This window comes from Homo sapiens, chromosome 7 (genome assembly GCF_000001405.40).
Source record: "Homo sapiens chromosome 7, GRCh38.p14 Primary Assembly".
NCBI lineage: Eukaryota > Metazoa > Chordata > Mammalia > Primates > Hominidae > Homo > Homo sapiens.
Genome location: NC_000007.14, coordinates 50,952,799 through 51,529,514, shown reverse-complemented (window position 1 = coordinate 51,529,514; position 576,716 = coordinate 50,952,799). Strand labels below are relative to the sequence as shown.

The 576,716-nt window shown below is 43.5% G+C and overlaps 1 protein-coding gene, 3 long non-coding RNA genes and 5 pseudogenes across 27 annotated transcripts, besides 41 other annotated features; 7 read left to right on the top strand and 2 right to left on the bottom strand.

Moving 5' to 3' along the window:
• Positions 11,637-11,806: an enhancer, noted in NCBI's record as "experimental_99621 CRE fragment used in MPRA reporter constructs". NCBI's record gives its function as "activates a minimal promoter by MPRAs in K562 erythroleukemia cells, with activity observed for both the introgressed and non-introgressed 7:51585491 variant alleles {active_cell/tissue: K562}" and the evidence as "EXISTENCE:reporter gene assay evidence [ECO:0000049][PMID:34662402]".
• Positions 47,749-48,043: an enhancer, noted in NCBI's record as "tiled region #3025; HepG2 Activating DNase matched - State 8:EnhW". NCBI's record gives its function as "activates a minimal TATA promoter and a strong SV40 promoter by Sharpr-MPRA in HepG2 cells {active_cell/tissue: HepG2}" and the evidence as "EXISTENCE:reporter gene assay evidence [ECO:0000049][PMID:27701403]".
• Positions 51,091-51,260: an enhancer, noted in NCBI's record as "experimental_99614 CRE fragment used in MPRA reporter constructs". NCBI's record gives its function as "activates a minimal promoter by MPRAs in K562 erythroleukemia cells, with activity observed for both the introgressed and non-introgressed 7:51546037 variant alleles {active_cell/tissue: K562}" and the evidence as "EXISTENCE:reporter gene assay evidence [ECO:0000049][PMID:34662402]".
• Positions 58,012-58,609: an enhancer, noted in NCBI's record as "H3K4me1 hESC enhancer chr7:51538603-51539200 (GRCh37/hg19 assembly coordinates)". NCBI's record gives its function as "activates a minimal SCP1, AML or CMV promoter by ChIP-STARR-seq in naive H9 embryonic stem cells {active_cell/tissue: H9 hESC(naive)}" and the evidence as "EXISTENCE:reporter gene assay evidence [ECO:0000049][PMID:30033119]".
• Positions 82,960-83,478: an enhancer, noted in NCBI's record as "H3K4me1 hESC enhancer chr7:51513734-51514252 (GRCh37/hg19 assembly coordinates)". NCBI's record gives its function as "activates a minimal SCP1, AML or CMV promoter by ChIP-STARR-seq in naive H9 embryonic stem cells {active_cell/tissue: H9 hESC(naive)}" and the evidence as "EXISTENCE:reporter gene assay evidence [ECO:0000049][PMID:30033119]".
• LOC102723533 (uncharacterized) lies at positions 126,530-134,438 on the top strand. Of its 2 annotated transcripts, none has more exons than XR_428146.3 (3): positions 126,530-126,987; positions 127,830-127,914; positions 133,539-133,582. It is a non-coding gene; the product is annotated as an uncharacterized LOC102723533 (long non-coding RNA). The 2 variants fall into 2 exon arrangements; XR_927259.2 differs by lacking the exon at positions 133,539-133,582 and adding an exon at positions 134,400-134,438 and having other exon boundaries at positions 126,782-126,987.
• A 1,820-nt stretch (positions 134,439-136,258) lies between these two features.
• LOC107986794 (uncharacterized) lies at positions 136,259-137,137 on the top strand. The gene is made up of 3 exons (NR_157843.1): positions 136,259-136,406; positions 136,634-136,691; positions 136,783-137,137. It is a non-coding gene; the product is annotated as an uncharacterized LOC107986794 (long non-coding RNA).
• Positions 137,138-137,477: 340 nt separating this feature from the next.
• LOC107986795 (putative uncharacterized protein FLJ92257) lies at positions 137,478-137,997 on the top strand (annotated as a pseudogene).
• On the top strand, positions 139,895-141,961 carry LOC100133177 (uncharacterized; annotated as a pseudogene).
• Positions 142,191-143,433, top strand: LOC101928675 (putative uncharacterized protein FLJ44672; annotated as a pseudogene).
• Positions 145,141-145,295: a silencer, noted in NCBI's record as "fragment chr7:51451917-51452071 (GRCh37/hg19 assembly coordinates)". NCBI's record gives its function as "represses an EF-1alpha promoter that drives an FKBP-Casp9 reporter gene in an ReSE screen in phorbol 12-myristate 13-acetate-treated (for megakaryocytic differentiation) K562 erythroleukemia cells {active_cell/tissue: K562(+PMA)}" and the evidence as "EXISTENCE:reporter gene assay evidence [ECO:0000049][PMID:32094911]".
• On the bottom strand, positions 145,426-147,270 carry CICP17 (capicua transcriptional repressor pseudogene 17; annotated as a pseudogene).
• Positions 169,690-169,906: a silencer, noted in NCBI's record as "fragment chr7:51427306-51427522 (GRCh37/hg19 assembly coordinates)". NCBI's record gives its function as "represses an EF-1alpha promoter that drives an FKBP-Casp9 reporter gene in an ReSE screen in K562 erythroleukemia cells {active_cell/tissue: K562}" and the evidence as "EXISTENCE:reporter gene assay evidence [ECO:0000049][PMID:32094911]".
• Positions 200,749-201,043: an enhancer, noted in NCBI's record as "tiled region #3180; HepG2 Activating DNase matched - State 8:EnhW". NCBI's record gives its function as "activates a minimal TATA promoter and a strong SV40 promoter by Sharpr-MPRA in HepG2 cells {active_cell/tissue: HepG2}" and the evidence as "EXISTENCE:reporter gene assay evidence [ECO:0000049][PMID:27701403]".
• Positions 201,037-201,902: an enhancer, noted in NCBI's record as "OCT4-NANOG-H3K27ac-H3K4me1 hESC enhancer chr7:51395310-51396175 (GRCh37/hg19 assembly coordinates)". NCBI's record gives its function as "activates a minimal SCP1, AML or CMV promoter by ChIP-STARR-seq in naive and primed H9 embryonic stem cells {active_cell/tissue: H9 hESC(naive and primed)}" and the evidence as "EXISTENCE:reporter gene assay evidence [ECO:0000049][PMID:30033119]".
• Positions 201,903-202,769: an enhancer, noted in NCBI's record as "OCT4-NANOG-H3K27ac-H3K4me1 hESC enhancer chr7:51394443-51395309 (GRCh37/hg19 assembly coordinates)". NCBI's record gives its function as "activates a minimal SCP1, AML or CMV promoter by ChIP-STARR-seq in naive and primed H9 embryonic stem cells {active_cell/tissue: H9 hESC(naive and primed)}" and the evidence as "EXISTENCE:reporter gene assay evidence [ECO:0000049][PMID:30033119]".
• Positions 203,547-204,746: an enhancer, noted in NCBI's record as "MED14-independent group 3 enhancer chr7:51392466-51393665 (GRCh37/hg19 assembly coordinates)". NCBI's record gives its function as "activates an origin of replication core promoter dependent on BRD2, BRD4, P300/CBP and CDK7 cofactors, and independent of MED14, by STARR-seq in HCT116 cells {active_cell/tissue: HCT116}" and the evidence as "EXISTENCE:reporter gene assay evidence [ECO:0000049][PMID:35650434]".
• LOC124901633 (uncharacterized) lies at positions 211,183-212,531 on the bottom strand. Its single transcript, XR_007060324.1, has 2 exons — positions 212,291-212,531; positions 211,183-211,468 (listed from the first exon to the last, which is right to left on the bottom strand). It is a non-coding gene; the product is annotated as an uncharacterized LOC124901633 (long non-coding RNA).
• Positions 211,262-211,854: an enhancer, noted in NCBI's record as "H3K4me1 hESC enhancer chr7:51385358-51385950 (GRCh37/hg19 assembly coordinates)". NCBI's record gives its function as "activates a minimal SCP1, AML or CMV promoter by ChIP-STARR-seq in naive and primed H9 embryonic stem cells {active_cell/tissue: H9 hESC(naive and primed)}" and the evidence as "EXISTENCE:reporter gene assay evidence [ECO:0000049][PMID:30033119]".
• Positions 211,855-212,448: an enhancer, noted in NCBI's record as "H3K27ac-H3K4me1 hESC enhancer chr7:51384764-51385357 (GRCh37/hg19 assembly coordinates)". NCBI's record gives its function as "activates a minimal SCP1, AML or CMV promoter by ChIP-STARR-seq in naive H9 embryonic stem cells {active_cell/tissue: H9 hESC(naive)}" and the evidence as "EXISTENCE:reporter gene assay evidence [ECO:0000049][PMID:30033119]".
• On the top strand, positions 212,706-513,303 carry COBL (cordon-bleu WH2 repeat protein). 23 transcript variants are annotated; one of them, XM_011515236.1, is made up of 16 exons: positions 212,706-212,922; positions 309,571-309,774; positions 335,926-336,136; positions 338,437-338,665; positions 341,557-341,601; positions 345,316-345,413; positions 356,985-357,059; positions 393,184-393,357; positions 444,211-444,349; positions 446,287-446,457; positions 485,823-486,132; positions 498,606-498,703; positions 499,924-501,803; positions 502,850-502,969; positions 504,284-504,406; positions 511,947-513,303. In XM_011515236.1, the coding sequence occupies exons 1-16, from the start codon at positions 212,882-212,884 to the stop codon at positions 511,962-511,964; spliced, it is 3,936 nt and encodes a 1,311-aa protein (XP_011513538.1). In that variant the 5' UTR covers positions 212,706-212,881; the 3' UTR covers positions 511,965-513,303. The 23 variants fall into 23 exon arrangements, with proteins under 23 accessions (XP_011513538.1, XP_011513536.1, XP_047276032.1 ...); XM_011515234.1 differs by having other exon boundaries at positions 504,143-504,406; XM_047420076.1 differs by lacking the exon at positions 341,557-341,601.
• Positions 225,672-226,171: an enhancer, noted in NCBI's record as "H3K4me1 hESC enhancer chr7:51371041-51371540 (GRCh37/hg19 assembly coordinates)". NCBI's record gives its function as "activates a minimal SCP1, AML or CMV promoter by ChIP-STARR-seq in primed H9 embryonic stem cells {active_cell/tissue: H9 hESC(primed)}" and the evidence as "EXISTENCE:reporter gene assay evidence [ECO:0000049][PMID:30033119]".
• Positions 253,414-254,410: an enhancer, noted in NCBI's record as "H3K4me1 hESC enhancer chr7:51342802-51343798 (GRCh37/hg19 assembly coordinates)". NCBI's record gives its function as "activates a minimal SCP1, AML or CMV promoter by ChIP-STARR-seq in naive H9 embryonic stem cells {active_cell/tissue: H9 hESC(naive)}" and the evidence as "EXISTENCE:reporter gene assay evidence [ECO:0000049][PMID:30033119]".
• Positions 254,846-255,345: an enhancer, noted in NCBI's record as "H3K4me1 hESC enhancer chr7:51341867-51342366 (GRCh37/hg19 assembly coordinates)". NCBI's record gives its function as "activates a minimal SCP1, AML or CMV promoter by ChIP-STARR-seq in primed H9 embryonic stem cells {active_cell/tissue: H9 hESC(primed)}" and the evidence as "EXISTENCE:reporter gene assay evidence [ECO:0000049][PMID:30033119]".
• Positions 255,346-255,847: an enhancer, noted in NCBI's record as "H3K4me1 hESC enhancer chr7:51341365-51341866 (GRCh37/hg19 assembly coordinates)". NCBI's record gives its function as "activates a minimal SCP1, AML or CMV promoter by ChIP-STARR-seq in primed H9 embryonic stem cells {active_cell/tissue: H9 hESC(primed)}" and the evidence as "EXISTENCE:reporter gene assay evidence [ECO:0000049][PMID:30033119]".
• Positions 265,938-266,753: an enhancer, noted in NCBI's record as "H3K4me1 hESC enhancer chr7:51330459-51331274 (GRCh37/hg19 assembly coordinates)". NCBI's record gives its function as "activates a minimal SCP1, AML or CMV promoter by ChIP-STARR-seq in primed H9 embryonic stem cells {active_cell/tissue: H9 hESC(primed)}" and the evidence as "EXISTENCE:reporter gene assay evidence [ECO:0000049][PMID:30033119]".
• Positions 269,271-270,095, top strand: RPL7L1P2 (RPL7L1 pseudogene 2; annotated as a pseudogene).
• Positions 285,197-285,697: an enhancer, noted in NCBI's record as "H3K4me1 hESC enhancer chr7:51311515-51312015 (GRCh37/hg19 assembly coordinates)". NCBI's record gives its function as "activates a minimal SCP1, AML or CMV promoter by ChIP-STARR-seq in primed H9 embryonic stem cells {active_cell/tissue: H9 hESC(primed)}" and the evidence as "EXISTENCE:reporter gene assay evidence [ECO:0000049][PMID:30033119]".
• Positions 291,368-291,908: an enhancer, noted in NCBI's record as "H3K4me1 hESC enhancer chr7:51305304-51305844 (GRCh37/hg19 assembly coordinates)". NCBI's record gives its function as "activates a minimal SCP1, AML or CMV promoter by ChIP-STARR-seq in naive H9 embryonic stem cells {active_cell/tissue: H9 hESC(naive)}" and the evidence as "EXISTENCE:reporter gene assay evidence [ECO:0000049][PMID:30033119]".
• Positions 295,142-295,661: an enhancer, noted in NCBI's record as "H3K4me1 hESC enhancer chr7:51301551-51302070 (GRCh37/hg19 assembly coordinates)". NCBI's record gives its function as "activates a minimal SCP1, AML or CMV promoter by ChIP-STARR-seq in primed H9 embryonic stem cells {active_cell/tissue: H9 hESC(primed)}" and the evidence as "EXISTENCE:reporter gene assay evidence [ECO:0000049][PMID:30033119]".
• Positions 299,588-299,721: a silencer, noted in NCBI's record as "fragment chr7:51297491-51297624 (GRCh37/hg19 assembly coordinates)". NCBI's record gives its function as "represses an EF-1alpha promoter that drives an FKBP-Casp9 reporter gene in an ReSE screen in HepG2 liver carcinoma cells {active_cell/tissue: HepG2}" and the evidence as "EXISTENCE:reporter gene assay evidence [ECO:0000049][PMID:32094911]".
• Positions 299,853-300,726: an enhancer, noted in NCBI's record as "H3K4me1 hESC enhancer chr7:51296486-51297359 (GRCh37/hg19 assembly coordinates)". NCBI's record gives its function as "activates a minimal SCP1, AML or CMV promoter by ChIP-STARR-seq in primed H9 embryonic stem cells {active_cell/tissue: H9 hESC(primed)}" and the evidence as "EXISTENCE:reporter gene assay evidence [ECO:0000049][PMID:30033119]".
• Positions 302,263-303,462: an enhancer, noted in NCBI's record as "BRD4-independent group 4 enhancer chr7:51293750-51294949 (GRCh37/hg19 assembly coordinates)". NCBI's record gives its function as "activates an origin of replication core promoter dependent on BRD2, P300/CBP, MED14 and CDK7 cofactors, and independent of BRD4, by STARR-seq in HCT116 cells {active_cell/tissue: HCT116}" and the evidence as "EXISTENCE:reporter gene assay evidence [ECO:0000049][PMID:35650434]".
• Positions 303,627-304,335: an enhancer, noted in NCBI's record as "NANOG-H3K27ac-H3K4me1 hESC enhancer chr7:51292877-51293585 (GRCh37/hg19 assembly coordinates)". NCBI's record gives its function as "activates a minimal SCP1, AML or CMV promoter by ChIP-STARR-seq in primed H9 embryonic stem cells {active_cell/tissue: H9 hESC(primed)}" and the evidence as "EXISTENCE:reporter gene assay evidence [ECO:0000049][PMID:30033119]".
• Positions 304,336-305,044: an enhancer, noted in NCBI's record as "H3K27ac-H3K4me1 hESC enhancer chr7:51292168-51292876 (GRCh37/hg19 assembly coordinates)". NCBI's record gives its function as "activates a minimal SCP1, AML or CMV promoter by ChIP-STARR-seq in primed H9 embryonic stem cells {active_cell/tissue: H9 hESC(primed)}" and the evidence as "EXISTENCE:reporter gene assay evidence [ECO:0000049][PMID:30033119]".
• Positions 315,332-315,831: an enhancer, noted in NCBI's record as "H3K4me1 hESC enhancer chr7:51281381-51281880 (GRCh37/hg19 assembly coordinates)". NCBI's record gives its function as "activates a minimal SCP1, AML or CMV promoter by ChIP-STARR-seq in primed H9 embryonic stem cells {active_cell/tissue: H9 hESC(primed)}" and the evidence as "EXISTENCE:reporter gene assay evidence [ECO:0000049][PMID:30033119]".
• Positions 340,535-341,140: an enhancer, noted in NCBI's record as "H3K27ac-H3K4me1 hESC enhancer chr7:51256072-51256677 (GRCh37/hg19 assembly coordinates)". NCBI's record gives its function as "activates a minimal SCP1, AML or CMV promoter by ChIP-STARR-seq in primed H9 embryonic stem cells {active_cell/tissue: H9 hESC(primed)}" and the evidence as "EXISTENCE:reporter gene assay evidence [ECO:0000049][PMID:30033119]".
• Positions 341,141-341,747: an enhancer, noted in NCBI's record as "H3K27ac-H3K4me1 hESC enhancer chr7:51255465-51256071 (GRCh37/hg19 assembly coordinates)". NCBI's record gives its function as "activates a minimal SCP1, AML or CMV promoter by ChIP-STARR-seq in primed H9 embryonic stem cells {active_cell/tissue: H9 hESC(primed)}" and the evidence as "EXISTENCE:reporter gene assay evidence [ECO:0000049][PMID:30033119]".
• Positions 352,576-353,191: an enhancer, noted in NCBI's record as "NANOG-H3K27ac hESC enhancer chr7:51244021-51244636 (GRCh37/hg19 assembly coordinates)". NCBI's record gives its function as "activates a minimal SCP1, AML or CMV promoter by ChIP-STARR-seq in naive H9 embryonic stem cells {active_cell/tissue: H9 hESC(naive)}" and the evidence as "EXISTENCE:reporter gene assay evidence [ECO:0000049][PMID:30033119]".
• Positions 353,192-353,807: an enhancer, noted in NCBI's record as "OCT4-NANOG-H3K27ac hESC enhancer chr7:51243405-51244020 (GRCh37/hg19 assembly coordinates)". NCBI's record gives its function as "activates a minimal SCP1, AML or CMV promoter by ChIP-STARR-seq in naive H9 embryonic stem cells {active_cell/tissue: H9 hESC(naive)}" and the evidence as "EXISTENCE:reporter gene assay evidence [ECO:0000049][PMID:30033119]".
• Positions 353,808-354,423: an enhancer, noted in NCBI's record as "OCT4-NANOG-H3K27ac hESC enhancer chr7:51242789-51243404 (GRCh37/hg19 assembly coordinates)". NCBI's record gives its function as "activates a minimal SCP1, AML or CMV promoter by ChIP-STARR-seq in naive H9 embryonic stem cells {active_cell/tissue: H9 hESC(naive)}" and the evidence as "EXISTENCE:reporter gene assay evidence [ECO:0000049][PMID:30033119]".
• Positions 360,692-361,891: an enhancer, noted in NCBI's record as "MED14-independent group 3 enhancer chr7:51235321-51236520 (GRCh37/hg19 assembly coordinates)". NCBI's record gives its function as "activates an origin of replication core promoter dependent on BRD2, BRD4, P300/CBP and CDK7 cofactors, and independent of MED14, by STARR-seq in HCT116 cells {active_cell/tissue: HCT116}" and the evidence as "EXISTENCE:reporter gene assay evidence [ECO:0000049][PMID:35650434]".
• Positions 368,189-368,483: an enhancer, noted in NCBI's record as "tiled region #13396; K562 Activating DNase matched - State 12:CtcfO". NCBI's record gives its function as "activates a minimal TATA promoter and a strong SV40 promoter by Sharpr-MPRA in K562 cells {active_cell/tissue: K562}" and the evidence as "EXISTENCE:reporter gene assay evidence [ECO:0000049][PMID:27701403]".
• Positions 398,735-398,956: a silencer, noted in NCBI's record as "fragment chr7:51198256-51198477 (GRCh37/hg19 assembly coordinates)". NCBI's record gives its function as "represses an EF-1alpha promoter that drives an FKBP-Casp9 reporter gene in an ReSE screen in HepG2 liver carcinoma cells {active_cell/tissue: HepG2}" and the evidence as "EXISTENCE:reporter gene assay evidence [ECO:0000049][PMID:32094911]".
• Positions 417,810-418,311: an enhancer, noted in NCBI's record as "H3K27ac hESC enhancer chr7:51178901-51179402 (GRCh37/hg19 assembly coordinates)". NCBI's record gives its function as "activates a minimal SCP1, AML or CMV promoter by ChIP-STARR-seq in naive H9 embryonic stem cells {active_cell/tissue: H9 hESC(naive)}" and the evidence as "EXISTENCE:reporter gene assay evidence [ECO:0000049][PMID:30033119]".
• Positions 466,266-466,771: an enhancer, noted in NCBI's record as "H3K27ac-H3K4me1 hESC enhancer chr7:51130441-51130946 (GRCh37/hg19 assembly coordinates)". NCBI's record gives its function as "activates a minimal SCP1, AML or CMV promoter by ChIP-STARR-seq in naive H9 embryonic stem cells {active_cell/tissue: H9 hESC(naive)}" and the evidence as "EXISTENCE:reporter gene assay evidence [ECO:0000049][PMID:30033119]".
• Positions 516,133-516,633: an enhancer, noted in NCBI's record as "H3K4me1 hESC enhancer chr7:51080579-51081079 (GRCh37/hg19 assembly coordinates)". NCBI's record gives its function as "activates a minimal SCP1, AML or CMV promoter by ChIP-STARR-seq in primed H9 embryonic stem cells {active_cell/tissue: H9 hESC(primed)}" and the evidence as "EXISTENCE:reporter gene assay evidence [ECO:0000049][PMID:30033119]".
• Positions 516,634-517,134: an enhancer, noted in NCBI's record as "H3K4me1 hESC enhancer chr7:51080078-51080578 (GRCh37/hg19 assembly coordinates)". NCBI's record gives its function as "activates a minimal SCP1, AML or CMV promoter by ChIP-STARR-seq in primed H9 embryonic stem cells {active_cell/tissue: H9 hESC(primed)}" and the evidence as "EXISTENCE:reporter gene assay evidence [ECO:0000049][PMID:30033119]".
• Positions 519,334-519,835: an enhancer, noted in NCBI's record as "H3K4me1 hESC enhancer chr7:51077377-51077878 (GRCh37/hg19 assembly coordinates)". NCBI's record gives its function as "activates a minimal SCP1, AML or CMV promoter by ChIP-STARR-seq in naive H9 embryonic stem cells {active_cell/tissue: H9 hESC(naive)}" and the evidence as "EXISTENCE:reporter gene assay evidence [ECO:0000049][PMID:30033119]".
• Positions 565,882-566,397: an enhancer, noted in NCBI's record as "H3K4me1 hESC enhancer chr7:51030815-51031330 (GRCh37/hg19 assembly coordinates)". NCBI's record gives its function as "activates a minimal SCP1, AML or CMV promoter by ChIP-STARR-seq in naive and primed H9 embryonic stem cells {active_cell/tissue: H9 hESC(naive and primed)}" and the evidence as "EXISTENCE:reporter gene assay evidence [ECO:0000049][PMID:30033119]".

The window sequence follows — 576,716 nt, the reverse complement described above, 5'->3', positions numbered from 1 at the left end:
GTTTCTAGGAAGAACATGGACCTTGCCTATGCTACCTATGCTGTGCTCAGAGTGGAGCTCAGCCTCTCTCCCCACTACAAGTCCCCGGTGCAGTGGTCTCTACACTGATCGCTATGGACCCCCTAAATAAAGTCTGCCTTACCATCTTTAGCTAGTGTCATGAGTAATTTTTTTTTTTACACCACTTTAAGTGTTTAGCTTTTTATTGCCTTCTCTTGGGGGATAGTCATAAAAAGAAACAATTCAAAAATTTTTCTTCTTTTATGCTGTAATTTCTGCTAATCAAGCTAGCTCTCCAGTGAACTCATCTACCACACATCAAGCTCTGTAGAATGGGGTTGTGAAGGATAAAGGGCAGGCGGGTAAAACGTGTCAGGGGCCCCTTGCAATTTACCCCCATTCTGATGGTCAAGGAAGGCAAACAGCCTATGCTGGAGAGGGTTCTAGCCCAAGACCTCTGGCCTGGGGGCAGCAGCCAAGTGAACTCCGGACCAGCAGGGGCTGAAAGCAGTGGAGGAGCTGCAGGAAAGAGCAACAGTGCCCGGGAGATGAGTGAGGAGGTGCTATGGAACCTAGTGCTGAAGGAACGCTGCACTGTGGAAGGTGAAGGGTGGATCACATACCAGTTAATATCTCGTGGAATTGGTGTTTCAAAGAAAGTACGTTGGGAAACACCTGCAAACTCACTTATTAGGGCCTTTACAAAAGTGAGGTAGGATACAAAAATCTCTTTCTTCTACTTGGTGTTAGAAACTCAAGGTCAAAGTAGAGACATAATATTTCCTACTCCTTCTGCTCATTCTCTCCTTTTCCCCCTAGTTTCCTCCTTCGGCAAAAAGAAGTAATTAGTTCATCTTTGTGAATTATAAAGCCAGTGAGATTTTCAGCATCTGGATATGACACATTTCTGATGTAAACCTGGGACTGTCCTCCTATTGTTGTCCTCACCATGAGGTTCTGTCTCAAGACATTCGCTTGAAGACCTCTTCCTCTCAGCATCAAACACAAAGGCTATGGCCTCAGTCCTGACTCCTCATGTATTCAATGAATGCTCTTTGCTTTAAAACAACCGTCTTATCATGGCCTACTCTCCTTCCATTCTTATCCTATGCGCCCGTGGATCTTAACCTTGGCTCTGCCTCCCAGCGATAAAAACACACCACTTCCTCTCCTAGATGACTCTGCTATAAAAACTCCATCTTCCTCCAACAAGCAGGATACTAGTTCCCCATGAACTAAACTCACAGGATCCCCACATGAGCAGACCCCACAACACATGCCAGTTGTAGGAGCCCACACTGGGACTGGGATTGGGCCAGAACCCCCCAGCCCAACCCCTCTTGAGAGAAGGCCTTTCCAGAAAGCTAGAACTGAGCCCATCGTGCATTGGCAACACCTAGATTTCCCAAATGTTCTCTACTGTGCCCTGTACAAAAAGAGATGGTTCACTTCAAACCAATATTGACCCACTCATTAATTTGTCCAGCAGATACTTATAGCATGCCTTCTGGTGTCAGGCCCTGGGCATACAGCAGTGAATAAAGGAGTGAACCCTGTCCACAGGGAGTGAACAGTCAAATAGGGAGGCACAGTGCCATGAGCCAAGGCTGACTGCAGTAGTCCATCTGGTGACAAATTTTTTGATAAAGAAGGCTAAAATCAAATATGCAAATGAAGCATCATGGTTATAATTAATTACAAATAACCTCTACTGAGAAAAAGGTACAGCTTGTTTTAGTTAACAGCCCTAGGTTCAAAGGCTGACTTCCGCAACATAGAGTGACAATCAGGTTTTTTACAAAAATCAGACACAGTTATCCCTCATTCAAAAAAACTGCTATAAACAGAAATAAGTCTTTACAATATATTTTCAAGTAATAAAAAATTAAAGAAAATTACCATATCTAAACCATTATGGTAATAATTGACTTAAGCAAAAAGCATTAACTGAAATTAAATCAAAATGAATGGGTAAAAGTTCAATGAGGAGAAGTATGTTTATATAATCTCAAAATACTTTTACCAATTAATTATATTTTTAGCTTTATTTTTTATTAAGGTGAAATAATACATATGAAATTTACCAGTTTTACCATTTTAAGTGCACAGTTCAGTGGTAATAAATACATTTACATTCTTTTTTTTCCCCTTCATCCACCCCCACCTCTCCACCCTCCCCAGCCTTGGATAACTACCAATCTACTCTCTATCTTCATGAGATCCACTTTTTAAGCTCCTACATATGAGTGAGAACATGCGATATTTGTCTTTTTGTTCTTGGCTTATTTCACTTAACATAATGACCTCCAGTTTCATTAATGTTGCTGCAAATGACAAGATTCCATTCTTTTTATGACTGAATAGTACTCCACTGTGTATATGCCACATTTTCCTTATCTATTCGTCTGTTGGTAGGCACTTAGGTTGATTTTGTACTTTGGCTATTGTGAACAGTGCTCCAATGAACATGAGAGCAGTTGTCTTTTCCATAGGTTAATTTCCTTTCTGTTGGGAATATATCCAGCAATGGGATTCCAGGATCATATGGTAGCTCTATTTTTAGTTTTTGGAGGAACCTCCAAACTGTTCTCCATAGTGGCTGCACTAATTTACATTCCCACCAACAGTATACGAGCCTTCCCCTTTCTCCATATCCTCTCCAGCATCTGCTATTGCCTGTCTTTTTGATAAAAACCATTTTAACTGGGATGATATCTCATTATCTCATTGTGGTTTTGATTTGCATTTCTAAGATGGGTAGTGATGTTAAGCATTTTTTAATATACCTGTTGGCCTCTCGTGTGTCTTCTGTTGAGCAATGTTCAGATCTTTTGCCCATTTTAAAATAGGATTATTATTGTTGTTGTTATTTTTGAGTTGTTTGAGCTCTTTATATATTCTGGTTATTCATTCCTTTTCAGCTAGATAGTTTGCAAATATTTTCTCCCATTCTGTATGTTGTCTCTTCACTTTGTTGATTACTGTGCAGCAGCTTTTCAGATTGATGTCATCCCATTTGTCTATTTTTGCTTTAGTTACCAGTGCTTTTAAGGTCTTACACAAAAAATCTGCCCAGATTAATGTCCTGGAGCATTTCCCTGATATTTTCTTTCAATACTTTCATATATTCAGATCTTAGATTTATGTCTTTAAACCATTTTTATCTGATATTTGTATATGGTGAGAGATGTGGGTCTAGTTTCAGTCTTCTGGATGTAGTTATCCAGTTTTCCCAGCACCATTTACTGTCCTTTCCCCATTGTATTTTCTTTGTGTCTTTGTTGAAGATGAGTTGGCTGTAAATGTGTGGATTTAAATCTTGGCTCTTTATGCTGTTCCATTGGTCTATGTATCTGTTTGTATGGCAGTACCATGCTGTTTGACTTTTCAGTATATTTTGAAGTCAGGTAGCATGATGCCTCCAGTTTCTTTGCTTTGAATTGCTTTGAATATCAGGGGTATTTTTTGGCTCCACATAAATTTTAGAATGTTTTTGCTGTTTCTGCAAAAAATATTGATATTTTCATAGGGATTGCATTAAATCTATAAATTGCTTTGAGTAGTATTGTCATTTTAACAATATTATTTCTTCCCATTTGTAAGCATGGACTATCTTTTCATTTCTTGTGTCTTCTTCGATTTCTTTTATCAGCGTTTTACAGTTTTCTTTGTATTGACCTTTCACTTTTTGCTTTAATTTCTAGGTATTTTGCATTTTTGAATTTACTATAAATGAGATTGCTTTGCTGATTTCTTTTTCAGATCGTTGGTATAATAAACACTACTGATTTCATATGGTGATTTTACATTCTACAACTTTACAGAATTTGTTTGTCAGTTCTAACAGCTTTTTGGTGGAGTCTTTAGGTTTTTCTAGGCATAAAATCATGCAGTCTGTGAATAACGATAATTTGACTTCTTCCTTTCCAATTAGGATGCACTTTATTTTTTTCTCTTGACTAATTGCTTTGGCCAGAAATTCCAGCGTCATGTTGAATAAAAGTGGTGAAAGCAGGCATCCTTGTCCTCTTGCAAGCCTTCAGTTTTTCCCCATTCAGTATGATGTTAGCTGTGGGTTTGTCATATATGGCCTTTTTTATTTTGAGGTATGCTCCTTTTATGCCCATTTTGATGAGAGTTTTATCATAAAGCTATGTTGAATTTTATCAAATGATTTTTAGGCATCTATTGAAATAATCATATGATTTTTGTTCTTGTTTCTGTTAATGTATCACGTTGATGAATTTGCATATGTTGAACCATTCTTGCATCCCTCGGATAAATCCCACTTGATTATAGGTAATCATATTTTTAATGTGTTGTTGAATTTGGTTTGCTAGTATTCTGTTCAGGATTTTTGCATCTATGTTTATCAGTAATGTTAGCCTATACTTTTCCTTTTTTGTTGTGTTCTTATCTTGTTTTCATATCAGTGTAATGCTGGCCTCATGGAATGAGTTTGAATGTATTTTTTCCTCTTCAATTTTTTGAAGAATTTGAGGAGAAATGGTATTAGTAATTCTTTAAATGTTTGGTAGAATTTAGTAGTGAAGTCATCCGGTCCAGGGCTCTTCTTTGATGAGAGACTGTGTTATGGCTTTGATCTCATTACTTATTATCAGTTTTACCACTTAATTATTAATAAAAAAACAATAGTGACTTTAGAGTGGGGAGATGGGAGCAAAATTAACATCACAAGTATTGGAACTAACCAACTTCATGTGCTTCTCGATATTGAGAAGAACACAACATGGCTTACGAAATAATCCTGCCCAAACTTGCATTATCTGAGACATCAGACAAACCCAAACTGAGAGGATGCCCTAGAACATAACTGACCTGTAATGTTAATGATATAAAAGACAAAGGGCCAAGAGTCTTTTCCAGATAACATAAGGCTAAAGAAACATGATTATAAAACGCAATGTGTGCAGCAGGACGGGACCCTGGACCAGAAGCTAAATGGCTATGAAAGACATTTCTGGAAACTAGGAAATTGAAATAGGGATTGTGATTTTGATCATCAATTGTGTCAAGGTTAAAATTCCTGAGTTTGATAACTATGTTGTGGTTATGATAGAAAATGTCCCTGTTCTTAGAAAATACACGCTGAAGAATCACAAAGTAAATGATAGAATATATGCAATCGACACTAAAATGGGATAGAAAAAATTTGATATATGACGGGAGAAAGAAAAGAAATATGGCAAAATATTAACAATGGTGAATCTGTATGAAAAATATATAAGAGTTCTTTATTCATTCTTGCAACTTGTCTACAATCAAAATTATTTCAAAATTAAAAAGGGAAAAAATATTGTATGTCAACACACTACAGAATTGAAAAATAAAATTCAGTGTTTTTTTCTTTCCATTCTAAGTCTCAGTTTCTTCATAAGCACAATGGGAAAATAATAATACCCCTCTCATAGGCTGCTAAGGAACATTAAATAAAATGTGAAAACATCAATTACAGAACCTCACACATAATAATGGGCATTCAATGAATGCAAGTTCACTCTAAAATGTCGAGTAATTATCCCCAAAAAATAAATACAGGAAAACTGGTGGAGTACATGCTCCTTACCCTTTGTTTCTAAAAATAAATAGTATTGTGCACTGAAACTGTGCTAATTGAAGTGAGTTATATACCTATTTGCTTTCCCTTGGTTAAGATGTTTTCTAACTTTCTTCAATTTTATTCTATGTGCAAATATGTTTTTGTGCCTAATGTTGACTCTACAAAGTGTTCAGTATGTGAGCAGCCTCCAAATTAAAATTTTTAAAAAAACAGATACATGTGCTGGGCTTGACACTTAATAATACCTGAATGAAAGCAGCAGCAGCAACCTAAACACCAGTGTCCTCACTAGATTTGGGTACCAATGTCTGGATAACATTTTTCACCTGGAAGGATTGAGAAAATTAAATGGAAAATGAGATGTAATTTTTTCAAATTTGAAGGAGATCAAGTTCAACAAACACTAGCATTAACATGAGCCAATACAGGCGGAAGGAGTAAATGGGAAAGAAAATTACCTTAGAGATTTTTGAATCCAGTGCTCTGAGAGTAACAACCATTTGCCTTATATGTGTGAGACACAGTGGATGCCCATCCTGTAAGTTACATATTATTATTCCCATTTTCTAGATGAGGAAAGTAAGGTCAAAGAGTAACATATTTGCTCAAATCGCTGTTCACTTAAATGGAGATCTCCTGGATCCTAGGACAGTTTTCTTTTCTGGCCTCCAGATGAAGCCACTAAAGGCAACATTGTATTTGCCTCTGAGCTCACACAGTCCCATCTCCTCCCACTGTGTCCCTTACCCCTCCCATGATGCTTTTTTATGCATATATTTCTGCTCCAAGGGAAAAGCAGAGGTTAGGAAGAATTATGGATCTATCTGATCCAGGTTGCTTTATTTACCCCCAGCAGCATCTCTAAGTTTTCCTGGAGGCAAGGACCCAATGTAGTAAAAACAAGACTACAATGGAATTAGGAAATTCGAATTTAGCCCCAGCTGGTCCACCACACAGGGTTGCTTAATTCCTTTGACTTTGTTCCCACTGAGGCATTGAGAAATTGAATCCTATCATTAAGTCCTCCAGCTCAGCACTCCTGAGAGATACACACTAGGGATCAGTCATACTAAGGATCCCCCAAATGCATGGTTCTGAGAAACCCTCTGAGAGCAGAGAAAACAAAAAGAGGATGGTCCTGGACCACGTGATCATGAAACAGACTAGAATGCCAGAGTCCAGCACGGGGCCCCTGAAGATTTCTCAGTCATTAGGGAGGCATTATCAGTTCTCATGAGACGTGGGGCTCTCAGCAGTGGACAGCAAGAGCTAGGTGTAAAACAGATGGAGAATAGAAAATTAGTCCATGGAAAATATTGATTTGAATGTTTTTCTCTTTGTTAACGTTCAGTTTTTACCTATTTTTAGAGCTTAAAAAAACTTCAAAAACATTCAGGTGGATAAAGAACATGGTAGACACACATCTGTCTTCCTGAACAACACAATCTGCACAGCGTGTTGCAGGTGTGCAAGAGCTTGATTAGACATGGGCGTACATGGTACTCCCAACAGGGAGAAAGGATTTCCTTTCATGAGACAGCTCAGGTTAGAAGATCATGCTCCAGGCCACCCAGCTAGCAAAACAAAGCCAGTTTTCTGAGTCTATGTCTATTGCTTTCTCCACTCTTCCATACTCCCTGGTTCTCTTGAAAGTACTTTTAACAAGTCAAACTCAGTATCATTCCAACATAATTTGTCCCCAAGGTTGCCTTTACATTAAATTGAGACACACCTTGGGTTGCGGTTTAAACACAGCGGGATGCTGTGGGGCTGCACACAGGCACAACAGTCCCTCCCACCCCAGGGAGGTTGGCAGGCTCTGCTGAGACGCCTTGTCTCCTCTCCCTCCCATGACACCTTACATGGAAAACCTGATTACTTCTATCCTCCTGTTCATTTAAATCCCCTGTGGCATCAAAGATTTATTTTTTTTTTACTGACAATGATTGCCCTTTCCATGGTAAAGTAGCAGCCAGGAGGGAGGCAGCCCCATGTGTGTGCTCCTCGTGACTAATTAGCCACTAGCAGAAGAGAGCAGCCCCACACAAGTGACTGATTTCAATGTGTTCCTCAAATGTGATTGAATGCAGAAGCGCATCTTTGAAATATCCATCTTGTTGTCAAAATGGTAATCATAACACAGGGCTGCTTTATTACACAGAACTAGAGTCAGGCAGTTACAGACGCAGCCAATGATGGGCTCTACAGATGCTCTCTAAAAATAAAAAGTAAAAGTCCACCTGCCAGCCCCACTTACAGCCTGTTTCTAAATGTTCCTACAGTCTTCTCAAGACAAGTGGAAAAAACTTTCTGAAGCAGTTAGGCGACTCTGATTCTCAAACTCAGCTCCCAAATTCCAGATCCAGTGGTAAATTTGATAGTCATTTTCCTGACACTAACACCACCTCTATCACCAACTCAAAGCATCAGGGAGTAAATGTTTAGAAGTTTTAGTTAAACAGAACTTAGTATTTCCCAATAGATGGAGAAAAGGCAGCTTGGTTCAATAGGCCAGTGTCAGTGGAAGTCAACTAAGCAGCTGCTGTGCAGCAACGTTTGCCCATCACGTTCATGCCCTTTCCTCAGGGCTCTCTTAGCCCTGGAAAACCACAGCTGCCCTGTGAACTGCAGTGACCTAGCTGAAGGTCAGGACCTTAGCAGGAAGGACCTGAGGGTGGAGAGCAGTGTGGCACGCTTTGGGCACGTGCCTCACACAGAAGGTGCCCCAAGCATGCGAGTGAGGAGGTTAGCAGGGTCACTCACAGCAGTGGCTCAGGCAGAGCACGTCCACTCATCCAGCAATGGGATTTTTATCCAAAGGAAGGGGCACTCCTTAATCACCTGCCCAGCTCCAGAGATACAAAGGCTCCAAGGGAATATACAAGCTCATGGTCAGCCCAAAATTGAAAGGAATACAAATGAAAAGCAAGGCAGGGGGATGACCAAGGAGGCAGCTGGTGATGTTGTACTAGGAATGGAGACAGATGAGCCTGGGTTTGGCCTGTAATCAATGTGCTGAATTTTACATAAGAGAAAGCTGCTTTTATACAAAGGGCTATGAGCTATGAGAATGGCTCTGTCCTATGTGGTAGCCAACCTCCAAGAGCCTCCCCATCATCCCCACCTCCTGGCATTCAAAATCTTATGCAGCCCCTCCCACAATCGAGTATGGCAGAAGTGATCTCATGCCACGGATTATAAAGACACGCCCTGCAGCTTCCATCTTGAGCAAACCTTTGCTTGCCTGATGCTCTCTCTGGAACCACCTGCTCTGGGAAAGGCCATGTTGTGAGCAGCCCCTTGGAAAGATCCACAGGGTAAAAACAGAAGCCTCCTGCCCACAGCCACGTGAATGTGTCCTCCAGCCCCAACCAATGTCCAGAGACTGCAGTGCCACCTGACAGCTAACCTGCAGCCTCATGAGAGACCCAGAGCTAAAGCCATGCAGCCAAGCCACCTCTGGATTCCTGACCCTCAGAGTGTGTGTGAGATAATACATGCATTGTTGTCTCCTGCCGAGTTTCAGGGTAATTGTTGCACAGCGATAGGTAACCAATACAGCTGACAAGGAAGTGACAACTCTACCAATGAAAACAACCCAGCAGAGTGTGGCTGAGTCGGCAGTGTGGAGGAGATGCTTGTAATGAATCTTTAAAAGATTTCATTGAACAGGACTGGAGGGAACAGCATCAGAGATGCCTCCCCGTATTAGTCTGCTGGGGCTGCCATAGCAAAGTACCATAGACTGTGAGGCTTAAACCACAGAAATGTACTTTCTCCCAGTTCTGGAGGCTGGAAGTCTGAGATTGTGGTGCTGCACAGCCCTCCTTCTGAGAGGAGGCTGAGAGGGAAGGACATGCTCCAGGCCTCTCCTGGGCTTGTAGATGGTGTGTTCTTCCTGTGTGTTCACATCGTCTTCCATATGTGCATATCTGTGTGCAAATTTCCCCTTGTAAGGACAACAGTCCTATTGGATTGAGGCCCAACTTAATAACCTCATTTTAACTTGATTACCTCTATAAAGACCCTGTCTCTATGTAAGGTCGCATTCATAGGTACTTGGGGGTAGGGCTTCAACACAGGAATTTTGCGGAACACAATTCATCTCCTAACACATCCTCATTCTGTATCCTCCAAAGCACCTGCCTCATTACTGGGTGAGAAACAGGAGGCCCAGTAAGCAGGAAGCATTTTTTAGGAAGAGAACTCACATCCAGTGTTTTTTTTAGATGGAGTTTCACTCTTGTCACCCAGGCTAGAGCACAGTGGTATGATCTCAGCTCACTGTAACCTCCGCCTCCCAGGTTCAAACAATTCTTCTGCCTCCCAAGTAGCTGGGATTACAGGCATTCACCACAATGCCCAGCTAATCTTTGTATTTTTAGTAGAGATGGGGTTTCACCATGTTGGCTAGGCTGGTCTTGAACTCCTGACCTCAGGTGATCTACCCACCTTGGCCTCCCAAAGTGCTGGGATTACAGGCATGAGCCACTGGGCCCATCCGAGAACCTCCATCCAGTGTTTTAAATCCACAGCTCAAAGCCACCATGCCCAAAAAGGGCCTGCACAGGTGTTCTTTGTGACTTTGCCCAGCAAGAGGGAAAAACAGTAAAAATGAAGACATTCTTTCTATTATTATTTCTCCACAGTTGCTTTTTAAACTAATGCCCTGTCAGCCACATAGAGGTGACATTCAAAACTGAAGTCAGTGCTAGGGAGTGATCTATATGTATATGAAGCCGTTTTCCTGTTGTTGGTTAAAATGAAATCTGTAATACCCTTTCTTGTATCATTATTGCTCTTCTAAATGTGTACCCAGAGGCTATTCTGTGATGGCCACCTACAAAATTTAGAGCAAATGTGTTTCTGTAGCTGTCACAATTATTCAAATGTAAGAGAAATGTACACTTTCCTGAAAGATTAAATTTGAAGTAGTTTTGTTTTAGTATTCAAAATTCACCTTTGAATGGCTATAAAAGATACAAGTCTTTCCTTTCCCTAATGTCTAAGAGAAGTATGAAACTCTTTAATGCCTATCATGATTAGCTTTCTCTGCAGGTTGCCAGGATACGCTGGGAGTGTGTGCTTTACTGCCAGTGGTAAATGACCGTGTCCACCAATACTTGAGATTTAATATGCAGAGCTAGAGATGGCATAAGAAAGACGACGACTCTGTCATTTTTCTGCATCCTTCCTACTGATGTGACTGCCAATGTGGGACTGGAGTTAGAGGACAGTGAGATTAGTTTCAAGCACTTTTAAGGAGCATGTAAACTGTTTCTTTATAAGAGGATATGATTATTAACATAAATCTCAGAATAAATGATGTAGACCCTTCAAAAAGCACAAGATTTGAAGTAACAAGTAAAACTCTAGTACGAATCAGAAAACACATACTAGCAAAAAAAAAAAATGACTTATTGTAAACATAACTTATCCTAGCCGGGTTTCCAAAACCTAGACTAGAACTTGGGAACAAGTGAGAATTAAGTCCCTTCTGGTTCTGGTATCTACTGGATGCTGAAACCTCTCTCCAACACCCCTGAGCCCTGCCTTCATCCTCTGTAAGACAGACATTTAAATTTTGTGTAAAAGGCATGTGTTGAGAACTAGAAATAAAACAATAAATGGCCATCTATCATTAAAGAAATTATAGATCACAGAGATAAACATAAATTCAAACATAAATTTAATAAATACTAAGTCAAATCTTGTTGTAGGCATTGGAATACATGAGGGGACAAAATGAAGGTCTTATGAAGCTCATAGATGAATGCAATACAGGATGAGCAATGGGAAAGGCTCCAGAAGACCAGAGGATGGGCCCTGAAATGAGACTGGGAGCTGGAGATAGCCAGGCCATTTCTTCCTTTAATACATTGTACCATGCCTGAGTGCCTCATATATGTCCGAAATTCTGCCAAGTACCAGTGATACAGTGAGGAGTAAGAAAGGCCCTGTTTCTGCCTTCTGGAATTTAAATTCCAGTTGAGAATACAGACAATTCAACAAGCAATTAAAACAAAGTACGATCACAATTAACTTTAGTTCTCATGTGAGAAGTCATGATTATGATAATTAAATTACATGACGAAGTGCCTAGCACAGAGTTGGCACTCAAAAAATGCTTGGTATTTTTACAAACTAAACAGTTTACTTGTATGCAGAGAGAAGTTATAAACAATAGTACATTGTAATGATTTCAGGAGCAAAGAAGGTTAACACAGGAAGTTTTGATGGATCATATAACCTTGAATTAAGTACTAGGTCCTTGTTCCCCATCTCTGTGGACTCCTATTTGTCCAGCCCAGACTAATTTTTCTCTCCTAATTTCACTGTCTAGGAGAGCTCATTAAGAGATTTACCTGATCAGACTAAATGTTTCTTTCCTTAATCCATCTCATTACACTTCCAACACCCCTGGTACTGGCCTAAACATTTGAATTTCATAGCTCCATTAATGCAAATAGAATCTCGTCAAGGTCTAAAGATTCCTAGGAGAGCCGGCATTGAATGTGTTCATTTGAATGCATAAGATAGCAGCATCCCCTTGCATATTTCCCTTGTTTACAATGATTCCTTCAGTCAGAGGTGAGATCATCAGTGCTATGCAAAGTGAATGAATACATTTCAGATTCTCTAAGTGAGTGAATGAACCCAGATCTCTTTATTCAACTTCAGACACATCCAATAAAGTGTTCGTGATAAGATGAAGTAGGCATTGAGCAGCGACCTGTACAGAATTATTAACATTCAAAAGCAATTGATACTTATGACAAAATGAAGAAGAACCATGAAAGACAAAAAAAAAAGAAAGAAAGAAGGAGAGGTCACTGTCAAAGTATGCAACCAGTAAGAAACCGTTGCTGCTCTCTCAGAGGACCAGGAGAAAACCTGACTGGAAGACCAAATGTGAATTTGAAGCCTTACCTCAGTTCTACCAGCTAAGAGACATTGATGAAGTCAATAAACTGTCTTTGCCTACCTTCTCCATCTGAAAACAGGGATAATAATCTTCACCTCAGAGCTGCACTGAGGACTCAGACAACAGCAGAATAGAGGAATGATTTACATAGTACTTGGAAAATAGATAATGTACAAAGAACCAGAGATACAATAGGGATTAATTTCTTCAAAAGTCTATGTATACACACTTAAACACTCACACAAACACATACAAGGAATCAGGAAAGAGTTGATTTCTTTCTTATTCAAACTAAAATAAGAGATTTTCTAAAGGCTAAAAAACGCCCAACTCATTATTTGGCTATTATGAGATTGCTATCAGAATTTAAAAAGGATAGTACAAGAGAATATAATTAGAAATCACTCTCATTAAGGAAAATAAGCAATATTATATAAAAATACCTAGAAATTATTTTCCACAGGGTACTAAGAATGCATAATGACCAAGTAGGACTTTTCTGAAAAACACAAAGATGTTGCAACCTCAAAAATCAATTTTTTTCTTTTCTTTTCTTTTTTCTTTTTCTTTCTTTTTTTTTTTTTTTGAGACAGCCTCACTCTGTTGCCCAGGCTGGAGTGCAGTAGCACGATCTCAGCTCACTGCAACCACCACCTCCTGGGTTCAAGAAATTCTCCTGCCTCCGCCTCCCAAGTAGCTGGGATTACAAGCATGCGCCAACATACCTGGCTAATTTTTGCATTTTTAGTAGAGACGGGGTTTCACCATTTGAGCCAGGGTGGTCTTGAACTCCTGATCTTAAGTGATCTGCCCACCTCAGCTTCCCAAAGTTCTGTGATTACAGGCATGAGCAACCACGCCTGGCCAGAAATCAATTTTAAATAATTTAAAATAATTTTAATAATTAAAATAGTAAATCAATTTTCATAGAACAATAAAAAAATGACCATTTTGAAATAGTAAAATTGAATATTTATGATTAAAAATACACTTAGCAAGCTGGAATAAAAGGGATTTTCATACTCTGATAAACAATAGCTTACAGCAATCCAGAGCAAACATGATAACTAATGCAGAAACAAAACAAGAAACAAAAACAAATTACCACCTCCTTTTAACATTGTACTGAAGATCCTAGCCAGTGCCACAAGAAAAATTTCTTTAAAAATTAGGAAAAATGAAATAAATAAAAGTCTCTGTTCAAACAATATATTGCAAATAGTATGGCATTTCCAATAGTGTCAGTAATGATTTTATTAAAACTTTTTTATTACAAAATAAAACTGCGAGGAGAGACATCAGCAAGATGGCTGGCTAGAGGTGTGTAATGTTCACCCCTACAACAAAAAAAAGGACCAGAACAACAACAACAACAATAAACTACATTTCAACTAGAGTGCCTAAAGAAGACACTGGAATACAGCAAAGGATGACAGAAACCCTGTGAAGCATGGAAACTAGAGTGGCCCCATAAAGAGAGGAGTGATGTTTTCTGCCTCTGCAAAACCATATTCCCAGCCAGGATCAGCTCAGAGCCAGCAGGGACTTCTCACTGTGGGAGAAAGGTAAGCAAGGGATTCCCAGAAGCCCCCATTAGCACTACAGACTCCTGCAGTCCTTGCTGCAGGAGAGTTCACAATTCTCACGGGCCCTGAGTCTAGCTTACAGGTCTGCCTGGAGTCCACATGGCTGCATTGCTCTAAAGAAGGAACCCACGTGAACCAAGCTGCTTCAGAATAGCACTTCATGAACCGAACTGCTTCAAAACAGCACCATCTTGAGATGGAAGTCACTACAAGACTGCATTCTGCTGCAGGGGCCATCTGGAGGCAGGATGGGCCCTGCTGTTACTCCACCATGCTCACACAACTGGCTGCCACACCACAAACCTGGCTACTCAAAGCCTAGACCCAGCAGACCAGCCATGTCACTAGCACCCAAGCCCAAGTGGATCTCTGCAACCCAAAGAACAGGAAATTCTTCACAGCAGGGAGGCTGCCCCTGTGACTAGCAGAATCACCATATTGTGTACCTCCTTAGGGACTGATGCCTCCTCAGTGAACTCACTCCCAATACTGCCAACCCTGCAACTGGCAGAACCACTGTGCTTTGTGCTTGCCCTCCAAGGCCTGAGGACCAGCTCACCCAGCAGCACCACAACCAGCAAAGCCATGCCACTGGCTCCACAAATACTTACAGCCTAAGCCACTGAGGCACTCAGAGAGACTGCTGATACTGATTACAGCTGAAGAAATTATGTGAAGACTACAATAATGCACCTACCTAGAATCAAAGCCAAAGTATACTACCCAACCAACATTCAAGGACCCATCTACAGAAAAAAAGTCTTTCCTTACAAAAGCTGCTCCACAAAATTGGAAGAGTCAACTGTCCCACCGAGATGCAAAGATATCAGTATAAGAACACAAGAAACATGAAAAAGCATGACACCTTCAAAGGAAAACAATAATTGTCCAGTAACAGACCCTCTCAAAAAAGAAAATCTGTGAAATGCCTGACAAGAAATGAAAAATAATGCTCTTAAGAAAACTCAATGAAATATAATACATATAAAAAGCTCAAAAAATCAGAAAAGCAACTCGTGACTTTTAATAAGAAATTTGACAAAGATGAATATTACAAAAAATAAACCAAACAAAAATCTTGGGGCTGAAGAATTCAATGAGTGGAATTAAAAAATATAACTGAGTGTTTCAACAACAGACTACATCAAGCAAAATGAAGAATTTTTGAACTTGAAGTTTTTTTGTTGTTTTTTTTTTTTATTTCAGAGGGAGTTTCCCTCTTGTCGCCCAGGATGTAGTGCAATGGTACGATTTTGGCTCACTGTAACCTCCACCTCCTGGGTTCAAGTGATTCTCCTGCCTTAGCCTCCAGAGTAGCTGGGATTACAGGCGCCCACCACCACACCCGTTAATTTTTGTATTTTTAGTAGAGACAGGGTTTCACCATATTGGCCAGGCTGGTCCTCCTGACCTCAGGTGATCCGCCCACCTTGGCCTCCCAAAGTGCTGGGATTACAGGCGTGAGCCACCACACCTGGCTAGGTCTTTTGAAACAACTTAATCAGACAAGAAATAAGAAAAAAAAGAATAAAGAAAGTCTATGGGACTGATGGGGCACCATAAAGTAAACAAATGTTTGCATTATGGGACTATTAGAGAAGAAGCAAGAAAAAAAACATATATGACAAACACATAGTAAACATTATACTGATCAGAGAAAAACAGAAAGCTTTTGTTCTAAGATCTGGAACAAGACAAGGATGCTCACTGTTACCATTTCCACTCAACATAGTACTGGAAGTTCTAGCCAGATGGATCTGGTAAGAGAAAGAAATAAAAGGCCTCCAGATTGAAAAAGAGAAAGTCAAATTGTCTCTCTCTGCAGATGACATGATTATATACATAGAAAACCCTAAGGTCTACACACACACACACACACACACACACACACAAACTGTTAGTACTAATAAACTGTAAAGTTGCAGGATACAAAATAAACATACAAAAATCAGTAGTGTTTCTATATGCCAATAGCAAGCTGTTTGAAAAAGACATCAAGAAAGCAATTCCAGTTACAATAACTACAAATGATAAAATACTGAGGAATAAATTTAGCTGAGAAGGTAAAAGATCTTCACAATAAAAGCTATAAAACATTGATAAAATAAATTGAGGAGCACACAAATAAATGGAATGATATTTACATTTGTGGATTGAAAGAATTAACATTGTTTAAATGTTCACATTACACAAAGCAATTGACAGATTGAATGAAATCTGTATGAAAATATCAATGACATTCTTAACAGAAATAGAAGAAGACAATCCTAAAATATATTTGGAACCTGAAACATTCCTGAAAGCCAAAGCAATCTTCAGCAAAAAGAACAAAGCTGGAAGCATCACACTACCAGACCTCAAAATTTATGACAAAGATGTAGTAAACAAAATAACATGGTATTAGCATAAAAGTAGACACATAGGCCAACAGTACCTAATAAAAACCCAGAAATAAATCCATGCACTTACACTCGATTGTTTTTTACAAAGGCACCAAGAACACATATTGAGGGAAAAAAATAGTCTCTTCAATAAAGGGTGCTGGAAAACCTATATATCCATGTGCAAAAAAAAAACTAGATACCTATCTCTCACCATATGCCAAAATGAATTCAAAATGGATTAAAAATGTAAATGTAAGCCTCAAAATTATAAAATTACTAGAAGAAAACATAGGGGAGGCCGGGCACAGTGGTTCACGCCTGCAATCCCAGCACTTTGGGAGGCCGAGGCATGTGGATCATCTGAGGTCAGGAGTTCAAGACCAGCCTGACCAACATGGTGAAACCCCCTCTCTACTAAAAATATGCAAATTAGCCAGGCGTGGTGGCTCACGCCTGTAATCCCAGCTACTTGGGAGGCTGAGGCAGGAGAATTGCTTGAACCCGGGAGGTGGAGGCTGCAGTGAGATGAGATTGTGCCACTGCACTCCAGCCTAGGTGACACAGTAAGACTCCATCTCAAAAAAAAAAAAAAAGAGAAAGAAAGAAAAGAAAAAGAAAACATAGGGGAAATGCTTCCTAACATTGATCTGTGCATGAACCATTTGGATAGGAGCTCAAAAGCATGAGCAGCAAAAGCAAATACAGACAAATGAATTACATCAAACTAAAATGCTTTTTTACAACAAAGGAAGTAACAAAGTGAAAAGACAACCTACAGCTTAGGAGGAAATATTTGCAAACAGTGCATCTGACAAGGGGTCAATATCCAGAATAATAAGGCACTCAAACAATGCAATAACAAAAAAGCAATAATCCAATTAAAAAATGGTCAAAAGATTGAAATAGATTTTTCTCAACATAAGACATACAAAGAGGAGGAGACAGAGCAAGAGGACCAAATAGAAGCCTCCACCAATCATCCTCACCACAAGAACACCAAATTTGACAACTATCTACACACAAAAAAGCACCTTCATAAGAACTAAAAACCAGGTAAGCAATCACAGAACCTAGTTTTAACCTTGTATCACTAAAAGAGGCACTGAAGAGGGTAGGAAACAGTCTTGCATTGCTGACACCACCCCTCCCTCATCCCCCAACAGCGGCTACATGGTACATAGAAAGAATCTGTGAAATTGGGGGACGGAGAGTGCAGCAATTGTGTGGCATTGCATTGGAATGCAGTGCTGCAAACAGCAGGCAAAACACAGCCAACACCCATGGAGGAAGCATTTAGACCAGCCTTAGCTAGAGGAGAATCACCCATCCCAGTGGTTGGAACTTGAGTTTCAGCAAGCCTTCCCACTTTGGACTAATGTACTTTGGGGTCCTAAATAAATTTTGAAAGGCAGTCTAAGCCAAAAGGACTGCAAATCCTAAGCAAGTTCTGGTGCTGTGCTGAACTTGCAACCAGTGGACATGGGGAGCACATGACCTAGTGAAACACCAGCCAGGGTGGCTAAGGGAGTGACTTCCCCCAACCCCAAGCAACACATCTCACAGTTCCTAAAGAAGCTCGTTCCTTCCGATTGAGGGGAGGAAAGGAGAAAGAAAAGAATACTTTGTTTTGCAAAGTGAATACTATTTGAGCCACAGTAGGATAGGGTACCAGGCAGATTCATGGAGCCCCATTTCCAGGCTCTAATACCCAGATGACATTTCTAGACACACTCTGGGCCGGAAGGGAACCTGCTGCCTTGAAGGGAAGGACTTAGCACTGGCGAATTCATCACCTGCTGACTAAAGAGCCCTTGGGCCTTGAGTAATCCACAGCAGTATCCAGGTAGTACATGCTATGGGCCTTGGGTAAGACTCTGGGACATGCTGGCTTAGGTTGTGACCCAGGATATTCACAACTATGATGGCTATGAGAGACCCCTTCTATTTGAAAAAAGGAGAGGGAAAATAAAGGGGACTTTGTCTTGCAGCTTAGGTACCAGCTCAGCCACAGTGTAGAAGAGTACCAAGCAGGCTCTTAGGGTCTCTGATTCCAGGCCTTGGCTCTTGGACAGCATTTCTGGACCTTCCCTGGGCCATAAGGAAACCCACTTTCTTGAATAATAAAAATCCAGGCCTGGCAGCATTCACAAGCTGACTGAAGAGACTTTGAGCCTTAAGTGAACAGCAGCGACAGTCTGACAGTACTCTTCCTAGGCCTGTGGTGGTGGCCATGGGGATAGGCCCCTCTGCCTGTGTAAAGGGGAGGGAAGAGTGGGAAGGACTGTGTCTCATGATTTGAGTGCCAACTCAGCCTCTGCCAATCTAGATTCTAAGGTTTCTAAGGTATATTTCTAAGGTTTTTGACTCTAGTACCTGGCTCCCAGGTGGCATCTCCTAATCCACCTGGGGCCTGGGGGAACTCACCACCCTAAATGGAAGGAAGCAAACATGGCTGGCTTTACCACCTGCTTAAGATCTTGTAGAGCCCCAAGGTCTTGAGTAAACATAGGTGGTAGCCAGGTAGTAATTTGAACATACCTTGAGCAAGACCCAGTGCTGTGCTGGCTTAAACCTGACCCAGTGCAATTCCAGTGATGGTGGCCACAGGGGTTCTTGTGTCGTCTTACCCCAAGCTCCAGGTGGCTCAGCACAGAAGGAGAGACTTCATTTGTTTGGGAGAAAGTAAAGGAAGAGAACAGGCAGAGACTGGTAATCCAGAAAATTTTTCTAGATCTTATCTGAGATCACCAATATAGTACCTCTGTGAATCTGCAAGATTCACAGCATGACTGGGTCTTGCATGCCCCTTAATGCAGATATGGCTTAGATCACAGCACCCAAGTCCTTTCAAACACCTGCAAAGCCTTCCAAACAAGAACAGGTGCAAATAAGCCCAGACTCTGACGACTACAATAAATACCTAATTCGTCAATGCCCAGACACTGACAAATATCAACAAGCATCGGTACCATCCAGGAAAACATGACCTTACCAAAAGAACTAAGTAAGGCACCAGGAACCAATACTGGAGAAAGAGAGATACATATGTGATTGTCAGACAGAGAATTCAAAATGGCTATGTTAAGGAAACTCAAACAAGTTCAAGATAACACAAAGAGTTCTCTGAATTCTAGCAGATAAATTTAACAAAGAGATTGGAACAATTAAAAAGAATCAAGCAGAAGTTCTGCAGTTAAAGAATGCAATTGGCATACTGAAAAATCTTTTGAAAGCAGAGTCTTTAAAAATCGGAGTCTTTTAAAAGCAGAATTGATTAAGCAAAAGAAAGAATTAGTGAGTTTGAAGACAGGCTATTAGAAAATACAGTCAAGAGGAGACAAGAGAAAAAATAAAATAAAATGAAGGACACCTACAAGGTCTAGAAAATAGCCTCAAAAGGGCAAATCTAAAAGGTTTTGGCCTATAAGAGGAGGTAGAGAGAGAGATAGGGGTAGAAAGTTTTTTCAAAGGGATAATAACAAAGAACTTTCCAAACCTAAAGAAAGATATCAATCCAAGTACAAGAAGGTTGTAGAACACTAAGCAGATTTAAGCCAAAGAAGACTACCTCAAGGCATTTAATAATCAAACTCCCAAAGGCCAAAGATAAAGAAAGGATTCTAAAAGCAGCAAGAGAGAAGAAACAAATAACATTCAATGGACTACAATATGTTTAGAAGCAGACTTTTCAGTGGAAACCTTACAGACAAGAAGAGTGGCATAACATATTTAAAGTGCTGAAGGAAAAACCTTGTACCCTAGAATAGTATATCTGGTGAAATATCCTTCAAACATGAAGGAGAAATGAAGACTTTATAGGCAAACAAAAGCTGAAGAATTTCATCAACACTGAACCTGACCCACAAGAAATGTTAAAGGGAGTACTTCGATCAAAAAGAAAAGAAACTTAATGAGCTGTAAGAAATCATCTGAAAGTATAAAAGTCACTGGTAATAGCGAGTACACAGAACAACACAGAATATCATAACACAGCAAGTGTGGTGTATAAACTGCTATTATCTTATGTAGGAAGACTAAAAGATGAACCACTCAAAAGTAGTAACGACAACAATTTTTAAAGACATAGTACAATAAGACATAAAGAGAAACAATAAAAAGATAAAAAGCAGTGGGATAAAGTTGAGGTGTAGAGTTTTCATTAGGTTTTTTTTTGGTTGTTTTTTAGTTTGTTTATGCAAACAGTGTTAACTTGTCAGCTTAAAATAATGGGTTATGGGATAATATTTGCAAGACACATGGTAATCTCAAATCAAAAAACCTACAATAGGTACATACACACAAAAAAGTGAGAAATTAAATTATACCATTGGAGAAAATCACCTTCAGTAAGACAGAAAGGAAGGAAAGAAGAAAAAAAGATCTTAAAACAACCAGAAAACAAATTTCAAAATGGCAGGAGTAAGTCCTTATCAGTTACAACATTGAATGTAAGTGTACTAAACTCTCCATTCAAAAGACATAGACTGGCTGAATAAATTTAAAAACCAAGACCCAATAATGTGTTGCATACAAAAAAACACACTTTACCTATAAAGACACATGTAGACTGAAAATAAAGGAATGGCAAAAGATATTCCATTCAAACAGAAACCAAAAAAGAGTAGAAGTAACTATACTTACATAAAAAAATAGATTTTAAGACAAAAACTATGAAAAGAGATAAAGAAAGTCATTATATAATGATACAAGGGTCAATTCAGCAAGAGGATATAACAGTTTAAATCTATATGCACCCAACATTGGAGCACTCAGATATATGAAGCAAATATTATTAGACTAGAAAAGAGAGATATACCCTAATACAATAATAGCTGACAACTTCAATAACCCACTTTCTACATTAGACAGATCTTCCAGACAGAAAATCAATAAAGAAACTTTGGATTTAAGCTTTACTGTAGACCAAATGGATCTAATAGAGAGTTACAGAACATTTCATCCAACAGCTGCAAACTATACATTCTTCTCCTTAGCATACAGATCATTCTCAAAGATAGACCATATGTTAGGCTCAAAAGCAAGTCTTAAAACATAAAAAGATCAAAATAATATCAAGTAACTTCTATGACCACAATGAAATGAAACTAGAAATCAGTATCAAGAGGAATTTTGGAAACTACACAAGCAGATAGAAATCAAATAATATGTTCATGAATGACTAGTGGATCAATGAAGAGATTAAGAAGGAAATAGAAAACTTTCTTGAAACAAACAGTAATAACATACCAAAATCTATAGGATTCAGCAAAAGCAGTACTAACAGGGAAGTTTATAGCTATAAGTGCCTACATCAAAAAATAAGAAAAACTTCAAATAAACAACAAAATGATGCATCTAAAAGAATTTAACAAGCAAGAGAAAACCAAATTCAAAATTAGTAGAAAACAATAAATAATAAAGATCAGAGCAGAAATAAATGAAATTGAAAAAAGAAATCAATATAAAAGACCAATGAAATAAAAAGTTTGATTTTAAAAAGATAAATAAAATTGACAAATCTTTAGCCAGGCTAAGCTAAATGGGATATCTCATTTACCCTGATTATTATATATGTTTATTATGTATTATGTATTATATTTATTATTATATGTATTACATATATTTATAGGGTATATGGGATATTTTTATATCAATGTAATTATTATACATTTTATAATTATGCATTCTATGCCTGTATCAAAATATGTCATATCCATATACCCTATAAATATATATACCTACTATGTACCCACAGAAATTAAACATTTTTTAAATTATAAATAAAATCAGTTAAATTAACTTTAAATATTTAAGAAAAGAAGATATACAAACAGCCAACAGGTACATGAAAAAATATTCATCACTAATCATTAGAGAAATGAAAATCAAAACCACAATTAGAATGGTTATTACTAAAAAGATAAAAAAAAACTTTGGGAGGCTAATGTGGGCAGATCACTTGAAGTCAGGAGTTCAAGACCAACCTGGCCAATATAGTGAAATCCCATCTCCACATTTATACAAAAGTTAGCTGGGTGTGGTGGCACATGCCTGTAATCCCAGTTACTCAGGAGGCTGAGTCAGGAGAATTGCTTGAACATGAAAGGCAGAGGTTGCAGTGAGCAGAGACTGAGCCACTGCTCTCCAGCTTGGGCAACAGAGCAAGACTCCATCTCAAAAAATAATAATAATAATAATAAAGATAAAATAAAATAAAAATAAAAAGACAAAACATAAACATTGGTACGGATGTGGAAAAATTGATAACCTTACACACTGTTGGAGCAATGTAAATTAGTACTGCCATCATAAAAAACAGTCTGAACATTTCTCAAAATATTAAAAATAGATTTACTACATGATTCAGCAATTTCACTGCTGATCATTTATCTAAAGAAAATGAAATCGGTATGTAAAAAAAGATGTCTGCACTCTCATATTTACCACAGCACGATTAACAATAGCCAAGATGTGGAGTCAACCTAATTGTTCATCACTGGACAAATGGATAAAGAAAATGCATTATGTATACACAAGGGAATACTACTCAGCCATAAAAGAGAATAAAATTCTGTTATTTGTGGCAACATGAATGAACCTGGAGAACATTATGCTAAGTGAAATAAGCCAGGCACAGAAAAACAAAAACCACATGATCTCCCCAACTTGTGGAATCTATAAAAGCTAATCTCATAGAAGTACAGAGTAGAATACTGGTTACCAGAGACCTGGGAGTGTAGGGGGAAGCAGAGGATGGAGAAAGATTGATCAATGAGTACAAAATTACAGTTAACATGCGATGAATAACTTCTGATGTTCTGTATTACTGTAGGGTAACGATAGTAAACAATATTACAGTGTATATTTCAAAATATCTAGAAGAGAGGATTCTGAATGTTCTTGCCACAAATAAATAATAAATGTTTGAGGTGATGAATATGCTAAATATAATAATTTCATCATTACACAATGTATACATATATCAAAACATCATTGTGTACTCCACAAATTTGTACAATTACTATGTGTCAGTTAAAAACAACATTTATTTAATAAATAAAATATCCTTGGATGTAAGATTTACATAAAAATAGCAGCAGTATCCCTGTACAGAAAACAATAATTAAACATAACAAAATTGTAAAATACCAATAATTTCACAATAGCAACAGGAAGCATAAATCATTTGGAATAAATGTTTTTAAAGATGTTCAGATATTTCATTTTTAAAATTGCAAATCATTTTTGAATAAAAAATAAAAACCTGTACAAATGTAGATATATCTTTATAGCCATCAATATAATTATAGAGATAGACATAGATACAGACATAGACACACATAGAATAGAGGTGGGTACAGATATAGACAGATATTCATATAGATATTATTAGTGAAAACACTGAATATAATGAAGAAATAAAATATTTCCCCAATTTATCTATAAATTAATTGCAATTGTGGTCGTAATCCAATGAAGTAATTTTTGGAATTTGACCAGCTGAAATTTATAAGGAGTAAAGAGCCAGGATTACTGAGACAATTTAGACGAATAAGCACAATAAGAAAGTAGTATTTTTCTTAGACGATATTGTCTTAGCCTGTTTGTGTTGCTGTAATAAAATACCTTAGACTAGATAATTTATAAACAAAATTTTACATTCTGACAGTTCTGGAGGCTGTGAAGTCCAAGATCAAGGAGCCAACAGATTTGGTGTCTAATGAGTGCTTCCTGCTTCAAAGATGATGCCTTGTTGCTGCATCCGCCCATGGCAGAAAGCAGAAGGACCAAACGCCTGTCTGGTTCTCTCCAGCCTTTTTATAAGGCACTAATCCCATTCAAGATTGGGGAGCCCTAATCACTTCCTAAAAGCCCCACCGTTTAATACTGTTGCATTGGGGATTAAGTTTCATCATGAATTTTGAAAACATTCAAATATTCAAACTGTAAGGAGAAAAAAATGAAAAATATCTTTAAGACTTCAAGTACATAAAGATTTCTTAAACAAGACACAGAAAACACAAACCATTTTTTTAAAATGGTAAATGTGACTATTTTAAATTTTAAAACTTCTGTTTAGCAAAAGACAAATATGAGCAGTTTTTAAAAGCCACAAACAGGTTTAAAAAATGTTTAGATATATATATAAGTGGAATAACTAGTATGATGGATAGATAAATCACTATATAAAATTATATCAAGAAGAAAAACTGAATAAAAAATCGAACAAATGATATTAATATATAATAACAAAAGAAGAGTGCCAAATAGTAAATAAATATGAAAAGACACTCAAATTCAGGCAATGTAAATTGAAAGAATAAGGTACTATTTCAGCCAGGCACAGTGACTCATGCCTGTAAACCCAGTATTTTGGGAGGCTGAGGCGGGCAGATCCCCTGAGGTCAGGAGTTTGAGACCAGCCTGGCCAACATGATGAAACCCTGTCTCTACTAAAAATACAAAAATTAGCCAGGAGTGGTGGCGCGGGCCTGTAATGCCAGCTACTGGAGAGGCTGTGATTATTTTGAGCCAATTTTGAGTGATCTAACAAAGTTGAATATGCATAGGACTTCTACTTTATCATACCACTTCTGATGCTTCTGATGCTAAAATACCTTTCACTGATATGCATAAGGCAATATAAAGAATGATATGTAGCCTTTAAAAAATAGAAATAATCCAAATATCTCTCAATAATGGACTGGATAAATTCATTTTTGTCCATTCATACAATAAAATACTATACAGAAATTACATTGAATAAAATAGGGCTATGGTTACCAACATGCATAAATCACAAAAACATAATGAGCAAAAAAGAACAAGTTGCAGAAGCATATGTACAATATGCGTATTATTCATCCTAGAAAATATGTAAAACTATAATGCGTATTGTTCATGGATACATATATATGAAGCAATGCAATATATATGCGCATCAGAAAGTTTGGCTCTGCTATGGCCAATTAGCTCCTACTGGAGAAAAATGTTCTGATGATAACAGCCATATAATCTTTGAAAAAATATTTAAAAACAACTAACTAGAGGGACTAGATATTAAATAAAAGCAGGCGGAATCTAGAGTAGACACTTGAAAAAAAATGGAAAAGGGTCATTGCTTTTGTTTTTAGAGTTTTTAGCCTCAGGTAGGCTCAAGACTGTGCCATGAAATGTGGCTAACTCTCCAAAGGAAGGAAAAGCTACAGTCTTGCTAGCTAAAAGAACCACAGGGTATGGTTTCAGGCAACTATAGCTAATAGAAAAAATGAGAGTGGAAATCTTGGAAAAGAAAAATCCAGAGAGGGAAAACTTTATATCTAACAACTATTTGAACGAATGCTGATATGGTTTGGATCTGTGTTCCCAACAAATCTCATGTTGAATTGTAATCCCCAGTGTTAAATGTAGGGCCTGGTGGGAGGTGATGGGATCATGGTGGTGGAATTCTCATGAATGGGTTAGCACCATCCCCTCGGTGCAATTCTCTTGATAGTGACTGGGTATGATATCCGGTTGTTGAAAATTGTGTAGCGCCTCCCCACTCTCTCTCTCCCTCCTGTTCCAGCCATGTGAAGATGCCTGTTCCTGCTTTGCCTTCTGCCATGATTGAAAGTTTCCTGAGGCCTCCCCAGAAGCCAAGCAGATGCCAGCATCATGCTTCCTGCACAGCCTGTGAATCATGAGCCCATTAAACCTCTTTTGTTTACAAATTGCCCAGCCTCAGGTATTTCTTTATAGCAATGTGAGAACGGACTAATACAACTGCTGACTTCTCCTCAGAGAAATCATGAAAGTCAAAAGACAGTGCAACAACTCTTTTAAAGAGCTGATATTAGCAACCAAAGGGGGATATCATGAGGCCTTAGACTGAATTTGGAATAAAACCCAAAGCAAATCTGATCCTGTAAGTATTTAGAAAAATACTCTTTTTCTAAAGAACACAACAGTGAGGGTCTCTCACTTCTTCTGCTAGTATTACATGGTCAAGGAAAAACTAACAAACACTCAAAACAAAACAAAAAGGAAGGACAAAATCAAGCACAAATGTCTACTTTGTTTTTAAAAAGGGTAGAGATTAGGAAGATATAAGAACAAGTAAAAAATGACAGATTGGGAATATTGATTAAAAGGAGAATCTACACTACAGAAGGAGAGAAATGTACTGTAATCACTAATGAAAGTAAATGAGTTCTTAGTAAACTAAGGAAGAAAAAAAAAATGCATGCCAGCCAGAATTCTATGTGAAGTGGAAAAAAAAAAGAGAAAGAGAGAGACTGACAAATGGATAGAGGGTGGAGGGATATTAAAGGTAGTGGAGTGAAATGTTAATTGAGGAAAACAGGTGCTGGACATAAAAATGTGTACTTCTAACTTTCCCATATGTTTGAATTTCTTCATAATAGAATTTTTAAAATAAAACAATGATAGAAATAGAGATCGAAATTCTAGAGTGTTTACACTCTAACTACATAAATGAAAGCAGCAAGAACAAAACTGCTTTTACAATATTGTGGAGATTGTCTATAGGACTTCCCAGGGATTCCCTTCCCAGAGTGACTTTATTATTAGCCCAATAAAAATATTCTTGTCCATTGTCCCTAAGTGTGTTTTAAGCATTATGTACACCTGCGGTGTGGCTAAATTTTCAAACTGAATACAATTTTGTTCCAGTAATTACCTCTCCATGTTTCTGACCTTTTGGTGACTTAGCCCAGTAAAGGTCACCATCTGGAGCTGAGAAAAGAACCTGCCACATAGGAAGCTGCTAAGCAAATAACAAGTGAATAGGAGAGTGAGAGCAAGAATGATGATTTAACCATTCTACCATGGAAATCAGGAGGCAGAGAAAGGATTGCAACACGGAGTTAAATATAGTGCTCAAATCATAAGAATCACATGAAACCAACTTTCTTTTTTGGCCACAGACCTCAGTAATTATAGATCCTATAGTGGAGACAGTGGTATCTCAGGGACCTAAAAGCTACAATGTTCTTCATTTATCTGCACCTCCCTAGGTTTACGTAATTTCTCTTCTCTCTTGGTTTATTGTTTTTCCTTGCACACTTCTGATCCTTCCCTTAGCTCTTCCTAGGAATTCTCTTCTCCTCCACTTTCTCCCTAACATTTCTTATGCGCCCATCATCCACCTCCCCTCTCCCTTCTCCTCTCTCCTCTGCCTAGTACACTGCCTTCCCTCACCCTCCTTTTAACCTCCTCTGTTGTGCATCCTCTCCTTTTCACCTTGCTCATGAAATAATAATGAGAATGACAAATTGAAAATAGTGAAGGTCTCTAAGGAATTCACAATTCCGCCGAGTACACAGATATACGAGCAGGTTTGAAATACTGATGACTGAACCTTCATGTGAGCTTGACAGAAACCTTCTATTAACCAAACACAGAGAAAGGGCAGGAACCCGCAAGGTAATTTTTAATTACAGGTACTTTATCAAACTCCTTTTTTGAGATGACTCATTCTATGCCGGAGGGAATTAAATGAAAAAGGAAGGCAAAGCACAGTCACACATTAACCCCAGATTTGTTTCAGAAAAACTAGTCAGAGCTGTACATTTATAATCTGCTGGTACCAATGCTAACCATGAATGAGTGGCTGCGCAGTCTCTGGGGCCCAAACTAAAGAAACAAAAAGTAAGGATGCACTTAATATGAAGCATGCTATGAGCCTGGTGGGAAATGTGATGTCTTCTAGATATTGCTCATGTTGTATGTGGGAATCTGGACTATAGGGAGAGTCAACTACAAACCTCAACCACAGGTTTCCCTAAAGGGATTCCTCTGTCTGCAAGAATTTCTGTCCCAGTCAATGTGAAATGATGGGTACTGCTTTGAGAGAGATGATTAGAGGTTGAAGGGTGGGTTAGTGTGAACCTCAATGCTAGCCGCCACCACCACCATTACCAAGGAGGAGGTGGTAACTTGGAAGACAATGTAGAAAAGTGGTTAAGAGCAAAGACAATAGGGACAGGAGAAAAGCCAAATTTAGGGGGAGTGCTGCCTTATCCTTTAGCAGCCAGATAATCTCAGGCTACTTATTCTGTTTGTTCATTCATTTATTTTTAGCAAAGGTGTACATATAAATGTGTATGTGTATATGAGTACATCCATATATGTGCATGTACATACATGAATATGTGTGTGCACGTGCATATGTCAAACAGGTTCCTGTCCATTATCACTGAAGACCAAAGGTAAACACTTCAATTCCTTTAACAGATTATGCTAATATTTATATTTTCTGGTATTGTTTGCAACCAAATTTCTGGGGTTTCTTTCAGTGCATATACTGCTATTTTTTGGTTTCTGTCTCAAATATTGTTACTGGATTCCACTAAGCAGATGAGGATTTAAATCTCTAACATTCCACCCCAGAAACCCTAACATAGCGTACCTTCCCCTAGTCCCCTAGTACAGTTATATCAGAAGCTGTAGTTAGCTCTGTATTTGTTGTTCACTTCCCTATGAGTACATCATTAGTCACAGCTGAGCCACGAAGTATTATTACATTTATTTTCCGGGGTCAACATTGCATTTTCCCTAGAGTAAGTAATCCCCTCTCCCAAACTTCCCCCTTCTTTCTCGCCTTCTCTCTCAGGGAAGAAAGAAGTTTTTTAATTTTTGTCTACCTTTAAGGCATCCCCAAAATCTCACACATGAGGATAAGTCCCCTCTCAATACACCCAAGCACATCAAATCCTCCTGGATGTGACAAAGCTACCGTCCTAGGGCTTCCTTCACCACCGTGCTGAGGATTTCCTTTCCGTGGGGTGCCTGCTATGAAGTGAATGTTTGCGTCCTCCCTAAAATATGTATATTGAACCCTGACCCATCAGTGTGGCTGTATTTGAAGTAAGGAAACAGTTAATGTTTGATGAGGTCATAAGGGTGAAATTTGACCCTATAGGTGCAATGTCCATAGAAGAGGACACCAGTGACCACAAGCCAGAGGGAGAGCCCTCACCATGAGCTCACCCTCCTTGATTTCAATCTGAAATTTCCAACCTGGAGAATGGTGAAAAGGTAAATTGTTGTTGTGTCAGCCACCCAGTCTAAGGTACTTTGTTACAGCAGCCCTGGCAGATGAATACACCCTCATCTATTTCTCCACAGCCTATGCCTTCCTCACTACTGCTCACACCCCTAATAATGGGGTGGAACACGTTGGCTAGGAGCTTCTTGAGAAGAGAGGAAAGCTAAAATGTTGAGATTTATAGACCTGGAAATATCCTTAATCTACTCCCACACTTGGTTGAACATCAGATGGGGTATGAAACTCTAATTTTTAAGTCACTTTCCCTGAGAACATTGATGACATTTCTCATTGTTCCTAGTGCATATTTCTGCTAGCTTCCCAGGCCATTCTGGAGGAGTATGGTCTCATTTCTACTTTGACTCTGTGAAAGTAACCTGCATGTCTGTTAGTGAGAACATTAATGTGTGTGTGTCTGGAGGTTTTTACAATCATTTTGTCCCCATTATTCTGAAATTTCACCATTTGCTACTTAGTAAAGATCTATTTTTATCCACTTTGCTGGACATTCAAGCAGAGTATTCAACCTAGATACTCATGTATTTCAGCTTGGGAAATTTATTGAGTCATCTTTAAAATGAGTAGCTTTCTATTTTCTCTGCCCTTCCTTTTTGGAACCTTATTATTTGGATGTTGGATCTCCAGGACTGACACTCTTATTGTTTTTATTTTTTCTTTCCTGTGTGATATCTCTGTCCTTTAGTTCTACTTTTGGGGACAAAAGTCTATCTTCAATTCTATTGTCTAATTCTTATATTTAATTTTTCATTGTGATACATTTTAATTTCTGGAAGTTTTGTTTGGGTTCTCTGTTTTTTTAATAACCTCCTGTTCATGTGTCATAGATGGCATGTGCTCTCTTATCTGTCTGAGGATTTTAAATACTTGTTTAAGTTTTCCATTTCCTGCATGTTTTCTGTATACTCCAAATTAGGTTCATTTGTTTTGTTATATTTGCTATTTATCTGTTTTTTAAATTTGTCTGTCTTTCAAATTAGAGGTTTACTAAAAATATCTTGACATCTCTGGCTGCCTGCTTATATTTATGGGAGAGGGTAAAAACTTCATTCAAAGCCCCCCTCTGTGAGGGTATAGCCCTCTTTATTCACCAAAGAAAGGCCTGATGTGACCGCTTTAGGAATCACCTTCCTAGCCAGCATCTACAGGATTTTCTCATTGGTTGACCAATTTTTCAGAAGAGGACTTCTCCAATCTTCTCCAGTCCTCTTCCTTATAAATCTGGATTCTAATATTTTTCATAGTCTGGGACCATCACATTGGTCCCTGTAGATTTCCACTTGGTTCTCTGTTGTTCCAGAGCAGTACCTCTCCCATCAGCTGTGCCTGGGGACTCTATTCCCGAATTCCTCTGATTTAGCCTTTACAGCAAAAGTCCAGTGTTCTGCCAAGGTTAGCGAGAGGCAGTTGCTGGGATCCTCAGGGTATGAGTAGGGTTCCAGGAGTTTAAACATCTATTATACATGATTCAGAAAATCATTTCAGCCCCGTCTCTAGCTCTAGTCTTTCAAGTCCTTGTTTCCTCCACAGTCCTGAACTCTGGGTTGTGAAAATGGGCTAGCTTGCTGCTGGGCATCCCCCATCACTGACTCACTTTCCAATGTCTGCAAACTGCTAGGTTTGTTTCCTCTCACCCTTTACTACTACCTTAAAAATGTTACTGCTAAGGCCGGGTGCAGTGGCTCACACCTGTAATCCCAGCACTTTGGGAGGCCAAGGAAGGTGGATCATCTGAGGTCAAGAGTTCGAGACCAGCCTGACCAATATGGAGAAACCCCGTCTCTACTAAAACTACAAAAATTAGCCGGGCTTGGTGACACACGCCTGTAATCCCAGCCACTCAGGAGGCTGAGGCAGGAGAATCTCTTGAACCTGGGAGGCAGAGGTTGCAGTTAGCTGAGATCGCACCATTGCACTCCAGCTTGCGCAATAAGAGCGAAACTTCATCTCAAAAAAATATATATATCTATATCTATATCGATATCTATATCTATATCTATCTATCTATAGATATAGATAGATAGATAGATAGATAGATAGATAGATAGATTACTACTATTGCCTTCTCACCCATACTCTTGGACCATAAGTATATAGCATTTAAAAAGTAATTTACCATCACTGCGGTGATACTTTAGGAGGAAACTGTTAAACACATGGGTTCACTCTCTGTTCTGAAACCACTTCCTAGATATATGCCCTTAGTCAAGTTATTGCTTTACTGTAACTCAGTTTCCTTATTTCTAAAATGGGGATAATAATAGTATTCAACTGTGTAAGTTTATTTTGAGGATTCAGTAGATAATACCTATGAAGAGCTTGAACAGGAAATTACATAACCAGCAGCAGTACCCAGATACTACATCAAGGGACTTACGTGAGCCTCTGAGACTTGCTGGCTTCAGGTGAGACTCAGCAGATTACCAGCTGTGGTGGCTATGGGGCAAAACTCCTTCTACTCAAGAAAAGCAGAGGGAAAAATAAAGGGGACTTTATCTTACAACTTAGGTACCAGCAGGGCCAGGGGTGGGTAGAGCACCAAGTGGGCTTTTAGGGTCCTTGATTCCATGACTTGACTCTTGGATGGCATTTCTGGACTTTCCCTGGGCCAGAGGGAAGCCCACTGCCCTGAAGGGTGAGTCCCAGGCCAAGCAGCATTCACCACAAGCTGACTTAAGAGCCTTTGGGCCATAAGGGAACATCAGTGGTAATCTGGCAGTACTTCTCATGGCCTAGGGTGGTGGTGGCTATGCGGTGAGGCTCCTCTGCCTTTGGAAAGGGGAGAGAAGAGTGGGAAGAACTGCATCTTATGGTTTGAGCACCACATTAGCTGCAGCACAATAGAACACCAAGTAGACATCTAAGGTTTTTGACTCTAGTCCCTGACTCCTAGATGGCACCTCAGGACCCAGAGCCTGGGGGACCTCACTGTCCTGAAAGGAAGGACATAGACCTGGATGGCTTTGCCACCAGCTGATTGTACAGCCCCAGGGCCTTGAGTAAGCATAGGCAGTAGCCAGGGAGTGGTTACAGCAAACCTTGGACAAGACCCAGTGCTGGCTTCAGGTCTGACCCAGCACAGTCATAGCAGTGGTGGCTACAGGTGTGCTTGTGTCACTAAAGCCCCAGGTTTAGGTGGCTCAGAGAAAAGAGAGAGGAACTCTGTTTGTTTGGGAGAAAGTAAGGGAAGAGAACAAGAGTCTCTGCCTGGTAACCTGGAGAGTTCCCCAGGATCTCCAAGACCATTAAGGTAGTACCTCTACAAGTCTGCAACCACAGTGTTACTGGGTGTGAGGTGCTCCCCTAAAGCAGATAGATGTTAGGTCACAACACTCAAGTTCTTTCAAATATCTGGAAAACCTCCCAAGAAGGATAGGTACAAAAAGGCCCAAACTGTGAAGACTATAAGAAATACCTAACTCTTCAATGCCCAGACACCAAAGAACATCTACTAGCATTAACAACATCCAGGAAAACATGACCTCCATAAATAAATTATATAAGGCACCAGAGACCAATCCTGAAGAAACAGAGACATGGGACCTTTCAGAGAATTCAAAATCACCGTGTTAAGAAAACTCAAAAGAAATTCAAGATAACGTAGAGAAGGAATTCAGAATTCTATGAGATATATTTAACAAAGAGATTGAAATAAAAGGAATAAAGCAAAAATTCTGGAGCTGAAGAAGGCAATTGGCATACTAACGAATGCATCAGATTCCTTTACTAGCAGAATTGATCAAACAGAAGAAAGAATTAATGACCTTGAAGACAGGCTATTTGAATATACACAGTAAGGAGACAAAAGAAAAAAGAATTAAAAACAATGAAGCATGTCTACGGGATCTATAAAATAGCCACAAAATGGCAAATTTAAGAGTTATTGGCCTCAAAGAGGAGACACAGAAAGAGATAGGGGTAGAAAGTTTATTGAAAGGGATAACAGAGAAATTCCCAAACCTACAGAAAGACATCAATATCCAAGTACAAGAAGGTTATAAAACATCAAACAGATTTAAGCCAAAGAAGACTACCTCAAGATATTTAATAATCAAAATCCCAAAGGTCAAGGATAAAGAAAGGCTCCTAAAAGCAGCAAGAGAAAAGAAACAAACAACATACAATGGAGCTCCAATATGTCTAGCAGTGGGCTTTTCAGTGGAAACCTTACAGGCCAGGAGACTGAGGCATGACATATTTAAAGTGCTGAAGGAAAAAGCTTTTACCCTAGAATATTATAGTACATCTGGCAAAAATATATCCTTCAAACATGAAAGAGAAATAAAGACTTTCCCGGAGAAGCAAAAACTAAGGAATTTCATCAACACCGGGCCTGTCCTACAAGAAATGCTAAGGGGAGTACTTCAATCAGAAAGAAAAGGATGTTAATGAGCAATAAGAAAATCATCTGAAGATACAAAAACCACAGATAATAGTAAGTACACAGAAAAACACAGAATATGGTAGTGCTGTAACTGTGGTGTGTAAACTACTCTTATCCTAAGCAGAAAGGCTAGATGATGAATGAGTCAAAAATATACATATGTAACTAACCTGCACATTGTGCACATGTACCCTAAAACTTAAAGTATAATAATAAAAAAAAGAAAAAAAATAATAACTACAATTTTCAAGACATAGTACAATAAGATATAAATGAAAAAAAAACAAAAAGTTAAAAAGCAGGAGGACAAAGTGAAGATGTAGAGTTTTTATTAGTTTTCTTTTTGCTTGTTTGTTTGTGCAAACAGTGTGACATTGTTATCAGGTTAAAATAATGGGTTATAAAACAGTATTTGCAAACCACATGGCAACCGCAAACCAAAAAACATACAATGTATACACAAAAAATAAAAAGCAAGAAACTAAATCATGGCACCAGAGAAAATCACCTTTGCTAAAGGAAGACAGGGAGGAAAGAATAAAGAAAAAGTCACCACAAGACAACATAAAACAAATAATAAAATGGTAGGAGTAAGTCCTTACTTATCAATAGTAACATTGAATATATATTGATTAAACTCTCCATTCAAAAGGCATAGACTGGCTAAATGGATGAAAAAATAAGACCCATGTACCTGTTGCCTACAAGAAATATGCTTACCCTATAAAGACACACATAGACTGAAAATAAAAGGATAGAAAAAGCTATGTCATGCCTAAAGGAAACCAAAAGAGCAAGAGTAACTATACTTAGATCCAACAAAATATATTACAAGACAAAAACTAAAAGAGAAAAAGAAGGTCATCATATAATGATAAAGGGTCAACTGAGCAAAAGAATATAACAATTTTAAGTATATATGCACCCAAAACCAGAGCACCAGATATATAAAGCAAATATTATTAAAACTAAAGAGAGAGATAGGCCCCAATACAATAATAGTTGAAGACTTCAACACCCCACTTTCAGCATTAGACAGATCTTCCAGACAGAAAATCAACAAAGAAGCATCAGACTTAATCTGCACTACAGAACAAATGGATCTAATATATAGTTACAGAACATTTCATCCAACAGCTGCAAACTACACATTCTTTTCCTAAGCACATGGATCGTTCTCAAGAATAGGCCATATGTTAGGCTCAAAAGCAAGTCTTAAAACATAAAAAATTGAAATAATATCAAGCATCTTCTCTGACCACAATGGAACAAACTAGAAATTAATAAAAGAGGAATTTTGGAAACAATACAAACACATGGAAATTAAATGATATGCTCCTGGGCCAGGCGCAGTGGCTCATACCTGTGATCCCAGCACCTTGAGAGGCCGAGATGGGCGGATCACCTGTGGTCAGGAGTTTGAGACCAGCCTGGCCAACATGGTGAAACCCCATCTCTACTAAAATACAAAAATTAGCCTGTTGTGGTGGCGCATGCCTGTAATTCCAGCTACTCAGGAGGCTGAGACGTGAAAATCACTTCAACCCGGGAGGTAGAGGTTGCAGTGAGCTTAGATGGTGCCACTGCACTCCAACCTGGGTGACAGAGTAAGACTCTGTTTAAAAAAAAAAAAAAAAAAGCCTCCTGAATGACAAGCGGGTCAATGAAAAAATTAAGCGGAAATTGAAAAAATTTCTTGAAATATATAATAATGGAAACACAACAAGCCAAAAACTATGGAATAAGGCAAAAGCAATACAAGAGAGAAGCTTATAACTGTAAGTGCCTACATCGAAAAAGAGAAAAAACTCAAATAAACAATCTAATGATGCATCTTAAAGAACTAGAAAAGCAAGAGCAAACCAAACCCAAAATTAGTAGAAAAAAAGAAATAATAAAGATTGGAGCAGAAATAAATGAAAATGAAATGATAAAACAGGGAGAAAACGAAATGTTGCTTTTTTGAAAAGTTAAACAAAATTAACAAACCTTTAGCCAGACTAACTAAGAAAAAAAGAGAAAAATACAAATAAATAAAATCAGAAATGAAAAAAGATACATTAAAACTGATACTGCAGAAATCCAAACGATGATTAGTGGCTACCATGAGCAACTACATGCCAAAAAATTGGAAAAATCTGGAAGAAATTCACAAATTCCTAGACACATAAAACCTACCAAGACCTAACCAAGAAAAAATCCAAAACATGAACAGACCAATAATTAGTACAGAGCTTGAAGCTGTAATAAAATATCTCCCTCTAAAGAAAAGCCTGGGACCCTATGGCTTCACTGTTAAATTCTACCAAACATTTAAACAAGAACTAATACCAATCCTACCCAAACTATTCCAAAAAATAGAGGAGGAGAGAATACTTCCAAACTCATTCTATGAGGCTTGTTACCCAAACCAGAAAAAGACACATCAAAAAAAGAAAACTCTAGGCCAATATCTTCGATGAATATGGATGCAAAAATCCTCAGCAAAATACTAGCAAACTGAATTCAACAATACATTAGAAAGATCATTCATCATAACCAAGTGGGATTTTTCCCTGGGATGCAAGGATGGTTCAACATATGCAAATCAATCAATGTGATACATCATATCAACAGAATGAAGGATGAAAACCATATAATCATTTCAATTGAAGTGGAAAAAGCATTTGATAGACTTTGATATCCCTCCATGATAAAAAACCCTCAAAAAACTGGGGATAGAAGGAACATACCTCAATAAAAGCCATATAAAATAGACCCACAGCTAGTATCATACTGAATGGGGTAAAACCAAAAGCCTTTCCTCTAAGATCTGGAACATGACAGGATGCCCACTGTCACCACTGTTATTCAATATAGTGCTAGAAATCCTGGCTAGAGCAATCATAAAAAAGAAAGATATAAAGGGCATTCAAATTGGAAAGAAGAAGGCAAATTATCCTTGTTTGCAGATGATATAATCTTATATTTGGAACAATCTAAAGACTCCACAAGAAAACTATTAGAACTGATAAGTAAATTCAGTAAAGTTGCAAGATACAAAATCAATATACAACATTCAGTAGCATTTATATGCCAACAGTGCACAACATGAAAAAGAAATAAAAAAGTAATCCCATTTACAATAGCCACACATAAAATTAAAGACCTAGGAATTAACCAAAGAAATGAAAAATCTCTATAATGAAAATATAAAACACTGATGAAATAAACTGAAGAGGACACTGAAAAATGGAAAAATATCCCATGGTCATGGATTGGAAGAATCAATACTGTTAAAATGTTCATATTACCCCAAACAAGCTACAGATTCAATGCAATCTCTTTCAAAATACCAATGTCATTCTTCACAGAAATAGAAAAAACAATCCTAAAGTTTATTTGGAATCAGAAAAGGCCCAGAATAGTCAAAGCTATCCTAAGCAAAAAGAACAAAATTGGAGGAATCACATTACCTGACTTCAAATTATACTACAGAGCTACAGTAACCAAAACAATACGGCACTGGTATAAAAACAGACACATCAACCAAGGGAACAGATTAGAGAACCCAGAAACAAGCCCACATACCTACAGTGAACTTATTTTCAACAAAGGTGCCAAGAACATACACTGGGGAAAAGACTGTCTCTTCGATAAATGGTGCTTGGAAAACTGGATATCAATATGCAGAGGAATGTAGACCCCTATGTCTCACCAAATACAAAAATCAAACCAAAATAGATTAAATACTTAAATTTAAGGCCTCAAGCTATAAAACTAGTACAAGAAAACATTGGGGAAATCTCCAGGACATTTGTCTGGGCAAAAATTTCTTGAGCAATACTCCACAAGCACAAGCAACCAAAGCAAAAATGGACACATGATATCACATCAAGTTAAAAAGCTTCTGCACAGCAAAGGAAACAATCCACAAAGTGAGGAGAAAACCCACAGAATGGAGAAAATATTTGCAAACTACCCATCTGACAAAGGATTCATAACCAGAATATATAATGATCTCAAACAACTCTAAATGAAAAAATCTAATAATCTGATCCAAAAATGGGCAAAAGATGTGAATAGACATTCCTTAAAAGAAGACATACAAATGACAAACAGGCATATGAAAAAGTGCTCAATATCACTGATCATCAGAGAAATGCAAATCAAAACTACCGTGAGATATCATCTCACCCTAGTTAAAATGGCTTTTATCCAAAAGACAGGAAATAACAAATGCTGGCGAGGATGTGGAGAAAAGGAAATTCTTGTACAGTGTTGGTGGGAATGTAAATTAGTAAACCCGCTATGGAGAACAGGTTGGAGTCTCCTCAAAAAAACTACAAATAGAGCTACCATATGATCCAGCAATCCCATTGCTTGGTATACGCCCAAAAGAAAGGAAATCAGTATATCAAAGAGATACTTGCACTCCTATGTTCGTTGCAGCACTGTTTACAATAGCCAAGATTTGGAAGCAACCTAAGTGTTCATCAACAGATGAATGGATAAAGAAAATATGGTACATATACGCAATGGAGTATTATTCAGCCATAAAAATGAATGAGATACTGTCATTTGCAACAATATGGATGGAACTGGAGAACATTATGTTAAGTCAAATTAGCCAAGCACAAAAAGACATACATCACATGTTCTCACTTATTTGTGGGATCTAAAAATAAAAACAAGCTCATGAACATAGAGAGTAGAAGAATGGTGACCAGAGGCTGAGCAGAGTAGTGGCGGGGGTGGGGGGCTCTGGTGGGCAAGGTGGAGATGGTTAATGGGTACAAAAAAATAGTTGAAGAATGAATAAGACCTACTATTTGATAGCACAACAGGATGACTATAGACAATAATAACTTAATTGTACATTTTTAAATAACTTGAAGAGCATAATTGGACTGTTTGCAAACCAAAGAATAAATGCTTGAGGGAATGTATACCCCGTTTTCCATGATGTGCTTATTTCAAATTGCCTGGCAGTATCAAAACATCTCATGTACCCAATAAATACATACAACTACTATGTACCCACAACAATTTAAAATAAAAATAAAAATTTTAAAAAGAGCATGATTTTGATGGCACACAACGTGGGTTCAAATCTTAATTGCATTATTTACTAGCAAAGTGAATTTATGTAAGTTATTTACTAGTTCATGCCTCCACTTCTTCATGTGTGAAACAGAGAACACAACAGCTCCTACTTCAGTGAGTACTTGTGAGGGTTGCATGAGATAATCTGCAAAGTACTTAGAACTTAGCAAGCTCTCAATAAAAATTAGGTTACAGTGTCATTTTATTTTAGTGATCATAAATGTATTTCTAAAAGCTTATATAGTTTTCACTGAAAACAAGCTCATGAACATAGAGCTGAAAACTCATTTTTTCTTGCTTATCTTCCCTAGAAAGTTCATATCATGTCACAAGCAGAGCTGTAGAAATATAACTGAGGTGGTTTTGGAGGAAATACAGCATTTTCAGGAGACCAAATATTTTTCTCTGCAAATGTGCTAAACAATAGTCAATGGTGTTCATAAAATAACTTCACAGTGATAAATGTGAATGGTCCCATTGTAAACGTTGCATTGAGTGAAAATGTTGGCAGGAGTGGTGGGACTTGGGAACTCTTTCTAAGTTTTTCTTTATCATAAGAGTAAGTTTAGAAAGTTGGACAAGCAGGTAGGTAATTGCATGAATAAATAAGATTCCCAAAGATCCTTGGACTCAGAGACACCAAGATAATCCATGAGCATAACTGAAAAATGAGGCAAAGAGATGCAGGAAGAAGAGATGGAGAAGACATGGCACAATAACAAGAGTGCAGAAAACATCCAATTACAAAAGTGATTGTCAAAGTTCATTCCCAGGAGCACAGTGTTGTCTGAGCTGCTCAGAAGTATCCCGCCCCATAGAACGCAATAGCAACATCCTTCTCACATAAAGTCATCATCACTCAGTTAACCAAACTTTTCTTAAGTTTTTGTTGTTGCTGTTGTTTGTGTTTTGTTTTTTGTTTTTGTTTTTGCTTTTGTTTTTGTTTTTTGAGATGGAGTCTTACTCTGTTGCCCAGGCTGGAGTGCAGTGGTGCTATCTCGGCTCACTGCAACCTCCGCCTCCCGGGTTCAAGGGATTTTCCTGCCTCAGCCTCCCAAGTAGCTGGGATTACAGGCACCTGCCACCATGCCCAGCTAATTTTTGAATTTTTAGTAGAGACAGGGTTTCACCATGTTGAAACCAGACTGGTGCTGAACTCCTGACCTCAAGTGATCCACCCACTTTGGCCTCCCAAAGTGCTGGGATTACAGGCATGAGCCATTGCACCCTGCCAATTTAAGTATTTCCTCCACTACAATATTAAAACTTTTTGTACCTATTCCTGCCTCTAGACCCTTGCCTTCCTGAGTTTTGCAGCAGTTCAGCTCTGAGACCAGCTCTTCCTCCTGCAGCCCAGGGCTAGAATCTTGGTAATGCCTTTGTTTCCAGTTCCCCTTAGATTCCATTGCACCCAAGTGCTGAACCCTGCCTTACTCAATCATCTCTTAGCTGACTTTGTCATATTTTAAGCCAATGGCTTTCAATTCTAATGTTTTTCCTTATTTCTTATTATAAAAATAATACAATGTCATTGCTGAAAATCTGCAAAATACAGAGAAGCACAAAAAAGAAAACGTTTGAATCACCTCCAGGGAGAGCTACAGTAAATATTATCTAATTTTCCAGTAATTTTCTGTATATTTTTGTAGAAATGAGATCATGTAGTGTGAATATACCATGTAATAAACATTTTTTTTCTGTTCTCACTCTTCTGCCACAGAGCTTCATGGTAGACTATTATGGATTCTAACTTTTATATATGTGCAAGATGTACTTACTGGATCCCTCTATGTGATAATTTAGTATGTTTCAGATATTTCACCATTACAGATCATGCTAAAAATACTCCTTTATCTCCTTTAATGTATCCATCATTCTCTGCCACATACTTTAAAAAGAGAGTCAACATCCTCTGCTTCGGAAGGCAGAGAATTGTATTGTTAGGAATATTTTTGTAAAAGAATTTGGGAGAGTTGTTAGTATAAATGAATAATGTTTTTAAAGATGTTGGAAGTAGAGTAAGTGTCAGCTTGTTTTTGTGCTGCTATAACAGAATAGTATAGATTGGTTAATTAATAATGTACATATGTTTACTTGGCTTATGGTTCTGAGGCTGGGAAGTCCAAGATCAAGGGGCCCCATCTAGCGAGGGCCTTTCTGCTGCATCACAAACATGACAGAAGGCATCATATGGTGAGAGAGGGAACCCATCCTTTTATAAGGAGCCCACTCCCACAATAATGGCATTAATCCATTCATGAAGGCAAAGCCCTCATGACCTAATCACCTCTTAAAGGTCCCACCTCTCAACACTGTTGCAATGGGGATTGAGTTTCCAACATATGAACTTTGGGAGAGGTGTTCAAACCATAGCAGCAAGCTTTATTCATTTACTTCTGTATCTCTTAAATGAACTGTCTCATTCCTCCAAAATGTTAAGAAATATGAGAAACTCTTTACAATAGCCAATATAGATGCAATTAGTAACAGCTATTAGGTAACTTTTCTTTCCCTCTGCACTGGCTATTGCTTGTACCCCCCAGAAAAAGCCAGGGAACAAGAGAGGGTCAATACAGACAGAAGAACATACAGACAGCTGGAGGGGAAAGGCCGTTTATTCCAACTTCCCTCATTATTCATAGAATGAGACTGAGGTTCAAAGAGAGAAAGTGACTTCCCCGAGATCAAGAGGGAATCCCAGCAGAAACAGGAGCTTCAGACTCCAGTGTCCTGAATAAAATCTTTCCTTCTCTATAATGCTGGCTTTGTCAAAGCCACATCCACTGCTCACTCCGCAGAAAGACCATCAGCATGAGTTGTGCATGAAGTCAGGGGAAGTTTATTAGACCTACAGCAGTGGGGAAGAATACCAGCTTGCCTGAGTCTTAAAGGTGTTGGAAGGAGAAGAGGGATTTTGACAGGGTCTGGGAGACTGGCCTCAAGGGGTCTTTCAAGGTGGAGGACAGATTGTAAATGAGTGCTGTTCATGATTTAGGATTGGGGAACACAGCAAGGTGAGCATTTTAAGCCCTTCTTTATAAGTAAACTACTCCTTGATAAGCAAAGGAGTAGTTTGCTGACTAGACTTGAGAGAATAGCTATTGTCCAGATGAGCAAATTCTTTTCCCGTAGAAATTGGTTTACAGGAAGTTCCTAAGGCAAACATTGAATTATTGGTTGGTGTATAGACTGATGTTCTTGGAAAATAATTTCCTGCTACAAATAGTTATGTCATGATGTCATACAGGGTGGTCTTGGTTCCCAGTCCTGAGATTTCAGGTTTGTGAATGCGGGCATTCCATCACTTCATGAAGGACCCGGCAGCAGGGATCCAGGCTGGCCATGTGGCCACCTGAGGAAAGGGGGCTACCTTTGACTGAGGGGTCTGGCCCAGATAACCGAGGAATGGTCACAAAAACAGGGTGTCATAAGAACCTGGTGAAGTTTCAGCTACCTACAGGAACTTCTGCTGAATCAAAGAATAGAACCATAGAAAGCATGGGAATCCGCCTGCTCTGAGCTGAGCTGCCCTTCAGCAATTCTTCAGATATGGATCAGACACGTCCTGGCCATACTTCATCTAACCTCTTAAATCCAACCTCCATTAATTAAAAAAAATTGACTAAGTGTCCACTCAATGCCAAGGAACAAGCTAAGCATTAAGATGTGTCTTACATACACAAAGTATGTTTATTGCAGCACTATTCGCAATAGCAAAGACTTGGAACCAACCCAAATGCTCATCAATGATATACTAGATAAAGAAAACGTGGCACATATACACCATGGAATACTATGCAGCCATAAAAAGGATGAGTTCATGTCATTTGCAGGGACATGGATGAAGCTGGAAACCATCATTCTCAGCAAACTAACAGAAAACCAAACACCACATGTTCTCACTCGTAAGTGGGAGTGGAACAATGAGAACATATGGACACAGGGAGGGGAACATCACACACCGGGGCCTACTGGGGGGTGGGGGGCAAGAGGAGGGAAAGCATTAGAAGAAATACCTAATGTAGATGATGGGTTGATGGGTGTGGCAAACCACCATGGCATATGTATACCTATGTAACAAACCTGCCCATTCTGCACATGTATCCAAGAACATAAAGTATAATTAAAAAAAAAAAAAAAAGATGTGTCTTAGAAGGTGTGTGATCTAGTGAAGGATACAGCACAATATAGAAAAAGCTCCATTTAATGGAGTAAAGTGGTTAGAAAAAGTCTCACAGGCAGGGCGCGGTGGCTCACGCCTGTAATCCCACCACTTTGGGAGGCTGAGGCCAGCGGATCACGAGGTCAGGAGATTGAGACCATCTGACTAACACGGTGAAACCCCGTCTCTACTAAAAATACAAAAAATTAGCCGGGTGTGGTGGCGGGCACCTGTAGTCCCAGCTACTGGGGAGGCTGAGACAGGAGAATGGCATAAACCCCAGAGGCAGAGCTTGCAGTGAGCTGAGATCGCGCCACTGCAGTCCAGCCTGGGCAACAGAGCAAGACTCCGTCTCAGAAAAAAAAAAAAGAAAGAAAGAAAAGAAAAAGCCTCACAAAGATGACATTCACACTGGGTCATAAAGGATGATGGATTCTGCAGGTGAAGACGGGAAGGAAGGGCATTTCACCAGAAGCATATGCAAGTGATCTTGAGAAATGGGGTCTTATGAGGACATGGGAGAGTACAGGCTCCGTGGCCAGGAGCAGAGCAAGACACGGTGGGAAGGGCAGGGAGGGGCTGTATCCTTGAGGGACTTTTATGCCATTCTAAGGAACTGACTCCTTAAGGAGATGTGAAATAGTGAAGATTCATCTATGAAGATTTGATCTTGGTCTTATTCAGATATTTCTGGCACCTTGGTGGAGGACAGGTTGAAGCAGGGGACAGAGAGCTGCCCACTGACCCGGGAGCCTGCAAGCGTGGCAGGAGAAGGGGCCTGTAATGGATAAGAGAGGCAGCATGACCACCCCAAACCCCCAGCCTCACTGCTTTGACTCATTTTGCTGGCACCACGGGAAGACCACCGTAGTCCCCCCTTATCTGAGGTTTCATTTTCCACGGTTTCAGTTTCCTGCAGTCAACCTCAGTTCCATAATGTTAAATGGAAAATGCCAGAAATAAGCAATTCACAAGTTTTAAATGGTACGCCATTCTGGGTAGTGTGATGGAATCTGGCACGGTCCCCTCCACCCAGCACAGGAAGTGAGTCCTCCCTTTGTGCAGCGTATCCACGCTGTAGATCCTACAGGCCCCTTAGTCACTTAGGAGCGGCTCAGATATCAGATCCACTGCCTGAAAATCAGTACTGCAGTGCTTGTGTTTAAGTAGCCCCTATTTTACTTATCAATGGCCCCAAAGCATGAGAGTGGTGATGCTGGCAATTCAGATAATTCAGATGCAGCCAGTTCAGATGGCTTCTCAAAAAGAAGCCATAAAGTGCTTCCTTTAATAGAAAACGTTAGCTGGGCACGGTGGCTCACACCTGTAATCCCAGCACTTTGGGAGGCCGAGGCGGGTAGATCACCTGAGGTCAGGAGTTCGAGACCACCCTGGCCAATATGGTGAAAGCCCCTCTCTACTAAAAATACAAAAAAAAAAAAAATTAGCCCGGCGTGGTGGCGGGCACCTGTAATCCCAGCTACTCAGGAGGCTGAGGCGGGAGAATTGCTTGAACCCAGGAGGGCGGAGGTTGCATTGAGCCGACCACGAAACTGCACTCCAGCCTGGGTGACGAGCACAAAACTCCATCTCAGAAAAAAAGGGGAAAAGATAAAAGTCCTCAACTTAACAAGGGAAGAAAAGAATTATATGCTGAGGTTGCGAAGATCTACTGTAATAATGACTCTTCCATCCACAAAATTGTGAAGAAGGCAAAAGAAATTCATGCTAGTTTTGCTGTCACACCTCTAACTGCAAAAGTTACAGCGATGGTGTGTAATAAGTGCTTTGTTAAGATGCAAAAGGCATTAAATTTGTGGGTAGAAGATATGAACAGAAACACGTTCCTACTGATGGCAATGCATTTCACCAGAAAACACTGAGCCTACAGGAAAATTTCAGTAAGGGATCTCTTGAAACAAGTGACAACACACCATTTACCGCAGATTCAGGGACACAGAAGGTCAATGGGAGCCTAATGCCACATCACAATGCCTGCATACTTTATCTCATCACATAGGCATTGTATCATTTCACATCATCACAAGTGGAAAAGGGGTGTGTATATAGGACAATAAGATATTTTGAGAGAGAGAGAGAGAGAAACCACATTCACATAACTCATTAGAGTATTTGTTATCATTGTTCTATTTTATTATTTGTTTTGCTGTTAATCTCTTACTGTGCCTAATTTTTTAAATTAAACTTTATCGTATGTATGTATAGAAAAAAAAACATATATAGAGTTATCCGCTGTTTCAGGCATCCACTAGGGCAGTGGTCCTTAACCTTTTTGGCACCAGTGACCGGTTTCATGGAAGATAATTTTTCCACAGACCTGCAGTGCGAATGGTTCCAGGATGATTAAAAAGCATTACGCATTCATTGTGTACTTTATTTCTATTATTATTACGTACTCACCGTAACGTAGAATCAGTGGGAACCCTGAACTTGTTTTCCTACAACTAGACGGTTCCATCTTGGGGTGATAGGAGAAGGTGACAGATCATCAAGCATTAGATTCTCATAAGGATCACACAACCTAGATCCCTCGCATGCGCAGCTCACAGGTTTGCGCCTCTGTAAGAATCTAATGCCACCACTGATCTGGCAGGAGGTCGAGCTCAGGCTGTCATGCTCGCTGGCCGGCCACTCACCTGCTGTGTGGCTTGATTCCTAACAGGCCACAGACCAGTACCAGTCCGTCGCCTGGGGGTTGGGAACCCCTGCACTAGGGGAGTCTTGGAATGTATCCTGAGGATAGAGGGGAATTACTCTATATTAAAAGACCAAGTCCCAACTCAGAGGAAGGGAAAGATTGACCTTTTAAAAATTCCCCTCAGCATGATAAGTGGAAAAATTAAGAATCAAAACAAACTTTTTCTTAAGTAATTTGTTTTTATTCTCAGTGAACAAGTGAACTGTTTATAGTTCCCTACAGAATCACTCACCAAATTAGCATTTAGGTCAACCTGGCCTTGGATAAAGATATTTCAAAAGGAGATTTGTATCTTGGTAATAGACAATGGTCCTTTGCATTCAAAGCTGGGAGCCATTAGTAATTGTTGAGGTTTAACTCTGGGAATGCATTCAGTGCATCTTCCAATCAGCGTGAGTTCTACTCAGACTCCAGACTCAGCAGGGTGGCGGGAAGTATTGAGAAATTTTAGAGAACAGAGGTACTTAAACACAATTAAGGCAGCTGGTCTGAGCAGCACACCTCAGGGAGAAAGTTGACATGTAATCTTGCCTTTGTGTCTGCTGGCTCCTTTAATTGTGCTTCTGAATATGTGACATGCTTTTCCCACTTTCCACTTGTGACTGGGCTCTAATAAGTTCACAAGAAGACATTTAAGACTGCCATCATCGGCCAGGCTCAGTGGCTCATGCCTGTAATCCCAGCACTTTAGGAGGCCGAGGAGGGTGGATCATGAGGTCAGGAGATCAAGACCATCCTGGCCAACATGATGAAGCCCTGTCTCTACTAAAAATACAAAAGAATTAGCTGGGCACCGTGGCGTGTGCCTGTAGTCCCAGCTACTCGGGAGGCTGAGGCAGGAGAATCACTTGAACCCGGGAGGTGGAGGTTGCAGTGAGCCAAGACAGCGAGAGCGCCACTGCACTCCAGCCTGGTGACAGAACGAGACTGCATCTCCAAAAAAAAAAAAAGGAAAAAAAAAAAAGATTGCCATCATCTTGAAACTGTGCTGGATATTCACAAAGACACATTTGTAGATGTGCATCTTAAGAAATCTAGTATGAGCCTGATGTCTTCTACTAATTAGGAATCTGTTCTAATCAATGGCAGTGATAGGAAGCCTTATAGGATGTCCAGGTACATCAGATACTTCCACTGCCAATGGGAAGTTGCTATGCATCACAAAATGTGAAGGATCCACAAGGAGAAGACATACCCAGCCAAGATGCCTGGGGACATATATATTCCCAGTGAAGGTGGGATCATGTTTATAGCCTCAGACCTTCCATTTGTGATAAAAAGTGACCAGCTGAGTGCAGTTAGAGTAATGGAGCTGCTGTAGCAGAACTGAGAACTACGATATTGGGGTAAGGTGGAGGAAAGGTGATTAAACTGTATAATCTTTTATACAGTTTTTACTCCTAGAGACCAGCCTTGATTTGTTCATAACTTCACCCTTTGCTACTTCTGGGAATTATGAGGTCTATGACTTCTCCTCTAGCCCATGATTAGTTCATTACCTGAGACACAAGGGAGATCATACTACTAAGGGGGGTTGGTGAGAGGTTCTGGGGTGGGTGTGGTGGCTTTGAAGTCAGACAGGCCTGGATTTTAATCCTTCCTGATAAAAGAATTAATTTTAACTCTGGGAATTTTACTGAACACATGCCAGCCTCAGTCTACTCACCTACAAAATGGGAATAATAATATCTACTTTACAGCAGTCTTATAAAAATTGGTTGTATTGCATGTAAAGTATCTCAAAAATAGTAAGAATTATATTTATTATATTTATTGTATTAGTTCTGGGCCAAAGAGGTTAGCTGAACAATCTGGAGAAATCAATTCATGGCTACTGTTTTTTGAAATGATTTTTTAAAATCTCTTTATAACTATCCGGCACTCTCAAAAACAATGCAATGAATTTCAGCATATGTAAAAGGTTTCTTTGCAGAACACTCTGTGGTCATTTCCCCACCGAGATGACTCATTTTTTTCTCTGGCCAGTATGTGATACAACTCAAAGTCCAGTGGACAAATGTGCATGGCCAGGGTGGCTTCCGGAGTGCTCCATGCTGCATATACTCTGCAGAGTTGCTACCAAATGTCAGTGTGAACACACAAGGGTATAAGTTCCACAAGTCAGAAAAGAAAATGAAACTATAAATCATAGACTCTAGGGTAAAATTATTGAAATTGCTATGCCCTCAGCACATGGGAAATGGTCAACCATTGTGATAATGAATAGGTCCACCTGAAATCCCAGAGCAGGAAGGAGGTTTTATCTCAAAGGAAATATATTCAGTTCTGCCTCTTGGCTTTCCAAATAGCATTCTATTGGAAATGTGCAAATAAACTTTTAGAAATTAGGCATTTGATGACTTAATTTAAATCAAGCTATAAGGTTCACATCCATTAGCTTCAATTCATCTTGAGAAATCTGAATTTAGAAACCCATAGCTGCAGCCTTCTCTGGCATACAAATAATTCAAATTTACATCTTTTTGCACAGCTATAGCTGTATATATTTTCTGCCTATCACCAAGGAGAAGACACAGAGCTACAACTGAAGGGCAGTTGCTTCTAACACTGGCACTGGACCGCAAGTCAGATCACCTGACAGCCACAATGCATTCCAAGTCATAAAGTTCGCAAAGCACTTGCGTGTCTCGGCATGTGGTGTAGATGGACCTTTTGTGGCTAGTGCTCACAAGGGCGAACTGGTCCCCAGAAAGTTCAATGTCTTCTCCAAGGTCACTAGAAACAGGAAACAAAGAAATGCATGCCTATAGCAAGGTGAATCCTGAAACTTGAAATAAGAGATGGCCAAGGCTAAATAGTGAGATGGGATTAAAAAATCCAAGGTGGTGACAGAGCTCTTTGCAACTGAAGTTAAATTCAACAGCCTCACTCCACAGATGGAAGTGGCTGCATGTAGGAAACCTCCCCAGAGAGATCTCAGGTCTAGAACCAAGTGGATCCGACAGCAAACCCACACTTTCCACCACACTGAAACCCCAGGAGCAACACATCCTCCTCCACACTCAACTTTCATTTGCGACCGGGAAACAGAAAGGAAAATAGCAATGTCCTTTCAACAATCTCAATAATGAGCTATCCGAGCAGCCATTTTAGAAATGACTGTATTAATTGGGCTTAATTAATCACCCTCTGGGTTATCTACAGATAGGAGAATGGAGCTTTCCAAGGAGGTCAGAGGGTATCTGCAGTTTAGAGGTTTTGCCAAGAAAAAAAAAATCAGAGTTTTTTTTCTTAATTACCAAAATTACTGTAATTCACAGAATAATCTGAAACAGCTGGTCATCTGTTTAGGAGACAATTTCACATCATCACATAAAATAAATGAGTGCCAGGATCACTGCATTTGCCTATTCTTGACTGCATTAACTCACAGTTGGAACAAACAGTATCAATAATAGATTAGCATCTATGTATGAGCTACAGCCTTCCTTTGCCATTTTGTGCACTTCACAGCATGAAATTTTTACGAACTTTTATCCAGCAAAATAGAAAAGTCATTTCAGAACCTTACATATGAAGATACCTAATTCTTCCTACAACTGAGAGAGAAGACAATTAGCAATTCTCGCTTTCTTTATATCAAGGTAGGGATGATTTTAAAATCTCAAATCAAGGGCAATTGTGAGCTTTTATTAAAAAAAGATCCTTCATCCTGCAACTTCTGAGACTCTCAGACACTTCTCACACTTAGAGTAAGTAAGATGAGAATCATCACAAGTAAGATGAGAATGCGTCTTGGAGAGCAGCTGTGAGAGAGAAGATGAGCCTGTTGCACAAAGGGGACACCTGTTTTGCAGTTTGACAGTGTTTACTTGGGGATTATAAAACAATCATAACTGTCTTAAATTTGCATGTGCCTTATAGCTTCAAAAATTGCCAGAATACAAAGAAAACTGGATTCATATACAATAACAGTGGGCAATGCAATACATTTTTTGTAACTGATAGAATGAGGAGAAATAAATGTAAGGACGTTACTCAAGGATACTAAATATCTGATTCATATGAGTAAAACACTGTCATTTAGGAGATCAACGAGGTCTAAAACAATATCTGGACAGAGGGCTTTGTTTATAATACTAGTAGAAAATGTAAAGAAATAGACTAGAAATTTCTGCCAACAGGCAGTCAGTGTGACCTCAGTCTGGCTGAGATGGAGCACGGGAATTGCAGTTACAAATCTCTCGCCAAGATGAACATGATGTGCAGATGTGAAGCCTGTGTCACACAGGCCCTGGAGAGGTTGCAAGAAACGGGGAAAGAGGCAGAGCGGTCAGGAACTGAGGGTTTGGCAACCCAAGGGAGTATTGGGGTGCTCGTAGGTGAAAATGTTTTCGATGTGATCCCAAGGTGAAGAACAGGACTGAAATATAGAACAGCTTATCCACTCACCTTCTCCCTCCAGAATACACCCGCCCAGCCCTGGCTCCTCGACAGGTCATTTCCTACATGTGGCACAGCCGCCAGGGAACCAGCTCCCACTCTGAACAGAGAGGGTTTTACTAAAATTTTCTCTTGTTCAGGTACTGTCAGAATGGCTACAGTGATCACTGTGTTTATACGTGGCCCCATCAAATAACAAAAAATGTGTATTGCAAATATTAATACTAACTCAATGAAAAGTGCACTCTTACCTGACTTAGGTGATCCATCCCGCTGAGCCACTGCCTAACTGTGACATAATGGGGTCATTAAGTGGCTGCCATGAATAGCTGTGGCTACCTTAGCTGTGGAGACAAAGAACTGCTTGAAATCTAAGCTTGGATAGTCATGGAAACAGCCCCTGGGTTCCCCATAGAATCACAGCTAGGATGGCTGCAAGGTGGAATGACCAGCCTCAGCAAATAAAAACCCAGGGGCCGGGCGCGGTGGCTCACGCCTGTAATCCCAACGTTTTGGGAGGCTGAGGCCGGCGGATCATGAGGACAGGACATCGAGACCATCCTGGCTAACACGGTGAAACCCCGTCTCTACTAAAAATACAAAACGATTAGCCGGGTGTGGTGGCGGGCGCCTGTAGTCCCAGCTACTCTGGAGGCTGAGGCAAGAGAATGGCGTGAACCCGGGAGGCGGAGCTTGCAGTGAGCCGAGATCGCGCCACTGTACTCCAACCTGGGCTACAGAGCGAGACTCCGTCTCAAAAAAAAAAAAAACCCAGGAGACTCCGGTCAACTTGAATTTCAGTAAAGAACAAATCATATTTACTGTAAGTATGGCTGAAGTAGTCACGGAGCCAGGTGCAAGCACACAGTGGTATGCGGACATCACACACTGGTATTTCACCTGGCCACCCTACTCCTAGGGAAAGTATTTGAAAACTAAGAACTTTCACCCCCCACCCCATGCCCTGACGGTCCCTGCACCACACCAGCCTATCTGCGAATACTAGCAGCCGTGGAAGGGTCAGCATGGTCACATGTCTTCCACAGGACCCTCACTCCCGCATCACACCTGACAGCCAACTGCTCATGTCTCTCAGCAGCGGCTGCCAGCCTCGGCTGTCTAGCGCGGCACATGGCGCCTGCAGGGCCTGTGACCAGCAAGCATGCACGCACCTATCTTTGTATTCCTTTCCGGTTCCGTTTTAGCCAGCAAACCTCAAATATTGAAGGGGGAAAAAAAGCCTGCTAGGGACAGCTGACGCTGAGAGGAGAAGCAGAGGCTAAGCTATCTGACTTTCCATTCTGAAGGCCCGCGTGGCGGGGGCCAAGCCGCTGAAGACAGGAGAGCGGCATTCCACATGCACCATCTCCGCCTCCTCAGAGAGCCTGCAGGCTCACACACGCACACACACACACTAGCACACGCACAACACCACACACACACTCACACACCCACAAACACACACCCACACACGCCCACACACACACACACACCCGCAAACACACACCCAGATGCGCCCTCACACACACCCACGTGCACCTACACACACCCACACACTCACCCACACACACATACACACACATGCACCTACCTATACGCACACATGCTTCGCACCATTCACATGCTTACTCACACATTCACACACCCACACCATTCACACACCCACACAAACTCACACACCCCCACACACACCCACACAGTCTCACACACCCACACTCACACACACCCATACTCTCACACACACCCTCACACGACCACCCACACCATTCACATGCTTACACATTCACACGTCCACACACCATTCACACATCCACACACATACCACACACCATTCACACACACACACACCATTCACACACTCGCTCCCATATTCACATACCTACACACCATTCACACACCCACACACGTACCATACACACCATTCATGAACTCACACACACATCCATACATCATACACACCGACACACACAAATACACACTCATTCTCACGCAATCACACACCATACACATTTACTTTCTCACACACTATACACATTCACACATACACGATACACACACTTTACACAAATTTACTCAAAATACACACACTTGCACACGAATACTGTCACACACATTCACACACACTGACACACTGTCACACAAACGCACACACTATAACACAACACAAACTCAGTTTCACATTCTCTCACACAAGTGATTATCTTGGTAGTGCTATGACGTGGGCGTCACAGGGCCCTCAGCTCTTTTTTCAAGGCAAATAGCTATATCATATATTGTCAAAAGTTGTCTCTTTTTTTTTTAACATTCCGTCAATATACTGATGACTCTGGGGTTCACTGCGACATATCTAAAGTCTTAAGAAGGAAAAAGCAACCTAGCTTGGGCTGAGAAAACGGTGCGTCCCCCAACAATCCTTTATGACTTCCTTTGATAACACGCGGGAGTCGCGCCCTCCTCTGCCTCCAGCCTTCCTGGCCTGCGGGGACCCACAGCCTCTCCTCCACCGCAGCTCCCAGGGCCTCTCCCCCTTACCTCCTTTCTTCCCAAGGTAATGACTTCTTTATTATAACTGGCCTCGAGTCTTTTGTTCAAGTATGTATGGCATACTCATGATCTTTTAAGAAGCCAGTTCTCTTTTTAAAGTACGCTCTGGATAAGCTAAGAGTTCTTCCAGGAGATCTTTAAATAAAGCAGCAGGTGATGATGGAGGCATCAACCGAGAGGCGGCCCCTTCGCTCCCTGTGGGAGCCATCCCAGGGCCGATGGCTAGCAACTTGTCAACCCAGAAGGAAATGAGAATTTGCAGAGAGGAGGGCGAACTTTGCAGCGGAAGCACTGGACTGATTAGTTTTATGAGCTGACCTTTAAAGGAGGGCCTCGTTAACTAAGGATACTTTTCACTCAGCCCCTGTGCCAGCTGCTCTGAACTCCATGACCTGATTCCATCTCCTGGGGGAGCAGGGGCCTGAGTGCTAATGGAGCCGACCGCGGTGTGAACGTCGATCTGGCCTCCTGGGGAAGCACTTTAGAAAGGGCCCCTTGGCGGTTAGGGCTTAAAATAAGCACATGGTAAAATCAGAGCCCGGGTTTCTCTGGGGTCTCAGAAAGGACTCCGCGCTCAGACTCCAGGCCCCTATGGGGCAGAGCACCCCCAGGACTGATCCAGACCCAGCATCCAATCCCGAGAGAGGCCTGCAGACCTGGCGTCAAGCCTCCAGCAACCCTGCTGTGGACATCCTAACCCACCCTCAGACCCAGGGTTCAACCCAACATGGTGCCTCTGGCCTAGTGAGAGATACACATTTCACCGGAGTTTTAAAGCGTACCTGAGAGTGTAAATGAGAAAAAAAATGAAAAGATTCCCAGTTACAGCCCTCTTCACGCAAACATCCCTGAGTTTTAATAAATCGCTAAGTTGAATGTTCACACAATTCTCCGATTTTCTCTGTATTCTTTCTTGGCCACTCTAGACATTGAGTCACTTGTGTCCTTGTGAGTCTCTTCCTTCTCTTCTCTAGTGTGGTGGTTTGCAAAGTGCAGTTTCTGGACCATGGCCTGTTAGCCATGCAAATTATCTGCCTCATCCCAGACCTCCTTGATCCAGATCTCTGGGAGTTGAGTGCAGAAATCAGTTTGGGGGCTTTCCAGGACATTCAGGGGTACTTCCCTAGGAGACCCACTGTTACAAGAAGACCTGTGCTCCCCACTCTCATCCCCAGACAACATCAGGCACCATCATAGAGGCACTGTGTCCCTCAATACCACTGGCCCATCCCCAGGCTAGCCCATTGTGTCCCCTCTAGAACGTGGCCTGTGCTGCTCCTCAGAGGGGGTTGCTGTGGGGAGAACTCTGTGAGCCCTTGTCCAATGGAGAGCAGCACCATGCTAGCTCAAGGACTTTGGCAACTCCTTTCCCTCTCTGATAATCAGCTCCTCAGCTGTCCAATGGTGATAATAGGGCCGTCCTCACTGGATTAACATGAAGAGTCACCAAAGTAATACAAGCAAATCACATTGCATATAGTAGAGGCCCAATAAATAATCATTATTTCCTTCCACCTAAAAGAAATACCCATCTACTCTTCTATCTTAATTGTACTATGCATCATTTAACACCTGTTGTTAATGCTATTTTCTCACTTATTGTTAAAGAAAAATTTATCCAAACACTTGGTAAAAAATGGTATGGCAGACTTTATTCAGGGGGTGCATGGTGATCAGTGTAGGGACCACTGCAACGAGGGCTTGCTGTGGGGAGAGAGGCTGGGCTCAACTCTGAGCACAGCATGGGTGAGGGGATTTGCAGCCTAGAAGTAGGCAGTGGGCGGTGATGGAAAATTACTAAGAGGAAATCACAGGGACAAGGGGAATGTTGTTAGACCCACTCAATGAGACTTGTGCTGAGGTCAAGCCAGGGTGACGAGACACAGAGGGTGGTCAGATCCCAAGGGTGGGACTCTATTGATTAAGGACTCAGCAAGATTCTTGCTCAAGCTGGATTCCACAAGGAAAGAGAGGGAAACACAAGGTCAGACCTAGTCTAAAAGGACGCGGAGGAGCCTGATAAAGTTCTGGTCAAAGAGTGCCTCTTTGTCACCATAAAGATCTTCTAATACTCCAAAGGGAAGTGATCTCTCCCCTTTTTGAGCCCACTGCCAGATTTCTTAGCTCCTATGACATCCGGATTGCTTTGTTTCATTGTGATGAATAGAATTCTCTTATTTCACTATGGAACTGCAGTTGCTCCACAACGGGCATCAGTACACCTTACTCATCTCTTATCCACCCTAGTACCAGCACAAAGCCCACATGTGTCTTTAACACCTACTGGGATGTGACATCTGTATCACAATGGGATGTCCAGGCCAACATCTGATGCCTGCTTCCATTGCCCTCATTCTGTTCTACAGCAAGGAGAAGACCACACAGCTTCTCACACGAGACTATTTTCCGTGCCCTCCCCAAGATGGGGGAGAAGTCGTCTAGTGGGCTCCCACAGCTGTACTGAGTACTGCACTGCTGCAGGCTAAGTTGTGTTCTCAAAAATTTGTATGTTGAAGTCCTAACCCCAGCGCCTCAGAATGGGACTGTATTTGGAGATGGGGCTTTAAAGAGGTGATTACGTTAAATTGAGGTCTTTATAGTGAGTCCTAACCTGAACGGTGTCCTTATAAGAGATTAGGACACAGATACACACACAAGGGAAGACCATGTAAGGACACAGGGAGAAGACAGCATCTACAGGCCCAGGACAGAGGCCTCAGGAGGAACCAGCCCTGCCCACACCTTGATCTTGGAATTCCAGCCCCCGGAACTATAAGACAATGAATATCTGTTGCTTGAGCTGCCTAGGTGTGGTGTTTGCCATGCTGGCCCCAGGACACCAACAAGCCTGACCAGGTGCTCAGTGGTGCTCTTTCTCCCACCCCTGGCCAAACGCAGGAGACACAGGCCACGAGAGCTCACATCTTCCCGAGGGGAGGTGCAAGGTGAAGAGGTGGGCCTCACTCCTTTGCAAGGCATCTATGACTCCTCATCTTAATCTGATAGGAAGGATGAGGAAGAAGCTGAGAGCAAAACCACCTCTCTGGAGTGCTGGCAGTTGGCTCTGCACCCCAGGACCCTGGCATGGAAGAGGGACCACCAGACTGGCCAGGGACAGCTTCCACCAGCCCTGACTGGCCTCCTTTCCCTTCAGCTCTCAGAGCCCATTTGGCCTCAGGAATTCCTTCCTCCTTCCAGAAGTGGATGCATCATCACAGAAGCTCCAGGAGTGCTGACACTTGGCGCTCCATGGGGCCCCTGAGCTGGTGAGGGCACCCTTCACAAGTGTGCATATGAAGTGTGCCAACAAGATGCTCTTTTTTCTGATATCAAATACTTCTATATTCGATGGGTAAAAGCACACTTCACTAGCTCGGTGAGGCACTCCATGTCCTTTCCACTTCCTCCAGTTCCTTCTAGGGGTCCTGCCCCCTGGCTTTCTCAGACCATCTCCCTTCTCTCATCCCTGCAACTCCAAGGGGACTTTAGGCCACCTGCTATGGGAAGGCTGAGGCTGCTGGTTCCATTCCCCAGTCGCCCCTCGGCAGTGCTCAGGCTCACGTGACACCCCAGGCTCCAGTGCTAGCCCCTGAGAAAGAGGAAGTCCTCACCAGCTTGCTCTGGCTCTCATACAGACCCTCATGCAGCCTCGCCTTGTTCTCCCTCTGGGAGATGTCACTAACACACCTTTCAGGGCTCACCCACCTTAGTGGACATGCTCCTGGTGGAGGCTGGGCACGCACATTGTTCCTGGATAGAAGGGGCGGCCTACATTCCATCACCCTATCCCATGCACTCTTCTTTAGAACTGTGTGTCTGTCTCAACCTCATCTTTCCTGCCTTCTGTTCAGGGAGACTCTGTCACTGCTACTTTAACTGGGCCCCTAGTGAGCCACCCTCATGTCCCCACTTTGGACAAACCTTGGCATATATCATTCCAGGAGGAGGAGACCCTCAGCTGCGATGAAGAATGCCCCCATGTCACTCCTGTTGTCTGTAGCCCTTCCCTAGGCTTGCAATCAAGTTTGGAGGGGGTGGGAGGTCGATTTCACAAATGCTAAGGGAGAATACAGCTTCAGAAATAATCCTGCCAGTGAGACCCGGCCTTGCTGCCCTGGGTGCTGGTAAGAAACTGAAATGAACCACAAGGGCTTATGCTCAGAATCAAAAACTACCCCACATTTACCAATATTTTAATTCATGATGTTTATTTTCTCAGAATGGGAGAAAAACAAAGAATACATCTCATCTCTATACTTTAACCCACCTTTTTGGTCTATAGATCTTGAAAAGGTAACTTTTTTTTTTTTTTGAGATGTATTATATATCACTACCAACTAAGGCATAGATCCTCCTCCCAGCACAGGGGCCCTCCTTTTCTAGCCTAAGCAGTGTTTCCAGAAAAGACTTGACTGTCCTGTTCTTGAGTTTTCCACTTGAGAACACCGTGCCACTGGCTCTCAGATTGACCTGTCAGCCCCATTAGGATTCAGAGGTGTCTGAGCGTGTCCTTTCCCTCCCGCCCTTCCAAGCCCTCATCCCGAGTCCTGCCTCCTGCCGCGCCTGCATTCCTTGTTGCTAGCACTGGTAACTTTACTCGAGATCAGTCTTTTCCTCCTGTCTAAAGATGCCTGCTCCGCTTGCCTTCCTGCCCGTGTCTCCTCCACATCGTTTTTTGGACCTTTCCCCCGTGCAGATGCAGATGCCCACAACTGTCTCCAGGGAGAGGCACTGAACTTCCCAGGAGCTGTGTCTCCCTTACCACACGTGGGACATCAGACCCGCGAGGTGCCCGGCAAAGTGAATTCAACGCCCAACGCTGCTGCTGCGTCCAAGACAATTCACGTGGTCAACGCTGCTGCAAAGAGATTTTTGTTGCTGCTGTTCTACAGAATTCTCAAGTCGTTAGTTTCTAGCTAGGAAAGAAAGATTTCTGGAGCACTCTACGTTGGGTGAGGTAGAGATAGCAGCTCCTCCGCATGTCACCTTTGGTAGTGAAACAGGTGATCCTCCTGACTCACGCAAACCCAGGCTCTGTGTTCCCCGAGAGACAGACCCCACCGCCCAGGGAAGAGCAAAGCCTGTCAGCCCAGGGCGACTCACTGACACTGTGGAAAACAGTGCAACCCTCTCCCCACCACAGGAAGGGAGCCCTGGGCGGTTCTCCTCAAACATGGCGCCAAGGGGAGCCCGTTACCTGCCATGGGAGCTGGGGCAGAAGCAGCACTGACGGCCGCGGAAGGCTGTACCAGAAAGGCCCTCAGCCTAGATGTGCACAGCTCCCGCTCAGAACCGCAGGCAGCCCTGCGCCTCCGCCCCCAATCTGCGCCTGTGAGGGAGGGGAAGGAGGGGCAGGAGTCGAAGGAGAGAGCCTCCTCTGCCAGCATCCACGCTCGGTTGCCAGGTTACTGCTTGCTGGTCTCCATGTCGCCTGGGGTTGCGTTCCCGGCTTACAAATCCAGGGATTCTCTAAAAAGAAGAAAAGGAAGAAACGTTTTTACAAGATTTGATTGTCATGTTATTGAGCTTTACCATTTAAGAAACAAGTGTCATTGGTTTTCAAATTAAGCCTAAGTTGTCTCATTAGGATTCAGCTGTGTCTGGGCATAACCACGAGGCTATTTACAAGAGATTTTATATATACTCACATTGCATACACACACACAGAGGAGGGAGATGTACACACATGCATATGTATCTCTGTGTGTATATACATACGTGTACATATATGAAATATACAATGCATTTGCCTAAAAACAATGGGGGGAGAAACATACAGCCTGAGAAGTCCCTGGGAAAGAGCCACAGAATAGAAAAAAGCAGAGCCCTGTGGGTGCCCTGCACACTCAGAAGTCTGGCCTCCTCCTCAGCCCCCTCTCTCAGTTCTTTTACTACCCTGAAAGACAATGTCCATTTGATTCGTTTTTGGTTTATCTTCATACAGTACATAGGCCTCCCGTCTAGCCCACTGGCACAGGCATTTGCCCTTTGACCAACCCCATCCTCCTTCTCGGGAGTTATCTCAAATAGGCCAAGTAAGCACCAGCCTGTGCACAAAGCTGGACATCATAGCATAGTGAGGCAAATGGCTGGAGCCAACCCTCACATCCATTGCCAGGGGATTACATGGGGCCATGCCCACCCCCATGCAGCCCCATGCAGTTATAAGCAGGAAGAGCGCCCTCGCCACGTACATCTGGAGTGTGGTTTTCCAGTCTGTGCTGTAAAGGAAAAGGAGAGTGCAGACTGGTGCGTATAGCAGGCTGCCCTCTGTGTTAACGATGTAAAAATCCACATGAATGTGTTTGTATACACTATGCATTATATATCACATGTACTATAATATACATGTGTACACTTTATAAACTTAAAAACAGTATAAAGATAAACCAAAAACGAATCAAATGGACATTGTCTTTCAGGGTAGTAAAAGAACTGAGAGAGGGGGCTGAGAAGGAAGCCAGACTTCTGAGTGTGCCTTGTTTTAGTTTTGACTTTAGAACCGTGTAAATATTTTACAAACACAAACCAAAATAAACTAAACATATTTTCTAAAAATCCCTAAAAGTTGTAAAACTATCCAAAACAAATAGAAGCTAACCATAATTCATGTTAGTGGTACGACCATACAGAGCAGAATTATCTCGAGGGGCTTGAAAATGCATTATTTTGACTCTGCAACCTCAGTGGAATGTAGCATAAGAGTAAGAAGAACTCCACAGACAACCCTTAAACTACAGTCACCAGCTTTATTGTTGTAGTATTGGTGGTGTGTTTATATTTATACAAATAAATGCATATATGTAGCAGGACAAAGCAAATAATTATATCAATTTTCATTAAAAACAATATTCAAATAGAAGCAGATTCAAGGATAAAATCAAATAATTCAAGCATCATCCTGGCAATGCCAGGTTTGAATTGGAAATATTAGGATCAACCCCTGTTTTATGTTTCTCCCCTATATATTTGTTAGCTTTTGGAAAGGACTGAAAACAATGACAATCCAGCATTCATGAGCAGCCCCTGATATCCAAATTGTCCATAAACACATTTCCCATCCACAGAGATCAAGGGCCAGGGAGAAATGGGTGGGGCAGGAAATGTAGAAAAAGAACCTGCGAGATTTTGTTGTACCAGAAAGCAAAGAAATTGTCAAATACTACTGGGATCATATCCAAAGGGGTGAGATGTCATCTTGAAGGGGCTCAAAAGAAACAGCTTGAGTCTTCCAAATGAATAATAATTATAATGTATCTAAATACATCAGTTACATAAAAGTCATACTCAAAAAACCAAAAATGCACCAAAATACAAATATAAAAACAAACAAAAATGCTTGTTTCTCATTGGAGATCGCTGGAGCATTGATTATTATGTAAACAGAATCAAGCAACTATCTCATCTGCCTTGGACAAACTGCTTTTCTTTTTGTTTGGTGGGGGCGGGATGGAATTTCACTCTTGTTGCCCAGGCTGGAGTGCAATGGTGCAATCTCAACTCACCACAGCCTCCACCTCCCGGATTCAAGCAATTCTCCTGCCTCAGCCTCCCGAGTAGCTGGGATTACAGGTATGCGCCACCATGCTCAGCTAATTTTGTATTTTTAGTAGAGATGAGGTTTCTCCATGTTGGTCAGGCTGGTCCTGAGCTCCCAACCTCAGGTGATCTGCCCACCTCAGCCTCCCAAGGTGCAGGGATTACAGGTGTGAGCCACCGCACCAAGCCAACAAACTGTTTTTCATGACAAAAAATTGTTGAAGGAAATAATTTTAGAGAAGAATCCACATCATAAATTCAGGCTGAAATTTAGAATTTGAAGGCTCACCATTCTGAAATCACTCGTGACATGATGGGTCTAGGTGGTAGCCATCCATGACTGCTTAAACTATCATGTAAAAGGGAGATGGGGAACTTTAGTTTGCATAATCACACTGACACCACCTGAACCCACTGACTTGTGTCATCATTGGTAAAATGGACAAGCAAGCCATGTGTCTTTCAGTGGGACAGGGACACGGCATATCCCATGTTCCTGTGCTGATGGGATAGGGACACAGCCTAGTGAAACTTTCTTGCCAAAACAAGAAAAAACAATCAGCATCTGAGCAAGCCTCTAGGTCCGACTACAGATTTACAAGAAATAAAGGGTTCCAATGAGCACATGAACTGTGAAGGGTGGACCTAGTTTGGATCCTGATTTAAATAAATAAAACATGAAAAAACTTTTATGTGACAGGGAAAGAAAACTGAACACAGGGTGGGCATGAAATCATATTAAGAAATTGTTATCAATATCACTAGAAGTGATCACAGTATTGAGAATAAAGCTTGTCTATTACAGAGTCCTACTAAAGTATTTACTGGTTAAATGATATATATCTGGGATGTTCTAGCAAAAATAATAGGGGACATCTGAAAGAAAAACGACAAATGGTTGGTACTGATTGCAGTTGGATATGATTGAAATTTTCTGAAATAAAAATTAAACCAAAAGAACTGATGAGGCAGCTTGAGGGAAACAGGCCTCTCACTGACATTCCCTCTGGCAGACATGCTGGAGTTGGGGCTGAGGCCTTCAGCTCAGGGGCTGAAGGTCTGGGGAACAGAAATGATGCCTTCCTCACCATCTCTGATGTTAGAGACTGCCCAAAGTGGGAAGATGGACAGGTTGTGTTGCCATCTTGGAAATTCCTTTTGGAGCACTTAAAGCATATAACAAAACCAGTGGCCTTAGCAGCAGACTAGGCAGGAAGACATCTGGGGCTGAAAAAAACAGGCAAAAAGAGACCACAGACAGAACTTGGGCAGGAAGACAAACCTGGGGTGACGTCAGACATGTTCTGTGGTAGCATGAAGGTGGTGGTAACCACAGCACAGATGCTAGGAAACTTGGTGTGTGTTAGGGTTTTATGCCTGTGTCCCCCCAGATTCATTTGTTGAAACCTGATCTCCAATGTGGTGGTCTTAGGAGGTGGGGCCTCTGGGAGGTGATTAGATGATAAAGACATCATGATGGGACTAATGTCCTTATCCAGGAGGCCCGAGGGAGCTCATTCACCCCTTCCAACATGAGAGGATGCAGCCAGAAGGCACTGTCTTTGAGGCACAGGCCCTCAGCAGACACCAAGTCTGCTGTCATTTTGAACTTGGACTTCTCAGCCTCCAGAACTGTGAGCAATAAATCTCTATGGTTTGTAAATTACCCAGTCTAAGGTGTTTTGTCATAGCAGCCCAAACAAACTAAGTTCAGACTCATTCTGATGGAAGTTTCTAAGGAAGGTGTACAAGAAGAGGTGGAGTTCACACGAAGCGGAAGATTGAAGAAGCAGAGAAATGCGGCCAAGGAAAATCTGAAGTATGGAGAGGATATTAAAACATGTCCCATGGGGCCTGCCTTCAAATGACAAGAAAGGCACTAGGGACTCACATAAGGAGCATTCTCAGAACTAAGCCTGTGTCAGGCGCTCCAGCATATGAATCCCCAAAGTACCCTACTGGGAGAAACACGTGAGGGTCTTCTACTTCCTTTTCCCTTTTTCACGAAAGGCAGACTTCCAGCATCTGATGCCCTGTCTGCAGAGGCTGCGGAGTGCTTCAGTTTTGAAGTGCTCCCTACAAAGGGGCTCTAAGGTTGCTTTTATTCTGCCATGGGATCCAGCATTCCATGTGGTCATGCTCCTCTTTAGGATAGCCTGGTGCACAGGGAGCTGGGCTCATGCATGCTCAGGGATGCCCACCCCATTCCCCCAACACCAGCATCCTAATAACAGAGATTCATATTACATTGCTTCATTGATACAAGCTTTATAGGATGGAACCAAGGTCCTGGCTGCCAAGAGGCCCTCCAGTAAGTATATACATGAGCCATGCAGGGATAGACCCCTAAAAGCTAACTGAGAGCTTCTTAACCCAAACCCACTATGTTACCACGCCAGTAGGAGCAGCCCCTCCTCCTCTGCAGCTCCTCCTGACTTGATAGACAACCCTGCATATGCCTTGCTGTGGAAATTAGCTTGAAAGGGAAACCTCTAGGCCTCTACTCAAATCCCACCTGCTCCAGAGACCAAAGGCAAACCCCAGAAATGACTTATACCCTAAGACAATATGATTTTGCCATTGGATGTCTGTAAAAACCCATGACCTAGATGTGAAACTGGAATCTGAAGGCATTAGACCAGGGAAGGAGTTATGCAATTTTAGATTAAGATAAATGCATTTATAGTTATGGATTTGTTTGATATTTCAAACTTCAAGTCTGAGCTCCAGCAGCTGGTGCAGACAAGATGCTAATTGCTTGCTAGGTTGGTCAACTAAAATTTGAACTGAAGGACAGTCATACGAAATAAGATGAGATACTAGAGATTCTTTAATGTAATATAAAAGATGAAATCCAAGCATTTGGGAGACAGAAATGTTGGAGTATTTTTCATCATATCTGAGCATTTATTTTTCTCCAACTCTGCAACATAAAGAAAAGCATCAGAGAGGCCTCTCAGTACCAGTGTTTCTGAGGAACAGTGATGATGATCCCCCAGCAGTCAGGGATAAAAGTGGCAGACATCCCATTAGTGGACTGTCTGGTATTAGTGGTGATTACATATTCTTTGGGTAACAAGCTTAGAAACTAGAGACAAGAAATCATTGTTACTGGAATAGGCAGCAGAGCTGGGGTGCAACTCAAAAGGGACTGATCCTAGGGAGTGCTGGGGAAGGGAGTGAGGTTTAATCGAATAGAGTTCCTAGAGCTGAAACAGGTGAGGAACTTAAGACTAAACCTGAAATCTCCCTTGATGTACATGGCAAGCTTGTTAAACAGAGACTGAAGCACCCATGGCCTTCCATCATCCTGCATCTTGTTCTGTTCATAGACTATCTTAATTATGGCAGATGAGGCTGCAGTAATAACATAAACCCCCAAATTTCAGTGCTTTAACAAAATAAGGGAGGGATGAATGTTCAAATATTATAAATCCACTCTAGCATCTCTTTCTCTCTAACATTTGGATTCCTTCGCTCAAATAACATCAAATGAGAGTGTCCTGGTTGGTGGGCAGCTCTCCTTCATGCCATAATTCAGCATTCTTCTATCTTTTGCCTCTACCATTCTCCAGGGCCTTGTCATTTTCATCCAGCTGCCAGGAGGAGAATAAGTGCATAGCGTAGGTGTCATGCTTCTCGGAAGCCTTGGTTTGGGATTACTACACAGCATTAGTCGAAATAAGTTGCATGGCCTGAAGATATATTCCCTTGCTGGCCAACCACTTCCTCGTTAGCACTGTAATGAATGTAAGGGGTGAAAAAATATTGGTCAACAGCTCCCCAACTCTGTTAGAGAGGCCCAGAGCCCCTTGGAAGGGAGGGCTGGCAAGGCTGAGGAAGCATGTGGAGTTCTTCCTGTGCAACATATATTGCAAATATTCTCCCAAGCCTTTCCCAAAGGAATCTCATTTATTTTCCAAAGTATCTAAGTGCTGTGAGAAGGGAAATAACTAGACTAATGAGAGATTGTTGGAAACTGGCTCTGAACTGATGCAACCACTAGGGACCCATATCCCTGTGGTTCATCCAATAGAACAGGGCTTTCTGTGTATCTTATGTTGACCTTTTTCATCATGAAAGGGGTAGGAATTGCTGTTCCTCTCATAACCAAGAAACATGAGTCTAGCTTTTAGGAGGTGATGATGGGAGTACACTGTGCACACTCTTCTTTTTATCCCCCACTCAACCCCCATTTCTGCAGCTCTGAGCTCTGCTGGTTTAGGCATTTTGGCACTCAGAGCAAAAATGTTTCAACCAGGTGATGGAAAAATGCTTCTACTGAATCGAAGGCTGAGACCATTGTAGGCGGTTTAGGTCCCTTGTGACAGTAGGAAGAAAAAGATACAAAAGAGAGCCTACACTGTCGACTGGAGTAATTGGGCTTGATCGTTAATGGGGATATGAGGATATATAAAGTGGAGAAGGGAAAGTGCATCTGGATCTGAGAGGTCCTGTATATTTTCCTAGTACTACAAAGGTGGACACCCAATGTTAACACTCAAAGAAAACTATAGCAATATTGTAGTTCCATGACTATCAAGGCACCAAACCCTTCAGAAAGCAAAGGGATCACCCCACCATAAGGAGCTCTAACCAGTCAAGACACTGCTGAGGGCAATGGAAACATGGGCTGTGCCAGAAAGAGGTTATCATGCTGACCATGGCTTATGGCAGGTGCAGAAGCAAGGATGTCTGTGCCCACCTCATCTTACCTCTTGCTTGGCCACACACTTATTCACAGCTGTAAGTGGGGTTGGTTTTGCCCTCTCCCATGTCTCTATCATGTATATAAATCATTTTGCCACTGTTATCTTTACTCATTAGTCTATAGGTACAAAATATCAAGCCAATTTCAGGATACCACCATAGAGGACAATCCTTGCTGAGTTTCCATGACATAACCCACTTCTCTCCATCTCCATCCCCTTGTGTATGCTCAACTCTCCTTCTTTGTCTTTTTTACAACACTTCCTTGGATTGGCATTTTGGGGTATCTAAAATGTCTCCTTACCTTTTGATCCAAAATTCATGAAAATCAGCCCTATGGTTTGAATTTAGTGAATCCCCCAACCCAAAATTCAAAAGTTGAAATCTAACCTGCATTGCAATAGTGTTATGAGCTGAGGTCTTTAGGAAGTGATTAGTGGCCCCTTATGAAAGAGTTGGACAAGAGCAGCCTTGCTCCTTCCACCATGTGAAGACACATAGAAGGCACCATCTTGGAAGCAGAAAGCAGCCTTACCAGACATCAAATCTGCCTGCATCTTGATCTTGGACTTCCCAACCTCCAGAATTGTGAGCCATAAATTTCTATTATTTGTAAATTACCCAGTCTCAGGTAAGTTTTTATGGAAGCCCAAACAGATTAAGACAATCTATCTGCACTTCATAATGACAATTCCTTAATTTCCAATCCTACCCCAGTCCTCAATAATCAGAGTTCCCTCCAGATCATTCTACTGAAATGACTTTCACTGATGCCTCTAATTAAGAAGTGCAGTAGAGACTTTTCTGGATCTGTTCCTTGGCACAGATTTTTTTGTCATATTTAACACTGTTGATTATTCCCACCTGAAACCTCTCAACTCCATTCACTTATGTCTAGGAACACAGGTGACGCTGTGACCTGGGCTCTTCCAGTTCTCTTTGTACTTTGTTAAGTTTTTCATTTAGGAAATATTTATTGGGCCCTGCACTATATTGCTGGGAAATGAGAGAGAGCTTTCTGAAAGGAGTGACAAGTAAGCTAACAGCCAAATGAGGAGTGAGAATTAATCTGGAAAGGAATGAGGGGAAGAGCATAGAAGACATTTCAGACAGAAAGAAGGGCTTTCTTAACCACAATAGTAAAATTTTTTTAAAAAAATAAGAAAGAAAGGCATACTCAGGATATTACAACTAGTAGAGACAAGGTGGAGCATCTACTTTGAGGCAGGAAATGATAAAACACGAGTTCAGATATAAACCATGAAGGGTTTTTCCATGCCATTCTCCAAAAATATGGATTTCATAGAGAGGGCAATGGATGTTCATGGAAGGTTTGTTAGCAGAGGAACAGCAAAGGATTGCACTTCAGGAAGATCACGCTTGTGGAACTGTAGGAACAGACAGCCTGAAGACCACGACAGGGAGCACAGTGGAAACCCATGCTGGTAATCTAGGTGGAAGATGCTGGTGGCTGGAATTTCCACAAGAAAGATGCAGAAAAGTAGACATACTGGAGCCACAGAATGTTTTATAGCACACAACGTTCATCACTTGAAATAGCTATAAATGATTGATTAAATGGAGAATACACTTAGTATTATATGACAGGTGCCAGTTACAGCATCAAATAATGAGAGGTAACACTGACAGACAACACTATCTATAAGGACAGAAAGCTTCCATACCAGCCACACAGCTGCTTTGAGTGGACTTGTTCTTCTTTTACCCTGATAAGAGTGGGTGAAAAGCCTCTGCTAACGATGATGCTGGTGGTGTCAGGAAACGAGAAGCCTTTCTCTTGCTCAAAAGCGAGATGGAATCAAATGCCACTAATTCAGGGACATTCTGTTTCTATTGATATGCCTACAACAATTGAAAATGCACTTATTAAAGAAATCTACAAGAGGTGCAGAAGCAAGGACAATTGTGCCTACCTCATCCTATCTCCTGCTTGGCCACACACTTACATCTGTCAGTGCGTTTGATTTTGCCCTCTCCCATGTCACTGTCTTTTATATAAATCACGTTGCTACTGTTAGCTTTATTCATTAGTCTATAGGTACAAAATATCAAGCCAAGTTCAGGATAAAACCAGAGGAAGATTATAGTAGAAACATCTGTCCTTACATTCTCAAAAGATTTAGCCCTGAATCATCTTTTCCCCTGGAGCCTTTTGTTTTTGAAATAGGAGTTCTGAGAAATGTCATAACTTTAATCTTTTTATAGAGTAGTGGTTCTGAACCAGGGGCTATTTCACTCCCAACAAAGGACATTGACAATTTCTGGAGACATTTTTGGTTGTCACAACTAGGGAGTAGGTGCTACTGGCATCTAGAAACTTACGTTCTAAATATTCTACAATGCATGTAACAGTCTTCCATAACAAAAAAGTATTTGGCCCCAAAATGTTGACAGTGCTGACCCTGCACTTAAGCCTAGATTCCCTTCTGAGTTTCAGATTATAAACTGAGGCAAAAACAGCTCTACCTTAAGGAAATTATCCCCATTTCACAGATAAAGGAACTAAGATTCAAAAATCATTACTTAATTCATCCAGGGTTTCAAAGCTGGTAAATTCTGGAGTTGATACACAGTTGAGAGATAGCTGCCCCACTACAAAACGTGGTCTCCCACATCCTTCTCCACAGTAGAGAAAGGGGCAGTGTCAGCTGTAAGCCTCTCCTAGATCAGATCAATGCCATTGTTATCTAGGATAAAGTAGCTCCATACAACTATTTTATTTTATTTTATTTTATTTTATTTTATTTTATTTTTTCTCAGATGGAGTCTCGCTCTGTTGCCCAGGCTGGAGTGCGGTGGCGTGATCTCAGCTCTCTGCAACCTCCACCTCCTGGGTCCAAGCAATTATCTGCCTCATCCTCCCAAGCAGCTGGGATTACAGGCGCCCACCACCACAGCTGGCTAATTTTTGCATTTTTAGTAGAGACAGATTTCACCATCTTGGCCAGGCTGGTCTTGAACTCCTCACCTCGTGATCTACCCACCTCAGCCTCCCGAAGTGCTGGGATTACAGGTGTGAGCCATCATGCCCAGCCTATTTATTTTAATATTTGTTAAGTTATAGCAATTTAGTTTGGATCTCAGATTCTTTTTCCCAGCTTTTCAAACTAGCAAATACTTTTAGTTTCAGATTCAAGTCCTATGATGTATGTCAGGAAATCCAGGCTTCATCCATAAGAGCAACCACAAGGCTCACGTCTTCTTCCCTTACCTGTTCACATTGCTTTGTGGCTCTGGGAGGAGCAGTCATCTTTTAGAGGTCAGCTCTTGCGGCAGCGTGCTGGGTCTCGAGCCCAGATAATAACACCTTTCTGCATACATCTTTTTATTATGAACTTATCTTTTTATTCCACCTAGTGCTGCCTGCCAGCTTGCTTCAAATCTCCTTTAGAAACAAGCATCCCAGTATTCCTTCGCAGCGTTAGTACTATAAACAAGCTGCAGTTTGCAGGCACACAATGCACTCTCAGTGAGTCTGTTCCTTTATTATTCCACGGCTGCATTTCCTAAACGGTGTTCCTTGAAATGCTCTTTAGGGAGAGATTAATAAATGTGGCAGGAAGGAAACGGAGGGGGGAGGCTGCAGTCCAAAAGTTTGACAAATGCTGCATATGAAAACTCTTCATGGAAATTCAAAAAGCATACTTGCCAACAACAGTTTCTGAGAAGCCAAAGGGAAGGATAGATAAGCCTCTTTAGCTTCATCTTACCCAGACTTTCCCAGGCTTCTTTGATTATCAAACCCATTTTTCATAACACATATTAGCCAGCAGGCCATTGTTTCATACAGCATCAGAAACGCTACCCTGAGATGGAAGAAATTAAGGTGCGGTTATGCCCATGTTACAAATGAGAAAATTGAGGCTCGAAGAAGCCACATGACCAAACTCAGTGTCACACAATAAATGCAACTTGGCACCAAGGCTGAACTCAGGGTTTATGAATCCAAAATTCTCTCTCCTCTGTACCACAGTATTTTCATTATCATGCCTCACTTTTGCAAAATTTTCATACGTGAGGAATTTCCACAAAACAGCACACTACTAGGCCATGCCTGGTCCACTCACAAAAGCCTTAAGCCTTCCACTCACACAACTGGAGACCTTTGACAGGCTCTCAGTCACCCAGGATAGTGGGATCCATCTTGGTTCATTCTTTAGGACTCATCCTGAAACAGAGAAGTGGATTGAAGAATCACTGGCTTCATATTCTGGGGCTCAACATTAAGTTAGCAGGGCTGTTGGCCAGGCCATGGACTTGTTTCCCAGTTGTGACAACTGGTCTTCTGTCATATTCCTAACTCAGGGCTCTTGCTTAGTGCCTGGTAAAGACCCCTGCACTAATTCCGCATCCAAACGCCCCTGGTGCTGCAGAGAGGTACTGCCTTGCTCTTTCTGGGAATCCTGTTCTAGAGCTGGGATATTGTTCAAGCCCTCAAGGACTTCCTATGTTAATGGCATGGCACGGCAAGTCCATTGTTGCTCACCCCAAGGTATTTTCAGCCATCCTCTGCCTGTTTGCAGAAGCAACCACCATTAGCTCAAGGAGGCTGATAGCCCCGTGCTGTTCATTACCACACTCTTCAGCTAAACATTCCTTCTGCTTCCTCCGGAATTATCTATTTCCCGACTCCCCTATGAAAAACAAACCCAGTGCCTGCTCAAAAAAAAAAAAAAAATCCATTCATCTTTTCAGTGAATGAAGCACATGGCACCCAGAAATAGTCATTCATTTAACAACTGCTGAGTGCCTCCTATGTCTCAGAGCTGGGTGCTAGAGTCCAGCTTAGGACAGCACAAAGCTCCTGCCCCTGTGAATTAATACATAACGCAAGGTCAGGTAGATACACATGCCAGACAGGAAGCCCAAGCAGGGTGAGGACCGAGAGAGTAGCCAGGATGGAGGGCCATCGGATAGTCAGGCAAGGTGGGACGATGGGACGCTGGGACAGGATCTGAATGAACAGACGCAGACTGGGGGAAGAGAGTTCCAGTCAGACAAAACACTAGCTGCAAAGATGCTGAGGTAGCAGGAACAGCAAGTAAGCCGCTGTGGTGAAGCCATGCCCTGGAACCAGAGAGTGCAGACAGGACGTCAGAAACACAGCTGGAGCCTGGGGCCTCCTGAGAGGGCAGGGGAGCCATGCTTTAGAAACACAAGTGTAATCCCAGCACTTCGGGAGGCCAAGGTGGGCAGATCACTTGAGGCCAGGAGTTCAAGACCAGCCTGGCCAACATGGTGAAACCCCATCTCTACTAAAAATACAAAAATTAGCTCGGTGTGGTGGCAGTCACCTGTAATCCCAGCTACTCGGGAGGCTGAGGCAGGAGAATCATTTGAACCTGGGAGGTGGAGATAGCAGTGAGCGGAGATCACACCATTGCACTCCAGTTGGATGACAAGAGCAAAACTCTGTCACCAAAAAAAAAAAAAAAAGAAAGAGAAAAAAAGAAAAAGAAACACAAGCAAATGGCAGATGCGGTGTTGTTCAAAGGCCACTTTGGAATGGATGGGCAGCCTGAGAGAGGAGACCTGTCCAAAGTCCAGGCAAGAGAAGAGAGTGGCTCGAATGAGGGAGACACTGGTAGAGAAAATGAGTTGTCAGACCCAGGAAAATGACTCAGGTACAAAAGGCAGGACTTCCAATCAAAAAGGATAGACAGATGTCTGAGGCCACCATGCCTGGACTCTGAAGGAGTGTGCCCAGGGTGGGGAGTTCAGATATGGGCATGCTACAAGTGGGGGCCTGTAGAAGAGGAGGTTTCTTTCCTCACCTGCCTGAGATTCAGGGCAGAGGCTCCTCTAACAAAAGACAGAGGAACAAGAGAAAAGCATGCATGTGGATTTGATGTCAGTTTTACATGACATGGAGCTTTCAGAAATGAAGACTCAAAGAAACAGGAGAATCTGTGTGTTTTTTATGCATTCTTTATGCTAGGTTTGAGGAAGAAGTGGATAGCTTTGGACAAGTATGACTGGATAAATACTCATACCATTAGTATGAGCCAATGGCAATGAACTGGCTGGTGGAGGAGACTTAGCAAGGCCTGTGTGCTCAGAGTCCCCTCTGTGTGCTTGTGTCCTCAAACATAAGAACATCCTTTCCTCCAGGGATAGGGAAGCCATGTCTCATGTGAGGCTCTGGTGGCCTGCTTCAGGGGAAGGCCAGAGCATCTGTCCTAGGTGTTATGACCTCTTCAGGGGAGAAGGGTGGGGAAAGGTCAGAGTGACATTCCTGCTTCTGCCATTGTTTTCAAATTCCTTCAGCTTAGAATGCTCAACTGGACCTATTAGACATCCAGGTGGAAATAAGAAATATGTAAATACGGAGTTTAGGGTGGGAGTCGGGGCAAGAGACAAAATTTGGAGGCCCCCAGTGGGAGATGGGATGGAGATTGCATAAGAGTGACTGAAGATTAAGAAGAGAACTGAGAAACAGGCCCTGAGGCCCTCGACCTTCTCAGTATTTAAGGGAGATCTGGAACATAAGGAACCAATCAAGGAGTTGGAAACAGAGTGGTCAGAGAAGTCAGAAGAAATCTCATGGGGAGCCAAGCAAAGAAAATGAACCCAAGGCTGAGGAGGACCGTGAAGGAATTGCTGGATGAGGGTCCTGAGCTTTGCTGGCATCCTGGGCAATAGTGCGATGGAAACAGAGCAAGAGTGGAGAGGATTTGAGATAGGATAGAGCTCAGAAAGGAAATGCAGAAAAGTTTTTTCTGGGAATTGCAGAAACTGAAGGGAAGCAAAAAAAAACAAAAAAAAATAAAGAGAGAGAGAGACTTTCTAGCTTGTTTTGTGCCTCAGTGAAAAGGGAAAAGAGAGGGGATATTAGCACAGTCAAATTTGCCATTAGGCCGGAGGATTTGGGACCCAGCGCATCAGGGCAGTTGTTGCCATAGACAAGGAGGCACATGTATGTTCCCCGTAACCACAGGGAGCAAAAAGAGGGCTCAGTCTTAGGGTGGACAGACTCGATGGTGCAGAAATGAACAGGCCCTCTTCCAATCAACTTCATTCTCTCAGTGAAATAAGGAGTGAGGCTACTGAGTGAGGAGGGGTGAGCATGACGAAGTGGACAAGAAAACAGGTGTGAAGCAATAGAGCAGATCAGAGGTCAATGGAGGAGGGTCACCTGCCCAGCAGAGCTGGACTTACTGACCAGTTTGGAAGAGAGAGAACTAGGCACGTGCCTCTTCATGATCTCATAAGCATTTTTACCCTAAAGACAAGCAACAGGGAAAGATCTTAAGGCCAAAACATTTGAATATGCGGCAGTGAATATAAACCCTCTTTGGACACATTTCAAATAGGTGCCAGCAGAGAAAATAGAAAGAAAACAAGAACAGCAAATATTTGACATCTCAAAAGACAACCTAATCCTCTTTCCATCGTAATAGCCACCTACTTATGCTGCATTCCTCTTTCTTTTTCAGACCTTTTGCAAAAGAAGACAAAAAGTCAGGCATTCTGTTACATTATGACCAGAGCCATTCAAAGAGATTAGGGCACTAAGATTACAAGACATTACCAACATTGAAAAATTTGCATTTGCACCAAATGAATAAAAGTCATTTCATTCTGTCCTAGCCTCATTAAAAAAAAAAAAAAAAGATGGGCTTGGTTAAGAGGGAACTTCAATTGCCAAGGGAATAATAACCTCAGATTTACAGAATAAATAACATTTTAGTTCATGCTCCAATTCATAATATCAAGATCACCAATGTGTACCCTTCCTCTCTTCCCAGGAGCTTAAAGTGCTTCCACACGTGGTCTAATTTATCAGTATAATAAGGCAGGAGTGGATATTTTAAAGTCTGTTTTGCAGATGGTGAAGGCATAATGTAAAAGCATTGGTATTGTTCAAGGTCATATAATTCCTCAGCACAGCTTCAACTAGACATAAATTTCTGCTACAGTGGAATTTTGAATGAAAAACAAAAACAAAATAAAATGATTCTTTAGTTTGTAACCAACCTTTCACTAGCCCTCTACAATAGACATTTCCTTTGTGTTTCTACCTAGGTAATTATTTATATTTATAAGGTAATTTTATTTTCTTATCAATCATAGTTCTTATACACATTTAAGAACTTCCTTGAAGTGATATTCCAACGTCATGGAGAAAAATTGGTTATGATATGTTGGAAAGAATTAGGTTCCCAATTTAAAAAGCAATTATTCTCATTGACATCTTATTTGGCAGGAAGCCAGGAGATGGAGCCCTGGGCTGTGTAAATAGTCACAGTAATGACAGGCAGACACGGAGAGCTCTATGCCAGGAGGCAGCAGCACGCTGAGTCCCCAACCCAGGCTGCAACAGCCAGTGGGAGGTCAAACGAGCTTCATCTCCATGTCCCAGGCCCCTCACCCTCAAATGAAACTTGCCTTCGGATCAGGTGTGGTCAAATCCTCTGATTTTTCGAGGGAAATAGCAAGTTAGGATTATGAAATGTAATCTCCAAATGTTTTAGTGTTGTCAGTTACATCCATTCTTTTTCAGCCCTTTATGTGGACCAAACCAAGCACGTATATAGGTCCAATCTCATCAGCCCCAGTTTGCAAACTCTGATCAATTCCCAACTCTGACAGTCTTTGATTCTTGGTGGTGGTGGAGGTTTTGTTCTAAGAATCCTATGCCAGGGAAATGAGCTGTTGCCTCACCCTTGTGTGACCTGCTTAGTTCTGGGACAACACTTGAACACAGATAAAACCACGGAGTCCCAGTCATTGTCCCTACCAGTGAGGCCAAGCTGCTCATGTTACTGGCCACACTGCTGCCTGGATTCCAGTTAGCATCATGGTTCCCTCGGCTGGCTCTGCCCCTTACTCCTAGGGAGGAAAGAACCATTCTAACAAGCAGCTCCTTTCATAATAAATATACTTCCTTTCTTTGTGGATTTAGTTAGGCCCCCTGTAGCCAGGGCCAAACTATCTCCTTTTCAGTGGTTTACTACACACTTCAACTCTGTCCCAAATCCATGTCACTTCAACTACAGAAATGCAAAAGGCAGGGAACTTATGCAGGAAACAAGAGTGGCCAAAGGCAGAAGATGGCACCATGGCAACCCTAACCTGCAACCATGTTCTGCCTCATGTTGTCAGGCAGATGGCAGTAGTCAGACATTCATCTTTTCAATGTAGATTCAGAGTAGACCATCCCTCTTAGGTTCATTTCTGCCAACGGCCAGCTGGGCACGACTCCACGCACCTCTGTGGGTTCCCTGATTTTCTTGAGTTTTCCATCATGCAACCAGGGCCAGCTTCCTGGGTCCCACACTCTGTTTAAAGCTCTGCCCTCATTATCTTCAAATTCCTAATAATTTTACCTTAGAACTTATGTTTTGTCTAAGTGAAATATGATGGGAAAATAAGATGTGCCCAAGAGCAGAAGAGATATGTAAAAGAGAGGGAAACTTTTATATTTTAATATCTTTAAAAGAAAAATAAATTCTGTTTTCTCTACACTCACAGCTCTTCTGACACCAAATATGTGGGTTTCCCACACACTGCAATTCTTCAATATCAGCAGACACTAATGGGGTGTCCTATGACCTAATTTAATTCTAGCACTACCTGGAGTTAGCGCAGACCCCACAACTTCAGGGCTCAGCCCCACACGACTGCCCCCACATCAATGCCCATCCCAAATCCAGGACTCCCTTCTGACTTCTGACTGATGGGCTGCAAATCAGGGGTTCCATGACTGCCTCCTCAAGTTTACTAACTTGTCAGCTATTCTAGCTCACAGGACTCAGGAAAACAGTTTACTTCCTATTACTAGTTTATTATAAAGGATGAGACTCAGGGATAGTCAGATGGAAGAGATGTGCAGGGCAAGGGCTGGGGGAGTGGGGGCAGCGTGCTGCTTTCATGCACTCTCTGGGCACACCACCCTCCCAGCACCAGGGTGTGTTCACCAATACGGAAACTCTCTGAACCCCATTGTTTGGGGGGGGGTTTATAGCTTTTCCATAATATAGGCATGACTGATGAAAGCACTGGCCATTGGGGACGGAGCTCTATCTCAGCTGCTGCCCCTGCTGGGACGCTGGGTACAGGGCTAACAGTTCCAAGCCTCTAAGCCCAGGGTTGGTTCTGGCCACCAGCCCCCAAGTGCAGGAGCCCCCTTGTTAGTACACACTCACATAGGGCTGAAAGGAGCTTTGTAGGAGTAATGACAGAAGTTCCTCTCACACCCAGCATTCAGGGAATTCCCAGGGTTTTCGAAGCAAACCAGGAGCAGAAACCAAGTGTGTGTGTTCATACCTTCACAGCACTTGCTCCCTTCCCTCTGAACAGGAGGCCCCACCACATTTGCCTCTTTGCATAGGTCCCCGCAGTTAGGTGACTAGGCCTGCCTGCAGGAATTGCCTTGTGACTGCGGCCTACATGGGAGGAGACTGTCAGGAGGAAGACAGCTCTCCCCCGTGAACACAGACTGAAACTTTTGGCCTTGTCCACTGACAACTTTAATTTACATCATCCTAACTGCAATGTCAAGACCCTGCTCCAGGCCATTTTAAGCCCAGGCTCCCTTAGAGTTTTCTTCCATCCCACCTCAGAAGGTCCCTGTGCAAGCTCTGGTAATGGTGACACCTCTACCCTTGCCTCTCCCCCTCTCACTTGGGGTCTTCTGTCTCTGCACTGACCAGCAAAATTATACCACACAGAGAAAAAGGATGCAGGAGAGAGGGCTGGATGGGGAGCCACTGGGGGGAGGAGGAGGCTTTGTAGTTGGGTGACACTCAGCAGATGTCTGAAGCTGCCTCCTTTTTGAGCCCAAGTTCCAAGTCAACCAATGTTGACACCTCTCAGAATGAGTCAAAATAAACCTTTTTTTCCATACAAACCCCTCAGGAACCTGCTAATGACACTTTCATGTGGTTTTGAGAGGGCTATTTCAAGGAATTTGGAGTGATTAAACTTGATTTCCTCCAGAACGCCCCTGCCCTGTACTCTGTGTTCAGAGTGGCCTGAATTATTTTTATTTCCTTTGTATCTCTCATAAGTTCTGTCTGTGGAAACAAATATAAGTGGACAGCATTCGTGGGCGGAGGAGGCCTGGGGGGGCAGCTATTTGGTTGTCTCTATTTTCATTATCCATAGCCAAGACTGACTCACCATTGGTTAAAATAAATAAATAAATAAATCCAGTTCAACTATTGCAAAAAAGAAAAAGAAAAAAAAAAAAAGCAAAATCCTGGAAGTAACCCCTGTCACTACAGGCACAGCCACTGAGACCAGGAGTGCTCGTCCTGCAGTACATGGACCTACAAGCAGGCCTCATGAGAGACCCTCAGGAGTCTCAGGACCCCTAAATGTGTTTGTTCAATTTCTCGTGTATGCACACATATGCACTGTTATAGAATCAAATGTTCATTGAATATCAAAAATGTGCCAGGCACTGATCTGTGCATTTTCCACACAGAAAATAAAGTATGGCCTTAAGCCCTAGTAAATTTCAACAGACTCAGCTGGGAGGTAGAGAGAGCTGGCACAGGAAGTTGTTACCACTTGCAAAGCCAAGTTATCCTCAGGAGTATTCTGACTCCTGGAGGTGTTTCAAGAAGACTCAAATCTGCTGCCTGTGGTAGTGGGAAAGTTAGATAAGCTGTCTTAGGCTGCTTCCCCATCAGTAAAGTGGGGATATTAACACATTTGCAAGAACTGCTGTGAAAATTTAATGAGATAATATGTGCAAAGGAATAGCCATGGTCAGGACCACCAGGACCTTGACAAAAGATAGCACCTCTGCCCTCTCTGGAGCCGCTTTCCTAGTTAGACAATCCTCACTGCCTGTATTGTCCACACTCCCGAGCTTTCCAATTTCCAGCAATTCTAGCAGCACGACCCTGCAGCCCAGAGATAAGATGTGATGGAATTACCTCTGCTAGTCTGATCTTTGGTCCCAATTTGATGTATAACCAATGCAGACGGCCCTTTTATCAAGGTTAGGGATTCTATGCACACCTCTGCAGCATTCCACAGCTGCGAGAGCAGAGCATACATCTCCCTTCTCCTCTCATAGCCTAGCTTGAGTCCATTGTGCCAGCCAGCGGGGACCCTGCACTGAGCCACTCAGCAATTAGCCAGCCCCCTGCTGGTCATCCCACCTGCCTGCCCACAGGGCTGCGAAGCACTCTTGTCCTAAATACGAGGCTCTCAGTCCCTGGGCCACAGAGAACAGCAGCAGCCTCCCATGGGCAGTGTCTGGCTGGAGCTGTTCTGTGCAGCCGCACTGCATTAGTGGGAGCAAGGGTTCCTCCAGGTGGGAGGTACATGCAAATGGGGCAATGGGAAAACCGTGAGGAATGAAAGCCTGAGATCAGCCCCAGACTCATGTAAGCCGGGAGTTTCCCCTTATGCTCCATTTAAGCAGGGCTACTCACCAAGAACATGGGCAGAGCCCCTTTGTCTAAAACCCTGGTTTTAGTGTCACAATGCCTGGAAAGCTGTTGGAAATACAGAATCATGGGCCCCATCCAGCCCTCCTGAATCAGAAGCCCAGGCTGGAGGCCCAGAAATCTTTGAACAGGTCCTCTCGGGTGTGAGCATTTGAGGCTCAAGCTTGAGGTTGGCGGGCTCAGGAATCTTTCCCTTCTCACCTGCCCATGCCCTGGTCTCCCTCCAGGATCTGTCCCATTATTATCTGTTTGTCTGAGGCCTTCTGGACCTCCCCATCCTCACTACACTCAGAGAAATCAACCCTTCAGAGCTCCCCCTTCAGAGCTTCATAGACCTTTTTATACTGAATTTGTGGCCCTTTTCCCAAATGGCTTACAGCCTGCTTCAGTGTTTCCCACCAACACGTGGGGAGAACCACCAAGAGCCAGCACCTGGGAGAGCGTTCCAGGAGGTAGCTCACACAGTCCTCGCGCTCCACAGCCCCAGTGAGCACTGTCCTCTGGAGATTCATCTCACACACTAGAAACCAGAAGTTCAAAGAAGTCCGAGTGCCTGGGCAGGGCCAGCTCGCAGTATGTGGCAGAGTGAGACCCAGTCTGTCGTTCACCACCTGTGCCCCTTCAGGGCGGGAACATGTCTCCTTTCTCCCAGTATTCCCAGTGCTGCACCAAGACCTGGCACAAGGAAGCCTGTGTGTTAAATGGGATTGGATCACACCCCATATTAAACCCACAGATGATCCCAAGTTAGACCAGTACCTTCAAGTCATCAAGACTAATTCTTGGCTGGGTGCGGTGGCTCATGCCTGTAATCCCAGCACTTTTGGAGGCCGAGGTGGGCAGATCACTTGAGGTCAGGAGTCCGAGACCAGCCTGGCCAACATGGTGAAACCCCGTCTCAACTAAAATTACAAAAATTAGCCATGTGTGGTGGCACGTGCCTATAATCCTAGCTACTTGGGAGGCTCAGGCAGGAGAATTGCTTGAACCCAGGAGGCGGAGGTTGCAGTGAGCCAAAATTGTGCCACTGCACTCCAGCCTGGGTGAAACAGCAAGACTCTGTCTCAAAAAAAAAAAAAAAAGACTAATTCTTAAATTCTTAGCCACCACTGGCTGTTGCACGAGGCTCCCGTCTTCCCACACACAAGGCCTGGCCTCCTGTGATGCCCAGCATTGCCAGTGCTCTGATAAGGTGAGCCACCTAATTCTCTCCCCACCCTCTGTTTCCTTTGAACTAAACATGCATCCGCTCTGGCACGCTGTTGTGAGTACATGCACACTCTTTATCAGACACACTCGGTCCTGGGTCACATTCTGCAGCTCTAGGAATTAGAGGGTCTTCTAGCCCTCCTCTGACCTCCTGCCTCCTACACTTCCAAACTGAGCTTTCCCCCATCGCCCTTAAATGGATCATTGCTCTTTTGAGGCTATGGCTTGTCCCTAACAAAAGTGGCAACCTCTGAAGCCAGGTCCTTGGCTACATTCTTTGTACGCTCCACTTTCCCAGTTGGCATAGGGCAGATTGCATGGCTGCTCTCTGGCATGGCGACCCACATGCCAGCCTACTGGATCACAGATCATTTTTTAGGATGCTGCCATGTAACATTACTGACCATGAGTTCTACCCACTTCATTCGTTCACTCATTTACTCAATGAACATAGAGTGCTTTTCATGCATGTGATGGTTCAGTTCAAACTCCCACTGTGTAACATCTCCTCTTTGGACTTATTGTTATTAATCAGTCAATGGGGCCAAATTTATTTCACTTATGTTTACTATAAAAACTTCCTGAATCAGATCCTTAACTGGTTATCTCAGAAAAGAAAGAAAAAGAGAGAGATTATTTGAGAATGGAATGTGTAAAACCAATGTTGAAATCAATCAGTTGTAGTTACCATTTTAAATAATCCCACATAATCTAAGTATAAGTGTTGGCCAGGGTTCATAAGGTCCTCTATGCACCTCTGTTGGGAGAGCAGGGGGCAGAGGGACTTATAATTCTTTTTTATTTTTATTTTTGAGATGAAGTCTCACTCACTCTGTCACCCAGGCTGGAGTACAGTGATGTGATCTTGGCTCACTGCAACCTCTGCCTCCTGGGTTCAAGCAATTCTCCTGCCTCAGCCTCCCGAATAGCTGGGATTACAGGTGCCAGCGAGCACACCTGGCTGATTTTTGTTATTTTTAGTAGAGACGGGATTTCAACATGTTGTTCAGGCTGGTTTGAACTACTGACCTCAGGCGATCCACCCGCCTCGGCCTCCCAAAGTGCTGGGATTACAGGCGTGAGTCACCGTGCCCAGCCAGATTTATGATTCTTAGTTTAGTCTGGAGGATGGCGGCCTTGCTGGTGTGAGATGCAGTGCACGGATTTCGTGATCAAGGTGACGGACACAGGCCAAGCCCTTTCCCAGGAACTCATCCCTGTTCCCAACTCAGACTTTTCTGAAGCCCCAAAGTGGAAACAGTGAGAAAATGTGCCATTCCACCCCAATTCCTCTGAACTCCTTCCACACAGTATTGTCTTCCCTCTTATAATATGCCTTACAAGGAGAGTAGGCTGCTACACAGGCTGCTGCGTTGGGCCTCTCCATTTCTTGGCACCAGGCTGAGCCCGGGAAGGTGCTCAAGGTTTGCCTCACTGTGTAGTCTCAGGAACAAGACAGTATCTTCCTCTTGACCTCCTTAGTCTTCCCACCACCACACTGTGCCGTTGTGTTTGGTTTTGAATCATCAAATATCTTCAACCTCACTTGAGCACATTCAGAATCTCTTAAATGGGGCTGGGCGCGGTGGCTCATGCCTGTAATCCCAACACTTTGGGAGGCCGAGGCGGGCAGATCACGATGTCAGGAGTTCGAGAATAGCCTGGCCAACATGGCGAAACCCCGTCTCTACTAAAAATACAAAAATTAGCCTGGTGTGGTGGCGGGCGCCTGTAATCCCAGCTACTTGGGCTGAGGCAGGAGAGTCGCTTGAACCCGGGAGGCAGAGGTTGCAGTGGGCTGAGATTGTGCCACTGCACTCCAGCCTGGGCGACAAGAGCAAGACTCTGTCTCAAAAAAAAAAAAAAAAAAAAAAAAAAAAACCTCTTAAATGGTACATTCACCATACGTATTATTTAACTTAACGGGTTATTTCCACTTTATTGCAATAAATGTCTCTGCCGATGAGTACAACCCATTGACAATGAGAAATCATTAAAAGCATTTAAGCAAAGAAATGATTACATTTGCATTCCACAAAGCTCTCTGTGGCTACAGCGTGGAGAATGGATTGGAGGAAGGTGTCAGGATGGGTGTGAGAAGGCTGATCAGATGGCGAAGGTGGGAGCTTATGATGATATAGAGTGACGTCCCTGGGATAGAATGGAAAAGTATTTAGAAAGTAGACTCTACAGGACTTGGTTTCTGATTAGAGGTGGTGGCGAGGGTCAAGGAGATGCTGGCTAGGACTTCCAGACAGAATGTGCCTTAAACCTGATCTAGAGGTGCCCTTCCTGAGTCCTGTGCCTTGCAGAACTCCGGCCTCCACTGCCTGTGTTCCCCCACCAAGGGGTGAGGAATGCACAGAACCAAGGGGGTATGAGCATTTGAAATCCAGATTCTTATTCTGTGCCACACTCTGTGTGTCTTGGATCTTGTATTTCCCTTCCCAAATGTCTCTGAGTCCATTTCCAGAGCCTGTGGGGGGCTTCTGTTCTGGTCTGTCCTCCTGAGGGTGGACGTGTTCCCTGGTGTGAGTGCCCCTATGTTGCAGGACTTTTCCTTAGTTCAGTTAAATATAGGGTTCTTTTTCCCACAGCCATGAAAATTCAGGCTCGCAGACAATTTGAATGATAAGACAGGGTTTTATTGGGTGAAAATAAAGAAAAGGGGAAAACAGGAACTCTCGCAAGGCCAGAGTCCCTGCTAGAGCACTTCCCGCCTGGCCATTCGAATCCCAGGTTCCACACAGGAAGAGGAGGGGCCAGGCTTCTCCCTGCTGCAAAGGTGGTGAACTTCCTGAGGCTCCACCTCAGTGGGCAGGCTGGTTGGAGTTTCTCCAGGGGTCTCCCTTCCACCTGGCTGTCTCATTACACTCTCTAAAGAAGTACATCTAACTGCCATTAGAATAAGGATAAGGACAAAGGCCGATCTTAACTGCTTCCTCTGACAGAGAGCTCTGTTTTGGGGAAACAGCAGTCAGATCTCCCTCAAAGGCCTATCTAAGGGCTCCCAGAAGAAGGGGCCATCGTCAGAGGCTCCAGTTGCATGACCATTGGGAGTGTGATGGCCTGAAGGCAAGAACAGACAAACTAAGTTATTAGAAAACATGTATCAAAACAAAACAAGGAATGGGGTAAGGAGAGCTCAAAAATTCCAAGGCCTTTTACCAGTTTGCATGGGGAGAGGGAGGCTAAAAGCCTGACCCGTTAAAAAAGCTTTACCCGTTTTGCCAGCCTGTTGGGCTTCTTGGTTCCCTTCCCCTGAGTCCAATCCTAAACCAACCAGTTTAAGGTTTGGGAAATTAACTCTTTCCAGTTTGGATGATGCATCTGAGGGGAGTGTCTCATAGTACGGAGACACAATTACCTATCAGTGAAGAGAGAACCATGGAGAAGAAAGGAAAAAAGAAGGCTCCTTTTAAAGGAGTCCCAGTCACATAGTGTTCTCAAAACCCAAAAAGCAGTTTGTAACCTCAAAACACTTAGCAAACCTTGCATCTGACCTGCATAGTTTAGTTCATCTATTTACATTTTAATGACCCCTGCATTTTACCCATAATCTTTAAGGCTGTTTTTATTTCTCAAAGATTAGAGTCAGGTGAACTGAAAGGTACCACAGCTTTTAACTTCCTTTAAAAAAAAAGTACTTGATCCAAGGGTTTGTCTTTCTTTAGGCCAAATTAATTAGAGCTCGTTTTACAGACATCACACACAGTACACAACAGGCAGAAGAAAACCCAGTTGCTGTGTGGGGCCCTTTAAGAGACAGGGCTAGGAAAACATGCAGATACCCAACCTGAGAGGGTTCATTCCCTAAGGCAGGATTGCTAAACAAAGCCTTGCCTCCGAGTTACAAGCCATGCCCTCAGGATAAAAAACAGGATGGAGGCTTAATTTCACAATAAAAACTTTGCAGAAAATATGAACGGTGAGAGTTGTGGGGTCTGGCCGCGTAAAAATGTCTTCTAAAAGGAAAAAAAAAATTAAAGGCTAACTGCTGACGGGATGGAGAAGAGGAAAGAAAAAAGGTTTAAAATACTGGAGGAAGAACTCTTATTCTTATACAACTGGTTCTTCCACCAGGAGAAAAGCTTAATTACTGTCTGATGGAGTAAAGCCCCTTGGCTGGGGAAGGGGAAGGCTCCAGTAGTGCAAGGCGGAAAAGCCAGCCAGCTGGTTGTGTGGGACCCTTGGGCTATGCATCCCAGCCCCAGCAGGGAGGGGAGAGCAGTCAGGGACGCATCCCAGCTCCGGCAGGGAGGGGAGAGCAGTGGCGGACGCATCCCAGCCCTGGCAGGAAGGGGAGAGCGGCGGGGAGCTGCTGCTCACCGGTCGGTCCTGAAAAAGGAAGGAAAAGGCCATGAAAAGGCCCCAGAGCGACAGGGCATGATGGGGGCATGGTTTCCCTCACCCTCAGAAGTCCGAGAATGGACAAGCTTAGAAGCAACAGTGAGAGGTTTTGAGTTCCCATTTCACTCACTGGTTCTTGAGTATCACATTGGGCATCAAAAGCGTTGCAGGACTTTTCCTTAGTTCAAGCTAAAGGCAGGGTTCTTCCCACAGCCACGGAAATTCAGACTCGCAGACGAGTTGAATGGTAACCCAGGGTTTTATTGGGTGAAAATAATGAAAAGGGGGAAGCAGGAACTCTCTCCAGGCCAGAGTCCCTGCTAGAGCGTTTCCCACCCAGCCATTCGAATCCCAGGTTCCACACAGGAAGAGGAGGGGCCAGGCTCCTCCCTGCTGCTAACGTGGTGAACTTCCCCGGGCTCCACTTCAGTGGGCAGGCTAGATGGAGTTTCTCCAGGGAACCCCTCCCACCTGACTGTTTCACCTGGGCCTTAGAGTTGCCCAAAGAATGGTTGATTTCAGGGGCTGGGGCAAGAGCTTGGATTTCCAAACTGTGTTGTTCACACAAAGGTTCACGAGTCCCCTCACCATCTGGGATGGAGCCAGGGACACTCCATCAGGGATGAAGTGAAGGGAGATGGTCCAGTCAAGGGTCAAGGCAGCTGATGAGCCAGCCTTGAGACCTTGCATGTCATCATTAAGGTGCATCTACAGAAGAGGATAGAACATGCATTTTATTTTATTTTATTTTATTTTATTTTATTTTATTTTATTTATTTAGGTGCTACAAGTGTGGTGAAGTTAAATGGATATAGTGTGTGTGGTGGTAAAGTCAGGGCTTTTGATTGTAGCCGTTAAGTAATTTTTCATCCCTCACTCCCGTTCCCATTGTTCTGAATTTCTATGGTATTCCACGCTCTATGTCCATGTGTACAGGTGGTTCAGCTCCCACTTGCCAGTGAGAACATGAGAACGTGGCTTAGTTCCCACTTGTAAGTAAAAACATGTGGTATTTGACTTTCTCTTTCTGTTATTTCACTTAAGATAATGGCCTCTAGTTCCATCATTTTCTTTAACAATTGTTTAGCCTAATTTATAAGTGTCAATATTTTGGACATATGGGTTGGGGGCCTCCCTTTGTACTCTTGCTTTGGGCCCTGCAATTATTAGGTTTTCTGGCTTAAGCAGTTGAATAATGTCAGCTGCTGAGTTGGAGCTATCTACTAAGATACAGAGACAAAAAGGAGAAGAGGGAGGTTGATTCCAAGCCTTTTCAGCTGTAATTGGATACCCTGCCATTGGAGGGATCACTGTACCGTAAGATTTTTGCTGGGCTGTGTTGCAAGGACTGCTGAGAAGTAATTTCCTGCTGCAGTATACTGGACCATAGCATCTGGCAAGTGCTGATGTATAAATGTCCTCCTCCTTCTGCAATGCCCTGGCTTCTTGTCTTCAGGGTGACTCCTATTCATTAAGACCCAGCAAGCCTCACCTTTTTCTCACCAATCTTTCCCTAATTATTCAGGCAGAGTTAACTACTTTTCTACCTAAATTCCAAACAAGCTGTTTCAACGTCTACCATAGTACTTTTCATTCCACATGGTTTTATATTCCAGCTTAGATTGGGAGCTTTTTAAAAGCAAGCACGCTTTAAGACCTTGTATCTATAACATCTAACATAGATCCTGGCATATATAACTCAACCTACACTTACTCACAGAATAAATCATTAAGATTATTTTTACTAGTATGCTAACCCAGTAGATAACATAGACAGATTCCTAGAAAGCCTTCTTATACCAACACCGATATGAGAAGAAAGAAATTCTGAATACACTTCTAGCAAGTAAATAGATTGATTTAGTAATTTAAAAACTTTTTACACAAAAAAGCTCAGGCACAAATGGCTTCATTGGTGAATTCTACCAAATATTTAAGGGATAATTTATACCAATCCTTCGCAAACTCTTCCAAAACACAGAAGAGGGGAACACTTCCCTGTCCATCATATGGGGCAATAGTACTCTGATGTCAAAGCCAGACAAAATATAACAAGAAAAGTACAGAGCAACCTCCCTTATGAATATAGAAAGTCTTCAAATTATTGTATACAAAAATCTTCAAATTACTAGCAAACTAAATCCAGCAATATATTAAAAAAAGAGATAGGCCATGTGTGATGGTTAATACTGAGTGTCAACTTGATTGGATTGAAGGATGCAAAGTATTGATCCTGGGTGTGTCTGTGGGGGTGTTGCCAAAGGAGATAAACATTTGAGTCAGTGGTCTGGGGAAAGCAGACCCACCCTTAATCTGGTGGGCACAATCTAATCAGCTGCCAGCCAATATAAAGCAGGCAGAAAAATGTGAAAAGGTGAGTCTGACCTAGCCTCCCAGCCTACATCTTTCTCCTGTGCTGGATGCTTCCTGCCCTCAAACGTTGGACTCCAAGTTCTCTAGTTTTGATACTTGGACTGGCTCTCTTTGCTCCTCAAGCTTGCAGCAGCCTAATGTGGGAACTTGTGATGATGTAAGTTAATACATGTAATAATATATACATATGTAAAAGGGAGTTTATTAAGTATAGGATATATATATATATACACACACACATATCCTATTAGTTTTGTCCCTCTAGGGAATCCTGACTAATATACCATGCCTAAATGAGATATTAAACTAAGTTTAGTCTATAGCTGCCTCCTTGTAAGTTTAGCCTAAAGGTTTCTCTGTACATAGTGGACTGTAACCTAACTGGAGGTGTAAACAGACTGTAGCCTACTCTTGTAGCAATCGCCAAGTTTCAGCCAATCGAAGGCAGCCAACTGTTCAAACCATGTTTGAACAAGGCAAATGCCAAGCTGTAACCAATGAGACTCTTTCTGTACCTCAATTCTGTTTTCTGTACATCACTTTCCTTTTTCTGTCTATAAATCCTCTCTGACCATGTGGCAGTGCTGGATCCTTTCTGAACCTATTCTGGTTGGGGGGCTGCCAATTCCAGAATCATTCTTTGCTCAATTAAACTCTATTAAATTTAACTTTCTAAAGTTTTCTTCTGACAGAGATTTATGCCAGGATGCGAAGTTTAGCATACGAAAACTAATCAATGTTATATGCCATTGGAGTAGGATAAATGACAAAAAAAACAAAACAAAGCAAAACAAAAAACACATGATCACCTCAATAGACAGTGAGAAAGCATCTGACAAAATCCAGCACCTTTTCCTAATAAAAATACTTAACAAACTAGTAATAGAACAAAATTTCCTCAACCTGATAAAGAACATCTGTGAAAAACCTACAGCTAATGTTATGCAAAATGGTGAAAGAGAATGCATTTCCTGTAAGATCAGAAAGAAGACAAGTACGTTGACTCTCACAACTTCTATTCAACACTGTCCTGGAGGTTATAGCCAGGCCAATCAGTCAAAAAAAAAAAAATGAAAATCATCTAGAGTGAGAAGAAAAGAGTAAAGCTAAAACCAGCCCAATTGTCCCATAAAACTGATGTTTATGGTTCCTTTTGAATAAACATAGAAATTGCCCCTCCCAGTATTAAAACTTGACAGAGTTACATTTATCTTATCTGAGTTCCTTTCTCAGGAAACCAGCCATGAGGCCTCCCAATTAGTATCAAGGATCTGAAACTTACAAGATTACAACACCTAGACAATGAGATACCAAACCCTTCACCCTTTATGATTGCCTAACTGACCACCTGCTTAACTCCTCTTCCTTACCCCTCCCTAATTCTTATTTTCCTGCATGAAGTTACATTTCTTCCCTGCTATATAAACCCCTGATTTTAGTTGGTCAGGGAGATGTCATTGAGACTGGACTCCCATCTCCTCAGCCGCAGCACCCAATTAAAACCTTCTTCCTTGGCAATACTCATGGTCTCAGTGGTTGGCCTTCTGTGCAGGGAGCAGCAGGACCTAGAGTGAATCCCTGGTATTTCAGTAACAAAACAGTATTTTCAGATGATATCTCCAAACTTCTATTTGTATATATAAAATTCTGTGAAATTGAAACCAAAACAATTAGACAGGTCCAGCAAAATGGCAGGATACAAGGTCAATGTAAAAATATCAAGTGTATTTCTGTATACTAGCAATAAACAATCTGAAAATGAAATTAAGAAAATAAAATAGGCTGGGTGCAGTGGCTCATGCCTGTAATCCCAGCACTTTAGGAGGCCGAGGTGGGTGGATCACCTGAGGTTGGGAGTTTGAGACAAGCCTGACCAACATGTAGAAACCCCGTCTCTACTAAAAAACACAAAATTAGCAGGATGTGGTGGTGCATGCCTGTAATCTCAGCTACTTGGGAGGTTGAGGCAGGAGAATCACTTGAACCTGGGAGGTGGAGGTTGTGGTGAGCCGAGATCAATGCCATTGCACTCCAGGCTGGGCAACAAGAGTGAAACTCCATCTCAAAAAAAAAAAAAAAAGAAAAGAAAAGAAAATGCTTATAAACATAACAAAAGAGGTGTAAGATATTCACTGAAAACTAAAAAACACTGTTTAAAGAAGATTTAAATTAATGGAAGGATATCCCAAGTTTGTGAATAGAAGACAATATTTTCAAGATAGCTATGCTTCTCAAATTAATCTACAGATTCAGTGCTCTCCAAATTAACATTTCAGCTAGGATTTCATTTGAAATTTACAAGCTGACCCAAAAATTCATATGGAAATGTGAGGGACCAAAAAATAGCCAAAACAGTCTTGAAGGATAAAATTAAATAACTCATACTTCTCAATTTCAGAACTTATTACAAAGCTATAGTAATCAAGACTGTGTGCTACTAGCATAAGGATAGGCATATAGATCAATAGAATAGAACTGAGAATCCAGAAATAAATCCTTACATTTATAGTCAGTTGATCATCATGATGCCAAGACAATTCACTGGAGGAAAGGACGCTTGTTTTAACAAATAGTGTTGAGACAACTGGATATCCATATGCAGAAGAATGAAGTTTAACTATTTTTTTACACCACACGCAAACATTAACTCTAAATAGATCATATACCAAAATGTAAGAACTTTTCTTTTTTACAATTAAAACTCCTAAAAAAATATAGAAGTAAATCTTTGTGATTTTCATCTGGACAATGGTTTCTTAGATACTACATGAAAAGCATAGCAACAAAAGAAAAATAGAGAAATGGAATATCTTAACAAAGTTAAAATTTTTTGTGCTCAAAGAACACAATTAAGAATGTGAAAAGGCTGGGAGTGGTGACTCTCACCTGTAATCCCAGCACTTTGGGAGGCTGAGGCGGGCGGATCATGAGGTCAGGAGATCAAGACCATCCTGGCCAACATGGTGAAACCCCGTTTCTACTAAAAATACAAAAATTAGCCGGGCGTGGTGGCACATGCCTGTAATCCCAGCTACTCGGGAGGCTGAGGCATAAGAATTGCTTGAACCAGGGAATCAGAGGTTGCAGTGAGCTGAGATCACACCACTGCACTCCAGCCTGTTGACAGAGTGAGACTCAAAAAAAAAAAAAAAAAATGAAAAGACAGCCCACAGACTATGAGTAAATATTTGCAAATTATACATCTGACAAAGTACACGAGTCAAGAATATATAACAAATTTTTACAACTAAATAATAAAATGACAACCTAGTTAAAAAATTGAGCAGAGGATTTGAGTGGGCATTATTACAAAGAAAATATTCAAAAGGTCACTAAGCACATGAAAAGGTTGAAAAGGTGATCATTATCATTAGTCACTTGGGAAATGCAAGTCAAAAGTACAATAAGATATTATCACATGCACTAGGATGGCTAAAAATACAAAAGACAGAAAATAACAAAGGCTGACAAAAATGTGGAGAAATCAGAACCCTGGTACATTGCTGGTGGGAATGTAAAATGGTGCAGCAACTTTGGAAAATAGTTTGGCAGTTCCTCAAAATGTTAGAGTTACAATACGACTGAGCAATTTTACTCATAGAGAAGAGAAATGAAAAAATGTCACACAGCAACTTGCACATGAACTGTCATAGTAGCATTATTCATAACAGCCACAATGGAGAAACAACTCAAATGTCCATCAACCAACGCATGCATAAACAAAATGGGATCTATTCATACAATGAAATATAATTTAATAATAAAAAAGAAGGAAGTACTGATATATGTTGCAACATGGGTGAATACTGAAAACATCATGCTAAATAATATAAAACATTATGCTAATGAAGCCAGTCATGAAAGACCACATATTTTATGATTCCGTTTATATGGAATGTCCAAAAGAGGCCAGTCTGTAGAGACAGCAAGTAGATGAGCAGCTGCCTAAGGCTGGGATGGGAATAGAGGTGCAGGCAGAATGTATATTAGTTTGCTAGGGCTGCCATAATGAAGTTTCACAAACTGAGTGGTTTAAACAACAGAAATTTATCATCCCCAAGTTCTGAAGCCTGGAAGTCTGAGACCGAGCTGTGGGCAGAATTGATTCCTTCTGAGAGCTGTGAGGGAGAATCTGTTCCACACCTCTCTCCTAGCTTCTGGTGGTTGCTGACAATCTCTGGCATTCATTGCTCCCGTCTCCGCTTTCATCTTCACACAGTCTTCTTGTATGTGTCTGTGTCGAAATTTCCCCTTTGTATAAGGTCACCAGTCATATTGGATTAGGGCCACTCTAATGACCTCATCTTAGCTAATTACAACAGCAGTGGTCCTGAATTAGTCCATTCTTACATTGCTGTAAAGAAATACCCAAGGCTGGATAATTTATAAGAAAAGAAGTTTAATAGGCTCATGGCTCTGCAGGCCATACAGGGAGCATAGGGACATCTGCTTCTGGGAAGGCCTCAGAAAGCCTCCAATCATGGCACAAGGCAAAGGGGGAACAGGCATGTCACATGATGAAAGCAGGAACAAGAAAGCGAGAGAGAGTGCCGCAAAGTTTTAAAAAACCAGGTCTCCGAGAATTCACTCACTATTCTGAGGGCAGCACTGAGGGGATGGTGCAAAATGTTCATGAGAAATCCACCCCCATGACCCAGTCACCTCTCACCAGGCCGCATCTCCAACACTGGAGATTACATTTTAACATGAGATTTGGGCAGGGCAACATCCAAACTATATCAGACCATATTTCCAAATAAGGTCACAATCTAATTTACTGGGATTTAGGATTGCCACATGTAAATTTTAGAAAGATGTAATTCAACCCATAACAGAGAGTGAAAGCTGATGTTTACGGGGTCTCACTGTGCAGCGAATGAAACGTTCTAAAATTAGATAGGTTGTACAACTCAGGATATACTAAAGACCACTGAACTGTACACTTTAAATCAGCAGTCTATGGTGTATGTTTTAAGTATCAATAAAGCAGTTAATAATTAGTTTTTTTAGTGCCCCAGGGTGCTTTTACTTCTATTGTGTGATGAACTTAGCAGGATTTTTTAAAAAAATTTTATTATTTTTAAATTTTTAACTGACAAAAATTGTTTATATTTATATTTTACAAGATGATGTTTTCCAAGAGATATACCTTGTGATACACATTTGCCTTGATTAAAAGAAAAATCAAGCTAATTACCATATGCACTAACTCACATACTTAGAATTTTGTTTTTGTGGTGAGAGCACTTAAAATGTGCTCTCTTAGTGACTTTCAAGTATGCAATACATTGTTATTAACTGCAGTCATAATGTAGTGTAATAGATCTCTTGAACTTATTCTCACTGTCTAACTGAAATTTTGTGTCCTTTGACCAACATCTCCTCAATTCTCCCTCAATTCCCTCAACTCTTGTCACCATGATTCTACTCTCTGCTTCTGTGATTGTGACTTTTTAAGACTCTATAAATAAAATTATGCAAGATCTGTCTTTCTGGCTGGCTTATTTCACTTAACATAATAGATGAATCTGTCAATTTTCACTTAACAGGTTTATCTATGTTGTGTTGCAAATGACAGGATTCTTCTTTTTAAAGGCTGAATAGTATTCCATTGTGTACATATACCACATTTTCTTTATTCATTCATCTGCTGATGGCCACTTAGGTTAATCTCATATACTGGCCATTGTGAATGATGCTGCAATGAATATGGAGATGCAGATCCCTCTCTCCTACGTACTGGTTTGATTTCCTTTGACTATATACTCAGTAGTGGGATTGCTGCATCATAAGGTAGTTCTACTTTTAGTGTTTTTCTTCTATTCCACACAGTACTGGAAGTCCTAGCCAGAGAAATTAGGCAGGAAAAAAAAAAAGAAAAAAAAAGAAAAAGAAAAAGGAAATAAAAGACATTTAAATATCCAAATTGGAAAATAAAAGAAGTTAAATTGTCTCTGTTTGCAGATGACATAATCTTATATATGGAAAACACCAAAAATTGTTAAACTAATAAGCAAATTTAGTAAAGTTATAGGATACAAATCAGCATATTACAATTAGTAGTGTTTCTATGCATTAGCAACAAACTATCCAGAAAAGAAATTTTAAAAATTCAATTTACAATAGCTGGAAAAATAATACTTAAAAATAAATTTAATCAAGGTGGTGCAAGACCTGAACACTAAACATTTTTTATAAAACAGTGTTGAAGGAAATTGAAGAGAACATAAATACATAGAAAGATATTCTGTGTTCCTGGGTTAAAATAATCAACAATTTATTTCAATTATATCAAAATCTCAATGATTTTTTTTCCGCAGAAATAGAAAAAAAAATTCAAAAATTTGTATGGAACTACGAAAGACCCTGAATAGCCAAAGCAAACTTAAGTAAATAGAAAAAATCTGGATGCATCATATTTCTGGATTTCAAAATAGACTACAAAGCTGTAATAATCAAAACAGCATGGCTCTGACCAATGGAACAGAATAGAAAAGCTAGAACTAAATCTACACATTTATGGTCAATTGATTTTTGACAAAGATGCCAAAAACCCATAACTGGGAAAGGACTGTCTCTTCCATAAATGGTATTGAGAAAACTGAATATACATCTCTGGAAGAATGGAATTCAATCTTTATCTCATGCCATATACAAAAATCAACTCAAAATGATTACAGACTTAAACATAAGACCTGAAACTCTAAAACTGTTGGAAGAAAACATAGGGGAAACGCTTTATAACATTTGTTTGGGCAATGACTTTTTTGGATATGACCCCCAAAACATGGCCATCAAAAGCAAAAACAGACAAATGGGATGTGCATCAAAATAAAAAGTTTCTGCACAGCAAAGAAAGCAATCAACAAAATGAAGAGACAACCTACAGCATGGGAGAAAATATTTGCAAATCATGTGACCCATAAGGGGCTCATATCCACAATATATAAGGAACCCAACACAATAGTAAGAAAACAAATAACCCAGTTTAAAAATTGGGCAAAGGTTCTGAATAGACATTTCTCAAAAGGATACACACAAATGGCCAATAGGTATATGAAAAAAAGCTCAACATCACTAATTATTATTATTATTAGAGATAGAGTTTTGCTCTTGTTGCCCAGGCTAGAATGCAATGGCATGATCTTGGCTCACTGCAACCTCTGCCTCCCAGGTTCAAGTGATTCTCCTGCCTCAGCCTCCCAAGTAGCTGGGATTACAGGTGTACACCACCACACCCAGTTAATTTTTGTATTATTAGTAGAGACGGGGTTTCACCATGTTGGCGAGACTGGTCTCAAACTCCTGACCTCAGGTGATCCACCTGCCTCAGCCTCCCAAAGTGCTGAGATTACAGGCATGAGCCACTACACCCGGCCCAACATCACTAATTATTAGGGAAATGCAAATCAAAACCACGGTGAGACATCACTGCACACCTGTTAAAATGGTTGTTATCAAGAGACAAAAGATAAGTGTTGGAGAGGATGTGGAGAAAAGCAAAAACTTTTACATTTCTACACTGCTGGTAGAAATGTAAATCAGCACAGCCATTAGAGAAAACATTATTATGGAGGTTCCTCAAACACTAGAAAGGGTTTTAAAGATTGTGAAGTTCACCTTCAATGAAGAATTTGACATTTATTGGAAATTTATAGCTCTTTCCTTGTTTTAAAAACACTCCTAAACATCAAGTTTTGAGATATACTAAACATGAAACTTGGATCTTGGAATGAGTAATTTCTCCTTCCAAAATGAGCTTTTGTAGTTATGATTTCTAAGAATTCACAATACTGTCTTAATTCCAAGAATATGCTATGAGCCAGAACAGAATATCAAAGCTATTCATACAAGTGGTTTAAACATAGGGATATAAACTCTGCATCAAAGGAATATGACTTAAAAATTCTGAATTGAACATACTGTTGTTAACTTTAGACCATATATAGAAGAGTGAAATGCTTATTAAAAATGTTTTTTTTTCAAGCAGCACAAAAATATGCTCCCTCCTTAGCCCTGACACTCACATTTTAACCTCTCATATCTGTGGATTCCACTGCCTGCTGACACATGGGTTTGAAGACACTGTCCCAGGGTGTTAGAGACTGGAATGAGAGGTGAGTGATGTCCCAAAGGGAAAAGGGCCAGGGATGAGAGGTCTGCAAGGAATTCGCCTGGTGAGAAACTGCTTCTCCAGTGGTCTTTTGTACCCTCCACGTTAGCTCACTTCGCTGGTCATGACTGAAGCTGGTTAGTGTGCATGACTCCTCCTTTTATGTGAGTTCAAATGTTTGCTGAGGGCTCACTATGATGGAATCTATATGGGGTATGGAGGTGAAAATGGAAAGGAAGGGCAAGAAATTAAAAACACTTACTCTGGTTAATTTTGGTTCTTTTCTCATTTAACTCTTTATAATTATTTCCTTATCCTTCCCAGTTTACAGGTGAGGATGCAGAAGCTCAGAGAATTTAAGTACCTTGCTTGAGGTCAAACAAATTCTAGTGGGTCCAGGGTTTGAATTCTGTATGTTTGAAATCAAAGCTGAAACTAGTAGGGGTGGGAAGAGAGAGAGGGGAGAGAGGAGAGAGGAGAGAGGAGAGAGAGGAGAGAGAGAGAGAGAGAGAGATCTGTAATTAAGAGAGGAAGATGATCAAGAGCCAGTAAAGTTTGAGAAACCTTGTGCGTTTCAGGAGAATGTTGGTCAATATTGTCCAGGAAGACCAGCAGTTGGAAGACAATCTTGGCTCATCAAAGACCTTTGAAAGTGCAATTGTCAGGATTTCCGTCAAGGGGTTAGATGGAAGTCAGATAGCGAAAAATTAAAGAATGGACATATAGAAATAAGTAGGCAGTAGGGGTTACTTCCTAACACTTTTTTTTCTTCACTGTAGCAATGGAGAAAATGAGTTAGAAACTCGGGAGGAAAATGAGGACCTGAGAACGAAAAAAGTGCTGACAAATTTCTATGGCATGAGAAAAGAGGCAATAGGAAGGGAAAAGAGGAGAAAGGTACAAGTAGAGGTGCCCTCCACTACTCAGAGTGGGTTAATGGGCAGAATCGTCCCCCAGCCCAATGGCTCCCTCCCCAGAGCTCCACCCTTCAGGAGGAGCTTGCAGTGCAGCCCAGGAAAGAAAGGGGAGAGTGAGGGGGCATGGTCATCCCTCCCGGCCAGGTCCTGAAGGGACACAGCATTCTGCTCATTGACGACTGGATACAGGGCTCCCTGACGGCCCCTGGGTGCAAGGACAGGCCGAATGTAGCCTGCCTCTGTGCCCAGGAAGAGGAGGCGGGCTTGGTGGGCTTCGCCAAGGCAGAAATGCGGAGAGACTGGGACACAGGGGAGCAGAGGAGCAGCAATAGTGGCGAGAGTGGAGGGTGGTGCCAACAGGAGGCTGTGATTCCAGGAGAGGGGCTGGACAGGGTCAAATGTGGAAGCAAAGGTATTGGGCTGATGAGGAGGAGTTGGGCTGATAAGGAGGGCCACTTCTAAGACTGAAGAAAAGGGAGAGGAGCTACAGGTGTCAAGAAACTTTAAGCAGGAAAGAAAGGAATTTGGGCATTTATGACAAATGACTCCCACAAATGAGATCAATTCATGAGCGTGTTAGTAGTAGAATGTTTCATACATGAGAAATACTACATTAAAAGGAGGAAATGGAGAAGAGTACATTTAAGGATGGTAACCTAGCGGGAAACACAGTATGAGAATGGGAGTTGATGTCAAGTGTCCTCCATTCCCGTCTCAGCACTTCTGCTATGTGGTTTTAGGAAAGCTGTTCTCCTCTAAGCCTGAGTTTTCCCATCTGTGAAGGGGGACAATGGCCAGTGTCACACACTGTGCTGTGTCTGGAGCCAGGGAGGTCATGGGGCCAATGGCAGGTGGAGTGGCCTCAGGTAGGTTACTGAGCCTCCTTGGCCTTAGCGTCTCCTTCTGCTCACAGGGGTCAGTTCACCTCCCTGCTAAGCGGGGGCATCAGGGCAACGTTAGGTGAGGTGACACCTGCAGTGAGAATCAGCACTCAGCTCACATCAGATCCCTTTCCTAGGAGAGAACAGTAAACCCAACCAGCTTTTCTGAGGAATGAACACTGTGCTGCCATTGAAATAAGGGTGAGAGATATTTTCTACCACATTTTACTTTAGTCAAAGTGAAGGCGTGCACGTGCGCACACACACACACTTACAAAGATTTTTCTTTCTTTCTTTTTTTTTTTTTGAGATGGAGTTTCACTCTTGTTGCCCAGGCTGGAGTGCAATGGCGCGATCTCGGCTCACTGCAACCTCCGCCTTCTGGGTTCAAGTGATTCTCCTGTCTCAGCCTCCCGAGTAGCTGGTATTACAGGCATGTGCCACACGCCCAGCTAATTTTGTATTTTTGGTAGAGACGGGGTTTTGCCCTGTTGGTCAAACTGGTCTCAAACTTCTGACCTCAGGTGATCCACCCACCTCAGCCTCCCAAAGTGCTGGGATTACAGGCATGAGCCACCCATGCCCAGCCTACAATATTTTACTTTAGCCAAAGTGAACACACATACACACACATTTACAAAGATTTCTGATCTCAACCTGATATATTCATTTATCTACCCTGGAATTCTTTTGTTCATTGTCTTCATGAGTGAACTGTCTGACTTGAAAGTGTTTGGTGAAGGCAAATGGGTCCTTTAACCACTCTGTTCATTTAAATTATTATTTAAGGACTAGACAGGTGTTTCATCATGGGAACTCTTTAGTATGTGCTTCTTGTCAGCCTCAGGAATCAAAGTGATTTTAGCATTATGGAATATGTTAAAGTAAACTTAATTCTTGTTGCAAATCATGAACTTTTTATATATCAGTGAAAAGGGACTTACGTGCTGAGATATCCAGTGTATCACCCAAGACCCACCTGTATAACTTTGGATGAGTAAGGTAATTTTAATGGCCTTCTATTCCAGTGGGCTTCCTCTCTAAAGAGAGGCTGAGCAAGAACACTCCAACAAGTAACACTTCATCATATGATGCATTTTGCAAACAAGGAAAAAAAATATATCTATATATAGTGGTTTTCAAAAAAAAGGAGAAAAATAAATAACAAGTGGACTGACTTAAAATCAAAGTTGATTAGAAGAGTCCTAGGTTATTGTTATCTGTTTATTTCTTTAAAATATTGACCATATATTTAAAAAACTAATTGAAGAGTTCATTTAATTCAGTATTTCTTCAACTTTCTGTCATTCATATATTCCCTTCATGTTTCTGCCATATCTGAATATTGCTTATGCTAATTTTTGTTGATATTCTTTAAATAGATGCACACTTTTTACTTAAATTATTTATTTGATAAGAAAGATTTTAGCACTACTATGAATGTGAATCCATCATTGCTTGTCATAAATAAACAATCTGTGAGGTGTGAACCTACATGTTTCAATGACCAAGTGTTGTTGACCATTCTCCTCAGTTATGGTTGTTGCCTTGGAGTCAGGAGCCCGAGGTGGCTCTCTGTGCCCTGGAGAGGGATGGCTGGAGAGGTGGGGACACCCGTTCCCACTAAACCAAGTCTTTCTCTTTGGCATCATCAAAGATCAAGCCGAGGAACAAGGGGCCTGGTGAATCCCATCACAAGAAAGACACCAGCCTGCCTGTGCTCACCAGGAGAGTTGATTTAACTTGCTGTCCCAGGGTGCACATCATGGGTGAAGCTTGGAGCATCTCCATATGGGGGACGCCAGGGGGCCTTTTGTAAGGACTGGCTTGTGTGCGTGGCTTTAGGTGGGCCTTGCAATGTGGGAAATGCTTAGGTAGGTTGGGCAAGTTGGGGAATGCATTAACTGCAGGAATGGTCCCTTTGTAGCCAGAAGAATCTTGGCTATGGGCAGTAGCTGTGGTATGGGGACCAAGATCTCACCTAATGACCATATGTGTCACAGGGCCCATCACTGGCTTCTCAGAATTAACTTGTTAGGTATTTTATTTGATGTATGTCTAAGCATCTCCTAAAATCATCTTTTTATTCCTCAGTTATGGCATATTCCACATGTGGTGCACCTCCCAGTTTTCAAAGCATGGATCTGTTCTAACATCGGCTGACACATACATTTTCCTCCTTAACATTCCCCAAGTGCAGTTGTTTGCCTTTGCCTTAAACATTTCAGTGAAAGGAAATGCAGTGCTGGAAAAAGCCGTCACCACGCTGCTGAAGGTCTCCCAGCCCTGGAAGCCTTTTCAAGCGGTGCTTCTAGCTCTTTGCCTCCTGCAGTTTTTGTTCTTGTTCTTCTAGTTCTCTCCTCTGCAGTTATGCCGGGGGTTACTGACATGACCGTTTCTCGGCTCCCAGGACGTTACACACTTTATTAAAAAATATGAGTGATCACGAGGTCAAGAGATTGAGACCATCCTGGCCAACATGGTGAAATCCCATCTCTACTAAAAATACAAAAATTAGCTGAGCATGGTGGCGTGCACCTGTAGTCCCAGCTACTTGGGAGGCTGAGGCAGGAGAATTGCTTGAACCTGGGAGGCGGAGGTGGCAGTGAGTCGAGATTGCACCACTGCACTCCATCCTGGTGACAGAGCGAGACTCCATCTCAAATATATATATATATATATGTAGTGAGTTGGCCCTTAGAACCGCCCCCATCCCCCAGCTTCTCCCTGGCTGCTCTGAATGATTCCTCAATGTTTCTATGTAGATCCTGTCACTGTTGCCTCCCCAGTCTACATGCAAGTGTTGCGCCCTCTTGGCATCCTGTGTGCACTCAAATCAGAGAGACAGGATGGACAGGTAGTGAGTGAACCACCATCTCACGGTTACTTTGTGAAGTTTCAGGGAAGGTCTTGTCTTTCAGCCATGCTAAATATTGCCAGTATTCAGGAGTTGATTCTGTAATTGGCAGCTGTTGTTAGCCCTCAGATGTGTGTCACCCACAGTGTGTTCTGCTCCCCCAGCTGCAGCTGACCAAACACACCTGGAAGCTCTCATGCATCAATCAGCCTCCTTGGTGCATTTCTCTAGTATCCAACTCATTTACCTGTTGAGAAATTATATCCCTAAAAATCAGCACTCTTGGTTGTTTGAATCTTTGTTAAAAAAAAGTGTGCTTTTGTGAATATGGAATCCAAAATTAATACAGATGCTTGTCGACTTACCCTGGGGTTACGTCTAGATAAATTCATTTTCACTGAAAATATTGCAAATTGAAAGTATATTTTTGGACTTACAATATTTTCAACTTACGATGGGTTTACCTGAACCCCATTCTAAGTTAAGAGGCGTACAGAATGTTTATGTTTTTGTACCATCCTGAAGTAAAAAAATCTTAAGTCCAACCGTCCTAAACTGGGGACCATCTATTATGTAATCGTAAAGCTGGTGGATCCCAGTAAAGGGCTCCCAGCGATGCGATGGGTTACTACTGCCACCTGCTGGTAGAACATTTCTTTGTCGATGCAAAAATAATTCTGGAGTTAGTGGTAACATTCTGCGTCTTGAGGGGAGCTTGGATTGCGCATGCAAATACATTTGTCAGCTTACAGATACAATTCTTCCTAGAAACCAAGATGCCACCAACAATGAAGACGGCGCCTATTTGGGGATTGACTTGTTGGTTAATATATGAGAATTTCCTTGAGGTGAGGTCTCCAGTCATGTAGTTTCTGGCTCCCTTTGGATCAGCTTTAGATAGGAACAAAACAAATGTACAATAAAAAGAATCAGAGCAGTAGTTGCATCTTGGGTGAGGGTCAGGAATTTATCTGAAGGGATCCTGAGAGAGTTTTCTTGGGGTGACAGTAATGTCTTTATCATAACCAGGCTTGGGTAGCAGGGTGTGAGCATTTATTGAAATCCACTTATTTAATGGCTTACTTAAGATTTGTGCACTTCATTGTATGTGAACATTATCCCCCAAATTAAAAAAAAAAAAAAAACCATAAACAAACACTGAAGTCAAGTTAATGACATGTGGAAATAAATTGGTGTTTGTATCTTTGAAATGCATCAAAAATAATCGGATGGGTTGATGAAGCGGTGGAGGAATGATAGATGGGGGGGTAATTAATAAAGTATAGTGAAACCTTAATTGTACAATTGAGATGGGGAATATATGAAAGTTCACTGGGAAATGCTTTATACTTTTCTACATGTTTGAACAGTTTCATAATAAAATATGAGGAAACAAATAATTTCTTATCAAATGATGGGCACTTAGAACTAGCTTATATCATTAGTTTTATAATCACTCTCTGAGATAAATAGCAATATTGTTTTAAAATATATTAGGAAATGAGTTTCAGAATTTTTTTCTGTTTTTGAGATGGAGTTTCACTCTTGTTGCCCAAGCCGGAGTGCAGTGGCGTGATCTTGGCTCACTGCAATCTCTGCCTCCTGGGTTCAAGCGATTCTCCTGCCTCAGCCTCCTGACTAGCTGGGATTACAGGCGCCCGCCACCACGACTGGCTAATTTTTTTGTATTTTTAGTAGAGATGGGGTTTCTCCATGTTGGGCAGGCTGGTCTCGAACTCCTGACCTCAGGTGATCCACCTGCCTCAGTCTCCCAAAGTGCTGGGATTACAGGTGTGAGCCACCGCGCCTGGCAGAGTTTCAGAATATTTAAGGAAGTAGATTGAGCTTATACAGTTAATAGGCAGTAGAATTCACATTCACACCCATATTATCTAGGTCCAAGTTTAATGGTCTCTCTGTAAATGCCTTGCTTTTTACAAATTAAAAAACAAAGCATCTTTTGAGAATTAAGGAGAGGGTGGTGGGGCAAATTTGTCCTACCAATTGAAAAAATCAGCCTTAAGTTGCTGATGCTGAGTCAGGAGTACAGTTTGCCTTCAGAAAGAACAGCTTATCATTGAACAAGGCACTAGCATTTGAGAACTTCCAGAACATCCCTAGATTTGCCCCGTATCCGCAGCCTCCACCTCATTTCAGTATAGGAACAAGTCGCCCCTGGCACTTGATTTTATCTCCAACTTGTTTCAATATATGGAACTGCACTAATTCTCAATGTTAAGAAATTTAATATTAGTTTTAAATCCTATAGAGACCAGAAGCATATTCTTACTGCTTTCCAGACACTGCTATGCAGTCTGTCAAAATGTATCACCATGTGTTTTGATGTTATAAAATGATGACATCAAAAATAATGGCCTAAGAGGTAAGTGACCCACGTTTCTGTTCAAGTTACAAAATTGTTGGCTGAAATTGCGTGTGCATCATGCAAAGTGACTTTGCCTTGCTTGCATCCGCAAAAGGAAAGGGTGCCTCGGTGATCTGTCTCATGTCTGATTTGTCCTCTACTTCACAAGCATCATTCAATGGGCCCACGCTCTCTGGATCCAGCTGGGGTAGTTGTCACTGCGATAGGCCCTGTCGTAGCACTGGTACCTCTCTCCCCTCTGATACCATGTGGTACCAGAAAGATCTTTTGTTTCCTGGATCACCCTGGTGTAGGCCAATGGAGTGGTGGCATCAGGTCAGAACGTCCGGATGCTGCCTCCACCCATTTCTGTCCATCCTGCATTTACACCTTCCTCCCCATGGAGTAGTTTCCAACACCTGGGCCCCAAAGATGCTTCTTCCTACAATTTCCTTCACTACCATGGGATACAGGAGACATTTCTGTAGCCTGCAAGTGTCTCTAGCCACTGGGTGTCACTGCTGACCCACAGAAATCCTGGAAAAGCAGCTTCAACATGGAAAATATCATGGTTATGTTTTCAAAAGTGTTTTGCTCAGAAATAATCACTTGTTCAACAAAAATATCTTTTCCAAAACACCAGGATGGAAAGTCTGAGGGGGTGAAGAAGTTCTGGTGGACTTGTGTGCATCAGTGGCTGATGGCTGCCCCCAGGCTGTGGATCTTCATAAGGATGCTGTTAATCAGACATGACTTTAAAAAAGATTAGTATGCTTTTTATTTGAGTAGGTAAACATATTGAGAACTGAAGTGATTTTTCACCCTTAGTAAACATTGTACTGGACCTGCTTAACTCTGAAAGCTAAAAAATAATGAGCTTAAGTAATGAAAAGTAAAAGAAAATTATTCCAAATGATATGTACTAATAATCTTTAAATAATGAATTACTTAAATTATTCATTATCTGTTTTCTGTAACCTGCTGTGAACAGCATAGCCCCATTCCAGGTGGTAATTGTCCATATAGTTCATGATGCCTGGGGTGAGTTAACCCAAAGGAAATGGGAGAGAGGATGGAACTGATGTTTCAGAAATGGCAACATTCTTAAAGAATCCACTTAACTAAAGATTAGAATGCGCACAGATCCAAATTGAATATTCACATTCTTAGATGCATATTTTATCTCTTTGGTTCCATTGTGTTCACTTTACACCATATTTTCCTGAAATAATATATGAGAAAATACCCACATTTATTAAAAATAAAAGAACGTCTTGCTTATACAGCATAAATTCTGAAAATCTGATCAAAAGTCAATGCATTTGCTGTCTAGACTTGAATGTGGACAATATTAGCAGAAGTGTAAAAAGAATACTCAACCTGAAGAACAAAGCGTTTAAAAGAAGATACAGAGGATTATGCAGAACCCAGAGGAAAGAAAACCCTCTTGCCTTATTATTCTCATTCTATTATTTTCAGATAAGGAAAAAAAGACTGTAAATCAATAAATCTGTAATGAATACATGCACAGAGGCAGAAGGCATCCATGAGTTTGCACAGCATCCTCTCACGAGGGCCCAGAGAAGGCATCCTCCCAGGTCTCAGGGTCAGAATCAGCCACAGTTTTCATTTTGTAATTCCTGGAATCCTATAGCTGATTGCTTCCCTTTTTGCACCAAACAAAAAAAAAAAAACAGATATTTTCTGGAAGACGAGAACCAAGCATTTGTGGCCCACTCACAGAAACAGCCCCTGTTAAGCATTCAATTTTTTTTTTTTTTTTGAGACGGAGTCTCGCTTTGTTGCCCAGGCTGGAGTGCAGTGGCGCAATCTCCGCTCACTGCAAGCTCCACCTCCTGTTTTCACGCCATTCTCCTGCCTCAGCCTCCCGAGTAGCTGGGACTACAGGCACCCACTACCACACCCGGCTAATTTTTGTATTTTTAGTAGAGACGGGGTTTCACCATGTTGACCAGGCTGGTCTTGAACTCCTGACCTAAGGTGATCCACCTGCCTCGGTCTCCCAAAGTGCTGGGATTACAGGCATGAGCTACTGTGCCCGGCCTAAGCATTCAATTCTATTGTCTTGCTCTCCTTTTTTTAATCCCACTTTTACTCCTATTTTTATTTTATCTTAGAAAATAAGTTCTTGGAAACTGTGCCGCCTAATGACTATATGTGTTAATTTATACACCTCACCTCAATTCTTTTCTGAACTAAGGTGAAAGGTGAGATATATAAATAAGAACATAAAAGTAAAAGAGTAAAGATGCAAATTCAGTCCGTAGTCAGTGAGTACAACACAGTTGAAAGGCGCTGAAAGCGTTCTGAAACGCTTCCATCTTTCCTGCAAGAGCAAAGTGGCAGCTTTTGCAGGGTGCCTATGGGCTGTTTCTTCTGTAGCTCAGGCGAGGAAGCTCTTTGGAGAGAACAGAGCAAAGGGTGTGGAGGTCTGTTTGTATGATGGGGACAATGTTCCCTCTGACTGGGTGATACCATGTCTTGCCCTGAAGCAGGGGGAGACGAATGGCATCTTCCATCCAAATGGCACAGAGCGAGCGGACTGCGAACTCACTGTGTGAGAATTGGCGGAGCGACCACGTGAGGACGTGCAGCTGGGGCAGTGTGGCCAGTGACTTCAGTTGCCCTTCCGTCAGGCCACCTTGAGAGTGCTTTGGTAGAACTTAGACCTGTCCTGAGGAAGCCTGTGGGTAGTTTTGATGATACTGTCACTTTGCACACTGTAACATGCAAAACTCGCAGCACGCCCTGGGAAGCAGGCAGGCATGGAGAGCCTAAGTAACGGGAAGGAGAGCAACCGGCTGCACCGGGGTGGAGGTTGTTTAGGAGACAGGCTGGCAGCCATCAGGCACTTTGCCCTTTATTTCTGTCAGATGCTGCTGAAAAGAAGGCAAGGGGTCAACGTTGAGCGTGGATGCAGAAAAGAGCCCAGGGATCAGGCTGAGCCCAGAATGCTGGAACCGTAACAGAATAGGAAACAGCATGTACACAACAAAGTCCCAAACCATCTCCATATGATGATCCTGCTATTACAGGAGCAAAACTCTTGTTAAATCAGGAAGAGGGCAGGGTGTGGTGGCTCCCGCCTGTAATCTTAGCACTGTGGGAGGCCAAGGCAGGCAGATCACCTGAAGTCAGGAGTTTGAGACCAGCCTGGCCAACACGGTGAAACTCCATCTCTACCAAAAAAAAAAATGCCAAAAAATTAGCTGGGTATGGTCGTGTGTGCCTGTAATACCAGCTACTCGGGAGGCTGAGGCAAGAGAATCGCTTGAACCCAGGAGGTGGAGATTGTGCCATTGCACTCCAGCCTGGGTGACAGAGTGAGACCTTTTCTCAAAAAAAAAAAAGAAAAAAAATCAGAAAGAGACATCAGGTAAATTCAGAGAGGTTTTGTAAGCCCGTTGCAAGATAAATTCAAAAAAAAAAAAAGAAAGAAAGAAAAAAAAAAACAACACTCCAGCTACCCCAAAGGGTAAAGGAGTAGACATCAAGTGACTGCACCAAGAACTTGGGACAGGACTGAGGCTTGGCATGTCTCTATGTGTCATTCCTCACTGGCTGCCTTGGCCTCCCAAAGTGCAAGGATTACAGGCATGAGTTGCCCTGCCCAGCCAATATATTATATTCTTGAAAAAATGTAAAGAGAGCTAGTGTTATGTGTTCTTACCACAAAAATAATAACTGTGTTAGATGATGCATTTAATTAGCTGGATTTGGGTGGGCACAGTGGCTCATGCCTGTAATCCCAGCACTTTGGGAGGCTGAGGCAGGCGAATCACCTGAGGTCAGGAGTTTGAGACCAGCCTGGCCAACGTGATGAAACCCGTCTCCACTAAAAATACCAAAATTAGCTGGGCATAGTGGTGCATGTCTGTAATCCCAGCTACTCAGGAGGCTGAGGCACAAGAATTGCTTGAATCCAGGAGGCGGAGGTTGCAGTGAGCCAAGATCAGGCCATTGCACTCCAGCCTGGGCAACAGAGCTACACTCTTTCTCAAAATTCATAATAATCATAATCATAAGCTAGATATACCCATTTCACAATATATGTGTACTCCAAAACAATATTGTACATAATAAAAATGTACAATGTCATCTGTCAATTAAAAATTGTCATTTAAAAATAAATATTTTTGGCTGGGCATGGTGGCTCACACCTGTAATCCCAGCACTTTGGGAGGCCGAGGCGGGCGGATCACAAGGTCAGGAGATCGAGACCATCCTGGCGAACACAGTGAAACCCTGTCTCTACTAAAAATACAAAAAAAATTAGCTGGTTGTGGTGGCGGGCGCCTGTAGTCCCAGCCACTCAGGAGGCTGAGGCAGGAGAATGGCGTGAACCCGGGAGGCGGAGCTTGCAGTGAGCTGAGATCGCGCTACTGCACTCCAGCCTGGGCGACAGAGCAAGAGTCCATCTCAAAAAAACTGAAAAATTAAAACATAAATAAATATTTTTACCTGTCAATTAAAAATAAATAAATATATGTCAATTAAAATAAGCATTTATCTGTCAATTAAAATAAAAAAATATTTTCACCAACCTGATGCTAAAAAGAAAAAAATAAGTCAATAAATAAATAAAACTTTTCTAGATAAGCTGCACACCAGCACTCTTAGAAACATCTTTGATACATGTGTCCTAACAGAATGTATTACAATAGCTAAGAGTAGTTAATATCCCTTCCCTGAATTCACACATTCTGAATTACTTGCACAACTTACCAAGTTAGACACGTGTTTAAGATATGTGTTTTAAGTCTACTAGATGGAGTTTGAGTGATGAACACTTCTATTTACTGAAATAAAACTGTTGTAAATCAAGCATATAACTCATACCCTTAGAAACAGTCCTGGTAAGTGTGTCTTAAAAGAATGTATTAAATGAACTTAAGAATGGTGAACGCTTCTAATCAATGAAAAAAATTATTTTGAGTCATGCAGGCAAGGACTTGTGTTAGAAACTTATTTTGTACATGTGTCATACCACAGTAGTATTAAGTGCCTCAAACACATCTTTAAGCTGAAATTACACAGTTCTTAATCATGTGCACAACCAGCACTCCTAGAAGAAAGTTTACATGTGTCATAATGGAATGTAATAGATTGAGTTTTGAGTGTTGAGCGCTTCTTTTCAGTGACCCTGTTGTTCTGAATCACTACACAGCTAGAAACTTAGAAACATCTTTTGTATACTTATCTTAAAAGAGTATTAGATAGACATAAAAGTGAACACTTCCATAAAATAAAAATATTCTCAATTGAATACAACTAACACTCTTAGAGATATATTTTATACATTTGTCATAAGAGCATATTACGATATAAAAATGGTAAATATTCCCATTCACTGAAGCAACGCTGTTCTCAATCATACATGCAACACTCCTAGTAAAGTCCTTTACATATGAGTGTTACTAAGTGTTTTATGTGGAGTTAAGAGTGATTAACACATTCATTGAAATAACACTTTCAGAATCACATGTGCAACTAGAACTCACGAGAGTACTTTTCATATATGTGATTTAACATATATAATAAATTTTAAGATTTAAGAGTGGTGAATACATTGAAATCAAAGTGTGCTGAATCACTTGTGCAACTCGCATTCTTAGAAATATGGTTTGTGGATATGCCTTAACAGAGCACATTTATACAGAATTGATGAGCATTTCATTCCCTGAAATAACAGTGTCCTGAATCAGTCATGCAACTAGCAGTCTTAGAAATGTATTTTGCACATGTGCCTAGCAGAGTATATTAGATGACATAAAAGTGGAGAGACCTTCCATTCACACAAAATAACATTGTCCTGAATAATATATAAAATAGAATTCTTAGAAACATCTCATGTCTTCACAGAGTGTATTAAATACAGTTGAGTGATGAAAACATCTATCCATTGAATTAACATTGTTCTTAATCATTTACACAAGTAGTACTCTTACAAATAGCTTTTACACGTGAATCTTAATAGAGTGTGTTAGATGGAGTCAACAGAGTTGAATATGTTCATTCATTGGATTGATACTGTTCTGAACCATGCACACAATGAGTACTCCCAGAAATGCCTTTATACATGTGTCTGCCAGGATGTATTAGAAAGAGATGAGCAGCAAACTAAACCATTCACTGAAATGACACTTTCATCTATCATGCATAAATTAGCAATCTTAGAAACATCTTTCATACATGGGTCTTAATGGGGAATTTCAGATGGAGTTAAGAGTGGTGAACACTTTCATTCACTCAAAATTGTTCTGATTCATGCATCCAATTAACAATTATAGAAACATCTTTTATACATGTGTTTTGGCAAGGTATAAAAATGAAGTTAAGAGTGGTAATAACAATTCTCAAACACCACACAAATAGCTCCTTTACAAACATATTTTATACATGTGTCTCACTACAGTGTATTAAATGGAGAATGGAGTTGAGCAGTGAACACTTTCATTGAAATAATACTGGAGCACATGTGAAGCTAGCACTCTTATAAAGATCTTCTTTATATGTGCTCTATGAAAGTGTATTACATGGGCATAAAAGTGGTGAGCGCCTCCATTAACTGAAATACTGATTGGAGTAGCAAGCACAACTATCAATTGTAGAAACATTTTTACACACTTGTCTTAAAGGAGTATGCACATATTAGGTGAAGTTAAGAATAAAGAACTTTCATTAACTGAAATAATACTTTTTTGAGTCACATACATGAACTCTTGGAAACGTCTTTTATACATGTGACCTAAGAGATTTTATAAATGATGTTATGAGTGGTGAACTGCTCCATTCACTGAAATTACACTATTCTGAATCAACTGTGCAACTTGCATTCTGAGAATATCATTTATACTTATGTTTGAACAAAGTATACAAATGGAGTTAAAAATGATGAAATAGTAAGAAAACAAAAACCTGTCTGAATCATGGAAAGAACCAGCACTCCTAGAAACACCTTTTATATATGTGCATTAACAGAGTGTTGGCCATTGAAGGGCTAAACTCTGTTCACTGAAATAATGATGTTCTGAATCACATGTTCAACTTCCATCCTAAAAAACATCTTTTGTAGGTATCTTCTCAGAGTGCATTAAGTGAAGTTAAGAGGGCTGAAAACTTTCGTTCACTGAAATAAGATTGTTTTGAATCACATGCACAGCTACCACTCCTAGAAACTTTTTTCGGCCAGGGATGGTGGCTCACTCCTGTAATTCCAACACTTTGGGAGGCTGATGTGGGAGGATCGCTTGAGCCCAGGAGTTCGAGACCAGCTGGACAATATAGTGAGATCCGGTCTCTATGAAAAATAAATAAATAATATAAAGAAACTTTTTTATACATGTTGATTAATTAAATGTAATAAATATTGAATTAAAAATATTGAACACTTCCATTTGCTGAAATACTGTTGTGAATTGAGCTTGCAAAAAACACTCTTACAAACATATTTCATACATGGATCTTAACAGAGTGTATTAGAATTGTGGGTAAACACTCCATTTACTGAAATAACACTGTTCTGAAAGATACACTCAACCAGCACTTTTTAGAAACATCTTTTATTATATAGTGTTAAGAGTGTTGAACACACCCAGTGACTGAAATAACACTATTCTCAATCACCTGTCCAACTTACATTCTTAGAAATAGCTTCAATACATTGTTTTAAGAGTGTTTTAGATGAAGTTAAGAGTAGTGCACCCTTCCATTTACTAAAATAATACTATTTTCAGTTATAGTTGCAACTGGTACTATTAGAACAGTTTTTACATGTGTCTTAACAAGGTGTGTTAGATGGAGTGATGAGTGGTAAACATTTCCATTCACTGTTGTGAATCACGTAAACAAGTACCCATCTGAGAAACAACTGTCATAGAAGTGTCTTAGACAAAGGCACCAAGAAGACACAATGGGTAAAGTTTAGTCTCTTTCATATCTAGTGTTGGGAAAACTGGATATCCACATGCAAAAGGATGAAAATGGACCCTTATCTTACACCAAGAGCAAAAGTCAACTCAAAACAGATTAAAGACCTAAACATAAGACTTGAATCTGTAAAACACCTAGGAGAAAACATAGGAAAGAAGCTGATACATATTGGCCTTGGCAATGATTTTTCTGATAGGACAGGCAATGAAAGCAAGAACAAACAAGTAGGACTACATCACACTGAAAAGCTTCTACAGAGCAAAGGAAATAATCAATAAAATGGAAAGGCAATCTACAGATTAGGAGAAAATATTTGTGAACCACATATCTGATAACAGGTTACTATCCAAAAATTTAAGAAAATCAATAGCAAAAAGAAAAAAACAAAAACCCAATTAAAAAATAGGCCAAGTACCAGAATAAACAAACATTTCCCAAAAGAAGACATAAAAAGTGGCCAACAGGTATATGAAAATGTGTTCAATATCATTAATCATCAGGCAAATGCAAAGCCTATTATCAAAAAGTCAATAGATAACAAGTTGGCAAGGTATAGAGAAACAAAAACCCTTTTGCACTGTTAATGAGAATGTAAATTGGTGTAGCCATTATGGAAAACAATACAAAGATTGCTGAAAAAAATTAAACTACCATATGACCCAGCAATCCCTCTTCTGGGTATATACCCAGAGGAAATGAAATCAACACCTTGTAGAGAGATCTGCACTCCAAGGTTCATTTCAGAATTATTCATAATAGCCCAGATATGTAAATAATCTAATTGCCAAGAAATAAATAGATGAAAAATTGCGGAGGTTGTGTGTATATCTATATACAAAATTGAATATTATTCAGCCTTAGAAAAGGAGATCCAGCCATTTTTGACAACACGGATAAACCTAAAGGACATTGTACTGAGTGAAATAAGCTAGGCACAGAAAGAAAAACACTACATAACCTCTCTTGTATGTGGAATCTAAAAAAAAAATAATAAAAGTTGAATACACAGAAGCGGAGTGTAGTACTGTGATTATCAGAGGCAGGAAAGGGGAAAGGGAAATGGGGAGATTAAGTTAAAAGTATAAAGTAACAGTTAAGTGGGATGAATAAATCTACAGATGTAAAATATAGCATGAGGACTACAGTTAATATTGTTTACTGGAAATTTGTGAAGAGAGTAGATTATGTGTGCTCTTAACCACAAAAAATGGTAACTACGTGAAATCATGGATATGTTAATAGATTTGACTGCAGTAATCATTTCACTGTGTATATGTATATCAAAACATATTGTCCACTTTAAATATATACAATGAAAATATGTTTCAAAAATAAAATATAAGTGCTATACAATAGAATGTATTAGATGGAGAGTGGTGCACACTTCCATTCACCAAAATAACCATTGACTCACATATGCAACTAACACTGTTAGACATATCTTTTATACATGTGTCGTAACTGTTTACAAGATTGAGTTAAGAACAGTGAACATCATTGTTCTGAATCACTGGACAACTTATATTCTTACAAATGAGGTAGATCAACAGGACTTGTTTTCTGAGCACTGGTAATGACCCTACTGATTAAAACAGGATGCGGTAAAAAAAAAAAAAAAAAAAAAAGGAAGAAAAGAGAGAAAGAGAGAGAAAACTGGTACCTGGTGACAAAAGTGACCACTCATTGTCCTCACCCCTCATTAGCATGGGCAACAACCCAGAACTTACTCTATATGGCTCTGGGTACTCCCCTGTCCCTTTTCTAAAAAATTCTGAATAACCCACCCCTTAATTAGCATCTAATTAAGAGTGGGTATAAATATAGCTAGCTGGCAGCCCATGGGGGCTGTGGCTGTGGCTGCTGCTCTGGGCTGCTGTGCCTATGAGAGGTCAATTTGCTGTACACTATTGCTGTAATACATTTGCTTTCTTTCATTGTTAGTGTGCTCTTGAATTCTTTCCTGAGCAAAGCCAAGGACCTTCCCAGGCTAAGCCCTAATTTTGGGGTGCACCTGCATCAGAAACCTCTTTTATACATATGTCAAGAGAATACATTGCATGGGCCGGGTGCCTTGGCTCATGCCTGTAATCCCAGCACTTTGGGAGGCTGAGGCGGGTGGATCACGAGGTCAAGAGATTGAGACCATCCTGGCTAACATGGCGAAACCACGTCTCTACTAAAAATACAAAAAATTAGCTGGGCGTGGTGGCGGGCGCCTGTGGTCCCAGCTACTCGGGAGGCTGAGGCAGGAGAATGGCGTGAACCTAGGAGGTGGAGCTTGTAGTGAGCCGAGATCACACCACTGCACTCCAGCCTGGGCGACAGAGTGAGACTCCGTCTCAAAAAAAAGAAAAAAAAAAAAAGAATACATTGCATAGAGTGCTGAAAATTTCTGTTCACTAAAATAACACTGTTCTGAATCACCTGAACTACTTGCATTCTCTTAAAACATCTTTTATATATCTGTTTATCAGAAGAAGAAACTTCATGAGAGATGCCAAGCCAGAACCACCCACATAAGCTATTTCCTAATTCTTCATCCACAGAGTCTTGGAGGAAACTGAGGACGAGAGAAGTTCTAATGCTTGCCAAGTGGATTCATCTAAGGAGAATCAAGTTTCTTACAGAAAGACAGAGGCAAGGAAATATTTACTAGCAAAGTGAAACAGACTCTCCTGTCCTGGCGTAGAGAAAAGACTTTCCATTAGGAGTAGAGAGAAAATTCAATCTAGCTGTGAATCTCCTCTTTGCATGTTCATGGGAAATAAAATCTGTTTTGCCCTGGGACAGCCCTCCCCACACCCTGAAGTGAATTTCCAAAATTAGGGCAGGACATTTTCCTTATGATAGCTATTCAAAAATTATCCAGGAATGGGGTGCCTCTGCTCCCTCCCAGCCAAGGGTACAAAGATATTTTCTCAGACTGAAGGCCCTAGGGCCTATTGCTCAACATCTCATGTCAGTGTCAGTATTAGATGCTGCAGGAGAATGAGCTTAAGTCTAGCCCACTCCACTTTTCTTCCAAATTCCTCCAGTTGCTCTCCCCAAATTCATTTCCTGTCTCCCTCACCACTGAGAGCTTAGATTCCTAAAGAAAAATGTATGCAAGCCTGGGGGAACGGTATCTACCAGTTCTTGGAAACATGTTTTATTCTACATAAACATAAAGGTCAACTATAACCCCCAGAGTAAAGGGAGTCAGACTCAGAAAATAAACACTTTGTTCCCTTTCTAGTATGTTAACAGCTTTGGATTGTTGACTGCCCCCAAAAGTCACCAGAACTAAGTTTATTCAACTTAATGCTGTAAGAGAGAACTCCATCTTAACCTATTATGAGGAGTGGAAAGCCAGGAGAAGACATTTATTCATAGTGTTTTAGGGTCTGAGTTGTGTGATTTTGTGATGGGTATTTCAAGACTGAAATGTATTGGTAAAGCAAAGCCAGGGTCATGACATTAGTCTTATAAATAAGCTGTTTGGGGTGGTAGGTAAGCTGTTTTAGTCGGTTTACAATATTATTTCTGAAAGCAGTGATTCCTAGAGCAAATAGCTAAGTTATTTTTACTTGTTTTCAGTATTCTTTAAGCCAGGAAAGTATGCCTAGTCTCAGAATTGTTTAACATAAAGACACAGAATTACGTTGGTTTCAATCCTCATGACATCGAGGGAAAAAAACCCAAATTAATATCTCAGAAAGTTATCCTGCCACTGAAGTATTAGCAAAAGTCCTTCCCATTCCATCTAGCCTTTCCATAAATGAAACTTCTACCACTTTCAGCTTCAAATTTCTACAAATACATTTCTACAAAATGAACATGCTAAGGCCTTTTAGTCAATATACTGAAGTCAATAGAAACTGTTTCAATGATTCTCTAAAATATTATACTAAAGAGAAAAAACTATGTTCGAAGCAGAAGCCAGATAGATATTTAACTTCTTCCAGCTGTGGTTTCCTTAGTTAGTCGAAATAATATTATCATTATTGTGGGCATTAAAGACATAATGCATATGTATTCAGAATAATTTTGGGTGATTTCAAAGTAATGTATTTTTTACTTCAGAAATTATTAGTTACAAATCGTTCCCACAACTCACAGATATTAAGTGATATCAGAAAGAGAGTTTCTTCTATAATGAAACAAAAAATCCCTCATCCATTGTGACGGCTCTCCAAGGAGGCTTGCTGCCCCATGGTAAAAGAAGTTATGACTTGAAAGAAGAAAATGAATCCCATATTTTCTAGAATAAGGGGTTATAAAGAGATCAGGATGAGAGATAAGAGGTTAGGCACCAGGGTTCTCATTTATCCTCTTCTATTGTGGTTGTTAAAGCTTCTAGAAACATCCTGATGAGAATGGGAGAGTTCAAGAACTCCAGGGCTAATGGCTGTCTTTCTTGGGTGCACGAGTGACAAAGATTTCCTCCTTTACCAAATTTTAGTTAAGCTCCTCTGAGCCTTCTTGACTAAGCCTCTACTTTGGTCTGTCTTTAATAAGAATCCTGCTAATTCAGTTTAGTGAGAATCCTTCACCCTTGATATCTGATCAAGTTCTTCACTTCTCACCCTTGATGTCTAAATCCTTAGCCTGCCTTTAGCAAGAATCCCTCTGCCCTCTCCTCTTAGTAATTTTGCATCCACTGATGGCTTCATTGTGCTTGTTGGCTGTAACTTCCAACTCCTGTCTTTATTGTATTTGGAGTTGAGCTCAATTTCTCTTCTTTATTGCTAAGTCATGACCCCTCTTACAATAGTTTTGAATAAATCTCCCTTACCATTTTTAACAGTGTCTGAATAATTTTTCTTGAATATGAAGGGCACAAAAAGCTAAGAAAATTCTAGATGCAGCCATTTCTGCAATAGTGTGGAATAATGATGGACCAGCAGCAGTAGAAAGTGTTCAACCTCATGAGCCTAAAGAGAGTTTCCCATTCCTGTGTCTTGTGTGTGGTGTACTGGGGTTCCAGAAGCTCTCACTTGTCCTTTTAAGGACACAGGAAGAACCATACATACCCCATAGTAACCAGTCCAGGGCCACCATGGACCAGTCACTCTATAGCAGAGATGGTAATGGTTCAGAAATCTTGGCTCAGATTTAAGAGACCAACATATCCCATCCCCCCTGAAATGAAAAGACAGGAATTGCTTTGTTTATGTGCATATGTTTTGTTCATGTCTGTATCTCCAACTTATTTTTTTGTTTTTAATACAATTTATTTAATTGTAGGTTTATATAATTATATAATGGCCAGATTTAACAATTGGCTTGCACAATTCCTGAAATTTTAACAATCACTTCTTATGAACCTAAATAGACCAGCTCCAGCACAGCAATAGTAGTGATTTGAACCAGGGGATGTGAACTATACATGCCCTAAGAAGTAGGATATCGCCTCTATATTCTGAATAATTAATAGGGCTTGGTATTCTTTTGACATCTCAGACAGCACTGCAGTAGGTACCATGGTCTATAGTTCTGGTTGTATATAAAAATCTCAGCCAGCCCAGGTTACAAACAATTGTTTAGCTAACATAATAATATCTTTCATCGTGAAGTATCTTTTTAACCTCAAGATTTAGTATTAGGCACATAAGTGTTTAAGAAAATCTGAATCATGGAATTAATAATTTTTGTTAAAAAAATCTATATTTTGACCTAACATTGTAACTATATGTCAGTATTTCATATATATTAATGTATTAGTACTATAATCCAAATTAAAAACTAAAATTTTAGTAGCTGATGAAGATTTAGAATTTTAAGCTGAAATATTATGACATTTATATTTAATATTATAATATATAAGAACTTAAATTTCTCATATCTATAAGCTTAATTTACTCAATTTATAAAAATGCTTATCTACTTTGGAATATTTGTTATATTAGACAATTGCAAAACAGTATTTTAAAAGGAAGTCAAATATATTATAAATCCAATATAAAATATTAGAGTTTAATTAAGTTTTAAACTGAGATCATATAGTAAAGTCCCCTTAAAACCTTGTATTGAAATACAAAAATAGAATATGAATTTTTAAAACTAAATTTAGAAGTACAAAGAAGGCCAGGCAGGGTGACTCATGCCTATAATTCCAGTACTTTGGGAGGCCGAGGTGGGAGAATTACTTGAGCCCAGGAGTTCATAACCAGCCTGTGCAACATAACAAGACCATGTCTCTAAAACATACCCCATCCCCCCTTGAATTGAAAGGGAAAGAATTTTAAAATTTAGCTTGACATGGTAGTGCATACCTGTAGTCCCAGCTATTTGGGAGTCTGAGGTGGGAGGATCACTTGAGCCAGGGAGGTCAAGGCTGCAGTGAAACATGTTTGAGCCACTGCACTCAGCCTGGGTGACCAAGCAAGGCCCTGTCTCACACACACACAAAAAGTACAAAAAAACCTAGATATTTAAGTATACTGAATGTCAAGTTTTTAAAAGCAAATGCACTTCTGAGCATACAAGTCAATCTCAGCCGGGCACGGTGGCTCATGCCTGTAATCCCAGCACTTTGGGAGGCCGAGGCGGGTGGATCATAAGGTCAGGCGTTCAAGACCAGCCTGGCCAATATGGTGAAACCCCATCTCTACTAAAAATACAAAAATTAGCCAGGCGTGGTGGCACGTGCCTGTAGTCCCAGCTACTCAGGAGGCTGAGGCAGAGGTCGCAGTGAGCCAAGATTGCACCACTGCACTCCAGCCTGGGCAACAGAGCAAGACTACATCTCAGAAAAAAAAAAAATGTCAATCTCAAAAAACATCTCATTGGCAAACTGTTTTTCTAGGTTACTTGTGTTTGGAGATGAATGTCAATATAACATTCTGACACAAGCATGTAATTTTATTCCAGTAATATGCTTTTGAGAACACAATGTGAGTAGAAATGAAAGGCGAAGGTGGAATTCATAAAGTATAAGGCAAACCTTTAGAGCTGAGATTGGATGCAGCAAGATAATAGACATCTGGTTGAAGTACAGCAAGTTTTAGAGAGGGTTTTGAAACATTTTCAAGTAATTGTCATCACTTAGTCATTGGAAGCTTTCAGATAAAAATTAAAATTTCCAACATTTTATGAAAAATTTCATGATCAGACAATACTGAATTTGCATTTCTATATATTGACAATCAGCTGGAGATGAGAAACGCTGGCCTCCAGAAAAGAGGCCACCCTCTCTATGCACTTCACCTTGCTACTTCACTTAGTTGGTGTCTCAGACATTTGAATGTGAACTCAATTCATAGAGTCAGATGAAACTTTCAGGAGACATGTCTATTTTCAAATTCTGTTTACAAAAGCTGGTTTTATTACTTTTTTTTTAGTTTTTTGCCTTTTTATTTCAGGTATTAAGTCCTTTTTAAATTTCAACTTTTATTGTAGATTAAAGGGTACATGTGCAGGTTTGTTGCATGGGTAGATTATGTGACACTGAGGTTTGGGGTCCCAGTGATCCCATCTCCCAGGCCATAAGCTCAGTACCCAACAGGTGGTTCTTCAGCACATGCTTCCCTCCCTCCTTCCCTCATCTAGTGATCCCTAGTGTCTATTGTTACCACCTTTATGATCATGTGTCTTCAGTGTTTAGCTCCCACCTGTGAGAACATGTGTTATTTGGTTTTCTGTTCTTGTGTTAGGTCACTTAGGATAATGGCCGCCAGCTCCATCCATGTTGCTGCAAAGGGCATGCATGATTCCATTCCTTTTTATGGCTGTGTAGTATTCCATGGTGTATGTGTACCACATATCCTTTATCCAGTCCACTGTTGATGGACACTTAGGTTGTTTCTATGTCCTTGCTATTGTGAGTAGTGCTGCAATGAACATACAGGTGCATTTGTCTTGATGATAGAATGAATTATTTTCCTTTGGGTATATACCCAGTAGTGGGATTGCAGCACTGAATGGTGGTTCTGTTTTAAGGTATTTGGGAAATCTCCAAACAGCTTTGCACAGTGGCTGAACTAGCTTGCATTTCCACCAAAAGTAGATAAGCATTCTCTTTTCTCTGCAGCCTCACCGACAGCTGTTATTTTTTGACTTTTTAAATAATTGCCATTCTAACTGGTGTGAGATAGTACCTCATCTTGGTTTTGATTTGTATGTCTCTGATGATTAGTAATGTTGAGCATGTTTTTATGTTTGTTTTGGCCATGTGTATGTCTCCTTTCGAAAAGTGTTCATGTCCTTTGCTCATTCCTTAATTGGTTTTTTTTTCTCATTGATTTAAGTTCCTTGTAAATTCTGGATATTACACCTTAGATGCATAGTTTGCAAGTATTTTCTCCCATTTTGTAGGCTGTCTGTTTACTCTGTTGGTAATTTCTTTTGCTGTGCAAAAGCTCTTTAGTTTAATTAGGCCCCAATTATCAATTTTTGGTTTTGTCGTAATTGCTCTGGGGGACTTAGCATAAATGATTTGCCAAAGCCCATGTCTAGAAGGGTATTTCCTAGGTTTTCTTCTAGGATTTTTATAGTTTGTAATCGTCGATTTAAATCTTTAATCCATCTTGAGTTCATTTTTGAGTATGGTGAGAGGTAGTGGTCCAGTTTTATTTTTCTGCATATGGCTAGGCAGATATTCCACCACCATTCTTTGAATAGAGTCTCCTTTCCCTGCTGCTTATTTGTGTTGGTTTTGTCAGATGGTTGTAGGTGTGCAGGTTGATTTCTGGGTTCTCCATTCTGTTCCACTGTCTGTTTTTATACTAGTATCATGCTGTTTTGATTACGGTAGCTGTATACTGTAGTAGAGTTTGAAGTCAAGCAATATGATGCCTATGGCTTTTTTTCTTTTTTCTTATAATTGCTTTGGCTATTCGGGCTCTGTTTTTGGTTCCAAATGAATTTTAGAATAGGTTTTTCTTATTCTGTGAAAAATGATGTTGGTATTTTAATAAGAATTGCATTGAACTTGTAAATTGCTTTGGGCAGTATGGCCATTTTAACTATATTGATCATTCTAATCCATGAGCATGGAACATTTTTCCATTTATTTATTTGTATAGTCTCTGATTTCTTTCAGCAGTGCTTTGTAGTTCTCCTTGTAGAGATCTTTCACTTCCTTGGTTAGATGAATTCATAGGCATTTCATTTCCTTTGTGGCTATTGTAAATGGGATTGTGTTCTTGATTTGGTTCTCAGGTAGAATGTTATTGATGTATAAAAATGCTATTGATTTTTGTACATTGATTTTGTACCCTGAACTTTACTGAATTTGTTTATCATTTCCAGGAGCCTTTTGGCAGAGTCTTTAGGGTTTTCTTGGTGTAGAATAATATTGGCAAAGAGAGAGTTTGGACTCCTTCTTTTCCTATTCATATGCATTTTCTTTCTTTCTCTTGCCTGATTTATCTGGCCAGGACTTCCAATACTATGTTGAATAGGAGTGGTGAGAGTGGGAATCCTTGTCTTCTTCCAGTTCTCAAAGGGAATGTTTCCAGCTTTTGCCCATTCGGTATGATGTTGGTTGTGGGTTTGTCATAGATGGCTCTTATAATTTTGAGGTATATTCCTTCAATATTATATGTTGAACTCTCAGCATAATATGTTGAGAGTTTTTATCATGAAGGGATGTTGGATTTTACCAAAGGCTTTTTTCTGCATCTATTGAGATGACCTTATGGTTTTTGTCTTTAGTTCTGCTTAGTGATGAATCACATTGGTTGATTTGCATATTTTGAACCAAACTTGTATCCTAGAAATAAAGTATGCTTGATCATTGTGGTTTAACTTTTTGATGTGCTGCTGGATTTTGTTTGCTAGTATTTTGTTGAGGATTTTTTCATCTATGTTTATCAAGGATATTGGCCTGAAGTTTTTCGTTTTCATTGTGTCTCTGCTAGATTTTTGTATCAGGATGATGCTGGCTTCTTAGAATGAGTTAAGGAGAAGCCCCTCCTCCTTGATTTTCTGGAAAAGTTTCAATAGAACTGGTATCAGTTCTTCTTTGTACATCCGGTAGAATTCGGATGTGCGTGGCCGGGTGCAGTGGCTGACGCCTGTGAGCACTTTTGGAGGCCGAGGCAGGTGGATCACTTGAGGTCAGGAGTTGAAGACCAGCCTGACCAACATAGTGAAACCCCATCTCCACTGAAAATACAAAAATAATTAGCCGGGCGTAGTGGCACATGCCTGTAATCCCAGGTAATTGGGAGGCTGATGCAGGAGAATCACTTGAACCCAGGAGGTGGAAGTTGCAGTGAATCGAGATCATGCCATTGCACTCCAGCCTGGGCAACATAATGAGAACTCATGTCTAAAAGAATTTTTTTAAAAAGTCCGGGCGCGGTGGCTCACATTTGTAATCCCAGCACTTTGGGAGGTGGAGGCGGGTGGATCCCGAGGTCAGATGTTCAAGACCAGCCTGGCCAAGATGGTGAAACCCCATCTCCACTAAAAATACAAAAATTAGCCAGGTGTGGTGGTGGATGTAATCCCAGCTACTCGGGAGGCTGAGGCAGAGAATCATTTGAACCTGAAAGGCAGACATTGCAGTGAGCTGAGATCGTGCTGTTGCACTTCAGCCTGGGCGACCGAGACTCCGTCTCCAAAAAAAAAAATTAGCCAGGTGTTGTGGCATGCAGCTGTAGTTTCAGTTCCTAGGGAAGCTGAGGTGGGAGAATTGTTTAAGCCTGGGAGGTTGAAGTTGCTGTGAGCTATGATTGCACCACTGTACTCCAGCCTGGGCAATAGAGCAAGACCTTGTTTCAAAAAGAAAGAAAGAAATGAGCATGGTGGGAATGGGGACAGATGGCAATGTTAAGTAGAGTGGTCAGGGTTGGCCTCATAAGTGAATATTGAGCAAAAGTTTGAAGCAGATGATGGAGCTGGCCAAAGTGCTGAGGGAAAAGCATTGTAGGCTGAGTCAACAGGATAAAGGTATTAGGAGGAAATTCCCTGGTGTGTCTGAGGCTCTGGAAGGAGGCCAGTGGAGCAAAGAGATAGAGGGAGCGAAGTCGGTGAGGAGGCCAGGGAGTTGCTGGGCTGGGATCGGTACAGATCATGTAAGCCCTGGGACACTGTTGCTGGGGCTTTGGCTTTTACTCTGACTAAAATGGGAACCACCGAGGGCTTCTGAGCCGAGAGGCGACATGATCTGTCTCCTGATTTAAAAGCACGCCCTGGCTGCCAAGTTGAGAAGACTATGGGAAGATTTGGGTAGAAGCACGGGGGCCAAGCTGTGGCAACATCCCGGTGGGAGAGGATAGTGATCCTTACTGGGTGCACGGTGGTGGTGAGAGATGGTCAGAGCCTGGATACATGTTGAAGTCAGTCAGTAGGATTTCCTGACAGACTGGATGTGAGCTGTGAGAGAAGGCAGGGGTCAAGGTTGAGTTTGATTCTAACTGAATTATTAAGTAATTTCAAAAAACACTACTGCCTTTCCCAATCCTACCAAGTAAAGGATGCTAGATAAAAGAAATCTCAAGTCAGGCCAGGTGCAGTCGCTCACACCTATAGTTCCAACAGTTTGAGAGGCAGAGATGGGAGTATGTTTTAAGGCCATGAGTTTGAGAGCAGCCTGGGCAACACAGCAAGACCGCTCTACAAAAATAAAAGAAATATATTTAATAAAATAAATATAGCCAGGCATGATGGTGTGTACCTGTGGCCCCAGTTACTCAGGAGGCTGAGATGGGAAGATCTCTTGATTCTAGGAGTTTGAGGCCAGCTTGGGCAACATATCAAGACTTCTCTCTCTACAAAAATTGAAAAAAAAAAAAAAAAAAAAAAAGCCTGACATGGTGGTACTTGCCTGTTTCCCAGGTATTGGGGTGGCTGAGGCAGGAGCATCTCTTGAGCCCAGTTGGTCAAGGCTGCAGTGAGCTATGATTATACCACTGCACTCCATCCTGGGTGACAGAGTGGGACCCTGTCTCAAAATATAAATACAAATACAAATGAAATGAATTCTCAAGTCAGACCAGTCCCTTCTAGGCTATGTAGGCCTTGCAACCACATAGCTGCGTGATCGGGTTTGTGTGGCTGTGGATGAGGAGACCCCTGCCAATTGTTATTAGCTATATAATCAGTTTATTTTTCAATATAGTAATCAAATATATTTCATCATATTTGATGGTCTCAAATATGTGTGGGTTTTGGAATTCCCCTTGGAACAGGTTGTAACATCTTATTGGCTCCATCATTCCATAATTTTTTTAATCTGATCAGTTTTTAATAAGGTCAGAATTGATATTAGACTACCTAATCAGTTTTTAATGAGAAAATGAAATTGTGTTGTTTGCACTTTATCCAAGATTGGTGTCATATTGGCTAAATCTAATCAATACTTGAACAAATGCAAAATTAGAGCTTCTTTATCATGAAACACTATGTCATTCTTTAAGAAGATGCCTTTTTTTTTTTTTTTTTTTTTTTAAGATAGAGTCTTGCTCTTGTCGCCCAGGCTGGAGTGCAGTGGTGCGATTTTGGCTCACTGCAACCCTTGCCTTCTGGGTTCAAGCAATTCTCCTGCCTTAGCCTCCCGAGTAGCTGGGATTACAGGTGCCCGCCACCCAGATGATTTTTGTATTTTTAGTAGAGATGGGGTTTCACCATGTTGGCCAGGCTCACCTCGAACTCCTGAACTCAAGTGATCTGCCTGCCTCAGCCTCCCAAAGTGCAGGGATTACAGACATGAGCCACCACTCTGGGCCTCCATTTCTTTTTTGTAGTCTTTAATAAACAGCTGCTATGATTGCAGATTTGCTATTTAGGCACTTAGGAATTTTTCACTAGAAGGCATGTAAAGAAAGACCACGGGCCTTTGTAATGAATTTAGCATTCATTCTTTGACTACGTGACTGTCCACAGAGCTATAACTTTACTAATGAATTTTTTAGAAGCCACTTAGCTAGCAACTGAGCCTAATCAGCCACTCACCCTCGTTATTCAGTGCTCTTTTATTATTGTCTATTTCTCCTCCAACTTGGCTACACTCACAAAGTGATAAAAACTTGCATTTGTTTTCTTTCCTTTTCAGAGACAGGGTCTTGCTCTGTTGCTCAGGCTGCAGTACAGTGACATGATCATGGTTCACTGAGCCTCAAACTCCTGAGCTCAAGCGGTTCTCCCACTTCAGTCTCCCAAGTAGCTGGGACTACAGACGTGTGCCACCATGTCCAGCTAATTTTTTCATTTTTTATCATAGAGACAGGATCTTGCCAGGTTGCTCAGACTGGGCTCAAAACTCCTGACTTCAAGTGATCCTCCTGCCTCAGCCTCCCAAAGTGCTGGGATTACAGGCCGGCATGACCACCTGTGCCCAGCCCCCTATTATTATTATTTTAAATAATAGCTTTATTAAAATATGATTCACATACCATTCACTTTATTTATTGAAATCTGCAATTCAGTAGGTTTTAGAATATTCACAGAGCTGTGCATCGATCACCACAGTCACTTTTAGAACCTTTCATTACCCTTTAGAGAAATCCATATCCATACCCCTTAGCCACTACCTCCTACTCCCCCAACCTGCCTTGGCCCCCAGCCTTAGGCAGCCATGATTTATTTTTTGTCACTATAGATTTGCCTAATCTGGACAAATAGAATTGTACAATATGTGATCTTTTGTGGCTTTTTTTCCCTCTTAGCACAGTGTTTTCAAAGTGCCTTTATGTCATAGTGTGTATCAATATTTCATTCCTTCTATGGCAATATTCCATGGTAGAGACACACTGCATTTTGTTTATCTGTTCATCAGTTGGTGGACATTTGGGTTGTTACCATGTATTGGCCATTATGAATAATGCTGCTATGAAGACTGTTGTACAAGTTTTTGTGTGGACATATATTTTTATTTCTCTGGGATATATGCCTAGGAGTGAAATTGTCACATTATATGATGACTGTACATTTAGGCTTTTGAGAAACTGCCACACTGTTTTCTAAAGTGGCTACACTAGTTGGGTGCAATGGCTCACACCTATAATCCCAGCTACTCAGGAGGCTCAGTTGGGAAGAATTGAGCCCGTGAATTCAAGACCAGCCTGGGCAAGATAGTGAAACCCTGTCTTGATTTAAAAAAAAAAAAATCCAATTAAAATAAAAAGAACAGAACTACCCAAAGTGTTTACACGATTTAATGTTCCCACCAGTAATGTATGTGGGTTCCAACTCCTCCACATCTTCACTGACATTTTTTTTTTCTAGATAGGGGCTTGCTCTGTCTCTCAGGCTGCAGCACAGTGACGCTATCACAGTTCATTGCAGCCTTGACCTCCCAGGCACAAGTGATTCTCTCTTCTCAGCCTCCTGAGTAGCTGAAAATTACAGGTGTATGCCACCATGCTTGGCTAATTTTTATAGATGGGATTTTACCATGTTGCCCAGGCTGGTCTCATACTCCTGGCCTCAAGTGATCTGCCCACCTCAGCCTCCCAAAGTTCTGGAATTACAGGCTGAGCCACCATGCCCAGCCTTCACCAACATTTGTCATTATGGTTTTTTTTTTCTTTATACCTTAAAGCAGTATAAGAACGAGTGTCTTCAATTATAGGAAACAATATAATCCCAGGGCACTGGGAAGCTAAGACAGGAAGATGTCTTGATGCCAGGAGTTTTTTTTTGTTTTGTTTTGTTTTGTTTTTTTTTTTTTTTAAGACAGAGTCTCACTCTGTTGCCCAGGGTGGAGTGCAGTGGTGCGATCTTGGCCCACTGCAACCTCTGCCTCAGCCTCCTGAGTAGCTGAGACTACAGGTACATGCCACTACTGCCCGGCTTATTTTTATATTTTTAATAGAGTCAGAGTTTCACCATGTCGGCCAGGCTGGTCTCGAACTCCTGACTTCAGGTGATTTGCCTGCCTCAGCCTCCCAAAGTGCTGGGATAGCAAGCATGAGCCACCATGCCCAGCCTGATGCCAGGAGTTTTAGACCAGCCTGGGCAACCTAGCAAGACCTTGTCTCTACAGAATATTTAAAAATTAGCCAAATGTGGGGGTACCTGCCTATAGTCTCTCTCCCTCTCTCTATTTTTTTTTTTTTTTTTTTTTTTACTTTTTGAGACATGGTCTGGCTCTGTCACCCAGGCTGAAGTGTAGTGGTGTGATCATGGCTCACTGCAGCCTGAAACTCCTGGGATCAAGTGATCAATCCTCCCACCTCATCCTACCAAGAAGTAGGGACCACAGGTGTATGCCACCCAGGTCTTGCTATGTTGCCCAGGCTGGTCTTGAGCTCCTGGCCTCAAGCAGTCCTCTCACCTTGGCCCCCTACAGTGCAAGGATTACAGGTATAAGCCACCATGCCTGGCCCCTACCCTGCCTATTGAGAACCAAAAGAAGGAGCCAAATTCTCCTTAGCTCAACTGGAGCCATTTTCTAATTGCTTCATCAGCAAGGTGCTGGTTATGGGTGTCCAGGCCTCCCAAGCAGCACAGAAATGAGGTGAGGGAGTTTTCCTGCTGCTTCACTCTGTGAGGAGTTGGAGGATGATGTTTACTCATTTGCAGAGAGAGATGCCTTGTAGCCACCTTAGGATGGAGGGGACCCTGATTCCAATGTCCTTTTTTTCTTTAGAAACAGGACCTTGCCCTGTCACTCAGGATGGAGTTCAGTGGTCCAATCATGGCTCATTGTAGCCTCAAACTCCCAGGCTCAAGCAATCCTACCACGTCAGCCTTCCCAGTAGCTGGTAAGCACTATGACACTCGGTGAATTTTGTTTTTATTTTTTTGTAGAGATGGGGCCGCACTATGTTGCCATGGCTGACCTTGAACTCCTGCACTCAAGGGATTTTCCTGACTCGGCCTCCCAAAGTATTGGTATTACAGGCATGAGTCATTGTGCCCACTGTCTCTGGTTCTTAACCTTCTGCCTCCCTCTTCCACTTTTAAAGAATGCTTGTAATTACATGGGCTCTCCTAGATACTCCAGGATAATCTTGTTTTAAGGTCAGCTGATGAGCAACATTAATTTTATCTGCACTCTTAATTCTCCCTTCCTATGTAATTGTGCTGTGTAACATAGGACATGAGCAATTAGTTGGCAGGGTGGGGGGTTATTACTTTGGCCACCACAGTAACTTGTGCCAGGTACTGAGCTAAGCACTGGTGAATTAAGCATGAATAACACACACTCCCTAATCTCCATCCATTCATGGGAGGAGCATCTCACCTGCCATGCTCCTGAGAATCTGGGGAGTCAAGGAAGTCTTCCATGAGGAGGTGATGCCAAAGCAGACAAGTGACAGAGGAGCTGAAGCTAGCCAGGAAGAGAGTAGAGGTTTAAGGGGAAGCGTATTATAAGCAGAGGATATCACCCACTTCAGAGACTCCCAGAGGAGAAAGAGTGTGCATTCAGGGGGCAGATGAGGCTCAGTTGGACTCCATAGCAGGTGAAATGGAGAGGGGCAAGCAGTGAGGCTGCCTTGCAAGGCAGGGCAGAGCAGGGGCTGTTAAGGAGTTTGGACTTAATCCCCGAGGCAAGGAGAAGTGATGTAAATGGGGAAGTAACATGATGAGATTCATGGATTAGAGACATGGCTCAGGCTTCTGTAGAGAAGGAACCAGGGAGAGCAGATGGCTCAATGGGTGTGCAGGAGACCTCTCACTGAGTTGAGGGAGAGGTTTTTAAAACAAGAAGTTTGAGTAATTTAAATGATGGTGGGAAGGTGCTAAAAGTGGGGGATAGGTTAAAGATACAGGAAAGTGGGAGGAAGAACTGACAAGTGAGGTTCCAGAGAGGGCAGGAGAAGAGGAGATTCCCTTAGGGGGATTAACACTTTCTTTTCTTTTTCTTTCTAAGACAGGGTCTCACTCTGTCACCCAGGCTGGAGTGCAGTGGCATGATCTTGGATCACTGTAGTGTAGACTTCCCAGCCTCAAGGGATCCTCCCACCCCAGACTCCCAAGTAGCTGGAATTACAGGTGTGCACCACCACCACACCTAGCTAATATTTTTCTCTTTTTTTGGTAGACATATAGTCTCACTGTGTTGCGCTGACAGGTCTCCAACTCCTGGCCTCAAGTGATCCTCCTGCCTAGGCTTCCCAAATTGCTGGGATTACAGGCATGAGCCATAGTGCCTGGCCTCTGCTAGTTCTGTATTCTCTAGAGTTGTCTTTACTTTGTGCTAGAGTGTCCCTCATTATGCTGATCCTCTGCTAAAATTAATACTTTTTTTTTTGAGATGGAGTTTCACTCTTGTTGCCCAGGCTGGATTGCCCAGGCTGGAGTGCAGTGGCGCTATCTTGGCTCACCGCAACCTCCGCCTGCTGGGTTCAAATGATTCTCCTGCCTCAGCCTCCCGAGTAGCTGGGATTACAGGCATGTGCCACCATGCCCAGCTAATTTTGTATTTTTAGTAGAGATGGGGTTTCTCCATGTTGGTCAGGCTGGTCTTGAACTCCTGACCTCAGGTGATCCGCCTGCCTTGGCCTCCCAAAGTGCTGGGATTACAGGCATGAGCCATGGTGCCTGGCCAAAATTAATACTTTCTATATTAAATTTACATATATATATATATTTTTCTTTTTGATACCAGGTCTCACGCTGTCACTCAGGCTGGAGTACAGTGGCACAACTTCTGCTCACTGCAGCCTCCACCTGCCAGGCTCAAGCAAGTCTCCTGACTTAGCCTCCCGAGTAGCTGGGATTACAGGTAAGTGCCGCCACACCGAGCTAATTTTTGTGTTTTTTGTAGAGATGGGGTTTCACCATGTTTCCCAGACTAGTCTCAAACTCCTGAGCTCAAAGCAATTCACCCACCTTGGCCTCCCAAAGTGCTGGGATTACAGGTGTGAGCCACCTTGCTCATTCTAGTTTAAACTTTTGAGTGGTTTGTTTCTCCTGATTGGACTCCTACAAATACAGAATTGATGGTAGGAAGCGTACCAGGAGATAGACCCACATAGATGGGATTTGGGAATAGGTTTCGTTATCCAAGGAGCAGTGCTGAGCTCCTTGCTAATGGGATATGGGATGCTGGTGATTTCCAGGAAGTGACCTCACAATGACTCAAGCTACCACTTACTGTTGATTGTGATGAAATACCAGGTGAAGGCCGGGTGCGGCGGCTCACCCCTGTAATCCCAGCACTTTGGGAGGCCAAGGCGAGTGGATCACGAGGTCAGAAGATCGAGACCATCCTGGCTAACACGGTGAAACCCCGTCTCTACTAAAAATACAAAAAATTAGCTGGGCATGGTGGCAGGCACCTATAGTCCCAGCTACTTGGGAGGCTGAGGCAGGAGAATGGCGGGAAGCTGGGAGGCAGAGCTTGCAGTGAGCCGAGATCGTGCCACTGCACTCCAGCCTGGGCGACAGAGTGAGACTCCATCTCAAAAAAAAAAAAAAAAAGAAATACCAGGTGAAGCATATGCCCTGCAAGCTTAGGGGTGCTACAGTTGACCACTGCAGCAGTAAAGATGACTGAAGAATGGCATGGGATGGATCCTTTCGAATGCACTTGAGCAGCAGTCTCCAAACACAGGGCCACAGAGCCAGAGGTGAGCAGCAGGCGAGTGAAGGGAAACTTCATCTGTATTTCTAGCCCCTCCCATCGCTTGCATGACCACCTGAGCTCCATGTCCTGTCAGATCAGCAGCAGCATTAGATTCTCATAGGAGCACGAAACCTGTTGTGAAGTGAGCATGCGAGGGATCTAGGTTGTGCGCTCCTTACGAGAATCTAATGCCTGATGTTCTGTCACTGTCTCCCATCACCCCAGATGGACAGTCTAGTTGCAGGAAAACAAGCTCAGAGATCCCACTGATTCTACATTATAGTGAGTTGTAGAATTACTTCATTATATATTACAATGTAATAGTAATGGAAATAAAGTGCACAATATTTGTAATGCACTTGAATCATCCTGAAATTATTCCCTCCACTCCCAGTCTGTGGAAAAATTGTCTTCCGCACATTCACTCTGTTTTTTAGTAGAGACAAGGTCTTAATATATTGCCCAGACTGATCTCAAACTCCTGGCCTCAAGTAATATACCTCTCTCAGCCTCCCAAAGTGCTGAGATTACAGGCATAAGCCACCACCCTCAACCAAGACCGTTTCTTAAACCAAATAAAAATTAAGTGAGATTACTTGAGCCCAGGTGGTTGAGGCTGCAGTGAGCCCTGATTGCACCACTGCACTCCAGCCTAGGTGACAGAAAATTAAAAATCAAATAAAAATAATGTCTCAAAAAATAAAGTACAGATTAACCCTTTATGACATTCCCAGTAACTTTCCTTCTAAGTGTTCCCACAAGTCTTTGAATTTTGTTTAATTTTCACATACCATTTAAGACGTTTAAGAACTTATGTCTCTTTGTGTCATCCCTTTATTTCGGAAGAATGTATTTGTCACTTCCAGCTGAATCTACCATGAAAGACTTCTGAATCCAGGAAAAGAGACTGACTGGGTAACATGTTATTCAGGTACAAAAAGACTTGGACTGTAACTCAAAAATGATCAAATAATAGTGCATGCATCAAGTGCAATGGGAAGCTCTTCCAGAGGCTGAGAGAAGTTTCCAGTTAAGGTGACACTGAAGCCAAGTCCTGAAAGATGAGGAAGAGTTGTATGAGAGTGGGGAGGGAAGGGGGAGGTGGAGGGATGGGGAATGGGCTGGAATGGGATGGAGTGAGCTGCCCAGGCAGGGAAACCAGCACTGCACAGACCTGGACAATGAAGATGGCACATTTTGTTCAGGGAATGGTGAATTAAGTGTGGCAGGAATGCTTTGTGGAGACAGTAATTTGCTTGTATGGAATTTTGCCTGAGAGATCTCACTACAGTTTCTAATTTTTTGATGTTGTCATCCATCACTGTCCTTGTCAAATAGTTTGGAATAGGTATAATTATCACAATAACACCAAGCATAATATTTCATTAATTCTCACAGAATCACAGGTAGGTGCCACAGTTATCCCCATTTTATGAATGAAGTGATGAAGACTTAGCAATAATGAGTGATTTGCCCAAGCTCACCTGGATATTAAGACTGAGTCGAATGTTGGGTCTGGTCTGACTTTAATGCTTGCTTTGTTCATGAGCACCACGTATTGCCTCTCCTATGCAGTTAAGCAGGTAGACAGGTGAAAGAAAAGCCCGTGTTTGTCTCTGCTCACACACTTCTGACTGAATGTATGTATGGAGTTTTACACCAAATTCTCCAGTGCTCTGAATATTAACTGGGTATCCCATGATTTTATTCTGACACTGCCTGGAGTTAGCACAGACCCCACAAGTTAGGGGCTCAGTCCCACGAGACCATCCTCACTTCAGATGCCAATGGCAAGTCCTAGGTTGTCACCTGTACTTTTGACCAACCTGTTACAAATCAGGGGTTCCCATAACTCTATTCTTGGGTTTAATTATTTGCTAGAACAGTTTACAGAACTCAGAAAAACAGTTTATTTTCTTTTTTTCTGAGAGAGAGGGTCTTATATTTTTGCCCAGGCTGGTGTGCAATGGTGCAGTCATAGCTCACTGCAGCCTTGACTGCCTGGGCTCCAGTGGTTCTCCCACCTCATCCTCCCTAGTAGCTGAGACTACATGCCTGCACCACCACATCTGGCTTATTTATTTTTTGTATAGATGGGGTCTTGTTGTGTTGCCCAGGCTGGCCACAAATTCCTGGTCTCAAGTGATCCTCCCACCTCTGCCTCTTAAAGTGCTAGGATTACAGATGTGAGCCACCGCGTCTGGCCAGTTCATTTCCTATTACTGGTTCATTGCAAAGGATACATTTCAGAAACAGCCAATGAAAGAGACGTACATGCTGGATGCAGTGGCTCATGCCTGTAATCTCAGAACTTTGGGAGGCCAAGTGGGAGCATCGCTTAAACTGAGGAGTTTGAGACCAGCCTCGGCAACATGGTGAAAACCTGTCTCTACAGAAAATAAAAAAAAATAATAACCGGGTGTGGTGGTGTGCACCTAGAGTTCCAACTACTAGGGATGCTGAGGTGAGAGGACACCTTGAGCTGGGGACTGGGGAGGCTTAGGTTACAGTGAGCTGAGATTGTGCCACTCCACTCTAGCTTGGACAAAAGAGCCAGACCCTATCTCAAAAAAAAAGAAAGATGCCCAAGGCAAGGTAAGTTAGGAGGAGCACAGAGCTCCCATGCCCTCTGTTGAACATGCCACCCTCCCAGCATCTCCTGTGTTCAGCAACCCCGGAAGCTCCACAAACCCTGTTCAGGGTGTTTATGGAGGCTTTATTATGCAAGCATGATTGATAAAATCTTTGGCCATTGGTGATTAAGGCAGTCTCCAGCCCCTCTTCCTCCTGGAGTTCAGTGCATGAGGCTGAAAGTTCCAAGCGTCTAATCATGTGGATGCTTCCATTGGCAATCAGCCCTCCTCCTGAAGAAATCTAGGAGCTTGCAGTCACCCAGTCATCTCAACAACATCCCCAAATGCATTCTTACCATGCTGGAGATCCCAAAGTTCTTAGAGGCTCTTGTGTTAGAAACCTGGGACCAAGACCAAATATTAAAACAAAAGATGTTCCTGTCACATCTATCACTGAGGTCTTTGTAAGAGCTTTAGAAGCTCTGTGCCAGGAACCAGGGACAGAGATTAAATATATATTTCTTTTATTTTTTTTTTTGAGACAGAATCTCCCTGTGTCATCCAGGCTGGAGTGCAGTGATGGTATCATAGCTCACTATAGCTTTGGCCTTCTGAGATCAAGTGATCCTCCCATCTCAACCTCCCAAGTAGCTAGGACTACACATGCATGTCACCTGTGCCGGCTCATTTTTGTAGAGTCGGAGTTTCACCATGTTGGCCAGATGGGGTCTTCTTTTGTTGCCCAGGCTGGCCACAAATTCCTGGGCTCAAGTGATCCTCCCACCTCGTCCTTGTAGAGATGAGATTTAGTTATGTGGTCCAGGCTGATCTCAAACTCCTGGGCTAAATCGATTGTCTCACCTCATCCTCTCAAGTAGCTGGGACTACAGGCACATACCCCCATGTCGGGCTAATATTTATTTTTATTTTTTTCTAGAGGTGGGGGTCTCACTGTGTTGTTCATTCTAGTTTCAAACTTCGGGCCTCAAGTGTTCCTCCTGCCTTGACCTCCCAAAGTGTTGGGATTCTGGGTGGGAGCCCCCATGCCCAGCAGTCACAAGGGTCTTTATAAAAGAAAGAGAGTAGGAGATTCAGAATTGGAGCAGGAGATGTGGTGATGAAAGCAGAGGTAAGAGAGGGAGATTTGAAGATGCTTCACTTCTGGCTTTGAAGATGGAGTCAGGGGCCATGATCCAAGGAATGGGGGTGGCTTCTAGAAGCTGGAAAAGCCAAGGGAACACTTTAGAGTCTCTAGAAGGAATGCAGCCCTGCTGACACCTTGACTTTAGCCTTACTAGACCTAGTTTGGGTTTCTGGCCCCTAGAACTGTAAGATGGTAGATTTGTGGTGTTTTAAGCCACTAAATGTAGGAAACTGCAAACTATGTTGCAGCAGCAAGAAGAAATGAACATAAAGCCAGTCATGATGGCTCATGCCGGTAGTCCCAGCACTTTAGGAATTTAGACAGGAGGATCACTTGAGGCCAGGAGTTCAAGACCAGTCTGGGCAACATAGTAAGACCTTGTCTCTACAAAAAATGAAAAAATTGGCCAGGCGTGGTGGCTCACACCTGTAATTCCAGCACTCTGGGGGGCCGAAGTGGGCAGATTACCTGAGGTCAGGAGTTCGAGACCAGCATGGCCAACATTGCGAAACCCCGGCTCTACTAAAAATACAAAAATTAGCTGGGCGTGGTGGCATGCACCTGTAATCCCAGCTACTTGGAAGGCTGAGGCAGGAGAATCACTTGAATCTGGGAGGTGGAGGTTGCAGTGAGCCGGGATCGCACCATTACACTACAGCCTGGGCAAGAAGAGTGAAACTCTGTCTCAAAATAAAATAAAATACTAAAAAATTTAGCCAGGCATGATGGCATGAACCTGGAGTCCCAGCTACTTGGGAGGCTGAGGTGGGAGGATCGCTTGAGCCTGGAAATTTGAGGTTGCAGTGAGCTGTGATTGCGCCACTGCACTCCAGCCTTGGTGACAGTGAGATCTTGAAAAAAGAAAGAAGAAAGTAAAGAAAGAAGAAATGAGCATGGTGGGCATGGGGACAGATGGCAGTGTTAAATAGAATGGTCAGGGGTGGCCTCCTAAGTGAAAATTGAGTAAAGACTTGAAGGAGGGGAAGGAGCTGGCCAAGGTGCTGAGGGAAGAGGATCGCAGGCAGAAACAATAGAATAAAGTGTCTGAGGTGTGTCTGAGACTCTGGAAGGAGGCCCATGGAGCAGACGGGGAGGAGAGAATTAGGGGAGGGGGCCAGGGAGTTGCTGGGTGGGGATCAGTACAGATCACATAAGCCCTGGGAGGTTATTGCTGGGGCTTTGGCTTTTACTCTGACTCAGATGGGAACTGCGGGAAGGTTCTGAGCAGAGAAGCGACATGATCTGTCTCCCGATTTAAAAGAATTCTCTGGCTGCTGAGTTGAGAAAGACTGTGGGAAGATGTGGGTAGAAGCTTGGGGGCCAAGCTTTGGCAACATCCAGGCGGGAGATGATGGTGGTCCTGACCAGGGCCATGGTGGTGTTGAGAGATGGCCAGAGGGGAGAAGTAGGGGAGGAGGCCAGGGAGTTACTGGGTGGGGATCTTTAGTACATGTCGAAGACAGTCAACAGGATTTCCTGACAGACTGGATATGGGGTGTGAGAGAAGGCAGGGGTCAAGGTTGAATTTGACTGTTACTGAAATTATTAAGTAATTTTAAAAAACACTACTGCCTTTCCCAATCCTACCAAGTATGGGATGCTAGATTAAAGAAATCTCTTCAGGCTCATTGCAGTGGCTCATGCCTGTAGTCCCAGCTGTTTGGTAACCAGAGGTGGGAGTATCTTTTAAGGGCAGGTGTTCAAGACCAGCCTGGACAACACAGCTGGATCTGCTCTTTACAAAAATATTTTTCAAAATTAAGTAAATGTAGCTAGGCATGGTGATGTGTACTTGTAGTTTCAGCTACTCAGGAGGCTGAAGTGGGCAGATCTCTTGAGGTCAGGAGTTTGAGGCCAGCTTGAGCAACATAGCAAGACCCCTCACTCTACAAAAAAATTAAAAAAATAACCAGGCATGGTGGCACTCAACTGTACTACCAGCTGCTGGGGAGCTGAGGCAGGAAGATGGCTTGAGCCCGAGGTCGAGGCTGCAGTGAGCTGTAAGTGCACAGCTGCACTCCAGTCTGGGTGACAGAGCAGGACCTGTCTCACAATACAAATAAAAATACAAGTAAAATAATGAAATCTCAAGTCAGAGCCTTTTGGTTCTGCAGCCCTTGCAACCCCTCAGCCGTGCAGTGGGGTTTGCATCACTGGGAATGAGGAGACCCCTGCCCGGTGTTGTTGCCTGACTAATCAGTGTTTTAAAACATATATTAATCGGGGTGGGCGCGGTGGCTCACACCTGTAATCCCAGCACTTAGGGAGACCCAGGCGGGTGGATCACCTGAGGTCAAGAGTTCAAGACCAGCCTTCTCTACTAAGAAAACTCCTTCTCTACTAAGAAAATACAATAATTAGCCGGACATGGTAGTGGGTGCCTGTAATCCCAGCTACTTGGGAGGCTGAGGTAGGAGAATCACTTGAAACTCTGCAGGGCGGAGGTTGCAATGAGCTGAGATTGTGCCACTTCACTCCAGCCTGGGAGAAAGAACAAGACTTTGTATCAAAGAAAAAAAAAGTATTATATCAACATGTAATGGTTTCATTATTAATATGTAATGAATATTAAATATTTTTAAAATCTTGTATTATATTAACATGTAATGGCTTTATTAATATGTGATGAATAATATTTTTAAAATTTTGTCTTATTTTCTAGTTTTAATACAATTATTTACAGAAAGAAATAGTATTAGAGATCTTCAATAAAGTTAAAAAATGTAAAGGGATGTTAGACCCCAAAAGATTGAGAATTTCTAGTTTAGAAATATTCAGAGTAAGCCACATACAACTTGCTACTTGAACTATTTTTTTTCTTTGTTTTTTTTATTTTAGGAGATGGGGTCTCACCCTGTCACCCAGGCTTGAGTACAGTAGTGCTATCACAGCTCACTGCAGCCTTGAACTCCTGGGCTAAGGATCCTCCTACCTGAGCCTCCTGAGTAGCTGGGACTGTAGGTATACATGACGATACTTGGCTAATTTTTAAATTGTTTTGTAGACATGGGGTCTCACTTTGTTAGCCAGGCTGGTGTCAAACTCATGGCCTCAAGTGACCCTTCCACCCCTGCCTCCCATCCTAGAGGTATGTGCCACCACAAGGAACACTTGTTCAATTTTCTAAAAAAAAAATTTCTAAAGTAAGGCTGTGGGATGATGGCAGGAAGATAAAAGAAAAACAGAAGAATAAGTTAAAATGACTTATTCACACATATTCTTTTGACAGTAAGAACTTTTAGTATATACTTTCCTTACAAACAAACAAAAGGCAGATAAACAATGTTGTATAGGAACTTCAACACACACTGTACAATATTCCCACTTTGCTGACATAAGTTATGGAAATTTCATGGTTTACTTGAGTGTCGCTACCAGTATTTTGCTTCTCTGATCATTTTTATCAACTTCCTCATCTGTTAACTTCTCTCCAAGGTATGTCATATCATGACATACTGCTACTGCACGAACATGGCCAGTGTCTTCCTATTAAACATGTAGAATGCTTTCCTAATTTCTCTTTTTACTCTCTGTCTTTGTGTTTTGCATTTTCCTTACTTTTATTGTCAGAAACTCCAAAAAGTCAATCGTACTAATTTATCACCATTTGCTTTATTAATTTATACTTTGCTTATATGGAATTTTGCCCAACAGACCTCATTACAATTTCTAACTTGTTTTGTTTTTTTTCTGAGACAGGGTCTCCCTCTGTTGTCCAAGGCTGGAGTGTAGTAGTGCTATCACAGCTGACTGCAGCCTCAACCTTCCAGGCTGAAGCGATCCTCCCATCTCAACCTCCCACGTGGCTGAGACTACAGGTGCTTGCCACTATGCCCAACTAATATTTGGAATTTTCCTATACGTGGATTCCAGAGGGGTGACAGCAAAACGTGAGTAAGCATGGATTTGGGTATATGCAGCAATGGGGGGCTGGAACTAATTCTGTATACTGAGGGACGACTGTATAAGTTTTTACACTGTAGGATACATACTGTTGCATAGCCTTGAAAATAATAAATTTTAATTGACTGGAAATAATATTGATAAAAGTAGCAGCTGGCCAGGTGTGGTGGCTCACACTGGTAATCACAACACTTTGGGAGGCTGAGGCAGGAGGATGGCTTGAGGCCAAGAGTTTGCGATAGGCCTTGGAAACAAAGGGAGTCACCATCCCTACAGAAAAATACATGAATTAGCCTAGTGTGGTGGCATGTTCCTGTAGTCCCAGCTACTTGGGAGGCTAAGCTGGGAGGATCACTTGAGCCCAGGGAGGCTGAGACTGCAGTGAGTCATGATCAGACCTCTGCACTCCAGCCTGGGTGACACAGTGAGACCTTGTCTCAGAACAACAAAAAAGTAGCAGCTAACATCAACTGACCTTTTACCAGGTGCCTATTGATACCATAGTTTAATTTCTTATAACTGTTTCTTATTTCACTTACCAACTCTGTCTTCAGTTACTCCCAGATTTTTACTGTTTGTACAGATGACCTTTTGTTTAGATTGAATTGTCTCCCCAGAAGTAAGATTACTGTGAGTCATGGTGAATGGACATTCTCATTACCCTTGATGTAAATTGACAAGGTTTTGGATGCCTCCCAGCTATAATCTTAGCACTTTGGGAGGCTAAGACAGGAGGATTGCTTGAGGCCAAGAGTTGGAGGAGGCAGTATGGCAGTATGGTGAGACCCTGTCTCTATTATTTTAAGAAATTGACAAGCTTTACCCTGGAAGGCTTATACACAACTTAAACACCCCTCATAGTATAACAAAGTGCCCATTTCACTGCACCTTTGCCAGCACAGGGTATTATAATTTAGTAAGTCATTTTTTTGTGTGATTATTTTAAATAGATAAAAGACCTCATATTACCTTACTTGTCACATTTCAACATCTTCCCTTAGCTTATTAGCTCTATTTCTTTTCTGTCTGTAAATGGTTGTTGTTGTTTTGTTCTTTGAGACAGGTTCTTGCTCTGTCACCAGGCTGGACTGTAGTGGCATAATCATGCCTCACTGCAGCCTTGACCTCCCAGGCTCAAACTTCAGCATTCCGAGTAGCTGGGACTACAAGTGTGCACCACTACTCCCAGCTAATTTTTTTCTTTTTTTGGATAGAGACAGGGTCTCACTGTGTTGTCCAGACCGGTCTCTAGCTCCTGACCTTAAGCAATCCTCCTGCATTAGCTTCTCAAATTGCTGGAATTTCAGGCATGAGCCACCATGCCTGGCCTGGGCTAGTCCTATATTCTCTAGAGTTCTCTTTACTTTGTGCTAGCCAATCTCTCATTATGCTGTTCACCTGTTATAGTGAATAATTCTCTGTATTAAATTTTACCACTTTAAACTTTTGAGTGGTTTATGCTTCCTGATTGGACTCTGACTAATATGTTAGGAAGGGTCCCAGGAGATAAACCCACACAGATGGGATTTGGGCATAGGTTTGGTTTCCCAGGGGGCAGTGCTGAGCTCTTTGCCAGTGGGAAATGGGATGCTGGTGATTTCCAGGAAGTGACCTCACAATGACTCAAGCTACCACTTACTGTTGATTGTGACGAAATGCCAGCTGAGGCACATACCTTCGGAGCTAAGTGGTTGCTGCACTTGACCACTATGAAGACTGGTGTAGGAAGGGTCATTTTGGATGCACTTCAGCAGGGGTCCCCAACCCTGAGCCATGGAGCCGTAAGGAGCCACACAGCAGGAGGTGAGTGGTGTCGAGTGAGGGAGAGAGGGAAGCTTCGTCTGTATTTACAGCCACTCCCCTTTGCTCACATTCCCGCCTGAGCTCCACCTTCTCAGATCAGCAGCAGCATTAGATTCTCATAGGAGAACACACCCTGTTGTGAACCGTGCATGTGAGGGATCTAGGTTGCACTGTCCTTATGAGAATCTAATACTTATTGATCTGTCACTTTCTCCCATCACGCTCAGGTGGGACCATCCAGTTGCAGGAAAACAAGCTTAACACGCCCACTGATTCTACATTATGGTGAGTTCTATAATTATTTTATTACATATTACAGTGTACTAATGGAAATAAAGTGCCAATAAATGTAATGTGCTTAAATCTTTTGGCCCAGCTCCTACCTCCCAGCAGCCTCGCCAGGCCCAGAACTTTCTCCAGTCAGCCTCCACAGACCAAGCTCATGACTCACAATGGCCTATTTAGGCCCATACCCTACCTCACAGCAGTCTCCGCAGATGAGGCTACTGCCTCACAACAGCCTCCACAGGCACAGCTCCACCGTTACAATGGCCTCTTTAGACCCAGCTCCTGCCTCCCAGCCTTCTCTCCAGGCCCTGAACTTTCTCAAGTCGACCTCACCAGGCCCAGCTCATGCTTCTTGGCAGCCTCTCCAGGCCCAGCTCCTGCATCTTGGCGGCCTCTCCAGGCCCAGCCTCTGCCTCCCGTCGGCCTCTACAGTCCCAACATCTGCCTCACAGCAGATTCTTCAGGCCCAGCATCTGCCTCACTGTGGACCCCCCAAGCCAAGCTCCCAACCTTTCAGCAGCTTCTACACACCCAGCTCCTGCCACCCAGTGGCCTCTTTAGGCCAAGCTCATGCCTCACAAGGGCCTTTCCAGGCCCAACTTTTGTCTCATGGCAACCTTGCCTGGCCAGATTCCTGCCTGTCTCCCAGCAGCCTAGATAGGCCCAGGTCTTGCCTCACACTGGCCTCTCTACATCCAGCTCATGCCTCACGGTGGCCTCTCCAGGCCCAGTTCCTGTCCCAGGACGTCATCTCCAGGCCCAAAACTTCCTCAAATCAGCCTCTCTAGTCCCAACTGCTGCCTTCTGGTGGCCTATGAAGGCCCAAAATCTCCTCAAGTTGACCTCTCCAGGCCCAGTTCCTGCCTCCTGTCAGCATCTACAGGCCCAACCTCTGCCTCATGGGGGCTTCTCCAGGCCCAGCTCTTCCTCTTAGCTGAGTCTACAGGCACAACTGCTGCCTCACAACAGCCTTTTTTGGCCCAGTTCCTGTCCAGCTCACGGCGGCCAATGTAGGCCCAAAACTTCCTCAAGTCAAACTCTCCAGGCCCACCTTCTGCTTCCCGGTGGCATGAACAGGCCCAGCTTTGACTTGAGAATAGCCTCTGCAGGCCCTGCTCTTGCCTCCCAGGGGCTTCTCCAGGCCCAGCTCTTGCCTCATGGCAGCTGCCCCAGGCCAAGTTTCTGCCTGCCTGCCAGCAGCCTCAACAGGCACAGCTCCTCCCTCACAGTGGCCCATTTAGGCCCAACTCATGACTGTCGGGCCATTTCCAGGCCTAGCGCCTGCCTCCTGGCTGACTCTTGAAGCCCAAAACTTCCTCGAATCAGCCTTTTGCCCAACCTCTGCCTACTGTTGGACTCTACAGGCCAGCCTCTGCCTCACAGTGGACCCTCCAGACCCAGATGGTGTCTCACTGTGGCATCCTCAGGTGAAGCTCCTGCCTTTTGGCAGCCTCTACAGGCCCAGCTCCTGCCTTGCAATGGCCTCTTTAGGCCAAGCTCATGCCCCATGGTGACTTTTCCAGGCACAGCTTTTGCCTTTTGCAGCCTGTCCAGGCCCAGAATGTCCTTAACTCGGCATCTCCAGGACGAGCTCATCCTCCCAGTGCGTCTACAGGCCCGTCTCCTGCCTCACAACAACCTTCTTTGGCCCAACTCCTGCTGAGCTGCTGGCAGCCTCTGTAGGCCACAGACTTCTTAAAGTAAAGCTTTCCAGGCCCACCTTCGGCCTCCCGGCAGCCTCAGCAATCAAACTATTCCCTCACTGCGGCCACTGAAAGCCAAGTTTCTCCCTGCCTCACGGCATCCTCCGAAAACTGAGCATTTGCCTCACAGTGGCCTCCCCAGGCCACGAATCTGCCTGCCTCCCAGGCAGCTGCTGCCTCACAATGGTCTCTTTAGGCCCAGCTCATGCTAAAAGATGGACTCTCCAGGCACAGCTCTTGCCTCCTGTCAGCCTCTGCAGGCCCAAATTCTCCAAAAGTTGGCCTCTCCTAACTCAGCTCCTGCCTCATGTTGGCCTACACAGGCCCAGACTCTTACCACACAGTAGACCCTCCAGGCCCACCACTTGCCTGAGCATAGCCTCCTAAGGCCAAGCTCCTGCCTTTCAGCAGCCTCTACAGGCCCAGCTCCTGCCTCGCAATTGCCTTTGTAGGCCAAGATCATGCCGCGAAGTGGCCTTTCCTAGCCTAACTTTTGCTTTTTGACGCATACTCCAGTCCCAAAACTTCCTCCAGTCAGCCGGTCCAGGCCAAGCTCTTCCTCCCAAAGGCTTCTGCAGGCCAAAATTGTCCTGAAGTCACCCTCTTCAGGCCCAGCTCCTACCTACAAGTGCTGTGTAGGCCAAGCTAATGCCTCACAGCAGACTTTCCAGGCTGAGCGTTTCCTTTTATGCATCCTCTCCAAGCCCTGAACTTACTCCAGTTGGCCTCTCCAGACCAAGCTCTCCCTCCCAGTGGCCTCTACAGGCCAAAATTGTCCTCAAGTCAGCCTCTCCAGGGCCAACTCCTAGCTACCGGTGGCTTCTGCAGGCCAAAATCGACCTCAAGTCAGCCTCTTCACACCCAGCTCTTGCCTCTAAGTGGCCTCTCCAGGAGCAAAACTTCCTCAAGTCGGCCTCTCCAGGCCCAGCCTCCTGCTTCCCGAGGGCGTGTACAGGCCCAGCCTCTGCCTCACAGCAGACTCTCCACACCCAGCTCTTCCCTGTCTGTGGCCTCTCCAGTCCAAAGCTGCTCCTGCCTTTCGGCAGCTTGTACAGGCCCAGCTCCTCCCTCACGGTGGCCTCTTTCGGCCCAACTCATGCCTCTTGCAACCTGCCCAAGTGTCAGTTCCTGCCTCACACTGGCCTGTTGAGGCCCAGCTCATGCCTCTCGTGGCCTCAACGGGCCCAGGCCCTGCCTGTCGGCGGCCTCTACAGGCCCGGCCTCTACCTCACAGTGGGCTCTCCAGGCCCACCTCTTCCTCACCGTGGCATCCTGGGGCAATGCTCCTCCTTCTCAGGAGCCTCTGCGGGCCCAGCTCCTGCCTCCCAGTGGCCTCTATAGGCCAAGCACGTGCCTCAGGGCAGCCTTTCCAGGCCTAGCATTTGCTGCTTTGCATCCTCTCCAGGCCCTGGACTTCTTCCAGTCGGCCTCTCCAGGCCCAGCTCTTCCTCCCAGCGGCCTCTGCAGGCCCAGACTCTCATCAAGTTGGGCTGTCCAGGGCCAGCTCTTGCCTCCCGGCGGCCTCTGCAGGCCCAAGTCGTCCTCAAGTCGGCCTCCCCAGGCCCAGCTCCGGCCTCTCGGCAGCCTCTCTGGGTGCAAATGTTCCTCGAGTCAGCCTCTCCAGGCCCACCTCCTCCTGCCTCCCAGTGGCCTCTTTCAGCCCAGCCCAGCTCATGCCTCCCGGCGGCCTTCCCAGGCCCCACTTTTGACTTTCGGCGGCCTCTGCAGGCCCAGAACTTGACCTCCAGTCAGCCTCTCCAGGCCCGGCCTCCTGCCTCCTGAAGGCCTGCACAGGCCCAGCCTCTGCCTCACAGCGGACTCTCCACGCCCAGCTAGCTCTCGCCTCACTGCAGCCTCCCGAGTCCAAAGCTCCTGCCTCTCGGCCGCTTTGGCAGGCCCAGCTCCTGCCTGCCAGTGGCCTCTTCAGGCCCATGGGGCTCATTCCTCACAATGGCCTTTCCAGGCCCAGTTTTTCCCTTCCGGCGGCCTCGCCAGGCCCAGAACCTCCTCAAGTCGGCCTCTCCGGACCCACCTGCAGCGTCCCGGCGTCCTCTCCGGGCCCAGCTCTTCCTCCCGGCTGCGTCTCCAGGCCCGACTCCGGCCTCCCAACAAGGTCTTTGGACTCAGCTCCCGCCCAGCTTCCAGCGGCCCTGGTAGGCCCACAACTTCCTGAAGCCAAGCTCCCCAGGCCCAGCTCCGGCCTCACGGTGGCCTCTCCAGGCTCAGCTCCTGCCCTCCGACGGCGTCTCCAGGCCCCAAACGGCCTCCGGTCGGTGGGCTCCTCTAGGCCCAGCTTGGGCCTCCCGGCAGCCTCTGCAGGCCCAAATCGTCCTGAAGTCGGCCTCTCCAGGCCCAGCTCCAGCCTCCCGGTGGCCTCTGCAGGCCCAAGTCATCCTCAGGTCAGCCTGGAAGTGGGCCTGGAAGAGCTGCAAGTCGGCCTCCCCGGGCCCAGCTCCGTCCTCTCGGCGGCCTCTCCAGGTGCAAAACTTCCTCGAGTCAGCCTCTCCAGGCCCAGCTCCTCCTGCCTCCCAGTGGCCTCTTTCGGCCCAGCCCAGCTCATGGCTCTCGGCGGTCTTCCCAGGCCCCGCTTTTGACTTTTGGTGGCCTCTTCAGGCCCAGAACTTGACCTCCAGTCGGCCTTGGCAGGCCCGGCCTCCTGCCTCTCGAAGGTCTGCATGGGCCCGGCCTCGGCCTCACAGAGGACTCTCCATGCCCAGCTAGCTCTTGCCTCACTGCGGCCTCCCCAGTCCAAAGCTCCTGCCTTTCGGCCACTTCGGCAGGCCCAGCTCCTGCCGGCCAGTGGCCTCTTTAGGCCCAGCTCATTCCTCACAACGGCCTTTCCAGGCCCCATTTTTCCCTTCCAGCGGCCTCTCCAGGCCCAGAACCTCCTCAAGTTGGCCTCTCCAGGCCCACTTGCACCCTCCGGGCGTCCTCTCCAGGCCCAGCTCTTCCTCCCGGCTGCGTCTCCAGGCCCGACTCCTGCCTCCCAACAACCTCTTTGGACTCAGTGCCTGCCCATCTCCTGGCGGCCTTGGTCGGCCCACAGCTTCCTCAAGCCAAGCTCCCCAGGCCCAGGTCAGGCCTCACGGTGGCCTCTCCAGGATCAGCTCCTGCCCTCCGATGGCGTCTCCAGGCCCCAAATGGTCTCCGGTCGGTGGGCTCCTCCACGCCCAGCTTGGGCCTCCCGGCGACCTCTGCAGGCCCAAGTCGTCCTGAAGTCGGCCTCTCCCGGCCCTGCCTCCCAGCAAGTAAGCAAGCTTTTTTGGCTCAGCTCCTGCCCAGCTCCCAACCGCCTTTGTAGGCCCCGAACTTTCTCCAGCCAAGCTCTTCGGGCCCACCTCCTGCCTCCCGGTGGCCTGTACAGGCCCAGCTCTGGCTGGAGAACAGCCTCTGCAGGCCACGCTCTTGCCTCCCAGGGCCTCTCCAGGCCCAGCTCTCGCCCCCACAGCGGCCTCCCGGGGCCAAGTCCCTGCCTGCCTCCCGGCAGCCCGCGTGCGCCCAGCTCCTCCCTCACGGTGGCCTGTTGATGCCCAACTCATGCCTCTGGCACCCTGCCCAGAGGCGTGAGCCCCTGCCTCATACCGGCTCCTCCCACACTGAGAGAGGTCAGCATGAGCCCCTTGCCTCACACCGGCCCCTCCCAAGCTGACAGAGGTCAGCGTGAGCCCCTTGCCTCACACCGGCCCCTCCCACGCTGACAGAGGTCAGCGTGAGCCCCTGCCTCAACAGGCCACCGTGAGGGAGGAGCAGGGCCGCACGCAGGCTGCCGGAAGGCAGGCAGGGACTTGGCCCCGGGAGGCCGCAGTGGGGCGAGAGCTTGGCCTGGAGACGCCCCTGGGAGGCAACAGCAGGGCCTGCAGACGCTCTTCTCCAGCCAGAGCTGGGACTGTACAGGCCACTGGGAGGCAGGATGTGGGCCTGAAGAGCTTGGCTGCAGAAACTTCGGGGTCTACAAACGCCGGCGAGAGCTGAGCCAAAAGAGCTTGCTTGCTGGGAGGCAGGAGCTGGGCCGGGAGATGCAGCCAGGAGGAACAGCTGGGCCTGCAGAGGCCGCCATGCGGGAGGCAGAGGCTGGGCCTCCTCAAGTCGGCCTCTCCAGACCCACCTGCAGCCTCCCGGCGTCCTCTCCGGGCCCAGCTCTTCCTCCCGGCTGCGTCTCCAGGCCAGACTCTGGCCTTCCAATAAGGTCTTTGGACTCAGCTCCCGCCCAGCTTCCAGCGGCCCTGGTAGGCCCACAACTTCCTGAAGCCAAGCTCCCCAGGCCCAGCTCCGGCCTCACGGTGGCCTCTCCAGGCTCAGCTCCTGCCCTCCGACGGCATCTCCAGGCCCCAAACGGCCTCCGGTCGGTGGGCTCCTCTAGGCCCAGCTTGGGCCTCCCGGCAGCCTCTGCAGGCCCAAATCGTCCTGAAGTCGGCCTCTCCAGGCCCAGCTCTGGCCTCCCGGCGGCCTCTGCAGGCCTAAGTCGTCCTCAAGTCGGCCTGGAAGTGGGCCTGGAAGAGCTGCAAGTCGGCCTCCCCGGGCCCAGCTCCGTCCTCTCGGCGGCCTCTCCAGGTGCAAAACTTCCTCGAGTCAGCCTCTCCAGGCCCAGCTCCTCCTGCCTCCCAGTGGCCTCTTTCGGCCCAGCCCAGCTCATGGCTCTCGGCAGTCTTCCCAGGCCCCGCTTTTGACTTTTGGTGGCCTCTTCAGGCCCAGAACTTGACCTCCAGTCGGCCTTGGCAGGCCCGGCCTCCTGCCTCTCGAAGGCCTACACGGGCCCAGCCTCGGCTTCACAGTGGACTCTCCACGCCCAGCTAGCTCTCGCCTCACTGCAGCCTCCCCAGTCCAAAGCTCCTGCCTTTCGGCCACTTCGGCAGGCCCAGCTCCTGCTGGCCAGTGGCCTCTTTAGGCCCAGCTCATTCCTCACAACGGCCTTTCCAGGCCCCGTTTTTCCCTTCTGGCAGCCTCTTGGCCTCTAATTTTTTTATCTTTCGTGTATAAATCCCAAAATATGGAATTTTGGAATATTTCCACCATTATATAAATATTTTGGTAGGTAATTTATTTGGAGTGAGTTTCTGCACCAAGCCCGAATTTTTTATTTTATTTTCCTTATTATTTGGTGTTAAAACAGGTTTAATGACGGTCATGGCAACTTTTTGGCACAATGAAAAATATCGCCCATGATCAACGTGTTCTGTTCTGGGGAAGGTGGCAAGGGCAGGGTGAATCACTTTCTTAAAAAGTACAACTCAAGTTGGGAGTGCAGAGGGAATGGGGAGAAAACCCTCCCACTGCCTGTGTCGAAGTACAGGAGCCCCCACACCCATACTCACCTGAGTCCAGCCCCTCTGGGGAAAGAAGGGGTGCATGAACTCCCCCTATTCCACAGGCGCCTCCCTGTGGCCCAAGGCCCTCTTCACACTCCATCTTGTAGCCCCAGCAGGAGCTATTTTCCGAAAAGTGAAAAGCTCTGAAGGTCCCACACTTCATGGTATGTACAGGGGCTCGGAGGAGGGAAACTGCCCAGCTTTCCCCCAGCACAGCAGCAGGGGTAGGGGGTATATATAAGAGGAGCAGGCCTTGGCCAGGCGTGGTGGCTCATGCCTGTAATCCCAGCACTTTGGGAGGTGGAAGCAGGCGGATCACGATGTCAGGAGATCGAAATCAGCCTGGCCAAGATGATGAAGCCCCGTCTGTACTAAAAATACAAAAATTAGCTGGACGTGTTAGCGTGCACCTGTAATCCCAGCTACCCAGAAGGCTGAGGCAGGAGAATGGCGTGAACACGGCAGGAAGAGGTTGCAGTGAGTCAAGATCGCACCACTGCACTCCAGCCTGGGCGACAGAGCAAGACTCCGTCTCAAAAAAAAAAAAAAAAAAAAAGAGAGAAGCAGGCCTTATTCTGTCCCAAACTGAAAGGATTAAATGGCTTTACCCGGGAGAAGATAACCGTCCTGCCCTCCATTGCTACCCCCACATAATGTCCATGTTCTCACGGGGTACTGTGAGTCCTGGGATCTTCTTTGGGGTCGCCCACCTGCCTGTGGTAGTTATGGAGGGACCCAGGTGTTGAGGCAGGGCTGGGGTGCCCCTTCCAGCCAGGCTGTCGAGGCCCCAACTCTGGGGCAGAGGCAGTGGCAGGGCAGCCAGGGTTGCGCCAGAGCCTGAGCAGGGTGAGGTGGGGTCAGGCAGGGCTGGGAGTCAGGGCAGGGGCAGCAGCAGTGGACCCGCTATGCACACATCTTCTTCTTCAAGGTTTGTGTGCAGAACATCCTGCCCATGCTGCCCCAGCAGCTTCAGTTGGCACCTGCCCCAGTCCAGCCTCTGGGACCCATGCAGCGGCTCCCAGCAGCCCTGCACCCACCACCAGCATCCGTTTCACCTGCAGTGGAAGATCCGTGAGGTGCCCAGAAGATCATGCAGTCATCAGTCCCACAGAGCAGCCCGCGAGGCTGAGGCTCCTCCCACTGGACTGCCCCCCAACTGGCACCACTGCTGCCCCTGCCCCTACTCTCAGCCTCATGTGACTCTCGGGCAGAGGCAGTGGTAGGGCAGCTTCAGAGTCTGAGCCAGGTGAGGTGGGGTCAGGACCCCTGCAGGGCTGGGAATCAGGGCAGGGGCAGAACAAACCTTGGAGGGGAAGATGTGTGTATAGTGGGCCTGGAGGGCGGCTGTGGCCTAGTGGACAGGAAGAAGCAGTGGGCCTGGAAGAGCTGCATGATCAGGGCCGGCACTAGTCCAGGGCGCATGCAGTGAAGAGGACAGCGCCTTCTCGGTCTCCAGTTCCCTGAGACCGTCCTCGGCTTCACCTGTACAGGCAAAGGGGAAGCTGTTCCCATCACACATGGCACACTTGGGGGTGTTGGGCTTTGGGCTGCAGCTGGAGCATCTTCTCATCTTGCATTTGAGCGTGGTGGGGTCCTCCAGTGCGGGATCCATGTCCGTGGGGTTCCCTCTGCCCCGACCCCCAAAGCCCAGTCAGTTTCTCCTCTTCAGGCTCTGCCCCCCGGGTGGCTCAGCCCAGCTCCTGCCTAGGAAAGCCTTAGTGTTGGGAGGGACCACGATGACTGAGGGGCCTGGTAGCTCCAGGTCGCCCACACTTTCAGATCTCTTGCACCAGAAGGTGGCAGGATCCATTGGGAGGAAACAGATCGCCTTGGAAGGCATCCCTGGGCCCCCACCCCCAGGGGTAGGGGCCGTAGGGGGCCTGCTCTGCTGCCCTGACCAGACTCCTGGGCTTTGAAGGCTCCTGGGCCCAGTAAGAAGGAGGTGGGTGCCAAGGTTGAGGAGGAAGCATCCGAGTATGTGTAGGAGGAGGACGGGGTGGGACCATAGACTTTGCCAAAAACTGCAGGTGGATCGGGGGACTCGGGGGACTCAGGATCCAGCAAGGGGCAGTAGGAGTAAAGGAGGAAGGAATGACAGGTGCAGATACCTTCCCACCAAAGCCCTTGTTGCTTTCTGGCTCCTCCCCAGAGTTGTCCCCACTCTCAGTCGGTCACCCACTCCTTGAACTTGAGATCAGTGTCAGTGGTGCTAAAGCCGTCATCAGCAATGACACCATCACCCCCTCCTCCTCATGGATGACCATGTGCTCCTCGTCACTCGCTATGTCCTCACCGGCCATGTGCTGGGAATGAGCAGCTCAGGTGGGCAGCAGCAGGGCTGCCCACTGGTCACCTCCCTCACCAGGGGCTGCAAAGTGGCCTGGAGCTCCATACTGAGTAGAAGGCTTTGGGCCAGAGTATGATGCAGTGCCAGACACCACCTGTGTCAGTTCCTGTAGTGCCTGACGGTCTATTTCCCTGCCATCCAGGCTGTGTGTACCCCCTTGTGGGAGAAGGCTTGGGCCAGGCTGAGCCAGGTTCCCTGACTGTGTGCAGCTGTTCTGCCCCCACAGAAGCTGCTCCTTGGTATCCGAGCTCAGGAGTGTCTGGGCTGCAACTGACAGGAGTTCAGAGGACACCCCAGGGGTAGTGGCAGTGCCCGTCTCTGATATGCTCCACTCCCACGATCCGTTGTACACTCCTGCTAGCCCCTGGCTTGTGGGCTTGGCCTCTGAGCTGGACTTCTTTCGGTCCTTGTTGCAAGTGGGCCACCTTCACCTGGAAGGCCAGGTCGTGGTACTTCTGCATCTCATTGGGCCCCAGGGTGTACCACCGCTCGCTCAGGATCTGGCTGATGGTCCAGTTATCCTGGTAGGGGTGACCCTGGTGCGCCCTGCCAGGGCCTGGTGCCGCTTGCTGAAGATCGTGACCGCCACTCATGGGCCACCAGATGTGGTCCTTGTCCCATTTGTTGGGGCTGCGTCCATCCTTCTCAGAAGATGAGTCCTGTTCCTTGCACAGGGCACTGAGGGACTGGGCCTGACATCATCTGAATCGTAGAGGCAACTGGGTGTCAGGAGACATGACGGAGAGGAAAGCATCATCGTGGTCATTCTCTGTCTCACTGTCCAGCAGGGACTCCCCTGAGGGCCCAGGGCTCCTCCTCCATGGTGAGAGGTGGGCTTTTACCAGGTTCCACCACCCCCAAAGTGTGTGGGGTTCCGGGCCCTGGGCTTTCAGGGCAGGTGGCTGCAGGGGGCCGCCCAGGGTCAGCACTCCCTGTCCCACCTGGTGGACACTCGTGAGCAACAGCTGCCGACTTGGCAGGTTCTTTGCTCTGGTTGGAGGCCACTGAGTGACTGGCAGGTTGCTGGGCCTCACGCGGCTGCAGGGAGGGGTCAGGAAGGGGACAGAGTACCAGGAGAACACAGCCACAGAGCAAGGTTCCACATTCCTCCACACAAACATGCTGACACCACCAGAGGCCTTGCTGGACGCAGACATCAGGGGCCTGTGGGCCAAGTACATGGTCTGGGCAGGGGGTTCCTGGCAGGGGCTCACACCTCCTCAGCCCCCTCCTCAGCCAAGGCAGCTTGGACCCACGGAAGGGGGGATGGGAGGGGAGCACGAGACCAGGCCTCAAGTTTTGTTTGTTTTTTGTTTTTTGTTTTTTGTTTTGAGATGCAGTTTGGCAGGCTGGAGTGCAGTGGTGCGATCTCAGCTCACTGAAACCTCCACTTCCTGGGTTCAAGCAATTCTCCGGCCTCAGCCTCCCAAGTATATGCAACTTTACTGCTGAATATTATATATTTTCTTATGCTTTCATGTGATTAATTAGCATTCTTTTTTTTTTCTTTTTGAGACAGTGTTGCTCTGTCGCCCAGGCTGGAGGGCAGTGGTGTGATCTTGGCTCACTGCAACCTCCGCCTCATGGTTTAATTGATTCTCCTGCCTCAGCCCCCTGAGTAGTTGGGATTACAGGCACCCGCCACCACTCCTGGCTAATTTTTTGTATTTTTAGAAGGCGTGGGTTTTTGCCATGTTGGCCTGGCTGGTCTTGACCTCCTGACCTCAAGTTATCCACCCTCCTCGGCCTCCCAAAATGCTGGGATTACAGGCATGAGCCACCACACCCAGCTGCTTTCTTTCATTTTTACTTGAAAAACTCCGTTAAGCATTTCTTTTAAAGTAGACCTAGTGCTCCTGAATTCCCTCAGCTTTTTTTGTCTAGGGAACATGTTATTTATTCATTCTTTCTGAAGGATAGCTTTGTCAAATATAGTATTAGTTGCTGGCAGTTTTTTTCTTTCAGCACTTTGAATATATTCTTCAATTCTCTCCTGACCTGCAAAGTTTCTTCTGAGAAATCTGCTGATAGTTTAATGAAGATTCTCTTGTTGGTGTCATGCCACTTTTCTCTTGCCTCTTCAACATTTTAAAAAATCTTTGGCTTTTGACTATTTGATTATATTGTGATTATATATATTTGGTTTTAACCTCCTTAGGAATCTTTAAGCTTCATGCACTTGGATGTCTAAATCTTTCCCATGATTTAGGCAGTTTCAACCATTCTTTCTTTAAATAAACTTCCTTCTCCTTTGTCTACTTTCCTTCCCAAACTCACATGACAGTGGATTGCCTAATGGTGTCTCGATGGCTTTCTTTTCTCTCTCTTTTTTTTCAAGATGGAGTCTTGCTCTGTTGCCCAGGCCAGGGTGCAATGGCATGCTCTTGGCTCACTGCAACCTCCCACTTGGGCTCTGCAGCCCAGCCTGTCTTGTAAGCACTGCCTCCTCAAAGTGACACCTGGCAGATTCTTCTTCCCTTTGAGGGAGAATCATCGTTGTTGCTTCATCGCTTCTAAGACATTTTGTAGGACATGGACAGGTTAAACAGAATGTGCTTTCCCCCCTGAGGTCTCGCTGTCACACAGGCTCCTGGGAGAATGCCACAGGGGCCATGCACTGGTCGAGCTTCTCTGTAGAACCCAGGGGCTTCAGCCCAGAACACAGCGTCTAGCCCTAAGCCTAGAGCAGGGAGGGAGTCCCGAACTTCTGCATTCACAGACCATCTCCAGAATTGTTATAACCAAAGGAATCCTGTTCTGTTATTTCACTTAAATCAACATGTTATTTTGTTTTCACTCACTCCTGGCTTTCTCCTTGTGCCGAGCCCATGTATCCATGCAGTCATGTTCACAGGCTAGTTATGTTTTCCTTCTTACACATGAAAATAAATGCATAACTGGTAGAAGCTCTTCCATGTTTCATATAAGCTCTCACACAGGTAAACTCTGGCCTTTGGTAGTAGCCCTGGAAAGATGTTTGCTGGGCATCTGCTCACTATGGCGGGGGTGTCCAAAGAGTGCTGGGGCTCAGCTCAGCAGACGGAGGGGCTCGTTTCCTGCCTCATGCCCAACACCAGAGACTGATGCTGGCCAACTCACAGGTGTGCCTCTTCTGGACAAGGGCCACCACTGACGGGGTTGGCTGCAGGGGCCTCACTAGTGCCGCCAAATGCTTCAAGAATTAACACTCAGGCTGGGCGTGGTGGCCAATGCCTGTAATTCCAGCACTTTGGGAGGCCAAGGCAGGCGGATCACCTGAGGTTGGGAGTTCAAGACCAGCCTCACCAACATGGAGAAACCCCTTCTCTACTAAAAATACAAAATTAGCTGAGCATGGTGGCACATGCCTATAATCCCAGCTACTCAGGAGGCTGGGGCAGGAGAATTACTTGAACCCAGGAGGTGGAGGTTGCAGTGAGCCTCGATCATAGCATTACACTCCAGCCTGGGCGACAGAGGGAAACTCCGTCTCGAAAAAAAAAGAATTAACACTCAGGCCAGGTGTGGTGGCCAATGCCTGTAATCCCAGCACTTTGGGAGGCTGAGGTGGGTGGATCACTTGAGGCCAGAAGTTTCAGACCATCCTGGCCAACATGGCGAAACCCCGCCTCTGCTAAAAATACAAAAATTAGCTGGGCATGGTGGCGCATGCCTCTAGTCCCAGCTACTTGGGAGGTTGAGGCAGGAGAATCCCTTGAATCTGGGAGGCAGAGGTTGCAGTGAGCTGAGATCACATCACTGCACTCCAGCCGGGGTGACACAGTGACACCCTGTCTCAAAAAAAAAAAAGAACACTCACTCCCAGGGCATGCTCCCTGCATGTAACCAGGCTGCTCTCCCTCTGCAAGCTTGCACACTGACCCCTGGGCTCCCTTCGTGGGCACAGGCCAAGAGAAAGTTTGTGGCCTGAAAGAGCACTGGCTTGGGGACAGGCCACCCAGATCTCAGACCTATCTCTGTACTCAATAGCGTGAACAAGTTAGTAACCCTCAGCCTTGATGTTCTCATCTGGAGCAATTTTTAAAAATTTTTTATTGGTGGGGCATGGTGGCTCACGCCTGTAATCCCAGCACTTTGGGAGGCAGAAGCAGGTGGATCTCCTGAGGTCAGAAGTTTGAGACCAGCCTGGCTAATGTGGTGAAACCTTGTCTCTACTAAAAATACAAAATTAGCCGGGTGTGGTGGTGTGCACCTGTAGTCCCAGCTATTCTGGAGGCTGAGGCATGAGAAATGCTTCAACCTGGGAGATGGAGGTTGCCAAGATCATGCCATTGCACCCCAGCCTGGAAAACAAGAGCAAAACTCCGTCTCAAAAAAAAAAAAAACAAAAGGTTATATATATATATATATATATATATATATATATATATATATATATATGGCCTCGTTGTAATTCCTCATGTCCTAGCATGCTTCTGTTTGGGTGTGTTTGGAGGGGTGTTACCTGGATGAAACTCTGGGAGATGCCTCTGCTTTTTGGGCTGCCCGTGTATAAATCTTTCCATAAGGGGAGCACTCAATAGTGTTTATTCACCTCCTCCACCCCAACCCTCCCAACCAATTTTCATTCCTCTTTTCTTCCTTTTCTCTGCTCTCACTTGGAGGGTGCCTGCCAAGTGTAGGCACAATCAGAACACCCCAAGCAAAGATGATTTCCCTTTTCTTTGGATAGACTCACTGGCAGAGATAAAATATACTCACTAGATTCAAAAAGATATTTGTGCACCCATGTTCATAGCAGCATTACTCACAATAGTCAAAAGGGGGAAGGAACCAAGTGTCCATCAACAGAAGAACAGATGACAAGATGTGGTCTATCTAGACAATGGAAGATTCTTCAGCCTTAAAAAGGATGGCAGGCTGGGCACGGTGGTTCACATCTGTAATCCCAGCACTTTGGGAAGCCAAGGCAGGCAGATCACTTGAGGTCAGCAGTTTGAGTCCAGCCTTGCCAACATGGTGAAATCCCACCTCTACTAAAAATACAAAAATTAGCCATTAACCAGCTGTGGTAGTGCACGCCTGTAATCCCAGCTACTCAGGAGGCTGACACAGGAGAATCGCTTGAACCCAGGAGACAGAGGTTGCAGTGTGCAAAGATCATGCCACTTCACTCCAGCCTGGGGGACAGAGCCAGACTTCATCTCAGAGAAAGACTCTGTCAAAAAAAAAAAAGAAAGAAAGAAAGTGTCCAGCCTGGGCAACATGGAGAAACTCCATCTCTACTAAAAATAGAAAAATTAGCTGGGTGTGGTGGGCACCTGTGGTCCCAGCTACTTGAGAAACTGAGGTGGAAAGATCACCTGAGCCCGGGATGCAGAGGTTGCAGTGAGCTGAGATCGCACCACGCCACTGCACTCCAGCCTGGGCCACAGAGCAAGACCCTGTCTCAAAAACAAAACAAAACAAAAAAACTAGAAAGTGAGTGATATGGATATGGAATTGCTGCAGCTGTCCTGGAGACACGCCCTTTTGAAGGGAGACCTATGTCAGGAGACTGAATTCTTCATTGGCTGAAACCCCCACTGCTAGGAGGGGCCCACCTGGAAGTCCCCATGCTGCTACCCTGCAATTCCATACTTGGGCACAGTAAGCACAGAATCAGAGATGGGACAAAGGACAGCATGGCGCACTGGGGAGCCCTGAGCCTTTCTGATGGTTACCCTGTCCCCAGGGGCCCCTTTCCTGAGGGCACACCCAGGTGTGAACTTCACTCAGCACAGGCCAGCCCCTCCAGGGCAACCCAAGCCCCTCTCTACCCTACTAGAGAGACAAATGGTGGAAATGGGGAATTGAATGGAGAGCCGAGGGGACGGGACCGGGATGGGAAGAGGGGAGGAGGCTGGGCTGATAAGTAAGAATTGTAGGGACTAAGGACATTTTCCAAGAAATTTTCTCCTAACTTTAATGTAGTTTAGGTAACAAAATAATATATGAAGTATCAATATTGACATCCTCAAAGAGGAGGAAGCTGCACATCAGAGAGCTAGTATAACTGCACGAGGCTGCACAGCAGAGACAGGATCAAAGCAGGTCCAGTGAAAACTCTATAGGCCTCCACTACAGACCCACTTCAGAAATCCACGTTCTAGAATGTTCCAGAACCGATCATGTAACACAGGTGCCAAAGTACAACTGAAAAATAAACTTTAATGTCTTGAGCTCTGCCTTTTTTTTGAAACAGGATCTCACTCTGTTGCCTCGGCTCGAGTACAGTGATGCAAACACGGCTCACTACAGCTTTGATAATCTCCTGGGCTCAAGCAGCCTTCCTACCTCAGCCTCCCGAGTAGCTGGGACTCCAAGCATGCACCTCCACACCTGGCTAATTTTTAAAATTTTTTGTAAAGATGGGGTTTTGCCATGTTGCTCAGGCTGGTCTGGAACTCTTGGCTTCAAGCAGTTTTCCTACCTCAACCTCCCAAAGTGCTGGGATTACGGGAGTGAGTCACTGTGCCCAGCTAAGACCTGCATCTTTTTTTTTTTTTTTTTTTTTTTTTTTAGAAATGAAGTCTGTGTTGCCCAGGCTGGTCTTGAACTCCTGAGCTCAAGTGATCCTCCTGCTTTGGGCTCCCAAAGTGCTAGGATTACACGCATGAGCTATCGCGCCAAGCCAAGACCTGCATCTTAAGAGGGGGACTTTAGACTGCAGGCCTCTTGCTTGCAAGTGAGATATAATTTTCCCAATCCATCCAGAAAGGTCCTTGTATCTTATATGACTCATACTAATTCTCAGAGAGTGATCATCACATTAGAGACTCTGGAGTGTACCCTGCTCATAACCTTCCTTCTGCAGAAAAAAATGTGATTCAGCAGAAAATAATGCACTATCTACACACAGCACACACTTCCTGGTTATCAGATTCTAGCCTTTTGTTGTCTTTGAGCTACTTTACAGCTCTGTAAATTGTAGGCAAATGATATATTGCCCTGTCTAGTAGAGGTTCTCCCTCACTCTCTTGTTGAAAAACCAGTTTCCATTTGCACATTCATTTCACTATTCCTGACCTGTGAATGTGACTGTTCTCAGCTGCCCTGTTGAGCTGGTTATAACGTCACCTGGCCCCCTTATGAGTTAAATAAAATGGTTAATACCTATTCATTTTCTATCTATGTGAAAGTCATAATTTCACCTTTTTTTGAAAATGATCTTGCAACACTTCCTTCATCAGGTGTTTATGACAGCTCCTTTAGGCCAGAAGAGATGCTGGGGTCCCTTGCAGGGCATCCCATCAAGTGGAGTTAAGAGCAGCCGGCAGGTAGCTTCTGTTCCCCAGGGCAGTCTCTGAATGGGAAGGGAGGCAAGGGGAGGAGGAAGAGAAGAGGGAGGGGTTCTGCCCAGTGGATGGGACAAGGTCTTAGCAAGACCTAGCTGCTTAGGCTGGGTGAAGTGGCTCATGTCTATAATCCCAGCACTTTGGGAAACAAAGCAGGGGCATCACTTCAGCCCAGGAGTTCTATTTCAGCCTGGGCAACAGAGAGAGACCCCATCTCTACAAAAACAAACAAACAAACAAACAAACAAACAAAAAACAGCCCAGCATGGTGGCTCATGTCTGTAATCCCAGCACTTTGGGATGCTGAGGCGGGTGGATCATCTGAGGTCAGGAGTTCGAGACCAGCCTGGCCAACTTGATGAAACCCCGTCTCTACTAAAAGTACAAAAATTAGCCAGGCATGGTGGTGGACGCTTGTAATCCCAACTACTCAGGAGCCTGAGACAGGAGAATCATTTGAACCTGGGAGGCAGGGGTTGCAGTGAGCCAAGATCGCGCCATTACACTCCAGCCTGGGCGACAAGAGCAAAAACTCCATCTCAAAAAACAAACAAACAAAAAAAACTAGGTTATCTCTCTGGTTAAGCTCCTAGCCAGCTATTTGACCTTGAGTTTTAACAAGGTCTTTAAGTTTTAAGGGTAAGAAAGTGTGTCAACCTCTTTAAGTTTTGAGGGTAAGGAAGGGTGTCAAAACTAACATTTATTTCCTGAGCTCTTGTTTGTCTTGTCTGGGGTGAGGCTGGAGAGGTGGGATGATTGACCACGCTGGACAAGAAGCTAGGTTTCAGCAGTTAGGCAGTCTACCTGGGATCAAGGCTCCTGATGGCGATACTGACAGTAATAACAAGAGCAGCAGGTACCATTTCTTTGGCACGCATATGCCCATATATATTATCTCATTTAGTCCCCACCACTGCCTGGAAAGAAGGATTAATCTATGATCCTATCATTCAGACAGGAAGACAAAGGCTCAAGGTCACACCACATAAATTCCGGTTCTAAATTTAGCCAAGTAATAAACCCTTTATTGCACTGCCTTCGCCTCCTAGATGTGACAGGGCAATCCTTTGGCCATTGAATCACTTCTTTCCTCACCTGTAAAAGAGAGAGAATTATTACTTTGATCATCACACGTAAAGGAATGCAATGGCAGATGACCAAATGCCATGTGGTTTCTTGAGCTGGATTCTGGAAAGGAAGAAGGGACATTAGTGGAAAAGCTGGTGAAATCCCAACAAAGTCTGGAGTTTGGTGAATCATGTTGTACCAATATCAGTTTCCTAGTTTTGACAAATGTGCCATAGTTGCGTGAGATGTTGATGGAAGGCAAACTGGTGAAGCATGTAAGAAAACTTTCTATATGATCTTTGCAATGTTTCAGTAAATCTTTTTTTTTTTTTTTTTTTTTTGAGATGGAGTCTTGCTCTATCCTCCAGGCTGGAGTGCAGTGGCATGATCTCTGCTCACTGTAACCTCTGCCTCCGGGGTTCAAGTGATTCTTCTGCCTCAGCCTCCTGAGCAGCTGGAACTACAGATGCGCACCACCACACCAGGCTAATTTTTGTATTTTTAGTAGAGACGGGGGTTTCACCGTATTGGCCAGGCTGGTCTCGAACTCCTGACCTCGTGAACCACCTGCCTTGGCCTCCCAAAGTGCTGGGATTACAGGTGTGAGCCACTGTACCCAACACTGTTTGATTTTTTTACAATAAGCCTATGATACTTTTATGATATGAATGAATATATGTTTTTAAAATTCATTTTTCTAAAAAGATAGGCTGAATCCATAAAAGAAAAAAAATAATGGACCAAAACTTAGAGAAAAGATAAGTACTGGCTGGGACTCAGAACTGTGGCCAGCCCTGGGCTGATATGTAGTTTGAGCAAACCACTGCCCTTCCCAGAGGCTCGCCTGTGAAATGGGGGTGGGCAGAAGTGGGCAGGGCAGCAACTAAGGATTGAGCTGAACTGATGACATCTCAGGCTCTTCCCAGCCTTAGCAGCTCGAGATTTTGAGGCAATCTGGATTCCCACACCTGGTTAGAGAAGCAGATTAAGGAAATGATCTGGAGTTTGGAGTTCTCTCCCTAAGAGGATAAACACCACAATATTGATAGTCCAGGCAACAAGGCCAAATTCAACCCAGAAGAATGTTTTAGATCACACCATCTCTCATCAATCCCTAATTGAACTGGAGGTATTTAACTCTTTCTTTGCCGTTTTTTATCTTCCATTCTAAATAAGTCCTTCTCAAACTAAAATGTGCATACAAATCACCTGTGAATCTTGTTAATATGAAAATGCTCAATCAACAGGTCTGAAGTGGGACCTGAAATTCTGCAATTCTAACAAGCTCCCAGGAGATGTCAGTGCTGCTGGTCCCCAGACCACTATTTAAATATCAAGTCTCAGCTGGGCACAGTGGCTCATGCCTGTAATCCCAACATTTTGGGTGACCAAGGCAGGAGGATTATTTGAGCCCAGGAGTTCCAGACCAGCCTGGGGAACATTAGTGAGACTCTGTCTGTACAAAAAATACAAAAATTGGCCAGGTTCGGTGGCATGTACCTGTACTCTCAGCTACTCAGAAGGTGGGAAGATCTCCTGAGCCTAAGAGTTCGAGGCTGCTGTGAGCTGTGATCGCATCACTGCACGCCAGTCTGAGCTACAGAGTAACACCCCGTCTCAAAAGGAAAAAAAAAAAAGTGACAAAGCAGCATCCCTTTGTCACAGAGAAAACCTGGAAACTCCATTGTACTTCACGGAATTACTAAAAAATGACACCAGACCACACAGGCTGTCTTCCCATTAACTGTTTTTCTGTTTGTTTTTGTTTTTGAGATGGAATCATTCTGTCGCCCAGGCTAGAGTGCAGTGTCTCAATCTCAGCTCACTGCAACCTCACCGCCTCCCTGGTTCAAGCGATTCTCCTGCCTCAGCCTCCCTAGTAGCTGGGATTACAGGCACACACTACCACACCTAATTTTTGTACTTTTAGTTGAGACGGGGTTTCACTATGTTGGCCAGGCTGGCCTTGAACTCCTGACCTCAGGTGATCTGCCTGCCTTGGCCTCCCAAAGTGCTGGGATTATAGGTGTGAGCCACTGCACCCGGGCCCTATTAACCTGTGACCTGTCATTTCTCTCTTGTCTTTCATTACTACTTGCTTGTTGTCTACCCTCTGTCCCCTCCACTGCAATGAAAATCCTTTGAAGGCAAGGACATTGCTGGGTCCCTAGCTTCTGAGTACATATTTAATTTTTTTTTTTTTTAGAGATGAAGTCTCACTCTGTCACCCAGGCTGGAGTGCAGTAGAGTGATCTCGGCTCACTGCAGCCTCTGCCTCCCAGGTTCAAGCGATTCTCCTGCCATAGCCTCCTGAGTAGCTGGGACTACAGGCACGTGCCACCGCACCTGGCTAATTTTTTGTATTTTTAGTAGAGACGGGGTTTCACCATGTTAGCCAGGATGGCATGTAGTCAATCTTAGAATAGTAAGAATGAAACATAGGTATATTCTATGGTTGTTAGATGGAGTACTCTGTAGACATCTATTAGGTTCAATTAATTGGTCACATGACGAGTTTAAGCCCAGATTTTCTTTGTCAGTTTTCAGCCTTGATGATCTGTCTTAACACTGTCAGTGGGGTGTTAAGGTCCCCCACTATTATTGTGTGACTAAGCCTTTTGTAAGTCAAGAAAAATTTGTTTTATGAATCTAGGTGCTCCTATATTGGGTACGTATATGTTTAGAATGGTCAGGTCTTCTTGTTGAATTAAACCTTTTATCATCATGTACTGCTCTTCTTTATCCTTCCTGATTGTTGTTGGTTTAAAATCTGTTTTATCTGCTATAAAAATAATAACTCCTGCTCTTTTTAGTTTTCTGTTTGCTTGGTAGATCTACTCTATCCTTTTACTTTGAACCTGTGAGTATCTTTACATGAGAGATGGGTGTCTTGAAGACAGCAGACTATCGGGGCTTGTCTTTTTGTCCAACTTGACATGCTATCCCTTTTAAGTCGGGCATTTAGACCATTTACATTCTGGGTTAGTATTGATACATGAGATTTTGAGACTGTCATTATGTTGTTGGCTGTTTATTTCGTAGACTTAGTTGTGTGGTGGCTTTACATTCTCTGTAGGCCATGTCCTTGAGTGTGTTTTTGAAGGAGCATGTTTCAGTTCTCTGTTTTCATGTTTAGCACTCCGTTAAGTACTTGCTTATCTGAGAAGTATTTTATTTCTCCTTCACTTATGAAGCTTAGTTTGATGGGACACAATATTCTTGCTTGGAAATTATTTTCTTTAAGATTGCTGAGAATAAACCTTGATTCTCCTCTGTCTTGTAAAGTTTCTGTTGCAACGTCTACTGCTAGCCTGATGGGGTTCCCTTTATAGTTGACCTGACCTTTCTCTCTAGCTGCCTTTAGGATTTTTTTCTTTTACTTTGACTTTGGTGAATCTGATGACTATGTGCCTTGGGGATGGTCATCTTGTGTAGTATCTGTAGGGTTGTCTGTATTTTTTGAATTTGTATGTTGCCCTCTCTAGCAAGTCTGGGAAATTTTTCATGGACTATGTCTTCAAATATATTCTCCAAGTTACTTCTCTTTTGGGAATGCCAATGAAATGTAGGTTTGGTCTTTTTACATAATCCTATATTTCTCAAAAGATTTTATTCACTTTTTAATTCTTTTTAAAAAATTTTTGTGGGGCTGGGCATGGTGACTCACTCCTGTAATCCCAGTACTTTGGGAGGCTGAGGTGGGTGGATCACCTGAGGTCAGGAGTTTGAGACCAGCCGAACCAAGATGGTGAAACCTCATCTCTACTAAAATTACAACAATTAGCTGAGCATGGTGGCAGGTGCCTGTAATCCCAGACACTCAGGAGGCTGAGGCAGGATAATTGCTTGAACTTGGGAGGCGGAGGGTGCAGTGAGCCGAGATTGTGCCATTGCACTCCAGCCTGGGCAACAGAGAGATACTTTGTCTCAAAAAAAAAAAAAAAAATGCTGGGCCTGAGCCATCACGCCTGTAATCCCAGCACTTTGGGAGGCCAAGGCAGGCAGATCACGAGGTCAGCAGATGGAGACCATCCTAGCTAACATGGTGAAACTCCGTCTCTACTAAAAATACAAAAAATTAGCTGGGTGTGGTGGCGGGCGCCTGTAGTCCCAGCTACTCGGGAGGCCGAGGCAGGAGAATGGTGGGAACCTGGGAGGCAGAGCTTGCAGTGAGCCGAGGTCGTGCCACTGCACTCCAGCCTGTGCAACAGAGCAAGACTCTGTCTGAAAAAAAAAAAATTTTGTCTGACTGAGTTGATTTGAAGAGCTAGACCTCAAGCTCTGAAATTCTTTCTTCAGTTTGATCTATTCTGCTACTGATGCTTCTAATTTTATTGTAGAATTCTTGAAGTAAATCTTTCAGTTTCAGAAGTTCAGTTTGGTTCTTTCTTTTTTTTTTTTTTTTTTGAGACAGAGTCTTGCTCTGTTGCCCAGGCTGGAGTGCAGTGATACAATCTTCGCTTACTGCAACCTCCACCTCCCGGGTTCAAGTGATTCTCCTGCCTCAGCCTCCCAAGTAGCTGAGAGTACAGACATGTGCCACCACGCCCGGCTAATTTTTGTATTTTAGTAGAGACAGGGTTTCATCATGTTGGCCAGGCTGGTCTCAAACTCCTGACCTCAAGTAATCCACTTGCCTTGGCCTCCCAAAGTGCTAGGATTACAGGCGTGAGCCATCACACCCGGCTGGTTCTTTCTTAAAATGGCTGTTTAATCTTTCAGCTCCTGGATTGTTTTACTGGGTTCCTTGGATTCAACTTTCTCTTTGATCCCATTGAGCTTCCTTGCCATCCAGATCTTGAATTTTATTTCCATCATTTCAGTCATCTCAATCTGGCTAAGAACCATTTCTGGGGGACTAGTGTGTTTGTTGGTAGGTAAGGGGGCACACTGGCTTTTTGAGTTGCCAGAGTTTTTGCATCGATTCTTTTTCATGTGTAAGGGTTAGTGTTCCTTTAACTGTGAAGTAAGTTGAGTACAGTCAGTTGGCTTCATTTTAGGGTGTTTTCAGAGGGTCAGGAGTATGTACAGAATGTTTATTTGTTGCTTAATCTTTGCCTTAGTTTTCACAGGTGCTGTGTACTGGCAAAATATTTTTGTGTTGTATTTTCCACCGTGATCCAGTAGGTGGCACTTAAAAGTGTTAGCCAGCGGACAGGCAGATAGGCTTTTTTCTCAGCTGCACAGCTCTTTTGTGTTTTCCTCAAGTTAGCATAGTGCTCTTTAGGGGGTGGGGTAGAGATGACCCCCTCACCTTGTCCACTCCTGAGCCTTGGAAGAGCCCCCTCTGATCACTGACTCCACGCCTGTGTTTCTTTTATTAGGTGTTCTTGTCCATGGGGCTTCCTCATGTAGGGGCCACAGTTGGCAAACAGGTCATATCCTTTCTGGAATGGCTGTACAGAGGGAGGCACAACCCACTCCTCCACTGACCTGTGAACTTGGGCATCTCACTTCTTTTAGTGATGCAAGAGTGAGGATTCCCCCACTGCTTGGGCACCACCCAAGCCAGCAAGAACTGCTTGGCTAGGAGTTGCAGGGATGAGTGGGGTCACCTAATCTGCTGTCCAGCTGCTTCGCAGGGGAACATGGAGTTGCCCCCACCTGCAGAGTTCATATAAAAGCAGGACTGCTGGGCTGGAAGCTCTAGCAGGTGTGGGCTGCTGGCTGTGAGCAGTGGCAGTGGGTGGAGTCACTCACCATGCCATTAAGGTGTTTCCTAGGGGAACAAGAGACTGTGCTTGTCAGCAGAATTCAGACAGAAGTGGTACCACGGGGCTGGAAGCTCTAGCAAGTATGGCCTGCCTGGCTACAAGTGGCGGGGATTGGGTGAAGTTGCCTATCCTGTTGTTTGGGTGTTTCCTGGAGGAACAGGAGACTGCACCTGTTGGTAAAATGAAAACAGAAGCAGGACCATTGGGCCAGAGGCTGGTGCTGAGCTTTGTCTAGTGATTTGGGGTGGAGCAATCTTACTGCTCTTGGGTACCATTACTCTCCAGTCCTGTGAGCTGGTCTGTGTGGCTGGCAGGTTTAGCTGCCTTGACCGCTCAGCTTGCTCCCTGCTCCTGCCAAGGAGGGTGTAGTTTGCCCTGGAGGAGCATGAAGATAGGAGATGAGCACCAGTCCTCAGGACAAGGTCCCATGTGCTTTCACGACCTTTGCATCACCTGGCCCTAGACCCTCTCCAGCACCTGCCTCTCCACCTCGCTGTAGTCCCAGCTATTTGGGAGGCTGAGATAGGAGAATTGCAGTGAGCCGTGTTCTTACCACTTCACTCCAGCATGGGCAACAAAGTGAGACCCTGTCTCAAAAAAAAAAAAAAATAGGAAGCAAACTGTAAGAATTAAGAAATTTTGAAAAAGTAAAAAGTGTTTTTAGGAGAGAAATCAAAGCAGGCTGTAGAGTAACCTGCTAGAGTGATTAGCATGACTAAAAGAGAGACAGATGCTATCAGAATGATGGGGGGGAAGGTCCTGAAGGCATTGTGGAAATCTTTTAGGCAGCCCCTCCCATCATAGGCCCAGAGGCTTAGCAGGACAGAATGGCTTTGGGGGCCAGGCCTGGGCTCCTCTGCCTTGCCCTGCCTCAAAATGCAGCCCCTCCCTGCATCCCAGCAGCTCTGACTTCGCCTGAGGCTCAGATGGCCCCAGATACAGCAGGCTCAGTTCCAGAGGGTGCACATTTTAAGCCTTGGTTGCTTCCACATGATGTTAAGCCTGTGGGAGCAGAGAATAAAGGGTGGCTGAGGTTTGACAGCTTCCACCTGGATTTGAAGATGTGTGAGAAAGCCTGGGTGCCCAAGCAGAGCCTGTTGCAGGGGCAGAGCCCCCACAGAGAGCTTCTATGAGGGCAGTGTGGAGGAGAAATGTGGGGTTGGAGCCCCCACACAGAATCCCCACCAGGGCATTGTCTTTGGAGCTGTGGGAAGAGGGCCACTGCCCTCTAGACCCCAGAATGGTAGATCCACCAGCAGTGTTCACCCTCAGCCTGGAAAAGCCGCAGGCACTCAACTCCAATGTGTGAGAGCAGCCACAGGGTTGCACCAAGCACAGCCATGGGGAAGGGGCTGCCCAAGCCTCAGGAACCCTGCCTTGCGCCAGTATGCCCAGGATGTGAGACATGGTGTCAAAGATTAATTTGGAGCTTTAAGGTTCATTATCTGCCTTGCTGGGTTTCATACTGCATGAGGCCCGTTGCCCCTTTCTTTTGGCTGATTTATCTCTTTTGGAATGGGAATGTTTACCTAATGGTACAGCACCATTTTATTTTGGAAGAAATAACTTGTTTTTCATTTTACAGGCTCACAGCTGTATGGAAATTACCTGCAAGTCTCAGATGAGACTTTGGACTTTGGGCTTTAGAGTTGATCCTGGAACAAGTTAGGATTTTGGCGGGCTATTGGGAAGGGATGCTTGTATTTTGCAATGTGAGAAGGACGTGAGATTTGGGGGGGCCAAGGGGACCCTAACTGGACACATGGTTTCAATTTTTATCATATTATTTTGTAAAACTACTCAGGGTTTATTTATTCATTTGTCTATTGCTTATCGATCAGTCAATTTTTAATGTGGCTTCATGATCCTAGAGAAACATTAGACACTTAGCTTTGTTTCTTGTCTAGAAAATGCTCAATTCTATTTTGAGTCAGGGACCCCCAGAATCTGCATTGCCCTACAGTTTTTTTGTGGTGTAGATGGCAGGTAAATTTCTTCAGCAGACTAAGGCTGTTGATCTGGAAGACAATTTAACCTTGGGAAGTTGGGATGGATAAGATTTGCTGGCTTGCCTGGAAGGGTCTGCAAGGTTCAGTCCTGGGCCTCCTTAGGAGAGTGCTGCAGTTCAGGCCTGCATTTTCCCTCCGTTACCACTAGATGGAAGTGGTTTCTGCGATTTTTTTCCCCCAGTATTGGAAGCCAGCATGTCTGGGGAGCTGCATGTAGCACTGCTTATCTCGGTGGAAGGTGCTTGTCCTGGTGTCTGCATTCTGCAGAACAGCTGGTCTGCTGCTTTCCAGCCGGAGGTAGCTGCCCCCTGCAACCCAACACACAGGTCCATGCAGAGAACAGCAATCAGCCTTGTCCAGGCCTTGCTGCTTACCTAGTGCTGCCTACGCACAACTATATTCTGCCCTCACAGAACACCTCTGACATTGGTGTGGTGTCATCTGCAGTTTGCAGACCAGGAACTATTCAGTGGTGCTCAGGCCCTGGGCCTGTCTGCAGTGCAGGACCCCCAGGGACATGGGCCGCCTAAGCCAATGCAGGCAGGACTTGTCAGCAAGGACTCTTTTTCCCACAAGAGCCATGAAAAGCCTCTGCCTGTGGAGTTGGACCCCTGCCGTCTGCTGCCAGCTTCAGGCTCGCTGCAATTTGTGGAGCCTGATTTTATCTGCTCCTCCAACCTCCAACTCCCAACTCCCCTCCTAGCCACTAAGTTACCTTCCCACCCGCTCATCATCTCGCCAGACTTTCCATCATCACAACCTCTCAGGTTAACAAAGCTCTCTGGCCTCATGCCTGACTTCCTGCTCCACTCACTGCATAGCTGTGCTCCTGGAGGGAAAGATAGCCCACCACACACAACTGATAAAGGGCAGGGCTGAGATTTCAAATCAGGGCCTCTAGCCCCAATTCTCACATTCTCATATACCAACTACACCTCTCCTACTCTGTCCACACCTAAAAATGCTGCTCTAGTTCCTCTGTAGAAAAGTTTCTAATCAGCTGTCAAATCAGGCAGGAGTGGCACGTGCTGTGCCCACAGCAGACATGAGTAGCTGCTCACAGCGGTTGCTCTTCACCCCGCCTGGGGGAGGCCTCATCATCCTCATCATCACGCCCGAGAGGCTGCTTGGATGTATTTGATATGGCATGATATCACACTGACTGGTCATCCCTAGACTAAGGGCACTTCTCAACCCCAGAAGAATCCTCCTTGCTCCAAGTGTCCATTATCTGAAATCAATTTAATTACCTCTTAGAAAATGCTGCTTCTTGGGCAGGTGCAGTGGTGCATGCCTGTAATCTCAGCACTTTGGGAGGCCGAGGGGGGTGGATCACCTGAGGTCAGGGGTTCGAGCCCAGCCTGACTAACATGGTGAAAGCCTGTCTCTACTAAATACAAAAAATTAGCCAGGTGTGATGCCAGGCGCCTATAATCCCAGCTACTTGCGAGGCTGAGGAAGGAGAATTGTTTGAACCTGGGAGGCAGAGCTTGCAGTGAGCTGAGATCGTGCCCATTGCACTCCAGCCTGGACAACAAGCGTGAAACCCCATCTCAAAAAAAAGAACAAGAAAATGCTGCTTCTATTAAATGTGCTACTAATGAGATCTTCGTCATATAACACAAGCAGGTGTTTCTCTGCCAGGAACATTTAGTAAATGTCTGTTCTCAGTGCCTCCTATTGGGATGTTAGCCCATTTTAATTGACCTCATTAGTAAATTCACACTCTAGGCTTAGACACAAGTCCAGGATACATGGGAGAAGGGACAAGTGTCAGAGCAGGACTGCAGACAGGCGTCTGCCGGAAGCTCCTGGAAGGTTGGAGCAGGAGACACAAGGAGTCTTTGAAAGGAACGGGGCAGGGAGTCAAATCCTGCTTCTACATTTATAAGCCTATATAATAATCTTATATAATCTCATATAAAGCCTATTGTTGCCAACACAAAGTTGTGTAAGTCCTACTATTGGTAAACAACATCCATATCCCATAAGTCATTTAGATTTTAATGTGAACACTTGTGTTGTTTATTGTGATTTGTCTTTAGTCCCTGAATTGTACGTCCCATCCCAGTCAGGCTGTGACTGTGATCTTCATCAGCCTTTCTTTCTTTCTTTTTTGCCTGTTTTACTTTGAATATAGGCATCTTTTAAACAGAAAAACGAAGAAAGTTGTAAAATGAACTTCCATGTGCCCATTACCCAACTTCAACAACTCACAGCGATAGGAATCTTTCCCACCCACTCCCATCGTTGCTCCAGATTGTGCTGAAGTAATTCCCCAATGTCAGATCGTTTGATCTGGAAATATTTTAGCAACATATACTCTTTTTTGAGACGGAGTTTCACTCTTGGTGCCCAGGCTGGAATGCCATAACACGATCTCAGCTCACTGCAACCTCCACCTCACTGATTCAAACAATTCTCCTGCCTCAGCCTCCCGACTAGCTGGGATTACATGCATGTGCCACATGTCTGGCTAATTTTTGTATTTTTAGTAGAGACGGAGTTACATCATGTTAGTCAGACTGGTCTCGAACTCCTCACCTCAGATGATCTACCCTCCTCGGCCTCCCAAAGTACTGGAATTACAGGCGTGAGCCACCATGCCCAGCCTTAGAATATACTTCTAAAAGATTAGTTCAAAAAAAAAAAAAAACTTAGAATCACTCCCAAAAAATTAACCAGTATTTCTTAATACCAGCCCATACCCAGGCAGTGTTCAAATGTCTCTGAATGTCTCTTTTTTCCTCAGTTCTTTTTCAAATAAGCTCCAAAGAATGTCTGCCCTTTGCAGCTGGTTGGTATGACTCCTAAAGGTGCCTTGTAATCTATAGGTTTCCCTCACATCTCTCTTTTTTCCTGGAAATAGACATGTGGAAAGAATGGGGTCATTTCTCCAGTATGCATGCCGATGGCATGCATCTGCCATGGTGTCCATTAGTACCCTCTGACCTTGTATTTCCCATGACTCGGTTATTGGATCTGAGGCTTCATTTAATTTAGAGTTTTTTGGTAAAAACACATAGATAGTTCTATTTCCACTCAGTGATCCATCATTTCTCTTTCTGTTATATTAATAGCAATTAAAGATTATTAACTATAAGATGGAGCACAATTGCTTCTTAAATCTTTTTTTCTTTTTTTTTTTTTTTTTTTTTTGAGATGGAGTTTCACTCTTGTTGCCCAGGCTGGAGTGCAGTGGCACAATCTCGGCTCACTGCAACCTCCGCCTCCTGGGTCCAAGTGATTCTCCTGCCTTAGCCTCCAGAGTAGCTGGGACTAAAGGCACCCACCACCATGCCCAGCTAATTTTGTATTTTTAATAGAGATGGGGTTTCACCATGTTGGCCAGGCTGGTCTCGAAATCCTGACCTCAGGTAATCCACCCACCTCGGCCTCCCAAAGTGTCGGGATTACAGGTGTGAGCCAACACACCTGGCCCTTAATTCTTAAATATTAAAAATTAAGAATAGAATTGCATCAATGTATTTATGTATGTACTCCAGGTTCAAAAAGGATTTGAGGCAAATAAAACACAAAAGCACCCCCAGAAGCCCCATAGCCAACTCACAACCCTGGATCACCATTTTATCCTGTAAGCAGAAAGAAACGTCAGCCCAGAAAACCGCCTGTTGACCCTCACAGGCTTTAGGCACTAGCACTTCCTCCCAGTTAGAAGGGCATCAACAGCTGTGGCCATACTGGGATCTAGGGAGCAGGGATTGGGGCAGAGGCAAACATAGCAGCACACACCTATAGATAAGGAGCAAATGAGAAGAAGCAGAGGCAGCTAGGAAGAGACCTGGAGAAAGGAGAAGGAGGCAAAACAGTGAGCCTACAGAGCTGAGGAAGGCTTGGATCTCCAAGTACTGCTCAGCCAGTGTGGACAGACAGAAGGTAAGGAAAGAGGTCTGTGATGCTGGGTGAAGGGAGTTCTTCGAGAGCCCTGAGCAGAGGCTCTGTGGTAAGTCTGATAGGGGTACCTGCATGGTTTGCACAGCCCCATCTCCCCTGTCCTTCCATGGTAGGGGCAGGGAGGGTTGCTTTAGCTCACTCCATGGCAGTCCACAAGTGGGATATGGATTTTTTCTATCTTCCCACCACTCCCCCAGCCACTGCAGGCTCTGCCTTCCCAATAGACTGTCTTGAAAGTTGATACAGCACCTCCCGCTTGTCATATTCCAATTTCCCACCACCACCCACAGGCCACTAAAGCTGGTTGGAATGTAGAGGCTCTATATGTCAGAAAAAGCATAGAAGAGCAAAAGGCAGATTGATTTTTATTAGGGTAACAACTGTAAATAAAAGATTAGCGTTAATGGCCTACAGCTTTGAAAGACCTGGTGGAATGGTCTCTCGGCTTCTGCTACCTGCAAGTGCTAGGTAGGTACAAGGAGCCACATGCCACATCCCAAAGAAAAGCATTGTCCTATGGTTTAAGTCGATTGGAATGATGATGGTGGTAGTGATGGTGATGGTGGTAGTGGTGATAGTAAAGATAGTCATGGTGGTGATATTGATAGTGGTAATGATAGTGGTAGTAGTGGTGATGGTGATGATGGTAGTGGTAATGATGACAGTGATGGTGGTAATAGTGATGGTTGTGATGATGATAATGGTGGTGATGATAGTGGTGATGATGGTGGTGATGGTGGTTGTGGAGGTGGTGGTGGTGGTGGTGATGGTGGGGGTGATGGTGGTAGTGATGGTGGTGGTGATGGTGGTGGTGGTGATGGTGATAGAGGTGATGATGGTGATGATGATAGTGGTGGTGGTGGTAATAGTGGTGATGGTAGTGATGGTGGTGGTGATGATGGTGGTGGTGGTGGCAGTGGTTGTGGTGATGGTGGTGGTAGTGATGGTATTGCTGATGGTGATGGTGATGGTAATGGTGGTGATGGTGGTGGTGGTGATGGTAGTGATGGTGGTGATGATGATGGTGGCAGTAGTGGTTGTGGCGATGATGGTTGTGGTGATGGTAGTGTTGATGGTGATACTAATGGTGGTCGTGGTGGTGATGGTGATGATAGTGATGACAGTGTTGGTGGTGATGGTGGTGGTGGTGGTAGTGGTTGTGGTAATGGTGGTGGTGGTGATGGTGATGATGGTAGTGTTGATGGTGATGGTGGTGGAGGTGTTGATGACATTGATTGAGCAGTTACCATATATCAGGAACAGTTGATATACATGTCTGTCACTTAAACCTTATAATAACTAATTATTGAACTTGTCCCTATCCCCCAGTGAGTGTCCTACAGGGGTCCTGTGGACCCATTAACCAGGGCAGGATCCCAGTCAGGATCAGGAGATTTGGAAAAGAGACAAAGATGTTGAGGCTATAATTGCTATGGAGTAAGGTGTTACAACTAGTCTTACAACTAGTTAAGAACTTGAGCTGCTGGGTGAGGTGCTCTGATCATATTACCATGAAGAGCAATAGAGTGACATAGATGCTTTTCAGGCATCTGGTCAACATGCTCCATTTGATATTTTACCCACACTTGGTGTGGAGTGGAAAAGCAAATGGGATTTCAAAAAGCCTTGATCACCAATCCTGAAGACCAGGAGACTCACTGAGGGCCACATGGATGGGGTAAGAAGAGTTTGCTTTGCTGGAAACTGTATCGTTCAACAGTCTCTATGACTTTCTCAAGAAAGTTTGTGCTTCTGTGAGCGCCCACACCAGTGTAGATACATTCACTCTGGCAGCCTCACCAGGCAGTCCACGTTCCCAGTTGGGAATGAAGACATGTCTAAAACACAGACACTCTCAACATCATATTCATATTGTACCCTCTCATTTGACCTATAAAGCCTCATTTCTTCTAGAAAAGCAGAAAAACAACCACTGGGGTGGTTGTTTGTATTTTTAGAAATCCATCAAGATGAAAGTAACCCACAGAGTCCAAAGTGGAGAATCCATAACTCAGACTATAAGCCTGGAAAAAATTCTATCACCCCACCTGGCCAACCCCAGCCCAGCCCCTAAAAAGACATAAAATTGGTGTTGAATCACATCTAATGCTACAATATCCCAGGGAGGCTGCCAGTGTTCTAGGGGCTATGTAGTTCCTGCACATGAGAGGCAACATTGTTGTACAAGGATAGAATAATGACGCAGGTCATGTTGAGGAGACAGTAGGGTAAACAATTGTTGAAAGGTATTCTCTTGATATAGGGTCCATGACAAAAAGGTGGAGTAGGGATGAACCCTAGAAGCATAGAGAACCCTGGAGCAGGTACAGCGATCTCATGGTATCTCACCCCATCCTTATCCAGAATATAAATGTCAGAAATGGAGGAATGACTCAGGATCATTATCCCAAAATGGAGCCAGTGGAAACCCCTGTAGGGAAAGTTTCGTGCTGTGATGAGATGACAGGTCCAGTTCCTTGCCTTGAGCCCCTGAGCAGGCTCACAGGTGCCCTCTCTCACAGCAGGTCCCCTCTGGGATCCTTCATCCCAAGGTCACCCTCAAATTTGCCCCAACAGCAGAGTATGTTTGGTGTCCACAACAACCGCTGTGCTCAACTGCAGCATTTTCCAAGTGTTAGAGCTCCCCCAACCCTGGGCACTGGGTAGGAAGACTTCCAGCAAAAGTCTTCAACCTGATAATGAGGCTGCTGACACAAATGAATGTTTCAAAAGGAGCTTCTACCTGTCCTGTTGTGAGCTGAGTTTCAGGGTTGAATGTAGCTTCCCGGGGCTGGGGTCAGAGCAGCCTGTCAACATATGTCAGCCTCTGGTGATGAGCAATCCCATTCTCAATGAGGTAGTTTAAAATTGACTTCTACTGTGGTGGAGTCCCCACGAAATAGGCACAAATGTGGGGGGCCCTACTCAGACAGCAGCATCCACCAATAAGCTGCAGGGGTCATTCCTCACTGCAAAAGCACAGACAGCATAGTCATCAATCAGCTGCCGAAACATTGCAGGTTGTCTTGGGACCCAGATATTATTCTCTCCTTTTTAAGGAGGTTGATATTTGAGACAGTTACTGTAGAAAGGAGAAGACTAAATCTAAGCCATAGAATGTCTAAGATTTTCTGGAATTTTCTCAGAAAAGGGCACATGATATGTCAGGTTGGGATGACATCCAAGCAGACCCTGAGGCCTTGGTTCAGGAGACTGTACAGTTGCTGGTTAATCAAGTGCTGAAGATGGCCCTGGCACAGTATGGCCACAGTGCCAGGATAGACTGATATTAAGACAGTCATGTCCAGAAGGATCTCCTGTGCTCATCACTGTTGCAGATACAAGCGAGGTTGGAGGCTCTTTGAAAGATAAATTTTATAAATGCGTGCATACTAAGGAGATGGTGCAGGAATGAGGGAACTGAACCAGGCCAGTCTCAGACAATGAACACAAACTTAAGGTTGTAATAATCCCTGTAAAAAAAGTTAGACTTTAATCATAAGCACATCTCTGCATTAGGTGAAGAGTACATCTAGCTAAGAGTTTGTTGGACCCTTTTCCTCAGACCTTGACCTTATCCCAGAGGCTATGGTGGATATAAGGAACTTATCCTCAGCGTCCATCCCTAACATCCCCCAGTATGCCTGTATTTGTCTCTTTGTGCAGCTATAACAAAATACTGGGCCGGGAGCAGTGGCTCACGCCTGTAATCCCAGCACTTTGGGAGGCCAAGGTGGGTGGATCACAAGGTCAGGAGTTCGAGACCAACCTGACCAACATGGTGAAACTCTGTCTCTACTAAAAATACAAATTTAGCCGGGTGTGGTGGTGTGCACCTGTAATCCCAGCTGCTCAGGAGGCTGAGGCAGGAGAATCACTTGAACCCGGAAGGTGGAGGTTGCAGTGAGCCGAGATCACGCCACTGCACTCCAGCCTGGGCTACAGAGCAAGACTCCATCAAAAAAAAACAAAAACAAACAAAAAAAAAACATCTACTGGGTAGCTTATTAACAGAAAATTGATAAGCCCTTTGCCTTTGGAGGAGGTCAAACAGATTGGTGAGATTTTGACCTCCACAATGTCAGCAGTGGCCTTTGGACTAAAAATCTTCCTGGCTGGCTGGAGTCTGTAGTTCTGTGGCAAATGCCAGCCCCATGCTCTATAGGAGTGCTCAGAGGGTGCTCCCAGAGCCTGGAGCCTGCTCCTCCAGCCCTTCCTACAGTTTCATAAGCATTCCTTCACTGTCTTCATGTCTGTTCTGTTCAAAAGCTAGACTTGTTCAGAGAAGAAACACATTCATTCAGCAAGAATTCGGCTTGCTCTCTCTCTCAACATCCATTTCAAAGATGTTGGCTTTATTCTGAATAGGAAGAGTCCTTGAAAGGCTTGGAGGAGAAAAGAGACACTACTGGTCTTATATTTTATCTTAATTTTTGTTTTCATTTTATTTTGTTTTTATTTTTATTATTTTTCTTTGAGACGGAGTTTCACTCTTGTTGCCCAGGCTGGAGTGCCATGACACCATCTCGGCTCACTGCAACCTCTGCTACTGGGGTTCAAGCGACTCTCCTGCTTCAGCCTCCTGGGTAGGTAGGATTACAGGCACCCACCACCATGCCTGGCTAATTTTGTATTTTCATATTTATTTATTTATTTTGAGACGAAATTTCGCTCTGTTGCCCAGGCTGGAGCACAGTGGAGTGATCTCATCTGACTGCAACCTCAGCCTCCCGGGTTCAAGTGATTCTTCTGCCTCAGCCTCCTGAGTAGCTGGGATTACAGGAGTGCACCACCATGCCTGGCTAATTTTTGAATTTTTAGTAGAGACGGGGTTTCACCATGTTGGTCAGGCTGGTCTCAAACTCCTGACCTCAGGTGATCCGCCCCCCTGGGCCTTCCAAAGTGCTAGGGTTACAGGCGTGAGCCACTGTGCCCGGCCTTGGACTTACATTTTAAATGAATCATTCTGCAGCCATGTGAATAGACTTATGTTTCATAAGGCTGGAATCAGGGAAGCCAGTAAGGAGGCTGTGGCCAGGATTTAGGCAAGAGATGACCATGTCTGGGATAGGCAGGATAGAATCAGTGCCTTGACAAAAGCCCAAATTCTCATATGTTTGTTTTGAAAGGACCAGAGGCTGTGACAGGCAGGGAGGACTCAAAGATGACTTCAAGGCTTTGGGTCTGAGGCCCTGGTAAAAGGGGAAGATGAGGGCAGTACTGGCGGAGTAGGTTCAGGACGAGCTAAAGCTGGAGGTGCCTAACAGGGACCCACGTGGACCTGCAGAGTAGTCGTCTGGATAAAGGCACCTGAATATCAGAAGAGAGGTCCAGATATGCTTTACATTCCCAACACAAGTGTGCATTACTTTTATATGCAGAATAAAACAATGGGATTTTTAACATAATTGAGTATCAGTAAATGTTTTGGTAGTTAAGTGTTTGTAATCATTAATCACTAGAGGGCAATATACATTAATTTTCTGCTATCTAACAGTCTCAAAAAGAGGGAATTGCTGGGAATAGTGGCTCACAACTGTCATCCCAGCACTTTGGGGGGCCAAAGCAAGGAGGGATCACGAGGTCAGGAGTTCGGGACCAGCCTGGCCAACATGGTAAAACACCGTCTCTATTAAAAAAAAAATACAAAAATTAGCCACGCATGGGGGCACAAGCCTGTAATCCCAGCTACTTGGGAGGCTGAGGCAGGAGAATTATTTGAACCCGGGGGGGGCGGAGGTTGCAGTGAGTCAAGATTGTGCCACTGCACTCCAGCCTGGGCAACAGAGCAAGACTCAGTCTCAGAAAAATAATTAATTAATTAATTAATTTAAAAAGAGGGAATTAAAGCAAGTCTGATAAAATGATGAAGAAAACCAGGGTAAAGAGTCGAGTGTTCCAGCCCAGAATGGCATTAGCTGTTTAGAGGCTGACTTTGATGATGTTGGCATCTCCACAACAGCAAGGTTTATGTCAGGCCACTGCAATTAGGGAGGCCGAAAGCTGGCACATTCAAAATGAGTGAGCAGGTCATTCTTTACTCAAGTTGGACCCACTCTTTACTTACTATATTTGCCCAAATGGCAGGCAAACTGTTCCCTCTCACTTCCGCATGACATAACATGCATATCAGTCAACACTAAGGGAACTTGGCTAAGCGTAGCTCTTTTGTCCTTGGGAAAAGGCGTGGTAAGGTCATGGCGTTCCTAAGGGACCCTGGCTCCCTTTGGTGCTCTCTTCACCTAGTTACAATTTGCTAAAGAAAACAAGCAGAGCGTACGAAGGGCAGCACATTTCCAAAGAAAGTTTCCAACCCAGAGGTCACCATGCCCAGGGAATGAGTAACCCAGTGTGGCACATTAAGGGGCAGGTTCCACCTGAGTTAGCACAGGCGGCAAAAGGGAGAAGACTCGCCATCACAGTGTGATTTAGTATGCCTGGGGGCGGGAAGAGATGAGGTTGATTTATGCAAGCCCCAGGTGGGAGCAGCATCCTGAGTAGAGAGAATGTCCAGCCTGGCCACTCAGCCCTGAGACACTGCCCTCCAGCTGCGAATAGCAGCCTGCTCAGCCCTGCTCACCAGTCTTTGTTAAGAACTACACGTCCCATGGGGGGTTACAAAACCACCAATACCTTACAGGGGTCACAAAACCGCCAATACCTTTGGACACTTTTGAAATGGAGGGAAAGGGCAAATGCAGTCTCTGAGCCTCACAGGACACCCATGCCCTCTCTCATGCCCTCTCTCAGTAACCCGGAGGAAAGTTACCTTCATGAACAAGGAAGAGGACCGAGGCATGATGCATTTCATCCAGCACATGGCTCTATGTGCCCGGATGCAGCACCTATGCTTACGTAATGAGAAAAGGTGTGAGAGGAACTTTTGTTTCATGGAGCATTGCCCAGCCCACACCACAGTCCTGTAAGTGCCCATCCTGTTTACTTTGCCATTGCTGCACTGATGGACAGCCATCTATGGAGACAAAGCCAGAGCAGGGGATGCAAAGCTGGGCTGGACCAGAAGGGTTGCCTCAGCCATCTAGAGATGGGGAGGGGACATAAATCTCTGAATCATTCTCTAGGGGGCTAAGGTCACTGATGGGAAGAGCACACAATGAGCCGCATCCAAGGGGTGGGAGGGAAACAGAAGAAGGGGTCAAGGCAGAGGCTGAGAGAGTCAAAGTGGATACATCAGGGTGGGGTGAGGAGCCCACAGAGGGGAGAGGTTTAGGTTGGAGCTACACCTCTAAATGTGTGGGGTCAGGCTGGTCCTAAGAATAGAAACAAAGCAGCTAAATAGAATCCAGCCACTAGTGGGAACAGGCATGATCCAAGGACTGAGATCTGGGAGCTTCATGCTAAAGAACTACTATGTGAATTAAATAAAGAAAATAAAGGAGTGGTCAGAGAGTGGGAAGAACAGGAAAACCTAGCTTCATAGAAGGAGGTGGAGGAGCCTGTTTCAATGAGTGGACCATTGACAATGGCCAATGCCAAAGAGAGATGAAGGAGCTTGAGAATTTAAACAGAAGGCCACTGGGCCTTATCTCATTCAAGTTTTTGTTTCACATATGAAGTTTTGGTAGAATATAGGGGCCTACATGATAGGGCTCTGAGGAGGGAAAGATCCACAGAAGAATAAATCAGTATCTATGATATGAGAGTGGGGCAGGAAAGTGCTGGGTAGAGAAAGGCAGGTCCCTGGCTAGGGCTCCACCCCCGGGCCTGTGCCCATGGACATAGGTGAGGACAGGTATTTCTGTTTTCATGCCCAAATGTTGCATTTTCCAAGACCATCTTGGCTCACCACGCCCCCAATCCTATGCCTATAAAAACCCTGAGACCCTAGTGGGAAGAGACACAAGCAGCTGGACATCGAGAGGAACACACTGGCGAAACAGCACACCGAGAGGCACCAGCAGATGCCGGCAGGTTATCGACTGCCGGGATGACACGGAGTTTGGCTGGCGTGGTCGGAGCAGAGCCCAGCCACTGGGCAGCCTGACTCTAGGGGAAAACTACCACCTTCCCATTCCATCCCCTTTCTGGCCTCTGCATCCACCTCACTGAGAGCTACCACCACTCAATAAAAAATCTTGCACTCATTCTCCAAGCCCACATGTGATCCGATTTTTCCAGTACACTAAGGCAAGAACCTGGGATACAGAAAGCCCTCTGTCCTTTCAATAAGGCAGAGGCTCTAATTGAGCTGATTAACACAAGTCCCCTATGGATGGCTAAACTGAAATAGCGCCCTGTAACACACACCCACTGGGGCCTCAGGAGCTGTAAACCTTCAACCCTACAAGCTGCCATGGGGTTGATGCTCCCCACTACCTGCCTGTCTGCATGCTCCCCCTAGAGGTTTGAGCAATGGGGCGCAGAAGAAGCGAGCCACACCCCCCAATGCAAGTTCTGCGAGGGGGATAAGGGAAACTTTGCCGTTTCATCTAGACCACAAGTTGAAACAGTTGAATAACAAAAGGAAGGAACTAAGAAGACAGATACCCAGTTGACTGAACACAGCTCTGGTAAAAATGAAGAATTATGCCTGGAGTGGAGGTGCATGGACATTTGTGTGTGGCTTCTCAAGTTTACTCTGCCATCATATCATCTCAGGGTCTTAGCTTTTCAAGTAGAAATTCAGCTCTTTCTGTGACAGACAATGATTCACATTAACTAAATTCACACAATCCAGATGTAGAAACCAAAATATTGGTTGTGATGAACATGAGTCATCAGGGAAGTGCAATTCCCATATAAACACATCAGAATGGCTAAAATGTAAAGGACTGACAATACCAAGTGTTGACAAGAATGTTGATCAAATTGATCTCTTATACTCCGCTGGTAGGAATGTAAATTGGCACATCCTCTTTGGAAAACTGTCACCAGCTTCTAACGCTAAGCATATACCTGCTCTATGATTCAGCCATTGTATTCCAAGATGTAACACTAACAACAACAAATGTTCACATTCACCAAACATACATAATAGAATGGGCATAGCAGCTTTATTCATAATGGCCAAAACTAGAATCAACCCAAATGTGAATCGTGAATACTAGATAAATTGTAAAGCATTCATGCAGTGGAATACTGCAGAGCAGTATTCCAAACAAACAGCCACTACCTGCAATACAAGTACATGGAGGAACTCACAGCAAAAATAGGCTGGGCACGGTGGCTTATGCCTGTAATCCCAGCACTTTAGGAGACCAAGGCGGGCGGATCATCTGAGGTCAGGAGTTCAAGACCAGCCTGGCTAACGTGGTGAAACCCCGTTTCTACTAAAAATGCGAAAAATTGGCTGAGCGTGGTGGCATGTGCCTGTAATCCCAGCTACTCGGGAGGCTAAGGCAGGAGAATCGCTTGAACCCGGGAGGCGGAGGTTGCAGTGAGCGGAGATCACGCCATTGCACTCTGGCTTGGGCAACAAGAGCAGAACTCTATCTTAAAAAAAAAAAAAAAAGCCACGCACAAAAGAATAAAGCGTTTCCTCTGCTGTATATGGTGATGGGGCACCAAGGGACCTTCCAGAGTGCTGAAAATGTTCTGTGTTCAGTATCTTGCCCTACAGTGTGGTAATGCAGGTATACACATTTCTAAAAACTCAAGCAGCTGTGTATTTACAAGAACTGTAAACTTGACAATATGTATAACATAATAATAAAAATTAAAAGAAAAAAGAGTTTAACTACATGGTAAATGGAAGTTGTAGAGTAAAACAAAAATTTTATTAGATGAAAAAAGTTGGTTTTACTTTTTTTTATTCTATAACTGTGCTAGATCAGAAACAGCTTCTGCCAGCAAGGGTTTCTGATGTAGTGGGAAAATTCCATGATTTATCTCCATGAGGTTCTGTTCCTGGTACCTAGAAGAGCTCCTGGAACATACTAGGCACTCATTAAATGTGTTGGTAATCAATAAACAGGATTAATACACCAGAGCTGTCCTAAAGAAATATCTCAGAGGAGCAAAACTTTGATATTAAGACTTAAGTTTAGGCCAGGTGCGGTGGCTCACACCTGTAATCCCAGAACTTTGGGAGGCCGAGGCGGCAGATTACCTGAGGTCAGGAGTTTGAGACCAGCCTGGCTAACATGGTGAAGCCCCATCTCTACTAAAAATACAAAAATTAGCTGGGCATAGTGGTGTGTGCCTGTAATCTCAGCTGTTAGGGAGGCTGAGGCAGGAGAATCGCTTGAACCCGGGAAGCAGAGGTTGCAGTGAGCTGATATCGTACCAGCCTGGGCAACAGATTGAGACTCTCTCTAAAAAAAAAAAAAGACTTGAATTTAAACAACAGTAGAAACAACAGCAAAACAGTACTTTTGTGGCTCTCTCTCTGTATATTTATTTATTGTTTAGTGACTATATCCTTTGTGGTAAAGTTGAGGCTTATATGTGTGCCTCAAATACAACTTATTTCAAATTTTATAAATCTGATACATTTACAAAACTTTATATACTAAGTTTTAATTCAATTAGGAAATCCTGGATTTTTGCCAAAAGGAACAACAGGAAATTGAAACTACTCTAAGTAATGGATAAAGGCTGCCATTGTCACGCTTCTCCAACTTAGTGAAACTTGCCTAGCAGAAAAAGTGTGGAAACTTGGATAGCAAATCCTCGCAAGCTGCCAGTTTCTGTTTGTTACAGAAAATGTTTATTGAACACACAGTATAGGTGGAATAAAATCCAAAGTAAGTTTTCCCACATGCTGCTGCTTGGAAAAACATCTCATCCAATGACACAGCACCATCCAATAGGCTGTGAAATGTTGCTTCGTGAACTGTACTAGCGTACTGTCACATCATAGGCAAAAGCCACTTCTACATGTTATCTTTACTTGTCTATCTTCTCAGGCTCCACCATTCAAACTGTAAACACCCAGCATCCACACCTCTGCCGTCAGCTCAGGAACATCAAGGACACTGTCATCTGCAGCAGGGACGTAGTGTTGGCAAATAGGTCTTATCTCATGGGACCCTTACAATGAGAAGCGTGAGCATCCCACTGGTAGTGGCTCTGGAAGCGGGCCACATCCAAGTTCCATAGGAAGCATTGCATGATGAGTTAGTGCTGCCTGCAAGAGACATGGGAGAGAGGAGTGGGTCTAAGAGCACCACTGCTGGTACTCCCTGGTAGTGCAAAGAGGACTGCACTGGAATCAGATGACGTAGCACTGATGATGTTACAGAATGATGCCAGCGAGGAGGTGGATGGTTAGTTGTGGGTGGCCCCTTTATCATTTTAGAGTCCTCTCAATTCAGGATCTTTTCACCAGCCTTCAAGTGGAAGTTGTCATGTGTGTGTGTGAGCCCAACAGTTATTTGTTTAAGGAAACTAATTCCCATTAATCAAATTCACAAGAGGCCAGTGTAAAAACCAGATATCAACTTCTTAAATTATGTTGAGATATATCAATATTCAGAGAGATATAAATCATATCCAAGAAGATGTGTCTTTCCTTCTGTTGGAAAATTTATATGGAAAACAAATTATAACCAGAAAAAGAAAATGGGATCAGAGGCAGCTGATCAGACTGAAGGCAAAACCCATGGAGTTGAAGCGGCCTGAAACCACCATTTCCCCTGGGGAGGCTGAGCTTGCTGATTGGAATGCTGTCTCCTCTGCACAGAGCTGGAGAGATCTTACCAAGTCTGATCCCGTGGCATCGCTTTGTAGACTCTATGAAAGCACTCTAGTTGCTTCTATTAACCCTCTCTGCACAGAAGTTAATAGGCCCAAGATTTTTGTACATTCAGACGTGTCCATCCATCAGGGCGATTTCTGTAGACACACAGGTTCATACATTATGTGCTGATTTTACTTGCCACACTATCAGGATATCACTTGCAAGTTCTTAGGAGCACTTCACAATGCAACATCTTATACTGCCCACAATTTCTGGTTTAATCTGACACTAATTAGCTTTGTGACTTTGAGTAAGTCAATTCACCTTTTTGGACCAAAGCTATGGAACCCATAACATTTCAGCATATAGGGCAGGACATAGACAAGATGGATTCTTGAGGTTACTCCCAACCTGAGATCAATGATTTCAAGGAGAAAAGGCCTAGAACTCGAGCATTCACACAGAGTACAGCTAGGATTTACACAGAGACCACTAGAGTTGCGGCTACTCCTCTTCTTGGAACAATTACTTATGCGTTTTCTGTTCAAACTGTCTTAGGAGTCAGTTAAGTCACATGTGAGGAAATACACGTCTTGTCATACAATGGATTCTTTGTTTTTTTTTTTTTGGAGACAGAGTCTCGCTGTGTCACCCAGGCTGAAGTTCATTGGTGCGATCTAGGCTCACTGCAACCTCCGCCTCGCGGGTTCAAGAAATTCTCCTGCCTCAGCCTCCCGAGTAGCTGAGAGTACAGGCATGCGCCACCATGCCAGACTAATTTTTGTATTTTTAGTAGAGATGGGGCTTCATCATGTTGGTCAGGCTGGTCTCGAACTCCTAACCTTGTGATCTGCCTGCCTCGGCCTCCCAAAGTGCTGGGATTCCAGACATGAGCCACTGTGCCTTGCCCCACACAATGGTTTCTAAGATCAGTTTGGCAACTTATAGTCTATAAAACTTTGCTGCTTCATAACAATTATATAAGGTATTCATTATTGTTTATCCCTACTTTATAGTTAAGAAAAATCACATCAGAAGTTTTAAGCAAGTGCCTTAGTTTCCATTCCTGAAAATTACAAGCTGTGTGTCAAACCATTCTGACCTCAAACTCCATTGCTTCTGCCAGTAAACAAGGTCCACACCCTTCAGTTCTATTTGCCTTTTCACAATTTACAGGCCATTGCAGCTCAATTTGTTCATGTAATACTCTTTTAATTCAATATGGTCCATACGTACAGCAAGCAAGATTTAAACACAAAAAATGTAAACAAGAGTTCAGTATACATTCCACACATGTCGCTCAGAAGCGGGGCTCTCCATGCTAGGAAAACATTCGCTAATGGAACATGCAACGGCTGCATGGGCCCTGTGTATCTGGAGTTTCCGGAAGGGAAGGATGCCAAGGCATACTTGACACCAGGGATCCCAAAAGTTCTTCCTTATGGATTGAAACTCAACACCTGCCTTCACAACGCACAGCCTGCCTATCCTTTTCCTTATTTGGAAGGTGCTATCACAGCTCATACTTGAAATATGAGCAGCCCTGCTACTGGACAAACAGTATTGTGTGTCATGGGAACATCAGATCCAGAGACACTGGGAGTGCTTATGTGCTCATTATGCTGTAAGGCTAAACTTAAGAATCTCCAACTTGGAGACCACTGGGTGTTTCAATGCACATACTTAGGGTCAAAGAAAAGCCAAGCAGGAAGTGTTGCCCAGCAGTTACAGCTGAATCAAGAAGCATAATAGGAAATATTTCCTCTTCTTCACATTTCATGAATGTAAACTGATTGGTTCATTAATAACTACTCCATCCAATCAAATCTATTTCTCTTTTCTTTGGAAATGTGCCTAAATTGCATCTGAGGAAGAGGAATGGAGTTTAATTACTACATCTTGTATGAGAGAAGTCAGACATCCTATGCCCTGTTATCTTCTCAAATTTTCTTCCACCGAAAGGAAAAGAGAAAGAATTTATAACACGTGCCCATTTACAAATACAAGTGAAAAATAAAATGGAATTTGAAAATGCATAATGGAGTATCTTTTATAGTGATATGACCACCAGTGATGTGAATACCAGATTTGCTTAACTCTCTACATTTGATAAGAATTGGGAAAGTACCCCACTGGTAACAATCCTAGCATATAATTTCTTGTTACATAACAGGCAATAGTTGTCCAAACCAGGATTGGTCTGGGAATGAGCGAGGTCTGAGATCATAAAACCTTCCCCTGGGCCCAGCACAGTGGCTCACGCCTGTAATCCCAGCACTTTGGGAGGCCGAGGCAGGCGGATCACAAGGTCAGGAAATCGAGACCATCCTGGCTAACACGGTGAAACCCCGTCTCTACTAAAAATACAAAAAAAAAAAAAAAATAGCTGGGCATGGTGGCAGGTGCCTGTAGTCCCAGCTACTTGGGAGGCTGATGCAGAATGGCGTGAACCCAGGAGGTGGAGCTTGCAGTGAGCCGAGATCGCACCTCCGCACTCTAGCCTAGGCAACAGAGCGAGACTCCATCTCAAAAACAAAACAAAACAAACAACAAAAAAACTTTCCCCTATACTATGAGGAGCTGAGGACAGAGCTGTGGAAAGGAGGTGGAGGCCAGCAACCATCACTTGCATGATTTTTTTAAATCTTTTGCTTTCAAAGTAAAAAATCTAATTTTTCAATTATTAATATCTCAGAGAATATTTATTCACGTGAAAGATAATTCATCTAAAGGTGTATAAAGAAAACAAATATTATAACCAAGTTTTTATTATAATCTTATTTTCAAATTATCTTGGACATTCAGAGTCTTTAACATAGGCTGTAAGAAATAAGCCAAACTATCTGTCTCAGATATATTTAGCATAAAACAAAGGTTTTAAAAATTTTTTGTGGCTTTTTTTTTCTGACAGAGTCTTGTGCTGCCACCCAGGCTGGAGTGCAGTGGCATGACAGCTCACTGCAACCTCTGCCTCCTAGGTTCAAGCGATTCTCATGCCTCGGCCTCCCAAGTAGCTGGGATTACAGGTGTCCACCACTACGCCCGGCTAATTTTTGTATTTTTAGTAGAGACAGGGTTTCACCATGTTGGCCACGCTGGTCTTGAACGCTTGGCCTCAAGTGATCCACCTGCCTCCGCCTCCCAAAGTGCTGTGATTATAGGCATCAGCCACCACGCCCAGCCTTAATTGCTGATTATTTCATATACCAACATAACCTTCAATATGAACAATTCATGCAATCCTTAGGATGGGTCCATGAGGCCAACATTTTTGTTCTCCTATTTTATAGATGGGAATTGCGGCTCCAATGGGGGCCTTTAGCACACACCCCCGGCCTGCACTAAGGGGCTAGTTCTCTGAGTAATAGCTTCACCCTGGAAGTTACACCCAATTATAAAATTATTTTAAGGCTGGGCACAGTGGTTCATGCCTGTAATCCCAGCACTTTGGGAGGCCGAGGTGGGTGGATCATTTGAGGTCAAGAGTTCGAGACCAGCCTGACCAACATGGTGAAACCCGTATCTACTAAAAATACAAAAATTAGCCGGGCATGGTGGCAGGCGCCTATAATCCCAGCTACTTGGGAGGCTGAGGCAGAAGAATTGCTTGAAGCCAGGAGGTGGAAGTTGCAGTGAGCTGACATCGTGCCAGTGTACTCCAGCCTTGGCGACAGAGTGAGACTCCACCTCAAAAAAAAAATCATTTTAAGATTAATATTTTGAAAGAAAATCATTAATTTGGGGAGTCTGTATTATTGGCTGAACCATAATCACATTTTCCGACATTTAGTAGGCATACTACATGGATGACTGAATGAATAAACTTCCAAACAACTGAAGGATGGATGAATGAATGAACCATGCCTGTTTCCTCAATTTGATCACTTGAAAAATGTCCCTGTAATATATTCACCAGCTTAGTTTCACCACTGAGAAGTGAAGAAAACTGAATCTTAGTTGACATTTTCAAGTAATTTTTAAATAACATTTTAATTTTGTAAAAGAGATACATATGCATTATATATATATCAAACAACACAAAAATTTTAAAAGTTTAAAATCACCACAAATCCCACTATCAGAAATAAGCATTTTCAACATGTTGTTGAACTATTTTAAGTCTCTCCACATATGTGTGTATACACAAATAGGATAATGCTTTCCAAGCTATAAAAGAGGCATAATGCATGTAATATCATTTCAAGAATTCAGTGAAAGAATTCCAGATGCAAAAAGCCTTATTAAATGGCCAAGATACTTTGGGCCATGTGCAGTGGCTCACACCTGTAATCCCAGAACTTAGGGAAGCCAAGGGGGGGGTGTGGATCACCTGAAGTCAGGAGTTCAAGACCAGCCTGGCCAACATGGTGAAACCCTATCTCTACTAAAAATACAAAAATTAGCTGGGTATGGCGGTGCACACCTGTAGTCCCAGCTACTCAGGAGGCTGAGGCAGGAGAATCACTTGAACCCAGGAGGCAGAGGCTGCAGTGAGCCGAGATCGCACCTCTGCACTCCAGCCTGGGTGAGACAGAGTAAGACTGTCTCAAAAAAAAAAAAAAAAATGGCCAAGATACTTTGGCAGTGATCATATTTTGATTCTAACATATCATCTCAGCCTGAATCCTAATCATACATGCAAATTCTCTAATGTGAATTTACTGTGAAAACTATAACATAACACAACTATTTCCAATATGCAGTTGTTTGTTAGAAGTTGTTTTGATGTTATATTAGATATTAAGACTGTATCAAAGTGCAGATGTTAAGTTGAAAGAAATAACCTGATATTCTTTGGAATTTCCAAATAAGCATAATTGACTAGTATTAACAAATTAAAAATACCAACTCCTTAGCTGCAGATGAAAGATCTACACCAGGCTCCAAAGTTCAGTGCAGATATTTTGTAGACAGCTTTGTTTTAGAAGCAGGTGCAGCTGAAATCTTAGGCAATGCCTCCTGACCCCTTTTCCAACTGTTCTCTCCTTCCTATGGGGGTAGAGGCATCATTGCTTTCATTTTTATTAATTTTGGTTGATTTCTGTGAAATCTGTCTGGACAGGGAATTTGGTATGTTTCTTGCTTGGTGGATGCTGGCATTCTTTCAACTCAGTAGGTGCACAGAGCAGTATAGGAAGAAGGAGGCTTAAGGATTGATGACTGAAAATGTAATGAGAGAAATGCAAATTCTCAAGGCTCATGTGTCAGCCTACTGCATGTTGACACTTTTTTGTATGATCTATCTGAATAGATAGAACTTAGGAATCACTTTTACATGTGAAACAAAGGTAAACTATGCACTCTGATCACCTTCGGTTGATGTCACCCTGAAGAGTTGTTCATCCCACTGGTTGGAGCCTCACCCCCATCAGATGAGCAGTCTTCTCCCTTGAGACAGACCAATCTCCTTGTAACCTCACAGAGGATGACAACCAGCACACAGCTCAATGGGTCTACCAGACCTTTAACACCTGTCAGACGGCAGAGTACCTGAGAACAAAGGGCTTTTGTGGGTCGGTTGGCACCATCTGTGAAATACTCCTCACAGCTGCTGTCCACATTCTATTTTTCTCCCTCCATGGAAAGTGGGAGAAAAGGAGAGCTCCGCTGGCTATCATATGACTGAGTAGCAGGGCTTTCTTTGCAAGGCAAGGAGGCAGCATCTCCATGGTCAAGCCTGGCATGAGGATCACCAGGATCACAAGCCCATGACAGAGGTGTGGGAGATCACCAGAAAATTTCTCTTATCCATCTGGTTCACTTGAGATTGACAACAGCTCACTTCTCACCCTGCTGGCAGGAGAGTTGATATTTAGTGTTACACCATTTCATGCCGTCTGCTTTAATGATGACAGCTTATTTAAAAATCCATTGTGGAGCACTGCCATTCAATGATAAAAAATAAAAGATACATTCAGCTGCTTATTGGGCTATTTTGTCAAAATCTGAGAAAATATTTTACATTGGTCCAAATGACTAATGATTATTTGTTTTCCTACTTGTGGGTTGTTTCTCTCTCTCTGAGTTTACAGCTTTTAACATAACACAATCAGAGAACAGAAAAACATCAGAACCAAATAACACATACACGAAGCCTTAAGATCTAAAGGCACAGTCTTACCGTCGTGTGAGACCACATTTACACCTTGCCAGAAAGATCAGAATTTATCTTAATTTCAAAAGTCTTTTCAAAGGGAACCTTCATTACCTCCTTTAACAACCTTTACAGTCAGGAAAACTTTGTTCTACTCTGAAAATACACTCTCCATCATTCTGGATCAATACTTCTCTACTCTCCAAGTTAAACAAATCCAGTTTGTTAATTATTTTAGTGGTTTTCTGCCACCTCGTACATAGGCTAAGAAAGACTTTAAAAGGGTGACTTTTATGATATGTGAATTGTATCTCTATTTTAAATGTACAGAAGGTGATCTCACCCCTACACACATAGTTTATTCATATAAGTATGAGGTATTTATCTACATTTCCTGCCTGTTTAGCTTTCAAAGGAAATACAATGCATATCATATAAAGATTGTCTCACACCAATGACAAAATTTTCACCTCTCTTCCATTTCGTAATGCAAAATTTTGGGTTCTCCTACACATTATAACTCCTATCTATGGCTTTTCCTCCTTTACTTACACTTAGCTCAACATTTTCTATATTTATAATTTTACTTTTTATCTGTATTGGCGTTGACTTTCCGTGACCTTAAATAATTGAATGATTGATTTTTGCTTGCTTTTGTCATCTATTTTCCATGGTATTGAGAAAATTATGCCATTTTTGCTGAATATCCCTCTGTGCCATTCACTCCTCCCAGATTAACCTTAAGATGCTCATTTCCATTGTTGAGCTGGCCACACCTTGCCCCACCCCCCTCCATTAGCCCAGTCACTTCATGAATCTCTGAGCACTGTAAAGCCACTGGTAACAATCAGTGTCAGCTCTGTACACACAGACGTCACTTGCTTTCTTGGGCTACCATTTTTGCCTGTGTTCTTGCCCATTGTTCCCAGTCAGTTGGCAAACTGCTGAAGAACAGAAAACTTTTTCTTTTGTTATCATTCTCTCTTTCCCTTAAACTGTTCTCTACCCATGAATCTAGTCAATGTATGTTTCGGAATTGTGGGAGCCATATTTGCTGAAGTCGATTTGAATTACATCTCTCCTGCAGCCGTATTTGTCTCCATCTGGCTCTGTGTCAGCTGCAAATGTATGAAGCATGCTTTCCATTCCATCTCACCCAGGTCATTGATAAAGCTGTTAAGCAATACTGGGCCCAGGTCCAAACACTGACGAACACCTGTTCTCTTATGCTAGGTATCTCAGATCTGTTGATAGCTACTCTTGGTATAGACCTCTGGCCAGTTGCACTTAATACTCACAATTCACTTTCCTCCTTGAAACTTACTGTGTCTATCTGGAAACAATTGCTTGTTCAAAGCTGTTTCATAATGGAAATCATAAGCAAAATTATAATTGTGGACTAATATTTAATGAAATGTTAAATCATTTCATATGTTTAAAAAAAGTACTATGAGGATTCATTAGTGTGTATTGCAGTAAGAGACAATAAGGCAAGGAATTGTTGCACCAGTGAACAGTGCTGGATAGCACAACCTTCACTTTCCACTTGTTAACAGGCTTCAAGACTTCTTAACAAGGTATTTGTAACATTCTCATTGTGATCAACTTCCAAGGATGGTATGGAATGGATAGCGTTCACTAACAGACTCTTTTTTCTTTTTTCTCTATGTCTGCTTTGCTTATTTAATATTGCTTTCCATTTAGTTTCTTATAATTCAAACTTTTTGTATTCAATGGCTTTTTTTAGGTGATAACTCCTACCTTAAAATAAATCTAGACAGAAATGGAACTGAAGGTTATATGAAGAGAACAAGTGTAGCCTAAATGATATCATCTAGAGTTATTTTTATTTTATTTTATTTATTTATTCATTTTGAGATGGAGTTTCACTCTTGTCACTCAGGCTGGAATGCAGTGGCACAATCTCGGCTCACTGCAACCTCCACTTTCCAGGTTCAAGCGGTTCTCCTACGTCAGCCTCCCAAGTAGCCTGGATTACAGGCACCTGCAACCACATCCAGTTAATTTTTGTATTTTTAGTAGAGACAGGATTTCACCATGTTGGCCAGGCTGGTCTCGAACCCCTGACTTCAGGTGATCCAGCCACTTTGGCCTCCCAAAGTGCTGGGATTACAGGCATGAGCCATCGCACCCGGCCTCTTTGACCTCTTTTTAAAGAGCTTTGTCAGAGATCTTCCTTTACCCAGAACTGCATCCTTGAGGTCCCAGCAGTCTGTCCCAGCCTGACACACAGTCACTGCTTGGAAAAAAATATGTGGGCTGCTGAGGTGGAGTGCTGGGGCTGAAGTTCCAACCCTGGGAATAATTGTGTGCACTTTAACATTGACAATTATTGAACTTCCCAGTTTCTTCATGTGTAAAATAGAGGAGGAAATAATTACTTTGAAAATAATTGAGAATTTTAAGTTAGTCAAGGTGTTTTTCAAAACACTTAGAATGTTGTTTGTTACAGTGTAAACAGCTTTAAAAATTTTACAAGTCTATGATATTTTTGCCAAAAATGCTTTCATCTAATTGGGTGAAAACATCAGACAAACCTGAACTGAGAACAGTCTATAAAAAACAACAGCAAAAGGCTGGGCACGGTGGCTCATGCCTATAATACCAGCATTTTGGGAGGCCAAGGTGGGTGGATCACCTGAAGCCAGGAGTTCGAGACCTGCCTGGCAAAAATGGCGAGACCCTGTCTCTACTAAAAATACAAAAAAATTAGCCAGATGTGGTGGCTCCTGCTGGTGATCCCAGCTACTCGGGAGGCTGAGATACAAGAATCACTTGAACCCGGGAGGCGGAGGCTGCAGTGAGCTGAGATCGTGCCACTGCACTCCAGCCTGGGTAACAGAGAGAGACTGCATCTCAAAAAAAAAAAAAAAAGCAAAAAAACAACTAAAAACCCACAGGAGCTGTCACCGATTGGAGGAAATACTGATGACAGGACAACTAAGTCAATGAGGGACCCTAGTTTGGATCCTGGAACACAGAACACCAGCAGGAAAACTGGTGGCTTTTCAGTAAATTCTATCATTTGCTGGGCATGGTGGCTCACGCCTGTAATCCCAGCACTTTGGGAGGCCAAGGTGGGTGGATCACCTGAGGTCAGGGGTTCGAGACCAGCCTGGCCAACATGGTGAAACCCTGTCTCTACTAAAAATACAAAAAATAGCTGGGCATGGTGTCGGGCGCCTGTAATTCCAGCTACTTGGGAGTCTGAGGCAGGAGAATCGCTTGAACCTGGGGGGCGGATGTTGCAGTGAGCCAAGATCGTGCCACTGCACTCCAGCCTAGGCAACAAGAGCGAGACTCCATCTGAAAAAAAAAACCTGTCATTTAATTACTAGCGTTGCACCAATGTCAATTTCCTGGTTTGATAATGGTGTCATTGTTTATTTAAGATATTAACATGAGAGGATGTTGGGGGAGGACTGCAAAAGAACTCTCTATGCTTTTTTTTTTTTTTTTTTGCAATTTGTCTGTAAGCCTGAAATTATTCAAAAACATTTCAAAATGTTATTTTTAAATGTAAAAACTATCTTAAAGTTATATTTAGTTCTTTTAAAACTTTGTGTTATTAAAAGTGTAATGTATTACTTCATATTATCCTTAATGCCTGAGTTACATGTGTGTCATTTTAAGCACATGCCATTTAGAGAAGGCTGCAGAGAAGGAGAGGACTAAGCACTGACCAGCATTTGCTTTGCCCACTTGCAGGACACGGGTGATTGTGGCAGGGAGCCTGCCTGCAGAAGGCCCCAGAGAGAAGGGGAGGTGGGCGCTGGAAGCAGCAGGCATGGGCAGCTCTTTCATGGAGGGTGGTTCTGGCAGATGCAGAGGGGCTGGGGGCCCCCAGTGGATAATTAAGATGGAATCCATTCCAACATCTTGGTTTGCTGATGAGAGTGATCCAGCACAAAGAGAAAATATGTTGATGGGCGGGGGGATATTGGGGCAGAATTGGAGGAGCAAAGCCCTGGGTGGGAGGAGAGATGGGCCTTAGGAGCAAGAACCCACTAAAGGAGAGATGAGAAAAGGGTTTTCTCGTTGCTTATGTGTCTTCATGCAGTGATGGCCAAAGTCACCAGCTGTTTTAGAGTTCTCCAGAGAAACAGAGCTGATAGAAGATGTGTGTGTGTGTGTGTGTGTGCGCGCGCGCACATGTGTAGGAGAGATTGATTTATTATAGATACTGGCTCCTGTGGTTATGGAGGCTGAGAAGTGCTGTCTGTAAGCCAGACTCAGGAAAGCTGGTGTGTGCTTCAGTCCAAGTCCAAAACCTTAGAAAAGGTAGAAGGGGGGCAATGGTTTAAGTGTCAGTTTGAGTCCAAAGCCCCCAGAACCAGGATCTCTGATGTCCAAGGCAAAGAGAATATGGGTGTCCCAGCTTAAGCAGAGAGAGAGATAATTTGCCCTCCCTCTGCCTTTTTGTTCATTCGGCCTGTCAGTGGAGTGGATCGTGCCTACCCGCATTTACAGGCATTCTGAGGTATAGGACACTGGTAGACTGTACTCTCCAGACAGACCCCCTATGAGGTAGAGCCCAACAAGACAGGTAAGAAACATAGGTCAGGAGTTAGAGTGTGCCTCACCTTCGGGCTTCGCTAATTCCAAACCACTGAGTTGTTTTCCTCCATATCATCTAAGGTGCATGAAGTTGGTTTTTATTTTGCCTTAAGTTCATATCAATTGTTGTTGTTGTTGTTAGGCAGAGCCTTGCTCTGTCACCCAGGCTGGAGTGCAGTGGCGTGATCTCAGCTCACTGCAATCTCCACCTCCCAGGTTCAAGCAATTCTCCTGTCTGAGCCTCCCAAGTAGCTGGGACTACAGGCGTCTGCCACCACACCCGGCTAATTTTTGTACTTTTAGTAGAGACGCGGTTTCATCATGTTGGCCAGGCTGGTTTCCAACTCCTGGCCTCAGGTGAATCCGCCTGCCTTAGGCTCCCAAAGTGCTGGGATTGCAGGTGTGAGCCACCACACCTGGCCTCATATGAAACTTTTAAACATAACAAGATTTGAAAACCACCAGGCATTCCACTTGTCCAACTAATCACTAAAGAATGCACACTCGCTGCCTGAAACTCTCCCCTTTGCACCTCCCATTTTTGTGTGCACCTTGAGTGTTGTCCTCATCTTACACTGAGGACGCTGGAGCTCAGGGACACTAAGAAGCTCACCTGGATCTAATCCCAGATCTGTTCGTTCTTAGTAAATAGCATGAAAAGAATAGCGTGATAAATACTAAGCACAGCATACCTGAAAAATCAAAAGGAAGTGTGAGCTTGGTACCAACTAAGAGATAAGGAATGGAACTCTCTGAGCTCACAGGAGGTGTGTAGACCACAGAGGGCTGTCCGGACTTTGATAAGAACCTTAATAAAGAGTAAACAGTGGATTTCCTTAGTAAACAGTAGATATTTTAAAAAGTAGTTTAAACCTAACGCTTGTATTTAGCTAGGGTATCAGCCCTGTACCAGGGATCATTGTTCAGGTGAGTCCAGGAATATGATGGGAGGTCAGATGGAGTGGAAGAGCATGCTTCGGTTAGAGCCAGCCTTCCTGCATGTTCTTTCATTTGGGGGTTACACGATTTGACTTATAGTTAGAGGAACAATAACTTCTAAACTGGACATCTTTATCTCCAGCACCCTGCTCTCCCAGATATTGAAAACAGGTGGCTTGGGATATATTTGGCCTGCAGATACATATGGTTTAGTTCATAGAGTGTTTTTAAAACAGTTTTACTTAAGTATAATTGACATATAATGAACTGCATATATTTCAAGTGTGCACATTGGTAAGCTTTTTTGTTTTATTTTTTGTTTTGTTTTTTTAAATTTATTTATTTTTGAGACAGTATCTCACTCTGTCACCCAGGCTGGAGTGCAGTGGCACAATCTCGGCTCACTGCAACCTCTGCCTCCCGAGTTCAAGCAATTATCCTGTCTCAGCCTCCCGAGTAGCTGGGACTACAGGCACATGCCACCACACCTAGCTAATTTTTATATTTTTAGCAGAGATGGGGTTTTACCATATTGGTCAGGCCGGTCTTGAACTCCTGACCTCAGGTGATCCACCCGCCTCGGCCTCCCAAAGTGCTGGGATTACAGATGTGAAGCACTGCGCCCAGCCTATGTTGGTAAGTTTTGATATACATTCACACCCATGAAACCATCACTGCAATCAAGATCATGCCCAATCCATTACCCTTTGAATTGCTCCCTCCCCACCCTTTGCTACAATCCCTCCTGAACCTGCAGTCCCCAGGCAAACACTCATCTGCTTTCTGCCACTAGAGATTAATTTGCATTTTCTAGAGTTTTATAAAATGGGATTATCCAGCATGTACTCTCCATATCTGGTTACCTTCACTCAGTAGAACTATTTGGAGGGTCTTCTATGTTGCTGCATATATAAAGAATTAATTCTTGTTTATTTATTTTTACTGAGACAGCATCTCACTCTGTCACCCATACTGGATTGCAGTGGCAAGATCACAGCTCACTGCAGCCTCTAACTCCTGAGCTCAAGTGATCCTCCAACCTCAGCCCCAAGTTGGGGCTCCCACCAAGCCTCAAGGACCTACAGGGGTACACTAGCATGCCTGGCTAATTTTTTTATTGTTTTGTGGAGACAGGGTCTCACTATATTGCCCAGGCTGGTCTTGAACTCCTGGGCTCAAGTGATCCTTTCACCTCAGCCTCCCGAAGTGCTGAGATTATAGGTGTGAGCCACTGTGCCTGGCCTAATTCTTGTGTATTGATAAGTAGTAATCCATCATATATACATACCATAATTAGTTTTGCCATTTGCCCGCTGTACGCTTGTGTTGTTTCCAGTTTGGGGCCATTACAAATAAGTCTACTTGGAACATTGGTCTATAAGTCTGGGTATAGACACATACTTTCTTTTCTCATGGGTAGAGACCTAACAGTGGAATGTTGGATCATATGGTAAGTGCATATTGAATACATTGAAGTAACTTCCAACCTGTCCTCCAAGTAGCATCATTTTACATTCTCACAAGTAGTGAATGATAGTTGTAGTCCCTCCACAACCTCTCCAACACTTAATATGGTCAGCCTCACTATTTTTCGCTATTCTAATAGGTGTGTGGTAGCATTTTGTTGTCTTTAATTTACTTTACCCTAACAACTAACAAGATTTTGAACATCGTTTCATTGCTTATTATCAATCAGTATATCCTTTTGTTAAATGTCTCTTCAAATCTTTTACCTGTGTTTTTACTGGGTTGTATTTCTGCTTATTAAACAGTTTTGAGATTACATATATAATATGATTACATATATAATATGTATTTGTGTATATTATATATATATATATATATATATATATATATATTCTGAATACAAGTCCTTTATCAGATATGTGAACTGCCAATATTTTATCCCAGTCTGTGGCTTGTGATTTCATCCTGCAGGGTCTTTCAATGAGCAGAATTTTTTAAATGTTGATAAAGTCAAATTTATAACTTTTTTATGGATTGGATTTTTGGTGTCATATCTAAGAAATATTTGTCTAATCCAAGGTGATAAAACTTTTCTTCTATGTTTTCTTCTAGAAGCTTTATAATTTTAGGCCTATAATCTGTTTTGAATTAAATTTTATATGTTGTACAAATTAGAATCAAAGTCAATTTTTTTTCATTTGGAATATTCACTTGTTCCCACACCATTTGTTGAAAATCTATCCTTTCCCTACTGAATTGTCCATTTGTTGAAAATCAGTTTTTTTATAAGTGTAGGATTACTTCTGGATTCTTTATTTTGTGACATTGATATATTTGTCTACCTTTATGCTAATATTGCATGCTTCGTGCAGTGTGCTAACCAAAATTTCTTGATGGTTATAGCTTTAGGGTAAGTCTAGAGATCAGATAATGTCAGCTCCAACATTATTCTTCTTTTTCTTTCTTTCTTTTTTTTTTTTTTGAGACAGAGTTTCACTCTTGTTGCCCAGACTAGAGTGCAATGGTGCTATCTCGGCTCACTGCAACCTCTGCCTCCCGGGATCAAGTGATTCTTCTGCCTCAGCCTCCCAAGTAGCTAGGATCACAGTCATGTGCCACCATGCCTGGCTACTTTTGTATTTTTGGTAGAGATGGGGTTTTGCCATGTTGATCTGGCTGGTCTCGAACTCCTGACCTCAGGTGATCCACCCGCCTCGGCCTCCCAAAGTGCTGGGATTACAGGTGTGAGCCACCATGCCCAGCCTTCTTTTTCTTTTCTTTCTTTCTTTTTTTTTTGAGAGGAAGTCTCACTCTTGTCACCCAGGCTGAAGTGCAATGGTGTGATCTCAGCTCACTGCAACCTCTGTCTCCCAGGTTCAAGCAATGCTCCTGCCTCAACCTCCCGAGTAGCTGGGATTACAGGTGTGAGCCACCACACCTGGCCAGATATAATTTCTACAAGAAAACCTATTGAAATTCCAGAGAAACTATACATAAATTGAGGGGAAATTGACATTTTAGTAATATTAGTCTTCTGACCTGAACATGGTGTGTGTCTCCATTTACTTGGCTCTTGCTTCATTTCCTCTTGAGACATGTTTTGTAGCCTTCAGTGTTCAAGTCGTGTACATCTTCTGTAAGATTTACTACCTCTTAATATATCATATCTTATGCTATTTTAAATAGTACTGTCTTATGAATTTCAGTTTTCTCTTGTTTGTTGCTATATTATAGAAATAAAATTAAATTTTGATATTAATCTTGTTTTCTGCAATTTTGCTAAAACTGGTAGCTTTTCTTGTAGAGTTTGTCAGATTTTTTTACATAAACAGTTGTGTATACCCTGTGTATGAATAAAGGCAGTCTTATATGTTACTTTTCAATATGGATACCTTTTATGTCTTTTTACTGTCTTATTGGAGTGGCTATAATCTCCACCATACTGTTAAGTAGAAGTTGTTACTAGGCAAATATCATTGCCTAGTAACAAATATCATTGCCTAGTTCATAATTCTAGGGAGAAAGTATTCATTCACCATTGAGTATGATGTGAACTGTAGGTTTTTCATCAATGTCCTTTATGAACTTGAGTAAGTAGACTTCTATTTCTGATTTGCTGAGTGTTTGTTTGATCAGCAATGGATGCTTGAATGTTAGCACATTTTTTCTGCATTGAGATGATCATATGGTTTTTAACATTTTATTAATATGATGAAATGCAGTGACTGCATTTTGAATATTAAATCAACCTTTGATTTTCATTTAATTTAATTCATAGGATAAATCTGGAGCCCTTCAGTCAATTCCTAGACTTGATCCAGTTTACAGACCTAGAACTCCTTGAATGTAGGGGAAGCCACATGCACTTGAGGAAGGATCGTAGTTCACTACTGAAAATTTATACTGTTAATTTTTCTCTCAGTACCCAAAGAGACTAGCATAACTATACAATGGGGAAAAGGAAATAATCGGAGAATTCGGGGACTACTGGACACTGGCTCTGAACTAACATTAATGCTGAGAGAGCCAAAATGTACCCCTGTGGCCGACCTGTCAGTGTAGAGGCTTACGGATGTCAGCTGATTAGTAGAGTTTTAGCTCAGGTCCATCTCACAGTGAACCCAGTTTGGTCCCTGGACCTAACCTATGGTTACTTTCCCAGTTCCAGATGGAGAATTGGAATAGATGTACTTAGCAGGTGGCAAAACCCCTGCATATGTCTCCTGACCTCTGGAGTGAGCGCTATTACGGTGGGAGAAGCCAAGTGAAGCCATTAAAACCACCTCTACCTAGGAAAATAATAAATCAAAAGCAATAACACCCAGGCTGGGAAACATAGTGAGACCCCATCTCTACAGTAAAAATAAAAATAAATTAGCCGGCTGGGTGCGGTGGCTCATGCCTGTAATCCCAGCACTTTGCAGGGCCGAGGTGGGCAGATCACGAGGTCAGGAGGTCGAGACCATCCTGGCTAACACGGTGAAACCCCATCTCTACTAAAAATATAAAAAAATTAGCTGGGCATGGTGGCGGGTGCCTGTAGTCCCAGCTACTCGGGAGGGTGAGGCAGGAGAATGGCGCGAACCCGGGAGGCGGAGCTCGCAGTGAGCCAAGATCCAGCCGCTGCTCTCCAGCCTGGTGACAGAGCAAGACTCCACCTAAAATAATAATAAATACATAAATAAATAAATATAAATAAATAAATTAGCCAGGCTGGGTGGTGCACAACTGTAGACCCAGCTACTCGGGAGGCTGCTTGAGCCCAGCTCAGATGGACTGCACCACTGCACTCCAGCCTAGGTGACAGAGCGACACACTATCTCTCTCTGTCTAAGAGCAATAACACATTCCTGCAAGGACTGCAGTAATTAGTGCCACCATCAAGACCCTGAAAGACGCAGAGGTGGTGATTCCCACCTCATCCCCATTCACCTCTCCTATTTGGCTTATACAGAAGACAGATGGGCCTTGGAGAATGACAGTGGATGAATCATAAGCTTAAGCAGGTGGTTACTCCAACTGCAGCTGCTCTACCAGATGTGGCTTCACTGCTTGAGCAAATGAACACATCTCCTGGTACTGATATGGAGCTACTGATCTGACAGATTTTTCTCATTACCTGTTATTAAAGACCACCAGAAGCAGTTTGCTTACAGCTGGCAAGGCAGAAACACACCTTCCCTGCTCTAGCTCAGCTCCCAGCCCTATGCCGTAATTTAGTTTGCAGGGATCTTGATAGCCTTTCCATTCTCCAAAATATGACCTGGTTCATTACCTTGATTATGTGTCAGAGGGTAGGAAACAAATCTGATGAATATTTATTTTGCAAGGAAGCCTTATGGTTAAAAAAGAGAGAGAGAGAAAGAAACTTTAGGGGCCTTCTATGGATCCAGTGGTGTGGAACATGCCAAGATATTTCTTCTAAAGTGAAGGATATGTTGTTGTATTTGGCCCCTCCTACAACCAAGACTTTCTTTAGGTGGGAGAGGCCAAGTGAACCATTAAAACTGCTTCTACCTAGGAATATCATAAATCAAAAGCAGTAACACCCAGCTTGGGCAACATAATGAGTCTCCATCTCTACAATAAAAATTTTTTTAAAAAACTAGCCAGACTAGGTGGTGTGCAACTGTAGTCCCATCTACTCTGGAGGCTGAAGTGGAAAAATTGCTTGAGCCTGGGAGATGAAGGTTGGAGTGAGCCCTCTTTAGGCACAATGTCGAAAAGGGCTTCTTGGATTTTGGAGGCAAGACATTCTTCATTTGTATGTATTACTCTGATCCATTTACAGAGTGACCTGAAAAGCTGCTAGTTTTTTTTTTTTTGGTGGGGGGTGCCCAGAACAAGAGAAGGTGCTGCAACAAGTCCTTGCTCCTGTGCCATGTGGGCCACATGACCCAGCAGATCAGATGGTGCTTGAGGTGTCAGTGGCAGTTGGAGTGGGTAGCTGCAGCAGTGCAGCCCTCTCTTGCACATCCCAAATATTTGGGATTGTCCAGATGTTGATTTTGTTATTTTTTCTAATTTAATCCTACCGTGGCCATTCCTAAAGGACAGTGGTGCGGGGAAATCTTCCCAGTGGGAAGAGCTTCAGGCAATGCACCTCGTTGTTCACTTTGCTTGGAAGAAGAAATGGGCAGATGTGCAATTATAGGCCAATTCATGGGCTGTGGCCAATAGTTTTGCTGGATAGTTAAAGACTTGGAAGAAAAATGATTGGAAAATTGATGACAAATAACTCTGGGAAAGAAATATGTGGTAGGCTTCTTTGAATGAGAAAAAAGAGAAGATATTTGTACCCAATGTGAATGCTCACCAAAGGGTAACCTCAGCCAAAGATGATTTTAATAATCAAGTGCATAGGATGACCCGTTCTGTGGATACCAGTCAGCTGCTTTCCCAGCCTCTCCTGTAATAAACCAAGTGGCCGTGGGAGTTATGCATAGGCTCCACAACACGGACTCCCACTCACCAAGATGACCCGGCCCTGGCCGCTGCTGAGTGCCCAGTCTCCCAGCTGCAGAGACTAACACTGAGACCCCAATATGGCACCACTCCCAAGATAATCAACACTACTTTTACTCAGGTGAGTAGGCTCCATCCAATCCACTGAGGGACTGGATAGAACAAAAACAAGTCCTGGCGCAGTGGCTCACGCCTATAATCCCAGCACTTTGGGAGGCCGAGGTGGGCGGGTCACCCGAGGTCAGGGGTTGGAGACCAGCCTGATCAACATGGAGAAACCCCATCTGTACTAAAAGTACAAAAATTAGCTGGGCATGGTGGAGGGCGCCTGTAATCCCAGCTACTCAGGAGGCTGAGGCAGGAGAATCTCTTGAACCCGGGAGGCGGAGGTCGCAGTGAGCCGAGATCTGGCCACTGCATTCCAGCCTGAGTGACAAGAGCAAGACTCCGCCTAAAAAAAAAAAAAAAAAAAAAAAGTGGAAGGGTGAATTCCTGTCTGTTTAAACTGGGAAATCCATCTTCTCCTGCCCTTGGACATTGATGTTCCTGGTTCTCAGGCCTTTGGGCTTGAACTAGAACTACACCACAGCTTTCCTGGGCTTCCAGCTTACAGACCAGCAGGCTGTGGGACTTCTCAGCCTCCACAATACTGTGAACCAATCCCTCCTTACAAATCTCTTTCCGTGTATCTATACACATCTTATTGATTCTGTTTCACTGGGGAACCTTAACTAATAGAGACCTTTTACACTAATGTTCGCAAAGGTCATTGATTGCAGAGTTTTGTGGTTTTCTTTAAATTCCCCTTGTAATATCTTTTTCTGCTTTTGGTGTAAGGATAATGCCAACCTCATTAATAATTAGTTAGAAACTGTTTCCTTATCTTCAGCTTTTCAGAGGAGTTTCCGTAGAATCGATATTATATTTTCTTTAAAGGTTTTGCGGAATTTATCAGTGAAATCATCCGGTCCTGGAATGTTTTTTGTTGGAAGGTGTTTTGTTTTGTTTGAGAGGGAATCTCACTCTGTCTCCCAGGCTGGAGTGCAGTGGTGCAATCTTGGCTCACTGCAGCCTCCACCTTCTGGGTTCAAGCGATTCTCCTGCCTCAGCCTCCTGAGTAGCTGGGATTATAGGCATGTACCACCATGTCTGGCTACTTTTTGTATTTTTAGTAGAGGTGGGTTTTCACCATGTTGGTCAGGCTGGTCTTGAACTCCTGACCTTGGGATCTGCCCGCCTTGGCCTCTCAAAGTGTTGGGATTACAGGCGTGAGCCACCTTGCCTGGCCTGTTGGAAGGTTTTTAGCTTCAAACTGAATGTTTTCAATAGATAATAGGGTGTTTTTTCTTCCTAAGTGTGCCGTGGCAATTTGTGTCTTTCATGAAATTAATCTACTTTATCTAAATTATCAATTTTATTGGCATGAAGTTATTGATGTTTACTTTTATCTCTTAATATCTGTGGAATCTGTAGTGATTGATCACTTTCATTCCTAATATTAGTAATCTGTATCTTTTCTTTTTTTTTCACCTGAGTAGTCTGCCTAGAGGTTTGCCAATTTTGTTGATATTCTCCAAGAAACAATGTTTGAGGTCATTGAGTTTTTTTCTGAAGTTTTCTCTGTTTTCTATTTTATTTATTTCTGCTCTGATCTTTATTACCTTATGCTTAGGTTGGGTTTAATTTGCCTTTCTTTTTTTTCTAGTTTCTTATGGTGGAAACTGAGGTCACTGGTTTAAGACTTTACTTCTTTTCTAACAGAAGTCTTTAGTGCTGTGTGATTCCCTCAAATATTGCCTTAACAGCATCCCACAGAATGTATACAGTGTGTTTTCATTCTCATTCAATCCAAAATAGTTTCTCATTTCCCTTTTGACTTCCTATTTGTTCCTTGTGTCAGAGGCATTGGAACCTGAGTGACTCCATCTTGAGCGAGGGCTAGGAAAATGAGGCTGGGACTCGCAGGGCTACATTCCCAGAAAGTTAGGTATTCCCAGCCTCTAGATGTTTATGGTTAAGGGAACAAAATGATAATGTTTACCAAACAGACCCAGACTTGGGAGTATCCTAATATCCTAATATCTTGAGAACAAAGACATTCCTAATTTTGCTTTAAAGATAATAATATCAGGCTGGGCATGGTGGCTCATGCCTGTAATCCTAGCACTCTGGGAGGCCGAGGTGGGCAGATCGCGAGGTCAGGAGATCCAGACCATCCTGGCTAACACAGGGAAACCCTGTCTCTACTAAAAATACAAAAAAATTAGCTGGGCCTGGTGGCACGTGCTTGTAGTCCCAGCTACTCGGGAGGCTGAGGCGGGAGAATTGCTTGAACCCAGGAAGCAGAGGTTGCAGTGAGCTGAGATCGCGCCACTGCACTCCAGCCTGGGCAACAGAGTGAGACTCCATCTCAAAAAAAAAAAAAAAAAAAAGAGAGAGTAATATCAATTCTTGCAAAATACAGTAATTAAGAAAATTAATCCTTTATCACAAACCCTTGAAGCAGAGCACATCTGCCTATTGTATATATATATGATTTTGTTTGTTTGTTTGTTTGTTTGAGGCAAGTCTCCCTCTTTCACCCAAGCTGGAGTGCAGTGGTGCTATCTCGGCTCACTACAACCTCTACCTCTGGGGTTCAAGGGATTCTCCTGCCTCAGCCTCCCAAGTAGCTGGGTTTACAGGCACATGCCACCACGCCCGGCTAATTTTGTATTTTTAGTAGAGACGGGGTTTCACCATGTTGGCCAGGCTGGTCTCGAACTCCCACCCTCAAGTGATCCGCCTGTCTCATCCTCCCAAAGTGCTAGGATTACAGGGGTGAGCCACCGTGCCCAGCTTCTTTTTTTATCCTATATATACGAGCATTGTACCTATGGTGGACACGTTCCTTCTCTTACTCCTTCTCTGTCTATGGAATAAGCTGTACTTTCACCACTTTACTTTCTTAAACCTTGCTTTTACTTTGCACTGTGGACTCACCCTAAATTCTTTCTCATGTGAAATCCAACAACCGTCTGTTGGGGTCTGGATCAGAACTCCTTTCCTGTAACACTTGGGTTTTTTAGATGTGTGATATTTTGTTTCCAAATATTTGGGATTTTCCAGATATTGATTTTGTATTGATTTGTAATTTAATTCCATTGTGGCCGGAGTAATACTTTGTATGACTTTAATTTGTTTATGTTTTTTGAGACTTCTCTTATGGCCCATAATATTTTTTATCTTGACAAATATTTTATGTCCACTTGAAAAGAACACATATTCTTCTATTCTTGGGATAGAGTGCTCTTTGACTTGTGTTTAGAAGAACAATAAACTCTTAATCAAGAAATGTTAGTTGTCAGCATGATCCTCTTCTAAAGGGTAAAAACTGGCAGCCTCTGAGCTTATTGGCCCTGCAGATAAATTTGGTTTTGTTCACACAGAGCATTAAAATATTTAAATAATTTCAACAGGTAAAAATTGGAGTGGCTTCCCTGCTAAAATCCTGTCTCCTAAGACCCACATAAATCCTAGCACTTAATGACCAGGCTAGCTGAAACCTTTGTCTGGGCTATCCATTTTCTCTGAAAAACAGGAGGATAAAAGAAAAGCCAAATTTATACAGGGTCAAAAATGTTATACATGTATGTTTAAACTTGACTTTTTCAGGCAGTGGGAGCCACTGAAGAATCCTAAGGCATGTGAGGATAGTGATGCTGGCTGGTAACAAAAGGTCAGACTTGTGTTTAGTAGGCCTGTCATAGGCATGTGAACCAGAGAGACTCCATCTTGAATAGGGGCTGGGAAAATAAGGCTAAGACCTGCTGGGCTGGATTTCCAGGAGGTTAAGGCATTTTTAGTCACAGGATGAGATAGGAGGTCGCCACGAGATACAGGTCATAAAGACCTTGCTGATGAAACAGGCTGCAGTAAAGAAGTGGGCTAAAACCCACGAAAACCAAGATGGTGACCTGTGGTCATCCTCACTGCTACACTCCCACCAGCACCATGACAGTTTACAAATGCCATGGCAATGTTAGGAAGTTACCCTATATGGTCTAAAAAGGGGCTGCATGAATAACCCACCCCTTGTTTAGCGTACCATCAAGAAATAACCCTAAAAATGGGCCTTCGGGGCTGCTCCGCCTATGGAGTAGCCATTCTTTTATTCATTACTTTCTTGATAAATTTGCTTTCACTTTACGGACTCACCCTGAATTCTTGCTTGCACAAGATCCAAGAAACCTTCCCTGGGGTCTGGTTCAGGACCCCTTTCCAGTAACAGACCCATCCTGAGGCAGATTAAATGGTGGTACAAGAGGCAGCGAGGCTGCCACCATCCTCCAGATGAGAAATGATGAGTGCCTGAAGTATTGGTCTAAACATCGTGAAACTGCTGGGTAACTTTTTGGCCTGGCTTAGGGGATGCGAGAGACTGTTTCGTTCTATGGCCATAAGCTCATTGCTCCAGTTGCCTCTTTGGTATTAGGCAGGTCAGGCAGGTTAAACTAAGTGGCTTTGAATGGCCTCGGGGTTTTTTCCTTGGGTCTCAAAACATCATCCTTCTGTTTATTCTCACCAACTAGAGCTGCCAGGTGAAAGGTGTCCAGAATAGATCCCTCACTGGTTGGGAATTCAGAATTTTTAGATTATTTATTCTCTTTTCTATATGTAGTAACTAACCACAGTGAAATATCCCAGTATACTTCTTTAGCATATTTGCATGCAGTTTGGGATGATAAATATTGGAACAGACTCATTTTTGTGTGTATTAGTTGCTATTCTGAGCCAAGCCATCTTACAGTCAGCATAGGCCAGGGCAAGGGGTGGTGGGGGCAGGTGCTGGACACACTTTGTTTCATCCCTAGCTAGGTGTATAGTAACACATACTGCCTATAGTGCAGAGAGGCCACATCTCCACCTGGGAGGTGAGCTTCCATTCCTCCTGGTTCTAGAACTCACAACATGGCCTAGTGAGCTTTCCCTGTAATCTCTTCAAACTCTATACAGAGATTATATTTTGTAGAAGGATAATCCATGTCTCACTGCCCTCTCAAATCAACTCCTCAAGCTCTTATGCAACACATACACACACACACATTTACCAGGTGTGACTAAAGTAGATAGGTTGATCATTTACATGTAAAAATAAACATTTAGTCACCTCCCACACTAACAGGCCCATGCTGAACCTTTGTATCACTTTGCTCTTTTTATCAGTGACCTTGACCAATATCCACTCAAACCACTCCTCCTACTCCAACTACTTGCTGTGATGGGAGCAACACACACACACACACACACACACACACACACATACACACGCACATACCACATACCCACCCATACACCCACAGTCCCTTGGCAGTAAAGTAACTAGGATGACCCAGAAGACCCATCCCCCCACTGAGAAGTGTAGAAGCCATGAGTTTCACCTTTTTTGAAACATCTGCTGATTTACATTTGCTAAGATAGTTATGTATTAGCTAGCCACCTAACAGTGAAAATAATGACATAGAAGGAAAGGGGAGAATAAGGCAACTTTATTCCTTTTCCATCCAGTCCTTCCTTCTTCGCCTGTTGGTAGAATGTGTTTGTGTCAATAAGTGAAATAAAAACAGTTGAGTACAAGCCAGGTGCGGTGGCTCACGCCTGTTAATCCCAGCACTTTGGAAGGCCGAGGCAGGTGGATCACTTGAGGTCAGGTGTTCGAGGCCAGCCTGGCCAACATGGTGAAACCCTCATCTCTACTAAAAATACCAAAATTAGCTGAGTGTGGTGGCATGCACCTGTAGTCCCAGATATTCAAGAGGCTGAGGCAGGAGAACCGCTTGAACCCAGGAGGCAGAGGTTACCGTGAGCCGAGATTGTGCCACTGCACTCTTGCCTGGGCAATGGAGCAAGATTCCATCTCAAAAAAAAAAAAAAAAAAGCAAAAAATAAAACCACACACACACAGTTGAGTACAGATAGAGTAAGTAAGTTCTCACCATCACCTCCTCTTCTTTTTAGTTTCTGGAGCTGGCAGCCTGGCTTCCCTCTCATCACTTACCCTGCAGCTACGCAGGCCCTGATCATCTTCCCTGAGGCCCTGGCACCGCGTTGCTCCCCTCATACCAGGTTAAGTCCTGCTGCCACCCTTATACTTAAGCAATGAAGGGAGGTCACTGCCCCTCTGGTGTGGATGAGCCTCTGTCTGCAAGCAGGTTTGCTATTTTCTTTTCTTTAGAGAGGGGGCCAGCTGCACCTGGGTTCAGGCAGAGGCATAGAGCCACTAAGAATTGGATTCACCTCATTCTTCCCAGAATCACTTAAGTACTTTTGTTAGTTATGCAAATGTCGGACAAGCAGGTGGCTTTGGCCCCAGAGGGGTGACCATGCAAGGCCGGCTGTGCTTTGCACAGCTTCAATCCATTGCCTTGCCTTGGTGGGAGCAGAGCTGCGGGTAGAATGAGAGGTGGACTTGGACTCCTCTGCTTTAGAATCCAAGAATCTACCCAGTACCCCAACCGTGTCCCCTGATGCCCTGGGGTCTGGTATGTGCCCTGGGAAGGGGCTCTGAAGGTTACTAGAAAGAGTTATTACCTGGGACATGTAAAGGCAAGCACCTTCCCCAGGCATCCCCCAAAGAAGCCCTGCGGCCAGCTGGAATCGGCCTGCCTCTGGGGGCCCGGCACACATGGGCTCTGGAGCACCCCGACTTGTCCACAGTCGGCAGCAATCAGTCACAGCACTGATGGGCACAGCTCCCTCTGAGATTGGTGCCGAGTGAGGACTGACCTCCCACCCCATTTAGCCCGTGGGATTCTTGGATCATTGAACAGCGATGGGGTCCTCAAAATGAAGAGAGTTGACTTCTGCCAAAAGGCATGTGATGCTCAAGTGATTAATTTGAAAAACAAAAGTAACATCTACAGAGGAGTAAACATTCCAGGGGTGCCTGCATTTGACAGATCTGTTCCCTGGGGTGAATGTTTAATCTAGAGTGTGGGAAGGAGCTATTCCTCCATAGTATCAGCATTCCTCCTTACTTTGCTATGTCCTCCCTAACACTCTCATTCCCATCTTTGCTGTTGTTTCAATCAATAACAAAAGAGGCCAGGCGCGGTGGCTCACGCCTCTAATCCCAGCACGTTGGGAGGCCGAGGCAGGCGGATCACCTCAGGTCAGGAGTTTGAGACCAGCTTGAGCAACATGGCAAAACCCCGTCTCTATTAAAAATATAAAAAATTAGCCAGGCATGGTGGTGGGGGCCTGTAATACAAGCTACTTGGGAGACTGAGGTGGGAGAATGGCTTGAACCCAGGAGGTGGAGGTTGCAGTGAGCTGAGATCGCGCCGTTGCACTCCAGCCTGGGCCTAACAGAGTGAGACTCTGTTTAAAAAAAAAAAAAAAAAAAGAAATCATATAATCATATTAGAAAATGGAATACAGTAGCCCTATGGCATTCACAGATCTGATATTTCATTCTACTTTTTAATTTAAAAAATAGCCCAGAAGGCTGCAACAAGAAGGAAGGTGTAATTCTACTGAGCACACCAGGGGAAGCTTTTGGCTGGAGAGGACACACCATCACCTCCAGCAGCCCCATCTCCACTCAGCTATGGTGTTTCTGACTCAGTAAGCATGATGCAGATGCTCTTTGGAGTAAAAACAGCTGTGTTAGTGTCTGTTGTTTGTGGGTGATGATTTGCCAATTCAAGGGACATTGAACTTTTGTTGTGAATGTTGTCATACAAGGTTGCAGAAGCCTCTCTCCTGAAATATTTATTCTGGAGAAATTGAGAAGCCTGTACCCAAATTTCCATCATCATGAATCTGCAGATTCTTGAAGGTCTCAGAAAATATTTCTGGAGAATATGTTTGTTACATAACTGAGGTTTCCTAGGCTACAGTAGCCTGTAAGTAAAAATAATGTCCAACTATAGTGGTGAGTGAGAATGCTCCTGCCTCTATCCCATTACCTTAAGGAACTCCAAGAAACTGATGGTTCTGGGACCCCCGCAAGGAAGTTCTTCCTGGACTACACAAATTAGTGCTTCCTTCATACCTGGTGGCATCCCTAGGTCCCTTTTCTTCAGCTATCTGTCCCTCGTCGCTGCCAGCGATACTACAATACTATGTCTGGCTGGTGGTGCTGACAGTTGCCCCTATGACTAAGGCCTTCCTTTACAACTTCAAAATCCATTGTAAATGAACTCCTCCCTGAGGCCTTAACTAAGAAAAACCCAGGGTGATATGGCTCAGTGCTGCTCCTTCTTGGACCTGCCGGAACCACAGGAGTCTCTGAAGGCCTGGAGGAGGTCACAATCTGCTCGACACAGTGTGAGGCCACAAATCCCCCACCCAAGATAATGAGAGACCCGCTGATCCTTGAGCTTCTCCTACGCAGCCACCCTCAACGCCCAGGATGAGCTCCTTCTAGGAGGCGCCACACTCCTCATGAGATGTGAATATCCTGGCAGCCTACATTCTCTGTCCATCCAACATGCCTGGACAAGCCTGATGCAGAAAGTAACACAGGAGAGGTGTCAGCTGGGAGCCTTCCTAAATGCTAAATATTTGGGAAGCCAGGAATAGAGAACCATTCCTTTTATTTCTTCTCCTTGATAAATGTAGCCTATAAACTCACTAAAAAGATCAAATTATAATTCTGGGAAGGAGGCCATGGATTGGCATCAAAAGCCACCATATCCAAAAACATAAATCAAAAATTTAGAATTGTAGTTATATTCCATCAGCCAACCCCTCCACTCTTGAACCATGTTAAATAATAGAGAATTGTAATATATAGTGCAGTATAAAAGAGGATATAAAATACTGCTAAAGCCATCTTTGATTTTTGGAATGACTTCGGAATTGAATAAAACTGAATAAGTATGAAGGATATAATCTTATTTGTAGATGAATATGCCCTTAACCTTCAGTTGACTTCAAACCAGACAAGTTCTCCAAGGCAAAATTATATATAAAGACAGAACATTCATCAGCACAGGTCAGAAAATCCTCTTTCGTCAAAACTACGTGGATGCATTTTCTGAAGAGGCTCATATTTCCAGAAAACACCGCAAGGAATCCTACACGCAATTGCATAATCCTTATGTGGGTGGAGGGCGTGGGTGCAATGTTACGTAAGATCATGGGCTGAACATCTCTGCAAAGAGGTGAAGAAATGCCTCCCTACACAGTGCAGGACGGGAAGCATAGCTCTCAGTGTGCTCGCACTAGCAGGAAAATTATGACAGCTGGTGGCTTAAATAAGAGCTTCATGACAAAGTGGCAGGATAGCCAAACCTACACATTCTCCTTCGTTTGCCACTTGGCAGAGAGCGCAACATGCATGTGCTGACAAACGCTAGGTGCTGGGGCTGCTTCTGCATTGAATGCTTCATGGGAGGGCTGGGTGACAGGCATAGATTAAAGTGATGCATTTGTACAATGGCCAAGAATACAGGGTCTTAGGTAAGGTTGCCTGGTATGAATCTTTGCCCTGTGTAACATTGGGTGACTTAAGTTCCCTAATTCTTGATTTTTTTCACTTATAAAATGGGGACAAGGCTGATTTTTATTATATAATTATAATATATAATAAATATACATAAAATAAAAATATAATTATATTTCATTATATTTTTATTATAAAGTTGTATAATTTTAATATAATTTTTAAAAAGGGACAACAATAGTACCTACCTTTCAGATCATTTAAAATATAAAATGATTGGCCGGGCATGGTGGCTCATGCCTATAATCCCAGCACTTTGGGAGGCCAAGGCGGGTGGATGACCTGAGGTCAGGAGTTCAGGACTAGCTTGGCCAAACATGGTGAAACCCCATCTCTACTAAAAATACAAAAATAAGCTGGGCGCGGTGGTGCGCCTGTAATCCCAGCTACTCAGGAGGGTGAAGTGGGAGAATTGCTTGAACCTGGGAGGCTGAGGCTGCAGTGAGCTGAGATTGCGCCACTGCACTCCAGCCTGGTGACAGAGTGAGACCCCGTCTCAAAAAAAATTTTTTTGTATGTATATTTATATATATACACACAATGATTAGAGTTATTAATGAGTTTAGTATAGTGCATCACATCTAGGAAGTGGTCCTTAAAAATTAACTATTAATAGGCCTGGCACGGTGGCTCATGCCTGTAATCCCAGCATTTTGGGAGGCCGAGGTGGGTGGATCACCTGAGGTCAGGACTTCATGACCAGCCTGGCCAACATGGCAAAACCCCATCTCTACCAAAAATACAAAAATTAGCCAGGCGTGGTGGTGGATGCCTACAGCGCCAACTACTCAGGAAGCTGAGGCAGGAGAATCACTTGAGCCCAGGTGGCGGAGGTTGCAGTGAGCTGAGATTGTGCCACTGCACTCCAGTCTGGGCAACAGAGCGAGACTCTGTCTCAATTAAAAAAAAAAAAAAAGAAAAGAAAAGAAAAAAGAAAAAGCAGCCAGTCATAAAAGGCCACATATTGTGTGATTCCATTTATATGAAATGACCATAGTAGGTGAATCCATAGAGACATAAAGTAAATCGTGGTTTCAGGGAGTGGAAGGATGGGGAGTGGATGCTAATGGACACAGGGTTTATTTTGGGGGGATGCGAATGTACTGAAATTAGACAATGGTAATGGTTGCACAACTCTATGTACTAAAAACCACTGAATTGAGAGAGGTGAATTTGATGGTATGTGAATTATATATTGATAAAAAGAAAGCAATCAGGCAGGGTGCGGTGGCTCACATCTGTAATCCCAGCATTTTGGGAGGCCGAGGAGAGCGAATTATGAGGTCAGGAGTTGGAGACCAGCCTGGCCAACATGGTGAAAACACGTCTCTACTAAAAATACAAAAAATTAGCAGGGCATAGTGGCGGGCGCCTGTAGTCCCAGCTACTCCCTACTCGGGAGGCTGAGGCAGGAGAGTCGCTTGAACCCAGGAGGCAGAGGTTGCAGTGAGATGAGATTGCGCCACTGCACTCTGGCCTGGCGAAAGAGTGAGAATTGGTCTCAAAAAATAAAAAAAAGAAAAGAAAAAAAGAAAGCACTCTACATAAATATTTCTTTGAGTTACTATTGTTAGTTAATGACCCCATGTAAAATATGTCCTGTTTAATAATGTACCATCCTGAAAAGAAAGTTATTCAATTCTCGCCTTAATGCAAACTTGAGAATGTAATGGGGAGAGTGGAAGGCTGGACTTGTGGGGCCCCAAACCTTTTCTCAAGGGTCTCCTTGGCCTAAATTCAACAGCTCCTCACTACAGACCCAAGCTCTTTCGCTTGTCCACAGCCACAGCTCCATAAAATGCCGAGCAGTGTCTTCTGCTGGAGAATTTACATTTTTCCCGGGGGTTTTAGGAAACAGAGGGAAGGGTTTCTAGAGCTGAGGTTGACTCGAGTACTGCAGCACACTGGCTGGAGAAGAGGACTTTGGATGCATGACTCTCCCATTCCCAAAAACAGCACCCCCAGCCGCCCCCCCGCACCACCTTGGCCCAGCTCAGGTGACATGTACACCTGCCAGAGCGCAATGACGGGTGTTTGGCTCTTGTTTCTGCTTTAAGTTCTTTTCAAGGGGCCAGGACTCTAGCTGCATGGTTGTGCAGGGAACTATGCACCAAAAGCAAGTGAACAAGTCTGAATAGTAAGAGTTATGTGGATTGATTGCTTACCAGTGTCAGGTACCACCGCAAGAAATTTGCACACTTTATCCCGTGTAATCCTCCCCCTGGGCCTGGTGAGTAGGCACTATTCTTACCCCCGGAAGGCAGAACTACTGTTATGCCATCACTTGCTCACTTGTTGTAGTAAAGTCAGCTTTGAAAAGTTGCAACTGGCCAGGCACGGTGGCTCACGCTGTAATCCTAGCACTTTGGGAGGCTGAGGCGGGTGGATCACCTGAGGTCAGGAGTTCAAGACCAGCCTGGCCAACATGGCAAAACCCTGTCTCTACTAAAAATACAAAAAAAAATTAGCCTGTCATGGTGGTGAATGCCTGTAGTCCCAGCTACTCGGGAGGCTGAGACAGGAGAATTGTTTGAACCTGGTGGGTGGAGGTTGCAGTGAGCCGAGATCATGCCACTTCACTCCAGCCTGGGCGAAAGAGTGAGACACCATCTCAAAAACAAAACAAAACAAAACAAAAAAAAGTTGCATCCATAATGGTTTAGTTTCTAAATCTGTGTTAGACTGCATGGGCTGCCATAACAAAATATCACAGACTGCGCGGCTTAAACAACAAAAATTCATTTTCTCACAGTTCTAGAGGCTGGAAGTCCATGATCAAGGTGCCACTGCGGTTGGTGAAGAAAGAGAGAGAGCTCTGTTGTCTTTTCCTCTCCCAATAAAGACACCAGCCCTATAGGATCAGGGCCCCCCCACCCTTATGACCTCACTTAAACTTACTCACTTTTCTAAGTTTCTATCTGTAATTACCCTTACACTGGTTACAGTGACAGTTTCTACTCTAATTACAGTTATATTCAACTTATGAATTTTGAGGGGAAACAATTCGGTCCATAACACATTCAAAATAAAGATCCTTTTGGTATCTAAATTTGCATTAATCATATGGTATGCTTTATTTATTTAAAAGGTCCTTACAATTTTGTAAGATTCAGGCCCTTTGAAATCTGGATCCACCCCTGAATATTCTCATTTTAGAGAGGAGGACACTAAAGCCTAGAGAGAAGTAATTTGCTCTCGGCAATACCACCAGTGAGTGGAAGATCAGGCCCGAAGATGCTCACTGTGTTTGACCCTAAACCCTCGCTACTCAAAGCGTGCTCCCTGGGCCAGCAGTCTCCACTTCCCTGGGAGCTTGTTAGAAACATAGACTCTCAGGTCCCAGCCAGACTCACTGCATCACGAACTAAATCTTAATAACATCCCAAGAAGTATCCACGTTTACGAAGCCCTGCTTTAAACTGGACTGCTTCCATCTGTGTCTTTGATGTGCTTTCTTCCTTTCATTTTCCCTCCAGAAAGAGCAGCTGGTGTGACTGCAGGCACCCACCTCGAGTCATGGAGAGCTGAGTGTACGCCGATGGGGGCTGTTGAGACCCCAGGTGTGCCTGGGAGGAGAGTTAGGAGCAAAGAAGGGGGATGGGGTTAGACCAAGGAGAGAATGTCCTTCAAGTAGCCTTACACCCTGGTCTCAGGGTAGCTCCTACTGCTTGGGGCAAGAGCTGATGCCACTGTAGTCCAGAGCTATAGCCAAGGGCACCCATTACAGCCCATATCAGGACACAAGCATGGTGTCCTGGGACAAAGAGCAGCACTCAGCCATGCTCTGTGGATGAAGGGGCAAAGGTTCTGCTTTCACGCATGTGGGAAGGCAAATCATGGAGAGTTGCGGTCTTGCTGCATCTTCTGTAACTCCCTGTTCAGTGACTTTACAACACCCTAGCTTGAAATCTGCCAAGGTGCGTTTACACTACAAAAACTGGCAAATGCTACAAATAGGGGCTCTTTTTAAAAAAATTTAAAAATATCATTTGTAAGCATTTATCAGCACATCCCTGGATGTTTGCCACACTATAAAATATAGATGATTTAGTGATGGTCGACATCTGAAAAAGTGGCTGAGTGTGGTTGCTCATGCCTGTAATCTCAGCACTTTGGGAGGCTGAGGTGGGCAGATCACTTGAGGTCAGGAGTTTGAGATCAGCCTGGCCAACAGGGTGAAACCCCATCTCTAATAAAAATACAAAAAATTAGCCGGGCGTGGTGGCAGGCGCCTGTAATCCTGGCTACTTGAGAGGCTGAGGCAGGAGAATCGCTAGAACATGAGAGGTGGAGGTTGCAGTGAGCCGAGATTGCGCCATCGCACTCCAGCCTGGGCAACAGAACGACTCCCTCTCAAAAAAAAAAAAAAAAAAGTGACAGTTTTAATAAGGACATTTAAAAGCATGTGCAGGAAAGAGTCCATAAAGAACACCTTTCCCTTTGAGTTTCCCTAGCGTGTGATTGTGCCATTTGCTCTGCTGAAGTCAGTAAGCACAGGAAGGAGTGCGTTCTGCTCAGTGACAAGTGGTAGGCTGATCTTGGTGACATCCTCTACAAGGCCCCACTCAGCCCTTTGCTTTCAGCCCATCACCTATTCCTCTTTCTCACTGTCTGTCTGGAAGAGCTCAGCCCTGTCTGTTACTGATTTCCTTGCCTAGCCCTCCCTATGAGGTGGCCACATCCACACCGCAGACAAAGGCTGGCATACAGTAGATGCTCAGAAATATCTGTTGAACTATACAATTTTGGAAAACAACTCCCCACAGTTGCATCTCTTGGGGCCCTTATCAGTCAGGGAAGTGTGGGTGGCAATATGCACAGAATCTGATCAGGTCCTAGGCCCCGCCTGCCCCCCCAGGCTCTGTGCCCCTCCCCACAGTTGACACAAGTGATCGGCAGTCCTGGCCCATTTAGATTGCAGGCCCTGGGTCACAGCGTGAAGCTCCTCCCTCTGGCAGAAGTCTGACCTTTACTCTGTGTCTCATCCTGACAGCTCTAACCAGGCTTAACCCTCCACTTCATTTCTGGAAACTGGTCCCTGTTGGGTTTCTGAGTAGATGTCTGGGGGCCTTCCAAGGATCTGAGGTTGTCCAGGCCTAGGGTCACCTGGGCCTTTTTCCTAGAACAGCAAGTTGCATCTTGGCCTGGAGGTGGCACGTCACCTCCTTCTCATTGTTTTTCTGGATGTTGAGGAGCTCTCTTACTCTTCACCATCCACCTGCTTCGGGCTTCCTGTTGCCATCTGTGCTCAGCATCTGAGACACTGGGTCACTCCGGGCTTCTTTTGCTCCATGTCCCCACCATACTTCCTCTTGCTGCCTCTGCCAGGTGCTTGGAGTATGTGTCACCTGTGAGGTGGACTTCTCCTTAGGGATTTCAATGGGGTCTGGCTCACAGTGCCTAGTCTAGTTTTCAGCTCTGGCCCCTCCTGGGCAGCCCTTCCCATGGTGGTGTCCAGAGCAAGGAGGGGCTCCCCAGATTTTGGGAGAGACTCTCTAATACCCACACCCAAGGTGCAAGAAGAGATTCATTCATTCAGTGCACCCTTTGTTTACTGAGCACTGACTCCACCCTGCTAGGCACTGCCCTAGATGCTGGGGGTGATAAATCAGACAAAGGCCCAGCGCTTGCTAAGATCACATGCTAGGGAGGAGACCAATGGCAAACACATGAGCAAAATATATGCGGAATAGGATATGTTATTTATGTTTTTTATTCCATTTATATATAATGTATATACATATTTATAAGTTTACATAAATACAAATTTTATGCATTCATATAAACATGTCTATAAATATAACACATTACATGTAAACATTTCTTTATAAACTTACATTTAAATATAAACACACACATATATACACACATACACATATACACACACACATATATATATACACATACACACATACACACACACATACAGTGACAAATGCTCAGAAGAAAATTAGGACAAGGCAGCAGTCAGGAGCTTGAGTGAGAGCTGCTTTTATTTTGTGTTTTAAGACAGGATCTCACTCCATTGTCCAGCCTGCTCCCCACTCGCCGCCCCGCCCCGTAGCTGGGATTACAGGTGTGTGCCACCATGCTCCGCTAATTTTTTTATTTTGTAGAAAGTTCTCCCAGGTTGCACAGGCTGGTCTCCGACTCCTGAGCTCAACTGCTCCTCCGGCCTTGGCTTCCCTGAGTGCTGAGGTTACAGGTGTAAGCCACTGTGCTCCGCAGGGTGCTTTTAGACAGAGAGGCCAGGAAAGGCTCCTTGGGGAGACCACGGGATGAAAAGGAGGAGGAAGAGCACTGTGGAGCAGCATCCCAGCCAGAGGCCCTGAGCCGGGAAAGCGCTCCACTCATGGGAGGCTGGGCTGCAGGGAAGTGAGCCCCAGGGCCACCTGGGGACTTAGGAAACCTTCTAGGTGGGAGCAGGGAGCACCCAAGATCTGCCAGCCACGAGTAAGGACTCACATTTTGCATATAGACTGGTCTGCCCCCCCTTCAGTTAATGAGAAAGCAGGGGATCAGAGGGAGGAAGGCTGCGCAGGCCTCTGGATACCTCATCCAATGACAAGATCGCAAGGGGAGCGTCACCCCCAACGCTATCAGGCTCGCCCGATCTGGCCTCTTGTTGGTCTTTTATTCGAGTCATTGAAACCATATGAAACTGCCACTTTTATAGGTCAGCCCATCATACCAACCAAGATCTTAGAGAGTGGAGGTGAAGTTGGGCAGATAAGGGACCTCTGGCTGACTTGCTCTGGGCCCCGGCGTGGCCGGCAGGACCTGCATATCTGCCCGCCAGCCCGCACTGGAGTGGCAGGGTTGTGCCACAGTAGCGCCCAGTGAATCAGGTTGGCAAACTTAAGCGAGCATTCACCTAGAGCGAGTGAGTTGTTAGCAAAGCGAGGCCGCGCTCCAGCCCGCACTGTTTCTGATTCCGTGGGACCTGGTGGGCCCCAGAAATCTGCATTTCTAACAAGTTCCCAGGTGTTCCTGACGCTCCCGGTCGGGACTCCCACTTTGCGACCCTACGCACTAGACATTTGCTGCACGGATAAAGGTCAGAGAGCGGTGCCGGACACTCACTTCTCACCCTCCAACGTCAGTCCTCCCGGGCTGGTCCGCCCACCTCGCCCTCGCACGGCCTCCAGGCTCCAGGTGGTTCCCCTCCCCCAACTCCGCCAGGAGGCGCCGGCCCCGGGATCCCCCACTCCGCCCAGAGAGGGTCGCGCTCCCCCCAGGGGTGGAGGAGCACGGGGAGAAGCCCTCTGCCGCACCCGCGGGTGTCGGTGCAGGGCCCAGGTGCCGGAGGATTCCTTCCCCGGACGCTCGCCGCGGGCCGGGTCGGGACTCTGAGCAGGCGGGGCGGGGCGGGGCGGGGGCGGCGCTCCGGTGGGCGCGGCAGAGCAGCCGGGGCGGGGGCGCGGCGCACCTTGCTCCCGGCGCCCCCGCCCCGCGCCGCCGCCAGCCCCTCCCTGCGCTCCCGGCGCCCCCGCCCGCTAGAGACGATTCCAGCCCCTTCCGTCCGCCGCGCTCCGCCGCTGTCCTCCGCCGGCCCGCGTGGGAGGACGATGGGTCAGCGCGGAAAAAGTGAATGAGGGCGGCAGCGGTGGCGGCGGTAGCCAGCGCCTGACTCGGCGGGCCCGGAGCACCGCCCGCGTCCCGGCCCCCGGCACCATGGACGCGCCGCGCGCCTCGGCGGCCAAGCCCCCGACCGGGTAAGCGGCCCCGCGGTCGGGCGGGGTGGAGAGGGGGCTTCCCTGGGCTCGGACGCCCGCGTCCGCACCGCGCGCTCCCGGGCAGGGCGCCCTCTCTGCCGCCCCAGCGGGTGCTGGTGGTAGTGGTGGAGCAGGTGGTGCGGTGCTGGTGTTGGGTGCTGGTGTTGGGTGGTGGTGCGTGCTGTGTACTTTGGGCACCCGGGTCGTTGCCCAGGTAACCGTGTCGGGCCGGGGCCGGAGCGCACTTTTCGCGCGGGGTGGTTTGTATGCAGGCGTCCTTATGGGGGTCCCCGCCAGCACAGCCCCCACTCAGCTCCGAGCTTTCCTCAGGCCCCCCAAGTGTTTGCCGTAGGGGTGGAGCGGGGAGCGAGGGGACGCCCGGCCTTTGACTCCGGCCTCTTCCCTGCGGGCTTGCCCCTGGCCGGTTCCCATCAAGTCTTCCCTCTCCCGGCCTCGGCGGCAGCCCCAGGATCGGCTCTCCCGGCAGCGTGGAGGGGAGGGCTCCCCGGCTTCGCAGCCGCCCGGGCCCCGCGTTCTCGGAAGGTGTTCGGATTGCCCGGAGGGTTTCATGGCAGCAGCTCTCCCTCCCTGCCTTTATTCCAGGGTCTCCCCTGGCAGTGGAAGGGGCGTCCTAGTGGGGCCAGGCCTGAGGCGCAGACATCCGTAGCGGACCCGCGAGTCTGGCGGCCCATCCCTGTCTTCGCGATTCCGCTTTTGCCCAAACCTCTCCCGGTTTCTGTTTGCTATCCCCACACCTTGCGTGCAGGGATTACACGTCACATTCAGGATTTGACTCTCAGAAAGAGTAATTTCCCTCAAACAGGACGAGCAGCCCTGCTCATTATTCAGACCCCGAGCCAGGTGCGCCGTGCTCATCCCGGCCAGCGGTGCAGGCTGGGCCGCGGGGTAGCGCGCAGTCCCGGTGGACTTTGTAGTTTTCAGCGCGGCGCGCCGGGGACCTTCGAACTCGCTCGCTCGCCTGGAGCAAATGTGTATGAGTCTTGCAAATGGAATGAGGGTTGGGGTGAGCCCTGCACCTGCTTACTGAATGGGCCCACTTTCTGCTATGGCAACTGGACTTGAAGGAGGCAGCTTTGGGGACAACAAATCTTTTTTTCTGTTACAGTTGTGTCCCACTGACTCACCCTGCCCATGTGCCCATAGGCGGGCGTGTTGCCCAAGTGTGTAAAAGACTTTCAGTCGGGCTCTTTTTAAAATTTTAAAGTTTTCCTTTAATGCCAGGAAAAGGTGAGCCAGGTTAGCAAATCAAATAATCCTGAAGCTGAGGAATGTTAAAAAGAAGTTTTCTTTCTCTCTCTCTTTTTTTTTTTTTGCAGTGCACTTACTGGTGGTTATATAATTCTCTTTGAACAAACAAATTCCCCAGAAAGAAAGTAAATGTGGGAAATCCTTTTTCATGGTAATAGGCATCCCAAAATAACAGGGAAATGTGAAACAGAGGTATCTTTAAATCTGTGGCTTTCATAGCCTATTAAATGAGCCTATTTAAGGACACTGAATTATTTTGTCACTATCACCTTATAAATAAATATGAAGACAGAGAGAACATTTAAAAGGCCGGCAAAACTGTATCCAAAGAGTATCTGTAAGATCCTTGAAGGGAGTCTAATGATAGAAGTGAAAGGACTTACCCTAAGAGCGTGGCACTCTTTTCAGCCTGGTACTGTGTGGCAAGAGGTAGTCGAGGGCTGGCCTTCTCAGGGCTTCCCAGAGCTCTGATTGGCTTTCATATTTGAATTGCAAAGTAAAACTAAGGATTTTTGCTATGGAAAACATGAAATTATTCCTGATGCATTCAGTTCTTTCCCTCACTCATATCCAGTGTCTAATTTACTTGTCCGAACATCTTTGTCCAAGAAATGTAGACATATTATTTTTAACTTCTATTGTTCTCACTTTGTCATTTGTTAATACTTTCAGTGAAGAAGCATCAAGAAAATGTTAATATCCTTATATTTTTTCAGACAAGAATTACGTGTTTAATAAGCAATTTTGTGTTCAAATCTGAGGAGATAAATGGTGTTAGGTCTTCGAATATTTTATATAATTTAGGTGTATGCTTGCTAATTATAAAGGTTAGATATTGCTGTGAAATTTGTGGCTTTAGTACATTATTGGTGGCAGGCAGATTCTGTTGGCTCTTCACTGAGATTACTCCTCTGTTCCCTGAGATTAAGGCAGTGTTTGCAGTGTGCTTGAGGGAAATTTGTTTTCCATCTGATTCTGCAACCGTTTATTATAAAATCAAACTTTCAGTAAGCCTCTGTCTTCCCACATGATAACAAACTGATGTGGTGAAGCTGTTGCTGTTGCTGAAACTACCACTCCTCCTTGTGTTGTATAGAAACAAGCTAGACTGGGTGCAGTGAATTAACGAGATTTCACCCTGTGGCCTACAAACGCTCTTCTAGAAGATTACTGAAGGGAGATAGGTTGGTGAATGTAAACTCACTGACTCTGTGTCTGGCTAAATTATTAACAGGTAGTTATTAGTTATCTTTGTGAAAAACACAAATATACGTTTTTACTTGGATTGAAATTGTATGTTTTTTACTAGGAATTTCATTAAAACAGTGATGTATGACTTCCTTGACTCCTGGGGAAAGTGTTCTTTTAGGAAAGAGGCTGTGTGCAAAAACTAACAAGTCAGACTTGATGTGACTTTTAGGGAGTTTTAGAGCTCAGTTGAAGTATAAGAATTGACAGAATACTCAGAACACAAGTAAAGGCAAATTGCCTTTTGGTGAGGTTTTGAAGTATATTTAACTCTCTACTTTATCTGTTTACTTTGCGTTTGTCTGAATATTTATAGGAGCCATCCCAGTAGTCGGCTGTTACAGAACACAGGGCTAAATTTCCCATTGGACCCTCTGTTAATAAAGGACAGAAGAAGGCTTGCTGTTTGGCAGGACCATGCTTAATTTTTTTTTTCCTATGGAGGAAAGACATGTTTCTGTAGAATACAGTAATCTCCAATGACATGAAATGTCAAAACAGCTGGTGCATTTGATCAATGGCTGTATTCAAGCAGTTTGCTCATGTAAAAATCAGTGGAAGTTTTGCTAATCAGTTTCGTCAAAATGTGGACTTCATGTACACATAGCTGTTATTCATTTCTTTGCATAAATTTATATTTATTTAATCAAGTTATTAGAACCAAAAGAAATTTTAAAAAATTAATCGAAGTGGGTAACTTGAGCTACTCTAGTCCTGTCGGTGCCGCACATAGTATTAAGTGTAGAAGGCCTGTGACTCTTGGTAGTGACATGGGGCAGCCACAGTGACATTTTGTATGAAACCCTCATAAGCATGCAGATATTAAGAAAATATTAACTCTACACCATAATAGGAAGCTTAGGTTTCTAGGCCTTTGGCTTTTGGCTAACATGTTAGAGAAAGTGTTTACATTCTTTCAAATGAGAGCATGTATAATGAACTGTTACATAAAACTTTTCCCGTTAGATTTGAGCATTATTTTTAAAAGATATTACTTCTGAGCTACTCTTTATTTTGGCAATTCATTTAAGAAAGTAAAAGTTAAGAATTGCTTGATGTAATGTGGAGAGTAGGCCTAGGAATTTTAATGTTTTGTAATTAAAATATTTACTAATAAATTAGAAGAGTTGGACATTTCTGTGTTGCAATATCACATAGTCTCAGAGCATTTTTATTATTTCTCAGTGGTTCTATAAAGGGGATAGAACTGAAGTATGATTAAAATTTGTTACAAAGGTATTTGTTAAGTGTTGCATCTCTCCTGCCCCCAGGAACTTTTGCCTGCAGTCCCTCCTGTGTTTTCTCGTGACCTCCAGTGCACAGGTGGAGTGGATTATTATTGAGTGGAACCTTGACCCAGGCAGAGCGACAGCCCCCACGTATATGCAGGCCTGGATTCTGTGGACTTCTTAATTTGGGATCCAGGGAATGAAGTCATAATCTGTGTCCACGCAAGTGCTCCTGTAATTATTAAGAAAACAATGATTATAGGATGCATCTATACACCGTAATAAGTAGTTTAGGTTTCTAGGCCTTTTGTGCTTTGTTATAAATTTATGATTAAATTTAATTTTGTAATTGATCTGCAGTTTTGAAAAGTGAGCATAAATATTTGATACCAAAGTAGTATTAATATTTAGATCAAGGACATACAAATGTGAAATATGCTAACACTTGGTTCTGATTTAGACTTGAACTTTGTAAATACACTAAGAGTTCCTGTATTTATTTATTTTTTTGGTGGGGGGACATAATCTCACCATGTCACCCAGGCTGGAGTGCAATGGTGCGATCTCAGCTCACTGCAACCTCCACTTCCTCGGTTCAAGCGATTCTCCTGCCTCAGCCTCCGGAGTAGCTGGGATTTACAGGTGTGCACCACCACACCCAGCTAATTTTTGTATTTTTTTTTTTTTAATAGAGACGAGGTTTCACCATGTTGGCCAGGCTGGTCTTGAACTCCTAACCTTGTGATCCGCCCGCCTTGGCCTCCCAAAGTGCTGGGATTACAGGTGTGAGCCACTGCCCCCGGCTGAGGTCCTGTATTTATTATATGGTGTTTTCGTACATTCCTTCATTCTCTCCCCATCCACATTTAATTATGAAGGTTTTATGCGTTGGTTAATTTTAATTGTGTGGTTTTTTTTTTCAGTTACCTTATACTATAGCTGAAAAAAAGTTGGTATTTCATGACCCACTGAAAGCTTTTACATATCTTCATCTTTGTACTTTTTCTTTATTTAAAATACTGTAGTTATTGGTTTATATTACTACATAGAGATGTATTGATAATATGCCTTTTTACACTTTTATGATTTTCATTTATTTGAGTTGTAAATTTTAGTTTCCATCTCCCCCATTTTATACTTTGCTTTCTCGCTTCCACCTTGTCACTTGAGTGTTTCTGGATTTTTCAGGGCCACTCCCTGGCTTTCTGCTTCTGAATTGATGGGAAGCCTACGTCACTTTTCTTTCAGGGTTCCATAATTCCTTATTTTTCATCTGTCTCTTGCTGGAATAGAATTAAAACTTTTTTCCTCTTGTATACTTTATATGATTCTAGTTGCTTCTTGCAAAGCTAAGGATGGTCAATACTTTCAAGACCTAGTGCTATTTATTCTAGACTAGAGTTTGCTGTCTCCTCTGGTGCGACAATAGACAATGGGTTTCCAACAGTGTGTGTATTTTCTGCTGCCTATCTCAGGGCCATCCCTGTGCTTCTGAGCCAGCCCCTCCAGAGAAGGATGGCTTTCCCCAGCAGGGAGAAACCCTGTGGCCTCTTGGGGTGTTAGCACGCTTCCCTCTGCTCTCCTCATCAGGTGGCGAGCTGCTCCCTGCCAGGGCATTGTCTTCTATAGGCCAAGTCCAATTAGAGTAATCCCCCAGCTAAAAACATTTCTATTAAAAAAGAGAAAAAGCTTTTTAAGCAACTGCCAGAGTATATTTTTCTTGGATACATTTGGTTAGACAGATTCCCAGACCACAAATACTTTTGTACAAATACTTTTGTAGATCCAGTTCCCACCTGCACCACACCAAGTGATGCCTGTAAAAAGGACATCAATTGATTTAGAGAAACCAATAAAGTCCTTATCCCTTAAAAAAAAAAAAAATACAACCGGCCGGGCTCAGTGGCTTACGCCTGTAATCCCAGCACTTTGGGAGGCCGAGGTGGGTTGATCACGAGGTCAAGAGATCGAGACCATCCTGGCCAAGATGGTGAAACCCCATCTCTACTAAAAATACAAAAATTAGCTGGGCTGGTGGCACATGCCTGTAGTCCCAGCTACTTGGGAGGCTGAGGCAGGAGAATCGCTTGAACCGGGAGGCAGAGGTTACAGTGAGCCGAGATTGTGCCACTGCACTCCACCTGATGACAGAAAGAGACTCTGTCTCAAAAAAACCAAACCAAACAAAACAAAAACAACCCTCCAAAGATAAACCAGGTAAGTCACGCGTCCTGGCTGGTCGATCCCATCTCTTGTCTTCCAGGTGCTCCTCTAGCATTCACTGCCCAAGAACCTGAATCCCCATGGGGAGCCATTGCCTTAGAGATGCTCCCACCTCTCTCCAGACAGAGGCTGCCGAGGGCCAGACAGGGCATCCTTCCCTGATTCAGAATGCCCTCTGCTTATTTGTTAATCCTATTGACTTTCTTCTATCAAAGGCAGACAGCGGGAGGATTAGTGGAAAGAAAATTGTCTCAGGAACAAGAAGCTTTGGACCCTGGTGCCAGTTGTCCAAGGTGAAATTGCTCCTTCTCCACGCAGCCTGCAGGCCCATCCTGATGGGGCCTCTCCAGACTTTTTCAGCCCAGGGCTGTCTGATGATGCTTCTGCCAGGTGCCAGTGTTCTCTGCCAGTGCTGCCAGACACAGGTGCTTCTGAACACTTGACTGGTGATTATTGCAACTGGGAGCTGAGTCTTTCACCTTTTAAAATTTTAATCCATTTAAACTTACATAGCTGTGTGCGGCTAGTTCCAGTGGACAGCGAGGCTCCAGCCTTTGGATTTGCCACTCTTTGTTTGCCACCGCAGCTTCCCAGGCCTCACCTGGGGTCTCAGGCTTTCTCTCTCACCTTGGCCTGGAGAGCTTTCTTGCCCCTTTCTCAGAATGCCTGTTGTTTAAGCTGCAGCTGGGGCTCCCCCAGGAGGCCTTCTGAGAGTATCCCTCTCACACCCCACGCCCTCCCCTGTCCGAAAACCTCCTATGGGATTATGATTGTCCCTTTACTTGCCCCTCTGACCCACTGAATTCTGAGCAGCTCCTTGGAGCCAGGACTATTACTTTGTAAGCTTTTGTGTCATTGGTTTGTGGCCTGTGATGCACAGAACAACCCCTGCTTCCTTCTTGCTGGTGGAGGGAGTTAGATAACATGATCTTAAGACTCATGTGAGCTCTAAAATCATATGATTCAGTGTTCCCAGAATATTCTAGAGTCCTCTTTCAAAAAAACTGTTTCTTAAATTGCTGCTTAAATCTTGTTTTTGCCAGCCTGTATGAGAACAGACCGATCAACTGGCACTAACATATTTGGAACTGATGTGCTTGGACTCAGCTTGCCAGCCATGCAGCCTAGTTCGGTGCAGATTTGGGAGGTGTTAAGAGGTCTTATTTTGAGGAACATAAAGTGACAGTGGCTTAAAGAGGAGATAATTCTCTCTCCTATCTAAAAGCCCACCTCGGGAGTCCTGGGCTGGTGTTGGGGTGCAGCGTTCCCAGAGACCTGCTGATTTTTATTTGGTGCTCAGCTGTGGCTGGTGTGCAGTCTCCATCTGTTCCAGCCTGGCCTGAGGAGGGGGAGATGCACCCCGTCCTTTCGTGCTCCACCTGCCAGCCATACAAGTCCCTTTGCTCATGTCCCCTTGGCCCAACCATAATCACATCGTCCTTAAAAGGGCAGCTTGGAGGCAGGGGGGATCAGAGATCTTAGCCGTTGTGATTGCATTTATGACTCCTGTGAGGGCCGGGGGAACGTAGGTGTTAAAGTGTGCAGATGGGTATGTGGCTCCTCTGCCCCTTGCCAGGGTCTTGGGAAGGGGTGCCCCTGACAGTTTCTGGCCTTTCTGAAAAACATGTCCTTAGTTTGCTGTGACACACACCCACGTTATATAGAGCTCTGACCTACAAAGCCTATGCTTTCCAGACATCTAAGGGGAGGAAGTGACGTTTAGACTGTAATCTTAAAGGCCAGTGGTAAACAGGACTTTGCATCTGCAACACATCGGGGTGCTGACGTCCTTTGCTTTTTATGATGTCTCTGTTCTCCTTGTCCATGCTACAGCCAGCCGCTTCCACTTATTCATAGTGGGCACCATCCTGGAGGAGTTGGGGAAAGAGGATCCCCCAGCCCCCAATTAGGGTAGTTGCACCTGGGAAAGTCAGAGCTTCCTGCTGGTTTGGAGGAGGTAGGCAAGTTGGAGAGACTCCTTGTTAGAATGAGGAGCATTGGCAAAGCGTTGTCTTATCATAAGTGCTCTGCTAAGTGCTCTGCGTGGCTTAAGGACTCATAGAGCTGGAAGAGGAGAAATACCAAATGGATTAACTTTGCAATTACATGTGGATGGCTTGAGCAGTTAAGTAAGTAGCAAACTAAGGCTAAGGAACATAATGGGAAAACCAGCTGTTTGTGTGAATGTATGTGTGAGTGTGTGTCTGTCTGTCTGTCTGTGTGAGAGTGGGCGTGAAGTTAAAGCTAACTTCCAGCACTTGGCAAAGCAGCAGATTACCAAATCAGTTCTGGCGGTTTTCAAACTTAATGGCTTGGGAGTTGTATTTAAAAATAGTCTTGGGTAGGAGTGTTAATGCAGCCGAAGTGTATACTTTTGTTCATGTGGCTAATTTTTTAGTCTCTAAATACAGTTTGGTTGGCTAGAACCCTCTTAATTAAGTGCAAAATCCACTAGTGTTCAATGCACAAACTGTTAGGCTGGAGGGAGACTGATCGACAGCAGCCAGAGTCTAAACATTTGCCATGCAGGGCAGGTCCTTGCCAGGCTTTCCCGTCCGCCCACCTATCCATCTGTCTTGTTGTCTATAGCTACCAGGTAGAATTGGTTTTGGGTGGAACTGAAAACTTCCTTCCTCCTGCTCCTGCCTAAACCACTTATTACGTGATAATGGTTATCTGCGCTCTGACAACATCACACGTAGGAAGAGTGAATTGCAGATCTCTCACAAGAGCCAAGCCACCCAATTGGATTTAAAAAGTGGGAATTGGGGTGATGAAGTCTGAATGTTTTTCATGCTGTGACAACGCTCTAAATTGCTACACTTTACCACTTCTCAGAAATATTTGATTGGTTTCAACGGCACAAGCCATAATCAAAGACTGTGTTCTGAATGCAGTTAATTTGTGAATTTCACAGTCAACAGAAAAGTAAGGAAAACTAGTTTGGAAGCTAGACTAAACTGAAAAATATGTCAGTTTGGAATATTTCCTTATTATTTGTCCATTTCTTTTTGCTTACCATCATGTTTCACATTTTTAGAATGATAGATTTTTCTAAAGGAGGACCCAAAAAATGTTCTTTGCAAGGACTTGCCTTATTTTGGCATTAGAGCCACTTGCCTGTTGCCATTGTCTAGCTGACAGAGATAGGAGATGGCCAGAACCTGCTCCTTGTGTGTGGGAGGTCTGGCTCTCCCATCAGGGCCCTCTGATGTTGGTAGGACAGTACTGTCCTCTCCTTTTTTTGTTTTTGTTTTTGTTTTTGTTTTTGTTTTGAGATGGAGTCTTGCTCTGGCACCCAGGCTGGAGTGCAGAGGCGTGATCTCAGCTCACTGCAACCTCTACCTCCTAGGTTCAAGCAATTCTCCTGCCTCAGCCTCCTGAGTAGCTGGGATCACAGGCCTGCACCACCACGCCTGGCTAATTTTTTTTTGTATTTTTAGTAGAGCCGGGGTTTCACCATATTGGTCAGGCTGGTCTTGAACTCCTGACTTCAAGTGATCCACCCGCCTTGGCCTCCCAGAGCACTCGGATTATGGGCCTGAGCCACTGCACCCGGCCTGTCCTCTTGGTTTTGTAGGTGAGATTGCCATGTGACTCTGACGTCTCTCGTCAGTGTCCACGTCCTCATCGTTGGCCACTCTGCTAGGCCACATTGAAGCACGGAGCTCATTTCCAAAGCTGCTTTATGAAAGCTACTGCTCTAGCTCCCTGCAGGATGAAGGAGGATGTTGCTCTGCTCTATTTCTGAAGCCCTGGAGTGTCTCAGCAGCATTTTGCCATGAAAAGCCAGTGTGCCTGCAGACATTCTTACGACTTATTCCTGGTATAGGAGCCTCATGATTACCTGTTTGATTGTGACAGAACTCATGCTTTTCTAGGATGTGCGATTCCTGAGACTCCTACGTGGGATTTTACTTTTTCAAAGAAATACGTGGTGTGTGATAGGAGAGGACCAAACTCAGCTGTTGCTGAGCACAGAGCAGTTATGAATTAGTGTAAGGAGTCGAATCCAGACTCCCCTTCCTCAAAGCAAGATGTTCTGCCTGATACTGGCTGATGAATTAATAAACATTGAAAAGCCTTCCCTTTTGTACTGGATGTTGGCCCAGCTCAGTGTCTTGGGCTGATACATTTAATGAAAACACAGAGCTCTGCTCTGTTCAATAAACGAGCTTCCTTCAAAGTAGAAGCTACACAGAACCCAGACCCACAAATTCGCTAATTGTGTTTTCTTTGGGTAACTTTATACAGCCCTTGCTCCAAGCTGCAAGAGCCTCAGTAATGAGCTGGGTGATGCTTTTAGGGCCTCTTCTCTGCAGGTGAGTGGGCCCTGTTGGCCTGGGTGTGCTAGTCAGTATCGGGGCTTCTAGAGGCCAGCACCCTCCAGCAGGGATGAACTGAGCACGGAGAGAAAATAGCCCTGGTGTGTGGCACTTCCAAGCCGCCTCTAGGTTCATGGTGCCTAGTGTCACTGTGTTCCTGGGGCCCCACTCATCTGCATTACAGCTCACACCTCAAGACACTCGGGAAGCAAGGGCCATCTTCATTCATCAAGTACAATGTTTGCCCCCACCCCCGCCCCAAGACAGAGTCTTGCTGCTCTGTCGCCTGGGCTGGAGTGCAGTGATGCGATCTCAGCTCACTGCAACCTCTATCTCCTGGGTTCAAGCAATTCTTCTGCCTCAGCCTCCTGAGTAGCTGGGATTACAGGCACGTGTCACCACGGCTGGCCAATTTTTTTTGTATTTTAGTAGAGACGGGTCTTCACCATGTTGGCCGGGCTGGTCTCGAACTCCTGACCTCAAGTGATCCACCGCCTTGGCCTCCCAAAGGGCTGGGATTACAGGCATGAGCCACCACGCCCAGCCATCATCGAGTACAATGTTTTAAGCGCATACCTGGTACCTGGTTTAGGGGCTTTTTAGTGCTGTGAATGAGCTGGTGTTCTTGGCTCTCCTGGGGCCTATGCAAGCAGAATGTCCCTCAATCTATTTTTTGTTTTTAACTTAGTTTTAGTCACTTTCACAAAAGTAATTTATCCTCCTTATGATGTTTCACTTACCTGTGCAGAATCCTCCTTCTGTTAGAACTGATTGTTCTAAATGACATGCACCAAGTTGGAAGATTATACCTTTTGTCTCTTTATTTTAACTGTTGATCTGTGGAAAATATTGCTTTGTAGATGAGGTATCTAGACAGCAACCTCAGAGGAAAATTATATGTTAGAAATGTTTTCTTGATGTTTACTTTTCATTTTCTGAGTTAAAAATTATATAGTATTCTTACAGTCAGGGATAAGACTGGCTGCAGAGCCTGATGGGAAGTAAAGCATGGCTTGTGTTTACGCTGGGCTGGCTTTCATGATTTACCCATGTGCCTAGGAAGGGGATGCACTTCATTTGTGTAACATTTTTTACTTAGGGCGGTGTTTTTATAATGCTAAATATTTATTGTCATGAAAAGGTGTTCTTGTTTATTTTAAACAAGTGAAAGTGACATATAATTGAAACAGATTTTCCACAAGGCTCAGCTTATGTCCCTCTTTGTTGTGTCACAGTGACATAGGGACTGGCCCTTGTATTACCTAGTGGTGCTGGCATTTGGAGGGGCGGGGGCTATGCTCTGGGGAGCACGGCTGGTTTGCAGCTCTCTGGTAACTTCTTGGTGAGGGTGTCAACCTACAGAACGTGAGTGGAAGGACAAGGCCCACACATCCGCCCTCCCCTGAAAGCTTTGTCACTTCGAGGGACTGTTTAGCCTCCTCATCCCTCATGACTAAGGCGGAGATGACTGGATTGCAGGGTTTTATGAGATGATTAGAGACCAGGAGTAACAGCATCAGTGGAGGGCCTGTCACAGGACAGTTCCTATTTTTTTTTTCCAATTATTTTTCATTATAAAATATTGTTATTTTCCCATTATTGTTTTTCTGCCAGTATTCCATCATTCTGGTCCAAGAACATATAATAGATGTGAAACTCTGTCCTGACACCTGTTTTTACAAAGACTTGCACTGCCTTTCCAGTAGGAAATATTACTGCTACCATTTGTTTTCTTATGGTAGAAATGCGGCCAATGCCACCTTGATAGGAAACTAATGATTCTAATGATCAGAAGGGATCTGTTGGTTTAGAACAGAAAAATAGCACTAGAAATACAATACAAATCATAGCTTGTATTCACAAATTGTTTTTCAGTGGATGTTGTAAACACAGGTTTGTACCAGGACCAGGTGGGTCACACCGATGAGGAAGTCATGGGCTGGACAGGGTGGGTTGGGGACTGTGGGGAGAATGAATGGTGACTCCCATCCCACTGGAAGAGCTTTGTTAGAAGGCTGGACCTGCCTGTGACCTCTGCCTCCCCACTTCTAAATAGAGGTCATTGTGTTTTGCCCTTTGTTTTGCTCTCCTAGCAGTTCTTGGATGTTGTGAGGGCGAGACCACGATTCCTCCATCATGCAGGTGTGGCTGCCTCTCTCACACCATCACTTTCCAAGCTGACCTTGGTGCTGGCGACAACATGGGACTGGATTCTGGTCTCCTGACTGTTGGACCAGTGAGTGGTTTTGGGGGAGCATTAGTGTCTGGGGACTTCCTCTGAACTTCAAGGTGCCGCCAGCGTTATTCCATGATACCCTTTACCCATTAAAAATAATATAAAAATAAATGTCTGAGTTTAGTGTTGGTGTGCATGCAGTCAGCAGCCTGTCCCATATGTTCTGTCGGCGGCTCTGCAGACCACTCAGAGAAAAATAACAGCATTGGGTGACCACCTTTAAAAATGATGTTTGGATATTGGATAAAATACTCAGCCAGTCTGTAGACCCACTGGGAAAAGTATAAGGAAAGGATCCATACAGAACGGATCAGTATACATTTGTACCTTCCCTGTTTGGAGTTGGGTCAGCAGATAAGCTGAATTTTGATACATGTCTGTGTTTGTCACATGTAACATCTAAGAGCTTGGTAAAATCCCTCTCCCAGGCACATTAACTTCATATAAATAAATAGGTGCTCATGAACACCAGTTGCTTTGACACACTTCCTTGTGGAATGAGTCTGTTTTTGCTAGAGGAAAGTAATGACAAGTGATGCCTCTGTTTCTGTGGCTCCCTCCATCCGGGAGGGCTGGGGATGTCACCCTGTCACCTCTCACCTCCAGTGGCCGTCTCTGCATGCATGGTCAAGTCAGGTGCGCACAGAGACCGGATTGCTGGTTTTGTATTTTTGTTTGTTTGTAGAGATGGGTTTTGCTGGTCTTGAGCTCCTGAGTCAGGCAATCTGGCCGCCTTGGCCTCCCAGAGGGCTGGGATTACAGGTGTGAGCCACCACGCCCGGCCCGGGATTGTTGATTTTGGATGATGGGCTTTCCTGTCCACATTCGATTAGGTTTTGTGTCCCCAGATTTTATAAAAGGGTATAAAGCATTTGTGTCTATCTCTGCATCCGAATGTAAAAGCATAAATCTGAAAGTATGATCTATTGTGTTAACTTTGTCATGAGGCTCGGGGAAACATTAATGTATTGTATTTTAAAACATTCTAATTTGTGAAGTGCAGGTTTCTATTGCAGTGATAAAACAGTAGCTTGTTTCTGAGCCGGCAGCCCTGTGAGTGGGGTATTGTTGTCATAGTTGCAGCATTGCGTTGGGAAGACTGAGCTGGTGATTTAGCACATGCCAAAAACTGAGTCACCACAGCCGTTTGGTTGGGGGTGAGGGGTGAGGCGTCTGTAACACTCTCTGATAACAGTGCTTGGTGCCCTGTATAGCGTCATCTTTAAAAATGGTAATTTATTATCAGCGAGTAAAACTGATCTCAGTTAAGTTCCAGTATTTTCAAAGCACAATTATTACCAGAATTGTGAATTATTATTATTTTTTTCTTAGAAATAGGGTCTTGCTGCATTGACCAGGCCAGTCTTGAACTCCTGGCCTTAAGCAATCCTCCCTGTCTTGGCTCCCCAAAGTGTTGGGATTACAGGCCTGAGCGACCACACCCAGCCCAGAATTGTGAATCTTTTTTTTTTTTTTTTTTTGAGACGGAGTTTCGCTCTTGTTGCCCAGGCTGGAGTGCAATGGCGCAATATCGGCTCACCACAACCTCCGCCTCCCGGGTTCAAGCGATTCTCCTGCCTCAGCCTCCTGAGTAGCTGGGATTACAGGCATGCACCACCACATCTGGCTAATTTTGTATTTTTAGTAGAGATAGGGTTTCTCCATGTTGGCTAGGTTGGTCTCGAACTCCCGACCTCAGGTGATCCACCCACCTCGGCTTTCCAAAATGCTAGGATTACAGGTGTGAGCCACTGCGCCCAGTCCAGAATTGTGAATCTTTAGGAAAAAAATTAATGGTCTTATCAATTTACTTTAGCAGTAGAATTTCTTACAAAACTTAACTGCTAGGAAATGATGGCATCATTGCTTTATTTATGTGACCCCCTCCAAATTTATTATGCTGGGAGGGAGGCCAGGCCTTTGCCCTTGTTAGCCCAGCAGTCTTCACCTAGTTTGTAAGCACCTCCTAGGATGGGGCCAGGCTGTGGAGACATGCAGCTCGGCGGCTGCCCTCGGGGAGGGCCACGACACTGAAGACCTGTCAGAGCCAACCAGGGGAGAGGCCCCTGGCTCTGACTGTTCAGGAGCCATGCCTCTTTGAAGCTGGGAGAGGCAAAGCTACCAGGTTTTGAGCTGGGGGTTGAAAACTAGATAAAATGTAAAATGTGGCTGGGCAGAGAGGCAGGCATGGACTGACTGCCAGGAGTGGAAGCCCAAGGATGGAGGAATGCACAGGGGTTCCCAGCACAGTGGGACCCACAGAGTGGAGGAACCTGCAGTCCACTGGAGGGGACACTGAGGACAGCAGATGGCTTAGATGCCTGGATCTGCGCTGGAATCTGTGGCTTGGAACCACGTAGCGGTGGGCAGGCAATGTGGGGGTTTGGATTTTCTCTGGAAGAGCTGGGGGATTGGTCAGAGGCCTTAAGCAGAGGAGCAGCTTGCTTACAGAGGAAGATTGTTCTTCGAATATTAGACCGACACTCAGGTGTGAGGGAAGTCCCGGAGGAAAGAAGAGAGGGTGGGGCCCGGCAGGGACGGCTGGTAGGACACGGCCCAGGCCTGAGAGACAAGGGCTTGGCCTTGCCACCCACAGTACGGCTGTGAAGGAAGGGGCAGTGCCACTGTGTTGTGAGTTCCGCGCTGAGGTACAGGTGATGGGGGCCCAGGCAGTTCCCCGTCACAGAGTGGAGAGCACGGGCTGTGAGGCTCCTGCTCAGATAGGAAGGAGATGCCAGGCGCGGTAGTTGAAGTTCCCTCACTTACTTTTCTTTGGCGTATTAGTGCTGAGGGTGCTGCCTGCCCAGAAGAGGATAAAGGGTGAGCGTCCTCCAGAGGCTCCAGTCTCAGAGAGGAGACAGATCTGCCAGGGAGCCCCAGAGGAGGGGAGGGTGGCCCAGGGCAGCGCCGGAGGGAGCCGGTGGAGGGGGCCGCTTCAGAGCAGCAGCCTGCGCGGTGCGTGTATCCCACCGCACTCACTCCTCATCTCAGCGTGCGGGGTGAGGGTGCTCTTCCCATTTTAACAGTGAGGCACGTGGGACACAAGATAGCAACATGGTGACCAAGGGCAGCTGATGGAGCGGTTAACCCCACATCTGGACCCCGCGGTCACACAGCCCAGTGCACACTCCTGACCCAGTCACATGCACCTCAGATATCCCTGGAAAAGATCCCAGGGGCCCTGATGACAGTTGTGAGTCTGAGCCAGAAGTGGGGAAAGGGTGGGAAGGGTTTTCCAGGAACTGTGAATGGCAGGAACGAGTAAGGTTCTTGGGAGGGTGTGAGTATCCCAAGAGGAAGTGAGTGCGGTGGCAGGCTCCGTCCTAGGTCCTAGCAGGTGGACTGGCAGTTATCATTTCCTCTCCAGAGCTCCCTGGAGAAGGCATTCTCCCATTTTACCCACGAGTACAATGAGCCCCAGACCGCGTTCCTGCGTCACTTGGGCAGTGGTGACAGGATGCAGACCCAGGCCTGTAGGAGCAGGCAGCTCCTTCTGACATACCACATGGCTCCTTCTAACACACCACGTGACACTCTGGGTAAGAAGGGTCCAGACCCAGGCCAGGTGTGAGAGGCTTCCCCGCTTTAATAACCTCTGTTTCGGCCAGGTATGGTGGCTCATGCCTATAATCCCAGCACTTCGGGAGGCTAAGGCAGGCAGATCACCTGAGGTCAGGAGTTTGAGACCAGCCTGGCCAACATGGTGAAACCCCATCGCTACTAAAAATATAAAAATAAGCCAGGTGTGGTGGTGGGTGCCTGTAATCTCAGCTACTTGGGAGGCTGAGGCAGGAGAATTGCTTGAACCCAGGAGACAGAGGTTGCAGTGAGCCGACATGATGCCACTGCACTCCAGCTTGGGTGACAGAGTGAGACTCTGTCTCAAAAAACAAAACAAAACAAAACAAAACAAAACAAAACAGAAAAGCAAACCTCAGTTTTGATTCTGAAATCTAAGGCAAGCATGAGCACATGTAATAGGGAAGTAAGGAAGGCACAGCGGCAATAGACTGGGTCATGGGGATCAGAGATGCATGGCCTGTTTGCAGGGCCTTGAGGCCAGCACTAGTCCAGGTGTGGTCCGTGGACTGGTCTGCAGTAAGATGAGTGCACCACTAGGAGTGAGCATCTGCAGACTTTCATAGCAGCTTAATGTTGTTGCGATATTTAAGTGCATGGTCATTGATGGTGCCTCAAGTAGGGTACAGATGACCTGTCTTGTGGAGTCATGGGTCACCTGTGACATGGAGAGCTTTTCCTGTATTATGTTCCTCATCCCCCTAGTAGACCTGTACATAGGTGCTGTTACTGTCACTTTCTTGAAGAGGAGGACACTGAGTGTCAGAGAGGTTGAGCAGCTTGCTCAGGATGACAGCCCACCCCTATAGCCATGAAGCCTGGCAGCGGCCTCTCCCTCAGCACCATTTCAGCTCTTCATGTTTCATTGTTCTCAGAGCAGGACTGCCAGCCTCTTCCTGGGCCCAGGGCTGCAGCACCCTTCCTCCTTAGAGAGCGCCAACTGGGTTTGAGGAGTGCCAGCATGCTATGGGTCAGTCCCCCTGAAACCTGGACTCATATGCTAGGGATTATTAACCATTCAGTCCCTTTGAAACTTGTGACTTTTGGGAAGAAAGAGAGACAGATAGGAGAAGATAGGTAAAATTTGGATGTCCATAGTCTCCATTGATTTACCTTCTTTTCTGTTCTAGCAAATCGAAGCAAAGGATTTGCACAAGTTCTTTGGAATATAATACTTTCTAAACAGCCAGTGCTGCACCTCCTGGGCAGACAGGCAGTGGACACCGCTGTGTGTGACTGTTGCTGGCTCACGCATTCGTTAGTGTCTTAAGGATGTCCAGCCCTGGAGGAGTGTGTGTGTGTGTGTGTGTGTATGTATGTGTGCTCATAGACTTGGAACGTTGTGTGGCTCATCTTTGGGAGGTGTGCTGTGCAGCCTGTCTGGCCTAAGGGCAGAAAGATATGAGGTGCCCACCGGCAACACCTCCCCTTGGCTTTCCTGGCCTATGCCATTCATGGGTGAGGAAAGCTGTTCAGATGTTGCCTCCCTGACTCCATGAAGATTGATTGTGCTGGGGAGAGTCTGAGTGGAGAGTATCTTGGGGTAGAGGAGGAAGAGGAGAGCTGAGATATGAGAAAGGGCTTATGTGCTCGGACAAGTGGATTTGACCTCAGAGCTTCGATGTCATCTGTGCTCAGACAAAGGCACTGTAGGCTTGTTTACAGTTTTGGATGGTACAGTATCATGTTAGTGGTGCAGTTGTTGTTATTAACTCCTGAGGTAGGATGAGACTCATGCAGCATGTGAAGTGACAGGGTCAACAGTGAAAATTTACACATTTGCACCATTTTGCAGCTTTCGGAGTCCCAACATCTGTGTATTCATTTGACATGACATGCTCATGAGCCTGGTGGGCAAGCATTTCTTTCCCTACTTTTCAGATGGTGAATGAGCCATGAGCTAAGTAAGAGCAATGGAGTGGCCTGCCTTGCTCACATCTGCTTTGTTGCTGGGGTGGGGGATGCCCTGTGGCCCCAGCCCATGTGTTAGGAGGTCAGAGCTCAGAAATGGTGGAGAATGTCATTGCAGGAGCATGCACAGGCAGCAAGCTGCACAATTAGCCCTGAATAGCAGGCCACCTCTTAAAGCATGCCCTGACAACAAAGGTGACTGGGTTGAAGTCTGTAGGTGTAGTAGTTACCTATTGCTACGTAGCAAGTCTCCCTAATCTTAGCAGCTTAGCAGTGGGAATGGCTTTACTGGGTGGTTCTGATGAGAATTTTAGGTTGTAACTATGCTTAGAGTCATATGCAGTGGCTGGACAGTGGCTCAGTTTTTGCCAACTTTTGTCAGGATGCCTCAGCTCTTTGCCATGTGGCCTCTCCGTATGCCTGAGTGTCTTCACAAAATGGCAGCTGACTTCCTGTAGAGCATGTGATTCAAGAGGGGGTGCAAGGAGCAATGCAAGGCCTTTTATGACCTAGCCTTAGAAGTGATACACTGTCACTGGCTTCATACTTTGTCAGAAGCAAGTCACTAAGTCCAGCCCACACTCGGGAGGGAAATTAGGCCCCATCTTTGGAAGAGATTAGTCTGAAACATTTGTGGTCATACTTTGACTTACCATAGGGCAATATGGTCTTGATTGTCTTTTCCCAAAGCAACTTGGTTAAGCTCCTAGTGAAGACGCATTAAAAACATACATCGAGTGGCCTCTGAAGAGGAGACTTTTTATAACCAAATCCCACTGATACAAACCTTTCTGATGGTTGGCTTTTCCATGTATCAAGGGCTGCATGTGGTAGTTTTCTTTATAGAAGTATGTATTGTTGTTTATGTAAAGATTTTCAAGGCCAGGCATGGTGGCTCAAGCCTGTAATCCTAGCACTTTGGGAGGCTGAGGCGGGCAGATCACCTGAGGTCAGGAGTTCGAGACCAGTCTGGCCAACGTGGCAAAACCCCGTCTCTACTAAACATACAAAAAATTAGCTGGGCATAGTGGCAGGTGCCTTTAATCCCAGCTACTTGGGAGGCTGAGGCAGGAGAATTGCTTGAACCCGGGAGACGGAGGTTGCAGTGAGCTGAGATCGCACCATTGCACTCCAGCCTGCATGACAGAGTGAGACTCCATCTCAAAAAAAAAAAAAAAAAAGATTTTCAAAATGATGAAACTTAGCTTACCATGTTAAGAACAACAACAAAAGATCTCAGGTACTGAAAGGTGATCACATGCCACAGTTGGGACAGTCCCAGTTAACACCTGGTGTGATTCCTAATAATGCCTATTTCACCTACCACATTGCCCTGTCTGGACTATACATGTTATGATTGCTCAGCCTTGATGCTGAGTCTACCTACGTAAAAATGAGGGTGGGATTCTTCCCCGGTGGGTGTTAACCAGGGATGTGCAGCCGAGTCACCGAGGAGCTTTGGAGTAGAAACATACCTCAGCTCTTTGCAGGGGGATGCTGCCTGGGCCAGCAGAGAGGGGACTCAAAAGAGGGTTTGAGGGTGCTTCCCTGGTGATTCAGACGTCCAGCCTTGGCTAAAGATGATCCTTTCATTCATCATTCAGTATTACACCCAGCCATCAATTCCTTAAATGTGTATTAGTTGAGATGTTGTTCCAGCTCCCAAGGTGGCCAGCCTGGGAGTTCTATTTAGTTGAAAAGACCTGAGTGCATACAGCATGGTCGTTTTCCAGTACAAGAATTTCCTCTTCAAGAAATATGTGTTTGTAACGCACTTCACATGGTTTAACCAAATTGCTTTGGAAAAAGGCGGTCCAGCCCAGATTGAAAGCAAGCTCTCGTCCTATACTTAGCACCTCCCTGTGAGTAATCAGCAACATCAAAATGCCCATACATCCTTGCAAGCAAACATCTACCATGAAACAAAAACTATTCCGTAAAATACTTTCAGAGTCATTTATCAAATTGATTTGCTGCAGTATTATTTGCCCCCCAAAAAAGTTATCTTAAGTTGTTGATCAAAAAAGAAATGAAATATTTAACTTGTGTAAAATAACTTTACACAAGTTAACTTTGGTAAAAAAGCAAAACCAAAAACAAAAGAATAGAAGAAGAAAGTAAAGCCAAGCTTAATTAAAAAAAAATATTGCACGCCTTCATTTAATCAAACATCTCCCATGTTAGGACAAACTTTACATTAAAATAATATGTGTATGATTGTCTCTGTGTTGTCATATTGTCCTACATATTATGAAGGTTTAAATATGAAATGATCCATTTTTCTGATGTAGGATCATTTTAAAATGGATTTATTTAATTGGCTCATGAGTTTAAAAAACTCAGTATTAATTAAAATTCACCTATGTGCTGATATCATGGGTGTCCCTGCTCTGACAGATCCCACAATAAAGAAGGGAGGACTGATCTCTAAAGTCCATTACAACAAGTGTTATCATAGAGATATGTGCAAAGTGCTTCATGAACACCCAGAAAAGAAGGAGCGGAGCAGTTAGTTCTACTTGTAGGGTGGGGCTTAGATAAGTCAGGTTTATTTTTATGGAAGGCCTTCTCAGAAAATCATTTTGCTGAAGCAGTTCTTAAATATAACACTCCTTCCAGACCTAAGCCCCAGCCAGGCCAGACAAGCTGTAACTATCCCTAAGATTAGCTTATGTAAATAGTAGCTTAGGGATTACTCAGTGAGGGTTTTTAAATTTTCATTGATCACTTAGGAGGGTAAAGAAGTATGGAGAAGTGCAGACTTCTGTGAGGCTGCCAGGATTTGAAATTTTTCGGAAAGGTTAACAAGAAAGTTGAGATTAGGTTGGCCACAAGTTCTTGGGCTTTGATGGCAGTTGTTGGACACATCATCTGTAGGGACCTACAGAAGGCCAGAGGCACAGAACAGTTAACACAGAATGTGAACTGATGGCCCTGGAAGGGTGTTGTACATATCCTTGTCTCCAGGATGTCGTGTTTGCTTTGCTGGGTGTGTCCCAATCCTTGCAAAGTAGTTGTTGTCAGTGACAGTCTGAAAGGACAGGCCTGTATCAGTGACTCTGTACTACATATCTAGGCATTTGCAAGATTATTTCATTGGTCCCAGTTAATTGGGCAGTATTTTTTTTGAAAAATGTTTTTTAATGTATGTATTTTTAATCGTTATTTTTTTGCCCTAATTTCTGGGATACATGTGCAGAATGTGCAGGTTTTTTATGTAGGTATACATGTGCCATGGTGGTTTGCTACACCTACTAACCTGTCATGTAGGTTGTTTTTTTTTTTTTGAGCCAGAGTCTTGCCCTGTCACCCAGGCTGGAGTGCAGTGGTGCGATATCAGCTCACGACAACCTCTGCCTCCCCGGTTCAAGCGATTCTCCCTCCTCAGCCTCCTGAGTAGCTGGGATTACAGGCATCTGCCATCATGCCTGGCTAATTTTTGTATTTTTGTAGAGATGGGGTTTCAACACGTTGGCCAGGCTGGTCTTGAACTCCTGACCTCAGGTGATCTGCCTGCCTCGGTCTCCCAAAGTGCTGGGATTATGATTGAGAGCCATTGTGCCCGGCCCGTCATTTAGGTTTTAAGCCCCTCATGCATTAGGTATTTGTCCTAATGCTCTCCCTCCCCTTGCCCCTACCCCGCAACAGGCCCCAGTGTGTGCTTTTCCCTAATTGGGCAATATTTTTTAAAATAAACAATTTTGATAACTTTAAATAAGTGATACCAGTAAAACTTTAAATTCTATATAAATGGAGCATAGACCATGTACAAGGACAATGCTAGATCTACAGGGGGTATAAAAACATGCTTATATTGCTGGACCCCAAGGATGACATGGTTTGGTTAGAGGCTAGCAATATCAAGTACAGAAAAATATTAAACCTTTACTTAGAATTAAGACCAAAATGGTTTTTTTTTTTTTTTTTTTGAGATGGAGTTTCACTCTTGTCGCCCAAGCTGGAGTGCAATGGTGCGATCTCAGCTCACTGCAACTTCTGCCTCCCAGGCACAAGTGATTCTCCCACCTCAGCCTCCTGAGTAGCTGGGATTATAGGCATGTGCCTCCACACCCAGCTACTTTTATTTTTTTTTTGTATTTTTAGTAGAAATAGGGTTTCACCATGTGGGCCAGGCTGGTCTCTACCTTCTGAGCTCAGGTGATCCACCTGCCTTGGCCTCCTAAAGTACTGGGATTACAGGCATGAGCTCTGCGCCCTGCCTTTTATTTATTTATTTATTTTTATTTATTTATTTATTTATTTATTTATTTATTTATGTTTTGAGATGGAGTCTCACTCTGTTGCCCAGGCTGGAGTGCAGTGGCATGATCTCTGCTCAGTGCAGCCTCTGTCTCCCAGGTTCAAGTGATTCTCCTGCCTCAGCCTCCTGAGTAGCTGGGACTACAGGCATGTGCCACCATGCCTGGCTAATTTTTGTATTTTTAGTAGAGATGGGGTTTCACCATGTTGGCCAGGCTGGTCTCGAATTCCTGACCTCAAGTGATCTGCCAGCCTTTGCCTCCCAAAGTGCTGAGATTATAGGCATGAGCCACCTCGCCCAGCCTAAGGTAGTTCTTGACTGTTGAAAAACTTAGGCAAATAGCTACAGACTGAGTGCCTGTCACTTATATACTGGGAGCACTGTGCATGATCCAGCACCCTTACCGAGCATGGGACGACCTGGGAGCACTGTGCGTGACCCAGGACCCCTTACCAAGCATAGAATGACCTGGGAACACTATGCATGATCCAGCACCCCTTACTGAGCATGGGACAGCCTGCCTTGTAGCCAGTGTCTGTTGGTTCTCACTTATGGATGAATTTCTTCTTTTTCCTCTTTGTGATTGAGAAGGTGTACTGTATTTTGGAGCTACTTTACTGAGGGATATTTATGTACAATAAACTATACATATTAAGGCATACAGCTTTATGAATTTTGATGTGTGTGACACCCTTGAAACTGTTACCACAGTTGAGATACAGAAGTTTTTCTGTTGCTGCTCAAAGGTTTCTTGTGCTTCTTTGCAATCCATTCCTCCCTCTCCTGCGCCCCTCAACCACCATTGATCTGTTTTATTTATGTAGGTGGCATCTTTTTGTCAAATTTTTTCACTTGGCATGATGATTTCATGGTGTCTCTATTGTTCATCCCTCTTTATTGATGAACAGTATACCATCATTAATTTACAACAATTTGTTCTCCCATTGATTGACATTTAGGTTGTTTTGGGGTTTTAGCTATTACAAATAAAGCTATTATGAACATTCATTTATAGTTTTTGTATGGACATGTATTCCCTTTCTTTGAGGTAAATACCAAGGAGTGGAATGGCTGAGTCACATTGTAGATGTTATGTTTCATGTTTTACAAAACTGCCAGGGTTTCTTAGCTGAAAAGTAATTTGGTGAAAACAAAACAAAGCAAACAAACAACTACAAAAATGCCAGGCTGTTTTCCAAAGTAATTGTTTCTTCCTCTTCTAGCAGTGGATGAGAATTAACAGTTGTTGGGTCAGTCTTTAATTTTCACCATTCTAGTGTGTGTGAAGTTTATTGAATTTTAAATCTAAACTTTTTGATTTGGCGCATCACATGTGTTTAGTAACTTATTCCTTCAATTCTGTCATTGTGTCACTCAAGGGAAAGTGGAATCCTGGCCCCAGGGTAGCAGCAGCCTTGGCTGTGGGGTGCATGAAACCTGTGTGCCCAGGCCTGGGATACGTGGGCATCCCTAGAGGGCCCTGCTCCTCTTTACTCAGGGCTGCTCGGGGCCTGCAGGGGCTGCAAAGAGTTGGGCTTGGGCAAGCCACGGGCCTTGGAAGGAGCTTTGCTTTCTAGGCTCTGGAGTGTGGAGGGAGGAGGGGACAGAACAAGATCCCAGACAGGAGGGACCCTCCACACAGGGGAGTGCTCAGCCTGGTCTCCCTCAGAGCTGGCAGCAGGTCTCACAGATGTGTGCTGAAGAGGCTAAAGGAGAACAGCTACCTAGAAATGCACAAGAATGCCTTTTGCGTCAGCAAATAGAATGTGTCCCTTTCTAATACCTGGCTTCAGGAAATAAAGGGGCCATTTAAAGAATGTGATTAGGTTGGCTGAATTATGTTTTTCCAGCTTCTGATGGACGTTTTTTAATGTCTTTATCAGTCATATTTAAATAGTACTCATTCTAATCAGATTCTTTAAAACATAATACTCTTGGAATGGATGACTTTTTATGGGATTTCCTCAAATATAATAATCAACAGTCATTGATTTGAAGATTCATTTCATTCCATTCAGTGGGTACCTTAAAATGACAAAATGGACATGGAACCTTTCAAATGTAAATAAAAGCAGAGAACATAGTAAAGAAATCGTATGGGTCCATTAATGAGCTTTGGCAGTTTTTAACATTTGGCAATTCTCCCACTTTTTTTTTTTTTTTTTGAGTCAAAGTCTCATTCTGTTGCCCAGGCTGGAGTGCAGTGGCACAATCTCGGCTCACTACAGCCTCCGCCTCCTGGGTTCAAGAGATTCTCCTGCTCAGCCTCCCAAATAGCGCCCTCCACCACACCCAGCCAATTTTGTGTTTTCAGTAGAGACAGGGTTTCACCATGTTGGTCAGGCTGGTCCACAGCTCCTGACCTCAGGTAATATACCTGTTTCAGCCTCCCAGCAATGCTGGGATTACAGGTGTGAGCCACTGTGCCTGGCCCCACTTCTTATTTTTATTTTTGGCTTGAACGTTTTAAGGCAAAAGCTCCCCATTCTATCTTTTCATTTGTAAATACTTCTGTGCTGATTGTGCACTGATAAATCTTACTTTTTTTTTTGAGACGGAGTCTCGATTTGTTGCCCTGGCTGGAGTGCAATGGCGTGGTCTCGGCTCACTGCAACCTCCACTTCCTGGGTTCAAGTGATTCCCCTTCCTCAGCCACCCGAGTAGCTGGGATTACAGGCATCCACCACCACACCCAGCTAATTTTTGTATTTTTAGCAGAGAGAGGGTTTCACCATGTTGGCCAAGCTGGTCTTGAACTCCTGATCTCAGGTGATCCGCCTGCCTCAGCCTCCCAAAGTGTTAGGATTACAGGCATGAGCCACCATGCCTGGCTTGATAAAGCTTGCTTTTTTATGACTGTCACCTCATTACCCTGCCTGACAGTAATTCCTTAATGACAGCTAATTTCCTGTCCATACTTAAATTTCCCAGATTGTGTTCAAGGTAACTTTTTACAGTTGTATATGATCCTTGTGCTAGGACTCCTGGCTAGGACTTTGGAAGACACAGAGGTTGGCCTCAGCAATCTCCTTTCTGGTGACTCTGTGAATGTGCCCTCACAGTTCATGTCTGTATCTTCTGGTCACTCAGACACCCCTTGTGTGTCTGTGTGCCTCAGCCTTGCTTGTGGTCCCCGAGATGCCTGTTCCCCGCTGTGCCCCTCAGTCTTTCTTCGCTGCCTCGCGATGGCTTGCTGGCTCTAACAGGGATTTCTGCTTTCCTTGCTCTGGCGCTCCATGCAGCTAGCCGTTCATCTGTTTATTCAGTCATACCCCAAGGGTTGTGAGCCCCTGGCAGGAATGGGCACTGTGCAAGGTGCTGGAGACCTAAAGAAGACGTGGCCTTTGCTCTTGGGGAGGATGGTGAGGGGCAGAGGCAGATTCCATGCAGTACAGTGTGGTGTTGCTATGGCAGACACCAGCCGGAGGGAAGGGCACACACCTGGGGAGGCACCCTGCTTCAGGGAGTGGCACTGGAGTTCCTACCTGAGGTCAAGGTGTTCACATGGAGAGGGGAGTATGCATGGTGCCAGAAAGGGTGCTGGCCCAGGTGTCTGGGGGAAGTGGGATTTAGCATATTAGTATTCAGGGTTATTATTTGAGCAGTTTAATCTTCCTGAAACTCACAAGGAGGGGCCGAGGCTGAGGTTGTGTGGGAAGCTGGAGAGAAAGTCAGGGCAGTAGGGAGCCCAGGAAGGCTTAAGCAGGGTGGGGCGAGCCTAAATTTGAATTTAGAAAGATAGCACACATCTTTCACGCACCCTTTGTTCTGATATCTGTGTTTATTTAGGGGTAAACTAACTTCTGATTAAGACAAGATTTAAAGGAAGGCTGAGCACAAATCATTTTACAATGTAGACAAGCTTTTTCCAAGCCAGCAATCTGAGTTGTGACATTGCAGGTTTCACATTATCTCTGCTGGAAAGGACCCTGGTGATCACCCGGCCAGGCATTCTAGTTTGCCTGTTCCTTCAGAATCCATGTTCCCCAATGATTAGCAGTCAGATTTCAAAATAATGCAAATTAGATGTGCTGATGGCACACATTGTCCTCTGGTAACCAGTAGCACATAATTTATGCCACTGGCATTGTGACTTGCCCATTCTATTGAGTCTCTGTGATTGGTGTATGCATTTGATTGTGTTTGCTCAAGTCCAAGTGTTGATCTTGAGCAGTCACCACCTTTCATTCAGGTTGCAAATATGACCACCCTAAGGTTACTGCTGCTCATGTGGAACATTTTGCTTTGCAGCATCTTAGGGGTATTTCTGTTTTCCTGAGCTGCCATTTTTCTCTGTATCTCATTTGTTTTCCCAAGGCCCTCGTATAGGGCTGGCATGCAGGAGGATGAACAAAAATAGACACAGGAAACCAGGCCAAAGAAAGGCAGAGAGGGGAGAGATATCAGCCATGAAAGCAAATCTGTGTCCTGCAATTGAACATCAGTTCGGTCTTTATGTTTCTGACAAGCTGGGCAACAGGGAAACAATAATTTCCATAGTTCTCATTATTGAAAGTAGGACAAGTTGCGTTTCCTCAAAGGAGGCGTCATTGTTTTTGGCACTGAAAGGTAATTACTTGTAGTTGTTTGTTCTGATCACTGCTGTTCACTTCCATTCTGTGGCTTGCTGGGAGTGTTCACATATAATTTGCAGACATTGTTAGCACAGCTACTGTGTGCAAGGCACAGAAGTGTTTGAGACTGAGTCTTATTTCTGGAATAAGGAGAGGTGGCACTCTAGGACGGGAGGTAAGCAGGAGAGCAGATGGGCAGGATCAGCACATGAAGGTCCTCTGAGCCCTGCTGCCCGGCAGAGCTCCGTTGTAGGCAGTGGAGGAGCCATGGAAGATCATAAGCTCCTGTTTTAGAAAACAAGCTCTGGCTGCTTTGTGGAGGGCCACACCCGAGTGCAGTGACACAGGATCCAGGGAGGGCTGAGAGGAAGTGTCAGCAGGAGGGCAGTGAGGTCTGTGGCTCTGGGAGCCTAGAGTCACTTGGGAGGTGACTTAGGAGAGCAGACAATGAGAACACAGAGAGGGAAGGACACAAGTATGTAGAACGACTTGCAAAATAATCAAATGATAGACTTGTTCCCAATTGTTATAACATCATTTGTTGAAAAGACTATTTGGGAAAGAATAACAATTTAAAAAGGAAACTGTTATGAAACAATCAGTTGCTGTCCATTCCTCACTGGACCCTGAGCACCAGTGCGGTGGGCATGCTGGGAGGAGATGCTGCTGACTTTAGACTATGCAGGGCTCTGTTCTCCTTTCTCTCTGTGCTATCATTATGCACAAGTGGAAACAAGACGTTTTGGCCCTGCACTCCTGAGGACTATTTTATATTGTTCTTTACAGTTTTAACCCTGATGACTTCTTATATTGTTCTTGTTCATATTTTAACAAGGACAGGTTGAGTAAATTAGTTGCATACAATTAGTTGAGTAGGTAGAAGAGTATTTCCATAGATATCCATCTTGAAGACTAGTATTTGAATTCAGTTCTTATTTCCCATTTGTATTTTCTAAAATTATTATTTATTTATTTTATTTTTTGAGACTGAGTTTTGCTCTTGTTGCCCAGGCTGAAGTACAATAACGTGATCTCAGCTCACTGCAACCTCCACCTCCTGGGTTTAAGCGATTCTCCTGCCTCAGCCTCCCGAGTAGCTGGGATTACAGGCACCCCCCAACCATGCCTGGCTAATTACTGTATTTTTAGTAGAGACAGGGTTTCACCATGTTGGCCAGGCTGGTCTCGAACTCCTGACCTCAGGTGAGCCACCTGCCTCGGCCTCACAAAGTGCTGGGATTACAGGTGTGAGTCATCACGCCCAGCCCCATTTTCATTATTGTTGTTTTTTCTTTCTTTCTTTTTTTTTTTTTTTGGAGACTGTTGCCCAGGCTGGAGTGCAGTGGCGGGATCTCAGCTCACTGCAACCTCTGCCTCCCGGGTTCAAGCAATTCTCTTGTTTCAGCCTCCCAAATAGCTGGGACTACAGGCGCCTGCCACCATGCCTGGCTAATTTTTGTATTTTTAGTAGAGACAAGGTTTCACCTTGTTGGTCAGGCTGATCTCGAACTCCTGAACTCAGGTGATCCACCCGCCTCGGCCTCCCAAAGTGCTGGGATTACAGACGTGAGCCATCATGCCTGGCCCCCATTTGTATTTTTTAAATTTTACTTTTTAAACCAAAATGGAGTCCAGTTGACTTCTTTCATAATTCCATGAATTTTAACATGTGCATAGATACCACAATTAGCACACAGAACACTTTCATCACCCCAGCATTTTCTTTTGTTCTCTTCCTGGCAACCACTGATTTGTTCTCCATCACTATAATCTTTTTTGAGAATGCCCTATAAATGGAATTGTAGGGTATAACCTAACCTCTTTCGCACAGCATACTGCCTTTGAGATTCAGCTCCTTTCAGTCAACTGTCAGTAGTTCATTCATTTTTTTTTCTTTTTTTTTGAGACAGAGTCTCACTTTGTAGCCCAGTTATTATGCAGAGTCATCTTCTATCATATGGGTCCACCACTGTTTGTTTACCCATCCACCCATTGCAGGACATCTGGGTTTTCTCCAGTGTTTTGTGAGTGTGAATAGAGCTGCTATAAACATTCATGTACAGGTGTTTGTGTGAACCTACAGTTTCATTTCTTTAGGGTAAATACCCAGGAGTGGGAGTGCTGGGTCATAACTATATGCATAAAGTGTTTAACATTTTAGGAAATTGCCAAATGGTTTCCCAGAGTGTCTGTACCATTTTGCATTCCCACCAGCAGTGCATGAGAGCTCCAATTGCTTTGTATCCTCACCAGCACTTGATATTTTTAAGATTGTTTCATTTTAGCTATTCTTATATATTAGTATTACATCATGGTTTTAACTTGCATTTACCTAAAGGCTAACGATGGCGAAGCTTTATGTGTTTATTTACCATCCATATGTCTTTTTGGGGGAAATCTTTTGCCTGTCTTTTAAGTCTTTTGCCTGTTTTTCAAAGGGTTGTTTGTTTTCTTATTCTGTGGGATTGTTTTTATTTTTTGATTTTTCAACTTTTATTTTGGAATAAGAGGGTTCATATGCAGTTTTGTTACATGGGTATATTGCGGGATGCTGAGGTTTGGGGAATGGCTGATCCTATTATCCAGGTAGTGAGTGTGGTACCCATGCTCCTCTCCTTTCCTCCCCACCTCCAACATCGCCAGTGTCTGTTGTTCCCATCTTTGTGTCCATGTGTACTCAATGTTTAGCTCCCGCTTGTAAGTAACAACATGCAGTATTTGGTTTTCTGTTCCTGCATTAATTCACTTAGGATAGTGGCATCCAGCTGCATCCATGTTGCTGCAAAGGACATGATTTAATTCTTTTTTATGGCTGTGTAGTATTCGATGGTGTATATGTACCATATTTTTTTAATCCAGTCCACCATTGATGGGCACTTAGGTTGATTCCATGTCTTTCCTATTGTGAATAGTGTTGCAGTGAACATATGAGTGGCATGTGTCTTTTTGGCACAATGGTTTCTTTTCCTTTGGATATATATCCAGTAATGGGATTGCTTCATTGAATGGTAGTTATGCTTAAGTTCTTTGAGAAATCTCTAAACTACTTTCCACAGTGGCTGAACTAATTTGCATTCCCATCAACAGTGTATGTATTCCCCTTTCTCTACAGTCTCACCAACATCTGTTATTTTTTGACTTTTTGATAATCACCGTCCTGACTAGTGTGAGATGGCATCTCATTGTGGTTTTGATTTGCATTTCTCTGATGATTAATGATGATGAACAGTTTTTTCATATGTTTCTTGGCTGTTTGGATATTTTATTTTAAGAAGTATCTGTTCATGTCCTTTGCCATTTTAAAATTAGATTTTTTTTTGCTTTTTTTTTTTTAGTTACTTGAAGTTTCTTTATATAATGTGGATACAGCTCCTAGGTCATATGTGATTTGCAGATTTTTTTTTTTCAGTCAGTATCTTGTGTTTTTATTCTTTAGCAGTGTCTTTGGAAGAGTAGAAAATTTTAATTATGAAGAAGTACAGCTTTTTTTTTTTTTTAAACTTTATGCTCTAGACATGATTTAGGCACCATATCTAGGAACTCTTGCCTAACCCAGGCCATGAATATTTTCTTGGATGTTTCTTCTGAAGGTTTTATACCTTTACTTTTCCATTTAGATCAGTGGTCCATTTTGAGTTAATTGTTGTATAAGGCATGTGACTTAGGTCGAAGTTCTTCTGCTACTTCTCATTTTTCTTTGGCATAGGGTATCCAATTGTTATAATACCATTTGTTGAAAAGACTGTCTTTCGTCTATTTAATTGCCTTTACACCTTCATAAAAAATCACTTGAATATATTTATGTGGATCTATTTCTTGATTGTCAGTCTTGTTTAATTGATTTATAACTGTTGCTTCACCAATATCACACTATCTTGAATACTGTAGCTTTATAGTAAGTCTTAAGGCTATGTAATGTGATTCCTCCAACATTCTTATTTTTCAAAATTAGTTTGGCTCTTCTCATTTCTTTGCCTTTCCATATAAATTTTCAGATCAGTTTGTCTATGTCTACAAAAACAGCCATGCTGAGAATTTGAAATTTTGTTAAATCTGTAAATCAATTTGAGTCGTCTGACCAATGAATATATGTCTCTCCATTTTTCTAGGTTTTCTTTGATTTCATTAACCAGTGTTTTGTAGTTCTCAGCATACAATCTTACCCATGTCAACTAGACTTATACCTAAATACTTTACTTTTTTGGTAGATGTTTGTAAATGGCATTTTAAAATTTTAATTCCTAATTATGGATTGTTAGTATAGAAATATACTTGATTTTTGTGTGTTGACTTTGTATTCCATGAGCTTGCTTTAAACTCTATCAATTCTGTGAGGATTTTTGCTTTTTTTTTTTTTCTTTGCAGATTCCTTGGGATTTGCTATGTATGTCTAGAAAAAAGGTGTGGTTTATTTCTCTCTGTCCAAATTTGATGCCTTTTATTTGTTTTTCTCTTCTTATTGTACAGTGTAGATTTCCAGTAAGAAGTTGAATAGCTGGGCACGGTGGCTTATGCCTGTAATCCCAGCACTTTAGGAGGCTGAGGCGGGTGGATCACGAGGTCAGGAGTTCAAGACCAGCCTGGCCAAGATGTTGAAACCCTGTCTGTACTAAAAATACAAAAATTAGCCAGGTGTGCTGGCACGCTCCTGTTTTCCCAGCTACTTAGGAGTCTGAGGCAGAGATTTGCTTAAAACCAGGAGGTAGAGGTTGCAGTGAGCCAAGATTGTGCCACTGCACTCTAGCCTGGGTGACAGACCAAGACTCTGTCTCAAAAAAAAAAAAAAAAGTTGGATGGAAGTAGTGAGAATACACACTCTTACCTTGTTCCTGATCTTAGGGGAAAACATTCAGTCTTTCTTTGTGAAGCTTGATATTGGAGGTAGGTTTTTTTATACCTTTTTTTTTTTTTGAGACGGAGTCTTGCTTTGTTGCCCAGGCTGGAGTGCAGTGGTACGATCTTGGCTCACCACAACCTCTGCCTCCTGGGTTCAAGTGATTCTCCTGCCTCAGCCTCCTGAGTAGCTGGGAGTACAGATGCATGCCACCATGCCCAGCTAATTTTTGTATTTTTAGTAGTGATGGGGTTTCACTATGTTGGCCAGGCTGGTCTCGAACTCCTGACCTCATGATCCACCTGCCTCGGCCTCCCAAAGTGCTGGGATTACAGGCATGAGCCACCATGCCTGGCCTTATAGCTATAGTTTAATAGGCTTAGGAAGTTTTTTTTTTTTATTTCTAATTTACTGAGACTTGTTGATACTGAATTATATCAAATGCTTGTCTTTGCTTTGATTGATACACGCATGTGATTTTTCTTCTTTAAACTGTCAGTATGGTGAATTACATGAACTGATTTTCAAATATTGAACCAGCCTTGCATTCCTGAGATTAAACCTCCTTGATTGTAGTGTATTATTCTTTTTTCTTTTTTTTTTGAGACGGAGTCTTGCTCTGTTGCCCAGGCTGGAGTGCAGTGGCGCAATCTCTGCTCACTGCAAGCTCTGCCTCCCAGGTTCACACCATTCTCCTGCCTCAGCCTCCCGAGTAGCTGGGACTACAGGCACCCGCCACCATGCCTAGTGCTTTTTTTTTTTTTTTTTTTTTTTGTATTTTTGGTAGAGACGAGGTTTCACTCTGTTAGCCAGGATGGTCTCGATCTCCTGACTTTGTGATCCGCCCACCTTGGCCTCCCAAAGTGCTGGGATTACAGGCATGAGCCACCGTGCCCAGCCTATTCTTTTTATATATTGCTAGATTCTATTTTTTTGAGGAATTTTGCATCTGTATTCATGAGAGATATTTGTGTATAGTTTTCTTGTGATGTGTCTGTCTGATGTTATTGGTGTTTTTTCATTTTTTGTTTTTCATTTTAAATGCTTAGTAAAATTGGCCAGTGAAACCACCTGGGTCTAAAAATTTCTTTTTTCATAATGTTCTTAAGCTACAGATTTGGCCAGATGCGGTGGCTCACAACTATAATCCCAGCACTCTGGGAGGCCGAGGCAGGCGGATCATCTGAGGTCAGGTGTTTGAGATAAGCCTGACCAACATGGTGAAACCCCGTCTCTACTAAAAATACAAAAATTAGCTGGGCGTGGTGGTGCGCACATGTAATCCCAGCTACTCAGGAGGCTGAGGCAGGAGAATTGCTTGAACCCAGGAGGCACAGGCAGCAGTGAGCCAGGATCGCGCCCCTGCACTCCAGCCTGGGCAACAAGAGCGAAACTCCATCTCACAAAAAAACAAACAAACAAAAACTACAGATTCAAATTTTTAAATGGGTACATTTGAATTATCTATTTAATCTTTAATGAGTGTATGTTGGTAGTGATTTTTGAGAAATTGATCTGTGTCATTTAAAGTTGCTGAATTTATGTGTGTAGATATGTTCATAGCATTCCCTTATTATTCTTGTATTGTCTGTGGTCTCTGTAGTGATATCTTCTTTTTTATTCCTCATGTTAGTAATTAGTGTCTTCTCTCTTCTTTGTCATTCTTTTTATAGGTTTCTCAGATTTATTATAAAAAATCTTTTGTGGTCATTGTTTTCTATTGCCTTTTTTCTGTTTCAGCAATTTCCTTGTATATGATTTGGGTTTGTTTTGCTCTACTTTTTCAAATTTGATTTAAATGGAGGTTTAAATGATTAGTTTGAGAATTTTCCTCTCTTATATACGCAGTTAATGCTCTACATTTCCTTCTAAGCACTTCTTTATCATCATCCCACCAGTCATGATTTTTAAAAGCTGTATGCTCAAGTCCCTCAGAGTTCTCTTTCTCCATGCATTCTGTAGTCATATATGATTACATTTCCAAGTGTTTATAGATTTTATGGTTATCTTTGTTACTGATTTCCGGTCTAATTTCAGTATGGTTAGAGAACATACTTTTGTATGCCTTGTAATTTTTTTTTTTTATATTTGGTAAGGTTTGTTTTATGTCCCAGGAGATTGTCTATCTTGGTTAGTGTTCTATTTGCTGTTGAAAACAATGTATTTTCTGGTACAGTTGGGTAGAATTCTAGTAATGTCAATTAAATCAAGTTGGTTGATTGTATTTGTGAGTTCTTCTATATTCCTGTTGATTTTCTGTGTATGAGTTGTATTGATTTGTAAGAGAGTATTGTCTCAAAAGTTAATTGTGGTTTTATCTATTTCATTGTTGTTGTATCTATTTCAAAGCTTCATTGTCAGGTGTATTGAAGTTTAGGATTGTTATATCTTCTTGTTGAATTGACTCTTTTATGTAATGTCTCTCTTTATCCCTGGTAATTTTCTTTGATTTGTCTGATGTCTGTACTTTGATATTAATATAACCATCCCAGCTTTCTTTTGAGTAATATTTGTAGGTGTGGTTTTTCATCAGTTTACCTCTAACCACCTACATAATCATATTTAAAGTGAGTTTTTTGAAGATAGCATGTAGTTAAATAATATCTGTCTTTTAGTTGGATTGTTTAGACCATTTACATTAAATAATTATATTAAACTATTACGTTACATCAAATCATTTGCATAAATGAAGGATAATGGCCTATCATCTCTACTGATATTTTTGGATTTAGATCAACCATTTAACTATTTTTTTCTTTGTTGCCTGACTTGCATTCTTGTTTCTTCTTTCCAATCTTTGAGTTGTTTGAGATTTTTTAGTATCTTATTTTAATGTATCTACTGGGATTTTTAGTATATCCCTTTGTTTATTTTCGTGGGTTTTCTAGGGATTAAAATAATCAAACTTCTCACAGTCTCCTTAGAATCAGTATTTTACCATTTATGTGGAGTATAACTTACTATTACATAGGTATCCTTCATGGTTATGTGTTACATCTACATTTTAAAGAACTCAAAAAAGAAGAATCATGTATTGGCCTAGATGTTTAACATGTCTGTTCCTCCTCATGTTCCAAGTTTTCTTTCCATACTATTTCTATTCTATCTGAAGAACTTACTTTAACAATTATTCTAGAACAGGCCTGCTGGCAGTGAATTCTCTTTGCCTTCATTTGAGAATATCTTTGTTTCACTGTCATACTTGAAGGATATATTTACTGGATATAGTAACATGGTTTACAGTTTTTTTTTTTTTTATCTCAGTACTTTAAAAGTTGTTTCGACTTCATTCTAGCCATTGTAGTTTCTGTAGTCATTCAGATTATTTCCATTTAAGAAATGTCACTTTGTTTTGGTGATTCTCAAGGTTTTTTCCGTGTTTTTAGTTTTAAGCACTTTGATAATGATGTCCCAGAGTGTGGGCTTTTTTTGTACTCATCCTGTATAGGGTTTGCTGAACTACTTGAATCTGTTTTCTTTCAGGAAGTTTTGTGAAATTTGAAAAGTTTTCTGTTAATTTGTGAAATATGTTTTGTGTACCACATTATTTTTCCTTTCTTTCTAGGATCCCATTGACATGAAAATTAGACCTGTTGGTATTGCCCCATAGGTCCCTATGCCTGTTCATTTTTACAGTCCTTCCTCTTTATGTTGTTCAGATTAGATGATTTCTGTTGACCTGTATGCAAAGTCAGTGAGTCTGCTGTTGAGCCCATTCCTTGAGTTTTTCATTTTAGTTATTGTATTTTCAAATCTAAAATTTTCTTTTGTTTCTTCGTTATATCTTCTATTTCTTTGCCAAGACTTACTAAGTTTTCATTCATTTCAAGCGTTCTTGCCCTTAACTTAGAGCATTTTTATAACCTGTATTATTTCCTAGTCATTTTGTAAACCTCTATTATTTCCTAGACATTTTGACTATTTCATTATGGTACTCTGGCTCTTATTTAAAGCTTATGGAGAATGTTGACATATATAATTTTTAAATCTGGCAATTGACCTAGTTGGGTTCGTGTTTAAATTTCTGCTGGGCCCTTTGTGCTTGTCATTTCAATGGTAGTTAAGTTTGAAAGTCTGTACAGTGCTCTTCAGATCTTCTCATGTTTCTGCTACCGGTGGCCAGTCTGGGAACTTGGGTGGTGGTCTGTTCAGTTCTTAAAGCCACCCAGGACCAGATCCATACGTGTGCAGTTTGGGGACGCACCCAGGAGTTCACAAATGACTTTATGTTGTTCCTCCCTCTCCAAAGTGTCTCAGTGCTTTCTACTTCCCTAGACCTTTCCTTTTTGTGCTCCAGCCAGAAAACTAGGCTTTATTTACCCTGCTTTGCTGCACATATCCTGTGACTGCACCTACAGACGGGGCAAAGCAGCAGCAGAAAAGAGAAAGGAGAAAAAAGCAGTGGGGTTTACTCCATCCTCTTGGGACCACAGCTCCTCTGATCCGAGAGAAGAGTTTTCCTCTTTTTGTGTTTGAAGCTTTGCGAGTCCCTGTGCTGCCACTGTTGCTGTCACCCACTCTGCCACCTCAGGACTGCTTGTGGACTGGGGCTCATAGGAGCAGGGAGATGAGCATAATAGAGAATTCTCCCTCCTCATTAAACATTAGGGGACCCATTCCCTTCTCTTTAGCCCAGCACTAGAAGGTTTCTCTTGTAGCTCTCTCTGTCTAAGCCATTGCCCACTGCCCAGGTTTCAGGCTGCATTGAATCCAGGATTGGGAAAAAAAAAATGTTAAACTGAGTGCTGTTTTCGTGGTACTTCGAATTCTGGTCTCTAATCCCAACTTCTCAGAGTCATCAAATAGCTGTTCCTTGCATTCTGGCCAGATTTTTTTTGCTGCTCTATGTGGAGGAGAGAGGGCACAATGTGTTATTCCATCTAAATGATTTTTCTTATAAAGTGCATGTTCCTGTTATATTCAGGCAATGGAATATTATTTAATGCTAAAAAGAAATGAGCCATCAAGCCATAGAAAGACATGGAAAAACCTTAAATACATGTTACCAAGTGAAAGAAGCCAATCTGAAAAGGCCACATGCTGTATGATTCCAACTCTGTGACATTCTGGAAAAGGCAAGATAAGATCAGTGTTTGCTGTTGCCAGGGGTCAGGAGGGGGAAAGAGCAGGAACAGAGGATTTTTAGGGAAATGAAAATACTCTGTATGATACTATGATGATGAATACGTGTCATTGTACATTTGTCCTAACCCACAGAATGTGCGACACCACAGGTGAACCTTAATGTAGGTTGTGGACGCTGGGTGATAATAATGTGTCCACAGAGGTTCATCAGTGGCAACAGATGTTCCAGTCTGGTGGGGCGTGGGTTGTCGGGGAGGCTCTGCATGTGTAAGGTCAGAGGGAATACGGGCAATCTCTGCACCTCCCTCTCAACTTTGCTTTGAACTTAAAACTGCTAAAAGAAAAAAGTCTATTTTAGAAAAATGTGCCAGTTGATTTCATATTAAAATAATTGGAGAACCTGGTGAATATAGTTAAAAATTTCAGGTGATTTATTTAATAACAAAGAGGAAACAGAATTATTAAAGAAAGTATAATGCACGTTGGAAGTACATGGAGTAAATGCCACCCATTCCCTTTAGTCTTTAGTAGTTAGTCATGGCTCTCTTAATTAGCTTCTTCCATACATTTTTGGGATTATATCCCTTATGACCAGGGATTTAGTGTAGCTACTTTGAAAGATGCTGAAACTTCATGATGAATTTAAAATGTGTGCCACGCCTTTCCCATACATTTGTCAGGCAGCCTCTCTGTGTATCACTGGGTTTTTAGAAAGCCAAGCCATAGGATTATTCACTGTCAGTGCAGGACTAGTACACAGGGCAGGCCCTGATGGTAATTTGAGTATGACAACAGCTGTATCACTCCTTACAGGACTGCAAGTGTCTTAGGAGAAAAGCATTTCCCCGGCCACCTGCCGCCTGCTGCGTGGGTGCTGTGATTAGTCACAATGTGCATTGTGCTGGGTGTGTTTTGTAGTTTTGTTGTTCCTGTAATTGACAGTTATCTCCAAACTGAAATCGTCTGGAAAAGCAGATGCTACACGTTGGGGGATTTTAATTTTCCTGTTCTCTAGATGATTGGTGTCATTTTCATACTGTAAAAAAGTGTGCTGTTATTTTTGCTTTTGGTAGAAGGGCACATGGTGGGGCTGGTCTATCACTGCCTGGATTTGGAGGCTTGAGTCAAGAACCTGTCTAGGCCAGGTGCCGTGGCTCACGCCTGTAATCCCAGCACTTTGGGAGGCTGAGGTGGGTAGATCACCTGAGGTCAGGAGTTCGAGACCAGCCTGGCCAACATGGTGAAACCCCGACTCTAATAAAAATACAAAATTAGCTGGGCGTGGTGGCACACGCCTGTAATCCCAGCTACTTGGGAGGATGAGGCAGGAGAATTACTTAGAACATGGGAGGCAGAGGTTGCAGTGAGCCGAGATCGCGCCATTGCACTCCAGCCTGGCGACAGAGTGAGACTGTGTCTCAAAAAAAAAAAAAAAAAAAGATCCTGTCTAAATATAGCATGCTTGTCTCCCCAGGCAGCTGGGAGGAGGGGCCTGCATGATCATAGATGAGGGTGCCTTGTCCACCTGGCTCTGGGCTCTCACTGAGCATGCTCTTCCTTGGGACGGCTTCTCAATTCAGCTAATCTCCAGATTAGATTCACCCTGTTTGGTGTGCATGTGTGTGGGAGTCTCTGTGAATGTGGAGCTTCTAAATTTATTTATCATTTGATACGGGTATTGCGTTCTAGTATTTGCAGAGCTGGCACTCAAGGCTGGCCACTATGTTTTTAGTTCAGAGATATGATTCAGAGAGATGATTGTAGTTGAGACGTCCCTAGGGGCCCGCTGTTGATTTGTTGTGTCTCTCTGCTGTACTTCACGCAGGCACAGAGAAGAGATCAGTAAATAACGAAATGAATCTGCCCTATGATGTTGACAGATATGTCCTCTCTTACTTGCTAGTTCCTCAGAGGCAGCTTGGGAATATTGTTGGGTGGTCAGAAAGTATTTAGAGAGTCTGGGCTACAAGTGACATGACTTGTCTGTCCATCTGCTGTGCCTCTTGAGTGTTCTTACCTGGCTCTGTGCCCCCTGCTCTCACAATGCCCTGCCGTGCTGGATCCCTGTAGCAACACTGTAGGGGCGGCATTGTTACCACCTCCATTTGGCAGTGTAGAAACTACAATGGGCAGAGTATTCCACCCTTGTATCTCTCTAGCAGCCCGTCCATCCCTTCCTCTAGCCCGCTGTCCAACTTGCTATTTGTTAGTGTCTAATATACACACCATGAATTAGCCCAAAGTCGGGTGGGCGGGATGAGGGCACCGACTCTTGCTGCGTGTGAGCTGAAGTATCAGAGAGAGATTACCACTGTGTGCTCAACAGTCCTGTCGTCAATTTTTAAAGATATATTTTTTAACTTTTTATTTTGGAATAACAAAGAATTCCCACGTCGTCTTCAGCTAGATGCCACAGATGTTAACAGGTGTGTTTGCTCTATTCTCTCTCTCCTTCCCTCACAAGCACATGTGTGTATTTACACTTCTGCATGCACACATGCACACACACAGATGCACACACATACCTTCTCTCTTAGAGCAAGGCACACATATTCATGAACTCACCCTCAGGCTTCCGTGAGAGCAGACCTAGCCCATTTTAACTTAGTCGGTCATTGGCTTGGGTCCCTGCGCATGTGTGGCCGTCATGGAAACAGGGAAGGCCTTGTTCTGTGCCTTGGCAATGAGCATCCCTGGCCTGGCTCTGGGAAGGATGACTGGCCTGTGATCCTTTCCTCCAGGTGCTGCTTTGGTAGAGGTTGATGATGGGGCCTCAGTGGAGCTGGTGTGAGGACAGGAGGGCTGTGTCATTGTCTTCTGGCCCTCACCATCTGTGTGTTCGCTGCTCCCAGATGCATCTCCTTTTCTGTGGTGCCCTCTCCTACATTTCACCTCTTAGCTGGTCAAATCTTATGAGCCTCAGCTGACTCCTCTCCCTTGTATGGTAAAAGCCACCTCTGAACTCTTCCCTTTCTGGGCCCAGGCACCCTTAAGGGCCAGCCAACACCAGCGTCCAGCTTTCCAGAATGCCCTTGGGTTTTCCTCCCATCTCCTGGAGGTGTCTTCCTTCTTACCTGCCTGCTCACTCTGCAAGGCCTGTTCACATCTCCCCTTTGCCCCACACAGCTGCAGCTCCCAGCCACCCCAGCTCAGCCCTGGCAGTGTTTACTGCGGGCAGTGGGTTGTGTCTGTGTCTCCTTTCATCCCCCACACCTTGTGCAGTCCCTGGCGGGTTGGAGGTGTTCCTTAAAGCTTGTGGAAGGTTTGAACGATAAATGACAAGGACTGGCATTATCAAGAGGGGAAGGAAAAGCCTGAAAAGCAAGAAAGCCCACAGTGGATAGGGCTTGTGGCAGGCAAGGCCACCTGTGTGCAGTCCCTGGGTATGGCCCGTCCCCGGCCGGAGGAGCTTCCACAGGGTGACTCCTTTCATAGAAGCTCAGGTTCCATTCGCCTTTCCCAGAAGGAACCCCAGGACAGGGCTCCCAGGAAGCCACAGCAGGACCAACTTACATAGCTCTTGGTGCTGCTGCCTTTTACTGCCACGACAGTCCCCAGCCTCCCTGAAACAGTTACTCATGGATTAAGAAATGTCTGAGAACAGCTTCAAAATGTGCTGTGCATGAGTGCTGTCACCCAGCCCATATCTGTGAATGCCAATTAAAATGGGCTCCTTAGAATTCCTGTGTTATTGTAAACAGAAGAAGTTGCATGGTCCCAGAGCCTCAGTGCACATTTTCATTTATGAGCTTGATATTTGTTTCTTCAAACAATTCTTCCCCCAATGTTTATCATTTAGAAAAGCCAAAGGGCTTTTGTAGGAAAAAGGATGAGGCTCATTTCCATTGAAGAGTAAATATAAGGAAGATAAGGGCTTCTTTATTAAAACAGACAACCTCACAAAACCCCGGCAGAGCAGGTCAGAGGAAAAGAAAACAAGCAGGGGAGAGAGAGGCCTACAGCCCCTAATCAGGCTGTGGAAACATTCTCATCAATCAGCATGGAGACAGGGGCCTTGATTTTCCACTGTGAGGGGAAGGTGGAATCGCCAGCCTTCTGGGCTCTGTGTTTTCACCGTTGTTGGGACAGGCCTCCTGGGTGGGCTGCGTGCGGAGCTCACAAGAGCAGTCACGGCTGGTGGTGGCTGGTGGCGGCTGGTGGTGGTTGGTGGCGGCTGGTGGTGGCTGGTGGCAGCTGATGCCAGTGGCGGTGGTGGTGGTGGCAGGTGGAGCTGGAGTGCACTGTTGCTGAGGGTGCCTTGAGAGAGACCCAGGGGAGAATTCCCCCCAGACCTGCTCTGCATGGGCTGCGGTGACCACATGTGGCCGTGGAGCTGGGATCTCAGAACAGCCAGGCCCTGTCAGACAGAACTGGAGGCAGTGGTTCCCCAGCAATCAAAAACAAATCCTCGTTGTAAAAAGGGAGTACTGAACCTTGACATAGAACTTTCTTCAATTTCGCACAGCATTACTGGCAGAGGGAAAAAACCAGGAGGATGGAGGGGACTTGTGCCTCAAAATTTGGATACAAATCAGCCTTGTTCTTGCCTCTCCCTCAGGTCCTTTGCAGGAGGGCAGCCTGGACACTGTGCAACTGTCCCCTCCACAGCCAGCCCTTGGGCCTCTCCCCTCCAGCCCGCAGGGGTGACCCCTCTCTCTCATGTGCAGAGCAGAACAAACATGGAGCGGCTCCACGTGCGTCCCTCACCTGTCCTGAGCCTCTCCCGTCCTCTTCAGCCCTGTCTTTGTTGCTTCTCACTGCTCTGTCTCCCTGGAAGATGGAGGTTCAGGCAGCAAAGAGTTGAATTGCACGGCCAGATGATTTGTATTTTAATTTGTTAATATCGGTGTTTCCCACTTCAGACAAAGCCATGTGCGTACATATGCAGACCTAAAAATCAAATCAAATGATTGCTATCAGAGAATTCTTTTTACTGAAAGTATCTCAGAAAACCCTGAAAGTATCTCAGATTCCCAAATGCTGATCTTCTATCTTATATTTTAAAACATGACTGGTTTACAAAAATTAATACTTACACTGTTGTTTTCTAGAATACGTCTGTTGTACAAGGCATGGCATCCCTGAACTTGGAGTTTTCATATGAAAGTCATTTATTGAATGAAAATCCTCCACTGCACAAATAGGAAAGGACATTTTGAGCCTACGCACAAAAGTGTGCTTAATGATGGGCTAGAGTATTTCAGCTGAGCTCCTGAGGCTCAGCCTTCCATAGTAAAGTCACTGCATCTGTGAAAAAGTGGTCTTCTCTGCCCAGCACCAGACATCCATTCTGTGGGGTACAATTCTTTCCTTCTTTCATGGATAATGAATGGTCAGCTTGGCTGGTTTCTTTGAAAGCAAAGACTAAGAAGTGGAATGCAGTCAGGAGCCTGTTGTGTTGATGAGACAAACAGATGAAGGGGAGCTCACCTAGAGCTGCCTCAGGACCATGCCCAGGAGGACACATTCAAGATTTTGGCGGTGATACAGTCAGCACTGGAGGACAAAGGACAGGGTGCTCTTCTCCTGCGAGCAGTGAGGGTCATGTGCAGTGTGTTTGGGAGGGAAGGTGTGTTTGGGAGGGAAGGCGTTGCAGCAAGGCTGGGTGTGAGTTTGAAGTGCTGTGTGTCTACCGTGTGGGGAGTGAAGCGGGAGGCGGCCCATGCGATGCACAGCTGGCAGCTGCAGGTCCTGTGCTGGGGAAGGGGAGCGAGGGCCTCACTTAAGGCATGGACTGGGGGGAACTGTGAGCATGGTGGTATTCGAGGCTACGATGTCCTGTGGTCTAAGGAGAGCATTACAGGGAAGGGAGGAGAGCCCAGAACAGATGACTGAAGAAGATCGCATTTGATGGGTGAGGGGGACCCAACTGCTACAGGGGGAGTTGGCGTCACCAGAGAAAACAGCACTGGGTACGTGAACTGTGGCGGTTCGATGACACTTCAAAATATAAACACCTAAAATAGGTTTTATGAGGCGTTGGCATTCCCAAAACACTGAAGTGTTTAAGTATTTTGGGAATTGTATTTAATTATTGAACAATTTAGGCAAGTTAGCTATTTTCAAATAGGTAAAATTAGTTTGTCTCTCTGGTAGAACTTGTCATTCATTTTTAGAATCTTGAGTTTTAAATGCCAGATAGATCCAGCTGCTATAAATATGCTGCAGATGTAGCTGTCCAGTCACTCAGACAGGCAAGAGCTGATGATTGAGGACTAATTTTCAGTCTAACGGCAGAAGCAGGTGTCACAAGGTAAGTCAGCTTCAAGGCTTCATTCCCTGATGTCAATGATGACTTCCTTAGGAATGTCACTGCAGATATGGGTTTGTTTTTGTTTTTTGGTAAATGAGGAATTTTAGATAGTGGTAGCTACTGTTCACCACACATAACCTTTGTAACAAGCTAGAATATACATTAAAAATTCACAAAGTATGCAGCTTTGTATTTTGAGATAACTTTCTTTTCTTTTTCTTTTTTTTTTTTTTTTTTTGAGATGGAGTCTTATTCTGTTGCCCAGGCTGGAGTGCAGTGGCACGATCTCAGCTCACTGCAACCTCTGCCTCCAGGTTCAAGCGATTCTCCTGCCTCAGCCTCCCAAGTAGCTGGGATTACAGGCATGTGCCACCATGCCCGGCTGATTTTTGTATTTTTAGTAGAGGTGGGGTTTCACCATGTTGGCCAGGCTGATCCTGAACTCCTGACCTCAAGTGATCCTCCTACCTTGGCCTCCCAAAGTGCTGGGATTATAGGCATGAGCCACTGCGCCTGGCTTTGAGGTAACTTTTCAATGCCCTATTATTTGACTTTTATTCCTTAAGAGAAGGATGTTTTTGTTGTTGTTGTTGTTGTTGTTGTTGTTGTTGTTGTTGGTATTGTGTTCCATAGATGAAAACGCAGACATAGAGAGGGGGAGAAATGACTGGACTTGTGTAGTATTAAGTTGTCTTTACCTGCAGATAAGAGCAGAATTGTGACCCTAGAATTGTGAATTACATGTCTTAGCCCAATGGCTTGTCTTGGGCTTTAATTTAGACATGGGGAGACTCCCAAAGTACAAGCTTTGGTGTGGAAATGCCAGAAAAACATCATTTGAAGAAATGCCTCAGGCCCTGTGTGTCCAATTTGTGCAACCCTTTGCCTCTTTGAGTGTTTTAGAGGTCCAAGCGCAATTTCACTGATATTTTCAGATCTAGATTGGAACTTGAAGAGCCATGGATTAGTCTCTTTCCTGAGTGTGCATGTTCCCAATATTCTGAATTTTCCTTTTTAAAGCTCCAAATTTAAATGATTTTTTTCTTGCGTCGCCCATGATGGAGTGATAAATAGGGAGATAAATACTGATGATTCTTCTAATTTTAACTATTTTGTAGTTCTGGCTTCCCTGGAGTGAGTATAATAGAGTAGTTGATGAGGATTGCCTCTTGGAATCGGACTGCCTGGGATGAAACATACACTATGAATTGTGAGACCTTGCGAAGTTATTAAAACCCAAGCTCAATGTTATAATCTGCAAAATGGGGATAAAATCTAGCCTACTGGAAAAAAATCATACCTTGAGTGGGGTGTACTTGTATGAAACAACAGGGAGCGGAGGGAACTGAAGCATGCAATAGTAGAAACCATTTATGTGCCCTGATTGGCACTGAAGATTGCTCACTTAGTTAAATGAGTGAGTTTAAAATGTTAAATGCTTAAAAAATATGCATTTACATGTATTGAGCAATCTTTTGATAGAGGGCCATGTCCAGAATTCATTGTTTCAGTTTGTTTGTTTATTTATTTATTTATATTGAGACAGTCTTGCTCTGTCACCCAGACTGGAGTGCAGTGATACGATCTTGGCTCACTGTAGCCTCTGTCTCCTGGGTTCAAGCGATTCTCCTGCCTCAGCCTCCCGAGTAGCTGGGATTACAGGCACACGCCACCATGCCCATAATTTTTGTATTTTTCATAGATATGGGGTTTCACCATGTTGGCCAAACTGGTCTTAGAACTCCTGACCTCAAGTGATCCTCCTGCCTCGGTCTTCCAAAGTGTTGGGATTACAGGTGTGAGCCACTGTGTCCGACTGGTTTCAGTTTCTTTAAAGCCAGCTAAGAGCATGCAAATAATTGTGATTAAAATCTGAGTGCAGAATCCTGAAACTGATGAGTTTTTTCCCTCCTCAGTCTTTTTCAGTTTCCTCTCCATCACCTAAGTAAACTTTTATCGATTTACTCATTTTATAAAGCAGCTCACCTTTGTTTTTCTTAAATATTTAATGTAGGTTTCATGAGACTCATGCTACGCTTTCTCTGTGCACCCATTACCTTCTGTAAAATTAACTAGTGGGATTAAAGCAGTTAACCGTGACTGACGTAAGTAGTTGCCTCCTGGTGAGAATATCCCCAAACTGGTGAGAACAGAAGTGTTGGGGCTTACTAAGGAGTAGCCCAGCAGCTCCAAGGACCAGCCAGTGGGTTTACAAAAAGCAATGAGGAAAGTGTGGAATGAAGTGGTGCATTGAGCAGGAGCCAGTCTAGGTTTAGGTTCAGGAGAGCATGGTGTGCCCTGCAAGCTTTCCTGCTTTATCCTGTGGGTCAGGAATCAGCAGATATTTGCAGCTTTGTGGCCCTGTGTTTCTGGTGACGACGCAACCCTGCCATTATATGGAGAAAGCAGCCATGGACAGGTGACACGCACTGAGGCTGGTGAAACAATACACAGACTCCCCAGCGTGGAGATACACCAGGCCTGGCGGCCTGTCCCAAGCATTCCTGGGAGTAGCAGGGCCTGTGCAGACCCTAAAGGATGTAGAGGATTTAGGTTGATGCAGAGGAGGAAGACTGGCTTGTACACACTCCTTAGCTCATGACCCCCCTACTGTCTGTATAGGAATAATTAAATTGAACAAAAATAAGTTAATATGTCAGTACTATGTACCAGGAACAAACATACATACTTGCAAATTTCTAAAATCTGATTTCTTGTTTTTTTTTGGTTTTGATTTTTTTTTAAGTCGAATAATAAAATGTATTTTAGGCACATAGTAATTATTGAGCAAATTGCCATCAAGTCAATTTTGAAAAAAAGACCTTTGGGTCTTTCAGAATTCTTTTTGCATAACTTTAGTGTCCGTATTTATTATTTCTCCTTTTAGCACCTCTGTTTTCTCTAGAAATATTCTGCCTTTAAAGTCCAGTCTCAAGGTAGCATCTGATGATGGTGATTAAATTTATGTTGTCTCTCCCAGGAATATTTGTATTTGCATTATCTGTTTATCCAGTGAAAAAACATTGTGTCTTTAAAAAATTATTTAAGTGTAAGGAAGCCGGATGTTTTTGTCTTCTGCCAAAATTCACCCTATGTTCCCTTACCCTCTCTTCCCCACGAGGCTCCTGAGAACAGTGCCTGGCACGTAGTGGGCACATCATAGATATGTGAATGAATGAGCATATTGAGGAAATTCAGGACTCTAACCAAGAATTTGCATCTTTGGAGGAGATCTTGTTTTGAAATCTTTCTTGAACGGAACTACCACTATTCAGCACCTCAGAGCCAGTCTTGGCTCTGAGTTTTGCTATATTTGGGCCGTATAAAGAAATCTTTCTAGGGTAAACATCTTCTATTTCCCTCTTAAAAGGGTGCATTTTATTTCGCTCCAGCCAAGCCCTGTGTGCTCAGACAGGTGTCCAGATTCAGCTCCTGTCACAGGTTATGCCTGGCAAAAGTGCTCATGCAACAACACAGGTGCTTTAGAACCTGAGTCCATTTCAGGGCATATAAATAGGCCGCAGCTGAAAACATGTCCGTTGGGAACTTTTCAGAGCCTCTGTATTTTCTTAACTTGCTGACTTGATGAAGTTCAGCTAGAGGGAAGGAGAAGCTGTGCACAGGTGGGGGTGTTATTCCCTGTGTCAGTATGGCCGCCAGCAGGCTCAGGATTTTCTTTGGTGCTTTCTCCTGCCACGTCCTCAGTCTGGAGACAGAGCACCTCTTGTCTCTTGACCAGGGTTTCTTGGATGGGGAGCATTGGTGTAACTGTGAACATCAATTTTCTAATTGAGGCTGAGAAAACTAATAGAAAGGGTCTATAAAGAACCTCTAGAAAAGCAGTTTCCCTTTCCTCACTCTGGCCTTCATAAAATACAGGGTCGTTATGGTGAAACCAAGTGGCTGTGGCATTTGCTGTCCTCTGGTTTAAGCTGAGTGTATCTTGTGTGTTTACCTGGAAGCAGCCACGGGCAAGGAGAGCAGTGGCCGGAGCAGGGGCAGGGCTGTGACATGGAGCCCACGCTCCTGAGCACACCTCTGCCCCCCACGTCCTGCCGATGCACCACCCAGACCTGCCTAGTGCCCGACTCTGGAGGTGAGGGACATTGCGTGGCAGTTGCGTCTGGACCCTGTGCCACTTACCAGCAGCACGGCATGACAAGTGCTGGCCTCCCATCTCCTTCTTACCTGGGTCACTGATGCATGATGTGACTTAGGACCCCACTGCTGTACTGTTTTCTGTCCCCTGTGTGGATGCATCCTGGCTTATTCAGCCAGGCCCCTAAAGGAAAAATGAGCCACTTCTGCCCTCCCATTGTGAGGAAAAGATCCCCAACACATGGGCTTTTGTACCCGTCCTTCCTTCCCTGCAGTTTTGATCCAGCAGTTCTGAGGCTTGGTGGGGGGCTGCAATTTGGACACAGAAGCACTCCCCATCCCAGGAGTGCTTGGGGACACAGCAGCTATACAGAGCCTGCTGCAGCGGGTGGCTGGGTGCTGGCGCCTTCTGGCTGGCCTCCCTCCATCAACCTCGCTTCCCTGGGGTGCACTCCCTGCTGAAGGGCTGGCACAACTGCTCCAGCTCCAGCTGTGTCTTCTGGGAAGCCTGAATTTTTTTTTTTTTTTTTTTTTTATTGAGACGGGGTCTCACTCTGTCACCCAGGCTGGAGTGCAATGGCGCGATCTTGGCTCACCACAACCTCCACCTCCTGAGTTCGAGCGATTCTCCTGCCTCAGCCTCCTGAGTAGCTGGGACTACAGGAACCTGCCACCATGCCTGGCTAATTTTTGTATTTTTAGTAGAAGCGGGGTTTCACCATATTGGCCAGGCTGGTCTCGAACTCCCGACCTTGTGATCCACCTACCTTGGCCTCCCAAAATGCTGGGGTTATGGGCATGAGCCACCGTGCCCAGCTGGGGAGCCTGATAAAGACACCTGTGTTCTTATTTCCACATCTGCAAAAGGGAATTACTCTGTGATCCACCTGCTTCACAGGGCTGTGAAGATCACATCCCTTAAACATACCTAACGCTGCCTTGCACAGAGTGAATGCTTAGTAACTCTTCTTCTCAGCGTTCATCTGCGTTGCAGGAAGGGTGGTAGGAAAGACTTTTTGAGGAGGAATTAAGTGTCCAGTGGGTGGAAGTGTCTAGTGGGTGGATGGTGAGGCTGTTAGTGAAGGAGCTTGAGGGTCCAGAGGGCAGAGCTTTGGCAGAGGTGATTTTTCCCACAGTGGAGGGTTACCATGGTGCAGGGTGCATTGATTGCATTTTCCTTTTAGACAAATTACTGGGAATAGTGATCATGCTCTCTTCTAGTCCTGGATCTATTGTAACACTCATTCATAATAAAATTCCTTGTTACATATTTGCCTTCCTGGAGTGCTGAGGAAGAGATTTCTTTATTGAGAGTGGGCGAGAACAGTGCCCCAGACGGCACGTGGAACTGAGGACACCCGCAGCGGACACAGCGCCTGCAGGGCAGGAGGGAGGAAGGCTGTCCAGTCCTCATCTCTACCACCAATACCAGATACCAGGGCAGGGATCTTCCACTTGATAAAGTAATAGAGCCGTGGTCTCAAAAGTGGAGGTACAGGCCCCCGGGTGTGCTTCGTGATCCATTTGGGATAAGGAGGAAGTGAATAAATTTGGGAAGAGAATATTTGTTGTTTCTTTCCAAAGTTCTTTTTTTGGCCGGGTGTGGTGGCTCACACCTGTAATCCCAGCACTTTGGGAGGCTGAGGCAGGCGGATCACTTGTGGTCAGGAATTTGAGACCAGCCTGGGCAACATGGTGAAACCCCGCCTCTACTAAAAATACAAAACTTAGCTGGGCATGGTGGCAGGTGCCTGTAATCCCAGCTTCTTGGAGGCTGAGGCACGAGAATTGCTTGAAACTGGGAGGCAGAGGCTGCAGTGAGCTGAGATTGCGCTACTGTACTCCAGCCTGGGTGACAGAGAGCAACCCTGTCTCAAAAACAACAACAACAAAAGTTCTTTTTTTGTGTGTAATTTCTGTAATGTTCTCAATATACTAGTAACATGTATAATATACTCTCAATATACTAGTAATATATATATATATAAAAATACAAATAAATGAATGTATGAAAATGGAAGTAGAGGCCTCAAGTCTTTGCGGATGGGGCTGTGCTGTGGAGGTTCTCTTGAGCCCCTGCTCACCAGTGCAGGTGGCTGTGAGTCAGGTCCTGCGCTGGTTTTGTTCTGGCTCATCTGTGTGCCTCAGAAGGCCTGACACTCCTCAGGCCAGAGTGCCTGCCTGAACAGAGGAAAATCTTTCATAAAGTTTTTTACAGCAGGGGTTTGGGAAAGGGTACCAGGTTTGGCATTGTTAAAAATGTAGAAATAACAAGGGTTTCAGATTTTTATTTACTGAAAAATCAAAGTAAATGAGATACTTATTTTTGTTCAAGGTTTTCTTCCAACATGGGCCTTTGTGTGGCCTCTGTATTTATGCGGTGGGAGAGTGGTGGTGAGCGGAGATTTCTAAAAATTGAGAGGGTATCTTTGATACCTTTTGGGTTTATCGCAAAGCCCTGTGGAAATCCTGACCATGATACAATGTTATATGCTTTTTATTTGTAATCGTATGTTATTAAGAAGCAGAGGGCATTGATGTCGAAATGTAAGTTAATAGGGAATATAAAAATGGGACTCATTTTGCAAATTTGCCTTGGGACTCCTCCCAAGGGCAACTCCTCCCAACCCTGAATTGGGTTATCTCAATAAAAATGTTAGGTTTCTTGGTCTAGGTGTCCATAGCACTCAAAAAACATGTGGAAAAAAACTGTGTGTGGGTGCTTGTGTCGTAGAGTCCTTTCCTTCCGTCCATTTGTGGGAAACAGGGACAGCCCTTGCATATGCCATGTTATTTGTGTAGAAGTACTTGCAAGCAGCAGCCAGAAAAGCCGTTTCTCACTTTGTCATTTAAAATAAGAATCAGTTGATCTTTTTTTTGTTTTGTTTTGAGATGGAGTCTCGCTCTTGTTGCCCAGGCTGGAGTGCAATGGTGCGATCTTGGCTCACCGCAACCTCTGCCTCCCGGGTTCAAGGGATTCTCCTGCCTCAGCCTCTTGAATAGCTGGGATTACAGGAATGCGCCACCATGCCCAGCTAATTTTGTATTTTTAGTAGAGATGGGGTTTCTCCATGTTGGTCAGGATGGTCTCAAACTCCCGACCTCAGGTGATCCACCTGCCTCGGCCTCCCAGAATGCTGGGATTATAGGCTTGAGCCACTGCACCTGGCAATCAGTTGCTCTTTAAAGCAAAACTAAAAAGTCAGAAATTAAGTTAATGACAGCAGCTTTTGCCTATAATACAATTAGTTTTCAATCTATATTTTACCATGTATTTAGTGTCCATACAGAAGATGAGATAATTTATTGTTTTGTAATTAATTTGCCCACATGTGATTGTTTCTTACAAAATTAAAATGTTTTAGCAGCATGTGTCACTAATTACTTAAAACATCAGAATTTGCCTTTCTGTGTAATGAATATTATTAAATATTATGTTAATCCCAGGGGGCTTTTAAGGTTGTATATTACTGTGAAAGGAATTGTGAATTGAAAAAAAAATGGTAGGGAAACGCCAATTCACTGGATCACATCGATCCACTGGATCACATCTGGCTGTAACTTTCATTATAAATTCAGAGGTGTAATGGAAATCGCATATGACTGTTTCTTGAGAATGTGAGTGGATGTACATTTTATGTGGCAAAACATCTGCCAGTCCACGTGGACAGTTGATCCACATGGACTTTGAGCCTGTCATAGAAGCCTGAGAGCCGGGGCAGGGAGGGAGGGTTGCAGAGGAACAGGCACAGGCTGCCCTGGCAGGGACAGGTGTCCGGAGAAGCCAGCCCACCTACCTGCCCCTTCTTCCCCTCTGGGCACCTCAGGTATCACATCATCCAGGGCTTTCTCCTGGTTGGGGTTCTGTGGGTGGCCCTGGCTGAGGGGCATGCTCTCCTTTTCACTGTCCTCTGTGCACATGTGCTTTGGGTCTTTGAACTGAGATAAGTTCTATTCCTAGGGCTGCAAACACCCTGCCTCACCTCGACCTGTGACCTTGCTAGAGCAGAGGTGCAGCCTGTCCCCATCCAGCCTGGGGAGCCTTCTGCCCTAAGCCTGGTGGCGGTTTGCCTGGTGGGTGTGGCTGGGCGTGCTGGGGTCAGTGGATGGGGAACAGCCCCTGCTCTGGGTTTCTCTGGAACCCAGTTCTTCTGGTTCTCCCCTCTCCACAGCTATTTAACTCCCAACCCCCACCTGCTTTCCCAGGTCTTTAAAAGCAGGTGTGGATGCAGATGTGGCACTACCCTTGTAAAGCAGCAGTGAGGCTGAAACAGATGAGCACGCGGTTGTTAAAGGACTGGGAACACACACAGAAAGGTGTCAGAAATGCCCTGAGGTTCTGCTGTGTAGACTTTCTTGAGTGGGGCATCAGAAGTGCTGCCGCTGGTTGTCGGGCATCGGGCTGCTGTTGCATGCCCCTTCAGGAGGCCTTCACATTGGAAACGTGAGCATGAGTGACCTACTGAGGGCCAGAGGCCTCTGGGCATTCTGGGATGAGAAGGAAGCTGCACTTGACATCTAAGTCCTCTTCCATCCCACAGTTTAAAATGGCATACAGTTATGGGATATTTCCTATGGATATGAAATCTGATTTCATATGCACATGTGTATGAGAGAGAACAATGTAATGAACCTTTGGTGTACACTCCAACATGGTATATTTTATTTCATTGTATACCCCACTTGCCCTCTACCTCAGCTGGTGTGTTTTGATGTTATCAATGTGCATTTAAAAGCATTTTGTTCATTTTTCTTCAAGTGTTAGAGGTTGCTTTTTTTTTTTTTTTTTTTTTTTGGGAGATGGAGTTTTGCTCTGTCACCCAGGCTGGAGTGCAGTGGTGTGATCTTGGCTCACTACAACCTCCACCTCCCGGGTTCAAGCGATTCTCCTTCCTCAGCCTCCCGAGTAGCTGGGATTACAGGTGTGCACCACCAAGACCGGCTAATTTTTGTATTTTTAGTAGAGACGGGGTTTTGCCATGTTGACCAGGCTGGTCTCGAACTCCTCACCTCAGGTGATCCACCCGTGTTGACCTCCCAAATTGGTAGGATTACAGGCGTGAGCCACCATGCCTGGCCGGGGGTTGCTTTTTAATTATATTTTGTTTTGCAATTATGTAAAACATCCAACTGTTACGTAGAGGTGTCCTCACTCTCTGTGCCCTGTGTGGCTGCATCCTGGCTTATTCAGCCAGGCCCCTAAAGGAAGAACGTTTGAGCCCCTTCTGCCCTGCCATTGTGAGGAACAGATCCCCAACACATGGGCTTTTGCACCCATCCTTCCTTGCCTGCAGTTTTGATCCAGCAGTTCTGAGGCTTGGGGGCTGCGATTGGAACTCAGAAGGCATCTCATGGGGACCAAGCTCAGATAGACCTGGGCCGGCGTCCTGGCTCTCTTCCTCACTAGTTTTGTTGTCTTTTGACAGCTACATAATCTAGGTTTCAGTTTCATCTTCTATAAAAGTGGAATAACAGCACCTCCCTTGTGAGCTGTCATGAAAACTAGTTGGGACACTAAGAACCTACCACAGTGCCAAACTCATGGTTAGCATTCCATCAACTTTAGTTATCTCCTGTCCTCATTTGAAATGGGGATCATAGTCCTTATGTCAACTGTTTTTGTATAGGAATCATATCAAAATATTTAGTAGTTGCCAAGAAAGTGTTCAGTGACATAAAAATTGTGTCATTATCAGCAGCACAATCCAATAAAACCAGTCTGGCTGGTTCTGTCTCCCAGGCCTTGCTGGGCAGCCCTTGAACTTAACAATCAGACCTGCTGGTGCTGACACCAGTGAGCTGGACAGCCACGCCTGGGAACTCTTCATCCTCCCAGGTACTAAAGCTTCAACTAAAAGCACTCAGGTGTGGGCTCCATAATTCCCCACCAAAGTGGGGACCTCCACCCACTGTGTGAAAAAAAAAAAGAACTTTTTTTTCTGTTTTATTGTCTTGGTTCATAGCTCAGGCCCTTGCCAGCACTTTGCAGGGCTTCTGAAATGCTCTTCTGATTTCCTTCCTCCAGCCTCCTACTTTCCTTATCCACCCCCCATATTGCTGCCAAAAGCAGTTTGTGAAACATATCCCACTGACCATTTATCTTCCTGCTTAAAACAATCCATTTGCTCCCTCCTTCTCACACGTGGGAGTGCATGAGTGTGAGACCTCGTGGGCCCTCCCCAGGCCTCCTGGCCTGTGTGCTCTTGCTCATAGGAGCCTAGGGCTGGAGGGTGTCTCTTGCACCTTTCCCCAGTGCAGTGTAGATGACAGGTGCTGTTCACAGGTAGGACCTGCTCCCAGGGCCACCCTCGGCTTGCGGGTGGCTTCCGGTGAGCTGGGGGGAACTCCCCAACTCCACACACCACCACTTTGTATTAATGAGAATGTGGCTGGCGACACCTCCATGTCTCTTAACACTGCGTCAGGGCCCCACTGATGTCAGTTCCACCTGCCCTGGTGTGGAGACGAGGCTCGTCCGTGCCTCACCTTGCCCAGCTTACCTGCTGGACACTGACTTCTTTTTCCAGATGCAGCCCAGGGCTGCTGCCGGTTCCAGTTCCCAGGCTCCTGGCAAGTTGGGTCTCAATGCCTCTGGGCCCTGCCCTGCCTCCTACCAGGGGTTGCTGGTAGGGCGTGGGCAGTGAGGGAAGGACAGCTTCTTCATTATTGCCCTCTTCATCCTTGTATCCCAGCACTCACTCCACAGCCACTGAGACTGCCCTGGGACCAACCGGCCCCTGGTTCATGCTTTAATACTGGCATGTCTTCACACACATCTGTCATGTAAATCACTTTGATTGTTTGCCCCAGACGTCCATGTGATGGTGACTGCATGGCGAATGTTGCCGCCAGCACCCTGTTGGTTCACAGGCATGGCGACTTGGCGCTGCCTGTCGTGACTTCCCAGTGCATCCTTCCTGTGCGCTCTTACTAGGCTGTCCTAACCGGGCCATTTTCCCTGAGGGTCTCAGACCCAGTCCTGAGTCGCAGGAGTCCTTTCCCATGGCCACCTCGCTGTGGAACTGTTTGTATGGTCCTACTGACTTCCTCTCTTCAGCTTCTGACTCTGACACGGTTTCGTCCGGAAACTTCCTTTTCTGACCTTCCTGGCCAGGGTCTCCCTCCTCACTTTCCTGTCACCTCCTGGGGCTCCTTTGAAGAGTCTGCCCCTCCTCTGTCCCTGCCTGAGACATTGGGGTTCCCAGGTGTGCCCCTGTCTTGCACCTGCACTTCTTCTTCTGCCTTGTGTTCTCGAGGATGTGGCCTCCTGGGGCTGGGCCACTGTCAGACTCCACTTTGGCTCTGTGCCCTGAGCCAGCCAGGGCTGCTGTGCGGTGAGTGCGGTGAGCCTGGCAGGAGCGCTGCCACTGGCCACATTCTTCCTGCACCATCAGCACGGGCCCACCCCTCTCCAGCTCCATCCCAACCCCTCTCCTGGCAGCTTTGGACTTGCCTGCCCAGAGGGTGCCTCACAGAATCTGGAGCTTAGCGTTCCTCAGGCTGCCTTCTTTTTTGTTTTGAGATGGAGTTTCACTCTTGTTGCCCAGGTTGGAGTGCAATGGCGTGATCTTGGCTCACTGCAACCTCCGCCTCCTGGGTTCAAGTGATTCTCCTGCTTCAGCCTCCCTAGTAAGGCAGATGCCACAATTCCCAGCTAATTTTTGTAGAGAGGGGGTTTCACGATGTTGGTCAAGGCTGGTTTCAAACTCCTGACCTCAGGTGATCCGCCTACTTCGGCCTCTCAAAGTGCTGGGACTACAGGCGTGAGCCACCGCGCCTGGCCCCTCGGGCTGCCTTCTTTCAACACCTCCAGGGCCTGTACAACTGGGCTTGGTGCACAGGCCAGCCATCCTCCCTGTCAGGCATCACCTCAGATTCCTCCATTCCCTGGTGCGTCAGCTCTCCACCAAACATGTCATCACACTGCTGTGTTCTTAGCTCAGACGAAATCACCATTGGTGTTTTGTGTTTCGCAGTAGCTTTTGACTCTAGTCTCACCTTCATTCATTCATTGCACAGATATTTACTGTGAGCCTGCTACTCACCAGCATTTTATGCCCTGGGAACACAGCCATGAATATGACAGGTGAGGTCTCCCTGCAACTCTGACACATTATGTTCTAGTGGGGGAGATAGAGAGTAAATAAATAAAGTATAATTTCTGGAAGTGATACTGAGTTGGAAGAGAGTTGCAAGGGCTGCAGTTTTTTTATAGGCGTGTGCCACCACGCCCAGCCAAAGGCTGCCGTTTTGGATGGGCTGTCAGGAGAGCTTCTTTGAGGAGGTTTTGCTGTACATGTACGCCTCTCAGTGAAGAGAGGAGTAAGCCATCTACTGTGTACGGCAGCATGTGCACATCTCCTGCGGTGGGGCTGAGCTTGGCGTGTGTGAGCAGCAGGAAGGCAGGCAGTGTGGCAGGAGTAGTGGGGCTCTGGGGAGAATGGCTGGAGGTGAAGCAGGAGAGATGGGCAATGGAGAAGGGGTATGGAGGTTTATAAAGTTCATGAGATGCCCTCAGAAGGTTTTGGGGAAAGGCAGGATGTGATCTGAGCCTACCCTCCCTATCCCTCCAGAGAAGTCATGGCTAAATGCAAGTGCCCTGTTATTGACCTGCCTGGAGTCCTCTGAGGGTTTCTGCCACCTCTGGGATAAGATCCAGGCTCTGCCGCCTGGTCCCTGCATCCTTTCCATGGCTGCCCTGCTGCACACTGTCAGTCCCCAGCTGCAGCTTACCTGCGATCCCAGTTCTTCACACATCCCACAACCTTTCCCATCTTCTCCTGTAGCGACCCTTCCTTATGCTAGACATGTCCTTATCCCATTCTGCAACACATAGCTCAACCAGTGCCTTGGAATTGTCCCCTCAGGCCACTACCCTCTTTCCTAGAAAGAGCATCTGCTCCACGAGCATTGTATATGAGCCTTTCTCATGGCACAAGCCTTGGTGTCTTGAGTGTTTGTTTATCTGTGTTTCCTACCAGTGATGGACTTGCATCAGGGAGGGATCCTGTTATCCTCATTTGTGGATGTTTAGAATCTATCCCAGATACTGACCCATGGAAGATAAATAGTAAATGTCTTTTGAGTGAATGAAAGAATGAATACAAATCATGTGATCTTTCTCCCTTTTTATTTTCAATGCAAACTTTACATATTATCCTGTTCTATAAATGAGATAGACAAAAGCCACTTCATAATTTATTTTAGGTCTTTAAAAATAGTATATGGTCTTGATAGAGTGAGTGCCATCTTCCCCATGTGGTAGAGTTACGCATGATCAGTAGCTACAACTCTAGAAAGATAATGGAGCAAGAGCAAAGAAAAATCCCTTTGGTTCCAGAAAATCTCCTGAAAAAGAGGAAGGCTTATCAAGTCCTCAAAGCCACCCAGGCAAAGCAGACACTTTTGGAGAAGAAGGAGCAGAGGAAAGGAAAAGGGCTCAAGTTAAACGACTGGAATCATTCCTATATGATTCCTGGTGGCAGAAACGTGACAAGATGCATCTCAGATGACTAGAAGTGAAACCTCATGCCTTGGAATTGCCAGATAACATTCCTTGGCCTTTATTGTACGCATTGAAAGGATTAATGACATGAGTTTACTGGTGCAGAGAACCATGGCAAGACTTCGCCTAAAGAAAATTTTTAGTGGTATCTTTGTAAAAGTCACCCCCCAGAACCTAAAAATGCTGCCCATAGTGGAAACTTATGTGATCTGGGTATTTCCACATCTGAAGTCTGCCTGGGAACTCATTTTGAAATGTGGATGAGCCAAGGTCAAGAATAAGACCATCCCTCAGACAGACAACACAGTGATGAGGAGCACCAGGGGAATTTTGGTGTCATTTGCTTGGAAGACCTCATTCATGAAATTGCCTTCCTGGAGAAGCATTTCCAGGAGATCTCATGGTTTTTGCGCCCTTTCCACTTCTCAGTGGCCCATCTTGCTACCACAAATAGAGTGGGTTTCCTCAAGGAGATGGGCCCCACCTGGCTGTCGGGGTGAACACATCAATCAGCTCATCCACCAGCTGAACTAGACCCAGGTGAGGCAGGGCTGAAAACTGCCCTTGGGCTGACTTTTGATGGGTCATGCCTTGCCACTTAAAAGTGCTTTTTGCAGTTACTAGTATTCCTATTAGTAACCGTGAGATTGGGTTACTCTTTTTTTTTTTTTTTTTTGAGCTGGAGTCTCACTCTGTTCCCCAGCCTGGAGTGCGGTTGTGTGATCTCGGCTCACTGCAACCTCCACCTCCCAGGTTCAAGCGATTCTTCTGCCTCAGCCTCCCGAGTAGCTGGGATTACAGGCAATCGCCACTGCATCTGGCTAATTTTGTATTTTTAGTAGAGACAGGGTTTCACCATGTTGGTCAGGCTGGTCTTGAACTCCTGACCTCAGGTGATCCACCTGCCTGGGCCTCCCAAAGTGCTGGGATTACAGGCATGAGCCACCGCGCTCGGCCGAGATTGGGTTACTATTAAGGGTAACTTTGAGATTGGGATGACAGAGGAGGCTGGTACTAATAGATGGGAGACCTTCTGGGAGCGATGAATGCCTGATTAGGACATTAGGCTATGCATAGCCTAAGAGTTATAAGCTTAAAGATGTTGAGTGACTAAAAACTGTATTGCTGTGGTCATTTAGATGGAAATGGGGAAGGAATAATATTAATAACTGATTTCAAAAAGGACTTAAAGATATGAATCATTTATTTTGCTGAAGAAATCTTAACTCTTTTTGAAATTACTTTTTATTGCTATTTGTTATTACTCTTAAGTGCCACACTGCAGTAAATTTTTTTCAATGCAGTAGAAGCATGTGTTTTTGCTTTTTTGGGGAATTTTTATCAAGTATGTTCAAAGAAGATTATTTCCTGCTTTATCTTCAAAAGCTGGAAAGGAAGGGTCAAAGAAAAGACAGTAGGTTATGTTCATGGCAAGCACCTCTCATCACAGTCCAATTCCAAGGAAAAATTTCAGTGTTTTCTACATTGGCTGCCGCCTCGTCTGAAATCAGTACATTCCATGGAGGAAGGAGTCCTGCTTTGTTGTGTCATCTGTCCTAGGGTTTAATGTCGGTAAATGAGTAACTCTACCATTTGTCCAAGGGTCCCTAAGACTCCTGCAGTGATCAACCAAGCCCAGGGACATAATTGAATCTGGAGATTCCTGGGGCTTTGTTTTGAAAAAGACTTGAAATATACATAGGAAGAATGGCACAAAAATAAATGTTCACTTGTCTCTTCAAAAAAAAAAGTATATGGTTTTAACCATTCATTGAAGAGTTATACACTTTTAAATAATAGCTTGTTCTTTTAATTTATTTAGGGTAGTCAGTTATAACTGTCTTCACTAATTAAGTGTTGCTTCTAGTTATAAAAAAGTATATTTTGAAAAGAGCTACCTTATTTCTAGGAAAGTAATTTAAAAATTAGCAAACAAGTACACTATATTACAGGTAAATAAATAATACATTTTCCTTGTTACAACGAATACACTGTGTCTTAAAGCTTAGCTTTAAAGTTTAATTTCATTAATCAAAACATTTCCTCATTGATTATCAATACCTGCTTGCAGGTCTTATAGGAATAGACAGGGAAGATTTCATCAAAATCTGAGTGAACTTTTAGTGCTTTTGTTAATCTATCTGTTTTTTTAAAGATCAGATTATTTTACTAAATATTAAAATGGCTCTAGTGTACAAATTCTTTCATATTTGGTGTGATTAATGCCAAATATTAGCAATATTTTTAGAAAACAGAATTTTAACTGAAATATATTTTATGTATACATCTTATAAAATTATGTATATTTATATATAGGTTTATCTATAAATATACATAATCCCAGAATAAGTAACTTGGTCTCAAATGAAAGCATATTCAATCTAAACATTGAAGTGTATAAGCCTACTTTCTTATGCAGAATGAACCTTTGCATATTGCTTGACGGTATTCTGGATATACCAAATTAATTCCATGATTTATAAAATCGTGGTGGTGCTTGATACAGTTCAGTGTATGTGTCCACTGTGTTCTATTCCTCTACTTTCTTTAGATATGCTATCGTTTATCCTCAGTCAAGCCAAACCAGAAGAATGGCATATTCGACTGCATTGTTTGGTCTCTGTATTTAATGACTTCTACTGAGTGGAGTCTTGGTGTGATGTAGGTTTTATTGAGGGGAGAAGCAACTGTTGGAAAACCATCTTTGTATTTTTGTTTTTTGGCACGTTGTTGGGGACGTAATTCACTATTGCACACCATGTCTCCAGCATGAGGGCTGCAGGGCACTGGTTCTCTGGATCTGTCTTCTTTTATCTTGAGACATGGGAGCTTTGAATCTGGCTTTGCATCTCATCTTTGCCATGACCGCTAGGAAGCTCAGAGCCTCATCTTGCTACTCTGGAATGCAGGCTATGCAACAATATATGTGACACTTCCACTGGACTGGTTTAGTTTCTGCTCTTCTGGGCTTCCTCATTCCCTGTTCAAGTCTCGTGTATATTTTATATAATATAATAAATGAGTAAGGAAAATTAGTAAAGGAATCCTTAGCTCTGCTCTGGTGCTATATGTAAAATTCCATGTCTAAGAAGAGTGGAATTACTCACTTTAAGCAGTAAATCCGGGAAGCAGCTGTCAGACAGGAAATATTTTTGAGTAAAACAATATAGTGAGGTAATAAAACTTCTCATTAGAGCACCTATCATCATTTAGCCAGTTGGTGACCTTCATCAAGTCTCACAGCTTCTCTGGGCTTTCATTTCCTCACTGGTGGTGGTAGTAACACTTGCCCTGCCTCTGCCTGGGATCTGTGAAACCACGTGACGCTTGCAGGAGTGCTCTGGAGGCCCTACTAGGGCGATTGAGTGGATGTGGATCCGGGTAGTGGTGCTGCCCCAGGGCATCTTCCACGGTGTTTTTCCATGAGATCCGAACTCCTGAGTGAAAGCCCAGGCCCACGTGGGTGTGGTCATTGCCTCTTCGTTGTGTTCTGAAATTGGACACAGCCTGTGAGTTATTGTGTGCACTGAAAGCCCCAGCAGTGGGCCCTCCTGACACACAAAGACTTGCTTGTGGCCCTGGGAGTCAGCTTTCCAAAGAGCCTGAGAGTGGAATGGTGGGACCCGGGCTCCTGCAGGGAATTTCATGGCCTGACCTTTTGTGCCTCGGCTCCAGCCCTTTATTTAGTGTGCTACAGTATATATAGATTGAGAATGCTAATTTGTTCTTTGCCAGCTAAAGTACCCAGGGCAATATGATGAGGAGTCAATTTAAAGGACTGCTGTCTTGGGTGGGCCGCCTGGAAACACTCCTGCCTTTGTGCTTGTGCTTGATAGTGCAGCTGCTACGACAGTGTGACATGGAATTCAGGGTCTCAGCTGAGCCACACGGCATTCCAGAACACATTTCAGAAATCCTTTAAGCATGGGTGTGTTAGAACAAGGAGTAAAAATAGAGACCAAGCTTTTGGTGGAGAGAAGGCTAGGTGCTGGCCCGGGTCCCCAGGCCTCTGGTTGTGAGATCTGGCCTTGCCCTCAGGAGCTGGGCTTCTCAAACTCTGCACAATCTAAGGGACAAAGCAGGGGCTGGGCTGGAGTCTCATCGGTCAGCTGAGTGGCCGCATCAGGTGGGGCAACATTCAGGGCCTGCATTGCTCCTGCATCGGCACACCACCTTGATGTGAGGTCATCGGAACCTCCTGAGGTGACACCACTGAGTGCCTGGCTCACTGCAGCCCCGTGATTCATTGTGAGTCTCTGCTCTCTACCCTAAGCCCTGTGGAGCCCTTGTTTTTGCCAGGAGGAAGTGATCTCGGCAGAGAACTTTCCTAGTCGTGCCACTGGTCATTGCTAGAGTATGCTCAGTCCCCTTCTTTGTTCTCTTCCATGGGTGAACCCAGGCCTGGCCAAACTTCTGAGCATGTTCCTCCAGACCCTCAAATATGCAGACCCTCCCTCATGGGATGAACACGATGCGGGAATGAAAGACAACTGGTCTCACTGCAAGTGAAGGAGGCCCTGGAGGATACTGTTCCACATTGTTTCTCTAGTTTGGTCCCTAATAATTTTATAAAGAGGAGATATAGGAAGGGCTGCATTGTGGTTGTTGATGAGTTTCCCAGAGAATGAATCTTAAGAGTCACACAATGGGTTGGATGTTACTGTCTCTGACAGTAACACTGATGACACTGCCCAGCAGTGCCTCGGGCAGCAGTTCCTCATTTTATCTTTGTAACAGCTGAAGGAGGTCGCTAGGATTATTCTTCTCTTAATTGCATCATGTATTTTAAATGTTTGTTTATACGCAAGGGAAGCTTGCATATTCTACAAAGCAGGGTCAGAAATAGTGTAAAATATTCAGATTGATTCAGGCTTCACATGGATCCTGTGATTTAGTGTTTAGTGTGACTTAGCTTTCAGAAATATATGTTTGGGTAGCAGCTTGAACTATCCACAACGTACTTTTTAATTGAGTGGGGAGGGATACATAGAGATTGAATCATGGTATAAGATGTAACTTTTTAAGTATTGTTAGAGCTTTTAAATAGTAATCAGCAACTGAGAAACCAGTACATCAACCACATTTATTCAGCCCTTTGATAAGGTCTGAGGAAGATCACGAGAAAATGTAACACAAATTGAAATCAGCTGCCCAAGGGTTGATGTTTTTCACCTTATGCAGTCCCCTTCATGAGGTCAGATGGTGGCTGTGGAGCTTATGAAAAAGCTGGTGTTCATAGACATCAGTGCATCTTGGCTGCTGGACTCATAAGAACTCAGTAGGCCACTTTCTAGAGAATTCTAGGTAGTCAACCATTCTAGAATCTGATTGAGAAGAGTGGTGGAGAGGATTGGGGGTCCACCTGTACCTCAAAGAGGATGGAAAAATGGGGGATGGAAAGAGAGGGAAGGAAGACAGATAACAAGGGTATATGTGCACATTACCAGGATGTTGTTTGAATGTTGGCCAATTTGTTTTGGTTTGGTTTAGTTCAGTTTTAGATTTGATGTTGAAAGTAGTTTTTGTCTATTTGTTGCAAGTGAATAGTGTGTTTTCCCTTATATACAAGTCTATATGTAGGACTCAGTTTAGCACAAATAATACTTCTGTACCAGAAGGACTACAGTATAATCATCGGAGGTCATACGCCTCTCATCCTTCCATTTTCTTCTAAAACAGTTGGTCACAGTCTTGCCTCATCTATGAAGGTCACTTTACATCAGCCATAAAAGTGAAAGGGAAAAATCATTATGAGCTGACATGGAGTGATTTGCAGTAATCATTGTCAATGAAGAGGGGACATGGAAATTGTTTATGGTATATATCTTTGTGCAAGAAAGAAGAGAAAATAAGAATAAACACATATTTGCTTTCTTTTGACAAAAAAAAAACAACTCAAAAAGGAAGAATGAGGATGTGTGGGAATGAGGTATCCAACATAAAAATAGGAATTAGATTTCTTTGAATATGGCTTGCTTATATAATTTTGATTTTGAACTACACAAGTTTTTATATATTCAGAAAACAGAATAGCATCAAAATTGAAAAAGGAAATTTTAAAGTTGAAAAACAGAAACAAAGGAATCTAACTGTCTAAAGTTGATAACACAACTGCCCAGAATAAAGACTTAATTCTGATAATTTTGAACAGTTTTCTGACCATATATCTTTATTGGAACATATTTTAAGAACAAAAGAAATGGCAAATAACTGTTGAGATTTATCTGGTACAATTATAGTTGGTAATGGTGTTGTGTTGTAATTCTTAAATTATTTTGTAGGTATTGTAGGTGGTACAAAAAATAAAATACAATGATGTTATTGGGAATGGAAGTTCTAACTGTGGAAGAAGGGCTACAAGCAGTGTGAATTCTCTCACTCTCCTTTTCACTCTCTCTATAATTAGAAATACAAAATAAATAGCAATGATACCTTTCCAATAGTTACATTAACTACAGTTTCCCACATGGATCCTTGGAGAAATGGCTGATTACAGATCTTGACAAGGTTGTGCCTGGGGTATCTTGTGCTAGAAAGCAAGAAGGTGTTCAAAGGCCTGTGGAGTACATCAAAACAAACCCAGGAGTAGGCTTGCAGGGCCTCCTGCTGGCAAGAGTAATCGTATTAATAGATTGTAATATATTAAAAGATTCAGGAGTCTGAAGTGTTACTCAAATAGAGAGAATGTCACCTTAATAAATTCAGAAGAAATAATGCATTTTATTTATTTATTTATTATTTTTTTGAGACGGAGTCTGTTGCCCAGACTGGAGTGCAGTGGCCCCATCTCGGCTTACTGCAACCTCCGCCTCCTGGGTTCAAGCAGTTGTCCTGCCTCAGCCTCTTGAGTAGCTGGGATCACAGGTGCCCGCCACCATGACTGGGTAATTTTTGTATTTTTTAGTAGAGACGGGGTTTTGTCATGTTGAGCAGTCTGGTCTCGAACTCCTGACCTCAGGTGATCTGCCCGCCTCGGCCTCCCAAGGTGCTGCGATTACAGGCGTGAACCACTGTGCCTGGCTAAAATTATGCATTTTAAAAATCATCATTTTGCAACCTTGACCTGGGCAAGAATCATGTTTGAGTGCTAAAATCACCGGGTGAAAGATTGTTGGAGAATGAGATATTTATGCGTTCTCAAATATTATCTCACAGATTACTACTTATAAAAGAGAAAAAAACCATTACATTGGAATAATCTAGAGGCCAGCCTCTTAACCTACTGCTTAAATTGAACCCCTCCTGCTGGGGACAACCTGATACTATGTGCCAATATTATACCCTTGTATAATGCTAGGAGAAATCACCTGTACTCCTCTGTAGTGTTCTTGCCCCAAAAAGCTTTTAATCTGAATTATGAAGAAACAGTTGAACAAATTGAGAGTCTTTTTCAAAACAGCTGCAGTGAAGTCTCCTCAGAGAACTCAGAACCTTCAAAACATTAGGCTAAGTGAAAGAAGCCAGTCACAGAGCATGCGTATTGTATGATTTCACTTATGTGAAATGTCCAGAACAGGCAAATCCATAGAGATGCAAAGTATTAATACTGGATCAGTGGTTGTCTAGGGCTGGGGAGATTGGAAGAAAAAAAGGGGGTGACTGCTGATGCTAATGGGTTTGGGATTTCCTTTGGGGATGATAAAAAGAGTCTAAAATTGTGGTGATGGTCCCGCAACTCAGTGAATATATGAAAAACATGTACAATATATTGAATTGTACAATGTAAATGGGCAAATTATATGGTGTGTGAATTATATCTCAATAAGCCTGTTTTTAAAAAGCCAGTGTCATGAAAACAAAACAAAAGCACAGGGGAGAGTGTTCTAAAGAGATCTAATAATGAAATGCAGTGCACGAACCTTGATTGTATCCTGGATTGAAAAAAAAAGCTGTAAAAGAGCACATAAGGACATCGAGGAAGTTTGTGTTTGAATTATATGTAGGATCCTATTTTCTTAGCTGTGATAAAGGTATTGAGCTTATGTAGAGACTGCTCTTACTCTTAGGAGACATGTGCTAAAGGACTTTAGAGTGCAGAACTGTTTTTTCAGCAACTTTCAAATAATTCAGAAAGCAAAAATGGTTGTGTGTGTGTGTGTGTATACACATGCAAGTATGCATAGAAAGGGAAAATGGATCATGGAGTAGTTTGAGGGTAGTTCATTGTACCAATCTTTCAACATTTTTTTAGGCTTGAAAATTTCAGTTGCTTCTCATCACTGTGTGTTCAATCTGACAGATATTGGTTGAGTGTACACCGTATGTCTGGTACTGTGATCTGGGCATGCAGTGGGGACAGTAAACATTGATGTCCATGCCAGGCAATAATCTCTGAAGGATAGAGAATGCAATATAACTTAGAGATATGATCCCTGCCTTCAAGGATCTTGATATGGATCTAAATCTTGATAACTAGTGCTAGAAATAAATTCTAAGCAAATCTAAACTTTTGTAAGCTAGGAGCAGCTTTGTATGAGTCATTCGGCAGAGGTCATTTGAGAATGATCACACATGGGTGGTTTAAGTTGTCACACCTTTGTATAGCTGGCAGCGTCCTGAAACGACAGCACAGAATCCTCTCTCACCAACAAGTTCCCTGTAACACAAAGTTGTTAACATTCAGCCTTCACCCCTGGAATATTATGAGCTAATATCGTGTTGGATATATTTTGTTCTTTGAGCTCCTAGAGTTAATAGCTATGTAGTTTACAGGAAGCAAAATACCTGGCATGTCATATACATTCTCTTGGTGTCCTTTTCTTAGTATATTTTACGTGTTCTAATTTGCAGGTTCGACCCCGGTCCTCTGCCACTCAGGTGACCTTTAACAGTTGCTGCTCGAGATGTTACTATTTAAAATTTAGAATGTATACTGTTATCTATTATTAGAATATGATTATCATTAAGTAGATTTAATAGCACTGTAAAAATCATCACAAATAGGTCAATTATTTTCAATAGTAATTTAAAGCAGGGAACCATAAAATATAACAAGTAATACCTTAGTTATTTTAATGAAAACTTAGAGGTATGTTTATTGGCCAATTCTTTGATGTGGCTGAGGCCCCTCTTTTGCGTGTGGGCAGAGCTGCTGTATCAGTCTTTTGGGCCTTCCAGCATAAGGGTTCCCAGTCAAGGGAGCAAGAGGGACTGAAATCCAGCCCATTGTCACTCAGCAAGCTGTGCATCCATAGCTTTGTGTGTGAAGGACTGCCACCTTTTTCCAGCTTACATAATACCTTAGTTATTTTATTTATGATGGCTTAGCCATATGGGTCCAATGTTTAAGGTTCAAGGACAACTTCGTAAACCATTTTAGTAATATATGAACTAGAAATTTCAGTTTGTTTTTTAAAAGTACCTGGACAATAAAAGATACTTGCACACAAATTTGAGAAGTAAATGCCTCTGTATTTTTATAATTCCTCCCACTCTGTCATTTTCAGTTTTCTTGCCCACACTCAATTAAATAATATTTTTTAAAAATAAAGATAGCCTTTATAAAATTTGTCCACAGCATTTTACAAAGTTTTCTTGGAACCATCAACTATTTTTATTTTCAAACTTTAATTTCATCAGTTTACATAATATTTAATTACATTTTATAATTATAATAGCATAGGCAACTGGCAGTAATAAATTGGTGAGCAAGACTTCTATGCTTTGGGAATTGTAAAGGCCACCTTGTAGGATGAGTTCTCTGAGTGTGTACCAGTCACTTTCTGGCTGCAAGGCTGTTTGGTGCGGGGTGGACACAGGCCCATCAGAAAGAGGGCAGAGCTGTGATTACCAGGCTGGCCAGCTGGTGGAGGTTTGTCAAGGGAGTGTCTACTCTGTATTTTCTTTCTTCTTTTTTTTTTTGAAATGGAGTCTCACTGTGTTGCCCAGGCTGGAGTGCAGTGGTGCGATCTTGGCTTACTGTAACCTCCACCTCCCGGGTTCTAGTAATTCTCCTGCCTCAGCCTCCTGAGTAGCTGGGATTACAAGCAAGCGCCACCACACCTGGCTAATTTTTGTATTTTTAGTAGAGACAGGGTTTCCCCACATTGGCCAGGCTGGTCTCGAACTCCTGGCCTCAAATGATCTGCCCGCCTCAACCTCTCAAAGTGCTGGGATTACAGGTGTTTGAAAAATGTTCTTCTTCAAGCCAGTTCCTGGTTCAGTTTTCACAGCCAGCTCTGCAGAGGGTTTGAATGTGAGCCTCTGTGCCCAGTTTAGGTCTGGTGGCTCCTGGCAGCATTGTCTGGTAATCCAGTTGTTATTCTGATCAACAGAAGAATTGTAGGGTGGTGAAAGTGGAAAAATAAAGCTTTTATTGAGGAGCAAAAGTAAAAGGAAGGTGTCAAATCAGAACAAAGGTGATTACGAAGAAATGTGGGTATTCTCTGCTTGGAGAAGAGAAGTTACAAAATTTATTATGTTAATAAAAATGTAATTAGAAGGAGTGACATTGGAATCTTTCCTTGTCTAATCTATCTTTGAAGGATTTAGGAAGACATGTCCATTTCTGGATTCCATGCTCTGCCCTCATCTCAGACATGACTCATCCTGTGAGAATGGTTTCACGCTCACCTTTCCAGGCATATGTCCTGTGGGAAGGATGATGAGAGATTTCCAGGAATGTTTCATGCTTAGGGTTAAGCAATAGATTTTCTGTGTCTGTTTGTTGTGTTCACCTCATTGCCTTCCCTTTCAAGGATTCTGTTTTGGGGTTGCACGTCCTCATGTCACCTAATGGATAGTTCCCTGGATGGGGGCCCCCTCACTCACCACAGGTCACAGATAGCCTTGCCTTGAACACCATTCATCTGGATCTGATACACAGGAGTTCTGAGAGACAAGAGATTCACAAATGGGTTCAAAAGTTCCATCATTTAAACATATTTAATAGGTATATATGCAGACTTGGATAAATAAATTATACTATGTCTGTTTTAGAAAAAGATATGTTCAGAATGGGTCTTAACCTGGTTTATCTCAGTATCTTTTCCAAATCTTAATTACATAATGGGCTTAGAAAAAGTAAATTTTTGTTCAGACGATAAAGATTGTAAAGTTATCCCTGAATAAATTTGTATCTGAGGTACTTTTGTAGCTTTGGGGATGACTGAATAATTTTCTCCTTAAAAATTTAATCACTAGGCAACATTGTTGTGCCTATGCCCATTATTCTGTCTGAGGCATCTTTCATTTTTATTTTTTAAAATTTTGTTGTTAAAATATATTTCCTAGTTCTTTTAAATTAAAATGATTTGTATTTAGATATTTACAAAGACTGGGTAGATTGAGGAGTGTTAAAACTGATATAAACCAAAGACATTTTGTGCCATTAGAAAATAATCTCCAAAGAATCATTTGTGTCCTATTTGTAAAATGGGGAGTAATTTACCACTTGTGTAATTTACATGCACTCAAAATACACATTTTTAGACCCCTATCCTCCGTCTTGTACCATCCAACTGAATGTGAGGTTGAATAACAAGAACCAATGGATCGTCTGACAGTTTTTTTTAGGGGGCTGGCTGTGGTTCCTGGGGTCTTCTGAAGTGTCTTGCTGGTGTCTCCTTGAGGAACTGCAAAGCCCATGGTCGGGACATTTTGCTGTTCTTCTCTTCCCTTCCAATTAAGTGTAGTCTTCCCCATAAAATCGTATCTCTTATTTCATATTCTAAATCAACGAGATAGAGCAATATTATTTTATATGTAAGTTTTATGATATGAATCGTTTCATAACCACGGATGCACAGTAGGAGGAAAATTCTTTATATTAAACTCTTATCTTTTGTGCCTCAAAGTGGTAGACTCTGTGTTACAATTCTGTGTGCAAAGCCTGTTTTGCTCTGTCGCCTGGGCTTGAGTGTAGTGGCGTGATCTCGGCTCACTGCAGCCTCCCCCTCCCTGACTCAGACAATTCTCCCACCTCAGCCTCCCGAGTAGGTGGGATTATAGGCGTGCACCACCATGCCCAGCTAACTTTTGTATGTTTAGTAGAGACGGGGGTTTCACCATGTTGGCCAGGCTGGTCTTGAACTCCTGACCTCAAGTGATCCACCACCTCAGCCTCCCAAAGTGCAGGGATTACAGTGCTGGAATTACAGACATGAGCCATTGCGCCTGGCCTTGTGTTTGTTGTTTATTTATTTTTAACTTAAGTAGAATAACCCTTTGGCGTCTTCTTTCAGCAGTAACTCAGCTGATTGGTCTGCCTTAGGATAATTTCAATAGGGTCGAATATGGCAAGAACCAGCCTGGCCACTGTTTGCTGGAGTGATGCAGACCTTCTAAAGATCACTTTGAATAGGTGGAGGAGAAAGACTCCCCACCCCCTGCCATGAATGCCTTTATGTTATGGGAGATGGGAGCAAGCTTCAGCCATGAGATGCTTCCATAGTCACCTTGTCCCTACCTGTCCAGTGTCCACCTTTGTATACTTTCTTCAAAAGAAAAATAAAGCCACCATCTCCCCAATTCATCCAACCAGTTGTCTTGAAGTGTAAGATTTTAAAAATTCCTATTTCGTTTCCAATTTTCAACACTTCCAGGGAATCTGTTATTTATACCTTGCTAGCAGGAACCTCAGGAGATCCTGTCCAAAAGACTGGTTCTGATAGTTGAGAGGGAACAGAGAACATGATTCCACTGGCTGTGGGTAACATGAAGAGACAGCACCACTGAGAAAGCAGAGTGGCCCCGAAAGAAGAGAGACTCCAAGCTCATGGTGTTTGTTAGGGCCAATCCCAATTGGGAGTCATTTGGGAGAGTCTTCTCCATGGATGGCCTCTGGCCTTTAAGGTGCAAGCCTGTGACTTAACGTGGCAGATGGGAGGTAGAAAGGAGCTGAGGCTTCTGCCTTGGGCATGGAAGGGTGCACGGTCACCACAAGATTCCGCGATGACCACAGGTATCCGCTGGTTTTGTGAGGCACTGAGTCCTGCAGGCCCGCACTGCTTGGTGTTTGCAGGGAGGCTGCATCTGTGTTGGCTATGGTGACTTACTGGGGCGTGCTGGGCTCTAATGTTTAGGACTTGGTGGGGACAGGGGTCCACCCTAGGCTATTTTGGGAACACACTCTGATTTTTCTTTGAATCGTTCAATGTAGTCATTTATTGTTCATGTAGTTTAAAAATAATTAAAAATGTAAATGAGTCATCTGCACAAAAAAAGCCCATTTGTTCTTGCCAAACTCTGGAAGAAGTCTGCAAGTATGACAATCTGTGTAACTGATAGAATCTACAAATCAAGGACATCATGGAATTGCAACCACAATAACTCTTTCTTCATAAACATTATAATGCTTCATTAATCAGCGTTTCTGCATTTTATTTGAATGAGATAGAAGTTATATGGCCCAGATCTAATAGCATGGCCTGTGCTACACTGTACGGTGTGCAGGCAGGATTCTCTCTCCACCTCACGGGGGCTGACAGCCAGACCAGCAGGGATGTTGGGGCTGGGACAAGGTCAGGGCTGGGCTGTGTGCCAGGGGAGAATTTTCTCCTGGAGCTTTGGGGAGTGAGCCATGATTGGAAGTGGGATGAGAGGATGGGCAGGAGGCCCAGGGGAGGGGAATTGCTTGGTGCATGTGTCCTGCTGACAACAAACAGCATTTACTATGGGCTTCTGAGCTGTCAGGGACAGAGGAGGCGGCCCCTGCTGATGGAGATGGAGCTCCTGCTTGGATAGACTTGCTGCAGGCCATTTGTCTCCCTGGTCCAAATTATACAAGAAAATGCCATCTTCTTCATAGAGTCTTTTGTCTTTTTATTTCAAGTAGGAAACTTACATACTTGCTTTTCTGCATTAAGGCTAGGATATTTATTTTTTTAGTTTTAAATTCATGGAGTGATAAAAAGAAGTGTGAAATATTTTCTAAATGCTACTAGATATTTTTAGGCCTTTCTACTTAAAAATAAATGACACATACATACCACATGGTATAATTCATAGATATCTTCTTTGCATTTGCAGAGATCTTTGCCATAATGAAAACTAAGTCTTTGGATAATATATTATTTTTGCTAAAATCATTTCCTCACAAAATTTCAAGTTACTCTGCAGGCAGGATTTGTCCCTTACCTAACTTTGTTTTGCATAATTTGATAATGTCAATAAGAAAACTTTAAAAGTGCCCCAATGTTTGAATAGTGCCATATGGTTTGCGAGGTGCCTTTTGCTTATTTCACATCACTTAATCCCAGCCTTGCTTTTAGCTAAACAGTTGTGTCTATCTTATTGCCCCTCTAGAACCTTTCTGAGATCTGAGACCATACACTGTACTATCATTTATGTTATAGACTCCCTAGGAATTACCTTGTAAATGGTAGGTCCTGATACATGTTTGTAGAATGAATGAAACTGTATTTCTAATTTTATATATTTTTATATATCATTTCTTCTATGGATGTAATTCATTCATTGGACAGATACCTGTTGAGCTCACACTTCAGCAAGCTGCTGTTAGCTAGTCTGGTGGTTGAGACAGAATTGTCCAATCCAAGGGAGGAAGGGAATCAGTACAAATGTTGTAGAGCTGTGGAGAAAGTGTTTAGTACCGCAGAATTGGAATCTTAATTTAGGGTTTGCAGAAAATACTTCTAATTTCAGCAGGAGTGGGTAGGGATGAGGAGAAAGTGAAGATGAAAGAGTATGGGCTGGGTTTTAGAAGGGGCTGGTGTTTTGTTGGACTTTGATGGCAATTCCAGGTAGAAGAACAGCATCCACAAGACTCTGGAGATGTGAAAGCAGGAGTTTCAGGGAGCTGTGGACTTGCAGGAGAAGGGCGTGTGGGAGGCAGGGAAGGTCATCATGGGAAGAGGCAACTGATCAGGTCCGTTAGAGTGTGGAGGAAGCCTGGCTGTAAAGGCGCGGGTTTCGGAAGCTATGAGGAAATTGGGACATTGGGTGTAGGGCTCCTCTTTGGAGGCGTTTCCTCTTTTGAATGGAAGGAGGTGTGGAAAGAGGAAGGAAAGAACAGTCTCAGCTAGCGAGCCAAGACAGGGAGAGACTAAAGATAGGAGAGCAGAGAAAAAAATGGGTGAAGCCTTAGAAGAGATGTGAGCTTAGCCCTTTTCTGGAACTGCGTTCCTTGCAGGAACTCCCTGGGGTCTCTGCAGACAGAGGCGTGGTGAAGGTGGAGCCCAGGACAAGAACATGTTGGGCGAGGTCTTCCGGGACTTGGAATGGCTGCAGCAATGATATAATGGGGCTGAGAGCAATGAGCAGGAACATCTACCTGAGGGCCCTGTTGGGGTCACCGCACGTGACTTTGTGGGGAGGGCCTGTTTCCTCTGGCAGTGTCTTGCAGCCTGGGGGAAAGCTGAGGCACTTAGGGATTGGAACTGGAGCATGCTGTGGGTGAGAGAGAGTGGCCGTAGGAGAGGCTGGGCCCCATGAGACCCTATCGGTTTGGTGTGAAAGGGAGGAAGTACCTCTGTATTGTCAAATGGCAGCATCCACACAACTCTCTCTATCTGTGGCCAGAATATAGAGTTCCCTAATTGAAGGTTTTGGACATGTGAGTGGCTATTACAGCAGCCTGGCAAAGAAGGCCGTGTGATTGAACAAGTCAAGAAACCATGAAGTATTTGAAAAGTCAGTGTTTCTGTTTATGCCTTGGTGGATGACAGCAGGTGTACAGGAAGGAGGACAGCAAATACCCACTACAGTCATGGGGCACCGGGGCATGCTGGTCCAGGCGTCTGTAGAGGACTTAGACATTCTCCTTGGAGTGCGGCCTATTCTTGTGTTTACATTTTGCAGTGGAACATGGTTTGCAGCCTCAGTTCTCATTGGCAGGTTGTGCACTGGGTTTCATCCTGGAGCCTTGAGGGTGGGAGCTGAGCACACATGTGTGTGCAGAAAACTGTGCTGGAGAGGAGGGCGTGGGCAGAGCCATCTTGCAGGGACCAACATGGGGAAAGCATTTTCACATGATGGTTTATCTTTCCTTAGCTGATATATTTTTTAATTTTTAATTTTGAAGATTCACAGGAGGTTAGAAAGCTGGCACAGAGGTCCTGGTACCCTCCCCAGTTTCCCCGTGGTTGTGTCATCTGTAGTATAGGACAATACCAAAACCAAGAAGAGGACACTGGCACGGGTGCCCGCCACGTGCACGTCCTCACACCTGAAGGTCCATGCAGGCCAGACACGGCACCGCTCCTTCACCCCAAGACCTCCCTCTACCCCCTTTCAGGCACAGCCACCTCCTCCTGCCGTCCCCAACTCCGACAATCACTAGTCTGTTTTCCATTGCTATGATTTTTGTCATTTTGAGGATTTTATATCAGTAGGATCATACTGTACGTGACCTTCCAAGACTGCTTTTTTTCACCCAGCGTAACGTTCTTGGGCTCCACCCAGCTTGCTATGTTGCCTCCTTTTTCCTGCTGAGGGCTAGCCCGTGGCACGGGTGCACCAGAGTTTAACTGTTCACCATGATCCCCACATCATGTTTTCATAGATATATACAAGATTATACCTTAGCTCATTTTTAATTGTGTGGTGAGTATATAATTTTAAATTTCCAATAGATCCCGTAGTAGCAGCTGGTATTGAGTGCTTTGCAGTCCCATGAGGGCAGTGACATCACCGTCACCCCTGTGTCACCACTGGAACCGGAGGTACAGAGGGGTGAGGTGACTCGCACATAAGGGGGACAGGAAGTCACACCCCAGCGTCAGCTCCAGTACTTCTGCTCCCCGCACACAGCTGCCTTCACATCAGTGCAGCGAGGCCACAACATCTTTTCAGCTTCATGGAATAGCGTCCAGAATAGCCCCCACCTCAGCACGTTGGCTTGAACGTGTTCTCTTACATCAGTTCATGCCATGTTTTGCCCATCCGTCCTTAGTGGGACCAACGGGACTGGCTCACTCATCCAAGCAGTGCCACCAAGGCGAGTTTAACAAGCGCAGAAAATTGGTCTGGTCCCAGCTCTGTGTCCCTTCATACCTGGTCATCCCCTCCTGGGTGCCTGGTGACTTTGGGCAGCTTCCCAAGGGAGCACCCAGCCCTTCTTCTTTGGGGCCTGGACTTCCCTTGGTAGCGGTTACCCTGGGCTTTCCTCGGTGTCAGGTACCTTGTTGGATGAACCAGCTGTGCGGAGGTGATAATGTTGGCATTCGACAGGGCCTCCCAGAGAGGAAGCACCTGGGCGAGTGGGCCTCTTCTACCCAGGAGTCGGGTTCAGCTCTGTCTCCAGCTCTTCCAGGGCCCAATTCTCAGAACAGAGCAGATGGTGGGTATCTAGCTGTGTTCAAATCCTAAGTTAACATTTTCTGTTTGTGGATCTTATGAACCTGAAGATCATAACATTCAACAGCATCAAGTAGGTGACCTCAGAGATCAGAGTCAATTTATGGGTGAGGAATTGGCGTATAGCAGGGTCGGTGGACAGCTCAGGTTGATGACACTCTGGAACTTTCTGGCACCTTTTTTATACTGTACAACATGGAGCTGAGTCCAGCCAGGACAGCCTGTGATACCAGCAGAGGGTGTCCAGCTTCCTGTGTCTTGAGCAAAGAATTGGACAAAATGCACAAACAAAGCAAGGAAAGAATGAAGCAATGAAAGCAGAGATTTATCAAAAATCAAAGTACATTCCACAGGGTTGGAGTGCACCCGAGCAAGCAGCTCAAGAGCCTGGTTACAGAATTTTCTGGGGTTTAAATACCCTCTGAAGATTTCCCATTGGTTACTTGGTGTACACCCTGTGTAAATGAAGTAGTGGCCCACAGTCAGTCTGATTGGTTGTGGGAGGGGACCAATCAGAGGCTGAAGTGAAGTTATAAAGTTACACCCTATGCAAACTTCTGATTGATTGCAGAAAGTGACCAATCAGAAGCTGAAGTGAAGTTACAAAGTTATACTCTTACGCAAATGAAGACTTGGCCTGAGACCAGACTGGTTGTGAGAGGGGACCAGTCAGAGGTGCTTTCAGTTTTTCATCTGTACGCAGGAAAGGGGAGTAGCCTCTGGTCTTTTTGTTACTTGGGAGTGCAAAGTTGGGGTTTTCCTTTTGATTTAGGTCTAGGAAGTCAGCGTGAATTGGCCTTAGGGTCCCTGTCTCCAGACATTACTCTCCTGCCTCACCTGTGTTATCTTATCCCATGTGAGAGGACTCCTCCCTGAAGGACCCCTAGCACTTCTCTGCAGGATGGACCTTGTGAGCAGCTGAGGAACGAGGATCATGAGTCTGGAAGAGGCTTTGTTACCTTTTTAAAACCATGTGAAGTGAGGAAATACTGACACACAGCAGTGTTTGGCTGCCAGAGTTGTCAGCCTCCATTTCTCCTTGCCATACGTGTTCATTTGTCACATGTACAGACTTCCATTTCATCAAACTGCTCTTCCAATGACAGTGACTTTTATTTTTTTAAAAAATATAGATTAACTTGTTTCTCTTCCTCTGGAGCAGGAGCTACATCACTAAAATGTTAATCGGTGATCGTGGGAACGGCCGAGGAGCATTGGTTTCTTAATGGGATCTGCACAGGGGAGCACCCAGGCCTTCCGAGGGGACCAGCTCTGCCCAGCACTGAGTGCCTGTGGGGAGATATGTTCTCACTGGCATTTGGTTCATTTATGTTCTAAAATGAGTTTAGACACTGAATTGTTGTCATGAATAACATGCAAAATAGTGTGTATTGGGCTGCAAATATAGACATACTAAGTATCAGTTAGTAAAAGAATGTTTAAAAGTTTGTGTGTAATCTTTTGTTATTGGAGGGACACGTTGAGACTTCATTGAAGCATTTACCACATTGTGATCAAAACTGGAATTTGCTCTCTCTAATAATCCTTAAAAAACAACAGATGGTGCAGGACCAAGGTGCTGTGCCCACTCGTGTTTGTTTACTTAGCCTGAACACCAGCAGGGTTACCAGGTCCTATTCTGGGGCAGGGAAAGGCTGGATCAGATACAGCTCTGCCTTTAAAGCACTCACTGCCTGGAAGTGGGTGGGTGGCAAGGCCCACTGCTCACCAGTCACCATCAGTACCTCTGGGATAGCCCTTGCTAGGCTAGGAACTGTTGAACAGCCAGCTCTCCGAGGAAAGGGTGGTCTCGTAAATTTCACTTATAAAAAGGATGTGTAGTACCTAATTTAAAATAATAGTAGGCTGGGCACGGTGGTTCATGCCTGTAATCCCAGCATTTTGGGAAGCCGAGGTGGGTAGATCACCTGAGGTCAGGAGTTCAAGACCAGCCTGGCCAACATGCTGAAACCCCGTATTACTTAAAATACAAAAAGCCAGGAGTGGTGGTGCGTGCCTGTAATCCCAGCTACTCTGGAGGCTGAGGCAGGAGAATTGCTTGAACCCAGGAGGTGGAGGTTGTAGTGAGCCGCGATCGCGCCAGTGCACTCCAGCCTGGGCAAAAAGGGTCAAACTCTGTCTCAAAAAAATAAAATAAAAAAAAAATATGTTCAGTACTCTTTAATGCAATTTCCGTAGAGCCAGTTGCTGATCATAGATGCTTTTGTTCACTTGAGCCGCACTCAAGTCCATGGCCACGCTGTGGCTGCTCTGATGAAGGAGCTCAGTTCTGACATGAATGTTGATGGATATTTTCACTTACAATGAGTAAAGCAAAGTGAGAAAGCGAATGTTAGAATGTCCTCTTTCCTTCAGTGATATGAGACTTTGCTGACCTGGATTAAGTGTATGAATACTCACAGTGTTTCCTTAAATTATTATGTGATTCACAATGTGGAAGTGACAGGCAGGACCACTTGTGAGTGTGATCTGCATTGTCAAGATTTTCTCATCACCATCCTAGGTCTTGGACCAAGGCTTGGCAAGCTGTGGTCAACAGGCCAGATCCTGTTTTGGTACAGCCTGCAATCTAAGAGTGGTTCTTGCATGTTTAAAGGTATTTTTTAAAAAAATTAACAGGAAAATAATATTTTGTAATATATAAAAAAATTATATGAGATTCAAAATTGTGTCCATAAGTGAGATTGTATTGGAACACAGCCAAGTTCATTCATTTATATATTGCATTTTTGCCACAGTGGCTAAGCTGAGTAGCTGTGACAGAGATCATATGGCCCACAAAGCCTAAAATGTTTACTATGTAGCTATTTATGGAAAATGTTGCTGATCCCTGATCTAGACAATCAATAAAACAACGTGTGCCTTGATTTGTCACATTTGCTCATTTCCATGGCAAAATACCATGACCGTTAACCAGCCACTAAAGTGAGACATGAGTGTGGAGCTGGGCAGAGGCTGTGGCAACTCCCATCGAGTAGTATTCTTACCAGAAAGGGGTCTGATCCAAACCCCAAGAAAAGGTTCTTGGATCTCATGCAAGAAAGAATTGGAGGCAAATCTGTAGAGTAAGGTGAAAGCAAGTTTATTAGAGAAGTAAAGAAACAAAAGAATGGCTACTCCATAGGCAGAGCAGTAGCGCGAGTCCTGGTTGGCCATTTTTATGATTATTTCTTGATTATGTGCTAAACAAGGTGTGGATTATTAATAAGTTTTCCTGGAAAGGGGTGGGCAATTCCTGGAACTGAGGGTTCACCCCCTTTTTTGACATACAGGGTAACTTCTGGACATTGCCATGGCATTTGTAAACTGTCATGGTGCTGGTGGGAGTGTAGGAGTGAGGACGAACAAAGGTCACTCTTGTGGCCTCATGGCTTTGGTGGGATTTAGCCAGTTTCTTTACTGCAACCTGTAATCAGCAAGGTCTTTACGACTTGTATTTTGTGCAGACCTCCTATCTCATCCTGTGACTAAGAATGTCACCCAGCAGGTCTCAGCCTAATTTTACCCAGCCCCTATTCGAGATGGAATCGCTCTGGGTCAGATGCCTCTGACAGTATTTCTAGCCCCAGACAGAATGGATTTTAATAACCCCAAAGGTACAGATAACAGTGAAATCAGTAGGAAGTGATAAGGGCTGCATATTTATTACCCTTATTTTTAATGTATTTTATTTAACCATAAGTTTATATAATTTACTTTTTAATAATGAGTACGCTACCAGCATTCCAGAAGATTTAACAGTTGGCTCTTGAGAGCCCTATGAGCTGGTTTTAGGGCATCTGTAGCTGGGTGGAGGGGAGGCTCCTTCACCGGGGACTCCCGGGAAGAAGAATTTCCTGACTGGTATATTTAGGGATGAGGCAGGGTTGCCAGGGAAATAAGAGGTAAGACTTCTCTGCAGAGGAGACAGCAGTCAGGGTCACAGGGGGAAAGAGGAGCACAGGGTCAGGGGCCAGGAGCATTGTGGTGGGGGCTGGGAGGCTGCTGGATACACCCTGCACTGAAGCCTTGAGTAAAAACACAAAAAAGACTGGCTAGTGTGTATTCAAAACCAACATTTTTCCCCCTTTGCTTTAACATAAGAAAAGACACAGCCTTATTTTACCCATCCCCTATTCAAGATGGAGTTGCTCTGGTTCGGAGGCCTCTGACAATTTTGTTAGGGCTGGCGGACAAAGAGTAACTTCAGTGTAAGTTACAACTGCTCTACCCGGTGTTGCTGCAACTGAAGAGAGGTTTTCACAGGGGAAATGAGAGCTCTGCCCCGCTACTGTCATTTACTGAGGGCTTCACACAGAAGCCCAGGGAAGGGCAGGGGTCTCCTTCTCATGAGACCCAGTATGTGGAGGGAACTGCAGGGAAAGGACCCCGGAGTGGCCTAGCCATCCTTGCTCCAAAGAACAGCACTTCTGTTGTTCTCTAAGGTACTCAGGTGTGGAAGTCATGTGGCTTCCGTGCTTCAGGATACAAAACTGGTAGTTGAACAAATCTACCATGGCAAATCCAAACCAGTACAGTGGAAGGCCTGGAGGCGGCCAAGGGAGACCCCCAAAGCCGCTTGGTCCCAGCGTCCTCTCTGGTCACTGCTGGCTGTCAGCATGGTGGCTGGCGTGGGCCATCTTGGTCAGATCAGGCTCAGGTGGAACTTCCTTTTCCTTCTTCGTTCCCCTTTGGTACCTGAGGGGCATGCCCTGGAGGGTGTAGCCCTGGCAGGTTGTGAGGATGTCAACAGAGCCACCTGTGACATCAGCAGTTACTTCCTGGGCTGGACTTCCAGGTGTAAGCAGACAGCTCCCAGCCTTCAGAGAGAACCACAAAGCTTCAGGAACAGAAATCCTGTCACACCCTTTTGGGGACCTGGTCACTGTATAAAACACCATGTAAATATTGGTCTATTCTAATACACGTTTTGTTTTCATTACTGAACACGTTCCTGTTTCTGAAATAGAGGCAGCCCTTGAATTTTTTTGTTTTTAACGGACCATGACATGGCCCAAGGCACCCTAGCATGGGGAAAATATGACAAGCATTCTGTGTTTTTAATAATACTACATTAAACTTTCAAAAGCTAGTGGCAAAAATGTAGACATATGGCATATGTATTACTACACCCTCTCCTATTTTGGAAGTTTTTTTTTTTTTTTTTTAAGAAAAAAAAAGGGTTAAGGGACTCACAGTTTATGTATATTGAGATCGGCAAACCGTAAAAGTAAATTCAGCTGTTACATCTTAGTGAACTTATTTTTCAATATTATTGTCATTTGTGTTTTAAACTTTAGTAAAGTTACAATGTAATATTATTTTCAACATAGGAAACAAAAGTGTTGTCTATGGACAAATTATTATGAGGATGCAGAGAAGTAAACTCCTTTATTTGCTTAAAATCTTTGTTTTTTTTCTAATAGGCTAGAATTAAGATGAAAAAATTAACTTTCAGCTCTTGTGAGTTATTAAAGAATTAGTTTACTTTGTGAGTGCTAAGTCAAAGCAAATGAGGGACAGGGTGGCAGATCTGGAGTCTGGGGAGGGGTACCATTGAACTCATGCACATTGAGGACTTCCTTGGGCCAGGCCCAGAGCTGGGCATTTCGCTTCATCATTTCTGTTTTGATTTGAAAGAAGCAGTCAGGGAGAAACTGCAAGGAAGGAAATATTCCCTGGGTTTTCCTCAGGCCAGTCCAGTGCAGACCGGAAGCAGGGCACACAGAACCAAATGAGGTGGTTCCTTCCCCACACAGCCCTGTCAAGCTCAGCTGTGAAGAGGCGAGACCGTTGACCCCCTGAGTTCCTGCTACAGAGGGAGGGCAGTGGAGGATGGAGACAGGGCAGAGGTGGGTTTAGGACACCGACCCTGCTGCATTCATCGCAGACATGCCTTGTTTTTTGAGTGCATCGTGTACCAGATGCCTTGACCACATTATTTTATATACTACGCATTGCACCTGGGAAGTAGGTATTCCCATTCCCCTTTACAGGTGAGGAATGTGAGCTGCAGAGGGACAGCTGGGAAGTAGCAGACCTAGGATTTCAACCCAAGCCCCTCCCTGTTAGTGCCCAGGCTCTTTCCCAAGGCACTACCCTAAATTTCAGCTCAAGCCAGGGACTTTGAGTTTGGTTCTGGCTGATGAGAACACCAAGCAATAAAAAGTGTAAGTTTCCAGTCATGAGCTGCTTCATTCAGAAGGGGATGGATCCCTAAGTTTTCTTAAAGTCTCCTTCACCAGGAGTGAATGGGTGTACCCTCCTGCTGAGCCCCAAGCCTCCTCCCCGTGACCCAGAGCCCTGCCCTGTCCTGTCCTCTGTGAGGCCTTCATGCATCTCCCCTGGAAAAATTGTCTCTTCCTCTGAATGGTTCATAAGATTTCTCATTTCTGCCCAGTGCCTGTTGCACTGTAACCTCTACCTCTGAATCCCCCTCTATGTTTTAAATCACTTGCAAACAGAAACTGGATTTTTCCATTTCTTAGATTGTCCCAGCACTCCTTGTAAGGGCTCTGGGCCTCAGTTTTCTGTCTGTTAAGTGGGATGACCGTTCCTGGCTAGGTTGCCGTCAGAGGCTTGGTATGTTGGTACATTTGAGTGTTGGTCAGCGTTAGTTTCCTTCCACTGGAGGACACACCAAGTGAGCCCAGGCCCCTGCTTACGTAAAAGGGGAAGGGTTTTTTTTGAAAACATTATGTTTTTTTTCCAAGGGGATGTCGGGGTTTCTGTTAAGTTTTTCTCATTTCTTTAGCCAAGCTGAAGTGTTCTGCCTTGGCGGGGAGTAGAAGGTGGACTGTGTGAATGGTGGGGGCCCTCTCGGCCCAGGAAGAGTGCAGGAGGGGGTGGGTAGTCAGCTGGAAAAGTGGTCTGTGTTTTTGCTGAGGCTAGAGAGTCAGGGCCTCCCATGTTGGGCCAAGCTCACTGCCTGACTTACAATGTTTGTTGTGCTTTTGTGTTCTTTATCTTAAAGAGGCCTCTCAGACTGTTAACTTCAGGCCCCTCCAAACCAGCACCTGCCCTGTGGTGCAGGGTTTTGTCCAGCCAATGGGAAGCCGTGGGTGGTGGGCAAAGGGAAGCCTTCTCAAGGTCAGGGATGTCCGCGGCTGTTTCCGGTGCTTGGCTTTAGGCTGAGGTGATATAATTGCTCTCTGGAAATCACGCACTTGCAGCAAAAGTTCTGGATATAAAAGTTCTGCAACAAAAACTCCCACCACAGTTTTGTATCTGGTTGTTCAAGGTGTCTGGGGGCTAAAGGAAGGGCCCAAGAGGTTCTTGGACGTAGGAAGAGATGCAGGGCAGCTGCACTTGCTTAGCCACATCACACAGTCCCTTCAGATCCCTGACCTGTCAGCTGTCACAGCACAGCAGACCTAACACTGGATTCCCTCAATCCAATCAAGAAAGACTGGGTACATCAAGGAATCGCCCGTCCTCCAAACCTGGGGGCCACGATATAAAACTGAGAGGGGTTAACTTGGAGAATTGTGGTGTTAGGGTGCATACGAAGATGGTGTGTTTCTTCGTGGGCTGTCAACAGGTTGGGCTGCTTGACTTCAGAGCATGGTGGAGATTGGAAGTGCAGATTAGTGGAGGAGGAAATGCCAGGCCAAGGCTGGAGATATCCATAGGAACAGGCATGAGCGTTGTGAGGGCTGCAGACTGTCCCTCAGGACCCCCAGAGACAGGTTGTGGAGGGAACAGAACTTTTGGAGTGGAATAGCCTCAGAGATAAAGTCTTCTCTTTCTCCCTCCATCCTTTTCTCCCTCTCTTCTCTCTCCCTCCCTCACCTCCTCTAGTGCTCTTTCTCTCTGTCTCTCTCTTTCCAAAGGTAACTGAGGTTCAGGTGGCCCCAGATCAATCAGTAAACCCAAGCGACGTGTTCCACAGCATGTGCCCTGGTCTAGTCCAGCCTGCTGTCCAGCCCTGGCCCTTCAGTCAGGGTTCTGTGTTCTGAACTTTCTTTTCTTTTTCTTTCTTTCTTTCTTTTTTTTTTTTTTTTTCTGAAACAGGGCCTTGATCTGTCACCCAGGCTAGAGTGGAGTGGTGCCATCTCTGCTCACTTCAGCCTCCACCTCCTGGGCCCAAGCAATTCTTCCACCTCAGCCACCAGAATAGTTGGGGCTACAGGCACACACCAACACGCCCGGCTAGTTTTTGTATTTTTCGTAGAGAGGGGGTTTTTCTGTGTTGCCCAGGCTGGTCTCGAACTCCTAAGCTCAAGTGATTTGCCTGCCTAGGCCTCCCAGAGTGCTGGGATTACAGGCGTGAGTCACTGCGCTCGGCCTTTTCGGAACTCTTGATGGTGGTGTTATTTGGGAAGTGGGCGAGCCCGATGCCAGGTCTGGCCTTGCCGGGCAGGGCTGTGCCTGAGGGTGGGTGGCCGCAGGTCTAACAGTGGACAAGAAGTGCCCAGAGGCCACATGGTTGCTCAGCAGTGCCTGTCAGAGCCACTCAGCTCAGGTTTCGCCAGCCCAGGGATCCTCTGGGAGGCCCAGTCTCTATTTTGAGAGACAGTTCACGATGAGGTGATCAAGTGTCATATTTTCAACGGAGAATTAAAGGTACCCAACACTTAGCTCTTAGCTCAGAAAACACCAGTATCAAAACAGGCTGGCTCTGGGCCTCTTATTTCTGCATATTTTCACATACCCTTCTTTTCTGCTTTTCTTACTGGAAAGTATCTTTCAGTGTAGAATAATTCATCCTAAATAAAATACTTTTGCCATTTATTTTAAGCAGTGAAACTTCTACTTATTAATAGAGGCAGAAATAAGATTGTAAGGTGATTACATTTGAGGTAATAAATAACACAGTCTGGTTGTTTTTATAGCAAACATGCACAAGTTTGTTAGTGGGATTGCAACGAAGTAGTCAAAAACAAGGCCTGGAAATCAGGCTCTCTCCATTAGACATTGGCATGTGCACATCCTGAAAACGTCCGTTTCCCTGAACTGTGGTGTCATGTGAGTCCGTGGCCCCAAGTGAAGGGAGTTGGGGTTCATTTTCCTGAGAAATTCTCACAGTCCGTTGAGTTCCAATCAGTTATGCGCTGTGTGGAGAGCGGGCTAGTCAGATTTCACTGCTTTTCAGTTATTGACAAAAGTACATAGAAATGGACGGGGCTTATCAGCAGGCGGCAGAGATGCCTTTCAGAGCGCACGGCCTGCTGTCTCACGTCTCGCTCTGCAGTTTTTGTCTTAGGATTTCCACTCGGTTTGGTTCTCTTTTCCACACTTTGCTGGAAGGAACTCAATACAGCTCTGCTCCTTTTTTTTCCCCCCACTGAAGGAAAAAACAAACATTTTGGGTGCCTTGGTGAAGGCAAATCACCATCCTTAATATGTTCTTGCCTTCTAGGTCTGGCGTTTCTGTTCTGTTGACTTTTCTTGCCCCTTGCTGGCTCTGTGAGTTGAATCCAGAAGAAAACTGTCGGTTTTGCCATGGGTCTTCTGAGCTGAAGGCAGCACTGATTTGGCCAGCCTGTCTCTGCAGATGCTCATGGAAAACCAAGGTGTTTTCTGTCACTATACATAATTAGATGCCTGTTATGCCCCAAATACATGATGAAGCCATTAAATAATTTTTAAAATTAATATTTGTAAAAATTCATTCTGACATATTCAAGTGCTTAATGGCTGTTTGTATTTATTTTCTCTTATACCTCTTGTGGACTATTTGTCATGACCATTATGTGTGGTTAAATTTACTCCTGATCACTTGCATAGTTATCTACGATTTAATGCCTTAATCATTAAACTAACACACAGCGTCTCTGGTACTTTTCATGTGATGTGGATGTTCATGGCCAAACAACCCAGGAAGAAATTGAATAAATGTTCAGGAGAAAGTCATAAAAATATCTGATTGCTCTTTCTTTCTTTCTTTTTTTTTTGTGGTGGGGTCTCTCTCTGTCATCCAGGCTGGAGTGCAGTGGCACGATCTTGGCTCACTGCAACCTCCGTCTCCCAGGTTCAAGCAATTCTTCTGCCTCAGCCTCCCAAGTGTCTGGGACTACAGATGCCCGCCACCACGCCCAGCTGATTTTTTGTATTTTTAGTAGAGGCAGGGTTTCACTGTGTTAGCCAGGATGGTCTCGATCTCCTGACCTCATGATCCGCCCGCCTTGGCCTCCCAAAGTACTGGGATTGCAGGTGTGAGCCACCGTGCCTGGCCCTGATTGTTATTTCTTAAGAAAATAAGAATCCCCCTGCTGGCTGAATCTCAATGTAGGGATGCACTGGTGGGGTCCTCTCCATGGCTCTGCTTTCTCGGTCATCAGTGTGGCTCCATTTTCACCCCTTCCAGAGCCCACAGCCAGATGGGTTGTGGGAACTCTCAACTCTGCCCTCCCCTCATGGTCCCCCAGAAAAGGCAAAAGGAAGAGACTGATATTGTATGGTGATTCTGTGCTTTTCCTTTTTTATTGTTTTCTTCTTCCTTTTTTGGGGGGATGAGGGGAGAGTTCCATTTTTGACTAAGAAAGTGATGATGAAGAAGGTGACCATGTGTAGTGGTTTGTAGAATGGATTAGACTCAACAGATTGTAGTCATTCTTTCCTGATTCTCTATCTGGGATGGTGTTTTGGCAGCCCATAGCACTCAGCTCTGCATCGTCTACCAGAACGGTCCTATTTCTCAGAGGTTAGGAAGTTCAGCCTCTTCTGAATGACAGCGTCAATCCCACATCCAGCTGAAGCTCTCCCCTTCCCACCCTCTACTGCACTCAGGTCCGACCATGGCAGGAGCTCAGGCCTGGGTGGCTGTGGTTAGACTTGGGTCCCCTCCCCCCGAGGTGCTGCTTCCATGGCTGGGTGGGGATGAGGGGCAGGGTCTCTTCTTTGCTGGTGGTCAGCATACCTTCTGGTGCTACAGGTCTGGTGCCACATGCTCTTGTGGCGTTTATCTGCGGGTGTGTGGGGGTCCCACCCTCAGCTTCTGCCTTGTGAGCCCACAGCCTCTCCTGGCTCGGCCCACCCTGCACCCAGCCCTCTGGTTCAGGCCCCTTCTAAGTCCTCTTGGGTCACCTGAGCCCTGCAGCAGCTACCTGCTTCCAGGAACCACCTTCTGACCTCTCTGTCGCATGCTGCTGTGGACAGCCCTGGCCAGCCACCCTCTGGCGCTCCTTAGGACACAGGCATTTGTTTCAAGCTCCTGCACTTCCCCGATCCAGAGACTCACATCACAGTGCTCCCGGGCAGCTTCAGGCCTGCAGTTCTGCAGCTCCATGTCTGTGGCCCTTGACCCAGCCCTGCATATGGCTCCCCAGGAACCCCTGCTTGGTTTGGTAGAGGATGGAGAGGCACCAGGTGAGGGGAGGAGGCCACTGTGATGTCCTTACTAGACAGACCTGCTGGCCATGGAGACACTTCTTTTTGCTGATCATTCATCATCTCTTTAGCATGTTAGAGGGGGAAGGGAAGCACACTGGGGTTTCCTCTGCACTAGAGCAAATAGGTAAGAACAGAAGGGTTTGATTCCACACTGGGTTACAATACTTACACTAACTGAAGGCTTAGATCCCAGCCACTGTGGTATGGGTTTTACAAGAATGAAATTACTTAATTTTTGCCTAATCCTGTGGAGAAGGTGTAGTTATCCCAAATACAACCCAAAGGAAGTTAAATACATTGTGTTAGTTCACTCACTAGTTAGCGGTGGTGCTGAGATTTGAACCCAGGCAGTGTTAACCCCTCTCCCAGTCACTTCCCTAAAGTCTTCTCTCCCGTAGTACCCCTTTGATCTCCACTGCCATTGTGGGACACTTCTAGAGTCAAGTCTTGTGTGACTTCCTCTTTTGTGACTTTACTCCATTCATTCACTCACTGAAGGCTGGTGAGGGTTGATGGAGACAGGATAGCAGGGGATCTGCCCCACGTGCAGAAACACCAGGGTTCAAGTAACCACGATGTGGGCGATGAGGGGTGTGGTGGAAATAGCCTTGAAGTTAGAGGCAGATCAGACAGAGGAGTTTGGGCTTCACCCAGTGGGCAGAGGGACCACTAACGTGTTTGCATTAGGAAGAATGGCCAGATGGAGCCGTCCTTGAGGAATATTCATCTTCAGTGTGTGGAAATGGGACTCAAGAAGGGGAGGCAGGTGATGCAGGAGATTCCTTCAGAGTCCACTGTAAGAGTCTGGGGGAGAGAAGACAATGCCCCGAGCAGCAGTGGAGCAGGGGTGGTGGGAAGGGGCCAGCAGGAAGTCAGATAGAATCCCATGTGTGGGGAAAGGAGCAACAGTGGAGCAGGAACGGGGTAAAGGAGGGGCTGGGTTTGAGCCTTGGCAGAGCTGGAATCAGCTTGGCAGTCTTTGGCCTTGGGAGGAAGAAGAGACAGAGATGACAATGAGGTAGAAACCTTGGCACATAATGAAGCCATGACTGAAATGGAGAGGCAGGAGAGGCAGTGGTGCCCCGGAGAGCTCTTCATTGGGTGTTGTTAGGCCTAGAAACCAGCAGACTGGTACAGTCTCCTCAGGTTGTGGCAGCGAGGTGGCAGTGTGCTGCAGGTGTGGTGTCCACGTAGGAGAGAAGCTTGGAGGAGGTGTGTGTCTGATGGGGGCAGCTGGGGGCACACTCCTTGCTTCTCAGGGCTGTGCTGGCCTGGCCATGCCTCTTCCCTGCTGGGGGAGCGAGGTCAACCAGAGCTCTGGGGTCTGCCAGTCAGGGACACGGTTAAATTCAGGTGATACTGCAGCCTGCACAGATAAGGCAGCAGGGGCTAAAGGTAGGGGTGTGATCTAGAGGCATGACCAGATCCCTCCATCCCCAAACCTACTGTGCCCTTGCTGGGACCTTCGGGCCCTTGCTTGGACAGGAGCTGGGAGCCCGTCAAGCTCACGGTGTATCCATCTGCACATATTGAGCAGTTTGGCCGTGTCTTTGTAGTCCTGGGACAATGGTTGGCAGAAACCAAATACGGCTTTCAAGCTTGAAAATCCATGCTGCCACATAGAGACTGGCTGCAAGAAAGCAGTGAGCTTCTGGTTGCGTAGTTTTGGGGGATAAGAGAAGAAAAAAATCAAAACTCCTTTAGGAAAAGAATGTACTAAATCATGCCTGAGAGGTGGCAAGAATTGCTTTATACAAATTCAGCAAATGCCGAGGTTGGTCAGCTAAGGTACAGAGCTGACTTGGCTCTCCGGGAATAATTAGGCTTTCTCCTGAAGGGATCACCTGGGCTGCCTGCCCTGGAAAACTCCAAGAAGGTGGTGGACGAATGCACCTTGGGAAAAGGAAGTAAGGTTGCTGCCAGGCATCCCGATGAAAGGCGAGCTCAGCCCTTCCTCCCTCACAACTCTCGCGGTCTCATTCTCATTTTCCAGGCTTGGAGGGTTTGTGAACAAGTGAACCAAGACAATTCACTCACTGTCTTTCTGCAAAATGACTTGAGATTTCCGTTGCCGGGAGTACAGGCGCCGGCACCGCGGGCTTGCTCGGGGAAAAGCTGCATCGGGTGGCACATTTATGAATAAGTCACTAGCTGAATTGGATCGGATGCCTCTGCTAGTTCTCAGGGCACTGCTTCACTCTGCACTCCTCGTCCAGGGAAGCCCAAGGAGCGGTTTCTGTCCGTTAGCTCCTGGAACAGCGTTGGCTGTGCGGTAGAAAGCCCTTTGTGCTCCTTTTAGGGGGCAAAGCAAACCCACTCCAGGCAAGGGCAGGGGACAGCTTGGGATGTATGCAAACATTGCCTGGTGGTTTGGGAATCAGTAAGTTTTCTCTGATCTATTCCATTTCATTTGTTAAGAATGTTCAAACTTCAGTAAACTAGCACTGCTTTTTTTTTTGAAGGAGATATCCTTTTTCTATAATATTGAACAATGTAGTAACTCAGGGTTTTATCTGAAACTTGGAACAGGGGTTGCTCTGCTCAGCATGAGCATGGAGTATTTGCCGATAGTTAAGTGATCCTCACCGACAGGCTCTTTCTTCACTTGCTGGGAGTTGAGTAATAGCTGTGGGACTGGGCTCTCAAATGTTCCTCTTTGAATATTTACTTGATGTGTTGTGAGATATCAGTGTTCCCATATCTACAGGCCCTGGAGTTTAGTTTGGTGAGTGTTATGGATATGTTTTGTTATTATGTCTTAGAGAATCCTATCTAGAAAGCTAATCTTTTTATGTTGAGTTACTGAAAGCTTCCCCCACCCCCAGGTCAAAACTGTGAAATTCTATTGTGTAGGATTTCTTAGGCAGTTATGAATGCATTTGCTGCATAAATGAGCTTTTATTAGGCATTTTGAGGAGCCAGCTTCTACTCTACCCTCGCAGAGACAAGAGGCCTGCTTCTTTTTTTTTTAATCCAAAAGAGTAAGCGTGCTAATAATAATAGTAAAAAAATTTGTAATTACCACCAGTCATTGAGTGCTACCTGTGTCTCGGTGCCATACCAGAAACTTTACAGGGGTCATCTCATTTAATCCTCCCATTTACTCAGCTGATAAAAGCTGAAATCTCTCTCTGTTCAGCTCTTGGGGAAACTGAGGCCTACAGATTACAGGAGCTTATCTGGGGGAGATGCACAGCGTGGCCACGTCGTGGCTGGATTTGACCTGATGTTTTTCCAGCTCTAGAGCATGTAACCAGGATGTGGTGGATGGTGTACAGCTGTGGAGTGTCCTGGGGCAGACTTTCAACAGACAGTGCCTTTGTGTGCCCTGAAATGTGGCGTTTTGATGGGTAAAGTCGTTTCTCCCTGGCTTATTGCTCCAGTGTGATATTTATTGTTTTTATGCCACAATTCTGTGGGCTGCAGTGTGATTGTTTCATAGACACATATTTCAGCCCTTACTTATCTGGATCTTCTGTTGACTGTTTTTCTGGCTTTCCGTTTTGTTTGCAGGGGCCAAGACAGTGGGGAAAGCTTTGATGGGATTTTCCTCTGATAGCTCTTCTCCTCTATTAGAAGGAATTCTTGTCTTCACAGGAACATTGCCCTGAGCTTGGGAGGTGCTGAGCTCCAAGAAAAGGTATTACATGGATTCTTAATCTGGAGTCCCTGGTCATCAGGGTGGTTTGCAGAAATAATGTACAAGGAAGAGGCTTAGGAGTCTGAGACTCAGGGGCATGTGGCAGTTTAAAAAGAGCAGGGTCTCTGCACAAGTCTAAGGAAGTCATCAGAGCTGGGATCTTTTCTAGCTCCTGCTGGGCACACCCATAGCAGGTGCTCCTGGCTGGTGGCAAGCAGGCTGGAGTGCATCTTGCCTGGAAGAAGGTCCATGGCCTTCATCAGATACTCAAAGAAGTACCTGACCCTAAAGGTGTATTCAGGGATGCTTGAGACTAATCTGGGGTCTGTTCCAGCTCTGCCACCTACCTCATGTCATGCCGGGGCACGTCCTTCCATCTCCCTGTGACTCCAGTCTTCCTCTGTCTCCTGAGGCAGTTGAACACAGTCCCCATGCGTCCATCTGAGCCTCGTGGAACCTTGAGCACTGAAGGAAGTTCTTGGAGGCCCAACTCAGTTTGCAAATAAGGCTTGTCCAGACCCCACATCAGAGTAAAGGGGGCGTCTCTACAACTGTGTGCTGGAAACCTTCACTGAAGAGTATTCTCTAACCTCACCGCTCATCAGCCGGCACTGCAGGGCACCAGCGTTCTAGTATGTGTCAAGGAGTCCAAACATCCTAGCATCAGTCTGCCAGGAACCCCGGTGCTTGTTTTCAAGAAGTAATTAAGGCTGGAGGCGGTGCAAAGTGTGTAGGTGGTGTCCTAGGCTCAGAAAGACCTGGGCTAGAATTCCAGTCTTTTCCAGCTGTGTGATTGTGAGAAGGTTACTTAACTGGTTGGATACTCAGCCACCCTGTCTGTAAAATGGGGAGAATACACTTGCATATGAAGTTGCCAGGGGTATTGAACATACACAGTGTGGCATGGTGGCTGGATCATGGCATGTTTAGAAAATGAGGGCTTAAATCAGATTAGTGTTGGACTCAGGGATGTGGGAGCTGGTACAGGATGCGAGGATTCCTCATTCCCCTCTTTGGTAACCAGTTCTGCAGGCTGCGGTAGCACTCAGCTGTCTTCTGGGCATTTGTTTCTGGACATCTTTCTGACTTTTTATTATTGCTGAGAAAACTGGGCACTGACTTGGCAGCTGAATCCCAACTCACTCCCTCACTCACTCACTTACTCACTCACTTAGTCACTCACTTACTCACTCACTCACTCACTCACTCAACGCAGTGGTGACCGAATTCCTTCCCTGGGCCCAGCACTTCACTTACCAGTGATGAACAAGAAAGTCATGGTTCCTCTTCCCTTGGTAGAGGGAAGTCTACAACTGTGGCTGCAAATAAATAGCCAGACACAAACCAGACGCAGCTTATGTACCGCTTGTAAACAGGATGAAGCAAACATCCTATTGCTGAAGAATCTCATGGAGAGAGAATGGCAACTCCCTTCTGCCTGCAGCATAAACAGACTCTCTTAGCCAGGAGAGCCGGGTGTGCCTGGTTTCTCTCTGAAATTCCCTTTAAGCACATGCGGTTTGCCAGCAGCCAGCCAGAGTAGCCAACATGGTAAACAGGCACCCATGGTGTAGAGGTGCCATTCAGGTCAGCTGGCCTCAGCATCACTGTGGATTTCCCAGTCCACTTTTCTTGGACAGTAAGAAATTGTTATACCTTCAGGTCCACAGATGACATTTCCAACTGGAAAGATGGAAGATGTAAAGCATAGTGCTTTTGAACTCAGGGTCTGGGAAAGTACAGAGACGCATGAATTTTCCCTTTTCAGCATGCAGTCCCTGTCTACCTCAGCCTGACCAGCCTGGCTGGGCAGTGGCTGTCACCTATAGAGTTAGGTTTTAATTCAGCTACCTGGGCCTCACACCTGCGATTTGCATTCACTGCACCATGTCACCTAAGACCCTCTGACTTTCAGTGAGTGGATTTCAAGCCTTCTGCTGAATGTTGAAGAGCTCTCAGAATAAAAACCCAGCTGGGAGCTTCCAGCTGATGTGGGAATTAACAAGCGTCATCCTGAAACTTAGTAAATGTGTGATGGTTTTAAGCTAAAATCATTTAGAGCTATGGTTGATGACCTTGGAAATGGCAGAAATGTTTTCATATATATACTTTTTCATTTTATAAACAGTTCCTGCCAGGGCACACCCAGGTTTTTCAACCTGAATAGATCAAAGGAAGCTTGAGTTGTGTGTGCTGTGATTCATTCCCTGCTGAGTCCCAAGGACCTGCCCTGCCTCCTACTGGAGGGGGTGAGAGGAAGGAAAGCTGGATTACCCAGCCTGTGTGCACTGCCAGCCGGGAGCACCTGCGATGGGTGTGCCCAGCAGGAGCCGGGCAAGGTCCCAGGTCTGATGGCCTCTTTAGACTTGTGCAGAAGGCCTACTCTTTTTAAACTGCCACATGCATCTGAGTCTCAGACTCAACCACATGACATCTGCACAGATGTTTGAGAAAGGCATCCCCTGCTTGGTAAGCTAATGACTTTTCACAACCGAGTACAGATGTGGAGTCCCCACGTAAATAGCAGCCATTCTTTCCCAGGCTGAGCCACTCACAGGCAGAGGAAGCCAGGCGTTTTCTGTTTTGTGCTGTGACTGTGTTAGCTGCAGGATGGTGCCTGCGTTTAACAGAAGCCACACTGAAAGCACGAAACAGACAATGGGGAACAAGCCTGGTCTAAACCTGTGCAGGCCATCCACGTGCACAGGCCATCCACACACACAGTCCACCCACACACACAGTCCACCCACACTCACAGCCTGCCCACATGCACGGGCCGCCCCCGCATGCACGGGCCGCCCACACGCACAGGTCACCCACATGCAGGCGGATCACCTGAGGTCAGGAGTAGCCTGACCAACATGGTGTAACCCCATCTCTACTAAAAATACCAAATTAGCCGGGTATGGTGGCAAATTTGGTAGCCGGGTATGCCTGTAATCCCAGCTACTTGGGAGGCTGAGGCAGGAGAATCACTTGAACCTGGGAGGCAGAGGTTACAGTGAGCCAAGATTGCGCCATTGCCGTCCATCTCAAAAAAAGAAAAAATAATAATAAAATAAAAAACCCAGACACCGTGGTGTGCTGTCTGTCAGTTGTCCCTAGCCCGGGCATGCTGTTTTAGCGTCTTCTCCTGTGATGTGCAGTACAGCATTTTTTTTTTTCCTTTTTCTCTTTGGGGACTTCTCCTCCTGCCCCAGGCTTTGTCTCTTTTTCTCATATATGAAATTTCTGCTCATCTTTAAGACTGTTCAAGGCCACCTCGGCTAGGGTGTTAGGGTGGATACTCCACTAATGAGGTCCACACAGGTTTTTTCTCCCTCAGAAAGCTTGGCTCGTTTGGAACATTTATTCTGCAATCTCTTTTTCATTCCTATCTCAGGCTTTTATAAGTACGCAGTGTTTCTTGTAAGCAGGAACTATGTATAATTTTCAGCAGTGTCAATATCATCATCATCAATAAGCATTTTTAAGTACGGTCATACATAGCTTAATGATAGGGGCGCACTCTGAGAAATGTATCCTTAAGGGACTTCATCCTTGGGTGAACATCACAGAATGTACCCAACACATACCTACATGGTAGAGCCTACTACACACCTAGCTGTATGCTGTAGCCTATTGTTCCTGGGCTGCAAACCTGTGCGGCATGTTACTGTGCTGAACACTGTAGGCAAGTGTAACACAATAGTAAGCATTTGTATGTCTCAACATATCTAACCATAGGAAAGGTATTACAGTCTTAGGGGACTACCTTTATATATGTGGTCTGTCAGTGACTGAAGCATTATGTGGTAGATGTCTGCACCCACAAATATGAACTACATTATGCTACATATTGAGAATACAAATGTCCTTGCTGCCTTCTAGAATTGTTAAATAATAATTGAATTGGTATTCAGATTTAATTGGTCCATGATAGGACCTGGGCATATTTTAAGCTCCCCAAGTGCTTCCAGCCACAGTGCAGCCAACGTAGATATCACTGATCTCAGCTATGTGTGTGCCCAGGCCTGGAGCACCCAGAAATGGGTTCTCTGACGACATAGTTTTGAGCCATGTCTTTGAGAGCAGAACAAGTGAGGCAGAGAGTACAGTGAGGCCAAGGCAGTTGGGGGACTGGTTGGTTTCCTGGAAACTGGAGCTGTAGGCCAATTGCCAGAAGAGTGGAGGATATTGAAGAATGGTTCAGGTCTAGGGCTGGTGGAGATCTTCAGACTCTCTGGAAGTTTGGATGTGAGTTTATAGCCCTACAGGGCACAGATGTGTGACGTCACTGAGCCAACAGGTCCAGTGGTCAATAGGTCCAGATGGAAACACACAGCCGTTTTTTACTGTGAAGATGTCCAGGCATCATCAAACCTTTTTTCCCCAAAAGCAGCCCAAAATTCATTTTGTTAGTGTGACATATTACAATTTTTTAAATGTTGGCTAACTTTAATGTGTACACGTGCACACGCAGGCACACACACATGCATGTACACACTAATGCTCACAGCACTCTGCTGGGCAAACAAACCTCCCTGCCGCCCTTGCAGCCTGCTGGTTGCAGCTTAGGCCACAGCCAGTGGGCCCTGCCAGGCGTGTAAGCAGTGCGTGCCCCGAGCAAAGTCAGGCCTGAGAAGACAACAGCCCTCGCAGGCTGCTCCTAGTCACACTGTGGAGGGAAGGGTGGAGTACACACCGTATGTGATTCACGTGACTCCACCTTTGTGTGTGCTGTAGAGATGAGGGCTTGGACCAGGGTGTTGACACTGGACGTGGGGAGGGAGGGTGGATAAAATTCTATTACAAGGGTGCCTCTGGGTAGCTGGGGACAGATTATTTGTTGGGGATAAGTGTGGGGCAGTCAAAACCTCTCCCGACTCTCTCCAGCCTCTCACTCCCATTGTGGTGCCGGCTAAATGAATAAATGCTGCTTCCTATTTGAACTGGTGAGTTCTAAAGGAGTCCAAGCCAGCTAAATTGGAAAAGATACTCTTTTCCTAAAAATGAAAAACACTTTTTTTTTTTTCCCCTGAAAACACCTTTGGGAGGTAATGCTAATGTCTCCGAGCCTGGGCCTCTACCCCTAGACCAAAGGGTGGTTAATGAAAGAATCCATAAGCTGTTTCTCTCTGTCTTGATTTTTTCCATCTCTGAAATGGTATGGAATCTGTTCTTTCTAATAATGACTGAATAACATAGTGGTTAAAATTTCAGGCTTTGAAACCAAATTGTCTTCAGTTTGTCAGTTTTACCTCTCTGTGACATTGGGAAGGTGTGCTCACACTTTCAGCTATAAAATAGGAATATCAGTAATACCTCCTTAAAGTGGTATACTGAGGAATTGAATAAATATTTAGTCCTTACAATGGTGCCATATATGTTGACTATTTTATTTTTATTTCTATAAATTGAAAGAAGTATATAATGGATAAAGATATAACAAAAATTATAAATATTGTAAGTATAAGCCTTTTAATAAGAAAAAGAGAATTTATACCTACTTATAGCAGAGGATGAGATCTGAATGTTATTTTATTATTATTATTATTATTTTTGAGACGGAGTTTCACTCTTGTTGCCCAGGCTGGGGTGCAGTGGTGCGATCTCGGCTCACTGCAACCTCTGCTTCCCAGGTTCAAGTGATTCTCCTGCCTGAGGCTCCCAACTGGCTGGGATTACAGGCATCTGCCACCACGCCTGGCTAATTTTTTGTATTTTTAGTAGAGACAGAATTTCACCGTGTTGACCAGGCTGGACTTGAGCTCCTGAGTCAGGCAGTCTGGCTGCCTTGGCCTCCCATAAATGCTGGGATTACAGGCATGAGCCACCACACCTGGCCCCTGAATGTTATTTTAATGACGTGAATGTGCGTAACTTTACATTAACCAGTGACATGAATGTCAGTAAGTTTACAGCCTCATCTAATCACTTTTGCTGTCGTTTTAAATGACCTCTTTCATTTTATAAGTAATACATATACAAGTGATAACTATGGAACAATTAGGAAATGTGTAGAAATAAAAATAGCAAAACATATGTCATACTACCCATCACCCAAGGTCATTTTTGCCAATTCTTTATCTTTCTAAACTGCTATATGATCCATTGCTATAATTAATGTAGACCTCTCTTTAAAAATAGAATTTTCCTAAACAAATAATATTCTGAAACTTGTTATTTTAAAAAGCCTGTATTGAGCATTTTTGCACATAAAACAATATACTTTTAGGATATGTTTGCCTAGTTCTGGTATAACATAATTTATTGACATTGTCTTTCATTGATGCATGATTAGATTATTTGTTTGATGTGTTAATTTATTAATGTATGGTTGGGTTATTTGTTTGCCATTAGAATTTATGTCGTGATGACCATCTTTGAGCCTCCCACAATGCTGTCTTGTGGGATTGTTTAGAGTAAATTTCTAGGAAAGGAATTCCTGTGTCTCTGATCCCTCATGCCAAATGCCTTTGGAAGACCACTCTGAGCAGAGGTGAAGGTGTGCTGAGGCTCTCACTGCCTCTCTGTGGACCCTCTAACTAGGGTATGGCCAGAGCGGGAGGGAGGCAGCGGGAGCAAACCCTCTGGAGTCAGCCAGGTCTGAGTTCCATGTCTGTGCAGGCACCGGATAATTGTATGCCTTTAGGTGAGCCACAGATCTCTCAATAAGGTAAACTTGGTAAGGTTATTATTAGCATAGGTCCTAGTGGATGTTAAGTATCGAGTAAGTACTCGACCTGCTACCACGACAATAAAATACCAGGGCCTATATAAAGTAAGGTTCTTAAATCAAAATATGTACATACATATATATACACACATATATATGTATTCTATGTATAAAATAAGGTACCTGTATAAAACAAGGCCAGTTGCTTTCCCTGGCTAATCTGGCGGAAACAAGAATTTCTAAAAATGTTCATCAGAACCAGGGCCTACTTGAGGGCGGAAGGTGGGAGGAGGGTGAGGATTGAAAAACCGCCTGTTGGGTACTGTGCTCACTACCTGGGTGATGGAATAATCTGTACACCTAACCCTGGTGACACGCAATTTACCTGCACGTGGACCCCTGAACCTAAAATAAATGTTAAAAGAAAATGTTCCTCAGTGTGGGTGACTCATCAGGTGTTTAGAAATACCCCACGAGGTGAATTGAGCATTTGAAGCACAGTCTGAAATAAGGTGAAAACAAAGGCAAAGGGGGTTATGCGTTAGTAATCCCTTTACCATCACCCGCATCCTTTCCCTGCCAAACAGCCGCATCTGTCCACGGTGGCCGTGTGGACAGGTGGTGGTGTGATCGACTTTCTGGCTAATTTAGCACAACACATCCTCGAGATCATGGATCCATGGACTCCAGATCCTCAGAACTGGCCATAGATTTGGAGCTGGGGCAAGATTTAATAAAGTGTCACATGTGTTAGTGAGCCCACCTGATTCATTGTGATCATTAATTCGTGTGATGTGTCATCCCTGTGACAATTCAGAAAGGGTCGGGCGAAACCCTGCTGCACCCACCCTCCCCTTGACCAGATCCTGTGAATACAGGCTTGTGTACCTCCCTGACAGCAAGCATGTTTTTAAGGTGTTTCTTTCCGGGAATGCTTCCTTTTAATAACCCTTTCTCTATTTTGTTTACTTTATTAGTTTTTACTTGTTTGGGGGACATTGATTTTAAAAAGGCCGTGGCACTTGGAAGGTGCTCCTGAAGACAGACCTGAGTATGTGTAAGAACGAATTATTCCGAGGCAGGTAGGAACATTGCCACTGACTCTGTGCCTTTGTGTTGTTGTTTTTAAGGAGGAAGATGAAGGCTCGTGCTCCCCCACCTCCTGGAAAGGCTGCCACTCTGCATGTGCACAGTGACCAGAAGCCCCCCCACGATGGGGCCCTCGGGTCGCAGCAGAACTTGGTTCGCATGAAGGAGGCGCTGAGGGCCAGCACCATGGACGTCACCGTGGTCCTGCCTAGTGGGCTGGAGAAGAGGAGCGTGCTCAATGGGAGGTGAGAGCCGGTGCTGCAGGAGGAGTCGCTGTACTCACTTTGCGAGTATAGCGGGGAGAATGGAAAGGCGGATGTTGATGTATTGCATTTTCCTCCTCATCAGGTCTGACCTCAGGAACCTCATGGATATAAATCGGGCTTAGTGACTACTTAGAGCAGGCTGAACTGTCTGTCTTACCTGGGGTGGGCTTATGCTAATTGATCCAGCCATGATGGCTCACCAGATGCTTAGGAGAGCTGGGGCTCCAGGGCTGCCTCCTATGAGGAGGCAGGCTCAGAAACGAGGGCAGGTACAGCGGTGACCTACACCCCTGGGTGGGACAGCAGCCACAGTGTGCCTCAGGTATCCTCAGCTCTGAAGGGACGCAGCCAGGAGGGCAGCCTCCTAAATTAACCATTCCCACACCTACTTGCAGCAATATGTGGAGGTGTGTGTACAACTGGCAATCAACTTTCTAAAGTGAAAATATTTCAGGTTTAGATGAAGGAATAAACCAACCCAATCATGGATTTCCAATTTAAGGGCTTGAATTTGAGACCCTCAGTTCCCACATGCACTCTTCTCAGGACTGATCTGCCCGTGGCTGAGTGTCTCACTGCACTTCACTCACAAAAGGTGCGGCTGAAACATTGGCAAAGTCTCCTTCATCATAGCATTTTGAGTTTGTGACCAATAGATTTGCACATTTTATGTTTGACAGTGATCAAAATAATCATGATTTTATTGTTTAAATAGTTTTGTGCTATTCTTACTGATACTTTTAGTGATAACCCAATGTATAATAAAAAAACTAACAAAGTCACAGAAAAAAGTTAACTATAATTTATACGTTTTACTGAAGAGAAGTATGATAGAATGATTAATTACAAAAACTTTCAAGCATTCATACATATTTGTATGATTCTGATGCAGCAGTGAATTGAAGCAGCATTTATAAGAAAACAAGGAGAATAAGAAATGATATAAAATGGGCTGGGCACGGTGGCCTGTAGTCCCATCACTTTGGGAGGCTGAGGCAGGCGAATCACTTGAGGTCAGAAGTATGAGACCAGCCTGGCCAAAATGGTGAAACCCCATTTCTACTAAAAATGCAAAATAATTAGCCAGGCATAGAGGTGCATGCCTGTAGTCCCAGCTACTTGGGAGGCTGAGGCAGGATAATTGCTTGAACCCAGGAGACAGAGGTTGCAGTGAACCGAGATTGTGCCATTGCACTCCAGCCTGGGCAACGAGTGAAACTTCATCTCCAGAAAAAAAGAAATGATATAAAATGTTTTATTCTTATGAAGCAGTTTGCTTGAGTAATTTTAATGGATAACGGTGAAAATTAAATCACTCTGGGTGTTTTTATTCTCACAGATGCCTTTTAAAAAGTGATGTAAGCATTTTATTTTAAAATACCAGTATTTAGATTATAGTTGAAATTACCTAATCCTTTGCAACTATTTTGTTACTTTATCAAATTAACCAGTTTATAATCAAAATTCCAGGTGACAGTCTAATTGGCAAAGGGGTGCATACATTTTTCAAAAGTATTTTATGAGATAAGTGAATAAAAATTTGGGGAGCATTGCTCGAGGCCTCGGAATATACCTAGGATTGGAACTGTTGAGTCATGGGATACAGTATTTCAGCTGCACCAGGTGAGGCCAGCCTGCTCTCCAGTGTGGTGCCACTGGGCTAGAATGGGAGGTTGCTCCTCAGTGGGGGCCCTGTGGCTGTGATCATAGCAGGAGGGCTCAGGCGCAATTAACTGTCTACAGTGGATCAAGGTGGGAGGTGCCTGGGCTCAAAGCCTGGTCCACCGGAAGCCACTATCTCTTGCGGCAGTTCGATAGGCTTTCCCCCCAGGGTTCATGCACAGTGGAGAGACAGGAGTTTCTGTGAGTTTCTTTGTTTTATAAAGTAGTCATAGGCCAAAGTACACTTTTCCTATATAACTTTGTAACGTAAGAAATTAGTCGCATTATTATAGTTTTAAAAAACACTTTAGTATATGCATGAAATTTTCTCAGTGGGTATATTAGGGTTTACTCGCCATTCTTATATTTTAGCCCAATTCCTAGGTACATATTTTGTTTAGAAAATGGCATTGTGGGCCAGGCATGGTGGCTCACGCCTGTAATCCCAGCACTTTGGGAGGCTGAGGTAGGTGGATCACCTGATGTCAGGAGTTTGAGACCAGCCTGGCCAACATGGTGAAACCCCGTCTCTAATAAAAATACAAAAAATTAGCCAGGCGTGGTGGCGCATGCCTGTAATCCCAGCTACTCGGGAGGCTGAGGTAGGAGAATCACTTGAACCCGGGAGATGGAGACTGTGGTGAGCCGAGATCACGCCATTGCATTACAGCCTGGGCAACAAGAGAGAAACTCCATCTCAAAAAAAAAAAAAAAAAAGAAAAAGAAAAGAAAATGGCATTGTGGATCATGTCTTAATTCTGCAGTCCATGGATCCAGTTTTACAAATGCACAAGGAAAGAATAGAATGCGCATTCTAAAAGTAAAAATATTATTTTAAAAGAATGCTTTCATTTCTTTTATTTCCCTTATAAAGTAGAGGTTGCCACCATGAAGTTTTGTAATGTAGTGACTGAGAATAGGTGCAGCCTTAGAGATGGAGTGTTAAAATAATGTTATCTTTCTTAAGTAGTGAATTATTATCCCTTCTCATGGTTTCCTGAAGCATCAGTGAGTTATAGCAGCAGCTGTGAGCTGCCTCCAGTGGGTCTTTGGTGGGATAACTATTGCGGATGCAGTAGCTCCTTGCTTTGGGAATTGGTTTTATGTTATGCTCTTTATTAATATAAGAGTGGGCTGCAGTTAAATTCCTGACCCTTGCTTAAAATAGATCTACTTGTTTTTTGTCATTGTGGTTTCTCTTCTGTCTTAAAAAGTGGGTTTAGTAAAGAACATGCAACCTTTTCATAGGGTAAGCAAGGAGTTTGTAATTTATAGTCAGCCCCTTAACTGTGTTATTTCCTGACATGAAGGATTCCACAAAGGAAACACATTAGTAATTGGATGCTGATAATCCCATATGGAAAATCAGTGAATTTTTTTTTTTTAGCTTCCCTTGAATTAAGAAACATAAATAAAAGTTGAAGTCTGTTCTTACAGATTAAGACATGAGAATTGGTGCTCTGAGCCGTTCATAGGGGAAATGTTCTGGCCTACCTTAAGGATGGTATTACCAGCACCCCACACAGCTGCTGGACAGAGGCCACAATCCCATCATTTTAATTGAGGCACAAGAACAGAAGATCTTTTGGTCAGGTGCAGTGGCTCATGCCTGTAATCCCAGCACTTTGAGAGGCTGAGGTGGGCGGATCACCTGAGGTCAGGAGTTTGAGACCAGCCTGGCCAACCTGTCTCTACTAAAAGTAAAGAAAATTAGCTGGGTGTGGTGGTGCTTCCCTGTAACCCCAGCTACTCGGAAAGTTGAGGCAGGAGAATCACTTGAACCTGGGAGGCAGAGGTTACAATGAGCTGAGATTGTGCCTGTGCACTCCGGCCTGGGCAACAGAGTTGAGACTCCGTCAAAAAAAAGAAAAGATCTTCAAAGAGCCCTTTACAAAAGGGTGTCAGGTATTTAGTGTGCTAGGCTGTGTCATTATGATATGGTCAGTGCCTTGTGTCCAAACTGGTGTTCAAGGCCAAGGGCTAGGGCAGAAGAAGGCAAGCCTTCCTTTTGCAGAAGAGAGGAAATCTGCCTCATATTCAGTCCTGTGATTCTGCCTTTACAGGCCATTGCATCCCCTTTACAACAGACAAGCTTAGACCTGTGCAGGGAGTTTTAGGTCCCTGTCTGTGTGAAACAGCACAGGACTCTTGCAGCAGCAGGTGTTGGGTCTCCATGTTCCTTCTGTAGAGGGCTCACCTGTTCTCAGGTGCAAGGGAAGGGAGGCTGGGAGGGACCCTCATCCCTCTCTGTCCTGTGAAGGTATTGATGGAGCACATGTACAGCCTCTGAAAGGTCATGGCCTTGGCCTTGCACTCTTGGATGTGAGGTCCTGGCCCCAGAGGCTGAAGGAAGTAACTTTCGAGAGGACAGCTTTGCTGCCATGCACTGTTGAGTAGGCCCCAAGAAGGCTGTTCCAAAAGTCACAAGGTTAAAAGTCAGGTGCACCTTGGTGTGATTATGCTTCTATTCGAAGACTACCCATTACAATAGAGTAAATTCCTGTGAGCCAGAGCCCACTTTGGTAACCTGAGCTAGAAGTGAGTCTTGGTATGTTCAGTGGGTATGATCATCTGGATCTTCACTCATCATTTCTAATGCCCGCCTTCCCAACCTCCCTGTGATGTTTCTGCCTCATTAAGGCTTTATTTGTGTGGGCTTAATCCAAACAAAGCTGAAAAAAACAAAAACATGCCAAAAAGCCCACTGTGATTTGCAGAATGCTATCAACATCCGATTTCTAATATGTTTTCTTTACGAAAATCTTTTTTGTGGGGAAGTGACAAGGTTAAGGAGCTGGCTATAAACTATGAACTGCTTATCTTCACAAAAGGTGGACACATTCTTCCTAAACGTTCACAGAAGGTGCTGTTGGTGTTTTTGACATTGGTGTTATACCAGTTATACGTAAGGGAGGTCTCATGGTGTGAGATCTTGATGGATTAAAGCATGTGATCATGCTTATTTATTCATGGGTCAAAATATATACTGAGTTTATTGCTAACTTTCGTGAGGCACTGTGAAGAAGACTCCTCAGCAAGTAGAAAAAAAAAATAACACTTGCAAAATGCCGGTTTATGTGAGAAGCAGGGCATTCAATATTGCTTGAAGCTAGGCTGAGAAGCAGGAGGTATGTTGGCCTGGACACTGGTATGGCCTGTACTGAAGAGTATCCTGTAGGCCTCCCTGCAGCTCCACCGATCTCAAACAAGACTGCGTGTGCCACTGGGAACAGTGCTAGGCAAGCAATGAGGAAGCTGTTGCATCGCAGTATTAATTTTCTTCAAACACAGGAAAAATAGTTTTATATGAAAAGTAGCATACAAAATTGACATGCATTTTTAAGCCCAACACTAACAGATGATTTTAAGGGTAACTGGGCTATGTCAGGGGCCCCCAGGGTACATGTTGATTGATCTGCTGAGTGAGAATCACATAGAAAACAACTAACTTGCTTATAATCTGGACACAGAAGGCTCTAGATTATGAAGTAAGGTGACCTCCAAGATGTAGGCCAAAAAATGAGGAGATCAGAATTAAGAAAGGTCACAGTTACTGTGGTCAGCAAAGGGATTCCTTCAAGGCTGAAGCCAACCAGAATGCACTCCATGTCTGAGATCGCCTGTTCACACCTGTCCAGGTAACACATCCCATCTGGACAGGGTAACTGGTGGTTTTCCCAGGTTCCCAGACTCTGCACATCACCTCTCTCCATGTCAAAGGACACAACCAGCATTGTCTTTATTTATTTATTTATTTATTTATTTATTTATTTATTTATTTATTTTTAATAGATGAAGTCTTGCTCTGTTGCCCAGGCTACAGTGCAGTGGCGGCACAATCTCGGCTCACTGCAACCTCTGCCTCCGAGGTTCAAGTGATTCTCTTGCCTCAGCCTCCCGAGTAGCTGGGATTGCAGATGCGTGCCACCACGTCCAGCTAATATTTGCATTTTTAGTAGAGACGGGGTTTCACCATGTTGGCCAGGCTGGTCTGGAACTCCTGACCTCAAGTGATCTGCCTGCCTCGGCCTCCCAAAGTGCTGGGATTACAGGCGTGAGCCACCGTGCCCACAGCCAGCATTGTCTTTTAACAGTTTTGAAATGCGGATGCCTTTATAGAAGGCATTCCCTTTCCAGTTAGCAGCAACCCCCGCCCCCACTAAATTCACATCATGAGAGCCCTCACAGACTGGTAGCAGCTGCTTGGCCCCAGGAGGTGTGTGGGTTTGTGAGGGCTTGGCCAACTCTCTGAGGTCTGACACCGTCCTCCTCACTGTGGCTCTGTTGTTAGTCATGGGTTCTGTTTCCGGCGATGTGGCTTCTGATTTGCATCTGCGAGGTAGGCCCCTACTCACCTCAGTTGACAGGCCCGGGACCCAGGCCTCTCAGAAACTGCATCCTTACAGAGACCTCAGCCTCACACCTAGACTTCCCTGGTTCTGGGCTTCCTCAGGTCACCTGTCTCCACACTGACCCTTTTTGTGTTCTGCTGATGTGTCCCTTTGTGTAGGGCCCCGTCAGCACGAACTGCCTGTAGTGCAGTGGGCCACAAGCTTTTTGGCATCAGGGACTGGTTTTGTGGAAGACAGTTTTTCCACAGACCAGGCTGGGGATGGCTTCGGGATGATTCAAGCGCATTATGTGTATCACTAGGTTCTCATAAGGAGCACATACGCAGTTCACAATAGGGTTGACTCTCCTATGAGAATCGAATGCCACTGCGGTTGGACGGGAGATGGAGCTCAGGGGGAAATGCTTACTTGTTCACTGCTCACCTGCTGTGCGACCTGGCTTCTAACACACCGTTGACTGGTCCTCGTCTGTGGCAGGCGGTTGGGGACCGCTGCTGTAGAGGACCCATATTAAGCTGTCAGACTGGACTCTCTCCCAGGGCTTGACTCTGTTATGCCAGAGTCTGCCTCATCCAGAGCTTAGGGCCACAGAGTGGCCTTGGTCCCACACAAGAAACTAGGCCACTCTGGACCAGTTTAAGATTTGACAGTTCATGCAAATTAAATTTGTTTTAACATTGTGTTGGGAAGTAGCTACAGCTACTTTAAAGTGATTTGTAAACTTGGCACTGAGTTACCTATTTACTTAACACATACATACTAAGTGTGCACGTCCTGGGTACTTAGAGTCTAGCAATTCTCAAAGTGGGGTTCCAGACCAGCAACAATGGCCTCACTTGAGAACTTGTTAGAAATGCAAATTCCCAGCCCTTCCCCAGACCTGAGTAGAAATGCTGGGGAGGAGCCCAGCAATCTGTATTTCAGCAAGCCCTGAAGGTTCAGATTGCGTGTTAAAGTTTGCAATCCCTTGCTATGGTGCATGCCACTAGCTCTGCTAGATGTCAGGGATACTCGATGAGTACGCAGTCCTAAGAATGAGCCCAAGGTCTCACTGGTGGGGTGGCATGAACAGGGGGACTGTAGGAATGATTTGTGTCAGCGGCTCAAGAACGGCCCTTGGCAGCCTCATCACAGAGTATTTTTCAGTCCATTTCCACACTGAATGGGGTCTGAGGATCTGGTAGGACAGCTGGCTTGTAATGTAGATCGAAGTCCCCTCAATTAGAGAAGGGTAATTCATTAATTGGCCAGGGTCTGATGGAAATGGAAGTAGGACTTGGCTTCTCTGACATTGTGTGTTCCCCAAGCAGTCTTTTGCTGTTGCCTACTTTCTGAGGGGCAGTGGCCCCTCTGCACTAGGACGGGTATTGGCACAGGCTCTCCGTTTCTTGTCTAGGGCTCTGCTAAGATTTCAAAAAGAACCACCTACAAAAGAAAACCAGTTTTTTTCTAATTGAAGTCACTGACTCAAAAAAATTTTTTGAAGTCTGTACACATTTGGAAAATATTATTTTTAAAGAAGTATAATAATTCTATTAAGTTTAAAATCAGAGACCACAACAAATACAAAAAAAATAACATTTACCTCTATCTTATGAGCACTTAAAAGGCATTTGGGGTAACAGAGGTAAAGACGTTAGAGGTAAAAATGATGTCGCGGAGGAAGGGGAGAGAAACCTGAAAGGCCTGCTCTCATAACCCCCTCCACCCCTGCTCTCTTGATTTTAAGGTAATCATTCCATTTTGTTACTGTCTTTTATCCTTCCATTGAACCTGAGATTTAACCTGAATGTAGATAGATGATGAGAGAGAGAGAGGAGAGGCAGAGAGAGAAGGAGAGAGATGAGATTTTTCTTGATGTCTGTGTAGTCAATGAAAATGGCGATCCTATGGGATCATCCCTGAGGCCAGGGAGAGCCCTAGACCTAGTCACTTTCCTAACATACCTGACTCTTTGTTTGACATTCTGAGAGGGTCTGATTGTCTTAGTTTTATTCTTTGTACAATTGGAGAAACTCTATTCTGCATTGCTTCAAAGATGTTGCTTTGAAAGGGTCTAATATCTTGGTATTTGCTGAGAGCAGGATGGTGTTTGGCAACATACAGATAGGTGATCCTCTGCCCTGAGCTAGGCGAATGCCTTACTATGTAGAATCCAAAATAGAAAAGGTGGGAGCAAATTAACTCATTTATTTAGCAAGTACTGACCTTGTGCCTACCACATGCCTGGCACTGTGCTCGGTGCCTTAAAAATGTTACTTCACGTAAAACTCTATCCACCCTGTGAGGTGGGCACTGTCATTCTGCTCTCACCAGTAATAAAGCTGAGGCACAGAGGATGCAGTCAGCCCCACCCAGGTCAGAGAGGCAGTGAGCAGTGGTACCAGGATTCCATCCCAGGCAGGCTGTTCTGAGCGCCATCACTGCACCCAGTGCTGATGTGGGAAATCACGCCCAATCCCTAATCAATGGGCAAAGCTGCAGATCAGGATGGGGCTGCTCCATCAGAGGTGGTGAGGAGGAGAGGTCAGACCCAGGAGGTGGTGAGAATGTGTGAGTGGCCAGGCAGCCTCTTCCACTTGCCCATGGCCCAGTGGCACAGTGACCTACTGAGGTCTTGTGGAGGGATGCACTTGTAACACCCAATTAGAGAATCATTAATCCTTTGTCCTCAGGAGATGAGAGGCAGGTTGGGATCTGATGAGCGTGTAAGGAAAACCCACAGAGAGTAGGCAGCAGCTGTGCCTCTCTGTCCATTGTTGGGCACTGCCATTGTCCCAAGGGTGGCCTCTCTGGGTGAATTCTCCAGTAGCATCAAAGGAGGCTAGAAAGAACTGGCTGTTTGGAGTTTGGCATTTGAAAATGTCAGCCAGTAGCAACTTAAAGGGCGTGGTGCAAAGTAGCAGAAACGGCATTCCCTCACACCTTGCTGTGCAAAGACGTGCTCCAGAAAAGTGTGTAGTGGAAAAGTAGTCAATCGAGCTGAATTTTACATGAGACTGGGAAGGGTCACACCAAGTTTCAAACCCTGCAGGAAACATCATAAGACGAGTTCCTGCTTTTGGACCCATGTCCTCACAGGGTTGAGCTTGTGTGTGTCCAGGTTCTTTAATGCCACCAAGTCAGGTCTTCCTTAGAAAGCTGTGTTTACCTGACACAAATAGAGGCAGCCCCAGAGAGAGCAAAGCAAGAGCCAAAGCTGGAGCTCCTGGCAGCCCCCAAACCTCCCACTTTCATGTGGAAGCCCCGCTGTCCTGGGTGCGGGTTCCAGCCCTGGGAAGGGATGGTGTCTGAGGTTTCCTCCAGGTTGAGAGGGTAACTGTGCCCTGCAAGTAACTTAAGCATGTCTGATAACTCATGTCTGTGGGGACTGGGTTTTAGTATCATGTCCTTATAGGGTTTGGGGGTGGAGTTTTGCCTCCCCCCAATTTAAATTTGGGCAGGTGGGTTGTTGATGATCTACTCCCACCCTCGACTGCTGAAGATATCATGGCAGCTTTCACATGAGGAGCACTTGCTGGGCAGAGCTGCCTTCACAGGGTGGGGCAGGGGTGTAAAGGCCCACATTGTGGAGTATTGACCAGCAGATTGTGGAGATCCATTTGGCACACAAGGTGGAGATTTGGGCACTCAATTATTTATTTGGCTGCAATTAATATACTCCTCTGTGAGCACACTGCATACTGGCTTCTGCCGTGGCCAGGTGGGATCATTCTCTGTGCTGGGGAAAAGCTGTGGAGCCCCGGGCTGTCCACTCCCTTTCACCTCTCTAGATGCTCCAAACCTGTCACCAGTTATTGGACTAAAAGAACAGAGGATCACAGTAGTTGCATTCGTGTAATTTTTGTGTTTGACAACTGATTTGTATCTGTTTACTGGGTAGAGACAGCCTCTTGGTGGGGATTAGAGGGAAAGCAAGTCAGGTCAGACAAGAGTGGACCCCAGCTCCCTTGCCTCATGGAAATCCAGGGACCCACTCCCCATCCTCAGACCGCAGGAGGACTGGAGGACACCATGGGCAGTGCATGGTGTGGCCACAGGCTCATCACAGATACACAGGATGTGGTCAGGAGCCTGTGGTGTTCGCATTTTTAAGAAGTCTGTTCGCTATGCTGAGGGTTCTCTGTGGACTGTCGTGTCTGCATGTGCATAGTGATGTTCTCCCTGTTTTGTTTCCTGGAGCTCTTCATTGAGTTGAAGGTTTTTACCCAGTATCTGAAAGAATCAGAACTCATGGTAGTTATTAACCTGCACGCCCCGCTGTGGGGTTCTGGAGGGTTGGGGCTGCCCAGGCCGCACCAGGTGCTCCCACTGCCACCAGCACCCACTTCCCAGGGGTGTCTAGTATCTTCCTTACTGGCACCTGCTCTTCCTTAATCACTTCCTGGAGAGTGGATGAGGGTAAATATTGTCATGGAGATAGCTTTGAGCGTTGTTTGTATCAATGAGAACATTATTGATGCTCTTTTCTTGTAGCATTGGCATGAGAAAGAGGGCACTTTAGGGATTCTTGTAGGATTGGGTTTGCCTGTGGGTTTATGGTTCAGTGTTAGGGCCCTGCAGCTCATGCTCAGGGTCACGGAGGAATGAACGAGTGCCTCTGGCTGATCAGGCACCTAGGGCTTTGCAAATGTTTTTTTTTTTTTTTTTTTTTTTTTTAATTGATCATTCTTGGGTGTTTCTCACAGAGGGGGATTTGGCAGGGTCATAGGACAATAGTGGAGGGAAGGTCAGCAGATAAACAAGTGAACAAAGGTCTCTGGTTTTCCTAGGCAGAGGACCCTGCGGCCTTCTGCAGTGTTTGTGTCCCTGGGTACTTGAGATTAGGGAGTGGTGATGACTCTGCCTTCAAGCATCTGTTTAACAAAGCACATCTTGCACCGCCCTTAATCCATTTAACCCTGAGTGGACACAGCACATGTTTCAGAGAGCACAGGGTTGGGGGTAAGGTCACAGATCAATAGGATCCCAAGGCAGAAGAATTTTTCTTAGTACAGAACAAAATGAAAAGTCTCCCATGTCTACTTCTTTCTACACAGACACGGCAACCATCCGATTTCTCAGTCTTTTCCCCACCTTTCCCCGCTTTCCATTGCACAAAACCGCCACTGTCATCATGGCCCGTTCTCAATGAGCCGCTGGGCACGCCTCCCAGATGGGGTGGTGGCCGGGCAGAGGGGCTCCTCACTTCCCAGCAGGGGCAGCCGGGCAGAGGCGCCCCTCACCTCCCGGATGGGGTGGCTGGCCGGGCGGGGGGCTGACCCCCCCCACCTCCCTCCCGGACGGGGCGGCTGGCCGGGCGGGGGGCTGACCCCCCCCACCTCCCTCCCAGACGGGGCGGCTGGCCTGGCGGGGGGCTGACCCCCTACCTCCCTCCTGGACGGGGTGGCTGCCGGGCGGAGACGCTCCTCACTTCCCAGACGGGGTGGCTGCCGGGCGGAGGGGCTCCTCACTTCTCAGACGGGGCGGCTGCCGGGCGGAGGGGCTCCTCACTTCTCAGACGGGGCGGTTGCCAGGCAGAGGGTCTCCTCTCTTCTCAGACGGGGCGGCCAGGCAGAGACGCTCCTCACCTCCCAGACGGGGTCACGGCCGGGCAGAGGCGCTCCTCACATTCCAGACGGGGCGGCGGGGCAGAGGCGCTCCCCACATCTCAGACAATGGGCGGCCAGGCAGAGATGCTCCTCACTTCCTAGATGGGATGGCGGCCGGGAAGAGGCTCTCCTCACTTCCTAGATGGGATGGCGGCCAGGCAGAGACGCTCCTCACTTTCCAGACTGGGCAGCCAGGCAGAGGGGCTCCTCACATCCCAGACGATGGGCGGCCAGGCAGAGACGCTCCTCACTTCCCAGACGGGGTGGTGGCCGGGCAGAGGCTGCAATCTCGGCACTTTGGGAGGCCAAGGCAGGCGGCTGGGAGGTGGAGGTTGTAGCGAGCTGAGATCACGTCACTGCACTCCAGCCTGGGCACCATTGAGCACTGAGTGAACGAGACTCCGTCTGCAATCCCGGCACCTCGGGAGGCCGAGGCTGGCGGATCACTCGCGGTTAGGAGCTGGAGACCAGCCCGGCCAACACAGTGAAACCCCGTCTCCACCAAAAAAATACGAAAACCAGTCAGGTGTGGTGGCGCTTGCCTGCAATCGCAGGCACTCGGCAGGCTGAGGCAGGAGAATCAGGCAGGGAGGTTGCAGTGAGCCGAGATGGCAGCAGTACCGTCCTGCTTCGGCTCGGCATCAGAGGGAGACCGTGGAAAGAGAGGGAGAGGGAGACCATGGGGCAAGTGCGAGGGAGAGGGAGAGGGAGACTGCAAATGTTTTGAGTTCAGAGACAAAATTTTATTTATTTTAGAGTCTTCCAATTGACCTAGTAACACATTGTACCCACTAGGTGATCTGTAATCGCTTGTTAAATTAAATGTGTACTTTTATGTCAGTTTCCTTCCATTTCCTTAACCAAAAAAAAAAAAAAATGTCCGCTGTACCAAGTACCTATTGGGAAAAGTGATTTTCTTTTTTTTCTTGTGTTTTATTTTCAGCTTTATTGGGAGTGTAATTGACAGATAGAAATGGTATATACTGAAGGTGTATAACTTGATGTTGATATACATATATATTTGTGAAATAGCCACAAAGTAGTTAACACATCCTTCACTTTACAGACTTGTGTGTGTATGTGTGTGTGTGTAGTGAGAACACTGAAGGTTGACTCTCTTAGCACATTTCAAGTATACAGTGCAGTATTGTCAGCTGCAGTCCTCATGGTGGACATTAGACACCAGATCTCCAGAGCTTACTTGTCCTTCGTAACAGAAACTGTGTGTCTTTGACCACCTCCCTATTGCCCAGCCCCTGCAACCACTCTTCTGTTCTCTGCTTCTGGGAGTTCAACTATTTTAGATTCCACATATAAGTGAATCAGGTGGTGTGTTTGTCTTTCTGTCTGGCTTTTACTTAGTGTAGTGTCCTCCAGCTTCATCCATGTTGTCACACGTGGCAGGATTTCCTTCTCTTTTAAGGCTGTGTAATACTTCATTGTATATACGTAACCACATTTTCTTTATCCATTCATCCATTGATAGTCATTTAGGTTACTTCCACTTCTTGGCTATTGTGAATACTGCTGCAATAGATACTGCGAATAGCGCTGCAATAGATATGGGAGTGCAGATATCTCTTAAAAATTCTGATTTCATTTTCTTTCTTTTTTTTTTTTTTTGAGACAGAGTCTCGCTCTGTCAACCAGGCTGGAATATAGTGGCGCGATCTCGGCTCAGTGCAATCTTTGCCTCCTGGGTTCAAGCAATTCTCCTGCCTCAGCCTTCCGAGTAGCTGGGATTACAGGCATGTGCCACCACGCCTGGCTAATTTTTGTATTTTTAGTGGAGATAGGGTTTTGTGTTGTTGGCCAGGCTGGTCTTGAACTCTTGACCTCAGGTGATCCACCCACCTTGGCCTCCCAAAGTGCTAGGATTACAGGTGTGAACCACCGTGCCTGGCCCATTTTCTTTAGAAATATGTACCCAGAACTGGGATTGGTGGGTTATATGGTAATTCTATTTTTAATTTTTTGAAGAACCACCAGACTGTTTTCCATAATGGCTGTACCAATTTACATTCCTGCCAGCAATGTTCAAGGTTTTCCTTTTCTCCACATTCTCACCAACACTTGCTATTTTTTGTCTTTTTGATAAAATTGCCATTCTAACAGGTGTGAGGTGATATTGTGGTTTTGAATTGCACTTTCCTGATGGTGATGTTCAGTATACCTGTTGACCATTTGTATGTCTTATTTTGAGAAATATCTATTCAGATCCTTGGCCCATTTTAAGGGAGTTATTTGCTATTGAGTTGTTTGAGTTCTTTATCTATTTTGGATATTAACCCCTTAATTGGATATGTGGCTGTCAAGTATTTTCTCCCATTCCATAGATTGCACTTCTCTCTGTTGACTGTTCCTTTGCTGGACAGAAAGAAGCCTTTTAGCTTGATGCAGTCCTATTTGTCTATTTTTGCTTTTGCTCTCTATGCTTTTAGTGTCATATCTGTAAAAAAAAAAAAAACAAAAAACCAAAAAACAAAAACAAACAAACAAAAAACTGCCCAGACCAATGTCATGAAGCTTTTTCCTGTGTTTTCTTCTCACAGTTTTATGGCTTCAAATCTTATATTTAAGTGTTTATAATCTATTTTGAGTTTTTTTTTTTCTGTATAGAGTGAGATAAGGGTCAGATTTCATTTTTCTGCATATGGATATTCAGTTTTCCTGGCACTATTTATTGAAGAGATGGTACTTTCCCCATTGTGACTTCTTGGCATCCTTGGCAAAGATCTGCTGACTCTTAATGCATGGATTTATTTTTGGGCTCTCTATTTTGTTCCATTAGTCTACATGTTTGATTTTCTGCAAGTACCATGCTGTTTTGTACACTATAGCTGTGTAAGATATTTTGAAGTCAGGATGTTTGATACCTCCAGGTTTGTTCTTCTTTCTTAAGATATCTTTGAGTATTCAAGATCTTTTGTTGTTCTTTATGAGTTTTTGCATTGTTTCTTCTCTGTTTCTGTAAAGAATGCCAATGGGATTTTGATAGGGATTGCATTGAATCTGTAGATCTTTTTGTGAGATATGGAAATTGTAACAATATTAATTCTTCTAATCCATGAACACAGGACAGCTTTACATTTATCTGTGTCTCCTTTGATTTCTTTCATCAATGTATTATAATGTTCAGTGTACCAATCTTTCACCTGTTTGGTTAAGTTTATTTCTAAGTATTTTATTATTTATTATTGCTATTTTCCTACTTTCTTAATTTCCTTTTTAAATGGTTTATGTATAGAAATGCCACTGATTTTTTTGGCTGGGTGTGGTGGCTCACACCTGTAATCCCAGCACATTGGGAGGCCAAGGCGGATGGATCACGAGGTCAAGAGATCGAGACCATCCTGGCCAACATGGTGAATCCCTGTCTCTACGAAAAATACAAAAATTAGCTGGGCGTGGTGGTGCATACCTGTAGTCCTAGCTACTTGGGAGGCTGAGGCAGCAGAATTGCTTGAACCCGGGAGGCGGAGGTTGCAGTGAGCCGAGATAGCACCATGCACTCCAGCCTGGCGACAGAGTGAGACTCTGTCTTAAAAAAAAAAAAAAAAGCCACTGATTTTTTTGTATTGATTTTATAATAAGCAACTTTAAATTGTTTATTACTTTTAACGGTTTTTTCTTGTTGTTGAGTTTTCAGAGCTTTCTATGTGTATGATCATATCACTTGTAACCCGGGATAATTTCAGTTATTTTTTGATGTATGTGCCTTTTATTTATTTTTCTTGTCCAATGCCTCTGGCTAGGACTACCAGTACTGTATTGAATAGAAGTTGTGAGAGCGGACATCCTTGCTTTGTATGGACCTTAAAAGCTTTCAGTTTTTCTCCATTGATTATAATGTTAGCTGTGAGCTTTTTGTATATGGTTTTTATAATGTTGAAGTAAATTCCTTCTCTGCCTTTTTTTGGTGAGAGTTTCAGCATGCATGGATATTGAGTTTTGTCAGATGCTTTTTCTGTATCCATTGAGATGATTATGTAGTTTCTATGTTTCCTTGTGTTGATGTGTTGTATCACATTGATTAATTTGCAAATGTTGAACCATCCTTGCATCTCAGGGAGAAATCCTACTTAGTTGTGGAGTATAATCCTTTAAATGTGCTGTTGAATTTTGTATGCTAGTATTTTATTGAGGATTTCTGCATCCATGTTCGTCAGGGATATTAGCCTATAATATTCTTTTATTTTGGGATCTTTGACTTTGGTGTCAGCATGATTCTAGCCTCATAAAATTTGTTTGGAAATAGGCCCTCTTTTTCTATTTTTTTGGAAGAGTTTAAAAAGCACTAGTATCAATTATTCCTTGACTGTTTGATAGTGTTCTTCATTGAATCGATTTGGTCCTGGACTTTTCCGTTTGTGATGAGATTTAATTGCTAATATAATCTCTGTATTTGTTATTGGTCTCTTCAGGATTTCTGTTTCTCCTTGACTCAATTTTGGTACATGTCGAGGAATTTATCCATTTTTTTCTTTTTTTTTAGGGATGATGTGATTTGTTAGTGTATTTTTGTAATACTGCCTAGTGATCTTTTTTATTCATATTTCTAAGATATTTGTTATAATAGCTCCTCTTTCAGATTTTAAGTCTTCTCTCTTTTTTTAATGCAGCCAAGAGTTTTTTTTTTTTTTTTTTTTTTTTGAGACGGAGTCTCGCTCTGTCGCCCAGGCTGGAGTGCAGTGGCGCGATCTCGGCTCACTGCAAGCTCCGCCTCCCGGGTTCACGCCATTCTCCTGCCTCAGCCTCCCGAGTAGCTGGGACTACAGGCGCCCGCCACTACACCCGGCTAATTTTTTGTATTTTTAGTAGAGACGGGGTTTCACCGTGTTAGCCAGGATGGTCTCGATCTCCTGACCTCGTGATCCGCCCGCCTCGGCCTCCCAAGAGTTTTTTTTTTAATTTTTCTGTTCTCTATTTCAGTTATCTTTGCTGTAATCTTTATTATTAACTTCCTTATGCTAACTTTGGGCTCAGTTTGTTTTTATTCTTGTTCCCTGAAGTGTAAAGTTAGGTTGTTTATTTGAGATCTTCCTCCTCCTCCTCCTCATTATTCTTATTTTTCCAGACAGAGTCTCGCTCTGTCACCCAGGCTGGAGTGCAGTGGTGCGATCGCGGATCACTGCAAGCTCTGCCCTCTAGGTTCAAACAATTCTCCTGCCTCAGCCTTCCAAGTAGCTGGGATTACAGGCCCGTGCCACCATGCTCAGCTAATTTTTATATTTTTAATAGAGATGGGGTTTTACTATGTTGGCCAGGCTGGTCTCTAACTCCTGACCTCAAGTGATCCACCTGCCTTGGCCTCCCAAAGTGCTGGGATTACAGGCGTGAGCCACTGTGCCCGGCCCTTCCTTCTTTTTAAATGTAGGATCTTACTGCTATAAACTTCCCTATTAGTATTAGTTTTGTTCCATCCCATAAGTTTTGACAACTTTTGTTTCCATGTTCATTTGTCTCAAGATATTTTCTAAATTCCCTTTTGATTTCTCCTTTGACTCAGTGGTTGCTCAAGATTGTGTTGTGTAGTTTCCATGTACCGTAGTCCTCCCTTTCTGTGGGGGATTTGTTCTAAAACCTCTGGTGGATGCTTGAAACCACAGATCGTACTAAAGTTTATATATACCATGTTTTTTCCTATGCATACACATCTATAATAAAATTTAATTATAAATTGGATATAGTAAAAGATTGACAATGAATCAATTTAAAAATAAAATATAACAATTGTAACCATATTGTTATAATAGTTATCATACACCGTGGCTATAACTTTTGCAGATTGAGGCACAACTGCAAAACTAGCATGAATATCTTTTTTCTTCTTCACAATTTTAGGGATAGAAGATTCATTTTTACCCTAGATCTTAGCAACCTCAGTGTACTTTTTTTTCTTTCCTTATTAAGTCAGGAACTTTTACCTTTTCACTTAATGGATGCACTTTATGGCTTTTCTTTGGCATCCAAAGAACCAGCATCATTACTCTTGAGGTCTGAGGCCATTATTAAGTAAAGTAAGGGTGACTGAAACACAAGCACTGCAATACCATGACAAGCGATCTGATAACGGAGATGGCCATGAAGTGACTAGTAGGTGGGTAGAGTATACAGTGTGAATACATTGGACAAAGGGATGGTTGATGTCCCAGGCAGGATGAGGCAGGATGGTGCAAGATTTCATCACACTGATTAAATTTGTGAGTTGTTCATTTATGAAATTTTCCATTTAATATCTTCAGACTGTGGGTAAAATGATATCACAGAAGGTGAATTCCATGTTTGTATTTTTTTTTCATTCTTAGAAATACTGTTATTGATTGCTAATGTCATTCCATTATGGCTGGAAAAGGCACTTGGAAGATTTTGATCTTACTAAAATTTTCAGACCTCTTTTGACACCTAACTTGTTATATACCCTGAAGAATGTTCCACATGCTCTTGAGAAGAATCTGTATTCTTCTGATATTAGATGGACATTATATATATTAGGTCAATGTGGTCTATAGTGTTTTTCAGTTATTCTGTTTACTTATTGATTGATCTTTCTACCAGAATGGTCTATCCATTATAGAGAGTAAAGTTTTGAAGTCTCTTCATATTATTGTATTATTATTGTATTGCTGTCTCTTTCTCCCTTCAGATTTATGAATGTTTACTTTACATATTTAGGTGCTTTCATGTTGGTGGTTTAAGTATTAATATTTATAACTATTGGGTCTTTCTGTTGAATTGTCCCTTATATCATTATATAATGACGTTTGTCACTTGTGAGAGTTTTGACTTAAACCCTATTTTATTTAATGACAATATAGCTACCCCTGCTCTCCTTTCTTTTCTTTCATTCTTTCTTTCTTTTTTTTTTTTTTTTTGAGACGGAGTCTCACTCTGTCACCCAGGCTGGAGTGCAGTGGCACCATCTCGGCTTACTGCAATCTCTGTCTCCTGGGTTCAAGCAATTCTTCTGCCTCAGCCTCCCAAGTAGCAGGGATTAAAGGCGCCCACCACCACGCCCAGCTAATTTTTGGTATTTTTAGTAAAGATGGGGTTTCACCATGTTGGCCAGGCTGGTCTCGAACTCCTGACATCGTGATCTGCCCGCCTCGGCCTCCCAAAGTGTTGGGATTGCAGGTGTGAGCCACCATGCCGGGCTCCTTTCTTTAACCTTTTTCATGAAATATCATTCTTCATTCTTTATTTTCAACCTCTATGTGTCCTTAAATCTAAAATGAGTCTCTTGTAGACAGCATAGTTTATTATTATTATTTTATTTGTTCATCTACGGTATTTCTTTTGATTGGAGAGTTTAGTACATTTGAATTTCAAATAATTATTAATAGGTAAGGACTTACTCTTGCCATTTTGTCATTTGTTTTCTACCTTTATTATAGTTCTCTTACTCCTCTTGGTATCTTTCTTTGTGGTTTGATTATCGTAGCAGTGTACTTTGATTCTTCTCTCTTAATCTTTTTTGCATCTACTGTACATCGTGTGTGTATTTGTGTGTGGTTACCATAGAGTTTACACTGAATAATTTATAGTTACAGCAGTCTGTTTGAAGCTGATATCCACTTCACTTCAATCATATACAGGCGCTCTACAGTTTACTTCCCCCTCCCACAGACACTTTATGTAACTGATGTCAGATTTTATTTTTCTGTGTTGTATTTCCATTAGCAAATTTATGTGGGTATATTTATTCTGACAACTTGCCTTCTAATTTGTATACTAGTGTTTAAAGAGATTTGTGTGTACCATTTCAGTATTACAATATTCTGTGTTTACCTTTAGCAGTGAGATTCATATTTTCATATGCTTTCATGATGCTGTTTATCATCTTTTCATTTCAGCTTGAAAAACTAACTTTAGCAGGTCTAGTGGTGACAAACTTCCTAGTTTTGACAGGGGAAGACTTATCTCTCCTTCATCCTTAAACTACAGTTTTTCTGGATAAAGTATTCTTGTTTGGCATTTTTTTCTTTCAGTACTTTGCTGTATCATCCCATTGTCTCCTGGCCTGCAAGGTTTCTGCTGATAAATCTTACAATGTTTCCCTTGTGTGTGACAAGGTGCCTTTCTCTTGCTGCTTTCAAAATTGTCTCTTTGTCTTTTATTTCTGAAAAACTCTTAATATTTGAGACAAACTATAATGTGCTTCAGAGTAGTGCTCTTTTTGTTTAATATATTTGAAGATCTTAGGACTTTATGTCAACTTCCCTCTGTAGAGTTGGGAAGATTTTTGCCATTATTTCTTTAAATAGGCTTTCCACCACTTTGATGGTGTTCTGTAAGTTTCATAGGCTTTCTTCACTTTTTCTTTTTTTTTTTTTCTTCTAACTGGTTAATTTCAAATGACCAGGCTTCAGATTTACTGATTCTTTTTCCTACACGATCAGGTTTTCTGTTGAAGCTGTCTATTGGGTTTTTCAGTTCAATCATTGTATTCTTCAGCTGCAAGATTTCTGTTTGGTTTCTTCTTGATGCTTCTGTTTCATTATTAAATTTCTCATTTTGTTCATGTATTGATTTCCTGATTTCATTTAGTTTTAAAATCTGTATTCTCCTGAAGCTCATTGAGCTTCTTTAAGATGGCTATTTTGGATTCCTTTTCAGGTAATTTATGGATCTCCACTTTTCTGGGGTTGGTTACTGGGGTTTTGTTAGTTAACTTTGGTGGTGTTATGTTTACCTAATGCTTTGTGGTCCATGTAAACGTGTGTGTGTCTGTGCATTTGAAGGAGCAGACATCTCCAGTCTTTACAGACTGGTTTTGGCAAGTAAGGATCTACTCCTAGCTCACCAGACTGATGTTATTGCCTCTGGTATCTCAGTCAAGCTGAGTTTGGAGTCAGGTAAGTTGGCCGTTTCAGGGTCTGCAGTTGGGACTGAGCTTGGGGAACCTGTCACCAAGGGTATGAATAGACGTGTCTCCCAGCAGGCCACAGTGGAGAGGGGCTGAAGCCAGGTCACATGACTACTTTAGTATCTGCAGTTGGGTCTGAGGTCAGCGAGCATGTTATTGGGGGGATAGGTTGGGTATGGCCCCTCTCAGGAAATGGAAGATGGGACTTTTGGAAGCACCACAGCTCCTTGTGGTTGGAGCTGAGTTCATAGGAGGACAGGGATGCTTTCAGTCCATAGCTGGTACCAAAGCCTATGAGCCTGCCAGCAGGCTGTGGGCCTGATTTCTCAGTGTATCCCTCCTCAGTCTGGGGCTCTACCAGGGTTTCACAACCTCCTATCTGGATCCCAAAGCTCTTACAAAGGAACTTCTGTGCATGGCAGGCTGCCAAATCATTTTTTTCTGTTGGGGTACATGAGCCAGAGACTTCCTGTTCTACTGTCTTACTGATGTCACTCGCACCTGTGTGTTTACCAGTGCCCTGTGAGTTCCCAATCTTCAATTTATTTGGTAACATCTGGAAACCATAATTATGTCCTGCAAGAATTATGCAAGTTACTTATTAAGGAATAGATCAGAGGAAAAAAACCTGTGCCCAACTTCTTGGGAAATTCATAGGAAAAGAGAGTTTAGCTTTAAATAAATAGAAACATTCTGCTAGGAAAATGTAAAAGAAATAAATGCAGAGAATCCCAATAAGACACTTCACAAGAAGATCCCTCCTAAGATACATAATCATCAGATTCTCCAAGGTCAAAATGAAAGAAAAAATGTTAAAGGCAGCTAGAGAGAAAAATCAGGTCATCTGTAAAGGGAAGCCCATGAGACTAAAAATGGACCTCTTAGCAGAAACCCTGCAAGCCAAAAGAGATTGGGGGCCAATATTCAATATCCTTAAAGAAAAGAAATTCCAACCCAGAATTTCATATCTGGACAAACTAAGCTTCATAAGCAAAGGAGAAATAAGATCTGTTTCAAATAAGCAAATGCTGAAGGAATTCCTTACCTCCAAACCTGCCTTACAGGAGCTCCTGAAGCAAGCACTAAATATGGAAAGGAAACACCATTACCAGCTACTAACACTAAAGTACACAGACTACTGACACTATAAAGCAACCACTAAACAAGTCTGCAAAATAACCAGCTAACATCATGATAACAGGATCAAATCCACATATATCAATACTAACCTTGAATGTAAATGAGCTAAATGCCCCAATTAAAAGGCACAGAGTAGTAAGCTGGATAAAGAACCAAGACCCATTGGTATGCTATCTTCAAGAAACCTGTCTTACATGCAGTGACACACGTAAGCTCAAAACAAAAGGGACTGAGAAAAATCTACCAAGCAAATGGAAAACAGAAGAAAGCAGGAGGTGCAATACTAATTTCAGACACAACAGATTTTAAATCAACAACGATAAAAAAAGACAAAGAAGGGCATTACATAATGGTAAAGGGTTAAATTCAGCAAGAAGACATAATTGTTTTAAATATATATGCACATAATACAGGAGCACTCTGACTCATAAAGCAGTTTCTTAATGACCTTCAAAGAAACTTAAACTCCCACACATTAATAGTGGGAGACTTTAACACCCCACTGACAATATTAGACCATAAAGACAAAAAATTAACAAAGATATTCAGGACCTGAACTCAGCACTGGATCAGATGGACCTGGTAGACAGCTACAGAACTTTTCATCCTAAAACAACAGAATATACATTTTTTCATTGCCACATGGCTTATACTCTAAAATCGATCACATAATCAGAAATAAAAGACTCCTCAGCAAATGCAAAACTTAAATAATAACAACCAATCTCTCAGACCACAGAGAATCAAATTAGAAATCAAGACTAATAAATTCACTCAAAACCATACAATTACATGGAAATTGAATAATCTGCTCCTGACTTACTTTTGGTTAAATAATGAAAGGAAGGGGAAAATCAAGAAGTTCTTTTAAACTAATGAGATCAAAGATACAACATACCAGAATCTCTGGGACACAGCTAAGGCAGTTTTAAGAGAGAAATTTATAGCAGCAAATGCCTACATCAAAAAGTTAGATCTCAGTTTAACAACCTAACACTACAATTGAAAGAGCTAGATAACTAAGAGAAAACCAACCCTAAAGCTAGCAGAAGACAAGAAATAACCAAAATCAGAGCTGAACTGAAGGAGATTGAGACACGAAAAATTATTCAAAGGATCAGTGAATCCTGGAGCTGTTTTTTTTTTGAAAAAATTAATAAAATAGACTGCTAGCTAGGCTAATAAAGAAGAAAAGAGAGGAGATGTATATAAACACAACCAGAAATAGCAAGTGAGGTGTCACCACTGACCCCATAGAAATACAAATAATCATCAAAATATTATGAACACTTCTATGCACATAAACTAGAAAATCTGGAAGAAATGGATAAATTCCTGGACACACACACACTCTCCCAAGACTGAACCAGGAAGAAATTGAATCTCTGAACAGACCAGTAACAAGATCTGAAATAGAATCAGTAATAAATAGCCTACCAACCAAAAAAAAAGAAAAGAAAAAGCCCAGGAGCAAACGGATTCACAGCTGAATTCTACCAGATATACAAAGAAGAACTGGTACTATTACTACTGAAACTGTTCCAAATAAATAAATAAATAAATAAAGAGGAAGGACTCCTCTCTAACTCATTTTGTGAGGCCAACATCATCCTGATACCAAAAACTGACAGGGACACCACACACAAAAAGAAAACTTCAGGCCACTATCCTTGATGAACATCAGCGCAGAAATCCTCAACAAAATACTGGCAAACTGAATCCAGCAGCACATCAAAAATCTTGTCCACCACGATCAAGTAGTCTTTATTCCTGGGATGTAAGGTTGGTTCAACATATGCAAATCAATAAATGTATTTCATCACATAAACAGAACAAAAGACAAACACCACATGATTATTTCAAAAGATGCAGAAGAGGCTTTTGATAAAATTCAACATCCCTTCATGTTAAAAACTCTGAATAAACTAGGTATTGAAGGAATATACCTCAAAATAATAAGAGCCATATATGACAAATTCACAGCCAAGATCATACTGAATGGGCAAAAGCTGGAAGTATTTCCCTTGAAAACCAGCATAAAACAAGGATGCCCCCTCTCACCACTCCTATTCAACATAGTACTGGAAATTTTGGCCAGGGCAGTCAGGCAAGAAAAAGAAATAAAGGGCATACAAATAGGAAGAGAGGAAGTCAAACTATCTCCATTTGCAGATGATATGATCCTATATCTAGAACACCCTATAGTCTTGGCCCTAAAGCTTCTTAAGCTGGTAAAACAATTTCAGCAAAGTCTCAGTATACAAAATCGATGTACAAAAACCCCTAGCATTCCTAAAAACCAATAACAGTTAAACTGAGAGCCAAATCAGGAATGCAGTCTCATTCACAATTGCCACAAAAAAATTATAAAATACCTAGGAATGAAGCTAACCAGCGAGGTGAAAGATTTCTACAAGGAGACTACAAAACACTGCTCAAAGAAATCAGAAATGTTACAAACAAATGGAAAGGAAGGATCAATATTGTTAAAAATGGCCATATTGCCCAAAGCAATTTATAGATTTAATGCTATGCCTATTAAACTATCAATGACATTCTTCACAGAACTAGAAAAAACTATTTTAAAATTCACAAAGAACCAAAAAACAAACCCAAATAGCCAAGGCCATCCTAAGCAAAAGAACAAAGCTGGAGGCATCATGCTACTTGACTTAAAACTATACTATAGGGCTACAGTAACCAAACAGCATGCTATTTATACAAAAACAGACACATAGGGCAATGGAACAGAATGGAGAACCCAAAAATAAGATCACACACCTACAACTATCTGATCTTTGATGAAGCTGACAAAAACAAGCAATGGGGAAATAACTCCCTATTCAATAAATGGTGCTGGGAGAACTGGCTAGCCATATGCAGAAGATTGAAACTAGACCCCTTCCACATACCATGTACAAAAGATAACTCAAGATGGATTAAAGACTTAAATTTAAAACCTAAACTATAAAAACCCTGGAAGACAACCTAGGCAATACCATTCTGGACATAGGAACAGTCAAAATTTTATGACGAAGACTCCGAAACCAATTGCAACAAAAGCAAAACCTGACAAATGGAATCTAATTAAACTACAGAGCTTCTGCACAGCAAAAGAAACTATCAACAGAGTAAACAGATAACCTACAAAATAGGAGAAAATGTTTTCCAACTATGCATCTGACAAAGGTCTAATATCCAGCATCTAAAAGGAACTTAAACAAATTTACAAGAAAAAAAAACAAAACCCATTAAAAACCTGCACGTTGTGCACATGTACCCTAAAACTTAAAGTATAATAATAAAAAAGAAAAAGTGGGCAAAGGACATGAACAGACACTTTTCAAAAGAAGACACACATGAGGCCAACAAACATGAAAAAAAGCTCAACATCAGTGATCATTAGAGAAATGCAAATCAAAACCGCAATGAGATACCATCTTACACCAGTCAGAAGGGCTATCATGAAAAAGTCAAAAACCAACAGATGCTGGTAAGGTTGCAGAGAAAAAGGAACACTTATACACTGTTGATGGGATTGTAAATTAGTTCAACCATTGTGGAAGAGACAGTGTGGCAATTCCTCCAAGACCTAAAAGCAGAACTACCATTCAACCCAGCAATCCCATTACTGGGTGTATACCCAAAGGAATATAAATCATTCTGTCATAAAGACACATGCATGTGTATGTTCATTGCAGCACTATTCACAATAGCAAAGACATGGAATCAACCTAAAGACCCATCAATAGTATGTTGGATAAAGAAAATGTAGTACAGATACACCATGGACTACTATGCATCCATTAAAAAAAAGAACAAGATCATGTCCTTTGTAAAAACATGGATGGAGCTAGAGGTCATTATCCTTAGCAAACTAATGCAACAACAGAGAACCAAATACTGCATGTTCTCACTTATAGGTGGGAGCTAAATGATGTCAACACATGGACACATAGAGGGGAACAACAACAAACACTGGAGTCTCTCAGAGGATGGAGGGTGGGAGGAGGGAAAGGATCAGAAAAAATAACTAATGGGTACTAGGATTAATACCTGGTTGATAAAATAAGCTGTACAACAAGCCCCCATGACACAAGTTTAGCTGTGTAACAAACCTGCACATGTACCCCTGAACTTAAAAGTTAAATCAAAAAGATACATTATATTTCTGAATAACTGAAAATTTAGTGTCTTGTATGCATGAAAAATATTTGTGCTAACAGACCTTAGATGATCCAACTCAACATACCCTTGGATTTAACTAAAAATATAACTATTTTCCAAGCTATTAATTATGATTTTTCTCTTTCAATAGTGTTGTTTGTTAGTGCTGAAAATGTTAACATATTGCTCTACAACCATGCAGAAGGAATTAATGAGCTTCTGTTGTCTTTTTTCATAAGCATATCTAATTTGCTCATTCATCCACTTGTTCATTTGTTCTACCCTTATTTAGCCAGGCAAAAGAGAGAGTGCAGTCATTCCTAATAATCATGATTTGTTTTCCTTTTTTCAGCCATGCGATGATGGACCTACTGGTTGAACTTTGCCTTCAGAACCACCTGAATCCATCCCACCATGCCCTTGAAATTCGGTCTTCAGAAACCCAACAACCTTTGAGTTTTAAGCCAAATACTTTGATTGGGACCCTGAATGTGCATACTGTGTTTCTGAAAGAAAAAGTTCCTGAAGAGAAGGTTAAGCCTGGTCCCCCTAAGGTGCCTGAGGTTAGTAGGTACCTACATGGAAATACCTGTGTCTGAATGTGTGGCAGGTCCTGAGTAGGGGCCAGTGTGGCTCTTCTTATCAAAGTACAGTGCAGAGAGCTGTGGCTGAGGCTGCTACTTTCATGCCAGGCAAAGCTAGGCACTAAACAGAGTTTGTTTTAGGAGACAAAATGTACACAATTGAATAATGTTTATTGTTGTAACATTGCTTCTTTATATATTATAGAAGAGGAATTGATCTACAGTGGAGCTATCCATTAGACCTTCATTCAAAGAGGGGCATGGTCTTTAATTCTGTACTTTCTTATATGATAGCCACTGGCTGCATGCAGCTTTTTTAAAAATTTGGTATGTTTATTATAACTTAAATATCTAAAATATTCATGTAGATTTTTCTTTTTTCATTTTAATTGACACAGCTTTTGAACACTTGAAATGTGGCAGGTATGATTGAGAAACTGAATTTTTAATTTAATTTTAACTTTAAATTTAAATTGCCACTAGCTAATGGCTACCTGATTGGACAGTGTAGTTCTAGAATTCTTCCTGACTCAGGAAGCAGTTGGTATCCATAGAAGATTTAAACATCTTCCCAGAGGAAGAGAAAAGAAAGGGAAAAAAACTTTTTTGAAAAACTGATGTCAGAAATATTTATTCATTGCATTTGGAGAATATCTTATATACATAGCTATATTCCAGGCTTTTGTTTATTAATTAAAATTAATTCTAGTAGCTTATTATATACTTTTATTGTTTTTGTTGTTGTTGTTTTGAGACGGAGCTTCACTCTTGTTGCCCAGGCTGGAATGCAGTGGTGTGATCTTGGCTCACTGCTACCTCTGCCTCCCAGGTTCAAGCAGTTCTTCTGCCTCAGCCTCCTGAGTAGCTGGGACTACAGGTGCATGCCACCACACCCGGCTAATTTGTGTATTTAGTAGAGACAAGGTTTCACCATGTTGGCCAGTCTGGTCTTGAACTCCTGACCTCAGGTGATCCACCCACCTCAGCCTCCCAAAGTGCTGGGATTACAGGCCTGAACCACCATACCCAGCTTTATTGTACTTTTAAATAAGGCTTTGATATTAATCTTTTAGCTAAAATTAAAAGCAATGTTACTTTCATATTCTTAGCAGACCTTCTAAATTTTCCTGCTTTTAAAAATGGTAATGCAGCCAACATTAATCTCCTATTAATTTCTAGGATTGATTGGTTAGTGCATTCTCACTGTTATCTGGAACACTCTGACCAGAGATTTCCCCTTATTCCTCAAGTAAACAGTGTTTGAGGCAGAGCATCTCTGTATATACCTTGCGTCTTCCCTTGACTTCCTGCTTCTCAGGGCAGGTGAGCCCAGGCATCTGCATGATTCCACTTGTTAGGGCAGGAGAGGACCAGTAAAGGAGCAGTAGGTTCCGTCTTTTCTCCCAAAATGCATTGTTATCCCAGCCACTGGGCCCTGGTACGCAGGCTGGAAGAGAGCGTGAGGCCTTCCTTTGCTGCTCTTTTGTTCAATCTACATTTACTGTGTCCAGCTCTACAGTGTCTTAGCACAATTAGAGTGATCAGTAAAAGCGGAAGAAAAATAATCAAAAAGTGGGAGAAAAATGACTACCACTTTATCTGCAGTCATTTAGAATTAGCATTAGTCAACTGAGTGTTTTTCTTCCTGATTATTATATATGCCTGGTGTTTTTTAAAATATATTTATAGCTTAAATACGTGTGTGTAGTGTGTATACATAAATACATGTAGGTCTGTGTACACACTGTATATGTTTCATATATGTGTGTATATAGTACATATATACAGTATATATGTATTTATATATATATATATCTATGTACATATATAGATATTCCTGTATTTATGTGGATATTTTGACTCCTTAAAACTTTGATGTCATGTTTTTGGAGGGTTTTTCTTTAAATTATTCATACTGCTTCCAAACTTTTTTTTTTAGAAAATGCATATAAGTGCCATGTGTTCACATCTGGCCAGAACCCTTGGAAGACAGTAAAGTATATGTGTTGGATTTTAAATGTAGAGTCTTCCCTGATGTTTATTTCGCTGTGTTGTTAGCAGCTTGTTCACTAGCAAGAGATTCTAAACCAGATTTATTATTCTAGACATTTGTTTTTCAATATTCATTATGCTGTTTTCCCCCATTACTCACTCAATTTGTGGAAGAAGGATTCAGGCTACACACAATCCTGCCACACCCAATTGTCAAATTGACACAAGAGTTGAAGGCTTGTGGGAGGATATCTTACTGAATTCTTTTTGCCTGTGTGTTCTTCCAGAAATCTGTGCGTTTGGTCGTGAATTACCTGCGGACACAAAAAGCTGTTGTGCGTGTGAGCCCTGAGGTTCCTCTCCAGAATATTCTCCCAGTCATTTGTGCAAAGTGTGAGGTCAGCCCAGAGCACGTGGTTCTCCTCAGGGACAACATTGCCGGAGAGGAGCTGGAGCTGTCCAAGTCCCTGAACGAGCTCGGGATAAAGGAGCTCTACGCGTGGGACAACAGAAGAGGTGAGGCCCCGCTGCGTCTCACGCACCTGCCCATAATCACACGGATGCGCGGCGTGTACATGTCCCCTGTTGGCTCTCCCCAGCACTCTCAGTAGCGCCAGGGAGAGATGGGTACATGAAGTTCCAGGCAAGTCAAGTTGAAGTAGGCAAAAAAGAAATCTGGCCTGTTTTCATTCCTCTGGATTGAGCTGTGCCTCCTTTCTCCCAGCCCTGAACATGTCCTTTATCCTTTGTCTCCCTGCAAACTTCCACGACATAAGTAAAAGGGGAAAAGGTGAGGTGAGATTAGAGCTTATGCTCTGAAGTAACTACTCCAAACCATCTATAATACTTTCTTGTGGGTTGGTGGCTCACACTTGTAATCCTGGCACTTTGAGAGGCTGAGGCAGGAGAATGGCTTGAGCTCAGGAGTTCAAGACCAGCCTGGACAAAATAGTGAGACCCCGTCTCTACAAAAAAATTTTAAAATTAGCCAGACGTGGTGGTGCATCCCCATTCCTGTAGTCCCATCTACTGGAGAGGCTGAGGCTGGAGGATTGGTTGAACCCAGGAGGTTGAAGCTGCACTGAGCTATGATTGCACCATTGCCCTCAGCCTAGGTGACAGAGTGAGACCCTGTCTCTTTAAAAAAAAAATTATCTTGATTTTCTTTTTCAGTTGCCATTAACTGCTGTTCCCAGGTTTCAAACATTGCTCATGTCTAAAACCAGTGGCAGAAATTCATTTAGCTGTTCTCTAAAACTGAACAATTACAGTGCGTGAGATCCATTCCTGAAGATAACTTTAGGGCCACCTTAGGCCTCCTCACTGTGTTGCCAGTGTCATCCTGCTTGCTCATCATGTGAAACTGGCTTTTAGTATGAGGCCACAGTTAGAGCCACTGGTGAGAGTGGCAGCCCAGAGGCCTTGCTGGTGCAGAGACTGTTATGTTGTGTAAGCACATGTTTCTGATTGATATAGAGTGCTAACTGCTACTGTCAGGCCAAAGGAAATGTTATATTCCTTGACCTTAGAATGATCAAAATGGACTTCGTAAAAGTTTCTCTTCTAATAAGCCTCATTTGATGTCTGTTGTCTCTGTTTCATTATTCCACAAATATTGAATAGGTTGAGTTTAAAAAATATATACATATTCAAGTTTTTCCTGTTTTTCTATGACTTTTTTTTCTAATTTTTTCCAACAAAAATGTATTTTTTCTCTTTTTTTTATTTTTTGAGATGGAATTTCACTCTTATAGCCCAGGCTGTAGTGCAATGGTGCAATATCGGCTCACTGCAACCTCCACCTCCCAGGTTCAAGTGATTCTCCTGCCTCAGCCTCCTGAGTAGCTGGGATTACAGGCACCTCCCACCATGCCCGGCTAATTTTTGTGTTTTTAGTAGAGACGGGGTTTCACCACGTTGGCCAGGCTGGTCTCGAACTCCTGACCTCAGGTGATCCGCCTGCCTTGGCCTCCCAAAATGCTGGGATTACAGGCCTGAGCCACTGCGCCTGGCCATATTTTTTCTTAATACCAAGTTTATTGTGAAATCCATGATCATAGTGGAATCTCTGTCCAGCCTTCCTCTCCCCGCCAAGTCCGCCCTTGTCTTCCTGGGTATCTGGCATCTAGATCTGATTTGACATTCAAGAGAGGGTTTTGGCTCAGTTGAGTATAAGATACATGGACTGTTTATTTCTTCAAAAAAAGTACTCTGACATTTGAGAATAATGCATCTTGTGTTTTATCCAGTGTCTTTTTTAAAACACAGACAGAAATAGTCTCAGTATTGCTGCAAAGGCCTGGTGGCACTGAGTATATCAGCACTATTTAAATTTGGTTTACATGACTCTTTGGAAACAGCTTCCATTTGTTAAGATAAAAAGAAAAATAAAGGGAAAACTGTTTCACGTTCAGGTATCTGAAATAAAAAGGCTTACAAGTGTTTCTGTTACATGCTACCACTTGGATGTATCTTGAAAGGTAGATGTTGAACCTGGCACTTGGGAGAAGTGATATAAAACCTGCCTGTCTGTGAAGGAGAGGACCCAGGATAGCCCATGGTCATTGGGAATGTAGGAGCTGAAGTGTTCATGTGGTCAGGGGCCCAGAGCATCTCTTCTGATCCTCATATGGGACAGAGCAGAACAAGCCGGTGCGGTCAGCTTGGCCGTTCAGATTTGGAAGCACTTCTGCCCTTGGTTGGAACTAGCTGCTCCCAAACCTCCAAGTCCCCCTCTCTACTCCTTTGGACATTTTGGCCCTTTCCACCCCACCCCCAAGGCACCACGAGCTTCCCCACCATGGGGGCTCTGCTCCAGCCTTGTGGCCAGCACCCCTTTCGTCTGGACCATGCCTGTGCCATGCCAGCTGTGACATTTGATTACCGTCCCTGCCAAATGCCTGCCTCCTGCTCACTGTCAAATATTCGAAAAGAAAAGACACTTGTCCAGAGGCCATCTCCGAGGCTCCCTTTCTCCCCTACAACCGCCCTGGGCAGGCCTGCTGGGTACTGCTGGAGGAGCCCTTACTTTCAATCCTCTTGGTAGGCACTTGGAGGGGACAGACGTCCACTCCTGAGCCCTACCACTGCTGGAGAACAGAAGGGCAGCTGGCAGGAGGTGAGGCATTGCTACGCAGAGGCCTGCCCTCCCCTGGAATCCCCGGTGGGAGCATCTTGATAAAGCCAAGGGCTCTGCTGCCACCTGCGTCCTCAGCGGTGCTTAGCAGGCTATGCAGCTGTGGCCCTGAGAGGGCCAGCCCAGAGAGGCAAGCTGACCCAGCAAGAGACCTTCTCACTGCTGCAGCAGGACAGCCCCCCTCTGAGGCTTGTGAGGGCCAAGGCCTGGGTCAGGGACTCCCACACATCTCAAAGCTGGACCTCACTCTCTCATTGCCTGCCTTTTCCAGTTCGTCTGAGCAAAACTCAGTCCGAGCCTTCCCTGAGCTGTCAAGGTACAGTGAACCTGGGGCTTCCCGCTCCCGCTGTGAGGCTGCACTATGCATGGCTCTGGGGTCAGAGCTGCACAGAGGTGATGTTTTTGTGCCAGACTCCAAGGAATGGAAGTTTGGCTTGGGGCCCTCCTGAAGGTGCATGCGAGGCTGACATGAGATTTTGGTTTGGTTTCTTGATTCCCTGGTTGGTTCAGATAAGAATGCTTCTTAGGAGAATTTGCTGTGTGGCTCTAATTGATGAGAAATGAGGGAGGCTGTTACAGAAAACAAATTCTGTTGCCCAATAATTCAGGGCAGATCAGAAGTGGTGTGCGCAGGAAAGGCACCCTTTCCTTTTCACCTCTGCCTGCCCATGCTTACCTGCCCCTGAAGGCCATCCTGCATGCTACAGAATTTGGGACAGTATGGATTTTAAAATTTAACCTTTTCTGTCATAGACAAGTATGCAAATGATTAGTCCAGATTTTGCATTTATTCCAACATCTATTTAAGTTTCATAGAGATATTTCTATACAGAAAGAGATGTTTATATGTATATATAGGCAGATATAGATATATGTGTGTGTGTGTGTGTGTGTGTGTATATATATATATATATATATACTTAAACATATACATATATGTATATACATATGTAGAATGCCCATTGTACATTTGCAGATGTTGACCTGGTCCCCCGCTTCCATTTACTCCTTATGGCCTTGTTCTGGTCACTGAGTCTCCTCCTCTAGACAAGTGAGTGGTTTGGACTCGTTGGTCTTTAAGGGTCCTTCATCCTTCTCTGCCACTCTGCAATTCATCTTTAACATTTTTCAAATCATTGTAATGCTTCAGAAAGTAAAACTTTCTTGCAGACTGTGTGAGTTCCCACACTTTTCTTAATATTTAATTACGTGTAAATTAGAGTAAATTCAAACAAAATAAATGCCACCCTCAGCTTATCATACCATAGGCACCATGGGTTCTAGAGCTCACTTGCGTGTGTTCGAGGGCTGGCTATGCATCAGTTGTTCATTGTTGCTCTGCTTTATAGCTGGGCAGCCTCTGGAAATTTTGGCTGATGGGAACACTGAGTTCTCCTACTTTGCTCCCAAACCAGTTCTTCTTCAGTGTCTGCCAAGCCTCTAGAGGCCTCATAGGAGGCCCCTATCAGTCAGTGACTGAGACCAAAGCCTCACCTCTAAAAATAGACCATCAGTGTTAGGCGCAGCTCAGCACTGTGAGTCACAGGCCCCTGGTGCCTCCAGACAGCTGCAGGCTGTAGCTGCATGAGAAAGTGTCTCTCCCACTATTGAGGGGCATTCTGGTGCCGGGGCTGTCCTGGACCCTTCGTCAGGGAGCCGACCTCAGTCCTTAGAGGTGATGATCAGCCACTGTCCTCATTCAAGAAGAGAAACAACAGGCTAGATCTCATTGCAGTTTTCTGATGCAGTCTGTCCTTTCTGTGGTCGGTGTAATACAGCTTGTGTACTAGGAAAATGCTCTACTTCTCGATTATCAGTAGGATACTATGATGTCATCTGTTTCAACATAGACAATTTCTCAACTTAAGATTTTTCAACTTTACCATGGTGTGAAAGTGCTATGCATTCAATATGCTCCTGGACTTACGATGGGGTCACATCTGGATAAAGCCGTCGTGAACTGAAAGTGTAACCCCATCGTCAGTTCGTGAGCATCCGTTGGTCCATGTCACATACCACTCAATTCTAGAAACATCCTTGGTTATAAACATACATATTAAAGCATATAATAGTTTAGATGCAGTCTTAACTGTGTGCTCTGTTTTCCTCTTTATAGCTCTGTACCTAATAGAGGGCTTGCTGCAACTAACTTTACAGCGCGTTTGCACACATGCATTGGTGCTGCTGCACCATGTTGCAGTGGGCCCTCTGATTTGGGTACTGTGCGATGTGGAGCCTGCTCAGTGCCTCCACTGGAGCCTCCTGCATGTAACCAAGTGTCCTGGCCCTGCCCTGGTGGCTAGGATGTGCACCTTTGCTCCTACAGCGTGATATCAGGAGCGTGTGTGCTGGGTTTTTGCTTTGCTGTGTGGACGCTATCAGTGTTCACGCCTGTGTTATTAATGCACTGACTGCTGTGTGTGTTCTCTAACTCAAATGTGAAATCATATATTAGCAGGTCAAGAAGTTAATTGAGGGTTACCTTGTTTGCATTAATAGTCTGATGGCAGAATTTGTAAAATCCCAGTCCATGATTCTGCCACCAATGGTATAGAGCTCTTGCTATCAGTTGGCAGTGATATGGGAAAAATCATTTTTCTATCCTCCAGGAACACCTCCACTTTCCTTCTTCTTGTCATATCTGTATGCCCTGGCAGAGAAGAATGGAATGAAGTAATGACAAAGGCCTTTCCTGAGCAAATCATGACACTAGTGAGCAGTGTGCTGAGCTGTGTGAGTGCCGTCTGCGTGCTTGATGCACTCACCCTCAACCTGCAGATGAAGCTGCTGAGGCTTGGAGGAGCTAAGTGGTTTTCCGAAGTGTGCCTCACACATGGGCGCTCTTAATCTCTCAGCACCACTCCCAAGCGTGTTCTCCAGACCCTCAGCTTAAGCCTCCTTAGGGGCTAGTTTGACTGTGTAGTGCTGGGCCCTGCACCCAGCGTTTCTTATTCTGGGGGTCTGGAGTGGGCCCAAGCATTCGCATCTCTCATAAGTTCCCAGCGATGCTGATGCTGCAGGTTCCATCTCGCTTTGGGAACCACATCCCATGGCTGTCTTGTCAGCTGACAGACACATCTGGGCTTCAGTGTGCTTGTCTGGAATTTGGAAGGTTCCAACCTGGCTCTAGAATCCTGATGAAGAAAAATTCAAGAGGGGTTGAGGATTTAGAGCTTCAGGAAAAAGAAAGAAGAAAACAATTGCTCCCCTAGAGAATGTAATTTGAAAGGAAAACGTTCTGGATGCAGCAGAGGAAGGAAAATCTGGAAAGGTGGTTCCTGGGAGATTTGATGCAGTTGTTTCAAATACCACCTGGGGAGCCCATAGCTGTTACTCCATTTTCTGGAAATGAGCAGGAAAGCTGCTGATTTATTTCATTTAGTTAAAGTTTGTACCTCACTCATAATTCTTAAAGCAGGTGTATTGCACTGATGTCGCAGTCTTAGAGCTGTGCTGATTTGGCAGCCACAGGCCTCATGTGGCTCTTGCATGTACCGAGTCCACACTGATATGCTGTAAGCCTAAAGGGCTGCTGGATTGTGAAGACTTAGCACCAAAACCAATGTAAAATATCTCATCAATACTTTTTATATGGACTGCATGATAGAATGACAATATTTTAGATGTATTGGATTAAATGAAATTATTACAATTAATTTTACTTGGTTCTTTTTAATGTAGCCACTAGGAAATGTAAAATTACATGTGTGGTCTGGTTTAGCTTTCTGTTGGACAGCTCTGCCCTAGAACTTTATTTATTTTGTCATTCTCCAAAAGGGCACAACCACACCCAGAGAAAATGCCTCCATCATTCCTAAAAGACTGTGTAAGAACCTGTAGTGATTTCCCAAATGGACCTGAGGACTTGAAGTGGCTCGGACAGCTTTGAAAGAAATAGTTGATGGCTTTCCCTCTCTTACAAGAACTAAAAGTTTAAGAGTAGAGGATTCATTTATTAAGATTTTTTAAGTAAAGTATTGAATCTCTTGTTTCAGATGCTGAAAAATAACTTAGTGCTTTTTTTTTCCAGAAACCTTTAGGAAATCATCACTTGGCAATGATGAGACAGATAAAGAGAAGAAAAAATTTCTGGGATTTTTCAAAGTTAATAAAAGAAGCAATAGTAAGGTAATGGATTAAATACACATATGATTTTGTATCATGTAAAAAAAATAGTCTCTTGAAATACATGCATTCAACCTGTCCTGGAACTTTTCTAAACAATTCTATTTAAGAATACTAATTCCTTCAGGTAAAAGAGAGCTTATTAGTATGCACTGGAATGACAGGCTGTGCTTCCACACTTGATTCCAAAAGGAGTAATCTTGGGTGATGGTGGTTTATTCACTAGGGGGACAGGAAGCCTGTGGGCTCCTGATGACCGGGGCCATGAGCCCTTCTGCCTGTGGGTGTTCCGGTACTTCCACAGAACTCTGCCTGTGGCTGAAACTCAGTAAATCTTGTTTAGATTAATGAATGAGTGAATGGATGTTATAGTTAAGTGTAAATAGCCAATATTGCTATCAGTGAACTGTAGCTTATGCCTCGTGGCAGAGAAGAGTATCAGTCATTGAACTTGTCTTCTTGCTAGTAATTTTTAGATGTTCTTTGGTCCTCCTGATATGATCTGGGAATGTACTATGTGATAAGTTAATTTTATTGATTTTGTTGGTGTTTATGAAACACATCTCAGAGTCATATTTTGGATACAGTATTCTAGAGTAATTAAGTCATAGTACCCAGAATAAAAATGAAGATTTTTATAATTAATTATAAGATTATCAAACCCATAAATGCCTTCTGACTACCAAGAAAAGAAAATGCTCATTATCCGTATTTATATTTGCTTCACAAGTATATTTTACTAATATCTAGTATTTTATCCTTACTAATAAGTAAGACTAAAAAAGACAAAACTGTTCCAGTGAATGTTAGGTTTTAATTCCACTAGCTCAGTTTGGAAGTGTGCTCCATCTGTATATTTCTACAAGAGATGTGAAGACTGGGGACTCAAGTTTGTGTGCAGACCTTCTCAGTGCCATGGTGCAGATAGGTGCATGTAGCCCAAGGCCGGACACCTGATTTCCTGCCCTTCAGTGGCCTGTGGTGCAGCCTCTGCTGTTAGAATTGTGGTTTACCCAGGTTTGCTGATGAGGATACCAGGGCTCAGAGAAATAAAGTAACCTTCTTAGTGTCCCAGGCTTAGACACAGATGTGTCTGCGTGCAGAGCCAGCACGTCCCTGTAGCCCTGTGGTGTTTGGGAAGGGAGGAGGAGAGTGAGAGCCAGATGAGAACAGAAGGTCCAGTGGAGCTCGGCCGAACTGGCAGACTTCCTGTCTTTAAGAGTTTTTCACAAACCTCAGATTCACCTCTGCTGAAGCTTCGGTAATGGTTTTGTGATTCTCTTGTACTTAAGAGATTGAGCTTTTCCCCATGTTGTGCTTTTCTCCATGTTTCTGCATGTCCTTTGAAAAATCTGTACTCCATGCATGTCTATGTAAGACCTTTGGCTCCCTGACATTTTCTATCCCCTCCCACTCTCCAACTATCCCTTCCTCTCCCCCTCTCTTCCCCCCTACTCTCCCTCCTCCTCTCCTAGCTTCCTTTCCTGTCAGAATTACTTGAAATCACAGAAGCAGAATTTTGTGGCCGGGCGCGGTGGCTCACAACTGTAATCCCAGCACTTTGGGAGGCTGAGGTGGGCAGGTCACCTGAGGTCAGGAGTTCGAGACCAGCCTGGCCAATGCAGTGAAACCCCGTCTCTGCTAAAAATACAAAAAGTAGCCAGGTGTGGTGGCAGGTACCTGTAACCCCAGCTACTTGAGAGGCTGAGGCAGGAGAATCGCTTGAATCCGGGAGGCAGAGGTTGCAGTGAGATGAGAACATGCTAGCGCACTCCAGCCTGGGCGACAGAGCGAGACTCCATCTCAAAAAAAAAAAAAAGAGAATCAGAATTTTGTATTTGAATTTTTGCTCACTCTTTGAATGTTGTCTTGTTGGTTTTTTTTTCCTGACGTTTTTGAGATAAGTTGGCTGGGACTGTGTTCACCCTTGTCCTCCTTGATCCTGAGGACACCAGTTCACAGTAAAATCCACCATTCCTCATTCCTCATTCCTCACCCTTAGACCTCAAGTAGTTGTTCTCTTTGTGTCTTCTTCCTTGTAAAAGATGAAATGGCCAGAAAAACCAAGTAAAAAATCTAGAAAGACTTTCGTTTTTAGCAAAGTAAGGTCACCTAAAAAGCTGGAGATGTGGAGACTGACTCAGCTTCTGATAGTTCAGGGTGTGGGGAGACACCACATCTGGCAACACAGCAGTGAAGGCGCAGTCAGTGATCCAGTCCCGTCCGTGGATTGCAAGGGACTTTCTGTCTTTCACCATTTCGATACAGCAGTGAAGGCGCAGTCAGTGATCCAGTCCCGTTCGTGGATTGCAAGGGACTTTCTGTTTTTCACCATTGTCGACACAGCAGTGAAGGCGCAGTCAGTGATCGAGTCCTCTCTGTGGATTGCAAGGGGCTGTTTTTCACCATTGTCAACCTAAAGAAAGAAACTGACTCAAAATTAATATAGATAGTTTATCTGGGCCAAGGTTGAGGACTGTAGCCTGGGACACACTTCGTTTGCCTTGGGGAATGCTCCATTCAGCCGTAGTTACAAGAAGGTTTTTTAGGGCAAAAAGGAAGAAGGTGTGGCTGACACAAAGTTGTTTGACAAGGATTCTCACTAGTTTACAGAAATAACGCTGATTGGTGATTGACTGTACACTCCTGAACTGCGGCAGATGAGTTATGGCATCCAGTGTATGGCATTTTGTAGCTACTTGGCAAAAAATTCACTCAGTGTTACAGCTCAAGTAGCAATTGGCTTTAAGAGCTAATTATTTAGCTCAGGCGGGTGTGGGACATGACCACCACTGCATTTCAATGCTTCCCTGGGCCTGATAATTAAAAGGAGCTCACATTCTGTGGATAAAAAGTGTATTTATTTCATTTCCCTCTTTTGATACAAAATATTTCTTCTTGAAAGCATTGATGATTAAACGCTGAGTGTCAAGGGGTCCCTTGTCACTGGGAAGGGTGATTCTCAGATAGCCCTGTCCCATGTTAGGGAGGAAAGAAAAGATGTTTTAGTGAGGAATTTTAAGGGAACCCCAAAGCCAAATTAGGATGGCATTACAGAGTGGCAAGAATGAAACCTCAGTCACGTCAGAAATTTATTAGCTGCTGTTGCTTGTTGAATCATCTCTAGTCTTTGGAATACCATTTTAGTTTTCTCAGAAGAAATAAAACCACAAGCAATATATAGTATTAATAATCTGAACAGTAAAAGCGTAATGCACACAGGATTGGATTATAGTCAGAAAGATAATTTATATGCCAGATCAAACAAACCTGAATTCCATTAGGGAACAACTGAAAACATCAGGCAGAACATTACATCCTGCTTCTTCTTTAGAGACTTGTAGCCAGGAGGTAATTCAGGATTCAGTCCAAATTGTGGGCAAATAATAATATCACAAAAACAATAGTCTGCTAGAACTGAATAACAGGTGGGTTATTGAAAAATAATTTTTCCAGTTCCTCCAGTTTTACCAAAGATAAATCATAGTAGAACCAGTTTATTTGTAAAATTAGTTTTACACTTATTATACTTGGCATGATTATTTGCATAAGATGCAGCAATAAGAGTGGCCATACTGACTCATTTTAGTTGGCTTTGCTGGAACTTTTTGGTTAAGGAATCTCAGATTAGATTTTTAAAAGCCTCTTGTGGCTAGGAAGCCAAGTTAAGGATTTACCATCTAACTGTGCCGGTAATACCTGTATGAATTCAGTGAATTTCTTTCTTCTCGAGATCTCAAAATATCTTGAGATTACTGGGCCTGTCAGAAAGTGACATGCTTTTACTTACTGCAAGGTCAGCAACCTTGTAAGGGAACCATGTCGACAAGGAACCGGGCCAGCCATTTTCTAAGTCCACTGGCTATAAAGTCAACTTCAGCCCTTCAAACCAGTCTGGTCATATCTGAAAATCTGTCATTCCAGTCTAAGCCTTGTAAAATAACCAGTGCTTTCAATGTGTCTTGTTAAAAAAGAAAACAGATCCTTGTTGAACTTATGCAAGTAAGTATATTGCCATAAAATGAAAATACAAATAGTTTCTGAATTTTGGAGAAATCAGGTAGAATGAAAGATAAATGTCTCAGTTTGCCCACCATAGTGTACTTTACCCAATTGCTGTAAGCTATAAATAGCTCAAAAAGAAAAGTTTTCTTGATGCTAGAAAACAAAACATGAAAAGAACCTACTGTGTTTCAAACAAAAAGAAGTCACAAAAATCATTTCAGTGCTCTGTCACTTCAGTGCCATGTACTTAGCTTTTATTCTGCTTGAAGTTGGGTTAGCGATCTTTATGAACTCATCAGGTTTGAAATTAGATTACTGGATTTTTTCTTTTTGCGTTGTTCAACGGCATGATCTCCAAAATTATCAGAAACTTGTATTCAGAGTGCTTTTTGTGATCTTCTTCATAAGGTTCCTTGAAGATACAATGCTTTGGCATTTACAAAGAACTTTTAGGAAAAGAGAGCATCAGAATAAAGCAATTTACTGTTTATGTCAAGACACATCAAATTTTTCGGTATCTTTTATAATTATAGAATGCATATTAATAGCATATTCATATAAAAATAACCTGAAGAAAGTTAAGCACCATCTCTTGGCTGGGCGCGGTGGCTCACACCTGTATTCCCAGCACTTTGGGAGGCCGAGGCAGGTGGATCACCTGAGGTCAGGAGTTTGAGACCAGCCTGGCCAACATGGTGAAACCCCATCTCTACTGAGGAGTACTAAATACAAAAATACAAAATACTAAAATACAAAAATTGCTTGAACCTGGGAGGCGAAGGTTGCAGCGAGCCAAGATTGTGCCACTGCACTCCAGCCTGGGTGAAAGAGCAAGACTCTGTCCCCAAAAAAACCAACCAACCAAACAAACAAAAAAGAAAGTTAAACACTCTTATTTAACAATGCTTCCAGTATGATTTTCACATACCAAATATGCCTAATATGCCGCTTTTGGAGTTCCAGGGTCCCTGTTTGGATTTCCAGGAGCCCTAATCTCCAAAAGTTAGTTCAATGTGAGAAAGACTCATTAGAATTTGAAGTTTCATTTTAGGAAGTTTGTCAAATGTCAAAGGCTTGAAACACTTGATTTCAAAATGAGATCACAGTAAAATAATATTCATTTAGTCAAAGTGATTTTTTTCAAAGATTTCAAAAAGCAAAAACATTTACTCTTTGATTAAGAGGAGACTTGGCTGGGCACAGTAGGTCATGCCTGTAATCCCAGCACTTTGGGAGGCCAAGGCGGGTGGATCGCCTGAGGTCGGGAGTTGGAGACCAGCCTGACCAGCTTGGAGAAACCCCGTCTCTACTAAAAATACAAAAATTAGCCGGGCATGGTGGCAGGCACCTGTATTCCCAGCTACTCGGGAAACTGAGGCAGGAGACTAGGTTGAACCCAGGGGGCGGAGGTTGCAGTGAGCCAAGATCATATCCAGCCTGGGCAACAGAGCGAGACTGTCTCAAAAAAAAAGAAGAGAGACTCAGTTTTCAGACCTAATAAAGACACGGTGAGTGTGTCTTCCTCTCTCTTCTTTTTTTATTGCAGCTTATTCAAAAGGTAAATAAAACCTTTTATTATTTTTTATCAATACTATATGAAAACCCTGTTCAAAAGAGAAAAACAAGTTTTGCCTTTGTATTAATGTATTATTACCAATAAACCTAATTTTAATAAAACCTTATAAACAAATCCATCCAACCTCATTCAGCTTTGACCACACAGATAAGTTTTCTATAAATCTTTTATAACCTTTTGCAATATTTTTCATTTTTTTCTAACTTCCTATACCCATTTAGTTTTATCTATCATTTTTGTATTTCATTAATTTAAAACAGCTTTTAAATAACCTTTAAGCCATGCAAAATTGTTGTTCCTTTAGCAAAAACCACATAAAACCACATGTATATATATATATATAGAGAGAGAGAGGGAGAGAGAGAGACAGAGAGTGAGAGAGTGTGTTTCACTCTTGTTGCCCAGCCTGGAATGCAATGGCATGATCTTGGCTCACTGCAACCTCCATATCCCAGATTCAAGTGATTCTCCTGCTCCAGCCTCCGCAGTAGCTGAGATGACAGGCACGAACCACCATGCCCAGCTAATTTTTGTATTTTTAGTAGAGACCGGGTTTCACCATATTGGCCAGGCTCGTCTCAAACTCCTGACTCTCATGTGATCCACCCACCTCAACCTCTCAAAGTGCTGGGATTACAGGCATGAGCCACCGTGCCCGGCCAACAAAAACTATATTTTTATGTCTTTTTTATAACCTTTTAAATTTTTATTTATTTATTTATTTATTTATTTATTTATTTATTTATTTTTTTGAGACAGAGTCCTCTCTGTCGCCCAGACTGGAGTGCAGTGGCATGATCTCAGCTCACTGCAACCTCTGCCTCCTGGGTTCAAGTGATTCTCCTGCCTCAGCCTCTCAAGTAGCTGGGATCACAGGCGCCTGCTACCATGGCTGGCTAATTTTTGTATTTTTAGTAGAGGTGGGGTTTCACATGTCAGCCAGGCTGGTCTCGAACTCCTGACCTCAGGTGATCTGCCCGCCTCAGCCCCCCAGAGTGCTGGGATTACAGGCGTGAGCCACTGCACCTGGCTATAATCTTCTTTAAAACCAAAAATGCATTTTACTTTTCTTGTGCTCTTTGGATACAAATTGTTTCTCTTTTATCTAGTAGATTTAATTACATATATTAATTTCAATGTTAACTCTTAGTATCCCAAATATTTGTGAAAAGTCTTAAGAAGTAAGCAATTTTAATTATGTATCTTGATACAGAGCCCAGAAAAAAGGACAGAGTTATGAAAGCAATGCCTGGAGAACCAACCCCTCCCAGCATTTTCAGGAGGCACAAGTGAGCCAGGGAAGACATGTAGCGTAGCTCTGCCCCACAGCTCTTGGCCTAGGTGCTGCAGACATCCACGTGTCCCCAGGCCTTCCCGTGGCCACTTGTCTATACCCCAGAATCAAACAGGTATCAACAATATCACAGAAGCAACAGTTTTATGACCTTAAACACCTACCAGAAATAGGCTAAACCTATTTGACTAGTAGACCCAGGCAAAAATCTCTAAATTAAATTCTGAAAATATTTCTATTTTATTTTACCAACAATTTTAAAACTAGCCTCATTTACCAAAGATTACTGAAGTCACATGAACTTGAAAAGCATTTGGGCTTATTTACTAAATTTATGAGAACTGATTTACTTATAAGTCAGTTTGGTACCATGTAGACAATATACAAACACAGACGTGTACACATGTATACATACAAACATAGACAAAAATAAAGATTTCATAGCTTTGATTTTAAGATTTTAGCCACGAGTCAGGTGAAATTCACTAGTTCAAAAGGACATTTGGATTCAAACTGTGCCTTTGTAAATGGAACAAGTTAAAGTTTATCTGTCTCATATGCCTAAAGCCCTCACAAAATTTAACAAGGTAGCAAATTTACATTTCAAAGCAGAGAGAGAATTTAAGCTTTTGTAAATACCAATGAATTTTACATTATCTTTGGCAAAAATCATGTCCTCAAAAGGGAAGCAGACCAAGGGAGTATATTTGGTTAGCAGGGGTTTAAGAAGAAAGAGATTCAATCAACTGAGAAACTTTTATAGAGAGAACAGAGGACTCAAAAAATATGGGTGCATATATGTGTGTGTGTGTGTGTGTGTCTGTGTGTGTATACATATATATCCCAAATATCAGTTATTCATTAAGTTACCTTTTGACTAGAGAGCTCCTGAATCTTTTCAGTCTCTTATCAGATTTTAGCCAGGACAAATCAGCCAATATCCTTGCTTTTGTATTTTTTAATTTTTTCCTCTTTTAAACCAAAGGTACCTTTCCAAGTGACTCACCAAAACTAACACGACTTAACCAAGGTTATGATTTAACCAGAGACTTGCCAAGTATCTCCAAAGAGGTGCAACACAGTCCTCACAAGACCCAGAGCCACCAGAAAAACTTCAAAATAAGGAAGGTTTTGCTAGCTGCAAATGGGGTACAAGCCCCATCTGTCCTGTCTAGCGTATTCCCTAGGGTCTCAGCTTCTCAGCTGACCGTCTGTATACAAGGTCCAGACTGAGGATTTAAAGAGACAGTGGGAAAGACAGGAAAACAAAAGCTGCCCGTGGGGGTAGTGCCAAAAGGCAGGAAAACGTGGGAAGGTAAATTTATGGGATGAATAAAGACTGCACCTAGATTCCCTGGCACTGCTGTCTCTGAGCCCATAAGCAAGTCTTATAATGGAGCCTATCTTTAGGTGAGAATGGCAGGCAGGAAAACCTTTGTCTTTCTAAATTGCCTCTCTGCCATCAGGCAAGCCAGAGGAAGGGGCAGTGTCTCCCTGGATGTTAACCTTCTTCAGCTACCAATCACCAGTACTTAGGAGAGGAATATTTTGGTTTCCTTCAGTAGATAGGATTATAAATGAGTATCCGAGACAAATAATTCAAATTAATTTCTTATAAATGTTTCTTTCCTGAGCAAGAGATACCCACTGAGGAAATAAATGTTGTGGTATGTCCCAAGAACATTAACGATGTATCAAACCTGTTCTCAGCTGGAATGCTGCTTAGCTAATACAATGCATGTTAACATTTCCAAGACATGGTAAGATTTACATCTCCAAGGGACTGAGAAAGGTCTGCAGGCAGTTTAGGCATTTAAAGAGTTTTTCTGGGGGTTTAAGGAGCGGTCTCTAAAAAAATTCTCAAATCTCTTAATATGGGGGTGAGAGAACTCACGTTCATGCACCTTTTGGTATAAAACTAATAGGAATTGGTCACAAATTTTTTAAAGTCCAAATTATAAACAGTAGAAAGCAGCTGCAGTTTTAAAAGCGTGCTATGTAAAGTGATATCAGCAGTGCAAAACTGCCAATACCTTGACCTACCTGCTCCAAGGTGGAAAAGGTAGTTTTCCTCTTTAATCACTGATGCCTGAATCACTTGCCTGCAAGGCAAAGATAGAACCTCCATTCCAGAAAGGGAGCAGTGGAAAGGGCAGCCCAGGTGAAAATCATAGGGTGGTCCGGATTCAGGAGGTCTCACCCTTTGCACCCCGGGATCCTCTGGAGCTGGGGACCCAATATGTTGCTGGTACCAAGAGCTGGGTCTGAGAGAAAACGCTGGGTGCTGTTGTGAGGAGCACTCTGAATGCTGCCGACTTAGACCAGATATGTCGGCCTAAAAAAAGAAACTGAGGCAAGATTAATGTAGAGAGTTTGTTGGGCAAAAGGTGAGCCTCACTGCCTAGGACACACTTTCAGGTTGCCTTGGAGAGATTCAGCCATGGTTATAAGAAGGTTTTTAAAGGCAAAGGGGGACAAGGAGTGGGCTGATACAAAGTTGTTCCACAGGAATTGTCACTGGTTTACAGAGATGACATTGGTTAGTGATTGGCTATCCCTTGTTGGGCTATAGGGTAGGAGTTATGGTGTCCAGTGTGTGGCATTTTATGGCTCCTTGGCATCAGTTAGACTGGAGCCCACATAGCAGATGGCCTCAAGAAGTCACCATTTGGTTCAAGGGTAGAGTGAGACATGACTGATGTGCATTTCACTGCCTCTTATTTTTCATTTCTCTATACCTTATCTTTCATTTATCACTTTCCTTCTCATTTATTTTACTATATTTTTCTCTAGACATCCCTTCTTCAGTCTTATCTTTATTGGATAATTTGTTATTGTTTTGTGTTAAATTTTAGCTTCTTGTTTCTCTTGATTTTTATGGTTTGAGGTACCGTGCTAAATGCAGCCTCATTTAGTTTATCTAGAAACCTGGTGAGAGAGGCATTATCAGCTCCATTTTGCAGGGAAGAAACTTAGGCTGAGCAGCTCCAAGCCGAGCATAGTGCGGGTAAATGCCGGAATTCATAAACACCAGAATTCAAACCCAAGCCTGTCTTTCCAAAGTCCTTGCCATTAATCACTGGTTTACATTGTATGGTGTGGTATCAATTTCTTTATCAAGAAAAAGGATTGGAAACAAATAATTTTTTAAAATAATTTGTAAAATCCTGTGATGTCAGTCTGCAGAGGTCTCAGTGAACAGATGCTAAGAATGGAGAATTATTGAGGCATTTAAAACTTAAGGTGACTCTTTACTACATCACCTTAAAGGAAAAAAAATTATAGGTATGTGTGTATATGTGTATGTGTCATATGTGTGTGAATGTGTGTATAAAATATTAATAGGAAATATACTTAAAGGAATATGATACTGGCTAAAATAAAGGATAGCAAATATCTTTTTTGTTTTAAAGCTTTTGTGTTTTAAAGTTTTAAAAGCATTATAGTTTTATATCATCTTGACATTATTTATTCTCCTAACACAGCAGTTCTCAAAAGTACCTAAGAATCACCTTGAGACCTAGTTTAAACATTGGATTGTTGGGTCATGTACCCAAATATTCTCATTTGAGAGGCCAGGTTGGGGTCTAGAAATTGAATTTTCCAATTGCACCAGATGATTTTGGTACAATAGAAAGAAATATTACCATTTTTCTTTTCTGGATCATATGGAGTGAGATATTTGGTGAAATTTTTCTGTGTACACCCAATGAATTAGCTGGGCAGTGATTAAAACTGAAGTCCTTGGGCCAGGAGCGGTGGCCAACACCTGTAATCCTAGCACTTTTGGAGGCTGAGGTGGGCAGATTGCCTGAGCTCAGGGGTTTGAGAACAGCCTGGGCAACAAGGTGAAACCCTGCCTCTACTAAAATACAAAAAAATTTATCCTGGTGTGGTGGCATGTGCCTGTAGTCCCAGCTACTCGGGAGGCTGAGGCAGGAGAATGCTTGAACCTGGGAGGTAGAGGTTGCAGTGAGCCAAGATAGCACCACTGCACTCCAACCTGGGCAACAGAGTGAGACTCTGCTCAAAACAAAAAACAAAAAACAAAAAACTTTGAAGTCCTCAAAACCTAATTAATTTGCTTGCTGACCTAACTCCATCACTTCAGGCCCACTACTGTTTTAAAATTGCATATTTTTGCTGGGTGAGGTGGCTCACACCTGTAATCCTAGCATTTTGGGAGGCCAAGGTGGGCAGATCACCCAAGGTCAGGAGTTCGAGAACAGCCTGGCCAACATGGTGAAACCCTGTCTCTACTAAAAATACAAAAATTAGCTGGGTGTGGTGATACACACTTGTAATCCCAGCTACTTGGGAGGCTGAGGCAGGAGAATCACTCAAACCCAGGAGGTGGAGATTGCAGTGAACTGAGATCATGCCACTACACTCCAGCCCGGGCGACACAGCAAGACACTGTCAAAAAAAAAGGAAAGAGAGAAAGAAAAGAAAGAAAAAAAGAAAGAAAGAAAACTCATTCCTATGAGTGTGGATTTCAAAATTGTGATTTCCGAATCAGGGAGCACTTTGGTTCAGGTCTGTTCATAAACTGGCAGAAGTGGTAAAGATTACACCTATTAAGTGAAGGGTTTGCTGCCTTGTGGCCACACTGGCATTTTTGCCTTAATGATCGCTAAGGACTATGTTTTCTGTCTGAACTTTCACCTGGAGATGATGTGGCCTGGTGCTTGTGTTCCAGGCTGAGCAGCTCGTGCTGTCGGGTGCAGACAGCGATGAGGACACCTCCAGGGCTGCCCCAGGAAGGGGTTTGAACGTGAGTACTAATGCCCCAGCAGGTGCTTCCGCTAATTGCTTGGAACTTCTTGCTTTGCGCGACCTTCCAGATAGTGAAATCACAGACTGGTTTAGTTTGGTGATTTGTTTTTTGTAGTCTAGATAGAGTCGAAAGCCGCCTATTGATTCTTTTTTAGTTGCCCATGCTACTTTTGGAATACGTGGAATATTTTAGTTTCTACTTTTCTATTTGCCAGTCAGTGTGATCAGGAGAAGCCTTCATTAGGGTAATTGAATTCATGCTTCCCGAAACTACCATCATAAGGAGTAGCCTGGTGGTTTTGGAGCTACTCAGTCCTGTTTTCCAACCCTATAGCTCTCAGCTGCTAAACTCTGAGCCTACGCTCTGTTCACGGAGCCTTTGAAAGGATTTCTGAAAACTACCTGTGCCCTCACATTGCACAGTTGGCATCTATAAAGTTTCTTCATAGTTTCAAATACTCAAGAGAATGTAATTCATGACATCTTATAAATATTGACATTTTAAATGTATCTAATAAAAGTTGGATCTTTACTATCACCTATTAAAAATTACATGGAAAGACTCTTCTGTATCAGTAAGAAAGTTTATATTTTCTTGATTTCACATTTCCAGGTCAGTCCCCATGTAAAATTTTATTCTATTCAATTCATATTTTATGCTTGAAAGTCTTTAATACGGACTTTAAGTAAAATATGTTATAAAATTAAAATATCTAAGTTATATTTTTTATTTGATGTGATTATAAAACTGTAAGTAGAAGAATATTTTTCTGGGATGAGTTCTCATAAAAATTACAAAATAAATCAAAACAGTATAAATATATTACAACTATTGACATAATTGTTAAACATGGAAAGTAAATTTTTCTTGAAAAGACATTAATAAGATGAAAGACAATTAAAAAATTTCATGTATCCATTGTGTTTGAACGTGATTTACTGATAAGAAAAGGTTCAACATTAATTATGTGACTCTTCATTTTTATTGAAGTAAGCCCCCAGGAAACACTTTACATAGATAGTATATAAGGATAAAAGTTCTCTTATAGCAGTGCTTTTTAATTCCTCAAGTTCTCAGGATCTAACATGCCAAAAATCACATAGAGACCTGTCCTCAAAAATTATCTTGAATGATCCTTTGATGATCCTTGAATGATACCTGATTAGATTATCTTTCAAATTTGTCAATAGCTAAAATTTGGGAGCCATCCGACTTGCAAAGTGATTTGTTACTCATTCACACTGGATATTAACTTCTGGCAGGTATAAGAAAAAAATGCCTTATTAAGACTTATAAAATGACAATTATACTTAAGGCTCTTTTGCTCATAGGCACTCTTTTGGAGAAAAGAGGGTGTGGCAATGGCTCTTTAAAATTTTCTTAAATTTGATTTTATTTTTAATTGATTCATAATCATTGTACATATTTATGGGGTAAAGTATGATGGTTTTGATACATGTTCACATTGTGTAGTCATCATCAGGATAAGTAGCAAATCCATTACCTCAAACATTAATTATTTCCTTGTGGTAAGAACATTCAGAACCCTTTCTTCTAGCTGTTTTGAAATGTGTAATACATTATTATTAACTGTAGTCACACAACTGTATGATAGAATACCAGAGAGTATTCCTCTTGTCTAACTGTAACATTGTACCTGTTGACCAATCTCTCCCCATCCTTCTACTCCGCTCTCCAGCTTCTCTCTACTTCTGTGAGATCAACTTTTTAGATTCCACATATGGGAGCATGGAATATTTTTCTTTCTATGTCTGGATAATTTCACTTAACATAATGTCCTCCAGTTTCATCCACGCTGACACAAATGACAGGATTGTTTTCTTTTTTAAGGCTAAATTATATTTCATTATATATATATGTGATACATATGTGACATATATATATGTATGTGATATATATTTATATATATATATATATATATATATCACAGTGTCAGGTTTTGTTTCAGAGCTAAGTTAATTATAAAGTTTTCTTGGAAAAATAAGCAAGAATAAGGAAAACCCCGAAAAGCATGAGGAATGGGTAAGCCTTACCAGTTTTAAAAATAGGTTTTAGCACCTTTATAATTACAGTAATTATAATTACAATTATACTAGCTCAATGAAGCAGAATAGAACATGTAGAGCTAATTGTATATCGAAGCATGGTATACAACAGGGTCAACACATCAAATTTGTGGGGGGAAATAAACTGATAAGTAGAGTTGTGATCATCGAATAGCCATAAGGAAAAAAGAAAAGTGTAGATGTTTTCATTGTATACAGTAGGAAAAAAAATCGAATGAATCAGAAATCTAAGTGTGCAAATGGAAACCATATAAATACTAGCAGAAGATATAAGTGAATTCATCTATATAATGAGAGTGGGTAATGCTTTTCCAATTATGACTAAAAATCCAAATGTGATAATGGAAAACATTGATAAATTTGTTTTTTTAATCCATTTTTAATTGTGGGTATAGACTAGGTATATATATTTATGGGGTACAGGAGATACTTTGATGCCTCCATGCCATGTGAAATAATAACATCATGTAGAATGGAGTATCCATCCCCTCAAGCATTTATATTTTGTGTTACAAACAATTCAGTTACACTCTTAGTTATTTAAAAATGTACAAGTAAGTAATTATTGACTATAGACACCCTGTCGTGCTATTAAATAGTAGGCCTTATTCATTCTTTATATACTTTTTTGTACCCATTAACCATCCCCACCTCCCCAGTGAGTTCCCCACTACCTGTGCCATCCTTCTACTCTCTGTCAATGAGTTCAGTCACTTTGACTTTCAGATCTCACAAATAAGTGAGAACATGTGGTATTTGTCTTTCTGTGTCTGCCTTATTTCACTTAACAAGATGATCTCTAGTTCCACTCCTGTTGTTGCAAATGACAAGATCTCATTCTTTTTCATAGTTGACTAGCACTCCATTGTGTATATTGGAAACCAAAAAGTAACTGAAATAAGTCTCAATCAATTTAGAAAGTTTATTTTGCTAAGGTTAAGGATGCACTCATGACACAGCCTCAGGAGGTCCTGACGACATGTGCCTGAGGGGGTTGGGGTACAGCTTGCTTTTATACATTTTGGGGGGACATAATACATCAATCAGTACACGTAAGATTCACATTGGTTCAATCTGGAAGGGCAGAACAACTCAAACCAGGGTGTTGGGGGACTTCCAGCTCATAGGTAGATTTAAACATATTCTGATTGGCAGTCTGTTGAAAGCATTATTATCAGTAGAAAGGAATGTCTGGATTAAAATAAGGGGTTGTGGATACCAAGGTTTTATGCAGATGAAGCCTCCGGGTAGCAGGCTTCAGAGAGAATATATTGTAAATGTTTCCTAGCAGACTTAAGGTCTGAGTTGATGTTAATGCTGGAGGGTGTAATGAGGCATGTCCAACCCCCTCTTCTGTCATGGCCTGAACTAGATTTTTAAGTTAACTCTGGAATCCCCTTGGCTGAGAAGAGGGGTCCATTCAGATGGTTAGGGAGCCTTAGAATTTCATTTTTGGTTTACAATATGTACCACATTTTCTTTATCCATTCATCTGCTGATGGACACTTAGGTCTTAGCTATTGTGAACAGTGCTGCAACAAACATGGGAGAATGCAGATATCTCTTCAATATACTAATTTCCTTTCTTTTGGGTATGTACCCAGTAGTGGGATTGCTGGATCATATGCTAGCTTTATTTTAGGTTTTTGAGGAACCACCAAACAGTTCTCCATAATAGTTATGCCAATTTACATTCTCACCAACAGTGTATGAGGGTTCCCTTTTCTCCACATCTTCACCAGCATTTGTTTTTGCCTGTCTTTTGGATATAAGCCATTTTAACTGAGGTGAAAGGATATCTCATTGTAATTTTGATTTGCATTTCTCTGATGATCATTGATGTTGACCATCTTTTCATATGCCTGTTTGCCATTTGTATGTCTTCTTTTGAGAAATGTCTATTTAAATCTTTTGCCCATTTTTTTTTTTTGAAACGGAGTCTCGCTCTGTCACTGGTGCTGGAGTGCAGTGGTGCGATCTCGGCTCACTGCAGCCTCCACCTTCTGGATTCAAGTGATTCTCCTGCCTCAGCCTCTCAAGTAGCTGGGACTACAGGCATGTACCAGCATGCCCAAAGTGCTGGGAGTACAGGCGTAAGCTACAGCGCCCGGCCTTTTGCCCATTTTTTGATAGGATTATTAGACTTTTTCCTGTGGAGTTGTTTGAGCTCCTTATATATTCTGGTTATTAATCCCTTGTCAGATGAGTAGTTTGCAAGTGTTTTCTCCTATTATCTGGGTTGTCTCTTCATTTTGTGGGTTGTTTCCTTTGCCGTGTAGAAGCTTTTAAACTTGATGTGATCCCACTTGTTCATATTTGCTTTGGTTGCCTATACTTGTGGGGTACTGCTCAAGAAATTTTTGCCCAGACCAATATCCTGGAGATTTTCCCCAATTTTTTTTGTAGTAGTTTCATAGCTTCAGGTCTTAGATTTAAGTCTTAAATCAATTTTGATTTGATTTTTGTATATGGCAAGAGGTAGGAGTCTAGTTTTATTCTTCTGCATATGAATATCCAGACCATTTATTAAAGAGACGCTGTTATCCCCAGTGTATGTTCTTGGCACCTTTGTTGAAAATGACTTCGCTGTAAGTATGTGGATTTGTTTCTGAGTTCTCTCTTCTGTTGGTGTGTGTGTCTGTTTTTATGCCAGTACCATGCTGTTTTGGTTATAATAATTCTGTAGTATAATTTGAAGTCAGGTAATGTGATTCCTTCAGTTTTGTTATTTTTGCTTAGGATAGCTTTGACTATTCTCGCTCTTTTATAGTTCCATATAAATTTTAGGATTTTTTTTTCTATTTCTGTGAAGAATGTCATTGGTATTTTGATAGACATTGCATTGAATTTGTAGAATGCTTACGGTAGTATGGAAATTTTAGCAATACATAAGCATGGAATATTTTTCAATTTTTTGGTATCCTCTTTAATTTCTTTCATCAGTATTTTATAGTTTAAATTATAGAGATCTTTCACTTCTTTAGTTAATTCCTAAGTATTTAATATTATTTTTGACTACTGTAAATGGGATTACTTTTTAATTTCTTTTTCAAATTGTTCACTGTTGGCATATAGAAATGCTACTGATTTTTGTAGGTTGATTTTGTATCCTGCAACATTACTGAATTTATTAGTTCTAATAGGTTTTTTGTGAAACTTTAGGTTTTTCCAAATGTAAGATCCTATCATCTGCAAACAAGGATAATTTGACTTCTTCCTTTCCAATTTGAATGCCCTTTATATCTTTCTCTTGTCTGGTTGCCTAGCCAGGACTTCCAGTATTATGTTGAATTACAGTGGTGAAAGTGGGCATCCTTGTCATGTTCCAGATCTTAGGGGAAAGGCTTTCAGTTTTTCTCCATTCAGTAAGATACTAGCTGTGGGTCTATTGTATATGGCTTTTATTATGTTAAGATATGTTACTTCTATCCCCAGTTTTTTGAGAATTTTTATCATGAAGGGATGTTGAATGTTATCAAATGCTTTTCAATATCGATTGAAATGATCATATGGTTTTTATCCTTCATTCTGTTGATGTAATGTATCACACTGATTGATTTGCATATGTTGAACTATCCTTGCATCCCCAGGGATAAATGTCTCTTGACCACAATGAATGATCTTTCTAATGTATTGTTGAATTCAGTTTGCTAGTATTTTGTTGAGGATTTTTGCATTTATATTCATCAGAGATATTGGCCTGTAGTTTTCTTTTGTTGATGTGTCATTGTCTGGTTTTGGTATCAGGGTAATACTGGCCTCATAGAATGAGTTTGGAAGTATTCATCCTCCCCTGTTTTTTGGAATAGTTTGAATAGGATTGGTATTAGTTCTTGTTTAAATGTTTGGGAGAATTTAGCAGTGAAGACACCAGGCCTCAGGCTTTTCTTTACTGGGAGACTTTTTATTATGGCTTCAATATTGTTACTTGTTATTAATTTGTTTTAGTTTTAAATTTCTCCCTGATTCAATCTTGGTACACTGTATGTGTCTAGGAATTTCTCCTTTTCTTCTAGATTTTTCAATTTATTGGCATATTGTTGCTCATAGTAGCCACCAATGATCCTTTGAATTTCTGCGGTGTTAGTTGTAATGTCTCCCTTTTCATTTCTGATTTTATTTGTATCTTCTCTCTTTTTTTCTTCATCTGGCTGAAGGTTTGTCAATTTTGTTTAACTTTTAAAAAATCAACGTTTTGTTTCATTGATCTTTTGTATTATTGTCTTCATTTTAATTTCATTTATTTCTGCTCTGATTATTATTTCTTTTTCCTACTAATTTTGGGTTTGATTTGCTCTTGCTTTTCTAATTCTTTAAGATGCATAGTTAGATTGTTTGTTTGAGGTTTTTCTTCTTTTTTGACATAGGCATATATGACTATAAACTTCCCTCTTAGTACTCCTTTTGCTGTATCCCATAGGTTTTGGTATGTTGTGTTTTCATTATTATTTGTTCCAAGAAGGTTTTTAATTTCCTTCTTAATTGCTTCCTTGACCCAGTGGTAATTCAGGAGCATGTTGTTTAATTCCCATTATTTGTATAGTTTCCAAAATTCCTCTTATTACTGATATGTAGTTTTATTCCATTGTGGTCAGAGAAGATGCTTGATATTATTTCAGTTTTTAAAAATGTTTTAAGACTTGTTTTGTGACTTAACATATGGTCTGTCCTTGAGAATGATCCATGTACTGAGGAAAATAATGTGTATTCTGCAGCCATTAGATGAAATATTCTGTACATATCTATTAGATCCATTCGATCTACACTGTAGATTAAGTCTGATGTTTCTTTGTTGCTTTTTGTTTGGAAGATCTGTCCAGTGCTGAAATTGGGGTGTTGAAATCTCCAGATATTATTTTATTGGGTCCTATCTCTCTCTTTAGCTCTAATAATATTTGCTTTATATATCTGGATGCTTCAGTGTTTGGTGCCTGTATATTTAAAATTGTTATATGCTCTTGCTGAATTAACCCCTTTATCATTACATAATGACTTTCTTAATCTCTTCTTACAGTTTTGGTCTTGAAATCTATTTTGTCTAAGTATAGCTACTCCTGCTCTTTTTTTGGTTTCCATTGGCATGGAATATCTTTTTCCATCCCTTTATTTTCAGTTGAGGTGTATTTTTATAGGTGAAGTGTGTTTCTTGTAGGCAACAGATCAGTGGGTCTTGTTTTTTCATTCATACAGCCAGTCTGTTTTTTGAGAGTTTAGTATATTTACATTCAATGTTATTGATAAGTAAGGACTCAATCCTGTTATTTTGTTATCTGTTTTCTGGTCCTCTCTCCCTCCCTCCCTTCCTGTCTTCCTTTAGTGAAGGTGTTTTTCTCTGGTGGTATGATTCAATTTCTTCCTTTTTATTTTTGTGTAACCATTGTATGTTATTTCGTTGGAAGTTACCATGAGGCTTGCAAATACTATTTTAGAACATAACGCTGCATAAACAAATAAGCAAAAAGAAAATGAATAAAAATTATGCTTTAACTTCATCTCCCCACTTTTTTACTTTTCGTTGTTTCTATTTATATCTTATTGTACTGTCTATGTCTTTAAAAGTTGCTGTAGTTATCATTTTTGATTGATTCATTGTTTAGTCTTTCTACTTAGGATAAGAGTAGTTTATACACCATAGTTACAGTGTTATCATATTCTGTGTTTTTCTGTGTTCTTACTATTACCCGTGAGTTTTGTACCTTCAAGTAATTACTTATTGCTCATTAATGTCTGTTTTTTTCTGATTAAAGTATTCCCTTTAGCATTTCTTGTAGGTCAGATTTGAGAAATTCCCCAGCTTTTGTTTGAGGGAAGTCTTTATTTCTCCTTTATGTCCGAAGGATATTTTCGCCGAATATACTATTCTAGGGTAAAAGTATTTTTTCATTCAGAACTTTAAATATGTTATGTCACTCTCTCCTGGCCTGTAAGGTTTTCCCTTGAAAAGTCTGCTGCCAGACATATTGTAGCTTCATTGTATATTATTCCTTTTCTCTTCCTGCTTTTAGGATCCTTTCTTTATCCTTGACTTTTGGGAGTTTCATTAGTAACTGCCTTGCAGTAGTATTTGGGTTAAATCTACTTGGTATTCTATTACCTTCTTTGGATATCGGTAACTTTCTCTAGGTTTAAGATGTTCTCTGATATTATCCTTTTCAATACATTGATAAATTTGACCTCAGAGAAAATATTAATAAATTTGATTTTAGGGAAAACAAACAAAAAACCCTCTTGAATGACAAAAAAGAGAAAATGAAAATAAATAAAGGAAAGAGATAAAACTCTTACTCATAATGAGAAATGTAAATGAACTACAGTGAACACTGTTCATCACCTATGGGATTGGCAAAAGCCCAAAAGTTTGTTACTACACCTTTTTCATTAAACTGTGGGGCCCTTAAATGCATTGCTGAGCAAAATGCAAAGTGCTAGCTTTATGGTGGTGAATTTGGCAGTATCTAGCCAAATTACACATACATTTAGTTTTTGACACAGAAATCCTAGTTTTAGAAATCTACCCTGAAGACTCACTGGCAAAAATCTAAAATGATTCATGTGTAAGGCTGTTTATTGTGGCATTATTTGTAACAACAGGAGATGAAAGCAATGTTCATGCCCATCAGGAGGGGATTGGTAGATGAAGCTATGGTACATGAAGATGTGGTATAGCTACATGATTGAATACTATGAATCTGTGAAAGAAGGAAGAAGTTTGTTATATTATTGATATGAGGTGTTTTCTGGGATATATTTTTTCCACTTTTAAAAATCAAGGGTGACTTTTCCTATGAATCAAAGTAATAAGGCTTCAATGTGATAGATTAATATTAACTCATAAATAAGAATATACTGGGTTTCAAGCCCTAGGGCAGTACAGCACTTAAAATAATAATGGCTCCCAGTGATGACCATGCCTGCTGCTTCAGTCCTGTCTGTTCTAGGCACTGTGCTTAGTTGTGTGGGCTTATTTGATCTTCCTTATATAGACACAGAAAATATCCAAATGCCAGAGGTGAATTGGTTGATCAGATTTATTGATATCTACTTATGTTGGCTATGATGCTCTCTTCAATTAAGGATGTTAGTGACGTAATATTTCTGAAGAGCACTCTGCCGTTGTTTTTACATATTTTTTCCACGCCATTGATCCTAGTCTGCACATTTTGATGCCAGTGCTTGCTTAATCTTACCAGAAGAGGGGATCAAACGGAGGCATGAGTCACATCATCCTTTTGCTGCTTTGAATGTCCTCTATTTTAAGGGATTTTGCAGCTCTTCCTTCCCTTAGTTCACTGTCTGGGCTGTGAGAGGCACTCCTTTTGTGTATATCCGGTGATAAAATGTAACACTGATCCATCTCCTTGTGAATTCCTTCCTTCCTTAGCTTAGCGCTTAGCTTAGCACTTCTTGCTTTACAGGAAACATTGCAGTGAGTATTGGCTTTATTGGTGCTCCCCCTGCTGGCTGTTTCTATGTCTTTGTGCAAACAGGGTAACAGCTTCAGCTTCAAGTCATAGTGAATCTCTGATGAGCACAGAGGCTTAGCCTGGCGGAGGCCGAGGGCAAGCCTACATCATTGGGGTGTTAAAGCCGAGCTTTCAATTCTGGCCCAGCATGCAGAACCTATCTTCACTTTCCTCATCTGCTAAACTGCCCACTTTGTAGGTTCATTGTAGCGATTAGAAATTATATAGCTCATCTGACACTCATAGGAAATGTTCTGAAATGGTGAGTAAACCTGACCGGAGCCCTCCAGAAAGTTTGCAGATACTATTATGTATTATTTTTTCTTGAGAAAATGTAAGTGGTTTATTATGTCTGTAACTTGAAGACTCTATGAGAATAGATTTGCATTAAAAAAATCCTAATGTAGATGGTCAAAGAAATTTGATCTTCTCTGGAAAAGTTAGTGAATTTCTTAGAAACTGAAGTTTACTCTGTTCCAAGATATATCTTCACTGTCTTAATCAAAGGGCGCTTGAATCATAGCAAATATTCTCATCTTTCAACTAACTTTAAGTAGTTTTCCTGGAATTTTACATTTTCCAGAAAACACTCCTTTCTGTATCTGTGAAAGAAAGTGTGCCTCAGGCTGTAAACTGGGCTGCACTGGACACCTGCGGGGGACTCTGGCTTAGTGGGGACATGGTCAGTATTGATTTTCCTCAAACTCAGCCTGTGTAGCTGTGAAAGCATGGAACAGATTACACTGCAGTTAACGTCATCCCACACATCTGGACTCCAAGACACGGGGAGGTCACATAGTCAGTTGTGGATGCCGGTTAATGATAAGGTGTGAGTTAGCTCTCGGGTCTCTGTTTCCTAAGTCACACAAACAGCAGTGATAAACTGTGCTAACGGATGAGACAAGGTACCTGAGTTAATTTGCAATTCAGCACACAAAAATGGAAAAGAAATTATTATATCAGTCTGATAAAGTGCAAATGTTCTGATGTAGGAGTAAAGTGACGTGGGTTCTAATCCTGGTTCTGTTATTCACCAGGACAACAGACCAGTCATTAGCAGGCCTTTCTCTGAAGAATGAACTTTTGAAAGTAACTGGCCTTTTATGGGCCCTGCTTCTTGGTTTCTTGGTTTTTTAAAAAATCCAAATTCTATAAATTTGACCAATCTAAAGGTATTACTACATGCTTCATCAGATATCTCTGCATTTCTTGATACCATAAAGTTAAAGTTCTTCTGGTAAAAGAGTTAAAAATCACTGCCTTATAAAACAAGCAAACAACAAAATAAACCTGTCTGGAGACATTTTGTCCATTTGCCCTGTTCAGGCAGTGACAGAAATAGTGTCATTATAGTGTTTCACAGATGGACGGAGCTTACATTTGAAGTGATTTCCATAGCAAAAGCCCTAAAAAAGTTTCCAGAATTCGTGTTGAGTGGCGTTGTTTCTGATGGAAGCCTCTGCAGTATTGGAGGCAGGCATTTACAGGGAAGCCCACCAGTAAAATAAAATTTTCAGAAAAAGTTATTAAAAGCTACATTTTAAAGGAAACTCCATAATTTCAGCTGCCCTGAGTCCTATGCTTACAGAGAGCCTGCATTTCCACCCAGCTGATCCGGGTCTCCAGGGGGATTACAGAGAACTTGCAAATGCGGCCCAAAGCATGTGTGGAGCTGTGCTGCCACAGGGTGGCAGTGTTGTCACACACACAGCAAATCCCCTCGCGAGCTTTTCTGGGCCTGGAAAAGCTCAAATCTGTTCTGTTTTTGGAGTGTTCATCAGTTGAGAACAGGAAAATGTGTTCCGAGGGCTGAGCCACGTGTTTATGAGGTAGAACTAATTTTTGTTATACATCAGTTGTGTAGAGATATTTTTAAAATTTAGCTTGTACCTTTAGAAAATGCTTTATAAGGCAGAGGTTGCAGTGAGCCTCGATTGCGCCACTGCACTCCAGCCTGGGCGACAGAGTGAGACTCCATCTCAAAAAAAAAAAAGCTTTATATTCAAAACAAAATAAATTGCATATGGCAGGTTTTAAGAGTAGAGTAGGAGAATCATGTCCAGTGCCTACAAGTCTAACAGAGTTTCTTGTTCCTTGTTCTCCTGAGCCTTTCTCAGTATCTGCATAGTTCTTTTAAAGGTTGTATGATCTTCTGTGTAAAGGGAAAAGCGTGGCTTTTGTTTTTGTTTGCTTGAATTTGGATTCTGAATTATTCACATACAGTTTGTGACCTCTTAGAGCCTTGTCTTCCCGTGTGTACCGTGAGCTCATAATCACCAGCACCCAGCATTCTTATGAGGATTAAATGAGTGCCAAGCACAGGAAGGAGCTCACAGCTAGCACTCGATGAAGGTTGGCTCGGCCCTGTTGCTCATTGCTTCTTTTATTCTGGTATAAGTAATGTGAAAGTCACTTTATCCCAAAAGCCTTTTTTCATTTGGGAGGTTTTCTTTATGAAAGACACCTGCAAATGTATTCGTGAATCAAAGGATATGACAACTTTATGGCATTACTGCATTGTTTCCCTTGATGACTGTGTCATCAACAACAAATAACAATATGTTATTATGGCCACTCAACTCTCCATTTCTGATTCAGAGCCTTGTGTATATAAAACTCCTATCAACTATTGGAAAGTAAATAGACCTTAATGTGTAATCTAGAAAAATCATTCTAAGGTTCTTTCCATACCTATTTGACCATTAAAAATAGGCCAGACATGGTGGCTCATGCCTGTAATCCCAGCACTTTGGGAGGCCGAGGTGGGTGGATCACCTGAGGTCAGGAGTTTGAGACCAGCCTGACCAATATGGCAAAACCCCATCTGTACTAAAAATACAAAATTAGCTGGACGTGGTGGCAGGTGTCTGTAGTCCCAGCTACTCAGGAGGCTGAGGCAGGAGAATCACTTGAACTCGGGAGGCGGAGGTTGTAGTGAGCTGAGATCGTGCCATTGCACTCCAGCCTGGGCAACAATAGTGAAACTGTCTCAAAACAACAACAAAAAAATAGTTTTAAAAATATTCTTATCATATGATCTCTAATGCAAACCTGGAACCCATCAGAGGAGGGTTTTGGTTTTAAAGCTTTGATGAATTTTTTTCCCAGAGTGTTCGATTCTTACAATGGGAGTAGTATACACATAGATCCTGAAGAGTTGATAAACAGGGCCTAATGCCAGTACCAGTTCTCGGAGGGAAAAAAATAAATGTAGATTTTTCACCACTTGGCTGAAAATGTGATGTTTGTAAGGATACTGAGGTAGAAAACGTCCCTTTCAAATACTGGTTTTCCGTATGTTCCCCTAAAACATGACTATTATTTCCACTGTCTATGTTTCCTTTCTGGCCTTCCCCTGCTCTTTGTCAGACAAGTATAAAACAAGAATCTCACTTGCCTGCACATGGATTTAAGTTGCTTCAGAGACCAGAGAAGGTGAGAAGCAGAGCTCTCTGTCCCTCGGTATCCTTTCCTGTCTAGGAGATGACATCTCCGCCATCACAGTGCCTCGGGCCAGAACCCTGGGGTCCTCTTTGCCCCCTTTGCTCTCCCACTCCACCTGCAACCCTCATAGCGTCTGTCGCCTTCAAGATACATCTAGGATCTCACCACTTCACACAGCCTGGCCTTGTCACCTGGCCCAGGCCTCCTGGCGGCTCCACTTCCCAGCACCTGTGGTCTCCAAAGCCTCCTCCCCACCTCCCTGCTTTGCGCCCTGCGGTTTCACGCGGCATCCAGAGCGCAGCGCGCGCGGCCGCCAGGTGCGCGCGGCCGGGGGCTGCAGAGAGCCTGCAACGCCGCCCCCGCTGCCCTCCTCCAAGCTCCTGGCCAGCTCTTCGTGTGTCTTGATCCAGGTTCTTAAAAAAAGGAAGTGGACTATAGACAGGGTGTCCCACACACTGGCAGTCCCAGGGTCGGCCCTTGGGGCTGCTGTTTCTCAGCTCGCCTCCCTGCCCACACAGCCCCTGCACCCCCGCGCTGTGCCTTCCCTGTCCCCGGCGCTGTGCCTTCCCTGTCCCCCACGCCTTCCCTGTCTCCCACCCCGTGCCTCGCTTTCCCTGTCCCCCGCCCTATGGACACCCCTGGCTCAGGCCAGTGTGCTTGTCCCAGCATCGCGCTCATCTCCTGTTTTTATTTGATGTTACAGATTTCATTTCATTAGGAATGAGTGTTTCCTCCCCGACTTTTGCCTGCATTCTTTTCCAGCTCCTCCCTGGAAAAGGGCAGGGGCGGACACTTTCCCAGCCTCCCACCGTGCTCTGTTCCTAGTGGCACCTGCCCCAGGGTCTGGGCCCCTAGGGATGCGTCCTCTACCCTGGAGACTGGGATCTTCTTAAATCCCCACTGCTCCCTTGTTGTCTCCTCAGCTAGCACCACCTTTGCTTCCTCTTCCAGGGTTGTCACATTTTCTTGATTTCTGCATCTTAAATATGTCCCAGGCGGACCTATAGTCCTTCCCTTTTCTTCCTGTTGAGCGATGGTTACAGGCTGTGGACGCGTGTGAGTGAGGAGGCTCCTCCCCGACCCTGCCCTTCCGCCATCCGGTAGGTTTGGGTCCATTCTTCTCCATTCTTTCAACATAAACTGCACCTTGAGGGTCTCTTCTCCTTTTTGAAATTTTGCATGGTACCAATTCATAGTAGATTACAGAGTAAAATAAATAAAATAAACAAATAGAAAATACATAGAAATAGTAAAATAAAAAGAATAATAAATAAACAGTCCCATATCAATCATCCACCATTAACAAATGTTAATGTGTGTTTAGCTACATTTGCTGCATTGTCTTTTTGTTAACGACTAAGAAACACAGCAGACACAGATGACACTGCCTCTCTAACACAACAACTGGCTCTCTTCTTCCTTCCCCAGGGGCAGCAACCCTTTTAAAAGTTTTATATTTTAAGAAGTATAGTGAAAGGCTGTCTGTCCATTAACAACACAGAGCATATTTTGTATGTTTTAACAATGTGTGTGATGATTGTCTGTATTTTGTTTATTTCAATTGACAAATAAAAATTATATATCAGTGCATTGTGCAACAGCTAAATCAAGCTAATTACCATATCCATGACCTCACATACTTATATTTTTGTGGTAACATTTAAAGTCTACCGTTTTAGTAATTTTCAAGTATATAATACATTCTTAGTAGTTATAGTCACCATATAGTACAATAAATAGACTTCCTGAAGTGATTATTTATTTTCCAAAGTCTGAATTTTGACTTAGAGAATAAGAACAATGAATATTGAGGGGGAAAAAATAAGGAAAGAAAGAAGGAGAAAAGAAAAGGGAGAAGAGAGCAGAGTGCCTCCACTAAAATCCCTCCCCACATAGACACTCGCCTCTCCAACCACTTGCCCTGGGCACACTTTGAGTCTGTCCCATCAGCAGACCAGGGGGCACTGGAGACACACAGAGGAGCCAGGCCAACCCCCTGCCCTCAGAAGACACCAAGGAACCCCTTGCCGGTGCTACTGAAACTCCAAATTCTCTGGCATTGCCAGGGGCCTTGTTTATTTTTTTTGAGGCGGAGTCTTGCTGTGTTGCCCAGGCTGGAGTGCAGTGGCATGATCTTGACTCACTGCAACCTCTGCCTCCTGGGTTTAAGCAGTTCTCCTGCCTCAGCCTCCCAGGTAGCTGGGATTACAGGCCCACACCACCACGCCTGGCTAATTTTTTTGTATTTTTAGTAGAGATGGGGTTTCACCATGTTGGCCAGGCTGGTTTTGAACTCCTGACCTTAAGTGATCCGCCTGCCTCGGCCTTTCAAAGCGCTAGGATTACAGGCGTGAGCCACCGTGTCTGGCTAGCCCTGGCCTTGTTAAAACTCTGATTTGAGGTATTGGGGCAGATGAGGCAATAGGAGAATCAAGCCTGAGGCCCTGGCGAGGAGGTAGAGTCAGAGGGCTCGGTTCTCCTTGTGAGAAGGGCGAAGGAAGGTCTGTACAGAGAAGGCAAAGCCTCAGCTAAGCTGCGGATGCAGCTGTGTGGCTCCCTCTCTGAGAGGGGAATCCAGCTTAGGGGCACCTGTGTTTCTATTTTAAGTACAGAACAGTTTAAGGGGGAGAGGAAGGAGAAGGGTTAAGAAATGAAAGTTCCCATTCTTCAGCAGTTCCATTTAGTGATTTGAAAGTGCACCTTAACTACAGTTCATTGTGTGTGTGTGTGTGTGTGTGTGTGTGTGTGTGTGTGTGTGTGAAGGGTGGTTTTTTATTGACTGTACATTGGAAATGTGTGTTTAAAAATAGCCTGAACAAATGACTAGCTATTTCTCAATATTTGACCCTCCATGTGGGGTGAGAAGGATCAGAGAATTCTTTTATTTGCTTGGCTAAGAATGTTTGCCATCCGAGATGATATATTCTGGATCTGTAATTATATGGTGAGCGTAACTCCTTTGAATGACAGCCTCCAATAAAACTGAATAATTCTGGGTGATGCTTCCTGCTGGGTGATTCCTGGGGAACCTGATGTCTCCTTCAGAAGAGACACTTCGGTGAGCTTTCAGAAAGGGACATTTCGGAAGTATTGGCTCTGAGCTTCAAACTGAGATAATTTGATAAACTTGGACAAGAATAACTACTGTCTGGACATCATGGGGAGATAAAAAAGAGGAAAAGAACCACAACAAGAAAAATAAAAGGGTAAGAAAGGAATTAATTTGCCTTCTTGGCTTGTAAATTTTGTGTGTGTGTGTGTGTGTGCAGAGTATTTTGGTTGAACTACAAAAATCAACATTTAGTGATATATCCTAAGTGGACTGTCTTTGATATTTGTTTTCTTTTAGCACAATGAATTTCTGTTCTATGTCGTCTGGATGATTTTCTAGCTTTATAGCAAAAACTATAAGCAAATTATAAATACAGGTGTTTATGAAGCTTATTTCTTTGAAAATACAGTGGTTTATGGAGAAACTATGATTCCCAGTTGCATTTGAATTTCCTTGATCTCTCTGTGTTTTGCTTGGTTGCATGGAGATTGGCAGAAGTCAATGTTGATATTTTCATTACTGATGATGCAGGCTCCCTTCCGTAAGAACCATCACAATGGGACCTAGAGTAGATGCTTCAGGTCAGTTCTAAGCAATTCACACAGGAGGGCTTAAATAGTCCTGAGCAGATAACGTTTTTCTGTTTAGGTTTACTGACTTGGATACCACTCTGTTTAACACACACTACCCCATAGGTGTAGAGCTTCTGAGTGTTCCTTCATTTATGGTTAGGGGAGTTGAAATCTGTAGAAATGAAACCAGGGCTATATAGGAACTGTGCAGTCTTCTTTTTTTTTTTTTTTTTTTTTTTTTTTTTGAGATGGAGTCTTGCTCTGTCACCTAGGCTGGAGTGCAGTGGCATGATCTCAGCTCACTGCAACCTCCGCCTCCCAGGTTCAAATGATTCTCCTGCCTCAGCCTCCTGAGTAGCTGGGATTACAGGTGTGTGCCACCATGCCCAGCTAATTTTTTTGTATTTTTAGTAGAGATGGGGTTTCACCATGTTGGCCAGGCTGGTCTGAAATCCCTGACCTCGTGATTCACCCATCTCAGCCTCCCAAAGTGCTGGGATTACAGGTGTGAGCCACTGCTCCCGGCTGGAACTGTACAGTCTTTCTATTACCAAGTAAAACTCTTTATTGTCCTAAATATTGCATATTTTATGTCCCAGGCAGAGTGGCTTCTGATCCTGTCTTTGCAGCCATATATTGGTAATTGGTTTGGCTGTGTCCAAAACCATTTCTGCCCCTTCTTCCAGAGGTTATCTTCTGACCTCAACAACCATTTATAGCTGAATTTTGTTAAAACATTGGAGTTAATTGGAAGCAAACAGGTGAAGTGAATTTAAGCTCTATGAGGACAGAGTCATTTATTATTAATATTATTGCTATTATTTCTGATTGTTCAACTAATGCAGTGCCTGGAAACAAGAGTAGGAACTTAGATGTGTTCATTGAACGCATGCCTGCTTTGGTCAGAAGTATAGCCAATGAGAATTGATCTCTGGCGCAGTTTGTTAATACTTTATATCCCATGTCAGAGACAGTCTCCAGTAGTGTAAGCAAAAGTTACACACGGAAAAAGGAAAATGGTGAATGCTGAAGCAGATGGCCTGGTTGCCCAGAACTCTCAATTTTGATGCAGAGATTTTGAATGATATTTTCTTGAGTGTTTTGTGAAAATTGCCCATGCCCATTCCTCTCCTCTTACCTGCTGGCTCCACACCTTTAGGTTGGGATTGGGATGTGTGCCAGTGACGCAGACCCTAATGATACCCATGGCCCAGCCACGGATTCTCAGAGAGGAGGGGAGGTGCCCACATCCCACCGGGAGTTATTCGTACAGAGGCTGATGAAAGAGAAGCCTCATTTTAATGCTTTTGCTGGGATATAATGACATCTATTGTTTTATTGAAGTACAGTCATGCCCCAGATCAGGATTTGCTGCCTCCATTAGAATCCTATTTGCTCCCATGGAACTGTGAGTGATGTCAGCTCTGTGGCACCCTTGCTCTAAGCCTCTCAAAGCCCCTTTGTGCCTTGGCCCTCCGTGCCCTGACCATGTTCTCTGCTTCAGTTTGCGCTCATAGCACATTGGTCTGTGCCTGTTCTTATGAGGTCCAGCAGCCAGCCTTAGGGCTGTAGCTTAAAACCACCCTCATGGTTTTTCCTCTGGCTTCCTTCTATGTGTGGAGAATATGCATGGAACTCTGACTCCCTTGACTGTGGCCAACATGTTAGTAAGCCTGGGCTAAGCTGCTCTCATAAAGGAAATCCCCAGAATTCAGAAGCTTGGATTCAGAGGCTGTTGGTGACTCTCAGGGTACTTGGAAGGTTGCATCTGCCAAGGTTGGAGGCACTCATCTTTCAGCGACACGGGCCTCCACGATGAACACGGCCATCTGCTTCTCCATCAGTTGGAGGGGACGCCATGGAAGGACACATCTGTGAGGTCTCTACAGGCCAGTCTGGAAGTTACATGTACCTCCCATCCAGTCTCATTTTATTGGCGAGAACTTAAGGACATGGCTCTATATTGCTGCAAAGGAGTCTGGGAAATAAAAACGTTAGCTGGCCGCTGCGTGACAGCACTGATATTGGAATCACTGAAAGGGAGAATAGAGGTGCTACTCAGCTGGCTGTCCTGACGTTACCCACCAAGCAGGGCCAGAGACCCTGCGGCCTCCTTACCACAGCAGCTTCCATGGTCTTGTCCCCATTTCCTTGATGACAAGGAAGGGAAGGATGTAAAGAAGTCGTGTGAGTTCACTGGCTATCAGCAGTCATATTGCCCATCTACTGTGTAAAAGAAGAGAAGAGAAGCCTATCTATGAGATTGTAGGTCACGGAGCATGCTGTTCACAGCAAATAGCAGTCACAATGAAATCTTCAGCAATGTTATTTAAATAACACATACCTGCAGGCAGCTTCTCAGTAATGAAACATTAATATACAAATGCATTAGGAATGATTACATTTATGGTTGCTTTTTAGCATAGAATAGGGATGACTTCTTGTTTTTACTTTATTCTAGTTATTTTAAAATTATTTGCTAACCATCTTAATTATTAGCTAGATATCTTTAATTATCAGTAATAATTAATTGGTAACAATAAAGCAAAATTAACAGTACTATATTATTGAGAAACAAGAGTCATAGCATTTTAAAGCCTAAGACCAACTTTTGTATGATGCCAGTGATGTGCTAATAAAAAAGTATCTTTTTTTTATGCTATGAGCTTCTCACCGGAGTGTGCACACATTTGATAAGATCTTTACAATCCCCCATGGCAGCTGGGACCCACAGAAGAGGACAAAATTAGAATCCAGAGTAAATTCTAACTATGTATGAATTTAACCTTACGATATACAATAGTAGGCTAGTGATAAGTAGCTCTTAGCCATATGTAAAAATGAAAATCTTCATAACAAAGGATTGTGGTTTGGTTCAGTTCATTGCTTGCTCTTTCAGAGGATTCTTGATCTGGGGGCCATGGATGGCAGATCTAAGTTAGAGAATGCCTGGGCTGAACCGTTGGAGCATTCCCATTCAGGCATGAGAAACAGAAATGTCCCTAAGACCATCGCCAGCCTCTGCCCCAACAGGGCCCTGAATCCACCAGACAAATCATACAACAAGGATGAGAAAAGATGCTGCTTTCAAGCCTGTTTATATTGTCAATTAACTTGTATATGAAACCACTTTTAGTTTTGGAATTATTTTCTGCCTTTGCCAACTCTTAGCAACAGAAAACATAGGTAGGGTTGTAGGAAGCAACAGAGAAAGCTCACAGCAGTGGATTTAACTGAAGGAGAAGAATACCTGGGAAACCTTGAAAATGTTAATAGCTTATTGCCATTTTTTTCTCTTGCTTTAGGTCTGACAAATGTGCCAACAGAAGGGGCTGGACAGAGATGGTTTCTATAAAAATGCAATCAGCCCTGTAAATGTAAATGTGGGAGTCGGCAGCTTGGGGGTTTCATGAGGCTTAGGAGGATGGGACAAAAGTGAACCATGGTACCAACTAAATTTGACTGGAGTGGGATTCAGGGTAGCTAAGAAACAAGCTACAGATGTGAGAACTTTCCTAGTATTGCAAAATAATTGATTTTTATTTGACTTATGGTTAAATGGTCCCCTCTTCCTAAATTTTGTCTTACCTTAAATCAGAATTGAACAGCTGTCTCTGGAGCGCTGGTCATCTCTGCTCATTTGTCTTGGGCCTGTCCCTTGTGCGTAGCCAGAGTGTTCCTTTTCTGGTCTTGGAGTATTAGTCTATCTTGGCACTTTCCTGTAATGCCATAGTCCTTAAACCTTTAAGGCATCGTTATGGAATGTGTGCATCACAAAGTGTGACTTTTTGAATAAGAGCAGAGTTTGTCCTGAGATCATATGATTTGTGAGCAGGAAATGGCTATTAAGCCAAAATCAGATCATTAAAGAGATGTTTTGCTAATACACTGAGTTAAGGAATGGCCACAGGCGGCTGAGGGTGCTGGCCATTGGTGAACAGCTGGTGGGCGACCCTGGCTTGTCCGTGGGGTCTCCCAGGAGGACGCTGTGTGTCTAGCCTGAGCCAGGCACACAGAGCCCTTTCTGCTCTTGAAGAAATGATTCAAAGCTCTGTCCTAACCAAGGAAGCTGGGAAATATTCCTTTTAGTATTTGCTGGTATGATTGTTTTTCAGTTTGTCCTAAAGCCTGAGCTTCCTCTTGACCAGGAAATTACAGGGCTTACTGGACTTTGATGCAGGCCAGCTGTAATTACCCTAAATGTTTATTCCGCCTCTCTTTGTATGCTTTTGTGAAGCTACCAGGTCATGAAGGATATACTCTGAATGGTTAACAAGGCTCAAATCTCTTTTTTAAAAAATCAGAACGTTAGTTTTTCACCTTCTTCTACATTCTTAGCCACACCAGTCACTTGTTAATATCTTATGGGGAGACTCTGGAAGGGCAGGTGCGACGCCAGAGTGGGGGCAGATTTCTTCCAGTGGGCATTTTTTCCTGATCTGTGAAAGCCTAGAGGAGAGATGTCCACTTGCATCCCAGGGCACGGGAACTCAACATACTTCCAGGCCGCAGGTTGTAGATAAAGCAGAACTGGGTGGGATAGCTGCTGAGCTGACATACAGCGTTTATACAGATCTTAGTTGCCTGTGATGCAAGGCCAGAGGACTTGAACATAAATCAGTGCATCAAGGCTGAAAATGTTTCGCCTATGTACAGCAGCTGAACTGAGATAGGATTTGACAATAGTATGGGAAAGAGCCGAGGATTTTCAGTGGCAGAAAGATCCACATCTGAAAGAGCTGTGTTTTTGTCTGCTTCATGCAAGCACAGGGTGCTTACTGACTCATTTTCTTGCCCTGACCATGGTCAGAGGTCAGAACAATATTGGGAGGAGTTGTCAGTGCTGATTTGGGGCGGGGAGGGGGGCAGGTGACTCTTGCTCCTGAAGAAGGGGCTCTCTGCGACTAGAAAGAACCAACTGAGCATCTGAAAAGAGTTTAAGCGTGGGCCCATATCTGGGTAAGAACATGACATCCCAGCTATAATTTTGTGCTAAGAAAAATAGAGCACTCTCCCCAAGATCTAGTACCTCTTGGCCAGAAGCAGACACTTCCCTTTGAGTTGTGCAGCCTGTGGTCTCTGCCCAATCTTGAGCAGCCATAGGTGGTCTTCATCTGGACAATGAACTCAACTAGAATCATCTACTGAAAGTGGCGAAGTAGTTGTGTCAACCTGGTCTCATTGCTGTAGGCTGAAAGAAGGTCAGTTATAGTTTCTGTTTTCTCCTGGAGGATTGGAGAATTGCCTGACTCCCATAGTTTCTCCAGGAAACCAAGAGAAATGTTGCCATTTATGTTGAGGACAATCAAAATGTGAGAAGAGGAGTATAGCCATGTAATAATAATGATGATGATTCACGGCAGCTCTGTGTATTGGGGGAGCTTCCTGAAACACTGAATGGAGAAGGTTGCTGGGGTTGACTAGTGATGTCTCTCTTGGTGTGGGATGAGTATGAGAGGCATGCCGAGTGACTTCTCTTCCTTTCCTAACACCTACGTTCAATCATGAGCACTATCAGAAATGTAGGAAGCTGTCTAGGCTGCAGGCCTTCTGAGTAAGAGCAGTAGACACTGGACTATCAGAGACTGTAGTGGACCAGAAGGTTGGGCTACTCTGCTAAGGCACTTCTGGGATACACAAGTCACTTAGCTGATGAGTGAGCCCAAGGTGTACCCATCGTTCTGTAGCTCAGAGGGGCTCGGCTCCTCTCCCTTCCCCTTGCAGTGTTTTTTGTGTGTGTGTTTTCTGTGGAAGGGAGACTTACCTTGTTTTCTGTATGAGAACTTGTGCATGCATGCCTGGAAGTATCTCCCTGGAAAATGCCAGCTGCCAGGGTTTAATGGAAGTAAAGAAAACATGAGAAGTTCCAAAGGAAGTGATCATTTTTGTATTCTTATTTTAGACATTCTGGGCTGGTTGCAGTGGCTCATGCCTGTAATCCCAGCACTTTCGGAGGCTGAGGTGGGCGGATCACCTGAGGTCAGGAGTTCAAGACCAGCCTGGCCAACAAAGGTGCTATTTACAAAGATGCTGAAACCGCAGCTCTACGAAGAATACAATAATTAGCCAGGCGTGGTGGTGGGCACATGTAATCCCAGCTACTCAGAGGCTGAGGCAGGAGAATCTCTCGAACTTGGGAGGAGGAGGTAGCAGTGAGCTGAGGTTGCGCCACTGCACTCCAGCCTGGGCGACACAGTGAGACTCTGTCTCAAAAACAAAATACAAAACAAAAAGACATTCTGAGACAAATAGTGAAATAATAAATTTGGAACTGGGTTAAATCCATGTAAGAGTAAGTTCACCAAACACTCTAAAAGCAATGAGAAAATCAGTTTATTTGCTTATTTTTGCAAGTGTACCAGCCAGTTTAAAAGTTGCTCAGAAAGTGGGAGATAAAATTGTAGACAAAGTAGGGATGGGGTTTTGCTTGTAGTGTGAAGATAGGTTCAGGAACACATGGCCCTTGAAGAAAGTGTGACTGGGGAGGAAGCCTGGAGCCTGGACAGACCTGTCTTTGACCACAGGTGGGGAAAGCACCACAGACGCCAGTTCCTGTCCTTTCAGGAGAAGTGATGTGCCCCTGTGGTATTCAGAAAATGGGTGTCTGCAGCCCTCCGGCAAGCATCAGGAGATGACTCTGTTCATGAGAAGTGACAGACACTTGCACTTCACATTGCCTCACAGAAATGGAAACAAAATCAAGCCAAGCAGCAGAGCAGTGTAGCTGTGGGGCCATATGGGGAAGATAAATGCCCCTTCGGGCTTGGGGTTTATAGCAAACCTTGACATAGAGGATGTCTCAGGAACTTGGAAAACCACACCACCCAGAAATAGGGAGGTGTGGTCCCTGTATTAAAATTGGAATTGTGGGCTCGAGTGTTTACAAAGATAAGAGATTTTTTTGTGGTGGGGTGAAGTTATATATGTGTATACATGTTTACACACACACAGAGTAAATGATAAGGGGGTTGGGGATGCCTGGAGCAGTGGTCCTCCGGGGGGTGTCTGAATGGCCAGCCCTGGCTTGCCTCTGCTACAGCCCCCGCTGCCAGCACCCCACCTCCCTTCCCACACCTTGGCCTGGCTCTGAAGGGGTATTCAGGGGAGTGGATCTCAGACAGGTGAGGTCAGAATGCCAAGAGCCATGGTCATGGAGGGATATGCATTTCCAGTTGGTAGGATTCCCAGGAAAGGGAGCTAAGGAAATTCAGGAATGAGCCACGGAAAGTCAAGAAAATTTGGGAGTAAGTCAAGGGCATTTATGGCAGCTAGGCAGGAGAGGGGCCAGGACAAGACCTTAGCGACATGGACAGCATCCATGGGCCAAGGCCTTGGAAGCCGCTGTGTCAGAGAGAAGATGGAGGGCAACAGGACCCAGTGGGCCGCTGAGGGGTACCTGCAACTTGGGGAGAGGGAGACATTGAATAGCACCTATAGTTTTGCTTAAAAGCCAGTAGAGTTGTACCTTAGAAACCAACCAAAAGAGAATCTAACAGGAGCTGAGGTGGAGCGTGAGCTGTGAGAGAAAGACAAAGCGAGGGAAGATGAGGGGAAATGGGTCCCCTTCCCTTTGTAGCCCACCCCCCAGTCACTCTGGCTGCCTCCCACCTGCCCTGTGCACAAACGTGTAAATAGTAAAATAGAGGTTCCTCTTCAAAGAGACTCTCCTCTCCGTCTAATTAGGAATAAATAGTAACTTCTCTTAGAAGCAATATTTATTCAAAGACCTGTGCTAACATTCTTAAATATCTGCTAGCCGTAATAAATCAATGTGGCTGGGTGTGGTGGCTCACACCTGTAATCCCAGCACTTTCGGAGGCCAAGGTGGGCGGATCACGAGATCCGGAGATCGTGACCATCCTGGCTAACACGGTAAAACCCCGTCTATACTAAAAATAAAATAAAAATGCAAAAAACTTAGCTGGGTGTGGTGGCGGGTGCCTGTATTCCCAGCTACTTGGGAGGCTGAGGCAGGAGACTAGTGTGAACCTGGGAGGCGGAGCTTGCAGTGAGCCGAGATCGCGCCACTGCACTCCAGCCTGGATGACAGAGTGAGACTCTGTATCAAAAAAAAAAAAAAAGAAAAGAAAAATCAACGTACTTTATGTTCTTAGGTCCCGCAATTTCGCCTAAATATTTGCCCTGGCATGCTTATACTAGTCCAAGCGGGCGTTAGGTCATAGCCTATTCCTCTTCCTTATTTGGAGGTGTTTTCACCTTTCTCAGCATTCCACAAGTTACTTCCTCCTCCCTTTGTTCTCCTCTACCTTTGCTCTTTTAAAAAGTTCTAAGTTGCTAGCCAATCAGGACAAATACAGAAAGCGAGGTCCTGTTCTGGCCAGTGGAAACCAGATACAGCAGTAAGGTGAACGCGTCAGGTTATAAATGACCCTGTCTCCTTTGTTCGGTGTACTCTCCTGGCAAAACTGCTGGTGAGTGTACCCTTTCTGCAGAAAGTAAAAATGACCTTGCTGAGAAAATTAAATTTATGTTCAAGTGCTATTTCTTTACAGCACCAAGTAACAAGCATTTCTAACAAATGTGACCCATACAAGGCTGAGGGACCTTTTTGTGAGCTAGGACAAGGAAGGGCTTAGTGGATGGCCATGGGCAGGTTCTCAGTGCGCTGGCTCCCAGCTGTTCTCTAGAGAGGGAAGGCCACACCCAGCCACATGCAAGTCCAGGGCTGACACAGCTTGGAGGTCACAGCTGCCCCAGGGCTGCGGAGTCCTGACTGGATTCTGAGAGGAAAGCCATTCCCCTCCCCTCTGCAGTGCCTTCTGCTGTCCCTATGCAGGGACCCTGGCCTGCAGAACACTTCCTGCAGGTTAATGAGCAACCCCCTGCTGGCTCCCCATCACCATGCCCAAGGTGGGGAGCTGAGAATGTCACACCCCTCCTGGGGCTGCCAGGGGATCAGCAGCCGTATCTGCTCTCCAACTTCCCAATGGATCACAGCCCTCCTATTAAGTAACTTTTGTAGGTCTTGGGTTTTCCTCCTGACTGCTCTGACCTGCTCATCTTGAGTTGGAAAGAAGTGAGGGAATATCCCGTATTCCTTGCGACTCCCCCTCTGCACCACCTGCCTTTATATGAGAAAATGCACAGCTCTTCATCAGGCCTTATTTCTAACTCTCCCAGCTTCCTAGAAATCTGGGCTATTGCCCCCCTCCCCCCGCCCCCACATTCCTGCACTAGCAGCTCCACAGCGGTCACCTTCCTCTGTCTCCTCTTTTTATTTCCAACAAGAGATAATATCTTAATGGGAGAACGGAGTGGGGCATGGCAGAAGCGCTACAGAATCTGAGTCCCACAGGTCATGCTAGAAAATAGGAAAGGACTGAGGTTAAATGACAAGATTGCCAAGAGAACCTCAAGGAAACTGCCGATCGCTTTGAAGGTGAACTTCATGGGTGACCTTGAGATGAGTATGCCTGGCAGCCCCTCCCTGCAGTCATGGGGATGTGCACTTGACCAGCCGTTATGCTTTGCAGCAATTCTAAAAGGAGGTGGCAAGGGAGCCCCAAGGAGGGGCTGATTAATTATTTGTTAATTAATAATAGAGTACCCAAATTTGTGAGTGATTTACTTAAACAGACAAAAGCCATTCAGTTTCACCTGGAAAACATGATTATTCCCTCTCTGATACACTTTTTGAAGAAGACAGAAGGATGGAGTTGCAGCTCTTGCACAGATGCTGCTCAGAGGCTGGCACCTTGCATGTGAAACCCATGCATATGAAATCATGGGGCTTGGGGCCAGTAAAAATATTGATGGCTGATGCTCTAAGGCACTGTTCCTTAAGAGAGAATAAAAATGAGCCACCTCCAGCCTGGGCAGTGTGCTGTGATGGTCAGGAGCAAAGGTGAGAGCGGTGGGGCCCACTCTTGATTCCCAAACACAGATGCCTAGTGGGAGTAAACAAACGGAAAGATGCCTCCACCTCATTAGTAGTGGGGGAAGTGCAGTTCAAAACCATAGTGAGACACCGCTTCACACACACGAAAGACGGCTGTTCAAACAAAAGGAAAACAAATGTTGGCCAGGACGTGGATAAACTGGAACCCTTGTTCATTGCTGGTGAGAATGTAAAATGGTACAGCCACTGTGGAAAGCACTTTGGCTGTTCCTCAGTAAGTTAAACAGAGGAATAACAGGCCAGGTGTGGCGGCTCACTCCTGTTATCCCAGCACTTTGGGAGGCCGAGGTGGGCAGATCACCTGAGGTCAGGAGTTTGACACCAGCCTAGCCAACATGGCGAAACCCCATCTCTACTAAAAGCACAAAAATTAGCTGGGCATGGTGGCGGGTACCTGTAATCCCAGCTACTCAGGAAGCGGAGGCAGGAGAAGCTTGAACCCGGGAGGTAGAGGTTGCAGTGAACTGAGTTCGTGCCACTGCACTCCAGCCTGGGCGACAGGAGTGACACTCCATCTCGGAAAAAAAAGAAAAAAAAAAGAAAAGGAATAACATATGAGCCACAATTCTCCTAGGAATATACCCAAAAGAATTAAAAACAGGCCGGGCATGGTGGCTCACACCTATGATCCCAGCACTTTGGGAGGCTGAGGCGGGCTGATCACTTGAGGTCAAGAGTTCAAGACCAGCCTGGCCAACATGGTGAAACCCTGTCTCTACTGAAAATACAAAAAATTAGTTGGGCGTGATGGTGGGCACCTATAATCCCAGCTACTCAGGAGGCTGAGGCAGGAGAATCGCTTGAACCTGGGAGGCAGAGGTTTCAGTAAGCTGAGATCGCACCACTGCACTCCAGCCTGGGCGACAAGAGCAAGACTCTGTCTAGAAAAAAAGAATTAAAAACAAGTGAATAGTACACAAATGCTTGTAGCAGCTCTGTTCACAGTAGCCAAAAAGTAGAAACAATTCTAATGCCCATGAACAGATGAGTGGATAAGAATGTGGTATATACATCAAACATTCGGCCTTAACAAGGAATGAAATACTGATGCATGCTGCAATGTGAGCAAACCTTCAAAACATTATGCTAAGTGAAAGCCAAACACAAAGATCATATATTGTTTGATTTCATTTATATGAAACATATGGAACAGGTAAATCCATAGAGTCTAAAAGCAAACTGGGGTTTGTCCAGGACTGGGGTGGGGAAAGGGGATTGGGGAGTGTCTGCTTAATGGGTACAAGGTCTCCTTTTGGGATGATGAAAACATTCTGAAACTAGATAGTGGTGATGTCTGGATGATAGTGTCAATGTACTTAACACCACGGATTGTATGCTTTAAAATGGCTAACACGGTTAATTTTATGTTATTACACACATTTTGTTATCATAATTTAAAAAAGGAAAACAGCCAATGCTTGATCTGGCTCCGGGGTTTCGGATATGCTTGGATTGGTGTGCAGCCTGGGTGTGTGCATCATTAAAGCTCCAGGGAGTTCCGTGCAGCTGAGTTTTCGAACCTCTGCCCCAGAGCCAGCCTGTCTGGCTCCACCACTTCCTAGTGTGTGACCTTGGGCAACCAGTAACTCGCTGTACCTGAGTTTCCTTAGCTGTGAAATGAGGACCATGTAATTACCTTCCTATAGAGCTGGTATGAGGGTCAAGTGGGTTCATATATGTAAAATACATGTCTGCACACGAATCTATCACCATTTTCTGAGCCTGGAGTTTAGATTTCCTCCCTAACCGGCTTAGTTGTTCTCTTTGCACCTGGCAGGTGTCAGCTCACATGCCGCCCAGGTGGAGAGACCACACTTCTGCTAGCCTGGGACAGTCCCAGCAATGCTGATGTCACTGCATTCTTTCCCATTAGGCTTACTTTAGATCACTTGAAAAATAGTTCTATTTTGGATAATAAATTATGTGGCCACCCTCTTAACCCTCTTCTATAGCATGCTACATATAGGTAGTGATGAATGGTAAGTCCCTTAGAAGATTAGAGAGGGCAACATTATAAACAGTGCATCAGAGAATTAGTCTGCTCCCCCAGAAGAGAGGCTCTTGAACCACACAGCTACTTTTCCTGCTTCTTAAAAAATAAATCCTACTTTTCTTGAAAAGAAGTTTTGCCAAGGAAGAAATCTGATCAGCTTTTTTCCTCCACTCATGACTCAGTTACCTGGAGTTACAGGGAAGCCTTCCTGATTTGGTACACGTTTTAGAAACAATCATATTTATTGCACAGGAATTGTTCCCTTTTTTGTTTTGTTTCTGTGTCCTGTAGTGGTGCCCTTTCAGTCGGCACCCAGACCTGCCCCATGCACATCTACAGCCGAGTTTCTCATTCCTTTCCTGATCTAGTCCATGGTATTATTAAAATGCTCATTAACAGAATGCCCACTTAACACGAAATACTTGGTTTCGTTTGGAGAAATCCATTTATCTGGAGGAGGGCTACACATAAAGTATCACTCTTGATGAAGTATAGAAAACTGAACTTATAAGTCAGTTATTCAAAATGTGTCACCACATAAATTATGGCAAATTTTACATGTGCATTTGAGAGGGAAAAACCTTCCCTTTTTCATTAGGATTGTATTATTTTTATAAGTTGGAACCTCATTTTTCCCTGAAACTGTATCTAATTGAGTTTGCCTCAGCTGAAATCTCGCATCTGACCGCAAGCAGTCACACAGACACACACACACGCATGCAGATTGAGGCATGCCCTGTGAACATCCTTTCCCTGATGCTCTTCTCTGCTGCTGCCAAGCCCCCACTCCTTGCTTTTTAATTCTGGTCAGTCACTATGCTGCACATTATGACTTAACTTTTCATAACATTCTCTTGCCTTATCCTTCCCCTTTGATGCCCTTCCTCTTACTTTTCCTCCTCCACCTGCCCTGATGAAGTTTGCACCATGCACTGCATCTCTCCCTCCCCCTGGCTTGGCTGGAAATGAGCTTCTGCGGTCTGCTGTGGCCACTGTCACAGGATCCTGCCTGCCTGAGGACACACATCGCATGTCATCCATCTTTGAAGCACCCCGGGGCTCATTTCCTTTTAATTTACAAGCTTTTCAGAAACTTCTGCCTTTCTGAAATTGTCATTGTTAAGCATTCTAAACATTCAAATGCCTGGCAGATGGTCCTGCTTCATAAGACTGAAATACTGTCTGATAGCTCACCTTCAATCATGTCTTCCAGTTATGTTAAGGGAAAATAAAATACCAGCTCGGGCGCTGTAGCTCATGCCTGCAATCCCAGCACTTTGGGAGGCCAAGGCGGGTGGATCACTTGAGTTCAGCAGTTCGAGACCAGCCTTTCCAAGATGGCAAAACCCTGTCTCTAGTAAAAATACAAAAATTAGCCGGGCGTGGTGGCACGCTCCTGTAATCCCAGTTACTCAGGAGGCTGAGGCAGGAGAATCCCTTGAACCAGGGAGGCAGAGGTTGCAGTGAGCCCAGACCACACCATTGCACTCCGGCCTGGGTGACAGATTCTGTCTCAAAAAAAAAAAAAAAAAAAAAAAATCAAATACCAGTTGGATACTCTTTGTTTGCTCATTTTAAGAAAATGTCTTGCCAGGCGAGAAACCATCAGAGAGCTTGTGTGACACGGTATTTTGTTGGCTGAAGTATGCATCCAGACCAAATAGCTTCTGCCACTTTTCTTCTTCTAAATACTTAAAATGCCATCCCCCAGGCATTCCATGGGGTACTTGGCCAAAAAAGAGCGATCATTTCCTACTCGCCTCACCCTCTAGAAATGAGATTCCTAAGTTCCATTGTCCTGCCCATTCATGGTGATCAGTTCACATGAAGCTGGCATGCTTCATGGTTCTTTCTTTGCCGCTTCCTCGGAATCAGTGCAGGATTTCCAGGATGCCAGAAGACAGCTCAGGATTTGGCTCAGGGATTCAGCTTAAGGAGTGTCTGTCAGGAAGGCTGTGCCCTGAGGATAAGGAAATGCAAAGACAAAGACAGAGAACACCCTCTTGGGAAGGAAAGTTGGCCTTGCCCTTACCCAAGACTGTGCCAGCCACCACAGATGAGAAGCAGCATTCTCCCCATTCTCACCTCACCAGGAGCTTTGACAGACCTGAGCTGCTCTGCCCAACAGACCCCAGGGAGTGCCCGTTCGCCTCATCTGGTTTATGTCACATTGTTCTGCCTTGAGTCCTGTCAACACCTGTATCTGAAGAAAAGCCAGTGTGGATAACAGGTTCTGGAATCTTCCCTCCCACTCGATTCTTTAACAAAGCCTTAAAAAAAAAAAAAAAAGTTGTAAAGCCTTTCAAAAGGGGGCAGCATCGTCTAAGGAGAGGAGGCTGCAGGCAGCAACAGGAACATATTTCTAGTTTCATCTTTCTAGTTTATTCTATCACTAGGGAGCTGAGCCATCCTGAGTAGCTCTGTCTGGGCCTCAGTTTTTCTAATTTATTATATCACTAGGGCACAGAGCCATCTTGAGTAGCTCTGTCTGGGCCTCAGTTTTTCTCACCATCAAAACAGCAAACATCATGTCCTTCTAAGAGGATCTGATCCCATTTAGAAGAGCCTCTGCTGAGAGGATTGTTGATTGCCAGCTCAGAGTATACTTATTGTAACCAAAACATATCCCTTAACCTTGAAACAGAAATCAACATCTGAATTCCTCAATAGCCATGTCAAAAGATCTACTCAGGCTTTTAGTAGACTTGATTAAATGAGTCAAGGTATAATTGTATTTGTAGGATGGACACCTTTGAGAAATGGAAACAAAATGACCATTTCTCTTTTTTTTTTTTTAAATCGATTTAAACAGAAAGATTTCAGGTACAGCATCTCCTGTTTGTCCCTGGAAGTGTATTGTGCAGTACAGTAAGGGGTTGAAGTACACCAAGCCCCTTTTTGTTGTATGAACAGATTGATCCATCTTAGGCTGTGTGATGGGTGTGCTCGTGAGGCAGCTCTGTGAGGATATCTTCAAGAATTTTGGCAAAGGGAAATGGACCATGGCAGTCTGTGCTGACTCGAAATAGGGATGTTTACGTTGAACATGCTCAGCTTCTTGTCTGGTACTGATCTCTGATCAATTATAAGTCAATGAGCGAGGGAGACAACGTGTTCTCTGCGGTACCTGTGAGCCCTGAAAGTATTCCAGGAACACCCTGCACTCTCAGTGCCCTATCAGGTTCTATGGGGCACTTGTGCTGTCAGGGCCGTGCCCCTGCTGCCTGGTGCTAGATCTGCATAGCTCCTTGTCCCTGTCAGTGGAGTAGTGTTTTGTCGTCACAATGAAAGTCAAATAAAAGGAAAATAAGCTTTGCTGAGATGAGTACATTTTAAACAGAAGCAATCAAATATGTACATATATATATACGCACACACACACCCATGCATACATAAATGTTTGTGTGTGTGTAAATTTAAAATTAGGACCCATGTCAAAAGCACTTGTGGCAGATGATACTGGTTTTATTTTGAGCTGGCACTCAGATCTGGAAACGGTTAGCTTCCTCTTCTTCCTGTCTTCTCTCCCCAGATGCGCGTATGAGAGTCAAATCACTGATGTTTTACACTGAATGTAAGGAGTTAATTGGCTATCAGTGGTGTGGTGACATGGACACAGAGAGTTTTGCATTGTCTTTGGTGGGCGCCATTGAATTCGACTATCCATTGAATGACAGCAGCTGGCCTGGAGGAAGTTTAAATCCCACCAACCTAAGTCCCATGAAGCCTGAGATAGAAGGTTCTGTTTGCTTAGTTTTCTTTTCTGTTATTCATTGCTTTTTCTTAATGATTTATCTGGTTGCACTTGCAACTCCTGAGAAAATTTGATAAGATCATGACTGCCAACATCTGTGGATTTTGGTGCCAACCTTTGGTGAGAGCTATGACTCACTTCCCTACAAAAAAAGAACTTGATATTAAAAACATGTATATATTGACAAGCTTGGACAGGAAATCAAACCTCTCTTGCAGGCAAGCAGTGGCCTGTCCCTCATGAACTTTGCCACTTTGTAGCAGGAGACAACCAAGGAAACTGGGATAATAGGGGGGGCCAAGCTGTTTTGACTCCAGACTGCATGCATTAAGCTCTTGGTTTTCCCTTTGACTTCGTATTGATATGAGTCAGGACTTTAAAGGACTCAATACTTCACAATGTTTTCCTCCCACATTATTCTGTGGATTGCTTTCTAAATTCTGCGCACAAATTCCAAAAGTAGGGAAAGAAGATAGAAATGAAGCACAAGTATTCGCTGGACAACATAAAGTTTTTGGCTTCCCATGGGTTGAAGGTTGAGAAACACTGTTGAGTAGCAGAACTGAGAAGAGGGTCTGGTGGCTCAGGACCACTGGACCCTGCAATCGACCTCCTTGGGAGCATTGTGGGAGGTGGGAAGAGATATTTGTTAATTGTGTAGAGCAAATTAGGGGAGAAAAATCATCTGTTCTATTGAAATTCAGTTAAGTTCCAGAGTCACAGATGAAGGCCTCATGAGGAGCCCATTGTCTGAAGATAATCAATATCAGAACTTCTAGGAGGACTGGGATGGGGTGCACTTCCGCCTTCTGACTTTCTGCCATTCAAGGTCATCTCAGTGTGGCCCTCATGAGGTCATGGCCACCCAAAATAGGTATCAGAGAAGAAGGAAACCACATATATTAGACACTTCTAATGTGCTTTATCTAAATTACTTCATTTAATGCTTGTAACAACTTTGAAGGAAATGGATTTTTCCCCATTTTAAAGATGGGGATGTACCTACTTTATGGGGTCTATTCCCATTCCTTACCTTAAAAAATAGATAATGCAAAATGTCCAGGATGCTTATGACAGCAAAAAAAATTATGAATTAAAACCTGAAATCAATATGAAATGGAAGGGGGCTGTAAAGTTCTTTTAAGGGAGTATTCTGCACAGACCTTCCTTAAGTGCTCAGGGCACTTACAGGACAGAGGTGGATTCACAGCAGTATTGATTGATCAGTCAGGCAGGCATAGTTGTGGTGAGGACCGAGGACAAGAGGAACTGGGAGTTCCATGTCTAGACAGGGTGGAATGAAGACAAGCAATTAGATATGTGGTTGTGGAATGCACTGCCATGGACATCGTGTTTCTGGGACGTCAGATGGGGCATGTGTGCTTTAGAGATAGCAGGTGGCATGGGTACAGGTGTGTAGTTCTTTGACTACCACAGCTTTAAGCATCCTCCAAAATGTGTGTTCACATGTGTGAGTGCACGTTTGTGAGTGTGTGCACATGTGCGTGAGTGTGTGCATGTGCAGTCACTGTCAGCAGACGTTATGGATGAGGAAACAGAACAGTGTGGAAGGTCCCAGTGTCCATGCTCTGGCCATATGCTAAGTGACTACTGATGAGGAAAGATGGGGTTTGCATTCCCCCTGGATCTGGGGGTGTTTGTACAAACCAGCCATCCAGCAAAACACCTTTCCAGCTCCAGAACTGTGAATAGCAAAATCCCTTCTCTGGTTTGCTTCCTGTGCTTCATTTAGTCTTCTAGATCCTGCAGGGTTAAATAAATCTTGAGTTGCATCTCCCTGAGTCCTCCCTGTTGCCATGGAGGTGGATGTAAGGCAGAGTTTATTTTGCATGGCTTATTTGCTTAGTAATGACTATGATGGCTGCAGAACTCAAGGACTCAAGGGAACAATTTACATTTTTCTGTAGGAGCCTAAATAGGCATTGACGAGTGTTCTGGGTGTTAGTTTCTTTTCTGTTATATCACCGTCACCTGTTTCCTATGGGAACTCTGCACCTGATAGCCAAAGCATCGGGCATCGTTGATATTCAGTGTCTGCAGGGAAGCACTAATGGCGTAAAAAGCAGCCTTCATGGAGTGCTTTGTCCTTTGGCTTTAATATTTAAGCACAAGAAAATCTGTGACTCAATTTTTTTTCAGGAAAACAAATGATAGTATAACTGGTAGAGCAACAGCATTTGTGTCTGAGCACAAATAATACTGGGCTATTGTTTAATATGATGGATTTCCTTTATATCTTCATTTTAAATATGGAGAACTAGTTGTTCAAATGAAATCTTACCCACAAGCTTATTATGTAAAATATGAAAGCATAGTGACCCAGAGGGTCATCTGTCTATTCATTGTCTCAGGAAGGTTGACTGAAGGGCCCTCCACCTACCAGGAACTGTTTGGAGCTGGGATTACATACAGTTCTCAGTAAAAATCAGTGATAATTACTGTCTTCATTGAGTTCACATCTTAATGGGAGACAAAGATACAAACAAGCAAGTGTAATAATCATAATAGCTAACACATATTGGGTACTTACTTTGTGCCAAGAACTCCTTTTTTTTTTTTTAAAGAAGTGGGATCTCACTCTGTCTTCCAATGACACCAGCATGGCTCACTACAGCCTCAAACTCAGGCTCAAGAGATCCTCCCACCTTAGCATCCCAAGTAGCTAGCACTAAAGGTGAGCATGACCACACCCAGCCAATGTGCCAAGAACTCTTTCAAGCTCTTTTACATCCAGTCACTCATTTGATTCACATGATAGCTTTGTAATGCAGGAACTATTATTTACCCCAGTTTTACAGGAGATAAACTGGGGTAGGGAGAAATTAAAAATTTGCCCAAGGTTTGTATCTTACTCCTGACACCAAAAAATACCTCGTCTAAGGTCAAAAGAAGGAATCAAACCCAGGTAGTGTCTCCAAGGTCTGTGGGCTTAACCCCTATACTGCATTGGCTCTCAGTGTTGACTGTGTCCATGGTAACAGGTGGAAGATCTGCCAGGGCTAGGAGAGAAGAGGCACCAGGACACAGCATGGTACCATCTTGTTTTCAGTTTGAAGTTAGAGTGCTGGTTCTGCTGGTTCCCCGAATGCTTTCTGCACTAGCACTTACATGATTCTATTAAGCAGACCTTAGGGAGAAAAAAGATTCAAAAAGTTTGTGTGTCCTGTAGCCTGCTCCGCCTGGTGTAGAAATTGTCCCTTGAGAGCAATTAGTGTGTTGGCTTGTATTTCTTTCAGCTTATTGGGTATCTGTCACTAAGTACGGTACTGATGGTCCTAGACAGTCTTCACAGCATACTGCTTATACCACATTGTCAGTTTTCATAACTTCTGAAAATTAGAAGAAACATAAGCCCCCTCCTGGCAACAAGTGGAGTACTTCCCAAGATGACCAAGACTGTTGGTGTCTTCCTCATGAAGATGTATTTCTTGATCAGTTCCTTCCTCTTTTTAGTGTCTAAGAGCTCATTCTGACAATGGGTTAAAGTTTTAAGGAGGCCAGTTCACACCTGCAGGTTGGTCAAGAAGTTTAAATGATTCTAGCTGCTAAGTGTTCTCTTAATGGCTTAAAGAGTCTGCCATGGCCTTCATGATTAAGAAAGGGAGCCTCACAGCATGAGTCTGTCCTGCAGCATCTTCTCCAGTTTTCCCTGGAAAGCTACAGGCAGGGCTTGCTCAGACCATTCAAGCTGACTGTAGAAACAGCTGCCGTTCAAGCTCAGGTGGACGGATTGGAACTTTGTCTTCATGTGAGCATTCATACGGGGAGAAGTCATCTCATACTGATTTGGTTTTCTGTTTGTCTCTTCCCCAACAGGGCTGTTTAACGACCCCCAACTCCCCATCCATGCACTCACGTTCTCTTACGCTGGGTCCATCCCTCTCGCTGGGCAGCATCTCAGGGGTGTCCGTGAAGTCGGAGATGAAGAAGCGCCGAGCCCCTCCTCCTCCAGGTTCAGGGCCACCTGTGCAAGACAAGGCATCGGAAAAGGTAGGGCAGTGGGCTGTTCTCACAACCAAAGCATCTTTTCAGTGACACAGTTGATTGTTCCAAAGCTCCCTGGGAACACAGTAATCCTTCATGTTTGTGGCTGTAGCGACTGGAGTGTTGGGGGCAAGTATTTAAGCTTTATTTAAAAGTAAAGGCAAGATGCCAGGAAGGGCTCATGATTTTAACTCTGAGAAGCTGAGTTCCCCAAGGCAGTCAGGATACACCCAGCAGCCCAGTCCTGCTCCCCACATACCCTAATATGTCAGATCCACCATGCAGCTGTAAAGATAAGGATGCAGTCTTCTTCCCTGGACTGAGATTTTTCTGACTGACTGCATCCCAGCTTCCTGTGGAGGCAGCATGCCACAAATGCCAACATTTACAGAAAGCAAATTCAGAGTCCATTCATTCTGTGGCAGAACTTTATTTCCTAACTCTTGCCGCATGTGTCATGTGGCCTAGCCCAGTTGCATAGTTTGAGAGTGTCACGCCCCTGCTAGTCTTTAGGTTCAAAGCCCCTTTTTGCTCATTTGCTCTCAAAATACCCTAAAAACTAAGTCTGTGCCTCCTGAATGTGAGGCTTGGTCCCTGGATCTTGATAAAAAGTTATAGCAGCAGATACCAAATGGCGGGGTCCTGACATGTCATGTAATTTCCTTATCAGCCTGCTTGTCGTTCTGTCCAGGTATGTCCGTCTGTCCATCTATTTTTGCAAGTCGGTCCTCTGGTCATCCATCTCTGTTCCTTCATGGTTGTTCTTTATCCCTGGGTCTCAGAGACCATCCTGCTTCCATCCTTAGTCCTTCATATCCCTAAAAATCTATCTGAAAAGCCTGTAGTGGAACACATTTTCAAAGAAAATATTTTTATTTTTGCATCTCTTAAATATTTTCTAGGCCGGGTGCAGTAGCTCACGCCTGTAATCCCGGCGCTTTGGGAGGCCAAGGCAGGAGGATCACCTGAGGTCAGGAGTTCAAGACCAACCATGGCCAACATGGTGAAATCCCGTCTCTACTAAAAATACAAAATTAGCCAGGCATGGTGGTGCACGCCTATTGTCCCAGCTACTCAGAAGGCTGAGGCAGGAGAATTGCTTGAACCCAGGAGGCAGAGGTTGCAGTGAGCCAAGATCACGCCACTGCACTCTAGCCTGGGTGACAAGAGAGAAACTCTGTCTCAAAAATAAAAAATAAAAAAAAAAGGAATGTATACATATATCCTAATGTAACTGACTTATTTTGAGTTCTTCATGATATATTAGCTGTGTTTTCATAAAAATAAATTTAGGCACAAATGGTACCTTTTTGTTGTATGCATCCATGATAAGATGATGCAAATGGAAAACACAAAGCTATTTCTTCTGATTTTCTGCAGTGTGTCTCATTAATTTGCTTGGATGTAGATTCTGAACTTTTTTATAATATGCAGACCATATTGATAGCATTGGCCTTTCCCAGCTACATGCCCCTGGGAATATCTTTTTGCTTTGGCTTAGGATAGGTTTCTTTAGTTAGTAATAAAAAGTATGACTTCCAGGATCAATATTATGTCAGCTTTTTTCTTTTAATAAGAATTGTATTTTGTTAATGCGATAAAATGTAGATGGTGAACTGTACCAGCATTTTAAAAATTTCTTCCACCCAGAAGAGATGTTGTATTTTTCTGCATTTAATGTGCTTACCCACAGTGGATAAAGCCTGCTTGAGTGGGAAAATGTGCAGTAAGTAGAGAATTGGGAATTCTGAATGAAAAATAAATAGTACTTTATACCCTGTAGAATGAACAGAGTTTCCTCTGAGGCAGTAAAAGCTTTTTGCTGAAATCTGTTTTATTTGGCACAGAATGCGTGGAGAAATTGGCTCATGGAAACCATCTTCCTTTTTAAGCATATGAGTGGCATATGGATTAGATTTAAGCATTTGCTATGAACATGCTTTTTTAAACTGAAAGGTATTTTGTTATTTACTAATTTCTGGAAAAGGAACCCAAAAATGTATTGTCGTCGTTGTTGGGGAAGAACGTCAATTCCTTCTTCATGAACTTCCTTCCATATAAAGATAAGATGTTTGTTTGGGAAGCCTTATTTATATGCAACTGTTACTAACACCAGTGTCCTGAACAAGGAGGAAAGGTTCATTTTCAGGGACATGACTAGTTTGTAAGAAAATGAGAATGCCTACATTTGTATATTTTAAAATATTATTTTGTATCAACTAGTTTAAAAAATTCAATATTTGCTTCTTCAAGTCCTAACGGTGGGATAATATTAGCCATCCTCCAGTTCATCTGAAAATTTTCTAAAATTTGTAACCATAGTTAGTATTTGTCACCTGATTATGTATTCATAATTTGATCATGTGTGTTTATTATTTCTAAAGGTATTTTTTGAAGAGGTTTTCCCAGAGGTGTTAGAGCCTGGAGGTGACCGAATGCTCTTCTCAGATCCCATGGCTCTTCCCACAGTACTGTGAATGCAGCTTTTATTATGTGGAAACTTCAGACCAGAATGATTGATTGTACACATTAAGGCACCTTATGCTCTCAGGATTTCTGAGACTTGAGCGGGCATCAGATCACCCAAAGGGCTTGTTAAAACACATTTTCCTGGGCCCCACCTGAGCGCTGATTCAGTAGGTCTGGATGGGGCCTGAACATTTGCATCTTAAGTGCTGCCGCTCCGGTGAACCCCACTTTGAGAACCACCCCTTCATAGCAAACTACCTCCCTCAGCTGCTGGCTCTGAATTTTGACTACTCAAAGGCAACAGATCTGCTAAGAGATTCTTCAGTAGGAAAGTTACCTCAAAATGAATCCATCTGTGCTGTAGAATAATAATTATATGCAGTTTTCCATAAAGTTAGCTTAGGCCTAAAGTTATGTGTTAAAACACATCAGTAGCGTCCACTCCTTCTCACTGGGACCCAGGGAACCCTCATCTGGGAGGACAGACGAATTGTCTGTTCTGCACAGGATTTTCTTCCTGCTTCATCTCCTGGGGCCCACACTGTCCTCTCACCATCGTGCTGTGTAGAGACGGTGAACTCTCCCTTTGTCCTGGACCCTAGGCAGCTGCTGGAATTCTTGCTCGCTGCTCTTGCATTTGGGTTAGAGCCCCCTTCCTATACTGAGTGATATGGTTTGGATGTTTGTCCCCTCCAAATCTCATGTTGAAATGTGATCCCAGTTGGAGGTGGGGCCTGGTGGGAGGTGTTTGGGTCATGGAGATGGATCCCTCATGAATGGCTTGGTGCCATCCCCATGGGGATGAGTGAGTTCTCTCTCTGGTAGTTTACCTGAGATCTGATTGTTTAAAAGTGTGTGGCAGCCCCTCCGTCCTTGCTCCCTCTCTCACCATGTGACATGCCTAATCCGCCTTTGCCTTTCACCATGAGTAAAAGCTTCCTGAGGCCTCACCAGAAGGTGAGCAGATGCTGGCATCTGCTTCCCGTACAGTCTATGGAACCATGAGCCAATTAAACCCTTTTTCTTTGTAAATTACCCAGTCTCAGGTGTTTCTTTAGAGCAACACAGACTGACTAACACACCAAGTCTTTAGTAACCCATCCCGAAGGAGAGTTTGTTTTCCTCTTATTTGCTCATGGTTTCCTCACTTGTTCTGCTCTTGAGCCAGGATTAAGATTGTGAGTAGGGGCTGTCAACACAGATGCCTGGGTGGGCATCCCTCTGCTTATCTCCAGTCCTCAGTTTCCTCTGTAAAATGGGAACAGTAAGAACAGCACTAGCCAGTGATTGCTGTAGTGATCAGACATAGATCTCATGGCATTTGCCTGGGTTCCGATCCCAGCTTGGCCAGCAGTAGAAATGGGAGCTTGGATGAGATCACCCTTCTCTGTGCCTTGTGTCCTTAGGTGTGTGCTCTGCATAAAGCTGGGAGATGAGAGCTGGCCACAGTGCAGTGGGGGACAGAAGTAGCCAGCATGCCTAAAGCAGGGAGGGCTGGGCAGAGGGAATGAAGGGTCCATGGCCCCAGCCGGGGTTCTGTGTTAACCAAGTAGCAGATTATATTTAAAAATCAAATTTGCTGTTGCTGCAAATACCAAATGTACAATTAAAAAATCACCAAGGCGCTGCAGCAGGTTCATTCTGTTAAACAATACCAGCATCCTCTCCTCTGTTGGTGGTATTTTCCCTTCTCAGCCACAAACTACAAACACCCTACTCACTATTCCATACCTTCTGAGGATTCTAGAGAAGAGAGTTGCTCATCCCTTTCAGTCCTGATAGCTTCTGTTTAAGAAGAAAAATCACCGGGCATGGTGGCTCATGCCTGTAATCCCAGCACTTTGGGAGGCCAAGGTGGGCAGATCACAAGGTCAGGAGTTTGAGTTAAGCCCAGCCAACATGGTGAAACCTCATCCCTACTAAAAATACAAAAATTAGCTGGGCGTGGTGGCGGATGCCTGTAATCCCAGCTGCTTGGGAGGCTGAGGCGGGAGAATCACTTGAAACTGGAAGGTGGGGGTTGCAGTGGGCCGAGATCGTGCCACTGCACTCTAGCCTGGGCGAAAGAGTGAAACTCCATTTCAGAAAAAAAAAAAAAAAAGAAGAAGAATCAATTACTGTCAAGACACCCTTGTGTAGGGGACTCAGTTTACCTATTAAAGATTGACACAATACTCTATATTATTCTTGCTGGCATCTTTCTTTGTATAATACCTGGCATGTTACAGAGCAGGTTTTTAAAACTTTTTTGGTATTTCATTTAAGTGATTAAAAATAAGTAACTTGTGGAAGTTTACTAATCTGTGTTATCTAATTTTAGTTTTCATTATCCACAAATATATAATACATAGTTATTCATTTATTCAGTCAATATACAGTTATATGCTTACTTTTGTGCAGATACAACTATAAATCCATTTTTATTGTAATTGACAAGTAATTCAAAAATATTTTAAAGTTATTCCAGCTTTCTTTTTTCACTATTATTTGAATTATTGCTTTTATTATGTTCAACACTATAAAATTCCAACTTGAGAAGTCTGTTTCTCTGTGATCTCAAGATTATTGCATTGGGACTGAAATTGCTAGTGATGGTTGGCCATTAAAATAAGTGATGATGGAGGCTGTGTTATGATCAGTTATTAGTATAACCCAAAATAGACTTTTCTATGAAAAATTTGCTTGTGTATTCAATGAATATTGAATAACTGCTATGCACAAGGCCTTGCACTTGAAAGCATGAATTGGTATTTATTACTCTAATATCTCAGCACAGTGTATACATAAAAAGATAGTATTTCACACTGTGTGAAGACTGAGGACGATCTGTGTATGTTAGACATTTAATGGAAAGCATTATTACTTGAAGTTCCATTTCCTGGATCTGGTAACTAGAATAATACAGGAAGTGATAAAACTATGCTGACCAGACTCCCAAAGACACGTTTCATCAAGAACTGAAGTGTCCATTTGATCATCATCAGTCACTCTGGTGTGTTCTTGATCCTGTTCCGCAGAGAGGACACCCAGGGGGAGGCAGGTCCTGGCAGCCCCTGTACTGGGAAGGCCCTGAGAGCTGGGCTGCAGACCACTTGGCCAATGGATGCCAGACTCAAGTGTCCTCTCTGCATTTAGGCCTGATATTTTTTGCTTATTAAAATGAGCATTCTTATTTCCCATCTCTGTGAGCTGTGGTGTTGAGGTCATTGCAATACTCATCTTTGCAGACTTCTTCCTGCTGTCCTTCTCCTGGAGTGAAGTCTGCCTTCTGTTTCTTATCACATGGCTTGTGGTGGTGGTGAATTGGTTACTGATAAAGTGGATGATGCTTGGAGACATTGAAAAATTACTTTTCACACTAATTAGAGGGCTCTGATCTTTGCCGGGTGTGTCTCATGGCCACTCCTCAGCCAGTTGGCCTCCTGGAGTGCTTTGTTCGGAAGGAAGGACTCAGGTCGGCTGAGGCTCAGCAAAGTAGAGAGAGTCCTTCAGTTTACCATGCGCTCAGGAGGGGAGGATCATCTGGGCTCACCCAGAGTATGAGATGATGAGGACAGACTCTTTAGACCCACCTTGATGGTGTCTCTTCTTGTACACATCAACCACATCAACCTGTCAGGGAATCCTGCCTGTTTTCCTTTGAAGTGTATCCAGAATCCAGCCATTTCCCTTTGCTCCCACCTGCACTCCCGGGCTCAAGCACTCCCATGCCCCTCTGAGATGTTTCCTGGTGCACTGGCTTCCTAACTAGACCCTGCTTCTGCTCATGCTCCTCTACCCTGGAGAATCTTCTTTACACCTTCGCTAGAGCAACAGGTATCTAAACAGAGACAGGGTCATGTCATGCTTTAAAGCCTCTGCTGGCCTCACGTCACAGTTGACTGTGCCAGCTGCATCTCTCCTGCTTCTCCCCACACCCAGCAGAGCCTTTCACCTGCCTCTCCCTAGCATCCTGTTCACCTCCTCACTGCACCAGACCCTGCTTGGCAGTCACTGCATCCATGAAGTCTCGCTGGCCACCTCCACCCTCTGGTAACTGCCCCCTTCCCTGGTTTCAGGTTTCTTTCAGACCCTGCCAGACTAAGCTCAGGAAGCCAGGAATTCTGTGTTCCCTGACACACCTACAGTGTCTAACACTGTGCTCATTAAACCAGTAAATATTTATATGAACTTACTTTACGTGTACATGATTTATTTACCAAACATGTGTGGGTCATCTCTGCTGTGCTCTAAATGTTGGCGTCCTCCAAAACTCAGATGTCAGAATCCTAACTCCAAACATGATAATGTTTGGGGAGTGATGAGGTCATGAGGGTTGAACCTCATGATGGGATTAGTGTCCTTATAAAAGAGAGCCCAGAGAGCTCCCCCGCCCCTTCCACCATGTGAGCGCAAAGCAAGAAGGCGCCCTCTGAAGCAGGAAGCCGGCCCTCCAGACACAAGTCTGTCCACACCATGATCTTGGACTTCAGCCTCCAGAACTGTGAGAAATCAGCGTCTGTTGTTTATAAGCCTCCCAATCTATGGTATTTTGTTATGGCAGCCTGAAGGGACTAACACAGTTTCTCAGTGAAAAAAGCATGATTTCAAAATGTGCGCAAATAGCGAAAGAATTGCTTTCCTCAAGGATGTGACAGAATTTAAGGAATAAGTCATGGCAACTTTGATGAGGACTTGGAATATTTACTCCTCACTAAGAAAAAGAGTTGTAAATGGGCCATGAAAAGTGCGAGTGCCAGAGCTAGAGAACGATCTTATTTCCCTCAGTGCGAGGTCGGGCAGGGACAGTCTGTCTGGGCACAGGTAGGAGTAAGGGCACAAGCAGGCCCATTTGCAGTTTGCATGCCACCTCTCAGACCAGAGCTGCTGCTGCTGCTGCTGGAATGGCCAGGGAGGCACCTGCCCACCCGCCCTTAGGAGGGCCAGAGCACATGGGGGTGCATGGCACAGCACTGTCTTATGGAGCCTCCTTGAGGGGCTTGAGGGGCACAGGACCCTGGCAGCAGAGGGGAGGCCGCAGGAGCAGCCGTGTGGGCTGGAGGCTGACATTGCCACTTATCACACAGTGAGCGGCCGAGCTTCTGCTTTCTGTAAATGGGTGCAATGGCCACACAAAATATGAAGATAAGGTGGGAGGATTCTTCAGCACCTGCTCCCCGCCCCTCCCTCTCATTTCTCTCCCCTCCCCGCTCTGTGTTTGGTGCTTTTCTGCATCTGAGATTTTTTTTCTCTTAGCTATCTGGCTGTCTTTTTAAATTCCCTTCACTCAGTTTGGTCTTCCAATGTCTCTTAACCATGTCTCTTTAAAATACACACACACACATACACGCACACATATCCCACTTACTTTGCTGTGCATAAAATGTCTCCCCATGACTTGTTAGATCTAACCCTCACAGCCATCCTGGCATCCTTGCTAATTATGATGTCTGTTGTTATCTGAGTTGTGGAAACTGAGTCTCAGACCAGGCTGAGCTGCATGTCAGAGATGCCTGCAAAAGAAGAGCAAAGAAGTAAATCTGGGTTTAGAGCAGGGACACTTTCCCTCTACAACTTTGTATGGGATGAATAAAAACCTTAGGGAGGAAGAAGGTGTCGCCATCAAGGTGGGGTTTCTATGTATCCAGGGACCCATCTTAGAGTTTAACATACTTCAGATCATATACACAAACTAGCTGCCAAGACTTTCTTTCAGATGTGGCAGAAGTTTTCCCACTTCCTCCACTGTGAACTGAATAACCCAGCTTCATATTCTGGAATACCGTGGGAGCACTCTGTTTCCTTTTAATGTTATAGTGTCCATCCTCCAGTGAAGGTCAAGAACAATGAGTGGTATTACCATTTTGTGTTTTGCCAGCGGTTGGTAACTCAATGGCACATTGTTCTGTCCCCCAAAAGAGCTGAGGGAGTCCGGATCACCCCTTTGCTCTCTGGGACTGCTCTTAAGTAAAACACCCCCAGCCTTCACACACCCAGCCTTCAGGCCAGAGGGAGGTTTCCTTTATAGCCACGCCCCCCAGACTTTTCAGCTTCTTTTGTGTGTTTGTTCCTATGTCTTTTGGGGCCTATTGTGAATGCTTTAGTCTTTCAGAAAGTCAAAAGTCTGCCTTGAACACAAGGCCACCGTACACTCTGTTCCCACAACAACATCCTTTCCCCGACCTCATACATTTTTGTCCAAAGCAAAATGCAGCCAGTGACTTCTGTACAGGAACCTGCACCCTCCCCAGTTGCGTCTGTCCCTGTAGCAGAGGGAAAAATACTCTTGGTTTGTTCCCTGTTCTTCTGGGTTCCAGAATTCTTTCCAAAGTCATAAGTCATGCTCCGCTGTTTAGTTGTGGGCAGCAGCCTAACAAGCTGGGGACTTGGGTGTCTGTCACATCAGTGGCCCCGTCCCCCCTGCTGGCATGATGAGCTCTTTCAAGAAACCGGACTCTGGGTGTAGCTCACGTTTGTGACTTTCCAGTTCTGTGTCTTTGTAGCAGCCACCCATGTTGTCACTCATCTCGTAGTACTCCTTGGAGAAGGTAGTGATAGACGGATATGAGGTGGGACCACAAGCGACGAGGTTGAGACAGATCCAGGGCCCTCCACGTCCCACGGCCTTGAGCACACAGCTTGTATTTGCCATCCACTTGGCTGACTCCCCAGCTTGGGACCGTGACTTGTTCCCCGTGGTGTCCCCAGTCATAAGCATATGCCTGGTGTGTGGTGGACCCTCAGTAGACATTTATGAGCGGGTGAACATGGCCTCAATGTCAGACAGCTAAGGAGGCTCATGCGAGACGAATGGGCCATTGTCTTTCTGGAGGGAGGTCTCTGGTGACACTGAAGAGGGGGAGCACCTTGAATTAACCAGCGACTTGGATGATGTTCTGCTACAGCTGCAGGGTTTGGTGAATGGAGAGCAAATAGGGCAGCATTAGGGTCCAGAGTGGTTCCCTAAGCCAGGCAGATCCTCTGGGAGATGACATTTGGGAGGGGTGAGTGACTCAGACTCTCAGGGTCTCTGACGACGTCCAGATCAGTCACTTCCTTGCTACACATGCCATGGACTGTGAATGAGAGGAGTCCCACGTCCAGGTCCAACCCAGGCTCCTCCATGTACCTCAGTCCAAGGCTGACCCCAGAAGCCCTTCAATTTCAAGTCTAAGAATGAGGGTGCCCTGATAAATGGCACACCCAAGAAGGGCACTCAGGCAGTTTGGTGGGGCTAGGAGCCAGTGAAGGCTGTGAAAGGGGTACAGTGGCCCAGCCTGTCCTAACAGAAGCATGAAGATCAGGATGAGGGTGGGGTGGTGCCGCTCTATTCGGTGCTGGCCACATCTGTTCCTTCAGTGAGTAGGTCTCTGAACACTTTTTTTTTTGAGACGGAGTCTCGCTCTGTTGCCCAGGCTGGAGTGCAGTGGCACTATCCTGGCTCACTGCAAGCTCCACCTCCCAGGTTCAAGCGATTCTCCTGCCTCAGCCTCCCATACTGCTGGGATTGCAGGCGCATGCTACCACGGCTGGCTAATTTTTATATTTCTAGTTGAGATGGGGTTTCGCCATGTTGGCAAAGCTGGTCTTGAACTCCTGACCTCAAGTAATCTGTTCACCTCGGCCTCCCAGAGTGCTGGGATTACAGTGTGAGCCACCACACTCAGCCTGAACACCATATTTTAAGAGAAAAAAACTAAAAGGCATTCAGAGGAGAACATTCTTGGAATCGAAGCGTCTAGAAGTTACCATCCCTTACTTAAACGATATAGAAATTACAAAATTTTAGCTGAAAAATGGAAAGATTCACTGGGAAACAATCGCTACATCCAGATGTTTAATTTCTGTCCCAAGACAGTGGGGTGACGTCTCAGTGCCCCAGAAGACAGGACTTGAATGAGTACGCGGATGTTCTGAAAACATTTGTTTTAGTTGACTATAGAAAAAAAATTTCTCTCAGGCCATATTGGGGCAAGAGAGCTATGAATATGTGGGGAAAGTGCCACGTGGCAGTTATATTTAGTGTTTTCCTATAGTATCTTATTTAATCCTTCCCAAATCCCCACAAGATAGGGACTGTCATCTCTGTTTTATAGGTGATAGGGCACAGAGAGGCTGAGTGATTGCCCGGCTCCATGACAGTTTGTAAAACAGAAGACCAAGTCTAAAACATAGTCTGGAGGAGTAGATCATAGTTTGAATTTTTACAAGCATAATTACTGCCTTAACATTTAAGTGAAAGGGTGTGTAAGTTTTCTAGGGCTGCCAAAACCTAAATACCGCCGACTGGGTGGTTTCAACAGAAATTTATTTCTCACAGTCCTGGAGGCTGGAAGTTCAAGACCAAGGTGTCAGCAAGGTTGGTTCCTCCTGAGGCTCCTCCTTGGCTTGCAGACAGCTGTCTTGCTGCCGTGGCCTTGCAGGGCCTTTGTGGTACCTGTGCATCCCAGGTGTCCCTTCCTCTTCTTATAAGTACAGTCATATTGGATTAGAGCCTACCTTAATGACCTCATTTTAATTTAGTTACTTCTTTAGAGGCCCCATCTCCAAATATAGTCACACACTGGGGATTAGGGCTTCAACACACAAATTTTGGTGGGAGAGGCCAGGCACCGTGGCTCACGCCTGTAATCCCAGCACTTTGGGAGCCTGAGGCTGATAGATCACTTAAGGTCAGGAGTTCAAGACCAGCCTGGCCAAATGGGAAAACCTTGTCTCTACTAAAAATACGAAGAAATTAGCTGGATGTGGTGGCATATGCCTGTAATCCCAGCTACTCAGGAAGCTGAGACACGAGAATCACCTGAACAGAGGTTGCAATGAGCTGAGGTCACGCCGCTGCACTCTAGCCTAGGCAATAGAGTGAGACTCTGTCAAAGAAAAAACAAAAATAAAGAAAGAAAGAAAGAAAAAAAATTGGAAACAAATTCAGATCATAACAAAGGAAAATGGGGTTCCTGTCTACAGGCAGAATAGTTTCCATGAGGAACTGAAGGGTGTGTAAGACTCAGCCCTTTGAAGGCACTCAGCACTGAATTGGAGCACTTTATGTCCCCAAAATACAGAGAACGCTTGTCTTTTGGGTAGATTACGACATAGGTGTCCAGGACAGTGGCAGCAGCCGTCGCCATGGGAAGTTCCCACTAGCAACATTAGTTTGTATGGTTCCAGTCTAATTCCCATCCCAGAGAAGCCATCAGTGTTGGAAAGGCCATCTCATTCCAGTTGGGAGCCAGAGATACACTGGGTGAGGGTGTCACTTCCAAATTCTTTCTTGGTAAGTGGCATGCAACTCATGGAAGAAGTCCAAGCAGACAGAAGTTATTCATCTCTGCTGGTCATATTTTAATTGCTAAATCAATTGGAGATTGCTAATCTCCAATTGCTAATGAATTAGATTGCTAATGAAAGGCCATTGTGCCAGACAAATTGCATGTGGAAGTACACTGGCCAGCAGGAAGACAGCAAAGGCACCGTCATCCAGTCGTCGGCCAACTGGTCCCATGATGCAGGTCCCAAGTTAAGCACAATAGCAATTAGAGAGACCCAGCAACAGTTCAGTTCTTCTTGCATCCCAGGCACTCTGCTAGGACTTTTATGCACATCATCTCATATAACTTCATCTTTACAATATCCTTATAAGGCAGGTTCTGTTATCTTCATTTTACCAATGAGGACACTGAGGTTTACAAAGGGAAAGTGAGGTCCCAGGGCTGCTACTACTGCCAGTAAGCAACAGAATATGGGCCTGTCTGATGTCTTTTCTGCATGGAGCCATCATGCATTGATGCTGATTCAATCCAAGAGAGTTGTGTAACACTTGGCAGAGGGGGGTGCAGGGTGACTGTGGCTCTGCAGCCTCTGCCTGGGGTGATGTGGGTGAGGAGGTGGCATGGTGCTGTCACATGGCGTAGCACTGCAATGAGTCACTTCAACATGATCTTGTTAGACATAGAGATTCTGAAATGAAGAAAATGTTTGACTCATTTACTCGTCATTGACAGGGAAGTCATGCATTTGCTGGTTGAGAATCAAAACTCAAAGATTTAAAAACAATTGTATGCATCTTCTTGAAGGAAAAATGTACCCCTGCTCCATCATTCACAGCCTCCTTGAATTTTTCACTGGAGTGTTTTCTTAGCACTGTCTGTTCATGGTGCTCTTTCTCAGCAGCCTGTTCTGCTTGTGCAGAAAGTCCTACTGCAGTTGAAACATCCTGGCAGAAAATGAAAGAATTGGTTCACCTCCACACATGGCCTCTTGTCAAAAAAATTAAGCAAAACTGGCAAGTTAGCGACAAGGGATACAAGGCTCTTGTTCTGTAGAACTCTGTTCCCTTGATGGAACTACTTAGTAAATGGGGTTAACTTCATCAGGCTAGCCAGCTCCAAATATACATAAACTCAAGAAGTCTGGAACCCATGTCAAATTCATGTTAAAAGGCATGAACTGCCAAGCCATTACTGTAGGCATAGCCAAATACATTGTAAATATATCTGTCAGTTTTGCTCAGATACGGATATCTGCCTGTTTTTTGAGATGCTTCCTTTTGTTTTGGCTTTACCCAACTTCCAAAAATCTGTCTGTCTGCTCATACAGTATGTTATGAGACTTTAAAAGTCTTGATAGGGACAACAAATAAAACAAGTAGGATTCTTTCAGGCCTAACTAAACTGTCTTTGAGTCTACATTTTACAAAAATAATTATGTCATTCAATTTTTTTTTTTTTTTTGAGATGGAGTCTCGCTCTGTCGCCCAGGCTGGAGTGCAGTCAGTGGTGCGATCTCAGCCTACTGCAGCCTCCTCCTCCTGGGTTCAAGCGATTCTCCTGCATCAGCCTCCTGAGTCGCTGGGATTATAGCCATGCGCCACCATGCCCTGCTAATTTTTGTGTTTGTAGTAGAGACAGGGTTTTGCCATGTTGCACAGGCTGGTCTCGAACTCCTGACCTCAGGTGATCCACCAACCTCGGCTTCCCAAAGGGCTGGGATTACAGGTGTGAGCCACTGTGCCTGGCCTGACATTTAAATGTTAAATGTGCCAGATGTAAAGCATATCTGCCATTTTAGTAAATTAACAAAACTAGCAAAGAGCTAAATAACTGAATTGATACTAATGCATTTTGTAATAAACAGCCAAGTATAGGTTGTATTTATATTCTACAATGTGGAGACGAAAAAACAACACTTATGATGGTACAAAACAACCTTTCTAAAAATACTGGGGAAATAGAAGTGCTGCAGAGATCATCTCTGGCGTCCAGCTGCCTCCTCCCATCCTGGAGATGGTGAAGATGAGGACAGCATTGTGTTCAGAGGCACAAAGGAAGCCGAGTTCCTGTCCGACACAAACATCCCTGGGAACCTGTGGCACCTCCCACTGCAGAGCCTGTGAAAACAGCCAGGCTGCAAGGATCCTCCTTGGTGGAAATAGCCGGGCAGCTAACGCCAGTGTGCAGAGAAAGGAAGCTGGAGCTATTTTAGTTGCTTAACGTCTACCTTTTGTTTGTGGATCGTTTCCTCTCTGACACTTGTGGCTAAAGAAGCAAGTGTTGTTTGAAGGAGATTAGAGTCTTAAGTATTTTTAACACTCACTAGAGTGTGACATTGTATGGGAGCTCTCTGTGATAAAATCAAAATGAAAGGTGAGCTCGCCACTCTCCTGCACGTTGACAGTTTAGCAACATGGAGGAAGTGGGAAGCTGGCTTTGTGTTAGAGAGTTATGCTGTTCAAATATCCATCATTTAAGTATGCTGTTCTTATCCTTGTACTTCGTCATACTTTGTCACTTTGGTTTTGCCTGTCAGTCACGTCAACAGTCAGTATGTTTTTCACTATGAAGGGAAACTGCTGGAAGAGTGAGTTCATTATTTCTCTCACCTTTACATTTTGCAACTTTATATGTATATTCATGATTCTGTCCAGCCACCTTGATAATCCACAATCAGAAAAGTGGGTTTTCAAATATAAATCAGGATTTTAAATTTGCAGCAGTGTAAAAAGATCCAATTCCTGTCTTTGAGGCACTGTTCAGGATTTGGAAACTGAAGCTGGGTGCAGAGCCTCCTAGGCACCATCTCGTCTTGAACTTACATTCTGAACTCAGCCTTGACTGCTCTGGGTTCATTGTGGTTAACTAACCTTCAGCTTCAAAGACATTTGATTTACTCCTCAACCAAACTTACAAAATTTTAGTATCTGCAAAGCTTTTACTTTTGTGCACCAAAGGACACAGTCAACAGATTAAAAAGGCAACCCGCAGAATGGGAGAAGATATTTGCAAATTATGTATGTGATAAGGGATGTGTTGTATGGAGAACTCCTTCAACTCAACAACAAAAAACAAACAACTCAATTAAAAAATGAGCAAAGGGCTTAAATAGACATTTCTCCAAAGAAAATATACAAGTCAGCAAGCACATGAAAAGATGCTCAGCATCACTAATCGTAAGAGAAATGCAAATCAAAACCACAATGAGATACCATCTCATACCCATTAGGATGGCTGCTATGAGAAAAAACACAAAAGAAAAGATGCGTTGGCGGGGATGTAGAGAAATTGGAACCCTTGTGCATTGTTGGTGGGAGTGTAAAATGGTGCAGCCACTGTGGAAAACAGTATGACAGGTCCTCAGAAAATCCAAAATAGAATTCCCCATAGGATCTAGCAATTTCACTTCCGGGCATATATCCAAAATAATTGAAAGCAGGGCCTCAGACAGATACCTGTACACCCATGTTCATCGCAGCATGATTCATAATAGCTGAAACATGGAGGTAACACAGGTGTCCATCGATGGATGAATAGATAAACTGTGGTTTGTTCATTTGTTTACAATGAAATATTATTCTGTAATAATACAAAAATAAATACTTAAACATTTAAAAGGAAGGAAATTTTGATACATGCATCATCATGGATGTACCTTGAAGACATCATGCTAAGTGAAACAAGCCTGTCACAAAAAGACAAATACACAAATGCCATGTGATTCCACTTAGATGAGGCACTTACAGTAGTCAGATTCATGGAGACAAAAAGTAGGATGATGGTTGCCAGGGCCTGGGGGGTGGGAATTGGGGAGTTATTGTGGGATGGGTAGAGTTTCAGTTTTACAAGATGAAAAGAGTTTTGGAGATTGGTGGCACAACAATGTGAATGTACTTAACACTACTGAACTGTACAATTAAAAGTGGTTAAGATGGTAAATTTTATAGTATGTGTATTTACCATAATTAATGATAAAATTTAAAAAATTATTTAACCACTTCCTTTAAAAGGTATAACCTTAAGTAAGATCTTTTTACTTAAATATGGTAAATATAGTTTCTCCAAATGCCTTACGTGTGTTATATTTTTGAGTAAAATATTTTCAGTGAACCTAAGAAGGTTCACTGATGCCTGAAACATTTTTAGTGGGTAAATTTATTTGACAGTGAAATAACTTATATTTTAGGCCATTTACCCTCCCTCTCCATGTATTTTCTTTCTCCTTTGTATGTTATACCATTTGACAACACTGTTTTGACCCCCTTGTTTGATCCTTGCAAGCTAGAGTTATAAAGGATTCTGTTGTTTTCTATTTTTTCTATACTACCATATTTATTATATTTACTTATTTCAATATATTAAGATTGCCAAACAGGACTGTGGCCAAAAATCTGAAAGCATGTAGCATATCTTTGCTGAGGGAGCCAACAATTAAGAACAGACATCTTGTATTTAATGAGATCTACTGGTTTAGAGGCTGTGTGGTCTGTCTCATCCTTTCACAACTTCTGTACAACTTTGGGCAAGTCACTCAAAAGGACTTGCCAATCAACTTTTCTGAGTTCTATTTCCTTAGAAGTCAAATAATATCCTTACCTATCTACTTAACTAAGGTTTTGAAGAGTTAATGTATTAATAGAATTTGTAATAGTACTTACAAAAATAGTAAAGATTTTCAAATATTTTAAGTCCTATATTGATGAATATTTTTAAGTGAATGGTTTTGTCATGGGAATAATTTGGTGAACATCTAAATAATATTTGACCCGTTGATGTGGAGGACCACACAGGCTTACTATAAAGACTTGAATTCCACAGACATTTGACCTGTATTTGTGATACAAAAATCTTGTTTTTCCTCTTAAAAACTTTACTTACTACCCAGTTTCCATATTAGAGAAGCTCGTGGTGCAGTGTCTAATTTTAGAGGAAAAGGGCCTTGAATCATGAACACAGCTTCGCTCCCTCCTCCTTTTACTTTACAAACACAGGCCCAAGGTAAATGGACTTCCCTCACAAGCCAGCTGTGAGTTTGTTTGTCAAAAATAATTTGGTTCCCTTGGTTCTTAGAGGATGATGGTTTTATAGCTGTTACTTACAAAACCAATGTTTCCCTTAGTATTGAGCTACCTCTTTATTTAAACTATTAGAAAATGTGTCGCCATATATATCACTAGGATATATATGGTAATGAGAACCTAGATTAGGTAGCCTAAATACTATGGTACCTTAGAAGAGGTAATAATATCACCAGGGAAACTTAGTTTATAACCAAACTGACAGAATCTCTGTATTTGTCAGATAATGTCCCTGTAACTTTGGTAGGTATGTTTTAACCTTTTTATGTGTCTGAATTAAACTGTGTCATTTGTAAAACTTTCCTATGTGATGTAATCTCTGGTGACTTTAATTGTATATTAGAAAATAAGATGTTTTCAAGTGACTCTGGGACTGAGGAAACTAATTTTATATTTGGGTATTTTGAGCTGCAGACATGGGTCTGACATCCCACATGGCTGCAGGAAAGCTGGACAGCATCGATTTGCAGATACTGTGCTCTGGCTGTGGATTCCTCTCTGTGGCTGGGTCCAGCCTGCTCCAGCAGTGTAGAGCGTAGTTTGCTTGTTGAATGTAGGAGGGATATTTGGAGGACATAGGCTTTGCCTGGATTTGAATCCATCCCAGACTCCACCAACACTAACCTATACAACCTTGGGGAAGTTATTGAACCTCCAAGGGCCCCAGATTATAGAAGCGTAAAACATACTTTTGGTCTTCGTGACCAACACACCCTAATGTGACACCCCTCCCCCTCTCCCCCCCAGTGATTCACATCCTTGTATGAGCCCTTCTCCTTGAGTGAATTGGAATTTGGAACTTGCTTCTAACTTACAAGATATGGCAAAGATGATGGGATGTCACTCCCTGTGATTATAAAAGATTGTGAAATGCAGGTGGCCCCTAGGATGCGAGGATTGTCTCTGCTTAACAGTCAGTAAAAGGCCAAGTCTCTCAGTCTTGAACCCGCCAGAGAAGCAATTTTCAACAACCCCACTGAGCCTTCCCAATCAAACCTCCAGATAGAAACACAGCCTGCTGACACCTTGATTGCAGCCTTGTGAGACCCTGAGCAGAGGACCCGGCTAAGCCATGCTTGGACTCCCAACCGCTGGAAACTGAGATAACAAATGTGTGTGTTTGTGTTTAAACTACCAAGCTAATGGTAATGTGATATGCAGCAACAGAAAATTAATACAGTAGTCAATAGATTATATGTAAACTCAGGAAAGTAACTTGTGGTGCCCATTTGTTCTAGCCTAATTCAGAACTATGTGGCCAGAATTCAGGACAGCCACCGCCCTCTGGAAAGTGAGGAAAGAATACTAGAAAGGAGAAAGCCAGAGAGGGACAGCCATAAATTCTGTGGATAAATTCTGGCTAAATCTCTGGCTCAGCCTTGAACCATGCATGAAAAGGACAGATACCAAGCAGCCTGGCTAAGAACTAAAGAGCTGAACTGAGATTTGATTGCTGCTCAAGAAACAGGACTTAAAGTGAATCCAGTCAGCTTATTATTGCCCGTGAAGACAAAGTAATTTACAGTCTCCTGAGGAATATGAGGGAATCTAGAACCTCCTAAGCATAACACTCAACAATGTCCAGGATGCAGGCCAAAATTATTTAACATATGAAGAACCAGGAAAATGCGACCTATTCGAAAATGTGAAAAAGATAGTCAATAGAAACCAATCTGTAGATGACTGAGATGTTGGAATTAGCAGATAAGAATTTTACGACTGCTTGTAACTGTGGTAACAACATAATGGGAAATATGCTCATAATGAATGAAAAAAAGAAAAAATCTCATATGGTTAATAAGAACTATAAATAAGAACCAAGTAGAAATTCTAGAATGGAAGAACACAATAGCCAATATAAAAATTTCACTGATGGGCCCAACAACAGAATGAAGGTAACAAAAGAAAAAGGCAGTGAAGTTGAAAATAAATCAATTTGAAATATCCAGTTTCAAGAAGAAGAGAAAAATTTTGGAAAAAAAAGTAGATCCCCAAAGATTTATTTTTTCTATTTATTTATTTTTTCTTTTTATTCTGGGACTCTATTGACTCCAGAATAAGAAGAGAAAAAAATATTTGAAAAAACAAGGGCCAAAAGTTTTTTACATTTTGTGAGACAAAATTTACAAATTAAAGAGGTTTGGTGAATCCAAATCAAAATAAATAAGAAGAAAACTGTGCATAGCTACATAGGTACTTTATAATGAAATTACTTAAAAATAGACTTAAGGAGAAAATCTTATACACAAGTAGAGAAAAATGCCATATTTTGTGCAGGGGGAGGGGGGAGGGATAGCATTAGGAGATATACCTAATGTAAATGACGAGTTAATGGGTGTAGCACACCAACATGGCACATGTGTACATATGTAACAAACCTGCACGTTGTGCACATGTACCCTAGAACTTAAAGTATTATTAAAAATATATATATAAAAGAAAGTGAATCACTTTATCATCAGAAACAGTAGAATCTGGGTAACAATGGGACATCTTTAAAGTGCTGAAGAGACAAAACAACTGGTAATTCAGAATTACCTACCCAGCAAAAATATCCTTCAAGGATAAGGCAAAATAAAGACATTTTCAAATAAAATATAAAGAATTGCCATTAGACCTCCATAAAAGAAACACTTAACAGAAATTCTTCAGGCTGAAGATAAATGATATCAGATGGAAACTTGGACTCTTAGAAAGACATAAAGAGTGTCAGAAATGGTACATAGCTAGATAAACATAAAAAAACTATTTTTTCTCTTAATTTCTTTCCAATATATGTGATATATTTCTTTCCAAAATATATAAGATTACTTCCAATATATGTGATTGCTTAAAAATTATAATATTGTCTTTGGGGTTTATAATCTCTATAAGTGTAATACATAAGACAACTATAGCATAAAGCATGGAAGGGCTGGGTAAATGGACCTATGTGATTGTAAGTTATCCACATTTGATGTGAAGGGTTATAATACTTAATCTAATTTGACTGTAAAAGTTGAGCACACATATTATAATTGTTGGAACAACCATTAAACCAAATAATGCAAAGAGGTACAACTAATCCAGTGGTTAAATTTTTAAAACCCAAAAGTAAAGTAAGAACAGAGAAACAATAAACAGGAGCAACAACAGGAAACAAACTGGTTTATCTAAATTCAGCCATATCAATAATTACATTAAATGTTAACAGACTAAACACTCCAGTTAAAAGGTAGAGATTGTCAGAATGGATAAGAATGTTGTCTATAAGAACCTATTTTGAATAAAAAGACAGATACTGATTAAAAGTGAATGGGTAGAAAAGGATACCATTTAAACAGTAAGCATGAGAAAACTGGAGTGACTAGATGGGTAGCAGGTAAAATAGCCTTACATATTACTAGAGTTTAAGATGGACATTTCATAATGATTAAAGAATCAATACATCAGGAAGATTTCATACTCATATATATGTGTATGTACCTAATAACAGAACTTCAAAATACATGAAGATTTGACAAAATTAGGAGAAATAGACACATCCACCATCATATTGGAGAACAGCATGACTGAGAACAATCTCTCAGATAGAACAACTAGACAAAAAAAATGAGTGAAGAGATAGAGGATCTGACCAACACTACCAACTATCCATATAAATGATATTTATAGAACACTATATCCAACCACTACAGAGTACACATTGTTTTCTAGTACAATGTGGTATGTTTACCAACACATCTCAATATACTTAAAAGGATTTATATCATGTGGAGTATTACATTAGAAATCAACAGTAACAATATGTCTAGGACAACCCTCAAATATTTGGCAAACAACATACTTTTAAGTAATCTAAGTCAAAAAAGAAATCACAAAGGAAATTAGAAACTATTTTGAACTGAAGGAAAAAATATACAATATATTAAAATTTGTGGGATCTAGCTACAGCAGTCCTTAGAGGAAAATTTATAACTTTAAATGTCATATAGAAAAAACTAAAGGTTAAGAATCAAAGACTTAAGATTCCATCTTAAGATGCTAAAAAAAAGTAGAACAAAATAAATCCAAGAAAGAGAGATATAATAAAAATAAAAGCAGAGATCAGTGAAATCGAAAGCAGTAGTAGAGAAAATGCATAAAATCAGAGCTCTTTCTGTCTTTCACATGATCAACCATATGATCAACATATCTAGATTGATCCAGGGAAAAAAGAACATAAATTAATATCAATTTTAAAAGATGGCTTATTAATATGATTCTATAGACATTAAGATGAGGAAATGTGAACTTTTTACCAAAAATTTTGAAAACTTAGATGAAATGGAGAAATTCCTTGAAAAATGCAACTTACCATTTGACACAAGCTGAAACAAAAATCTGAATCACACATTTACTGTGGTGGTGATGGTAATTGCAGTGAATATTTATCATTAGTGTATGCATTCATCCATTCAGCTGAATAATTTAAGTGCCTGCTTTGTGCTACAGGAGATAGCTAAAATTGGAGCTAGTGTTGGGATGTAGAAAATAAACAAGTAAACAAATCCATACAATACTTCAGATATCAGTAAGTTATCACAAGGAATATGTTGGGGACATGATTAAGAGTGACGTAACAGGGTAGTTAGTTTCAATTCCAACTTGAGGAACTCTGCTCTGTGCTAAGGAATAAATGCTTAGGAGGAACTGGCCTTGTGACAATCTGGGGGAAGAAAATCCCAAGCAAGGGACCCCTATTGCAAAGGCCTGAGGTCAGGACAAACTTCTGATCAAGGACAGAGAATGGCAGATACATCATTTCTGTAAGAAAACTTCCAGGTTAGTCTTTTCTCTCATCTCTCTCCAGATTTACTGTCTTATAGAAACAGTATTAGGATGAGATTCTGGCTAACTGTGATTTCTTTCCTTTTTTAAAGTTTTATTCTAAGTATGAGATTTTTGTTTTAGTAAATGTTTCTTATGTTAAATACCCAATTTGAAACACTTATTATCTCTGGATTTTTTTTTTTTCTGGAGTACGTAAGAACCAGCCCTCAGAATTTGACCGTGTATAACAGTGAGGAAGGGGCAGCACGGTAGAGAGACAGGGGACTCCTCACACTGATTTGCCTTTGATGGGTGGAGCTGAGAAAAAAGTCATCCCTGGGGGTTCTGCTGTTGTGTTAGGAGTCACCCCCTCCTGACTGTGTTGGAGGGGCCGCCCCAGCTTCCAGCCTTGTGGCAAGCGTAGACTTGTGTTAGACCTCCCCAGCAGGCTCCCTGCACATATAAAGGTGGAGATCGCTTATGTAGACCCAAAGTCTAGGTTTTGGATCTTTCACAGCAGTTCAGAGTGTTGGCCACATTTTAAAATATCTAATTGTCAGTACTGAGAGGATCACACGGAATAACCTAGAAAACACGCACATTTCCCAAGGCCACCATTTGGCCTGTAACTATAGAGGGCAAGGAGTGATTTGTGTCTATAGATTGAGGTCAGTTGGAAATCTTTCAGCGCAATCACAGGCCTTGATTATTTTTAGACAATGAATATAAAACAGACAACCTTAGGTTATGTGAAGAGAACCACACTTAATTCCATCAAATTCAAGTTTGTTTCATATTTCTCATAAACTAAACCATTAAGTGCTGAGAACAGCAAATAACACATTTCTGATATGGAAGAGAAATTTATTCCAAATAATATTGAAAAGGACTGATTTCTTTAAAAAGCACTCATTCAGACATATTTTTTTTCCAAAATCTATTGTTTTGGTAGAAATAATTATAATAAAAGAAGCACAATATTTTTGTGTTTTTCTATTTAGCCTTCTACATTTGCCAAGGAATAAATGTTAAGGAACCACTTTAGTAATTTTAAGCCGTGGAATTGAGTGACAGTAAAAGCTTCCAGTGACTAAAAACTTTCTTAACAATGTTTTTTAAGAGAGGATAGAATATTATTGGAGAGAGATTAGACAAAATGAAGAGTCAGATTTCTTAATGGACACTTTATAAACAATAGCCATGGTAGCTCATAAAAGCTTTTACTTTTCATTATACAGTTCTAACAGTTGATAGAACAGTAAGCCTGGTAAGTCTTCCTTATTTATGTGGTTTGTATTTTATTTCCTTCATATATTCTGAGTAGTACTTTGCACCTTTGCACTTGACACATCTGCTTTTGCCATTCTCTTAAGAATATTGCCAGAATCCTGCTAGAAACTTGTGATGAAGCATAGATGCTCCAAATGAGCTGTCATCCTGGGTGGAAGTCTATTCCCTGGATGTGTGGGACCAGTACCTCTCCAAGAGATGTTACTGTGCAGAGGGAGTGCATTTCACACCCTAGACCTGTGCCAAAGGATTTTTATCATTTCCGGAAGGTTAAGATGTCTGCAGCTTCCACGTCTTATGGGAGCACATCACCATTAATAAATTTATTTTCGGTTGTAGGAGTTTTTATATTTTGTTTGTGGTTGCCACATATGGGAAGAAGATGATACTTGAGTATGCTTGTCTAAGAAGTGTCTGAAGCTGTTGGCATCAAGAGCACAATTATTATGTTCAAAACAGATCTAGATGGGGCAACTGAAGCTAATGAGAAACCTGATTGTGCCTTCCTGCCTGCAGCGTTGACCTAAGCCCTAGGCACCAGCATTCTTATGCAAGGACCCCAAGGGCCCCTCCTCTGTGGACTGCAAAGCAAGGCCAGACTAGTTTTACTTCTGATGAGACCCAAAGGTGCAAAGGACAGCCGACCCCATGCAAGGCCTAAATGAGGGGAGGATTTCAGCTATTAGTCAAATACTGGTGCTCAGGAAAGAGATCTGTAGAAACTCCCTGAAAGATCTGTGTGCAGAAGTGAATATTGTAACCTATGCATCTGCAGGGACACCCCAACATGAATGGGAGCTTAGAAAGGAAACAGTGCTCATTGATCATGAAGCACTGCTTGCTTCTGGAGGTAACATTGTGTTAATAAGTAGTTTTTAAGTTACATATTAATCATAAACTATATATTTTTAAATGGTCCATATCTTAGAAGTTCTCTGTGGTCCTTTGCTTCCAATGTTTCTTTAGGGCAAAAAATAAAAATAATCCACAGGACACTGAGGAGAGCAATACAATTTCCATCAGTGATGAATTGGAATAGAAATGCTGATGTATAGCAAAGATACTTACTCTATGTACAGAATCTACTTTGTAATCCCACTTCATGGCATTCTAGTTTCTCCTCTCTTATGCTTTTGCAACCATTAAATTGTTTCCAAGCCTTGTACAGTTGACTGTTATGTGTGTGGGAGTCTTTAGTAAAAATAGAAATAGACATCCACCTGAAAATTGCCTGGACTTGTTCTTAGTGGTCCCCGTGCCATGCAAGTGAACTGGATTCCTTTGATGATATTGATGAGGATATTACCTAATCTTCACCTCTTCCTAGGAACACACTTTACCATATGTCCCTGTGAAGTAAGTGTTAAGAGAGTAAAATAAATAAATCGCATTATGTACACAGGCCCTTTCTGCCCAGTCTTGCCATTCAGAAATGCACTCATTTAATCTCCTAGTTGTGAACACTTGCTGGGGCCCATCACATGCCCTGGCTGGCACTGCACAGTGCTGAGCAGCACAGATGGATACAGCTCCTCCTGGTATTGAGGAGGCCCCGTCTAAGAAGATACACAGATGTTACCATGAAGTCAAGGAGCATGCAGGGGCCCAGGCACGGGGGAGAGGCAGCTGTTTCTTTTCTGTGACATGTAGTATTGAGATGGGCCTTGAAGGATGGATGGGTCGTGAGGACAGGACAGTTCAGCGAGAGAGGACACTCCGTGCTGAGGCTGAGGTGGGGCCGGCGGGGAGAATCAGGGCCACTGGAAGAGCAGGATGCCACACTGCACACACCATTTGAGTAGGATCCTGCTTACAATTATGCAGCTAGTGACAGTGAATACAAACCAAGCTTCTTTCCAATGCCAATAATGCCATACTGGCCTCCCATCTGTTCCTCTTGTAGTATGTAAAAGGCCAAGTTAGAAGGGCTTGTTATCAAAGAGAGAAAAAGCAAATGCTGGCAAGGATATGGAGAAAGGGGATGCTTATGCACTCTTGGTGGGAATGTAAGTTAGTATAGCCATTATGAAAAATAGTATGGGGGTTCCTCAAAAACCTAAATGATGCAGCAATCCCACCACTAGGTATTTATCCAAAAGAAATGAAATTAGTATGTTGAAGAGATGTCTGCACCCCCATGTTTATTGCAGCATTATTCACAGTAGTCAAGATATGGTATCACCTTAAAGAACTAAAAGTAGAACTACCATTTGATCCAGCAATCCCACTACTGGGCATCTACCCAGAGGAAAAGAAGTCATTATTCGAAAAAGATACTTGCACACGCATGTTTATAGCAGCACAATTCACAATTGCAAAATCGTGGAACCAACCCAAATGCCCATCGATCAATGAGTGGATAAAGAAACTGTGCTATATACATATGATGGAATACTATGCAGTCATAAAAAGGAATAAATTAACAGCATTTGCAGTGACCTGGATGAGATTGGAGACTATGATTGTAAGTGAAGTAACTCAGGAATGGAAAACCAAACATCGTATGTTCTCACTGATATGTGGGAGCTAAGCTATGAGGACACAAAGGCATAAGAATGATACAGTGGACTTTGGGGACTTGTGGGCAAGAGTGGAAGGTTGGTTAAGGGATAAAAGACAACAAATATGGTGCAGTATATACCGCTTGGGTGATGGGTGTACCAAAACCTCACAGATCACAACTGAAGAACTTATGTAACCAAATACCACCTGTACCCCGATAACTTATTGAAAAATAAAATAAAGATATGGAATCAACCTAAGTGTCCGTCAGCGGATGAATGGTTAGAGAAGATGTGGTATATATACACAATAGAGTACTATTCTGCTATAAAGGAAAAAATGAAATCCTGTCATTTACAGCGACATGGATGGAACTGGAGGCCATTATATTAAGTGAAATAAACCAGGCACAGAAGGAGAAATAATGCAGGTTCTCACTCTTACGTGGGAGCTAAAAAAGTGGATCTCATGAAGGTAGAGAGTAGATTGGTGGTTACCAGAGGCTGCGCAGGGTGGAGGGGAGAGGGAGGAAGAGGGAATGCTTAATGGATATAAAAGTTCAATTAGGTCGAAGGAATAAGTTCTAGTGTTTGGTAGCATAGTCGGATGACTATTGTTAACAATAACTATTGTATAGTTTGAAATAGAAAAGATTTTAAATGTTTACAATACAAAGAAATGCTAAATGTTTGAGGTTAAAGATATCCCAATTACCCTGGTTTGATTATTACACATTGTAAGCTTGTATCAAAATACCACATGTACCCCATAAATATGTACAATTATTATGTATCAATTTTTTTAAAGAAAAAAGAAGAGGCCAAGCAGTTTCCATCCCCTTGCTCTCGCCTGTGTCATTCTTCCTCGTACCTTTGCACAGGTGGCCTGTTTCTTTCACTGCCTCAGCGCTCCATCCTCAGCCACGGAAACATGTGGCTGCCTTTCGTTTCTGTGGAAGGTGGCACTACTAACATGATGCAGTGGTTTCTTTCTGTCTTCCCCTCACGAGACATACATTCTGTGAGTGCAGGGAAGGAGTTTGCTGTCTTTTTTGAGGCTCCCCTTCCTTTGTGGAGAACAGTGCCTGGCATGTAGTCAGTTTTTTTAGTAAAATTTTTGAGAAATAAATGAGTGATCGAGCCTGGTAGCACAGTGGTAACTGACTCTGAGAGACAGAACGACAGAGAGGGAAGAAGCATTTAAGATAACTCAGGCAGGAAATGCAAAGGGCCTGAATAAAAGCAGGGGTAGCCAGGGGTGGGGGGCAAGGAGGGAGATGGGATTTTAGGACTGTCACAGCAAGAACTGAGGTGCTTCAGGAGCAGTGCAGTGAAGGTGGCGAGCGAGATGGAAGTGGCAAAGAATCCAACCTTTAAAGATTATCCAGAAGGGTCCGCAGATGCAGATGATGATGCAGAACCAGTTGGAGCTGAAATGTCTACAGGAACCGCACTGGCAGTTGTCTGGAGCTCACAGGGTGGTGCATTCACACAGGTGGTTTGAAAATGACCACCAGTAGGTGGTAGTTGGGGAAATAAGAATGGATGAAAACCAGAGATGAAGAGAAGAGGCAGCCCTGCGGAGCACCATGCCCAGGATGGGGAGCAGCCCGAGAGTGTGCAGAAACTCGCATAGTGCAAGGAGGGAAGAGGCTGCCTGGTGGGAACTCACAGGACCTTTGGATGTGACCATCAGAACACTGGGCCATTCACACAGGTGCCACACTAGGCAGGAGGCCAGTGGCAAGGAAGGTGGGGTGACCGAGACTAAGGAAAAGGAAGTTGAAGTGGAACCAGTTCTTTCAGTAAACTTCATGGGGCAGGGGGTGTGTGTGTGTGTGTGTGTGTGTGTGTGTGTGTGTGTGTCTATGTGTCAGTGTGTGTATCTTTGTGTGACGGCTCCATGATGGGAGAAGTAGGCAGGTGTCTTTGATAAGGAGGTACTGGAGAGCTATACAAGAGCTCAGGGTGACCTCCCCAAGGCTGGCTCCAGCGCCCCAGGGAGGGCTGAGTTTGGGGGAAGCAGCTTTCCTTTGGAGAATGGGGCCCAGTGTCTGAGAGCTGGCTCCTGCCTGGGACCTCCACTTTTTCTGAGTTATGGGGTAAGATCATCTGCTAACAGGGAAGGGAACGAAGGTGGAGTAACCCAGGAGGCCACAGGATGGGAATACATGTTTGGAATTTGCAGATGGGAAAAGCAAACAGAAGGAATGAGAATAAGGATTTCTAAACAATCACTTTGCAAAACTGTTTGCCAGCGACTTCAATAGCTGGTCACACACCCCATGACCCAAGCACCTCCAACTGTGTGCACCTCCAACAGTTGCACCAAGCCATGCACGTGAGTATTCACAGCAGCACTGTTGACAGCATCCCCAGGCTCACCCCAACCGAATCCCTTTCCACAGTCCAGCACATAAAGCGTGGTGTATTCACACCGAGTGCCACTGCACAGCAACGAGCCACACAGCAGCGGATGAGCCTCAGAGCAAAAGAAGCCAGATATCATGATACAAAGCCCCAAAACAGGCAGAGCCAGCCTCCACTCATGCCACCAGGAGAGTGGCTGCTGTCAGGAGAGGGTGGGGAATCAGAATGTTGGCCCGAGGATCCTTGGTGAGCTTGGCCCACAGTGGCAGGGAAGAGGAACAGAGTTAGGAGTGCTGGAGGCTGGAAGCGTGGCCTCTGGGTGAGCCCTGGATCTGACTTAGAGGCACCAGGCAGGATGGAAACATGTAGGCAGTGGAATATTCTCTTTTCCTCTGAAGACATACTCCAGGTTTCTGCTGAGGGAGAGGGTGGGCTGCAGGAAGGATGACACTGCAGGAGGAGGAAGAATCAGTGGGAAGTGGTGGCTGCTAGCAGGACACCCATTCTCTTGGACTGGGGGATATTTTGCTGCAAGTGGCAGATGCTATTAAATCTCTTGGCTTGATTTACATATCTTCCTTCCTGTTTATTAAGGAGATTCCCTGCTGCTTTGGCATCTTGTATTCCCCAGGGGACTGTGAGGTGGATCCTGTCCTGTGCCTCTAAGGGCCTCTTTGGGTTCTGCTCTCTCTGGGTCCTGAGTGCAGCCCGGGTACGGAGAGGTGAGAGGTCTGCCCATGGTATGTTGGTACTGGTGATTGGCAACTTGTATACATGCACCAGTGTACAATTTTAAAAGAAGCAGTATCTTCCCACATTATTTTAAAAAAGTAAAAAGATTATAAACGTCTGCACATATTTCTAGCTAAAACAATTTTAGCAGAAAAATTAATCCTTAACAAATATTGATATTTACTGAAGTGGGAATATGAAACCATGTAGTTGTATAATATTTACTGAACTGGGATATACATATTGGAAAATATGAAGAGATCTCCATGTTAAAACCTCTATTTAAAAATACTAGGGCTGGGTGTGGTGGCTCACACCTGTAATCCCAGCACTTTGGGAGGTGGGCAAATCACGAGGTCAGGAGTTCCAGACCAGCCTGACCAATATGGTGAAACCCCGTCTCTACTAAAAATACAAATATTAGCTGGGCATGGTGGCGTGCGCCTGTAGTCCCAGCTACTCAGGAGGCTGAGGCAGGAGAATCACTTGAACCTGGGAGGTGGAGGTTGCAGTGAGCCAAGATCACACCACTGCAGTCCAGCCTGGGTGACAGAGTGAGATTCTGTCTCAAAAAAAAAAAAAAAAAAAACAAACAAACTAGGATCACAAAAAAAGTGTTAAGTATTTGAGGTGAGGGATATGTAAGCTTGCTTGATTTAATTATTCTACATTGTATTTACAGATCATAACATCAACTTTGTATCATAAATTTATACGATTATAAGCTGTCAATTTGTAATGAAAATAAACTAGGAGCACATTAGTATTCTGTTTCAGGGCATTTTGTTCTCAGTCAGGTAGAAAAAAAAAGGACTTAAACAGCAACTTTTGTTTCTCCTCATAACTTTCCATGAAGCATGCCCAGTATTTTTCTTTCTGTAATTAACAAGAATGATGATGATAGAAACTGTTTTCCCTGCCAGCATGCCTGTGCCCACCTGTGAAGAGGCCTTTCATTTTACCAAGTGGAACATCAAGAACTGCAGGGAATCATTTGGTTGACCTAAGGCATCAGCATTTGATGGGAGTCTTTTCAACCTTGCTTAGGAGCCTCAAGAATAAAGCAGAATCGATGGCAGAAAATATAGTGATTTTATATTTATCTAACAGCAAATGACTAGTAAAAACTTCCTATACCTTGGGTACAGGCCTATGATGTGTGGTTTGTGCAGTCCCTGGGAGAACTCTTTTCTTGTTTCGGATTTGGGATTGAAATGGCGACATGTCACTTAAATTAGAATTTTCCTCCTCCATCTGCCAGGATGACACCAGCCGGGATACTGCTTCCAGCAAACATGCCCCTTACACACAGGGGTCGGCACTGCTTTATTACAGTGACCAAATAAAAGCATAGCTTGTTCTCGACAGGAAGATTCACTTTTGAAATTAAGACTATACAGGAACATGTAAGGTTCAGAATCCCCAGGTTTCATATTTCACAGATGACTGGGGTGGATGTATTTTTTTTTTTTTTTTTTTTTGAGACATCTCGCTCTGTCACCCAGGCTGGAGTGCGATGGCACGATCTCGGCTCACTGCAACCTCCACCACCCTGGTTCAAGCAATTCCCCTGCCTCAGCCTCCTGAGTAGCTGGGATTACAGGTGCGTGCCACCACCCCCGACAATTTTTTTTTTTTTTTTTGTATTTTTAGTAGAGACAGGGTTTCACCATGTTGGCCAGACTGGTCTCGAACTCCTGACCTCAGGCAGTGGGGTGGATGTATTCTTTCTGGTGTGATTTGGCAAACCTTGCAAGGTGCCAGGTGCTCCCAAATTATTCCTGTAAGATCAGGATGTCACCATTTCCTTCACTCCTCCTGAAATTCTGCGGAATTAAAGTCGTTCTTTTGTATTAGTACTTAAGCCTTGTTTTCCCAGGCCTCTCTCAGCCTAGGAGGGAACCCAGGAGGACAGAGGGTGGATCTGAGATGGGGTCTTGTTCTGTTGCCCAGGCTGGAGTGCAGTGCAGTAGAACGATCACAGCTCACTGCAGCCTCGAACTACTGGGCTCAATCAATCCTCCTGCCTCAGCCTCCTGTGTAGCTGGGACCACAGGTGCATGTCACCACACCCAGCTAATTTGTTTGTATTTTTAGTAGAGATGGGGTTTTGCTATGTTGCCCAGGCTGGTCTCAAATTCCTGGGCTCAAGTGATTTGCTTGCCTCAGCCTCCCAAAGTGCTGGGGTTACAGGTGTGAGCCACCCCACCCAGCCAACTCATTTAATTCTTACACCAACCCTGCAGTAGGCATGCTATCATTATCCCATTTAAAATGAGGGAACCAAGGCACAGAGAGGTTTGGTATTTGAGCAAGTTCGCGCAGCAGGTGGTGGGTAGCAGGGCAGGCAGGCTGCTGCAGAGCCTGTGCGTCCTTGTCTTTCTGTAGGGTGGTACTGACTGTGAGAAACACGCATTCACCCGTCCAAACCCAAAGAATGGGCTCGGAGACACGAAAAACAGCAGAAGCGAGACTTTTAATGGCGGTCTTGGAAGATCGGGCGTCTTGTAGGCAGGCACACCCGGGGCAGGTACAGCAGGTAATTTATCTCCTAGCATGGAAGTCCCTCCCCAGTTTCTCAGTGGTCGAGTAATATGGGGTTACAATTTTCCTTGACGTCACCTAAGTTTCATTACCTTCCTTTAAGGTTATACCCCGTCCCCTTCCCTGCTTAAGTTTCGATTTCCCAATAACAAAATTTTCTTCCCTTTTATGGGCTGACCCCCACTCTACATTGTGTTCGCTTATTGTGACTTTCTAGACGCATGAACTTGCGGTTGGTTACATTCTCAGGCTGGCTGCTCATACTTAGATTTATCATGCCTTGAAAATGGACCATTTAAAATGTTTTCTTACATGTCAATGCATTTAGCCTCAAGAAACTTAACCAGGTGACAGAGGATGACTGAATTCTCTCAGGACCCTGGTGTGCCCTACAGGAGTGAGACCAAGATCTAGGTAGTTCATATCTGTTTCTGGGGGTGATGTCAGGGTCTCCAGGCTCCCCTTAGACTGCCGACTGTTGGTTAGGGGAGTGATTAGGGTGATGGTGAGAAGAAAACTTCAGAATAACCTGCCCACCAGTGAGGGCACTGGTTTCTGTACTTTTCATGTTATTACTTACTTAATCCTAACAGTAAACAAGGGAGGCAGGTAGTATTTTTGTCCACGTTTTACAGATGGAGAAATTGAGGCACAGAGAGGTTAAGCAACTTATCCACCATCACACAGCTAATGGTGGACACCAGACTCTAAGCCCTGCAATCTGGCTCCAGGGTGTGAGTGGGGCCACCACGCTGTGCTCTCATCTCTTGCTCTGCTTTTCTAGGCTGTTCTGGCTCATAATCTTTTTGGTCATCATCTTAAAAATACAAGTATATTTAGAGGAAATTACATATAATCATCATGTAAAAGATTAATAGGTTAAAATGTAGGTTTAAAAATTTAATTCAGAGTAGCTTCATTATACTAAAATGTTAGCCTCCTGGTGTCTCTGGAAAATGAGAATATGATAAAGAAATAACTACATTAGGTATTGAGGATTTATCCTGTTATGTACAAATCTCTTTTAAGAAATTACTTAAGCACTTTAGAGGGAACTCTTTCTAGAATGAATCACAAAACTTTTCTGAATTCTCAGACTTGACCCTGACTCTCTCAGGAAACTTTGGGCTTATTGATTAGTGGAAAGGGAATTAGATAACTTTGGTGACAAAGTTAGGCAGGCGCTGCAAAGTGGCCGCCAAGGCCTGGGTTGAGGCTGGGGCCGAGGCCAGGTGCGGGCAGGCCTGTCGGGAAGGGCACCCCTCTGATTTGAGTTAGATATTCCAGCTCTGCATGGTTTGAGTCTGTGTTCTGAATAGGTAAGATTTCCAGCAAGCCAGATTCTCCATGGATGAGATGCCACTTTATACTTTAGTTAGTGAAGGAAATGTCAAAAGTTGTAATATTATTGTAATGTGTTTTATTGTTGTACAGGTATCTGCAGGTTTATAAAATAAACATCTTCATTGTAAGCTAATCATTTGGAGGAAATGTAGAGCACATAGCAAAATTAAATCCAGGTTTATTTAAAGTAAAATGGTAAAAAAAACTAAATCATAAAGCCACTTTAAAATAGTACGAATTTTAAAAACTTCGAATCAAGTCCCTTTCTTAGTATGCCACATGGTGAGAAACCAAAAAAGGGCGGAGAGAACCCTGACAGATTGAATCAGATAAAATTTTACCTTCTGAAAAAGTAAAATTTAGAAAATTCAAGGCCATGACAAACTAGGGAAAATATTTACAATATATATGCTATTTAGAGGATATTGCTAAGAGCACATGGACACCACAGTAGGAAAAAAAATTGATGTGAACAACCAATTCTCTCTCTTTCTCACACACAAACACATAAATAATAAGCATTAAACATTGCTAATCCTAATATGTGAAAAAATGTAAATTTTTAAAGTATTCAGAACACTTACACTTTGATAAAAAAACAAGCATGGTCATTGATACTCTGTGTTGTTGAATGGGGGATAGGGGCTGCTGATGACTTAAACTAATAGCCTTTCTGAAAGCCTGTTTACAGCATGAATCACAGTTTTTAAGAATGTTATTTTTTTGTGGTAGGAACACTGAACATGAGATCTTCCCTCTGAACAAAGTGTGAAATGCACAAGAGTGTTGTCACTCTGAGCACAGCCTGTGCAGCGGATCTCTAGAGCTTATTCATCCTGCATCAGTGGAACTTTGTACCCCTTCAACAGCAACTCCCATTTCCCTCTTCCCCTCATCGCCTGGCAACCACCTTTCCACTCTTTGGTTCTATGATTTGACTATATTAGAAGAAATCCACCTGGTTTTCCTTCGCTTGTGTGTATTATTTGCCCATGGGCCTTGGCACTGAGGAGACCCACATGTGAATGAATGAACAAATCAACAAACAAGCGAACAAATGAATATGTAAATGGATGCAAGGTGCTGAATCCTGCTCATTTTCTTATTATACAGACCAAGGCTCTGTGGATGTCTGTCTTCTTTAGCTAAACAAGTGAGACCTTAAGGAGTGTCTTCACTTCCCCTAAGAATAACGTGAACCTAATGTATGTGTACAGATGAAAGGCATAAAGGGACATGGAAGATAAACACACCAGCATTTAATCACCTTTTACTAAGTTCCTATGAAGTGCCACTCCCAGAGTGAGGTATAGAACCAAGGTCGGGAGTGGGAGCGTGAGGCTGTGTCTGGTGGTGAGAGTTCTTATCTGTCCTCTTTAAGTTAGAACTTCCCTCCCCCTTAAACACTTCTGACCTCGAGGATGATGTACATAATTGGCACAATGAGATTATGAGACCAAAGAAACCAAAGTGGAGCAAATGCTTCCAAAAATGACCCAGAAATCCGTCACTGTTTCTGCTATTGGGGAAAGTTTCCTTCCTACCATATGCCAGACGGGAGGCATTTAAAAATCAGTCCTGACCAAGCAAAAGAGGTGTCTTAGCTCACACTGCTATAGAAAATATAAACTGGATGGGTTAAACAACCATTATTTCTCACAGTTTTGGAGGCTAGAAAGTCCACGATCATGGCGCCAGAAGACTCGGTGACTGATGAGTGATCTCTTCCTGGTTTTCTGACAACTCTTTTTTTGCTGTGTCCTCATATGGCAGAAAAAGAGCTAGAGAGCTTTTTGTGGTCCCTTGTAAGGGCTCTAATGCCATTCATGAAGGCTTCACCAACTTACCACTTCCCAAAGGCTCCACCTTCTAATATCACCTTGGAGGTTAGGATTTCCACACCTGAATTTTGGGGGAACACACACATTCAGTCCATAACGAGAAGGCACTAGATTTCCTGGTTGCGGGAAGGAAAAGGGCTAGCTGCATGCTTTGGAAATCAGGCAGGACTAGATATTAAGTGTTCCTCATAGAATATGCTAAAGATAGACTTTTAAAGTATTTTCTAAAGCAACACTTTGAAGCACAAACTGGTTTCTAATATGCCCAGTAGGTGGGTGCTTTACTAGGTGAGAAATCCATGGGCTTTAGTCACTATGGTATCATAAAAATAAACATTTCCATTCAAAACTGCAGCAGTTATTTCTTCCTGACCTATCAGCCTGAGGCTGGGAAGGCAAGGTAAGGACAGTGGTTAAAGAGGATGGGCTTAGAGTCAAACCAAAGCTAAATCCTCACTCTGCTCACTTATTACTTGTATGATCTTGGACAAGTTATCTTTCGTAATCTTCAGTTTCTTCCTTTATAAAAATAGATATAGTAAAATTACCTCCCTTTGGGGGGATTTGAGTCATATGAGATACAATTAACACCCTGAGTAAATGTTTAATAAATATTTATGGCTGACAATGTTAATATTTGCTTGAAGTCTCTAAATACATCTACCAGAATCCTTTTGTTTAAGCACCTTAAACTAACACAAACTCCCATTAGACCTTGTCTTTATTGAAGGGTCTCTGACTTTGCCAGACATTTTTCAAGCATGTTATCTTAATTTACCAGGAGTAGCACCATGACTGGGAAATACATGGTATTCAATAATTGTTTGTTGAATAGATGTTATTAACTTTGGGAGAAGAACTTCCAGAGGCAAAGCTAGGCAATTTTGGCAAAGCCTCAAGGAGTTTAATGCTTCTCCAAATTGTGTAACAATGAGTGAGCCAGAACCATCTTTCAACAGGTGAAATTGCTTTTTCAAGTTGGGTAAACAATTTGAAAAAGAGCTGCTGCTGCGTTTTTTTTTGTTGTTGTTTTTTTTTTGTTTCTTATTGAAGACGGAGTCTTGCTGTGTCACCCAGGCTGGAGTGCAGTGGCAGGATCTCAGCTCACTGCAAACTCTGCTGCCCGGGTTCAAGTGATTCTTGTGCCTCAGCCTCTTGAGTAGCTGGGACTACAGGTGTGGGCCACCATGCCCTGATAATTTTTTTGTATTTTTAGTAGAGATGGGGTTTCACCATGTTGGTCAGGCTGGTCTCAAACTCCTGACCTCATGTGATCTGCCTGCCTCAGCCTCCCAAAGTGCTGGGATTACTGGCGTGAGCCACTGCACTCAGCCAAAAGAGCTGCTTCTATGCCCTCCTTTTCTAATTAATTACCTTCAGCTTAATGTGGACCCTTAAGAGAATTCTGGAATATGTCGTTATTATTACAGCCATCAGTGAGAGCTTAGAGGGCTTCAGCTAACCAATGTGGATTCATAGAACAAAGCAAGTCCCCAAGTAGGATACAAATGGTAGTTTTTGGTAGTGTTTCCAACCTGGTAGATTGTGTGAATGCTATAGAATTATCTCTCCTCCATTAGACTTTGAACAGCTTGAGGTCAGGAACGTTTTACATCTTTGAATCCACTACAGTTCCTATCACAGAGAAAGGACTCAGCAGCCCCTTGCTAGTTAATTGAAGGAGTAAGTGAAATCGTGGCATTTAACAAAGTCTCTCAATATTTTAAGGAGAGAATGAGAAATAGAGACTAGAAAATAATACGTGGGCAAACCTATAACATTTGAACAATCACCATTAGTTAATAGATTGATGTCAACTCTGAAGGAAGAAGTCTAGTAACTAAAGCCAAGGTGTTATGGCTTTCAGTGTTATCAACAAATAGGGTGGAAATAATAGGCAGGATTACCACAGTGGAGGTGGTGGCAAGGCCAGGCATCTCATCTCTTCCTAAGAACTCTTGAATACTCAGGTATAAGGTCGAGTCAGGGCTTCTAAAAGACTAGAACACCACATCACACCAGCCTCTAGGCCTAGAAAAGTCTTACAAGTTAGAACAGTGGGCTAAAGTGATAAGTAGGTATTAACAGAAAAAATGGAAAGGTTTCATATCCATTTATTTGAAAGAATTCTGGTGATATTATCACAAACCGAATGTGAGCTAACCAGATGACAAGGACTCTTTATTATTAATAATAATGGTGGTTAAAAAATTGTGGTTAAAAAAACCACATAGCATGAAATGTATAATCTTAATCATTTTTAAGTGTCATGTTTAATATAGGCACCTCTAGATCACTAGAACTTTTTCATATTGCATAACTGAAATTTTATACCCATTGAAAAATAATTCATCTTTTCCCCCTCCCTCAAGCTCCTGGCAACCACCATTCTACTTTCTAAAGTTTGACTACTTTATATAGCTCATGTAAATGGAATTATGCGATTATTTGTCTTTTTGTGACTGGCTTATTTCACTTAGCATAACCTTTTCAAAGTTTCTCTAAGTTACAGCATGTGTCAGAATTTCCTTGATAATGTTCCACTCTGTGTATAGACCACATTTTCTTTATGCATTCATCCATCAATAGATATTTATGTTGCTTCCACCTCTTGGTTATTGTGAACTGTGCTGCAGTGAACAAGAACACATCTCTTTGAAATTCTGTTTGCTGTTCTTTTGGATGTATATCCAGAAGTGGGATTGCTAGATTATGTGGTAATTCTATTTTTAATTTTTTGAGGTACTTTATACTTATTCCATAGTACTTGTATCATTCCACATTCCTACTAACAATGCATAAGAATTCTAATTTCTCCGCATCCTCACCAACACTTGTTTTCTCTCTTTTTTTTTTTTTTTGATAGTGGCCATCCTAGTGGAAGTGAGGTGATATCTTATTGTAATTTTGATTTGCATTTCCCAGATGATTAGTGATGTTGAGCATCTTTTCATATGCTTTGTGGCCATTTGTATATCTTCCTTGGAGAAACGTCTCTTCAAATTCTTTGCCTCTTTGTAAATCAGATTGTTTGCTTATTGTCATTGTTGACTTGATGCTCTTTATATAGTCTATATATTAACCCCCTTTCAGACATATGGTTTATAGATATTTTCTCTCATTCTATAGGTTCCCTCTTCACTCTGTTGATTGTTTCCTTTGTTGCACAATAGCTTTTAAGTATGATATACTCACATTAGTCTATTTTTGCTTTTGTTGTCTGTACTTTTGGTGCCATATCTAAGAAACCATTGCCAAATAGAATGTCATAAAGATTTCCCTCTATGTTTTCTTCTAGGAACTTTATAATTTCAGGTCTTACATTTGGATGTTTAATCCATTTTAATTTTTTTATATGGTTAACGGTAAGGGCCCAATTTCATTCTTTTGTATTTGAATATTTTGCATTTTCCAAACACCATTTGTTGAAGAAACTATCTTCCACATTGTGTTAACACCTTTATCAAAGATCATTAGATTATATACATGAAAGTTTATTTTTGAGCTCCTTATTCTGTTTCATTGATTTACACATTGTTCTCTATGTCAGTACCATACTGTTTTCATTATAGTAGCTTTGTAATATGTTTTGAAACCAGAAAGTGTGAGGCTTCCAGCTATGTTTTATTGTTTTCTTCCCCTCAAGATTGCTTTGGTTATTTGGAGTACTTTGAGATTCCATCATGACCTTTAGGATTTGTTTTTCCTATTTCTCCAAAAAAAAAAAAGAAACTGCTATTGGGATTTTGGTAGTGATTGCTTTGAATGTATAGATTGTTTTGGGTAGCATGGACATTTTAACATTATTAATACTTTCATGAAAATATTTATTGTGTCTTCTCTAATTCCAGCAATGTTTTGTAGTTTTCAGTGTGCAAGTCTTTTTTATCTCCTTGATTAAGCTTATTGCTTTTTTTTTTTTTTTTTTTGAGATGGAGTCTCGCTCTGTTGTCCAGGCTGGAGTGCAGTGGCGCAATCTTGGCTCACTGCAATCTCCGCCTGCCGGGTTCATGCCATTCTCCTGCCTCAGCCTCCTGAGTAGCTGGGACTACAGGTGCCCGCCACCATGCCCGGATAATTTTTTTGTATTTTTAGTAGAGACAGGGTTTCACTGTGTTAGCCAGGATGGTCTCGATCTGCTGACCTTGTGATCCACCCGCCTCGGCCTCCCAAAGTGCTGGGATTACAGGTGTGAGCCACTGCACCCAGCCTGATTAAGCTTATTTCTAAGTATTTTATTATTTTTAATGCAACTGCAAATTAAATTATTTTCTTAATTTCCTTTTTAGATTGTTTATTGTTAGTGTATAAAAACAAAACTGATTTTTTGGAATTGATTTTGTATCCTGCAACTTTGCTGAATGTATGTATTAGTTCTAACAGCATTTTTGTCAAATCTTTAGGATTTTCTACATATAAAATCATGTATATGCAAAAGGAATAATTTCACTTCTTCCGTTTTCAATTTAGATGCCTTATATTTCTTTTTCTTGCCTAATTGTTATGGCTAGGACTCCCAACACTATTTTCAATAGAAATGGGAAGAGAAGGTATTCTTTCCTTCTTCCTCGTCTTAAAGAGAAAGCTTTCAGTTTTTCACAATTGAGTATGATGTCAGCTGTGGGATTTTTATGTGTGGACTTTGTTAAGTTTAGGTAATTTCCTTTGATTCCTAGTTGTTGAGTGTTTTTTTAAATCATAAAAGGGTGTTGAGTTTTGTATGGTTTTTGTCTTTCACTGTGGCATATTACATTGATTGATGTTTTTATATTGAAGCATTCTTACCTTCCAGGAATAAATCCCGTGTGATTGTAGTGTATAATCCTTTTATTGTGATGTTGAATTCTGTTTGCTAGTGCTTGGTTGAGAATTTTTATACCAATGTTTCATCAGGGATACTGGTCTGTAATTTTCTTATACTATCTTTGTCTTATTTTTGGTGTCAGGGTCCTGCTGGCATCATAAAATGAGTCTGGAAGTCTTCCTCCTCATCAATATTTGGAAAGATTTTGAAAAGAATTTGTATTTGTTCTTTAAGTATTTGGTAGAATTCTCCATTGAAGCCATCTGGTTGTGGGCTTTTCTTTGTTGGAAGGTTTTTGGTTACTGATTCGATTTCCTGACTGCTTATAGGTTATGTCCAGAATTTTTGTTTCTTTATAACTCAGTCTTAGTAGGATATATGTTTGTAGAAATCTATCCATTTCTTCTAGGTTATCCAATTGGTTGGTGTGTAATTATTCACAATAGCCTCCTATGATCTTTTTTGTTTTTGTAGCATCACTTGTAATGTCTCTTTCTAATTTTTAAAATATGAGTCTTCTCTCATTTTTTACTTACTGTAACTAAGGGTAGTCAATTTTGTTGATCTTTTAAAAAAACTGAAATTCTGTTAATATTTTAACCAAAGTTCTTTTTTCCTTTTTCTATTTTCTATTTCATTTATTTCTGCCTTAATCTTTCTATTAAATGTTGGTTTAATTTGTTCTTTCAGTTTCCTGAGGTACAAAGTCATATTGCTGATGAGCTCTTTCGTTGTTTTTCATATGGGTGTTTATTATTACAAGCTTTCCTCTTAGAATTGCTTTGCCTGAATCCCATGAGTTTTGGCATATTATGGTTTTATTTTCATTTGTCTCAATATATTTTCTGACTACCCTTGTGATTTCTTCTTTGAACCATTGGTTGTTCAAGATTGTATTATTCAGTTTCCACATATTTGTGACTTTTTCACTTTTCGTTTTACTATTGATTTCTAGCTTCATTCCATTATTTATAGTCAGAAAAGATATTTGATATGATTTTCATATTTTTAATCTTGTTAAGACTTCTTTTGTGGCTTTAAATGTGATCTATCATAGAGAATGTTCTATATAACATAGAGACAGAGAAAGAGACAGAGATAGGTATCTGTTAGATCCCATTGGTCTATATTGTTGTTCAAGTCCTCTATTACTTATGGATCTCTCTGGTTAATCTATTCATTATTGAAAGTGGAGCATTGAAATATCCTACTTTAATTGTGTTTCTGTCTATTTCTACTTTCAATTATGTCAATGTTTGCTTTATGTATTTGAATACACTGCTGGTAGATGCGCATGTATTTATAGTTTTTATACCTTCCTAGTGAGTAGATCGTTTATCATTATATAAGGTCCTTCTTTGTTTTATGACAGTTTTTGACTTGAAGTCTATCTTATTTGATGTAATTATGGCCATATTCACTCTTTTAGTTACTATTTGCATGGAATATCTTTTTCCCTCCTTTTACTTCCAGCCTATTTATGTCCTTATATCCAGAGTGAATCTTTTGTAGACAGTGTATAGTTGGATCTTGTTTTTTAATCCATTCAGCCATGAATGGATTAAATATTTTGATTATATATTTTGATTGGGGAGTTTAATCCATTTACATTTAATTATTTACTAATAGAGAAGGACTTGTTACTATTTTGTTAATTGGTTTCCGTATATCTTGTAGTTTTGTTGCTCTTTTATTCTGTTGGCACTCTCCTTTGTATTTTGTTGACGTTTGTAGTTACATAGTAATATGGTTTGGCTGTGTCCCCCACTCAAATCTCATCTTCAGTTTTAGCTCCCATAGTTCTCACGTGTCGTGAGAGGGACCCAATGGGAGGTCATTGAATCATGGTGGTGGATCTGTCCCTTGCTGTTCTCATGATAGTGAATAAGTCCCATGAGATCTGATGGTTTTATAAAGGGGAGTTCCCCTGCACATGCTGTCTTTGCCTGCCGCCATGTAAGACATGATTTTGCTCCTCATTCACCTTCCACTGTGATTGTGAGGCCTCCCCACCCATGTGGAACTGTAAGTTAATTAAACCTCCTTCCTTTATAAATTGCCCATTCTTTGGTATGCCTTTATTAATTAGCAGCATGAGAACAGACTAATACACAGACTTTGATTCCTTTTCATTTCTCCTGTGCATCTTTTGTAGGTATTTTCTTTGTGCTTACCATGAGGATTACATAAAAATCTTATAACAATCTCTTTTAAATTGATAACAATTTAACTTCAGTAACATACAAAAGCTGTTTTCCTTTGCATTTCACCCTATACACATCATATTTTGATGTCACAAAGTACATATTTTCATACTTTGTATTTATTCACAGTTTTATACTTATATTTTTATGCTTTTATTTTTTAAATTCTCTACCAGAATTAAAAATTATTCACACACTATTGTGAACATATTATATTCCAGGATTATGTATTTGTCTATATAGTTACTCCATCAGAGAGTAACTTTATATATTCATATGCTTTCATGTTGCTAACTAGTGTCCTTTCCTTTCAACTTGACAGACTTCCTTTACCAATTCTTGTAATGCAGGTCTAGAGATGATCAACTTCATCAGCTTTTATTTATCTAGCTAGGTCTTTATTTCTCCTTTATTTTAAAAATTTATTTACTTTTAATTGATAAATAATAATTGTTTATATTTATGGGGTACAATGTGATTTTTAATCTATGTATGCATTGTCAAAATATTCAATCAAGCTAATTAATGTATATATATTACCTCACTAACTTTTTTTTGTGGTGAGATTATTAAAATTATATTCTTTAAGCAATTATGGGATATACAACACATTGTTATTAACTATGGTCACCATGCAGGGCACTGAAACTTATTCCTCCAGTTTAACTGAAACTTGGCACCCTTTAACCAATGTCTCCTCTTTTCCTCTCTCTCCTCTACTCCTCAGCTTCTGGTTGCCACCTTTCTATTATGTTTCTATGAGATCAACTGTTTTAGATTCCACATATAAGTGAGAACATACAGTATTTGTCTCTTTGTGCTGTCTTATTTTACTTAGCATAATGTCCTCCAGTTCCACCCATGATGTCACAAATCACAGAATTTTCTTCTTTTTAAAGGCTGTGTATTGTTACATATATATGTAATATAAATATATGTGTTTTATATACATATATATATATGTATATAAAAAACAATTTATCCAAGTATCTGTTGATTGCCACTTAGGGTAATTCTATATCTTGACTATACTTTTTTTTTTTTTCTTTTGGTGTCAGGGCCTGGTGCCATCGCCCAGGCTGGAATGCAGTGATATCATCATGGCCTCCTGCAGCCTTCAATCCCTGGGCTCAGGCAATCCTCCTGACTCAGCCTCCTGAGTAGCTGAAATTACAGGCACATGCCACCATACCTGGCTAAACTTTAAAACATTTTTTGTAGTGACAGGGTCTTGCAGTGTTGCCCAGGCTGGTCTCAAACTCCTGGCTTCAAGAGATCTCCCTGCTCAACCTCCCAAAGTGCTAGGATTACAGGTGTGAGCCATTGTGCCCTGCTGTGGGGATAGTTGGCTCATACAGCCCTGCTGTGGCATTCATAATAATGTTGAAATGAACATAGAAGTGCAGATGTCTTTTGATGTACTAATTTCAATTTTTTTGGATAGTACTCAGAAGTGGGGATGGTTGGATCCCACGGTAGTTCTATTTTTAGTTTTTTGGGGAACCTTCAACATATTTTCCAAAATGGCTGTACTAATTTACATTTTCACCAACAATACACAAGGGTTCATTCATCTTTTTTTGTCATAGCCATTCTAACAAGTGTGAGGTGATACCTCACTGTAGATTTTACTTTGCATTTCTCATATGGTTAGCGATATTGAACATTTTTTCATATGTATGTTGGTCATTCGTATCTCTCTTTTTTTTGCAAAATGTCTGTTCACATTCTTTGCCCACTTTTTAATTCAGTTATTTAGTTTTTTGCTATTGAGTTTCAGTTTCTTACATATTTTGGTTATTAGCCTTTTATCAGCTATATGGTTTGCAAATATTTTCTAACAAATCCATGGATTGTCTCTTCACTCTGTTCATTGTTTTCTTTGCTGTGCAGGAGCTATTTAGTTTAATGCATTCCTATTTATGAATTTTTGTATGTGTTAATTTAAACAAGGAGGTGAAAGATCTGTACACTGAAAACTATATAGCATGCTGAAAAATTGGAAAGGGCACACAAAAATGGAAAGATGTTTCATGTTCATGGATTAAAATAATTAATATTGTTAAAATGTCCGTACTACCCAAAGTGATCCTACACATTTAATGCAATTTTTATCAAAATTCCAATGTCTTTTTTCAAAGAAATAGAAAAAAACAATTCTTAAATTACTGTGGAACCAGAAAAGAATCCAAATCTTGAGCAAAAAGAACAAAGGTGGAGGCATCACACTCCCTGATTTCGAAATGTAAAGCTATTGTAGTCAATAGCTTTGACTACAGCATGGTACTGGCTAAAAAACAGACATATCAACCAATGGAACAGTACAGAAAGCCCAGAAATAAACCCAAGTGTTTATGGTCAATTGATTTTTGACAAAGGTATCAAGAACACACAATGGGGAAAGAACAGTCTCTTCAGTAAATGATGTTGGTAAAGTTTGATATCCACATATGGAAGAATGAAATTGGGGCCTTATTTCAGGCCATATACAAAAATCTACTTAAAATGGTTTTTAAAAAGTTAAATGTAAGGCCTGCAACTATAAAGCTACTAGAAGAAAACATAGAGGGAAGCTCTATGACATTGGCCTCGGCATTGATTTATTGAATGAGTCGACTTCACTTTTGAAATATAGTTTTGCCAGATGAAGCAGTAGTCCCCACCCTTTGTGGCACCAGGGACCAGTTTTGTGGAAGACAATTTTTCCACGGACCAGTGGGGCAGGGATGGTTTCGGGATAAAACTGTTCCACCTCAGATCATCAGACATTAGATTCCCATAAGGAGTGCACAATCTAGATCCCATGCATGCACAGTTCACAATAGGGTTTGCGCTCCTAAGAGAATCTAACGTGGCCACTCATGTGATGTGAGGCAGAGCTCAGGCAGTAATGCTTGTTCACTTACCACTCACCTCTTGCTGTGCAGCTTGGTTCCTATCAAGCCACGAATTGGTACTGGTCTGTGGCCCAGGGTTTGGGAACCCCTGAGATAAACTATTCTTGGTTGGAAGTTTTTAAGTATCCTTGATTGGCAGGTGGCGTTTTTTTTCTCCGTTTTTAGCACTTTGAATATGTCATTCCACCCTCTTCTGGCTTGCAAAGTTTTTACTGAGAAACCTACTGATAATATTATAAGACTCCCTTGAAAGTGATGAATCAATTTCTCTTGCTGTTTTCAAGTTTCTTTCTTTGTCTTTGACTATTGATAGCTTGATTTTAATGAATTGTGGTATGGTCCTCTTTGGGTTTATTCTAGTTGGAGTCCTTTGAGCTTTTAAAATTTTGTATGTCTATTTCCTTCCTCCAATTTGGAGAATTGTCAGACATTACTTCTCCAGATCAACTCTCTGCCCCTTTCTCTCTTCTCCTTCTCTGATCCCCATAATGCATATTTTCATCCCCTTGGCATTGTCCCATAAAGTCCTTAAGGCTGTGTTCAATTTTTGAATTTTTTTTTATTCCTTTACTCAATAATTTCAACTGACCTGTCTTTTAGTTCACTGATTATTTCTTCTTCTTCTTAATACAGCCTGCTGTTGAACTCCTCCAGTGAACTTTTTAGTTCGGTTATTTTATTTTTCAGCTTCAGAACTTCTGTTTTTTATAGTTTCTGTCTCTTTATTGATATGATTCTATTCATGCATAGTTTTGCTGATTTTGTTTAGCTGTCTTTCTGAGTATTCTCTTGTAGTGCACTGAACTTTAATTTTTTTGTCTTTTCTGGCCATAGATTTCCATTTATTGTTATTTCTCTCTAGATGTTTATTTTGTTCCTTTAATTGGGCCATGTTTCCCTGTTTCTTCATGTACCTTGTTATTTTTTAATGTAATTTGTGCATTTGACAAAATAGCCACCTCTTCCAGCCTTTACGGACTGGCTTCTTACAGTGTAATAACATGTCAGTCAGCTCAGCTAGAGATTCTTGGGGCCTCTCAACCCTTTTCTGGATATCCATCTTCCCTGGGCTTGTTGGTGTATTTTCCAATTAGAAGGTTTGCTGATTTCTTCTTTATGAGCTTGTAATCTCGTGCTCTCTCTTGCATCTGTCTATGGTACTGCAGATTTTCTGGCACTGCGGCCAGCTTCTGAGCTCTCTTATTTTCTAAAGCCTTCAGTCATCCATAGTATTTCAGTTTTGTCTGTATTCCTGGTCAACTGAGACAGAAATCAGTCCCTGAACAAGCCTCCCCACAAATCCAGAACATTGCATGTACTTTTTACTCATTTCCTCCCGAGGGATAAGCAGTGAGCTGGGTGCTTTCTCTTGATTGCACTGAGCTGTGCTGGCCTTTGCCTGTGGCACTGGCAGATCTCTGCTGTTGCAACCAGCCTCTGAGCTCCTTTTTTCTCAGTAGCTCCCAGGCATTCAAAGTGTGCCAGTTTCCCATCAGTGCTCCCAGTCAGTCGAGACATAAACTAGTCCCTCAGGCAGCCCCCCTGAAAAGCTGGAATGTTAGATGTACATTCCATTCTTCTCTTTTCTTCCCAAGGGAAAAGCCATGAATTGGGCTTTTCTCCTGCAGACACTGAGCGATACTGGGTTAGGGGAAGGGCTGTCACAGTTGAGGTGAAATGGCTTTTCTTACCCATTTCAGCATGGCCATTCTTGGCATTAAGCTTGCCTATGGTCCTGTGCCTTCTTAACTGGTTTCTGGAGTTCTCATAAAAGCTTCTGGATTACAAATTGCTGTTAAGTTGATGTCTTTGTGGGGAAACTGAGGTGCGGGGCTTCCTTTTCTGCTATCTAGTCAACATCACTTCTTCATGACAAGGAGTCTTAAAATTGAGATAGCAATTTTAGGATCTTGTCTCTTCACTGAATTTTATGTGTTGTATACCTGAGGAGTTTTAGTAAATGGATTTATTGAAAACTCGAAAAATAAAGAGAGAAAAAGAAATGTGAGGAAAAGATAAAATTACAGAGTGTTTTAAGAAGTTTAATTTGTTATTGCCAAAACCAAATAATTTTAATATTTAGCTAAAGGCAATAGGGGCTAATTTAGTTAATTATGGCTCATCAATTCTGTGGAGTACTAGGCAGCCATTAAAAAATAGTTGAAATTCTGCTAAGAGGGTTGATTTTAAGTGTTTTTACCACAAAGGAAAAAAAAAAAGATAAATGGTAATGATGTGAACTGATAGATATGTTAATTAGCTTGCTTGTGATTATTTCACTATAGATATGTATATCAGATCATCAGTTGTATACCATACACACACACAATGTTTACTTGTTTGTTCCTCAGTAAAGCTGAAAAATTACAGGAAAATATATGGCTAACAAAACAAATCTATGTCTCTCCCTCTGAAACTCCACTAAAAAAAAGTATTACTTCACTGTGACAAAGACGAGAGAAGCAATGGCCACTGATGACAGTTTTCAGTAGACACTTTGGGGACTACAGTGTTTTGTTTTTTGTTTTTTTTTAAGACGGAGTCTTGCCCTGTTGCCCAGGCTGGAGTGCACTGGCATGATCTCGGCTCACTGCAACCTCCATCTCCCAGGTTCAAATTATCCTCCCGCCTCAGCTTCCCGAGTAGCTGGGCTTATAGGTGCCCGCCACCACGCCTGGCTAATTTTTATATATTCAGTAGAGACAAGGTTTTGCCATGTTGACCAGGCTGGTCTCAAAACTCCTCACCTCAAGTAATCCACCCGCCTCAGCCTCCCAAAGTGCTGGGATTACAGGCATGAGTCACTGTGCCCAGCCTGCGGTGTATTTAGATTGTGATAAATACCTAGTAAAGCAGAAGAAGCTGAAACTTGACTGCTGGGTGAAAGAGGCCCAGCAGAAGACGCCAGATCCTAGGACACTCAGGAATTTGGGGCACATGTTTGTTTGCACATGACCGTGGAACGAGCTGATGATGAAGGAATGGCTGAATGCCTGCATGTGAAACAGTAAGATCTCCATACCCCTGCCTGCCCACCACAACCAGATGTCTGCACTGCCACCCCCTGCAGTGGCAGAACTAAGAGGCTCTGACTTCAGGACATCAGGCACAACCAAGTCTGCACCGACACAGGGATAAGCGAAAACCCACATGCCACAGGAGAGCTTCAAGGCCCTCTCACCAGAGTACTCGGGAAGGCCTAGTTTCCCTCAGGCAGGAGCTGGGCTTCCCCTGTGCAGAAGATGGCCGAGCTAGCAGACAATCCTGCAGGTATGAATATCTGGGGATCTCTCAGCTACTGCATTTCTGCCCAGATCCCCACTGGGAATCCCATTACTGTGTGAACAGACTCTAGACACAGAAACATACATATTATAAACAATCAGTCATGAATTTGAGGAAGACTCAAAATATGATAAGCAGAGGCCAAGACAGAGAGCAGAAAGGATGCTGGAGGAAAGTGCGATGCATATGGCTGAAGAAAATGGAAATTAAAATGTGGTCTTGAAAAAGATATAAAGCATAAAGCATAGCTTCTGAGAGGAAAGAGAAGCTATGGTATCCAGGAAACAAGACCATGATGCTATTTTTAAAATACATAACAAGAAGGGGCTCTTGGAAATTAAAAACAAAAAACAAAAAAAAAACAGTAACTAATTTAAAAATTCATGAGTCTTACAATGGAGAAAATTTCCAAGAGGGGGGGAAATCAGAAAAAATTTAGGCAAGAGTACTCAAGAAAAAAATAGACAATTGAATTAGAATCCTCAGTGTTGAATTAATTGAAATCCCAGAGAGAAAGAAACAGAGGAAAGAAAAAGTTGAAAAGAATAACACTAAAAAATTCTGCAGAATTAAGGATATTCAGATTGCAGGGGTCAGTGAATGCCCCAGACAATGAATGAAAAGAGCCCCACCCAGCACTTGCCATCATGAAACTTCCCAGCAGGAAGGACTCAGAAGCCCCTGAGCCTGCAGAGGAAAAGCAGATACTATGCAGAAGATTGAGCCCCACTCTGGATCCGGGTGTCTCAGCTGAACAGTTCCAAACTAGGAGACAGTGGAGTAATGGCTTAGCATTTTGAGGGACAATTCTTTTCATCCTAGGTTCCTGTAGGCATCTATACTGACTGTCCAGTATAGTAGAATAAAAACATTCTTACATTTTGAAGGTCTCAAAAATCTTCCTCATACGCATCTTGTGTCAGAAAGTTGCTGGAAACTGGGAACCACTAAGATGCAGAGAATTAAAAAAAAAAAAAAAAAAAAGGCGGGGCCGGGCACAGTGGCTCATACCTGTAATCCCAGCAATTCGGGAGGCCGAGGCGGGTGCATCACTGGAGCCCAGGAGTTCAAGACCAGTCTGGCCAACATGGCAAAACCCCATCTCCACTGAAAATACAAAAATTAGCCCGGCGTGGTGGCAGTGCCTGTAGTCCCAGCTACTCAGGAGGCTGAGGCAGGAGAATCACTGGAACCCGAGATCGCGCCACTGCACTTCAGCCTGGGCGACAGAGTGAGACTCTGTCTCAAAAAAAACAAGCAACAACAACAACCAAAAAAACCCCACACAAAACAGGTGGAATATCCATAAGGATCAGAACTGAATAGAGGGAATGGGAATTTCCAGGAAATGCAATTAAAGAAAAAAGCTAGAAAACAAATCAGTTATCAGGTTCAGGGAAAACAAAAAGGTAATTTAGAAATTGTAATTATGATATACATTATACATCTCAGGAGGAGAAAATTCCTGCTGAAGAAAACTTATATTTTTCATAATTTTGATATCTACTATAACTAAATATATATAACTAAATAGTAAATATTAATTTAAATCTTTTGCTATAATTTTTTGGAAAATGGAGAGGAAAAGTATGAGTCTGTGCGTGTGTGTGTGTGTGTATGTCTCTGTGTGTGTGTGTGTGTGTTTGTGTGTATGTGTGTGTCTTAAAGAACCAAATCCTCATCTTCTGGAGTAGATGCCAATACCTAACATGGAAAAATCAAGAAACAGTACAATAAGCTTCTTATTTAGAAAAACGGAATAAATGCCAAAAAAAAAATGTGAAATGCTTACTGCTGGAGAGGGGGTGGTGGACAATAAATTGCTGGTTTTGACTCATCTTTATGGGGTTATTTACTTTCTGTTATGTCCATGTTTTATGTAAAATATATTACAGAATTTTAGAGGTATAGGAGGTGGTTATAATATACTATAACAGAAGGAAAGAAAAAAATATTTTTAGAAGAAAAAATAGTCTAGAAAAACATGCCAATTGTTAGTAGTTTGAGTATTAATAAAGTGATTATGTTCTTCCTTTTACATATATTTTTTAACTTTTTTGCAATAAATGTGTACTGCTGATAAAAATTAAAAGGAGACTTTTTACACACACACACTCTCTCTCTCTCTCTCTCCCTCTCATTGTCTCTCTCCCCCTTTCTCTCTCCCATATACGTGGTACACATGGTGCAAGCATGAGTTAATAAACCAGAGAGCACCAAGGTCAGAGTTGAAGTGGCAGAGGCAGGGTGTTGCAGGCACCATTCCTATGATGAGCCCTTGGAAGGCCAGGAAGTACTTGGACTGGAGGTACAGACTTGGCTCTGAGCTACTAGAGAGCAGGACAGCTCTTGTCATATGATAGTCACCATGTTCATTCTTTTTTTTTTTTTTTTTTTTTTTTTTCTGAGACACAGTCTTGCTACATCACCCAGGCTGGAGTGCAGTGGCGTGATCTCGGCTCACTGCAACCTCCACCTCCTGGGTTCAAGCGATTCTCCTGCCTCAGCCTCCTGAGTAGCTGAGACTACAAGTGTCCACCACCATGCCTGGCCCATTCTTTGCACATACTCTGCACTGCTCTATACACAATGTTCTTTAATCAATGAATTTTAATCAATGAGAGTGAACGAATAAAAACTTTCGCCCTAATGAGGAGGAGAGGAGAGTAGGATTATGTAGTCCTTCAGAAACAAAGAAATGGAATCAGTGAATTCAATTTTACAGACAAAACAGATTTCACATTCAGCAATTAGACCTGCCCAGTATTCATGAGCTGCCTTTAGAAGCTGTGTGTCTTTCACTGTTGAAAGCTGTGAGCAGGAGCTGGATTTCTGCTGTGGTTGGGGGCTAATGTCCCATACACCGATCTAATAACCCATATACTAAGAAACTTCATTGCGATTCTGGATCAAGATGTGTCCACCTGTGGACCATTAGATAGTCTTGGCTGCAGCTGCTCTGGAACGTGAACATGCAGTCAGGGAAACAAACCTAAGTCAGAGCAGGGTGAGGTCTGAGCTGCCCCCATCAGCTCTTCCTCTGTGTGATCACAATTCACGGCAGCCCATCCTGTTCCAGAAGGAATTGTTCTCCTTACATTTAATGAAGGACTATGGGTCTCATTCTCTTGTGTGACAGGGAAGTTTACCAACTCTCCAGACTTGCCTGGAGTCCCTAGAAAATATGAGCTCCCTGCTCATAGGGGTCTTTGGGGTGTCTATGAGCAACACTGTGCCACCTCCAGGCCACTCCTTGGACATCCGCTGGTCTCTCGCCTCATGGCCTCCCCTGCCTGTGTGGGAGGACCTGGAAAGGGAACTGGCCATCTAACAACCCTCCTGGAGCACCACCTTCCGGTGCAGGTCCCTGCCCCAGCACAATCACCCTAATACTGCCTTCTTTGTACTTCATAGGTACAAAGTACTTTGATTGTACTTTCCTTCTTTGTACTTCATAGGTATCTCTTGGGTCACAGATTGATTTACAGAAGAAGAAGCGGCGAGCGCCAGCTCCCCCTCCACCACAGCCACCACCACCGAGTCCCCTGATCCCCAACCGCACTGAGGATAAGGAGGAGAACAGGAAGAGCACGATGGGTGAGTGAGGCTCGGCCTGCCGTCTGCATGCGGGGATGCTTGCTCTGTCCTGGAATGTCAGCTCTGATGTGAACTCCTGCAGTGGCCTCATCCATAATGACATTAACCCAAAAAATATTAATGCTAAAGAAAGAAGGGCTGGAAAGAAATAATTGCAAGTTCACTTCATATCTTACTAGCAGTATTTGGTGGGCATTATGTGAGCATTTAGGAGGCGGGGGACGGTGGAAGGGGAGAAACGGCTGCAGGAGCCGGGAGAGGGTGAAAATGGAAAGCCTGTGAGTGTGAGTGTGCGACGTGTGTCTCTGATGGCAAAAGGAGAAGTTCCTAGGGTGACATCGTGGAAACTGCTTTGAAGGACATTTGGCATTTCAAAGAGATCTTAGGCCACAGGTGATGTATAGACAAGTTGACATCAGCTCAGTAATTTTTGGACCATCCTGTTTGAAATTGATCTCCACTTATATTACCTGGTACACATTTAGCAAAGACCCTGATTTTCTTTGAGGGAAAGAGAGCCCAGAGGAAAGAAGATGGAATTATACTATCTGTGAGCAGAAAGAGACCTATTAGATCATCATAGCCCACCCCTCGTGCTACAGGCGAGGTGGAGAGAAGCTGAATGATGGCGCTGTCCAGGTCCAGGGGAGTCAAGGGTTCATTTTCTTTTTAAATCATTCAGCATTTGTTATTTCACTTATGTTGGAACAGAAATGGCTCTTCCATGGAGTGGTTGGAAAATGGCAGCCTAGGAGTCACACCTTCCTGAGCTGAGAGCCCCAAGAATGGCGTGTGTCAGTGCTCACGACGAAGCCACCAGCACTCACAGGCCACTCACCATGCCCTTTAACCCACCCAGGCAGCCCCGCGTTTTGCCTTTGCCCTAAGGTCTGCAGCTGCAGGAGGGAAAGTCCTTCTGAGATAAGTGGCTGCCTTGGCAGTTTCTGGACCTTTAGTGAGAGCTCCGTGGCAGTTTGTCAGCGTCTTTCCCCTTAGTCAGTTCCTCGCTTTTAATGTGTTAGCATTTCAGCCTGGGAGTCAGTTACCTTAAGAAGCAATAACCTGTATTCCATGTCAGCTCATCCTCTTTCCCAAAGGACTGAAAGAAAACATTATCAGTGGATCATTAAAATAAACCTGGTTTTCTCCTGTTTCGTGAAGAGCCCCCCATTCTCCCTTCCAAGCTCTCTCCCCATTTTTCATAAATGGACAAAAGCCCCTGGTTTAAATTTTAAGTGGCATCCACTGTAAATGGCTGTATGTGGTTGGATCGTGCCAATCCCTAGGCCAGTCACTTCAACCCAGGGCAGGACCCCCTGATTCCGCCCTGGAGGCCTGAGTCCTTGTGTCCCATGTGCTTGGGACAACATCCCCACCCTCTCTACAACTCAGGACATTCTTCAAAACAAACTTGGAGAACTATTATTCTAAACAACCAAAGGGGTTGAAAAGTATAAATGGACTCAGGAGATAAGCTAAATGAATGCTTAATCTAGCCAGAATAGGTCAGTGGCTCTAGAAAAGCAACAAGAGTAGGCTAAAAACAGATCTGTGAACCTGAAAAAGACTAACATTAATAAAAGGAGTTCCTTTAAACTTGACAAAGCTCTGTCGAGGGTGTTGAAGAATAGTTTTCAAGCCCAGCATTTATGTAGTTGTGTCTGTTAAAAAGAAATTGCAACCAGGCACATCTTTCCAAACTGCTCCAATGATAGAACACTACGTATGTAAAATGTTAAAGTGTGAGTGTGGTTGGATGTGGTTGGTGCCAGATGAGAATGGATTAGGTGCTGGATATGACTGGATCTGGTGTTAGGTGTGGCTGGATCTGGTGTTGAGTGTGGCTGGATCTGGTGCCCAGTGAGGTTGGATTTGGTGCCTAGTGAGTGACGGCTTGGTTTAACCTGCTGAAGTAACTCCCTGTTGATTCCATATAGGTGGTGGACGGCAGGTGCCACAAAAGCCTCCCAGAGGCACTGCTCGGGGTCCACCCCAGTTAGTGCTTCCCCCACCCCCGCCCTACCCTCCTCCCGACACAGACGTGGTGGAGCCTCTCAGCTTTCCCGGGGAAGGCGCTGGTTCCGAGGCCTCAGACCCGATACCCAAACGTATGTTCCTCTTGCTTCATTCCGACTGTGTTAACTGTTCATCTCTCTGAGCACTGCGATGTCAGGGCTGGGTTTCCAGATTTTCCATTCTTGTCTTTGGATGTGTGTGCCTTTCCTTCTCAGCTCTTGTTTCCCAATGCTGAATGCAGTGTGTCTGATTTCACAGAGAACACACTCTGGAGAATTTAACCAGGTAATCATGCCTATCTGTGGTCAGACTTCAGCTAAACACACACCTTGTGGTTGTAGAGATGTCAGCTAGGAGCCAGTGTTCTCATATTAGAATGAACCTCAGAGTGTCTGTAGAGAGAGACAGCTGTCCGGCACAGCCGTCGTGTGATCTGGATGGTGGGCTAACTCAGGCAGGCTGTGGGCACACCTGTAGAGATCGCACTCAAGAGCTGGGAGGACGTCCTTCGTAAGTTAGCTGTGGAACTCTGTCGCCAGCGGCCAAGCATGAGCACTGCTTCTCTATGGAAAAGGAAACTGAGGTGTACGAGAAGGGGAAGCAGCTCACTTTGAGTGTACTAATAAGCCAGAATTGAAGTCCTGCTTTGCTTCTGTTTCCTGGCACACCCTGTTTGAGATGGGGCTCTCTTTGTTTCCTGGGGTTCTTTTGGACTTTAGTAAGTAGAGATAGCATTCCCACCTCCGGACAGGCATAGTTTTATACACTTACTCTCTACACTCCATGGCATTATGGGCACGTCGGGCCTGCGCTTGGACCGCTTCAGTATGTCTCAGCTGGGCGGCGACACTTCTGATAAAGCAAGTGCCATCCTGGGCTGTGTACACGGAGCAGCGCAATATCACTGTGCATGCGGCCAGGAGCCCTGCTGGTGCCCACATGAGTGTGCACAGCCCTCTAGTTAGGAAGTTCATACTTTTCTGCCACTGGACTGCTTTATCTTTTTCTGTCTTCTTTGGAAGTGTTGACTAGCTGCCTGCCAGCTTCTGGGTAAAGAAGATAATTGTTGGATTACTTATTGACTTTCTCTAGGCAAAATAATCCTGATTCATTTTATCTTTCTTCACAAGTACTTCTTTTCCACCCTTAAAATACATTTGATCATCTTGACATTAGACATGCTTCCGAATGCAAATGAATTTTTTAGGGCATTCAAAAAGGAAGGGTTAGGCTTATCAATCAGAAAGACTGCAGCCGTGGCGTGGATGGCTCCAGAGCCATTTCATCTCTGAAGACAGTGGGTTTTAAGCCCCACACACCAAGGCCATGAGAGTCGGTGCTCTCTCCTGTGGCCGCTGTGCTCACCTACAGAATTTCCTTCCTGCAGGAAAAAGTGAGGGAAAGATAGCTGGATGAAAGCTATAAAGCCAAGTACAGCCTGTTGGCAGTCACAGAACGGGCCCAGCACCAGTGGCTCTGTGGCAGCCTGCACAGGATGGGAGAGCTGGGTGCAAACTTGCAGACCCTCGCTTTCTCCTGGGCTCCCTGTGTGTTGGGGGCACTCACTGTTCAGGTGCAGCATCTGCTGGGGCAACGGGCAGACAAGATGTGGGAGGGGTACTTACCAAGGCAGCATCAGGCTTCCTCCTGCATCTCTGCAGAGCAGTGGAACCTCCCCACCTGCTGCCCTTAGACCTTTGGACAGGTCTGAGCCGGAAGGAGAGCGAAGTGGCGGAGAGAAAACCAGACTCACCTTCGTCTTGCCTTGTGGCTCCATTTCCTCCTTGTGCCCTCTTGCCAACTCCATACCAGTTCATTCCCCCAGGTACAGGCACCTGGGACTTCCTTTGCCCTCAGCGTCATAATTCACCTTCTCCCTCTCTTCCCCTCTCATGCCCACAGCAATGGAGTTGGGGGAAGAGGAGGTTGGGATGGGGAGGCCCCAGGAGGTGTTAGATGGAGTGCACTGATTTCAACTCCACCTCCCCTTCAGACCAGGCAAGCGCCTTGCCCTTCTTGGGACTCAGAGTCTCCCCTCCCTCTCCTGCCCCGCTCCTGCCCCGCGCTCCTGGCTGCCAGCGCACCACATGTTCAAGCATCTCGGAGCTTTTATGTTGCTAATTAGCAGAACCAGCCTGCCCATTGTTTATGGCTTTACAAACTAGGATTCCCCGCCTAAGCAGGCAGAATGCAACTTGCCTTCAGGACTTAAAAAAGTTAAGGAAAATGAATCTTTTCATTTGTTGTATCGTTTTTCATAATGTTGAAATCTGGGTGCTCCTTCCACCCATCCCCAGTGAGGCACAGGCTGTTGGCGCCTGAGTGCTGGGTGTGAATGTGCGTCCCTGTGGCCCATGTTCACCCCTGGGCTCCTGAGCAAACTTCCGGCTATTTTTGGCTGTGTGGAAGCTCAGTGGAGACATTTTAATGCCAGCTACAAGCACTTGCCTATCTCCTCTTGAGTTCAGTTTTAAAACTATGTTCCTCACATAACAAACGCTGTGTTTATAGGGGAGCTTACCCTGAGTACATATGAGGCCCAGCCGGTCCACCAGGCATCTCACAGAAGCTCTCTCACTGCTTCGTAGGGTATGCACAGACACCATGGGGAAACCGAGGCAGGAGGCCTTACCACCATAAGCGGTACAGAGGGGTTTCTCTTTATGGGATCTCGGACTCTCAATCTTTGCTTCATCCATCACCCTGCACTTCTCTTCTGCCACTGCAGGAACTCCCAGGGGACACTGTGGCTTTCACATCCATTGTGATTGCTACAGCAGATGGTATACTCCACTTAGGTTGTTAAAAAGGAGAAATACACTTTTTTGAAAACCAGTGTCCACTAACCTAAATAAGATTAAAAGATTCAAAAAGCTAATGGATAATGGATTTGTGCGCAGATTTAAGAGGGTGAGGAGAAGACATAAATAAGTCCTATACAACTTCACCCTTTATTTTATCTCTTCAACTCTGAGCCATTCTGTTCCAGCCATTCCCCTGTCTCCTCCCTGACCTCTGTAAGGTCTTGACCCACTCATAGGCCTGATGGCTTTGCTGGGGTCCCAGTAGGCCTACTGCCAGCCTCCCTTCCACAGCCAGCCTCCTGCCAGCCTGCCTGGAACTCAGCCCAAGCACAAAGCCCTCACTCCAATTTTGATGCTGAAACTGTTATTAGTACTTGATATTTGGTCATGAAAACCACATTTACCTGGAACAAAGGCCAAATGGAGAAAACTGTGTGCTCAGATGTTCAGTGCCATGTATATGTGGGGCTTCTGAACTCTTTTGAACAAATACATGGTTTGTATCAAGAGTTCAGAAGAGGTGGAGCAACCACCTTCCCCGGGTGTATGTGGCTCTAAGAGGCCACCTCTCGGCAGCCGGCTCTGCAGCTCACCCAGCCCATGTGCAGATTGCTCTGAGCTGCGTGCCTGCTCAAGCCACAGCTGCACAGGGCAAGTTCTCTGTGCACACCCTGTGGCCACCTCAGGTGCCTGTCTCTGGCAAGCCTCTCACTCCCTCCAGTGGGAATTCCTCCCACTGCCCTCTAGGCATTTATCCTTTACTGTACTCACTATACCATATTACACACACCTGTTATGTGCCTCCTCTACTAGTTTAAGCTATTAATACTTGGAGGCTTAACTGTTTTATTCATATTTATATCCGTCCTTCAGATAGGTGCCTGACACATAGCATAAATTTAATAAAGAAATATACCAGAATTTATCTCACCATGTGAATTACAAGTATCAAATTATAGTGGAATGTGCTATTCTATTCAGCTTCATTAAACATGTTTTCCAGGCTAAAGAGCATCTAGTACCCAGCATTTTAGGTCTGTCTGTAGGACATCCCTCAAGAGTCAACAGTGCATCAAAGACCTGTTGCAGTTATACTTGAGAAAGATGTGAAAATCTCCGTGGATTTCAGCATCCAGCCTTGGCACCTTCTCGAGTGGTTTCTTGGTCTGGCCTTGCTGCTGGATGCCTTCAGTTGTGTGTTGGCCTCTCTGAAGTGGCTCTCAGTGATCCCCACCTCCTGTGTTCACCCCCTAGCCTCTTGTAGCCTCTTGCCACGAATGCTGACTGTACTTAGTGACTCCTATCTAAGGAATAGAATATGGCAAAGGTAGTGGGATGTCACTTCTTACATCCAAGATTAGGGTTGAAAAGGACTGTGGTCTCCATCTTGGGCACCCTCGCTCACTTGCTCACTCTGAGGAAAGCCAGCCACCACGCTGTGAGCTGCTCTACGGAGACCCACATGGCAAGGAGCTGAGGGAGACTTCAGCCAACTGCCAGCGAGGCGCTGAGGCCCTTTGTCCACTGATCATGAGCCTAGAAACCTGCCAACAGCCACTTGAGTGAAGTTGGGGGCAGATCCTTCCCCAGTAGAGCCTACAGATGAGACCATAGTCCTGATCCACACCTGCACTGTAGCCTGGTGAGAGGCCATGAGTCAGAGGCACCCAGCAAAGCCATGCTTAGATTCTAGACTCACAGAAACTATGGAATAGTCAATGCTTACTGTTTTAAGCCTCTACATTTTAGGATAATTTGTTCTGCAGCAATAGATAACTAAAACAAGTTTCAAGTAAGTGAAACCCATCTCAAACCTACTTCAACAGTTAGGGAATGTCTTATCTCATGGAACAGGAATCCCAGAGTGGAGTAGCATTCAGTATTAGTTGAATCTGAAGCCCAAGTTGTCATCAAGGATCTTAGTTCTTCCTAATTCTTCTCTGTATCATCTTTGGGGTCAGCTTCCCCCTAAGGCTGGGAGCAATGGGTCTGTGGCTGTTCCATGTATCATATCCAGACACTAGAATTTTCATAAGAGGAAGAGAGACTATCTCTTTTAATAGTTTTGTAGGAGAAAGGAAACCTTTCCCAGAAAGCCCCCACTAAAGAGTTCCTCTCATATTTCATTGACTACAATTGAGTAATACACTGACCCAATTCTTTGGCAAGAATGGAATGACCTTAGATGAGCCAGGCCCATCTGGCAGACGGGGATGGGGTCAGCTTTCTCTGAGGTACGTGGAAGTCACTGGTCAATACTGGAGTTCTGTTAACTTGGAAGTATGGGCAACATATGCTATGTGAACAGCCAGCAGTGCGCACTACACATGGGTTGCAGCCTTCAGTTTGATTTTAGTCTGGAGCATGTAGGATGTGTGATGAGTAGGTACAGAGAGGATGGTGAATCACTGTTGAAGAGCAAGTGGGTGATTTGGCTCAAAAACAGTAAGGCCAAGCATCTGAAAGTCAAAAGTCACCAAGGAACCATCCTCCTTGAGGGACGATTTCAGTGCAGAACTGGCCACTTCAAATCTAGCCTCCACCTACACTTCTCATTTTCTGCTTTTCTGGAGCAGAGGAACTATTAGAAATGCTCCTAGCAGTAGAATATGCCTATTCAGCGTTCAGGAACTAAAGCATCTGCTTTCTTGATAGTCTTTGTAGTAAGAGGTGTGTTCATCACATGAATCTGAAGAATACTGGATCTCACTTAAAATTACTTCCTGCTGTAGAAAGCATAATCTTGTCTCTTCCAGAGTTAGTTTACAGTGGACAAAGTGCAGCCTTTTTAAAGGCAACATAGGGCAAGTGTGAAGGTGTGTGTGGCCAAAGAACAAACTCGTGCTCCCTGCTGTCACCTTGTATAGAACTGAGATTTCTGTTGCCTGATCCAGGCTGTCCATGTCTTCCTGGCTGTCATGGTCAGGACAACTTGCAGAGTCTGAGTTGATAAATATCACACATATAGGAGAAGGGCTACTAAGCTATGTAACCTCTCAAAGCTGCATGTCACAAAGGGCATCACTAGTAGGGTTTTGGTGTGTGTTTGATGTTTCCCAGCATGGTTTTAAGAACAATGGAAGACTGGCTCCCAGGTCTGTGGTCTTTAATCATGTTTTTTCTTATTAATAAGATTTTGCATTAAACTTCAGATATCTAATCATGTACACAGATGCTTTATGTGCATGTCTAAACCAATACAGTTGTGTGCATACGGATTTTTCATCATAACTTTCGAATCAGCTTGCTTTCTGCCGCCATTTGATTTCAGTTGAACCTTCATTGTGAATCACCATAATGGAGCCTATTCCCTTAGTGCATTGAATTGTTTATTTACAAGATTTGCAGTGCTGATTATAATTAGGTTATTAACAAGTTATGAATTATCTATTTTAATTAGCAGACCTTGGAGATTTAAAGATCAATGCATATGGAGCTCAAATTACAGATCCTCAATTTACTTTACATTTTTAAAATGAAAATATTCAGTGACTGTCATTTTCTTACACATTTTTCTACACCAGGCTTAAGCAAATAAATCTTTCCTTGGGCATACATTTACAGGGTAATTGACAAAAGATCAAAAGGCATAAAGGGAAGATAGGTCATTGTCTCCTGTTCTAAGCAACCCCCCCCAACAAGGGATACTATTTCTAGCTAATTGATTTTAAATTTGTGACCAAGTATCCAATTCTAAAGAACTTTAAGGAAATTCTAAAACAAGGAAATAAAATGAGAGGAATGAACTATCTATTTTGAATTAGAAGAGAGTATCTTGAGTTTGATCAATGCAGAAATAATAATAATAATGATTTACATTTTAAGCAAGTGATCGAGCAGAGGAACTGCGAATTGCGAATCTAGAAATACTTGTGGCACAGCTTGAAATATTTGGTGGCTACAATCCTATCTCTACACTTGGGGACCAGATGCTCACTAAGGGCTGCTGGCTCGGTGAACAGCCATGTGCTGCTTGAGCAGAGGGCGTGGAACTGGAGAAGGTAGGACGGGAATTTGGCTGATGGCCCTTAGGTTGGGACCAGTCCTCATTAGAGTCCCCTAATGCCTTATTCTCAAATTTGAGCCCAAACTAAGTACTTTTCCTATTTCAAAACGAAGCAGTTAGTTCTAAAGCTTGTGACACAAACACAGTTCTGTGAGTCCTGTTTGTTGTGGGAAACACCCATGAAACACTACAGGTGTGGAGCTCAGAGCAAGCCCTGGGAAGCATTCTTGCCCTTGGCTGGTGTTTATTTGCCACTTTCCTTCCCTGGCAGGAGAGCCAGCCACACAGCTGTTCCTGCTGCCACGGGGCAGGCATGGCATCCAGGAAAACAGGAAGTGGGTCGTGAGCAAATGGGCCTTTTCATAAAATGGAAGGAAATCGTCAACTGTGGGAGCAGAATCTGTCCCTACTCAAAAGTACATTAGAAAAAAACGGAACTGAACTTTTAACCTGTTACTATTGTACCTTGAAAACCATTAAGTCAACCCAACATAGACTGAAGATTGGATGTAGCTTAGAAGTGAAGTAGTGAGAATCAAAATAGATCTATATATAGCTTTTCAAAAAAACCTTATGAGCCTATTTCTTTTTGCTAATTACTTCTTAGTCTTTTATTTACAAGGTACAATGTCCCTAACTTGAGAGAATTAAAGAACTTAGTGACAACTCAGTGGAACAGAACAGCACTTTGCCAGCTCATAAAAGCAGATCGTTAAAATTTCAGGAATTTTGCAAACCAATGGCTGAACAGATCCACTATTAAAAAGTAAATTATATAGACATACAATTAAATAAATAATATTAAAAACAGAGGTAACAAATACTAAAAACTCATCACTTCCTAATTATTTTAGTACATTTCATTACTATTTCAGTGTTCTTGAGGTTGTTTACATGTATCGGATCTGTAGGATTTAATGCTTTAGAATAGTAAAAATATATCATAGTGTGCTACTACACATCTCTTCACAGCACCGCATTCAGTGACTGATGTCAATAGCAGGAAATCAACCATCAAGAAACTATTTATAGCATAGGAATTAGCAAATGTTACAAATCAGATATTGATTGGTCTTGTTAATTGTCTAGATATAAGACAGTGATTGGGAAATGTAATAATACAGATTAAATAGAAAAGTATGTCATATCTGTAGCCAATACATTGTGAATAGCAGAAAAAATTGAGTTGTACATCCATTTTCCAAAAACCATGATCAATTCAGCCAAGTCATTCATGGGATTGACAAATGAGTAAAATTCCAACATATATCTTTCTGGTTTTATTCTCATCTTACTGTCTGATGCCATCATGTTGAAGTTATACTTCTTTGTTAACGGTAATAATTGACTGGCTACAGGTTAAAGAATCTGGGAAAAATTAATGAAAGCATTCTATGAGAATCAACTGGTAATACAGAATTTACAAAAAATAGTATTATGCATTTTATTATTACTTATAAATTTTGTGCTACTTATCCTTTATATAAGTAAAACTGATTATAACTATTTATACCTTTTTCCTCCAAAGAGCTGGTTACTAACCATTTACCAAAATACCACTGCAAAGTAGTAACAAATATGAATAGAAATGGTGAAAAGAAGTAATATTATTTAGTTAAGAAACCTGAGAACAGATTTCTTTGATTTTCATGAGTGCTCAAGCCCTAAGCTGATGCAAATAATCACAACTGTATTTTGTTTCCTTGAGCTTTAACTAGTAGCATGTACTCAGGTTACGTATAAAAACCATGTTGAAGAACTTCTCTTTGGGTTTATATAAATTTGAGTCCTTCCCAGAAATAAGGCATAAACATCTTGATTTTTCAACAATGGTTTGAAGTTGTTATTAAATATCATTACCTTCACGCCTGTAATCCCAGCACTTTGGGAGGCTGAGGCGGGTGGATCACGAGGTCAGGAGATCGAGACCATCCTGGCCAATATAGTGAAACCCCATCTCTACTAAAAATACAAAAATTAGCCAGGCATGGCGGTGCATGCCTATAATCCCAGCTACTCTGGAGGCAAAGGCAGGAGAATCCCTTGAATCAGGGAGTTGGAGGTTGCAGTGAGCCGAGATCGCGCCACAGCACTCTAGCCTGGCAACAGAGCGAGACTCTGTCTCAAAAAAAAAAAAAAAAAAAAAAATCATTACCTTGTTTTACTAGTTAAGAAGTAAATAGAGATTATGAATCAGGCATTCTCTTATGACAATAGTCTTCTAAACTGTTTGTCTCAGGAGGTTTTGGGTGCTGATGTGCACTCAGGCATGGCCCTTCTTTATTTTAATCCCTTTCCCCCAAGGCCTTCAGAGATTTAAAGCTACTCTCATGTAATAGCCCTTTGCACCACAGGTCAGTCTCCCACTAGAGAAAACAGCAGCACTCAAGAGGAGTTTGCTCCACAGGTACTTGGAGTTGATATCCATCTCCAACTCAGTAAATCAACCAGTATTCTCTAAGTTTATATGTGGGGCCTGCCCAGTGTCACCATTATCAAGATGGGATACACTGAAATTGAGGGCATCACAAAGCCATATGGTCTGTTTTCCTCTGGAGTTCTACAAGTAACTTAGACTGTTTTTCAAGAGGTAAGAAATAAATGACTTGCCTACCAGCTGCTTCGTGTCTCGGCTTGTAAGGACCTTAGGTTTCATACCAAATCCAAATAATTTTATGTGGCAACCTGAAAGACCAACCATGAGGGAAGTGATGCTTATGATATGGTTCTTACAGGAGGCAGAATCATATCTGTTGGATCAATAGGCCCTTTCCACAGCTGGCATACAAAAAGACTAAATGGAAAGGAAGAAAACAATAACAATATGCTTTGGCTGATAGAACGCTTGCTATGCAGTGTTAAATCTCCAGGGGCTGGAAAATGAATGATAATGGCAGATATTTATTTCACCGCAAGTGTGCGTTCACATTTTGCCATTTATTTTCCCCCCGCAGTTTATTGCTGTGCGTCATTCCCTACTCAGGCCAAGCGCTTCTGATGGACGGGCCTCTTCCTGACCTCGGACCTTTCCCAGTGTCTCTTCTGCCCTGGCTCTGATTTTCCTGTTGTTCTTCCTCCTTTCAGGATAAAAGGGCTCATTGTATACCCAGAATTTACTTCCTTTGGGGTTTACATATAAATGCATTAATAACAGAGATTTGTTTGATTGAGGTTTATATTTTTTTGAAGGAGGTAAATTATATGCAAATTTTAGGTTGATAATATTCACCTGTCTGAAATTCACTGATACTTGGAAATGTTCCTGTGAAGAACTCTGCTTTATTTTAATTCATTATTAATTCATGTTTTTCTTATTGGATATTCAGTTCCAGAATTTATTGCCAATTTTTCTTAAAACTAGATTGTATCCATAAATTGACCAGTATAGTCAATTTGGATAGAACTGAAACTTTCTGTCTACCTGGTAAAACTAAGTGCCTAAAAACATGAACTATAAATGTAGTTACTAGGAACTCACAACTTATATATACTATCCATTCAATGATACATAGGACCCAATGTCTTTGTGTTTTTGAGGTTTTCCTGTTACTGTGTACTTTGCCATTTTACATAGTTCACTAAAAAGAAAGAAGTGGGAGAAGAAGGGTGTTCTATTCATTATTCTATATTATGATTCTCTTCATTATTCTGTTCTCTTCATTATTCTATTCATTTCTTCACCCATTTATTCACTAAACAGTGACATAGTACTTACTTGATGCTAGGTATTACACCAGTTTTGTGGGCTATAAGAGTGAATAACAAGCACGTGACCTCTGGCCTTGGATTTTACTACCTGTGGCTCCCCAGGCACATGAAAAGAAGTAAAGATGGTTCCATTTGATAAGTACTAGTCACAAGGGTTGTACATGTGATAAAGATGCCAGAGGTTGTGACCACCATGTCTGTGCAGAGGTGCTGCTGGCTCCTCTTTGAGTGTGAGATCCCTCTGCAGTCACACAACCTCACCCAGTTACGAAGAGCTAGTCACCTCAACTGCATTGTCCCAAGACAGGCAGAGTAGGTAAAAATAGTCATATGTTAAAATTCAAGGTTTAGATAAAAAGACAACTAGTTCTTGCTTGCTTTGATTAACTTTTATTATGCAGATGCATTTGAACTGGAGAAGCTTGTCATGTTTCTCTCTAAAAGATGTTTTTAAATGTTATTGCTCAAAATGGAAAAAAAAAAAAAGAATCAGTAAGTATTCCTGACATGTAGGATTGTTGCCTGGCTGATCACAATGAAAATGTTAGCTATGACTAATGAAGGAATTATCACAACTTACATTGGTATTAATAATAAACAAATATAAGCCAAAGCTATATATAACCAATTTAGTGCTATGTATTGGTGAAAAAAACAGAAAGTTACAGAAATTACTCACAATGAAACATAGAACAAGTTAGAAAGGGCCTTTTTTTTTTTTGAAATAAAGGACTTTTGTCTGATAAGTAGCAGTCATTTGACCTCAAATCATTAAATGGGGAAAGTCTAAACAAGAAAAGGTAATGTTTACCTGAATGTTGGGGAAAGCATTAGGATTTATGGCCCAGACTTAAAGATTGTAGAAGATTGTATATAATTACAGCAATAAGCATTTGTGTAAGAAGTAGCTATTATGCTGAAGAAAGATGGGCACACAAAATCTCTAGGCAAATCCTTGGAACAGGGGAAAGTGATACTGCTCATAGAATTATTGGTTCGAGAGGCAGCAAATATGATGCAATAAGTATATCAAACTCAATTAAAAATAGAGGACAGAGGTATGTGGTGGGGGAAAACAAATGCAATAGGGCTAAGTCAGCTTACAGGGGGTGAATATAATTTGAACATGGCACCCCCAATTTACTTGATCATAAAGTTAGCCAAAGACATGAGTGGTCGATCTTTGACAATACTCTAGTGATCTCCATGAGAGATGGCCTGATAGATGTTGGATAGAATGAAGGGCCATTTGATGAACAAGTTTTGTAGATTTACATGTGACTTGGCACTGTGCTGACATTAGAGCCTTCTAAGAATCAGATAAATTAATTAGGTGAAACATTTTTTCCCAAAGCACTTGCATTTCAGAAAGTTTCTCATTTCTGACTCAGCTTAGAACCCATCCCTTGTTACAGGTCATTTCTCCTCCTTATAAGCCATGTCTGTTTCTTTTTTCCATCATGTCATACACCCTATCCACAAAAGATGGTAGCTCACGTTTTCTAACTAGAGACGTGCAGGCAAGTTGAGAGCATGAAGAATCCCTTGGGAATACCAATTCTGTAGCAAATGCTAAGGTAAAAGAAAAACTATGCATTATTTTTCAACTATAGTTGGCTTAAATTCTTAGTTTCACCCTGGAGACCATGTTGCCAGTGGACAATTGAGCATGCTGTGATTTATAAAATGCAAGCTAGTTTATATGATAATGTTTGCCATCTCACTTTACCAGTACTGTTGACCTTTTCATATGATTCTAAAATCACTTACTTGTAAATAAATACTCCTAGTTCTGTAGATGAAACAATTTGGAAAAGTCGTTACTGTTTACTCACTGACATTTTATTTTAGCACCCATTATAATCAGTCACACATCGCATCTGTGTTTGTGATGCTTATCAACTGTTAATTTTCACAGTTTTCATGCTAATTTGGATCCATAAAATGATACAGTTTGTTCACAACTTCCATAGCTCATGTAATGTAATTCAAAACGTTTCCACGTGCAGACTAACATTTCCCATAACAAAACAAACTTTTCTACCATAGGGATAAGAGTGCATCTTCCAAAAATTACAAGAGAAAGTGAGGGCCTTTCAAACAAGTATTCAAGATGTCTTGAGTCATCATAACCAATTACAGATTATCCAGACCCAGAAATTAATCCACATACAGAGCACTTGCTTCCTCTGGCTTCTCGGAATTTTGTGTGTGTGTGTGTGTGTGTGTGTGTGTGTGTTTTAACTGTTTCATCCTTCATACCCAAGGAATGTGGAGCAGGAGAAAAACCCAAAATAGCTTTTGCACCTTATTAGTCACCATGGTAAAATGACAACAAGCAAACTTCAAACACTTCAGTGAAGACAGAGGTTCAAGTATTAAATAAAATGAGGCTCAGGAGTTATCTGTATATTTTTGGTTTCTTTGCTTTATTTGTCACCAATAGCAACGCATAATTGGTAACCCTTTTGCCGAATAACTCCCTTTGCTGGAAGTTTTGTGATTTAAATTTACTGTTACTTCTGTGTTGATTTTACCCTTAAAGGCTTTATGTTATAACCCTTCTTTTTCCTTCTTATTAAGAAAATAACAAACTTTTATTACGTGAACGAAGCTGCATAAAATAAGGCTCTGAGTATATTTTTCAGTAAAGGGAAAAAGAAACCCCCCCAAAAGAGATTAGATCTATTGAGATTATTTAGACTGGACACACTGTTTCCTGGTTGATAAATCTGCTACAGGGCTTCAGGGCAGGAAGTGAGGAGAAAAAATAACCAAAACATAAAACCCAAACGCAAATGGAATAGTCAGTATCTATCATACTTTCTTCTTTGGCCCATAAGGGACAAGATTTAAAGAGTGGATGCATCCTTTCCTTGTATGTTTTGTGTGAATAAGAAGTGGTAGGGAGGAATATAAAGACATCCTGAATCACACAAATCATCAACCACAGGATGGAAATGGATGGCAGATTGCCATGTCTAGCCCACACACACATCCTCTCTGCCAGGTAAAGTTGCCAATATTAAAAGTCAGATTTGGCTTGAAATTCTGGTTCTTCCTGGAATGTGTAAAGAGCCTTCCCAAAGGGCTCACATCCTTCAAGTAAGCCTTGAGCATAGCTTGGCAGCAGGTGCTCCCTGAGCACAGGCCGGCACTTGCCATGCACTGCGGAGCCCACCAATCCCACAGCTAACACCCAGGCTAAGAATCCAGTATTTTCAGGCTCATGTTTTTCCAAAAAGAAATTTAAAGGGAAAGTGATTATGTCCTATAGTCAGGAGCCTGAGAGGACCAGAGAGGCAGATGCAGCACAAACTTACAGAGTTGCTGTTCCAACAAGAGAAGTGTAGTTGGTGGTGGAAGTAAGCATATTTGTATCTCTGGCCTGTTTCTGCCTCATCCCTGCGCCCTTCGCTTGGCCCTTCTCTCTCAATCATTTCTCTCTCCTACCTGGTCTCTCATATGGGCAAACCCCGAATCTGCACCCACAGTGGTGTATTGGCAGAGCTGTGCAGGGAATGCCCCAGAAGGCAAATTACCTTTCATGTCTGCTGGCTCCATTCTGCCCCTTTACATTGTCATTGTCATATTAGTGAGGATTGGGTGCGATCAGGCCGAGGGCAACGTTTTGATGAGCTGGAACTGTCACTCACTGCACAAGTGGCCTACATTTGGAGTCTTCAGGCTCCATAGCAGAAACCTTAGATGTGAAGAGTGAGTTACTTAAGTTCAATAAATATAAAATAATAGTAAATGGTTATAAATTGAGACGTTTAGCTTCTAGTAGGAAAACTACAAGTCTCCATTTAATATTGCAAAGTGAAGTGTAGGAAGAACATTGATGGGGATTTCTGGGTTTTATGCTATTTTTTATATTTCACAGCTTTATAGGAGTGTAATTGACACACAAAAAACTGCATATGTACAAAGAAAGTATATAATATAATCAGTTTCGACTCTTGTATACACCATGAAACCATCACTCACCATCGAGTAATAAACATCCATCACCCTCAAGTTTCCTTGCATCCCTTAGTCATCATTTTTAATCTGCGTATGTGTATGTATATGTGTATATGTACATAAGACATGCACACAACTATATATATTACTTTATGACAGTACTGTACATCGAATGGGAAAGTTAGCAAAATATAGGTTTTAATAACAAATCCTAAATTAATTGAGAAGTAAAACTTCATTCTAGCTAATTGGGAAATTGTTTAAAAGGAGAACATTAAGTGTTAAAATTGATGACCCTAATGATAAAGCGAGTATTTGATCTGAGGAGAAAGAAAGCTGGTCGCAGCATTTTAATAGTCATCTGAATGCATCCTTTGTGAAGTGAAAATGTGGGGATGTGAGTGCACATACAACCTTTGGAACTATTTCTCCCCTATCCAAGTTTTCAAGAGGAAACAAAGGTAATTTCTCCACTTAATTTTCTTCTGCTAAAGAAGCATGAGTGTGTTCTTTAAACCATGTTTACCAAAAGTAGCTGAGAGGAGGTCAGCCCACCGCCTCTGCCGCTCAAGCCTGGCTTGAGAACCGCTGACCAGGATTGCTGGCTCTAGTCAGGAGCCCAGCTGCCAGGCTGGGGCTAGGCAGCGGCAGGCACCAGGGCAGCATCTGTCTTGGGCTCCACTGCAGTGGCCAGCTGCCCACTGACCCTCACTCCGTCTCTGCCAGGTTAGCAAGCAGTCGAAGGGGCTGCTTATTTAAGAGACAAGAGATTCTTGGATGACTTTACCCGCACATTTCAGCCACCAGGGGGAACCCTGATTATCCCATTGATAGACAGAGTTGAAGAGAATGGAAAGAAACATACAAGAAGTTAACATTGGGGCTTTGCTGCATTTATGCCAATATTATGTTGCAGCTAGTCACACAACAATTTAGTGACTGTAATTATAGGATTGAGTTCTCTCATTTACAAAGAGGGGAAAGTGAGTCAAGAAGAGTCTAGTAACTTGCCTAAGATCATGCAGCTAAGAAGGGTCTGTGCTCAGATGGCTGACTCCCCATCCTCTGTTACAGTGTGACTAGTGGTTCTAAAAAGGGATGTGTGTGTATGTGTATACATGCACACATACATGTGCATACATGCATGTGCACCCATGGTGCATGCATATCTAGACTCATGTACATGTGCATAGATGTATATACAGTGCATGTATGCATACCCACACAATACATGTGCACATTGTGTATCTTAAACATCTATGCATACATACACAAGTGTGTACAAAATATTTGTGTATATATACACATGCATACATATATGCCTACACATGGTGTACATATTCATGTTTGTATATATTCATGCATACATGCACATCTATATACATTTGTAACTTGTGTGCAAATATACATAACACGTGCGTGCACTCATACATCCATGTGTATACACTGTGTGTGTGTGCCTGCACGTGTGTGAAGATATGAGGCCAAGGACAGTATGTGGCTATATTAGCTTGTTGCTGCCAGTATGCTTCCCCACCCCCACGCCACCCCACACACAATATATCTCTGAGCCTGGTGCTTCGGTCACTGGCAGGCTTTGCAAGGATTCTGAACTTGTCCACTTTGGCCTCCCAGAAGTTATTGTCAGGCCTCTTGTTTGGTGCCTAATTTATGACTTGGAAGAGATTTAAAGATTAAAGAGAATATGGCCAGTTAGTTGTTTAAATGAATAGTCTTCCATAGTTAGATAGGGCAGAAATCCAAATCAACCATGTTAGTAAACTCAAACCTCATCTTTCGTCTCTGCCCTTGCACTTATGTCTGCCTCCATCTGGCTATTTATTAGCCAGGAGGCACCTTGCCATGAAGGAGGTGGCCTCTGCTTGAGTGCAGACTGCACAGTGGGACTACAGGAAGGTACAGCCCATGGAGGGGTGGGGGTCTTAGTCTTCATAGATTCGCTGCCAGCGGGGTCGGGGCAGGAAGTGATGATGGCTAAAGTGGCACCCCCTTCCCATGCACTTTTCCTGGAGTAACCCTTAAATCTATACCACAGCCCTATGAGGTCACTGCTGTTGTTATCATCCTCATTTTACAAATAAGAAAACAGCACGTAGATGATAAGAAACTTGTCTGCAACCAAAAGCAAGTTAATATTTAAGCCAGGACTTGAACCTTGCCAGTCTGGTCCCAAGCACCTGCTTAACTTCCATATCCCTCCTCCCTACTCTGTGTCCTGTTAGTCTGTAGGGAGGGCTACAAGGCTCTAACCCTGCTCATATCTCCCCAGGAAGCCATTCCCTGTGTCCACAGAGGAAGGAGAAAGTGGAGGAGGTGGTGCGTGCTGTTTGAGCTTTATGGGAGGATCTCTCATGTGCAAGCCCACCTAAGCCCACAGCCAACAACAAGTATGGGGCTGCACAAAAATACCAGGAAGGAGGGGCTTGACTCCAGAGGAAGGAAGATCAGAGGACACCACAGAGACTGAGACAGTCACCATGTGTGGGCCTGTCAAGCCACAGACACTGTCGTGGACTTCAATTACTTTAATATTTTCATCACAGTGCGCAGCAACACAGTGCACTGATATGTTAGTCTGCTAGGGCTGCCATGATATCATACCACAGAATGGGTGGAAATTTATTCTCTCACTGTCCTGGAGGCTGGAAGTCCGAGATCAAAGTGTCGGCAGGGTTGGTTTCTCCTGAGGCCTCTTTCCTTGGCTTGCAGATGGCTGCCTTATCCCTGGGTCTTCCCTTGTTGTGTGTCTGTGTCCTAACATTCTCTTATAAGGACACCAGTCCTGTTGGATGAGGCCTCCACCCGAATGGCTTCATTTTAACTTAAACATCGTTTAAAAGACCTTATCCTAATAATGTTACATTCTGAAGTACTGGAGGTTCCGACTTCAACATATAAATTTTTAGGGAACACAGTTCAGCCCATAGCACCTGGTGTGCATTAGCCTGTGTGCTGATGACGACAGAGGCTGGAGAGCTTCTGTTGTACCCAGGTGGATGCACAGGGGAGACCCGGACTCTGACTCCAGGGCTTGGCCCTGTTGGAGGCCTGGGCCCTGCCACCTTTCTGGCAAGCTGTGCTGATTTTGCCCAAAGCTGGCTGTAGCCCACCCTAGCCCAACACTGTATGTGAACCACCATTCCTGCGTGCATTCGGCCTCTGCCCTGACTTTGAATTTCCTCCTTGCCCCTACAGTTTATGGAGCAGCTGAAGCTGTGATAAGACTTCTGAGCTTGCTTCTGAATACCACAGCCCCGGGCACAGCAAAGCCAAGAACCCTGTGGATGAGTGAGGGCCGCAGTTCTCTACACAATCCTGAAATCAAGTGTTCCTGTTTCTCTTCCTCCTCCCCATTTCCCCAGTCACTGCTCAGCCTTCTCTTGGGTCTTTCAAGCATTTGTGAATGCATGTGCACACTTAGACACACACACGCACACACACACAACCCATCTTGTGTCTTACCTACCTCTGAAATATTGGCATTTGGGAGACAATCCCTAATCAGCTAACACTTGTTTTTTTCTATCCTCTGTGTGCTTGTTAGAATACTGTGAAGGTGTTTTCTATGGACCGACTTCTAAATGTTCCTCCTGAAATCAGTGTTATTCACACAGTTCTAATGTAATGAATTCTGTCTGTCTGAAAGCTTGCCATATTGTCCCTGGTTTCTCCCAGCTAATAGAGAGGAAAATGAGCCTGAATATGAACCCGTCACCACAGACCGCACTGCATCCTTTCCAGGCAGCAGGGCCCTGGAGACTGTGCTCAGGCCTGGCAGCCTCTGTGTTTCACTTAGGCTTGTTTTGCTCAACCCAGGCAAGACTTTTAAAATTGTTTGAATAAGCTGCAGCATCAGTATGCTTTTTTAAATTGTGATTTAAAAAAAAATATAAAATGTCCCATTCCTTCCATTTTCAAATGCATACTTCAGTAGATTTAAGTATATTCACAATGCTGTGAAACCGATCTCCAGGACCTCATCGTCCTGCAAATCTGATACTCTACTCACTGAACAGCAACTCCCCTTTGCCTGCTTGTCTTTTTGCGCCTGGCTTATTTCACTTAGCACAATTTCCTCGAAGTTTATCCATATTGTAGCATATAACAGAATTCCCTTCCCTTTTAAAGCTAAATATCTTTCAAGTATATGTATAGACCACATTTTCTTTATCCATCCATTGTCAGTGGACATTTAAGTTGTTCCCGCTTCATGGTTATTGTGAATGATGCTGCACAGGTATGCAAATATCTGAGACTCTGCTTTCATTTCTTGGGGATATATACCTAGAAGTGGGATTGCTGGTGAATCCAGCATATCTTTGCCTGAAAAAAAAAAAAAAGCCACTCAAGCTGAGTTAATGCACAGGGATATATATGGGATCCTATACTGCACCTATAGGGGTTGTGTCAGCTCACTTACCCCACATCAGCCACATGCGAGTTCCTGAACCAATCACAGTAGCCAAGGGAGTGCCACACACCCATTGGCTTAGGCCAGAATGCACTGATCAATTGTCAGGGAGAACAGGATTACTGTGTTTGATTGGATAATCAGGGTTCATCTCCCAGACAACCAGGTTGCTCCACAAAGGGGATGGGGCAGAAAGGGTGCTGAGGGTCTTGCACTGTCCAGAGAAGTACATAGCATGGGGCTAGAGCCAGGCTGCATGGACTCAGGGTTTGGGTCTGTTACTGGGTGATTTCAGGCAACTTGCTTAACTTCTCTGTGCCTGAGTTTCTTCATATTGAAAGAAAAAGTGCTTTTGAGAATTACACATACAAATACATGTAGAACATTTAGAAATGTTTCGGGGGCTGCTGGGTTGGAGTCAACAGATCCTAATTATTATGAAAATAGCCATAATTTAAAATGCAGAAGATCGTGCATTAAAATCTTGATTTCTTCTTTTTAAAAAAAGTTAGAGATAAGGCAACACCAGTTTTACTGCATGAAAGGAAGTGTGGGATGCATACTAGCTGCTTCTTGCAGGCACATGTAGGCACCAGGTTTCCTCAGGGTCTTCGTGGGGCCACACCTGGCCCTCAGCCTGCCTCCTACTGCTGTCTGCAGACCTCTGTAGATGGATCAGTGCAGGTTCCCTGATTCAGTCATACTGGAGAAATGAAGTCACTCAAACCCTCATTTTTAAAAAGTCAGAAATATAAAGATTATGTTGTCAAATACTGCACAACCCTTAAAGAAAATGTTAGGCCGGGCACAGTGGCTCACGCCTGTAATCCCAGCACTTTGGGAGGCCGAGGCAGGCGGATCACCTGAGGTCAGGAGTTCGAAGCCAGCCTGGCCAATATGGCAAAACCCCATCTCTACTGAAAATACAAAAATTAGCCGGGCGCGGTGGTGGGTGCCTGTAATCCCAGCTACTCAGGAGGCTGAGGCAGGAGAATTGCTTGAACCCGGGAGGTGGAGGTTGCAGTGCGCCAAGATCACGCCATTGTACTCCAGCCTAGGTGACAGAGTGAGACTTCATCTAAAAAAAAAAAAAAAGAGAGAGAAAATGTTTAATTTTCTACTTCATACAGTCACACAAGTGATGTAGAGCAATTTCTGTCTTCCTTTTTCTTAGGAAGTTTAATAACTGTGCGTATTGCCTTTGACAGAGTGCTGAAGGTGTGCCCCCTACAGCTTATAAAAATGAAGTGCCTGCCCTGCAGTGCAGAGCGTCTCACTGTTTTGGGGGCTGCTGGGTTGGAGTCCTGAGCAAATGCATGTCAAGGACTCAGGACTTCACCGTGGTTGCTCCTGTGTGTGCCCCAGCGCTCTCCACGGGTGTCTCACAGCCTCTTCCAGGACAGCTGAGCCGGGACCAGCAGCCTTGCTCATGCCACCCCCTGCAGACGCAGTCCCTGGTGCTGGCAGGCACGACTCCTGGGATGGCAGGCTGAGAGCTTCCTCAGATGGCACATTGAGCCATGCCCCTGGCTGACAAGGGAAAGATCATTTTCTCCTCCAGCCCCTGCAGATCAGCAAGCGCCCACGTTTCCATGCAATGATGAAACACACAAGTAAATAAGCCATGATGTTGTCTGGGAATGCTTCAGCCAGTGTGGCTGGTCTTAAACTGGTCTAGTTTAGTTGAGACACTTGGAGTGGCCACTTGTTGGCCACTTCAGAGAAACCAGCAGTGTTAATTGGAAGCCTCTCTCCAAGTCTCAGCAGGCCAGCCGAGCGCCGGGACACCATGGCTCTGACTTAAGCCTTTGCCCTGAAGTCATGCTGTGACTCAGGGGCTGACCCAGAGCTTGGGATTATGGAGGCTTTGGAGAAGCAGCTGCACCTTCAAGCAAGTTTCCTTGGATGTATCTCCTGCCACCTCTCACAGACGCAAATTAAAGAGAGAGAGAGAGAGAGAGAGAGACATGAACTGTTGTTACTGCAGCAAACATCCACACTGTATCTGCTGTCAGGGTTGCATCCTGGGAAAGCTAATTTTGTAGACTTAAAGTAATGAATAATTAGACCATTGCTAAATGTATGTTTTATTTTCTGAACAAATTCAAAGCATTAGAAAGATAATGAAGATTTTCTTAAAATTAGGCCTATTTTAACCCTCCCTACTGTTTAGCCCTAATGGAATATTTATTCCAAAATCTCTATTAGTCAGGCTTCTCCAGAGATACAGAACAATAGGATATATTTATGAGTGTGTGTGTGTGTGTGTGTGTGTGTGTGTGTATCTATGGTGGGGAGAGATTTTTTTTTATAGGGATGGCCTTGTGTAATTATAGAAACCAAGAAGTTTGACCATTTGCCATCTGTAAGCTGGAGACCCCGGAAAGCTGGTGATGAGATTCTATCCAAGTCTCAAGGCCCCACAACCTGGAGCTCTGATGCTCAAGCACAGGAGAAGATGGGTGTCCCAGCTCAAACACAGAGAACACATTCACCCTTCCCTGCCTTTTTGTTCTGTTCAGACCCTCAGCAGATAGGATGCCTGCCCACAGCGGTAAGGGCACATCTTCCTTACTGTCTGTCAATTCAGATGCTGATCACTCTGGTAAACAGCCTCACAGACACACCCAGAAATAACGTTTCACCACGTACCCGAACACCCCTTGCTTAGCCATTGCAAATTCACCCCTTGCCAACTCGCCCCCTATATGCATGTCTTTTTCTCCAGAGAAAGACAAAACAAGGTCACAATTCCAACTGGCATGACACTGCTGTCCTGTATACAACCGAAAATGCACTCATCCCTTCCAGAAGAGAAGGTAAAGTCCTTGAGTTGATGTTTACTCTCTCCTGATATCCTGTAACTTAAAATACTATGATGTAAAATTATCAACAATTAGACACTGCTATGGAAGTCGCGTATGTCCCATGTTAAGGGAATAAGGGGAAAGAAAACAAAGATATTTATATGTATATATACATATATACACACACACACACACAAACATATTCTTAACAAAATGAGAAGGAAATACTCATTGACAATTACTGTTTTCATTTCTAAAACTAGTCACATCACAGCTGGTATTTATAATGTCTTCTACCCATTCTGTATTCCCCTTGCCTTCAGCAAGCACCTCAGCTGGTTGTGGTTCTTTACCTGGTGGTGTGATGCAAACCATCATTCCTGAAGGGTCTGGGCCATTAGTGGTACTACCTGGATTGGGTCAGGGTAGTTTTCATTGACCTTCATCGCAGGGCTTACTAAGGGAAGTCCTAAGGGATCTCCTACATCCCATACTGTTCCTTACCTCCATTCTAGAGCAGTAGTCTATTTTCCCCTGGATAGTCTGGGTCAGTCACCCAGCCAACACCATAAACCCCTTCTTCGCCTGTTGACTCAAAAGCCTGAGGAGCCCAGACTGACCATGTGGCATCTTAACTTCCAGTTCGGTGGAATCATTGTTGTGCCCCCTGGTGGAATAATTTGTTTCTCTGGACCTAAGACCCATCGGCCAATAGAACATAAAAGTCATGAGGAAAACGTTTTGCTAGTGGGTCACTAGGGATAATGATGGTGCCACTCCCTTTTTAACCTCTTGATTCCTGGACCCTATGGGAGAAACAGCACCATATATTGGACATCATTCAGAGCATACACAGCCTTCTGGAGAACATCACCCGAGCCCTCTAAGGTACTGCTACCTCTCTGACCCTGTAACTGAGTTTTCAAAAGGCCACTCTACTGTTCTATCAAACCAGCTGCTTCAAGGTAGTGGGGAACTTGGTAAGACCAGTGAGTTCCATGCACAGGCTCATTGCTGCACTCCTTTGGCTGGGAAGCGAGTTCCTTGATCAGAAGCAATGCTCTCTGGAATACCATGACAATGGATAAGGCCTACTGTAAGTCAAGCTACTGATAGTAGTTTTGGCAGAACTTACATTCTGTAAGCTACTGATGGAGAAGCAAGTGGGAAACTTTTCTTCCCAAGAAGTAGTTTCCTGCAGAGATTGCTTTGATAACTGTGAAGAAAATGCAACCTGTTAAGACCTTTCATTGTGAGATCTGGGCTGGTGTTCATGTGCTCAGAGACCTGTGGAGTGTTGGAAAACACCTGGAGGAGGCACTGCTGTCAGACAGCCAGGGTGAAGCGTGTGCACTGAAGACGAGATCAGATCGACTCATGGAGGCATCCGGCAGAGCTTACGGCAGGACCCATGATGAAGGGAGGGCCTGTGGAGGGTTTATTCAAGACAAATCAGGAGCAGATGTCTCCATTTCAATCCTACACAGGCATGGAGGACCACATGCTCCCTGTGAGGGGTGAGATGAGGATTGAACAGTTAGCAAAAAACAGGCCACGTTGGGTAATGCTAAGAAGTAGAAAAACTTCAGATCCCACTGGGACTAGAGAATAGCACATAGAAGGCAATCATCTTGGCTGTATTTCTGGGTGGAGTTAGTGCAAACAGCAGGATGAGGGAACAGTGGCGGGGTAGCTGGGAGACAGTGCCCTCACCAACTCCTCCCTGCCTGGCTCGGACTCATTTATGCGAACAGGGCCAGCCCTCACCCTCCCACCCACCCCTACCTGACCAGGCTTGTTTGATCTACAAACAATCCCAAGGCTTCCTGGGACTCCCTCCTAGAAACCCATGTGTTTCAGGCCCCCCCTTCTCCCTGTTCTCTCCCATTCCTGGGAAAGTTCCCCAAAGCCTTAAGATTGCAGTTTCTGCAGCCCCCACATAATCACATTTGTTCTTTAATTTCCAGTCTTTCTAAAGATCATGACCACTAATGAATGATTATACAGTAAGTCCTCACTTACCATCATCAATAGGTTAGGTTTTTGGAAACCGCAGCTTTATGCAGAACAATAGATAATGAAAGCAGTTTTACCATAGGCCAACTGATAAAAATGAGTTAAGTTCCTAGCATATATTTCTGGTCACCAAAACATCGAAATAAAGACCAAAACACTTCTAAATAAAGACCAAACACTACTAATATTAAACATTGAAATAAATACGAGCTATACATACATTTAAGAAAGATTAATAAAAGCAAGTAATGTGATGATTTACCCAGTTTTTCCAGTTCAGGGTCACAGGTGGCCGCAGCCTACCGTGGCAGCACAGGGGGCAAGGTAGAAGCCAGCCCTGGACTGGCCCCCATCCCATTGCAGGTGCACTTATACTCACCCACATGGGGACAATTCGGACACCCCAGTGACCCTAACATGTGCAGTCTGGGGACATGGGAGGACATGAGCGCAGCCAGAGAAAACCCATGCAGACCTGCCGAGAAGGTGTAATCTGCACAGACAGTAGCCCCGGCCTGGGATAATAAGATGACGCTGAACGAAAGTCGTTGGAGGACCTGCCATTATCAGCCTGTAGGCTGAAAACAGATGGGAATCTCAGCAATCAGACTCGCTCTAACAGCCCACGCTCAGAGGCTCCGGCTGTCCATGCTCTGTCAGGCTTTCCCTGCCTCATCACGCCTCTCCATGAAGCTCCTGAGTGAATGAATACTGTTATTCTTATCCCCGTTTTACAGATGAGAAGCCATAGCCTGTAAGCACTGATTTGCTGGAGGCCACAGTTGAATCCGCACAGTGTCATGTAATTGTTTTGGGGGGTTGTGTTGTTGTTGTTGTTGTTGTTGTTGTTGTTGTTTTGAGACATGGTCTTGCTCTGTCACCCAGGTTGGAGTGCATTAGTGCAATCATAGTTCACTGCAGCCTCGATTTCCCAGGCTCAAGCAGTCCTCCTGCCTCAGCCTCCCAAGTAGCTAGGACTACAAGAACGCTCTACCATGCCTGGATAATTTTTAAAACTTTTTGTAGAGACAGACAGGGTCTCGCTTTGTTGCTGAGGCTGGTCTCACATTCCTGGGCTCAAGTGATCCTCCCACCTCGGCCTCCCAAAGTGCTGGGATTACAGATGCGAGTCACGGTACCCATAATTGTTTAAATTGACACAAAAGATGGAGAAAAATGTGTCTTTAATCTGTTGAGTACAAAGTGCATACATAAACATAGAAGGGCAATGTATCTGATTTTCTTCAAACATTTAAGAAATTTTGTTACGTTTATCCAAAAAGCTTCTAAAAAAAAAAGATTACCAAAAAAAGCAACCTAATGTAAACCATGGTTATCTTGGGGATAAGTGATTATTTTCTTTCCAAATGTTTGTGTTTTCCTTACTTTCTATATGAAAGAAAAAGAAAACAAACTTCATTTTAAAAACTAAAATAATCCTAATTTAAAAACTCTGGTAGAATGTGGTCATAGGAGGGTATCCGTAATAAGAGGAATGGAAGAGGTGAGGTGTGGCCATCTATCCTTTCAGGGCATGGAGGGGAAAATGGGGTCCCTGCCTCGCAAGGGGACAGCATCCAACTTCCAGTCCCTGGGACAGACCCTGAAACCCTAAGGCTGGAGCCCCAGCATCTCATGTAGGTTATTTTGAGTGTTGGTGGGTTTTGCTGAGGTGAGTGTTTTCTGGCCAATAAAGCCAAGTTATTTTGGGCCACCATAATTGTGAGTTAGACAGGTGGTTTGTGTGTGAAACATTTAATTTGCTGGCTGTGTAGTCTGTTGACTTTGGATAAGGCTAGAAACAATTCTATACTAGTTTCCCAAAATGATGGGCCCTGATGCTGATCTTATCACTGTTACAAGCAGACGCACAGTGCCAAGGCAGGCTGGACTACGGGAGGGGAGCTCTAGAGAAAAATCTTGTTACTATTCATTGCTTTTATGCTGACTACTCTACTGTATTTGAGTACCTTTTAAGTATAGTAGTCCCCTGCTTATTCACAGGGGGATATGTTTCAGGACCTTCCATGGATGCCTGAAACCTCAGCACTGAATATATGTGTGTGTGTGTGTGTGTATGTGTGTGCGTGCACGCATATATATATACTGTTTTTTTCCTATGCATACATACCTGTGATAAAGTTTAATTTCTGCATTAGGCACAGTGAGCAACAATGACTAGCAATGAAATAGGACAATTATAACAATATGCCAACATCAGTACTCTTGTGCTTTGGGCCATTATTAAGTACAGTAAGGGCCCCTGAACACAATCTCTGCAACCTTGAGACAGTCCGTCTGAGAACCAAGACCACTGCTAAGTGACTCACAGGCAGGGGAGGAGACAGTGTGGATCCACTGGAAAAAGGGAAGATTCCCATTCATGGTGGGACAGGACAGGATGGCAGATTTCACCAGGCTACTCAGAAGGACACGTGATTCAAAACTGACCAAGTGTTTATTTCTGCAATTGTTCATTTAATATCTTGGTTGATCACAAGTAACAAACTGCAGAAAGCAAAACCTCCAACAAGGAGGGACTACTATGATGGTTTTTGCCGTGTGTGTGTGTGTGTGTGTGTGTGTGTGTGTGTGTGTTGGGAGAGCACTGTATACAAGCATAGTTATTAGTCATTTCGCTTTTCTCCACTCACTTTTAATGGTATGTTAGCATTGTGTGATTTCTAAAAATACTCAGAAGAGAACTCATCTTGGAACAAGCCCCGATTAGAGTATCTTTTCAATATTAAAAGATATGTTTTATTCCTTAGTCCAGAACCAGGTAACAGTTTAAATTAGTCATCTTCACAGTCTTTGCTATTTAATCTGACCCAAACTTCAGGCAATTGATACAAATAACTAATAAGGCAAAAATAACCCAGCTGGCCAGGAAACTGATGCCCTGAGGTTGCAGATGGAGGCACTGATGCAGAGACACCAGACAGGTCATCCTTGGAGACTCAGGTTTCAATGCTGCCATTGATGAGGGCTCATTTCCCCCGGTGACGATACAGGCACCTCTCACTAGCCTTTTGACAGCCTTTTGACACCTGGGATGTAGAGGCTCTTTGCTGCCTCTCCTCTGTTTTCTCCAGCATCTCGGGGTCCCATTTGCTCACACTCAGGCTGTGCCACCCCTACCCTGCTCAGCTCTCCTCCCCCTGCTCTTCCTCATGCCCCCACTTCATCATGCACCCCCCCATATTGTTTCTTTGCTCTTTGTTTTTGACGTAGTTTACAAACATTTGGAATGTGTTTTATTTTTGTAAGTAATTTCCTCATTCTGTCTTTCTGAAACTATTCTATTATAGTTTCCGCAAGTAATTATTTCAGCTCTACTTCTGTCTGAAGAAAAATGACATTTGTAACTTTGTTGAGGGCATTTTGGGACAAGTTCCCATGAAACAGGAGACATGTGAAGAGCACTGAGATGGGAAATGGAATCTGCTAATTTTAGAAAAAGGCAAATACTCCTGCCTTTTGAGAGCAGGGACTGAATGTGACTTTTTAAAACTGGTCGTCCGTTAACTCCAGCGCCTGTTGTTGGAGACAGCTGTCTTTGAACTATTGCAGGGAATAGGTTTCAGTAAGATGACAACAGAAAGCTACATGGGGATACAAAGCTTAAATGTAGGTGGTTCTCACCTGCAGCCCAGTGAGGGGAGAAAGCCGGCTGGCCAGGAACTCTGGGGGAGGTACGAAGGAAGCCCTCCCATGTGTCGCCCAGGCCGGCCGGCCGGCAGCAGCAACACCTGGGAACATGCACCCCTGGGCCCACCCCAGCCCCACTGAATCAGAAACTCATGGGGGTATGGGGTCTGGACAATCTCTATTTTAACAAGCCCTCCAGGGCGTTCTGACACGGGCCAAGTGCAAGACCATCATCTTCTCAGAGAACTTAGGATGTTTATGGACAGCCAGGCAGCTAGGCCCAGCGCCTGTGATAATTTTAGCTACCATTACTGAGCATTGACCCTGTGCCCTGCTAGCTCCTTCATAAGTGCTGTCTCGTTTAATCTTCACTAAGTCCTTAGAGAGAGGAATTCGGCCTTGTGGATGAGGACGTTAAGAGATGAGTTTGAGTTTCCCGCAGCCCTTGAGGGGCTGAGCGCCAAGCTGGAAGGACATGCTATTAGTGCAACAGGAAAGAGTGGCAGTAGCGTGGGCTTTGCGAGTCCAGGAAGGATGCGCGCTGGGGCCCCTGGAGACACCAACCTCATGGAGGAGGGAGGGCCTGAGCCGCCCTTGCGGGAAGATAAGGACTTTCAAGAGGAAAGAGAAGGACTTGTTCTGAGAACTCCGGCTGGGGATGCGTGCAGTAGCCAACCCTGGGGTCATATCTGCAAGTCCTCTTCTCTCTGAACCTGCTCCCTTGGCTCCTAAAAGGCACCCCCTGTCTCCTGGCTCCCCATCTGTCCCCTCAACTCTCCAGGCTGCTCCAGGGAAGAAAGGTTTGGATCCTGGATAGCGGACCACCTTCTCTGCTGAAACGAGGAAGGCTGTGGAAAGGAAACGATGTTTTACATTGAAAGCAAGTTCCGTTTTCTTATATTTCCAGCCATATCATGGGTGATGTGCCCCGAAAACCCCTCCTGCTACCAAGCATCTTGAAAGGCTGGGTTTTCTGTCGTGGACATCATTGTAAATGCGTAGCCAAGCTTTGTGTTGCACAGAAAATGAGAAGGAAATCATAAAACAGAAGCGTGAGGGAGAGCTGAGATGCTGGGGGCTTCTGAGGAGGCTGGGGCTGGTCTTAGTCATCTGGGGCCTCCCTTAGGGGTTCCGAGGGCCCCTGGCCAAGCGGCAGAGAGGAACGGGGCCCACAGCAGTCCCCAGTGCAGGGAGATGCCATGGAGAAAAAACATCAGAAAGTCACTCCTCTCCAGGCCAGGCAGTCAGAAAGGAAAAAAAGTTACAGTAGCTTCAGTTCACCTGAAACATGGCCATCTCCCAACAAGCCCAGCACACATACGAGGAAGGCCCATGAAGAGTCCTTCACCTTCAAGGAGCGTGAAGAGGCCTGCACAGCAAAACGGGAACTGTGGGGCCAACCCAGTGGAAATCTCACAAACTCAGTAGATTTTATAGATGGCAAAATTTAAAAAGCCGTCCATAAGGAAATAAAAGAACTGGCCAAGAAAGAAGTTTGTAATTTATGTGAAAAGAAAAAAAAAGCGAAAAGTTTCCTTTTTATGTGTTCTTTGTTTGTTTGTTTGTTTGATTGATTGAGACAGAGTCTCACTCTGTCCCCTAGGCTGGAGTGCAGTTGCAGCACGATCCCAGCTCACTGCAACCTCTGTCTCCTGGGTTCAAGCAATTCTTCTGCCTCAGCCTCCCGAGTAGCTGGGATTACAGGCACACACCACCACTTCCAGCTAATTTTTATATTTTTTGTAAAGACAGGGTTTCACCATGTTGGCCAGGCTGGTCTCGAAATCCTGACCTCAAGTCATCCACCCACCTCGGCCTCCCAAAGTGCTGGGATTACAGGCGTAAGCCACTGCGCCCAGCCCTTTTTATGTTGTAATTTTTCTTTAAAACAGCTAATAAAATGTTGCATTGCAGAGGAACAGTGACAATTTTGTCTGTTACCACCAACCTCCACTTTTAGGTACAAGGGAAGGAGGAGCAGAGACACAAAGACGAGAAGCTAAGATTGGCCGGGCCCGGCCGAGGGGCCCTGTGCCAGGTGGGGAGGCACCTCTCAGGGGCAGGCGAGGCACAGGGACGGGCGCTTGGGATGACTGACATTACAGGGTGGCATTACAGCACACCCGGACATCTTCTCTGAGTTATAGAAAGTGACCTGTAATATTGTCTGTTCTTCAGCATGCAAGAGACGAGGCTCAGATATCTGGATTCTTAGCTTTTGTCAAAGAATGCTCTTTTCTGTTATTGCACACTAAACGTTGATTATATTATTGAGAATTTACATTGCACAGTGTGCCAGCTTGAGGAGGCCTTCCTGACTGGGTGAGATGCCCTGAACTCCAAGTGCCCATTTGAACGGGGTCAGCCTGGGTCCCTGAGGGCAGCACAGGGCAGGGCACACAGCTTGCCCAGAAGATGCCATCTGCCTGTCAGGCAAGAGGATGGTCTGACTCCTTTCCTCTCTTATCATCCGTAGAGATCTATTTTATTTCTTATTTAAATCACAGTGAATTTCAAAGGGGATTGTAGGCAGCTTTTTGTGTCAGTATTATTCAAATTAGAAAAGTCTAGAAAAAGGAATAATTTTTATTTTAAATGATTGGAAATAAAAATATGTTAATTAATGCTATTTTTGAAATCTACATTTTCCTTAAGTGGTTAGAAGTAAACACTAGGAGAGCTCAGAAATATATGTGCTGGGAAGGGAGAGGGAGAAGGAAATGCAGTTAAAGGCAGCCACAAAGGCACAGCTCGGTCCTGCCTTCTTGGGAAACAAGGCCAAAGGGATCAGAGAGGATGCTGTGTCAAACAGCACTCATTTATTTAATAATTTGGTCATTTTTATATCAAATTTACATCCAGAGTGATAGATGAACAGTGTGTTATGGAAAGCTAAGTAAAAGTAGGCCACATACTTTATTCTCTAGAGTTCTGATGATAAAAGGATAGAAGTTGGAAGAAAGCAGCAGAAGGAGGGATGGCATTTTTCTTAGGTTGCCCATCTCAGATGGTGGCTGCCTCACCTTTGCTTCATAATAGACCCAAAGCATAGTCAATTTGAGATTGAGTCCCTTGGCACCTTGGCAGGTCCCTGAACCTCTCTTTCTGAGGCATTGATTAAATAAAATTTATGTGTTTTAATAGATAGACAACCTGGAGACAGAGTTTCTATTTTGACAATGAAAACTAAGACACCAGCTTTGTTCTTGCCAGCAGGGATGGCCATCCACTGCCCCACACTTCCCTCAAAGGTGAGGCCCCAGAAATGTGTAAAAAAGGACTGAAGGTTTTTGCCTCAAGAAATGGTTTCAAATATGTTGAGATTCCCAGATAAATGGATCCAAGATTTGTTCCATAGAACATGGAAGAAAATCTTTTGGCTTAGAAAAGTCTAAATGCAGATATACTCAGTAGGATTCATGTAACACGTTGGTTAAAGAACCTTAATTTGACTCCTGCCCACCATGTGGGTTTTTTATGAGGTTTGAATGAACTTGCCCTTTTTATAAGCTGAGCAGAGTGTTTCTGCAACACACACCCTCAGGGATAGGTGACATAATTTGTTGGTTGGGGCTTCTTGTATAATTTGCAAAATAGGAATAATAATAATATCCACACTACAGGGGGCATGTGGACTAAATAAGGAGGTAGGTAAATATTATCCATTTGAACACTGCAGAATGTCAAAACCCAATTACCGTTATGTGGTTTGCAAATATCAGTGTTGAGCTGTACTGTCTGATAGTAAATTAGCCAATAGTGTAATACTTTAGACTACTCTTAAAGCCCATGACAGTGGCATAGAGAAGGAATCCTGTTTAACTATTGGCTTAAAAACAACAACAACAAAAAGCACATTACAATAAAATGAAACTTCAGTTTCAGGGTAGCTGAACTGATTCTAAGCATCATCAGCCAAAGCCAGCATTGTGGCTACAGAGAAAAACTGGCCACCCTATCCAGATGGAATCCTTGCCCCGGAATGCAAGCGTCCGTCTCTGTCCCTGTGGAACTTCACTTAGTCCAGTCCTGGTTCATGCACCGCACCCATGACTGTTGTTGATAGGCTTTCTGATCCATAGTAAGGAAACAGGAATATTCACGTGCGGCAAAGAAATTCACTCCGTACCATCGCTGATACCCCCATTTAAACACAGGAAAGACAGCCAAGAGTTGGTAGACAATTTTGTTTTTAATGCATGAAAGAAGGACAACAAAGTGGTCAGAGAAATTTACTCCAAAGGAAGTAGAGTTAAGTTAGGAAATAGAACAGAACTTTAAAATAAATACTTTTAGTCATTGCCTCAGAAAATTTCAGTAGATCATCACATAAAACAAGAGCAGGCTATTATTGAAAAACAAATAAGCATCAAAACATTCTTGGAAATTAAATACACATCTTTAGAAATGTGCACATTTAGACACATTCAGGTAAAAATTTTAAAAATCCACAGATAAAATTTTACTAGCTTCTAGAGAGGGATTATATATAGCTATAAACAAATCATGTGAACATATGCCTTCTCATCTATGACACAAGATGCTAGAAAACAGAGAAGCGGAGAAGACAGTCTTAAAGAAGAAGGATTTTCATCTGAATCTTCCTTTGGTTTAGCCATATACTGGTAGTCAAGGATAACAAGTAAATGGAGCCAGCCTTCAGACGCAAGAGAGCTTCGAGAGTATACCCTCCTAAGTTAGATTATACTCAAGTGTATAATCCAAATAACGGAAAATAAATCTAGGAAAGGGAAAGACATATATGTAGCTGTCCAATTTAATATGTAATTTAATATAAAATAATGGTTCCTATAATAGAAATACCATAATGTTACATAGATATATGTGCAAAATAAAGGAAATTTAGACATTTATTAGACAAGACTCCTCAGTTCTCAGAAACAGAAGTATGTCTTGACCAGTTATGCATAATTGGGTTTTGTGGCGATTTTTTAGCTCACATAACTGGCACTTCCAAGAGACTAATCTTTATTATGGGCATGGTTGGGGCCAGGAGCTGAAACATTGTCTTAGAACTATGTTCCTCTGCAGTCCGTGGATAAGTTCTTCCCTGTGCTGGTTAAAATGGCAGCCATTTATCCAAAACTTGTACCCAATCCATTTATTCCAGCCCGATTGGACCATCTTCCTGAACACCTCTGGTGGAAAGGTTCTGAGAAGGACTTTGATTGGTCCAGCATGGAACACATACTCATCTTTGGATATAACATTGTCCTAGGGAAATAGTTAGGGGCAGATAGTCTCACCCAGATATGATAAATTGGTTACCTGCAAGAGGACAGAATTCTTTTAACACAAACAGAGTGAGAGTGGTGGGCAGAGAAAAACAGCAGCTGTTTATTATATGTTTTTAAAAGAACAGCAGTTGGAACACAGCTCTGTGTTACAGTGGAATAACTTGGAATTTTCTCTGCCCAGGGACTCTAATAGGCACGTTAAGATTCTAGGACTAGAGTTTGGTTCAGGTAGTGAAGAAATAGGAGCTGACTGATACCAAGAATACATCACTTGACTCTTAAGAGAATCCAGGTCTAATTTTAGATCCATAAATGTTTTTCAGTCCTTCATTATCTTGCCTTCTTGAAAAGATAAAAATGTGTGTGTGTGTATATAGTAGTGCTCTGGAGTCAACTGATTACCTTCATCATGCAGTGTCTTTGAGGAGCCCAGGTCTATGGGATTTTTGACAAGAGCATTAATATAAAACGTTATTAAATAGTGCCCATCAAACTAAAGAGGCTGTGATTTTGACAAGGAATGAACAGGCAAACTTCACTTGGAGGAAACTGTGCCTAGGAAATCAATTAGAGAAAAAGAGGGGAACAAAGTTTGAGGTGCCTACTCAGAGCAGAATCTATATAATGCTGGTGGCAGAGGGTCTCTCAAAGGCGAATCCTAAACCCAGCCTCTCCAAACCGTGCCTCCTGAACATTTGCACACCCGTGTGTGCACACAGACACTAGGGATTCCAACCACTCAACAGTATTTGATGTTTCTCATGCAGCCTGGCATTTCTCTGCTTTTTCCCATCTTTTGACCCAACTGTCCTCTACCTGCCAAAATCATGCTTGTGTTCAGACGCAGTCCAATGGTCACTTTCCTGTGTCCTCTAATTAGAATGAGTGACCCCACTTCTGTATTCCTGTGGTATTGTCCATGAATCCCACCTTCGCAACTCTTAAATTGACTGAAATGTATTGTGTACATTGGTGGGTTTAAACTGGGTACACGTTCTTCTGGGAGAATCAGGACTTTCCAAGGGAATCCACTTCCAAATGTTATACCTCCACATGTATTCTTTCCTGGAATTCATGTGCCTGAGAACTCACCTGTGACCAGCATCATTCCAAGTCTTTTTCCCCAATGCCAGTTTTACAGATGCCCTCCTTCTCCTTCATAAAAGACAGACATACCCCTCACCCATCAGGAAACTCACTGGGGTGCACTTTCCTGAGATGGGCAAACCTTATTCCTGATCTCAAACAAAAGAACAAATGGAAATATTGGTATAAGATCAAGCAGATAAATTAATGAGTTGGTGGCGAATCTTTTTGAACATCAGGTGGTTTCCCAATTTTTCTTTCCAACCAAATTGACAAAGGATCTAACTGAGTTGTCAGATTATAGATCATTAAGCATAATTTTTGTGACAGATTAATGAAGTGATTTTTGACATATATTAGAGGAAAAGTTTTAGAAACCTAATGGAATGATGTAACCATAACAAAAGTCCCTTAATTTACCTTCGTATGTGACAAGCTTTGCCTAGTGCTTATATCTATAAGAGGAAAAGTAGACCTGAATTTATGCCAAACCCTGCCTCATGCTAGCAATAAGTAATCCAGTCATTTTTAAGGAATTAATTGAAAAAGCCTCACTCACTTATGAAATGCAGTTCCAAATGATATTTTACCATTTTGCTTAAGAAATGTCAAAGTTTCTAAGAACATTTATGTAATTTTGGTTGGCTGTTTTCTATTAGCACAAGGATAAACAATATAAAAAGGAATTTAATACAACTTGCTTATGGTGAGGGAAAATGAAAATTACATTTTAACTTAGATACATATTCTATACAAAGAGGCTTGATGAATAAAAAAAAAAACTCAAGCATAAAGTACATTCAGTTAGGATAAGATTCTGTTAGGTAGTGAAATGGAAATAAGTTCAAGGAAGAAGAGACATGCTCTAAAATTCTGCCTGTTAAAGGAAGAACTCATTTACTAATTTTTACGTGGAGGGGCCTGGGCATGAAAATACTATGATATCCAGATTCCTTTGTTTATATTTTTAAATGGCAAAATATTTTTGCCATTGTAAATGGCAATTTACAATTAATTTAGTTGTAAATGGCATATTAAACAGTAATACAATTTAAAAAATTACAATATTTTTAAATTGTAAAATATTAGTATTTATAACACAATTAAAATGTACATCTGTTGCAACCAACTGAACTCATGATGGAAATTTTCAGACGTCAATGAAAAATGGAAGGAGATGCATGATTGTTCAAAATTATTTGGAGGGATATGCCAAAAAATTATTTCTATTTATTTATTTATTTATTTTTGAGATGGAGTCTTGCTCTGTCGCCCAGGCTGGAGTGCAGTGGTGTGATCTCGGCTCACTGCAGCCTCCGCCTCTCAGGTTCAAGCAATTCTCTGCCTCAACTTCCCGAGTAGCTGGGATTACAGGTGTGCACCACCACACCTCGCTATTTTTTGTATTTTTAGTAGAGACAAGGTTTTGCCATGTTGGCCACGCTGGTCTCGAACTCCTGGCCTCAAGTGATCCGCCCACGTCAGCCTCCCAACGTGCTGGGATTACAGGTGTGAGCCACTGCACCTGGCCCCCACAAAATTATTGAAATGCTTTATGTCAGTTTGTATCACTAGTTCAGAAGCACTTTACCTTGTAATTTTTCCCTTTCTTCCAAGTGCCTAGAACATAGAGAACAAAGTCAACACAGGTTAAGATGAAGTGCAGCTTTGCTTGTTGGTTGTGAGTGGCCGTGGGACCCACAGGCAGCAGTGTGAGGTGGCGAGGTAGCTTTTCTTTCATTGAAACATTTTCTCTGGGCCATATAAATTTGGTGGAACTGGCTTTTGAGAAATCCTCTTTCTTAATGAACCACAAAAAAAGCAATATCATAGGACACAAGATCTTTAATTTGCGTTTAATAAAACAATAAAATGAATCCATTCCAAAATTACTTGGAAGATACTTACATTTAGTGATGGAATTATCTTTGCTGACTCTGTAAAAGAAAAACTAGTACCGAACTGAGAATAATTGTGTTCAACTTGAGGAACTAGTAGCCCTAAGTTAGCATTTTCTTCTTTATACTTGAGCTGAAGAATTTACCAAAGCTCATTCAGAGATATGTAATGGCCTCTGAACCATGGGATTATATAATTTAGGTGGAGGACAATAGAAGGGTTAATATTCCTTACTCAGGCTCTGTGGCTATTCATTTAGAAGAGAATTAAATCATGAATTTATATTAGGCTTCTGCGAAAGACAAAGTAAGTGTGCTTTTTCACATTTGCAAAAATCCTGCAGTAATAACTTTTTAGTTCAAAGAGATTGTTCATGCCTTAAGAGAATAGCAAAGTTGCCAGTGCATTAATTAACTCAAAAATAATGACTTACCCTCTCAGGGAAGACAGAATATAGCAGAAAGGACAAAGCCAATGTTGTATTCCTTTTAAAGATTCCTAATTAGTCACTGGTCAGTTGTAAAAATGAGTGTTTACATCCTATATTTTGATTTGGCATTTCAAAGACTGTTAACAGTTCCACTCTAGAAGGGATTTTAGAGCCCGTCAGAGCCAACTGCTTATTTTACAGAAAGGGGAAAGGGGATTGTTCAGAGTGCAATTTGGGCTTTCAATTCAGCCCTCCTCCTGCTGCCCCTGGGTTTCAGGCTGGGGTCCCTGGATCGCTGGCTCTAGGGAAGCCCCTCAGAGGCTGGACAGAGGGTGGGAAATGGGACACACACAGGATCTGGAGGACAGGACCTGGGCCCCCAACCTCGATGCAGCCCAAGCAGCTCCACGTTTTCCTTTTATGTTCTGAGTTTCCGTTTAGCATTGATGAAGAAAAAAAAAGTCTCCTGCACCATTATCTCATTCAGAAATTGTCAAAACATGTTACAGTTCATGGGGTTAATCATCGGAACCAGCTGAAGGAAGAAAAGAGATGTGGGGTGGGGGCAGGATGAGTGAGATGGGCATGTCTGATTCCAAACAAAAGATGCCCAGGACAGAGCAGACCTCGGAAAGGAGGGATCAGAAATTGCCTGAAAACTCACACCAACACAGGTTGGGGCTTCACAGGAATATCTGCCCTTCTCTTCAGATCTGTGCTCTCTCTGACAGCTCACCAGGAAGCTTCTCTGGAAAGTTCCCCACTCAGCCTCCATCACCCTCCTCAAAGCCTTTGCAGGTGCTCCCCCTTGGCCACACCCTGCCCCACCCTATACTCCGAGCAGGTGCCGGCATCACTGTGGGGAGGTCTGCCTGGTCTTTCCTGGACGGGTCCCACCCCTTTGGCAGAAGGCCTTTCACCCATGTTCCCTCTCCTCCCAGCATTTAGACAGTTGTCTTTTCAATTCCTGTGCCACTCTTCTCCCTAGACGCAGATAAACCTCCTGAGAGCAGGCCCCCCCACCCCCACCTGCTTCTGCACCAATGGCATGAATGGTGTCGCAGGGCTGTGGCCAGGCCACACGGGCCATGGGAAGATTATCCACATGGAGAGCAGGAGGGCTGGCCTGGGCAAAAGGGGAGCTCTGGTAATAGCACTCGCATTAGTCATTTTGTAAATGGTTTAACACGTGTGTGCACCAAATATGTGACCTCTCACTCCATGTTGATTTAAGGCTTTGCAGGTGGCTTAATTTAGACCACAGGCTCTCAACTTTTTTTTATTGCCTCAAAACTTCTGAGGAATATATATGTATCACCCGACAAGCATTCCTGATCTTATAACTGGCTAGAGAAGGGGTGGAGGTGGGTTAGAGTCCCTCTGCCCTGCGATGTGTTCTGTGCCTCCAGAGGGCATGTACCAGGTGCTCTGAGGGCCTCCTCCAAGGGGCCTGGCAGCAGACAGCTAGTGGGGACACATTTGTTAAGGTCACTTTGCGCCTCAGCGATAATCCCTGGAGAGGGAAGAGGGTAAGCCAGGCTAAACCAGCATTTGTGTGGCCCCTACTGTGTGCCACCACCTCGCTCAGTCCAGCCTGCCACACTCTGCCTATGGGAGCACACCGAGAGTTGGTGTGACCATACAGCACTGTCATTCTTTGCGTACGTGTCTGTCCCTTCAGAAGCTGTGAGTGCCAGAGAGCCCACATGCTTGGATTGGAAATATGTGTCCCCAGGCCCTGTCACAGGGCCGTTCACATTCAGGCACCCACTTAGCAACAGGGACCCTGTGGGCAGCAGCATTACCTTACTCCACCAGGGTGTGAATCCAGGTCTCTGTGACCTGAGAGTTTTACTCTTGTCATACTTTTTATATACAACATAGACAGAAAAAACGTGCTGGTTTTATTGTTCAGTGATGGCAGCAAAAGGGAAGGCAAGAGAGGAGTGATGGGAAACAGGGAGCTACAGCGACGTTTCTTCTCAATATTTGTCTTGAACAAGAGTCTAGCCCCAAAAGCTGGGGAGAGAACTAGAAGAGCGAGGTCGCAGCAGACCAGCATCACTGCATTCAGCATATCTCCTCGTACGTTTACACTGCTCTAAACTATTCCTTTTTTTCGTTCTATTCTTTACCTTGGAGCTCTTTAGTGAAATGTATATTCTTTAAACTGTTGTTCTTTCATTTGTTTTATTGTTTGGAATCTCAAATATACCATCACCTGATGGGATTTTCTTTTGGTTTCGTGGTGATAAGTTGTTAGTCTCCTGTCCAGTTAAAATGTTGGTGATGTTGAGTGCAATTGTGATGTCACTTCACTCTCAGTGCATGATTTTGTGGAGTGAGCACTCCCAGAGGAGTCTTAATTCACTTTGGGCATCCAGTGACTATTTAGGGGAAGAATGACTTTAAAACAAAATACACTGGGACTGCAACAAAACACAGTGCTTGTTTTCTGGACTGTTATAAATAGTGCTTAGATCATATGTCCTGAAGTGTCTTGAAGTTTAAAATCTATTTTTATTAAAAAACAATAACAACTCTAATATACATCTGGGCTAGACTTGTGTGTTTTTGTCCTTCAAATTTCATCTCTTTGCATAGAGGCTTCTGTGATTTTAGAGAATCTAGAAGCTCAGTAAGAGAAAAATAATGACCTCCCATTACTTACACTTAATGTATTGCTATCTACAAATAGCTAGGTAGTTGCGCAGAATAGCCATAGTGCTACCCATCATTAGTATTAAGGCTTGACAGAACTTGGCTTGGAGAGCAAGTTGCCACTCTATGCATCTCACCAAACTCCTGCAGCGAATCACATTTAGTGCATAGGAGCCAGGTAACCTCAACCACAGAAACTGGCCTCACATGTAAAAATTAAGGGAGAGCCAAAAGCTGGGGAGTAGGGCCGTGAATCTTCCAGGCCAGATTTCAAATATGAAATACACGTCAGATGTGTCCAAACTGATACTTATGTCTGCTTATTTATATTTCCAAAAACTCTAATTGTCTTAATGTTTTTCTAAAGATCTCACATTAAACAAGTTCCATTAAGCCAAAGGCCAGCCTAGAAACAATTGCATTCAACATGTCATTAGTTTGAATTTTTAAATGTGCTTGCCCATAGCCATAGAGAGGAGACCAATGTAAAAGGCTAATTAATCAAATACTGATTTTTGAGGGAAAATTTTGCCCTCAATCTTACACAAATGACTCCCTGTGAGTTAAAATGTTTCAGGAGTATTCAGCAGTATTTGAATGAGGTTCTTCCTTTACTTTGAGCACCCTGAATCCCAAATTTTAGAGCGGGGCCGACAGACTGATGTCACACTTGTTAGGCAGTATGGACGCCAGAGTGGTTTGGGCTGACCTGTCCTTGCCGTGTCTTGTCCAGTAAGCCTGCCCCTGGGGTCTGGCAGCCACTGCAGCCCGGATGGAGCCCCGCAGGTGCTGTCAGAGGCGGAGGAGACCGTGTCAGTTGGCAGCTGTTTTGCGTCGGAGGACACGACCGAGGACTCAGGAGTGATGAGTTCCCCCTCAGACATCGTCTCTCTGGACTCGCAGCAGGACAGCATGAAATACAAAGACAAGTGGGCCACAGACCAGGAAGACTGCAGTGACCAGGACCTCGCTGGAACCCCAGACCTGGGTCCCCAGAAGAGCCCCTTGTGGGAGAAGAATGGCTCTGAGAACTCACATCTGAGGTGAGTCACGGGAAGGATGGGTGGGTACGGAAGTCACAGCCACATCTGTGTCTCTAAAGAGGGTCTTTTGTCATGGGATCCAACACGTGCTATCACAACCTGCTCTGCACCAGGGGCCCCGACCCTGATTCACAGCAGCTGCTCTCAGGCATGTCTCTGTGCTGTCTATACATCTGCAGTAACTTACAAAGACTGTGTAAGAGTGGCTTGTTTGCTTTGGTACCATACCCTTAAGTATATTTTTCTACTCAATATCATGTTTGTAAGATTTATCCATGATGATATCTGTGTTGTTCATTCATTTATTTACCTGTTTTCCTGATAATGAACACTTAGATTGTTCTAGTTTTTCAGGGCTAGAAACAATGAGCAAGAAACATATGTCTCTATTTACATGTAGAGACTTTTCTAGAAGAGGAAAGTGACAGGAAAGAGACTCATCTTCAGCTTTATGGGATACCTGAAATGCTTATGCAGTTGGCGGGCCCCCCAGTGTCTGCAAGGTCCCCTTGTTGCACACCGATGCCAGTGATTAAGGTCAGTAGACATCTTGAGCTTTGCCAGCATGTAGGCGTCAGATGGCATCTCATGTAGCTTTCATTTACATTTCTCTGATTAGGAAGGATGAGCATCTTGTCATATATTCATTAGCAATTTGGGCCTTATATTGGATTAATTGCCGTTTCATAGCCTTTGCTCTTTTAAAAAACATGCCACGTTTGGCCTGGCATGGTGGCTCATGCCCGTAATCCCAACATTTTGAGAGGCTGAAACAGGAGGATTGCTTGAGCCCAGGAGTTCAAGACCAGCATGGTCAATATAGTGAGACCTTTTCTCTACAAAAAAAATTTAAAAATTAGCTGAGTGTGGTAGCATGTGCCTGTAGTCCCAGCTACTCTGGAGGCTGAGATGGGAGGATTGCTTGAGCCCAGGAGGTGAAGGTTGCAGTGAGTTGAGATTGTACCACTATACTCCATCCTGGGCAATAGAACAAGACTCAGTCTCAAAAAGAATTGAATTAAATTAAACATTGTTATGTTTACTTTTTTTGATTATTAAATTCTCCTTTGTCAGTTATTTACACATGGAACATTTCTAAGCCTGTGGCTTGAACTTAATTAATGTTTTCTTTTCTTGTACAATGATTGTCTTTACATTCTAATATTATTTAATTTTTCCTTTTTCTCTCAGATGTATATAATCTTTGCCTATTTAAGAGATCCTTCCCGTACCCTAAAAGACTAAAGATAGTCTGAATTTCTTGTAAAACTGCTCTCTCACATTTGGGCCCTCTTGTACCTGGGGTTTATTTTTGGGTGTGATATGAAGAAGGATCTATTTTTTCCCACTGATTCCTGTCCCCACTATGGTCAGACATCAAGTGTCCATGTGCACGTTGTTCTGTTCCAGTGCTCTTTTTGTAGCACTGGTGTATTTGTCCATCTCTGTACCAACACCACACTGTCAGGATTCCTTTCTTTATTATATAGAAAGGCATATTGATTCTCTTCAGCCCGCCAATGTTTTTCGTCTTTTAGATAAGTGTAAGAACTCATCAAATAAATATTATGGAAATGTTAACAGAAATAAGGTAAAATGGGCTGGGTGCAGCGGCTCAAGCCTATAATCCCAGCACTTTGGGAGGCTCAGGTGGGCGGATCACCTGAGGTCAGGAGTTCAAGACCTGCCTGGCCAACATGGTGAAACCTCATCTCTACTAAAAATACAAAAATTGGCTGGGTGTGGTGGCACTTGCCTGTAGTCCCAGCTGCTTGGGAGGCTGAGGCAAGAGAATCGCTTGAACACTGGAGGCAGAGGTTGCAGTGAACCGAGATCGCGCCATTGCATTCCTGCCTGGGTGACAGAGTGAGACTCTGTCTCAAAAAAAAAAAAAAAAAAAAAAAGGAAAGAAATAAGGTAAACTGATTTAAAGAAATAGTTCATAAGCCAGTCACCAAAATGAATGAATGCTTTTATAATATATTTTTCAGGTTTTGTTCCAACCCTATTCATATGAACTCACAAATCTGTATCTGGTTAGTGTAATTGTCTTATCAATAATACTTTATATTTCTTTGTACCTAACAGTTTGTCATGAGCACTTCCCCATGTTGTTATACACATCCCTAATAATGTTAAAGTATAGCTCTTCAATTCTTAGGATGACTCCAAGACCAAGTTTATATTTCATCAGAAAGGAAATTCAAAGGCAGCAACTGGTTCCTTCCTGCCTACCCCACACAAGATGCATTTTGCTGAGGTTGGCCTGTGTTGTTTACATCTGTGAGAACAGAGCAAAATTATGGCATTTTTCCTTTTAGTCATTTAACATAAAGAAAAACCACTTTCTACTGTAATCTCCACGTCTGTTCTGCAGTTTGCATGGGGATTGCACAGGTTTGCATTCCACATCTGAAACTAATCAGACATGCGTTACTCTGCACCCCGCGGGATGCTGCGCATAGGACTCATTGTTTGCTTTGCTGGTGCTGACCGTTGATGTAAAATCTTGCTGATTTCTATCCAAATAATGAGGGTTAATATTGACTATGGCCACAGCCAGAATAATCATTGAGTCTTTGGAACCTGATGCTTTATGCAAACAGGGAATATGGCGTGTTTTCCTGCCCTCATCTCTGGGGTGCCACTGAATTTGAGAGTACTGTGGTGGGGAGGGAGGGAGTTCGGGAACCTGATAGACCTACAATGGAATCTTACCACCACTAACTAGCTGTTTGGCCTTTAAGAGTCCACTTAATTTTGCCAAACATTACCTTTTGATCATACACAGTGCAGATATGCCACCTATCTATCAGAGTTGTCATGAGCCTGGGAAAAGCCCAGCACAGATGATACCATGCATGTTGCATATATAATAAGTAGTACCCATTGTCAGAACTACTGCCCTTAGTTTTTAGGAAATGGGGGCACCATGAATTGCCCTGGACAATCACTTTCCTTCACTGGGATGTGGTCAGCTCATCAGTCAGATGAGGATGAAGATGCTCTTTGAGTCCCTCAGCCCTGTCTGTGATGCTGGGTTATTTGCCAAAGAGTTGGGATTGACTCTGCCCTTGCATGGAATTACTATAGTTTTGTGTGTGTGTGTGTGTGTTTTTGAGGGGAGGGGGGATTTCATAGAATGAATCTAGTTTTTTGGGCACCATTTTGAGGTTTTTTTTTTTTTTTTAACAGAAATTATCTCAACTGACAAATTAGACATATTCAGAGATTTCAGCATGGTATATCACATTTTTTCCCAAATACATGATTTTCAATAAATTTCAGGATTACTTAAAAGCAGTGCCTCCCATGCAATGCAGGGGTTGCAAATATGGATGCTTTAGGGGTAAGGCAGGGGTTAGGCGAGGTTGAGGGAGGCTCAGCTGGTGAGAGATCACAGGCAGTGTGGAAAACACATGCTTTCTCTAAAGAGAGCAGCCCTGCTCCCTCTGTCCAACTGTCACCCTGTGGGTTACAGACCCAGTGTGGCCAGTTTTTGAAGAGAAGCCAGAAATCTAGATTTTTATGTGATGTCTCTCAAATTGTAAATGTTGGCAACCAATTCAGGCACTCAGGGTGAAACGGAACACATATGCAAGCTGGATGTGGCCTGTTCCCAGACTTACACCCTCCTGAGGACTGAAGGCTGCATCGATTGTTGCACTTCTCTTTGGGAGAAACAAGATTACTTTGCTTGCCTATTTGTCAGCTTTGGAATACACTTGTCGCTACTGAAGTATTCCCTGTGCTATATTGCTTGAAAAATATCGATTCACACATAAGGTTGGGAACGTAGAGAGAATCTGCCTCTTTTGATGAAAATAGTGTGTTCCAGGGACAGGCTTGGCATTCACATCTGGAGTGAACCCTGTCGAAAGCCTAGGCAGCACAGGGGTGGTAAAGGCAGGGCTGGCAGGGAGCTGCCCAGGCAGCAGAACTCAGGTGTGGCCCGATGGAGCAGGCCTGTCAGGTGGTCACGATCCCTACAGTGAGGACCCATGCCTGGGGGCTGACAGCCCAGACTCAAGGTGAACTTGTGAGAGCGCAGAACCCACCACTGTTCACAGGGATGTGGCCCTAACCTTGGCCACCTGCACAGAGGAACCCTATTAGAACACTAAACAGCAGCATCCATGTTCAGACTCTGGCGGTTGAGAGAAACAATAGCAAAGAGGAGGTTTTCTGACAGGCAGTGTGAGCAAAAGCCTGGCAGAGCGTCCCTAGTTGGCACCTCAAGCTCCTCTTTCATTGTGCCCCTGAAACATATACCCAACACCACCTTGATCAAGAGGAGGCTGCCCAGAGAGGGCATGATCACCGTTCCTGGTGCCCTGTGCCTGGTCCCTGAGTCGAGCCTCCTGGCCCTACCCTGGATGACCCCCTATACCTGGTTTCCACAACTCATCCTGAGCTGCCCATTTGTGCTCCCAGAACCCGTGTTTGTCTTACATGGCAAACGACAAAGATGTAGGACCTAGCTGTGACATGAGCCCTCTCCATCCCCTCTGAATGACAGGCCTTGGGGCTCAGGCAAAGCAGAAGTCACCCTCTGTCTGGCTGGCAAGGCCAGGCCTCTAGGCTGAGAGTGGAGTTGGATAGGTTGTGAAGCTGTCCCTGATAGCCCCAGACATCTTCAGCTTGCAGAAAGTCTCTGCAGTAGTCCCAGTCATCAAGAAAATGAGGATTTCTCATAGTTTATCAACTTGGCCAAGGTGGTGTCTTCTATTGCTACCCCTCTGTTACTTGGGTATTCACTAAACACGGTTTGGGAACAGCCTTAAGACCCTTCATCACCTGGAAAGACCCAAGTGTGTAAGGTCTACCTCGCTATGTTCTAGTTTTCTTAGCTATTTCTCCTTTCCCTGCACCCTATGAAGGTCAAAATCATCTAGACTCCTTTGGCTAGGGATGCCTGGGTTCACACATTGACAAGCTGGAGGCAAACACCATTTCCTCAAGAGCTCTGCCACCTGTCCAAGGAGAGAGCCATGTTGGGCTGGCCACAGCTAAAAACTGTCCTGGCCCAGTGGCATCTTCACTGCTTGGGTTGTGTGCAGTTGTATTTAGAGGTTCGACTGGCCTCGCTGCTGCTGCAGCACCTGCTTCATACATGGCAGCATTGGTGGGCTCCATTCGGTGTCCTTGGAGCCAAGGCATTAAATTGAAGAGTCTCAAGAATACCATGCTTCTAAGAAGAGCAAGTGTGAATGCTTGGTAATAATTAGAATATGTTACACGTTGGGCTCACGCCTGTACTCCCAGCACTTTGAGAGGCCGAGGCAGGTGGATCACCTAAGGTCAGGAGTTCAAGACCAGCCTGGCCAACGCAGTGAAACCCCATCTCTACTAAAATTACAAAAAATAGCCAGGCGTGCTGTTGGGCGCCTGTAATCCCAGCTACTAGGGAGGCTGAGGCAGGAGAATCACTTGAACCCAGGAGGCAGAGGTTGCAGTGAGCTGAGATCACACCACTGCACTCCAGCCTGGGTGACAAGAGTAAAACTCCATCTCAAAAAATAATAATTATTAGAATATGTTATATGTGCTGCTGCAATTTGAAAAGCGTATGTTTTCATCCAGTCATGTGATGGTATCCGATTATAATTTTTCACTGCAGAATAAATCTCAGTTGAAATTTGACCTTGTAAAGGGAACATCAGAGTCCCAGAGTCTTCCTCTCAACATAGTACAGCCAGTGAAGAAACTCCTAAGGAAGAGCTCAGCCCAAGATCTGAACAGGAATAATAGAAATGTGCATGTGGTGGTTGCATTTCATTCTGGGGACACCTGGGCATGGCCCTCAGGGAAGGTCCTGTGTGCCTCACACACAGCTCTGCCCTGGACTTCATGGACTCACAGACTCTTCCGAAAGGCATCTGTCCCTTACATATGACCCCAGCCAATGCTCCTAATAGTTAAAGAATCACTTAATCTGAAGATTGAAGAGTCTGCATTTAGACTGCTTAGGGAAGGAACTGCCCATGGCTGGCAGTGGTGTGCCCAGTGACTTCACCTCTTGGTTCAATTTCCTGGTCAGTAAAATTGAGATATGCACTACCTCCTCCTTACAATAGTGCCTGATACATTGCTAGCCTTCAACAATTGGTAGCTGGTGTTATTGTTGCTGGTATTGTTATGTACAACTGACTGAGGAAGGGGAGAAATTTGATTTGCTAGGTAATCTTTGTAACTTGTATCTAGCTCTGATCATCTTCCTCTTTATTTATAACATGTTTGAAAAATAGATAAATAGACACATATATATGTGTGCATGCGTATATGTGCATGTATGTGTATATAAGAGAGAGAGAGACAGAGAGAGAGAGATGGATGGGGAAGTAGAGGAGACTGTATCTCCTCCTACCTGCAGGGAAGGAACAGTGGAACTAGCACTGATTATAAACTCTTGAATTCTGAAAGCAACCTTGCTATAACCAGGCAATATCTAACTGTGTATAATTATTGTGAAAATCTGAGTTCTAGGGTTCCTTTTGGGAACATCAATTCCACAGGAATGCTGTGAGAAGTAAAAGAGAGAGATCGAATAAGTGGGTGTCAGGCTTTTTCTTTTTTAACAGTAAGGCCAAACTGAAATCATATGCAGAGCCACCAAAGGTAGAGAGTGTAGCTTCTCCAGTTGAAGGGAGCCTCCCTGGAGTGCCCGATGTCCCATTTCAGCCTGGCAGCCTGTACATTTCCTTCTCAGCCCCCACTTGTTGGTGCCTGCTGGGGATGATGGCTGCAGAAGCACTTTGTGAGGAGCTGTGCTGTTACCTGCAGGCTTGTGGCTATGAGGATCCTTATGGGACTGAGGGCCTGTAGTGAGAGGTGCAGAGGGACCCAGATCACACCAGCCAACCTCTGAAACCTGCTGACTGCAGAAACTTTGTGACACAGGAGCATTTAGAAACATTTGGCACCACCTAGAACCTTGAAACTTCATTGTTGACTGAAAGATGAGTATGCAGCTCATGACTGTGTAAGAGTGCATAGATTATATGCAAATACTATGCTTTTTTTTTTTTTTTTTTTTTTTTTTTTTTGAGACGGAGTCTCACTCTGTCACCCAGGCTGTAGTGCAGTGGTGCGATCTTGGCTCACTGCATCCTCCCCCTCCTGGGTTCAGGCGATTTTCCTGCCTCAGCCTCCTGAGTAGCTGGGATTACAGGCACACGCCACCATGCTAATTTTTGTATTTTTAGTAGAGATGGGGTTTCGCCCTGTTGGCCAGGCTGGTCTCAAACTCCTGACCTCAAGTGATCTGCCCACCTTGGCCTCCCAAAGTGCTAGGATTACAGGCGTGAGCCACCGCACCCAGCTACTATGCCATTTTATACAAAGGAGTTGAGCATCCGCAGAATTTGGTATCTATGGGGGATCCTGGAACCAATCCCCCTTTCCTCAGATACAGAGAGAGGATTGCATAAGAACTTTGTGACTGCGGAATCATTGAGAAACATTTTCTACATTCCAGACCGCTTCTAGAACTCTGAAACTTTGTGACTGCATTTACAAAGGAGTGTTTAAAACACATGTGAGACCTTGGAGAGCTGCACCGTCCAGTATGTGTGTGGCTGCCGAGCGCTTGCCAAGTGTCTGGTCCAAATTGACATGTGCTGTTAAGTGTAAAATATACATCAAATCTGGTACAGAAAGAAATAATTTTATATTAATTATTGGCAGAAATCACTAAATTGTTTTATTAAAATTCTACCTATTTCTTTATACATTTTCAATGTTATTATAAAAATATTTTAAATTATACATGTGGCTCATGTTATATTGGGCACCATTGTTCTAGGACTCTGAAGCTTTGCTAATACAGGAACATTTACAAATGGAAGGGGGAGGTTAAGCACATACGACTATCATCAACTGCATATTTTCCCAGGCTTCTTGCCTTTAGTTAATCAAGTAATCACTTTGAAATCACAGGAGTTGGTTTGGTTGTCATTAGCAAATTGGATTGCTACCTAAAAGCAACATCTCTCTCCTCTCAGACTTTTTTTTTTTTTCATTAATTCTGCCACTGTACTAGCCTCATCAAAAAGAAAAAGTGACCTCATGTGCTATGAACCCATCTTGTACATTTCGGATTGGTCAGATTCAGCCCATTCTCCCTCATAGCAAATGAAAACAACAAATCAAAAAGCGCTTTTGGCTCCTGGCACTAACTGAATTTGACTGTCCCTAGTTCTCGTTTTTGCTGGAGGCTGGGGTATGAATGCAGAGGCTCAGCAAGCCCTGCACACACCCGGCTGGGTGGATCGGTCAGCCTGCCACCCTCCGACCATCCCAAGAGGCTGGGCCCAAGGACGCAGGTCCACTTCCTGGGCAGACTCTGGTTTGAAACTTGCCGGTGCTGAGCTGTGTCCCTCATATTGCATGCCCCAGTAGCCTAAACATTCACATTCCCTGCAGAGTCCCCAACTCCGTGTGAGAAAATAACTGCAATACTTATTCAACACATGCAGCCTGATATCAAAATGTCTTCCCTGTGTTTGTTTGCATTTATTTCCTTGATCTTAAGCCAGAACAAACTGTCAATAAGGAACGTTTCTAAAGATTGAGGTATGTGTTGGTGGGGGGGAAGGAAGCCCGGGAGAAAAACATCTGGGCAGGTTTACTTTAAGCTAACAGAGGCTGATGTTTCTTGCTGACTGCTAACTCTTCAGGGACACATACCTAGGGCTCCCCTGCTAAGCCCACAGGGAACTGGCCTCCAAGCCCAGTGACTAAGGGCATAAATCTGGTGGTTTTGCAAAGAGAGAGGAATGTTTATAATCCATTAGTAACCCTTTGGAGAGAAGTAGATGGGAGTTAGTAAGGAAGGAAAATACTGCTGTCTCTCCCTCCTGCTTTCTTACACTGGAAAGTAAAATCACTACATTGCCATTGGCTCTGGCTTTTGCTAGATAATCCATTCATACATGCTCAGAACACAGCCGCCCTGTTTTGCATCAAAAGAAGAGCAGGCTGCTCCTCTTTCCTCTCTCAGAGATGCCAGGAGCTTGGCAGCCTCAGGAGGAACACCAAACAAGGTCCTGGGCTGCGTGGTGGCCAGACCTTCCCTCACTCCACGGTGCACACAGGCTGGGAGCTCCTAGCTCATGTCCACTCTTTCTTTCAGGGCAAGCAGGGCCCCAAGGAGCCAGCCCCACACTGAAGTGTGGGGGAGCAAAGCTGGAGCAGAGGTGGGATGCAGAGGTACCAGCATTGCCTGGAACCAAGCAGCAGCGTCCGGGGCAACCTCTATAGAGTGCCAAGTGAGGCCAGTGGTGGGAGGGAGCTGGACAGGAAAAAACACAGGGATGAAGGACTAGGGCTGAGCACAGGGTCCCCAGACTCCAGAAAGGCAGCTGTAACTGGTGGATAGGGGAGAAACCAGCTCAGAAGCAGCCCCAAGCGCCTGGAGCTGGGCTCCTGCTGTTTCTAGAGGGCAGGGAGCCCGGAGCCTGGGAGGAGGAAGGTGTTGAAGGGCTGAGACTGTTCAGACCTTGTACAGCCTCTCTGTTACAGTTTCAGGCTGACAGCCACGCACTAAGATTGCTAGGCACTCAGTAACAAAATAAAGTGCTTACTGTGTGCAGTGTAAGAAGAATGCAGACTCCTTTGCAGGAAAGAATTCTTGTTCACTAAAGGACAAAATTATCCTTTTAAATTTTGCTGGCTAAAAATTTGCTCTGTCACTCAAGCTGCTTTGAACTCAACCAAGCACAGTTCTAAAGAAAAAGGGTAAAATATTCATCCTAATTCATCCTTTTCCTTAAGTCATGCTGGTTGGTTTCTTGTTAGATTTCTGTCTCCGCCTTGTCCAAAGGTATTTGCTATTTTTAAATCATCACAGTGTTTCTATATATGTGTGTGCTGATTTCTTCACATAACATGCTAACATAAGCATGGATGTGTGTTTCTACATAGACTTAATGATCATCATATTTACTGATTTTAATGCCCTTTGAAATATATATGTAATAATTTAGGTAACTGCCTAGTGCTGGACATTTCTAGAATTCTTACATGAACTTTGTTGTATTTATATTTTTCCTTCTATAGGGTTTCCTTAAAGCAGATTATTAAAAAAGAGATTAATGGGCCAAAGTTCTTACAAAGATAACGTGATTTTTGTTTGTGTGTTTTTTGATATGTATTTCCACATTGCTTTCCAATTAAAACCTGTAGCAACAAGTGTGGGTCTGTCAGATTCATCACATCTTCATCAGCTTGGGGTGGGTTTTTGTTTTGTTTTGTTTTGTTTTGCTATTTTGCAAAATGGTAGAATCAGTGGAGTTTTTATCTTATTATTTTTTTTAATTCTTATTGATATCATTATGTTCCATGTCTCATAGTGACGTGATCAAGCATACTTTAAAATAAAGGCAAATACTTTGAAGTAAAAGTATGTCTGTAATTTTGTTTGGCTGGGCTTTAAGCATCCTAAACTAAGAGCAAGCATTTAAAAAGTTTTCCATCTTTCCAAGTATTTAAATCTCTTTTCCATTTCAGATTGCTCTTTTATATGGCAATTTCCATTTTTCTCTGCCATATATTTTATTAAAAATTTAAATGTATTTAAACCATCTCATTCCATGAAAGAGAAAAGCAGAACTTTAGTAAAGTGCATTCAAATAATTAAAGTCCATGGCAAAAGCAATAGGGAAGACAGTCATGCACCTCTTGTGGTCCTTATTAATGGGTCCACATGCACACACATCTCCAACCAGCCCCCTTTGTGTAGCTTGTCAGAGGACATTAGCTGAGACTAATCTGGAAGCCACTTCCTGGCTCCCAAATGGACATAGTCACCAAATCAGAAAGACTCATTTATCAGAATAAAAACTTTGCTACGTGAGGATTGTGCAAAGCTTATTTCATGCATCATTATCTGGGCCTGATTAGCAGTGATGGAAATTGGTCCTCAATTTTTAACAATCAGCGGAAAACAAACCTTCAGCTTTCACTGAAGATAGACAATTGCCATAGACATGTCTCTGTGTTTTCTGCACAATAGGAAAATAGAGGCAAGAGCCCTTGCAAAGACAGTTTTTAAATTGTTTTGGCAGCAGTTGTCTCACAGATGCCATTGTCCCTGTGACGCAAATGAAGCCAGATCCCGCTCTCTGAGCAGACGGGTTGACATCTTCCTGGATGCCCCGTGCCACAGGGGCCACATTATTATGTGTTGTGGCCCCAGATGCAGCTGGTCCTTCTTGGGCTTTGGGGGCAGGCAGGCCTGGTTCCAGATGCCAGTGTGACCTGGGCAGCTCTGTAGTCTCTCCGTACATAGTTTCATCACTGTACAACAGTGACAACAACACTACCTGCCTGAAAAACTGTGAGGGTTATAATAAGATAATTTATGCAAAAGAGCTCTGTGCGGGGGCTGGCACAAAGGCATGCAGACAGGCCTCACACTGCTAGGAGCTTCCTCCTGTTAAGTCTGAGAGGAGGCCCTTGGGAAGGGTCTTGCGGAGTCAAGGGTGGAGCAGTTACTCCTGCTACTGTTGCTGTGAGGTTTTTTGGCCATCCTTATTGTCCTTATGTCCCAGTTCAAGATTCTAGGGAGTACAGCTCTTCAAGTGGCATTATCAGGCCCCCAAGCCCTGCCCCTGCAAGTGGCATTATCAGGCTCCCTGTCACCCACCAAGGGTAGGAATTAAGCCAAAGTAAACATAGAGTCTGTAAAAGTCATTTATAGTAGAGGAGTGAAATTTCTCGTTTTCTGAGTCTGGCAGGGTGGGCTACTGCTAGGGTGGACACAGATGGAGGCTGAGCTTATGAAGTTGGTGGGACTTCTGGGAACACTCCCCCATGCAGCCCTGCACAACCCTCCCCACGGACCTCCTAACAGCAGGCAGATCCTGCACCAGAGGTATGTAGCCTTTATCACTGGGACCTTGAACGACGCTGCACTCAAATCCGCAAGTGCCAAGGAACAGCCGGGCTGTGCAGTGTTGAGGTGAGGTGGACCAGCCTCCAGCCACGTGCACATGCTTGGCCTCCAGATGGCTTCACTCCTTCTTGCCAGGTGCCAGGTGCAGGGGACTGCTGTAGCGCAAGGCACAGATGCAAGCAAATCCTGGATCACGTGAACCGTCTTTTGTGCGGTGGAATTAAAACTTTGACTTCAGTCTGCAGAGTGAATGAAAGCTGTGTGTGGTTTGGTTACTGTAACACTTTGGGGCCCCACACACACACCATATATCACATGTCCACCACATACAAGACATATACTCCACACATGCACACACGCTACACGCATCCCACACATACCTGTGCACACACATGGGGGACACACACACCCATGAACAATCTGCGTCTCCGTAGTTCTGAGGACAACAGCAGTACAGTGAGTATGTGACTGCTTGAATTTGAGTATGAGCTGTTCTATCCTCAGATATTCCTGGAAAGGAGTACATTAAATCAATAGTAAGAGAAATGAGTGCTCCTTTCTCTTTGGTCTTCCCTAGAACTGAAAAAGCTGTCACAGCCTCAAATGATGAAGAAGACCTATTAATTGCTGGAGAGTTCCGTAAAACCCTTGCAGAACTTGATGAAGACCTGGAAGGTAAGAACCACCTGATCCGCTACTCTGATATTATGCTGCATGAAAGTAGGTGCCAACAGTAACTTCCTCTGAGCATACTTTGATGTATCTATGTGAGGAAACAGCCTTCAGAAGGAATTCCAGGTCAGTTTGGTGAAAGTCTGGATGTGAGGCGCACACAGGTTTCCGGTAGACTGCTTTTTATCTGGGCTGCCAAGCAGTACCTGGAAACATCCAGACAACTGCTTACAGTGTGCTCTGAATAATACTAATTCAGTGCATTAAAAAAGTATGCCACACATGTTAAAGAATAAAAAGGGTGGCGCAAAAAATAAACAGATTTCCTCATTAAGACTTCTCTTAATTTGTTGATATATGGCATATCTGTCAATGAGAAATACTCAGCCTTTTGACCACAATGAAGCCATTTATAATGGAGCATCTCATGGCACTGCTATTATATTGATATATTTTGGGGAAATAATACTGGAAGGCCAAAGCAGATGGCAAATAGTTGCAGTAAACAGCTAGGGAATCTTTCAAACAAAGCAGCTATGTTATTTTCTCCAATGCACATGTTGAAAATAAACTAAAAATTAGATATTTATCATGCCTTAGAGAGAAGATAACAGACTGCAAAACTGACGAGTAGTTTTTGTCTGACTCACTTTTCAGTTTCCTGTCCTGAGAATGTATAGTTGACAGAGCTAAAAATTTGAATCAGCCATAGTGTGTCCCGCAGGTTCTGACCCCATGACCATTGCATAATTTGGTGCTTGGAAGAGCCATGGTAATTCTGAGATACTCAAGATTTAGTCATCTGCTTCCTTAAGAAGTTAAAGCTACAGCCCGTGGTCCTCTGGATTTTGTTGTGCTTCTAGTGGACATGAGAAACATGGAGGTCAAAACCCAAAACTCATTTTCATGTTTCTGTGTTGAGACAGTTTTTCCAGAGGCTTGGATCTACAAATCAGTTTTTTAAGTGAAGGATGTTGGCAGCACATTGTAACTGAATACCTTGCCTTGAAACATCATGGATCTGCAAACAGCTGTGTTGAGTAATGAAAGTTGAGCTTCTGGCCCCAGGCATATTATGTAGATTACAAACCCAAATAACATTTTAAAACGTATATAAATAATGTATTCAAAAGTAACCTCAGGGAAATCAAAGTCATGGCTGCAGTTACACTAAGTAATTGGTGTGGGAAACATCTGTGATTTGTGTTTGTCCCTCTTTGCAGAAATGGAAGACAGCTATGAAACAGACACCAGCTCCCTCACCAGCTCCATCCATGGTGCATCCAACCACTGCCCACAGGATGCCATGATCCCTCACGGCGACACAGATGCAATCCCAGTAACATTCATAGGGGAAGTTTCAGATGATCCTGTGGATTCGGGGTTGTTTTCCAATAGAAACAACAATGCTGGGTCTTTCGACTCGGAGGGTGTTGCCAGCAGGAGAGACTCCCTGGCGCCACTTCAAGCTGAGCACAGCCAGCCCCATGAAAAGGCAAGGGAGGAAGTACCTGCCCTGCACCCCGCTTCCCATGACGTCGGAAAAGGAATCCGTGTGGCCTTATCTAACATCTCTAAAGATGGGAATCTAATGGAAACGGCGCCCAGGGTGACTTCTTTTGCTTCGAATCTTCACACAGACAACCTAAATGCAAAAGTGAAAGACAAAGTGTATGGCTGTGCTGACGGGGAGAGGACTCAAGCCACAGAGAGAGTGAATTCCCAACCGGTGAATGAAAAGGACAGCAACGATAAAAACGCTGCCTTGGCACCAACATCATGGCACCAACGAGGCCAAAACCCAGGGAAAAGCTACAGACTTAAGCACGGCCTCACAACGTATAAAATCATTCCTCCAAAGTCAGAGATGCGATGTTACGACAGAGATGTGTCCCTCTCCACCGGAGCCATTAAGATTGACGAGCTGGGGAACTTGGTGAGTCCTCACGCCACCGGCATCAGGATCATTTCCCTGTCTTCGTCTGTGCCTGAAGCAGAATCTCAGCCCATTGGGAAAGTCAGAGAGTTCTGGAGGTGCAACTCTGTGGAAAAACACCTGGGCCGACCCTCAGAGAGCTCTGCCAGGGGACCCCCCTCCACCCCTGTGCCCACGCAGACGCAGAATCCAGAGAGCAGACTCCAAGCAGACCCCAAGCCAATATCGCCCCAGCAGAAGTCTGCCCACCATGAGGGCCGGAACCCCCTAGGGGAGGGGAGAAACCAGCCCCCCACCATGGGCATGGGTCACGTGAGGGTGCCAGCAGCTCACACCACAGAAGTCACATTTCTCAAGCCTCAGAGAAGAACGTCCAGCCAGTATGTGGCCTCTGCCATTGCCAAGCGCATAGGAGCCCCAAAAGTCCATGCTGATGTGGTGAGGCCACACGGTTATGCCGAGAAGGGTTATGCAGGCAAGGCGCCAGTGCTGGCTGCACCACCTGTCACTGTGAAAGATGACAGGACATCCAGCCCACACTCAGAGACACAAGGATGGAAGGATGGTGCCCAGTGGCCCTGTGTCACTCCTCCCAACAACCACGGGGAAGATTTGGCAGTGGGAGCCCCTCCTAGGGGGGAGGTCATTGGCCCACACAGGAAGTTGTCTACTCAGGACAGACCTGCTGCTATCCACAGAAGCTCCTGTTTCTCACTGGTTCAGTCTTCCCAGAGGGATCGTGTTTCTGTGGGACAGAGCTGTGGTTTCAGTGGAAAGCAAAGCACAAGTAGCCAGGAGGCCAGCTCAGCATCTGAGCCCAGACGCGCACCTGATGGTACAGACCCACCCCCTCCACACACATCTGACACTCAGGCCTGCAGCAGGGAGCTGGTCAATGGCTCTGTGCGCGCCCCAGGCCACGGCGAGCCTTCCCACCCTCCAGGAGGGTCTGGCACAGAAAGCCACATTCTCCTAGAAAGAGAGGAAAAGCCCAGTGTGTTCTCTACAGATGGAAATGAAACAGACAGTATTTGGCCACCCAGCATTTTTGGGCCGAAGAAAAAATTCAAACCTGTTGTCCAGAGACCAGTCCCAAAAGACACATCCCTGCACTCTGCCCTGATGGAAGCCATCCACTCTGCGGGAGGGAAGGACAGACTACGCAAGGTGAGGATGGCGGCTTCCGGGGCAGGCCTTCCACACCTGCCCACTTCAGTGCACTGGTCTCAGAGTCTCAGAATAAAGCGGAGGAGAGAGAGAGACGGGATTAGGATAACAGTGAGGCTTACCACACAGGTTTCATTTTAACTAGAATTCCCATCATACTGCCTCCAGATATTTGTACTGAACTATTAAAGGGACAAAATGGATGGGTGTGAGGCTAGTCCACACTGACTTCAGGCCCCTGGCTGCCCTGTGGGAAAGGTAACAGCCAGTGATGTCCATCCACAGGGCCAGAGGAATGGAGAGGCCAGGGGCAGGCCCATCCATATGGTTATCCTTGAACAATGGAACAGAGGAGAAAATTCAGGCAGGGCCACTTCTTTCCCATATGCATTTGTAGCAGCAGCGAACTGTCATTCTTCAGTAACACAGGAGTAATTGTAGGACACGCCTTGCCCATTGTCTAGGCACTTAACACACCACAAGTATTATCTCATTTGCATGCTACACCAATGCTAATAATGAGATATTTCTTCCATTTTGCAGATGAAACTGAGGCACAGTGAGGCCAAGGGGCCTCGTCCAAGGTCAGGCACTAGTTAGTGGGGGCCATGGATTCTCTTCTGGGTCTGCAAGATGTAAACACACACATCGGCTCTGGAACACTGGGATGAATAGCAGGAGTGGTCTGCCATTAAGAGGCAGTTTGAAACTACGTAGCCTTTGATTCTTATGTGTGCCTTCTCATAGACAGGGTGTAAAACTGACCCTATAGGCCTCGGCTGACATGAGTGGATTTTCTTTCTTTTTTTTTCCTGAGACGGAGACTCACTCTGTGGCCCAGGCTGGAGTACAGTGGCACAATCTTGGCTCACTGCAACCTCTGCCTCCCGGGTTCAAACAATTCTGGTGCCACAGCCTCCCGAGTAGATGGGATTACAGGCATGAGCCACCGTGCCTGGCCCATGAGTGGGTTTTCTCATGAGCTGCATTACAGTTCACATTTCTCCATGTTCTCAGTGAAATGTGTGACACTGTTAATATTCTAGACGGCAGAACACACCGGGGAGGGCAGGCCAGCGAAACTGTCCTACACGGAGGCAGAGGGCGAACGATCTGCACTGCTGGCAGCTATCCGCGGGCACAGCGGCACCTGCAGCCTGAGGAAGGTAAGAGGTGAAGGGCCTTCCATGGCGCCAGGAGCTCAAACCCACCCACCCCTTCTTCCGAGGCACTTGGGTGGTGGCTGCAGAAGCTTCTGTCCTTCCGATTGGATGGTGAACCATCTGTCTTTAGAGTGGCCATCCCAGCCTGTGTGAGACACTGGGGTGGACACCCTGCTCCAAGAGCCTGGGGCAGCCATGGCAAGGAGCAGCAAGAGCTTCCAGACACTCTCTCAGCCTTTGCTGAAGCACAGTTCCTTCCTGTGCCTAGAACTGAGCACTTTTCCAAATTCACTTGGACACCTAGGGTGGTTTCCAGGCTTCACTAACTGGACAACCAGAACTGAAGCCATTGCACACCTGGAAAAAAGTTGTTGCATGAATATAGCGCTGGTTTTTGCACATCCTTGGGAGCCAGTATGGACTCGAGTTTAGGGCAGAATGGTCTCATCTTAGTTTCCATGCACAGAAATTGAGGAGCAATGTGATTTGTACATTACTCATTAGGTTCTGACTGCATGTCTTGCCCCCAGTAATGGGTTGGATGTATGTGTCCAGCCTCTATGTCTATTCTTATATGCCAAGAAAAGTCATGAGGTCAGAGAGTTCTCAGTAAGGCAGGACTGCCAACTTCTAGTCTCTGGGATCAGTTACTTGGCTGCCAACAGAGCATGGGGGCAGATGTCTCGGCCGTGGAGTGGACAAACTTCCTGGGCTTATTGCAAAAGAACTGTCTCAGGTCCAGGGGTAAGATAATCAGCTGTGTGCTGCTCTCTCAGAACCTTTGGGGACAGTGTCACTGCCTTAGTCTGTTTGGGCTGCTATACCAGAATCTGACAGACTGGGTGGCTTGTAAATGACAGAATTTTATTGCTCACAGTTCTGGATGCTCAAAGTCTAAGATCAAGGCACCAGCAGATTCAGTATCTTGTGAGGGCCCACATTCTGGTTCATAGACAGTGCCTTCTCTCTGCATCCTCATATAGTAGCAGAGGTGAGAGAGCTCCCTGGAGCCTTTTTTGTATAAGAGCACTAATCCCATTCATGAGGGCTCCACCTCATGACCTAGTCACCCCCAATCCTCATCTCCTCATGCCACTACCTTGGGCGTTGGGATTTCACAGCTGAATTTTGGGAGACATTCACTCTATAGCAGTCATTTAATCATCTCATTGCCAGGTGGCATCCTCTGCTTCTGAGGAGCTCCAGAGCTTCCGAGATGCCGCACTCTCTGCTCAGGGCTCGGAAAGTCCTCTGCTAGAAGACCTTGGTCTTCTGTCCCCACCAGCCATTCCCCCACCACCCCCTCCACCCTCCCAGGCTCTCTCTGCACCAAGGACGGCCTCCAGGTTCAGCACGGGCACCCTCAGCAACACCGCAGACGCAAGGCAAGCCTTGATGGACGCCATCCGCTCCGGCACAGGGGCTGCGAGACTGAGAAAGGTGATGGCGACTGTGTGTGCGCATTTCAATGGGGCCAGAGGGTTGGAGGTGCAGCGTAGATCCAGGGACACGCTTGCCTGTGGGCAGGAGCTGCGAGGCGGTCACATGGGAGTGGGTTGAGAGAGAGCCGGCGTCACTGTGTCTCTCACATGTGCTGACCAGAGTGGCAGATGAAGGCTCCAGTCCACAGGTGAGAAAGTCAGCCTCCTGCATGGTAGGTGCCAGCTCCAGTCCTCAGCTCCTTGGTGATGATGACAGGTGGAATCTAAACCCCACTGTAACCCAAGCTCAGTTCCACCCTAACCCACAGTTTCTACTGGTCCATGGAGAGGATGGAAGATCATCCATTTGGGGCCCCACAGAGCACACATCACAAACTCATGGCCCTCAGCTGGCACGGAAGCCGCCAGTCTTATTCATTCATTCATTCATTCATTCATTCATTCATTCATTCACTCGTACATGCTTGCATTCCAGCCTAATGTTGGACAGTTACGGAATCTGAAGTCCCTTGGGCAGAGCATGCACTTTCTGGATTTCCCCGGCTTCTCCATTTTGGTCTTGTGCTGGTCTGCACATTACTGCCCACCTGGCCCCTGCAATGGAATTCCTAGATTAAAGGGCTGCTTGGGCCAGATGGCTTCTGAGACGTGTTTCAATTCTGACATGATTCAGTAATGGATTGACCCTCCGTCCCTGCCCATTCCTAGTGGGTGTGGGGAGTTATGCTAATAATTGGGAGGTTGGAAAAAGATTTTATTTTATTTTATTATTTTATTTATTTATTTATTTATTTATCTGAGACGGAGTCTCACTCTGTCGCCCAGGTTGGAGTGCAGTGACGCGATCTCGGCTCACTGCAAGCTCCGCCTCCCGGGTTCATGCCATTCTCCTGCCTCAGCCTCCTGAGTAGCTGGGACTACAGGCGCCCGCCACCACGCCCGGCTAATTTTTTGTGGTTTTAGTCGAGATGGAGTTTCACTGTGTTAGCCAGGATGGTCTCGATCTCCTGACCTCATGATCCGCCTGTCTCGGCCTCCCAAAGTGCTGGGATTACAGGCGTGAGCCACTGCGCCCGGCAAAGATTTTATTTTCTGAGTGATTATTTCCAGATCCTAAGCTTATGTTTTCACTTGTACCCAAGCATTCGGTGCTAAAGATTATCCTCACTTTCTATATAAAGTGGGCCAGGCTCAGAGGAGTGAGTCGCTTGGCTTGGTCACACAGGGCCTGGACTTAGACACGGATCAGTTTGGGCACAAGAAGTGCTCATCCCCAGGTCACAAGCTGTGTGCTCCGTAGAGAGCAGGTAACCCAGGAGACGCTGGGTAAGCTACTCTCATGTAGGACTGCTGGCACAATGGAGAAGGGAGACAGCTCTCCAGATCTCCCACTCAGAAGCCTCGGGGCACTGAGAATGGAGGAGGCCCCACACCCGGCCGGCAGCCTTGCTGTGAAAGGCACTGCCTGGAGGGATGAGTCCCTGTGGACACCCAGAGGTCACAACTTTGTTGCCCTGTGCAAGAACAGCCTGAGCGCCCACTGATTCGGTGGCTCTCTGAGCTCCCCAGGGGCCATTTGTGATGGCTCTTGGGTCAGCTCCCCAGAGCTTGTCCCAGTGTGAGGGTGGGGCATTCATAGCTGTGTGATGTGGCCCTGAGACATCAGCCAGCAAAGATGCTAGCCAGTCATCATTGAATGCACAGCCCACCCATGGATGCTGGGGAGAAAAGTCTCCTTACCCAGATGGCAAGGGATATGGCAAGTTTTATGCCATCTCCTCAGGATAGGGGCAATTAGAAATTACTTAAGGCTCTTTGGTTTTCTTTATGCTTTTTTATTCCTGTGGAATTTATGTGTTGATGAATGTGTGTACTTATGTAAAATGAGGGAAAAGTGAAGAAATTGGGGTGAATGGCTAAATAGGGGTCATAAAAATGAGCACAAATTCTGTTGAAGATGGCTCTTGAAGTGCAGCTCCGAGGCATCCTGTCTGCCCCACACACATGACAGCCACCGATTTCAAGGGCTGATCATCGGAAGGCTCTCTGGAGGAGTCTGAAGCAGTGCGATTGGGATCAGCTCTGTCACTCTACTGATCCCAGGGTACATTTCTGAGATTCTAAAGCTGTTTCTCAATGTAGGTCCATAGGACATCTGTATCTTGAATCACATTTTTCAGCCTATGAATCTGCAATTTTCCATTGCTATCCAAGTGACTTTACATTAAGGTTGGAGACGATTGTCTATCTCATTTGAGCCTTTCATGCATTTTGAATTGCACCGACTGGGATCCTGTGAAGGCCATGACCACACTCTGTACTCACTGCTTTATAAAAGTCATCTCAGTGACTGGTTTCTGTATCTTTTTCTTTTACCCTCTCCATCTTGTGCAGAGTCATGAAGGGCCTGGGGCCCAGAGATGCTGAAAGCTGGCCCGAGGTCCACAACCAGCAAGCGGAGGAGATAATAACATTGGGACTTTTGGCTTCTGAGAATGCGTTCCTCTGCCTTACAGAAAGGAAAAAAAAAATAAGTTTTGACTAGCCCGAAAGAACAGAGGAAGTTGTGCTGTGAGAAAGAAAGTGGGGAGAAATGCACAGGCCACGGAGAGAGAGAGGCCGGGCCTGGATGAAGCCGTGGGCGTTGGTGCCGTGCGAGGCCCAGGCATGCTTGGAGGAAAGGTCACCGTGGCTGTAAAGTGCTAGCCAGGGCGGGAGCCGGGCTTGTGTTTCTCGCACAGTCTCAGCCATCTGTCAGCTGCTTCAAAGGGCATTCAAAAGTCCAGGTTTTGATTGTTTCTTGGATTAGTCTGAGTCGTGTGGCCTGCCTTATCCACCCTGGAAAGTTCTAGGCAATTAATATTTATGTGGCATTTCTGAGGTTTTGATGCCCCGAGCCGTTTACAAGATGCTCCCGGGCTGAAAGCTGGGCCCTGAGTTCCTTGGCTGAGTCCTACGTTGGAAACCACGTTCCCCTCAGTCTCATTATCACTACCATGCCCGGTGATCCCAGAGCCTTCCTACACTTGACGCTTTATCACAGAACCACAACAAATCTGAAGAAAGCCTGCCCTAGGAGGGCAGGAATTGGGTGATCGACCTGCCCTCCTGGCCTCTGTTCAGCATTCATCAGGGAGACTCAGGTGCAGGGGGCCAAGGTGGCCTCACCTGGACCAATGATTCATTCTTTTGAAGGCATTAACCAACTGCATTTCCTAGAAGTTTGCCCTGTCTACTCATTTGTGTTGAGAGTAGACCTGTGGTCACAGGAGACATTTGCGATTTGGGAAATGAATTACAATTTTTCTAATAAGCCTGGTTAGATGGCACTTTTCTGCTATGCATGGATCCTGGAGGTTATATTGTCTTCATAGCAAATACACTTTCGTGTATATTATGGCATGCGAACATCAAATTATATGGACTTTGCCTCTTATGATTTAGTTTTATTTCACCTTTTGGACTTTTAAAGCTATGCTGGCTGGGCATAGTGGCTCACAGCTGTAATCCTAACACTTTGGGAGGCTGAGGCAAGAGGATTGCTTGAGGCCAGGAGTTTGAGACCAGTCTGGGCAACATAACAAGACCCCCATCTCTACAATACAGAAATGAGCCAGGTGTGGTGGCACGGGCCTGTAGTCCCAGCTCCTTGGGAGGTGAAGGTAGGAGGATTGTTTGAGCTCAGGAGTTCAAGGCTGTAGTGAGCTATGATCATACCACTGAGCTTGCATCAGCCTGGGTGACAAAGCAAGATCCTTTCTCTTTAAAAAATAATAAAAGAAATTTTTTTAAAAAAGTAAAATGTTAAAAGCTATGTTAACCTTGAGGAAAATACAATAAATTCAGGGGCTCCCAGTGCGTGCAGTGTTGGTTGTTTCTCCATAGGTTCTCAGTAGATGTAGAGTTTCCTGGGTCTTCTTTTGGGTGTTCAGCAACGGCTCCAGAACAGCATTGCTGGGAGCACATCCTGCAATGGAGGGGTGTCCTTGGCTTTCCCAGCAAGGCAGTGCATGAATCTGTAGGTGCTCCTCCTCCCCTTAGCAGTGCAGCCTCCTCCTTTCAATGAGGGTGCCCAGCTATGCTGGGAAGGTTTTCTGGGACAGTCGCAGGCAAATTGGGTGATTGGTCACCCAACCTGTAATACACAAATTTCACATTGGCAGTAAGCTGCCCATGATCAAATACAAAAGGGTAAATTTGATGTAGGAGGAATAATTACCTTAACAGTGACGTTGCCATTTTTCAAGGCAATTGAAATTACATTTGCCTTCACGGTGTGAATCCAATGATGTCTCTGCCTCTGTATTTGTGGCTGCCAGAGAAACTTCCAGCTGTGTTTCTCCTCCAGCTCCAAATAAGAGCATTTGCAGCTCGGCTGCATGTGCACCCACTTCCTCAGTGGAACACCCACTCCTCCTGAAGGCAGTGTTCAGATCTGCCCCCACCCCACACTCAGTGCTTGCTTCCACTCAGCCCTGCGTTCTTATTAAAGGCAAAGCTGTATGCGTCTGACTGTCTTTGTCGATCTGTTTTAAATGCATTATTTCAGAAGGCCTGGAATGTACAAGTACCCTCCTAATCCATGTGTATATTTAAAACATTCATGTCTAGTGCTTCATTCTACAAGCATTTCCGGAGAACCTACTAGGGTCCGGGCACTGTCGGAGCTGCTTGTGATAGACGAAAGAAGCTTCATCTGTGCCCTCAGGACCTCTCAGCCAGAGGAAGGGGGCAGGGGTGCGGGGTCTGCTATTGACCTTAGGAACTTTTCCAAAGAAGCTGGGACAGGCTAATCCCGATGACTTGTGGATCTTTCCTCCCAGGAGGGCAGCGGGGCAAGCATCTACCCCGACACCTTCCTGGAAGTCAAGGTCGTAGCTCCCCTTTGACAGGTGCGAAAATGGGGCACAGACATCATAAGTGACTTCTCCCAGCCCTTCCGTGTGTCCTGCTGCTGCTGGGCCCAGACACCTTATCAGCTCCTAGCCGCTTTGGGAAACGTCCTATTGAACTGAGTTCCAGTCTCTTGTCTGGGCCCTCAGGTGCCTGTTTTCCCACGGCAGGAATTAATTGATGCGGGCCACACGCGTCATGACACTTGGCCTTGACCACAGACCTTGTAAGAAATGATTAGACATGTGACAGTAACAGGAGGCCCCAAACCAGGAAAGAGAAAAAACACACCAACTCTCTTTTCATCTAAGCCCTAGGTCCTCATATGTGCATTAGAGAACTCCAAGTTGCTGTGACGAGGGAATAGCAATTTCTATCAGGATGTGAATGTGACCCACAATACAATTGCATCACCCCTGGTTTAGTTGCTCGTAATGTAAACCTGTGGTGTGCTTTGGTTAATGTGAAATTGTTCTGAGGCCTAGGGGTCAGTTCTGTCTTTGCAGACTCTTTGCGTGTGACTGTTCTGCTTATTGCAGCTCTACTGAGTCAGCTGCCTCTTCTGCAGGTAGAACGGGGAGGAGCCTCCTGGGAGAAGCACACCTACCACAGTGACCATCCTCAGGGCCAGCAAATGCTGTTCTCCACTCCTCCAGAGCTGTTCCCCACATTTGACCAGCTCATTCCTGACTCATCCCTTTGTTCCTTTATTAACCTCACGTCTTCAGAAAGCCTCCCTCAGTCTAGATTAGGTTCCCAATACAGCGTCACATAATTTTTCCTTCATAATGCAAACCACAGCTCTAATTTCTCTAGCAGTTGGTGTGGTTTTTGTTGGATGCTTGCCTTCCCTTCCACATCACAAGTTCCATGAGTCTTGCCCATCGTGTCATGTGATGGAAGGGTAGACACGCTCCCTGGTGCCTCCTTGATAAGGCCACCAATCCCTTCATGAGGTTCAACCCCCATGACCTCATCAAATTCCAGAGTCCCACCTCCTAATACCACCATCTTGGAGGTTGGGATTTCAGCATGTGAATTTGGGAGCACACAAGCATTCAGACTGTAACACTCCCCCTATTAATAAGTGGGGCCCTCAGGAAACATCTGGCTAAGTGGAGCACTGTGTTTGTACAAGTAGATCAGAGGTGTCTGATCTTTTGCCTTCCCTAGGCCACACTGGAAGACAAATTGTGTTGTACCACATATAAAAAACACTAACGATAGCTGGTGAGCTTAAAAAAAATTGCAAAAAAAATCATATATATATATATATATATATATATATATATATATATATATATATATTTTTTTTTTTTTTTGAGATGGAGTTTCTCTCTTGTTGCCCAGGCTGGAGTGCAATGGTGCGATCTCAGCTCATGCAACCTCTACCTCCCGGGTTCAAGCTATTCTCTTGCCTCAGCCTTCTGAGTAGCTGGCATTACAGGCATGTGCCATCATGCCCAGCTAATTTTTTATTTTTAGTAGAGACGGGATTTCTCCATGTTGGTCAGGCTGGTTTCGAACTCCCGACCTCAGGTGATCTGCCCGCCTTGGCCTCCCAAAGTGCTGGGATTTCAGGTGTGAGCCACTATGCCCACCCTCATAATGTTTTAAGAAAGTTGACGAATTTGTATTGGGATACATTTAAAGTGGTCCCAGGCCATGAGTTGGACAGGCTTGAAGTAGATGTTAAATCCCCACCATGGGAGTTCAGGAAGAGGGCCCGAGAGAACCTAGAGAAGAGAGGGATATGGAGGAGCATCAGGAAAAGGGCAGGTGCGCCCAGTGTCAAGACAGACCCGGGTGGTGTCGATCCTCCCAGTTCTTCTGGGCCTTGGGGCTTCACTTCCTCATCTGTAAGATTGATGCGAGGGATGTGTGAGAGAGCATGCACAGGGCAGGGTCTGCATCACCACCACCATCACCATCACCATCACCATCACCACCACCACCACCATCGTCACCACCACAGTTACCACCACCATCACCACTGCCACAACCACCGCCATCACCACCACCACGATTACCATAACCACCGTTACCACTGCCACCACCACCACAATTAACCACCATCACCACATGGAAAGTACCTAGAATACTTCCTGTGTGCTTACCATGTGCCAGACACCATTTAAAGTGTGACACAAGTCCACTCATTAAAACATCAGCTTAACCAAACAAGCAGTTTATTATTGTCATTATTATGGGTATGTCTCCAATATAAAGATGAAGAAACTGAAGTTATAGAGGGTAACTCGTCCCACATCAAATGTTAGTCACGATCCTCTCAGGCACACCTGAGCAGAGGGCAAGGCCTCAGATGCGTACCCACACAGCCCAAGAGGCAGTGTCCTCTGTCTGGACCAGGACCCCAGGGCCCACCTCCCAGTTCCCTTGACCTCGGGCCTCTGCATCCTGCTAGTCGTCCTTCCCTGGCAGCTTTTACGAGGAAGCTGGAGCGTGAGAAGGTCTGTGAGGACAGCCCTGATCACAGCCTCCTTTCTGCAGGTCAAAGGAACTGGGAAGGGGGTTCCAGGAGTACTATTGCAAGAGTGGCTGTGCACAGAGCTCTCTAGCACCAGAAGATCTGCATCCTGGGCTTATTGACATACCAAATAACTGTGAATCTCTCTTCCCTGCAGGTGCCCTTGCTCGTGTGAATGAACAGAGGCCAGAGAATTGCAGAAACCCACCTGTAATATGCCCACAGGCGTCACTCAAGGAGTCTGCATAGCCAGGAACATCAAGTTTTGGTGTTACTTTCTTGTCTACAGGCCAAATGCGCACAGTTGATTTTCGGTGTGTTCCTGTATAACGGCTTGAAAGGAAAGGAGAAGATGCTGTGTCGCTGCGCAGCTCGTGTGCCAAGGAAATGTGTTTTGCCTCTGAATATCTTAAGTTGCTAATAAACGATTCTTGTTGGCAGGTTAATGGGACTATAAATGCTGGAGCCCAGCACTCACACTTAATTATATTTATGGGCAAAGTAAAAAGAATCATGCCTTAGACTGATTTTGGACCTTTGAGACTTTTACCACATACAGATGGATGAAACTACTTACTGATTTAAGATCTTTTGAATTTTAGAAAAAACATATGAATCAGATGGAACAATCTGAATGTGATATGCTCCATGATGCTGTGTGTTTTGGTAGTAAGAAAAAAAAATTGGGAGGCTTTTCAAAGGTGGCTTTGTTAGGTAGTAAAACTGCTGGATTCTTCTTCCTCAAATATTTGGGGCTAACACTTCACAGAGGGTCACAGTCCATGATCTGACCAACTAAGCTTTTAAAAATCAACTATTACCACCCAGAAAACAGTCCTACGTGATCATGTGGCCAGGGCATGCCCGAGTCCTGCAAGGGTGGCGGGTGGCTGAGGTCACACCACCACTGGAGTGGATGGGCAGTGCCCCACATGGACAGCCATTCCCCAGGCTATGAAGTGACATAGGCCTCCCCCACGGTGCCTGTGTACGGAGCCTGATGACTTCACTGGGAGCCTTCTGGAATCCTGCAGAGGGTCAAGGAGCAGGGATGTTGGATGCCCACCTGTCAAGAGTTCAGATCAAAGTTGCGCTGAGAGCATCACAATTTTGGTTCAGCCTTGACGCGTTTGTCCAACAGCTCATTGGCTCCCTTTGTATGATATCGTGGTCTTCTCACATGGTGCCCAGTCACCAATATTTATAATGAGGTCTAACTACAGCAGTAGTTTTTCATATATATCTCTAAAACATTTTGTTATATTGAAAAAAGTAATAGAAATCAAGATGTGTTGATGAAATAAAATGTGTATCTGAGTGAGAAAACAAGTATGGTGAGGTCACTTTAATGTTTCACAGCGATCTCAGATCTAGGCCTCAGGTAGAATGGAAGCTGTTCTGCATTCACTGATTAACGTTGCTAAACTCTTGGTGAGGCACGAGCTACCAGCCAATTGCTCTTCATCACAGCTATCTGTCTTTTAGTGCCACAAATAAAAGAAAATCAAATCTTAGCTGTTGTGTGAATTTCATACTACAGTTGGTTTGGATACCCCTCTTCCAAAATGGGAAGGACGGATTCAGTTATTCAACCAACACACGTTTCTGGCTCCCTCCTGCACTCCTCCATTCCCTGGGTTACATGCAGCTGACAAACAGGCAAAAATCCCCACACTTGTGAAATTCATGTTATGTTACTATGGAGGAGACAGACCATAGATGTGATATAAGTTAGCAAAATGTTGAGTACATTTAGGCGCTGATAAGTGTAAAGAAGAAAAACCATCGGGAAAGTGGGACAAAGGAGACGGGGATGAAGAAAGGCCCAGTGAGAAGGTGACCGTTGAGTAAAACCCTGAAGGAAGTGAGGGAGCAAACTCCGGATGGACGCATGACTGGCAGCGAGAAGAGTGAGTGCAAAGGCCCTGGGGGCAGGACGCTGCCTGGGTGTTAGGGGCACAAGGAGGCCATTGTCAGGAATGGGAGGTCGAGCAGATACAATGTTGCTGGCCTGTGCCCCTGGTCTTCACATACTGCATGGTGTTCCCCTTCTCAGAGCAGCCCTGCTCCCTGGCCAGACCAAGGGGGCAGCAGACAGAAGGGGCCCAGAGGTGGGCCTCGGGAAGGACGAGAGGTTGCCCACCTCCCTAGTTCATTTTCCTTGTGAGGGGAGGGGACCCACTTTAGGCTAAATCTACTTTTGAAATTGTCTTGCCTTCTGTATCTCAAGCTGCAAGCTGCGCAGAAGCCTGGGTTTTGAAGTGTGGAATATGGAATAATGACAGCCTCTGGCCTTACTTTGGTCTTTTTGCAGAGTGTTTCATGATTATTCTTGGTTCATCTTCTCAGTGAGCCCAGGTGGTATGAAGGCAACATCTTCCAGATGAGCACACTGAAGGTCCAGACGATTAAGTACCTCAGTGATGTTCTTAGTGTTGAAACATGCTTCTGTGACTCTGGATTGCCTACAGAGTTAAGTCTAAACCACTCACCTACAGGACTCTTAGTGCCTAGATCCACACTGCCTACACACACAGACACTACCCGCATCCCACGTCCCCGGCCCCCGCCCCCATGTCCCGTATCAACATCAAGCCACCACCAAGTTCCTGAATGCACCCGGGAGCTCCTCTGTGCCCCCGTCGCATTAACATGCCAGAGATGTCAGCACCACCCCTGCCCACTCGCATAGACCAGAAGTGCCAACCCTGTCCTCGAGACGCAGTCCTCTGTGTGTCTCCGTCACAGTCAAGGTCAAGCCCTCCTTGCTGCTCCCTCTGCGCCCACGTCTGCCTCTGTTCCCTCTGCCTGACCCCCACGTTATCTTCCCATCTGGGGCTCACACCTGCCTTTCTGATTATAGCCAGGAGCCGGGGCAGCATGCAGCTCTGAACTTTCCAGGCCAAGTTCCCAGGAAAAGGCCTGGTCATGTTGGTTATCCCAGCATATTATTACTGGCATTCTCTCCTTCCCAAAATGTCCCAGTTTAGGTCATAAATCCTATGGTATTTTTATTGTCTGGCTCAGGTGAGGTATTCAGTAAATGTTCAATGAAAGGGTGAATATCCGAGGGGAAGCAGCAGGGGGAATCTGGCCTGGTCCGGACTTCACATTTTCTCCCTGCCTCTATATTACACATTACACCCAGAAGGGAGCACACGTGGGTCCTTCCAGGCCTCCCACCAGGCTGTGGAGAACCTCCCCAATGGGTCTAGTTTCCGAAACCTGCTGATTGTCCTGAGGCAGGACCTGGATCATGCCTCCTGCCCTGGTCTAGACAGGGCGGGTGCATGTGCAGTCTGCCTGAGAATCCCACACTGCCTCTTGGACACTGGTGCTGTAATGTCCTCCTGCTCTAGGCATCTCTGCGTAGCGTCAGACTATCCTTTCTGTGCTGACAGTCCCCACACTTAGCCCTGGGCAGCTTTTCACTGAAGCTCCTGATCTCAAATTTTAGTTACCTACAGAATCTCTCCCTCGCATGCCCGGCCAACTCGCAGTGCCTCGCCTGAGCAGTAGTTGCACCCTGCCCCACTGCCCGCACCAGCGGGGACGGCCTTCCTTGGTGGCCATTCAGGCAGGAGGAAGGAGGAAGCAGCTCCCCCATCTCCACGGGCATCTCCCGCAGCCATCAGGCGTCTGCTGCTTCCACTCCGTGGCCTCTCTTGTCACCGTCCTAACAGTGTGGCCTCTGACCTGTTCCCCTCTTCCTTACACTGACCTCAGAGCTAACCAAGCGCCAGAGCCTTCCCAGACCCGAGCTCACTGAGGGCAGCTCACCGTGCTCAGGTGAGGAGTCGGGGAGCGATAGGGGACCCAGTGCTGAGCCATGGGGCAAGCTGACCTTTATCATCCTGACTTCAGCGTCAGATTTCTCAACTGGTTTGGAACTTAAAAGGAACAAAAGTGTCATCACATCAGTTAACAAGGGAGAAAGAAAAGAAAAGGGGCAAAGAGAAAGACCAATACGACCACCGAACCCAAAGCCCAGCAGGGCCGTCCTCCCAGCCCGCAAGTCCACCGCTGTGTTCACCCCTTCTTATCTCGACCCTGTGGGGGACGAGGGGAGGAGGCAGACTGAGTGCATGACGCCAAGTTGGCCCTGGACAGGTCCCGTGGCAGCTCCCACTCACTTGTTTCAGGAGCCTTTCGACACACAGCGACATCACCAGAGTGCAGTTCTGAAATCTAACAAATCGGGAAGCTTCCTCCGGGATGGCGGCACGGGGAGAGCAAGGACAGGGAGGGAAGAGGGGCATCCAAGAAGGCTGCCCTTCCCTGCTTCACTCCCCACATCTTCCTGACTCCTGTGCTGTGTAAGGGAGCTTTCCAGGGCCCAAACACCTCCGCAGATTGGGTTGCAGCCATGGTTGCTCCTCGTTTGATGTACTATGTGGGGATGTGGCATCTGGGCACAGGTGTGCCTGCTCCTGTGGACTTGGATTTAGAGCACTGACTGATCCCAGCTTTTGCCCCAGACTAATGGGCTTTATTGGAGTGGAGATCTATGGATGCTTTTCTTACTCTTAAGAATTTTATTTTTTCCTATCACAAAGAACCATACTGTAACCGGGGAGGGGACTGGACTGGCTTCTGGGAGGCAGGAGGGAGGGCTGGGAAGATCCAGGCAGGGGACAGCATGCGGGATTTGGACAGTGGCTATCTAGGAAATGAGGGGAGGCTGAGCCCTGTCTGCGTGTGGCAGGGTGTGGTGTCCACTTGCTTGATTGGGAAGGAAGGGGACGGGGCAGATGGGAGGTTTCCAGCAGTCTGAGGCACCAGGCTGTACCGCTGGCCCTGACAGGGCATGGAGGCTGGGGCTGCAGTTGTCTTTGGTGTGCTGTTCTCAGGCAGATCCTCCTCAGCTCCCAGAGGCACCTCCCAAGGGGCTGAACATCAAGCATAGCAAAGCCTCCCTCTGCCACCCATCTCCTAACAGGTGCCATGGAGCTCTCCACGGGACATCTATGGCACCAGGTCCTACAAATGGGAGCCAGGGCCAACGTCACCACCCCCTTCTCTGTAGTCCAGTGCCAGGAGGCAGGCACTGGGCCCTGGCCTGATGGTGATGCCAGCAGCCAGCAGGATCCAAATAAGAGATGTGGACCTGATGGGGATGTCCCAGTGGGAGGGCCACCCGCAGCCTTGGGGTAAAGTGCTTCAGGGACTGAAGCAACCTTGCCTTTCCGTTGTCACCAAAGGTCTCCTTCCTTTCCTTCCTTCCTTTCTCTGTCTTCCTTCCTCTCCCTCCTTTGCTTCCTCTCTTTCCCTTCTTTCCACCTTCCCTTCTTCCCTTCTGTTCCTCCTCCCTTCCTTCCCTCCTTCCTTCCTTTTGTCTTTTCTTCCAACCAACACTAAGAGAGCTTCTCTAAGCCAGACCCTGTGATGAGTGCTAGGGGGAAATTACAAATTAATTTAGTCTCTGCCTTCCAATAAGCCCACTAGTAGAGGGGCCACATGGCATTGGCCAATCACGGTGAGTGAGCCTGGTGTCCCAAGAGAGGGGAGACACAGGGGAGAGGCAGGGAATTCTTCCAGAGGAGGGGCTGGGCAGAAGCTGTGAGCTGATGAGCGTGGAAGAGTCCAGTCATTCTCAGCAGGGTGAAAGAGCAGTGGCAGCCAGCCAGGCAGAGGAGCAATACCTGAAAATGTCCAGAGGCCGGGAACACATGCCAGGACCTTTCAGGGGTGTGCTCCTGGGGGAACGCAGGGTGATTCCGTGCCATGTTATTTCCACCACTGAGACAGGCCCAGGATGGAGATTGTCACCTGGAAATCCAGAAGTTTCACTGAAGATGCAAAGGTGTTCAAAGCTGAAGAGTCAGGAAGTGATGAACTTGGCTCCTGCTCATGAGTGATTAGGCCAAGCGCCCAACCGGGGCTCTGGTTAAGTAAGAACAGGGGGAAGTAGCTCCTGCAGGGCTGGCTGGAGCCCACTCTCATTCCTAAAGGAAAAAGCCATGTGTTACAGTGGTTGCACTCAATTTCCAGACCCTTCATATAGATGCAGAGACCTTGAGGAGCATAAGTGAGGTACAAAGGTGAAATTCTCAGCCCGTTGCTGTCCATGCATTGCTGTCCCACCCATGTCCTTAGCAGGGGCTCTCTGGGTCTCCTGAGGACAGGGTCGGTGGCTTCTGCCCAAGCCCCACCCTTACACACAGACCCCCTGCTTCCTCCCCTGGCATCTGGGTACCCCACACTGCAGACTGTGTGGTGGGCCAGCCCTGATGGAGAGACCCGCCCAGGAAAGCAAAGGGCTAGCAAGGCACGCGGTGAGTTGGTGGCAAGACTGTGGCTTCAGTTGGTGCCTCTCCACTCAACTTGGAAAACACCGAGCTATGTGTGTTTCCCCAGACACACCATGTGGACTCTTCCATGCTTTGCACTAGAACTCCTATTCATCCTCCAAAGCCCAGCCACGTCCCATGGGAGACCAGGCATCCTCATGCCGCTGCCCTGTGGAAGGTGGCACCTCAGGTTGCTGTGGCACCTCAGGTTGCTGTGGCCACTGCACACTAGAATCCACGGGCTTCTGTGACTTGGCACTCTGGGGCCAGGTCTCACTCACGTGGGGCCTTTAGGCCTAGGAACACAGTGCTAGCACTATATGTGTTTTATGAAGGGAACTGAGCAGGCTGCAACATGACCTGAGGCAGATTCTGATGGAGCAGAGGGCAGACGGTTCCAGACCATGGGGCCTGGCACGATGTGAGTGGAGGGGAAGGCGGATGTGCGGCACCAGAACAGGGAAGGGTCAGACAGAAGATGGCCTTGGGCTGTCAGAACTCAGCAGAAGGACCAAAGTGCCAGGGACCAACTGCCAGGGTTCCAGGAGGCTGAGAAGGGTTCAAAGAGGATGTACAAGAAGGGCTCCAAGTCGAGCATCCCCACCCCAGTCCTGTCCCAGAGCCTCTGATGGGCTCAGGAAGTCAAGGCTCCTTCCTCCCATCTGACAGCGTCATTACTAAGGAAGGCGGGGACTGATTTTTCTATTTTCCTGCACTACGCCCATTTCCTAATCTGCAGCTGGACCCCGTGGCCAGGGCAGTGGCAGTTTGGTCTCTGTTGTGGATTTCTAGAACAGCACCTCATTCCTAAGAAGTCAGCTTGAAAAGGAGTTTCCTGGCACAGGTTGTCATCATGCAGCTGCTCCCATGCCTCTACGGGGGACTGCGGGAGAAGCTGCATCCCCAGGCTGCCGCTCACCCTCTTGACCAAAGCCCAGGTGGGTCGGCCCAGCAGTGGCCCTCCCCATGCCTTGCCAAGCCTTGAGGCAGTGAAATGGATCAACCCCACAGCCCCTGCCTCAGGTAGAAAGCTCCGAAATGACCCACTCATCCCATGACTAATGAGCACATGCCCGATTGTGGGGAGAAACAGAGCCCTCATATGAGGTATCTCAGAGGACCTGGACAGACTCCAAATTGCAGTGAAGGGGGGTGGCCAGGGCGGGAGAGTGGAGTCATTGGCGGGTGTCCAGTCAAAGGGCACAGCAGGCCAAACTCCAGGCCTGGGCAGGGAGGCTGAAAGCAAGGAGAGCATCGGGAGCCGTGAGGTGGGCGCTCAGAGTGAGGGAGCAGACAAGCAGCTCGGAAGGACCTGTGAGCAGTGAGGCCGCTGGACCTCCAGGACACCCACAGCATGGAGGGAGAGTCACGGGCGCGCCAGAAAGGCTCTGGCCTGGAAATCCCATCAGAGTTTTCATCCCGAATAGTGCATGTCCTACAGCAAACGAGCCTGCCGTGAAGAGCTCCTGTCCCCAAGCTGTGATGTAGGCAGGACATTCACCACCCCAGATTGCCCTGTGGCTGGCTAGATCCTGGATGACAGAGCAAAGCAAGACCAAAGGCCGAGTGGCTGCTCACTGAAGGCTTGTTTTCCAAGTGCTGAGAACAGTGGAATTTTACAACTCCTTCCTGCCCTGAGGGTCTACCTGCCTGTGTGGCATCCTTGTCCATACTAGGGCAAGAGGGCAGGTAGCAGGAGCCACCTCTTCTTCTCCTTCTCCTCTTCTGAGTTTACTTTGCCTTTTTTTTTTTTTTTTTTGGAGACAGAGCCTTGCTCTGTCACCCAGGCTGGAGAGCAGTGGCGCAATCTCAGCTCACTGGAACCTCCGCCTCCCAGGCTCAAGCGATTCTCCTGCCTCAGCCTCCCGAGTAGCTGCATTTTTATCTTCCCTTATATAAATCAGAACCACATGAGTAGTTAACCTCAACAGGCCAGACAACTGGGATTCCTAAAAGTTCTGATGATTCAGCCAAGTGGAGTTCACAAGCCATTCCTGGGACAATGCCAAGACACTGGTCCACGCGCTCACATACGTGGTCTCCTAACATCTGCTTTCCCCATTTTATAGCTGAGCAAGAGGCCCCAAGACATGTAGTTACTTGTCCGTGGTCACACAGCTGTGTTCCCCTCACACTGGTGTGGCCCCAAATCTCACTCTCCCCTCATGGTACCCCAGGAAGTGTTTCTGTCTCAGGAGACAGAGGCACGAGGCATTTTTTTGTTTTTGTTTTTGTTTTTTTGAGACAGTGTCTTGCCCTGTAGCCCAGGCTGGAGTGCAGTGGCGCAGTCTTGGCTCATTTCAACCTCCACCTCCCGAGATCAAGAGATCTTCCCACTTCAACCTCCCAAGTAGCTAGGACCACAGGCATGTGCCACCATGCCCAGCTAATTTTTATATTTTTTGTAAAGACAACGTCTCACTACGTTTCCCAGGTTGGTCTGGAACTCCTGAGCTCAAGTGATCCACCCACCTCGGCCTCCCAGAGTGCTGGGATTACAGGTGTGTAATCGTGCCCAGCCCACGAAGCATTTTTAAAGTAGTGGAAAGGAAATGCCCACCTCCTTTTCATTCACCAGAGCTAGGGTCGGGAAGGGCTCCTGTCCCGAGCATTGTCTTATGGGCTCGAAGTGGGCCTGTGTATCAAAGGTGTGTCTGGCTGGGGGAAGCAGGGTCTCTACTACTGACATTCTAGAACCAGGGACCTCGCAGAAGCTTGAGTTCCTCACTTGAGGATCACAGCTGCACCCCTGTCCCCCAGGAGGGACTACATCAGCATTTAGCCAGGACTGGGGTCCTGTGGGTGATCTCATCCTGCTTGTGTTTTTAGGGCAGCTGAGCAGTAAGGCCTCACTTCTAAGAAATATGTTTTTAGTGAACCAGTGAGGACACATGCAGCTTCCTGGGAGTAGGCGCATGACCTAATCTAAACATCCCCTGGCACCGCGGATTGACACTAAGAGAATCCACACAAGAAGCCTCGCGAAGAAGGCAGCATCGGAATCTGACTTAGGAAGGTGACCACCAGAAAACCCAGGATCCATGGGTCCGACCAGGGCTGCAGCTTTCCATGGTGGGTGGGAGGTCCCGGCCAGGGGAATTGGGTAAAGATGAGATGAGGGGAGCCCTGGTGAGCAGTGAGAGGGGAGCGGGATTCCCTAGCTGGGCCATGCTTTCCAGCAAAAATGCAGCTGGAGGACAGGGCGCTGTGAGATGGCGAGACCTGCACAGGCAGAGCTGACCATGCTCCTCTTACAGATACAGAAACTGAAGCTCAGAAAAGAGGCATGGCTTGCTGAAGGTGGCACAGATCCTGAGTGTCCCATTCCCTGCTGCTTCTGGAGTCCTTGGGGAGCCACAGGGCAGCAGGCCCAGGTGTGGGGCCCAGAAGGGACTTGGCAGTGCACTCCCTCGTAGCTTCTCTGCCACACCCTGCATCCGGGATATCCCCCTTTCCCCGCCAGACACGAATGTCCCAAACCATGGGCTCTTGTGGCAAACATGGTGACATTCCTGAGCTGAAAAAGTTTCTTTTCTTTTCTCCACTTCCTCATTTCTACCAGATTTTCTTTATTAAGCAAATACTGATTTAATCATGTGGAAAATAGCTATGGACAGTGTCTGTGTGTAATTCTTTAAGATTCCTTGAGTGAAAGAGACAGCTTTTGGTGGAATCATGTCCAAGTGCTTCCCAGATCCCTGGTTCCCATGATCGGGACGGTTTCCCGGTTCTGACTCTGGACTCCAGCTTGGCTCCCAACCTTGGGCCACTCCCTGAGCATCTCCCAGGGGCTTCTGTCAGCCCCCGTTTTCTCAGGGGCTTCTGCCTGACGAGGGTAAACTTTCTGGTGCGGTCCATCCCATTGGAACTGCCATTTTCACCGGGGCGAGCCACTAAATGGTGAGAGAAGCATAGGAACCAACTCCACACTTGCCAGCTGACCACACGGCCCCACAACCTTTCCATGCTCACGGCAGCTCTCTTGGCCTAAACATCATTTGACCTTTATTCTGGCCTCTTAGATATTATTTGGTTTCAGATTCAGCACACATCATGGGTCTTGGCCAAAGGTACCTTACAGGGTGGTCTAAACATGACTTTCTTGTCAGAAAGATCCAGGTGGGAATCCTGGGCTGTCACACATTACCCCAAGCTGTGTGACTGGGGACACAGAATTTAGCTCGACTTTCCCAATCAACAACATCAGCAAACATGCAGGAACTGCATCATATGGTTGGGAGAGCTGAAGATGATAAACAAATACACTTAGCACATGCCCACCACCTAGGAAGCCCTCAGTAAAAGCTAACTAATGTAATAGTGGTAATAGTTGCTATTAATAAGCAAGCTCAACTATTTGATTCATGCCATTTGGCACCAAAGTAGGAATGCTAGTCTGAAAATACAAGTGCTGTGGGTTCCAGTCTTGGCTATGCTGTCAACGGCTACATAGCAGGTGGCAAGCCATCATTTCTCTGTGAGCTTCAGTCTCTTCCTTTGCAAGGTGAGGAACTTGGAGGAAGTGACCTCTAAATACTTGGTGTTCTGGAATTGAATTTTTTGATGTGAATGTCAGCCAGAGTCCCAGGAAACAAATGGCCCTCTGAAATGGGTGATTTTGGGGAAACTTAATGCTGGGATTATATACCAAGGTGAGAACAGGGTTCAAGAAAACCAACAAAGGCTGGCAACCGGGAGGTTCTTTACCACTCCTCAGTCTGAAAGGGCAAGGTGAGGTGCAGTTCCACAGCCTGGCCACCATTCTGTCCATAGCAGGGGGCTGCTAGACAGGACATGGCCTTTGAGGGAGAAACACAGCCATCACCTTGGGCTGGCTGTGACAGTAAACATCCCATCCTCTCTCTTCTCCTGCCTCCCATCTCGTCCAGTGTTTCCTGTTGAATTCACAAAGGAAGAGAAGTTGTTGAGGCAGTCCATACTGGGCAGCTTCTCAGGGCAGAGAGCAGGGTAGGGAGAGGGAGAAAGACATTCTGGGAGGGCCAGTGGAGGGTCTCCCGCACGCCTAAGGAGGGAGAGGCAAAGCAAAGCAAAGCAAACCCCAATACGTCATCAGAATAGAGGTGTGGTAAAGTGCAAAAGATGACTTTGAATTAACGACACAAGTGAATATCTGAATTCAATTTGAGTTTGTAATTCTTCCAAGTAAAACAGAGTTTAATCTTTCTTTATACCAACTAGAGGTTTGCAGTTTTCTTTTTCCTCTCACAATATTGCAACAGTGGAAATGTGCCTCCACCTCTCTTTTTTACCAAAAGTTAATCATTCATTCATTTTCCTTCCTAAATATTGCATGTGGCCAAGAAGTTTAAAGCTGCTCCAACCTTACCTTGCAATTAGCAAGCTTGTCTGAGTGTGAAGATAGAAAGACAGTCTCATATTTTAATCATTATGCTTCAACAAGCCACTTTATTTCTCACTCATAATGGCCTGAAGTGACCCAACACCAAGGAAAAAAAGAAATGTTTAAAAAATTAGACCATATTGATGAATTGCAGATTTATTGCAAAGGGTGGTGGTTCATTAGTAATGTGGAATTTCCAGGGACCGAAATGGGACAAGCGGGGAAGATGCCAGCAGAATGAATTGGGCACCAGCATTTCCAATTAGTAATTTTATGGCCATGTGACAAATAAATCAGCTTGGGAACGCTTAGGAGATTTTGAGAATGAAGGGAGGAGAGGACAAGTTTTGAGCAAAGATAGAAATAAGTGGGGCCTAAATAGGACTGTACTCTTCCTCCTCCTTAAGTTCAACAACTGCTGAGGGCCCTTCTGTGCCAGGTCTTGGGCCTCATGGTGGGGAACAGGAGTGTCGGAGCCACTGCCCTTCTCAGAAGGAGCTCAGCCTCGCAGAGGAGGCAAGACGAGTGGCAAAGATGTTATGATAGGTGCACAGAGTGCTAGTGACACTGGGAATAGAGGTCCCAAATTCCAGCTAGGGTGTCAAGAAAGCTGCTGGAAAGGGTGACACCTGAGTGGAGAGCCAAAAAATGAGAAGGGGTTAGTTAGTCATTCTAGACAGAGAGATAGTGTTCAGCAGAGCCAGGCACCATGGGCAAGGTACAAAGTTTCAGAAAATGACCTTCAGAGAAGATGACTGAATGCTTTGGAGCCTTCTAAGCCACAGCTTGGATTTTATCCTGAAGGCATGAGGAGTCACTGAAGTCTTTGAGGAGGGCATAACAAGATTAATTTAGAAACATCGCTCTGACTACAGAATGCTTGATGGAGCAGACAGGAGCAAGAGTGGAGAAAGGAAAGCAACTATAAAGTGATGGCTAGCAACTCAAGCAAGTGAGGAGAGAGGTGAGAACTTCAGTTTGTCTGGGGCGAAGGAAAGGGAGTTTTCCTGGCTACCTACAAGATCGCACTCATGCAGTCGAGTCCTGGAAAGTGCCAGAAGCTGAAAATAGACACAAGTTCTTTGAGATATCCCATACAAGACTAAAACATAAATCAAGCACCAGTGACCATAGATAAGGTGGAATAAAGTACGGATAACGTATAATAAACTGAGAAGCCACAAGATTTCCCATCACGAAGCCAGCACATGTGAAATCAGCACAAGTGATTGTCCATATGAAATCAACACAATTAACATCATTATAGATGACATTGTGTTTTCGTTTATTACATTTTTTTTGCAACTACAGGGGAGCTTCTTTTGCACTCCCAGTATTCCAAAGGTAACTGAGAATGGGCACTAGGTAGTACCTTTTGCCACCTCACCCCACCACATTAGCCAGAAACCCAAGAAACACTCTCAACACCTCCCTCTCTCTCATCCCCACAGCCAATCCATCAACAAAATGCTCCATTTTGTTTCATAAAAACCAAGAGTAACTTCATCCTGTTCATTTTTCTCCTCCTCAACTGCCAACTCTCTACTTGTCCATATGCAATTGTATTTATTTACTTCTGAGATTCCTCTTCTGCTTCACTGTCTGTCTGCCTATGCATAAATGACACAGTTTTATTCATAGAGACTTGCTATTATTATGTTTTCATGTACCAAAGGGCTAACCCTCCACAAAAAGCTCATTTTTAGGATTTTCTGGCTATGCTAGATCATGTAATCTTCCAAGTCAATGTTTAAATCAACTTGCTTAACTTCAGGGAAAAAAATGGTATTTTTGTTGAGATAGTCATAAATTATAAGTTGAATTTAAGAAAATAGACATGCTATCCCTACAAGTAGATATGATGTACACGGATATGCATTTGTCCATGTCCATTTTTGTTTTATAGATTTCTTCATAAATATTCTGCACATTATTTTGCTAGCTTTATTCTTATTTTATTTTATTAAATTTTTGCTGTTGTAACTACACATATTTGCTATTCCATGTATCTGCTAAGAGTTTTGTTTATATATATGAAGATTGCTGATATTACCTTACTCATTCTATTGTTTGTAGTAGTGTTTTCTATAATTGCAGGTAAACAATGCTGTCACTTACAGAGATGGTTTTATCTTTTTCTTTCCAATTCTTGTGTCTAATTGCATTGCTTTAATGCCACCAATATGCTGTTAAATAGTAGTGCAGATTGCAGACATCCTTGCTTCTTTCATTTTTTTCTGGAACTGCCTCTAAGGTTCCCCCATTATAAGAAGCTGACTTTTGATAGGAATTATGTAATTTTTTTAAGAAAGAATCTATCCATATTCTTTCATTAACTTTTTTTTAAAAATCATGAATGAGCATTGAATTTTATTAAATGCTTTTTTGACATCTATTGAGATGATGATAGAATTTTTCTCAGACTTTTAATATACTGAATGATATTAATAGATTGTCAGTATTGAATCATTTTTTTGTTTCTAGCATAAGCATCATGTGGTCAGAATGAATTCATATTTAAATGAGATGTTGGATTCTAGTTATCATTATTTCATTTAATATTTTTGCACTGATATTAATATGTGAGATTGGCCTATAATTACTTTTTCATATTACATTTGTTAAGTTTTGATATCCGTGTCATACTCATATCATGTCACTCCTTTTTAAAGATTTGGAATATTTTCTGCTGGGCACAGTGGCTCACGCCTGCAATCCCAGCGCTTTGGGAGGCTGATGCTGGTGGATCACCTGAGGTCAGAAGTTCGAGACCAGCCTGGCCCACATGGTGAAACCTCGTCTCTACTAAAAACACAAAAAGTAGCTAGGCGTGATGGTGCACACCTGTGGTCCCAGCTACTTGGGTGGCTGAGGCCTGAGAATCACTTGAACCTGGGAGGCAGAGACTGCAGTGAGCTGAGGTCATACCACTGCACTCCAACCTGGGCAACAGAGCAAGACCCCGTCTCAAAAAAAAAAAAAAAAGCTCTGGAATATTTTGGGTAGCACTGCAATTTTCTGATTTTTCATGATTTGGTGGAATTTTTTATTAAATTGTCTGGTCATAGTGCTTACTTATAAAGAAACATTTTTACAACTTTCTCTATTTCTTGTATGGGAATTGGTCCTGATTAAACTTTCTATCTGTACTGGGGCCAGCTTTGATAAATTATATTTTACAGAAAGTAACCCATTTTATTTAAGTTGTCAAATTTATTTGCAGAACATTCTGCTAAATGTAGAACCTCATTTTATCTCCTCTCTTTTGATAGTTACTTTGTATCATCTCTTACTTTGTGTACTTGTACTTCATTTATTGTATTAATCTGGGTAGTAGTTTGTCAGCTTTGTTGCTGTTGTTTCCTAAGAACAAGATTTATATTTTCTTATTAACTCTGCTGTGGGTTTTTTCCCTACATTTTAATCTGCTTTTATTGTCATTGATTTTCTTTTTCTTTTTTCTGTCAGTTTACTTTGTTGCTTTTTTTTCTAGCTTTTTGCCTGGGCGATTTATTTTCATTTTTACTGTAATAAGTATTTACTGCTATGAATTTTAGATTTTGATGTATTGTGTTTTCATTTTTGCTATTTTCTAGAAGTTCTAAAATTTAATTTTATATTTCCCCATTGAGCCAAGATTGTTTAACAGCCAACCATTGCTTAATGAAATGATCCCTGACAGAAAGGAAAGTAAGGTGATCTCTACAACTGCCCTGGCCTACTGTTTAGAGAAAGTTTTACTGCTTTGAGCTTGTTTTCAAATTGTTGGAGGGCCTTTAAAAATTGTTAGTATACAATTTTTATTTTACTGTATTATGGTCATAAATGCTGTTAGTGTTATTTTACTTTTTAGAGCTACTCAAGGTTTTTGGGAGGTGTTCTAAAATAGGGTCAACTTTTAAGGAAGCTCCATCTGTACTTGAAAGGAAGTATATTCTCAATAGCCTGGTTTCAGAGTACCATGTATATCTATAAAAGTTAACCTACTGAACTTGTTAACTAGGTATTTTATATCCTTGTTAAATGTTTTATCTACTTCATCTGTCTTAGATTGAGTAGAAGTTTCCTACTATGAATGTGTTTTAGTCTACTTTTATTTACATCTTCTCTAGTTTCTTGCTTCATAAAGGTGATTGATCTGATATTGAATACATAGATATTTATAACTTCCTTACAAATTTTAATATTAGCATTATTGATGTTTGTGTTTGTTGTGTTTTGGTTTGTTTTGTGGGGGCTGAATTTTGCCTTTTCTGTTATCTTCTTGGTTTGGGTTCCCGTTAAGTAGATCCTGAGACAAGGATTCCAGTGCAAGTGATTTATTTGGGAAGTGGAGAAAACATTGATAAGCAAAGGGGAAAGTGAGTCAGGAAAGGGTGGGAAAGTAAATGATGCATTCTAAAGCCATTTACTACTGTGGACAGCTTGTGATGGTTAATACTGAGTGTCAACTTGACTGGATTGAAGAAGGCAAAGTATTGTTCCTGGGTGAGTCTGTGATGGTGTTGCCAAAGGAGATTAACATTTGAGTCAGTGGACTGGGAAAGGCAGACCCACCCTCAATCTGGGTGGGCACAATCTAATCCAATGCCAGCGCAGCCAGAATAAAAGCAGGCAGAACATGGAAAGACTAGACTGGTTTAGTCTTCTGGCCTACATCTTTCTCCCATGCTAGATGCTTCCTGCCCTTGAACATGGGACTCCAAGCTCTTCAGCACTGGGACTGAGACTGGCTTCCTTGCTCTTCAGCTTGCAGAGAGCCTATTGTGGGACCTCATCTTGTGATCCTGTGAGTTAATACTCCTTAATAAACTCCTCTTTATATATACATCTGTCCTATTAGTCCTGTCCTTCTAGAGAAGCCTAATACACAGCTGGAGCTTTATTCCACTTGGAAACTCTAAGTGTCAGCGTAATACACATGCCTCAGAGCTATTCCATCCAAAGGAGAGGGAGCTGGGGTATTTATATACCGACCAACCATCACTGATTGATTGGGAGCTGCTGTGAGAGAATACTGATTCTTCAGCACCTCTGATCAGCCCATGGGAAACAAAGAAGACTCTGGATGCCAGAGAAAGCCAGCATGCAAAGAATGAGGGGCGAGAAAGTGGAATTTTGAGCTGATGCACAGCACAGTAGAAAGAATAAAGAGATACGAGCAGGGCCCTGACACATCTGCTGTAGCTACCAAGAACATAAATTCTGCTTTCTTGCTATTTATGTTTACCTAGTATATCAATCATTGTCTATCACTTTTATATTGAACCTTCTGAATCTCTTTATTTTAGCTGTATCTTATAAACAGAAGAGGGCTGAATTTTGCTTTGTTGGTCCATCCAGTAATCTTTTCCTATTATGTAAGTTAAGCCAATTTTATACTTATTAATCCAACCAATATGTTTGACCTTTAATACTGTTTGTTATATTTCAATATGTATTTTATATTTAAATATTATGTCTTGTAAACTTCCACTTCTTATCAAAATGGAATTATAGGAAATAGATTTTACCTCCTAGATGAAAACAACGAAAAAACGGACAAAATAAATGAGACAATTTTTTTTAGCGATTGAATGCCCAGCAATTAAGTGATTCTCTGACAGAAAGAAAACAAATAGATGAGCCCTGCAACTTCCTAGCTTCTTGCTTTGGGAGAGTTTCCAGGACGAGATGCAAGCAAAGCCTGGTGGACTCCTTGAATAGAGGAGATGGAGCTGAGAGTCCAAGGAGAACAGAAGGGAAGGAGAGCTGCACAAGGTGAAAACCAGAGCTCTGTAGAGGGCCCCTCTGGAACACTCAGCTGAGTCATAATCAATGAATGCACACGAGGAAATTACCTGAGGCCAGAGCAAGAACCATTCCCAAGGATTCAAGAGAACAGAACTGGACCCTCATCCAAGGCTGAGAATAGTATCCTGTCTCCACAAGCTAGGCTGGAAAATCTTAGGTCTCATGGGACATTGGGTAGAGTATGCAAAAGGGTCTTGCCTCAGTTGTGTGGAATGATTAATCTGAAAGTCACAAACTAAGCAATAGTGAAGCGTTAACTAAATGGATCACCAACCTAAATGTAAGATTTTTATGGAAACTTTCAGCATAATGACTTTAATATTCATCTTTGATATCACATGAACAAATAGTTGATTGTTTTTTATTACTAAATAGTATTCCACTATATAGACATATTGGTGGTTTATCTCGTCATCTGTTGATGGCCATTGGGTTGCTTCCACTTCCTGGTTATTGCAGTCAGAGCTGCTGTGGACTTTTGTGTACAAGTCCTTTCATGGACATATGCTTTCATTTCTCCTGGGAAAAATTCCAGGAGTGGAATGGCTGGAACATATGGTAGGCGTACATTTAACTTTTTTTTTTTTTTTTTTTTTTTTTTTTTTGAGACAGAGTCTCTGTCGCCCAGGCTAGAGAGCAGTAGCACCATCTCGGCTCACTGCAACTTCCACCTCCCAGGTTCAATCAGTCCTCCAGCCTCAGCCTCCTGAGTAGCTGGGGCCACAGGCACAAGCCACCATTCCTAGCTAATTTTTGTATTTTTTTTTTTTTTGTAGAGACAGGGTTTCTCTATGTTGCCCAGGCTGGTCTCAAATTCCTGAGCTCAAAGTGATCCACCTGCATCGGTGTCCCAAAGTGCTGGGATTACAGGCATGAGCCACTGCACCCGGCCACATTTAACTTTTGAAGACACTGTCAGACTGTCTTCCTAAGTGGTTATATCATTTTACATTCCCACCAGCAGTGTTTGAGAGTTCCAGTTCCACCAAATCCTCATCAATACTTGGTATTGTCATCTTTTTAATTTTAGTCACTTTCATAGGTATGTTTACTAAGACTTCTAAAGTGTATTTTTAGTGTTTGAGAAAGTTTTTCACTTTAATGATATTTTATACTAATGCTTTTATATAATACACCTATGTTCCCCATTTCTGACACTATTCATTCCGAATAGTCACAATAAAATTAAATTGACCCACGTATTTCCCCCCTTTACTCTCTCTCAAGTATCTAATTGAATGTGATAAGCTTTTATTCCCAATTTATCCCTATGAAGCAGTCAGCAAGCTTGTTCTATAAATTTTCCCATTCTTGATGTATCTTTGTTAGCTGTAACACATTCATTGAATCAGAACATGCAATACATAAATTCTATTCTGTCACCTGTATCACAATTAATCTTTAGTCCAGTAAACCAATGCCTACCACCATAATCTATGTTGATGCTTCAGTGATCTCTTGGTCATCTGAAGCTCAACAAATTGATTCCTCAGGAATAACTTATGGGAAGAGCAATATGTCCTGAGTTCTCGAATGCTCATAGTTGTTTTTCTAGTGAATTTAAAATTGAAGGGAAGTTTGGCTAGGGTTTCAGACACCTTCCACTTGCCCTTCCACAGCCCTCTTTGCCCTGCTTTATAATGTGGGATGCTGACCTCAATGGACAGTGTCCCCTGGTCCCATTGTCCTTTGACTTAAGTTAGGTCCAACCAAGGGAAGCCACCAGCAAGAGATTCAAGAGTGAAAACATAACAAGATTTGGACATTTCTTCCCTGGCCCCCGTGAGACTGTGGTTTGATCAAGGGCTATCTCACCTTCACATATGCCCTCTGAAACAGCTTTCCAATCTTTCATAGATGAGCATTTTATCTCCTATTAGACTATACTTTCCCTGAAAGCAAGGATTCCATTTAGCATCTCCCACCCCAACACACACACACACACACACACACACACACACACACGTGCACGCATTCTTGCTCATGTATTAGGAATTATATTGATTAGGTGTTAGTGATGCTTCAAGGCTCATAAACCATAATTGGTAAACTTGATAAACTCTATAATTTGATTAGAAGAACAATAGGTGAGGACATATGTCTGAATTCTCATGGAAGCATGTGCAATATCAGATTCTCTACCGAAATAAGACACCCCTGTGCCCACAAGTATCAGAAAATGTTCATTCCACCTGGACCTTTTTGCACTTGGTCTTAGGTTGGCAACTATTATGTTTTATAATAATTTCAAATATTTTATTTGAATCCTGTAATTACTTCTATGGCTTTCAAACAAAAGAATATAAGACAAAAGAATTCTTCTTTTTTAAATAGACTTATGAATATTTTTGCCCCAGCTAAAAATAATTGAATTATGAGACTAACAATGGCAGATAATTTAATTTGTCCTGAATGTGAAAATTAAAGAACTGATACGTGATGGAAAGTAATAAAGTGGTCAGATTTTTATGTTGTCATTTTTTTGATATATACAATAAGCCATATTTATTATCTAATGTTACCTATATAAAAATATCATTTCAGTTGACTGTCATCAAGAATTCACTCACAGGGGACATATACTGTCCACCTGAGAAAGAGCATCAATAGAATGATTAAAATGGAAATATAATTGCTTATTAAGATCTGATTCAAATATTGTCATAGCATCATTCCATCTTTGCCCTTAGAAGAAAATGATTGAATTTTTTTTTTTTTTTTTTGCAATTCTTTTTTCTTTGCTTTCCAGCATTCCAAAGCAAACACTGTTGGATGGCAGCTGCTGAAAACCAAGAGGAGACTTTAAGCAGATGAAATCGGTGTCCTGTCTTTGAGAGGTAAAAGAATGTTGCTTTAGTCAGGCCATGGACCTTGTTGTAGCAAAGATCACTCTCTGCCCATTACCAACTGTGCAGTATAAATAAAAAACCTTTGAAAAAAATAAAATAAAATAATAAAATAACTGTTTTATTAAAAGCTGGTGGAAAAAAATCTTACAAAAATCATATCAGGTTTTCTGTTACTGCATAAATTCACTTAGGATAATGGCCTCCAGCTGCATCTGTGTTGCTTCAAAGGACATAATTTCATTATTTTTAATGGCTGCATAGTATTCCATGGTGTATATGTAGCATATTTTCTTTATCCAGTCCAACTTTGATGGGCTCCTGGGTTGATTCCACATCTTTGTTATTGTGGATAGTGTTGCAATGAACAAGTACAAGCGTGTGTGTGTCTTTTTGATAGAATGATTTGTTTTTCTTTTGGATATATACCCAGTAATGGGATTGCTGGGTTGAATGGTAGCCCTGTTTTAAGTTCTTTGAGAAATCTCCAAACTGCTTTCCACAGTGGCTGAACTAATTTACATTCCTATCAACAGTGTATAATGTTCCCCTTTCTCCATAGTCTTTGCCAACATCTGTTGTTTTTTGACTTTTTAATAATTGCCATTCTGACTGTGGTGAAATGGTACCTAGTTGTAAGTGGGAGCTAAACACTGGGGACTCATAGATGTACAGATGCAACAATAGACACTGGGGACTACTGGGAGGGAGGGGAGCAAGGCTTGAAAAACTGTTGGGTACTGTGCTAGGTACCTGGGGGATGGGGCCATTTATATGCCAAACCCAAGCATCACACAATATACCCAGGTAACACACCTGGACAGGTACTACCCTGAATCGACAATAAAAGTTGAAAAAAATTAAAAATTAAAAAAATTTAAAGATACTTGCATCCACATGTTTATCACAGAGCTATTCACAATAGCAGAGATATGGAATCAACCTAAGTATCTATCAGCAGACTACTGGATAAATAAAATATGATATATATATGTATATATATATACACCATGGAATACTGTTCAGCCCTAAGAAAGAATGAAAGCATGACTTCGCAGCAACATGGGTAGCACTGAAGGCCATTATCTTAAGTAAAACCACTCAGACACAGAAAGGCAAATGTCACATGTTCTCACTTATAAGTGAGAGCTAAATAACATGTACACATGGACATAGAGTGTGGAATGAGAGTCAAAAGGGGGAAGTAGACAGGAGTGGAGTAGATGATGAGAATTTACTTAATGGGTTCAATGTACATTATTTGGGTGGTTGGGTGATGGATACCCCAAAAGCCCAGACCTCATCATTATGCAATACATCCATGTAATAAAATTGCACTTGTACCCCTTAAATTCATATAAATAAAATAAAACATATACTGAAATAGTCTTATCAGGAGAGATAAGAGGCCAGGTGTGGTGGTTCATGCCTGTAATCCCAGCACTTTGGGAGGCCGAGAAGGGTGGATCACCTGAGGCCAGGAGTTCGAGACCAGCCTTGCTAACATGGTGAAACCCCGTCTCTACAAAAAGCACAAAAATTAGCTGGGCATGGTGGTGCGTGCCTGTAATCCCAGCTACTCAGGAGGCTGAGGCAGGAGAATCACTTGAACTCGGGAGGTGGAGGTTGCAGTGAGCCAAGATCGTGCCATTACACTCCAGCCTGGGCGACGAGAGCGGAACTCCACCTCAAAAAAAAAAAAAAAGGAAAGATAAGACAGACTTCTTACTAATTAGCCCCATGGAATATAAAATGGTCAACTCTTATTCATCTTCACTAAATGTAAATAGAACAGTGGTAATAAAAATACACAATACATCACATAATATTCAGGTTGGAGAGGAGCAGCTGGACAAGAGGCCCCTATCATAAATCTATAAACATCGAGAACACTTTAAGGACCATCAAAGCCAAGCTAACTGTGGGTTCTCTCCCCAGCGATGCCTATGCTTTATGTCATCCATTTATTCGACAAACACATTCTGAGCATCCACTCTCCTTCACTGGAACAAAGAAGAGAAACACAGTCCCAGCCTCCTGGAACTTGGGCACACGGCATAGCTCTGTTCTCTGCAAGAACCCTCATTCTGTCCTCCCTGGCAAGAGCAGGGTGTGGCTGTAAGCAACCTCAGAGCTTCAAGGACAAAGTTATCTTTTGTTTCCTTGGTTGGTGTCATTTCCCATCCCCAGGTGAACATGGGCTACAGGATTTTTAAAAGGTGACCAACAGGCTGTCAATAATGCTAGGAAAGAAAAGTGGCCTCTATTGCTAAAAGGAGAACTGAAACTCAGTGAGCATCCTGAGGGCAGTTTCGTGCCCCACAGAAGGGAGGGTGCAGGCTGTAGAAGGAAGGCCAAGCTCAGCAGGCAAACAGGCAGATGGCCCTAGGAAGGCAGGAGCTAGGATGCCGGCCCAAGCCAGCCTCCATAGGAGCAGTGGGACAGGTAGGGCAGAGAACTCAGGTCACTGTTGAAGGATGTGGCTCTTTCCTCACTGGACCGCAAGCTCTTTAGACAGGATTGTCACTTCTGTGCCCCCAAGCTCCTAGCAAAGGGATGCATGAGAGTGGCCTAAGAAAGCCGTGCTGTGATATGGATATCTATGCTTCAAATGGCTTCTCTGCCCTAGACATAATGAATTTGTGGAAATGAGTGACCGTGAGAAATCTCAGAGCAAATAAAACCTGTCCTTCATTCATTCCTTTTTTAAAATCTTTTTATTATTTTAATTTTACTTTAAGTTCTGGGATACAAGTGCAGAATGTGCAGGTCTGTTAAATAGGTATACATGTGCCATGGTGGTTTGCTCTTCATTCATTCTATGCACACTGATTGAGCACCTTCTCTTGGCCAAGTATTGGGCTGTACTGGATTATATCCCTTATGGTGGAAAATCTGTAATGCAGATGAATAGGAAGGTGAGAAAAGGACTAATGGGAGCTTGAGTGTGTTGTGTTTTAAATATTAGCGAAGAAAAGAGGCTTGGGAAAGACAGAGGAAGGCATGGTCCCTGCTGGCTGCAGGACTGAGGAGGGCTCGCATAAAAGGATCCACCCACAGTACACTGAGAAGTGAGGGGCTCAGGCAGAGGAGGAAGGTTTTGGGAATGTGGGCCACAAGCAAGTCAGAATTCCACGTCAGGCACGGGTGGGAAGAGACCGGGGGCTGGGGGCCCACACGCCTGGCTAGGGAGTCTTACCCACTGTGGCTCCTTAACTCCGTCTATATTCTCACTCAATTCTTAGCTCCATCTCCTACAGTCTCACACTAAAGTTGACTCTGGTCCAGTTCATGTTTCAATCTAACAATTTCCTCAAATTATTGACTTTGCTCTAGATTTTCCTGGGGTTTTTTTTTGTATTAGTACTAACTTAATCTTCAGCAACAGCTATTTTTTAAAAAATTGAAGGATGGGCTCGGCATGGTGGCCACACCTGTAATCCCAGCACTTTGGGAGGCTGAGGCGGGTGAATCGCCTGATGTCAGGAGCTTGATGCCAGCCTGGCCAACATGGTGAAGCCCCATCTCTACTAAAAATACAAAAATTAGCTGGGCGTGGTGGTGGGCACCTGTAATCCCAACTACTCAGAAGGCTGAGGCAGGAGGATCACTTGAACCTGGGAGGTGGAGATTGCAGTGAGCTGAGATCACGCCACTGCCCTCCAGCCTGGGCAACGGAGTGAGATGCCATTTCAAAAAAATAAAATAAATAAAAATAAAAAATGGAAGGATGTATTGTTGTATTTGTAATACCTTTATTTAGATGTAATTAACATGTGATAAATATAAAAATTCTATATTAAAATATAGCATTAGATGAGTTTTTGACCTATGTATATATCCACGAAATGATCACCAGAATCAAGACAGCAAACATGTCTATCAGCCCCAATGTTTCCTCATGTTTCTTCATAATCTCTCCTTTTCCCTCCCCAACCCCACCCATATTTCAAGTCATTGCTCTACATAAGCTTGCAATTTCTAGAATATTAGATAAATTAATCATACAGTATCTTTTGTCTGTTTTCTTTCACTCATCATAATTAAGTTGAAATTAATCCATTATGAATAATCAATAGTGCATCCCTTTCTTGCTGTATAATTCATTGTGTGGATATAGTACTACAGTTTGTTTATGCATTCACCTGTTGATGGACATTTAGGTTGTTTTGAGAGATTACATTTTTTGGGAGATTACAAATAACATGGCTATAAACACTGTGTACAATCTTTGAATGAATGTATGCTTGCTTTACTCTTGAATAAGTACCTAGGAGTAGAAAGATCATACGATAGATGTAGGTTATCTTTTTAAGAAACTTACAAACTGTTTTCCAAAATTCTTGCACCAGTTACATTTTCATCAGTAGTGTGTGAGAGTTTCACTTGTTCCACATCCTTGCAAACACATGGTATAGCTAGCTATTAATCAGGGTTCTCCAGAGAAATAGAACCAACAGGACATGTATATAAATGTAGAAAGATTTATTTTAAGAATTGGCTCATGTGATTATGGAAGCTGCCAAGTCCAAAATTTGCAGGGTGGGCCAACAGGCTGGAGACCCAGGAGGAGCCAATGTTCAGTGCATGTGTAAAGACAGCCTGCTGTGGGATTCTGTCTGGATGGGAAGAGGTCAGGCCCTCAGCTGGTTGAATGAAGCCAACCCACTTTATAGAAGACAATCTTCTTGACTCAGTGTCTGCCAGTGTAATGTTAATCTCATCCGAAAACACCCTCAGAGAAGCATGCAGAATATTTGACCACATAACAGGGCACTATGGCCCAGATGAGTTGACATATAAAATTAATCATTACAGTTACACTTTTAAAATTGTAACCACTATAATAGGTGTTTATCTCATTTTTGTTTTAATTTGCATTTTCATAACTAATAATGTGGAGTATTTTTTCAAGTGCTCATTTACCACTTGCATATCTTCTTTGAAGAAGTGTATGTTCAAATGTTTTGCCCACTTTTAACTGGATTTTCTTATTAGTGAACTTGAGAATTATTTCTATATTCTGGATATAAGTCTTTTACCATACAGGTGACTGGCATAGTCTATGTCTTGTGTTTTCATTCTCTTCTGAAATGCATACATTTTTAATTTTGATAAAGTTCAATTTATCAATTTTCTGTTTTTTAGGTCATGTTTCTGGTGGCATAGCTAAGCTATCTTTACTTAACCCAAGTCACAAAAGTTTTCTCCTATTTTTTTCTCTACAACTTTTATACTTTTAGATTTTACATTTCGATTTATGATCCATTTTGTATTAAATGCTGTCTATGGTTCAAGGTATGGCTTGAAGTTGCCTCTTTTTCTTTGATCTGCCATATAAATTTTAGAGTAAGCTTGGTCAATTTTTACAAAATCTGTCTGCTAAGATTATGATTGGCATTGTTTTGAAATTATTCATCAATCTTAACAATATCAAGTGTCCCAAACTATAAGCATGGTAATTTTTCCATTTATTTAAGTATTCTTTAATTTTCTCAACAATTTTTTGTAGATTTCAAAGTACGTGTCTTTACTTCTCCTGTCAGACTTGTTCATAAGTATGACATATTTTAGGTACTATTGTAAATAATATTTCCATTTCTGATTCTTCATTGCTAGTTATAGAAAGACAATTGATTGTTGTATATTGCTATTGTGTCCTGAAACATTTCTAAGTTCAGTTACCAGCTCTGGTAGCTTTTTTGTTAATTCCATCTGACTTTCTACATAGATAATCCTGTCATCCATGAATAAACACATTTTTTATTTCTCTCTTTCCAATCTAGTTGCCTTTTATTTATTTATTTTGCCTTACCGTATAGGCTATTCACTGAATTCAGTGTTGAATCATAGCAGTGGACATTCTTGTTCCTTATCTTAGGGGAAAAGCGTACAATCTTTAATAATAAGTATAATGTTATCTGTAGGCTTTTTATAGATGCCTTTTATCAAGTTGAGGAAATTTTCTTCTATGATGACATTGCTGAGAGATGTTATCAGGAATGGATGTCTATATCTACTAAGATGACTATATGGTTTTTCTTTTTTAACTTGTTAAGATGATGGATTATATTGATTACTTGGCAAATATTAAAACAATCTTGCATTCTGGAGGTAAAACCCACTTCGTTATGGTGTATGATAATTTTTAATGTATTGCTAGATTCAATTTCTGAAAACTGGTTTTAGAATTTTATGTCCATGTTCATGAGTGATATGAGTTTGTAGTTATCTTTTCTTATAATGTCTTTGTCTGATTTTCATCTCAGGGTAACACTGACTTCATGGGATCAGTTGGAAAGTATACCTTCTTTAAATTTCTTGAAGAGTTGATGTAGAATTGTTATTATTTCTTCCCTGAAAGATTGATAGATTTCACCAGTGAAGCCATCGAGTCCTGTAGTTTTCTTTGAGGGAAAGTTTTTATTTTTAAATTTAATTTCTTTAATATATAAAGGGCTATGTAGATTAGGTATTTTTCTCTTGTGTAAACTTTGACACTTTGTGTGTGATTCAAGGTGTTGGTCAATTTCATCTACATTGTCAAATGTATTGGCATAAAGTTGTCCATGAAATTCTCTTACTATTCTTTTCGTATCTGTAGAATCTATAGTGATGCCACCATGCTCATTTCTGATATTTGTAATCTGTGTTGCCTCTCTCTGTCTTGATCGACCTGGCTAAAAGTTTATCAATTTTATTGGCCTTCCCAAAAACCAGCTTTGGATTCATTGATTTCGTCTATTGTTTTTTTCTTTCTTTTTTTTTCACTCATGTTTATTATTTCCTTGCTTCTTTTTACTTTGGGCTTAGTTCTCTAAGGTGGAAGCTGAGGTCAATGATTTGAAACCTTTCTTCTTTTTAATATAGTTTAGTGTTATAAATTTCCCTTTTGAAGCATCTCGCAAGTTTTATGTTGTTTTCATTTTCATTCAGTTCAAAGTACTTCCTAGTTTCACTTTTGATTTTGTCTTGCCCCACATTTTATTTAGAAGTGTGTTGCCATATACACAATGGAATACTATGCAGCCATAAAAAAGGATGAGTTCATGTCCTTTGAAGGGACATGGATGAAGCTGGAAATCATCATTCTCAGCAAACTATCACAAGGACAGAAAACTAAACACTGCATGTTCTCACTCATAGGTGGGAATTGAACAATGAGATCACTTGGAGACAGGGCAGAGAACATCACAAACTGAGGCCTGTTAGGGGCTGGGGGGCTGGGGGAGGGATAGCACTAGGAGAAATACCTAATGTAAATGACGAGTTGATGGGTGCAGCAAACCAACATGGCACGTGTATACCTATGCATCAAACCTGTATGTTGTGCACATGTACCCTAGAACTTAAAGTAAAATAAATAAATAAATAAGAAGTGCGTTGCATCATTTAAAAACATTTGGAGATTTATCTTTAATCATTTCTGAGTTAATTCCATTATGGTCAGAAAATATAAGTTGTATGACTTGAATCCTTTCAAACATATTAAGGTTTGTTTTCTAACTCAGAATGTTGTCTATCTTGGTAAATGTTCCACAGGCACTTGAGGGGAAGGTGTATTCTATTGTTATGTGGATTGTTCTATAAGTGTCAATTAGGTCAATTTAGTTGATACTGCTGTTAAATATTCTATATTCTTTACTCTCTCTCTTTTTTTTTTTTTACCTTTTTTTCTATCAATTTTTGAGAAAGAGATATTAAAATTTATTTTATGGTTGTAGACTTGTCTATCTCTCCATGGAGTTATTACTTATACCAGTTTTTGCTTCAGGTATTTTGAAGCTCTGTCATTAGGTCCATAAATGTTTAAGATTTCTATGTCCTCTGGACAAACTTACCCTTTTATTGTTATGAAATGACTTTCTTTGTCCCTATAAATATTCTTTGTTCTGAAATCCACTTTGTCCAATATCAATATAGCCATTGCAGGTTTGTTTTGTTTTCTTCTGTTTTTAGTATTAACATTATATAACTTTTTCCATCTTTTTGCTTTTGACCCACCTGTGTATTTATATTTGACATGAATTTCTTATAGGCAACTCTCAAGTTTTTTCTGACACCAAATAGGTGGTATATTTTCCAACACCAATTCTCTAGCTTGCTGATCCCCAACACAAACTGGGTGTCGTACAATTCAGTCCTATTCTGACACTGGCCACCTAGAGTTGGCATCAAGCTCCACAGGTTTAAGGGAGACTTCCCCCACTTCAGATGCCAACCACAAGCACTTGATTTCCAGGTTACCAGCACTTCTGTCTGACTTGGCTAAAAGTTTGGGAGTCCTCACAATCTCCTCCCCTGCACTCCTTGCCAGGTTTTATGATTTACTAGAGTCAAAGAACTCAGGAAAATTCTGTACTTGCTATTACAGTTTATTATAAATGATACATATGAACAACTAGGTGAGGAGGCTCACAGAGCAAGGTCAGAGCACAGGAGCCTCTGTCCTGGTGAAGTTGTGAGCCACCCTCCCAGCACACAAATTTGTTGGAAGCTCCTGGGACCCTGCCTTTTAGGGTTTCTATGGAGGTTTCATTATATTGGCGTGATTGATCAAATCACTGGCCATTGGCAATTGAACTTAACCCCCCACCCCACCACCACCACTGATTCCTCCCTCCTCCATGGAGATTGGACGTGGCGCTAGAATTTCCAGCCATCTAATCAAGGTTTGGCCTTTCTGGTGACCAGCGCCCATCCTGAAGCTACCTAGGGGCTCTCCAACAGTCCTCATTAGCATAATGCCAGGCATGGTGGAAAGGGGCTCATTACGAATAACAAAAGTGCCTATCAACCCCTTCACTCAGGAAATTCCAAGGGTTTTAGGAGCTCTCTGCCAGGGACTGAGGACAAAGACCAAATAGAGTCAGCCCTCCGCATCTATGGGTTTCAAATCCATGGGTTCAATCAACCGTGGATCAAAAATATTCAGGGGGAAAAGAAAGGATGGTTGTGTCTGTGCTGAACATGTACAGACTGATTTTCTTGTCATGATTCCCTAAACAATACAGTATAAGAACTATTTACACAGCATTGACATTTTATTAGGTATTATAAGTAATCTAGAGATATTTGGTATCCATAAGGAGTCCCGGAACCAATCCCCCGGGAATACTGAGGAATGACTATATATATTTCCTATTGTACCACAGCAACATAGAGTTGGTCTTGCTTTTCTGTGTGACCTGCAATCTCTGCTTTTTCTTCTGCTTCCTTTTGGATTAATAGGTAATATTAATTAATATTTTTATGGATATCTGCATTACTTTTTTTTTACTTATTAGCTATAACACTTTGTTTTGTTATTTTAGTGGTTCCTTTAGGGTTTATAATATACATATATGTTTAACTTACCACAATCTACTTTTGATGGATACTACCCCCTTTACTTATAATATAATGTTATATTAGCACACTTCCATTTTTCTTCTCCCATTCTTTTTTTCTGTTCTTGTCATATATTTTAGTTTTACATATGTTATAAACCCTATATTACATTGTTATTATTTTTGTTTGAACAATCAGTTATCTTTTCAAGAAATTTAAATAATAGGAAAAAAATCTTATTTATTTATATGCCATTTCCAGAGCTCTTCACTCATTTGTGTGGATCTGTATTTCCCTCCAATATTGACTTCCTTTTGACTGAAGGACTTCCTTTAACATTTCTCATAGCACAGGTCTGCCAGGGATGCATTCTTTCGGCTTTGGTATGCTTGAAAAAATACTTCCTTGTGTTTTAGTTTTTGAAGACATTTTCACTGAATATAAAAGCCTAGGTTACCAGATTTTTTTCCTTTCCATACTTCCCTACATTGTCTTCTTGTTCATAGTTTCTGATGAGACATCTGCTTGTTATCCATATATTTGTTCTGCTATACAAATGTCTTTTTTCTCTGGCACAATATATATATAATATGTTATGTATACAATATAATACTAATATAATATAATATAATAACATATAATATAGACATATACATATGTATATGTATATTATGCTTCTTGAAACTATACCACAATTCACTGATGGCTATGTTCATTTTATTTATTATTTATTTATTACCTTTTCTTTCTGTATTTCTTTGTGTATCTAATTTTGAATAGTTTCTATTCTTCAAGTTCATTAAAATGTTCTTCTGCAATGTCTAATCATCTGCCATTAATTCTATCTAATGTATTTTTTTCATCCCACATATTCCAATTTTCAACTCTAGAATTTTAATTTGGGCATTTTTTAATACTTTCCATGTTTCTACTTAATTTTTTAAAACATATAAAGTTATCATCCTGTCTTAATATTCTTGCCTGCTAATCCAAGCATCTGTGTCAGTTCTGTGTTACTTTTCACTGATGGATTTATATCATTATGAGATACAGAAGCTACTTAAAACTGGTTAGGGGCCGGGAGCGGTGGCTCATGCCTGTAATCCCAGCACTTTGGGAGGCCGAGGCAGGTGGATCACCTGAGGTCAGGAGATGGAGACCAGCCTGGCCAACGTAGTGAAACCCCATCTCTACTAAAAATACAAAAATTAGCCAGGCATGGTGGTATGCACCTGCAGTCCCAGCTACTTGGGAGGCTGAGGCAGGACAATTGCTTGAATCTGGGAGGCAAAGGTTGCAGTGAGCCGAGGTAGCGCCACTGCACTCCAGCCTGGGTGACAGAGCAGGACTCCTTCACAAACAAACAAACAAACAAAAAACTGGTTAGGTGGAACTGAGAGTGCTCATCCTAGCACTAATAATTTTTTTCCTATTTAGTCAAGACTTCTCTGCTTGTTTTACCTAGTTCCACATGGACATAGAGGTTTTCCAGTCTGGCTGGTCAATGTTATTCCTTGACCTGGGTGAGTGCTGGGTATTGCTACTCAAATTCTTTTGGGTGGCTCTTTCCCTAGCCTCAGAGACCTTCGTCTTGCATAGGATTCAGCTGAATGCTCAAGGGGAACCCTCTGCAGATCTCAGGAAGGCTCTCTCTCTGCAGCTTTCCTTCTTGGCCTTCCCTTACTCTCTTCTTTGTCTCATCTCAGGGTGTCCTGGCCTCTCTCTGAACATCCTTGAGAGATCAGTTGAGGTCTGGAAACTCTCAAGGCAGGAAGATTAGGAAATTGTAGGGCTCACTTGGTTTGTTTCCCATCTTTCACGGACCACTATCCTTCATTGCTTAATGCCCAGTGTCTTGCAAACCAATGTTTCATACCTTTTGCCTTGTGTTTGGTAGCTTTATAAAGGAAGGTAAATCTAGTTCCTGTTTTTCCATCTTGAAATTAAATGCAAGTCTCAGACAATATTAATTAACAAAAAGCCACAACAAGGTAACCAAGGATTTGAAGGGAAAAATTAAAAGTTTGAAACCTGAACAATCCAAGTGTAAGAGGTTCCCAAATTCAATGCCATCATAATGACCACTAGGTTATGCGGCCTGGAGAAGGAGAATCAGGAGAAGCACCAAGAATGGAGGCAGCTGTCAGAAGAAGGATTCGATTTAGAGCTCGAGATTTCATCTTTCCTTGTGCCTCCCTTCTGATCCCTTTCTGTTCCACTTCACCCTGGCTCCAGCCTATGGGCAGCTACAATCATGTCACAAAAAGCCCAGTGCTCTCCTCTCTCTTCCCAACTCTCATCTAAGTAAATGTGCCCCTTTCCCATTCTTAAACAGGCTTGTGTGGTGATTTACTTATTTAATGAAGATGATGAGCTGAAACGTGCAAAGCAAGTCATGGAGCACAATAGCTTATGACGGTCTGCCCTCTAGGAAACTCTGCTGCCTTATTGAGGGCCAAAGCCCCCGGCTCACAACAGGATGATAATGTTACCGGAAAGGGGTCCCAGTTCAGACCCCAAGAGAAGGTTCTTGAACTGCGTGCAAGAAACAATTTAGGGCTAGTCCATAGAGTAAAGTGAAAGCAAGTTTATTAGGAAAGTAAAGGAATGAAAGAATGGCTATTCCATAGGCAGAGCAGTGGCATGGGCTGCTGGACTGAGTATACTCATAGTTGTTTCTTGATTATATGCTAAACAGGGGTGCATTATTCATGAGTTTTCCAAGAAAGGGGTAGGTAATTCTCGGAACTGAGGGTTCCTCCCCTTTTTAGACCATATAGGGTAACTTCCTGACATTTCCATGGCATCTGTGAACTATCATGGCATGAGTGGGAGTGTCTTTCAGCATGTGAATGCATTATAATTAGCATATAATAAACAGTGAGGACGACCAGAAGTCACTTTCCTCACCATCTTGGTCTTGGTGGGTTTTGGCCGGCTTCTTTGCTGCAACGTGTTTTATCAGCAAGGTCTTCATGACCTGCATCTTTTGCCAACTTCCTATCTCATCCTGTTACTTAGAATGCCTAACCTCCTGGGAATGCAGCCCAGCAGATCTCAGTCTTATTTTACCCAGCCCCTATTCAAGATGGAGTCACTCTGGTTCAAATACCTCTGACAATAATGATGGGATAGTTAAGTAGGGACTGGCTGGTGGTGGCAAGTCTGCATAAACAACTAGTTATTTCTCTTCTGGAGAAGACCAGCTCCTGCATCAGGACTTTTCAGAGCAGGACCCAAGGAGCCCAGTTTTCTGCCTTCATGCCCCTTGCTCAGCCAGGCCTCAAAGGCTGGAATGAATATGAGCAGACACTTGACAATAATGAAGATGAAGGAGGAACAGTAGAGGCCCAGTTGGCCCTGCAGTCGGAATTAAAAATCTGGATGTCAGTGTTGACACTGTCAAAAGGTCAACTCACCCCCTCTGCATCTCCATTTCCACACCAGTAAAATGAAGATGATAACAATTGCCCACAACTGTGAGCTATAAATGAATGATGGTAGCATTAGCCTTACTCTGGTGGCGGGATGGTTCCTATAGATTTAGTGGTCATACTAGCCTATGGGTAGGAAGGTGAGAAGACAACAGGATTCTAGGGTTACCTCTGTAGGTACCTAAATGGATATCATTTCAGGGATAAGTTGACCCTTTTCATTTGGGAAAATCTGCGAATTTAACAAGGATCTGCTTATGAAGTCACTTGGGGTATGCAGAATCATCACCGTGAACCCCATTACACTAACACTAATGCCACCATAGAATAGAGAGGGTTGTTCAGAATGGCCACAGTATTGTCAAAAAGAAACCTCCAGTTACACCAGGAGATGGCTACCATCAGCGATGTTCAAATCTTGCCTTCATTTTTAATAAAAACCAAACTATCTCATGCCTCTTATTGTCAATCAGTGTTCTCAGATAATTAAGACTCTATTAATTCATGGCAAAAAGTGTAATTAAGAGGCTTAATTATGTCTGTGTGGAGTAAGGGGACTCAGCAGGGCATAAGGCAGAGGCTCTCAAATTTTAATTGCATTAGCATCACCCGGGGAGCTTGTTAAAAATGCAAATTCCTTGGCTCTTTGCCAAGGTATTCTGATTCAGTGGGTCTGGGTGGGATTCAAGAATGTGCATATTTCTTCTGCATGTAAATTGACAGGTAATTCTAGTGCATTTGTGTGGGGACACAACTTTGAAAAACACTGGTCTAATAAAAAGAAAAACAATATTTGAAGGCAGAAAAGATCTGTGTGTTAGAGATTCAGCGATGCAGTTCGGTCAGTGTTTATAAGAGGGATCCAGAAGATTTCCCGGAGTAAGAATCAAAATGTCTTTGGGAATGCAATACACATTTTAATGTGCCTTGTACACCTCCTCCCCAAAGCCACAGTCTATTGAACTCTTACCATGAACCCAACACAAAGTGCTAAGTGGCCCCTTAATCCTTTAATACTTTCACATGTGAGATCAATATTATTACTCCTGTTGTACAAAAGAGGAAACTAGAGAGGACAAATGGCTTTCACGCGGTCACCTAGATCTTCCATTACTAAGGAGAAAAGTATTAATATTAGTTAGGGTTCCCCAGAAAAACAGAGCCAATAGGACATGTATGTGTATATGTGTGTGTGTGTGTGTGTGTGTGTGTGTGTGTGTGTGTGTATATATACGGATATCAACATAAAGAGGTTTATTATAAGGAATATGTTCATGTTATTGCAGAAATAAGAAGTACAGACCCAGAAGAGCCAATGGTACCATTCCAGGTCAGGTTTGAGTCTGAAGGCAGGAGAAGACTGATGCCCCAGTGAGGACAGTCAGGCAGAGAGGGAAGGTTCTGTCCACTCGGCCGTTTATTCTTTTTTTTTTTTTTTTTGAGACAGAGTCTCGCTTTGTCACCCAGGCTGGATTGCAGTGGTGCAATCTTGGCTCACTGCAACCTCCGCCTCCCGGGTTCAAGCAATTCTCCTGCCTCAGCCTCCCAAGTAGCTGGGACTACAGGTGCTGTTTATTCGATTCAGGCCCTAAATGGACAGGATGAGCCCCATACGGTGGGGAGGGCCATCTGCTTTACTCAGTTGGCCATTTCAGATGTTAATCCAGAACTGCCCTCACAGAGATGCCCAGAAATAATGTTTCAGCAAACATCTGGGCACCTTGTGACTCAGTCAACTTGACAGCTACCCATCCACCAGCACAGTCCCTGCACGGGGTCTTTGTTATTCAGCATCTCCACACTGAGGGCAGCAGAAGCAAGGGCAGGCTCCCTATTTTCTGGTCTCTGCATTATTACCTACTGCTTGTGGATGGCAGGCTGTGACAGAGCAGGATGCCTTTGGAGGGGACAGGCATTGTGCCATGGGAATGGAAGTCCCGTCCTCACCACAGGCCACATCCTATGAGCTGGGCTTGGGGAGGCACACCCTTCCCACCACTCCTCATGCTCTGTGAGGCAGATGTACCATGTCCCCAGGGTGTTGCTCTGGCAACTCCAGAGGCTGTGACCCCTGCAGGAGTTCCTGGTTCAGGTAACAGCTTTGGGGAAGAGGAGAGGGAGCAGGAACAACACATTCAGAAATTCAGTCCATCCTCTACTCCTGGGGAGAAAATAGATTCCAGGACTGTTCAGAGATCAATTTGCTATAAAAACAGGACAAAGAAGGTGGTAGACCAGCAGGTGACCTCTCTGATCCCCTGCTACTGTTGCTGAAAACATTACACACTCCACGGGATGCAGTCATGAAGTCCCAGCATTTCATGCCCACAAAAACGCAGAGTGGCGAGCATTCTTACCTGCCTGTCTTTTACAGATGAGGAAACTGAGGCGGGGGGAAAGTAAATGGTGAAGACAGAACGTACATTTGCACCTGCCCCCCCCTAAATTGTATCCTCTCTTATTGAAGCTGAACACCGAAAAGTCCCAAGAATCACTAGAAGAGAGGTCTGGGCCGAGTTCAAATGCCTGGGATGGAACAGGGGAATGTCACTTTCAGAATTCAGCAACTTTAAGATTTAAGTTCATAGAAAATCTGCAGAGCAATGGGGCTATTGGTTGGACCTTAAAGTCATACTGTCAAACAGGCAGAGGATGGCGACACTTTACAGTGAGTGTTTGGACTCCACAGCTGTGAAGACAGGGGTGATGGTGCCCTCATGGGGACGCTCTCCTGGGTAGGGTAGCAGAGAGGGAGGCAGCGTGTGGGGAGATGCAGAGGCCAGAGCAGGGGAAAGCCGGAGCAAACACAAGCCTGAAAGCCTGGCCCCAGTATGGATCCCCACCATGAAGTCAACACCATGCTCAGGTCTCAGAGTTGGGTCAGGAATGCGGGCGTAGCTGAAGGTGCCTGAACATTGAAGTTGCACACTGAGAGGACGCAGGAGAATTAGGGAAAGCAGATCAAAGCCGACACAACCTTGTAAGCTGTTGAGGAAATCTATATGGCCTACGACTGCAAGTTTTAATAGTGAAAAATCAGTTTTCTAGGGTTTACAGAAAGTGCAAATTAAAACAACAGTGAGGGAATAGAATCACCTTCAAAGTTACTTGAGGCAAAAAATTATATTGTTGAAGGTGTTGGGAGATGAGTACTGTCTCATGTAGCTACTGGTGAAAATATAAATTATAACAATGCTTCTGTCACACAATTTGAAAATATTGTTCAGCCCTAAAAAGGGTGTATTTTTGATTTAGTGTTTATTTTCAAAATTTAGCACAAGTGAAGAGAAAAGAGCATGAAGATGTACATACAAAGAAATGTTCAATCATAGGGAATTGGTATAATAAATTATGGTTTAGTTATACAAAAGAGAACTCTGTAGCCATTGAAAATGGTGTTGTTGAAATGATTATTTAAATGGAAAGGTATTTAAAAATATTAAGTGAAAAGGAACAATTAGGAAACCTCATATATTATTTTACAATTCTATCTATCTGAGAAAAATGTTTCCCCAGTAAATTTGTTTGAACGAATTAACAATAGCTAAAAATGGCAATCACATCTGCTACAGTTTTAGGTCTTCAACAGAATAGTGATATCTGTTGACAACACACAGCCTGGCAGAATGTGTGCTTGATGCCAGGAGCTCTTTCTTGGTCATGGAAAGGTCAATGTGAGGAGAGCCCTGTGGTTGTGCTCCTACAAATTCCAGGAGGCGACATAGGATTTGATTCTGGACACAGACTCATCCACACTCCTAAGTCTTTCCCGCCCTTGACTTTTACCTTACGTTACATCTGACAATGAGTGGGTTGAACATGGGGCACTGGTGACACTAATTGTATGTGGCCAATTCACCAAATCAGAACTTCTGGCTCATGAGGGACCCATGTGAATGGGACATTTCAGCAGCACCAACCACAGCCATAGAGATTTTAGTCACCAGTCAACCCACTGAAAGCAATCCATTTCAAAAAAACCCAACTTGGCTGAATTTTCCTTAAAACCTGGCTACACTGTAATTAAACAGAATGCTGTATTTCATTATGGCAATGGGCCACCAAAACAATCCTGTAGGTAAAATCCCATAAATATTTAAACATACGTACAGTAGGAGAAATGAGTAATTCATTCTGTCAGCTGCGTAACATTTAATTCCCTTTCTAATCCCTATTTGGATCAGCCTTTGCGACTACTAATTACATAGTACTGAAGAAAATATGAACATAATCAAGGAGTAATATCACAATCCACTGCTTTTTGAATTTCTCTTTCTGTCCAAAGAACATGTTTATTACTCTGTGGGATACTGGAATAAAGTACAGAGTACCTGGATTATTATAATGTGCAAAGAGCAAGGGTGAGTATGTATGCAAGTGTCACTGTTGTGCCTGGATTCCTTTTGAAAGCTCTTTGATCTCAGCAGGGTTTTGAACCAAAAGACTTCAAAAAGCCTCATCAGCATCAGCGAACACAAACAGCAGTTGTGGAGGTGGACAGACCCTTGTTATTTATTTATTTTTTAACTGGAAGTGTGCAGAAATTTTAGTCAAATAATATTTATCATATACTGGTCAAAGTTACTGATTTCAAGACAAAGTGGAAATGGGTTTCAGATTTTTAATGTTATCTTTAAATTATAGTATTTTCTTCTGTGTCTTGTTGGAGTGCTAAGAACAAGCATGGGAGCCCTTTGATTTTCCACATGCTTTTAGGTAGCTTAAGGAATGCCGTGGGATGATAGTATTTATCATAGATAAAACTATTAAGTCTGAAAGCCCAGGCAATTGAAAACTGAAAACTTCTCTGTGTGTTTGCCAATGTCAAGGCACATATCCATTCCATTTGCTTGCAATTTAAAGACTTAGCTGTATTGCTAATATACATTTCTATTAAGAATTAAAGACACATGTACTTGTAAGTTCATCACAGCACTATTCACAATAGCAAAGACATGGAATCAGCCTAGGTGCCCATCAACAGTGGATTGGATAAAGACAATGTGGTGCATATACACCGTGGAATACCATGCAGCCATAAAAAAGAACAAAGTCCTGTCCTTTGCAGCAACATAGATACAACTGGAGCCCACTATCCTAAGCAAATTAATGCAGAAACAGATACCACATGTTCTCACGAGTGGGAGCTAAATATTGGGTACTCATAGACATTAAGATGGGAACAACAGACATTGGGGACTATTAGAGCAGGGAGGTAGAGAAGGGGGCAAGGGTTGAAAAACTACCTATCGGGTACTATGCTCACTAACTGGGTGATGGGTTCTATCACACCACAAACCTCAACATCATGCAATATGCTCTCGTAACAAACCTGTGCATGCACCCTCTGAATCTAAAATAAAAGCTGAAAAAAAAGAATATATTTGTATCCCATTTTTGTTTGATTATTCTTTCATTTAGTTTTCTATGGTTTAAAAACAGATATTGCAATGTTCTTTCGTTCTTCCTTGCCTTATATCTTTTCCTCTTTCTGCTAACAGCACTCTTTTTTCCTCTAGGAAACCACAAGCCTCCTACTTCAAATGGTCCTGGTCAGACTGCTAATACCCTGCTTTATCCTCTATCTTGCTCTATGCTTTCACCACAGAAGCCTTCAAGTGCCCCAGCTGGTCATTTAGTGAACCACATCCCTGGACAGGCTGCAGTTGAGCCCTGATTATCATGGTTACTCATGAGTTTCTCTGTTCATTGAGCTCAATAATTAGAAAAACAGTTGGCAAGCTTTTTCTGTAAAGCGCCAAATAGTAACTATTTTAGTTTTGTGGGCCATATGGTCTGTTGTGATGACTCAATGCTGCCATTGTACCAAGAAAGCCACAGACAATATGTAAACATATGGGCACAGCTGAGCTCCCATAAAACTTTATTGACAAATGCAGGCAGTGGACTGGGTTTGGCTCACAGGCCATAATTTGCCAACCCTGGTTTGAGGGTATTACTTTGAAAACTATGTTCTGAAGAGATTCCTCAAGTAAAAGAAGGAGTTGGGGGTGGTATCTCCCACTCCAACTTACTTTACCCTTGGGGAATCAGAGCAGCCTCTCTTTCCTCTGTTTATGTATTGATATCCATTTTCAATCTTCAATTTGTTTAAAATGATATTGTTTAGCTCATAAAAGTTTTGAAAGTCAATGACAAGATGATACATGACATGTGTTACTAATCATTTAACTTTGGTTCAGGGTTCTGAGAGGGAAGGAGTAACATTTAGAGAGTTTTCTGTGGTCAGGCACAGTGTGTTGGAGACTATCACACATGACATCTCATGTATTTCTGATAGAACAGCTTATAGATGAGTGAGCTAGAATATCCAGCATGTACACACATCACAGCATGACTTGTCTTCATCAACTTTGTTGCAACTTTTGTTAACATGATCTAAAGGAATCATTTGATTTTTTTTTAACTGGATATAGTAGGGAAATTGATATATTAGGATGGCAAAGCAGGACAAATATTAATGAAATATATATTTTATGGGCCTACTGTTGAAAAAGAAAGTAGAAGAAAGCCATCTTATTGGAAAAATATGGAGATAATTATTTGTACTTTTTTATTTTTATTTTTTTTGAGACAGGGTCTCACACGCTCTTGCTCAGGCTGGAGGGCAGTGGCATGATCATGGCTCACTGCAATCTCTGTCTCCCAGGCTCAAGCTATAATCCTGCCTCAGCCTCCTGAGTCCAGCTAATTTTTTTAATCTTTTTGCAGAGACGGAGTTTCTCCATGTTGCTCAGGCTGGTCTTGAACTCCTAGACTTAAGCAATCCACCTGCCTCCACCTCTCAAAGTACTGGGGTTACAGGTGTGAGCCACTGTGCCCAGCCTGTTTGTACTTTTAAAAAAGGCTTTCATAGGAAGAAATCGGAATTCTTCTGCACTGCTAGAGTGAATGTAAAATGGCACAGCCACTATGGAAAACAGCCACTATGGAAAACAGCATGATAGTTCCTTAAAAAATTAAAAATAGAATTACCATATGATCCAGCCATTTCACTTCTGGGTATATCTCCAAAGGAACTGAAAACAGAATCTTGAACAGATATTTGTACACCCATGTTCATAGCAACATTATTCACAATAGCCAAAAAGTGGAAGCAATTCAAGTGTCCATCTGTGAATGAGTGGATAAACAAAATGTGGTATAAACATATCATGTAATATTGTTCAACCTTAGAAAGGAAAGAAATTCTGCCACATTCTACAACATGGATAAACCTTGAAGACATTGTGTTAAATGAAAGAAGCCAGTCACAAATACTGAATGATTCCCCACATGGGAAGTATTCTATAGTAATTAAATACATTGTGAAAGGAAAATAAATCTTGGGGCCCCAAAATCACTGAGAAAAATGAAAACGTCAAGCTGGGAACTGCTTAGGGCAAACCTGCTTCCCATTCTATTCAAAGTCACCCCTCTGTTCACTGAACAAATGCATATCTAATTGCCTCCTTTGGACAGGCTAATCAGAAACTCAGAAGAATGCTGCTATTTGTTTCTTATCTACTTATGACCTGGAAGCCCCCTCCCCGCTTTGAGTTGTCCCACTTTTCCGGACGGAACCAATGCTTATCTTACATATGCTGACTGATGTCTCATGTCTCCCTAAAATGTACAAAACCAAACTGTGCTCTGATCACCTTGGGCACATGTTGTCAGGACCTCCTGAGGTTGTGTCATGGGTGCGTGTCCTCAATCTTGGGAAAATAAACTTTCTAAATTAACTGAGACCTGTCTCAGATTTTCAGGGTTCACAAAATAAAGACAGAAAGTGTAATGGTGGTTTCCAGAGGCTCGGGGATGGGAGACTAAGGAGTTGCTTTTGTTTTTTTTTTTGTTGTTGTGTTGTTGTTGTTTTGAGAGGGAGTCTCACTCTGTTGCCCAGGCTGGAGTGCAGTGGCGCCATCTCAGCTCACTGCAACCTCCATTTCCCAGGTTCAAGCTATTCTCCTGCCTCAGCCTACTGAGTAGCTGGGACTACAGGCGCACACCATGCCTGGCTAATTTTTGTATTTTTAGTAGAGATGGGTTTCATTATGTTGGCCAGGCTGGTCTTGAATTCCTGACCTCAAGCGATCCACCCACCTCGGCCCCTCAAAGTGCTGGGATTACAGGTGTGAGCCACCAAGCCTGGCCAGGAGTTGTTTTTAATGGAAATGGAGTTTCCACATGAGAAGATAAAAAAAGTTCTGGAGATGGATGGTGGTAATAATCGTACAACAAGATGAATGTATTTAATTCCACTGCACCATACACTTATAGTTAAAACAGTAAATTGTACGTTATGTTTATTTTACCATAATTTTTAAAAATAAAAAAAGTCTTTCATGATGTATTTAATGAACTGGCAATCTGTGTCCGGCTGGATTTCAGAATTGCTGTGGGCCAGTGACAGTGTGTGTTTTCCTCCCCCATAACCCGCAGTGGAACAGGACTCTTAATTGCAGTCCATTAGTCTCCTAGGCTGCTGTAACAAATTACCACACACATGGTGGCTTAAAACAATGGAAATTCATTTTCTCACAGTTTGGGAGACCAGAAGTATAAAATCAATGTGTTGGGAGGGATGGACTCTCTCTGAAGGTGCTAGAAGAGAACCCTTCTTTGTCTCTTCTGTCTTCTTGTGGCACCATATGTTCCTTGGCTTAGAGATGGATGACGTTAATCTCTACCTCCCTCATTATATGGCCTTCTTCTCTGGGTCTCTGGATCCCAAATCTTCCTCTTTCTTCCTCTTATAAGGATACTTATAATTGGATTTAGGAACATCCCTAAATCCAGGATGATCTCATCTCAAGATCTTTAACTTACATCTGCAAAGACTTTTTTTTCCAAGTAAGATTGTATTCACAGATTCCCGGGTTAGGACTTGGACATATCTTTTTTGGCAGAGTGTGTTGGAGGGCGGTGACCATTTGACCCACTACAAGGAGTTATCCTACACCTGTCCCACAATTACATGTTGGTTAAATGGGATTCAGATGACCTGTGTCTTTAGATTTCCTGGGGCATCAGACCAGAAAGGACAGCACTCAAGGTATTTCATGCAAGGTGCCTCCAACAAACCTGAACCTAACTTAGATGATGAGCTTTTGGACCTTGAAGCTGGGCCTGTTGCTGTAATGGAACAAGACATTGAGGAGCTTTTGGAAAGGGTAGGTGTATTTTTCATATGGTTGGAGTATAAATAATTTTTAGTCAGAGGGCACAGAAGGCCAGAAGGCAGTTTGAAAACATGTCTGCTTAAGGTTATGATCCTCCAACATAAAGAGGTAGGACCTACATCCTCTCCCCTTGAACCTCGGTGGGTTTGTGGTTGATCCATCAAATAGAATAGGGTGGATGTGCCGTGTGACTTCAGAGGCTAAGACATAAAGAACTTTAAAGCTACCACCCAATTTTGGGGGACCTTCTCTCTGAGGAAAGTCAGCCACCACATGAGAAGTTCAACCATGGCAACAGCATCCCACTGAAGAGGTAACATGCAGGGGCCATGGACAGCCGTCCCTGCTGACTTCTGAGCTAACAGAGATCAAAAACCGTGAGCCATGGCAGACATCCCCGCCAGTCAGGCCTTCAGAAGCCAGCATCCACAGCCAACATTGGGCTGCAAGAGCCTGAGAGGCTCCAAGAAAAAAACTTACGGACAGAGATGTTCATTACAGTGTGATTTAGAGATGTAAAATTGTAGAAATTGCCTAACCATCCAACAACAAAGAAACAACTATGAAACTGAAGTACCTCACTTTAATGCTTAGTCTGTAGCCATTAACAATTCTCATTGTGAAGACATGGAAAATTTTTCCATGATAAAACTACTATGCAAAATATAAACACAGTAGAATCCACTTGTTTATATAGCACAAATGCATTGTAGTTCATCATTTCAGAATAAAATCTGAAAAATAATACACTAAAATGTTCCAAGGTTAACTACCAGAGATGGAAATCTTGGTTATTTTTTCCTGACTAAAATCCTGTATTTCTTTAACTTCTCAGCATTCACAGCAAGATCACCTTAATGTGAGATGCTGCAATGAATCATTAGACACACTTCACATTTTCAATCTATTGTGTAAATAAGTATTGTGTCCCTATTTGCAGAGGAAAGAGTACAGTGGTTTCTCCCACTTCCTCTGCCACCACTTTTGTCCAAACCATCATCAGAACGCAGAGAACTGTCATGGTCCCCACCCAATCTTCCTGTTTCCATTCCCTGCCATACTCCACCCACATCAACCTGCTGTCCACGCAGCAACTGAGAGATCACCACAGTTCCCTGCTTACAATCTCTCAACAGTTTCCCCTTGACGCTAGGATAAGGAAGAATATACTAGAAACACTTTGCTGTGGTTCTGCCCACTAGGCACCTCGCCTGGCCCCTCACCTCATCTCATACCTCTCCTTCCGGATTGCAGGACCTCACCCCACTGCCCTACATGGCTGCCCTCCAGTTCCTGCCCTCCCTGGGGTGCAACTTTCCTGCTCCTCGACTGAGTGTCCTCCATGTAATCCTGCTGACATGGTTTACACATGACTCCAACCAGAGTGCCTTCCCCTCCCAGGCTCAGCCCCAGTGGATGGCAGTGCTCCCCACCGTGCCATCCTACCCTCAGTGCTCAACCCCTGCGCCTCAGCACCTGGCAGGTGGCCCGGTCCTTGCAGATCCTAATTGGATGTGTCTTGAATGAACAAGTACGTAGAGAGCTGCAGGCGGGAGCAAGACCTGGGCAGTGGGTCCCAAAGCTTTCTGCTAGAGAAATCTCTCAGGCATCCCACTGCAACCCACTGTACTCCTTACATAGGGACAAGAGGCCACCTCTCAACTAAAATGCAGGACCTCACCATGGAAAACTGGCCTGATGAGAAAAACCAGGTTCATGAATGTGTGCATGCAAGCTTTGTTCTCGGTAGGAAATGACTGCGTAGTTGACAACTCTGAGAGATTCCCAAAGTACTTTTGACTGTGCTGTTCCAACGGAATCTAGCAGTGTTTTTGAATGTTTGATAGAGCCACAGAGGGACGGGTGAGGCTGGACACATTGAGACAACAGCAAACCTCAAGTCGTCTCATAAACTTGACAGTTGTGCACAGGTAGTGATAAAAAGGAAACAAGGTCTGTGTTGACAGTATAGACTTTAGCAATTGTCTTCACACAACCTTGTTCTCATTGTGAATTTGATTGGTAGAGCGAAGACTAGTAACTTGTATGTGTTCCTGGACAAATCCAACTAAAATAGTTCACTTGAGCACCAAGTTTTTTACTGCTGAGCAAAGCTCAGTTATTTTTCTGTAAAGAAAAATGTGACTGCCCTCTCCATAAGGCACTCACCTATCCTAGCTGCAATGTAAGCCTCTTGGCCATCATCATTAGGGAGCAGGCCTGTTATTAAACCAATCTCCATGGCCCCTTGCTATTGTCCAGCTTGGTTGCTTACTTTCTCTGCAAACTGGTATCAAACTAGAAATAACTGTGGAACAATGCTGATATTTCACTTCTATCTTATTTCCTGCTGTGACTATTTAGTTTGTTGTTAAATGTCTCCCTGTCTGGATGGGGTCTGGGGGCACAGACAAGAGGGAAGGGGAATGAGGACTTAGAAATTCATCCTGAACTCTTGTTAGCTGCAGCAGTGGCATGAGTTAAGCAGCCTGAAACTCTATTCGATGTGTTTTAGGAGTGAGCAAATGAATGAACGTGTTGGATTGATAAGAGCCAGGGTTCTCACTGTGTAAGAAGAAACACACGAATTTGAAATGGGGAGAGGCAAGAAAGGTCCCAGCCTGTGGAATGGAATCAGAGGCTCTAGCTCTGTCCACATAAAGGTCAAGAGTATGGAGCACACTTAGGGCTCAAGTTTAGTCTCTTAGGGGGCCAGGGCTACTTGGGGAAATGGCGGCCTCCAGATTGGAGAAAAGCAGCTGGGTATGGAACAGCTTGTTATGCCGGAAAGTAAGGAGGCGCTCGCTCTTCTTCACTTCCTTAGGTGAAACATGCCACAAAGATGCGTGAGCGCCTGGGTCACTGATTTGATTATGAAAACAATCAGGTGAAGTAATGAATTATAAAACATTGGGGAAATGAGAATGCAGAGGAATACAATAATAGACAGATTGATTAAGTACTGTTGAGGGCCAGAGGTAAGGGTTAAGAGATGCATAATTTCAATCTATGTCAAGGAAACATCAGATGAAGCCAAAATGAGGAATATCCTATTAAAAAGGGAAGGAAATGTTGGGATCTGTGTTCTTCAAGAATGTCAAAGTTAATCCCAGCTATTGGGAGGCTGAGGCGGCAGGATCATTTTAGCCCAAGAGACTGAGGTTGCAGTGAGCCATGAGTACACCACTGCACTCCAGCCTGGGCTATAGAGCAAGACCCCATCTCAAAAAAATTATTTTAAAATTTCAAAATTACAGAAGAGGAGGGAAGATTAGAAATGTCCTGGATTAAGCAAGGCTAAAGAGACATGACAAGGAAAAAATGTAATCCCTGCCCTTAGACTCTACTGGAGAGGAAAACGTTCAAGCAGACATTGCTGGGTTAAGTGGCATAGAAACGGTGGATAACAGTTTTGTCTCAGTTTAAACACATGGACGTTGGCACTGTGGCCAGGTAGGAGAGCCCCCTGCTCCTAGGAGCACACACTGAAGTATTTAGGACCACAATGTGTGTAACTTACAAAATAAACAGAGAGAGAGTAGACAATAAAGCAAAGAGAAAAATATAATAGCAGGTACATTGATTATTTACATTACATTTATGACATTATACATGATATTATTTACATCATGCATATTACATTTGTATTATAAATGTCAGAGTAGAAATCCAGGCAAAGATATCCAAGTATTCTTTATGCTACTTTTATTTTTGAAAATGTTTTATAATTCTTAAATTAAGTATTTTATTTCCTCTCTTGTCTTCCTAAACTCATTCCCCTTTGACGATTGAGGTAGAGTTTCTGCCACACAGCATCACACAAACTGCCCACAATTGTCATGGCGAGTGATTAGAAATAGAAGACAGAGCATTTTGCTCGCCCACGTGAAGGGCCCCAGCCAGGGCACCCTCTGGACTTGTGTGACTGGGAGAAAACCCTGATTCTGAAGAATATCTGTGGCCTTCCACCCACGCTCACCTTGGCTGAACCTTGTTCAAGAAAAAAAATCAATACTTTCATCGATGCTAAGACATGAATAGCTGAAGAAAACTCATTGGATTACTCCATCCAGACATCTACACTTCATGGGGATGTTTTGAGGCAAAGATATTTTATCTCCAAGGATTTCATGTCCAATGGATGACCCTTTGGGGTTTGCTCAAGTCCTACCATGGAGGTGACACATGCCAGTCCCCTCAGCCTGGGGATGGAGAAGCAGCCACCTGCGCCTGTCCGTGAACTCAGCTTCCTCTTGGGTCTGTTTGCCCTTGACTTTATGCCCCTCACTCCTGCTGCAAATACCCTCTGGAAAAGCTTTGTTTCTCCCATCAACAAAATCCCTTCATTAAATTAGGAGTAGATGCTTTGGTCATATTAGACCAGCTCCCGCCAACTACAAGGCCCTTCTACAGTAATAACCTTTATTTTTTATTTTATTTTATTTTATTTTATTTTGTTTTTGAGACAGGGTCTCACTCTCTCGCCTAGACTGGAGTGCAGTGGCATCATCTCAGCTCACTGCAACCTTCGTCTCCCACGCTCAAGCGATTCTACTGCCTCAGCCTCCCGAGTAGTTGGGAATATAGATGACTGCCACTACCACTCAGCTAATTTGTGTATTTTTAGTAGAGACAGGGTTTCACCATGTTGGCCAGGCTGGTCTCAAACTCCTGACTTCAAATGATACACCTGCCTTGGCCTCCCAAAGTGCTGGGATTACAGGTGTGATCTACTGCACCAGGCCTTATTTTTATATAATTAAAATATATACATGCTCATTAGGGAAAACAGAAAATACAAAATATATACAGAAAAAAAAATCCCTCATGATCCTGTGATTAGGGATAATCTGTTATAAATCTGGGGCTTTCTCCTTTTACTCTTTTTTCCTATGCATGAAGGAAGGGGGAAGAATGATACTTGCTATTTAAAGTTTCCAGTGGCTTCTGAAGGGCACATTGAATTAAATCACAGCATTCCTTCCCAGTCCTCTGTGCGGCTAAGAACCTGGAAAGGTGGTGGGTTCCCAAAGGCAGACTGGAACTTGGCTTTCCAAGAAGCTGCTCAAGAGCAGGCGGTGCATGTGAGCTGGTGAGAGAATCTTAGTGGGAGGGAGGGAGGAGCAGGAAGCAAGAGGAGAGGAGTGAGGCGGAGCCTGAGAAGAGGTACAAGCTCAAGCTGCTTCTTTGGAGCAGGTGACAGCTAAACGTTGCCTGGTCAGGCGCCTTGGAGCAGCAGGCTCCAGTGCAGGCGGCAAGCCCAGCTAGAATTCCTTCCTTGGCGCCTTGCCCTGCCCACCTGACACCCCACATCAGCCAATTCTCTGTTCCTGAAGCCTGAACTTGCCTCCTCACAGGAAGCCACTGCCCTGACCACTGTCACCTGTGCCCTTTCCCAAGCTTAGAGGATCACACCAGCGTGTACCCACTTCCAGGGACAGAACCCAAAGGGGGAAACCACGGAGTCACCTGTGCAGGACCCAAATCTCCTGGGAGAAGAAGACTTTTCCCATTTGGCCCCAAACAATACTCTCCCTGGCCCCATCCCCAAACTTTCCCCCACCCTGCCATCTCCTTGTCCCAGCTCCTTCACTAGCCAGTCCTAAGGTATCTCAGGGCCCCGTTCCCCCTAGGGAGGAAAACACAGGGAGGCCACGAGTACAGGAGAAAATAAGAAGTGAATCAAGTGACTGCAAATTTCAATAAGTGCCTGGGATGAAACGTGAGGGCATGATGGGAGATGAAAAATGTTCATCGGGTGGTCAGGGAAGAAAGTCCTTTGAGGAGGTGACATTAAGCGGAGAACAAGACAACCATGAGAAGACTGGGGAAGCAGAAGAAGGTTTGGAGGTGGGGAGAGCTCTGTGTGTTCTAGAACTGACCAACACCTTAATGTCACCTCCTCAAAGGACTTTCTTCCCTGACCACCCGATGAACATTTCTCATCTCCAGGATACCATCCTCTTGTTGGGAGAAAATTCCCTGGTTAGTTTTACCTCAGGTTCCAATGGGATCACAGTTCTAAAAGTGTGGAGAGACCCTTCTTAGTTGCGAGACCATGAACCCAAAGCGCAAAATCCCGAAGTTTTGTTGTAGTGTGGATGGCAAGGACAGTCTTTCTTCAATGTTCTCAGAAGATCCAAACCTAAAAACCTTCTTTTTTACGTGCTGAAAATACAATGTAGCTTAATAATCTACTGTTATAACATCAGCCCTCTTGCATGGGAAAGCTTTTATACAACCAGAAAACATGCAATGAAAATAACAATTGAATTAAATCCCTTCATAAAATGTTTAAATGGCCAACCAGGTGATTAAATGTACCTGAAGCTTGTTTTCCCAGGAATATGGGATCGAGCATTGGCCATAAACTATTTTAAACAATTTCAGCATTAGCTGGTTTAACATGAAAGTATTTTCTTGATACTTAATTAACTTTTTGGTCTTACTTGGGTTAGTAGCTTTATGCAAGGAAATTTGGTTATTTCTGTGGTTTATAATAACTTAGCATAATAACTATAATTGTGATTGGTAGCATATATTTAGACAGTAGATTTTTAGAAATCTCATACAGTTTTGGAATATATATTAGTATTATTCACAAAAATATAACCTAAAGAAGATTGAACATCATTTTGGCAATCCCATATACCTAAACACATTAAATAATCCTGTTGACCTCTTTTCTGGATGTTTTCAGGGGCTCTCTGATCCATCCAGAAACCCAGGCATTAGGAAAGACAATTTTGAAACTGAAGTTTGATCTTGGAATTTCAGATTACCATAAATTATTTATTTTGCCAAAATGATGACTCAAATTTTAAAGAAGCAAAAACCTTTTATAACCTTTAATGAAAAAAAAAACACACTCTACTGCTTTTACACACCTTGCATGTAAAATTGTTTCTAATAGTCTTGATTGCATGTTACAATGGCGACTCTTAGCAATTTCAATTTTAATATAAAACCTGGTAAGTTATGTTCTGATAAGGTTTGACTGTTTCCAGCATAGCTAGGGGTGTGGCCAACTCCACTTGTCCCCAGGCCTTACCTAGCTGGAAAGCAGGCAAGTTAAACAATTTTCAAAAGCCAAAGAAGCAGCTTATGACCTTAAAGCATATAGCGAACCTAATATTTGAACATAATTTAAACCACATGTTTACATTTTTAAGACAATTGTATTTTGCCAATAATCTTTAAAACTGTCTTTATTTGTCAAAGATTGCTGAAGTCATGTGAACTAAAAGGCATTATACTTTCTACATTTCTGACAAAATATTTGATTTAAGCTCTTATTATTATTAAACCAATTAATTTAAAACTTTACAGAGGGGATAAACAGTGACTTTTTCTTTATATTTAACCAGTTTGCACAGAGAGAAAGAGGCCAGGGACTGACTGGTAAGAAATTCTTACCCTTTTGCCAGCATGCCAGATTTCTGGGTTCTCTCTCCCTGAGTGGCCCTGGCAGCCATGCTTGACTGTATGCAAACAAACGCATTGCCATGAATTAAGAGTATTCACAAATAGTTTACAAATTTTGGAGAAATTAGGCAGAGAGAGAAATATGACTCAAATTCTAGTTGTGAGAGTATACTAAACACAAAGTATCAGGAAGGCTAAAATCCAAAAAATTAGTTTAAGGAAAAAAAAGCTGGTGTGCCCCATTAATTCCTGCAGGCCCAACAAAAGTAGCTTAGGAATTCTAGAAAAATGGAATGAATCATGACTTGCTAGAAATGCATAGGAACACAGAACTAAATGAAAGCATTCCACCAGGAACTAAAAAAAAAAAAAATCATAGTTTTATACATACGCATACACAAGCAAAGCCAGAGGAGAAATAAACAACAAACGAATGAAAACTAGAAGCAAAAACAAATAAGCACCAAACCAACCCTGAGTTTTCCTACTCAATTTACCCTGGAGTATACAGCATTACCTAGGGCCCCAGAAAACCAACATAATGAATATTTTATTCCTGATACACAATTCAACATCCCCAAGTTCATCATACATCCTGTGCAATCAAGAAATCCACTTTAGGCACATGAGCAATAAGTACTCCAGCACTATCCATGCAAAACAGTCAACATAGTGTGAAGCAATGCAAGCATATATGTAAAATTTGGCTTTACACTAAATCCAGCTTCATGCTTAACTGTATTAAAAAACAATTGCCAAACTACTGATGCATTTTTACAATACTTCTTATTTTAATCAAGACTAAGAGCTTTAACTATGAAAATGTTAATTAGCCAAATGTTTCCAATTCTTTATCAGGTTTTAAAGTATATTTTATTATTTAAACTTTTTCCACATCTTTCTCCCCTACTTAATGATTCCTTACTACACTGTTTCATAAATAACCTTTCCAAATCTGCAATTTGAACTAACTTTTAGATAACTTCTGAATTCAACAAAATTACTTTTTTTCCCCACTAATAACATAACCCTTTCTGTTATGTTATCAACATAACAGAAATTACGTCTTAATAATAACCACAGAATTACATCTTAACTAGAATTTTATCCTTAGTAACCTAAAACTTTAGTGAAACCCTAAAAGGCAAGAAATCCTGAACTATTAGATATGAGCATTTATATATAAGAACAATTCCATAATTTCAGAAACATATTTCTACATATTACAACCCTTTCTTAATTGGAAATGACCTAGATATTAAATGAGTGTTAAAAATAACTTTAAGATTTTAATTTACACAAAAAGTTTACCTAAAACATTTATCCCATTCACTGTACTTAAATTTTTACTTTTAAGGAGATACATGAGACATCAATTAACATATGTAAAATGAGCATTGGTTTTGTCCGGGACAACTCAAAGTGAGGAGGGGACTTGGGGGCTTTCAGATCATAAACAGTTGCATTCTTTGGAGTTTCTGATGAGCCTTTCCAAAGGAAGTGACCAGATATGCATTTATCTCAGTGAGACTTTGAATAGAATGGGAGGCAGGCTCACCCCAAGCAGCTCCCAGCTTGAATTAACATTGACATTTTAAAATATCTAGCAAAGACAAACATAAAATTCAGACAAAACGTATGCTGACAATTCTGAAGGCATTTCTATTTTTATTCCACCAATAATCTTAAAGCTAGTTTGTTTAGTAAAGTAATACTTTAAGTCACGTGAACTTGAAAATGGCTTAGACTTAACCAAAATTTCGGGTAAAGCAGTCTCCAAGGCAGTTTGATTTTTAAAGGCCAAACCTCCCCAGACTCCAGTGGGCACTGGGCCAAACTGTACCAAAGGAGGGCATCACACGTTAACCAGGCCCCCTGCTTAGAACTGCAGCACAGAAGCCTGGGTACATGCAATGCCATTCCACTTTCCATTCAACGGTAAACTCCAGATTCCAAACAATGTTAGGGCCAAACAGCATTGCAACTATGAGAGAAAATTCTGAGGAGGGTTAAAACTAGACCTCAGAACCTCTGCCGAGAGTGTCCTCTTTGGAGTGGCTGGGATCCACAGAACCCACACAGCATCCTCCTGTGGGGTCCAATCTTAGAGTTCCAGATGTCTCTGGCCTCAGGTGGGTGCCACATGCAGGTTTTCCTCTCCAGAGCCTACTATGAGCTTTATAGGAATAGCCATGAACTGTAATGAGAAGGACTGGATGCCGGGTGGGCCTTTTTGTTCCTCAGCCAGTTGAATATGATAAGTAAAGAATTTAGCATAAGAAAAGTTTATGTCCCCTGAAACACATGTGAGTTTGCCCTGAGCTGTGGTGCATGTAGGGATCAGGGACCACACTTGGAAAAGATAAAAAAACTTTTTAATGATTGCCATTCTAACTGGTGTGAGATGGTATCTCATTGTGGTTTTGATTTGCATTTCTCTGATGGCCAGTGATGGTGAGCATTTTTTCATGTGTTTTTTGGCTGCATAAATGTCTTCTTTTGAGAAGCGTCTGTTCATGTCCTTCGCCCACTTTTTGATAGGGTTGTTTGTTTTTTTCTTGTAAATTTGTTTGAGTTCATTGTAGATTCTGGATATTAGCCCTTTGTCAGATGAGTAGGTTGCAAAAATTTTCTCCCATTTTGTAGGTTGCCTGTTCACTCTGATGGTAGTTTCTTTTGCTGTGCAGAAGCTCTTTAGTTTAATTAGATCCTATTTGTCAATTTTGGCTTTTGTTGCCATTACTTTTGGTGTTTTAGACATGAAGTCCTTGCCCATGCCTATACTATGCAGCCATAAAAAATGATGAGCTCTTGTCCTTTGTAGGGACATGGATGAAATTGGAAATCATCATTCTCAGTAAACTATCGCAAGAACAAAAAACCAAAACCACATATTCTCACTCATAGGTGGGAATTGAACAATGAGAACACATGGACACAGGAAGGGGAACATCACACTCTGGGGACTGTTGTGCGGTGGGGGGAGGGGGAAGGGATAGCTTTAGGAGATATACCTAATGCTAAATGACGAGTTAATGGGTGCAGCACACCAGCATGGCACATGTATACAGATGTAACTAACCCGCACATTGTGCACATGTACCCTAAAACTTAAAGTATAATAATAATAAAATAAAAATAAAGAAAGAAAGAAAGAAAGAAATAACAAAAAAAGAAAAGATAAAAAAACAACTCCTTCCCACTTGGGGCAGGGCAATTATACCCATTCATTCTTAGGCCTTCAGGCAGTACTAGGGAGTGACCCCAGCCGATTGCCCTCAATTTCCAAGGAGCCAGTAGGCAACAGCCTCTGAAAGACTGAAAAAGAAAGTGGGATGGGAGTGGGGGGCGGGAAGGTGGAAATGAAAAAGACCAAGGTTCCTTAAGCTAATGAAGAGGTGGCGGTCAGCCTTCTCCACATGGAAACCCCTTAGTTTCACTGGCCATGGCCAGAAACCTGCAGTTGCTTCCATGTTTACCTGCTTCCCACCAAGGGTCCCAAGTTGGAAAGGAAAAGAGAGAGGGAGAGAGAGAGAGAGAGCCCCTGAATGGAGCAGAAAGGAAAGGGAGAAAAATGAATCCCAAACTTTGGGCTTATCTCTTCCTTCTGGCTGGCTCGCCAAAATATGTTAATGGTGGAAGGTGTCTAGGCTCTTGACGTCCTCAACAAAGAGTTGGACAAAATGCACAAAGCAAGGAGGGAAGGGTTTTATTGAAAATGAAAGCACACTCCACAATGTGGGAGCGGGCCTGAGCATAGGGGATCAAAGGCCCTGTTACAGAGGTTTTTTGAGTTTAAATATCCACTAGAGGATTACATTGGTGACTTGGTGTACACCCCATGTAAAGGGAGAGGATGAAATAAAGTTACAAAGTCATTTATAGTGTATGCCCTATGGAGAGGATATTTCCTGTTATAGCTCAAGTGTGAACTAGCCTCATATTCTCTGCCTCCAGACCCTATTTTCCTGCCTCGTTAGGACAGCTATGTTATTGTGGCTAGGCCAGAAGTTCCTGCTCATCCCTCACTGTGGTGTAAATGCTACAACATCCTTCCCACTTCACAGATGAGCAAAGGCAGTCTCAGAGACATTGAGAGACATGCCTGGGTTCACACTGTAAAGTTTTTGCAACGCAATAGCTTAAACATTAAAAATATTGATTTAACACGTTACCATTTTTTATGTCAGCAATAAGGGAGATTTGCATAAAGGAGTCAGATGTTCCTTGTACTAGTTTTCTGTTTGTAATTTTTGTAGCTTTGACATTATCTCCAAATTAAAGTTTACAGAAAAAGTGATCATGTTTTGACTCCCACTAAAGCCAGCCCTCGGGCTCCATGCTTTTCATGCATTGTCTGCAATTCTCCTATGGCTTGCACGTGGACATCAGTCCACTCCACAGATGGGGAAACTGAGGCTTGGTGTAGGTGGGCAACCTGCCACAGGTCCTGATGGAACTGGTTAGGCGTCTGCACCCAGGTGCCTGTGCCTCCCAAGCCCATATTCTTTCCATCCCCTTGAGTGGCCTCTGTAGTCAGTCTTCAAAGACCTGTCCTTTAGGGTTTAAATAAAGTGTTCACAATTTGGGACTCAGTTGTCCTGTGTCCCCAGATTTGGAAACCTCTCCCTGTTTGGTGCCTTCCACCCTTCAGAAGTCAGCTCAGCCTCTCTCTTCAGAAACAAGATCTGAAGTCCTCATTATCCAGCAAAGATGAGGAGGAGGAGGAGGAGGAGGAGGAGGGGGAGGGCCAAGAGGAGGTCTCAGTGGCTTCACTGATGACAAAGAGGCAGCTGGAGGCTCCCTGAAGAGACCAAAGCCCAGGAGCAAAGGCTGGAAACCTTCCAGAAGCGGAACCAGAGCCAACAATAGAGGAGCAGCAATTAAAACTCCACTGGCCTGGGCCCAAGGGGCGGCACCTCCCAGTGCCTTGTGCCTGCCTGGGGAGGTCCTGCCTGCGGAGATGACTCAGCACAGCCCAGGGGCAGGCCTGCAGCGACCTGTGGGGCAAAACCCAGAGCAGAGGTGGGGCCATTCAGCACCACTTTCCCACCCAGCTGAGAGCTGGCAGACCACACCAGGCACCACCACCAGGCTTCCTGCAGGGCAATGCAGGCACCAAGAGAAGAACCCCAGCGGTGGACACATCTCACTCATTTTAAAGCTCTAAACAGAAGTCGTTGTTTAATCTCCCATTGAAGTTGGATTATCTCTGCTTCTGCTAATAAAAGCTGTCATTTATGGAGCACTTACACCAGCAACATTTTATCAAAGGGAATATGATGTTCCTCATGTTGAAGGTGAGGCTCGGGTCATTTAAATAATTTTCTCAAATCATGTGGCTAAGAGGAACAGAAACTATTGCTTACACAAAAATCTCCTTTATACCAAATCTCATGCTTTTGACCAGTGGTCAGACTGCTGGTGTTGGTCTTCACATGTGCTGCAGCCTACATGGTCGGGCGTCCAGCCCTCCCATGGGTCGAGTCCTCATTCTAATCTATCCCTTAGGGGCTGTGCACTCATCTGGCCACTCTGGTCCTCTTGAAAGGCTTTGCTGGTTGACTCACACTCCGCGGGTTTCCTCCTGAACGGCACACATTTTGGCGGCTCCCCTCCCCTCCTCACCCTCTGGGTGCTGGATGCCCAGGGCTCCCTCCCAGCCTTCCTTCCATCCCGGCCCTCACTCCCTGCCTTGGTGTTCTGGCTCACTTGTACCCATAGCTCTATGGACCCTCTCCCCCAGCCTCTCAGCCTCCCTCTCCAGTCTGGACTCAAGATTGGAATCTCTGCCAGGACATCTTGTAACATCTCAGACCTCTTTTTTTTTTTTTTTTTTTTGAGAGTCTCACTCTGTTGTGTAGGCTGGAGTGCGGTGGCATGATCTCAACTCACTGCAACCTCTGCCTCCCAGGTTCAAGAGATTCTCCTGTCTCAGTCTCCTGAGTAGCTGGGACTACAGGTGTGCACCACCACACCCAGCTAATTTATTTATTTATGTTTTGTATTTTTAGTAGAGATGGGGTTTCACCACATTGGCCAGGCTGGTCTTGAACTTCTGGCTTCAAGTGTTCTCCACCTGCCTCAGCCTCCCAAAGTGCTGGGATTACAGGCGTGAGCTGCCACACCCAGCCTCTGACCTCTTATACTATCTCAGACCTCATGTGCCCAGGCCAGAAGTCTCCACTTTCTCCCCCACACCTGTTTTTATGCCAGTATTTCCCATTGCAGTTAACAGCGTCAACTTTACTCAGATGCCCAAGCCCCAACCTAGGACACACCCTTAATTTCTACTTTTTCTTCACCTGCCTCCTCCAGCCAGGGAACCAGAAAGCTGTTGGGCCTCTGTCTTCCAAACATACCCCAACTCTATCCACTTATCCCACGGGTTTTCCACCACCTGGTCAGGCTCCAGCCGTGCAGCCAGGACCCCTTGCCTCAGTTTCCCACCTGGACCCCCTTGTCGCCTATGAGCCTTTCTCTATAGGGCACTGGCATGTGGCTCTGTGAAATGCGCTCCCCGGTCCTCCCCTCCCATGGTTTCCACCCTCTGAGGAACATCCAGACGCTTACGTTTACCCCAGGACCCTGACGAGTCTGCCTCCTCCTCCTGCCCTGAGCCATATCCTTCCCAATCTCCCAGGGCGCCTTCTGCTGCTGCCTTTGTTGCCTTCCTGGAAACTTTGAAATATTTCTCAAGCTGGGATCCCTGGATGAGCAGCATCAGCATCCCCTGGGACCTTGCTAGAAATGCAAATTCTCGGATCTCAACCCAGACCTACTGCCTCAGAAGTTCTGGGGATGTGCCTGGCAACGCGCATTTAACAATGTTAAGTAGACTCAATTGTGTCCTCCAAAATTCATACGTTGAAGCCCTAAGCCCAGTGTGACTGTGTTGGAGATAGGCCTTTAAAGAGGTAATTAAGGTTAAATGATGTCATTAGGGCGGGTCCTAATCTGGTAGCACCTGTGTCCTTTTAAAGAGAGGAGGACACAGACACACACGGCGGAAAGTCCATGTAAGGACGCAGGGAGAAGACGGCTGTCTGCAAGCCAAGGAGAGAGGCCTCAGGAGAAACCCCCTTGCCCACACCTTGATCTTGGACTTCCAGCCTCCAGGACCATGAGAGAATGCATTCCTGTTGTTTCAGCCCACCAGTCTGTGTCTTTGTCACAGTGGCCTGAACAGGCTAAGATGGGGTGGGTCTGGGAAGCTCCGCCCTAGCATGCCAAGCTGGGTCCTGCCTGGGCATCTTCACCGGAGCTTTGCCTCTGCTGGACGCAGCTGCTTCCACTCTCCTACAGCTGGCTTCTTCACTGCAGAGAGGCCTGCAATGGGATGTTGTTCTCTTGAAGGACCCCTCCCTGATGTCTAAGGACAGTGGCCCTGCCACAGCCCTGCTCAGTCCCCCACCTTCCCCTGCTTTCCAGCGATCGCCCTGTGTCCCCTCCAGCAGACAGTCTATCACTATGAATCCTCTTGCTTCTTTGTGGCTGTTTGCCCTGTGTATCCTGCACACTATGACATGAAATACTTAAAAGCAGGATTCTCATTTCTTGTTCAACATTTAATTTCCAGCACCAAAGATAGTTCCTTCAATAGACAGTAAGTGCTCGATAGTTGGTGAATGGAAAGGAAACCTCCCTCTTGATATAACAGAGATGGGAAAGGTCAGGGAGGCCTGGGAGTACATTTTGAATGGCTTCTAGCCTTGGATGCCCAGATACCACACATACATTCAAGGACCCAACCTACAAGGGCAGGTACATGAACTCTGAAGCTGGACTCCTGGAATCCAGATCTGGGCTCAGCCACTGACCAGTCTCATGTTATGTGACCTCAGTTATGTGACCTCAACTCTCTAATAATAGGAAATGGTTCTATTGCTGTTACCATGATGATGATGATTGAAGCACAGAAAGAAAAGCCAAATGCCATGAATTCTTGTTCCTCTGAATGTCTGAGCAAGTGAGGATCAGAGGAGGACTGTGGAGGGAACCACTCCTTTAATAAAAATTCTGTGGCCCTTCCTCTGAAAGCCACTCCAGACCCCACCGAGTCCTGGCTGTCACGCTGCACAGCACAGGGGCCAGCATCCACACTGCACCTGTGTGGCCCTCCTTGGGCGTACAGACCACCTACCAGACCCCCAACTTGCAGCACTGAGTCCCAGGACCATGGAGACTGGGAGCCTCTTCTGCATGCAAGGACGGGCTTAGTGTTGATGAGCCTGGGGAAACATCTTTGCTGTCAAGTCTTCCATTTCTGCAGAAGGGATTCAGCCATGAAAACTTGACAGGAAAATCATGACTTCCAAATTACATATGCAAATTCCTTTCCTTTCTAGATGTTGATGTCTCTCCAAATCTCTCGCGGTTCATGCATTGGATACCTTGCCTGACCCAGCAGGCTGCAGGATGAGGAGCACAGTGAGGAGCTGGGGTCTCACTCCCACAGGTGGGCCCCAGAAGCACAGAGCAGGGGCAGGAGCAGACTGGATGATGGATGGCACAGGGTCCCTCCGGGATCAGAGGTTTCTTTTTGGCCTGGCAGCAGAGGTGGTTATCCCAAGACTAGCTCATGTCTTGTTGTGGCACCCACTTCTACATTCTGGAGAATTCAAGGTGAGAATACACATGTAGTGAGAATATGTGAATTACTGATTTTTTAACTTCTATGAACTTTTTGGCTCCAGGCTGCTTACTGACTGCTTTATATTGCTGTAATCTTTAGTATTTCTGGCTGGATTTTGTCATTTTAAAATATGAGATGATAAACCACTACAATTGATTTTGGTTTTGATTAAATTTGGAGTAATATGGTCCTATCAGTGAGGATTAAATTTGGACTGTAGGCTGGCATAAAACTCAGCCAACTGCTATTTGTGGGAGAGTAACAAAAAGTATTTCTCCCCTTAGTAAGAGACTTCTATGGCTAAAGCATCGCCTACATACTCTTGTTCATCCCACACCTGACCACCCCCTGAAAATACATCTTCTTAGCTAAATATGGCCTCCTGGATGAACTGTTTATGGACAGGCTCACTGATGGATGCATGGATGGATGGATGGGTGGATGGAGATTTTAGAGGATAATTCTATTAGGGGATAAATTCACACATGAGCTGCAAAAGTCAGATAAGATTCAAAGTGTTCTGAGTTCTTGTGAAGTGAGACTTTTCCCACTAAAAGTGCATTTGAAGAATGAGCAGAATTTGCAGAGCAACAATTTATACTCTGGATGCCCTATGTATAATGAGACGAAAGGAAACAATGTCTGTTCCCAACAGGATAGAGTTCCAGTGAAAAGACATTCTACTTTCTATTCAAAGACATGTTTTAAGGCTCCAAATGGGTGAATCCACATTGCATATACCTGGATGGTTTCTGATATGTTAGGTTTATGTCTGTAAGAAGCTAGTATCGGCTGACAGAGGAAGCACTGTCTGGAAGACGTCCTTGCAGAAAGGGGTGTCCTATGACCTAGGACTCTTTTTCTGAGTTTCAGAGAAAAAAAAATTTTTCCCCTAAGCTTTGCTGAATATTATGTCTTTTTAAGATTTTTTTTTAGTCTAAAAGCTTAGATTAGTAAGTACTATATGGCAGAAATTCTGCTAAACACTTTCCCTGAAATGTGAGTACAACAAGTAATTCCCATTTTACAGATGAGGAGAGGAAGATTTAAGGAACATTCCAATGTAGATCTAATTCCAAAACTTGTGCTCTTAACAGCAAGCTCTACAGAATGTATCACTTTTTCCTGCCTTAATTGTGGCAGCCCCAGTTATTTATACTAACCCTACTGCTCATAGCAATAAAAAAACCTGGTGAAATATGTGTGAATCCTCTTAGAAGCAAGAAAGAGCTAGTTGATAGGTAGAACTGCCAAACCTGAAGAGCAGCCTGAAGGCATTTCCTGCATAGGGATTCGAACATTTGTTTTGGAAGGTCTCATGGAACACAGGTACAGACATCAAAGTCCAAGGCTCACACCAGGTAAAAAGTCCAACAGATTTCCCGCAATGAGCCAGGACCTCAGGGCTTGGCTCTGAGGGTGGGGGTGAACAAGAAGAGGGCCAGGCCTTCAGGAAATATAGTCTCTCTCAAAATAAAAAATGCAAAACCAAATTTAAAACTCCGTGGATAGGTGTGACAGAAGATTAGACACAGCTAAAGACAGAATTTATGATCTGGTGAGGAAGAGATTGTATAGACACGATCTCTATACATTTCATACACAAACGAGTTGGGGGGAAGAGGGGGGGGTGGAGAGAGAGAGAGAAAGAGAGAGAGAGAGAGACTGGGATGAGTAAAAAGAAATTGCATACATCTACTCAGAGTCCCAGCAGGAAAGGAGAGGAAATGAGGCTGAACAAATATTTAAAGAGGTAATGGCTGAGACGTTTCCTGAGCCACTGAAAGGCATTGTCTTAGCCCGGTAGGGCTGCCATAACAAATTATCACAAGCTTGGTGGCTTAAAACAACAGAAATGTCTTATCTCACATTTCTGGGGGCTGAAGTCCACACTCGAGGGGCCAGCAGGTCTGCACTCCTCTGAAGGCTCTAGGGAAGAACCCTTCCGGGCCTCTTCCAGCTTCTGATGGCTCCTGGTAATTCCTTTTCTTTTCGGTTCCTTCTCAGATCTGAGTCTTTCCTCCTACATTTTACTTTAAGCACCAAGGAGAAACCAGGACATGACTTCAACACTTTGCTTGGAAATCTCCTAAGTCCATGTTCATCAGCAACAAGCTTTACTTTCCATAAAAAGTTGAGGGCTCACCGAAAGATGATCTCATCTTAATTAATTACAGCTGCAAAGACCCTGTTTTCAAATAAGGTCATGAACTCTGAAGTTCCAGGCGGACTCGTATTTTGGTGGGGGAACACCATTCTACCCAGCATAGACATTAATCCACCCATTTCAGAAGCCTAGTGCATCCCTAGAAGGAAAATTAAGGAAGTCCACACCTAGAAAAATCACAGTGCAACTGCACAAGGCCAAAGATAGAGTGTCTCAGAAGCCGTAAGAGAAAGAGGTCAGAAGTCATCAAGTGAAGTGTGAAGTTTTTGCAGACATGTCAAGCATGATTGAAAATACCCAATTATAGAATGTACCAAGTTTTTCACTGCTTGAGGTGAAAAAAATGCTTTGAGGTTGGGAGAGCAGAAAGGAGGGTGGCTCTGACCCTGTGAATCCTCAGACAAATTGGAAGTCCTTTGTCTCCTTATTTGTAAAGTACAGCATTGGGCAAAATCGTCTCACATTACCTAAAGCTAAAAGCCCTACCATCACTCCTAGAATGACTGTTGTGCAACTTCACTTTTGGCAGGTGCGATAGGGATGAGGAGTGTGGCGTACTGTTCCCTCTCACGCGACAAGAGGACATGCTGAAATGTGCATGGTCAAGGTTTAAAAATACTAAGAAAGACAGTCTCACAAGGTGCACCTGTGTGTGCCCTTGTGTTGTCTTCATGTAAGTCGGGGCGTGTACTCTTTCATGGGTTCCAGACTCCTTGACTATAGTGACCCTTTGTTGGTATTTTCTCTCTCTGGCTTCTGATCTCCTCTGATCTTCCTCCAGAGGGAGGTTTGCTACCTCCTGTGGTATTGGACACAGTAGTATTTCATACATTGAAAGCTAGGGCAGAGGAGTGTTTCCGCCTTCTCCATCACCCACTTCCAGGGCACGGACGCCTGCCCCAGGTCAGCTGGATGGACACCTCCCGACCTGCCACCCCACAGGGCTCCGAAGCCAGAACAGCGGGAGGAGGGGCATCTCGCAGCAATGGGAGCAGCCTCCTACCTCTGTTCTGCCTGCTGCTCCACCCCCAGCACCCCTGTAGCCCCCAGCAGTACACCCTTCCCCTCCCTCTGCGTCCTGTCTTGTAGTACAAGATAGATGGCTGCTCCTGCTCTCAGACCCCAGGACAATTTCCATTCCCACCTTCTCTCTGAGACTGGCTCTCCCATGAGTGTCCTCACACCCACTCCTTTTCTGCCCTGAGGTTTGCCACTACATCCTGCAACCAGGAATCTCACCAAGATGGCACTTCTGCAAGGTCAGACCTGGTGCCTGGCAGCGAGGCCCCACCGGAAGGGCAGTTGCCATACAAAGGGACCCTTCTGGGAAAAAACTCTCTTTAGCCTGCTGATGTAGTTTGAATATATGTCCCCACCAAATCTCATATCAAAATGTAACACCGAGTGTCAGAGATGGGGCCTGGCCAGAGATGTTTGGCTCATAGGGGTGGACCCCCCATTGCTTTGTGCTGTCCTCATGGTAGTGAGTCCTCAGGAGATCTGGTTAAGTGTGTGGCATCTCCCCACTCGCTCTCTCTCTCTTGCTCCTGCTCTGCCATGTGAGGTGCCTGCTCCCCCTTCACCTTCTGCCGTGAGTAAATTCTCCCTGAGGCCTCCCCAGAAGCTGAGCAGATGTCCCTGCTGTGCTTTCTGTACAGCCTGCAGAATCATCAGCCAATGAAGCCTCTTATCTTTATAAATTACCTAGACTCAGGTATTTCTTTCTTTCTTTTTTTTTTTGAGATGGAGTTTCACTCCTGTCACCCAGGCCAGAGTGCAATGGTGCGATCTCGGCTCACTGCAAACTTCGCCTCCCAGGTTCAAGCGATTCTCTTGCCTCAGCCTCCTGAGTAGCTGGGATTACAGATGCCCGCCAACATGCCCAGCTAATTTTTGTATTTTTAGTAGAGATGGGGTTTCATCAAGTTGGCCAGTTTGGTCTCGAACTCCTGACCTCAGGTGATCCGCCCGCCTCAGCCTCTCAAAGTGCTGGGATTACGTGAACTATAATTGAGGTATATACACCACATACAAACACCACTAGTTAGATCTTCTTGCTGCTCCCCTTTTCCTACTGAAAATCGTTCTTCTGCAACACTTTGCAGCGCTCACTGTTCCAGCCTCAGCCCTGCCCTCTTGCATGGGCCTCACAGGGCTGGGCAGAGGAACCTGGGATCAGGGATCCCCCTGGACTCGATGCAGATGTCTGCCCATCGGGTGCACTGAGAGAGCCTGGAACAAGCTGGTTCATCTGCCCGGCCTTCTTAGCAAGTTGTTCAGGCACTTGTGACATAGGCAGAAGCAGAGTCATAGAAGTTCCTGTTTCCCCTGGAGCTGGGCATGAGTCCCAATGGGGCCATTTGGTCTTCCTGTTGCATCCTTGTCCTGTCCCTGGGCCAGACTTCCTCCTCCTGTGACCATTGGACAGATCCTCACAGAGAAGCTTCGGGGGCAGTCTTATTCTCAGAATTGGGGATTTGCTGCTATCGAATACCTCCAGCCATGCAAATACTAATACTTGTATGATCACCAATACTAACAGTAGAGCTCACTCACACGCAGGCACGGGCTAAGGGTAAAAATTAGACTCAGCTCTATCACTGTTAACTCTCCCAATAACCCTGTGCAATAGGCACTATTAGTACAGTTTGCATTCTGTAAATGAGGAAAGGGAGACTCAGAAAGGTCAGGCAACATCCCCTAGGTTGCCCCAGCCAGTGCGTGGGGAGCTCCAAGTGCCTGCCTCCGAGGCCTGGGTCTTTACTGCTCAAGCATGGCTCCCACACAGCCTCCCTTCTCCCCTGAAGCCACCTGTGGCATTCACCAGATGGGTATGAACCAACCATCAGTACTCACAGGAGGTGCTGCAGACGTTTTAAGACTGAAACGTGTTTTCTATTGCACCTGTTTCTTTCCATTAAGAAAGGAAAAAATCAGTTTTCTACCTAATCTCAAACTACAAATCACTAAGACACTGGTCAAAGGGAATGGCCCAGATATACACCTTTAGCCCCAACATAAAACTCACTAGAAAAGTGTAAGGGAGAATTTACTTAATCATTCAGGAGTTGCCGTCTACATTGCAGAGCCAGGAAAAGTGAAATAAGGCACAGTGACTGGGCCCTAATTTCACTGCCTGACCCAGCCTGGTGAGTAAGAAAGGCCTGAGGGGGTTAGACTGACCTTTGTCTGTCCTGTAGCTCCATCAGTCTCACTCACAATAGGGGCAGAGACCAGTCCCTCAAGCCACTGAAACCAGCTTCCTGACCTACGTGAGTCACCCCTCTCTCTCTGGGTGCTCATTCAGTCTAGCTTTGCAGCACACAAAGGAAGCTGAGGAAAAGACTCAGGAAGTCTTCATAGCACTTTCAGCCAAGCTCTTTCCCACATCTGTGCCATCGATTAGGGGACTGGAGGACAATAATGTAGGTTTATTCCTGATTTTTAAAAGATCATTGAGTTCAATACTCAATTCTTTCCTCCAGCCCTTAAAGGAGCTGGGGTGTCCCCCTTGTTTATTGGCCTCCAAAGCACTCCAAGTGTCTTAGGAGCATGCATGGCAGGACAGAGACATATGCATGGAGCACTTCTCTCCCTCCACAGTGGAGCCCCCCACAGGTTGCAATGACCTGTGGCCATTGGTTGGCCGTGGCTGTTCTGCCATTTGCTAATCTGCCTAAACTCGCTCTTGTACTTTTCTTTTAAAGTTTTCCCTCGTGCCCTGCACCATTCTTCTCCACTGATGCAATAATTTACTGGAACGTCATGAACTAAGTGTTCCAAAAGAATTACCCAAGTGTCTGTCTGCTTTGGAAAACATTTTATTTATGTTATCTGTGTAAGGCAAGTGACAAAACTCTCCCACGCTCTGGGAGTCCAGACTGCCCCAGGTGGTGTGGAGAGACAGAGTCCGGCCAAGAAGTGCTTGGCAGAGGCAGGTGGAGAAGGACAAACCCCTGTCCATGTTACCAGCACAGGAGCCTGGGAAAAGGGAATCAGTACAAACTATGGTCATCTCAAGGTTTTCCTTCAGGCCCAAGGATGTAATCTCAAATTACTCCCCACTGCGAAAGTTTTGTTCTCATGTGTGCCTTGACTTTCCCAGTGCTTTGTGGAGCACAAAATAGCATGGAGAAATGTCTTTCTCAGTGCAACATGGAGCCCTGTGGCAAGCTTAAAATATCATTTCCCTCTGGGCACCACAGAGTCTCTTTTTCAAAGAAGAATTCAACCACCAGTCTGCCTTCCAGTTTGCAAAATTATTTTTTCACATGTTGCCAAGAAAGGACGCATTGCCAAGCAAGCTTGGTGGTAATTAAAATGTGATGGCACCTCTCACAGAGAAGTCCTCAAATCCTTCCCATAGAACTGTGCATGGACCAGCCCTGCTCCCCCCGGGCAGGTACCTGCTTCCACATCTACACTGCCAATGCCGGCACCCACAGCCAACTCTCAGTTTC

Excerpts from the sequence above, each read along its gene's own strand:
- COBL (XM_011515234.1), top strand. The coding sequence starts at position 212,882 with ATGGACGCGCCGCGCGCCTCGGCGGCCAAGCCCCCGACCGG. Across the intron at positions 212,923-309,570 it reads GCGGCCAAGCCCCCGACCGG|GAGGAAGATGAAGGCTCGTG; the intron begins GTAAGCGGCCCC and ends GTTGTTTTTAAG. Across the intron at positions 336,137-338,436 it reads GTCCCCCTAAGGTGCCTGAG|AAATCTGTGCGTTTGGTCGT; the intron begins GTTAGTAGGTAC and ends GTGTTCTTCCAG.